Consider the following 420897-nt stretch of genomic DNA (forward strand, 5'->3'; position numbering starts at 1 on the left):
TGGTTGAAGGTTGAGTACTTGGTTCTATCGGAGATTAGCTGGTGAGCTTATATCTCCAACAATTATAATAAGAGTAAATAATAAAATCTATCTATCCTTATATCCTTATTACTTATAGTCTTACTATTAGAATATTAACCTACTATTACTAATAGTAATCTCTACTTCTAATAGCTGCTATTATATATAGGTCCTACTATTACTAATAGCACTATCTTAGCGTAATAGCACATTACGTAACCTAGCCCCGTAATATTTATCCTTTCTATTAGGATTCTAAGTAGTTTCTTAACTAACTATTATTATACCTAGGGAGTAAATCCTTCTACTTATTACTTATAACATCTAGGTCTTAGCAACCTAATACTAATATAACCTCTACTTATTTACTATTATATATAGAGACTATTAAAAACTTATTAGCTTAGAAGATAACTACTATAGCTAACTAAAATACCTTAGGTTTAGTAGAACTATTTAAGTAAGTTACTTACTAAACTTTATACATATAAGAGAAGGTAACTAAAAAGAGGCTAGTTATTAAGAATAATAAAGAAGATTTAGAAGATAACTAAGTAAGAGCTATATAAGCTTAGAATACTAGACTAAATATTAAAGTTTAATAGTTAATATATAAAAATACTCTAGCTAAAGATATCTTTATCTACTTAACTAAAACCTCTCTAATAATAACTAAATAACCTATTCTTAGATTAGAAAGGTTTCTATTAGTTATACTAGACTCTCCTAGCGTTAAACTAAGTAAATGTACCTTACTTATTAAAAACCTTAAGAATAAGATTAATCTAACATTCTACTAATAGTAAGTATTAATTTAGAACTAACTTAATATTAACTTAAACTACTATTAGAGTAAATATATAAGAATAGCTCTAGTATAAGGCTATACTATAGATATAGCTAAAGAATACTTAGAACTATAGTACTTTACTAAACTAGGTAAGAACTAGTTTAAAACTACTAAAAATATAATTTCTCTTCTTAAAATATATTTTATATCTAATAATAAATAAGTAGAGAGTTAAGTAGCTTTCTACTAACTATTAATAAAAAAGAAAGAAACCTTTCTAGAATTTATAGCCTAATTTATTATCGTAGCTATAAAGAAGTTTATATCTAGATTAGAATAGTTCTTCTACTTATAAGAAAAGATTATACTAGTATTAAGAATACTAAATTTAGAATTTAAATATTTATAAGTAATTTTATTTAGAAAGATTACTAAGTACTTAACTACTTTTAATATAGAATAAAGTAATACCTTACTTAAGCTACTCTTAGACTAATAATCTAATTTAAGTTTAACACTCTTAATAAAATAAAATCTATAACTAAATTAAGAATACTATCTATATTATTATAACGCTAAACTTATTATAGTTCTAACTCTTTCTTATACTATTTTTTCTACTCTAAAACTACCTTCTAAGATACTAGACTCTAAAAAAGCTAACTATAATAACTACTATAATTATAGTAAGCTTAGATACTATATAAGTAATTATTTAATTTTTAGAGTAAGAGAGATTAAAGCTTAAAAAGAAGAATTTATAGACGCCTAAGAATACTAGTTAAGCTTAAGCTAAATAATAAATAATAAAGCTTAGAAAAACTCTATAGCTTAAGTATAAATAAGTATAACTTTACTAAGATTAAACTTTTAAACTTATTTAGAGGAAAATATTTTTTTATACTTACTATTCTATACTTAAAGAGCTATAGCGTTAGTTTATAATTATTAATTAATACTAAAGATTAAGAGTTTCTTTTTTTTAATTCTATAATTACTTATTTAATTTCTAAGTTCTTTTAAGATCTTATTATAGTAGTAAATAGGTAGAGATTATATTAGTATTAGGTTACTAAGACCTAGGTAGGTAGTAGTATAGAGTCTTATATAAGTAGTAATCTACTACTAATACTAACCTAGGTCTTAGTAACTTAACCTAATATTAACCTAAGTCTTAGTAACCTAATACTAATACTAACCTAACTTTTTACTAAGACTTAAGTTACTATTAGTAGTAGGTTACTATAATAGCTAATTAAATTCTTTTATTATAGCTTATTAATATAGTTTTATACCCTCTATCTATAAGTTATATAGATTTAAGTTAGATTATATAAGCTATAGGTTAGTATTAATAGTAGGTTACTAGAGCTTAGATTACTATTAGTAGTAGATTACTAAGGCTTAAATTAGTATTAGGTTAGATCTTATATAATTAATAACTTAACCTAATATTAACCTAAGGCCTATATAACCTAACTTAACCTCTATATAATCTATAGGTAGAAAGTACCTATTTACTAGCCTAGTTCTTATTTAAAAGCTATTTTTTAAAATTATAGTAAAAAGATTTTTGAACTACGTTTAAACCTTAGTATATAAGTATATCTAATTATATATTTATATTAATAGCTATAAAGTTCTTAACTATCTCTTTATTATTATAGATTTACGTTTATAAGATTATATTATAATAATATAGTAGTGTAATAAGCTAAGGTAAGCTACTTATAAGTAATTAGTCTAGAGGATCTAAAGAATAAGGCTTCGCTACAATCTTTTAACTATACTATAGTTATATAACTAATTATATACAATTAGATATATCTAGCTAATTAGGGCACGATTATTAATAATTACTTTATTAATTATATATAATTACTTTAATAGCTAATTAGAACTACGCTTTTTACCTAATTATCTATAATTACTATATTAATTATATATAATTACTTTCGCTCTATAGTATATAGTATAAATATTAAGCTCTTATAGCTTAATATATTTAACTTAAGTTTTAAGTATAAGTATAATATAAAAAATTATTCTACTTATACGTTACTATCTAATATTACACCTTACTACTCTATCTATAAAAACTAACTAATAAGAAGCTTAATACTAAAAGTCTTATATTACTTTTACTTAAGCTATACTCTTAATACTTTAAATACTCTTATAATAAGTAATATTATAATAGATACTCTAGCTACTTTTTAAACTAGAGGAACTATAGCTAACGCCTATAAGCCTAACCTTTACTATAGTAACTATAATAAACTTAAAGCTTAGCTTCTTTAGGTTAACTATTACTTCTACTTAGCTAGTAATAAGATTAATAAAAAAGATAAAGTTATCTTAGCTACTAGTTACTACTAAAGTAATATAGAGAAATAGTCTAACTCTATTATTACATAATATATAAATAACTCTATTAATAATAATAATAATACTAATCTAGTTAAAAACTAGGACGCTTTTAAAGCTAAAATATAATAAAACGTTTTATCTTTTAAAGAATCCTTAATTATAAAATAAAAGATTTAGACTCTACGCTAGACTAGGTCTATTATTAATTATATAACCTAATTTTAGTAATATATAACAAATATTAAATAAGATAATAACGCTCTTATATATATATATTAATAGAGCCTTGAGCTAATAGTGCGTAGAGAACTTATAAGAAGTAGAGCTAATATTACTACTCTTAATAAACTTATAGTAAAAGCTATTTAACTTAATAATAAGCTATATAAGCTTATATTAGAAGAATAACTATTTAACTAAAGAATGCGCAACTATAATAATAAGAATAATTAGCCTTAATAATAATATTACTAACGTTTATAGCTTAACTAGAGATAATAGAGAAGCTACTAGCTTAGAATACTTAGTATATATATAATAAATAGATATAAACTTATATACCTTAATAATATTAACTAAGAAAAGAGACTTAGTAAGCCTTACTATAAAAATAATAAGAATAATAAGAAAAAGATTAACTACTATATATATAATAAGAAAGGCTATATAGTATATAACTACTTAAGTAAGAATAAAGTTAAATAATAGCTTAACGTTCTATACTATAAGTTAGAGCTAGATAATAATTAATTATAAAATATTATTACTTAACTAAGAATTAAATATTACTTAGATAATATAGAAGTTATTAGTAAATTAGATAATCTAACCTTAACTACGTCTAAAAATATATTTAAAGCTAAACTAGTTAGTAATAAGAAATATAAAATATTAGATAAGAAAGAACAACTCTTTATATCTAAATATAAGAAGATAGTATAATTCTAAAAAGAGAAAAAACTATTAATACTTTATATAAAGAGGTAAAATTATATAATACTAAACTTACTTAAGACCTATTTAAGAGATAACTTAGTAGAAGTAGATAAATAGATTAATATACTATTTATATTACTTAGATAACTTAATAAGGTCTATAATAATAATAAGATACTACTTAATAAATATAATATATTATAGTACCTTTAATTAGATATTAACTTTTATAAGATTAAAATAACTTAGTAATTACTAATATATATATATATATATTATAGCTAATATTATAAAGTTATAATAGACACTTATACTCTAAGAGGAAATATAAGTATAAAAGATATAAGAATAGAATAACTTCTATAAATTTATATAGTACTAGTATAATATAAAGAATAGAAACTACGTAAGTATATTATAGACTATATATATATATAACTACTACCTAACTTACTACTTAGATAAAAGAGGAGCTAGATAAAGCCTATAGTATACTAAGAGTATACTTAAGTATAAATAGCTATAGTATAAATATAAGAATAATAGCTACTTAAGATACTTATAAGATAAGTAAAAAAGAATATACTTTTTAAGATAAGAAGACTTCTAAAATATTATATAAATATAAATAGTATATAAAGTATAGTACTTAAATAGCCTCTTAATAGAATATAAGGAAGACTAATAGTATATATACCTTAGTAATAAATATAAGAAGTATATAGTACTAAAAGACTACTTTAGATATTAATAAAAAGAGTCTTTTTAAGGCTAATAATAGAGTAAAAAGGCCCCTTTAAAGAAATTAATATACTAGAACCTCTAGAATTAATAAAGCTTAAGATAAAGCTTAATAGAATATAAATATAAGTACTAGTAAATTTAAGATTATAAGTAAACTATATTTTAGTATACGTAGTAGCCTAAGCTAGACTTAAAGTATAATAGAAATAATAGCCTTACTTACTATACGTAGCTAATAGTAAGCTAATACTAAATAAAAATAAGATTATATATAAAGTTAAAAAAGTAATACTTAGTATCTAGAAGTACATAAAGGAGATTAACCTAAATATTATTAGACTAGCTACTTATATTATTATTTTAGAACTCTTATAGCTTAGGAAATATAACTTATAAATTAACTAAAAGTTAAAGGTATTTTAATTCAAGTACTATAGAATAGATATAACTATAAGCTAGCTTACGTATTAGTAAAGTTTAATAGTAGATAAGAGTAATATTACTAAGTAGTATAATAACGCTAAGAGAAGAGTATACTTAAAAAGTAGTTCTTAGAATAGAAAGCTATACTCTATAAATACTAAAACTAGGCTAATAAATTATAAAGTAAGAGGAAAGAAGAATAGTATAACTCTAGAGTTCTCTAAATAGTATAAAGAATATAAATATCTATTTTAAGAAGTAGTAAATAAAATAGTATTACTAAAGTATAAACTTTAGAATTATAAGATAGTCTTATAAGAAGAAAAGATACTAACTTTTAGACCTATATATTAACTATTAAAAAGAGAGCTTAAGGTACTAAGAGAGTATATTAATAAAAGTTTAGCTAAGAGATATATATAACTATTAAAGTTACTAGTAAGATATTTAATTATATTTATACTAAAGAAGAATAGTATAAATTAACTATATATTAATTATTAGCGACTTAATAATATTATAGTAAAAAATTAATACTTACTACTAAATATTATAGAGCTTAGAGATTAATTATGTTATATAAAGATCTTTATAGGACTAGATCTTTAAGATAAATACTACCTTATTAAAATAAAGAAAGGTAAAGAATAGAAAATAGTATTTAGAACTTAATATAAATATTATAAGTATTTAGTTATACTATTTAGGCTTATAAACGCTCTAGTAACGTTCTAAGAACTTATTAATAATATACTTAGGCTATACTTAGATGTATTTATTATTATCTACTTAGATAATATCTTTATTTATTTAAAAAATAAGAAGAATTATATAAGATATATAAAGATAGTACTTAAGGCTTTAAGTAAATATAGCCTTAGACTTAAGCTAAAGAAGTATAAATTCTATAAGACTAAAGTTAACTTCTTAAGCTATATAGTAAAAGTTAATAGAGTATAGATAAGTAAAGAGAAGATTTAAGTTAATAAAAACTAGCTAATACTAACTATAGTTATAGAGATCTAATTATTCTTAAGATTTATAAACTTTAACTAGTAATTTATTTAGGACTTTTTAAAAATTATAATACTAATAATATAACTTATATATAAAGATACACTATTTATATAGAGTAAGAAAGTAGATAAAGCTTTTAATAAGCTTAAGATAGTATATATTATATTACTATACTTTAAGATATTTACTCTAAGTATATTAATAAAGATTAAAATAGATATATTAGATCTAGCTTTAGAAGGCTATACTAGTATACTTACTAATAATAAATAGTACCTAGTAGTATACTACTTAAGAAAGTTCTTAAGACTAGAAGAATAATATAAAATATATAATAAGGAACTACTAGCTATTATATTATATTTATAGTACTAGAGAGTATATATAGAAAGCTACTTAAAACTTATAATCTATATTAATTATAAGAACTTAGTATACTATATAATAATAAAGGTATTTAACTAAATATAGACTAGATAAGCTAAACTACTAAAATAATATAAGTTTAAGATTATTTATATACTAAGAAAAGAAAATAGAAGAGCTAACACTCTTAGCTAATAATATAATATTATAGGAACTAAGATAATAGTTAATAAATCTATACTTAGAACTAATAAAAGTAGGATACTAGAACCTATATATTAAGTTAATATTATTATAAAAATTAGGAATAACGTACTTAAAAAAGTATAATAAACTATTATTAAAGAATATTATAATAATCTTATATATAGAAACTTAGGAATTACTAGAATAATAGAACTTATTTAAAAGAATTACTAATTTAAAGGTATAAAAGATAAAGTTATAGTATATATTACTAAATACGTAGAATACTAGAGGAATAAGTATAGTAAATATATACTATATAGAGAAATAGAAGCTTTAGAACTACTATAAGAACTATAAGTAAATATTTCTATAAACTTTATTATAGGATTACTAGCTTTAAAGGATCTAATAACTAAAGTTACTTATAATATAATACTTATTATAGTATATTACTTTATAAAGTAAGTAGAGTATATACTATTTAGGAATAACTATATAGTAGTAGACTTAGTATATATTATCTATAATTAAATTATTTAATATTATAGAATACTAAAGTTAATTATTAGTAATAGAGATAAACTATTTATATTTAACTTTTAGATAATACTACTTATAGTAATTAGAACTAAGAGAAAGCTATTAATAGCTTACTACTTATAAACTAATAGATAGATATAATAAATAAATTAAATAATAAAGATATATCTTAGGATTTACGCTAATTATTAGTAAGATAATTAAATATAACTACTACCTATATTATAAATAGTATAAAATAATAAAATATTAGAAGTAATAAGTAAAATACTATTTTTCGCTAAATATAGATAATATCTTAATCTCTTTACTAGAATATATCTAAGTTTAAAGATAAAAGTAGCTATTATAATAGCTAAATAACTAAAGAAAATCTATAAAGAACTATAAGAGTTACTTAAAATGGCTTAATATTAAAGTTTTTTCTATTAGAATAAGAAAAGAAAAATAGTACTTTAGCTAAAGAGGGGGGATAGAGTATATCTACTTATAAAGAACTTTTGCACTTAATATCTAAGTAAGGGACTAGACTATATTAAAGTTAGACTATTTTTAATTTTGAAGTAAGATAGACTAGTTACTTATATACTTAACTTACTAGCTAACGTAAAAATATACCTAAGATTCTATATATAACTATTAGAACTAGTAGACTCTAAAATACTACTATAAAAGATGTTCTATTATAAACCTAAAGAAGAAGATAAATTTAAAATTAAAAGAATTATTTTATACTAAATAAAAGGAAATAAAACTAAATACTTAGTTAAATAGTTAGGATACTCTAATAGTAAGAATATATAAGAACTAGAATCTAACTTATCTAACTATAAATAAAAAATCTAAAAATATTAATAGTAATAAGATTAGAAATTTAACTAAGTACTTAGTAAAAAACTAAGAAAAAATATATCTAGTATATTCTCTAAATAGGTTCTATTCTAAAAGGAAAGTAGAATAAAACGCTATATATAACTATAAAAAGAAGGTAGTAACTTATCTAACTACTTACTAAGTAGATAGATAAGTTACTAATAAAATAATAAATAAAATATAATATATCTTAAAGAAAACTATACTACGTATCTTAAATAGAACTTAAGCTTACAACGTCTAAGGTTGTAATAGACTTATCTAATATCTCTAATATTACCTATATTATAGGAAAAAACGTAGTACTAATTAACGCTACTAGATAATTACTATTATCTACTATCTTAGTTTCTTCTAACTCTTCTATTTTAGATATAAGATATAACGCCTTCTTACGCGTATACTCTTTAGTTTACTTTAATATCTTCTTATTTTATAATAGCTATAAAATAACTTTAGCTAATAACTTTTTATTATTATTAACTTTCTTTTAATACTCTTTATAAGTATAGTCTAATAACTCTTAAGATATATTTATATACTTCTACCCTATATAAGTATACTTAGTAGAATAAAGATAAGAATTAAGTATAATATAGTAAATAAGACCTTATAAAAAATAATAATTATAAGAGACTTTAGCTAGATAGTTTATATAGAAAATTTTAGAGCTTAATTATAAGCGACGCTAGTAGAAGAAAGAAGAAGAGAAAAATATAGTTACTACTTACTATATAATATAGGGCAACCTCTTAATTATTAATATACGCTTTAGGTAGAACTACGTAATATAAGAATAAATCTAAGAAGGGAGGAGGTAGTATTATAAGCTAAGGTAAGCTACTTATAAGTAATTAGTTTAGAAAATCTAAAAGATAAGGCTATACTATAATTCTTTAACTATACTATAGTTACGTAACTAATTTTATATAATTAGATGTATCTAGCTAATTAGAGCGTAATTATTAATAATTACTTTATTAATTATATATAATTACTTTAATAGCTAATTAGAACTATATCTTTTACCTAATTATTTATAATTACTATATTAATTATATATAATTACTTTTACTCCCTAGTATATAGTATAGGTATTAAGCCCTTATAGCTTAATATATTTAACTTAAGTTTTAAGTATAAGTATAATATAGAGAGTTATTCTACTTACACGTTACTATCTAATATTACACTCTACTACTCTATCTATATAAACTAACTAATAAGAAGCTTAATACTAGAAGTCTTATATTACTTCTACTTAAGCTATACTCTTAATAAGTAGTTATAGTATTTTTACCTTTAGCTAGATATAGCTTAGAGTAGAATTATATAGCTAGCTAAGTATTCTTCTATATATAATTCTAGCTCTTCTCTCTTAGTATAGTTAAAATAATCTACTTATAATATAGATATAGAATTAAATATCTAGCGCTAAGATACTCTTCAAGAGAAGAATAACTATTAGAGATATACTAGCTCTTATTAAGAGAGAGTTTAATAAATTTATAGTTATCTTAAACTTTCTAAAGTACGCCTACTTCTACTAGTAACTTAACTCTCTCTAGAGTATATTTAAACTTTCTTTATTATAACCCTATCTTCTTATATTATAGTTATTTCTACTAACGCTTTCTACTATACTATAAAATAGAAAGAAAATATATTCTTTACTACTAGTACTTATAAAATTACTTAAATTTTATAAAAATAATTTAATAAAGATTATCTTAAGAATATAAAGCTTATTTAGGACTATCTTCCTCTTAAATATAATTTCTACTATAATATATTTAGTAATTCTACTATAGATTAATTACTAAAATATTATTAATATAATTATAAGATTAGCCTTACTAAACCTCTCTTAAATTAGTTTAGTTCTTAATATAAGTAAAGTACTTAGAAGCTAAAAGCTATAAAAGTCTTAATATTAGAGAACTTATAAAAAGAATATATTAACTTAAGTAGTAGCTTATATACTTTCTCTATTTTTCTATATTTAGAAGCTTAATAAAGATATATATATTTATATAAGTTACTATAAGTTAACTCTATTATATAAAAAGACTCTTACTTAATTTCTTATATTAATAAATTATTAGCCTATACTTATAAAGCTAAAATCTTAATAAAGCTAGATATTTATATAGCTATTAATAAGATTTAAATAAATCTTAACTCTAAAGAGTATACTATATTTTAAACTTACTAGAGAATGATTTAATTTAAGATTTTACTCTTTAGACTATATAATAAACTAACTATATATTAGTACTATATAAAAAATGTAAGTTATAGAATAATTTTTCTATTATTTTATTTATTATAATAGCTATAATAAGTATAGCGTTATATAAATAACTTAGTAATTACTTCTATAACTTATTTATTATTTATTATTTTTAAGCTATTCCTTACTAGCTGTTTTAAGCTTGTTATTAATTACTAATAAGCTACTTAATAACGCACCTTAACTGCCGTTAACTTTGTTTAACGGCAGTTAACTACTGATAACCTTGTTGTTAACGAAAGATAACTACTAAGAAATTAATTGGTAGAAGTTAACTACCGATTTCTTAGTATTAACGCTAGATTACTAATAGTTATCTTATTAGTAGTAGTTAACTACTGATAAACTAAGTTATTAAGAGGGGTTAACAGCTGATTAACTGCTAGATAGTTAATTGGTAGTTAGTAACTACCAACAAATAAGCTAGTAGTAGTAATTGACTACTTAATAGTTGATTGGTAGTAGTTAACTACCGGTAAGTCAGCTGTTAACGGTAGTTAACTACTGGTTATTTCATTGGTAGGAGTAGTTAATAGGAGATAACTGCCAATTATATTAAAGTTTTGTTATATTAGACGAAATTGAAAGTTTTAGTCCGTAAGCTTTCTATAAAAGAAGCTTAAGTTCTATAGTTATATTGTCACCTAGCTACAATTATATCTTCTTATACCTATTATTATCCTTATTAATCAGCGATTATTAGTCTGATTACTAAGCCCTTACTAAGCTTGATTACTAAGCTATTACTAATTGATTTTCCATAATTATTAGTAAGCAATTACGTAATTACTATATTAGTAATATATTACGTAATCTTATTCTTATAAAACTCTTATATAAGCTATTCTTTATTTTTAATAAAGAAAGTATTATATCCTCCCTACGATACTTTCTTTACAAATAATATACTAATTAAATTCTTAGACTTATTTTATATTATCTATTTGAATAATATCTTAATATACTCTAAGTTACTTAAAAATATTATTTAATATATATAGTAAATATTAAAAAGGTTATAAGTAGCTAGACTTTAAGTTAATATTAAGAAAAGTAAATTCTATATTATCTAAACTAAATACCTAAGTTATATATTAATAAACTAAGAATTAAAGTAAATCTTAAAAAGAAAGAAGCTTTAAAAGACTAGAAACTACCTATAACTATTATAGATATAAAGTTATTCTTAAAGTTTACTAAGTTTTAATAGTAATTTATACTTAAATTCTTATAAGTTACTAAGCTACTTCTAGCTCTTTAGAGTCTCTTATATCCTTTTATATAGAATTTAAATTATTAAGCTACTTTTAATAAAGTTAAAATCTACTCTTTTCCTAATACTAACTTTATATAACTACTAACTAGAGTATAATATAAAGGTATAAATAGATAAATCTAATAGTATTATAGCTAGTGTTTTCTCTTAACTTTAGCTTAATAATAAATAGTACCTAGTAGTATTCTTTAGTAATATTCTCTCTAAATTAAAGCTATATTAGGAGATCTATTATAATAAAGTATTTACTATAGTAACTACTTTTAGTAAATAGTAACTTAAACTACTTTCTATTAAATTCTAAGTTAACGTATATTTAAATTACTATTCTTTAAAATACTTTATAAGTACTAAGGTTTTAAATACTAGATAAGTAAAGTAGGCTAAAGAGCTAGCTTCTTTTAATTTTCTTATCTATTATACGCCTAGTAAAAGTAATACTTATACTAATATTCTTTTATAATAAGAATAAGATATAGAAAATCTAAATTTAGCTTAAACTAATATTAATTTATAAGTTCTATTTAGACTATATTAACTAGATAATTAAATTAACTCTAATTTAGTAGTAATCTTTATCGCTTGAATTTTTTTCCCTCTGTTTGCTATATAGCGTATTAGATTAATTATATTAGAAAAGAATAGCAGGCCACACCCTAACCTACTAGAATTAGGTATTAAAAAAATTAGCTTTATAGTTAAAGTACATAATAAAAGGATTTAGGTAGACCTCTACGAGACCCTATTAAACTCTAAAAAATAGGTTAGTATTACTACTAAAATACGCCTCTTAATAGGTATATATTAAATAGACAAATCTCTATTAGGTATAATAACTAAAATGCGGTTACGACGAAGGTAGCAGCTTAGCGAACTATAATTGCGACGAAGGCAGCAGAACAGCGAACTATAGTTATAATAAGATAATAAACTATAGTTGCAATAAGAATATATTACGCAAAGCGCTCCTATACCTATATATTTACTATATTATCTTATCTTATTAAAGGCACAAATCTATTATAACTTAATCTTAACTCCTCTTACTACTATATTAAGCTTCGTTTTATAGCTACTATTACAAGTATTTCCCTACGACGAGCTAAATTTACGATACTAATAACTAATTAAGATTACTACTATAGCTCTAAAGGCTATACTAGCTTTCTTTTACTAGCTATCTCGCAATATTAAACACGAACTTAGCTACTAGATACTAGATAGGCTACACAAGCTGCGTGTTCTTTAGCTAGACTATACTATACCTAAGGATCTAACTAGTATCTATATTATAGATAAGTACGCGTATATAGATAACGTTAACGCTTACGCGATCTACTTAGTAGGCACGCGTATTATACTTAAATGTAGGTTAAGACTATTAGAGGACACTCGCTATTAGCTTAGTAGTAAAATTAATCTTATTAACAAGGCTATCAACGCTATAGAACTAATAATTAAGTAGAGGGAGTTTTTCAACAAGTTGTAGAATAAAGAGAGTAAGGCGTAGATAGGGTTAATCTTATAGTTCTTTAGTTAAGAGCTAGATATTTACGGCTAGGTATAAGTAAGGCGTCGTAGGCTTGTCGTTCATGTGGACGCTACTAGCGTGTGACGATATTAATAGGCGGGCGTGACGGTTTTAATAGGTAGAGCTAAGAATAGACGCGCGTAGTTACTAATTCAAATATCTATATAACTAGTTCTAATAAATCCTAAAATTTTATTTTACAAAAATTGTTCCCGAAAGGCCAGAGCTAAGTAATCTTTATTATTTAAAAGTACTAATAACTAACTACTATTTTAGCTATAAAACTCTTCTTAAAGCTAATAACTTTTAACTCTCTTAAACTTATTAAAGCTATTCTATAACTTTACTATTTCTTCTTTTAAAAATAAAGAATATTACTACTAAAAGAGTATTAAAATTATAGTAACCTCTTATTATATATAAATAGGCTATATATTCTTTTTAAGTTAATTATTTATACTTATCTTATATAAGAAGTATATAATTAGATTTCTTCTATCTACTTAAGTAATAAGAAAACCTACTAGTTACTAATTTAAAAGTACTATTAAAAAGGTATAAAAGCTTCTTATAGAAGATATATATAGACTTATATAGTATACCATAAAGTTTATTTAAAATAGACTTAAGTCTTTAGTATAATTTACCTCCTTTCTATTTCTAATAAGCTTATATAGTACCTATATATAGACTTTAAGAAGTTCTTCTAAAATAAATTTAGTTATAATATAGTTAGAGTTATTATTAACTACTTATCTAAGTAGGCTGTCTCTATCTCTTATTATAAGACTATTATAGTAAAAATTATAGCTAAGCTATTTATTTAATAAGTATACTAATTTAGTTATATACTTAAAATAATTATCTTATATAGAGGCCTATAGTTTATCTCTTTATTCTAGTTTAAGTTCTATTTAATTCTAAGTATTAAGATTAAACTATTTATAGCCTACTATAAAAAGATAAACTATTAAACTCAAATTATTCATAAGTATATTAGCTAGAGACTATACCTATTTTTAACCTACTATTAAGATAAATAAAATAATATATTACCTCTAATTAATAAAGCTTAAATTTTCTAACTTTATTCTTCTATTAAGATATCTCTATACTAAATCCTATATAGAATAGAACTATAATAAAGCTAGAACTAGGACTAAGCTTTAAAACTCTCTTCTACTTTTAATAAGTTAAATTAAGTAGAGGCTCTTATATTAGCTAGCTAAATATATAAAGCTTAGAAGATTAATAAGAAATAACTTAAGAAAACTTAGGAATAGATATAAACTATAGTAAACTATTACTAATATTCTATTACTTAAAAAGTAGAACATTAAGTCTTCTTAAATACTTATAATCTTAATCTAAGCTATTCTAGCTAAAAGCTATCCTTTAAATAAGAAGAACTATTTAAAGTATTAGAATAGGTAAAACACTCTTATTAGCTCTAGCTACTAGAAGAGTTTTAAATCTATAATATCTTTACTTTAGAACTCTTATATAAAGACTCTTAGAATTCTCTCTTAAGATAAAAAAAACTTAAACTCTTAAATATTCTAATCTATAGTTTTAAAGAGTAGAAAGTTAAAGAAATCTTAACTAGTAAGTTATATTACTTAAAGTTAAAGTATTAAGTAAAGTAAGTTAGATATAATCTAGACTCTACTTAGTACCTTACCTTTAACTTTATAAAGGAACTTTATAAACTTAAATTCTTTAATAAATAAAACCTAACTAAACTAAGACTACTTTAAGCTCTATTAAAGTAGATCTAAGCTTAATAATAAAGTAAGAATAAAATAACTTTACTATAAGATAATTAAATTTGAAGAAAAATTAAGATTTATAATAAGTATTAAAAAAATAGCTAAAAAACTTTTATAAAAAGAACCTAAACCTCTACCTATACTATTTACTATTACTTAGACTTCTAACTTAGAAGTAGTAGTAGCACTATTCTTATCTATACTATAGTAGTTAGAAATAAACTATATAACTATATCTAAATCCTCTCCCTCCTTACTACCTCTTCTTCTACCCCTCCTTCTACTCTAACCTAACTAATAATAAGAAATAGAAGCTAGAGTAGCTATAAGGCTAGTGATAGCTTACTTTAAGCCTACTACTTAATTCTTTAAAAAACTAAAGTAGCCTTAAATTTCTACTAGGACTTAGTAGCTAGTAGCTAATAGCTATATAACTAATAACTTCTTCTCTTAACTATAAGTTACTTAGACTTAGTAGGCTAAAACTAAGATTGTCTTCTTTACTACCTTCTTAGTAGAGTAATAGTTAGTATTTAGATTCTTACTCTTATAGGTAGTAGCGTAATAATTTATAGTAGTTATAAAATCTATAAACTTATTAATAATATACTCTAAGATCTAATTAAGTTAGTAAACTATAATTACTAATTAAAGTAGTTAAACTTATAATTAAGTACTTCTTCTTTTACTAAGTATTATATATATACTACTTAGACCTCTTTAAGTTAATATTATAATTTATATTAAAGATACTATATATAAAAGCGTAAAGTAAATAAAGATAAATAAGGTAATACGACTCTAGTAACGCACTAGTAGAGTAGTAAAGTAGTATAATATATATATATATATATATATATAAATATATAGAAAGATATATAGAAAGTTTTATTATTATTATTATAGAGGTTAGGTAGCGTAGTATTAATATATTTTATAAGTAAATAAATAGACTAATATTATATACGTAGAAAAACACTAGCTTTAGTTCTAAATTAGATAAAATAATAAGTAGTAATAATAGAAGTAAAAAGTTTAGATAGTTTTATAGTAAAATTTTTTTATAGCTTAGAATAGGCTATTAAAGAAGAAGGGGAGTAGTATAATAGCTAAGCTATAAATATAACTAATATCTAAATAGAGTCTAAACTAGTTTCTCTTAAAGATTATTAGGAACTATAAAAGTATAAAAGCCTAATATCTATAATAGCTTATTTAGTAGCTATTTAATATTCTTTTATATAAGGCCTATAAGTATTAAATTAAATCTTAGATTACTTATATCTTAGGCACTCTTATATACCTCTAAAGTAACTCTACGTCTAGAATAAATCTAATTTATCTTATCTACACTATTACACTTATAAATAAGCTAAAGTAAAAGATAGTAATAGTAAAGAACTATAAGCTAAGAGTAAATTTTAATAGTCTAATACAAAGGCGCTATTAAGAAAAAAAGTAAGAGCGTTTTATAACTAATATATATAGATAAAAGCTAAGCTCTAGTAAACCTAGAGTTTAATAAATAATTTAATCTTATTTTATAATAAAGTTAGTTTATTAAAGTAAAACTATTTCGTTATAGTTATAAGCCTAGGTTATTAAGATAATAAAAGGTTCATTTTAATTTATCTTATAATGCTAGATTAAGTTACTTAAATACTATACTCTATATCTTTAAAATTTTAAAAATTTATTTTATACATTATTCTTTTTATCTTTTTATAATGTTATTTATAATTATAATAAACTTTATTTTAATAAGAAATTAGAGGCTTTATACTAAGAATAACTAGTACTTATAATTTATCTACCTTAAGATTTAAGATATATACTTTAATAGATATTTTAAGATTAAATTTTAAATAAGGCCTACTACTTTAGAAATTAGAATTCTAAAGATTAAGAAGTTAATTATAATAAAAGTGATAATAAATCTTTTTTAAATCTTTAAAATCAATTATAAAAACTATAATATTTTAATTATTATATAAAGTATAAAGCTTGAAAGGTAGATTTAAAATATAAAATATAAAAAAACTAAGAGGTCTAAAGCCTATATTAAAAGATTTATATTAAATATAATTCTAACTTTAGCTAATAAGTTAGAGAATAATTTTAATATTAATTTATTAATTATTATTACTATAATAGGTGGAGCGTTATATATATAACTTAGTAATTATTTCTCTAACTTAAAGATTGTTTTAGTTCTAAGTTAGTTCTTACTAGCTGTTTTAAGCTTGTTATTAATTATTAATAAGCTGCTAGATACTTGTTCTTAACTACTAATAACCTCGTTGTTAATAGCAAATAACTACTAAGAAATTATTTAGTAGAAGTTAACTACTAATTTGTAAGTATTAACATTAGATTAGTTAGAGTAATCCTATTAGTAGTAGCTAATTACTAACAAACTAAGTTGTTAGAGGTTATTAATAGCTAATTAACTACTAGTTTATTAATTAGTTGTTCGTAATAATAATAAATAAGCTAGTAGTAGTAGTTAACTACTTAATTGTTCATTTTAGTAGTTAACTACTAGAAAGTTAGCTATTAACGGTAGTTAACTAATAGTTATTTAATTAGTAGGAGTAGGTACTTAGAACTTCTTTTAATTTTCTAAGTATAACTTTAGAGTTTTTTAACTCAACTTATACTTTAGTTCTACTAGTATTTTAGTTATCTTTAGCTTTTAAGCTAATTTAAAATATAAATATATCTTTTATAAGTTAGCTTTAGACGCTATTATATATAGAAAACTAGAGGAGTAGTAGATTTATATATTTTTATATATATAGAATAGAAAGAAGCTTTTAGTGATTTATATATTTTAATTACTTAGAAGAAACTAGAGTATTCTAAGTACTAAATAAGTAGTTTAATAGTATTAGCTAAGACGTTTTCTAGTATTAATCCCTACTTACTCTATATATAAGAATATAAGATATTAGAGTTTTATATACGTTATCTCTATTTTGGAAGTAGTAGGACTACCTATATATATTATTTATAAGTAAACTATCTAAGAGCTTTAATAAGCTTTAGTAGATCTATTTTACTAAATTAATATTTATAAAAAGACGCCTTAAAATCGCGTTTAACTTTATAAATACTAGTAATTATAATCTTATAAAGAAAGTATTGTAGGGAGAATATAATACTTTCTTTATTAAAATAAAGAATAGCTTATATAAGAATTTTATAAGAATACGATTATATAATATATTACTAATATAGTAATTACATAATTGCTTACTAACGATTATAGAAAATCGATTAGTAATAGCTTAGTAACTAAGCTTAGTAGGTGCTTAGTAATTAGACTTATAATTACTAATTAATAAAGATAATAATAGGTATAAGAAGATATAATTGTAGCTAGGTAATAATATAACTATAGAACTTAAGCTTCTTTTATAGAAAGCTTACGAACTAAAACTTTTAATTTCGTCTAGTATAACAAAAACTTAATATAATTAGTAGTTATCTACCGTTTACTACTCCTACTAATAAAATAATAAGTAGTTAACTACCGTTAACAGCTAACTTACTAGTAGTTAACTACTACTAATTAACTATTAAGTAGTTAACTACTACTACTAGCTTATTTATTAGTAGTTACTAACTACTAATTAACTATCTAGTAGTTAATTAGCTACTAACCCCTCTTAATAACTTAGTTTATTAGTAGTTAACTACTACTAATAAGATAACTATTAGTAATCCAGCGTTAATACTAAGAAATTAGTAGTTAACTTCTACTAATTAATTTCTTAGTATTTATCTTTCATTAACAACAAGGTTATTAGTAGTTAACTACTATTAAATAAGGTTAACGGTAGTTAAGAAGAGTTATTAAGTAGCTTATTAGTAATTAATAATAAGCTTAAAGCAGCTAGCAAGAAATAGCTTAACAATAATACATAATAAATAAGTTATAGAAGTAATTACTAAGATATTTAGATAACGCTATACCTATTTTAACTATTATAGTAAATAAAATAATATAAAAATTATTCTATTACTTATTCAACTTTACAATTTTTATATTATTTTAAGATTCTTATTTTATTATAATAATAAAGATAAGTAAATAGTTTTACTAGCTTAATATTCTTAAGGAAAACTAAAATATATATATATAATTCTATATAGATGTATATTCATAGATAAGTTTTTTTTTTTATATTTTTATTATTTTCCTTATATTTATATTATATTTTAACGTAATAAATGTAAGCGCTTATTTATTAAATAATTACTAAAACTACTAATATAAGTATAAATTAAAATTTACATCTACTAGGTTTATTTATTTTATTATAGTTTAGCTAATTATAATGCTAATATAATAACTTCCTAAATAGTAGATTAAAACTTATTAGTTGTTAGAACTAATAATTAAAGCTATTAGTAGTTAAATATTTAATAATAAATAAATAAATTAGGTTAAATAACTTATTTATTTTAAATTAACTAAATTAACTCTACTAACAAAGTCTTTAAACTTATTAATGCTAGTAGCTTTTGTTAAATTATCTACTAATATAGTCTTTATAGATTTATATATTAAGTTTATATTACTTTCTATAAAGTTTTCTCTAATAAAGTAACAAGTAATATTATCGTATTTTATTCTAGCGTAATAAATCGAATATTTAGCTAGTTTAATAGCACTTTAGCTATCTATATAAATAGTATTTACAGTATTAAAAATACTAATAAATTCTTTAGTTAAATTAAAGCTAAATAACTCTTTAATAAAGTTATTTAAATAAATTATTTCTTTAGTAGCTTCTTTCAAAGCTATATATTTAGCTTTAGCGCTTAAAATTATAACTACCTTTTATAGTTTAGATAGCTAACTAATAGCTATAGTTTTATTTTGCTAATTATTTAAATTATTTTGCAAAATAAAAATGTTTCTATAAGTAGATTTTCTACTATCTATATTACCCCCCTAATCTAAATTACTAATACTCATTAAATTTATAGTATTTTTTATATAATTCTATAATTAAGATTATAAAAATAGATTAAATCTATAGTTTTTAGTATTTAATAAGTAGCTAAATATATTATTTAAGTACTTATGATACTCGAAGCTAGGATTAGATATATATCTAGCTAAGTAATTTCTACTAAATACTAGATTAGGCCTAGTAAAGATAGTTAAATAGATTAAACTACCTATTCCCTTTTAGAAATCCTTTATTAAGGTAAGATTATAATCTTTTTAGTTTTTTAATAGCTTAGTACCTTATAGTAAGAGTAGAGTTTTCTTATTATTTAAAAGCTTATTATATTTAAATAAGACTTTATTAATAAACCTTCTCTACGTTATTATAATAGATTTTTAAGATTTATCTCTTATAATTTTAACGCCTAGAAATTTTTTTATTTCTTCTAAATTAGTTATTTCTAATTTAGATATTTTAGAAATACTAGAATAAAGATTCTTATTTAAATCTTTATTTTTAGTAAATACTAGTATATTATTAACGTATATAGCTAAAATAATAGGTTTTAATTTCTAAATAAAGATATTATTATCTATCTTTAAGCTTTTAAATTCAAATTCTTCTAATATTATAGTTAGAAATAATTACTATTACCTAGAGGCTTATTTTACCCTATTAAGAGCTTTATTTAACTTATAAACTATATTTTTATAGTCTTTAGTAACTATTATATTTTTAGTATATTTTATTAAAGCTTTATCTTTAATAGTAAATAAAGCTTTATTAAGAATATATTCTTCTAAGCCTATAGGTAGTTAAACAAAAGTATTATTATTATCTAATTCTATATTAGGAAACTCTTATTTAACGTCCTAAGTATAAATTTCCTAATCTAAATAGCAAAAAATAGATAATAATAATCTAATACTACTAAGTATACTAGTAGAAGTAAAGGTTTCTTTATAGTTAATATTATATTATTTTAAAAAACTCTTAGCTACCTATCTAGCTTTATACTTCTTAATAGTATAATCTAGATTAAGTTTCTTATTTAAAACCTATCTACCTTTAATAATTCTATTAATCATAGTAGGTTTAATAATTAAATCCTAAGTATTAGATTTAATCAAATTATCTACCTTCATTTTTATAGCTTTAATATATAAATCTTTATCTTTTCTTTCTAATACTTTTTTAAAGCTTTTAGGTTCTATTAAGCTATTATTAATAGAAGTATTAAGAATAGTTTCTAAGATAGAATTGTAATATAGATTTTCAAAATCTAATTTAGAATTAATAATAGAGTTAATATAGTTATTTGTTTTAATATAACTATTATTATCTTCTATTATTATAGTATTTAAGCCTAGTTTGTCTAAACTATAGTCTTCTTCTATCATTTTATTTTAAAGATTTTAACCTTTTTAATAACTCTACTAGTATTATTAAACAGTTCATTTAACTTATCTTTGGAGTTATTAATATCTTTATTATTATCTAAGTTATTATTAAGCTTAGAATAGATATCTTTAATATTTTAATAATTATTAGGTTTAAAGAAGTAACCTTTAATTATTTTACAATCCCTAGAGTTAATCACTCTATTACTAATAGGATTATATAATTTATATATATTATTACTTTTAAATCTAACTAAATAAAACGTAGAAGCTCTTTTATCTAACTTTTAACTCTAAATTTTAGAGTTTTTATTAAAAGCTAACCTACTGAATATTTTAATATTTTTAATATTAGGCTTAGTTTAGTATTTTAAATAATAAGGAGTTTTAAAATTAATAGAACTATTTAGCGTTCTATTATATAGGTAAGTAGCTATTAAAATAGCTTCTCTCTATAGAGATTTAGGTAAATTAGAATTAATTAATAAAGCTCTTAATTAATTAAAATTCTATTTATAATCTCTACTAATCTATTTTATTTAGGAGTATAAGGACTAGAAAATCTAGTTTTAATACCTTTATCTTCTAAATAATTATGTAACTCTTTAGATTTAAATTCATTATCTAATTATAGAGCTTTTACCTTATTATTATTAATAGAACTTTTATTATCTAAACTATTACTAGTTTCTAGTTCTAGTTCGTTAATATATTTAGATATAATATTTACTTTATTCTTTCTAGATTGTAATAGTTTTACTATTAAATATTTAGTATAACTATCTCTATATGTTCTTAACATAACTATAGTTTAATATCTTATTGTAACTATAGTTTACTATTCTACTACCTTTATCGCAACTATAGTTCGCTAGACTACTACCTTCGTTATAACTGCATTTTAGTTATCGTACCTAATAGAGATTTGTCTATTTAATATATACCTATTAAGAGGCTTTAGTAGTAATACTAACTTATTTTTTAAAGTATAATAGGGTCTTATAGAGGTCTACCTAAATTCTTTTATTACGTACTTTAACTATAAAGTTAATTTTTTAATACCTAATTCTAGTAGGTTAGAGTATAGCCTACTATTCTTTTCTAAGATAATTAATCTAATATACTATATAGTAAATAGAGTAAAAAATATTAAGCAATAACTATCTCTAAAAGTAATATAGTATTTAGATTCTCTAAACGTTTTATATATAATAGGTCTACCTATATTTATATAGATTAAGTCTAAATTACTAAATACTTTAGTAGAAGAGATAGTACTTCTATTTTTAGTTAGCTTAGATTTTATATAAATAGTATAATTATCTAAGCTAGCTTTAGAATTACTAAAGTCTTCTTTATTAATAATAGTACTTATAGTATTATTTTCTAGGTGTTTAATAGCTATAGTGTTAATATACCTAAATCTATAATATAATAGATCTACACTATCACTACTATTAAAGTCTATTAAACTATTATTATTATTAAGACTAGTATTATCTAAATTCTTTTTTAGATTTATATTTAAGGCTATATTTATTCTATCTTTAGAATATTAAGTATAGAAGGTATTAATACTTGTAATATAGCTACTTTTAGCTATTAACTTAGAGTTACTATTATAAATAGAACTATTATCTTAATTAAACGATAAATTGAAGCTTTTACTAGTTATTAAACTTAAACTTAATAAATTAACGCCTAGCTTAGGTACGTATAGTACTTTATCTAGTTTAATAACTTTATTAGAACTAGAAAACTTTATAGTAATAGAGCCTTTACTACTAGCTAATATACTATTACTAGTATTACTTTATTTAATATAAGTAGTAGAGAAATCAATACTATTAAATTATTCTTTAATATAGTAGGTATAGACTATAGCTCTATTATCTAAGATAAATTTAATAGTTAAAAATTTTTATTAACTACTTTTATATTTAAAATAACTTCTTTATTTATATTAGTAGTATTATCTTTATTATTACTAATAATAGTATTATTAACTATTTTATTTATTTTTAAATGCGGGTGTAATAGAAAATAAGTATCTATTAAATAGCTAGATTTATTATAATTAGAATAAATCTTTTTTACTTTATTATTTTTAATATTTTTATTATTATTTTTAGTAGTTAAAGCTATTTAATATTACTATCTTTATCTTTAAAAATATTAGGTTTAGTATCTTTAGTAGAATAACTAAGCCTATTACTACTATTTTAATAAGTATTAAATTAATTATTACTTTAAATAGTAGTAGTTTTATAATATTTATCTAATAAATTAGATATTATATCTTCTAATACTAGATTAGAACTATATAATCTAATACTTTGTATAATTATTATTACTAAATAATTATATTCCTTAGATAAATTATTTAATAGTAGAGCTATTATAAACTTATTAGGAAGAATAATATCTTTTACTTCTAAGTTATTAATTAACTTTTTAAAGTAATTAAGATATTATTCTAAATTTTCTTTCAAAGTATATATAGTAGTATTAATTAGCTCTTTAGATATTAAAAATTTACTACTAAAGCCTTTAGCTTCGTAGAGATTTTTTAAAGTAGACTAAAGTAGAAAGGGATTTTTAATAAATCTAACTTAAAGTAAAGGCCTATCTTTAAGCATTAAAAGAATATATTTAGAAGCTTCTAAAGCTTTTTCTTCTAAGTTATTTCTTTTAAATTTAGTATAGTTATTTAAATCTAAAGTTATAGATTCTAAATAATCTCCTCTAGTAAGTAAGGCTTCTAATCTAACAGCTTAAATATCGTAATTACTAGAGCCTTTAAGCTTAGGTAGTTTAAATAAACTTTTTATTTTATAAAGCTTAAACTATCTTAATTTATAATTCTTAAGATAAAAATAATAAAATATATCTTATATATAGATAGAAAAATATATTTATAATAGCTTAAGAATACTTATATAAAAGTATCTTATATTAATAGTTATCTTATAAAGAATAACTAAATAACCTTTATACTTTTGAAATAAAGTATAAACTAATAAATAAAATAGTATCTAAAGTAAATACTAAAGGCAATAGCCTCTTTATTTTTAGATAATTAATAATAATAGAGATCCTTAGTTTTTCTCTAACTAAGATTATAATTACTAGTATTTATAAAGTTAAACTTATTTTTAAGGCGTCTTTTTATAAATATTAATTTAGTAAAATAGATCTACTAAAGCTTATTAAAGTCCTGAGCTAGTTTACTTTTAAAATAATATACGTAGGTAGTCCTACTACTTCCTAAATAGAAATAACGTATATAAAACTCTAATATCTTATATTCTTATATATAGAGTAAGTAGGGATTAATACTAGAAAACGTCTTAGCTAATACTATTAAACTACTTATTTAGTACTTAGAATACTCTAGTTTCTTCTTAATAATTAAAATATATAAATAACTAAAAGCTTCTTTCTATTCTATATATATAAAAATATATAAATCTACTTCTCCTCTAGTTTTCTATATATAATAGCGTCTAAAGCTAACTTATAAAAGATATATTTATATTTTAAATAAGCTTAAAAGCTAAAGATAACTAAAATACTAGTAGAACTAAAGTATAAGTTAAGTTAAAAAACTCTAAAGTAATACTTAGAAAATTAAAAGAAGTTCTAAGTACTATACCTATTATATAATATATTATTTATAAAGATATAATACAAATATAAAGTTAATAAAATTCTTTTAAGCTATAGCACCTAGCTAGGCTTATAACCTATAAAGAATTTATTATAAAGAGGATATAATACTTTCTTTATTAAAAATAAATAATAGGTTATATTAGAATTTTATAAGGATAAGATTACGTAATATATTACTAATATAGTAATTACATAATTGCTTACTAACGATTATAGAAAATCGATTAGTAAAAGCTTAGTAACTAAGCTTAGTAAATGTTTAGTAATTAGACTTATAATTACTTATTAATATAAATAATAATAGGTATAAGAAGATATAATTGTAGCTAGGTAATAATATAACTATAGAACTTAAGCTTCTTTTATAGAAAGCTTACGAACTAAAACTTTTAATTTCGTCTAGTATAACAAAAACTTAATATAATTAGTAGTTATCTACCGTTTACTACTCCTACTAATAAAATAATAAGTAGTTAACTACCGTTAACAGCTAACTTACTAGTAGTTAACTACTACTAATTAACTATTAAGTAGTTAACTACTACTAATAAGATAACTATTAGTAATCCAGCGTTAATACTAAGAAATTAGTAGTTAACTTCTACTAATTAATTTCTTAGTAGTTATCTTTCATTAATAACAAGGTTATTAGTAGTTAACTACTGTTGAATAAGGTTAACAGCAGTTAAGGAGAGTTATTAAGTAGCTTGTTAGTAATTAATAAGAAGCTTTAAATAGCCAGTAAGAAATAGCTTAAAAATAATAAATAATAAATAACTTATAGAAGTAATTACTAAGTTATTTATATAAAGCTATACCTATTATAGCTATTATAATAGATAAAATAATAGAAAAATTATTCTATAACTTATAGTAATTATAAGTCTAATTACTAAGCACTTACTAAGATTATTTACTAAGCTATTACTAATTGATTTTCTACAACTATTAGTACGTAATTAAGTAATTACTATATTTATAATATACTATTTAATCTTATTCTTATAAAATTCATATATAAGCTATTATTTATTTAAATAAAGAAACTATTATATTTTCTCTATAATATATTCTTTATAAATTTAGAATAGAGTAAGTAAGATAGTATAAAAAGTACTATAATATATTAATTTAGTAATATAGTAGAGTAGGCGTACTTATATAGAAAGTAATAATAAGTTAATAATTTCTCATCTATATTAAATAGACTAATAAGTATTAATCTTATAAAGTTAAGTAACTAGTAATAAAATTTAATTTAAGTTACCTATAATAAGTATAATAATAATGTCTATTTATTCTTATATTCTTATTATATTTAGTCTAATTCTTTTAATTCTCTCTTCTTAGTAAAAGATTTAAGAGAATATTAGCTTCTTTATTCTTAATAGCCTTTTAGAGCCTATATTCTAGAAGAATACTAAGTTATATAATCTTACTCTATAATAATTATTATTCTTATTAGAATTTTAAGTAATTTTCTAACTCTATCTTCTTATATTTAAAAAGAAGATTCTTCTTACTATTTCTTATAATATTACCTCCCTATTTAAAGCTATTATCTTAACATTCTAAGTTATTATTTTTTTATACTACGTATTAAAGTGTTAGCTACGTATAAAGTTAGAGCCTACTTACTAATTATAGCTATTTCTTTCTATAAGCGTTTCTAACTATACTTAAAGTTCTTTCTACTTATTATATTTATTTCTAGAACTTTACTTAATAGTATTAGGTCTATACTAATTATATTTAATAGTAAGAGAATAAATTAACTTTTTATTATAAGTATTATAAAGAGAAGAACTTCTATAAGTTTATAGATATTATAACAAGCTATTACACTAGTTATATCGCTATAAAAATAAAGTATAGTTATTTTAATTCTAAGAAAGAGTAAAAAAAGGTTAAAGTAGATAAGTGCTAAAAGTAGTTAGCTCTTCTATCTACTTTAACTAAGATTATATACTTTTTATAACGGCGTAGGTAAGATAAATTAGATCTATTTTAGACGTAGAGTTACTTTAGAGGTATATAGGAGTGCGTAAGACACTAGTAATCTAAGATTTAATTTAACACCTATAGGCCTAGTACGAAAGGATATTAAAAAACTACTAAATAAGCTATTATAGATAGTAGGCTTTTATATCTTTATAGTTCTTACTAGTTCTTAAGAGAAACTAGTTTGGACCCTGTTTAGATATTAGTTATATTAGTAGCTTAGCTATTACACTACCCCCCCCCTTCTTTAATAGCTTATCTTAAGCTATTAAGAACTTTTACTATAAAACTATCTAGACTTTTTACTTATAATATTACTACTTGCTATTTTACTTAATTTAGAATAGAGGCTAATGTTTTTCTATATATAGAATATTAGTCTGTTTATTTACCTATAGGATATATTAATACTACGCTACCTTACCTCTATAATAATAATAATAATAAAACTTTTTCTATATCTATATATATATATATATATATATTATGCTGCTTTACTACTCTACTAGTGTGTTACTAGAAGCGTATTACCTTATCTATCTTTATTCACTTTATACTTTTATATACGGCGTCTTTAACGTTAATTTTAATTTTAACTTAGAGAGCTCTAAGAAGTGTAATTATTATACTTAGTAAAAAGAGAAGTACTTACCTATAAGTTTAACTACCCCCCTTAGTAATAATAGTTTACTAACTTAGCTAGGTTCTAAAGTACGTTACTAATAAGTTCGCAGATTTTATTACTACTATAGACTATTACGCTACTACCTATAAGGGTAAGAATCTAGATACTAATTATTACCCTACTAAGAAGGTAGTAGAAGAGGCTACTTTAGTTTTAGCCTACTAAGTCTAAGTAACTTATAGTTAGAAGAAGGAGTTATTAGTTATATAGCTATTAGCTGCTAGCTACTAAGTCCTAGTAGAGATTTAGGGCTACCTTAGTTATTTAGAGAATTAAGTAGTAGGCCTAGAGTAGGCTATTACTAGCCTTATAGCCGCTTTAGCTCTTATTCTTTATTATTAGTTAGGTTAGAGTAGGAGAAGAGGTAGTAAGAAGGGGGAGAATTTAGACGTAGTTACGTAGTCTATTTCTAACTACTATAGCCTAGAGGAGAATAGTACTACTACTACTACTTCTAAGTTAGAGGTTTAAGTAATAGTAGGGGGTCTAGAGAGGTTTAGGTTCTTTTTATAGGAGTTTTTAGTCTATTTTAAATACCTATTATAAATCTTAATTTTCTTTTTCTTTCTTTTAAATTTAATTATTTTATAGTAAAGTTATATTATCTTTACTTTGTTCCTAAGCTTAGATTTACCTTAATAGAGCTTAGAGTAGTTCTAGTTTAGTTAGGTTTTATTTATAGAAGAGTTTAAGTTTATAAGGTACTCTTATAAAGTTAAAGGTAAAGTACTAAGTAAGGTCTAGGTTATATCTAACCTACTTTACTTAATACTTTAACTTTAAGTAATATAACTTACTAGCTAAGATTTCTTTAACTTTCTACTCTTCTATACTATAGATTAAAATATCTAAGGGTTTAGGTACTTCTTATTCTAAGAGAGAATCTTAAGAGTCTTTATATAGGAGTTTTAAGGTAAAGACGTTATAGATCTAAGACTCTTTTAGTAGCTAGAGCTAATAAGAGTTTCTTACTTATTTTAATACCTTAAATAGTTCTTTTTATTTATTAGATAGCTTTTAGTTAGGATAGCTTAAGTTAAGATTATAAGTGTCTAAGAAGACTTAATCTCCTACTTTCTAGTTAATAAGACGTTAGTACTAGTTTACTATAGTTTATATCTATTTCTAGGTTTTCTTAAGTTATTCCTTAGTAATCTTCTAAGCTTTATATATTTAGCTAGCTAACGTAAGAGCCTCTACTTAGTTTAACTTATTAGAAGTAGAAGAAGGTTTTAGAGCTTAGTCTTAATCCTAGCTTTATTATAGTTCTATCTTATATAGAATTTAGTATAGGGATATTCTAATAGAGAAATAAGGTAAGGAAATTTAAGCTCTATTAATTAGAGGTAATAACTTACTTTAGTTATTTTAATAATAGATTATAAATAAGCGTAGTCTCTAGTTAATATATCTATTTATAATCTTAGTTTAGCTATCTATCTCTTTATAGTAGGCTATAGATAGTTTAACCTTAATACTTAGAATCTAATAGAATTTAGACTAGAATTAAGAGATAAACTATAGGCCTTTATCTAAGATAATAGTTTTAAGTATATAGCTAAAATAGTACACCTATTAAATAAATAGCTTAGCTATACCTCTTACTATAATAGTCTTATAATAAGGGATAAAGATAGCTTACTTTAATAGGTAGTTAATAATAACTATAATTATATTATAACTAGACTTATCTTAAGGGAACTTCTTAAAGTCTATATATAAGTACTATATAGGCTTATTAGAAATTAAGAGGGGGTAAATTATACTAGGGACTTAAGTTTATCTTAGATATTCCTTTTAGTATACTATATAGTTCTAAACATATCTTTTATAAGAAGCTTCTATACCTTTCTAATAGTACTTTTAAGCTAGTAACTAGTAAGTTTTCTTAGTACTAGAGTATATAGAAGAAATCTAATTATATACTTCTTATATAAGATAAGTATAGAGAATTAACTTAAAGAGAATATATAGTCTATTTATATATAATAGGAGGTTACTATAAAGTTAGTATCTTTTTAGTAGTAATACCCTTTATTCTTAAAAGGAGGAATAGTTAAGTTATAAAATAGCTTTAATAAGTTTAAGAGAGTCTAAGAATATTAGCTCTAATAAGAGTTTAATAGTAGAAATAGTAGTAAGTTACTAGTGCTTTTAGATTATAAAAATCTCTACTAGGTTAGAGTTAATTTAATTATCTAGTTAATATAGTTTTAGTAAGACGTATAATCTATTATTAGTTTAAGTTAACTTAAGATTTTCTATATTCTATTCTTACTATAAGAGGATATTAGTATAAGTATTACTTTTACTAGGCGTGTAATAGATATAAAAATTAAAAAGAGCTAGCTCTTTAGCCTATCTTACTTATCTAGCGTTTAAAACCTTAGTACTTATAAAGTATTTTAGAGAATAGTAATCTAAATATACGTTAACTTAGGATTTAGTAAAAAGTAGTTTAGATTACTATTTACTAAAAGTAGTAACTATAGTAAATAGTTTCTTATTATAGATCTTCTAATTTAGTTCTAATCTAGCTAGAACCTTACTAAAGAACGCTACTAGGCACTATTTATTATTAGACTAAAGTTAAGAGAGAACGCTAGCTATAATACTATTAGAGGTATCTATTTCTACCTTTATATTATACTCTAGTTAGTAGTAATATAAAGTTAGTATTAAGAGAAGAGTAGATTTTAACTTATTAAAAGTAGCTTAATAATCTAAATCTTATATAAAAGGATATAAGAGACTTTAAAGGGCTAGAAGTAGTTTAGTAACTTATAAGTATTTAGGTATAAATTACTAGTAAAACCTAGTAAAGCCTAAGAACGACTTTATACCTATAATAGTTATAAGTAGTTTTTAGTTCTTTAAGGCTTCTACTTTTTTAAGATCTACTTCTAATCCTTAGTTTATTAGTATATAACTTAGGTATTTAGTCTAAGTAATATAGAATTCGCTTTTCTTAATATTAACTTAAAGTCTAGCTACTTATAACCTTTTTAGCACCTACTATACGTATTAGGTATAATCCTTAGGTAATTTAGAGTATATTAAGATATTATCTAAATAAATAATATAGAATAAGTTTAAGAATTTAATTAGCACGTTATTTATATAGTACTAATATATAGCTAGTTTATTATATAGTCTAAAGGGTAAAACCTTAGATTTATAAGTTTTATAACGAGTCTAGAATATAGTATATTTTTTAGAGTTAGGATCTATCTAAATCTTATTAAAGGCTATATAAATATCTAGCTTTATAAAGATTTTAGCTTTATAGGTATAAGCTAATAATTTATTAATATAAAGAATTAGGTAGGAGTTTTTCTATATAATTAAGTTAAGCCTATAGTAGTTAATATAAATATAGAGGTTACTATTAGGCTTCTAAATATATAGGATAAAAGAAGCGAAGGGGCTACTACTAGAGTTAATATATTCTTTTTATAAGTTCTCTAATATAAAGGCTTTTATAGCTTTTAGCTTCTTAGTGCTTTACTTATATAAAGGGCTAAACTAATTTAGAAGGGGTTTAGTAAGTATAATCTTATAGTTATATTAATAATATTCTAGTAGTTAATCTATAGTAGATTTACTAAATATATTATAGTAAGAATTATATTTATAGGGAAGCTAGTCCTAAATAAGCTTTATATTCTTAAGATTATCTTCGTTTAATTATTCTTATAAGATCTAATTAATTTTATAAATACTAGTAGTAAAGAATATATTCTTCTTCTATTTTATAGTGTAGTAAAAAGTATTAGCAAAAATAACTATAATATAGAAAGATAGAGTTATAATAGGGGGAGTCTAGTTAGACTCTAAAGGGGGTTTAGTTACTAGTAGAAGTAGGCGTACCTTAGAGAGTTTAAAGTAACTATAGATCTATTAAACTCTCTCTTAATAAGGGCTAGTATATCTCTAATAGTTATTCTTCTCCTAAAGAGCGTCTTAGCGCTAGATATCTAATTCTATATCTATATTATATATAGGTTATTTTAACTATACTAGGAGAGGAGAGCTAAGATTATATGTAGGAGGGTACTTAGTAAGCTATATAATTCTACTTTAAGCTATATCTAGCTAAAGTTAAAAATATTATAACTACTTTATTTCTATAATATAATCTTATAAACCTAAATCTATAATAATAAAGGGATAGTTAAGAACCTTACAGCCATTAATATAAATATATAGTTAGATATACTTATCTATCTAGGTTTAGATCTAGTCTTAAAATTCTTTTACTATAATCTTAAAGAGTAGCTTTTAGATAGGAACCTAAAGGGATCTAGAAATTAAACGAGTAATTATAGAATTTAAGAAAAGAAAACCTTAAGCTCTAGTATTAATTAATAATTATAAACTAATACTATAGCTCTTTAAGTATAAAATAGTAGAAATATAGAAATACTTTCCTCTAAATAAGTTTAAAAGGTCGATCTTAGTAAAGTTATACTTATTTATACTTAGGCTAGAGAGTTTTTCTAGGCTTTATTATTTTCTATCTAGCTTAAGTCTAAGTAGTATTCTTATATATTTATAAATTCTTCCCTTTTAGCTTTAATCTCTCTTACTTTAGAGATTAGATAATCGCTAGTATAGTATCTAAGCTTACTATAGTTATAGTAGTTATTATAGTTAGCTTTTTTAGGGTTAGAGGTCTTAGAAAGTAGTCTTAGAGTAGAAGAAATAGCGTAAGAAGAAGTTAGAACTAAATTAGGTCTAGTATTATAAGAACGTAGATAATATTCTTAATTTAGTTAAGGATTTTATTTTATTAAGGGTAACCTTAAATTTAGTTAATAGTCTAAGAGTAGCCTAAATAGAGTGTTTCTTTATTCTATATTAAAAGTAGTTAGGTATTATACTATCTTTTTAAATAAACCCGCCTATAAATATTTAAATCCTAAATTTAGTATTCTTAATACTAGCGTAATCTTTTCTTATAAGTAGAAGAACTATATTAACCTAGATATAGACTCTTTTATAGCTACGCTAATAAATTAGGCCTTAAATTCTAGAAAGGTCTCTTTCTTCTTTATTAATAGTTAGTAGAAAGCTGCGTAACTTTTTACCTATTTATTACTAGATATAAAATACGTTTTAAGAAGGGAAATTATATCTTTAGTAGTTTTAAACTAGTCCTTACCTAGTTTAGTAAGGTACTATAGTTCTAGGTATCTTTTAGCTATACCTATAGTATAACTCTATATTAGAGCTATTCTTGCGCGTTTACTCTAATAGTAATCTAAGTTAATATCTAGTTAGTCTTATATAGATGCTTACTATTAGTAAAACGTTAAATTAATCTTATTACTAAGGTTTTTAATAAGTAGAGTGCGTTTACTTAGTTTAACGCTAGGAGGGTCTAGTATAACTAATAGAAACCTTCCTAATCTAAGAATAGGTTATTTAGTTATTATTAAGGGGGTTTTAGTTAAGTAGATAAGGATATCTCTAGCTAGAGTATTTTTACGCATTAACTATTTAACTTATACGTTTAGTCTAGCGATCTTAGCTTATATAGCTCTTATCTAATTATCTTCTAAATTTTTTTTATTAATCTTAATAACTAGCTTCTTTTTAGTTACCTTCTTTTAAGAGTGTAGAGTTTAGTAAGTAACTCGCTTTAAAGGTTTTACTAAACCTAATAGGTTTTAGTTAACTATAGTAGTTATCTTCTAAGCTAATAGGTTCTTAATAGTCTCTATATCTCTATCTTAGCGCACTCTACATAACTTTTCTAAAGGTAATCTATCTTATAAGAAGTATAGAAGTTTTAAACTTAAAGGCTTTAGTTAATAAGAGATCTAGGGGATCCTATCTATATAAATATTTAAAGTTACTATAGAAAGAACTATAGGTTAACTCTAATAGTCCTTAGTCTTAATAAGGTCTAAATAGACTGTTACAATATTATTTAAATACTATTACTAGTAGTAGTAAGTTTTTTAATATAATATAATAGCGTAGGTAAGATAAATTAGATTTATTTTAGACATAGAGTCACTTTAGAGGTATATAGAAGTGCGTAGAACACTAGTAATCTAAGATTTAATTTAATACCTATAGGCCTAGTACGAAAGGATATTAAAAAACTACTAAATAAGCTATTATAGACGGCGGGCTTTTATATCTTTATAGTTCCTACTAGTCCTTAAGAGAAACTAGTTTAGACTCTATTTAGATATCAGTCGTATTAGTAGCTTAGCTATTATACCTTTAGTAAGAAATTACTATAACTAAGGCTCTTAAGTAGTTATATACTAACTATAATTATACTATTCTAAGTCTATAAAATTAGATAAAAAAGTAAACTAAGAGGGGCTCTACTTCTAGTATAGGCCTTCTTTCTATCACTTGAATTTTTTCCCTCTATTTACTATATAGCGTATTAGATTAATTATCTTAGAAAAGAATAGTAGGCTATACCCTAACCTACTAGAATTAGGTATTAAAAAAATTAGCTTTACAGTTAAAGTACGTAATAAAAGAATTTAGGTAGACCTTTACAAGACTCTATTAAACTCTAAAAAATAGGTTAGTATTACTACTAAAATACGCCTCTTAACAGGTATATATTAAATAGATAAATCTCTATTAGGTATAATAACTAAAATACAGTTATAATAAAAGTAGTAGCCTAGTAAACTATAGTTACAACGAAGGTAGTAGAATAGTAAACTATAGTTATAATAAGATAATAAACTATAGTTATAATAAGAACACATTACGTAAAGCGCTCCTATACCTATATATTCGCTATATCGTCTTATTTTATTAAAGGCACAAATCTATTATAACTTAATCTTAACTTCTCTTACTACTATATTAAGCTTCGTTTCGTAGCTACTATTACGAGTATTTCCCTATAACGAGCTAAATTTACAATACTAATAACTAATTAAGATTACTACTATAGCTCTAAAGGCTATACTAGCTTTCTTTTACTAGCTATCTTATAATATTAAACACGAACTTAGCTACTAGATACTAAATAAGCTATATAAGCTATATATTCTTCAGCTAGACTATACTATGCCTAGGGATCTAACTAGTATCTATATCGTAGATAAGTACGCGTATATAGATAACGTTAACGCTTACGTAATCTACTTAGTAGGCACACGTATTATACTTAAACGCAGATTAAGACTATTAGAGGACACTCGCTATTAGCTTAGTAGTAAAATTAACCTTATTAACAAGGCTATTAACGCTATAGAACTAACAATTAAGTAGAGGGAGTTTTTTAACAGGTTATAGAATAAAGAGAGTAAGGTATAGATAGGGTTAATCCTATAGTTCTTTAGTTAAGAGCTAGGTATTTACGGCTAGGTATAAGTAAGACGTTATAGGCTTATTGTTCGTGTGGACGCTGTGTAACGATATCGATGGGCAGGCGTAATAGTTTTAATAGGTGGAGCTGAGAATAGGCGCACGTAGTTACTAATTCGAATATCTATATAACTAGTTCTAATAAATCCTAAAATTTTATTTTACAAAAATTGTTCCTAAAAGGCCGGAGCCAACTTCTTTCTATAAAACTATTACTATTTAAATTATTAATTAATTAAGGCTAGTTATAGGCTAATTCTTCTAGTCTTTTATATTTTAATTACTTTCTTTCTTTAAAGAATTTAGTTCTCTTCTCTCTAGATACTACCTATAATATACCTATATTAATTCTTTATAGTTTGCTAGATTTTCTTTTAGTTTCTAAGTATTTTAGCTATCTAGCTATTTTTACTACTTAACTAAGTATTTCTACTAATAACTAATTTTTTATAAGTTCTTAACTAATTTAACTATATACATATTATTCTTAAGTTTAATATCTTCTACTAGTTTAGCGACTTAGGGGACTAGTTCTAAAAGTTTCTTATAAAATATTAAGCATAGTTTTCTACTTTTAGCTCTAGCCTTTTAGGAACGTTTTTATAAAATAAAATTTTAGGATTTACTAAAACTAGTTATATAAGTTTTTAAATTAGTAACTATATACGCCTATTCTTAGCTCTACTTATTAAAACTATTACGCCTACCTATTAATATTATTACGCGCTAGCAGCGTCTATATAAGTAAATCGTAATATAGTCTATAATACTATAATAGTAAGTCTATCTTTAGCTTATTAAATACTTAGTGCTTTACTATAAAACTAAAGTACTAAATCTATTTATATCTTACTTTTACTTAACTAAAATCTCTCTAAAAACTCCTTCTACTAATTAATTAGACGTTTAGCTTTTAATACTTCTTTAATAAAAATAGCGTCCTTATATAGCTACTTTATAGTATTTATATTTACCTTTTCTAAGTTAATATCTATAATATTTAAACTTACTAAGTAGATTTTATATACGTCTAAGTTACTTATAAGTATATACTTACTAATCTACTAAATCTCTTATAGCTTAATTATATTAGTAGTATCTATATTAGCTTCTAATTTATAAAATCTTTCTTTTATCTACCTATATATCTCTTTATAAATACTATTAGATAGATAGTTATAGAAGGCTATTATAGGTTTAATAGATATAAAAGACTTAATTAGTACTAAATATCTTAAAAATAATAAGAGCTGTAAGAGAAAGTTTAATATAGTAATAATAGAAGTTAAGATTAGGTTTAGATAGGCTTATACTATTAATAAGATATTAAGTTCTAATAGATTTATACCTTTAATAAGATAAAGTAGTATAGTAAATATATAGGTATAGAAGCGCTTTACGTAATATATTCTTATTATAACTATAGTTTAATATCTTATTATAACTATAGTTTAATATCTTATTATAACTATAGTTTAATATCTTATTATAACTATAGTTCGCTATTCTACTACCTTTATAGTAACTATAGTTTACTAGGCTACTACCTTTATTATAACTATATTTTAGTTATTATACTTAATAGAGATTTATCTATTTAATATATACCTATTAAGAGGTATATTTTAGTAGTAATACTAACTGATTTTTTAAAGTTTAATAAGGTCTTATAGAGGTCTACTTAAATTCTTTTATTATATACTTTAACTATAAAGTTAATTTTTTTAATACTTAATTTTAGTAAGTTAGAGTATAGTCTACTATTCTTTTCTAAGATAATTAATTTAATACGCTATATAGTAAATAGAGTGAAAAATATTAAGTAATACCTTTAAAGAAATAAATAAGAAACTACTTAGTAGTTAATTAGAGAGCTATAAGAGTAGTAGACTAGTAGCGTATATTACTTAATAAGTTTTAGATTATTTTATAAACTAGACGATAGAAGAGTAGCTTTTAAAGTAGTAACTTAGTAGACTTCTAGTAGTACTTAATCTCTTATAACGTAATAGCTAATTATTCTTAGTATTATAGCGTAATAAATAACTATAATAACTTATTACTAGGCTTCTATTAACGCTAGTTAGTAAGAGCCCTTAGTATATTTAGAAGAGACTTATAGGCGGCTTTAGTATAATAGTTTTTTTTTAGCCTCTTACTACTATTAAATCTTACCTTAGTGCGCGCGATAATAAGTATTTAAAGTAGTTTTTTTAGCTAGTCTAGTAGTTAGTTAGTTAGTTAGTTAGTTCGTTAGTTAGTTAGTTAGTTAGTTAGTTAGTTAGTTAGTTAGTTAGTTAGTTAGCTAGTTATATAGAATATAAGCTAAAAAACTAAGTATAGTTAAAGCTCTACGCTATAAGTAAGTTAATATTAGAGTCTAGCACTAGAGATAGAAGAAAAATAAATATATAAATATAGTACTATTATAAATTTATATAATAACTTCTATATTAGTACTTTAGAACTTATTAATTCTAATAAGCTAATTTTTAAGTTTATATAACTACTATATAGAGTTATATTTTAATACAGAGGGGTGACATAGAAAAAATATATTACTAAAAGTTGCTATTTTTAAACTAGTATAACTTAGCGAATATAGGGACTATTCCTAATCGGGTTAGTGATTTGAAAAGCCAAGAAGCTCTACTTTTACCTAGATAGGACTAGTGCTTGCTTAGTCAGCATAAGGAAGGAGATAAACTGCCTTAAACTTAGGAGTTTAAAATATACGTATTTAAAGATTAAATATCTTTTTAATAAGAGTATAAAATTGTCTTTAAAAATTATATCTATTATTGCTATATATAAGGAGTAATATATTTTATTTTTAAAAGTTTTTAATGAAAATTTCAAAAGTTAAAAAATAAAATTAAAAAAAAGAGTTTTTTTTTATAACTAAGTTATTATTATATTTAATACTTAGTATACCAGCCCCTAGCTTCTTCTACCTTCCTATAACGGTTAGGTAAAGATAAAATACAGTTATCTATTGCCTGTTGTGGAATAGCTTGCCACTCTTTAAAAATAGCCCTTTTAAACGTTTCAATACTTTCACTATTATTTCCAATACCTAAAGAACTTGTTTTTCTATTATTTAACTGGTCTTTAAGTATACTCTAAACGTTTTCAATTGGATTTAAATCTGGGCTGTAAGGAGGGTGTGGATAAAGCTTAATTTTATTTCTTGAAAACTAGCTTAAAACGTTCGTAGTTTTATGAATTTTCGAGTTATCTTGCTGAAACTGCCAACCTAGATAGCTATTAGTATATTTATTAATATCTATTAATTAGAATATTAATAACTTTAAAAGTTATTTAATAAAAAATTAATAAAGAGTAAAAATATATTAAATAAACTAACCGCGTTTTATATTTAGTTTTACTTAAGGTATTAGAGCTCTACGAATATAACGGCGATTATTCTAATTAATAGATATTTCTGGCGTTTTAATAACTATTAAATTAGATCTACCGCCTACCTAAATAGCTCCCTAAACTTGAATAGTAATATCGCGGCCTATTACTTGATTAGTAAGCGCGCTATTAAAAAGCTAAAATTATAGAAAAAAACTACATGTTCAATAGAATAAAATAGCTTATTAGAATTTTTTTTAAACGTACTTTTATTGCCTTTAGAAACGAATTTCTTTCTAATATTAAAATTTTGCCTTGTTCTTATAAATTTATTTCTAGAACCGTGCCCTCTTTGTATTCCTAACTTATTAGAAAATATAATTTTACTAAAATTAATATTTCCTAGCTCTTTTACTCTTTCTTTAGCAAATTTAAGTCGATTTTTAGCTTTAAATTCGTTTAAAATTTGCTTTTTAGTTGCAACGTTATAACGATAACCTTCTTCTTTTAAAATCCTTTGTAAGCTTCTAGTTGATATATCTAGATTATTTTCTTCTAATAATCTTTTATTTTACTTCTTAGGGCTTCTAGTTAAGTCTCTATTAATAGCTCTTTTAACTCTAGAAGTTACCTTTAAAGCTTTGCTTTTTTTCGTTGTTATAGCTTGATTTTTTTCTTTTTTTTTCTTTCTAATTCGAGATATAGCTAAATAAATAGAAGTAGAAGGCTTATTTAATATATTTATAATATCTTTAGTTGAAATATTAGCGTTTAAAAGTCGTTGGATTTCAGCTTCGAAATTTGATAATTTTAGGTCCATTTTAAGAGATTACAGATTTAAAATTTTTTTTCTAAAAGATAAGAATATATACTAAAGGATTACTAAGCTAGATTAGTAATATAGCTTATATAAGCAATAGCTACTTTTTTCTTTATTTTTTATTTAAATACTTAAGTAAGAAATATTACCTAAATTTTTAGTTACGTGATCTCTATATATAGTACTATAATATATATTTTTTTTAAGAAATTTAATACGTCTACTTAAAAGTTATAATAACTTTAACTTTGTGTTTTTTTAACTCCTAAGTTTAAGGCAGTTTATCTCCTTCCTTATGCTGACTAAGCAAGCACTAGTCCTATCTAGGTAAAAGTAGAGCTTCTTGGCTTTTCAAATCACTAACCCGATTAGGAATAGTCCCTATATTCGCTAAGTTATACTAGTTTAAAAATAGCAACTTTTAGTAACATATTTTTTCTATGTCACCCCTCTGTACTACTTTTTATTTTCTTTATAAATAAGGTACTTATTAACGTTTAGTTTAAGAATTTACTTACTAAATAGGTTTTTAAAGTTAGTTCTAATAAGTAACTAAATAATTAGCTTAGTCTTACTTAGTTAGAGCACTTTAATACCTATATAAAGAGCTCTACTATAAGTAGATATTAACTACTTAGTATTAATAGTTATAAGAGCTACTACTTTATTAAATTTTTAAATCTTTATAAGAAGAAAAATATTATTTTTCGTTATATACTTATATACGTATCTTATTTATTATAGCTTCTTAATATTATCTACTTCTTACTATTAAAGCGTAAGTATAGTAATACTATTTTAGGCTTAGTATATAACTATACCTACTATATTAATAATAAAACCTTTTTACTAGTCTTTAAGGCTACTTTTAAATAGTCTATTATAAAGGAGAATATCTAAGCTAGCTTTAGAGAGGCTAGTCTAGTTCTATATTACTTATAGACTATACTATTTAAGCTTAATATAGTAGTATAAATACTATATTTTTTACTATAATAAGTAGCTACCTAAGAAGCGTAGATACTATATAATATATATAAGGTTATAGCTTAAAGTACTTTTATTTAATAGAGAGTAAGAAACTACCTTAGGTCTTCTATAAATTCTCTTAATAAGAAAGTTATATAGCTTAGTAAAGAAGCTTAGTAAATAGTATATAAGATAGTACTTATAAAGAAGGAAGTAGCTACTCTTTAAAAGGCTCTAAATATAGTAAATAAGTATAAAAGCTATAAGTAGTAATATATATAGATAAAAGAGACTCTTATTATTACTTAATATTTTTTACTCTATTTACTATATAGCGTATTAGATTAATTATCTTAGAAAAGAATATGAGGCTATACTCTAACTTACTAAAATTAAGTATTAAAAAAATTAACTTTATAGTTAAAGTATATAATAAAAGAATTTAAGTAGACCTCTATAAGACTTTATTAAACACTAAAAAATAAGTTAGTATTACTACTAAAGCCTCTTAATAGGTATATATTAAATAGATAAATCTCTATTAAGTATAATAACTAAAATATAGTTATAACGAAGGTAGTAGCCTAGTAAACTATAGTTACTATAAAGGTAGTCGAATAGCGAACTATAGTTATAATAAGATATTAAACTATAGTTATAATAAGAATATATTATATAAAGCACTCTTATACTTATATATTTACTATACTATATCTTATTAAAGGTATAAATTTATTAGAACTTAATATCTTATTAATAGTATAAGTCTATTTAAACCTCCTATTACTACTATATTAAATTTCCTCTTATAGCTCTTATTATTTTTAAGCTATTTAGTACTAATTAAGTTCTCTATATCTATTAAACCTATAATAGTCTTTTATAACTATCTATTTAATAGTATTTATAAAGAGATATATAAGTAAATAAAAAAGAGATTCTATAGATTAGAAGCTAGTATAGACTTTACTAGTATAGTTAAGCTATAAGAGATTTAGTAGATTAGTAAGTACACACTTATAAGTAACTTAGATATATATAAAATCTACTTAGTAAGTTTAAGTATTATAGATATTAACTTAGAAAGAGTAAATATAAATACTATAGAGTAGCTATATAAGAACGCTATCTATATTAAAGAGGTATTAAAAGCTAAACGTTTAACTAATTAGTAGAAGAAGTTTTTAGAGAGATTTTAGTTAAGTAAAAGTAAGGCGTAGATAGGTTTAGTACTTTAGTTTTATAGTAAAGTACTAAGTATTTAATAGGCTAGAGATAGACTTAATAGCGTTATAGACTATATTACGATTTACTTATATAGATACTACTAGCGCGTAATAATATTAATAGGCGAGCGTAATAGTTTTAATAAGTAGAGCTAAGAATAGGCGCGCGTAGTTACTAATTTAAATATTTATATAACTAGTTCTAATAAACCTTAAAATTTTATTTTATAAAAACGTTCCTAAAAGGCCGGAGCTAAGAGACTCTTACTATAGGTAAAGTATAAGAGGTATTAGTAGAATAAGTAAGTAGTAGTTATAGTAATAGTAAGAGTGCGTTAAAGAGAGTATAAGGAGAGAGGTAGTATAGGCATTATAAGTAGACTAGATATAACGCTTATACCTATATAGTTAAAATAGATAGTATAAGTAATAGTAGCGACTCTAATAATTAATTTAGTATATTATAATAGTTTATTAACTATAGTACAAAACTATAGTAATGTCTTAAAGATAACGCTCTAGTGCAAAGTAGCCCACTCGCTTAGGTAGCCCGCTCGCTTATGAACCACGTTAGATAGGTAATTATACGTGAATAGCTTGTAGAATACGTCTTGTCGTTGATCCAAAGTTATATCGATGATTAAGATGTGCAAAGAAAGCGAAGTGCTGAAAGGTTGATGTATTCTTTACCTGTACTAGCACTCAGGAATGGACGTTAGCTCTACGAAATTTGATCTATCTTTTCGTTGATGAGGGTGGCAAGAGAACTGACAGATGTCTGTTTATCTAGAATTTTGGCAACACTGATCTTGACATGGCAGCTCTACTCGATAAGATGCAACAGGCTAATTATCTAAATCGAATCCATACCGACCAGATGCAATGTTGAAATCATGCCCTTCTAGATATGTGTATATTGAATTTTTGCCGCGGTTAGTGAAAGCGGCAATCACGTTACTGATAGCAACCGCAACTTCCTCACTATCTTAGATTTGCGATAAAGATGGCACAATATTGGGCACAGAATCCATGGCCGGCTGGAAGTCAGATGGTACTTTGGCCAGCCAGATATCTACCAACCTCAGATTAATCTTGCTCGAAGGCAAGGTGAGTATCTTCTCGATGACGATCCAGATGGTCGACGCCATATGTACGGGCAATCTTTGCAGCGCATAGCGAGATATTACTGACACATCAAACCCAATGGGTTGTATTCAATCTCACCTAGCTCGACACGTTGTCCATGGAACTTCACTGAGTATCCCTTACGGCCCAGAAGCCACATTGATCCATCCGGCACATATCGCACAAGATCCTTTGTTTTATACAGGCGACCACAGCTGCCCCAGGGTAACCAGGTTGGACGCGGGACGAAAGTTTCTGCTGTCTTCTCCATCTAGTTGAGATAGTGCCGGGCAAGCGTATGGTCTTCGACCAGAAGTTCGCCAACACAGCCCACTGGCGACAACTGGTGATGGTTCTCATAGTCGATGACCCAGCAAGCTGTCCCAATTGCAGTGCCAATGTTTCTTAGATTCGAGCCAATAATCACATCGCGTTTCGAGCTGGCAGCGCAACACTCAGAGGGGCCATAGGCATTTACCAGGTGCGCGCACGGTGCCCATGTCTCGATGAGGGTTGTTGATATTACTTCACCAGTTAAACATAACACTTCAAGTAACGGTGCACTTCCAGGATCTACCGTGCTAGGAGACGGGGGTGTGAGGACGGCCCAGTTGACCTTCATCGAGCAATAAGCCTCAGCAAGGTATCCTCGCCGTTATTCTTCGGACGGCACACACACGCAACCGCCGTGGAGTAATTTGAATGGAATCTCAACGATGCTTGCATCAAACATGTACGAGGTGAATTTTAGCACGCGATTCTTCATTTAACAACCCCTCTTTGTGACATAGGGCGCTTGTGCAAAAGACCTGATGCTCCATGACGATCCCCTTAGGCATTCCTGTACTTCCGGAGATAAAGACCATATACGCGGCCCCCGTAGGAGTCACAGCTGGTAGCAGTAGTACCGGCATTGGCGTGTTTATTACAAGAGCATTAAAGCCAGGCCCAATAGGAACAGTACGGTCGACGAGATCCGGAAAGCGATGGAGCTGCTTCTTGGAACAGACCATGAAATGGGCACCAACTTCCCGCGTGGCCATTACAAGGCGACTGTATGGTGTATCTGGGCCCAAGGGCACAAATGCACCGCCAGCTCTCATAATGCCTAGAATAGCGACAATCACCCACATAGACTTTTCGAAACAGATAGGGACAAAGTCCTTGGCCCCTACACCAATATCCAAAAGATGCACTGCTAGCTTCGACGAGTAGTAATCTAGTTCTGCATACGTTACGTCTCCATCCCACGAGCAGACCGCAGGCGTGTTTGGCTGTCGCATGGTTTGCTTCTTGACGAGGTGGTGTACGCAATCCTGAATGACATCGGGAATAGTCTCGTTCTAGCGGAGCACATCAGACAGCTCTTCGGGGCTGATGAGCTCGATACCAGAAAGGCGACATCGGATCTTGCAGTTGAGCTGCAAGATTACATGCTCGAATTGCTGGACCATACGCTGCACCTGGGCCTGGTTGAGGATTGCATCATCGAAGTGACAGTGGAGGTGGATGCTCTCAGCTGATAAGCTGCACTCTAGAGAGAGAGCAATGGTGGTGAAATTAGCGCGAGGTGCCGAGAATGGCCTAACAAAAATATCCTTGTCTACCTGTGAGTCGGCCGGCTGGATGACGAGCAGTGTCTGAAAGTTACAGGCTGCTGATGCACCGCTACTTAATTGCGCAATATTTTGTAGGCCATAATCTTGAAAGGGAATCATGGCGATGTATTGGGCCTGTATGCCGCACAGGAAGTCTTCCACTAACTGCTGCTGGTCCAACTCTATCTTTACAGGCACCGTGGCAAGGACAGGCCCGACGATGTCTTCTACTCCTGAGACCGCCGAGATGCGCCCACTCACAGCGCATCCGAATACAGCCTGGGGTGAGTCGTTGTATCGTGCTAGCAGCAAGCCCCATGCAGCCTTGATGAGTGTCGCTGTGGTGAAGTCAGATCGGGTTTTACGCTGGAGGCTAATGCGATACTGGAAAGAGGCATTTGCTAATGGCGAGTATGTCTTTGAAGGTAGCACAGGGAAGGTAGCTAGCCCGACGCTAGATAACTCAGATTTCCAAAACTGTTGTGCGTCTTCTCTATTGCTCGCTAGTACATAGCGGATGAAGGAGTTAAACTGGGGGCGGGGTTTGATGCCCGTACCTCGAAGGGCTTCGTTGAGGTCTTGTAAGAGTATCGGCAGCGATAGGCCGTCGTAGATAGCATGGTGGATGGTGAGTACATAATGATACAGTGCTGAGTGGTTATTGCTCTGGATGATGGCATGTCGAGCCAAAGGGTCTCCCATCCACATCGGCCGCTGCTCGTCGAGCGTGAGATAGCTTTCAAGATCTTCTGCCTTCTGCCATTTGATCGGGCCACTGAGGACAGCTTGTATCATGCCAAAGCCCTCAACCTCTGCGATGCGAGTGCGAAGGGCGGCGTGAGAATCTACGACCCTCTGCCAGGCGTCCTGAAATTGCTGGGTGCTAATAGTGGCTGGGAGATTGAGTGTGTGACGAGCAACGTACGAGCCGCTCAATTTTGCGGACAGTGCCATAAGGCCTTCCTGTAGTGGGGTACAAGGATATGCATCGTCGAGTTTCTCTGTGCCCTCCTCGAGGTCGAGAACCACAGCAATGGCTGCTCGCGCCTCTTCTCCCACATTGCATTGAAACAGCTCAAAGGGGCGCGGATCAACAGTCCCAGAGCCAATCGTGGGCGTCATATGTTTGGCCATGTCTGATAGTGTCGGGTTAGCCAAGATGTCCTGGACAGCAAGGACGAAGCCTTGTCGGCGAGCGGCCTGCGAAAGGCGAATCGCCTGGATCGAATCGCCGCCCCAATGAAAGAAATTGTCATCTGCGCCGACAGCACCAGGTCGCAGGACGAGGACCCTGGACCACAAACTCTCCAGCTCCATCTCCATTGCCGTTAATGGCACAATGCGACCCATACCGCGTGCCAGCTCTGCAAGCTGTGTATGCGAGAGGGTGGAACCGAAGGTGGCCAATTTGCGGCGATCCATCTTGCCCGACGCGGTCAGAGGCATATACGCGAGCGGGAGAAAGACAGCGGGAATCATGTACGACGGTAGCATCATTGCCAGCCGCTTGCTCAACTGCATCGCCAGCTCTAAGAGCTCTGCCTTACTAGCGGGTTCGGGTTTGTGAGAGAAGTCGTACGGGAATTCTGGGCCAAAACCGCTCTGTCGTGCGATGAAGGCAGCTAGCATGGGCGTGCCCCTCGGGAAAATTAAGGAGACTGCAAATTTCAGACTTATGCTGGGCGACATCTGGCACAGATGTGACTCGATCTCGGCGAGCTCGACACGCTGCCCGCGGACCTTGACTTGCATATCCGCGCGACCCACAAGATGAACAGTTCCGTCATCATAGTATCGCGCCAGATCTCCCGTCTTGTAGAACCGCCGTCGCTGCAGCGACTTAGGCCCAACCAAGTGTACCCAAGAAGGGTCTTCGATAAATGCAAACTGGGTGCGGTCCGGCTCACCCAGATATCCCTGAGCCAAGCTGGGTCCTTCAATCACAAGCTCGCCGACAGCCCCAATCGGCAGCAGTCGGTTGTGGTCCATAGGATCGACAATCCACGACAACGAGCCCGTTGCGCGACCAATGCAGTTGCGCGGGGTCTGGCCATGAACCATGCGGCCCGTTATACAGACTGAACACTCGCTCGTCCCGTAGATGCTGATGAGGTCGACCTTTGGTGCCCATCGGTCCATTATGTCATCCTGAACTGGTTCCCCTGCGAGAACGAGCGTGTGCAACGGTGTATCTTCAGTGGAGAGAGAGCGAGCAAAGCTCGGCGTGAAGATGGCCCAGTTGACTTTGAATGCCCGCAAGGCTGACTGGATGTCCGTTTGCCGATCCTGCTCAGATGGAATACAGATTGACCCGCCAAAGATGAGCGGCGTGAAGAGCTCAAATGTGCTGACGATAAATGTGTATGACCCAAACTGCAAGGCGCGAGTAGCTTGGCTGATGCTCATGGCTGGGCCATGGCGAAGCGCGCTTGAGCACACAGCTGAATGGACATGCACAACACCTTTCGGTCTGCCCGTACTTCCCGATGTGAATATCACAAATGCCGTGTCTCTAGGTTGCGACCGTGACTCAAATACGACATCGGTAGCAGAGAGAAGAGTCGGGTCAACGGTGATGACACGTCGGACGATATCTTGAACAAGGATTTTGTTGGAGGCAGACACGATAGCTATGTCTGCCTCTACTATCGATATGACCGCTTGGAGACGTTGTAGAGGATGAGCAGGATCCAGAGGTACGTACGCCGCTCCTAACTTCCACAAGGCAACCATGGTAATGACAGCCCCAGGAGATTTTTCAAAGCAAATTGGCACCAATTGTCCTCTCCGAATGCCGGCCTGCTCCAAATACTTGGCAAGACGGCAAGCAGCTTGATCAAACTCAGTGTATGTCATCTCACCGTCCCGTGAGATCAGCGCGGTTGCTTGAGGCATTTTCTGGACCGATAGCTCGATCAAGCGATCCATGCAGGCGGCAGTGCCTGTGGGCACTGCCGCGTTCCAGACTCCTAGTTGGAGCGTGTCAAACGCGCTTAATTGGCATAAGCTTGATACGCTCTGAGAGGTGTCGGCACAGAGAGAAGATAGAAGGTCTGAGAGTGTGTTTGTAACATGTTATGCCTGAGCTCGTGAGACCGTTTTCTCTCGGTACATCAAATGTAAGGGGAGGTCACATGACCCTAGTAGGTCAACTTGTAGAATATAATCGAACTTTCATGAGCAGTTAGCAAATTAATGTCAATACCAATGAGTGGGAATTCATGCCATTGAATTATTGAGTAGCTTAAAGATTTCATCGTCGGAGAGTTCTCCCGTGCGATTGTAGGACGAACGACGCTGCCAGATAGCTGAGTTGAATGGCTTCGGTACCAAAGTGGCAAATGCACTGAAGGCATCTGGGAATGGCGTAGATGATTCTGGTTCGACTATTGCGACTTGCTGCATCTTGTTCATAGCAAGAAGGATAGCATCGTCCAGCCTCAATTTAACTCGACATATGGATGCATTTGCCCATTTCTTCAATTCTTTGTCATAGCTCAGCCCAATACCTGCAAATAAGATGTCTTCAGAACCTGTGTAGCAGCGCAGCAGACCTGCCCACGAAGCCTTGATAAGCTCCAGGGGAGAAGTATTGGACTGCTCGCAGCCGGCTTGAAGAGAAGGGATCTTGACATGTAACTGGTTCACTGACCACCCTTCTGTCTGCTTAGATACAGATGCTATAGGGAGGTGAGATGGAGTGGCTTCTTCAACTATCTGCATCCAGCGTTGATGCGGTCCGTTGACACCATCCAAAGCCGTCGTTGACATCTCACGAAGTAAGTAAAAGAATTTTAAGAGCTCAGGAGGGTGAGTTTCCTTTTCACACAGGGAAAAAGGAGATAAACAAGTAGACTGTGCTGCAGTATGTGAAAAAGATGATATATCCCTACCGGCGTGCCGGCGTGGTATCATGTGAACATTAAAGGCTTCAAAACACTATTCCTAAACAGTTTCGGCAGTTAATTTCCAACGTGTCCCGGAAGAACCGGTAACCTCCATCGCTACGTGACAAAAAACCCTATTTGACGAAAATGACCAATCGGATCGCAAGGGTCATAGCGAAGTACACAGTCCTTGCGATCTGATTGGTCATTCTTGGCACACGGTGTTTTTCGTGGCATAAGAACGGGATTTAATCTAATTATTACATGGGGTTGGGCTATGCTTCCCTAGTCTTCGTCCGGGTTAGGGCGAGATAGTTATAAAGTAAACTGTAACTAGGCTAGCAAATAGGTAGGGGTAGGGTTACTAAAAACTGCCAAGACTAGGGTAGAGATAGGTGTTGGGTTAGGGCCTGTTTAGTTGCGCGGTTGCGTTTTACGGTTGCGGTTTACTATTATAAGTAATAATAGGAAGGATCCTCTCCCTAGGTATAACGATAAGTAGTTAAGAAGCTACTTAAGATTCTAATAAATAGAATAAATATCGTAGGGATTAGAACATGGAACATAACGTCGGTTTTCCTCACTTCAATGAACATGATAGTTAGTTCGGCAGTGCGACCAACTGTTGCTACCACTGTTATTACATTTGGTGCAATGCTCATGCCACCCCTCTACATAACGGCACAGACGAGTGATTGTCCAATCTCATCCAGCCACACAGTCTCGTCTTCCCCATCCCTTAACCTTTTAATGCCTGCATCCCAATTCATTCCGGCAGGGTCACCTACTATGGATCCAAACTTAGGTGGCATTGTTTCAGCAAACTTACCAATGAGTGCGCTGAACATAGGTAGCAGTCTTTCGACAGGGGCAAAAGCAGGGATAGGGATAGGTGTAGCTTCCGCGTTAACTTTGGCGTATGCCAGCGTACTGCTTCTTTGGAGACGGAAGCGGAAGGATAGAGTCGACACTAGAGTTGAAAGTTTGCCTGACATGACGAAGCCCGAGCTAAGTGGAGAGGGAAAGCCTACGAATGAGTTAATGTACCAAATCTTTCTGATGCGTCACTAACTTCCGAGCAAGAAAAACCCTACAAAGATACCTTAGAAAGACCTTGTTACATCAAATTCTTCATCTCTGATCTTTCAAAATCCACCAATCGATGATTTCCTTTATAGTTCTGTCTTTTACAAGTTACGGACTAATAAGAAAGGCATGGATGGTCATATCAACCAGCTACTGACGGTTCTATATTACACGCCTCTCGCACTCGCACTCGTAGCCACATAGATCTATTACCTTGCCCCGTAATACTGAGTGAAGCAGTAGGTCAAGAAGTTCTGCCAGAGCGACAGCAGAACGACATGCCCATTAAATCAGACCGGTGGTCCCGTGTACCAATATGAGGCAGACAGAAATTCTATCTATATAACGTAGCGGATGGCAGTGGAAGATATCCAACGCATCAGACAGTCAGCGACAGACCTGTTATCACTTATGCTTCTCTTTGACCAGTGGCACATACATTGGAGCTTGTGCACAGCTTCAAGGACCATTTATCACTTTCGGCTACTAACTTACTTTATTCCGCTTGACTACTCCTCTACACCAATGTTTCACTATGTCTCTACGAAAACATGTGCATCTTTAATGGGCGCAAGCCACAGTACACATAATATAAGATTTTTTATTAGATATGAATCTTTGTAGCCTGGAAAGCATTTGCTTTCCCAGATACAGGCTTGACTATACGACGAGCAAGGCGACTAAAGTAAAAAAACACATAAACGCTAAGCCGCAGCTTCATAAATATCATGACGCTCATAAAGTCGCTAGAAACAATGTAGGGAGTGAGCATACGGAGCCAAGTGCGCATTCTAGTTCGCTGGGCTGCGACGGAGCAACATACGCTGTTGGCTATTTCAGTCTCATCAGGGTTTTTACCGTGGGCTACATAACTCAATAAGTCGACTCCTGGCATTTTCAATCAAGCTGGTATTGAGTTTATTGTTACGATGGAAACCCATGGCGATGCATGAATATCGGGGATTACTTTGTATTTTGCAAGTTGTTGCTCAATGCATACATGGGTAAAGAAACGGTGTGTCTGATTTTGGTTAGCCTTCTGCCAATTTGGCGTTAGTCCCAGTCCCACTACGTATTAACCTGCAGCTTAGTGAGCTTAATAGGTGTTAAGTGGAGATGACACTTGTAAAATTTATGGTTGAGTTTAGAATATGTAATGCTGCAGTGGCAACAGGCTAACATCATTGGAATTCTCCTGTGCAAACAGGCCTCGTCATCCTATTTCCGGATCGGCTTCCGGAGCCGAATGTTTCCGTGAACACTGACTCGATCATTAAGAGCACAGATCCTCTATCCACCCATCACTAAATATAGTATACTGTTAGGGCAGACTTATTCCTATCGTAGATATGATGTGCACGTCCATACAATTGCGTATATAAGCATCGGTTGTGACCTCCAAGCTCATTACCGCACAACAGCTTATTAACTTTAATCCTAACTCTAATTGAATCTACACTCGCTCAAACTACACCATGAAGTTTCTCGCTGCCGCCACACTCTTCGGCTTTGCTGCCGCCGCCGTTGAGACCGTCACTATCTTCAACTTCGTTTACAGTGGCGTCAATGGCTACCCCGAAATCTCCTTTCAACTTTCTGTTGATGAAGTGATGTGCGCAGCAGACAACTACACCATCGTTTCACTCGGCAACCCATGCGATAAGCCCGAGTGGACTTTCGACATTCTTGAGGAACTGGGCCGCCAGATTCGCTTGCACCATACCGTTGACGGGTACGTGGAAAAACAAATGTTCCAAATCTGATTCGTAGCTACTAACAGGATTTCAGGGTCACTCACACTGGTGATTTTGCTATTCTCCTGAACGGTCCTATCCCTACCTTACTCGGCCAGGTTGGTAATTCCACTGCCGACCTCGACAAGGTTACATCCTAGAAAGTTATCAACCATAGATATCCTAATATAATGAGAATCCATTACCCTTCTTCTACACATCTTCCGCAATGAGTTTTTGGACTGAAGCCTTGCGAAAGGTGGCACGAGAGAGAAGCTATGTACTGTTGTCAAAGTATTCAAGGCCTACAACTGCTTCTCCTTGTCCTTACGCCCCGTTAGCGAACTATTTTGAAGACCTCGATTCTACTGCTTTAATCGCTGCCCAGACCGTGCTGACGCGCATTGAGTCATACCCGCGTTGCGAATCCGCGGACTCTATCTGGACTGGTGCTAATCAGTCGGCAGAGTTTCGTCCGTCACCGTCAAGACAAGTAACAGACGTAAGACAAACAACTCATAATTTTTTTTCCACATTGGCCAGACTATTAACACTGTCCTCTCCGATAGTTAAGGGAACTAGACGCTGATTACTCACTCTGGTGGCTTTCTTGTAATTTCTGTTAGTTGATACAAGTATAATGCCTCCTTCACCGCCACTTCTGTCAGCAGACGAGAGGTATCAGAGCTGACCCACAGCCACGCCTTCAACAGAGCAAAAGGCATCGGCAGCATGTCAGAGTTGCCTTGAATCCAAAACAAAGGTCGACCACCCGTTGCAGATTGCAAGCGATCCGCTTCAGAGCTAACAGTCTTGTTGTGCAATGGCAAGGCGCCTGAATGTAGTGCTTATATACGGCGTTTAACAATCTGCCAGTAAGCTCAGTCAAGGACACATCAGATCAGCAATTGTTGCACCAGTAACTTATCGGAATGAATAAGAGTATGCCAGAGCAGGATGTTGGCGAGATTGTCCGTCACCTAAAAGCGGGTATGGATGCCGCTTCCATAGTGAGCTTCGTAAGGCCTGGAAATCTGCTCACGCAACTCTCATGGACACCAGAAAAATATTCGTCGATATGAGTTCCCCTTGATGACCGAGTTGCCATACACGTCTCCATCAGAGATGAACCGTATCTAGACTCCTTGAACCACAGGTCCTTATTTCCTCGCTCAACTAGTAGTAGCGAGGACTCGAGTCAGAAAACCAAAGTTCAAGATGTTCAGTAGACTCATTTCCTTCTACTCTTGTTATCTTCATCCTTGCAGTCCTTTCGTATACGAGGATCTATGCTTAGAGGGTATGGCTGCCGGCCTGACTGCCTTTAGCTCACCATTGTTTGTCAATGTTATGCTTGCAAATGCTTGTGTATGAACCGCATACCATGCTGAATACAGCACCAAATTGACTTGAGGTGGGAAAGTTGCTCTACTATTCCAAGCCATTTCAAGATATGGCTGCCAAAACCTCTGACATATATGTAAAGTCATGGTCGAAGCAAGAAGATCGTGGAGTTCGGTGTCGATGCTGAGCAGAAGCAAAATCCCGTCCATTACAGGCGGCCCTGATACCCAGCTCCAATGCGACAAACAGCCGCTTAGACAAAATCGAGAAGGTATATGCGAGACGGGCTTGTGAAATGACCCAAGATCGGGGTTTTTTGGACCTAGCGAGTGGGGAACTGGCACAAACATTGAAAAAGCTCGTCTCTTTACAGCCCGAATGCCCTTTTCTTGGTAGGCCACATTCGACTATTACCTCATACATCCATCATATTTCAGCCAAACCCTGCAAAATACCATTGCCGAATCCGAGACTGCACCTTATTATTATGGAGAAGTCTTTTTCCAGTATCCTTGAGATCCACAAACGATACCAGTATCAATGGGATATAAATTTCATTATGAGACAGCTCTACACAAAAACATGTATCATATAGGGCTACTCACGTTTAGAAAGGGCTTTGTGCAGACGCTTACTTTCGATGAACTTGCTGTAATCAAAAGGAAGCTTGATGAATGCACGGATATATTGCCTGAGGCATTCCAGCCAGACAAGAATGTCCTGTCATCTCAGTTGATATTACAGTATGTGGTTTCGTTTTGTTTTCCTTGATCGGCTACTGCCCTAGTGCGACATGGTCATTATCAAGAATCCCACTTACAGCCATGTAATGGCTATAGCGCTAACTCTGTATGCAGTGTCCAGCATTGCCAATTCATGAAGACAATGGCGCAATTGATTGTGAAAACTAAAAGCATAGAAGGATCCAAGCAGCGGCCCTGTGGCCAGAGAGGAGCCCCCCAACCATTCCTCCACGGAGCCCGCATCATGCTTGAGAAAGCCTCTTACATCTACTACGCACGGCACGGGTTTGAGTCCTGCAATCCCTGGGTCGCTTTCATGTTGAAGATGATTAGCAAGACTGTCATTGACGGTCTCAAGGCAAAAACAAACATAGATGCTAGTGCTCTAATAGGTTGGCATTTGCCTCTGGTTCTCTCGGCACAAGCTCTAGCCAACCAAAATCACTACTACCATAAATGTGAGCTATTGGCAGCTCAGCTTCAGAGTGCCATAAGTCCTCAGGAATTGCAGTTGGTTTGCACATATGCCAGAGTAGCGGGCATGAGCAAAACGGATCAGTCGCTGGTGGCAGAGCACTCTTCAAGCCATTGGCCCCTACCAGGCAAGGTGGTGATTGATGAAGATCTGGAAAAGGTGAAACTGGATACGTCGCCGAAGGGTCTGGAAGAAATTCAACTTTGGCTGCGTGATGAGTCAGAAACGTCATCTGCCAACCGGTGAAGGGGTGAAGAGTTTGATCATTGCGCATGGACATTGTAGGTGAGGGTGTTTAGTTCATGTAATTGATGTGATCTTTTAGAAATGGTAGTAGGAAAGCTTTGAGATTTGGAAATGCAAACGCTGTGTACACTGCTAGAAGGGGTTGCATGCAGTTAACGAATACGTGTCTCTGACTCTGTTCGAAAACCAGTCAATCGTTTTTGAACTCGGATCTTACTGTCCTTGTTCGATGTCAAGATAGGGATGGGGGAAATGTCATATGGGCTTAGTCAAATAGTGTCCTTTATACAAGACCTCACACGCCATAAGAAGAATAAACACGTCATCGCTCAAAACATTGAAGACGAAGTCCTGCGGTCCAAGCCACAGCGATGAGAGAATTAGAAGCGTAATACTAAATTAGTATCGTGATTCTTTAATCTATAGGGAATAAACAGGGACATTCCCGATGGGGAAATTTTGCCTTTTCAATAGGTTGAGCTCAGTAGCACCAATTACAAGAGGAATGTCGCCATTGATGTTAAAGGGACGATCATTCACTATTGATCTATAGTAGTTATTACGTTGATAGAAAGAGCGCAGAGTCTAACTCATCTTACTTAGGATGAGACATATGGCATGCATGCTTCCAGTAACAATAAAGTCGGTAAGCTTACAACGCCGAGGTATCACAGTTTCAATTATCCAACAGTCCCATGATGCGTCGAATGGATCCTAGTCACAATAGAGGTTAGTAGACAGAATCAACAGCTTCCTTGTCTTGGCTCTGGAGTATTAGTTTAAAACTCTAGCTACGATTAAAATATTGCCGTTGTGTATCATGAATCTACATCTGGTAATGGTTGCGTCCATTCGACATGTTTCGATATGAATCATCTAATAAGAAACGCCTCCATCTAGCATTGTATTTCAATGCATCACAAGAACTCATGAAGGAGTGATAGGAATTGGTAAAAATAAAGAGACTTGACGTCGTGAAATCTATTAATGCTGTAATCATGTCCAAAGTTCTTCTAGAACCTTTCCATCAAATTCTTCCTCACAGTCCACATTCTCGCTCTCTTGCCGTATATGTACATGGGAATCGAAAAGAGCATACAGCCAAGTTGGATACCTCCAAGGGCTAAAAAGGTGTTTTTGCTCCCGCTGGACTCAAGCCAGTGCGGGAAAAAGAGTGAGAAGATGAAACCGTGCAGAACGTCTGAGCAATGCGTTAGTGTCTGTCAAAGATCATATACTGTGTAGACCAGTGGAGTAGAATGAGCATTACTTACTCTTTGAAAAGTTGAGGGTGACGAGTGCCTCACCGGCATACATGCGATAACTGTCAACAACAAAAGTAATCGCAGTGGTACTAGCCAGCGAGCAGCCGAAGCTGATGACGCCGAAGAATACGGTTGGTACAATCCACTTGTCTCTTTCCTCAGCGCTCCAGCCAAAGCCCATGAGTCCGATGACAGTACTGAGGGCAATGGGAACGGCCATGAGAAGACGGAATTCCGGCTCGTACACACCGTCATTCTTGCGGGCCATGAAACGCACAACCAGATCAGACACTCGGCCCGCTACTGCTGTTCCGAGGACGCCACCAACAAAAGGCGAAATGTAGACAAGGCCAACTTGAAGCGGAGTGAAATGGTACGAAGTATCACGATAAATGTGCGCAACTGATTCGGACAAGACGATCAGCCAGCCGACTGCGAGCGCGTACACGAGCGAGGACCAGAGAACGGCGGGGTAGGCGAAGAGAATGAATGGTCGGATAGCTACACGAAGCCATTTGTCTTTGGCAAGACGGCCGTTCCATGGCTTGAGGGAATCGCGATATGATTTTGGCGGCGCATCACGATAGTAGTCGGTGTAGTGGATAGAGTATTGTTCCGAAATCTGGTCGCTTTCAAGAGCAGAGTCCGAGGTCGCCTGTCCATCCTGAGCCCGAAGGTCCTGTTTCTCTGGATCTGCGTGAACTGCTGGAGGAACGTGGCCAAAATAGTCGTGACCTTGTGTCTCTTTGGGAGTAGAATGGACGCTGATTTGGGAACGGGGCGTTGGCGGAGCGCTAGCTTGGCGCGTGCTTTCGTCGACTACACTCACATTGTGTGTCTTCTCAGTGGGTTCCGGGTCGGCGAATCCGACATGTACGTTTTTGTTTCGCTTGAGCGGATGCTCGGTAGGCGACGCTAGCGGTGATGCCATAGGAGAATGGACGTGCGGTGTCGGCGCCACCGAAGCTGTCTGTTGTCCTTGTGGGGCTTCTGCAGCCTTCTTGTGGTGCAAGTTGGGTAGGTGAAAGTGGCTATGGTGTTTGCCAGGGCTCTGGCTTCGGGTACGAGTGTGCCTTCTTGGTGGTCTTGGTGCTCTGTCCCAGAAAGTCTCGGGCACGAAGAAAAAGATGAGGAAAAAGCAGAAACCGACAATGATTGACGTAATCCAGAAGACCCATCTCCAACCTAGGGATTGTACAATGACGGCGCTGACGAGCGGAATCAAGTTCTTTCCACCGAGCAGCAGCAAAGTGTATATGCCAAGGCGGTAGGCTCGCTCGTGGAGGAAGAAGATTTCGGCGATGGTGGCACTAGGCAGACATTCGACAGGAGAGACAGCAAAGCCCTGGACAATGCGAGCAACGACCAGCGAGGGATAACTGGGCGACAGGGCACACCAGATTGAAGAAAGGGTGAAGAGAATGATGGCGCCTAGATAGACGGGTCTCTTTCCGTACAAGATGGCGGTGGGTGAGGCAACCACGCTGCCCAGGCCGAGGCCCAACATGTAGAGGCCGGTTGTCAGAGCGACCTGTGGTATCGACACGTCGTACGTCTGGGCCACGTCGTTGAAGCCGGCGGCGAGCAAGGGCGTCATGCCTCCTCCGACCATGCAGTAAAAGCCGAGGGAGAGCAAGGCAAGGTCACGTCGTACCTGGTGCCAGTTGAGAGGGTCGTTTGCCGAGTCCTCGGGCTGGGGATCGAGGATAAAGCGGCCATCCTTGGTGCGCTTCTTCTCTGGGCGGCGTGAGCGCGACGAGTGGCGGGAGCCGTGTGAGACTGTGCGGTGGGGCTGTGGTCGTTGCGTGGTAGGCAGTGACGAGGTCGAGGTGCGGGCGTGGGCGTGCTGGAGACCCAGTGGCTCATTGCGGTTGTGGGCGCGTGAAAGGAGGATGACGGAGCCTGCAAATTGAACCGTGTCAGATGGCTTCAGGCGCACCGAGAATTGCATAGCAGAGGCATACCAGGCACTTCGTCAGTCTCGGGGTCGCTCAGTATGCCCAGATTCCATCTACGTCGCGGAGCATCGTTTTCTTGTGTGGCTACGGCTGTGGAAGTGGCGCCGTTTTCCTCGACTGCCTGTGTCTTGCGCCAAGGAGTAAACTTGACCATGGCAGGCCAGGGTGCACAGGAAGGAGCAAAGAAAATCAATCTACAGAGCAAGGAGAAGAAGAAGAAGAAGGAGCAAAAAAAGCGACTGGGCAGGCGGACTATATGCTCCGGCCCACGGTTAGGTTACAGAGCACGCGTCTCACGCGGAACTTTTTCCCCACACACACAAGGATGCAATTGGATATCGAACCACGGACGGGCATTGGGCTCAGGATGGTGGGGAGGCGCGATAAGAACAGGTGACGGGCGTGTGGGGTGTCCATGTCCATGTCAGGGAGGGCAAAGCAGGCATGTGGTCGGATTGCTGAGAGGCAAAGGCGCGTTGGAGAAGGCTAGGAAGGCTAAGAGATGGGGTATCGCGGCTGGCGTTGGTCGGGGCGGCACAATGACGCACCAGCAAACCTCATGTGACGCCAGATCCGCTGGCCTCGCGCCTCCCATTGGCTGCCGCCGCGCTCACCGCCTACGCAGTATTCAGCCTCCTGCCTCGAGGGTCCCTCCTTCCCGACCTGCTTGACACGCCTAACACGAGCGCGCACCGCCACAGCTGGGGAACATGACTGCCACCGCTTCCACCACCACCACCACCACCACCACCACCACTGCTACAGCACATCCATGCCCCGACTTGCCCGCCTCGCCGGACTGCCACCACGTGCTCTCTTCACCCTTCGATGGCCTGCATTGCCATCCACCACACTGCTCGCCTGTTCCATCTTCACCCTACGCGTCGTCGTTTTACGCTCCACCTCCCAAGCACGAGATATCGTCATATCGCATGCCCAAGCATCAGGCCTCATGTCGGTCTGTTGCGGCCGCACTGCACATGCCCTGCTATCGCCGCCAATCTTGGGCTCACCGCGCATCGGTCAATGTAAGCCCATGACTCGCACGTGATCGTCCCTCCCCATATTTCCCGCCGTTTTGGCAGAGTGCGGACCACCCTCTAGTCCTTGCCAACACACTCCACACATACCTACATGTCCATGCATGTATGTACATGTGCATGTTGATGCTACTTACATCCATCCATCCATCCATACATACATACATACATACATGCTCACTCTCTCGCTCAAACCGCGACTCATGCATACGCACTACCAACCAAGAAACAAGGCCTCGGCGCATATCTCAACCGCTTGCAATACGACATCGTTCGACTTCTGTTCTACATGCTGTCTTCCCTCCACCTCGACCTCACCTTCTGCCATCCCTCCATCTCTCCCTTGCCGCCCCTCTTCTCCAGCCCCAGCCCTCTGTCTACCCACTCCTGACTGCCCATCTCGCTTAACCTAGACAGAGCCCGAGCAAATGCAAACTTCTCCTCGTCCCCGCTGAAAATGGACGAGTTCTTGAGCATGTCCATGTTCATGCCCAGGTCGTCCATGAGATTGCGCATTACATCCGAGATGGCTTCTTCGTCCTCCTTATCACCTGCGGATGCCTTTTGCGATGACGGTGAAGACGAAGATCCAGGCAGCTTTCCCGCCTTCTTCGATGCTGCTACCGCATCACTGAGCTCGGCTTCATCCAGGAAAAGGGCTGTCAGAGGCACCGCCGTCGTCATCACCAACTTGGCCTAGCACCTCTTTGTTAGCAACACGTTCTACTCTCCTCCCACATAGCCGCCCTCACTCACCCTCGACTCGTACACTGCATCGATAAATGTGATGAACCTTCTAGCCAAATCTCGACTCCGGTAGTTCATGCCTGGCACCCCCGTAACAATAAACGCTTCATACTGCCGAGTGAGCTCAAGGTAGTCAGCTGCGCCCGTAGCACGCCCAATGATGTCGTCAAAGCTAAACACGGCGCACTTGCCACTGGCTTTGGGCACATGAATCTCCCGGCCCCAAACCTCATGCACAGCAGGATGTGGCGGATCATTTTCAAAATCGCCGAGAAATCGGAACCACCGCTCCACATGGGTTTGCGCAGATGCGTCCAAGGGATGATGATATACTCCGGACGGCGGACGCGGAATCTTGCGGTAATCCGTGGTCGAGTCAAGATTCAGCACGGTAAGCCGGCTTTTGAGGAGATTGATACATGGGATGAATGACTCGCGTTGGATTCCGTTCTTGTACAAGTCGTCCGGGTGTCTGTTAGACGTAGTCACAATCACAGTGCCATGTGCCATTAAGCCTTCCATCAGCCGTCGGAGAATCATGGCATCGGCAACGTCTGTACATTGAAACTCATCAAAGCAAAGCACCGACGACCGCTCGGCTATCCCAGCTGCCACAAACGGTATCCCATCAATGTCATTGCCGTGCGTCATCTTCATCTTGTGCAGGTCGCGGTGCACGCTCTGCATAAAGTCATGAAAATGGATCCTCGTCTTCCTAGTAATGTTGGGCGGCAGTGTGTCGTAGAACAGATCCATCATCATTGTCTTTCCGCTGCCTACATCCCCAAACATGTAAATGCCCTTGGGCAGCGAGTCGGGAATTGGCGGCAGCGACGATCCGGCGGGCTTGGACATGGAGAGGAAAGAAAATAACCCTCCCTTCTTGGGTGGCTGGAGAGAATCAACGGTCGGTTGCTGAACCGGGGGCTGGGTGTAGGTTGTCAACATGTCGTGGAGGTCTTGCAGGTTTCTGATAATGTTTCGCTGGTGTTCATCGTCTCGCAACCGGCCGCACTCGACGCGCGCATCGTACTCTGCCATGGGGCCGTGGTGCCTCTCCACGTCTTCGGGCGAAACTGTCAGGATTAGCCTTTTGCTCCAGAGCTTGGGACGTTTGCTGCCAAAATACACTCTCGTGCCGCTGCCGCTGCCGCCTGCGCATACCATCGCCGGCCCGCCGGTACAAGCAGCGATCCTGCCGTCATGTTCCTCACTCGTGCACCCCTCGAGCACTGTGTACATATCGCCCTACTTGTTCCACCACCACCAACCCTACCACTACCTCCTACAACTTGTCGTCCGACCACAACCCGTCTCGGCATCGGACCAGCGCATCGCGAAAGTGTCTTCAGCCCGCGCAGGGCCTCGCATGATGTCATTTTGCACATTGGGTGCACGCAGAGCCTGATTGCCTGCAGGCAAAGAAAGAAAAGTCAAGAAGAAAAGAGAGCGGCCGGTGCAAGTATGCAGTGTCTAGACCATGGCACGAACAAGAGTATGCGTAGAGTGGCATCGACAAGAGCGCAAAGCTGTGGAGCGTTGCACATGTGCGCGCGACCCACGCCGTTTTGACATGGGCGGGGAGTTTGCTCGCTGCATCCTCGGCTTTTGACATTCCGGTGTGTGGCTGAAATGGTCATGTCGGCAGCACTTTAGTAGCCGAGGCCAAGGAACCGAAGAACAAGCTTGTGTAAGAACTACGAGTAGTAGACATGCGCTAGACGTTGCATCTCACTTTCTCTCTTTCTCTCTCTCTCACGCACTTCTATGTGTAGTCGTTAACATCACAGCTTCGTCAAACATACATATCATGCTTCTTCCTCCTCTGCCACACTCTCGTACCTGCCCGCATCTCCTCCGCCGCTGCGTTGGTACTTCATCTTGGGCACTTCATATAGCCTTGTGTAATCCACCCTCTCGCCACCCAACCTCGCGTACCCGCTCTCTTTGGAACCAAACAGTGGGCTCGCATCGCACCAGAAATCCTTGCAGTTTGTAGCAATGCCCCTTGAAAAAGGATTGCCTTGTCGTCGCCGGCGTACTTGCTCGCCCTGACTCCCGTGCAGCGCAATCGTGACAAAAGTGTCAATGCCAAGGAGACGCTTCCATTGATCCACAATAGACGCTTTAGGCTCGGGACGGCGCGGTACATCGCCAGTGTCTTGGCCAGACCCAAAGCCGTTTGTTGGTGCGTTGCCACCACCGGATACCTCTTGACTAGTATCGCCAGTCGTCACAAACGAGTTGATAGCATCGGCAGTCGTGTGGCTATGCAGGTGTCCACGCATGCTTTCGTACGTGGTAAGATTGCGCGCAATCTGGAGAAGCTGGACACACAGCAGCATGGTGACCCATGTCAACTGGAAAGCCGCCCATATCGAGAGCACAATTGTGAATGGGTCCTTGTTCAAAACCTTGCATAATTCTGGCGAGATGATGGCGCATTCTGCATAGCCTTTGGGTGCCTCGCGAATCTCCAAGTCTGCAAACATTAGCCACGTCCCCAACTGCGCAGATAGGGTCCACCTACAAGCAAGCACTAATCTGATGAAAAGAACAATGCCCGTTTCCAGTGACAGAATATATAGGACAAAGTGCCGATGGTTGTTGTTCGCGACACAATTGTTCACCCATGGACAGTGGCTATGAACCATTAGCTCCATCTTACACATGCACACCACCAGTACTCACTGATCACTCTTTGCAACACAGCGCTCGCATCGCTTGCAATGCTTACTGCGCAAAGGCTTTCGCACCATACAGTTCACGCAGAAATGGCGCTCATCAAATTGTCGAAGCTCCATAAGCTCATCAATAACGGCCTTGGAAGCACTCCTGCTCGCCGACTTGGGCACAAAGCCAGGATCACTAGTCATGGTGAAGATGTAAAAATACGCCGTGAGACTGTAAAAGGTCGCAAACAACAAGTTGAGGAAAAAGTTGGTTCGTATTGTCCCTTTAGCCATTAGCCGGATAGATACTACTTGCGGTGAAGCGGGTAACTTACATGGGAGAACTGTCGTAATCCAACGAAACCCGACCCAGAATAACGTGCCAGCAAAAATACCGGCCAAAAAGGGCTTCCTATCTGTAAGCAACTGATGAGCCATAATTCCAGATATCACTTACAGTATGAGGTATGCTTCTCATATTCGAGGGTGCCCATTTCAATAGCTTCTGCGCGCCCCATTGCATACCGTATGAACCAATCAATGCTAGCGGGATGCCAATAAAGGCAGGGTAGTGGCTGACCAAGAACAATGCCACAAAGAGTATGACAGATGGCCAGAAGAAGATGAAGCGATTTAAAAACCACCTTGAATCTTTTACCCCAGGCACAGGAAATTGCCGAGGATTCCCATTGCGGTCGAAGCCAGCCTCTGAAAGGGCACGGTGCCATTGACGAGTTGTGCTCATTTCCTGTGCCGTCACCGCTGGCGTCTTCCCATCGTTGTTCTTAGCAAACCGGTCTGCTCCGTACTCGAGCAGTTTCTGGATCGATCCTTGGCTGCCCTTTACGAGGGCCCAGTGCAACGCTGTGAAGCCCTGGTCGTCTGTCGCATATACGTTTGCGCCCCATCGGAGAAAGAGATCGACGCAAGACGGATAGCCTTTGTATGCAGCCCACATGAGAGGTGTATGACTCTGTGAGTCCGGTATATCAACGGGTATGTCTTGGTGGAGAAGCAGGACAATCTGATAGACGTTGCCATCGAGGGTCGCGCTGTGCAAGAGGTTGAAGCCTTGGTCATCGGTGAGGAGCGGGTCGGCGCCGTGATCGAGGAGGAGGTTGACGACGTAGTAGTTGCAGCGCTTGGCCGCCCATAGGACAGGCGTTGCGACGGCGTCGCCGCCCTTTGCGTTGATGGGTGCGCCGGCCTGGATGAGGTAGTGGCAGAGGGCGTAGTGGTTGTTAATGGCGGCCCACTATCAAGCTGTCAGTTTCGACTCCTTTACTTTTACCTGCTCGTTGATGTATGATACGCACATGAAGCGGTGTTATGCCCTGCTCGTCCTTGTATGTCGCATCATACTTGCCGCTGTCGAAAAGCTTCTGGATGGCCCCGATTTCGCCCAGGCGCGCCAACTGCATCAGGTCCTCCTCCACCGGCAGCGTCGGCTTCTTGTCCGTCATGTTTTCCAGTTCATGGTCGCCCGTTGCGGTCTGGCCGTTGCCTTCTGATGGCGTTGCCGCAGCCATGGCGGGAATGATAATAGTGGGTTGCGGAGCTCGCGACACCTCCGATGCAACTACAGCGGCGCAAGAGGCGGTGGGTGTTTGATTCAAATGGACAGTAGACGAGAGATGGGTAGGGCACAAGTCATCGCATGCTGGAAACAAACAGTATAGGGGCAGAGTCTGAGTTGTGGCACTTTGTAGACGCGGATTATGCGACACTTTGCGATTCCCGTCTACCGCTTACTACTACCAGGCCATCGCATGGGCCACGGCACTCACTCATCCCTGCGCCTGCCAACGCAATTTGTGGCGGTGCCACGCAAGCCTCACCCCCGGAAGCCGGATACCGGTCTTCTCCAAGCGCTTACTGTGTACGCTACTCACCACACCACACCTCCTTGTCGCAGTTCTACTATGCAAGCATCGCCTGGAACTCACTTCCCTCTCTCAGCATGTCCTCGGCCCTGCCCGCCTTCACCAGTCGCCCATTTCCAAGCACTACACAGTAGTCTGCCGCCTTGACCGCTTCCAGACGATGCGCAATTGTAATCACCGTACTGCTTCTCATCTCCTCTCTCAACACGCTCTGGATGCGCTGTGCAGTCTCAAAGTCGATGCTCGCTGTCGCTTCATCCATGATTAGAACCGGTGATCTCCTGAGCATCGCCCTAGCCAGCCCCACGAGCTGCCGTTGTCCTTGCGATAGTCCTTTGCCCCCTCCCTCTATGCTTGTACTCAGCGTCCATGAGTACTGTTCTCCGCCAATCTTCTCCAGTACTGAGACACATGATGCATCGGAATATTCCGACAAGGGATCCAGGTTCTTGCGCATAGTTCCAGAAAAGAGCACAGGCTCCTGCGCTAGGAATGTGACACGACTGCGAAGTGCCTGCTTTTTTACTGTCGAAATGTCCATGCCATCGATGAGGATCCTGCCACTCTCTGCCGCAATAGTAGCCAATAGACTAAGAGCCAGAGTCGATTTGCCAGAGCCTGTGCGCCCGATGACTGCCGTGTTGGATCCTGCGGGAATCTTGAGTGTGATGTTTTGGAGTGCTGGTTCGAGGTTCTCTGCATAACGAATCGTCACGTCCTCGAACTCAATATCACCGTTATATGTCGGCCAGTGTGCAGGCGGCTCGACAACACCAGGCGCTTCCCTCTCAGTGTCAAGAAGCTCGACCACACGTTCGACACTAGTAAAGTCCATTTCCAGGTTTCCGTAGACTCTGCACATCCATTCGGTATGAAGCACAAACTTGCCCGCCGTGATCAGCACAAAAGCAGTGAGTCCAGGACTGATGCCAGTATACACGGCAATGAGCGTCATAATCAGTGTGGAGCTAGCCGACATGACGCTGAAGCGTAGAGCTAGCCATGCTTGTAGAGACCAGTAGAAATGGTCATTCTTTTGGAAGTTGTCGACGACTTCAATGACACGAGCTTGGAAACGATGTTGTGCCTTGAAAGCCCGCACAGTAGTTAGCCCTTCGACAAGGGCGCCGAAGTTACTCATCAAGGGAGAAAGCGATACCATCTACCTCAGGTTAGCATGCCGAATCAGACTAATGATGCTCTACAACCAAACTTACTTCAAGCCGCCTCAAGCTCTGCGACGTGGGCAAGAAGCGGAAAAAATAATACACAAAACCACAGCAGAGTAGGACCCCAAAAGCTAAGAACGCTGGCGTAGAGGACAAAATGATGACAATGCAGCTTATCCAGCCAATAAATTGCCATGCAAATGATATGAAGGCCCCGCTCAGATCGCCATCAATGGTATTCATATCGCTTGTCAGTCTGTTCATCAATCTTCCTACTGGAGTAACATCATAGAATCGGAAAGTCGCGTGAGCCACACGCTCCAAAGTTTCCATGAAGATGGTTTTTGCAGCCTGGTATCCAACTCCAAACATGATGAGATGTGTCCACCAAAAAAGTATAGCAGTTCCAGACACGAACAAGAAGAACGTCCAGAGCCAAGGGTCGACATTCTCGGTTGCGGGTGGCAGAAAATCAAAGATTCCGTGGTGCTCTATGTCGTCGTAGCTTTCACCCCAGGACTTCATGAACCATGTTTGAGCAACATCGAGAACGCGAAAAGCTGCCATGACAAAAATTGCCACAGACCACCATCGGAGTGTGCCTGCTTTGACGTAGCGCCAGTATACGCTCCACTTGACGCCACCTTTTGCACGATGCTCGTCTTCGATGAACTTGTCTGGAGCGGCTGCCGATTGTTCTTCTTCACGCTTCTTGGCGTCTTCCTCGGATTCCGTTTCGGTGGTCTGCGTCCGCTTCAGGGCGTCGATATCTTCAGCCTGGGTAGGTTCGTGAATTGTTGCGCGGCCGTGTTCCAGTTGAACCCATTGCTTCGCGATACCATGGCAGAGCTCAGTCCGATGCGTAGCCAGAACAGTCGTTCTTCCATTGAGCAATGGCCCTGCTAGCAACTTGGCAACAATGAACTCAGCCGTTTGATGGTCAAGGGCCGACAATGGGTCATCGAGTAACAATACTTTTGCGTTGCTGTATACCGCCCTGGCCAGTGCTACGCGAGCCTTTTGTCCACCAGATAACCCAATACCATTCTCACCAATGTTCGATAGATCACCGTGCTTCAGCTCCGCCATATCAGGTAAGAGGGCACAAGCTTCCAGTGTTTGCTTGTAGCGCCTCTCTTCAAATGGATATGAAAAAAGAATGTTGTCACGTATGCTCATGCTCTGAAGCCACGGGGTTTGAGCACAGTACGCAACCATCTGATCAGGGCGTATGAGCTCCCCGGCCGTAGTGTCCAGCTCACCAAGCAATGCTTGCAGTAGCGCGGTTTTCCCTGAGGCTACTTCTCCATAGATGACAGTCAACCCAGGAGGAAAGGACATGGTGATCTCGGAAAGCACGTTGTGGTCCACGCCTGGCCAAGCAAATGATGCTTGATGCGTACTGAGCTCAGAGGAGCCTTCAGCTGTCACATAGTTCTCTTCCTTGTTGGGTTCTGCCATGAATTCTTCGATGCGGCCCATCGCAACGTACGCATTGAGAAGGGTTGTTATCAACTGGGGCAAGGTTCGGAGATAGCTTTCCAACTGATTGAACAGCTCAATGGCAGGGAAGATGAGGTCGATGCGCAAATCTTGTCCCGCCAACTTGGTGAAGGCGTAAAAGGCCACAGCAGGGAATAGTCCGGAACCAAAGCGCAGGATGAAGGCAAGTGAGGTTACAAAGAAGATGTTGGCGACACGCAAATGCAGCTCCTTTTGGCGTGACTCAAGAACACCCTCGAGCCATGCATCCTGCCATCCGTACCAACGAAGGTGTCGAATCGACTCGATAAACTGACTTGTTCGTTGGATCTTCTCGTCTGTTGCTGATCGACGCTTCTTCTCAAAGTGAACCTGTAGGCGAGCAATGACAATGTTCAATAGTTGCGACACACCCAAGGCAAGTATGCCCAGCAGACATGCCCAGCCCAACATGCGCCATATGAGTATGATTGCAAAAATCGCGCCAGTGGGTTTAGTGATGATGTCTGAGAATTCCCAGAAACGCTGTGCAATCTCGTAAGCATCGCTTCGCATCAAGTTCAGTATCTTTCCCATCGATGCTGGGTCGTTATCTTCCTTTGGGGCTTTTTTGGTGTTTCTCCTGAAAGCCGATCGAAGAGAAGCAAGTACGGTCTCTGTCCAATATCTGAAAGCAGTTTTGGATTGCTCGTGGCTTGTGTGAGTTTCACCGTTGATCTCTTCGTGTACTTCGCCAACGCTGCTGCCATTAATCTGCTCATCTTTCCCGTCTTGTTTAGCACCCAAGATCTTGCGATTCAGGGTCTTCTCATAAAGCATTGTAATGAGTTCGCCTCTACATCTCTCATATGCGCGCCTTTGGTACCACAAGTTGAAGACATTAAGTTGCGCAGAGGTCAAACGTAACGCTAAAATCACGCAAGCATACGTGATTGTCGCGCGATTGTGACGATTCTCCATGGAGGCAAGGAGGCGTTGAAGGAAGACGGGAGTGAGCAGAGCTGCCATTGTTAGATTGAGGGTACAAAACCAAGATGAGGTCCAAGACTTACTTGCACACAAGCACACTACGCTTAAGAACGTGGTGCGCAGCAGGTCCAAGCCGTTTGCAACAAAGACCTTCCTTGTCACTGAACCTTGGAGCGCCCCAAATGCATCATGCAATCGCGCGTGTTTGAATTCCCAGCCGAGATCCCATACATCACCGTCTTCCATTTCTCGAGTTTTACCCTTTTTTATCAACGGCTCCATCCATGACACAGTCATATATTGCCAAGGGGTTAGATTATCTTCCGGAGTGCGAAGCTTGATAGTTGGTGTGTCATAGACGGCACTGATGTCATGTCTGGGCAGCATTGGATCCCGCAGCGGCATGTTAAGGATAATGAGGATTATCAGGAACGCTGCTGCAGAGGGAACGGCCCACGGAAGATCACTTGCCACGAAGGTTTGTTTGTGAGACAACATGATGATTTGCTCCAACATGAGTCCCGTAAAGAGCATTAACAATGATAAAGACGCAGTTCTCGGCTGCTCGACCAGGATAATGGCGATCGCAATGGCCTAGGCAACTTGTTAGCCATGGATGTATCAAGAAAGCTTGGAGTTGTGCGTACCCAAGCGATTGCTGGATACATGGCCATTGCCTGATGCCAAGGAAAAAATATGTGAACAGTTTGAAACGTAAGACCAATTAATGCTATCACGAGAAGCCCGATGGTCGCGCTCAAAGGCCGCCGAGGCGATGCGGCTTCAAACTCGTCTTTTTTCTCCTGGGTCTCCTGTACCAAGGGTTTCGTCCATCTTGGCCAGTACGGGCTTGTCACCCCTAGAGAATATCTCAACAAGACCAAGGCCGCAAGTATGGCTGGTATGGTTGCAACATAAGGTAACGCACATGGTGTAAACCTAGCAGTTTTGGGGTCCTGACCAAGTCAGTAGATGTCGAACAAGATGGTAGTTTCTGGGTACTGACCCAGAGGCGATGGCAATGTGAGATTGGCGGTATGTCTGAAAAGAATGATTGGTGGGATATTGGAGTCTGGAGCGACGCCATGTTGTTTGTTGCCACCTCAAACAAGCATCCAACGGCAACTATTTGGACAAGACTTCCTTCCACCTGAGGCCCAAGTTGCAAACGATGAGTTGGACAATTGCGGGCATGTAGATGAAGATAAAGATTCAGACAGGTTTGCTAGGCATCAGGGAAAAGAACTTGTATGAGTGAGACGGGTGTCGGTGAGGAGGTTGAACAGTGGTCCCGAAAGGTATGCGGGCCAGACTGGGGGGCTGGCTAGCGTACCCCACAAGCCTTGAGTAACGTCGTTGCCTGGCCTCCTACAACTTGCAAGCGGGACCCTTTGCTTTTCTATACGTCGCATACCGTGATACTGCATTGCAACTGCTCCGCCTATTGACCTCGTGGTTTGCTTTTCATGTGCTGCTACGTGCAGCGCAGCCGTGTCTATCTCGGCAGCCCAACCAAGCATACGTACAGCCAGGGCCTTAGTAAGAGGACTAGTATTACTACGTCGTGTATTTCCCCAATTATTCCCGCTCTACCAGCCGGCCACAGGATTATTTCCGCCAGTGGACGGAATTACAGGCAAAGAGACATGCTTAGGGAGACCAACTCTTGTACCTGCTATCTTATTGCGCCGGCTTGTTATCGGCTGATGAGTGTTGTTCATTACTACTGTTTCCCCATTTTCGGCGTTTCTCTAGATAACGAGTGCAGGAGGAATCACACCCATAGCCACCCGCAATCTGAGCCGGCAACAACTTGCCGTTCTCATGGCAGTCTAGCTCGTCATATTGCCAGGCTTGAGTACATGTTTAGCTAAGAAATGAAATCTCGTGGATCTGTCAAACTTCACCGGATACCCAGGCTCATGTCCCCGCCGCCAGCCTTGCATCATTTTCTTCTCAGGCCGACAACCGGTCTTCCATCGTCCGATATTCTTGTTCAACGCATGCAAGTCGAATGCTATGTGATACTTGAACCGTCGCGAAAACAATCTGGCTGCCTATATAGGCAGCAAGTACCACTAGTCCCTCTACAATACCGGGATTCCCAGCCACAGCCACATCATCTTTCATATGGAATCAAACATGTTCATTAGCGCGAGTGCTGCACAACTAAGGGGCAATCTGCAAGCGCGCGAGTGTTCCTTCGCTACCATCCAATCATCTCAGTGCCAGTACTCAAAGCCTTTCCCACCTGGGCCGCAACCCTAATCCTGGGGGCTGAAACCATGAGCCTCGCATCTACTACGGAATCCTTCGGCTGAATCCACCCAGCGGACTCAGCCACTGCATTTTTACTACTTTGACTACCACTATTGGATGCAAAAACATTGTTTGCCCTGGGTATGAGTAATAACCGCAATGAGCATACGTAACGGATGTATCACCATAGCTTTGGCCTGCCTACATATGCTCTGCCGGCAGTACTAACACGTTAGCTTTCTCTCTCGTTTCCAGCTTCATTGATGTCCAATGACATTCGTGAAAATCTGACAAGGGCTTTCTCCGAAGGATGCACAGTCAAGCTTGCGAAACAAGCCCGAGCACTGCCACATGTCTGCCAATGTGTTCCATGTGTCTGGAAGGAAGCACTCCTTCAATCCTTTGTCGTCGCTAAAATTAGGCTGACAGCATTACTTAAACTAGAAATACAAGAGCAGAGAATCTAGCAGAACCATAGAATCCAATTGCTGTTCTTCAATCAATTTTCACACATCCTCTACTACCATGGCCTTCGGCGAACTTTCACCATCCCCTTCATGTGTTGGGCGAAAGTCAGATCAATCATCAGCCGCAAAGACTCGAGGCAGGGTGTCCACGGCCCGTACCTCGAAGCGCCGCCTATCTACAGACCCAGAGAACGACCCACATATAGTGCCGGATCAATCACCCACTCGTCCATCTGCATCTGCCAAATTAAATCAGACCCCATCAACGGCAGCCTTGAAACGACCTCAAGATGCATCACCTGACACCTTTGACGCTGCCATACCACAGAAACGTGTTTGCGCTTCAAACAAAGAGACTGCAGATGCTTCTGGACAGCGAGTCGATAGTGAAGAAATCTATTTCCAACCCGGGACACCAGAGGCGGCAAGAACCACACACGACAACCTATGCAGTCGAATCAGGAAACAGATGAGCGAACATGATCGAAAAAAAGGCTTCATATACGTTTTCCAGGATAAAAACCATCCAGAGTCTGTCTTCAAAATCGGCGTCACCGAGCGCCCGTACAATGAACGATTGGAAGAACACAGCAAATGCTGCAAATTTGAACAAGACATCGCCCACGTGTCGGCCCAAGTGATTCAAAACAGCAAGCTCTTGGAATGGCTCATACATCGCGATTTGTGTTATGAGGTGAGGTATCGCTCCTGTCCCAACAAGACAAAGGGCCATACCGAGTGGTTTGCAGTCTCGAAAGAAATGGCGGTCCAGACTGTAAAGAAGTGGGAGCGTTTTATGCACGAGGAGAGGCCGTATGATTCGCAAGGCAATCTCAATGTCGTGTGGGAGTATGTGTTTGAGCAACGGTCCCCAGCGGCTCTTGGCGTAGACGAGATGTCTCATAAAGCTCGACACGAGCAATGGGTTGCTATCCTTGCGCCCCCAACGTACAGTGACTACTTCCATGCCTACCTAGCATACGCACGTTCTGAACTCAAAACCACCTACGACTGGGTGTACATGTTCTTCTGGCAATTGTCGACAATACTGTATAGCTTGCATACGCTTGCGTTGTGTAGGAATCGCCCGGCGTTTTATGCGCTTGTTTTTGTGCTTGGATGCGCTGTGTTGTCAAACTTTCGGCTTCAGTCCACTGAGAAGCAAAAGGTTGGCTCTCCCAGGAAAAAGGCACAATGAATTTAGGTCGTGGTTTTCTTTTCAAATGTACAGTAGTTATTTGGTTTATCACTTTACTCGGCAATTCAAGCTAGACATTTCATTTCACCATACACACGAGGCTCGTATGAGGATTGAGCAATCATTTTCCTAATCATACATTCTCTTTTCCTTCGTAACCTCTCTAGGCTCACAGAGTAATATTGTAATTGCGAGACAAGCTAACAGCCCGAAAGACGGCACAACAAGTGCTCGATACCTCAAAATGCAGATTTTCAAATGTACAATCAGGTATCAAGTATTGATGCCAGAACAAAAAGCAATAAGATCAAACATGAATTTAGACAAAAATCAGCTCTTAGAGCTTAGGCTTGGAGACAACCAACGAGTTATTGTTCTGGATCGCCTTGACAGCATCAGTGACAAGCTCGTCAACAATTTCCTTGGCGGTCTTCTTCTCGTTGACAACAGCAGCAACCTTGCCCATGAGGAAAGGTCGGGCATTGTCCATGGTCTCATCATCGATGTCGTCGCCCATCTTCTCAAGGTCGTGCTCGACAGGTATTATGCCCTTGCTGGTGAGCTCCTTGATTTCTTGTTGCCTGTTCTCTTCCCAGTTGTTGACGTATGGGTTGTTGCGGATACGGAGGGGTCGTCCGGTGAAGATGATCGTGCGGATGTTGTCGTCCCAACCAGCGGTGCGGACGGCTTCCTGGTGAACCTTTGGCGCACCAGCCTCCTCGCAGAGGATGAAGCGTGTTCCAACCCACACACCGGTTGCGCCAAAGGCGAGCATGGCAGCAAGTGATTGACCGCTGTAGATACCACCAGCAGCTACGACTTGGACCTGCTCGCCGGTCAAAGGCGACTTGTGGCCCTCAACCATCTTGACTGCGGCTGGAATGAAGACGGATGTGGGGACGTCACCAGTGTGACCTCCACCCTCGCCTCCCTGCGCGCAGATGATGTCAACACCGATATCCAGGCACTTTTGAATGTGCTTGGGGTGTCCGATCATGTTCATGTATAGAACGCCCGCCTTGTGCAGCTTGTCGACGACGGCCTTGGGTGGCACGCCAACGGCGGAGACGAAGAGTTTGGCGCCGGACTCGATGATGACATCGATGAGCTCGCCCAACTTGCCCTTTGTGTAGTCGTAGCTATCCCTCATCAGTTTATTGCGTCTCAAAGGTGGGTCTGGTGACTGGGACATACTTGGTCTTGCGGGCGTTGCCTCCCACCTGGGGAAGAAGCAGGTCAATACCGAAGGGTGCGTTTTTATCGTTTAGGTATCCCTTGAGCTCAGCGATCTGCTCACGGAGCATATCTGGTGTGTATCCGAGACCGCCGATGACACCAAGACCTCCGGCATTGGTAACGGCGGCAGCAAGCCTGGGTCCAGCAGCCACGTTCATTCCAGCAAGAATGACGGGATGCTGGATCTTCAGCAGGTCGGTGAGTTTAGTGCGGATTTGCTCTGTCTTGCGTTAGCTATGGGCGCATGTGAAATAGGACTGTGTCACTGGGGGGGGATAGCGACATACGTGGTGCGGCCATGGTTGCGGTGAAGTAAGGAAGTGTCTACAGTTGGAAGGAGGGCGAGACGAAACAAGATATTTTAGCAGAGGGCGACACAGGTGAAAGCGACGAGGAGTTGGTCGGGAACTTATGGGGTGATGAGAAGAGGAGTTGATTCCTTCCCAGCTCGTCTCTCACAAGACCGAGCCGTGAGCCGAGGCACAACGCAAGTGTCACGCGGAGAAGGCTAGCCACATCTGGAGCTAGCGCCGTCTGGGGAAAGGCCGGGACTAGCATCGCCCGCATGGTGTCGTCACGCTGATTTGTGATCGACTCCGTCTTGGTTAACCATGTTGTCTAGCACTCTGCGCATGCCGGCGCCTAAGATCATATCCCAAAGCTTCACTCAACGTATATCAGGGCCATGTCCAGCCTACAGCCGACATGTATCGGGTCGGGTTGTGGAAAATTTTCCACCATGGCAGAGTAAACGCCAGGCCCTCGTATATGCATGCTATGCGTCCAGCCGGGGCCTTTGTCATCAGTTTCGAGAGCCGCAGAAATTTGCTCGACGAAACATATCGAGTCTGCAAAATAACGAACATACTAAGAAGCGGCATGTCTTTATCGCTCTGGGGAGCAACATGGGGGATAGAACAGCCATGATTGAGCAGGCATGCAAAGAGATGGAATCGGGCAAAAAAATACGCATCATACGGACAAGCAGCTTATGGGAAAGCAAAGCCATGTACGTTCTAGATCAGGACAATTTCGTCAACGGTGCCTGCGAGGTATGCCCTCCATGTTTTTGTACTGTAACATTGTATTAAACCAGGTAGATAGAGACTTCACTTTCGCCTATCGAGCTGCTAGATGAACTGCAAGCTGTTGAGAATAGAATGGGCCGTGTCAAGGTCATTGACAAGGGCCCCCGGAACATTGACCTGGACATTTTATTATATGGAGAGACTGAATTCTCCAACGAAAGACTTCAGATTCCTCATGCCCTAATGTTCGAGAGGGAATTTGTCTTGCGGCCGTTGAGCGAGTAAAGCTATCTGTCACTTGTTCGGATGATCTCAGCTGACTGTTGCTAGGCTCATACCTAACCAAGTCAATTTCCCATATCAGGAATCCATTCAGCAGCATTTGGCGAAACTGCCAAAGTCCGAAGTGCCGCTGGTGCCAATGGTACCGCTCGCATCAGATTTCTCTCCAATCTCGTCCGCCGTAACTGAACAAAAAACACGCATAATGTCCATTCTCAACGTCACACCAGACTCTTTCTCGGACGGTGGTTTGAACTACAACAACGACCAAGAAACATTGGCCAAAAAAATCAAACACCAAATTGCAAGCGGAGCAGCCATCATCGACGTAGGCGGCCAATCCACCCGACCAGGCGCAGTCCAAGTCTCCGCAGAAGAAGAACTATCGCGAGTCCTTCCCGCCATAACCCTTATTCGCTCAATCCCAGAGGCAAAGGACATAGCCATCAGTATCGACACATACCGCGCACACGTCGCCGAAGAAGCCATCAAAGCCGGTGCCAACATGATCAACGACGTCAGCGCAGGCACAATGGACGCAGAAATGCTAGCTACAATGAGTAAACTGGGCTGTACCGTGTGTCTAATGCACATGCGCGGAACACCAGAAACCATGAACTCTCGCGAGATGACGAGCTACCCGGACGGCATTGTCGAAACCGTTGGTCGCGAATTGCTGCAACGCGTTCGGGCAGCCGAAGAAGCAGGTGTCAGGCGATGGCGCATGATTCTCGATCCAGGCGTTGGCTTCGCAAAGACGCAAGAACAGAATCTTGAATTGTTGCGCAAGCAGCATCAACTCAGCAAGTATCCTGGTTTGGAGGGCATACCTTGGCTAGTGGGAACAAGCCGAAAGGCTTTTATTGGACGTATCACGGGTGTCGAAAACGCTCGACAACGCGTGTGGGGCACGGCTGTAGCTGTCTCGGCAGCCATACAAGGAGGTGCTGAGATCCTCAGAGTACACGATGTGAAGGAGATGGCGCAAGTTGCTAAGATGGCGGATGCGTTGTGGAGAAGAGGAAATCCTTCTTCAGACTAGTCTGGTTTGTAAGATTGAACATGGACGTGAAATAGATAAAAGTGTAAATTTATTTGCAACACGAGTTACACCACATTGACTTTTCAGCCTCAAAACAAAAGTGAAGTAACAACAAACTGGATTGAAAACGTTCAATGCTATAAAACTACATATTCAAACATGGGCTATTTTGAACAAAATTAGACTATTCGTCAACTTGCCGTTCTTTTTTTTACAGCTTGCTCGCGCCACCCATCAGCTCGGCACCAGCACCGCTAATGGCCAACTTGCCAGTCTCCTTGACCTTGGTCTGGAACAAAACGGTGTTGCCAACCTTCCACATCTCGGTAATGAGGGTCTGGCCAGGCAACACAACACCGGCAAAGCGGACCTTGATGTTCTTGAAAGGTCCGTACGTTTGCAGAATGTGCTTACCAGAGACACCAAAGCTGCACAGGCCGTGCAGAATAGGTGTGGGGAAACCGCCCGCTTTGCTGAACACAGGGTCAATGTGGAGAGGGTTCAAGTCGCCAGAGAGACGGTAGATAGCAGCCTGTTCCTCGGTCGTGCGCTCTTCAACAACGGTATCAGGGGCACGCTTGGGAGGCTGGTGAACCTTGGTTGCGGCGCCACGATCAGTGCCCTTCTTGGGGCCACCGAAGTTACCGGAACCACGGATGAAGACAGTGCTCTCGTTGTAGAAAATCTCCTCTCCAGTCTTTGCGTCCTTGGTCACGCTGCCATATACAACCAGTCCAGCAGCACCCTTATCAACAACCTCAACTAGCTTGGGAATGGCAACGAGGTTGGCTTCTGTGGGAATGGGGAACTTGCGGATCTCGAGGTACTGCTCGCCGTGGAGAAGCATGCGGGGATCGAAGTTGGGAACGATCTCATCGAACGTGAAGGGAGCTTCTGCGTTGAATGGAGGAACGACACCAAATGTGGGGATGACCTGGAAGTTCTCGTCGCCCTCATACACGAATGGAAGATCGGTGCGCTTGGCACCAACGCCAAGGTCTGTCGTCACTGGTTAGATTTTGTAGTTGATAGCATTCAAACGCAAGAAACTTACTGTAAAGAATCACATCACGTTCAGTGTAGTTGAAAGGGGTACCCTGAGACTTGGCGGCCAAAGCCTTCTTCTGAGCCTCAAGGATCTCCTCGTTGCTCTTGGTAGACTTCTTCTCCTTCTTGCCCTTGGAGGTGTTCTCAATGTTTGCCATAATGGACTTGAGTCCACTAGCGTTGTCGAAGGGGTGGTCAGCACGGCCATCGTCAAAGTTGGTGATGCGCGACCATTGAGCGAGGACAGCCTCGGGAGTGAGCTTAACATCGACTGGGAAGCCATGGCCACCGCTGCGTTGCCATCTGGTAGCAGCGAACCAACCAGAGCCCATCTCGTACAAGCCACCGGTTGGCTCAGGAGCCTTGTCAGAGACGAGTAGAACGACCAGAGGAGCGTTGTAATCAGGCTTAAGGGCCTGGACAACTTCCTCTGGCATAATGGTTCGGGTCATCTGGGTTCCCGCGTTGGGGGCAACGGTGTTGACAAAGATGTTGTTCTTCTTGCCCTCTAGAGCGAGAGACTTGGAGAAACCAAGGATACCGCACTTGGCCGAGGCGTAGTTTGCCTGGCCAAAGTTGCCGTAAATACCACTAGTGGAGGTAGTGTTGAGGATGCGGCCGTACTTTTGCTTGAGCATGTAAGGCCAGGCAGCCTTGGTGCATGCATAGGTGCCGAACAGATGCACCTTGTGAATGATGTCCCACTGCTCGTCGGTCATGTTTGCGAAAGCCTTGTCCCGAAGGATACCTGCATTGTTGATGAGAATGTCAATACGACCGTACTTCTCAATAGCAGTCTTGATGACAGCCTCGCCGTCCTGGACATCGGCCTTGTTGCCGACAGCCTCTCCACCAAGCTTCTGGATCTCCTGAACAGTGGTGTCGGGGTTAACAAGATCATTGACCACAACCTTCGCGCCGCGCTTGGCAAGTTGGAGGCAGTAGATGCGGCCGAGACCAGCACCTCCACCAGTGACCAAAGCGACCTTGCCCTTGAAGTCAAGCGGCTCACCCTTGGGGTTGGGAGGAAGTTGATTGGCCTTCTCGAGCAGCTCAAGAGCATCTGCAGGACCTTGAGGGTGCTCAGGCTTGGAAAAATCGACAACGTCCTTCCACTTGGTAGCGAGAGCCTCGGGGGTGAGCGTTTCGTCAGCCTTGAGCAGAGCGCCGGTTGCCCGCTCCCAACGAAGCTTAGCAACGTGTCCAGCTCCAGCCTCAAAGATGGAACCTGTCTCGGTGGACGACTTGTGTGTAAGGACTGCGACAATGGGGACAACCCACTCGGGCTTCATCTTCTCGAGAACATCTGGAGGCATGACAGTCTCGGTCATTCGGCTGGCGGCAATCGGGGCGACGACATTGCAGAGAATGTTGTACTTCAGACCCTCTTTTGCGAGCGTCTCGGTGAAACCAACAAGGGCGAGTTTAGCAGCTGCGCGAGTTAGCACTTGATATTGGTCTTGGCTTGGATTCCAGCTTACCAGAGTAGTTTGTTTGTCCAAAGGATCCGAACAAACCAGCAGCCGATGCAGTGCTGATCAGTCGTCCGTACTTCTGTTTTCTGAAGTAGGGCCATGCGGCACGTGCGCACTTGTATGCTCCATAAACGTGGACTTTGTAGATGAGATCCCAGTCGGCCTGCTTCATGTTCTTGAAGCTGATATCGCGAAGAATGCCGGCATTGTTGATGAGGATGTCGATACGACCAAAGGCATCAATGGCCGTCTTGATAATCGCCTCTCCGTTCTCTACTGAGTCGTAGTTGGCAACAGCTTTGCCGCCTGCGCTACGGATTTGCTCGACGACCTTGTCGGCGGCCTATTGTGTTCGCGTCAGCCACATATACATTACACCTTCATATACTTGGAGCTATTTCTGGTGAAAGAAAAAACATACCGCTGAGCCCTGGCCCTCGCCCTTGAAGCTGCTGCCGAGGTCGTTGACCACGACATTGGCGCCGCGGCTGCCATAGAAGATGGCATACTCGCGACCCAATCCACCGCCAGCACCTGTTACAACGACCGTCTGGCCGTCGTATCGCAGCTCTTGTGCAGTCATGGTTTGTGTGTATATGGGGGTCTTGTGAAAGAGATGGCTTTTTGCTCGCGTCTGAAGCTGTGTCGCGACTGTGCAAAGCTCAGATAGATACAGCAAGCAAGGAAGGAAGGTGGCACAAGTCAAGCGGGAATCAGCAAAGATCCCGGGATATCAAATGGGAAAATGGGAAAGCGGAAGATGAGAGGAAAGGATGTCAGAAGTTATGGTGGCAGTCAATGTGAAGTCGTTCTTACGGCCATGTCTCATGAAAGCAGCCGAGCTGCTTGCGATGACGAGTTACCTCGGTCCCGACGGCAGTTGGTCATGTGTGGAGAATTGCGAACCGTGCGCCCTCGCACTTTCACATGTCCTTGCGCTGCACTGTCTGATGTTGTGCTGCTGCTGATGGACTCCGGGGTATCATATGACAGTCGCCAAAGCCACGTTCCATCTTGTCTGGGGTCTCCATACATGGTTCCTCTCAGCCATGCATAGCCCCGGATCTCGGAGCCCCTGGCCAGAACGGCACGTGACGACGCGTGAGTTGATTACATACTATCTGGTCACGTCAAATGCCGTTGGAAAAGTAGAATAGAAATGTGATATGGCCGATCGCAATACGCAGAAGCTGTATCTGTGTATTTCCAACGTAGCAAGTCCGAACCCTTTATCGTACCCGTGCCCAGATATATCTCCTTCAAAGTCGAACGCAAAAGATTGCCGAAGCCCAATGCCACTGGTACGGTCGGGATGTTGTTGAGAAGTTTCCACGCACAGGAAAAGTCTATCTGTGGGTGTACAGCATCGCAAAGGCTGTAACATATATACTCATGCCTCCCCTGGAATTTGTTGGGCAGGTAGAAAGCGTCGTCTGCTTAGCGCCAATCCCCATTCTGGACGAGAGTCACATTGTACAGCTGCTTTATCCATCCATCAAGACTTGGGGGACACAAACGCTAATCAATTGTGAAGCAGCATCAACTCTGAGCAGCTAAGTGCATGAAGTGATGCTCGAGCAGAAATCCTTTAGTCTGCTTCACATCCAAGTAGTGCCGAACAAGATACCGAGCTGTACATGCTCTTACCGACACCGCCTCTCACTCCTGGACCGCAAATTTTTATTCTATCGCCAATATAGCCCGGCCATCCTGTGGCATCCATCGCCCAACTCGGTGGAACCTGGCCTCCCTTTCAGAAGCCTCCTCTTAAGCATTGAGTGTTTTCAATGTACACACACTCTAGCGAAAACAGGACAAGGTGCCGTGGATGGTATCCATGTACCTGCAACGCCAGTGAAGCTTGTGAGGAGGAGTCGAGAGCGCGCTTATCATCGTCTCGGTCCGAGAATCGCCCATAGAGCACATTCACGATAGGGCTGTGTGCACGGCAGATGCAGGACGCAGAGCGCAAGGACCTGTTCAATGTACATAGGTGGCCTAGGAGGGCTTCCGCGTGGCTGGAGTGGAACCAGAATTGAGCACGGACAACACGGCTGGTTCGCAAGTCCGGTGAGTCGTTGAAAGCCTCTCTTGTTACCGTCTTTTGATCTGTAACCGTATTCGTATCCCTTTCTATTCGTTTGGTGTCTGCTGCACACATATCGTATCCCCAGAAAAATGTCTCGTGCTCTGTACTATAGCGTGCCCCTTTAGCGGGACAGAGGACTTATATGTGAACAATATTTCCCATTGCCCAATGTCATCAGATGCAGTCGGTTCGCTTCATGCGCATAAGGAAAGCTCCGTGACTAGCCAGCCATTTAGAACTGCCAGCTCTGCCTTACAGGGTCCGGAGGGAATGCGCCATAAACTTTCCAGTGGTATGTGCATAAGCCTGTCATCAGGCTAAAAAGGGCTGTCCCTCCAAAGGTCAGCTGAGTGCATGTCCGGAATTGATACAGGAAGGGATTTGCGCAGTATCGTGCGTGCCACCCTGGACAAAACATTCAAATGAGAATTGTGCTGACTGAAAGACTGTTGTAAGTAATTGCCGTTGGATTCTTAGTGGCATGGTAATGTGACGATGTTGGCTTGGGAGGCCTGTCCCGAGGCCATGTCAACGGTGTCATTGTCGACAAGACTGTCAGCGGGCGGGGCTATCCGCCCGCCTGATGCATGCACCACGTGCTAGTCATTGACCAAAGAACATGCGTTAGCGTGGGGGTTCTCTTTGTTTTCATACAAAGAATGGAGAGAAGGAGGTGTGATGGCTACCGGCCTCCAGCCTTGTCATGAGCCGATGCCATGATGATCTGACGTTACAGAGCCTCGCAAGCAGGGTGATCTCTGAAGGCCGTAGCGGCTCTGCCACCTTCCCAGGCCGTTTCTGCACACGAGCGCCAAACACCCGTCTGTCCGGCAATGCAGCTTGCCGAAGACAGGGATGGCTCCCAACGATGGTGTAATGTCATCATGCAACTGTTGATTAGGTCGAACTCAGGTCGATTCCTTGAAAGTGCAGCCTATGCTCTTGCAGGACTCAGCCTCATTTTTCATCATTCCATTGTCGGCATATTGTAGGGAATTACGTGTGGCAGAATAGGGGATGAGCCTGTGGGCCGAGTCCTCGTTCTCATTCCATGCTAGCCGTTAATGCTGCTACTCTGGCGGTCTTTGAGAGGTCTGTACTTCGCCAGAGCTTGGCGATCCTTGTCCTGTACGATGATGAACTAGCTTCTTGGGAGTAGGTACAGCGCCTAGGTCCTCGATGTCGGGGGGTGCTCAGGTTCCCGTGTCCGTAACCTACGGCTTATGGCCACCTGGTCAGCATCCCCCTAGTGACGTTGGCAGTCGCCACGATAGCGGGTAATTTTGCGCCTGTGCCGAGTCTGTTGCCAGCTCACAGCATTGTGCAGATCACAGAGGTGGAGTGTCCATCTGGTCGGTTCATCATCGACACAAGCATTAGGTTCCTTCTGTCGCTTACTTGCATCTTGTTCAGCATTGCCTTGTCACCTCAGTAGAGTGTACTGCAGTCGACTTCGGAGCACGCGAGCTGTTCGAGCCATAAATTTCGTCCAACGATCATACCAATGAGTGACGATACGGAAAGAGTAAGCGTCCACGACCGGATTTTCCAGAAGATATCGCTAGACGAGAAAATCTATTTCGCTCCGGTGGCCATCGATGACCGCGAGGAGAGCAGACTGACTGCTCAACATGACCTCATAACCAGACTCTTGGGGAACAGGTTGTTTTCCGACCGGATACCTGTAACAGAACCTCAGTCGATACTGGAATGCGGTTATGGGGGAGGTGACTGGGCCGTCCAGTTTGCGGATGAATTTGAGGACTGCGAGGTGTGTGCTCCAATATACTGACTGTGTTGGCAAAGATGGGTTGATTCTAGTAATGCCCATTCACCTGGCCGACAGGTATTGACTACCACAGGTTACCGCTATTGATATATTTCCCATGTGAGTGAATCGGACGTAGGGGAGGTTGGCCAGGACGAGTCTAAGCTAATTTTCCTTTCTCCAGGCCGGTTTCAGACCAACCCGAGAATTTAGAATTGATCGGTTACAATCTTAACGATCCACTCCGCGATCCCGACATTTTCAAAGCAAATCAATATGACTTGATCCACTCGCGATTTGTATCTCCTGGAATAAAAACGGGGAGATGGCCTAGGTACATCAGAGACATGAAGCTCCTGCTACGACCAGGAGGATGGGTTCAAGTCATGGAGTACCTCCCCATCATCCAGTCTCATAATGGACGTCTCACAGATGATTCTGCAGTCAGAAGGTGGTGGCAGTCGTACCAGGCTGCGATGACAAGGATGGATAGAGATCCAAGGGTAGGTCGTCGATTATCTCAGCTGCTTGTTGAGAGCAGGTATCGCGATGTAGCAGTCGATATCTTGCAGCTCCACATCGGTGGCTGGCCGGCAGGTAGGATCATCTCTCTTAATCTGCCGCAGTATCGTGGATGCCACCGACATGGGCGAGCCTGTCATGGTGCAAAAGCAGAGTTGTACCAGCATGAGGAGATGTTGACATTTTGAGCAGACCCAGCCAAGGCCAATATGGGAGAAGAGGCAATCGATGTAGGTCATGGCTCTTGATAACAGCAAGGAGGTCCAAGGTATTGACCATGCCCGTCTGGGAGCAGGTAATTGGCGATCTCCTCGAGTCAATTGGGCTCTGGCCGTTCACTGCAGAGCTTGGCTGGACGGCGGCACAGTTTGACCATCTCATGGAAGAGGTTCGCGAAGAGCTCGAAGATGCCGAGTTGAAACTATACATGGAAATGTGCGTCGTGGCGTAAGAGTGAGAGGCACAAAGCAGCTGACTGTATGCTAGATTTGTCGGACGAGGACGGAAGAGTACTGGTTAATGGTATGTAGGATTCTCGAGTAGCGGACTGGTCTGTTGCAAGATGCGTCTCGTGTCAGTAGTGATGTTGGAACCTGAGTCTTGTGTGGAGACGGAATCTTGTGGTCGCGACCGGATGACGTGCAGGGTTGTAGCATTCATTGTAGCTGTCGTCAAACTGGGTTGGGTTGTTTGCTCGTTGTAGTTTGTACGTGACAAGTCATTGTGCCCGTCTACATGTAAGCGTGAAACGAGCCGGCAAGGGTTGGAGCAACGCGTGCTGTTTTATGAAGCATCGATACATGAGAGGCGAGCCTGCTGCTGGCAAGCAACGGGGCCATGATAGCGGCGTTGTGGACAGATGATGGGCTGATGGGTGGTCTCGGGTTGCAGCAAAGACGCACAAGGAAAACGGCGAGGAAAGGCGAAAGACAAAGGGGCGAGAGGAGGAGAGGAGAGGAGAGGAGAGGAGGGATATGGTGAGTTGAGGACGAGGAAGGAAGGGTGAGCAGTAGAGGCAACAGCACTAGTAACTCTCCTCCTCCCACGGCTGCCACGACTAGCCCTACGACCACCACCTACGTCAAGCAAGCAAGCAAGACGCGTCTTCCCCTTGAAAGCATGGGCGCAATCGGCCACGCCTCTGTTCATCTTTGGGGTCCGGGGGCTGATTGGCATTGCTGGCATTTCACAAGCCTCTGGCCCCGACAGCTTGGTAGCGAAAAACCGTCCGATGGGGCCCTCTCCTGGTTGATCCTTCACGCTCTCGCTCTCGCTCTCACCCGCCCGGGTGCCATGGCTGCCGCTGAGTTTTATATACAGATACATTGGTTTCTCACTTGGAGGCGGCGCTGGCCCTGATGGCCTTGTTACACGCGTGGCCCTTTGGTGCCGACGACGTGCTCGCGCCTTGGAAGCAAGCAGTGTGGCGCCTATCGTCCATTACACCCCCATCGCCTATCGACGTTGAACTCTCTCCATGGCCGTGCGCACATGCACTGCATCGGGGAAGCGGGTGCGATAGACGAACCCTCGTCGAACAAAACCAAGACGGTTGCCGTGCCATGGATTCGGCCCGCCATGACCGGCCAGGCGCCATCTATTCTCGGCAGAGATGGTCCATGTATGTACGTATGTATATGTACATTTTGCGCGGGGTTGTCATGTACATACTTACACATACATGTACTCTGTCTGTACACCTGTTGCATACTGCCATGCACAGCCCCGCAGCACTCGACGCCCTCATCCTCGGCTGGCGGTAGCTTGACGACAGGCCTCGCTCCAAGCGTCATCTAGGACTGTTATGGTTATGTCTGTTAGAGCCGTGCTCTATCGTCGCCAATGCCGTTGACGACGTCATGCTAACTACCCACACGACCTGGACACCAAAGACGCACCGCCTCCATCTCACGCCGGCAATACACACTCGCCTTGAATTCTTCCGAGCGCCAGCCTCAATTCCTCGGGCCACCGCCATTGTTTGATCAACAAGCCCACGGAGAGCACACTATTTAGCCGGCTGCCACCTTAACTATCTCTACAAAGCGTATAGCGCCCTCGACCCGCCTTCTTCCTTCTGCCGAATCTGGTATCCACAGATTCAATCCCCCGCACTCCATCTTGCTTCTCCAATGTTGTCGATGAAGCCCGTGTATCGACAGGGAAAATTCCTCAGTGCTCCGCACATGCACATGGACGATGCCGTCTCCGGATGCCTGACGGTATAAGTACCCGTCAACATGCCCGTGGGGCCGTTATCAACTCGACAAATCTTCCGTCATCATGCTAACTGAGTGGCTCGTTCGCGCTCTCTTTGTAAACTTGGCTGTTGCCAGCAAAACTAAACCCGCACCCGCCAATCCAAGGTTCACCACGCTGGTTACCTTTGGCGACAGTTATACAGATGAAAATCGCTTAGGCTACTTCATCAATAACAATGGCTCCGCTCCGCCAGTGGGTTGGCAGCAGCCAGTGGTATGTTGGCCCGCCTACAGACATTGTCTTCCATCCTAAACATACAATGCAGGGCTTGAAGACAGCATCTGGAGGACGGTCCTGGGCTCGATTGGCCAGTGACTACTCTGGCGTGAAGCTCTACAACTATGCTGTCTCGGGGGCTGTATGCTCCAACCAAGTATCTCCAAGGCCCCTCGCCGCCATCAACGCGCCTTTCCCTGATGTTGCTGGCTATGAGGTGCCCGCTTTCATCGCCGACTCCAAATACGTGAATCCCAACGGCACCAAATTCTTCACTGGCAAAGCCTCGGACACTGCCTATGCCATCTGGATTGGGACCAATGACCTCGGTAATGGCGCCTTTTTGACCGATAAACAGCTGCCCGGCAAGACTGTCATTGACTACGTGGACTGCGTTTACGATCAGATTACCCGCCTTTACAATAACGGCGCCCGCTACGTTGTTCTCTTGAACCTGGCGCCTCTTGAATTGCTCCCACAATACCAACTTCCCGAAAAAGGTGGCTTGCAATCGACGCAGTTCTTCAACAATGCACCCGGAAAGAATCTGACTGCGCTCCACGGCCGCATGAAAAACACGGTTGCCGCGTTGAACGGACTGTTCAAGTACCGTACCCCCTACCAGTTCGATTACACGGAGTTGTGGGACGGCGCCACAGTAGTGAATTTTAACGTCAATGCCCTGATGCAGGAAATCTACTATCACCCAAGCAAGTACCTCAACGGCACTGCCCCGCCCAATGTAGAGGGTGTGGCGCATCTGTGCAACGACCAGGGAGGCAACTGCACCACAGCCAGCAGTCTCGACAGCTTCATGTGGTATGACCCGCTGCATCCAAGTGAGCAGACCAGCCGTGTCATAGCCAGAGAATTCGTTAATGTACTCGGCGGCGAGAGCAAGTATGCTACTTACTGGGGAGAATGATGAGTGTTGAGTTGGATAGCTGGTAAGCTGGGATTAATTTATGTAGAAGAATGAATATATGCATATGTCTACAACGCCATCCAACGAAGCGAAGGCTAATGCTAAGGTTATTGCCAAACGATGTATGCTGTACGCCAAAAACGATGCAATCTGCGTAAAAAGAACAGGAAATAGAAACAACCAACCCGCTCAACGGCAGAAGCTGAATCGTCAACCTCATCTATACCAATACAACACCCACGCTCAAATACTGCGACACCACCTCTCCAACCCCTTGTCCCCGCCCCTAATACCCTTGAGCACCTCACCCACCTCCTCAAGCGCAACATCGCACCTCACCATACCAAACGACCCCACCTGGCCCTGAACAACCGGCATGCACAAGCCCAGCTCCACAAGGCCCTCCCATTCGCGCCTTGCTACATCTTTACACCATACCTTGCTTGCACCACTACTGCTACTAAGTCCCCCAGCCGCCGATTGAATACGCGCTCGCGAAGCTAGGCTAACATATTCATCGTACGCCATGTTGAAATTGCACGTGTCCGAGTCGTGAATAATGTCTAGTCGGGCTGCAGCGATAAGCAGAGAGAGTGCGAGCGTTGATAGCGAGGGCACGAGACATAGCTTTGAGTCTGGGGCGCTGAGTAGATAGCCGGGCTGGAAGGGCGTGTCGGGGCTGAGTGTTGCAGTGGGGAGGAGGAAGGAGGTTAGGACTTGGGGTACGGATTTTGTGAGGTAGAAGCTGGGTGCCAGGTGCTGGGTGAGGAAGGAGGGGGTTGCGAAGAGTTTCTGTGAGGTTGGTATCAATCATGTGACATAGAAATGGTTGCAAAAGGAAGGACTTACGGAGATGTTAGCATTCCATTCGCTAACCATGTCTTGCTTTGCATCGCCTTTTTGTCCTTTACTCGGTGTGCTCTTGGCTCCACCTCCCAGAATTCCTCGCTCCTTGACGCTCAATTGTTCGGGCTCCAATGTTAGACAAGCTTTGCACATGGTCTGGAAAGCAGTAAAAGATGTCGCTAGCTTGAGATGCACGTATCGATGGCTGAATCGACTCTTGACGCGCTTCTCCAGTGTATTAGTTACATCGATGCGCGTTGTCAGCCCCAAAACGGCGATGGGAGCTTTTCGCGATTGTGCAATATCAAAGAGATTGTACAGCAATGTCTGACGAGGGTGATGGGCAAAGAGGTCAAACTCGTCCATGATGAAGATGACTGCTTTGGCTACTTGATCTGTATCTTCACCCGTCTGTTCCGACGGATGTGAAAGCAGAGCGAGCAGAGTGGCTAGCGTGTCGGCGTAGTTCTTACCAGGCCCACTGCCATCTTCTTCGATGTCCATCTCTTTGCCCAGCTGGCGCCAGATTTCTCGTAGCGCAATCTTGTCATCAGTGTGCACAAATCCGTTTAGTCGAACAACATGGTAATGTCCACCATTGTCTTTGGAAACTTCGGAGAGAACCTTGTTTACGAGTGCTGTCTTCCCACTACCCCGAGCGCCGATGATAAGCATAGAGTTGCCCTCGCCAGCAGTGATTGTGTGTTCGACAACTTGGTGTACCGATTTGTATTCTTCGTCCAAGCCAACTAGAGACGAGGGGCGCTTTCCTGTGATTCGCTCCATAACAATCGTCTTGATCAAATCCAATTCGTGACCTGGCGCGAGGTTACTGTATATGAGAGGCAGAGCAGAACTTTTCTTTTGCGCCGAAGTTGGCTTATTGAACGGACTGGGTTCGGTAGGGTCCAAAACACTACCCAAAGCACTGTTGCCATCCACGTCCAAATCGTCGTCATCATTGTGTGTATTGGCTTGCCCTTCAACATCTGACCATCGCTCTTCGCCAATGTTTGTGATGTGATCGGTGTGGCTCAGGCGCCGTGTTGTGCTCGCGGGTAGTCGTTTGTTTCTTGTCGGGGAGGCGTCTGCAAGGTCGTCCTCGCTCGCTGCTGTACTGGTCTCCTTGGTTGTAGGTTTGTGCCGCCTAGGGGCTGTTGCTGGAGCAGTGATTCCATCTGCGCCAGACGTTTTTGGTACCACCCTCTTTCGTATACTCGTTGCCGCCTTTCGAGCAGCAGGCGGCTTCGGAGGCGCGGTAGCCTTGCTGAAATCCTGCAGCTCGTCCTCTTCACCCTCTTCTTCTTCTTCTTCAGGAATTGGACTTGGTTCTTTCTTCTTTCTGGGGGCTTTTGCTCGAGGGGCTGCTGGCTTCCGCGCAGTCTTTGCGCTAGGTTTTGCAGCCACTGGGCGTGTTGCCAAAGGAATAACATTGATTGCATCTCCATTCGCAGCTTTCCGGGCTGCCACCTCTGCGTTGGTAGGTCGCCCCCTCCTACGTTTGGGTGCAGCGGCTGGCTGTGGTTCGTCTGCAACATGCGCAGCGCTTGCCACGTCTACCTGTGGCGCTTCCTGTGGTGGTTGACGGTTCGCTTTGGACGGTACTTCTATGTCGAATGCGCCTTCAAAATCGTCGTAAACGTCCACATTTTTCGCTGTCGCCGGCTTCGCAGCTGTGCCATTTGTTGCGCTCTTTAACGCCCTCCCCTTGGCTACCCTGACAGGTTTCTTGACGGGTTTTGGTGTTTTGTTATCTTCTAGATTGCTGATAGATGGCTTGGCCAGCTTGCCAGTGGGTTTCCTTGTCGATGGCTTCCTCAATGCGGCCGACTCGGTGGGCTTGGAGGCATCGAGTTTTCTCCGTTTCGCTGATCGTGGAGAATCGTCCATGGCGGTAAACTGTAGTTCTTGGAATGCGTGAAAGGCGTGTCGATGGGATATTCGTTACAAAGTGTGCGCCATAGCAGTTGCGGTGAATGAAGGGGATCCGCCTAGCAACCAGATGCCATAGTTGTTGCTGGTCCAGGCGCGTCCCTCTCCAAAGGCGCGTCGTCGCGCTGCCACCCCTGCATTGTGCCAAGACCCCACCTCCGCCTGTACAAGTGCATGCAGCACGCCCTACAGTTGACTTCCCCACTACTGCTATCGTAACGATTAGCTTCACCATAGCTTGCGAAAAGTCCCTAGATATTAAATAGCCATGACCCCTATCCCTCTCCTCCCACAATCATATACACAATGGCTTCAACCCAGAGTGCCCAGTCCGACCTAACATTATCCCCACATAATGTCGCTCAACCAACACTGGACGACATTGAACTATTTCAGCAGAATGATAACGACGCTCCCCACAACGAGGCAGCATTTTCTCTGCCACCTACCGATGGAGGCAAGGATGCCTGGCTCTGCCTGTTCGGCTGTTTCATGCTCGAGGCAATGATCTGGGGGTTTCCCTCTTGCTATGGTGTGTTCCAAGAATACTATGCAGCCAGTGATGAGTTTGCTGGGCAAAGAAACATTGCAGTCGTGGGCGCCTGCGCAATGGTATTTCTCACAACCCCCCAGATAGATTCAGGTCTAAATTATATCTCAGGGCATCATGTACATGGACATCACGTTGTGGTTCGCTGTGCTCAAGTACTTCCCCAGATTCCGCCGGTATGCCACCCCGGCCGGTCTAGTGGTCGTCTGTCTTGCACTTGGTCTTGGGTCCCTGTCGACGACTGTCACCCATCTCATTGTCACTCAGGGAATCCTGTACGCACTGGGTGGTGGTTTAGCATGGACTCCCATTCTCTTCAACATTGAAGAGTGGTGGGTTCGTCGTCGAGGGTTCGCCTACGGGGCAACTATGGCTGGTCTCGGATTGAGCGGTGCCATTCTTCCCCTGATCTTGGAATGGCTATTGCAGTCCTATGGCTTCCGAACAACGCTCAGGGTCTGTGCCCTCAGTTTTGTAGCCTTGAATTTCCCAATCATCCTCTTCTTCAAGCCGCGTCTCCCTCTATCCCAGACTTCGCAGTCCAGAAGCTTCGACTTGTCTTTCTGGACTTGCTCAAACTATCTCATCCTACAGTCTGGCAATGTCATCCAAAGCCTTGGTTTCTTCCTTCCTGGAATATACCTCCCCACTTTTGCTCGCTCCATTGGCGCAAGTACTGTCCAAGGCACTGTCACCATCATACTTGTCAACGCAGCAGCATTTGTTGGGTCTCTCTGCATGGGCTTGGCCACTGACAAGTACCACGTGACCAATTGTCTGCTGGTCTCTGCACTCGGCTCAGCTGTCGGCAGTTTCTTAATCTGGGGTTTCTCCACATCATTAGCACCCCTGTACATCTTTTGCGTCATCTATGGGGCGTTTGCTGGATGCCAGTCGAGTGCCTGGAGTGCCATTGTTGCCGACACACAAAAGAAAAGAAGGGGTGCAGACTCGGGCTTCGTATGGGCCTGTCTCTCCGCTGGCAAAGGCGTTGGCAACCTATGCAGTGGTCCGCTATCGGAAGCGTTGATGCATGCTGGCAATTGGAGTGCAGGCTTTGCTTATGGCAGCGGTTATGGCGCATTGATTGCTTTTACCGGCGTGACAGCACTCTTGAGCGGATGGGGGTATGCGGCCAGGCGAATTGGATGGATTTGAAATAATTGTATGTTGTTCAACATTGCGCATTGTGCATTATGGTGCCGAGGCTCGTGTGCGATTGGCAATGTTGTATCACACTCATTAAGAATTGCGCGAGGATGTAGAGTAGAAGACGAGAGAATCGTTCGATGCAGAATCCAAGATGGCGTTTGTCACAGAAGGTACATGGTGGTTAGGTGGTTGCGCCAATGAGCTTCGTTGCAGGTAGGTCTTGGCAAGGAATATACGCGTACGCATGAAACAGGCCCACCGACGTCCTTAATGCGCGATCGGGCTTCCCGCATCTTGTAAACAAGCATGTCACTTTTCTTAGCAACCCTAAGCACCAACCGGCAATCTATCTGTGGCCGGGGAAAGGCCCTACTGCCCTATGCATGCTGCGCAAGGGCCGTTGATGTTCCAAATCCCGCTTCATCTTTCGACTGACAGCCGCGTCTCATTGGCACACGACCTGAAACCCCGGGTGCGATCAGCGGTTGCATCAAACATACATTCTGTCCGAATCAGTTGGCAAGGCTGGGCTCCCAGCGAGTCCGCATGAGATACCCTAGTTGCTGAGCCGCGCCGACGCAGTGTTTAGATTGACCTCGTCAACATCCTACAGATGACAGCGGAGGTTTCATGACAAACGCCATGGGCTAGACGACAGGCATTGAACGGCTCGGTTTGTTTCCAGGACCTTTAGATGAATACAATGTCGATCGTTTCCGTGAGCACGTCATAGCTATCGAATATATATATCTTGGAAGTTGGCCTCATGGTTTGAAGGCCACCAACAAGTCAACAGTTGCCACTCACACACATTCTCTTTGAGAAGGTTCTCTTTACACCTTTCTCTCTTCCTTCTTTGTTATCCATTCTCTCGATATCCTAGCGATATTCGTACATTCACTTCGGCTGTGCCACTTTGTCCCTGTTACCCGTCAATTTCATCACTCAATCACTTTTCAACATTTCTACGCAGCTCGCCTAAACGACTACCGCAATCATGAGGTCTGCTGTCATTCTTGCCCTTTCGGGATCTTCCCTTGCTCGTAAAGTGCCCTTTCAATCAATTTCACCTTAAGCATTGACTAACATTGCTAAGTGCCCTTTGGCGGTGCCATGAACGCTATGTTTGGTGCCAAGGAGACTCGTGAGGCTCCTGCACCAGGGAACATGCCCAGCTTCCCAGGCGCTGGTTTTCCAGCTCCTACTGGAACTGGCGTGCCTGCTTTCCCTATGCCCACTGGAGGTTTCCCTGGTGGTTTCCCAGGAGGCCAGCCTGGAGGTCAACCCGGTGGTCAACCAGGCGGCGGCTTCCCTGGTTTCCCCGGAGGCCACAACGGTGGTCACAACGGTGGTCACAACGGCGGTCACAACGGTGGTCACAGCGGTGGTCACAACGGTGGTCACAACGGCGGAGGTTTCCCTGGCTTCCCTGGAGGTCAGAATGGAGGCCAGAATGGAGGCCAGAATGGAGGCCAGAACGGTGGGGGTTCCCCTGGCTCCCAAGGAGGCAATCCCCCAACCGTAAAGAGGCTCGCAATCAACTATGGCCTTGCTCCAGCCCTACACAAGAGGGGAGAGGCCGCTACTCCTGCTCTGCCAGAATTCCAGCTTCTTTCCAAGGATGGTAGTGCTCCAGCTGCTCCAGCTGCAAGCACACCGGCTACGGGTTCTCCTGCCGAAGGTGGCTCTCCATATGGCGGTGAGCCTGCTGAAGGTGCTCCAACTGAGGGTGCCCCCACTGAGGGCTCTCCTGACGCTGGTGCTCCCGGTGCCGGTACTCCCACTGAGGGCAACCCTGAATCTGGTGCCCCTGACTATGGTACTCCTACCGAAGGTGCTCCTGGAGCCGGTGCCTCAGGCGCCCCAGGTGCAGGCACTCCCCCATTCCCTCTCCCCACTGGCGCTCGTCCTCCCTTTCCCATGCCCACCGGCGGTCTTCCCTCCTTCCCCATGCCCACTGGCGGTTTCCCCAGCGGCCCAGGCGGACCAGGCGGTAACGCTCCCTACCCCGGCGGTCCTGGAGGCGAGGGTGAGGACGGCAAGCCTGGCGCCGGTGGATTTCTCGAGTGGCTCAGCGGTCTCTTCGGTAAGGGCAAGGGCGAGGGTGCTGGCCAAGGCCAGGGTGAGGGAAAAGGCGACGGCGAATCCAAGGGCGACTACTAAATGGCTTGGACTGAATGATTATCCATGGGCCTATCGAATTCATCTGACGGATGAGTGACAGATTGAGTGTCTAGATGACACGGGAACGTTTTGACATATATATTTCTCTTCTTGTATCACACCTTTTTGGCAACTTAAATACACGCTCCTTATTGAGATTGAAAGACGCTACTTGCACTGTGATTGGATTGAAGAAGAGTGATTTTTGATTTGTTATCTTGAATACCTGGTATGAAAATGATCATTGTTCCCTTGGAAAATACTTAGTATAACGTCACCTGATCATTGTACAGCTATCATTGCAGGGAACTACATAGGTTGCATGCTTAGCCTATCACGGCACCGCAAAACTAGTATGCATTGTGATATCTGTACCACCTGCACACCATATATATTTGTATATATCTACTACAAAAAATGGCAGTTAAAAGAGCGAAGTGAAAAAGTTGACCGCCGCCGTTGAGGGGAGCGAAGTCGGGTATCTCAGAAAGCTATTTCTCCGTCTTTTGTATCCTGCGCTATGCTTTTGAACTTTTTTTACAAGGTTCCTGCACCTTGATCTTTCGTGATGGTCGTCGGGTTGAAGAGACGCCTTCCAAATGCTTGTGTGTATATGTATATAGCCAACACGGCATTTATTTTAACAATGAAAAAGAAGAAGAAGAAGAAGAAAGAAAGAAACAGAGGCTAAGATGAGCTAGAAGAAACCTCCAGATTGCGCTTGTTGAAGCGCAAGAGAACTTTGCAAAACAAAAGGCGGCCATGTGTTGTTGAACACAGATATTTTGGCCAGAGAATTTCCCAGGAAACGCCGAGAATGATGATTAGTCTTGCTGGGTTGAGTGCAGTAAGATTATTAGACCTGATTTTTCCGTGTCGTGTTAACTAGACACAGCCAAGCTCTTCATGCCATTGGTAACCTCGATCGCTGCTGCTTTGGCGACATCTATGAGGCTTGGGCTCTCTTCCTTGTGGGTACCATTGGTTCCATTGACGCCGTTGGTCCCATTTGCAGTCTCACTGCCATTTACATTAGGAAGATCGGCAGATGGTGTGTGCAGCGGCTTGTCCATATCCTTAACCTCTAGGTCATTGAAGATTGGGAAGATGCCACGGGTAGCGTGGAAGTCATTGTGCACTAAAATACAAGTCAGTGAGGAGTTCAACCAATTCAAGCGGAGTTAGAACTTACCGATGTTAAGAAGGTACCAAGTGTCAATGACGTCCTGGATGACGTAACGCGATGGGCTAACACCTGCGTGGCAATTTGCCCACTGCTGGCCGAGTCGGTAGAACTCGTCCTTCCAGGCTAGAAAGCTGACTGTTTCGACAATTGTTGGTTGCACAATCTCTTTGCCTGGGAAGACACCCCATGTGACAGCGTTGGGTCCTTCGTTGGGGGCATTCGTCTTCAAGTCGCCATTCTTGTTCACAGCATAGTAGGTGAATTCTGGATCGCGGTCGAGACGGGTAATGATCTCGGCGATGTGCTCGGGTGAGACAAAGACCTCGAGGTAGGACTTTTGGTAGACATAACCATTGCGTGGACCCCAGCCAAAGACAGGATCAGACGATTTGACGCCGTTGACAGCAGGCTGAGAGTTGATGGTGAGGAAACCACGTCTGTTCAGGTCGATGAGATCGTCACGAATAGATGACGCCTCCGCGGTGATGGGTTGTTCACTCCATGGCAACGACTCTAGTTTGCCCTCCATATAGCGTACAAACAGATTGGAAAGATCCCGGATGGTCAATGGCGTGCCCCATAGCTTGATGTTTTGCTCGTTAGTGCCCTTGAGACCGATGCCATATGAATCCAACTCGCCGAAAGCAGGTGATCGCGAATCTCCCCAACGGCCGTTAGGAAACTCGTCCCAGTCTTGAGTGCGTGCAACATAAGACCGTTGTCGGTTGCGCCAGAATATGGGTCGTACATTCTCCTCGCGTCGGTTGAGGGCCAAGGAGGGTCGCCATGGCAGGGGCTTCTCGAGCGGGGATTCTACATCTGGCAAAAGTTCAAGCTCCTCGAGAACCATGCGTGTGGCTTGAGCAAGGTTCATTGTGTAGCTGGGGGTAAGTCAGTACAAGTAGTGTAGATATGGCCATATAGCAATAGTAAGACATACAAGTGCAAATGGGTAATGCCGGCGTCAATCAGCCTCCGGCACATGTCAGCCACTAATGTCTTGCCAACTTCACGGACTTCAACATCGTCGTTCTTGACAGGTTCCAGAGCCTTTGTCCAGTCATCGGGAATGTGGCATTTTGTCCATTGGGCTCTTCGTAGAAAGGCGGCGTGAGTATGGATGGGCATGATGCCGGGAATAATGGGAACGTCGATGCCCTTGGCACGGACTTTTCGTACCCACTCGAGGAAGAGGTCTGTGTCGTAGAACATTTGCGTTACAATAAAGGAGCCTCCAGCATCGACCTTTTCCTTCAAGTGGTCAATGAGCTCATCGACATCGTCGTTGTCATCGCTGCCTTCCGAGTATCCTGCAACGCCGATATCGAAGTGGTTTCCGTACTTTTCCTTGATGTAGACAACCAGGTCCTTTGCGTAACGGAATCCGCCAGCCGTTGCCTCCCACTTTTCTCGTTCACGGGGTGGATCACCTCTCAGGGCCAGAATATTTGTGCAGCCGGCCTGGTATGCTTCCCGAAGGGCCTCGTCGAGCTTGGACTTTTCCATGTCGGTGCAGGTAAGGTGCATGCAGGTCTCGAGACCGTAGACGGACTGTGCGACCTTGACCATTTCGCAGGTCAGTTTGGAGTGACGGCCGCCGGCGCCCCAGGTGAGGTCGATGAACTGTGGGCCGAAGCTGTGCATACGGTCCATGCGGTCATAGAGGTTTTGGACACCCTTGGAGGTCAAGTCAGCGCAGTTGCTTTTTGAGGATCCTGGGGACATGGAGTACCTGTGCGGTCTTTGGCGGAAAGAACTCGAAGGAGAAGGTCGGCTTCCCTTCGCGCTTCGCCTGAGCGAGTTTCTGTGAGATGTGCATGGTGGGCAAGGGTTAGAGGAAAGAAGGAAGGACGGAACGAAGGAAGAAAAAAAGAAGGAGAGAAGAGGAGCAGAGTGCGAGTCTATGTCGAGCAGAGGGACTCGGTGGGTATGCAACAGGAACAGGGTGCACCCCGCGATGGGTTCACTGCGGTGTGTACAAGGATGTATGCGTTCGGTCGGTGTCGAAACTCCGACGGAGCTTATCCAAGGTATCGTTTGCGGGCCCAGCGATCAGCGAGTGTCCGCGACATGTACGACAGCTGGTTGGAAGGGCAGGGTGTCAGGTGGTAGTCTGTGTCAATCCGTCTGTCGGTGGTTCAGGTCAGGACTACAACGTGTCAATGAGGCGGTGATGTGCAGTTTTCTCTAGCTCGCAGGTGATTGGAACAAGGTTAGCGCAAGGGCGTGTAGTGAGTCCGGAGGTGACATCGGAGCGCTGGCAAGCGAGGCCCATCTTCGGCCACATAATACATCGCCGTGTGCCATGCGGTGAAGAGCCCGCCATGGCCGGCGAGACAGCAGCGCCTGGCGGAAACCGAGTGTATGTGTATGCGTACGCGTATAGCAGAGACGACTTATATGTATACGGGCGAGATGTGGCATCCATGTGGTGGTAGTGCTGTCTGGGGGTGTCGGCAGTGCTGTTGCCCCACACTCCAGCTGCAAAACCACCCGCCGTCCCACATCTTCCACCCACGATGCCATGACTGCCCTCCCCCGGGTTTTCCCAATGCGGTAGCTCCGGAGCGCCATCCACTGTTGCGCAATTCAGTCTGCACTACACACTACGGCACATGTAATACTACTGCTACCATGTATACCCTCTGTACATATGTAGCATGCCGTCGCGTCCACCCACAGAACAATGACACACCAGCCTTTTCATCCTTGGCTGCTCATCCACCCCTCCTAATAGCTCCATCCTTCCCTCTCCGTCTCCCTCTCCATCCCCCCAGCCACCCGCATGCCCACCACCGGCATGCCTCCCATTGCTCGACCCCGCCGCATTGTCGGCGTCTCGCTGAAAATGTACTTTGACCTGCCCAGCACCCTCTCCTACATCCGTGGTGTCCTGCAACTCGATGGCGATGCCTGGAATGCCCGCATCGACCTCTTCGTCATCCCCGACTTTGTCTCCTTGACCGAATCAGCCCGCATCCTCGAGTCGTCGTCCATCATCCTCGGCGCTCAAGACACCTTCTGGGAGGACAAGGGCGCCTACACAGGAGAAGTCAGCCCGCTTATCTTGAGACAGGCCGGTGCGAGAATTGTCGAGATTGGCCATGCCGAACGGAGAGCCCTCTTTGGTGAAAACGACGAGACGGTTGCGAAAAAGGCAGGGGCTGCTGCGAGAAACGGCCTCATTCCGCTCGTCTGCATTGGCGAGAAGACGCATCACGGTGTCGCTTCAGCGGCCGTCGGAGCTGCTGTAGACGAATGCACCCCCCAGGTCAAGTCGGTCCTGGCTGCCGTGCCCGACGACACCGAGGTTATTCTGGCTTATGAGCCTGTGTGGGCCATAGGCGCAAAGGAGCCTGCAGATCCTGACCACGTAGTCATGGTGACAAAAGCGCTGAGGTCGCTGGCTGCTGGCCGCAAAGGTCTAACAAGAATCGTCTATGGCGGCAGTGCCGGTCCAGGAACTTTCGCAAAGATTGCCGACGGCGTAGACGGCTTGTTCTTGGGCCGTTTTGCACATGACCTCCACAATCTCAAGAAAGTCATAGAAGAAGTCGGTGGTGCTTGATGTGTGTAAAGAAAGAAAAATGCGTTTCCATATTCCAAGAATACGACATGCTGCAGTTTCAGACTGGGGCAGGACGCCGGTGGAGTGACTGAGAGAGAGAGAGAGAGAGAGAGAGATATTACCTGGCATCCCGTGACTGGCACTCGCGCATCACCTGCTCTTCATTGCAATACATGACGAGATTGCATTGCGCTCTCGTCGCCCTATGCTAGGTTACTTCTTCCAGCCTATGAGGCCGAATGGTATGTGTGACGTCCCTTCTTTACTGCTATCGGTTCGCCATGCCTTGCCCATCTGCTAGAAATGATATCGAATCTATTTGACCTACGCCACAGTGTAACAGCGTGCCTGATATTTCAAGACTTATCTAGCATGCATGCGTACGGCCAGATTTGTATACGTCTTCGAATTCTCGACCTGTGCACAATCACTCCAGCTTTTCCACATGGAGTCCAGTCCGATGGCCTTCTAGTCACAACCATTACGAATTGCGGTCCGTTCACCCGCAATTCGGATATGCGGAACATGCAGTTTCGGTGATAGTTGGCTGTTATGAGGGGTGACGAATAAGCTTTGCCTCTGTCTCGCTCGTCCGATAAGCCGGGTACTCCTGTCAGCCTTGAACGTCTGACCACATCCATCTATACAACATAGCCCCTAGTGCCCTACCCGACGACTCTGCGACATTCTGAAAACAGCATTGTTCGAATGACGAGTCCATTTCGCTCAGTTGCACTCGCTCCCCGGAGGTTGATTTCCAGGTCACCGCTTGTCCTGTCATGGTTTGCCAAATCAAGTTAGACTGCGTTCAATCCGGAAAGTGTCTGTCACTTTCATTGGTCCTTTCTGAGGGCTTTTCGGACGAGCGCAGCCTACTCACCATGTGTTCTAGTCGTGGGCGTACGTCACGCCAGCATGGCTCGATGCTATTCACCCCTCAGTAGTTCAGTGCGGGGGTGAAGCCTTCGATCAATTCGCACCAAACGCCGAGTTTCCCCTACAAGCCTGATCCACCCATCATGGCATTTCGCCGGTCCATGCAGGGATGCTCTGAGCCTTGAGAAGCATCATTCGGTCCGGCGTTCAACGTCGGAGGAAAATGGATTGTCTCGACACAAAATTGATCGTGTGATTGGCTTGCTCTGAGCCAAACCACAACAACACAGGCGACTTATGTTGCGCCCTCAACTACCATTAACCAAAGTCGTATGAGGGATAGTCGGCACACAAACTGATGTATTGCAATGAGGAAATAAGGCTGGCAACCATACGTCCGGATTTAGCTTTTTTAGTACGTTTCCCCGCAAACTCAACCCGCCAGCGCCGGCCCGACGATCATTTGGCTCCCCAGTCGAGCTTTCGCACCCACCCCCCAGCTTTCACCTGCCGTTTCTCCGCTCGACTACTCGAGATCGACCCTATGGACTAGAGCCATTGGTCTTCTAATGGCTATTGTCTGTTGGGCCCATGTACGTGTCATGATTCCTGATGCATGCTATTGTCATTGTCGCTTGTTCGAGCAGTAGGATCGTCGAGCTCTAGACAGTCCAGAGTGAATGGATTCATGTCAGTGTGCAAGGTCTCCCATGAGAAAATATGGGCGAGGTACTGTGTATTTTAATCGTGGTACCAGCGTCGATACCAGGCTGGTATCAGTACATGCAGAAGAGACTTTTGGAAGAGGCCTGGTGTTTACAAAGTGGCTACTCGCTCCACCCCGCTCCCGTTACTAGGGTCATTTTGTCACGGAAGCCACGTTCTCGACTACGAAACGCCTCCTCATGACCTAGACGAATCAAGACCTCGATCCATAGCCGACCCTAACCTGGCCATGTCTGCCTTCCCGCCAATTCGATTCCCTGTGCCATGCCCAGGGCGGAGCCGCAACGGCCGGTCATCGTATCCATCCTGCAATTGGGGCGTCTGTACGCTGCCCTATGCATACTTGGTGTTGATCACTTGCTTTCGTCCGCAGCCACGCTTGTTCACAATTGACATTTGTGCTCCGAGTTTCCCGAACATTTATGCCCCTTGCTTGCTTCATCGATTGTCGTGTCCACCTATATTAGCTCTCTCCTCCCCAGTCTCTCGTCTTCCTGTGTCCAATTACGATATCTCTGCAGATACCACCGCTTACCCTACCTCACCTACCTGCGGCCATTACGACGAGCACTTGATTCTTAATACCGATTCTGCAAGAAACACACCTTTCGATAACCACACAGCCTGTATGGACCCAGATCACCAGCAAAAGTACTCGTCAAATGACGCTCATCTGAGCCCAACTCGAGACGCAGAGACACTGTCGGCTGGATCAACAGCAAGAAACGAGTCAACAGCAAGAACCATGGATGTTCACAATGGTTTGGAAAAGGATTTTTCACATCCCAACGGTGAGATCCCAAAAATAACGCTGGCTACAGCTTGAGATTGACAATACTAGGATATAGCAACGGTTATCCCGGGCACCTCAACCTCGATGCTTCAGTTGATTCCAATACCGCGCTTCATCATATCCGGACAGCAGGCAGTATTTCCATCTCGCCCGAATTGTTCGAGAAGCTCTATCTCTCACCCCCAAATAAAGTAAAAGGCGAATTGAGAAAGACTTTTGGCAATCCTACACCAATGTATGCTCTCTGTGTTGATTTTGTCTTCCGTTGAAAGCTACTAACATTCACAGCGCTATCATTGGGTTCTTGCTGTCTCTATTTCCACTGAGTATGACTCTTATGGGGTGGCGAGGCGCTGGAGGCAGTGGTGCCGCGAACATCGGGTGGTATTACTTTGCCGGAGGTCTCCTAATGGTTCTTGGTGGCATTGGTGAAGTATGCATGGTCTTCTCGCTTCACCAAATATGATGCTGACTGCCGACAGTGGATTCTAGGCAATACCTTTCCATTCGTCGTGTTCTGTTCTTTTGGGGCTTTTTGGCTAGGCTTTGGTGCTACACTCCAACCTTTTTACAACGCATATGGAGCATACGCCAATCCCTCGGTCCAAGGCAGCACGGGTCTGGAGTCTGTCGGCTTCAATGTTGGTATTGGTATGTCATGGGCAACATGAAATGCATATGTTCTTCTGACCTTTATCACAGCATACTTCCAAATCGGCATGGGCATAATGTGCCTCGTCTTCCTCATCTGCTCCATCCGTACGAACCTGATCTTCTTCATGATCTTCTTCTCTTTGGTGCCATCATTCGGTCTTCTAGCAGGTAGTTATTTCCAGGCTGCCAATGGCAGGGCGTCTCTTGCTAAGAAGCTGGCCGAGGCTGGTGGTGCATTCGGCTTTGTTGCCTGTTTATTCGGATGGTACATCTTCTCTGCTATTATGCTGGCCACTGTTGATTTTCCCTTTAATCTTCCCAGTAAGTCGCTGACTGTGTGAATAAGTGCCCTTGTACTTGCTAAATCGATACAGTTGTGGACCTGTCGAGTGTAGTCAAAGGGGCGAGCGAGAAACGCAAAGTCGATCACGTCGAGTGAACACAATGCGGTCAGCAAGCCATCAAAATGGAGTGAAATGTGTTCGGAATGGTTGATGTGCTGGTTGCCAAGGGGTGGGTCGTGGGACGGCAAGTAGATGAAACTCATGCTGTTCGCATCACGCGACCAAAGGTGAGATTGCGAAACGCCGCACATATAGCCAAAAAGCTGTTTGGCGATACTCATAGCTCGTGTAATGTTCATGTAATGACATATGCCGATGAGAGATATAATTCTGATGGATCATAGCCCGACAATCGTCTGTAATGTACCCCAGGGTTCCTTGTCCAGTTGCCGGACGGACACTACCGTGGAAACACATCGGTTGTATGAGCATCGCGTTTTGCTGGCAGCACCAGAAGCACGAACTCCTACAGCTGACAGGCGGTCTGAGACAGATTATTTGAGAGGGCATAATATCTCAGTCTGCTTTCCGAACGGTGCTGTGTCGCGCATTAACATTTTTGTAACAGGAGTGACATGTCAGACACTGGGAAATGATTTGCGGGTCTGCTGGCCCGGACCGTTCAAGCAAACCGGTGGTTCGTGCGTCTATACCAGTACTTATATGTGTACAACACACTAACAGTTGATGATAGTTAGCCAAAAGAAAGAAAAATCCATCCATGTTCACTGATATCTCAACGTCATTGAAAATGATTTACCCGGTGGAAGTAGACAGCATGCAGCAGCACACGCGCCACGACATTGCCCCCACAACGCAGCCGCGGAGACAAACAAGTACTTCATCAAGTAAATCCTCACAATCGCCCAACTTCTCCCGTCCATATCTGCAACAGCCAGTAACAAGGAGGCCGATTCCAAGATCAACTGACGCTCTTCCCCTCGCAAACGCAGCACCAATATCACATCAAACCATCATCGTAACACATAAACCACATATCAGCAAAAGCCACCAACCCGTCCGCACAAAAACACGACGACGACCAAAAATGGGAACCTACTTTTTAACAGGCGCCAACCGCGGCATCGGCCTCGAGTTTGTACGCCAACTCGCCGCCAACCCCTCCAACACCATCATTGCAGGCGTACGTTCCAAATCCATCGACCTATCCGACCTACATTCTTTGAATTCAAACAACAACGTGCACATTGTCGAATGCGACGTCGGCTCCCTCGAATCGCTCTCCGGCATCGAATTCCGCGTCGCCGAGATTCTGAGTAAAAAGAGCTGCAACCTCGACTTCCTCTTCAACATTGCCGGTATAAACGCTACCAGCAGCGACACGAGCCTTACACTCGACCCAAAAAGCATGGCAGAGCACATGCAAACCAACGTCCTTGGTCCCGCAAAAATCGTCCAGTGCCTCCGCAGGTACCTAGCTCGTGGCGCCACTGTGCTGAATATGTCGTCTGGACTCGGTAGTCTGGCTGTTGCTTCGGAGACTACAAAGTGCTGCACCTACAGCATGTCCAAGGCTGCGCTGAATATGTTGACGGTGCATCAGAGTAAAGATCTCAAGGGGAATGGGGTCAAGGTTGTTTGTATGGATCCTGGCTGGGTTAAGACGAGGATGGGGGGTGATGGGGCAGTGCTCGAGGTGCAGGATAGTGTGAGGAATATGTTGGATGTTGTGGCACGGTTGAAGGAGGCAGATAGTGGAAAGTTTTATAGACAGGATGGGGAGATCGTGCCTTGGTGATGGAGGTTTGGGGGGAAATCCATTAATTTTATCATCTTTGAATGAGAGACTGTACATTGCGAGAATGTTCAGACATCAGAATCCTTGTGCACATCTCTGGGGTTTGAAGACATTTTTAGATCCCCTGGTGTTTTTTCTGTTTCTTACGCCCCTTTTTTTTCTCTCTCGTTGAAACGACCACACTCCAGTTTCGTTGTTGACGGCCCGAATACCGTATGATGAAACTGATAATTAATAGATAAAATGACTGTGAATGGCTGAAATTTAGCTTTCGAATGTTTCCCCTATCCTATCAAGCTGCCACATGCATCCAGGTAATGTAGCGAATCCTTCCATTTCATAGCTCCCTGCATCTCAAAATGCTTTCTTTAGGCGAACAATAAAACGTATCCTTCTAAATCAACACCCGAAAGCAAAATTCCTTTAAGAAAGTTCGACTTGAATCACCATCTCGACCGATTTCAATTCGAAAAAAGTAAGGAATTTCACCCCCAAGCCCAATCCATCCACCTGACGAGCCATCGACTGATGAATACAAAGCCTCACTTCCCTCCACCCGATTTCCCATCTCCCAACACTACAATATCCTTCCTCCTCTCCAATCTCCCCACCCTAACCCTAACCTCGCTCTACAGCATATCCCTATCTGTCTGCCTTCCCACACCGCCTAACATATTTGCAATACTTACAAAATATCTTGAGATGAAGATGAAGGGAGAAAAAAAGGCCCACAAGTCTTTGAATCATGAACGCATCAGACGCACCACTTCCACTAAGGCGATTACAATCAAAAACCATGACAGAACAAAACAAAAATGTAGTATATTGCGATACTCATCTATCCCAAGTCAAGTAAAAAAGCCCGTAACTCCAGAAAAATGCAGCGCTAAGACCCTACATAGCCACCAGTAAAACAAAGAACAAGCCTCTTGACAGACAAAATCTATTCCTCTTCGTCATTGGAAAAAAATACTGATGCTACGCAAAACACCCCACTCAATCAAGCTCTCTATAACCACCCGCTTTGGCTCCCCATCCTAAACTCTCTACACAGCCTTTGGCCGCCTAAAAGGATGCGCCTCGGTATTAAACACCCATTCATCAAGATCAATCATATCCGGGGTACTAAACACGAGATAGAAATACTTGAGCGTCTCGGCCGTCCAAAACGATTCCATCTTATTCTCAATGTTCTTTTCACGCGCACTTGACTGCCCCGCTGCACCAGACGCAGTAGTAGTCGTAGGGGTAATAGTAGTAGCATCCTGCGGTGCAGCAAAAGTAACGTCGCGGACCTGACCGTACCCATATGTTGTTTCGGTAGCAGCAACGATGCTGTTGAACATTTCCCATGCGCTGTCGAGGTAGTGCCGGTCACCCGTGATGCGGTACATGATGAAGACGGATTCGATTGCTTCGGGCCGGAGGAGATACCGGCGATCGCGAATATTCGTGAATGCAGTGGGAATACTGTATTTTTCGACGGCGGTATTGATATTGTCAACATACTTGGTGCCGTAGTGGGTGAGGACGCCTTCAGCCCAGGTGGTGTAGTTCCAAGGGCAGGATGTGCGCGATTCGCAAGGGACCATGTCGAAGGTTTCGGGCATGATGCCGGTTTGGGTGGCGGCATAGCTGTAGATGCAGCCTTTTGTGAGTTTTGCGCCGAGGTCGACGTGTTCTTTGATGGAGAAGATGCGGCCTGCTAGACCGAACATGCCGCCAATGAAGCATGTTAGATGCTGCATGGTTGGGTTTAAAATGATTTGGTCGCTATAAGCAGAAACGTCGCCACAGAGTAGCAAGTTCTCGCCATGGTCCTTGTCAGGCACCATTGGCCTGAAAAGCAAGTACTCGTCAATCTTCTTTGCAGAGTCGCGGTACAGCTTCTCGTACACGGGCTCCACACCACCGAGCAGCGCATGCATCTTGGGGAAATACTCGTACGTGCTATCTGCCAGCGCACCAATGGAAAAGGAGCCCGATAAAGTAAAATCCTCACGCGCGACATTGACCATGGTCGGCCAAAGCCCGGGTATCTTTGTAGAATTCTGGACACGGTCCATAAGTAGAGTGACTCTGGCCACAGCGTCATAGTACTTTGGCTCAGACGTGATCTGTGCAAGGCGTGTGAACTCCATAGTTAACGAGCCAAGGCAGGCAAAGCAAATATTAGTCTCGGCATCAAAAGTATCTCGGTCGACCTTCTTGACCTTTTCCACACTCATCCAACCTAGCGGCGTATTGTTTGTAGTGTCAAAGGCCCGGTACAGCATTTCTCCAAGTTGAATTGCTTTCTTAAGCAAGATTGGCTTGCCGCTCATATCGTATGCGCTCAGCAAACCCCCTAAGTATCGAATTGTCGTTTCAAAGACGCTGACACTCGTGAGGTTCGTCCTGCCGAAGTCGATTGCCGCAACTGCCTCTACAGCCTCGTTAAACTCTTCTCGAAAGCCCATGATCCACAGGGTATCGAGTGAATCGACCAAGGTAGCGCCCCAGCCGCCAAACGACTCTTCGCCTTCTGCCGTGACAGGCTTAAGCTCATCCTGCGCCCAAGCATATGCCCTGTAGCTCTCCCATGTACGCTCAAAGACATTGCGCACTGCAATTCTTTGCGACTCCCTCTGAATTCTCTGTGCACGTGTTTCGGGAAAGTATTCAGCCTGGAGGCGCGGGAGTTTGTGGGGTTTGCTGGTCGGCAGCGGGATGTAAGACGAAACGCGGTTTACAAAAGGGGCTTTGCGCCAATCGTACGACTGCTGCGATTCGAGGCTGGCGAGACTGGGTCCTTGGTGCATGTACGCTTCGTGGTCTTTAAAAGGAACGGCCAATGGGTCGATGGGCTCCCCGAAGAACCTGTAACATACGCCGAACAGGACAGCTGCACCGAGCGCGTAGAGCAGAAATCGTTTGTGTTGCCGGGACATGGGCCGTTGGTACGGTGTCCCGCGGGGCACTTTGATCCTACGCATGGTGAGATGGGTGGTGGAAACTATAGTCGCTCATTGAGTGAAGGATTTAAAAGGAGAGTGGAACGACCAAGTAAGCAGCCACCACCGGCCGTGTGCTGCCTACAAGGCTGGACTAGGACAATTGCACCGTGCCAGAGTGTCAAGTAAGTGACAGAGCGACGAGAGGTGCTTAGTGCAAAGGTGCTGACCCGGGGGGGTTGTAATATACGGAATATAGTGGAGATGGACTGGGCGCTTTAGGACACCTCTCAGGTGAGCGACAACGTATTGGATGCGGGCCATATGCCAAGGCAACATAGCTTGCCGATCAAACCGAAGCTACACGATGAGGCCGTTCCGGTAGCCGTGGCGTTAGTAAAATTCACCATGGCGCGTGGCGCTGGAATATACAATGGTGCGTACAGGCGACCGTGTACTTACTTGACTGCAGTGCAAGGGTTTCAGTTGCAGGGGCTTGCGCTAAAGGCGGCCCCTCTCCCCTGCGCATTGGCGCCAACGCGAACCACACCACTCGTGTAGCGAATCGTCAGTATAATGATAGCCGGTAAAGTCTGCCCCTCTTCCCCTCCCGGAACTATCCCATATGCACAATGCAGTCCAATTGATCAAATGTCATTAATTTGCTCCATCATTTCGTCTTACATACAATACACAGCCAGTCGCCCAAAGACCCAGAAGCCCAACACCATGCCTTTTTTCTCTAAACCTCATGCGGTCTCCATCCAGGAACGCCAGCTATTGTACAATGGGCAGCGGGTGCTGCCCGTAGAGTGGTGAGGGATACGTCAAGATTGACGGTATAGATGCAAATAGTGTCGAACGTAGAAAAGATGAGAACATCATTGCGACGAATACTCCGAAAACTCGGAACGCCTACCATAGCGGCAACATTGTGGCTCAAGACACATCCGTTCTTGGTTTACTCAGATTTTGGGTCAGGCTCGAAAAAGACCTTGCGGGTTATCTGAGCCAACATTAGTAAATTTCCTAGCTTCAATGGCCATCCAACTTACCGCCCAAGATCCTGCAACAGTGGCGCAAATACCCGAACTGATGGCCATTTGCCTCGTCCCTCTTGTGCTCTTGAAAATCGCACCGCTCAAGGCACCGGCGACTATGCTGTTGCTCATCTCGTGCTTTCCCCTGTAGTAGCCAATGGTGCTGTTTATTCCATTGTACACCATGGCAATCACACCTGCACTGTTTCCCAAAAATGGCCCTCTCCGCGTTATCGCATTGAGCACACCGTTTAGCCGCAACCGTGGTGGCATGCTGGGCGGGTTCTTCTGGAGTCCTTCAGCAAGTCCCCATGCGCCACCAATCGTCAGTGCCGTCAGGTACGAAACTCCGGTGCCATAACATAAGTCATCTGACCAACCACGCGAGGGCAGGGCCGATTGCGAGCCGGGGAGATCGGATGGGAGTTGGTCTTCGAGTGAGAGGTATTCGAGCGTCTGTTGGTTGAGGCCCGCAAGAGGGTGCAATTGTGTGGGGTCGAGGATGAACTCGGAGGGGTTCTGGATGGCGGTGCTGGGGTCGAATGGTGTGGGCTGGAAAGTATCTTCTTTTACAAAGTCGCTATTTTGTGGCGGTTGTGGTGTGGCCTCCTTGGCCTTGCGACCTGTTAATGTGTCCCAGCTGGCATGGGTGTCAGCGGGTCTGGAATAGAGGGTTCATTGGGAGTTACAAAGAAAGCACATACATAGCCATATTGAAGATGTCGTGCTGTGCCGGCAGAAAGAAAAGATGAGAGGCTGCGCCGGATCGCTACCAAGACCCCCAGACGAAAGAAATATGGAGATATAAGAAATCAGGGCAAGGAAAAACGTGGGATGGCGCAGGGCAGAGGGGCGCAGGGCAATGGGGCGTGTGCTGGGGCGTCGGCGGTGATGTCGCGAAAACTTCTGGCGAGCAACATTGAACAGTGACGAACGACACCGTGCACGGACCTTTCTCGAAGGGTCTTTGCTTCCGAGCTCGGAAAGAAATCATGGAAAACGCCCACCACCCTCGGAACACATACTCACCCATACCCATCCCACGGCTCAGGAGCAACAATTCGCCATGGCGCTTCCAGAATTCAAGCAAAACTTCCTCAAGGACTGTGTGTCGGCGGGTGCGCTAAAGTTTGGCACCTTCACCCTCAAGTCCAAGCGCATATCGCCCTACTTCTTCAATGCGGGGCTATTCCACAGAGCCGACTTGCTGCGCTCAATATCCTCGGCCTATGCCCATACCCTCAAAGCGCACGCCGAGGCTGATGCCTCTTTCCAATGGGACATCCTCTTCGGGCCCGCATACAAGGGAATTCCCCTCGCAGCGGCATCAGTTGATAAACTCGCCGATCTGGATCTCGCCAAATACGGACAGAAGAGCTACAGCTTCAACCGCAAAGAAGCAAAGGACCACGGCGAGGGCGGCAACATTGTTGGTGCCAGCCTCAAGGGAAAGAAGATTGTTATCGTCGACGACGTCATCACCGCTGGCACTGCGATCCGAGAGGCTATCGACATTATCAAGAGAGAGGGCGGAGAATTGGTTGGAATCATTGTCGCTTTTGATAGGCAAGAAAAGACTCCTACAGCCACTGACGATGACGGCAAGCCTGGGCCAAGTGCAATTGGCGAGGTGAGGAAGCAGTACGGCATCCCGGTGCTTGCTATCCTAACACTGGACGATGTGGTGGAGTATTTGAGGAGTCTGGGCGGAGAAGAGGACCTGAAGAGGCTAGATGAATACAGAGCCAAATACAGGGCCAGCGACTAAGATGAGGGGGGAGATTCCTTGGAGATAGATTATGATACCACGACGACTCCGATCATGCAGGCATGGCAGAGTAAGCACGAGGAGACTTGTTGGCTCGAATACTACCTGCTTTGCATACAAGGCCATGTCCGCAAAATTTCTTTTTGAAAGTATTTGACTGCTTATTCTCTCTTTCAGTTTCTACTTTCCTGCTTATTTTGAAAAATATCTCGCTCTTCATCACACAGCCATAGGATTGCACAATACATGACGTGATGCATAAGCCATTCGGCAGTCGATGTTGCAGAGGTATTCGTCATCTCTCCATCCCAGGACTCGAGCTGAAAATCGGTAGCATAATGTAGAGTCGTACAGACTAACGTAAAACGCCCATCGTGTTGATAGGCAGAAGGAGCATCTACCTCACGCAAGCTCATAGAAGATACCCATCACCAACACTAAGGACCTGCCTCTCAGGTCGTAGTCCCAGATCCCGAACGCCAAATTACATAGCATCTGGTAATCATTGCCAATCACTTAAGCCTTCTTAGCAAACTCGACACGAAGGATAAGATGGCCGAAACCGACTGTAGCCTGTTAGTATATTCCCAGCATGCAATGCTATACCAAAACTTACATCCATCCATCTTCTCGCACGCCTTTGCAGCGTCTGATCGGTCTGCATAGCTGACAAAGGCGAAACCCTTGGCACGGCCAGTTTCCCTGTCCTTGGCCAAGAAGACCCTGGTAACATGTCCGTATCTTGAGAACATGTCGCGCAAATCTTGTTCCTCGGCAAACTCGGAAACGTTGGTGACACGGAGGGTGGCGCTGTCGTCACGATCAAACTTGCCGCCCATCTTCTCGCCAGCACCGCCACGTCCACGCAGATGTGGTGGCACATATCCTCCAGATCCAGCACCAAGACCACCTGACGCGCCAACGCCGGGCGCATCGTCGGGCATGTCTGCGGGTGCAACATCGCCCTCGGGAGCCATGGTATCCTTGAACGGACATTTTGTGGTGAAATGGTCGCCCTGGCAAATACGACACTTGATCTTTGCGTTCTTGAGCTCGGCCTTCTTCTTCGCCTCGTCTCCCTTGTCCTCGGTGCTTGCTTTCCAGTTCGATACTGGCCGGAATACAATGTTCTCAGCCACGGAGACGGTATCTGTTTGTGGGCCAGGGGGCTTGCCCTTTTCTTGACCAAACTTGGCCCATTGCTTTCGCTCGGCAACACGTGGGTTTACGACTTGCTTGACGACGGTCTTCTTGATGCGGCGGGTGGTCTTGATCTTCTTGCCATCCTCAATACGGTAGGAGATGACTGTTTCGGTTCCGTCCTTGTTCTTGATGACTTGGTTGGGTGGGAGGGAGGTGAGGGACTCCTCGTCGTCTTCTTCCGCCCAGTCGGTGCGGCTACATGGCAGTCGTCAGCATATATACTTTTTATCCACGGTCGGTTGAGGCGAAATAGACGACGATTGGGCGCGCCAGAGAGTCCAGGACAGCGGGTTGCGCATAAACGCACAGGGCGCAGATAGACTCACCCTGCAGGTCGTGACATGTCAGCGGCTATGTACGTGCTGTTCTGTATAGGCGTCGGTCCTGTGTGAAGTCGGGGCTGTGGTCAGATACAGCACGGTAAGAAGTGGCGGCCAGTGGGGCAATTCAATGTGTGCGCTGCGCCGCCAAGATTTCGCGCTAATAGCACCTGTCACTCACCCTTTCAAGCTTGCCCTCTACGTCTGACTTGGCTCTCATGCTGCAAGCGCTCTGGCTTGGGCTCTAGTAGTATGCATAGGCCAGGACCATTGCCTGACATATACATCCGGTCCGACACATTTATGATTGAGGACACTGCTCGTAGTATGCATCTGTATCCAAGTGCATCCCCGCCATTCTCAAGGCCAACCACTTCACTCTTGTATGCAATTGTGAGATACTGACTCTGCGCCTACCCCCTTGCATGCCTAGTAGTGCGTACGGAAATGTCTGGTAGTATATTATCCTTTTTCCTGCTCTTTACCATACGGCGTGCGAATGGGCTCTGGCGGAACTGAAATAGCCGGACAACACCAAACCACCACCAAAAGTAGCCACTTTGAACGCTAAATATCAGCACAACAACAACGTTTAAAAATACATGTATAATAAACAAAATAAAGCGCTATACGAGCTTAATAGGTGCCTAAGTTTTTAGAGAGTAAGACCTTATGTACAAAGGTACAGCTACGTGTTAAGTTGATTAAGTGGTAAAACGCTAAGAAACTAGCCCTTTCGTTTGCCTGAGATGTCCGGCCATTTCGGTTCCGCGAGAGATGGGGTGTAGATGTCGTTTTCCGTCCGTGCGGCTGTTCTAAGCTACGTTCGGAATATCGATAACGTCACGTGAATTTTCAGGAAAATTGGAAATTCAACCAAGTCTGCAGGCACTTGTAACTCGAACAAAATATTTGATTTTTTCGAGAGTTAGACCTTATATATAAAAGAATAGCTACGTGTTAAGTTGATCAAGTGGTAGAACGCTAAGAAACAAGCCCTTTCGTTTGCCTGAGATGTCCGGCCATTTCGGTTCCGCGAGAGGGTGCAAGTCTGGGGCGGGTGCAAGCCGGGGTGTAAGTCGGGGGTGGATGTAAGTCTGGAGGGTGCAAGAGTGCAAGTCTGGGGCGGGTGTAAATCGGGGTGTAAGTCGGGGGGGTACAACTTTTATTAAGGATAACATGATATTTTTGACTGACTCAACATGGATGTAGACTGTACAGTCTCCTATTGCTTCTAGCCGCGTTGTCGTACCAAATTTGGTATTGGATAGCACCCAAAATCAAACATGATGTTCCACGATATGGTATAAACAGGCCGGCCTGCTACGAAATGCAAGCTAACATTCCAAACACACTGCCCAATCCTTACTATTCCCACCCTCCTTTTTTCGAAAATGTTTATGTGTTAACCGAATAGCACCACTGCTGTTAATGATCTTGCTCCAATTGTAATGCGAGCAACGTAATGTCTTTCCCCGAGGGTCGTATACACGAAGGAAATACAGTGTTATTACATACATTAATAGGAGAATAATATTTAAGCATTATTTCTTTCGTTGAAGGCACTCCAAATAATGGCTGTAAGCCATTTCCCGGTTTGGAAAGATCATAAAACAATTAGGCATTATGCAGAGTGCAACACTCATCGCATCCGTGTTCTGGAAACCGTGAGACCTAAAATGATCAATGCATCTCCTGAAACCATTTGGTGTTGACATCGCCATAGTATTTTCACAATGCATATAGCAACAATTATAATGAATGTGTGGATGCTTCTGGACATGATCGATCCAGTAGAAGAATTTCGCCATCAATTTTTTGAGATCCCACTCGTTGAGTAGAAGCTTAGCTTGTGCAACTGTCACTGTGGGGGATTCTCTATTATGTCAGTATTTACAACTCTGTTAAAGAAGTATGTGTATAAACATACTTGGATGAGTCTTTGAAAAAGTCGCAATCTTGTATGCTTCTTGCTTTCGGTCTATAAGTGCTTCCTCTGAAGGGTCTTTGTGAGCTGGATGTGTAACTAGGAATTCAACGTCTACTTCGTCTTTCTCTGGTCGACATTGTAGAAATCCGCCTAGAATAAACATCTTGAACTTCCCAGTCGTTTGCTTGGCGAATAAACCTAAAAAGTCAAGGGCTGAATATTTCCCCACTGCATGCGGCTGCTGAATGACAGGGATGCTGATGTCTGGTACTTGAGGTCTAGGCTCTGGACCTGAGGGAGTGTGCTCAAGCCTATTGACTTCCTTTGCGATATATGAAGCCTGACATTCGCTGCTCTTTTGCTTCTTATTTGGTTGCACTTCGAGATCATCATTGTTAGGCATAACACTGAAGTTTCGCTTGGTGCCACAACTGTTGGATGAGGCGACTGTTGTGGGGTCTTGATTCTCCTTCTCTCCGCCATCGCACTGCTGCTGGCTTGACATCGACTTTTCCTTAGCTATTGTAGATAGCCTGGTGAAGCTTATGTTCCGCGTACGGTCGACGGTATTGTGTGTGCGTGTGTTAGCGAGAATGTTGCTGTGAGAAGTGGTGCGTACGTCAGACTCGTTCTCGTCGTCAGACTCGTTCTCGTAGTCAGAATCAGAGTCGGATATCTCTATGTAGGAGGGAAGTCTTGACCTAGACATGGATGGCTTCCTCGACTGACTTGGTAGGGCCTGTCGACTCTGCAGAGAGAAGGCTGTAGAGCGAGTTCTTTGTTGCTGAATCCGAACAGGGATATCTGCCTGCTGCACAACTGTAGTGGTATTGGAATCTGTGGTGTTGGAGCTTCCATCCACTGTAGAATCTAATAGGATAGATAGTGGTAGGCGGCGTGCATTGTTGTAGACACTGTATTGTTGGCTGTTGGCTGTCTGATGTTTCTGTGCCTCAAGAGTAGCTCGTGGTTTCGTTGTGTCTTCTCTAGTTGGCGTGGAGTTGGTTGGTTCCTGAAGAAGCGGAGGCGGGGTTGGACGTTTGTATGAAGGCAGAGACGGGATAGAGAGTGGAAAGACGCGACGACGTGATGGAGCTAGCATTGTTGTTAGTAAGATATATATATTACATTTATGTGGGGTGAACATACTATCTGCTTGGTTCTCGTCTCTCTCATTAGGTCTGATGTGTGTGAGAGATGTGGTAGCTTCAGGTAAAGCTGAAGCTGTAGTGGCCGGCGCTGTACGCTGAGGCTCTGACGATGAAGTGAGTGAGGCGGATAGATTTGTATGTAGCGGGGTAGCACTCGTTGGAGATGGTAGTGCTTCTGGGTTGTTGTTGAGAGAAGCATCGCCGTTTACTAGGCCCTGGCGTTGTATGACTGAAGAGAGGCGTGTGGTAGGCTGAATTGGCATGCCATCTTCATCTTTAGGCCAGAGGACCTGTCGCAGGATTTCTTCTATGCCCTCTTTTTGTAGTCGACTTGGCTTGGTTCCTTTCACTTTGCCCCAGTAAAAGTTAAGCTCCGTTAACTGGGATTTTACGTCATCACGCAGCTCCTTCATGCCTGGATATGTTGGAGCAAGCCGTAGTTTGTTGTACGCGATTTTTGCTTGCTCAGATAGGAAACCTCGTATAGTTTAGCTAACATTTTCTTAAAGCCTTTATCTTCAAACTTACTATTCTTTTGATTGGGTTCCATTGTTGCACGATGCGTGTGTCTGTGTGAGAGATGGTCTTGAGTTTGCGGTACGTGGAATATCACGAAAGTGGCGATGCGTGCGGGTAGATGTTGCTTGGATGTCAGTTTGCTGAGAGTGTGGTGTTACTGTTAGTGTTTGTCAAGAGAACGCGTTGACGTCAGCGTCAGGCTTAATAGTTCAGCATCGGCTCTTATCACAACAAAAGGAGGGGCATATCTGCATACAGCTTGACTTAGATTTACTTTAGCCTCCTCTTCTCACCGCTCTTCGACGCATCCTCTCTCTTCTTCTCACCGCTCTTCGACGCATCCTCTCTTTCAACTCACTACCGCACATCCGTCACCATCTTCTTTTGTCAGTAAGCGACATATAATCGACCAGAGCGAGCTCCGAAAAGTTGTCTTGCCTTACTAGGTGCTGCTTAAGCATCGATCTACTGCCCCATTACCAGGTGCTGTTTGAGCGCCTTTCCTGCCTCACTCCCAGGTGCTGCCTGAGTGCCTTTCCCCTGCCCTTGGTGATTGAGCGACATGTACTCGACCAGAGCGAGCTACATAAAGTTGCCTTTCCCAACCTCTAGGTGTTGCATAAGCGCCTTTCCCTTGCCCCATTCCCAGGTGCTGCTTGAGCGCCTTTCTTACCCTAACATTGCACCGCGATACACTAATAAGGGGGCCAGAATTCCTCATCGAAACCAACAACTACCGTTGTCTAACCCTCGAAATGGTCAACTCTACTCCAACATCCGCTCAGCGTCCTCCACCAAGTTCAAGCTCATCATCGTCTCAAGAGCCAGTCTTAGAATCCGCTCAGCGCCCGCCACCAAAGTTCCTATATTCAGCATCTTCAAGGCAAACCACACCAGCACCCTCATCAAACACAGACGACCCATTTGAGCAGCCACCTCCGACATCTGCCCAGCGTCCTCCGCCGAGCGAAACGTGGTCTAGCATACCAGGTCCAACGTCGCATCACACGGCACACCTCCTATTAGCCTTTTCATCTCTCAGTTCTCCTGACTCGTCAGATATAGTACCAGATCCAGTATCATCACAGGTGCTATCTGTAAAGCCAAGTAAGCTCCTCCTACTATATTCAAACTATAGCTAACAAACTAAAAAGACCAAGCTGTTGGTAATAGCGAGTCTTCCCTCCTTCCCTCCGAACAGCATGCGTCATCACCGTCCTCTACTTCTACCCAGTCGAACTATGGATCGAGTTTTTCTATATCTACATCCTTACTTGAAGCAGCCAATAACCACGATGATAGTCGAGACGACCAGGATATAAGCCAACTACAAAGTTACAACTCAAGTGGCCCAAGCGAACACCAGAGTGTACCAGAGGAACAGGAAATTCCAAGTACAGGAGACGTACAAAGTAGGGAGGAATTCAAGGCGCGATGGGAGAGATGCAGCGGTGCTGAGGAAGAAGAAGATTATCGCTGTGTACTATTACCAGCTGAACCTTCGCCATCAGAGTACATACCAACATCTAGCTCAAGCAGGTCTAACTGTTCGGACAATGAGGACGTTGTACCAACAGCGCTTCTTACTGATAGTATTGCAAGTGGGTCGAGTGAGTCGTCATGAACAAGTGCATCGCCAACAAGGTGTACTTAAGGAAACTTGAGTTGTAGGAGCGAGAGTGCCAGGTGCCGCTAGATGACAAGGACCGACTCTTTTAATCTAGACGTGCTTCATTTATTATAACTAACAGAAATGAATCTATGAAAAAAAAAGTACGTTTCTTATATAGTGGCGAGAGATAGGGTATGGAGAAAGTGATTTGCATGATACGCACCACCCAGTCTTGCACCCAGTCTTGCACCCAGGCTTGCACCCAGACTTACACCCGCCGCTCAGACTTACACCCAGACTTGCACCCAGTCTTGCACCCAGACTTTACACCCGCCGACTAGACTTGCACCCAGACTTGCACCCAGACTTACACCCAGACTTGCACCCAGTCTTGCACCCAGACTTTACACCCGCCGCCTAGACTTGCACCCAGACTTGCACCCAGACTTACACCCAGACTTGCACCCAGTCTTGCACCCAGACTTTACACCCGCCGCCCACTTGCACCCGCCGCCCAGGCTTGCACCCATTGCCCACTTACACCCACCGCCCAGACTTGCACCCAGGCTTACACCTAGACTTACACCCAGACTTGCAGCCAGGCTTACACCCGCCACCCAGACTTACACCCAGGCTTGCACCCAGACTTACACCCAGAATTGCACCCAGACTTACACCCGCCACCCACTTACCCGCCGTCCTTTGCCAAGTTCCTCGGCCAGTCTAACAGCGACGCTACTACTGCATCTACCTCTGAAGCCCCAAAGCTTACTACCGCAGCTCCCAAGTCCAGGAAGCGCAAACCCGCAGATGAGGAGGCGTCTAAGGAACCCACAAAGTCCAAGCCCGACACCTCGGAGCCCGCCCAGGCTTGCACTCAGACTTGCACCCGCCGCTCAGACTTGTATGTCCGTGTTACAATACTTCTCTTCCAGTTACGGGTTTCAATTGATGTAAATGAAAAGGCTATGCTAAAGGTAAACATGGCCCTTGGTAGTTGACATCACTTGTTCATTGGAAACCCGATGCCCGGAGACTGACCTCGTTCATTTCCCTCACCTGGGCTTGCAAGATAGCAGTAGCTTACCGCCCTTGACCCACTCACCTTAAAGCTAGCTAGCCTTCATAACTATATGACATTAGCACAGGAAGATTCCAAATCTCTACCTGATAGTCATCTCTTTACTACTCCACTTGCCTGCACCTCGTTGTATGGATACATGGAAAGCACACACGACCCATCCCTTCCAGAGAACGATATCGACATCGACCTGTCCCATGATCTTGACATAGACGGTAGCGTTACTCTAAGAACCTCACTAATGCCATTTGAAGAAGACCTGTTTGACATACCCGATACTCAGGTCAGTGTTTTTCCTCCAGTCATGTCATTCACATGTACTTATTTCACCAGAACGCATACGCCCTACGCAAAAGAACCGAAAAAAGGGGGGCATATACTTTCTTGGACCAGGACACGTCACGAAACTTTGATCCGTCCAACGAAAAGCGTGTCCCTAAGAAAAATAGGACTCACGCTGTGAGATTCCCTAGTAAGGCACCCACCGTCCACTTGCACTCGTCGCCTATATTTACACCCGCCAACTTACACCCACCAACTTGCATCTCAGCTTGCACCCACCGACTTGCACTTCCGGCACTATTCAATAATCTGGCGAACGCCTCTTCACCTACTTACCCTTTTCATTATGCGACTTCTCTGCACAGGGCCTTATGCGGTCAGTAAAAGCCGCACTGCTGTTGCATAACACCAATACAGACTATTTCTGCGCGTGCTATAGCTGCTTGCTGACTCACTTTCTAGTCGTACTCTACGCTGCCAACGCCCTACTATGCGCTTTCTATTCTCGAGCTGCCCACGAACGCGCCTTCCTCGATTCGAGCCCCACCGCCTTATGACGCGCCATAACACTCGCACGACTAGTCATGTCTCTCTTCTCCTACTCTACAGCTATCGTCTGCATCGCCTTCACGCCGCTGCCTTCCTACGTTAACTCGAGTCACCCGTAAGCCCTCCGCTAAGGCCACGACCTATTTCCATCCGGCAAGACTCGACATCAAACTCGGTCATTACTAGTCCACATCTTCTGGTGCTGCTGTTGGTCAGAGAGGTGGTCATACCCTGCCTTGATATGCCTACATTGTGTCTCCGCTGGGCAGCTGCCGGACAGTGTCTAGACTTGTAGCAATCGTCGCGTCATCTCAGCAGCCAGAACGAATATGCTACCGCAGCGGAGCATCACAGGCGACCATGATGCGTACAGCCTGGCACTTAGAGATGCTCAGTACTTCAAGATGGTTGGTTTCTCCCTCGACACTGTCCGGGGGCGTATTCGTAAACAACAACATCCAGCCGCGAAGTTTACCAGCAAGTCACTTAAGAAATTTTGCCACAAGGTTATCGAGGAGTTGAAGGCACAGAATGCTGCACAGGAACAACAGCCAGCAGACGCTATGCCACCTGTTCCTGCATCACAGAATCTTGATTTCCCCACAGCTACAATTCAAGGGCCAAGTCACTCACCAGCTAAGAAAAAATGGTTTTTGAACTCTGATTGGGAGCCTAAATTTTCGTGGGTCAGTTAATGCCTAATTTATGTCTTACTACGTGTTAAATTCTACTTAGGCCCAGATGCATGATATTCGGATAAGTATGCCATTTCTTGGATCCGGCAGTGAAACGCATCAGTCGAGATTGGAGAAGCTTGGGCTCCCACCAGATTGGCGCCATGATGGAATGCCTGTACCAGGCCAGGAGTTTGCACGCCTCTACGAAATCCAATTACAAGAAGCACCGCTGAGATCATTTAAATCATACCAACTAGGAGGGTGCGCAGTCGAAGCGAGGTCTATAGCAGACATGTCTAGGTTACTATACCATACCATGAAAGTTGCACATCCAGAAACGAGGTATCTAAATGTACCTCTTTTCGATTTGTTGGTACGGAGGATTGCTGTACATCAAATTGCTTGCTTTGTTCGAAACAGTTCTGATCATGTAAGATGTTAAAGGCGTTTCTAAAAAAAAACTATGCGCTCTAACAAAAGTAGATTCGAATGGCTATTCCGATACGACTACGTTATGGCGTCCGCAACGATTGCAACTTAACAACACAAGATCACTTTGCGCTATGGATCCAGTTCGATAACGGTAGTCACACCATTCTACCAATTGCATTGTGGGTATCTGGCTCAAGGAACTGTTCATTAACACGCTACGGAGCCGATGCAAAGCAAATCTTCTCTGATGCGCATCGCGAGATACGAGCCTTTTTCCAGGACGCTCACTGGCCAATGATAGCTATATCAGATGTTGTCTTTACGGTAGGCAGTACGAATGTAAAAGATTTTAGTGTCTGGCAACCGAGGGTCTTCGAGGATGTGTGGTATTTCGTCTCTGCATCGAACGGAGTCCACGTACTACCTCAAACTACTTTACATTTTCTTAAGCCTTATTTAGGCTGGCAGAGATACAGGGATGCCCGGAAGCTACTCGCTAACTTTACCTCTGTCGCTCGGTATGCGTACCTCGACAAGTTACCATCGGAGCCGTTTGATATCCTATCGATCTCTAACATTCAGTTAACTAACACTCCCTGCTACCCGCCTTGTCCAACCGTGACTCCAGAAATATGGATTCTGAACGAAGAAACAGACGAGTTTGAGCTCGAGGCAGAGTTTAATGAGTTCTATACGGAGGACACCAGCAAATTGAACGATACTCATCCTGATCTTAGGAGCATCGATGATGAGACCGATATAGCGATAAAGCCTCATCGTGCAGCGTATCCAGTGGACGATGCACCAAGCTGTGCCGCATTTTTTAGGTGTACGTCGCGGCCAATCCCTATTTCGACATTTTGTCAAATCCATTGGGAGAGGTTCATGTCCCTTAAAGAATCCAATCGTATCAGCGCCTCAATCCCAATTCCGTCCTTTCATCTTCCAGTAAACAAAGCAAAGCGAGAAATGCTAAAAGCACTTATCGAATTAGTTGATAAGAAAACATTTCTCTGGCTTACTGATTCTGAGTTTACTATCAACAAAGGAATGGCACCTAGCGTATTCCAAGTGTGTGTGAAGAAGTTTGGGTCGAATCAGGGGATGATCAACACGAACATTCATTATCCTGGTTTTGACCTCGTCGCATGCAATAAAATATTAAACCCTCGGTTTCCTCGCACATTTGAACGGATATACGGATCAGATCGCCAAACAAATGGAATAACACTGCCCCAGCTTGGAGCCAAGCTTCGAGAGAATGGATTTGACTACCACAATCATGCAATACTGTCTTGGTTCTCAATGGCAGACATGACTAGCATCGTCCGGGCATTGTGTGGACACACCTCTCTCCTAGAGGCTCAAGAGAAAGTGAGAATTCCTCGAGCGAGGTCAAAATGGAGGGGTTTCCAGCCAATAAACGTGGGTGATATTATTCGTTCAATGATAACATTACAGGCGTATAACCTCCAGCATGTACACCGTGCATTCTGCCCAGAATCTACATTGTTCCAGTTTCATTACGCAAAGACAGATGTTTTAGCGCTTGAGGAGATCATGTTGGTAGTAGTAAAGAAGGGAAAGGAACTACTTCAATAGTCATATAGGGGAAGAAGGATAAAGGTCTATGGCTGCATTACAATGTAAAAGTCGACATAGTAGCTATTTACAATGCATATTTGAACTTCACAGCCAGAGCAATGAATTACGGTCGCGACATCGCAGCGTTAAGAAAACATCAATCCCGTAGCTTGCGGAGTCTTTTGAAGAACCATTCCCGTTTCTCTGCACACCTTGTCATATCCTCAATCTGAAGTCCCTCCACCATTGGCCTGTACAAGAAGCATCGACGCATTTGTGACGCTGCATGCATCTGCTTCGAAATGCGCACCTCGTCTGATGGAAATAAACCTGGCTCAAGAAAGATCATGTGGTTCGCGCACGTGAGGTCAATTGCTGGTGAGATTGCATCCTGGACGGCGACTAAGATACGAGGGGCTGCGTTATTCGCCGGCATCGCAGGTACTAGGTTATTTGCCATGGTAACATCCTCGTCATCCACAAGCGCATCGTCTTTTGTCGGGGTTTGGAATTCATGAATGATCTTCGCCTGGAGGCTTGCATCCATATTTGATGTGAGTAGCGTAATGCCCTCATGCTCAAAGCGCCCTTTGATAATTGACGCGATGATGCGGCAGACAAAATTCGCCTGCACCAGAACAACAATCTTCTCGAGAGTGTCGTTTACTGATCCAGAATGTGGGTCGGGAATGGATTGAACAATGCTTTCAATGGTTGTGATCAACCAATTGATTTTAGCATCTTGTTTAGTTATCCCTGCAACACGTTTGAATAACCAATCATCTTCTGCGAATTGATTCTTTTCAGTCTCTGCGTTGGAGAGGTTGAAAGATAAACATATGGCTTGTTGGTGATGCAGTTCCTTGGAAATATCGGTAGCTGCGGCCCATGTCTGGAAATAGCCGTCAGGGAAAAGCTCTGCCAAGGATGGCATGGTTGCTATGACCTGGGTTGTCGTAAGCATATCCATTAAACGCTGTCTTGTAATAGATGGTATGCTAGAGGTTTCTCCGCTCTCTGGATTTTCCATCCATTCGAAAGCCTCTCTAGCGGCCGAGAAGTTCTCGTGGCATACTTCCATCTGACGGTCGGCATATGTTAATCTCTTCACTATCGATATCGGAATCTGTAATAGTTGGATGACAGAATTCCTTCCGTTGTCGAAGGGGATGATGGTGTCGTGAAACCTTCTAATAGACAGTTTGGACAGTAGCTGTCTGAGGTTCTTGTTGTATGTTTTGCATCTGTACTTGTCATACAACACATTGTGTGAATTTTTGCTTTGCCTTGTCTTCTGGATTAAAGCCTCAAGTTCATTGATCGTGTTATTGGGCATAGTCGAAAGACCAGATGTCTCTGCGAACTTCGTCTGGTGTGCAAATTGGTCTTTGATCAACTCGAGATAGGGTAACAACTCCTGGGTTTCTTCCCACCATAAACCGTGCAGGATATAAACTTTCAAAGGATGAAAATTAGGTTGGTTCAAAGAGTTCATGCTTCCTCCGGGTCCATGTGTATTGCTGTCATCGATGATGATGAAATCATCTTCTGGAGTGCTGCTTTGGTGTTTAACAGGCACTCGATGGTCTAGGAAGACCGCTTGGAATTGGGTTCCAGGATACGCCGCTTTGACATGTTTTGACAGACCATCGGCCCCGACTCCTCCCCTTCTCATCTCCAGATATACCTTGCGTGTTTGTGGAGTTGAGTACGGTTGTGGTTCATCAATCGGAGTTGGGATTCTCGTTGTGTGAGTTAAAGACGTCTTTGCATCTTTCGGGTTACGGAGCATAACCAATTCAGGCGTTAGCGGGCAAGTCGAGTCAAAAGTTGCATCGAACTTTTCTTTCCACTCATTGAATGAGTGCTGGGTGCTGCATATGATGAGAGATGGATGTGTGCATCCTGGAGCAGCATCTCCGTGGCGATGTATACCGCCATTTCCGCCCGTTGCCATTCCTACTGATGTATCGGCATCTCCATGGCGATGTATACCTCCATTTCCGCCCGTTGCCGTTCCTACTGATGTCTTAGCATCCATGATGCAAGGAGCATTCTGCCCCCATAGTAGCAGCAATGCGCTTTTGACCGGATCAAGACCTGCCCCGTCTGCGAGGAACATCACCGGGATGTCTTGCACCATCTTACGCGCTTGAGTAAGCAACATAAGATGGTGCAAGTGAATAGGCTGCTTGATGCCTTGAACCTGAAACGTGTTGGCATCTGACTCACAGCTCGGTAGTAGCTTAAAGAAGTGCTGTGTCTCTTTCCACGTTGCTTCCGTGGGTGGGTTGCATTCAAAGAGGCCAGACACACACGTCTTGAAAGGCCTGTTGGCAAAAAACATGCTCGTCTTTTCCTCTTTCGCTGCTATGTCTCTGCTGGCTCTGATAGGGTGAAACGTTTGAATGGTGTGATTCGGCATAATCTTCATCTTCAGGTTGACAGCATTGTTAAAGTGCTCTTCCAATAAGGCAGGCCTTATCCAATTGATATTCGTTGTTACCACTTGGCCGTAAAATGCATTAGGGCAGAGTAGGTGAATCTCTTCTTTATTGGGGTTGAACGAAATAGGCCGAGACCTGAGCCACTTGTTGACGGCCTTGGACATGTCTTTGGTTTGCCATCCATCAAAGGATCGAATAGACCGTGAGAACTTATGGATATTCATATTATTGCCATCCCAGTTCGCATCCCGAGACACAATCAATACCATGTCTTCGATTTGGATGTTGTTTTGATTTCCATTTGCAGCTTCTCTTTCCGGCATCATGTTTCGGATGTTTGATTGTAAGTATTCTGATGATATGTGTTCCGTGCTGTTGTTTGGCTTGTTTGAACTGGATTTCGTCACGGGAGGTTTGTGTGTCGTGATTTTGTACTTTACCATCCTCTTGACCGCGTCTTTGTATGTTTCCTGGTGATGAGAGCTCCACCCAGGATTAGCACCCCATAAATCGTATACATTCTGTGCAATGGCTTCAACGAGAGCATTCTGGTCTTGTCGATTCTCTTTGTCGTAGATAGCCTTGAATGCATCCCAACTGCTGCACAAGTATTCGACCAGCGTCGTGATATCCGCAGCAATCTGATCTGATTCTTTATGTCCCCATAGACCAACGTTGGCAAGATAGGATGGGCTGTAATCAACGCCTTCTCTACGCCATTCAGCAGGCGGCGGGGTGGAGTTGTTGAATTGGTGGCCGTCAGTCCACGCGCGTGTTACTCCGTCATTACCAAGGATATTACAAACGTTGAGGTTGCTGATAAGTTCTTGGCCGCTGAAGGTGGGAGTATTGTTCGGGCTTGCGCCTTGTTGACCTAATGATGCAGACATGGTACAGAGTATAAGGCGGGCGGTTAATAGTCGCTATACAGTGTGAGTGATGCAGCAGAGAAGGAATGCATATGAGTGACGAGAACTTACTGGAAGTTACGAGACGCGTGCGAGAATAACGATCGGAGTTGTTGCAGAATGCGCGACAAGCTGTGGTGGTGGTGGTGGTGGTGTTGGAGTGAGCGTGACAGGCAAAGCAAACGACTATTTTTGGAGAACTGAAGTTGAGGTTGGATTTTGTTCTCTAAGTCAATAAATATTGAGGAGAAAAGAAGCGAGAGTGTTTTGGAGGCGGGCTGAATTAGATTTTGCTGCGGGAGCGGTGAAGTGAAGCCCACAAAGGCCGCTTTGATGGCCGCCTTTGTTACAGATGCACTCACCATCACTTCAATTTCACTTTACTTTCACCTTTGCATCGGCTGTATTTGCGCTGTTTACGCCTAAGCAATTTGCACGTGCATCTTTCACCGTAGTTACTCTCTCACTTTACTATCATACCGCCTGTTCGTTTAGTCCCTGCCTCTTTTACATATATACCGACTTTTCTATCACGCTCTTAACTTACCATCGATCCAAAGAACGCCTTTGGATGCTTATATCCTTGTCTTTCTACCCTATCACATCGTATTGTAAGCACCCGTCACGCGCCTGCGACACTGAATGGACAAACACTGACCAAGATAGCAACAGCTTGGAACTACACGCATCATGACATCCCGCAAGGCACGCTCCTCAATTCTCTCCACGCTCAACATCAATATCGCCGAGCTAGTGCACCTGAACCCCGCCCTCAACAGGGATGATGCGAGGGGTGTTCTCCGAGCACACGACGACAACATGGAATGCGCTAGCTTCTACGTTAAGATTGGGCGCATCTGTGGTCGCTTTCCTAGGATCCCATACCCTGTCGCTGAGGCCCTTCTCCTTGCTCATAATGAGGATTGGGAGGAGGTCTGCGAATCTTTCCGTTTGCTATTCAAGACTATGGGAATCCGAGAGCATACTGACCAGGCCACCGAAGTCGCCACCTTCGTGGGCGGTATGCCACACCTTGTCTATCGCCGTGATCTACTGGCCAACCACTTCAGGCAGAAGCGCATGGCTACTTCCCCTAGAATCTCCTCCATCACGACTGACGATGATTTGTTCGCCAATGAGGATGTTAATCTCTCTGATATCCCTACGACGAGCAGATTCCAAGTAGCTAAACTTCAGCATCGCCATGCTCGTGATTGTCCTTTGCGCGAGCATTGCGATCACGACCGCTCTGTGTATTATCGTACCTTCCTCTCTTGCGACGATCAGAACGAAGCCCAGATGCTTCTCCTGTCCATGCATTCCGCATACTGATGGTCATCAATTTCACATACATCTATGGATGCATCGACAAGGCCAGCATTGGTACTTGAAGGAATGACTATTCCATGATAGACGGCAAGGCTCCTGGGAGGTGGATGTATGTAGGGAAGCACATGGATGGCACAGACTGCGGAGGGTCGGGTAATGTTTAAGGATGGAGTCATAGGCATAAGGAAAGCTTTTATGAAGCATGTATCTTGGCATTAAATACGATGCAAGACAAAACTAGGATGATTCTCGACAAATTTCTATAGGAACAATATATAAAGTTTATAATTGATTTAATATGACTATTCACTCTACAGTTCCCTTCCACTATTTCTAGTCGCATTACAGTGCCGTATAATAATATCTCAACACTATCTATATTTTAAAGCTTTGAAGTTAACATCTCTGATGCAATTGATGCCTATTGTACATATCGAATGTGTTGAAGATTATATAGCAATCATAAAATAAAATGTACAAACCCCTACTTAAGACGAGGGAACAGCTGAATATAACACTTTATACAAGGTGAACCATAGCAGCTGCAAGTTTAGTGGGTGCAAGCTAGCAGTGGGTGCAAACTTGGGGGTGCAAGGATGCAAGTCCGGGGCGGGTGTAAAGTTTGGATGCAAGCCTGGGTGTAAGTCTGAGCGGCGGGTGTAAGTCTGGGCGGTGGGTGCAAGTGGGTGGCGGGGTGCAGGCCTGGGTGTAAGCTTGGGTGCAAATCTGGGCGGCGGGTGTAAGTCTGGGTGTAAGTCGGGGGTGGGTGCAAGTCGGGGTGTAAGTCGGCGGGTGTAAGTTGGTGGGTGTAAGTCTGGGGCGGATGCAAATCTGTGGTGTAAGGATGCAAGTCTGGGGTGGGTGCAAGTCTGGGTGTAAGTCGGGGTGTAAGTCGGGGGTGGGTGCAAGTCGGGGTGTAAGTCGGCGGGTGTAAGTTGGTGGGTGTAAGTCTGGGGCGGATGCAAATCTGTGGTGTAAGGATGCAAGTCTGGGGTGGGTGCAAGTCTGGGTGTAAGTCGGGGTGTAAGTCGGGGGTGGGTGCAAGTCGGGGTGTAAGTCGGCGGGTGTAAGTTGGTGGGTGTAAGTCTGGGGCGGATGCAAATCTGTGGTGTAAGGATGCAAGTCTGGGGTGGGTGCAAGTCTGGGTGTAAGTCGGGGTGTAAGTCGGGGGTGGGTGCAAGTCGGGGTGTAAGTCGGCGGGTGTAAGTTGGTGGGTGTAAGTCTGGGGCGGATGCAAATCTGTGGTGTAAGGATGCAAGTCTGGGGTGGGTGCAAGTCTGGGTGTAAGTCGGGGTGTAAGTCTGGGGTGGGTGCAAGTCGGGGTGTAAGTCGGCGGGTGTAAGTTGGTGGGTGTAAGTCTGGGGCGGATGCAAATCTGTGGTGTAAGGATGCAAGTCTGGGGTGGGTGCAAGTCTGGGTGTAAGTCGGGGGTGGGTGCAAACTTGGGGGTGCAAGGATGCAAGTCTGGGGTGGGTGTAAGTCGGGGTGTAAGTCTGGGGCGGGTGCAAGCCTGGGTGCAAGTCTGGGCGGCGGGTGTAAGTCTGGGTGTAAGCCTGGGCGCAAGACTGGGTGCAAGCCGGGGTGTAAGTCGGGGGTGGATGTAAGTCTGGAGGGTGCAAGGGTGCAAGTCTGGGGTGGGTGTAAGTCGGGGTGTAAGTCTGGGGCGGGTGTAAGTCGGGGTGTAAGTCTGGGGCGGGTGTAAGTCGGGTTGTAAGTCGGGGGGGTACAACTTTTATTAAGGATAACATATGATATTTTTGACTGACTCAACATGGATGTAGACTGTACAGTCTCCTATTGCTTCTAGCCGCGTTGTCGTACCAAATTTGGTATTGGATAGCACCTAAAATCAAACATGATGTTCCACGATATGGTATAAACAGGCCGGCCTGCTACGAAATGCAAGCCAACATTCTAAACACACTGCCCAATCCTTACTATTCACACCCTCCTTTTTCCGAAAATGTTCATGTGTCATCCGAATAGCACTACTACTATCAACGATCTTGCTCCAATTGCAATGCGAACAACGTAATGTCTTTCCCCGAGGGTCGTATACACGAAGGAAATGTTGTACTTGACTTAAATTTTCATAAACTCCGCAATGTTTTGCAATTTCAAGAACTCGATCTATTGGAAGGAATAGACCTGGAATCCGTGGTAAGCATTTTCCGTATTCTTTAATCAACCCGAAACACTCCACTTACAGTTTGCTTGGATCCTCTCTTCATCAGTGTTGTACATGTCTGGGAACATTTTAATTGTGATGATGTTCAGCATCCTTGTGTGGGATCCCTCAACAAATTGTGTGACGGCATCAACTCTCATTTCAGTTAATGCCGTATTAAACCAAAATGTATGATCCCCAAGATTAACGGAGATACTTTTAGTATCTGTGAGACCAATAGCACCAGACATTCGAAGCTGAATTGCTCTCGGCGTGGAGGTGAACATCTTTTGTAAGAACTGAATTCTTTTTTTGGTAGAATCGCTGCCATTCAAACCGTTGGTATGGACTTTCAAGCAATCGTGAACCGTGATGTATTGAAGTTTGCAGGAAGGGTTTCCGGGCATGCTTAACATGTCTGTACCATTATGGCGTAGATGGAAGGATGGGTCGAAAACGTCTTGTGCGCACACCCTCGGTGGACTCCAAACGAAACGAACAACACCGTCTTTGAAACTCACATTTGAAACATTGTTGTCTTTGCTTCCAAGATGTAATCCTGTTTCTCTGATGTCGTTATTGATTACGGCGCCATCCTGCCCATCAACTCTATATGTGTTTTCACCCAGGTCTTTCGGTCGGATTGCGGACATGAACGGATTTGCATGATTCTCAGCGCTCTGTATTGAAAGACTTGAATGATGTTTTCGTGACATCGTCTTATCCATGTTCGGTTTGGACATAGTCACATCAAATGGTTGGCTTGAATAAGCTAGGCGACCGCTGGATGAGGCGACTGTTGTGGGGTCTTGATTCTCCTTCTCTCCGCCATCGCACTGCTGCTGGCTTGACATCGACTTTTCCTTAGCTATTGTAGATAGCCTGGTGAAGCTTATGTTCCGCGTACGGTCGACGGTATTGTGTGTGCGTGTGTTAGCGAGAATGTTGCTGTGAGAAGTGGTGCGTACGTCAGACTCGTTCTCGTAGTCAGAATCAGAGTCGGATATCTCTATGTAGGAGGGAAGTCTTGACCTAGACATGGATGGCTTCCTCGACTGACTTGGTAGGGCCTGTCGACTCTGCAGAGAGAAGGCTGTAGAGCGAGTTCTTTGTTGCTGAATCCGAACAGGGATATCTGCCTGCTGCACAACTGTAGTGGTATTGGAATCTGTGGTGTTGGAGCTTCCATCCACTGTAGAATCTAATAGGATAGATAGTGGTAGGCGGCGTGCATTGTTGTAGACACTGTATTGTTGGCTGTTGGCTGTCTGATGTTTCTGTGCCTCAAGAGTAGCTCGTGGTTTCGTTGTGTCTTCTCTAGTTGGCGTGGAGTTGGTTGGTTCCTGAAGAAGCGGAGGCGGGGTTGGACGTTTGTATGAAGGCAGAGACGGGATAGAGAGTGGAAAGACGCGACGACGTGACGGAGCTGGCATTGTTGTTAGTAAGATATATATATTATGTTTGTGTGGGGTGAACATACCATCTGCTTGGTTGTTGTCTCTCTCGCTGGGTCTGATGTGTGTGAGAGACGTAATAGCTTCAGGTAAAGCTGAAGCTGTAGCGGTAGGCGGTGTAGGCTGAGGCTCTGAAGATGAAGTGAGTGAGGCGGATAGATTTGTATGTAGCGGGGTAGCACTCTTTGGAGATGGCAGTGCTTCTGGATTGCTGTTGAGAGAAACATCGCTGTTTACTAGGCCCTGGCGTTGTATGACTGAAGAGAGGCGTGTGGTAGGCTGAATTGGCATGCCACTGTCGTCATTGGAGAGAATGTGCGTCTTGGTTTGCCCAGTTTCAATGAGGATTTGTGCAACCTTCGCAGCAGCTCTTTTTATCACCTCGCTTCGTGGTTTGTCGCGATACATCTCAACCTTTATTCTTTGTGACCATGCCTGATTTTCGATATGGCGACAGATAGCATGTATATCGCGATACGACGATCGCCATTTCACCTCGGCCATCAATCTTGTCGTCACCAGTAACAAAGCTTCTATTAAATGTTAGCCTTTACCTAGATTTAATGTTCTGGTCTTTGTATACCAGGTGTGAAAGACACTTGATCTTGTGGTTCTGAATGTGTTCCTGTCGTTCGTTTTCTCTTTCTAGTCATAGTTATCGAATCGTTTGCCGTATCTGTAGATGTCTTTTGGATGAGCCTTTCTTTTCTTATCGATGATTCTTTCAAATCTCGCTCAGAGTGGGGTGATGCTTGGAAAATTTACGGGGAAGGAAGGAACATCCCTAGTAGCAGCTCTTACCACAACAAAAGGAGGGGCATATCTGCATACAGCTTGACTTAGATTTACTTTAGCCTCCTCTTCTCACCGCTCTTCGACGCATCCTCTCTCTTCTTCTCACCGCTCTTCGACGCATCCTCTCTTTCAACTCACTACCGCACATCCGTCACCATCTTCTTTTGTCAGTAAGCGACATATAATCGACCAGAGCGAGCTCCGAAAAGTTGTCTTGCCTTACTAGGTGCTGCTTAAGCATCGATCTACTGCCCCATTACCAGGTGCTGCTTGAGCGCCTTTCCCTGCCTCACTCCCAGGTGCTGCCTGAGCGCCTTTCCTGCCTCATTCCCAGGTGCTGCCTGAGCGCCTTTCCCCTGCCCCATTCCCAGGTGCTGCTTGAGCGCCTTTCCCTGCCTCACTCCCAGGTGCTGCCTGAGCGCCTTTCCCCTGCCCCATTCCCAGGTGCTGCCTGAGCGCCTTTCCTGCCTCACTCCCAGGTGCTGCCTGAGCGCCTTTCCCCCTGCCCTTGGTGATTGAGCGACATGTACTCGACCAGAGCGAGCTACATAAAGTTGCCTTTCCCAGCCTCCAGGTGCTGCCTGAGCGCCTTTCCCCTGCCCCATTCCCAGGTGCTGCTTGAGCGCCTTTCCCTGCCTCACTCCCAGGTGCTGCCTGAGCGCCTTTCCCCCTGCCCTTGGTGATTGAGCGACATGTACTCGACCAGAGCGAGCTACATAAAGTTGCCTTTCCCAGCCTCCAGGTGCTGCCTGAGCGCCTTTCCCCTGCCCCATTCCTAGGTGCTGCTTGAGCGCCTTTCCCTGCCTCACTCCCAGGTGCTGCCTGAGCGCCTTTCCCCCTGCCCTTGGTGATTGAGCGACATGTACTCGACCAGAGCGAGCTACATAAAGTTGCCTTTCCCAGCCTCCAGGTGCTGCCTGAGCGCCTTTCCCTTGCCTCACTCCCAGGTGCTGCTTGAGCGCCTTTCCCTGCCTCACTCCCAGGTGCTGCTTGAGCGCCTTTCCCTGCCTCACTCCCAGGTGCTGCCTGAGCGCCTTTCCCCCTGCCCTTGGTGATTGAGCGACATGTACTCGACCAGAGCGAGCTACATAAGTTGCCTTTCCCAGCCTCCAGGTGCTGCCTGAGCGCCTTTCCCTTGCCTCACTCCCAGGTGCTGCTTGAGCGCCTTTCCCCCTGCCCCATTCCCAGGTGCTGCTTGAGCGCCTTTCCTACCCTAACATTGTACCGCGATACACTAAGGGGACCAGAATTCCTCATCGAAACCAACAACTACCGTTGTCTAACCCTCGAAATGGTCAACTCTACTCCAACATCCGCTCAGCGTCCTCCACCAATTTCAGGCTCATCATCGTCTTAAGAGCTAGTCTTGGAATCCGCTTACCGCCCACCACTAAAGTTCCTATATTCAGCATCTTCAAGGCAGACCACACCAGTACCCTCATAAAATACGGAAGACCTATTTGGGCAGCCACCTCCGACATCTGCCCAGCCTCCTCCGCCAAGCGAAACATGGTCCAGCATACTAGATCCAACGTCGCATCATACGGCACACCTCCTATTAGCCTTTTCATCTCTTAGTTCTCCTAACTCGTTAGATACAGTACCAGATCCAGTATTATCACAGGTGCTGTCTGTAAAGCCAAGTAAGCTCCTCCTACTATATTCAAACTATAGCTAACAAACTAAAAAGACCAAGCTGTTGGTGATAGCGAGTCTTTACTCTAAACAGCATGCGCCATCACCGTCCTCTACTTCTACCCAGTCGAACTATGGATCGAGTTTTTCTATATCTACATCCTTACTTGAAGCAGCCAATAACCACGATGATAGTCGAGACGACCAGGACATAAGCCGACTACAAAGTTACGACTTAAGTGGCTTAAGCGAATACTAGAGTGTACTAGAGGAACAGGAAATTCCAAGTACAGGAGATGTACAAAGTAGGGAGAAATGCAAGGCGCGACGGGAGAGATGCAGCGGTGCTGAGGAAGAAGAAGATTATCGCTGTGTACTATTACCAGCTGAACCTTCGCCATCAGAGTACATACCAACATCCAGCTAAAGCAGATCTATCTATTTGGATAATAAGGACGTTATACCAACAGTGCTTCTCACTAATAGTATTACAAGTGGGTCGAGTGAGTCGTCATGAACAAGTGCATCGCCAACAAGGTGTACTTAAGGAAACTTGAGTTGTAGGAGCGAGAGTGCTAGGTGCCGCTAGATGACAAGGACCGACTCTTTTAATCTAGACGTGCTTCATTTATTATAACTAACAGAAATGAATCTATGAAAAAAAAAGTACGTTTCTTATATAGTGGCGAGAGATAGGGTATGGAGAAAGTGATTTGCATGACACGCACCACCCAAACTTGCACCCAGACTTACACCCAGACTTGCACCCAGTCTTGCACCCAGACTTACACCCGCTACCCACTTACACCCACCACCCAGAATTACACCCACCACCCAGGCTTGCACCCAGTCTTGCACCCAGTCTTGCACCCAGACCTTACACCCGCCGCCTAGACTTGCACCCGCCACCCACTTACACCCAGACTTGCACCCGCCGCCCAGACTTTACACTCACCACCCAGACTTGCACCCAGACTTGCACCCAGACTTTACACCCGCCACCCACTTACACCCAGACTTGCACCCGCCGCCCAGACTTTACACCCACCACCCAGGCTTGCACCCAGTCTTGCACCCAGTCTTGCACCCAGACTTACACCCGCTACCCACTTACACCCACCACCCAGAATTACACCCACCACCCAGGCTTGCACCCAGTCTTGCACCCAGACTTACACCCGCCACCCACTTACACCCACCACCCAGTCTTGCACCCAGTCTTGCACCCAGTCTTGCACCCAGACCTTACACCCGCCGCCTAGACTTGCACCCGCCACCCACTTACACCCAGACTTGCACCCGCCGCCCAGACTTTACACTCACCACCCAGACTTGCACCCAGACTTGCACCCAGACTTTACACCCGCCACCCACTTACACCCAGACTTGCACCCGCCGCCCAGACTTTACACCCACCACCCAGGCTTGCACCCAGTCTTGCACCCAGTCTTGCACCCAGACTTACACCCGCTACCCACTTACACCCACCACCCAGAATTACACCCACCACCCAGGCTTGCACCCAGTCTTGCACCCAGACTTACACCCGCCACCCACTTACACCCACCACCCAGTCTTGCACCCAGTCTTGCACCCAGTCTTGCACCCAGACCTTACACCCGCCGCCTAGACTTGCACCCGCCACCCACTTACACCCAGACTTGCACCCGCCGCCCAGACTTTACACTCACCACCCAGACTTGCACCCAGACTTGCACCCAGACTTTACACCCGCCACCCACTTACACCCAGACTTGCACCCGCCGCCCAGACTTTACACCCACCACCCAGGCTTGCACCCAGGCTTGCACCCAGACTTTACACCCGCCGCCCACTTGCACCCGCCGCCCAGACTTACACCCATTGCCCAGACCGCTGCACCCGCCAATCTTGCACCGCCCCTGTAGCAACTCTTGATTTGCATCCTCGATACCTACACTTACTCACCCCCGTGAAGCTAGTAAGCCAAGAAAAGCCGCGCTGCTGTTGCATAACACCAATACAGACTATTTCTGCGCATGCTATAGCTGCTTGCTGACTCACTTTCTAGTCGTACTCTACGCTGCTAACGCCCTACTATGCGCTTTCCATTCTCGAGCTGCCCACGAATGCGCCTTCCTCGATTCGAGCCCCGCCGCCTTGTTACGCGCCATGACACTCGCACGACTAGACATGTCTCTCTTCTCCTACTCTACAGCTATCGTCTGCATTGCCTTTACGCCGCTACCTTCCTACGTTGACTCGAGTCACCCGTAAGCCCTCCGCTAAGGCCACGACCTATTTCCATCCGGCAAGACTCGACATCAAACTCGGTCATTACTAGTCCACATCTTCTAGTGCTGCTGTTGGTCAGAGAGGTAGTCACACCCTACCTTAATATATATACATTGTGTCTCCGCTGGGCAGCTGCCGGACAGTGTCTAGACTTGTAGCAATCGTCGCGTTATCTCAGCAGCCAGAACGAATATGCTACCGCAGCGGAGCATCACAGGCGACCATAATGCGTACAGCCTGGCACTTAGAGATGCTCAGTACTTCAAGATGGTTGGCGTCTCCCTCGACACTCTCCGGGGGCGTAAGGTAATGTCAGGGTTAAGAGCACAGAATGCTGCACAGGAACAACAGCTAGCAGGCACTATGCTACCTACTCCTACATCACAGAATCTTAATTTCCCCACAGCTTCAATTCAAGCGCCAAGTCACCTAACAGTTTAGAGAAGATGGTTCCTGAGCTCTAGTTAGAAGCCTAGAATTTCGTGGGTAAGTTAATACCTAATTTATATCTTACTATATGCTTAATTCTACTTAGGCCTAGATGCATGATGTTTAGATAAGTATACCATTTCTTAGATCCAGCATGGAAATGCATCAGTCGAGATTGGAGAAGCTTATGCTCCTACCAGATTGGCGCCACGATAGAATGCCTGCACTATGCCAGGAGTTTGCACACCTCTACGCAATCTAATTACAAGAAGCACCGCTAAGATCATTCAAATCATACTAATTAGGAGGGTGCGCAGTCGAAGCGAGGTCTATAGCAGATATATCTAGGTTACTATATTATACCGTGAAAGTTGCATATCTGGAAACAAGGTATCTAAATGTACATCTTTTCGATTTGTTGGTACGGAGGATCGCTGTGCATCAAATCGCTTATTTTATTCAAAGCAGTTCTAATAAGATGCTAAAGGTGTTTCCAAAAAATCCGCTTAAATAGCTATTCCAATACGACTATGTTGTGGCGTCCGCACTGATCACTCCTTGACAATGCCAGATCACTTTGCGTTATGGATCCAGTTCGATAACGGTAGTCACACCATTCTACCAATTGCATTGTGGGTATCTGGCTCAATGAACTGTTCGTTAGTACGCCACAGAACCGATGTAAAGCAAATCTTCTCTGATGCATATCGCGAGATGCGAGCCTTTTTTTCCAGGACGCTCACTAGCCAGTAATAGCCATATTAGATGTTGTCTTTATAGGACCCACATTTGATCTAAGAAATATCGCTGTCTGGCAACCTTACCTCGCTCGGTATGCGTACCTCAACAAGTTACCATCGGAGCCGTTTGAGATCCTCTCTATCTCTAATATCCAGTTAACCAGCATTCCCTGCTACACGTCTTATCCAACCGTGACTCTAGAAGTATAGATCCTAAATGAAGAAACAGACAAGTTTAAGCTCGAGGCAGAGTTTAATGAGTTCCATACGGAGGACACCAGCAAATTGAACGATACTTATCCTGATGTTAGGAGCATCGATGATGAGACTGATGTAGCGATAAAGCCTCATCGTGCAGCGTATCCAGTAGACGATGCACCAAGCTGTGCCGCATTTTTCAGGTGTACGTCGCGGCCAGTCCCTATGTTAATTAACATTTTACTAAATCTATTAGAAGAGGTTCATGTCCGTCAAACAATCCAATCGTATCAGCGCCTCAATCACAATGCTGTCCTTTCATCTTCTAGCACATAAAGCAAAGCGAGAAATGCTAAAAGCACTTATCGAATTAGTTGATAAGAAAACATTTCTCTGGCTTACTGATTCCGAGTTTACCATTAACAAAGGAATGGCACCTAGCGTATTCCAAGTGTGTGTGAAGAAGTTTGGGTCGAATCAGGGGATGATCAACACGAACATTTATTATCCTGGTTTTGACCTCGCCGTAAGCAGTAAAATATTGAACCCTCGGTTTCCTCGCATATTTGAACGGATATACGGATTAGATCGCCAAACAAATAGAATAACACTGCCCTAGCTTGGGGCCAAGCTTCGAGAGAATGGATTTGACTACCACAATCATGCGATACTATCTTAGTTCTCAATAGCGGATATGACTAGCATCGTCCGGGCATTATGTGAACATACCTCTCTCTTAGAGGCTAAAGAGAAAGTGAGAATTCCCCCAGCGAGGTCAAAATAGAGGGGTTTTTAGCCAATAAACGTGGGTGATATTGTTCGTTCAATATTAACATTATAGGCGTATAACCTCCAGCATATACACCGTGCATTCTATCTAGAATCTATATTGTTCCAGTTTCATTGCGCAAAGACAGATGTTCTAGGTTTTAAGGGTATTTTGTTAACGTTAGTCGTAATGAAGAAAGCGCTACTCGATGTCTATACGTTTAGATAAAGGCCCGCGTTCTTGAATTGCATCTGTATTGAAAGAGGCTACATAGCTACTGGTTATAGAACATCTTGATAGTTCACAGCTAGAGCGCGGAGAGGCTACCATATCAGCGAAACTTTACTCAACCTCAATGCCCACCTGTTCTGCAACAGTTTGTAAGAACACTCTCATCTCTCGCTTATCCCTAATCACTTCCTCAATCCTCACATTCTTGGCGATGAGATCGTAGACGTAACATTTTCGTTGTTGGCCTAGTCTATGACAACGCTTCTCCATCTGCAGGACCTCTGATGGATTATTTGATGGCTCCGCAAGGATAATGTGATTCCCCCTCTGGAGGTTGAGACCCGTTGAGAGAACACGCTGAACCCCAACAAGAATCCGGGGCCGGTTCTTGTGCATGAACATCATGACCTCTTTGCCATCTGCATTTTGAGCTGTCTTCTTATCATCAACAACTGTCGTGTCATTGAACGATGAAATGATGATTTCCTTGTCCTTGTCATTCATGGTCGCGAGGAACAACGTAATTCCAACATCTGGTAGAGCAGATTGAAGAACGTCGTGAATGACCACCGCTGACATAGGTTGCTGGGCTGTCACAACAATCTTCTGCAAATAGTCGTCGGGCGTTCCAATAAAACTTGTAGGATCTTGATCTTTGAGCTTTTGTGCGGCATTCCGATCGCCGTCATCGTGTGCCATTATGTTGCGGATGATTTCGATAATTTTCACCATCTTTGGGTCATCCTTGGTTGTCTTTGTTACTTTTCTTCGCAAAGCCGAATTATCTTTCCTGTAACGCTGGCAATCCATCCTTGCTTGAGTAAGCTTGATAGTTGCATTTGGATTCTTTCCTTTCTCCTTCGGCGAGTTGTATAGCCAGTCGTTGAAATCACCGGCTCGAATAAGAGTGGCCAAGGATGGCGCAGTTGCTACGACTTGGGAAGTGTGATATTCTCTTATAAAAGTGGTCTGAAGATTTTGGAAAGTTGCTGGTCCTTTGCTCTTGCTATTTGCGTGAACTTTAAACGCATCTTTAAGCATCTGAATCTGTGCGTTGGCATGTTCCAATTCTTGGTCGCTGTAGTTAACTTGTACATTTCTTTTCTCGAATTCTGGTAGAGGTACAATCGATGTCTTCCCATTTGAGTCTGGGAGGTGCGTCAACTGCATGCGTCGAAGCATGATAGGCGAGATGGCATGGACTACCGAGGTCGTGGTTTCTTTTGCTTTATCATGACAGTTGTCGTTCCAGAGCTTCGTAGCTTTATTGTGCTCCAGGAGGAAGTCGCATTTACAAAATCGGTTGACTTCGTCTCGAATGCGTTTAAGCACATCCTTGGGACATGCCCTCTTCACGAACTTCAACATTGGTGTCATCTGCGTCTTGGCAAGACTGCACCATACGTTGAGGTCCTTTAGATCTTTCCATGGTGTGCCGCTGGAGAAAACAAATTTTGTAGGAACTCCTTTTGCCTGAGAAAATGGCGGCCGCTCACCCTCAACATAGGAACTCTGGTGTTTGCATGTAAATTTCTCTAGTGTTCGTATGATGGCGGTTGAATCCCCGGTAATCTGATGAAATTCATCCACTGCAATGAGGGAAAAGGCGGCGGAAGTCCTCTTTTCTTTGTCTCCAATAGCATTGACGACCCAGGCTAGGGCGCTGGAGGGAGTTGTGATAACGACATAGTTGACGGGTGGTGGAAGTTCGCAGGACGTTCCATCTTCGTGGAACGACAGAATTCTTGAGTCGAATACCGCATCGTCTTTTGTTGAGTTCTTCGTACGACGAGTTGGCCCGGTCTTACTCTTGATAGTACCATGCCCAATAACAGATTTAAGTTGGAATGGGCAATCCTCGTCACAGAAGTCATTTACTGTGCCTGCCCAGTCAGGAATTGTAGATTTGACCATGCATACCACAAGAGATGGCCGCATGTCAATAACCCAGTTGCGAGCGGGAGAGTCGGGGTTGCAGATGCACTTGAAAGGAAAGTAACCCTGAGACGGACATTCTTGTCCTGTAGAAGCGTCTTCGGGAAGATGCTTCTTAGCATTCTCGTTGTTATTCCTGAACCGGTTTATTGAGCGGGTCATGTGCACCAAGACATTCTTGAGCCACATTAGGGAGATAGTCATAATTGTTTTTCCCAGACCTTGCTCGTCGGCGAGGAACATGGCACCGCGCTCTTCTAAAATCCTGGTCGCTTGATAAATCATCATGTACTGGTGCGGATACAAAGGCTTCTTGATCCATTTGACCTTCTCTTTCTTGTTGATCATCTTGAGTAGGGGTGGCATGCCAAAGAACTTGCGTGCATTGCACCATTCTTCGAAAGTGAACTTGGCCAGGATAGGTGAAGTACGGTTCATCACTTCCTCAAAGTTCATGGTCTGCTCTTCACCGTCATTGATTTCCTCTTCATCCCTTTCCTTCGCTTCCTCCTCCTCCTCCTCTTCTTCTTCGCTCACCCATGGGGGTGTTAGAATTAGATCTGGATCATACTCCATGTCGAAATCATTGCCCTTCTTTGGTACAATCTTCAACCTTAGGGATCTCTCGAGGTTTCTATACGCATGTAAGAAGGCTGCGCTAAATGTATGGAAATCGAATCCAACGGATGTACCGTGGAATGGCCCAGAATTCAAAATGATCACATCTTCTTCGTAGGGGTCCCATTGAACTGCTTCTGACCGCAACCACTTTGGGATACAATCGGTTGCCTTCTCAACATCGTTCGTTTCAATGAATTGAAGTTCCCGGAAATTGTTGATTGGCGGCATACCATCTCCATCCCAGTTCACATCCCGAGACACGAACAACGCCATATCCTTCATTTCGAGTTTGTTTATGACGGGATTGATCTTGACGCGTTTGTAGGGTGACTCGATGATGTCTTTTTTTAAGGCCGGCGATGCTACGGATTCGCATTCTTCTTGTTTAGGCTTTCTCTGAGTTTCTTGTGCTGGTGTCTGGGTAGTCTTGCCTTTGTTCTTTGGAGGCTTTTGTTTAGTAACGTGAGGAGTTGCAGACCTGCTTTTGGGCTTGAATGTTATGGAGTACTTCACCATCCTCTTGACCGCGTCTTTGTATGTTTCCTGGTGATGAGAGCTCCACCCAGGATTAGCACCCCATAAATCGTATACATTCTGTGCAATGGCTTCAACGAGAGCATTCTGGTCTTGTCGATTCTCTTTGTCGTAGATAGCCTTGAATGCATCCCAACTGCTGCACACGCATTCGACCAGTGTCGTGATATCCGCAGCAATCTGATCTGATTCTTTATGTCCCCATAGACCAAGGTTGGCAAGCTTAGCAGGGCTGTAATGAACGCCTCTCTTCTGCAGTTTATCAGGCGGCGCGATGGAGTTGTCGAATTGGTGGCCTTCAGTCCACGCGCGTGTTACTCCGTCATTACGAAGGGCAGGGCATTGAGCGAAGGCTTGAATTAATGCTCCGCCGCTGAGGAGTTGAGTATTGTTCGGGCTTGCGCCTTGTTGACCTAATGATGCAGACATGGTACAGAGTATAAGGCGGGCGTGTGATAATCGCTATACAGCGTGAGTGATGCAGAAGAGAAGGAATACATGTGAGTAACGAGAACTTACTGGAAGTAACGAGACGCGTGCGAGAATAACGATCGGATTTGTTGCAGAGCGCGCGACAAGCTGTTGTGGTGGTAGTAGTGGTAGTGGCGGCGGCGGTGGTGGTGGTGGTGTGGTGGTGGTGGTGGTGGTGGAGTGAGCGTAACAGGCAAAGCAAACGACTATTTTTGCGGCCGCCACATTAGCGTATAGCTTCAGCTCAGCGTCAGAAAAAAATGAGCGGTGAAGGGGTGAGAGTATTTCTCAAGCAGACCTAGTTAGGCATTGTTGCCTGAGCGATGAAGTAAGCCACGCAAACATCGCTTTGATGGCTTTGATAGCTTTGATGGCTTCGATACTATTAGTGTTCTTTGAAATTACATTCTCCTCTTTTGTATCTAATTTGCCTTACCTTTACCGCTCTTTTATCTCTTGTAACTATATGATCTTACTTCACTAACGTGTCAGCCTTAGCATCACATCTATCTCACTTTACTATCATACCGCCTGTTCGTTTAGTCCCTGCCTCTTTTACACACATACCGACTTTTCTATCACGCTCTTAACTTACCATCGATCCAAAGAACGCCTTTGGATGCTTACATCCTTGTCTTTCTACCCTCTCACACTGTATTGTAAGCACCAGTCACGCGCCTGCGACACTGAATGGACAAACACTGACCAAGATAGCAACAGCTCGGAACTACATGCATCATGACATCGCACGAGCACCCCCCCTCTTCCATGCTCCATAACCAGGTACTCAACAAGGATGTCGACGAGCTGATGCATCTGAACCCCGCCCTCAACAAGGATGATGCGAGGGATGTTCTCCGAGCACACAACTACAAGAAATATTGGGCTGCATTCTATGTAGCAATTGGGCGCATCTGTGGTCGCTTTCCTAGGATCCCATATGCTGTCGCTGAGGCCCTTCTCCTTGCTCATAATGAGGATTGGGAGGAGGTCTGCGAAGCTTTCCATTTGCTACTTGAGACCATGGAAATCCGAGAGCATACCGACCAGGCCACCGAAGTCGCCGCCTTCGTGGGCGGTATGCCACACCTTCTTCATCGCTGTGATCTACTGGCCAACCACTTCATGATGAGGCAGAGGATGATTTCTAATGGATATTCCCCCGTTACAGTTGACAGTGATCTACTCGACGATGAGGATGTTAATCTCTGGAGTATCCCTAAGAAGATCAGATTCCAAGTAGCGAAGCTTCAACATCGCCATGCTCGTGCTTGTCGCTTGGGCGGTGATTGCAACCACAGAGCAACTGACTATTATCATGCTATCGACTCCACCGACAGCCTGAGAGAAGCTGAGATCCGTCTTAATAACTTGCACGATGACGACACCAACATGTCTGAAGAGAACTACGATGATGGTTCCATGTGGATACATGGAGAAGGCCAGCATTGATACTTGAAGGAATGACTATTCCATGATGGACGGCAAGGCTCCTGGGAGTTGGATGTATGTAGGGAAGCACATAGATGGCACAGACTGCGGAGGGTCGGGTAATGTTTAAGGATGGAGTCATGGGCACAAGGAAGGCTTTTATGAAGCATGTATCTTGGTATTAAATACGATGCAAGACAAAACTAGGATGATTCTCGACAAATTTCTATAGGAACAATATATAAAGTTTATAATTGATTTGATATGACTATTCACTCTACAGTTCCCTTCCACTATTTCTAGTCGCATTACAGTGCCGTATAATGACATCTCAAGACTATCTGCATTTCGAAGCTTTGAAGTTAACATCTCTAATGCACTTGATGCCTATTATACACATAGAATGTGTTGAAGATTATATAGCAATTATAAAACAAGATACACAAACCCCTACTCAAGACAAGGGAATAGCTGAATATGACACTTTATACATGGTGAACCATAAGAGCTGCAAATTTGAAAGGTGTAAGTCGGGGATGGATGTAAACTTGGGGGTGCAAGGATGCAAGTCTGGGGTGGATGTAAGTCTGGGTGTAAGCCTGGGTGCAAGTCTGGGCGGTGGGTGTAAGGGTGCAAGCCGGGGTGCAAGTCGGGGATGGATGTAAACTTGGGGGTGTAAGAGGGCAAGTCGGGGGCGGGTGTAAGTCTGGGTGTAAGTCGGGGGTGGGTGCAAACTTGGGGGTGCAAGGGTGCAAGTCTGGGTGCAAGTCTGGGTGCAAGTCTGGGCGCAAGTCTGGGCGCAAGTCTGGGCGCAAGTCTGGGCGGTGGGTGTAAGGATGCAAGTCTGGGGCGGGTGCAAGTCTGGGTGTAAGTCGGCGGTAGATGCAAATCTGTGGTGTAAGGGTGCAAATCTGGGCGGCGGGTGTAAGTCGGGGTGTAAGTCGGCAGTGAATGTAAACTTGGGGGTGTAAGGGTGCAAGTCGGGGGTGGGTGCAAACTTGGGGGTGCAAGGATGCAAGTCTGGGGTGGGTGTAAGTCTGGGTGTAAGTCGGGGGTGGGTGCAAACTTGGGGGTGCAAGGGTGCAAGTCTGGGTGCAAGTCTGGGTGCAAGTCTGGGGCGGGTGTAAGTCGGGGTGTAAGTCTGGGGTGGGTGTAAATCTGGGTGTAAGTCGGGGGTGGGTGCAAACTTGGGGGTGTAAGGATGTGTGGGGAGAAATCAAGCTCAGATATAGTTACTTCAGTGGACAAAAGGTTGAATTGTCTATCGATCTCGAGATTCACTCAAGCTCAGCTTTTATCTACTCATATCGGATATACAATACTCCAGCTCCGTTACCTTATCCCAGCTCAGAGTCGGCCCGCCAGGTTGACCCTCGGCTACAGCTCCTTCACCTTCACCATGCTCCATGTCAGCTCAGGCTTCAGCAATGGATACAGGCTCCGTCGCGACACCCCCCTCAAGCTTTCCATCTGATCAGTTGCGGCGTGGTTGATGAGTCACGTGTTGTTGTTGTTTTGATATCCGTTTGCTAGTCACGTGCTAGCGCCTCTCACCAAACTCACATATCACCTTCAGTGCGACGCCCCACCACCACCACAACACCAACCCCTCCACCCACAACTAAGCCCCGTTGACAATCACAAGGGCTCCATTGCAGTTGCAGCTTCGTTTTCTTACTCCCATTGGGTCTGCAGCTCACTCCAGCGTCTGCGGCGCCTTTGCGGGCTCACTGAGTCTCCCAGGTAGTGAGATATTTGTTTTGACTGAGGCAAGCTTTGCTAACAATCAGCTCCCGCAGGTTCATTTCAAGCTTATGGTCGACCAGATCACGATCAACTCGCCAGAGATCTTCACCCCGCTCCATTTTGTCGAGGAAGAGGAGCTCGTTGCTGGGTCAGATACTGAGAATAACAACAACAGCTCAGACGACAAGCTCGCTATTTTTCCAATAGGATGGCAAGCAAAGCCTCATGATTGACCCTGGCTATCCAATCCGAAGTATCGAACACAGTGGCCAGCCCTGGGTCTGGGATTGGAAAAAGAAGATGTGGCTCCCAGATTTGTTCTCAGCCTCTGTTGCTCAGAGTGAGGGTCGCGGCACCAAGTGTCAGTGTACTAATGATGAGCTGGCTAAGGATAAGAACAAGGCAAAGGCGAGCTTGTGAGTGCTCCAAGACACGCCCGCTACTCTCGATGAGTACCGTTCATACGATTTGGTCTGAGCTTTGAGAGGCACAGTTAATCCTTGCCCCGGCATACATCGATGATTGCCTCCTCATCTGCGGGTTTGCGCTTCCTGGACTTGGGAGCTGCTGTAGTAAGCTTTGGGGCTTCAGAGGTAGATGCAGTAGTAGCGTCGCCGTTAGACTGGCCGAGGAACTTGGCAAAGGACGGCGGGTAAGTGGGTGGCGGGTGTAAGTCTGGGTGCAATTCTGGCTGCAAGTCTGGGTGTAAGTCTGAGCGGCGGGTGTAAGTCTGGCTGCAAGGCTGGGCGGCGGGTGCAAGTGGGTGGCGGGTGCAATTTTGGGTGTAAGTCTGGGTGTAAGTCTGGGTGTAAGGCTGGGTGCAAGGCTGGGTGCGAGTCTGGGCGGTGGGTGTAAGTGGGCAATGAGTGTAAGCCTGGGCGGCGGGTGCAAGTGGGCGGCGGGTGTAAAGTCTGGGTGCAAGACTGGGTGTAAGCCTGGGTGGCGGGTGTAAGGATGCAAGTCTGGGTGCAAGTCTGAGGTGGGTGTAAACCTGTGGGTGTAAGGATGCAAGTCTGGGGCGGGTGGAAGCCGGGGTGCAAGTCGGGGGTGGATGCAAATCTGTGGTGTAAGGATGCAAGTCTGGGTATAAATCAGCGATAGTACCACTAGCTGCCAGACGCCATTACCTCGCAATTGCTCCCTAGAGCGCAGGCCCTTAGAGCGGCTAAGTTCTGCGCTGTCCTAAGGACCTATATAAGGGTTAGTTTATTAATACGTATCGTGGCGAGATTATCGCTGAAGCTAAGCGCCGCGAGAATGCAAATTAGTAGTTAGGTGGGTGACCACTAGCGAATCCCCGCTGCCGTATGTTTTTGTTTTGCGATTTTTAATCTTTTGCCTGGGTTGTGAGAGTCACGTGGGCTGGCACTTGGCATGCTAGTTAGTTGTCAGTGTAGGTTGGGTAACTCACCAATCGTGGTTCTCTCATGCAATCGAAACATGTCATTTGAGCGCTGCTAACAAAGGTAGTGATGGTTGAGCTATAGGTAACCCCATTCCATGTCGTGAATTCGTTATTGTTGAAATCCCAAAGCTCAGTCAAACAAGAGATGACTTTGCGTCGCCATCTTTAGCCTTCGGAACCTAGGTTCCACTGCACTCTGCCGCGTCCAGGAACTGCCAACTGGCCGACAGGCACTGGCTTGGGGTGCTGAATGACATCGCTGTTCGTCCTGGCAATCGTCTGTGCCATCGGCTTTGGTGTACTAGTAGGGAATGATGTCTCGCTGCCGCCCCTGGGGAGCCGCGGTTTCTGAATATGGTGAGGCGAGCTAGGTGCATTAAAGTCGTTGACAAAGGGAAGTTGGGAAGGCACTGGGTGTGGATGTTGTATTTGTTGCGGTAGCTGCGGTAGTTGTGTGGATTGCGGCGAGCCGTGACCGTGATCAAGGAACATGCTATGGCTTGTAAGTATCCTGATACCAGGTACAAAATCAGGAAAACGTCAAAACAGATCAGGGACAATCTTACTCTTGTGGTTGAGCACTTCCCCTCCGACTCGTCTGCACACTGCTGGCCATGCTGCCACTCCCCGTTCCACCTACTGTGCTGCCGCACGCACTGCCATACATCGCTGCATGCTGTGACTGTGGGGTAGCGGGAAGCCACCCACTGCTTGTAATTCCCTCGACATCCATAAGGCGTTGAAGCAAGTCTTCGGTGATGACAAGCAAATGTTCCAAAGCAGCAAGACGTGATGTCTCCTTTGCAGAACAGCAATGAATGTATGATTTACTGGATGGATTGTGTTCGACGATGCACGCCCCAACTCTTCTTGAGGAAGTCGGGGCGAAGCTTATCACGTCTAAACATCGATTCGGTCCATAGATCGCGCGTGCGTTCGCTATGACAGGTCAGTTTCTTGTCACCAAGCATGGAACAACATACGTACCGAGTACTCTTGTCCGGATGCTTTCCAGGGCATACTCCGAATCCTTGTCCTCCATGCGATGCAATATTTGGCTCGCTGTCCGCTCCAATGCTAAACTGTCGTAACTGCTGCTTTTTCCGTGCTTCATGTCCTTGAACGCCTCGATCATCGGAGTTAGCCCGTTCCAAAATCAGTACTCGGCGGAGGTTTGACTTTCTGGATCTATTGGACTGTTCAGATCTCGAAGACGCCGCGGATTCGGAAGTATTTGTACGTCCAAGTGGCCCAAACTTTTCAAAGGATGCTAGTTCTTTGGCAAAGCTCTTCCACGAAGAGGTTCTTGAGAGGTCCCTCTCAGAGTTTGTACGACTTATGTTTGGCGAGCTTCCAGCTGACCTCGAACCGTCGAGTTGTCGCGAACTCCTGCGCCGCTGGAGACGGAGTTGGATCAAACGCTCTTCGTAATCTGCAGCTTCCTTTAGGCGTTGCTCCTTTCTGAGAATGTAAATCTCTTGTAAAGAACTGTGTCTAGCGAGACGATGGGGGTGCTGTGGATGCCAGGGATTGAGCTGTGGCCCCAATGCAACTCTTTCAGCAAGTGTTGGCGGTGGTGTGGGCTGAGAATGCCTTCTGATACGGGTGGAGTGCTGCGAAGTTTCCGATCTGCTCGAGCTCAGTGACCTCGGTTTAGGATTGGAGCCCACGGAATTAGCCCTGATTCTGCCAGGCCTCGCGTATGGTGGATCCAGGATGTCCGCTTCCTCAATAGTATCAAGTGTAAAGCTTCGCCTGGATTCTTCTTGCCAGTACTGTGCAGGTAGCCCGTATATAAAACAAGTAAAGGGAAGCGTTGTGACGACTGCGAGATGCACCTGCGACGGTATTAGCAATCTGATCATATACATCCTTGAATTCTGAATCTTTGATCTCGACCAGGAGGGCATACTCAACGCGAAAGTGGCCGCAGAGCCAATAAGGCTCGCATCAAAGTATGACGTCGTGTTTCAGAGAGCCGAAGCAGTCCAGATGGCGGACCCGCAGCTTTGGTAGTTGAAGTATTGAATTGGTGAGAGTTGCCAAGGGATGAATAGATGAGATGAGGAAGAAGTTGTATGAGGAAGTGTAGCAAAACAATGGTAGCGTCGACAGTGCTCAAGTAGGACGTTGTTGAGCAGCCATCTAGTAGTATGGATGAGCAGCGAGCGATGAGGTGAGGGGGAGGTGATAGAAGGTTGAGAATGATGCAGAATGTTTTGTTGTGGCAGCGGCAAGAAGTGGCGTTTGGCAGCTATAGCCCGAAAAGAATGCACCAAGCAGCAGGAGCAGTCGGCGTGAACGGTACTGACGACCATGAATTTCCACAACAACAGGCATATTGTGGTCTGTCCATCACTTACAATTCGTGGTTGCGCTATTGTATGCCTCCCCGTATCATCTTAGCTGCTCATCAGCGAACATCAAGAAGATTGGGTGTCGGCATGTATCTGGTGTTTTGGGAATGGTGCACTATCACCATGCAAAGTACACATCACATGACAAAAGTCCATTCCAACATCACTTCATGTATGCCTCCTGCTATTGCAGTCAAACATGGTCATGAAAACAGGAAATTCAAGGCTATCTTAGCAGTTGTAATAACAAACCCCACTTTATCTCATGAATGGTATCCTTTCCTTCCATATCCCTCTCTTCCATGCAAATGCCAACACACAAACGCTTCAAGTACAATTATGCTCTTTTGATATTTACTCCATCCCACACCAGATATATTGCATCCCTATTGTCTCAATAGTAAGCCTACCTACATAAGCGCTATGGACGCCTTCGACTTGGCTCTGACCTGATGGAGCGTCTCGACGATCACTTTCCTTCGGAGCATGCGCTCAACCGATGCTTTCAAATAGTACAGCAACGGTTCAGTGACCAGCCGCTAACCAGAAAATCTAAACCGCGAAGCCTCCAGCCTGCCGAGGCCCTCTCGGGGGGCCACGTTTCTTCGACGATAGCTAGTTGTAAAGTCCTGTAGAATCGTCCTAATCATCCTAACGTCGCCTGTTTGGATGCGTTGGCGAATGTTGTTGAGGAAGCGCTCGCTCTCTTGGGGTGTGATGCTACCCTGTGGTAACATAGCCACGGTGCTCGCAACCCACTGTGCAACCTGTTCAGGCATGAGCTCGAACAGGTCGAGAAGCACACCAGACGAGTCGGCAAAACAACCCTCGGGGAAGCTGTACATCATGCCCGTCATGATACGCTGGACAAGTTGGACGCCAGCGCCCACAACAAGCTGCTTAACGCGGTCCCGTATCTGTTCTGGAACTTCGTGACGTGTATTGTCAAAAGTAGACGACGGCGATGAGTTGCGACCATAGCCGAGGAAGTCGCGTAGGAAGTGTAGCACTGCGATAATGGGATCCTCTTTGAGCAGTGTGAGAGAGCTGCAGGCTGCAAGAAGTATCGTTTCCATGAGCGGGGACATAATGGACTCGGACGGGAAGTAGAGTGCCATATCGGCCGCGAGACGGAAGTAATCCTCGATGAGATCAGGGAGTTCTTCTGGGGGCAGATCACTGAGTATCCTCAGGAAAGTCTTCGCTTGCTGCTCATAGAACTGGTAGACGTCATTTGCCAAACCTGCATCGACAGTCTCCACACCTTGCGAGAATTCGCGCACAATCGATGCCGTGGCCCAGAGGAAACATCCCTGTCTTGATTTATCGAAGCCTTCAATCAGTTTTGTGGCAAGAGCCGGTAGAAGTGGTCGCATTGCTGTCTGGTAAGAAAGTACCATGTATCGCCAGCACCTGCATACACGCTCGAGGATCGGTATGCTTGTGTGGAAATGGCCAATCATGTTTGCAAGGGTGGGGAAAATCTGTTCGCAGTATTTGACGGCCGGATGCTCTTGACCAGGTGGTATCTCTGGCCTCACCATTTCAAAGAATATTGTGAGGAGGTTAATCTTGTCCGCAATGAGTTTCTGGTCTGGCTCATCCTTTGCTTGTTGTGCAAGCTCGATCAAGTGCGCCATGACAGGGTCGAGATAAAGTTTGAGTGTTGCCAGAAGCTGGTCGTTGGGAACCTTGGCAACAACAGAGGCAACACCTTCCGTAATCTCTTCTTGACTGCTAATGGGTAGCTTGTTCAAGTTCTTTGCGTAAAACTGCTGCAGCGGGCCAACATAGTGAACTAACAAACTCGCGCAATCGTTGCAAAAGAACTTGAATGACAGCGCAGCAGCTCGGATGACATCCTTGGTTGAATGGTCAAAAGCTGCCATGATGTAGTCCAGTTGCATCTGTAGCGTGTCAGGGTGCTGGGCCGTCCACTCTGTGTACCTTCCTAGAGCCATCACAGCTTGGAATCGCAACTTGTTGTGGTCGGGTATGCCCGCGATGAGTGGAATCAGCCGTGGAAGCATGATATTCTCATCTGGAGGCACCATGCGGCCCATGGCTCTGACTGCAAACAAAGGCGCTTCCAGTTTCTGCCACTCTGGCACACTGTTCGGTCCAGCCTGAGCGCCGTATGTTTGGACCCATTGCTGAATGAGATCATAAGGTTTTTGAAGGCATTCAACGACACCCATAACCTCACAGCAATCCTTGAGAACATCGCCCATCTGGTGTCGAAACTCGCGGAACTTTTCCTCTTGTTCGCGATCGCCCTCGAACAAGTCCTTGTCATCACCACTCCCACCTTCCGGCTTCGGGAACTGAAGGTGGTTTATCATAATGTCGACCAGCTTGGAGTAAATGTCTAGGCATTGGTTGCGAGCTTCGGCGTATTTCTCCAGCGTAAGGTATTGCTTAAGGTCGTACCAGAACTTAAAGGTATGGGAGATGGCGTCCCTTTCCTTATCTAGCGCGGCTATGGCAAGTATTGCTTCGACCAATGCACGGAAATCGGTCGGTAGACGCGCAATGAGGATAACCCAAGACTCTCCAGCCTCGGCAAATATCCTTGCAATGCCCTTGAACTTTTCAGCATCCTCCTCTTGTGCCGCTTCGGCGAGCTTCGTTTGGAGGTTGATGACTTGGGGATAGAGGATCATTATGGAACTGAGAGTCTCATCGACATCTCTCGTCTCTGCAAGGAGGGCGCTCAGACATTCTACCGCAGCTTCAAAAGGATCTTCATGCGAGAGGCCCTCAAAAATGATCTTGAGCAAGGGAGAGTTGATGATGGCGTCCAATGGAATTTCGCGTATCCAGGAGGTGATGCAGTGGAGTAATTGGGGGTTTTGTGCGGCCGCAGCTATCAACTGTCAGTGAGAGTGGGCTGGAACCCAGGGAATTTAACGTACGTGAAGAGGTTCCGTATCGTACGAGGAGTTCCAGGGCCTGCTGGGCGTTGTCTTCAATCAACTCGGCCGTCCTCATAGTCAACTCGTGTTCCTGACCACCACACATTAGACTACAACTCTGCTAGCATGTGTCGGCACCGCGGGGAATTGCCGTAGGCTGCAAATGGGGCGCGGCTCGCTCGGACGTACTGTGAGTGCGATCTTACGTCCATGTGTGACTTCTTCGGGGAGAACGCGGAGAAAGTCGAGGACGCAAGGTAAGGTTGCGGGGTCGGAGCCGAGTGAGTTTACGATATCTTTGAGGACATCCTTCCACTCGGTCATCTGTATTGCGAGATTTGCCAGACACACGCATAGCTGTAAGCGTATGGGCTTTGGTCCAGCGTGAAAAATGGCCAAGTTTCGCATGATAGAAGCTCGCAGCTCGGCAAGTTGAGCGCGGGGCACTTGGTGCAAGTCATAGACAATCTGCCGGCTGTTAGGAAAGGCGCTTTGATGAGTAAAACACTAGCTTACCTTGCCCTTGAGCGTTGTGGCAGCGAAAAGCTTGGCTGCTGCATCTGCAGAGTTGGACTCGAGCATAGCTAGTGTGGTTGTCCATGCCTCTTCCTGCGCGCCAGTCAGCCACCTGTGTCCCTACAACGACGCACCCGTACATACCGACTTCTGAAATTGCTCCAGAAACTGATGTGCCTGCTCTTTCTGTGCGCGATCCGCCGACGATGCCATAGTGTTGTGTGCCGCCAACACCGGGTCGAACACCTGCTGTCCGTTGGCAGCCATGGTGAGGGCGATTGAGGGGGGTAGTGATGGTGATGGTGGGGGAACGGATGCGGATACTGCTCTGAAAGAGGCGGCGGGGTCGAGTTATATTGCGCGCATTCACTGGCTTTGTGACAGAGGCCGACTGACAGAAGGTGCAGGCAGCGAGGATGCGGCGAGGGTGGTTGTGGTGGTTGCGAGCGTGGTGGGGTGGTGAGTTTGCTCAGGCATGGGCAGTTGCGTTTGGTCGCGCATAGGCAGTCAAAGATCCCCACGTTACTAGCGCCAAGAGCCGTGACCGCTCGCTCCCTCGCGCCAGAAATGTTGCTTCGACTACACTTCATCTCCACCAGCTACCGCCCACCCTGCAACCAGGCGCCGACTCTAGAAACGCCAAAACCCTGATACCAGCAACTCGAATTACAACATGACTGGACGTGGAGGTCGGTATGTCCCGTCATTGGGCGAAAACCATAGCTAACGTGTATAGGCCGCGGTGGAGGAAAAGGTACGACAGCTACCACATGCTTGCGCAGCAGCACCAACTCACGAACACGCAGTCCTCCTTCCTCCCATCAACTTCATCTTCAAGCTTTTGCAATCACGGGCGACCATATCAGTCTGGCTATACGAGAACCTGGGCATGCGCATCGAGGGAAAACTGAGGGTACCACGGCCGCTTGCTATCTACGCCCCAGCAGCTAACTTCTGAGTAGGGCTTCGACGAGTTCATGAACCTGGTCATTGACGACGCCATTGAAGTCACGCTTGCGAAGAAGGACGCGCCCGAGGAGAGGCGCAAGGTCGGCCAGATTCTGTTGAAAGGAGACAACATTTCCCTGATCCAGCAACTTCAATAAACGCCAGCGATGGACACGTTTCTCCTGCGGCTGTAGGATCGTACACATGAGAGAGCGCATGTATTGCAGGACTGTAGGAGGGAGCGGGCAGGCACGGTTTTGTTTACCAAACTTGAGGGGAGAAGCTCAAGCCCCTGCGCGACGGAGCTCGCCAGCGCCGGTGATCAAGGCGTCGAGGCGGAAATCGGAAGAGTCCATGGGAACCGACTCATTTGGCGGAAGTAGCTGCTCGGTCAAGGCAAAACCAACTTTGACGTGGTCAGTTAGCCCTCCACATACAGAATATCAGTAGTTCTTACCGCGAAAAGGCATGCGCGATACGTGGTGACAACGTGTCAAGAAGAAGTCGTAGAAGCCCTTACCGTGGCCAAGGCGGCCGAACTGTGCGTCAAAGGCCATGCCGGGCATGACGATCAGATCAAGGCCGTCTTTGATGCCGTCCGTCATGCCGTTTGTGACACCAGTACCACCAAAGCAATTGGCACGTGATGAAATGGACTCTGTGCTTGGAGTTGGAATGCCCCATTTGTCGGGTTTGAGCGAGTCAAAGTCAGTCATCGAGTGCAGCTCGAGCATGTCCATGATGGACTTTGGTTGGCCTTGGTCGGGCGTGTCCAGAGTGTACGTGTATGGAATGAAGACCTTCTTGCCGTCTCCCAGGGCATTTCGCACAATATCGGTTGTGGAGATTTCTCCTCCCGGCATGGATAGATAGACACTGATTCTACGGGCCGCCTGGTACTCGGGCATGGCTAGTAGAGTAGCAGTGGCATTGGCCGCTGGATGGCGTCAGAAGAGCGACATGCAACCATCGTATCGTGACGTACTTTGCGAAGCAGCGGCCGCATCAGGCAGCTGGCTGAGAATAGTCCGTATCTTTTTTCGCAACTCCTTCTTGACTGCTGCCAGTGACCCCGCCATGGCGTATGTACCTAGTGCCCGTTTAATAGCAAATGTCACGGCGTTTCAGAATCAGACCCGTTGCGCGACGGCCAAGTCGAGGCTGGAGCGACCGCAACTCCCGAGCAGCAATAGGCGGCTAAAGTAGTGCCGGACTCGGTGAGTAGCAACTGTGCTGTTGGACGAGCGCAGTTTGGTAACAATAATATTGGAGAGAACGGTCCAAATGCGGGTGCGGGCAATGGTGGTCGGCCTTGCCCAGGCACGCCGATGATCTGCAAGTAGCCGCGTTATCCTTGTCCACTCGTCCCAAGCAAAGGAGGCGGCGACACTCTCAACATGCGCAACTCACCACACTCCTCCCTCCCCTCGACACCCACCCACCATCCTCCGTGACCACACACATACATACCCACACCCGCGCGCTCGCTTTCTATCGCCTTCGTCAGGTCGCCCACATTCGTTCAGACACACACACACACACACACACACACACACACACACAACACACTTGCAACCATGGTTTCGAGATTAGCAGCTCTGCTCCTTTCTGGAGTCGCAATGCTGCATGCGCAGGCCCAGACAGCCGTCGGGGCAGCAGATCTCGTAGGCACGTGGACAAGCAAGTCAAACTCAACCATGACTGGCCCTGTATGACTTCCTTATTGCGATATCCACGGGAAGATCGAGGCTAATTGCTGACACAGGGCTTCTACAACCCCGTCGAGGAGAAATTCACCGAGCCGAAGCACACGGGCATCAGCTACTCCTTCACAGCTGATGGATTCTACGAGGAGGCTTACTATCGCGCAATCGCAAATCGTATGTAGCCCCGCAATCGTGCGCGCATCGCGACCAGCGTATTAACAGCGTCGACAGCCCAGGACCCCAGCTGCCCCAAAGGCATAATCCAATGGCAGCACGGCAGCTATGAGAAGCTCAGCAACGGCTCCCTCATCCTCAATCCCATCAAAGTCGACGGCCGGCAACTGCTCTCTGACCCATGCCAATACAAATACGCCATCTACACTCGCTACAACACTACTGAATTGTTTGATGTACGTATTCTCCATGAATGATTTTCACCCCTGTCTTTACGCCTATCGCGCATCGATTGCTGACATGCATATAGCGCTATGAGTACGTTGCGTCAGACGCCTACGCCAAGATCCCGCGCATCACTCTCTACAAAGCCGACGGCTCTCCCATGATGCCCATGTACCTTGCCATGGCCCAGCCCCAAATGCTGCCAACCACCACCCTCAACCCCCTCGTCACCCAGACCGCCGCACCAAAGAACTCGAAGCGAGGCGAGCTCCCCTTGAACCACGAAATCATCTACAAGAGAACACCCGGCGCAGCCAGGTCAGACCAGTGGTGGTGGTTCGGTGTCTTCATGACTGCCAGTGGAGGTCTGCTCTACTACTTCTTTTAAAATGTTTGCGGTCTTGGTCGAGAAAATGTACGATACGAGCGCGTGAAATGGAAAACTGGGCGCACGCTTTTTGGGAGTTGCTAGCATCATGGATGGAGTTTTTGTGTCACTGGCGAGTTGGTTTTTAAAGCACCTACACTGCGCCGGACGGGGTGGTTAATTACGATCGTTGATTTCTGGTTTGATGATTGAAACTGCAAGCATTTGTAGAATGAGGCGTTTTTTCATGGCGGCATCTATTTTCTCAAATACCAAATGTTGTCTTTGCGAAAGAAATCGAGTCCTTGAGGAAGAGTCTGCGTGAGCAAAGTACGTGAACAATACATGGGACAAGTTCTGGGATAATATCGTTTTATCACCTTACGTATGTGAGATGCTTTCATCCTTTTTTTTCAACCTGCCCCTGGCTTTGCTTTCCATATCTTACGGTATAGTTAGACCTAGATCAAGCAAAAAGGTTCATTTCAACCCCACCAATCTACAAAGCAATATGTCACTCTTCTCATCACGTCTACGCCACGCTCACTCCAGCCCAACCACCGCAACAACGAATCCAGAGCACGTGAAACTTAATTTCTCTTCCGATGGGGCCGATACCCACGGACCGCACTGATACACCTACTTCTCTCCTCTCATATCCAGAAAAAAAAAACAAAGCAATCGCAAAGAGGGCTTAAACGCATTGCAAGACTGTAATCGGTTCACTTCTTCAGTATAGAATTAAGCAACCATCATCATCACATTGGACAAATCTCCCCAGATGCAAAAGTCCACACAAGCTCTGTACGTTACGTAGCCAGTACGGATCGAGTCTTGAGACTTCAAGCCTAGATTTCATATTTTGATTTTCTTTTTGCCTTTTGCGACTTTTGCTTATTCGTTCTATTTCCTGGGTCTCGGGTCGGTGCTTCCCTCGCCTCGGCCAAGGTCTTGAGAGGTGAACATGGATGTTGCTGATTTCCATTCTTTTTTTTTGCTTTTGATAATAGTGACTGGCTGGGTGGCTGGGTGGATGGGTCGGGGGTGGGAAACTGATGCCGAGGTGAGAGTGCAATGGAACAGGGGTAGATGAAGCGAATACCGGTTAGGATCCGGTTGGGTGGGTTGGTAGTTTGTTGGGATGATATTTTTTTTATTCAGTTCGGTTGTCGGTGTGATGGGGATAGTTGGAGAAGATAGTATGAAAGAAAGGTTGTGTGTAGCCAGTGTGGAGAGACCGGTCGGTTGTCATGTCGTGGTTGTTGGAAGCATTGAAAGAGACGTCTTGATTGTTCATGCATGGTTTTACAAGATAACAATATAAAAGGGAATATGCAGTGTTGGCTCAACGTGGCGCTGATCCCCATTGCCGTTATTGCTCTTTGGGTCGTGATCGTCATAGAAATTCCAACGCTCGTGCTGCATGCCGTGATCGACTGCATGGCAGACTGCAGTAGTGGCGATGTCGTTATGTGGGTATACGCGCTTCTCTTGCGTTCGCTCCGATCTCTTCTTTCTAGCGCTGGTTGCATCGTGACTTGACAACTCACTACATCTCTTCCTCCTTGGAAAAGGCTTCTCCTTCCCTCCCGTAATCGTCCTGTAGCGTGTTCCAGTTTGCAACTGGTTTATCCATGGCTGATGATTTTTCCAAATTGCAGTATTTCCAATTCCATCCCTTCTCATAATCCAACCCTCTCCAATCCTACTCTCAGATCCTCCTCTGTACTCAACAAATTCATAGCCCAAGGAGGTAGCCTATTCTTGAACACAAACCTTGTCTCTTTTTGCGAATCATCCCTCACCCATTTCCTTCTCTCATCACTGTTAGGACCATCCGGACCACGCGGATTGGTATACTCTGGATCCTCAACGTATCCCTCTTCCTCCTTAAACCTCATGGTTCGCTTTGTCCTCCTCACATAGGGTGGCCCCCTCTTCATCTTGGCCTGTTGCTCCCATACCGACTCGCATCCCTTAGCAATCATGCCCGCACTGGCCCAGCCTATCCTTCGCTCAATCTCCAACAAGCGTGTGATGAGCCACTCCCGTTGATGGGGTTCCTTGTAGGTGACACCGGCGAAGAACATGGACATGGTTGCCTCTGTGAATATGGCACCAAGGAAGGGAGAAAGGTCCTCAGAGATGGGAATTTGGAATCCGGCTGTGATACGGCCGATGAGAGTACAGTATGGCGCAGTAGCAGCTGCGCAAACTCCCGCTGCCATTTGCGCTGCTGGAGGCATGCCAGGGTGGGAACGTAAGAGAATGATCTTAGCAAGGTAGAGGAGTGTCCACAAGATGGATATGTCATAACTTCGATGGGAAATGGCTTTCCCAAAAGGCGTCATGTTACTCTGCGCGTGTTGTCTTTCTCCCGGAGGCGGTGGGTAGATATCCTCCGGCAAAGGAGCAAAACCTTCTGTGTTCTGAAACACTTGCTCAACTGCTGCATGTGCCTCGCAAATACTTTCCCATTCCGCAACTGCATTGACGTAGGCAGCAGACAGATCATCATATTTTGGTTCAGGCACGTCTGGTGTTTGCTTTGGACGTTTGAAGTTTGGATTCTCGTAACCGGAAATTTGTGGTGCTAAGGTTGGTGCTGGGGCCATTCCATAGAAGCTGGGCATGCCTGAAGGAGGCGGACCTGCTTGAGAGGGTGGACCTTGAGAGGGTCCAGACGGGCCAAAACCTGGAGGGGGTGGCCCTTTCCATCCTGGTGGTGGGCCTTGCATAGAATTCGATCGACCGCCTGGAGGACCACCCGGAGGACCACCTGGAGGTCCCATATTACCAAAACCAGGAATGCCAGGTCGAGGTCGCCAGCCACCATCCGCTTCGACTTGTCGAACCTTTCGTGCTCTGTCTTTGACAGTGAAGTCTGCAACGCGGCCTAGAAGGAGTAGAAGATGATCGTGACTGCCGTATAGAGCATCGAGTCGGCCGAGTGGGGATCTTGGGGGGCAATCAGACCATTTACGATAAGGGTGACTGCGACTGATTAGCTGCAACTCTAAAAACCATCAGGACCACTCACATAAGAGGACTTCCGCTTATGATGCTCTGGAAAACATCATGTCTAGCAAACGACCAAAACAGATCTTGAAGAGTTGCATAGGTGTTTAGATCCAGTCCACCGGTAATACTTGGCTTCGTGTCATATCTTGCCCCATCGTCCTCGAAAACCATACCAAAGTCATCGTAGTTGACTCTGCTTCCAACAATAGTGCTCACCAGATTTTGATCTGGCATGAGTGAACTCTCTTTCAATTTCAGGTCGAACTGTCTTTGATCGATAAGCATCGTTGGGTTCTGGTAGGGGAATTGCCGCTCCATTGCAGTTTGTGCAGCCTGCATTCGTCGTGCCTCGCGAGTAAGGGAGCGGAAGTCGAGCTCAGTAATGAGCTGTTGAGCGCCGACAACATGCGTACCCCACTTAACGTGTTCTGCCGTCCATACCTCATACCATGCCAGAAGTAAGGAGTTGGCCAGCGTGAGCATGGATAGACGTTTTGTCGGGTGTGAGAGCGAACGAACAAGGCGTTTGAGCGAGTATGCGTAATGCTTGTAGGATGGCGTGACTGAAGCTCCTTGCAATCGTGCAATGTGCAGACTGGCAAGTGCCAGCATTGCATGTAACAAGCCCTGGTGGTTCAAAGCCTTCAAGGGGAGTTTGTAAGTCCACAGTCCTTGCTGAGATGGTGGCGTTGCGCCTTCGAATATCAAAGTCGGGTCTCTTGGGTTTCGTTCAAAAATCGATAATGTTGGTGCTGTCTATCAACCTGGTCAGCTACTTGCTTGTACCTGTCTCAAAGTGCGCATATATGAAGGAGGGTGTATATTTCTCAGCACAAAGAGTACGTAGCCCAAGAAGTTGCATTTCACTTACCACATGAATGAAATGTGCAAACACTCGAGCTGTCTTTGGGTTGCGCAAGGGACTTGCCGCATATTCAGGCTTGTAGTGTGACAGAAGGCCGTCATATAAAAAGGCATCGTAGCGTCGAATGCCTAGCTCGTTGGAGTTCTCCAAATGTATACGCCGGATAGCGCTGAATTCCTGGCTCGTGAGCAGTGCATTCTCGTCCTCCCCAGTCTCTGCATCAATCATATCTTCATCTGAATGAACATCCCAGTAATCATCGTCCTCATATTCTACTGCCGCTTCGTCGAGCACTTGTGTAGGGCTAGCATGATCTTCGCCACCGAATCCGCTAAGAAGCAGTTGTGGGTGGGATCCTGGGGGTTTTGGTATGTGTGTAACCTCTTCTGCTCATCACAGTCAGCCATCTCGCCCGTTCCCACATCGATGACATCGTTAGTTATTAGGACACGAGATCAATTCCAATTTAGATTGGAAGATTTAGAAAGTATGCACCACATTTATTAAGTGATGCTGCACCGGTACTGAGACACGGAGAAGAAGAAGAAGAAGAAGAAGAGAGAGAAAAAAGATAATAATAATCATTGGGGTATAAGAAGTATATAACTAGACACGAGACATACCGAGAACAGGCTGTGGCATATGCTTTACATCCTGATTCATATCATAAGGCAACGGAACGGAAGAGTAATTTGGATAGCTAAAGTCAGTGTGTGAAATCGCCGGTTGAAAATTATAACCTTCAGATTGTGACGAGTGGAGAGCAACGTGGGGAAGACTGTTAAATCGCTGAAAACCCGGCCTTGCCTCCGCGTTTTGAGCAAACTGATCGCTCTGTGGCGAAACACTAGATTGCTGTTGGTAAGCATTGTCAGGATCTTGCAGGCTATCCGATCGATATGCGTGTGAATACGCCTGTTGGCCAGAAAGAGGCTGAGGGCCCACTGGCTTCAATTCGTGATCACTGCTATATGGAACAGAGACGGGTGGATATGAAGAGCCGGAATTGTATGGTAATGGTTGTTGGGAGCTTGTGCTGGGTCCCTGGCTAAGCTGCTCCGACGGGCTTATGTGCACAGGGGATTGCTGGGGAAAGTATGATACGGTCGATGGGTGGGCGTGTGCTTGGTGGTGAGGAGATATGAGCGGTTGTTGGTGAGGTGGTGAGTGTAGAGGTGGCTGATACGTCTGTTCGTGGGTATAGTTGAGATTACCGCCAACAAACGATTGTGGTGGTGGTGGTGGTGGTGGCCCAGCACCTGGCTGTGGGTCGACATGTTGGAAGTCGAAGTTGCCAATCGGTCGTGGCTGGATCGAGGTGAGGGTTGTTTCTGGTATGGGGGCACTTGGCTCTGGTCCTCGATATGGTTGATTGCGTGTGCCTGGTAGCATCGAAGTGTGATATTGTATGGTACTGACTACCCCAGGGTGATTTGGCCAGTCTCCCATGGGTGGCTTGAAAATGACTCTCTGGTTGTATCCTTCGCACTGGCGTTTGGACTTGATGCAGTTTGCGCAGGTAGGTCTCTCTTCACCACACTTTATACGTCGTTTTCTACAGGTGAGGCAGCCAGTCTTCGTCCTCTTTCTCATCTTAGGGTTTGATGCAGACGCAGAATTCCCAGCTGGTGGAACTTCGTCTGCACCTCCTGAGGATGAAGCTGCAGCCTGAGCACTCGCCATTTCTTCAAGAGATGGGGAGACTGGGCAGGATAGAGTAGATACTGGAGTGGGTTTAGCAGGGTGAAGATGGAGTCAAGACGAGGCGTAGGCCGGGATGGATGGCGTACCTCGAGGTTGCTTGGATCTGGGGGCCAGCAGCAGGAAATGGTAAAATATTGTTGGTTCGTTTGGGAGGCGGGTAGAGCGAAGCCGGAGAAGGTCGACTTGGCAAGAAAGCCAGACTGCTAAGTGGAAGTTTCGAGTGAATTTTCAGCGACCAGACAGCCAAACTTGTCAATTGGCTGATGGGGTAGCAGAAGTAGGGTCTTGTTGTTGGAGGTCAAGGCCTCGTATAAGAAACCGAAGCAGATAAACGGGGTCGGTCTTCGAGGCCGACGGGAACCATGTGGAGTCAGGGCTCTAGAGTTAGTTATAACGATGGCGGGAAGCACGCACCAGGTACCAGAGGCCGCTGGTCAAGCTGGAAAAAAAAGGGAGTCAGCGGCACTTATTGCCGCTGTTCGTAAGGACGGGAGGCTGTAGGTCAATGGTGGCGCGCCCACGATGGCCACATCAGGCGTCAAGAAACCAGACAGAGTATGGATAGTCTAGAACTAGGAATGGGGCTATACTTTTCCTGGGAGGGAGGGTGTGGGAGAGGGCAAGGGACATGGGGGGTGCGTGTTGATTCAGGGTGAGCAATGGGCGTCTGGTGCAGAAAGAACGGGTGTGGACACGGACTTTGGGATGTCTAGAAGGGACGGGCAAAAAGGCATGTTTCGATTCGGCAGCGGTGGTGCGATGTGTCTTCGGAAGAGGTGGAACTAGACCGGGGGTTAAGGGAAGGCTTGCGCTATGACTGTGGAGAGGGCCGCCCGCAGGAATAGAGATGAAGATGGGGGGCGGGCTTGTGGAGGGATCAACGGATCTGAGGCCGGGTAGGCTAGGGAGAGGGGGTACATGCTATACTACCTACAGTACTCTGGAGTAGGAGGGCATCAGCCCAAAGGGGGATTGGCAGACGGTGTGCCTGGGTTTGATTCAAGGGCGATGCATGCACAGCCAAAGGTTGTTTGGCAACGAGCGTTGTGGCCGGCCGACGGGGGCGACGAAGTGCAAAGTGAATTGAAGCTAACCTCGTCCATGCTTTGCCGAGGATGCTCACACTCACATGGCCAGGAGCAACTTTCTGTCCACCCTCGCTGGCTCTCTTGCTTTCCCCACACCCAAGCGACGGCAGTATTATCACCAGCACCACCGCGGCCGATGCCGCCGCCTCCGCCGCCCATCGCTATCATCGTCATTGCTGCTGCTGTTCTGCTTGATGTTGTCACCCTTCTCACCATGGCCATCATGACCACATCCACCACCACCACCATCACCACCACCGTCATCTGTGGCGTCCAAGGTTTTGCTCGTGCGGCAATCCGTGGCGGGCTGCAGGGAAGAGGAGGCATGGTATGCGGAACTTGACCAAAGCCTGCCTTGCTTCTGTCTCGACACGGCCAAGTCTGTTGGTGCTGCGCTGCGCTGTGCTGTGCTGACAAGGCACAAAAGACAATGTGTGCGGCTGTCGGTCACGTACATGGGCTTTGTGGTTAGAGTTTGCGCCTGCGTTTGGGCACTGGACATGTCTGGTCGACGGCGGCAGCTGAAGACGACTTGCCCGTGGAGTACTCGCCCTGTCGGCGTCAAGACAGCGAAGTCAATTGCCACCACTCTCTGCTGCTGCTCGACGCTCGACCGGGCCCTGTTGGCTTTGATACCTGGCTCGGCTGCTAGGGAGGGGGGGGAACTTGGGTGCAGGGGTATGGCGTGGATCGACTGATGGCGTCAACCACCTTACTGGCCTTTTTTGGAACGTGAACTCTCTCCAGTATCCCATGTCCAGACCACGCTATCAGTCTCTAGACATTGCCGTCATGTCTGCTGCAAGTCCTGCCAGGGCCCAAGCCAGCTGAGCTTGCCCGCCCTTATCAGGCTCTGCAATGATACGAACCTGTCTGTACGCTTTCCAACTGCTCATGTGCTTTGTATGTATGGGCTTGGGCTTTGGTCAACTCCCTGTGTGGGTCCGCCACCTGTGTGCCAGCTACGCTCGACACCAGCTCTCCAGCTCTTCTTCACACGCATCCAGCGCACGCTGCAACGACTCAAGCCACGCTCGTAGACAGCGCGCCTGAGCGACTTCGGACTTCCGGCTCTGGTTGGTCCGTCACGGAAAGCAGCCATTGCCAGTGCCCTGGTGGGGCCGTCAACTGGCCTCCTTTTCGTCTTGGCCGCTCAGCTCCGTTCGTACTCGACAGTGCGAATGCGGTCACTAAACAACTGTCAATCCATCACCAGCCTCACCCATGGGCGCTAATGCAAGACGCTGCGTCTTCACACCACTTTTTTCCTAGTGCTGCGTCTGCACCACTAACCCGAGTCAGCCACAAAGACAATTCTGCCTTGATTTCCTTTTCCACAGTCAATGCCAGAAGGGAAAAGGTGCTAGCCGCCGTTGACTGATAGGGCAATATATTGGCCCGCTCGGCGCAACTGTGCATCGTATCAGCTCAATAGTCACTCGAATAGGTGACCGGTTTGACGGCAGCGGGTCGACTTCCCGTCTCCGACGAGCGCTCTCTACTTACAAGAGCTATCCTTGGAACACAATCAGTGCCCTAGAGTGACGTCTTTCAGGCCCTCCACCACCACCACCACCACCACCACCACCACAAACAGGGGTTGGGGCGGCCTTAACTCAGGCAAGCTTCCGAACCCGAGATCCTGCACTTGACAATCTAGCTGCAAAAGCAGTCCAGTTTCCAAGTCGTCGGGAGACTCCTCCGACCCTGAAAAACATTTTTCAGGCGCTACCGAATGGCGAGCCTACGAGAGACCAGCCGAAAAACCCCCCCCCCTCAATCCACAAGCTATACCCAGCGCCGCGAAGTCCATCTCTGACCTACCACCACCCAGCATCCCAAGCAATGATACTGACCCACTCATGTCCCGTGCTAATGCTGCAAGGGTACAAAGTTTGTTCATCCCTTGGCTTCCACGAGGCTTACACTGGGCGCGCGACGAGCAACGGATCCGAGCAGAGAGCCCTGTCCCCCAAGCGGCAAACACTAGCCATTGAACCCTGGATTTTGGAGCCTACCCTACTGCGTGCTTTGGTACCCTATCCGACTTTCGCTTAGTACTCTGAACGGCCGGGTGACAGACAAGACCCGCATTTACTTGAGCCTTTCCGTTAGGTATTGCGAAGGGCATGTGACCTGGATTGGCTCTCCTATCATCACAGAGCAGTGTCACCCGTGGCTTTGGATTGGTGCAATCCCCACCGTTCCTTACAGACCACTATCCCTGTTGGCGTATGTATCTTGGGCACTATGCGATGCCAACGGGAAAGTTGCATGACTTCAAAATTACCATCCTCTTGAACTGCTTTTTTCGACTGGTGCATGTTTCAGACGTCTCCTAGTCTCACTAGTACAAGCGACCAATGTCGTTGGGTTTTCAAGACGCTTGATGTATGTATGCGCCCGGACTTTTTCCAAAAGTCCCTCGAAGAGTTCGCCTCCATGCACATGCACAGGTCTCTCACTGCAGGGACAAGGTAGGTTCACCAAATTCCCTGTGCAGGACTCGTCTGTCACGCTGTCATGTCCTATTTGGAGGTGGTTCAACCCAACGAATCTATTTGGGGCCATACTATCGTCGCAGGCTAGATACTAGAGCAAGTTGCATATCTCTATTGGTCACATCTGGGACCCGAGACGTCACAACAGTATCATGAGTGTTGCAGTTCGATCAAGTGTTCTCTTTGATTTTGTGTGCCTACGACAGGATCCAACCCAGCTTCGAGCAGAGCTAATGCTGCCCCAACAGACGCCGCTACTAGGCGCCACAAGTCTGCGCCATAGTATCACTCATGTCCGTCACAGGCGAGTGGCGTTCCAACTGGCCACTACAGAGCAATTCTGTCCGTTCCAACACCCAGGGAATCCTCATTCCAAGATTCTGGCACTCGGAATCCTGCCGCGGGGACGGGGACGGGGATGGAAACGGGGCGTACCCGCAAGACGCTTCATTTTCTTACTTATCGGCTACCCATGTCGAGTATCCTGGTATATTTCAAGCACGTTATTACAACGACACTTCATCCGCTTGTACCGAAATCAAACTTTTCGACCTCAATTGCGCAGATACACCAGGGCCTTGTATTCTATCCTTGCGAAATATTGAATTCAAATGACTTTCATTTGCTTTTGGACGTTGTTCCATGCTACGTCCACCATGTTTACTGGCTCATCATCATTTCGATGTCACCATTTCCTTCACATCTGACCATGGGAAATTGCACCATGTTTGAGATAGCCCCAATAGTCAGTCCTCCGGTGAATGAGTAACTGGGTAGGTGATCACTGTCGAATCTTCGCTGCCATATGTGTCCTTTTTTGTTGATTTTTGATTTTTTGGGGACACGGTACCAAGACTAAATGTCAAACAAATTCGATGGCTCTCATTTGTTTTCTGTGGTATGTCATCCTTTTTCTTCGGAGACTAGCAAACCGACCCTTTATTATTTGCATTGTTCAGCTGCGCGATTAACATGACCAATCTTTGAAATAATCAAGTAAGACTTCATACCAGTTCAGACAGTGCACCTTGCTGCAATTAGATTTTTGTTTTCAACGCTCTCCATCGCTATGAAGGGCTTGTAAGAGTTCCGACATGGCGTATGAATGTAGCAGGTTCAAGACCACTGTTGCAGTCTGGTTGCTACTGTGAATAAAAAGAAAAAATATAGATGGTTATTTTTTCTGATCCCTCATTTTGCTATGCGCACCCTCCTTTCCCCCCCCCCCCCCCCCCTCTTCCCTTTTTTTCTTTTCAAGTGTGTCTTTGACCTACATCGTCTAATTTCTTTCTAAACTAACATAATCCTCTCCTCAGATGCAGGCAGATTCTTCATCCAACTGATTACCATACCTGCTAACTCGCTGTACCTGCTTCGTTTTAACATTTACTCTTACCCCCAAGACACCGTATCACAAGCGAGCTGAGATCTCAGACATGAATGATGTTCTAAATATACACAAACTTCTTTGCAGATTTTGTCAAGCTAAAGAGTGCTATTTTGGGGGAAATTCAGTACACGCAATGAACCTTGTTTGGCAAACCATAACACAGTAGTAGACAGACATTAGCGTCTCAAAACATTAATTTTAGGATACTTGCATCCGCGAAATGATGTACAGTCGCATCTTTCTTGACACGCGCGAGTATAACAGTCCTGCAGCAGGGTCAATTGCCAGAGTAGTAATCAGATCCATGTGTTGTGCGACGTGTTGAAAAGGCGTCCTATGAACCGGTCCTGTACAGCGCACTCGACCTGTAAGATAAGATGGTCAGAATATAATAACTGGCACGCATACATGTTTGCCTATTGCCTATACCTGTATTTACTGTACGTGTAATTGAGAGAACGTGAATGTTTCTTGTCTCTGTTCTCAAACATTCTCTTTTTATGGTGCTCTAGCGACCTGTACCTGACTAGAGCGGGCTACAGAAAGCCATCTCACTTCTCTGAAGCTTCAGTGCCTCTTAATTCGGTGAGCTGCTCCCATAGCAGATATAGATATCTGCAGGACATGAGAAAAATGTAGACTATATCCTAATTCGGGGGAGAGACAGGTTTGAGATGTTTTCAGACAGGCAGCAGAAAAGATAGGTACTAGTTTAGATCTCTTTTTATTTGCAACAAAGCAGAGTATACCCAGATTACATTGCTTATGCAATTTTCTTGCACAATGAATATGAATTTTGTCTGTTGGTAAAGCATATCATTTCTGTATCATTACGACAATGTCCGGATCCTTACGTCATGCACTCAGGTGCCAGATTTTTTTTTCACTCTTCACAATCGTCTCACCGCTTAAGATACGATGTGATACTTATCTTAAAGTATTTCAGAGTATACTCAGCAGAATTCTTGGACAAGCAGGCAATGAAATCTTGCCTGCAGGTCAGCTGAATACGAATTAGGCATGCAGAGTACAGAATTGACAACGCCCCATTGCAATTATACTAAGCGCAAACAGACAAATTGTGAAAGCATTGAACATTTATCTCGGTAAATAAGTTGACAATCGAACATAGAGGGTGCAAGGACGACAAACTGGTGAAAGCGGAAACCCGAGGCACGTCCCCAATCGGAGAAACCCCGGCTTCGTCCCCAAAAGTCCCCCGTCGCATTGTCGCGAAACAGCTCGAACCAACAGCTACAGCGACTCCCTCTCCCAACGTCCTCGACGACAATTTCCTTTCTCTACGCGCCCGACGCGCCAAAAAACCCAAACATGGCCGCCGCCGAAGCCGAAGTCGCAGACGCGCTCTACAACCTACGACTCAGCATCAAAGCCAACGCAACACCAATCCTCACTACAAGCGCAACGCCCACACCCGCAGATACCGTCACCGATCTCTCACAGGCAACACACATCTCGTTCAATTTCGATTCGAGCCAACACCGTAACTTTGCTCTCAACACATCCACGCGATTCGCGCCCGATGGCAATCCTGTTGACCTGCGCAGCTGCTACTTTGCATGGCTCAACAAGGACGCTTCTGTTACGGATTACTTTGCCGCCGTGCAGACGCTGAACGAGGAGCTGCCAAGTGGCGCGGGAGGCAGCGTGCAAAATCTGACGTTTGCGCAGAAGATTGAACTGATTGCCTGGCTGAGCGGAGAGACGGAGAGCAGTGACAGTATTGCTGCTGTAGATGGGGGTGCCCTGAGTGCCGCGGCGGGTGACGCTGCTGCCATTGCGGGCGGGAAGGGAGTCCCAGTCGATGGTGGCAAAGGCATCAAAGTAGGAAGTGCAGGAGGCATGATGGATGCGCGATTACTACAGATTTACGATGGAGAGAGGAAAATGGGAGATCACAACAGCGTGTTGAGGGGCACCAAGAACGTCGTACGTATACGATTCCTTACACAGAAAGCGCCACAAATACCCTGCTAACCATCGCCGTCAGGACTTCTCCCCCTACCGCAAAATCGCCGCAACCTTCCTTCGCGCCCGCCCCTCGGACCCCAAAGTCCCCGCCCCCCAGCCCGCCCTCGTCGCAAACCTCCAAAAGCGACCTCAGCGCCGCCTCCAACCCATCATCCTTCTCTCACCCTCCGCCTCATCCCTACTCCGCACTTCAAACGTAAAGACCTTCCTCTCCGACGGCGTCTTCGTACCCCCCAACACAACCGACTCGTCCTCGACCTCCGCCAGCGCAAACATGATTCAAATCCAGCGTCTCCTCCCCTCGATATCCTCGCAGCCCCTAACCTTCATCTGCGTCGACAGCACCGCCTCCTTCAAACCCACGTACTGGAGCCGTGTCGTCGGCATCTTTACCACGGGCCAGCTCTGGCAGTTCAAGTCGTACAAGTACACGCAGCCTGCAGAGCTGTTTGCTAACTACCCGGGTATCTATGTTGGGTGGAGTTCAGAGGAGCCGCCGGAGACGGTCAAGCAGCTGGGTCGTGGTGTGCTACCTGTGGCTGTAGATAAGTGGACGGGTAGCGAGAAGGGGAGGTGGAGGGATAGAGAGGTTGTGGAGAGGATTTGGGGCAGGATTGAAGATGGGATGCGTAAGGGTGGGTGGACGAGGGATGGGCCTGGATTGGCTGGGCCGCAGACACGGTAGAGATTGGTTGTTGGAAATTTGTTAGCACATGTATATGAGCATGTGTTTATGGGTGGGCGTGGGATATCCGTCTTCTCTTTCTTCATGTGGGTGTTTTGGGCGTTGTAAAATGATGCACGGAACAGCATAGCGTGACATGCTTTGTAAAAGATATATCAATCAAGAGGTGATTAATCTGAGAAACATGTGTATGTTACCGACATGTATTTGGAAACGATTTGAATATCAGAACTTTGGTACATTTATTTCATTTCACATCATTAATTTGCTTCATAACACGATTATCCGAAGCCCAGAGCAGGAAGCGTCCTCCTCACTTATACATGAGAACAAATGAAACCGACCCTGCCCAAATGAGAAAGAAAAACCAGAACAAGTCCAGAGACGAAACCACTTTTTTGACCTCATATTCCTTTATCACATCTACCACTCAAGCGGCTCCTTGAGCTCCTCGCCCCTGTTGGTCTTGGGCACAGGCTGCGCCTGAATCTTGACTGGTCCCTTACCATGTCTCTTTAGGTAGCCACTGCCGTCCAGCCACGGCCAGACCGCAGTGCGCTTCTGCTCGTGCTTCTCAATCTTGTCAACACTAGCCATGGTAAGGCCAATGTCGTCCAGACCATTGACAAGGCAGTGTTTCCTGAACTCCTCGACGTCGAATTTCGCTAGCTCGGTACCATCGGCAGAACGAATGACTTGGTTGGGGAGATCGACCTCAATCTCCTTACCGGCACTCGCCTCGTCGGCGATACGCTGGATGGTAGCTACGTCTTCAATACGGATGGGAAGCATGCCATTCTTGAATGTGTTGTTGAAGAAGATGTCACCAAACGAAGGGGCGATAACACACTTGATACCAAAGTCAAGCAGAGCCCAAGGGGCATGTTCTCGACTTGATCCGCAGCCAAAGTTGGGTCCAGTGCAGACCAGGATCTTAGCACTGCGGTAGGGCTCCTTGTTCAGGACAAAGTCTGGGTTTTCCTTGTCACCGCCGGCTTCGTAGCGCCAGGCATGGAAGAGTGCGCTGCCAAGGCCGGAGCGCTTGATAGTCTTGAGAAACTGCTTAGGGATAATTGCATCGGTGTCAATGTTTGCAATGTCCATGGGTGCTGCGTATCCGCGGAGCGTTTCAAACTTGGGCATGCCGGCAGGGGCGTTTCCTGTGCTAGGCGTGTTCGAAGCAGTATGCTGAGATCCCGAGCTGGGCTGGTCCATGAGTTTATCAAACTCCTCATCGCTACTTGGGGCCTCTACATGAGCGTCGAGTTCAATCTTCGGTGAGCCCTTGGCCGCTGTTGAGATTTCTGGGGCGAGCTTTCGTACATCGGCTAGGTTTCCTACAATGGCAGTGGCGGCAGCCATGGCGGGTGACATTAGGTGAGTACGGCCACCAGCACCTTGTCGACCCTCGAAGTTACGGTTTGATGTTGACGCACATCGTTCACCGGGAGAAAGGATATCAGGGTTCATGCCGAGACACATTGAGCATCCGGCCTCTCTCCATTCAAATCCAGCATCAGTGAAGATCTTGTCTAGGCCTTCGGCTTCCGCCTGCTTTTTGACAAGACCAGATCCAGGTACGATCATGGCGCGCTTGATGTTTGAGGCGATCTTCTTGCCTTCTACAATCCGTGCAGCAGATCGCAAATCCTCAATACGAGCGTTGGTGCAAGATCCGATGAAGACCTTGTCCACCGAAATCTCTTGCATAGGGGTACCAGCGGTCAAGCCCATGTATTTCAAGGAACGCGCGCATGCCGCCTTCTTAACTTCATCCTGGAAATCGTCGGGACCTGGCACAACGCCAGTAATAGGGACGACATCCTGGGGAGAGGTACCCCAAGAAACTGTTGGGGCAATGTCCTTTGCGTCGATCAAGACCTCGATGTCGTACTTAGCACCTTCATCTGACTTCAGGCCGAGCCAGTAGCTGCATGCCTTTTTCCATTCTGGGCTGTCGACCTTTGGTGCCAATGGCCTTCCCTTAAGGTAATCAATGGTGGTCTGGTCGGGTGCGATCATGCCAGCTCTTGCACCTCCTTCAATGGACATGTTGCACATGGACATGCGCGCCTCCATGCTCAAACCGCGGATAGCCGAACCACAGAATTCGATAACGGCACCAGTTCCTCCAGCTGTGCCAATCTTACCAATGACATGTAGAATGACATCCTTGCTACCAACGCCAGGGCCCAGCTCGCCATCGACTTGGACCTTCATGTTTTTACTCCGCTGGGTAATGATGGTCTGTGTCGCCAGAACGTGCTCGACTTCGCTCGTACCGATACCAAAGGCGAGGGCACCAAAAGCGCCATGTGTAGATGTGTGGCTGTCACCACATACGACTGTTGTTCCGGGTAGCGTGAAGCCTTGTTCCGGTCCGATGATGTGGACAATACCCTGCCTCTTGTCGTCGAGGCCGAAATATGTGAGATCAAACGCCTTGACGTTCTCTTCGAGAGTCATGCATTGTAACCGGGAATCGGCTTCCTCGATGAACTTCTCCGTCGTAGTGAGGTTTTTTCGTGACGCAGTAGGAATGTTCTGCTCATGTTAGCAAGCGGGTGGGTTATGAAGATCCATGACGTACGTGGTCTACTGTTGCAAGAGTGCAGTCCGGTCTTCGTACTTTGCGGCCGGCATTTCGGAGGCCTTCAAAAGCTTGCTGTAGGTGGTTGGTAAGTTTTGGAGGGAGTTGTAAAGATTCCGGGGTTTGCCTACTGGTGATGTCACTTCGTGGACAAGATGTCTGTCTGCAGATTTGTCAGTGGAAATGATTTGAAATGCATGGGACAACGCGTACCAATGTAGAGCAGAACTGTGCCGTCCTCCTTCTCCTCAACGATATGGTCCTCAAAGACCTTGTCGTACAAGGTCTGTGGTTGTTTCACAGCAGACGGCATAGTGGAGATATAAAATGCAAGTCGTACAAGAAGGTAAACTTGGGATTAGAGAACCGTGAACTGAGAGAGTGAAGAGAGTGAGATGTGCGATGACCGACAGATCTTAAAGGGCAGATATCGGCTTAAAAGACGCGTGTGGAACTCGAACCGATGGATGGCGAGCAAAGCACAAAAAGAAGCTGGCCGATGTTCGGAGTTGGGGTGGGAGGGGCACCGCCACCAATCACATGGCGAATGATGACTGCGCACTCTAATGCCCACTGCCGGCCGGGCTGCGGTATTTTGCGGATGGCCAGGGCATTCCGCAGCGGACGATGGCTAATGGCGCGGTACTATGCGATAAGTACAGTACATGTGGAAAGGTAACCTTGCAGCGCATCTCCAATGGTGTGGTAAGAGCCAGTCAAGGTACGGAGCATATCCGAGTCGGTGACGAAGCTCAAGCGCTGCCAGCCGCCGCTGTCACTGCCCCGCATTCTGGCTGCCCCGCCGTGAGGCCTTGGCAGGCGACTTGTACAGTCAGCCTCTTTTTCCATACTCCGATTCGCCACCTCAACATGCAAGAGCCACGGATACTCGACCGCGTACAGCATGGATCATTGTAAGATCGTGCTCCCGCCATGTTCCGGGGCGACATGAAGTAGCCGAGTGCTACGCTCTCGATTGCTGTCACAGCATACGCTGATGCTCGGTATTATACATCAAAGTCTAAATATCAACACCAATGGACGCCGTTATGCCACGCAAGCCAAACTTAACAAAATCCGCCATCCCAAACCGTCTACAAGTTATCAGCGGTGAAGATAAGCAATGCCATCCGATGCCGAACAAACAGGCCCAAGATGCCAATGGCGAACTGGAATACCAGCAGACCCATGGCCAGCCGATCCTCCCGCATCGGCCCAAACCACACCAGCCACAAATTGATTAGCGTCCAGTTACTCGACGAAACCACCTGCCCTTCGGCATTGACTTCAACATCCAACATCCGAAGCCGGTGTAGCACCTTGAGACTCTCCGCTATCGGTTTTCGCAGCGGTTTGGTGAATTCAACGCGCGAGGGCTCTAGCAGTCCAGTCCGTGCATTGAAACGGGGAAGCCGATGTCGGGGGCACGGAATGACATGGAAGATTTGGGGTGCTGAGTAGACAAAGTTGAATGCTTGTGGTACAAGGAGCAATATCAGCGTCTTGCTGAAGTGCCCGAGAATCGCAACAACAGCAAACACCATGCCTGCAAAGTAGCAGTACGTGTCGCCCACAAACACTTTTGCCGGATACCAGTTATGCATCAACAGCGCAACAGAGACTCCAATAAAGGGAAGCAGTAGGTACAGCGAGAAAAGATGAGAGTCTGTCGCCGGGTGAGGGTAGGGCGTAAAGGGCGAAAGATACAGCATGTCGTTGATAACAATCAGAACTGCAATGACCACCGACTGAGCCACTTCAATGCCGTTGATGCCTGCCAAAATGTTGATGCTGTTGGAAGAGAAGATGGACATGAGTGCCATGTAGACATAGTACAACCATCCTGTGCTAAGTCAGTATCCAGACGATACACTCAGTTTCAGATAAAAAGCATACCGAGATCGAACAACTCGCCCAGATAAGGCCTGAGCGGAACAGGGACAACCATTTGCGTGACGCCAAAGTCGACAAAGTATACAACAAGCATGGGGATGACTGCAAAAGCTGGGATGAGCACCTTGTGGCGCCATCTTATGTCGAACAAGTCATCGCCAACACCGAGCAGCACAATAGTCTGAAGTGACAGAATGGCCGATAGATACGATGCAAGCTTGTTGTGAGGAAATCTGTGCAGAAGCCTGCCCGTCTCGATTAATTCCAGTTCTTTGATGATATCTCTGTTGCCGCCCCCTGAGGTTGCGACCACAATGTCCTTGTAGAACGGCCATGGGATGAAAAAAATAATAATGAAGAGATACACCATTGCACACACTGCTCCCATCATCTCCGGTCTGTTAACGTTAGCAAGATGCGGTGGTCAGGGGAAGGCTTGGCACCTACATCTCAGTCTGCTTCAGCTTACAGAGATCCTTTCCTTTGAAGCCACGCTTCATGAAGGCATCTCCGAGCCATCGTATTAATGCATAGCAGGATACGAACGCCAATCCGCTGAATGCTATCGACGCTACAAGCGGCTCACCGTCACCGTGAAGCGTGTTTGCCAGCACACCCGCGCATGCGACTGACAGGGACAACAGTGAAAGTGATTCTGCCCATGACAATACGCTCGTCATCGTGACCGTAATGTGAATCAAAAGTCGAAGTGACGGCGGATCTTGGCACGTGAGTTGCAGTCCGCCGTTTGCTCTCGCGACGATATCAACAGCAGACGTGTGCCCTCAACTCAACACCGTCAAATCGACACCTCTCCGCACCTTCGAACCTCGCGGGTTTAACCTCAATCCGGCCTTGCGTAGAGTGTTGGAAGGGTATTGCGACTGACAAAGAAACACAGAATAGGCCTTCAACCCGCAACGACCGATCCCAGCTTAGCCTGCAGGGTGAGCGAGCAGCAACTAAAGAAGAAAAAAGCAATTTGCGCAGAGTAGCGAACGTGGTGTATTGGTGAGCAGAACTTCTTGCAAGGTGTTGTTTTGCCATGGTCCGGCTTCTTCCTGCTCTACTAACCCGAAACGTTAGACCCACGAACATTGGCACCATCATGACCAGCAACAACCAGACAGGCCGCTCTGCAAGGCCCGACCCGTTCCTGGACGAGCTCAATGCCGTGAGCCAGCATCTTGCAACCCCGGGTTTTCTTCGACGGTTGACTACGTCCCAACTGCCTTCCGCAGCGGTTAGCGAGTCGTCTTCGCTCAGCCCCACCCGAGAAGAAGCACGGTTGCCTCATCCCCCGTCCAATCTCAACCTCGCCGTCTCGTTCGAGGATGAGATTGAGCACGTGGACTTGATCGCTCCGTTGATTCAAGAGCCTTGTGCCGACGGCAGCCCAGGCCACATTGATCAGCAAGTCGCCCATCACCTCGAAACTGCCTTTGTGGCTGCGCGTCGCGCCTATCAGACCATGGCGGCTGAGCGTAGCTTTCAGACCTTCTCGCATGGCCACCAAGACCTCGTGCTTGCCGTCGACTTCAACTACTTTGGTACGCGCATGGTCACGGCGAGTTCTGACCATCGCCTCAAGGTCTGGGACAAGAAAGACGATTCGTGGACCCTGGTTGAGAGCTGGAAGGCTCATGATGCCGAGATAGTTGATGTGAGTGATCTTGTCGTCAGCCGCAAGCCTCGTTTAGCTTGTCTGCATGTAATTTGCCACCTTCATAACTTGTGGCTAATCCAATGCTAGGTCAAGTGGAACGGCCCCTTCATGGGCGAGGTTGTCGGCAGCATCGGAGAGGATGGCCGCTGTAAGCTTTGGCAAGAGGATGTCACTGAGGTTGCCTTGTCTGGCAATCGCTTCAAGTTGCTCTACAATCTGGCTTCGCTGACCAATGCTCCATTTATGTCTTTGGATTTCAAGAACATCATGCAGGAGACATGGCTTGCGCTCATCACCCGTGACGGCTACCTCACCGTGTACGAGCCTCAGGATCAGAGTAATCTCCACGAGTGGACCATCTTGGCAGAGCGCTGGGTTTCTGAGAACAACCCTCCTGAGCGCCAAGAAGAGGTGGGCTTCAAGGTTGTTTTCCACAAGGAGAAGCTCCCATGCTGGACCGCTATCACTGCAGGCCTCGATCGCAAGTCACTGTCCCTCGCCGTTGCTGCTATGAAAGACGTCCTGATCTTCCGTACTGACAAGGCTAAGCGGTTCTTCCAAGTTGCAAAGCTCACTGGCGCGCGTCAAGTCATTCGTGATCTGGCTTGGGCAAACGGTTCCATGCGCGGTTATGACATCTTGGCTACGGCTAGCAAAGATGGTGCTATTCGCATCTACGAGCTCACTACAACTACTGCAGACAAGGCCCACGCGTCTGGAACTTCCTCGTCGGCTGTCGCACCATCTGTATCGTCCCGCGCAGGTCTCAAGCATGGTGCACAGTCTGGCATAGGAGCTGGGCTGGCTGGTGCTTCCAAGGCGCCGGCCATGTCTCTCGAGAACGAACAGAACCCGGGTCGCATCACTCAGGAAGTTGCCTTGAAGGATGAACTCACTGGACACCATGGAGCTGTCTGGCGTATCGCTTTCTCCCAGATGGGTATGTGTTAATCAGATCTATAGCTTGATGACAGCGCTAACAAATATCCTTAGGTGATCTCCTCGTGACTACCGGCGATGATGCCAGCATCCGTACCTGGAAGCAGGCAGCCAACGGTCACTGGATGGAGTACGCTCAGATCGAGACTGCCCAGGACAACTAACTGATCGTGCTAAGCTCAGTCTTCACAAACATTTCACACACCAATTCGATGTTACGAGGCTTGGTTTAGGGCATTTCAACGGCGTTTACGGTATTGACGGGTTAGACACATCGACCGGGTGCAACCCCTACTCCTTATTGCAGGTTGTGACTCCTCAAATCACGACACTTGGTAATGGAGTTTCAGAGAAATTGCTCCTTCGGAGGGATACCTGTATTTTCTTTCTCGAGACTTCAGGGATTGAGCATCGATGGACAGTGCCATGTGCTATGCACCACTGCCTATTTTGCAAGGTTTCCGCTCACAGAGATGGACCTGCTCCTACGACTATTGCTGCTTTTTCTTCTTTTCCGGTTTTCCGAATACCCCACGGCTACGATGCCATTCACGGTGGGACCTGCGACTGCTTACGGGATTTTCTTGTACTTTACATGGGCATGATGAATTTAACGATAACTAGACTTGACGGCATGTTGGGTGATATGTATACTGTGTGAGTTCTCGAAGCTTGACTCGGTGTTCTACTGTTGGTTCATGAGTTGTCAGCGCTGCATTACACAACTCAGGCATCCAGCCGTAGTGTTGATTTGTTCCTGAACAATTTATTGGAGTATAATAACCATACTAAATCGAATTTTCCCATCAAATCACAAGCCCAGTTATCTGGATTCCTCCGCTTGGTGTAGTTGGTTTATCACGTTCGACTGTAATTGCAATTGTAATCGAAAGGTCCCTAGTTCGATTCTGGGAGCGGAGAACAGCTACAGTTTTTTTGTCAATTCCGAGTACTTGTATCGCTTAAGGAATTCTCCTTTTTGCTAGTCTAGAGGGCCCTGCATACATGTCTGCCGGCACGTGGGGACAGGTGGGGCGGAAGGAATGCATGCAGCGAGGATTTGTGCTAGAGACCAAGCCGGTGTAGCGTAAATTAAAACCAAAAAGTTGAGACGTGGCCTTTGGGACGATGAGTTTACGCTGAATTTTTGTTTTTGTTTACTATTCTAGGTTTCTATCCTTTGAAGATGGAATTTGGCAAAGTATATAGATTTTACAATTTGCAACATCTCTCATCCAATCAGGCTTCGTGGCGCAATGGTAGCGCGTCAGATTCCAGTATCTACCACTGGAGCTTCCTGAAGGTTAGGCGTTCAAATCGCCTCGAGGTCACATACCTGATTCAATTCTTTTTGGCTATTGAGCAAACAAGGCGTTTTTTGCACTTCGATGCGGGTCTTGCAGATACGCTATGCGGCTCCGAGGTTTGGTTATTCGGTTGCCGTGAGGGGTGGCTCCACTGTCAGCCGAGAATCTAGACCACTTTTTTGATTGAGTTAATCTCTTTTTCATTCGTTGTGTTTGTTGGTACTATCCAAATGAACCAAAAACAACAGCCTTGCCAGATAAATTGTCCTCCTGCAGCATTGACTTCTCAAGCATTAACAAGAGATGCGACGTGCGAATGAGAAGCTCTGTATGATGTCAGCAGCTAGATCGGTGTTGTAGAAAACCATCATGTTGCTTACCATCAAATTCAATCTCGTAGGTAACAGGCATGTCTTCATCCTCATCTGCGCTGATGAGAATGGGTAAGTTCCGGCGGAGCTTTCTCTCACGCGCATTGAAGCGTATGCCGCTGTCCTTCCTCGGGCTCACCCACAATATGCTTGGATCCTCGAGATTTGCCTTTTGTTCGACGATTTCTCTTACCACTTCCTTGCCCTTACCCACTTCTTTGACTACCTCGTTCGACGCTATTCGGTTGTCTGCTATGCATCTTGCTGAAACTTTTTTCAACCACTCTCTCCATACCCTAAGCACACCATCCTCAACCTCAACAACGTTTGTGAAAAGGTTGTGCGATCCGATCTTAACAAGGTTCGTTTGTGCAATCAATTGCGTGAACAGCTCATGTGCTTCCAGGCTCAACATCTGCTTGACCGATTCTCCGTCAAATGGATCCTGCACTGTCCCCGGAAAAGTGCGACTGCCAGGGACGTCTCCCGGTCGTGGCTTCACCCTTCTGCCACTAGCCTCTAGATCACGTCTGTGTGGTCGGTAACGAGAGTACATTCTATACATCTCACCCAATCTGCCTACATTCTTCTCGATTGGATCAATGTCATGGTATAGTTTCAAGCCATCAGTGCCTCGATATGTGCAAAAGTAAGGCGGCTCGGTAAGTTTCGCAGACGGGTGGAAGCATTCGAGAAGTACGGAGTGTGAGTTCAGTTCTGCAGCTGCGACAAGGCGATTATGCAAAATGCGTAAGATGAGCGAGTATATGCGGCGCGAAATGGTAGTCAAAGGCAGAAGGTCTAGTGTTGGCATCGGTGCGAAAAGGTGAAGGAGTAGCTGTAATGGTTAGTCGAGGTGAGATGAGATGGCCTTCTAAGATGCCATACCTCGTTGGGGAGCCTGTAGAGATAACACTCCTCCATTGATACAAATAAGGCAAAAGAAAGTTTCGTTAGTTCTAGATATATTTACTTGCAGAGGTGTAGATGTCAAGAATCAGCAACGGGAACTTGACAGCTACTGCAGTGCACCGAGTCCGGAGATAAGACATCGTCATTGCTCTAGAAAGTGGGGCTTGACCATAACAGGCTAGACTATGTCTGTGACGCGCTTTCCTGTTCGAAGTCAGACTTTCACCTTTCCATACCCAGTCGAAGACACGGTAATCAAATCACTCTGCACTTTGATACTTCAAGTACAAAGGGCTGATCCTTCATTCATTATGCAAGGCTTTGTCAAAGACCGGCAAAACACCAACAGTCCGCATAATGCTCTAACCAATGCCCAACACGTACCCAAGACTGGCCGGCAAGCTGTTGGTGCTAATGCAAGGGTGCCAATCAAAAATGGACTTCCTTCCCAGCGACGTACACCAGTATCTGGAGCCCTGGGACGTGGGTCTGCCAACGCTCAGAACAGCTCAGCTGTCCTGCAGAACCCTCGACGCGCTCATTCGGCTCAAGGTCACAGTCAAAAACGTGATCCCTACGATACTGATGCAGAAAGCCTAGACACTACTATCGATCAATCTGTTGTTCAAGTAGAGGGCGTTCCACGGAATGAGCAAGTCTTTGACCTTGGTGTGAGTGACGATGTGGGAGAAAGCAATCTAGGCTCCGAAGAGTCAGAGCATCTTTACGAAGAGGAAAACCAAGGCATCACCCAAGATGATGAAGACTTTCTCAAGCAGCAAGGACTTAGTCATATAGAGCAAAGTCAAAAGATTGTATTCCTACAGCAAGCGGGACGAACGGGTCTGCCAAACATCGATGGCGATTCATACCCAACTACCACAAACGGCGAGCCTTCTGAATTGGATGGTATCCAGGAGCCGCCTTCCGATAATCGTTATGAAGGTCGTCAAAGCTCTCCATTCCGTCAGCACCTCAACGTCAAGCATGAGCCTGGACAGCCAAATGTGCTGCAGTCAACACATCGCCAACAGAAACTGTATATGCCAGTCCCGAGGCAGAGCCTCCATAAGCCTTCGCAGCTGTTTGAGCAGTCTGCACAACTCCGCGATCAGACACGCGCCAATGCGCCCACTGTGCAACAACCTAGGCAAAACTTTCAGCAGCATCGTGTCGTAGCTCAGTCCGGCCAGCCACCCGCTTACAGTCAGCCAAATGCAAGGGTTGCTGCTGCTGGTTTTCCCATGATTGCAAATCCCTATCAGAACACCCATATCGAAGCCAATAATCAGCAATATGTCCATCGTCAAGAACCTGGTCCTTCCCATGTGCAGTTCCATTTCGAACCCGTAAAGCCAATGGAGCCACCTGCACCTGTAGAGTACCCTTTTTCAGCGCAAGCGATACCCAAACAAACAAGCTACCAACCCCCAGTCGAACAGGTTGCAATTGAGGAGCCTCAGGCTATCCAAATCGAAGATTATGACCCTGAGACGCTCTTCAACATCAAGTATGAAAGCCTCAAGAATGAAAGCTTCGATACCGATCCACGTGCGAAACCTGCTGTTCTCAATGAGGAAGATGCCCAGAAACCTTTATCCGAACGTCTCGTCCTGGTACAGAAGAATCTCAACCCAGACAAGCAAGCCGATTTCTTTTCCTCCCTCCCTACTAGTGAATGGGAGGATGCTGGGGATTGGTTTCTTGATCAGTTTCAGAGTATCATTCAGCGCATGAAGCAAGCAAGGCAGAAAAAGCGTAAGCTTGCGCAAGAGTTTGAAGAAGAAGTCGAGAAGCGACATAGGCATGTGGCGAAGAAGCAACAGCAGGTCGAGCAGGCTATGGAAAAGATGAAGGCTCAGGGTGAAAGTCTGGTACCTAGGAGTCCGAGACCTTCGAAGAGCCCTAGGCCCAGAAGGAACTAAGAGATGAGGTCCCGTTCATGGACGTTCTCGCGCTACGATTAACGTCACATCATATCATGCTAGGGAGGTTTGCGAGGTGTCGCATCAGAGGTTTTCGATCTTTCCTCTATGTGTTTTGTACCCATATACTTCAACATCGACATTTGTGGTCTATATCAATACCACTAAAATTCACATTAGCTGTTCATCATTTCGGTGCAGCAACCAAGAGACATAGGCGAATGTACTGCATTTGTGACATTGGTCCACATTGCGCTTAGCGCGGATAACTTAGACATACCCTGAGGCTACACGATGTTCGCGACATGCGCCAGCGCATACGTCATCAGCCATCACAGACTTGAACTTCACATGTAAACACGCCTACTCCGTTGTGTGGTCGTAATTGTATTTGTAATCACGTTAGGCCCATGTCAATTATCTTGCTACTAGAAATAATACGAATAAGAAGCAGTACAGCCCAGATGGGTAAATGATGGGATTGAGTGCGACAATGAGATGTGCTTACGGATGCCGGATGTGTGGAAGACGCGGATACTAGGCAGCAAGTCAGGCGCATTATGTGGAGAAAAACACTTCCGGATATTGGATCCACCACCACCCGCAAGAGCACTGCCTCGCCCGGAGCATGACGGAAGCTAGGCATTGTCAGCAGTGATTTCATAGTTGAAATATATGGAAAGTACTTACCTTACAACCAACGCACCAAGTTTGCTTTTATTGAATAGTAGTGACTACTCTCGCGCGAAAATACACCCCTTCTTTTTACTTCTCCATCGGAATATCCTTCGTACCCGCATATTCCCGAACCCGTACATCATTAAAAAGATAGACTATACCACACCCAAGCACGATTTGAACAACATCAATAACAACAACAACAACAACAAAAACCCCCATCTCACTAACCTCTACTATTTCTCCCCCCTAAAAAACCATGCCCTTCAAAGCCGCCCAAAAAGCATCCTTGCACCACCTAATCCCCCAGTCCAGCGATGTATCCCTCAACCCCCCCGAATCCTATTTCTTCATCACCGACTTCCTAATCATATCCTGCGGCATCTTGTACACGCTCTGCTACGCCTTCTACACCATCCGCACGTACAGCGACGGCGTTCTCGCAGGCACCGTGCAGTTCCTCAGCGCGACCATGGCGTACGAAATCTACTACGCGTGGGTATGTACATCGACGACGTTCCAGCGCGCGTGCTTCTTCGTGTGGTTCTTGTTCGACATTACGTTTGTGTCGGTGGCGCTGGCGTATGCGTATCGGCCTGGGGAGCGGGCGAGGACGATTGTAAAGCTGCTGTGGCAGACACCGGCGTGGATGGGGTTTTTGTGGTGGGCGGGGGGGATGTGGCCGGATGAAAGGGAGCAGAAGACTGCGTTTTTTACGGGCTTGTATCTTGAGTTGCCGATTGGGTGGGGGCAGATCTATTATTTGCTGAGGAGGGGGGATACCAAGGGGCAGTCGTTGGAGATTTGGTATGTTTAAAGCGTTTTCCTTTTCTTGATTGTTTTGAGTATAGGAGGGGGGTTTTTTTTTGGCGGCCTATCCCTTCTATTGGAGATGACGAGATGTGGGATGAGGCTAATGAGAACAGGATTACGAGATACCTTGGGTGCATCACGGCGTTTTTGGTTTTCATCTGGCGGTACATTAATGTGCCTGAGAACTGGGCGTATGTAGGGAATTGGTGGAGTGTCGGCGGCATGATTGTCACTTTACTTCCAGAAACCGTATACCCATTCTTTTACGTCTGGGCACATAACAAAGAGAGGGAGAAGAAGGAAAAGACTGCATGAGGCACAAGACAGGGTATGTCGAAGCAAATTCGAAATTTTCTAAGATGTTTGAAGATTGTTGATACCACCAAGTGCCGCTGATAAAATATGCAGGAGTTGCCTTCTCTTCTTTTCTGAGCAACCACGAGAAAATCCCCCAGACACTACATTTTTCACTCGGAAGATTGAGCAATCTAAGCACAGTAGTCGGGCTTGCCGGCTCCGCCATCAACACAGTTGCCACAGGGGGTACGTCCATTAGCCCAAACGAGCGTCTTGCCTTGTCCCGCACACTTGAAGAGGGACTTGTCGATCTGGTCGACAGCAGGGTACTGGCCATTGTTCCATGTGTCTTGCAGGACCTTGCCCTGGATTTCAGAGTTGGTCCAGCCTGTGATTGTGTTAGGAAGTGAACAGCAGGAAAAGTGGTGGATGTGGGGGGAATGGGAGGGAGACGTACCGCGCCACTTAAGAGTCGAGCCGCAGTAGAGCTGGTGGGTTTTGCAGTCACCGGCAGATACGGTGATGGCGAGTTGGGTGAGAGCAAGGGTGATGAGGGTGTTGAAGGCGACCATGGTGATGGTTGAGTTGCGTCTTAGGCGGTGATGTAGGGCTTTGGTGAGTGAGTTATTGAAGAATGTGTTTGAAGACTATGGTGTAGCAGGCTGCTGTGATCAATTCTCCATGGATATTTCTATACTTTCATATTGTTCAAGTCGCCGAATCCCTCATACAATTGTCATTCATCTTTCAATCACCGAATTCCTCGTACAGTTGTCACAGTGTCCAATCCTAGAGAATTCAATCGAGCTACGTTTAACTCAGCTACCAAGACTGTCACTGTGTGTATGTCTACGAGACATAGCTGAGATCAAGCGGTCTGGTACATCTATTCAGCTTGCAGATATCAAAGTAGTGGAGAACTTGAAGCGGTTGTTGTCACAGTAATTTACCCGTCAGCATGCTGCGAATCAAACTGCTGGAATTTTGACACTCAGGCCCATCACACCACCAAAGTATTCCGGCTTGGCATTCATTTTCCACCTGAAGAGAGCCTTGGCATGCTGTTACACCGCTGCTCAGGGAAGCATACGATGTAACCGTTGACTCACAAGCGCTACATATAGCACCAAGATTGGCGACGGGGTTGCTTTGTGGTCAGTGCAAATGTTACGTCCAACAGGGAACAACGGAGATTTTGGTACGTAACGGCTCAGGTGCGGCTGAAGTTCCTTCCTTCTCAGGGACCACCACCGTTGGCAGTGCATACTACCTCGTAACGGCTATTCTGCTTCGCCATGGCACAGAGTTCTCGGCTTGCTTGGTGGAGAGGTGTGGTCCTATTCGGCTGTTTCGCAGATTCTCGAGATATAAAGATCAAGGCAGTTTCGTGATGAAGGGTATCACAACAACTTTCCTCGAGCCACCAACGCGATATCAGGCAATCTCCTACGTTTTCATCTTTTTGAAGCATATTATACCTATTTACGCCAGTCAGCTCCGCAATCTTGACACCATGCGTTCGACTACTCTGATCACCACTGTACTTTCGCTCTTGACGGCGACCAGTGTTGCCTTTCCTGCCGAGCCAGTAGAGGGCTTGACGGCTCGTGCCACATGCAGCACAAAAGCCGATTGCTCTGGTGGAAAAGTGTGCATGGGTAGGTTGGCTTGGTTGAATTAAAATAACATCTGCTAACACTGTCCGCACTAGTGGTTGGTTGTCATGGACAGATTGTAGGGTCTACTTGTGAAACAGCCAGTTACTGCAACAGCTTCAGTGCACCTACATGCGGTGCGACTTGCAAGTAGAGTAAAAAGAAGGGTTCAGGGTTGGGATGGAGGTAGACATGTGTATAGCGGCCGCGTTTCCTTGGACCAATCAAATCTCATTTATCCCATGCCGCTGAAATCCCGAGACGATTTGATAGATCAATGTAAACATGATCTTGAGATTGACAATACGAGTGATCGCGATAGAGTTGTACAAGGAACCAATCCCCTTGAACCGGCATACTCGGCACTTTTCCGTTGTGCCGTAGCTTCACATCACGACATGTCGGGACGCCCATAGTAACGGACGATCGGCACACAAGCTTTTCAGCCACAAGTATAGCCGCAGCGACGAGTCCGTGGCGCCACGACTGCCAACTGGGTCAACGGCGTCATGTTCCCTGTTTTTCTTTCTTTTGGTCGGCGGTATTTGGCAGGTTTGCGTTGTGGTAAGAAAGACTTTAGAGTGCATGCAGCATGCGCGGGCTGGTCGAGGAGACGAACCAAGGGCCAATGCATGGAGATTAGGGTTTGGCAGCAGGGAAACCTGCAAGCGGTTTGCATCTAGGCCGCCGATAGCGTCTTTCACAAGATGGCAGCCACAGCACGACGCGCCTGCGAAGCCGTGCACCCAGTCTACAGCGCCCATGACATGCAGTGCCGATCTTCAGCCACACCAATAGCACCGTCGCACCCAAGATGAATGGTATTTAGCTCCTAATGACGCCGGCGGTACATCATCTCGTCTGGCCAGTCCAGTCTCTTGTTGACTGCTACACCTCTTTTCTAATCGTCCTGCGCCCATCGTCGCGACTTGTTTGCTTCATCAGGGCCGCCATCGCCCGTCGAAATGACTTCCCAGGGGCAAGCTGCCGACTACTATTCAGGCGGCGCACCGCCCCAGCAACCTCAGGGCGCATACTACCAGGGTCAGCCTTACGGACAGCAGCCTCCCCAGTACAACCAGGGCTATGCGCCGCCCCAAGGACCACCACCAATGCAGCAAAACAACGGATATCAGCAGAGTGGCTATGGCAACGAGAAGCAGAGCTTTGAGCAGACATTCAAGCTCGACAAGCCAAAGTACAATGACTGGTGGGCGGGTCTGCTCTTCATCGCCGTGTTTCTGGGTTATGTTGCTGTGAGCGCAATCTCCATTCGAGGATATGGTCAGTATTTCATGTACCAGTTTGCGATTCGACACGTCAAGGGGAATACTGATGGCTTGATGCAGCGCGAACCAACAGTGGAGGCATCTACGGCAACAATACTAACAATTTCGCGCTCAATTCCAACACGATTATCCTTTTCGCATTCGTTCTCGGCATGGCTACTGTCTTCAGCTACGCGTACATCTGGGCGGCGCGCAAGTTCACCAAGCAGTTCATCTGGATCACCGGCATCCTCAACATTGTATTTGGCTTTGTCACGGCCATTTACATGCTTTCCAGACGGTACTGGTCTGGAGGCATTGTCTTTCTGATCTTCAGCATTTTCTACGTCTTCTGCTTCATCAGCTGGATTCCCAGGATCCCGTTCAGTGTACTCATGCTGCAGACTGTGATTGACGTGTCGAAGAGGTACGGACATACCTACCTTGTCTCGTTGGGCGGCGGAATCTTTGCTGCGGCACTGGGTGCATGGTACTCGGTTACACTGGTCTCGATTTATGTCCAGTATACGCCGAACGGAGCAAACTCCAATTGTAGGAACGGCGTTGGCAATTGCGGCAATGGCAAGGTCATTGGTCTGCTTGTCTTTGTCACATTTGCCATGTACTGGATCTCAGAGTAAGTTGCTATGGCCCAGGCCCGGGGGCGGATTTGTTTGCTAACAGCACAATAGGTGGCTCAAGAACACCATCCATGTCACCATTTCTGGCGTGTATGGCTCGTGGTTTTTTGCGCCCAACGCTATGCCTCGAGGCGCAACTCGGGGTGCGTTCAAGCGCGCCATGACATACAGTTTCGGCAGCATCAGTCTTGGAAGCTTGCTCGTGGCCATTATCCAGTTCCTGCGACAGGTTTGCTCCGCTGCTCAACGTAACGCATCTGGCGAGGGAAATCTGGTCGGAACAATCCTGTTCTGTATACTCGGCTGCATCATCTCCCTTCTGGAGTGGGCGGTTGAGTTCTTGAACAGATATGCGTTCAGTTACATTGCACTCTACGGAAAGAGTTACATTGCGGCTGCGAAGAATACGTGGAGGTAAGTGGTGAGAAGACGATAGATTTGGGAGTAGCAAGCTGACTTTGTCAGGATGATCAAGGATCGCGGTATCGATGCGCTCGTCAACGAGTGCTTGATCGGACCGGTGCTCTCCATGGGCGCCACCTTCATCGCATACGCATGCGCACTGCTGGCCTATCTGTACCTCATCTTCACCTCTCCAGCGTACAACGCGGATGGAGGATACACGCCGGTTGTGGTGGCTTTTGCTTTCCTGATTGGGCTGCAAATCTGTAAGTGCGACGGAAGCGTGGTGAGTGGTGGACGCCTACTAACTGTCAGCAGGCAAAATCTTCACGACGCCGTTGAGCAGCGGCATCGACACGATCTTTGTTGCGATGGCGTGGGACCCCGATGTCCTCATGCGCGAGCACCCGGACCTCTACCACCGCATGGTAGCTGTGTACCCACATGTCCAGCAGGCCATTCACGCCTAGGGTCGGGCTTTTGGCCAGCATCGGGAGCCCAACTAGATATAATAATGTTTGACATCACGCGATACCCACAGCCATCGATGACGATCAGTTGTTGCGCAGTTTTTTACGATGGTCGTTGCCCATGGCGGGGCACCGCTGGAGGAAAAGGCGGACCAACTGGGCTTAGCGCAAACCGCCGGCGGGAGAAGGCAGCGATTGCTCCACTCGGGCCTAGTTTGTCGATGACGTATGACGTCTTCGTGCTTGATGCGCCCGCCCACCAGACACTGTCATGGAGCCGGAGCGTATGTGTAGTCTTGTTGAGCATCACACGACGCGGCGCTGCGTCCACGGCCGAGAAGATGTTGCTGGCGCTCGAGGGTTGCATTTGCTCGAGGGAGACTTTTTGTGTAGCATGTACATGATTGAGGTATTAATCTAACGTCGCTTTCGCCCGTCCATGGAGCCCCTCACCCGCGCCCGACGCGTCCATGTGTGTGTGTGTGCGTGTGTGTCCAGGTCTCGCGCGTTTGTGCCTGCCGCCATAAGCCACACTGGCGGCCCAATCGGATACCCACAGCCATCGTCACCGCCTTGCGGGGGTCGCTGGCTGCCCTCCCAACACACAAGTAAACACGCACTCGTTGGCCGGCGACACTCTCGCCCACGCAATACTGCACGCTGAAGCACCTGCAACGCCGCCCAGCCGCCGGCCCGTCTGGCCAGCTAAGTCCTGCTCCCACTGCATCTGCACGACCTGCCTGCCTTCACTGCATTGCTCCAAGCCCCGCCTTGGCCCCTGCTACACATACAAATACCCCACCAAACGCGCTTTCCTGCCCTGCTCGACATCCAAAACAAAACCCCTCTCCCCTCCAGTTCCCTCACCCCACCTCATCCTTCTTCTTCTCCCTCTTCCCCTTCTCTTCACCACACCCTACTCTCAGTCCAAACAGATCAAGTTGACGCTTGCCCCTAGCACCACAATCCACAATCCCACCTGCCCCTCAATCACACACCTCCATCATGTCGTACGAGAAGAAGGCAGTCCACTTTGGCGGTGGCAACATCGGCCGTGGCTTCGTCGCCGAGTTCCTTCACAACTCGGGCTTCGAGGTCGTCTTCGTCGATGTCATGGACTCCATCATCGAATCCCTCCAAAAGACACCCTCATACACTGTCACCGAGATTGGCGACGATGGCGAGCGCAAATTCACCATTGACCACTACCGTGCCATCAACTCCAAGCACGAGATGGACAAGGTCATTGACGAGATTGCCTCTGCTGATGTCGTTACCTGTGCTGTCGGCCCCAACATTCTCAAGTTTGTTGCTGAGCCCGTTGCCAAGGCTATCGAGAAGCGCACCCTCGACTACCCCCTCGCCGTCATTGCCTGCGAGAACGCAATCAACGCTACAACCACATGGAGGGGCTTCATCGAGGGCAAGCTGAGCGATGACACCAAGAAGAACATTGACAGCAAGGCCCGCTTCGCCAACTCGGCTATTGACCGAATTGTCCCACAGCAGCCTGAGAACTCCGGCCTCAACGTTGTCATCGAGAAGTTCCACGAGTGGTGTGTTGAGCAGAAGCCATTCGAGAACGGTGGCAAGAAGCCAGATGTTAAGGGTATCCACTACGTCGACAACCTCGAGCCCTACATTGAGCGCAAGCTCTTCACTGTCAACACTTCACACGCCACTGCCGCCTACTACGGACACCAGAACAAGATCAGCTACATCCACGAGGTTCTCCACGACAAGAAGCTTCACGACATTGTTCGCGACGCTGTTAGGGAGACTGCTCACTTGATCATCAACAAGCACGGCGTCAGTGCCTCAGAGCAAGACGACTATGTCGAGAAGATCATTAAGCGCATCTCCAACCCCGTCCTCAAAGACAATGTAGAGCGTGTCGGCCGTGCTCCTCTTCGCAAACTCTCCCGCAAGGAGCGATTCATCGGTCCCGCTGCCCAGCTGGCCGAGAGGGGCGACAAGGTTGATGCTCTGCTTGGCGCCGTCGAGCAGGCCTACCGCTTCCAGAACGTCGAGGGTGACGAGGAGTCTGTCGAGCTCGCCAAGATTCTCAAGGAGAACTCTGCCGAAGAGGTTGTCACCAAGGTCAACGGTATCGAAAAGGACCACCCCCTATTTGATCGTCTTGTTGCCATCGTCAAGAAGGTGCAGAGTAGCAGCTGAATAACCGCCGGTAAACTCTAGGGAGTTGCCACTGCGGCGGATGAAAAGGAGACTGGAGAGAAGGGACCACTGAGGTTCATGTATGGTGGGGGGGATCAATGATGCCTTGAGCAAAGGCTCCATCTGGCAGAGTTTCGACCAAAAAACATGACATTGACGGGGATCAATGTCTTACTTAATGAGAGTATGATATGAATAATGAAATATACCCACTACCTATATGCACTTATGTCTTGTTATCCGAATTTGTCATGCTCCTGCTGTCACCTACCATTGCTATGAGCACCTACCATCTTGATGCATGTCAGTACAATGCCAACACACGCACTCTGCATTGCCCTCTGAGACATTGGGCTGGCCTTGGCTGTAGCCTGGAGCGATACCTTCTCTTGCAAGTAGGTAGTACGCAGGACTGGTAAACACGACGTCCATGATTGGCAGTTAGTGTCAGCGTAGCCAGGATATACCTGGTTAATTTTTGTAGAAACCTCGTATTCAAAAGCGGAAATTCTGCCACGAGGCTGAGTACTGGTAAAACTGTTATCCTATCCAGGTATACGTACGCCTTGTTACTGTCAAAAGTGCTGCTGCTGCTGCCTAGTAGGCTTGGACTTGGTATAGTGACACGTCACATGTATGTAGCTGGTAACTCAAGTGTGCAGATTGCTAGGAGACACGTTTTCACGATATCGCGATGGCGGATTTATAATTTTTATGCTTTGAACAAGGACAGACAAATTTACAAGTTTTGACAATGACAATAGTTCACATAGCTCGAACTCCTTACTAGTAAGTAGCTTAATAGGCGCGCAAAGCCAATCACAAGCTATGCATCAAATGGGTTTCTTGTTTCTTCCATGGTCATTGGCAAATCTACCAGCTAATTCAATCGAAAACTACCGTACAAAGGATAGTTATCGCGATCGGCATCTCTCAAGGCCAGATGGGGAAGGCTTCCACCCAGTCACAACATGTTGGGAGAGCGCGGAGCTTCGTAGTGCTTATGTCTGTTATGCTTTTAATTGGCTCGTGAATATGCCAAGAAAAAGATAGATGGACATACGTAACCACAAGAGGAGGCTGCGTACGTGCATATGCACCGAGATGCACGGGCCCCGAGTATGCCGATGGAAGGACACCGAGTACGTTGTATGCACAATCCACATCAGACACCCATCGCGATTCGCATGATGGATATGTATGTCGAAACGACCGGAAAGTCTTGATCGCAAGGCTGAAACACACTGGTAGCGGGCTCGGCCGGCGGGAGAATGGCGGGAGAATTGAGTTGGCTCGCTGTGTTGGCGCTAGGCCTGAACTGGTCTGCCAAGCGCCGTATTCTTATTACAGCCCCTCTGGCGGAATCAAGCAATGTCCATTAGCATTTTTAGACGTGCTGCACCAACACACTACCTCAGGGGCACTTTGGTGGCGGTGCGACAGCCACATGCATCCTGGCAATATACCACTCAGCATCTGACCGCAGCAGCAGCTTCAGCCTGATATAATTTGTTATGCAGGATTCCTGGCAGCGCTGCCAAGTACTTGGGCGCTACACCGATATGCACTTTTGAACATGGCTTGTCACAAGACCCGGCGCTAGCCCTCCCGACATGGAGACGTTTTAGACGATCAAATCTTCTCCAATGCAACTCCCTTTCCCCTTTTCGCCCTCGACCCATGGACATCGGCTAGGTTCCAATCGTCCGTTGACGTCAGCTCGCTGCACACCTGGTCTTCCCCAAGCAGTCTTGGCAGTTCTGCAAAGCCAGCGCCAGCAAACCCTTGCGGTTAGTCATATAAACGCCTTCAACATAAGCACGCGACACTGCCAGGCTGAAGATGACAGCAGGATTGTGGCGGCAAATCGGACTAATAAAGGACATCTCTCTGTGTGTGTGTGTGTGTGGCCTGACTGCAGCTGGCAGTCCATCGACTCGTTGTCCGCGACCAAGTCTCCTCCCATGCACGTGTGAAGAAAGGTGGAGCCTCTGATCCGCAATACGTCGCTTGCGTATTCTCAGGCCAGGGAGTCAGGCCTCCTTTGCTCGGCGTCCGGCGGACTCGCACGCGACCCGTTGGCGGCAGCGCCGAGTAAGTAAAGCATCCTGCTTTGCTATTCTTGACATGTCCACTTGATCTGGACTCTATGCTTCTTGTTTTTTTTTCCACTCTACTCCTTTCCCTTTGTTGACTCAACAGACCCTCAACTTGACCGCCATCCGAAACACGACGGTTCCAGGGGGATACTAGAGTGTGGTCTACCCGCCGTTTTCGTGATTGCGTCAGCCTTTCCACCATAGCTTTCATGAGATAGCATTCCGGCCGCATCATATACAGTACCACCGTGCCAAACTCAGGTACAACCAACACAAAATGGCAAACTCTACACTACCAGACAATGGCCAATGGAACAGCAAACCAGCCTGGAAACTGCCAGGATGGTGCGAGCCAGTCGTACGTCCCCAAATCACAAAGCAGACTCTGCATGCGAAGTGCGGTGTACTAACATGGCTATGCATCTAGATGGTCGCCAGCATTCTCTTCTTCGCGATGTTCATTACACGGAAACGAAACTACAAGATATTTGGTGCATCCTCAAGTCGAAATGGCTACCTCGATGACGCGCCAAACGATTCGATGGATCGCCTCCTCCAACAGTCAGACAGCGACAGCGACTTGGACGACGTGTATGCGACCAAGAATCCAAACGCACCCAAGGTCCGGAGTATTGGCTGCTGGAAGGTTACCACACCCAACACTTCGCGCTTTCGCAACAACATACACAGTCGCATACTGCAGCGCTTCCCGTTTTTGATCGAGATGTTTTACTGGGTCATCAACTATGCCTTCTACCGCATGACGGCAATTGCATCTGCTAAGCTTTTTGCTGGACGAGGCATCTGGGACGTTTCGCAAGAACATGGGATTTCGGTTTTGGAGGCAGAGCAGTTTGGCTTTCTGAGTTTCCTGTTCCCGCTCCGGGAGCGCGACGTCCAACAGTGGTTTATGCATGGACACCAAGATGCGCTTACTGTGCTGAACAAGTGCTATGCGCTGATTCACATTCCCGGCACTGTGGGGTAAGGAATATGTGTGGCAAGTTTGACTAGAGTAACACTGACATTTGACAGCTTCATCTGCTGGTATTATTACGTCGCCCCCTCATTCGATACCTTTGCTGTCGCTCGCCGGACACTCACGCTCACGAACTTCTGCGCCTTTATGACCTTTGTTGTATTCCCGTGCATGCCTCCGCGGTTGCTGCCTGCCGAATACGGCTTCCTCGATACCGTCCGCCACGACGACGCACAGAGTGTGTGGATGAGTGGTAAGTTTGTCAACCAGCTTGCTGCGATGCCTTCAATGCATTTTGGATATGCATTCTGCATCGGTATGACGCTCATCTACCATTCCGGCCTGTTTCGTCGCACCTTGGAGCCCGGCGAGGTTCGCAAAAACGCTTTCTGGAAGATCTTTTACCTCATCCTTGGCATTGGATACCCGTCATTCATCCTCACCGTTATTGTCGCTACCGCCAACCACTACTTTATGGATGCGCTCGTAGCCACGTGCTTTGTATTCCTTTCCTTCTTCTGCAACAAGGTCTTTTACGTCTTTATTCCCCTCGAGGATCTTTTGCTGTACGTTATCCGGGCAGACAAGCCAGTACCCACCACTGGTGACCGCTACCGCGAAAACGGCGGTCGTCTATAGGCAGTAGAAATTTGACAGCAGTTTTCGCAAGCCTTCATTTCGCTTCTACATCAGCTATACAGCGCTATTTGTCGGTACATAAGTACGCAATCTTTTTTGCATTTCACGGAGCACGGAATTACGGCTGGAGTTTGAATGACAACCCCAAAATACCTACTTATTTTTCATTATTAGATATACACGAGCCACCTGGGCGGAAATACATTGCTATTTGAGATCATAATAGTATACATACGAATTGAGTTGATTTCGCCAATGTCTTGATCATGTGCTCAAATCGGGCAAGTTTTGTCGGCTTTGTAGTTGTCGATAACGTCCCGCTGAGGGGGTGATGGGTAACGTGAGCTGAGCTTGTTCCTGCGTTAGCGCGTAGTAAGCAACGCGTTCGGAGCTATCCTGGAGCTCTCCCAGCATCACGTCTAACCACTCACTCTTAGCCAGCCACCTTGCAACCGCGCACCCACCCCACACACCGTGAGCTGGATTAGAAACGCGCTTTTGTTTCAATTACTGTACGCAGCGCAATTTCGCTTTCACGGGAAGTAATTTTCTGAAAAGTAAAAGCGCAGCCTTGCAATCCACATCTCACTTGGTTCTGCGCTGACTTACCGGAAGCTCTCTCACAAGTTAGTTTGCATCTGAGCTTTGTCGCGCACCTCCAGTCGCTTTCCTTTCATCTGTATTGCATGACGTATACTCTCGCGCTGTTCGAGCATCACAAGTACAGAGGACATATTTGCCATGGCGGATACTGAGCAAAAGACGCCTGTTGAGGGCACACCGGTCGAGGATGTAGAGATGGAAGGCGCAGCTGATGCTAGCGCTGGCGCAGACGAGGGTGCTGGGGAAGAGACGGCTTTGGCTGATATTGAACCTGAAGCGCCTAAGCTGATGTTATTCTCAGAGTAAGTCATACTGGGGCAAGATGGAGGTGTTGCGAACTGGCACGCTGGACGAGGTGCTGGGCGCGAGAGCGATTAGGACACGATAAGTTGCGTGCCTGCGTTTCTCACGGTTTCCTTGAGGAAACCAAGAAATAGACACACGGGGAAGCAAACGAGAGAAGAAGAAAAGGACATGCATCTAACGCGCTCACCAGCCTGATTAAGAGTCCAATCGTAGAAGTCGTTGCTGGATCAGGAGAGACCCGCGCCACATACTCAGCACACGAAGCTGTTCTTCTCAAATCGGCCGAGTTTGGCAAACAGATTGAAAAGTTTGCGCCAGGAGGGGTAAACAGTGCCATGAAGCTCGTACATTGCTCAGCTAACACGACGTTAGCCGCGCCAAATTGTCTATTCAGACTGCGACATAGACGCCATGGGCTCGGTAATCGAGTACCTGTACACAGGCGAATACTTCCCCAAGAAGACGTCGTCCGCGCGCGACGCACCGCTCGAAAAGGACCCGCGGCAACCAGAAATCGACCACGAGGGCGTCGGCCTCCTCGTGCACGCCCGCATCTACACCCTCGCCGAGCGGCTGCAACTCGCCGAGCTCAAATCGCTCGCACACTCCAAAATCCACCGCACGGCCTCGACGGCCAAAGGCGAACTTGCATACGCGCGCTACGTCTACAAAGAATCGGACCCGGAAGACGTAACCATCCGCAAGCCCGTGGCCGCGTTTTGGGCTACCCGCAGCTACAGCCTGCGCCACGACGCAGAGCCAGAGTTCAAGGCAATGTGTCTCGAGTTCCCCCAGTTCTCGTACGATGTGCTGCAGCTGGTGCTTGATCAGCGGGAGAAGAAGAAGGGCGGGGATGACACGCCTGCGAGGAGTAGTGGGCCGAGCGTTATACCGGGTAGCACGAGGAAGAGGCCGAGGGTTAGTCAGGTGTAAAAAAAAAAAAGTCAAGTAGATGCGAGGAGGAGGGGGACTTGGGGAAATATCATGGATATTCATTTCATTGTTTGGTGAGTATCTTTTTTTTTCTCTTTGCATCTCTCTTCAATCTTTTTGGGGTTTTTTACGATGATTCTATCTTTTTTCGTTTTCTCAAATCCATATTGCATTGTTAAGTTAGAACTATGTATGTATACGTATGTTACGTACGTATGGGGGGTTACTGCAGATAGGCGTATATATGTGCCCATGCCAATACATGCCTTTTTTTCTATCTTACGTCAGCCATATCCATCTTTTTTTTTTCAATTTTCTGGCATCAGTAGGCGGGGCGGGGATGGCCGTGGAGGAAAAAAAAAAGAGTTTATTCGGTAGTTGTTGCGGCACTTTTTTGTCTCTCTCTCTCTCTTTTTCTATCCCTCGGTTTAAGTACCTCTTGCATGTGATCATGTGCTTTTGATGTTTTTTTTTCCATCCTGGAGGGAAAACCTATGTGTACTACGTCTGCAGCAAAACCGCCAAGACGAAATGGGTGGATTTTTTCTTTCTCTTTGGCTCAATCTGTGGGGGAGGGAAGGAAAAGAAGATTGCATGCTGCAGAGAAAGAACCGGTGGGGGGGGGGGGGGCGCGTATCGAAGTCACCTTTTTTTGATTTTTGATCACGTACGTATATGTATGAAGGTGGGTATTATGTATGCAAGTGCAAGTAGGCTTGCTGTAGCGTGTCTACTATTCTGCATTCATCTCATTGCATATCGAGACAAGCACAGAACAAAAAGAAAAAAAAGGGGGAGAGAATAGTGTTTCTTTCTATGAGTCAGGAAGGGGGGGGGGGGGGGGAATTGAACAAGTCAAACAAGGTTTTTGTTCAGTTGCATGACTGGCTTGTGATAATGGGTCGATTGTAGGACATGCAGAGAGGGAGGAAATGTACAGGGAACAGGCATTGAACACCATAGTGTACAGACCAGTCGGAGCCATATTACCATTGTAGGCATGGAATGGGGAGACTACTCGGAGTTATTCCGACATAAATGGGTACGTACTTAGTTCATGTACATATGTATGTAGGTAAGCACGAACAAGAGTGACACATATATTCGCCGTATACGAGCGCCGTCACGCCGTCGGTCGCAAGAGCGGTCAACAAGTTTGTGTTTTTTTGTGCTAGAGGACTCGTGAGACTGTCGTGTATTTTGCAGTGAGGACTTAGGTCAGGACTACTGCATGGAATCTTGCTTTGGAGCCAAGCCAGTCATGTACGGTGACGTCTTCTTGCGGGAAACTGGGAGGATGCAGGGACGGGGGGGGGGGGGGGAGGGGGCGGGTGTTGCAGATGGGACAGATGGCGCAATGTAGGGTGCTGGAGAGTGTTCTTGTTGGGCCGCCAGTGAGTGATTGCGGGTTGGATTGGTTCGTTGGATTTTGCCTGGGTCGTGGCTGGGACTGAGTGCCTGTTGGATGGGAGATGGAGAAAGAGAAGAGGTGGGTGAGCAGTGTGTTGGCTAGTGAGTAGGTGGGTGAGTTTGGTTGGTTGGCTGATAGCGAATGCCGGGCTTTGTGTAGCGGACATGCACGCTCCGCTGTACCGTACGCTGGGTTTGCCGGCAAGATTGCTACTGTGGTGCTACTGGAGCAGAAGGGGCAATCTGACGGGCCCAAGGGCATATCCAACGGTCGAGCGGGACTATAATGGGCATGGGCGCAGAGAGGCATGCAGAAGAAAGCAACGGCTGGGATGGGTTCAATACGACTCCCGTGACCAGTGACCCGTGGCCCGGGACAAAGGCCAGGCGGTCGGGCGTCGATGGACCATGGTGTCAGCGATGGCAGCGGAGAATGGGGGGGCGCTGACATGTGTCAATCACTTCCGCGTCTGGCAGCGTGAGGGCGGACGCGGACCGGCTGTGGGCGAGTGCAAGCCGCCGCCTGGGCCGGGCAGTCTGCGCGAACACGTGGAGGTGCATATGCTCGGCATGGCCATGATTTGCGTGTGCATCGATCCGCTGCAACGTGAGCGATGCGAGCGCTCGTGAAACCGCAGCCCGGGTCCGCGACGCAGCCAGACTGGGAGGTTGATGTGCAGTGCGGGCGTGGAGGAGGGTGTGGAGTGAGTGGCGGGCGTGGATGTGGGCGAGAGAGGGTGTGCTGGCTGCACAGTGGGCGTGGTGCATACTCCTAATCCGACACAGGCTGCATTCGCTAGGGCCATTCCCCGCGCTGGCTGCTTGTGCCGAGCGGGCATGGAAGCGCGTGTGGTATTTTAGTCAGTGAGTAGATGGATGTGTATGTAAGTAGGCAGGATGAGTGCATGTACTCTACTGTGCGGGAGGTGGTCACGATGGCAGATGTCGAGCGGCGCCAGGGGGAGGCGGCGGCGGCGGGGAGGCAAGAGACGGGGCAGACGACTCAATGGGCGAGCCGAGAACACTGCCGCGGTCCAAGTATGTGTGTGTGCGTGCGTGTGTATATATGTGTGTATGTGTATATATGTGTGTATGTGTATATATGTGTGTATGTGTGTATATACATATATGTGTGTGTGCATGTGTGTGTATGTGTATATGCGTGTGTGCATGTACATGGTCGAGTGCGTCGTCCATGTACAGGTGGACACATACATGTGCGGACATTACACAGGAGCAGACATGCCGTGTACACACATGCATCGTACCAGTACATCCATCCATCCTCGACAGACAGCACTCACATGGGCCGCCCGCCCTCTCTTGCTCCGGCTCGTCGTGTGTGTGGTGTGCGTGCAGTATTGCCCCAAGGCTTCTTTGCTTCTTCTACCGCCTTGCTGGACCCTGCAGCTCGTCTGCAACCCCCCGCAGCCCGCCCTGGCCCGCCCTGGCCTGGCCTGCCCAATATCCAGCACCGCTTCCTCGAGGCAAGCCCATGGTCCGGAACGCGCTCCGCAATCCTTTCCCCTCGTCGCCCTCTGCCCCCCAGCTAAAGGCCGCATGCATGTGCTCATCCCGTTGCTTCTTGCTTAACAAGGCCGCCAACCGCCAATCACGCCCTTGCGACCCAGACGCTGCTCCTCTGCTTTTTCCCTCTCTGCCTCGTCCTGTCCCTCTTCTGCCTATACTGTCTGTCCACGGCCCGGTGGGCCAGCGCTTTGGCCCTTTTTGCTCTTCACGAGACCCGCTCCTGGGCCCTGTGGCCCACCTTTGACGCCCACTAGCCCTCGACGTACCTTTGCGCCCCGACCCACCCGCTGCCTGCCTCCCAAGTGCTCTACCCTCCGTGCCTCAAGCCTCCCTAATGGCTTGCGCCCGCGGTACCAGCAGCTAAGCCAGCTAGCACACAGTTGCCCTTCCATGGCCTCCCGGACTGCCATATAGCCCCGGCCCTCGGAAGCACGCGTCGTCTGGCTACAGGTCCGACCATCTTGTTTAAGACAAGTTCACTTCCTCCTAGCGTCACTTGACCTACAAACCACGCTCTGCCCCGAGCTATCGTCTATCGTGTCTTTCAGCATCTTCATATCAGCACGACTCTGCCGCTCCCACATATCCCCTGGCCATCTCTGCTCCTCCTCCTCTCCGTATTGTCCACCCACGTCGACCCTTCCAACTCCATCACCCCTTCTGTCAAATCAATCCTCTTGACCAATCCTCAGTCTCGATTGCAACCTGCATGCCCAGACCAAAAGAGGGCAAGAAAAAAATAAGTGGTAGCCAGAAAATCCCGGTTCATATCATCCTTCACCACGTCCTGCTGTAAGTCCGAGCAACGCCCATGACTCTCCACCCAACGCATCCTGATTCCATGCAGACATTTCACATAATCACTTGGCCCTCTCTCTCGACACACTTTCCGTCTGTGTGGTCAATCGGTAGACTTCGGCGCCACGTCATAAATCCACACGTCCAAATGATCCAAGTCTGCTACCCTACCCCTCCTCTCAAGACCGTGCATCCGAGGCGACTCGTCCTCGCACCGGTCATACAAAATCAAACAACAATGAATCCTCCCACAGCACCAAACCCAGCCGGAGACGCCGGTGTTCTCCCCGAATTCAACAGCCTCAGCCTCCAGGACGCACCATCACCACCAGTAAACGATGACGAGCTCGACGTGCTCAACATGTCACGCGAGACGGCCATGAAGTTGATTGCGCGCTCCATCATCGCCATAGCAAACGCTGCCGGCGACGTGCCAGCCACGCCACCGCTGTCGCGACCGGCGACACCAGGCGGTCGGGAGACCCAAGTCGTTCGACACCACCGAAGAACCTCGTCTAGACCCGCCACGCCTATACCCGCCGAAAAGGAAAGCCACCAGCCTACCGAACTAGCTCCGCCAGAAGCGAGCCACGACGAGCCCGTCACGATCCACGACATCGGAGCCGGAGCGCAGCCCGAGGCGGTGCAACGCGCCAACATGGCCAGGAAATTCTTCTCCAAGACGGTGCCCAAGGTGGGCGTGGAAGAGTACATGAATCGCATCCAGAAATTTTGCCCGTTATCGACTGCAGTCTGGCTAGCGGCTGGATCCTACATGCTGCGCCTGTGCGTTATCGATAGGAGCGTCCCACTGACTTATCGCACCATGCACCGGCTTATCTTGGCCTGTGCACTGGTGGCCATGAAGGCGCTCGAGGATCACCGATGGCCTCAGAAGCGCTTTGCGGCCGTAGGCGGCGTCGACGAGGCAGCCCTCAGCCGCCTGGAGCTGTGTGTCGAGTTCTTGCTGTCGTTTGACGTCCAGATCTTCACTCCAGAGAAACTCCGCGAACTGACACTGCAGCTGCAAAAGGCCGGTCAGGCAGCCACCATGACGTGCCGGCTGCCAACAACTTTTAACCTTCGATTGGCTACCCCCAAGATGCGTAATGCGCAGGTAGCGTGATTGTTGTTTACAAGGAGAGACACACAGAACAGAAATGTCTATGAAGAGACTGAGCGGACGCAGGCTGAAGCGTCATTCTCCTTGTTGTTTCGAGTTTTCAGGATATCCCCCACCTTTGAGCATGAAATCGGCGTTTGGGTAATAGCAAAACAGAGGCATCGAGATCGAGCTTGGGCAAGCGGGTCATTGTGTACTATAGACACCAAAAAGGTGCATAGGAAGAAATGTTGAAATTCGTTGGCGCGCAAACGCACGAGCCCACTTTTTGACGGTTGTTTGTGGAGACCCGAATGATGTACTCTAGATTCAGGTACCGTTCCCAGTTCCAGCGTGACGACTGCCGGTGCCAAGGCCATGCGGGAAGTCTATCAATCGCCGGCTTACGGAAGATTGGAATGCCAATAGTCGTCGATGCTGGCGCCGTTGATCAGCAAGCTCCACCTTGCGGCTTCGACTGGGCACCGCCATCAGACAACCTCACGAGAACATGGCATTTTTTTTGGCGGCGGTGCGTTGTGTCGTGTTGAGGCTACGCAATGACATGCGTGCGCATCCCTGTTACGGGCAGGTTTTAGCTTGCGCGGCAACGACGATCGTGTGCCCCTGGCGCGCCACAGTCTCGTTGAACGAGTCCGGACTTGCTGCACACTTCACGCTCTGGGTACTAACAAATACCCGCCTCGTCCACGCCTCCGCCTCCACCGCTGCCGTATACAGAGTCGCAAATTCGCCTCGGCCACTCGCTCCATTGTCGCTCCCCCGTCGCACACACCACGCCCACCATGACACGAATACTCGTTCCCTTCGCTGCAGTCGTCGCCACCTTGTCTCCCCTCGTACACGCTGGCATCCAGTTCACTGCCCCCGCGGCTGGTTCTACAATGGTTGCTGGCTCTGCCATTACTGTCCAGTGGGCGGAAACCGATGCGGGGCCAAAACTTGCCGACCTGCAAGGTTACCAGTTGCAGCTGGTAGTTGGAGGTAACGAGGGCGACGAACAAGTAAGCTGAGCTTGGGGCAACGAGCATAGAGGCCGTATGCTGACAGCTCTACTAGATGATCGTGACTACCATTACTCCGAGCGGCTTATTCTCGGCGGGCAACGCAGCTTCAGGAAGAGTAGAAGCAGGTTTATCGGAGGATCTCAAGGATGCCAATGCATAGTACGTGCCCTGCCCCAGATTGCTCGACTCTCGCTCTAGCACAAGACTAATGTCGGCATCGCAGCTTCGTCAAGATGATCGCAACTGGCAAGACTGGCGACGGCCAGTACGTCGTCTACTCTGATCGCTTTTCCTTCTCTGGCATGACTGGCAAGAACATCCTCAATCCGACTGTAAAAGAGGCTGCCACCACCGTCACTGGTACAGCTGGACCGGCAAGTGAAGACACTTTGACCAACAATGGCCCGGCGACTAGTGGTGATCTATATGATGTTGAATACACAATGCAGACCGGCATCACTCGTTATGCGCCCATGCAGCCTGTACCTGGCACCAAGGTTACTGCAACCAACACCAAGCCCCTCTACCCTACCAGCAGTGTGAGGATTGCCAAAACCAAGCTGCCGACTCCTAGCCAGGTGATTACACTCACCGCCACGCAGACATTTTCTACCCAGAGTAGGGCAAATACGGTATGTCCAAATGACTGGCAACAAGCATATGCCATCATTTGTGCTCAGACCAATCGGGAATATTTGCTAACCCTTCTATAGGTTGCCCCGGCGTCTCACGCCACCGACGACATGGCCAAGTTCCTCAGGCGTTGGCAAGACTAGATGGCCTGTTGTTTGTTGAAAGATATCAATCCTGCAGCTTGAAGGCTGGCCGCAACCGACCCATTGTTTCCATCATCGACATTTGCACATCGCCATAGAGCAGACTAGTGCTGGGCGTCGTGGTCGTGGAACCTACAACCCATGGATTAACCATATCGTGCCATTGTTCGCTTGGCTCCAACGCCTGCAGAATCGTTTTGTTTCACTGCACCTTTATACCTAAACGATAAAAGGGATACCCCGATTTTGGGCAATGACATGGCATGGCGTAGGTGTTTGGAGCTTGCTTACTTTTTCTTCATGGCTAGGGGTTGTTTGGCACGTTGTAATAAAGTGTAAGAAATTTATAGACATGATTACGTAGTTTTACACACACACACACACACTAGCGGATGCATCAAACGACAATGTTATGCTATTGTTTTTTACCAAAACCAGTTTTCCTACAAGTCCCATCGCTGTCCCAATAACCAGCTGGTAGGTGGAATCACACCTTCCTCATCCATAACAGCTCGTGAATCGCATAACCGCGGTTACCCGTCTCTTGGTCCGACGGAATAATCGGAGTAGAACATCCCTCCTATGAAGCAAGGCTACCATTTGCAATATGCCGCATTCACTGCAGTGTAGCTTAAAAAAAACAGAATTTTATAACTTTGGCCTTTTGGTACATATTTAATGTATAGCGTATTAAACTGATTATCTGAGAAAAGAACACATTATTCCATAAGTCCAGTGGGCAGTTTGATCCCATTACCATTACCCTGTTTTGGTGGGTGTAGTTTTTTATCCGAGTATTTCGTCGGACGAGTAAGAGCTGCGCCTGCCAAACTCGAGTCTTACCACCCCACCACCCCCACCTTTCCAATCCGAGCTATCCTTTCCGTCTAATCAACTGACGAGGCAGCTCCTACAGGTCACGCCCCCTTCTCCTACTTATGTACAACCTCTTGCCCCAAATCAGTCGCTCCCTTCGACACACCCTGCGCACTACCGCTGCACGAACTTCGCAACGACGATTAGCGAGTTCCGCAACTGCAACACCGTGCTTATACAGCCTATCTACAGAGAGTGGCAGTTGGATTAACGTGACCAAAATGGCCATTGCTGAGAACTACGATGAGATCCTCAAGGGCAAATATCCAGCCAAAGAGCATGCGAGAAAGGTCAAGGAATGGTTGGTGAGCAAAGGCGGGGATAAGAATGGCACAATTTATCTGGAGGCTCAGAAGCAAAAGCTGAATGAGGATAACGATGGAGAAGCGCCGTTCCGGTACGAAGAACAAGACGAACGATTTATACGGGGCCTATGCTAATTATTCCGCCTCCAGACAGCGACGCTACTTTTTCTATCTCAGTGGCTGCGAACTCCCAGACGCGTACCTCAAATATGAGATGGCCACTGAGAAGCTGACACTTTACATTCCTCCTGTACACCCGGATGAGGTCATCTGGTCAGGTCTGCCAATGAGCCCAGAGGAAGCAAAGGCGAAATATGATATTGACGAGTGCTTCACCACCGACGAGCTAAACTCGCACCTTGCCAGCACATCCGAGTCATCACAATCGACAATTTATGCCATCCCAGAACAGGTATCCGACCATGTTACCTTCATCGCATTCAAGGAAAAGGAGTTTACCCAACTCAAAACGGCCATTGAGTACTGCCGAGTTATCAAGACGGACTACGAGGTTGCGCTTATCCGCAAGGCAAACGTCATTTCTACTGCAGCTCACGTAGCCGTCATGAAGGCCGCTTCCAAGGCGCAAAACGAATGCGAACTCGAAGCAGTTTTTCTCAAGGCCTGCGTCGAGCGCAATGCAAAGAACCAGGCCTATCACTCGATTGTCGCTGCAGGGGAGCACGCAGCCACACTGCATTATGTCCACAATGCTGCGCCAATTACAAATCAGAACCTTTTGCTGTTGGATGCTGGATGCGAGCTCGACTGCTATGCGTCAGATATCACACGTACATTTCCTATCAAAGGCACATTCACAGCCGAGTCTCTGGCCATCTACAAGATTGTTCTTGACATGCAGCTGCAATGCATCAATGCACTCAAGGCTGGCGTCGTGTGGGACCATGTCCACGAACTTGCTCACAAGATTGCTATCAAGGGGCTTTTGGATCTTGGTATCTTGAAGGGAGATGCAGAGGAGCTATTCAACAAGAGAATCAGTGTAGCATTCTTTCCACACGGCTTGGGCCATTACCTTGGAATGGACACTCATGACACTGGCGGCAACGCAAACTATGCGGACAAGGATGTCATGTTTCGATATCTGCGAACACGAGGGGCGCTACCAGAGCGTAGCGTGATTACTGTTGAGCCCGGAATCTACTTTTGCAAGTTCATCATTGAGCCGTATCTCAAGGATGAAGAGAAGAAGAAGTACATTGACGAAAGTGTGTTGGATAAGTACTGGACAGTGGGAGGAGTCCGAATTGAAGGTACGTTATGGTATTTCTTAACAAAATCCCGCGGAGCTGACATGATTTAGACAATGTTCTCATTACGAAGGACGGGGTGGACAATCTGACGCCGACACCCAAGGATGTTGACGACATCACCCAGCTGGTCAAGTCTGCATAGGTTTGTGAAATACGTTTATGGCGAGGCAAAGCCATGCCCAGCGCATATAGACATGAATTTATTGTTTCCGATGAACGAGTATAAAGACCTTCTACGCATGGTATAGTGTTACTACCCTACAGCAAGGCACGCGCAATATTTCCCAATCATATGGACTAGAGCAAGTACTCTTCATCCGAGATGTTCGTCTGAATTTCCTTTACGGGCCCGGAGTGTGGTGGTCCGTTTCGCATTGATTGGTGGGCATGACATCCCTGCCCTTTTCGCCTAGTTCATTTGGCTATATTGCCATAGTCACGTTAGGTGTGGGAACCCCTCCCGTTTTGGGCCACTGTCTAGCTCTCTTGTGGAGAGGCTCCAAAGGTGGCATCATGTATGCCAACCCTATCAAATTAAACTAGTATCAAGGCACGGAATTGAGAGTGTCCGGGTTAAAGGGCCTGCCTAAGAGGTTGAATGTGTAGCGAGAGTGATGAATGGGATATATAAATGAAGAGCTAGGGTGAGTTTGTGTGTGTGTGTGTGTGTGTATGTGGGTAGGTACGCAGTTGCTCAGGTGCTTTGTTTCTTTTTCTTTTCGAGAGAGAGAGAGAGAAAAAAGATGTTTGGATCAATTCTTGCTGCTGCGGCTCTCTTTGGACTGGCTGTAGGCCAGAAGATTACTCTTCAAGCCGAGGATGCTACGCTCTCTGGTACCACGGTTGGCTCTTCCGTCGCGGGATTTACAGGTAAATTGGTTCTCAGTGTCTACAACTTACATGTGGACTCGCACTAAACTAGTGTTTGTCTCTAGGAACTGGATATGTAGAAGGCTTCTCGGATGCCACGGACAAAGTCACTTTCAACATCACCAGTCAAACCGGGGGTCTGCACGACCTCGAGTTGATCTACAACGGACCCTACGGCGACAAGTTCACCAACATTGTCTTCAACAATGCAGGCGGCAGCCAAGTCAGTCTCCCCGCGACCACGAAATGGACAACGGTACCGGCCGGCCAGGTGCTGCTCAAAGCAGGCATAAACACAGTTGAGATCCAGAGTAACTGGGGTTGGTACCTCATCGACGCCATCACGCTTACGCCCACTGCCCAGCGACCTCCCCACAACATCACCACAACGCCCGTAAACCCCAAAGCAAACGCCGACGCCAAAGCGCTGCTCAAATACCTCGTCAGCATCTACGGCAAGAAAATACTCTCAGGCCAACAAGACCAAGCATCTTTCGACTGGGTAACCACCAACGTCGGCAAGACACCCGCCGTCCTCGGCCTCGACCTAATGGACTACACCGACTCACGCACCTCTCGCGGCGCCTCGTCCAAAGACATTGACCACGCCCTCGCCTTTGCCAAAAAGGGCGGCATCGTAACCTTTGTCTGGCACTGGGGCGCCCCGACCGGCCTCTACGACACAACCGAGCAACCATGGTGGTCGGGCTTCTACACACGCGCGACCGATTTCGACCTATCCAGCGCGCTAGCCGACACCAACAACGCCAACTACACGCTGCTCATGCACGACATCGATACGGTGGCTTTGCAGCTCAAGAAGCTGCAAAGCGCGGGCATCCCCGTGCTCTTCCGCCCGCTGCACGAAGCCGAAGGCGCATGGTTCTGGTGGGGCGCCCGGGGCGCTGCGCCCGCAAAGAAGCTCTACCGCATCCTGTACGAGCGGCTGACCAACGTGCACAACCTGCACAATCTGCTCTGGGTCTGGAATTCCGTCGCTCCAGACTGGTACCCCGGCGACGACGTCGTCGATATCGTGTCGGCGGATACGTATGCCCAGGGCGACCACGGGCCCCAGTCGGCCACGTACAATGCCCTGCTGAAGCTGGGCGAGCGCCAGAAGATTGTCGCCGCGACAGAGGTTGGGAGTGTCATGGAGCCGGCGGATTTGCAGGCGTATCGTGCGGATTGGGCCTGGTTTGTCGTTTGGGGGGGTGAGTATATTAGTGGTGGGGCGTGGAATAGTGTCGAGTTGTTGAAGAGGATTTATAGTGATGCCTATGTTTTGACGTTGGATGAGATTCAGGGGTGGAGGAAACAAGTAAGGTAGATTGGGAGTGTCTGTTCTCTTTTTTTGGGGGTGGGGATTTATATGTTATGTTAGATTGATGGTGGTTGGTGGTGATGGAAGGTTGTGGTTGGAAATGGGAGGAATATGGGCGGAGAGCGCTAGACTAGATGAGGAAGGAAATACCTTTTTACATGTTGTCAGCCCTACTAGGGCTGTGCCCTTTGTTTGTGCTTACTTACCCACTTGTACTAGGCAGCGTAAAGCGGGGCTATATATTTATGTGAATGATTCATACATCAAGTATCTACCTGCACTTATTCTTCTTTCTTTCTTGAAAAGTGATATACCTCTTTTCTCCATTCCACTTCTTTTTTTCTTCTTTTAGGCATATACTTGAGTACCAGGGCACTGCAATGTCGGAAGCTCAACGCCCCAAAGTCGGTGTCGGTGTCATCATCCACGACGAGGCTGGCAACATCATCATGGGCGAGCGCGCAGGCAGCCACGGCGCTGGTACGTTTTTCTTTACCCAACCCCTCTTCTTCCCCCCCTTCTTCCTCCTTCTTCTCCTTTCTCCTATATGCCTCTCTGATTGACAAAAAACTTTTCTCAAAAAGGCACATTCCAATGTCCCGGCGGCCACCTCGAATACTCCGAATCCTTTGCCGAAACCGCAGCTCGCGAAGTCCTTGAAGAAACCGGTCTCGTAGTCGGTAACATCAAGTTTCTAACCGCCACAAACGATGTGTTTGGTGAAGGCAAACATTACGTTACCATATTTGTCACGTGTACGATTACGGGGGAAGATAAGGTGGCAAAGGTTTGCTTCCCCCTCCCCTTCATCTTTCCTAACATTCCCCCATTGTTCCATTTTCCATTCTACATTGATACCACTGTTATCATGACTTTCCAATGCTGTGCTTTTCCAGGATTTTTGGAAAAAAAATTGCTGATATTCGTGACATGATAAGCCGATGGAACCGCACAAATGCGCAGCGTGGGAGTGGGTGCCGTGGAGTCAGATGTGGGCTTGGGCCGGGGAGCAAGCAGCGGCTGAGAAGGAAGGCAGAGAGGTGAAGAGGAAGATGTTTCTGCCGCTTGTGAATCTTTGGAGGGACTATCCGGAGTTGGAGTTTGCGTTGGGTGGGAAGAGGTAAAGGGACGAATGGGGGATGTTGGAGGTTCCTTGCTTTGCTCGATCGCCCATGTAGTACGGTATATGGTTCTCTTGGGGTTGAAAAAAAAAGTCAGATTTGCTAGGGGGTTATCATCTACCGAGCAAGTTGAAACAAACTGGTTTTTGGTGGATTTAGTCTCTACGATCGTAGGAACACGATGAAATAACAAGTCATGTAAACTTGTGTAACGGTCCCTGAAAAGGAAAGAAAAATATCTAGCCTGCACTCAACTAAAGTCCCACTTATGTCCTGACTGATCATCACAAAACAGAAGGTAAGAAGTAAAAGAAATACATCCAATTACGATGCTAACTCCGTCTACAACACTACCTCCTATTCACTAAACTAACATCAGTTCCCCCCTCACCATGCCTTCGTTTCCCTCTCACATCCTTCTACTGCTCCTCACTTCCAACCGCTCAATCCCGCCCAAGGATCATGCGCTCCACCCGCACCTTGATTCTGCCCTCCCTGTCTCTGCGGATGAGCATAACCCCCTGCTCCACTCGGATATCCAGGCTGAGAAAAATGACTGTAGTCTTGCTGATGGCTTGGTGGAGGCCCAGGTGGCGGCGGCGGAGGAACGTAACCTTGCGGCAGGTTAGGTGGCTGTGGCGTACCACTCCATTGTTGCTGCTGCTGTGGAGGCTGACCCCAAGGCTGGTGTTGTTGATGCTGAGCAGGCGGCGGAGAAAAGAATTGCTGATGCGCAGGGGGAGAAACGGGGTTGTATTGGTTGTGCACTGCAGGGTTATAGCCTGAAGACGACTGTGACGACTGTGATTGATGGGCGTATTGTTGCTGGTAGCTCTCTCGTCGTGGGGGAGCTTGGTTGTAGCCGTTTGAAGGCTGGCTGTAGCCTTGCTGTGGCGACATGTACTGCTGGGTTGGGGCTGTGGTAGCGGGGTAACGTGGCGTGACAGGTGGTGAGGCTGCAGGATTATACGCTGGGTGGCTAGCCCCTGAGGTTGATGGGTAACTAGGGGTTGACGACAGCGGTGGCGGTATACTCTTCTTTCGGCCTGAGCCCTGTGATACAGGTGAACCAGAAGGTTCCATCGACATCCTTTCCATAAGTTCCTTCATTCGTTGCTGTTCCTGGTCTGCGCCTTGCGCCTTGTTCCGCTCCTCTATCTTAGAGAGAAGCTGTCCTCCTTCCCCTCTTCGGTTATTAACAAAAGTTTCGACATTCTTCGAGAGACTTGAGACAGTATCCTTCATCTCTGAGTAAAAGTTCTGGGCACGTGACAAGCCAGCAACAAGATCGTTGAAGCTCTGATACACTCTGCGGTACTTGGTCATGACCGTATTCCGTTGTCTCGAAAAGGCCTCGTATTTGCTCTGCTCAGATCGTACACGTTTGTCTTTTAGCAGGTCTGAGTAAGTGCGCGTAAGTTCTTTGAGAAGAGATGCTTGTTTGTGATTCGCCTGTAGAATACGGTTCTGGTGTGGCCGGAACTTTTCAAGCTCGGCTTTGAACAACTGTGCTTCTTGATTTGCAATGGCTTTCTTGTTAAGTATGAGAACGTTGGAGATGTCGTCAGAGTGAACCTATCTGGTCAGTAAAGTGCACCTCAAAACTCGGGTTGGCATGCCTACCTTATCTTTGAGGTCCTTCAGTATCTGCATCCTCTCCTTTTTGACAAGATTCAACTTCCGCAGGATATCCTCGACAGCACCAATCTGGTCTGTCACCGAGGGACCCTCGTCAATGTCCTCATCAATCAGACTACCTTCAGTTGGCCTGGGGCTCTTTCCCTTGGTTGCACCAGCCTTGACCATGGCTCTCGAGTATAGCACATCGGCTTCGTCTGTCTCACCAGCTGATCGCATTTCGTCAAAGTCGGCTTCATATTGACGGAATGTGCTGTAGAGCTGAGCATCACTGCTGCTTGCCTCTTCAACCGCTCCGCGATAATTCCTGATGTCGCTCCGCAATGTCGATGTTAAGCGCGAACTGGGTTGCTGCGTCCATTCTGCCCCGTATTTAGATCTCATTTTCTCGCAAACGCTTTCTTCCATGTCCAACTGCTTCATACTCGACTCCAGTGAACTGATAATCTCAGATTTGTCGCGATCCAGTTGCTCAAAAGCTGCTCCAAACGATTGGTGTCCGGCAAGTTCCTCGCACCACATTCTGAAATCATTGTCGACCATCATATCCTGATCCATACCACCTCTTATGACATTAAGGCTATCGGGCAGCTTCAGGTAATCCAGACCAGCAGCCATCTCGTCGTTGGCTACTTCGACCCGCTCGCTCTCCGCGCGGATAAGCTTGGCTTTTTCTTCGTCGTATAGACTGGCTGACTCAGTCACAGCTAGAGGCACAATCTTCTGGAAGATGTCCGGTCCAATGATTCTCTGGATGTCTTGGCCCTGGTATAGCTCGCTGACAGGTATCGCTTTCGCTGCAGGCATCTTCGACACTGGCGTAAGCGACGCCTCATTTGGAATACCCTGGTGGTAGATGAAGTCGTTGTCTTTTGAAAACTCGGCCAGCTTCTCCTGCACATTCGCTAAATGCTTTTTAGTCATCTCTGATAGTATACTGCCCGTGTCTGAAGCGAGATTCGAATTGGCAGGTGCATTGTTGGGAAAACTGCCTGCGGCTCGAGTCGCGTCTTTGGCACTTGCCTCGGCGACTTGAAGTCTACAGATTGCGATACCGTGTGAGTTTGCGTCATCATCTGCCAGGGCCTGATAGTACTGGGCCAAAGAAGCCATATGGTGTGATTTGATCTGTTGAGCAGTCAGTCTTGACCTTTGAGTATGGCTGTGACGCTCCTACCTGGCAAACCAATAGCCAAACCTTCTCAAACACAGCATTGGTGACATTTTCCTGTGCGCCTTCTGTAGCCTGCGTGTACAAGAATGCAGCCTGGCTCGCCAATTTTGCGAGTAAGCCAACCTTCTTTCCATCTGCAATCTGCTTCTCTAGAAACACCTCTTGCGCCTGCGCTAGCATGATGGCAATGAGCGTCTTGACAGTCTCCCGGCTAAGATCGGTCGAGGGTGCGTGGAGGAAGTTCTCATTGATGTATGTGAACATGCCGGCGGATGCCTGGAAGGAGTGATAGGCAGTCTTGAGCCCCACATCCTCATGTCTGTTCTGGTGGGCGGCGTGACAGGATAGGACGGCTGAGATGTTGAAAATGATGCTAGCCTTTTCGTATGCGAGCGAGTATTGCGAGGTCGGCTTGTGTGTAAAAGCATCGAACCTGTCGTCGGTCAGTGGTGGCTGTCCTACATCTGCCCAACTTGTCTCCGCCTTCCATGTACTGCTCATGTCTCTGCAGCAGGACTTCCACAAACGTACCACGTAAAGCTAATCTTGATGTGGTTCTCATCCACTGGGAATCTCAAATCGAGCAGTTCCAGCTGTCCGTAGTAGCGATAGAGCAGATCCCTCCCCGCAGCACTGTCCTTTCCGGCACCTCTCATGTCCTGGCGCAGGCGGTTCAACGTGGCGCATTCTTCCGAGTAACGTTCTGGGTCGTCGCCGTACGTGGCTCGTATGTACTGTTTCAGTGGAGCTATCCAATCAATCTCGTTGGTCTGCTTAAGCGGGACCGAAATCATAGGTATTTGGGTCGTCATGATGGGCAATGTATGCGCAGTGTCAGCCGCCGCTGGGCGCGTCTTCAGAAGAGGTATTGTCACAGAAGTGGGCTGGTCGTGTCCCTCGGGCAGCGATCAGCGATCAGCGATCAGCGATGACGGTGACGGGCGACAGGCAACGAGCGACAGGCGACAATGCGGGAAGTGGGTTCTGGTAGGCCTGGGACAGGACGCTAGGACAATGGCTCCAGCACCGTATGCGCAATGCTCGTCGGCCAATGTCGCGGGTGTTCTGAGAGTCGTAGCCAGGCAATCACGCAGCAGATGGAGTGGCGGACATGGGGGCATGCAGCACAGCGAACGGTGATGTGTTGTTGGTCGGAGTGGGCTGTTCACCGAGGCACAGCTTGGTCAAGCCGTATAGGGCACGTATGCGAGCGATTGCGTTGCGGCACGGTCAAAGCTTATATGGTAGCGGTGTTGCAGTAGCTAATGCAGTGCCGTTGGTGAGCTCCAGAGGTGTCGACGACACACGGCGAAGCAGGAGCACGAGGACGAGGTAGCCGGTGGTGGGGGCCCTGCCAGGCACATGCATGCATATAAGCAACACCAGACCCGCGCCCTCGCCAGCCCGTATCCGCCTATCACCAAGCACGCACACTACCAAGATCAGACCGCTATCCGTATGTAATGCTCTCCTCTTGTCACACCGTCGTGAGAATCTAGCGAGCCCAAGTGGGTGATCCCATGTCTGCCGCTTGCGCCCGCCCAATGACATTCATAAGAGGCCGCATCGCTACGCGCCCGCGATATTGGCTGTGCAAGACTAGCGAACCTTCACCTCAGGAAACACTTGATGAGGATAAGAAACAGCCAGGGATGAGTCAATCTTTCTTCATGTCAATCATAACGGGCGTTATATTATACAAGCCTTGAGTCGAGAGGCTGGATACAAATACTTCTATACACCAATGTCCAAAGCAGCTTCTCATACGCCGTCCAATGCTACCCAGTATTTTGCTGCGAGTGCGCTTCCCATGGCGCCTAGACTCGCCGTGTGTGCCGGCCCATTCATACAATTCTCTGCGCCATCAACCTATGCTTAGCCCGAACCCTTCTTCTTCTCGTCTTCTTCCGCCTGCCGTCGTTCTTCGGGGCTAAGGTGCTTATGTTGCCCGGTCAGATTGTGCCATGCGCTCTTGAGGAACCCCTCGTTTTCATGTCCGGTTTGAGTCGTGTTGCCTGCCTCATCCTTCATCTTGCCAGGGTTGATGACCCGCTGTGCGTTCTTGTCTCCCATTTCATCCGCAAGCATCTCGAGAATAGTTCGTTGGTTGACACTGAGATACTTGGGCATGTTGACTTTGAATTCCACACGCAGGTCACCCTTGCCACCACGTCGTCCAGATAGCACCTTCATGCCCATGCCAGGAAGAGTAATGCGGTCTCCCGTGCCAGACCCGGTCGGCACCTTGACCTTGACTTCGCCGTCCAGAGTAGGAACCTTGATCTCACCTCCCAACACAGCAGTAGTCAGGGGGATGGTCGCCGTGTGGAGGATGTCGGAGCCGTTCCGCTTGAACTTGGAGTCGGTAGCCACACGAATGAGGACGTAGAGATCTCCTTTTTGACCACGAATCTGGCCAGAAGACATGGCTTGCCCGGTAAGTGGCGCATCTCCCTCTCCATTGACGCGCAGGCGCATGCCATCTTCGACACCACCAGGGATGTCGATGGTGATGGTTTTTCTCTCCTTGACTGCTCCGTCGCCACCGCAAGTGCCGCACGACGAGCCTCGGGGAATTGCGAATCCTGAACCGCCGCATGACGAGCAGGTTGCGCTCATGTGGAAGCCGCCCATGCTGGTTATCCTCTGTCCAGTCCCTCCACAGCTCTTACACTCTGCTCGTTTTGCTCCCTGCTTCAGCCCACTGCCACTACACGTCCCACACTCGACGAGTGGCGTAATGTGAATATCTTTCTTAACGCCCTTGGCTGCATCCAGGAATGAAATGTTTGTTTGCACTTCGATATTGTCGCCCACCAGAATCTCCTCCTCGAAAGGATTCCTCCGTCCGCCCGCTCTTCCTCTTCGACCGCCCGTAAATGCTCCGAACAAGTCCTCAAAATTGATGTCTTGGAACGGACCCTGTGCGCCACCACCAAACCCACCAAACCCACCAAAGCCTCCGCCAAATGGATTGCCACCAGGTCCCCCAGGCCCGGCACCGGCACTGGCGCCAGGATTGAAGCCACCGTTGGCATCGAAAGCGCCTGCACCGTACGTATCAAAAGCCTTCTTCTTCTCGGCGTCAGATAGGACTTCGTATGCGGATTGCGCGGCAGCAAACTTCTCCTTTGCGCCAGCGTCCTTGTTCGTATCAGGGTGGTATTTCTTGGCCAGTCCATAGTATGCTTTCTTGATATCGGCTGCCGATGCATCTCTACTGACTCCAAGCGTCTTGTATGGGTCGGCCATGGCGAATGATGGAGGGGAAGCATGGAAGAACTGCGCAAAGCATTAGCATACACATCCCGCCAGAGGCATGATGGGGAACAATCGTACTCGTATTGACTGTGGGCTATTCTGAGGCTGTCTTTGTGCTATTGAGGGTCTCCGCGATTGTGCTCTTGTTGCTTGCGTCGCTATGCATCGCCGCTGGCACTTGGTAAGAGACCTTGAACCAGCGATGCGTACGGGAGCCACTGCTTTGAGTGGCATTGGGCCTACGAAACTCATCTTGGAAGATGTTGGGAATTGATCAAATGAGGGTGGTGATGCCAATCTGCAATATCCTTTGCGACGCAGGCGGTAATGTCTTACCCGACAGTTGATAACTTTTTGCGGGCACGGGCCGGTGACGCACCGCCATTGGCCGCCCTCGGTAAAGAGCGCGTCGAATCTTCGAGAGTATGCCACGACGCGATGTCAGCCTGAGGATACATTGGACAGCTGGGTAAATAGAGAATGGCTTGAATTGTAATTAGATGGGTCGATGCGCTACTGCAAGTCTGCATCTCTGCGCAAAGAGGCCTTTCCTGCTGCCACTACCACCATGCATGCACTCTGGCTGCACACGGAGAGCACACCACGTCCAGACCTCAACAACCCGCTATATACCGGTACCATCCAGCGCAGAACCGAACCTTGACAATATCCAAATGCTCGTTATCCACAATGCTCGTATCTATACATGTCGGATTGCGCTGCATGCGTGCATGGCTGTACCGTAATCATCCACAGCCCCGGTACAGCCCGCAGTGCGTAGCACTTCCCTAGTCATAAGATGCCCGATATCCCAAACGCCTATTGAATGCTCATGTCCCATAAGATGTGTATAGAGATCGGAGGCGACCGCGCGCCAAAGAGGGGGTATCGTCGAAAGAAAAAAGGCAAAAATGCAGTACTATGTGTGTGCGGAATGGCCCAGTCATTTCCTGTAAGGGGCGAATCGTACTCTAAATTCTTTGTCTAGAGGTTCGATTAGCAAGGCTATGGAGGAGGAGGAGGAGGAGCTGCGCCGGCAGCCATACCTTGGTGTTTTGACTTGTACAGCCAGTCGACAATCACGTCACTCTCGGTGACGGCCTGCGAGTTGAAGCTCTTTTTGACTGCCAGCCCCAACTGGTCCTTGTGTACGCGGCGCTTCGACTTGGGTCGCGCCATAGTCGGGGACATTGTTCCGATCCCTTGGTTCAAAACGACGTGGCTGAGGGGGTTCTTGAAGCTCGACGGGCAGTCGAGGCGATAGGCTCGTCGGTAGCCGTGGAGCACAGACGAATCCTGGGCTGACCATTTGATCTGTCCGCAGCGGGCGCATGTTAGCAAATCCACAGCATGCCGGGTGATAGGACGGCGAGAGAGGCGCGACGAACATTGCCTGAGGAGCTGAGGTCAACCGACGTGTTACCACTGTTGGTAGACGCATTGTCTACTTCCTTGAGACCGCTGCCGTTCATGACGCTGGTCGCGCCGTTGCGACGGCCACCGCGAGGGTTCGAGGCCTGGAGCGTGTGCAGTTTGTCCTTGAGCGACGGGTGGGCGTCGTCGGGGTTGTGGGTGCGTTTTGGCGGCATAGTGCAGGGCCAATGGACGGCTGCGGCGAGATACAGACACGCTGGGGGCTGGTGAGGAGCGTGCGAGGAGTCGTCGAGGAGTCGCGATGTCTGGTCATGCGCTGTCCTAGTACGGGCGGCCAGCGAGAGGAGAACAAAATGACGGCAAAGGGTCCAAGCGTAGTAAATGACGTTGGCGTGTCTCGGTCAGGGTCCGCCCTCGCATTTGCATTTGTCCCCTTGCCCTCGTCCTTCCCCTGCATTAGGCCTCCGTCGTCCAAATTCCATACAAGGAGAGCGAAAATGTGTGTGCGAGCATGTTGGCAGCGGGCGCCCGCTACTCGCCCTCTGCTTTTGCCTCGCCCAGCTTTGGCTCTTATGTAGACGGCGCTGCATGGCCTCGTCGTCGCGTAAGTCGCGCGTCGCTCCTCGGCTTTCCCCTCACCATCCCTCCCGGCCCCTCGCCTGAGGCCAATAGTGCACCCCGAAGTGGAAGCACTGCCGATGTCGCTGACACGGTCTGGATGGCATTGGCCTCCTTCGCCATGCCATTTGGAAAGCAAAAAACGGCCAGTCTGCTCGTACACGGGATGTGCCAGCCATCTCGGCCCTTTGCCGCCCGCATGTCCTTCAAAAGTGGAGACGCGTAAGCTTGTGTGCAAATGTTCCCCTAGCCCTCAGCAGCTGGCCGTGGAGCCTCCTCATACTACACGAACCGCCCGTGTGTCTGTTGTTTGGGTGCGCATATGGGCCCGAGAAAGACGACTGCCATGCGTAGCGCGGGGGCGCAGAGATTGATGAAGAGGCTGATAAGCGAGTGCCACAACGACAAAAAGGAAGAGCAGATGCTAGTTGCAGTCGGAATCCTCTCGGGACCCAAGCAAGTACCCGCAGCTGGGGTTAGCGCAAGTCGGGGTTCAGTAGAGATGGGTGAGTACCGGAACAAGTAATAGTCGAGTGACAACCTGTCCAAGGTGATTGGATGTCAGTCAAACCAGCCGCATCATGGACGAGCTGCTTCAGCCAGCAAAAGACACAGTTCCGGCCACATGTGTGTATCGTAAACACACTTCTGACATCTTTTCTGAATCCGACCACGGAGTGTTATCTTGTCTATGGCGTAGTCCATCTTGCGTAGTCACCTGAACTCACAATTCACATGTATGCCCTCTATCAGACTTACTTCACTTCACTCACTTCAAGCAACATGAACAATCACCGTTTCACCACCGCTTCTCTCACCTTTCGTATGTATAAGCAGCTTCCACACAGCTTTCAGCACGCTCCACCATCTCCTCAACATCACACTTCTCTGCTATCTCATCCAACAGTGTTCAGTCTACTAAGGCCTCTGCCAGCATCATACACGCCAGCTAGCCATTCAAGTTGCAAGCATTAGCCATTGGCTCGCGGTAGTTCTCCAAGGCCTCTCACCTCTCGGTTTGTTTCAAGCTGATATTCGTAGCAGTTTTTGGATAACTTCAAAGCTTCCTAGCTGCAAGAGACCTCATCACTTCCTCGATACGGCATCCAAACACAGCATGTCCCTTCCCTTTCAGTGTTCTTCACGCCCCATCAAAACCATGGGTAAACACCTTGATCCTGCAGCTAGTAAGCTCTCGCCCTTCGCTTCTCGGCAGAACAACGCGGCCTTTCAGGCAAGCAGTCCTTCCTCATATCTTGAGTCCCGTATCTTGATCCTCGAAGAGAGGCACGCAGGCTTACAGGAGGATGTCGTTGGGCTTAAAGGACTCTGTCACGCCCTCTCCTCTACCGTCGACAGGCTGAACAAACATGACTTGCCAGTACACGCCGGTCCGTTGCGAACTGTCAGTGACATTGAAGCATCACTTCAAAGTGCTAAACACTTCGGCATGGAGTTGAAAAGGCTTAAAGAAGAGGCTCATGAGCCAGTTAACGATTCCGACGGTACGGCCAAGAAGTCGACTCCTCCCCATTTGCGTAGAAATAAGGTTGAGTCTAGCATTGGTGATGGGTGAGCCTTGTATGCCCTGATATTCATCGAGCTGTCGAAAGCTGATTATCTCAGTCCAAAACAGAGTCATGCTATTGCACTTGTCGATTCACAAGCTAAGCAGCAGCTGATGCCAGCGCCGACACCTCCTCCTTCCCCCAAGATCACCGTCCGAGGCGAATCAGAGTCTTGGAAGCCTCACCATATCACCACCTTGGCCCCATTTGCAGGCCCCATTCCATGCGCAGATGTCACGTTTCATCCAGACTTCCTTGCAAACCATCTGGGTGGCATTCCTTGGTCACCAGGTGTGCGGTTTGTTAAAGGCAAAGGCCCTTGCATACTCAAGAACCGTACATACTACCAGTTAGACCTGGAAAATGAGCCATATCTCCCACGAGCACCTGGAATGCACGGTGCCAAACTCACAGCATTCTTTAACAAGGCTCCCGAAGAAGAGTTTGGCGACCTTTTCGACACTGACTCCAACTCGTACGAGAATGTACCTATGTTCGTCCTTGTCAACAAACGTTACGTGTACTTTGGCAATTACTCGCAGACCCGCTGGTCCGACAAGTTGGATCATGACACCATGACAACTAAGGTTCCTGAACATGTCAAGAACTTCTGGGCCGAAGAGCTCGCTTCGCCGACAAGAGAAGAATGGGTTACCGAGGAACTTAAGAACCACTTCTTCCGCAGGCCTGAGTATAGCGGCTGTCTTTTTGCTGCCCCAGACAATGAGACTACTGTCAACTCTGCCGAAGAAGCAAAGCTCACTGAGAAAATGGTTAGAGATGTGCGCAAATATGTCGACGAGCTTCGTCAGTGGGATCGTGAAGCCAGTATGAAGACGGCCATGATCAAGAAGCAGTCCATTCTTGATGCATTCAATGCGGTAAGTGATCTGACAGCACAGAAAGAGATATTGCTGACCCCGCGCAGTCGGATATGGATGAGACTCCTGCACTTCGTCTCTGGTGGGAGTACCTCGAGTGCGTCGACTGGAGGAAGGACTTCTATGACCTCTTGGTAACTCTCCAGAAACGTGAGGGGCAGAAGTACGTCTAGGTAGCCGTCACAGTGCGTGCTAAGATTGTTTGAGAGGCGAGCATCTGTCAAAGTGGAATTGGTTTAGTTCTCTAGCCGGAGGAGATTATTGATGAATTGTGGCGTTAAGGTAGGATATCCACTTCTCACATGTGAGCATGAAGCAGCACGGGTGGTACTCAAGTCCAGAACGGAGAAGATGTGAGAATCTTCTCCTTCCTTCTTGAGCAATGTTCTGAGTGTCTTTTATTTGGACGTCCTTGGGCTGTGTGGCATCCTGAGTTCATCAAAATGCAGTAATATCAATTTGGAGTGGCCAATAAATTCTCAACACAACCATCTCCCTTGCTTTCGACATAGCCCTTTTGAGTAGCAATCTCAAGTGCAGAAATTCGACATAGACTCACCCCCGTGCAGCCCCTTATTTGGCTCGGTGTCCTTTCCTCCTGTCCTGAAATTGCAGCGGCGCCGCCCCACTTAATCAACACTACATATACACAATCTGCACTACCAAACAAGCCTAGTCTATTCGACCACAGCTCAATACAGAGCTTGGGAAATCCCGTGTTTGCGTCGGAGTTTTGGTCACTCTGCCCGAAGAAACGCAGCCCACATTTTTTCTACGTCTCAATCTTACCATGGACCTGGTACTCTGTTCAACATCTCATTTGTCGACTATCCATGCGTCGGCCGATTCACACCTCATGCAATCTTCTCCGGCACTACTGCAAAGCGATATAGAACAATATATGTCATTGGGGCAGATGACGTAGCGCATTGCCTAGACTCATGAGTAACTTTGAGAGTGGGTATCGTCGCCATCCTGAGATTGATATGATACGGCGTTAACAAAGACTTTAAGGGTTCATCTGAACTTTCCTTGATCATCCGCAATCGAACCTCCGGCATTGTGCAATAGCTGTTCGGAAGGACGTTTCTCAGCTCCAATCTCTGTCGCCGTTGTCATTAGGCCACTGACAGTACTACTAGCCGTGAAACGCCGAAGCTTTGATCGTAATACTTCAAAGCGGAACAAGCATTCAGAAATCCCAATCAGGAAGATTTTAGCGTAGAATAGCCCACGTGTCAAATCTATTACACACTCAAGTGACAAGCAACATCCTGCCGCTTTCCCCGCAACTTTGGACTTCCGGCTGTTGATACCCCTGCACTATTCATTTATGTCACGACGAAAATTTCGTCTTATTCGCCATACTCGCCAAACCATAGAGTTTGTCTTATATTAGTATCGGATGGGGTTTTAGTTAATGCTCCGACTACAATGGCTCTCTATAGGCCACGATCTCGCCTGGCTCTATATAATCAGAATATGGAACTCGACAACCGGTTTGGGTGTTGTTTCATCGCTGGGATGTTACGATATACATCCGGAGTGCGCGTGACATTGATCGAATACGCGGAGGCTCAGGAAAGATATAAATTGATCGCATTCTTGGCTCTCTTGCTATCCACTAAACTACGACCTTGGGTTACACTAGATATCCACCTTGGCAATCTATATCCAACATGAAGTCTTCTGTATTTCTCATAACAGCCGCGCTTTCCTTGACTGCACTTGCACATGGAGGCATTGACGAGTACATCACTGGTGATGAAGTATACCAAGGGTACGCCTCTTCCTACGTATCGAATACTTCGATGAGGGCTAAGAACATTCAGTTGGCAACCATACAACGACCCAACCGGACAAAAGAGTATACAGAGACAGTACTCATCCTATGATCCCCTGTTGATCAAGGATCTCACGGTAAGACTTCAGTACAACACGAGCCACTGATATTCTAACCCACTCTCCAGACTGTGAACATACGATGCAATAACAAAGGATTATTAGGCACCGGTGTGACAGGCACTGTTGCCGCAGGCGCCAAACTGACAACCCACTGGAAGCAATGGACCCATAGACCAGCCACATTTATGGTCTACATGGCCAAGTGCCCCGGTTCATGCAACAGCTGGGACGGCTCAGGCAAAGTCTGGTGTAAGAATGAACACCCATTCTACCAAACCGCCCACATCACTAACCTCAACCCCAGTCAAGATCTTCGAGCAAGGTCTCATATCCGGGACCGAAAACGCCGGTATCTGGGCCGGCGACGCCATCTTCGAAACCCTCAACGCAACCATCACCGTCCCCAATGGGCTAGCCGGCGAGTACATGTTCAGACACGAACTCATTGCCCTGCACCAGGCAAACAATCCCCAATGTACTTTCCCCCTCACCACTCTTATACTCCAACACTATTCAGCTCAACTAACGCCCCTACCCAGTCTATCCAGAATGCGCCCAATTCACCGTTACGGGCTCCGGCACCGCATCGCCTCCTGCCTCCTACTTAGTGTCATTTCCTGGCGCGTATACGGGGACGGAACCCGGTCTTGCGTTTGACATTGACTCGGAGGAGGCGAAGAAAGCGACCAAGTATCCTTTGCCCGGGCCGCCGTTGTGGGATGGGACTAGTAGTGGTAATGCGACTATGCCTGGGTCGGCGGCACCTTCGACAGCGGCTATGAAGCAGCGTAGTACTGGTACTTCGGGGCGGCTGCGCCGACATAGGAAGTCTTAGGCTATACTAGGTCCAGTAGTTGTGTGAGTGGGTTGATGTGCGTGGATGATGCTGGTTGTTACAATCAGTGTGAGCGAGATGGAGCTTGGGTGAATATTGAACATTCGTAAATGGGAGCCTGTCCAAATTCGAGTTCCAATCTACCCCTCTCTTGTTCTATCTTCTTCTAGTTCAGTCGCTGGATATCCGACAAAGCAGCTATCTTCCACTCAAGCACATACGTAAATATAGTTACATGTTCCCTACCCTCTTGATGCGTACTTCAAAAGTACTTCACCCCACACGTCCAAGTATAGAAATTGAAAAAGGTGAATCGATTCTGAAAATTGTTAGGCTTGGTTTGTCTCGTGCGCATGGATCATGTCAAAAAACCTACTACTTCGCCTATGTGAACGTATGTAAATTTTTCATGTTGCTCAAAATATGCTCAAGGCAATCACGCGCTTCGCTTTTCCACAGCAGATATCTTTGGCAGAGCATCCTTCAATTGCTCCTTGTCTTTTTCAGTAGGGGTATAGCCAAGTTTTTCTTCAGCCACATCGGAAATGTAGAGGCCAACACCCGCATACGCCATGACTCCCACACCGATGATCATGCGTGTCTTTGGTGGTATGCTCTTGAACCACCTGAACACTGGTCAGTAAGTCAAAATACTCTTGTCACCACTCAGATAGGATATTTCGTACTGCCAAACGGCCATTGTGGGTGTTGTGGAGTTGTTATTGTCGTGATGCTCCAGGCTCGGTAGGATGACGACGCACAACGACTCGCAATGCCAAGACCAGGCCAAGTACCAGCAGCACGCGCCATCTCACACCACAACCTCGACAACTTTCATGGTTCAACTGATCTCTCACAGTCCTGTTGTTCCCTCCAGCTTGACGCAATTGGCAGGTCATGGCATGTCTGCGTTGAAACACTAACGTCGACTGTCGCATCTCCGCACCCGTCCCGGAGGACAGATGTGCGCGCTATTACCACCCGCTTCTTGAGGCCCCCGCCAGCACTATAAGGCTTCTAATCTTCTTCAATCATGCCCGGCTTCCGCCGCTGGGGCAAATCCAAGTTTGAACGAAATCCCGAGTCGTCGTTCAAGCTCCTTGCCGCCATCATCGTCATCACCCTCTACCTACTCTTCAAGGAGTTTCAGAATCCAACCTTTCGCGGACAGGGTGCGACGCAGGCTGGCGCACAAATACAATATGCCGACTGGAACGGTACTGGAAAGGTGGACGAGACGCGGGCAAACAGTGTGCGCGATGCCATGAAATATACCTTCTGGAAGTACAAGGAGCGCGCTTGGGGTCATGACGATATCTTGCCTGTGTCAGGGCGCAGTGCTTCGTCCAGAAATGGCTGGGGCGCTTTCATCGTAGACTCGGCAAGCACGCTGGCCCTGATGGGCTTGTGGGATGAGCTAGCACACTCGTTGGAGCACATGGTGGCCATCAACTTTACCCAAACAGAGGACCTTGTCGACCCCTTTGAGACCACGATACGCTACTTGGGCGGGCTCCTATCCATTGTGGATCTGTTTGATGTCGGGCTGATTCCCGAGGATGTACTAACCGGAGAGGCGCGCGATCTCATACTTGATCAGGCAGTTGTTCTAGCAGGCAAGCTAGCACCAGCATACGACACCCCTACAGGCTTGCCGTGGCCCCGTGTAGACTTTAAGACAGAAGAAGGCGAACCACATCCTTCTTTCATCCTACAAGATGATCCCGCACAGCGTGAGTTTGAGCACCCTGCAATTGGACCTGCACGAATCGGCTCTTCAATTCTGGAAAACCGCGTCCTGACAAGGCTGACTGGCGATGATATCTACGTCTTGAATTCTACAAAAGCATGGGCACCTCTAGTATGGTCCAATTGGAGGACACCATGGCCAGGAATGGTAGATGCGCCTGTCGATATCATGACAGGAGAGCCCGTCCGCCGCCAAAGACACTGGGATGGCGGTCACAATTCCTACTACGAGTACCTGGTCAAAATGACAATCTTGGCGCCTCCCTCAGACCCCCATCTCCCGAAGTACAAAGAACGTTTCGTGAGGGCCGCCTACTCTCTCCGTAGACACCTTGCCTCCCGCTCTGCGCCCGCACCCGGACATCTCATGCAGCACCTATACCTCGGCCGCCAAGATGACGAGCAATTTGAGAACCAACAAGGCCACCTTGCCTGCTTCGCCCCCGGAACCATCCTCCTCGCCTCAAAATTCTACACCGAAAAACCTCTCCGCACTTTTGCTCTCGCACTCCTTGAGGGATGTCACCACGCATACACGTCGACCCCCACTAAAATCGCCCCAGAAACATGGTCCTGGACCCCAAAATTCAGCTACGACAAGCCGCTCTTCGCTCCGGAAACCCCGCGCCAAAAGAAAGAAGCGTCTACCACTGGTATCTGGTCTCGCGATCCAGCATACAAGGGTCGTCCCGAGTACGTCGAAAGCATTTTCTACGCCTGGCGTATTACCGGCGAGCAACGCTATCGTGACTGGGCCTGGGATGCGTTTTCCGCACTCGAAAAATATTGCAAGGCGCCATTTGGATATGCACAACTAGCAGACGTTTACGATACCAGTTCAAAGGATGAGACCAGATGGGTTGATGTGCAAGAGAGCTTTTGGGCCGCCAAGACGCTCAAGTATCTCTGGCTTACGTTTTCGGATGTCGAGGTCACGAGTCTGGATAGTTGGGTGTTTAGTACTGAGGGGCATCCTTTTCGGATGATTCGCTGAGCGTGGGGAGTGGGGTACGATGTGAGGTTCGTGACGCGGGGGAGTATTGTGACTAGAAACTCCAAAAAGAAGAATGGAGGAAAGGTCATTTGTATTGTAGGTAAAAGGGGCGCAATGATACCCGGCATTTGTCTAGTTTTAGTTGAAATGAAGGAAAATTAAGATGATTAAGAGTTTTTTCCTTCTTAACAAGTTTTGAGCTTTTTTTGTCTTTCTTTCATTCAACGACCTTTTAATTCAGTAATTTTGTTAGCGCTTATTACAGCGTCTTTTGTCCTTGGTATCTCCCGAGATTCTCCGTACATCAATCGATTATGTATCCCCCTCCTACCCCTCCCCGCTTTCCCACTGTCATCTCATCCGTTCCCACCCGACGCTTTCCGCCCATTAACTCAACAATCATCACATTCACACCAAAACAAAACAAAAGCACTACACTCATCACACCCCACATTGAACGTCTTGCAGAAAAAAAAAGAAGAATTATGATGGACATAACATAGCTTCCGCAGCATACAAAATCAGATGAAAAAAAAACTTTCAAATACGTTGTTTTGGTATTCTCTGCATAAAACAAAAAAGCGGGATCAAATAATCAACTATTGTCGAACCCCTCCACCCCCCAAAAAGATGATGCTGGGTATATATAAATGAGTAAATCATGGAGAGATAGAGAGAGCGCGAGGAAAAGAACTAGGTAGGAGTAGTAGGTATTGTTTGGCAGACAGAATGACAAGAAAAACAGGTGGACATGTCGTTATGGAACCAGAAACACGCTAGGGAAAAGGGAGGGGTTGGAGGGGGGCTAACTTTCTACACGTTTGCCCTCTCATACCGCCACCGCCCCCCTGTTTTTGTCGTGGAAAAGAAATTCAACGCGATTACGGGACCGTTTTATTGGTGAGGAAGAGATTTGACAAGGAAAAGAAAACACATGTAGATGAGGGATTGATGAGGGAGATATAGGAATTGTGTTTGTTTAGGCCGTGGTATAAGTCTTTGCGTTAGCAAAAACCGCGTTTTTTTTTCAAACAGTACCGAGTAAGAATTTCCAGTGAAAATCATTACTCGTCACGTCGAACGAGGGGTTTACGTCCCGGAGACTAGGCAGCTTCTCTGCACCATTTGTGATACCGCCGTTGATCTTAGGGAGGGCGAGGTTATGTAGTAGCGATACTGTGCGGCCTGAGCCTGTCGAGAGCTCAAACGTGGTGCCATTGGGACTCCCTCTACCAGGTGCGTCGTGCAGAGCCAAACGCATAGTCGAGGTGATGCGACGGAACCGCTCGAAGGCGTCTTCTCGATTGTTTGAGGTATCTCGTGGGCGCGGCATCAGCGAGGAGAGTTGGTCGCGGTAGTAATCAAATGTTCGTGCTAACTGCAGCTCGCTGGGGTCCCAGCCGGGGATCGGCGATGCGTAGAGGGCGAGTTTACTCAAGCTGGTAATGGTGTTTACGAGGTTGAGCCAGTCGATTAATGAGACAGATTCGAATTGGTTCGAGGATAGTTTGGTGGTATTGTCAAGAAATTGCTCGAGGGATCGCACGTACGTCACACGTAGCGACAACTGGAACCCTGAGGCCCAAGGCGTACAGTCTCGGTCTACAAGATCGACAGAGGCGGCGATTCGGTAGAGATGTATACGGGCCGCAAGCTGTAGCCATTGCAAGGTTGCTGGTGTGCTGTTAGTGCTGCTTCAATGAGGCTGTTTACATTTAATGCTCACCAAAGTCATTCGCCTGTAGTTTGGAGGAAAGGCGAATGTTCTCCCACTTCTCGTTCAAACGATTGACTTGTGTGCGAACAACTACTGCCTGCTCTGACTGACTGCGAAACGTCTCCTCCACATCTTCCATGTACTGACAGACGTCCATCAATATAGGGAGAACTGTGTCAGTTTTGTTTTCCCATGAAGAAGCAAGTTCAGAAGCGTAATTTCGGACAGTTGTTGTATGAGACATAGATCGCGCCTTCAGAGGCTGCATCAACCCTATATTGGAGGATAGATAGTAACAACCCAGGTAAGCTCGTTTTGCTTCTTTGTCTCTGGGATCATCCTTGTGCAGAGGACTCCTTGCGGCTCTTGATAGGTTGTCCAAACCCAGGTCATGTGCTATGCCCAGGCACAGTTGAAGAAGCAAGGTGATTGAAACGGCCTGAGCGTCCATGTAGTGCTGGTGCCAAGCTATAAAAACCAGCAGTCCCTGGAGTAAATCCAAACTCTTTTCGCCTTTCATGATTTTAACCATGACTACCTTTCGGAATTCTTGGCTAAGTGCATGCCGGAGCGATGGTGAATCGTAGGATGCGGCTGTTAATACAGCAAACAACAACATTGGGCGATTGTGGAACAGATCCTGGCAACGACAGTCCCTTGGTACAATCACAAATGGAAAGTAGTCGACCATGCCACGGTAGGTATCAAGCAGCATTTGCATGTGTACCAAGCTGATAGACCGGATGAGGGGATCTAATCGGCTAAGACATGACAGAGTTTCGTTAAAAGATTCCCAAAATGGCACTGGATTTTCGGGTTGAGATCCAGGGCTGAGGAGAAGTGCAGTGCTAGGCGCAGACGACAGAGGCACTGTTGGAGCAATTGCTTGTTTTGCCGTTGGGGCTTGCTGCGGCGTGTCTAGGACTGCCAGTTGGGAGGGAATAGTGACTACCGAGGGTAAACTGGTTTGAGCCGACGAGGGCGCCATGGTCGCAACAATGGCAGACAGTTTGTCCAGCTTCTTGTCAAAGTCGCGCAGCTTGCTGGGAGTCTGGCCATCACTGCGCGCCTTTGCTGGCCGCCTGCGGGCGACATGCTCTACGCACTCTACTCTAGCCTTCTGGCACCTGGGGCACGTGTCATTGGATGTGGAGTAACAACAGCGACGGGTCAACATACCTTTGGCAAATGCTCGGAGTGTCCGAGGGCACACAGCGAACCTTGTGTTTTCGACATCTTTCGCAGGCAAAGGCATTGCCTATCCTGCCCTCCCGAACGTCCATGATGGGAGCGAGGCTGGCAGACTTGGGAGAGGGAGAGCCATCGGTCTCCGGTTGCGTCCTCGCGGAGGTCGCGCTCGTGTGGGGAAGTCCGATCATATGCCAAGTCCGGGGTCGAGGTTGCTGTGAGGAATAAAGGGCTCCAGGCGCGCGTATTGGATGGTGCCAGAAATCAACACTGCGCTGACAGGCCGGTTGGCGACACGGTAGGCCATTGCATCGAGACGCGAGAGCTTTGAAATGCGTGCAGCCGCGGGCTTGCCCATGTGGCAGTGCGAAATCGTCGAGATACCTCGGGTAGTATGGGCGTCGGCGCATCAATGGCCCGCCCTGCCGGCGGCTACATACTCCCGACTCCAGCAAAGCTGCTCAAACGCCTTCCGACTGGTCCGAACTTCCGTCCAATCCATGCCGGGGGGTGGTGGTCAACATAGCGTCTTTATAACGTGAGCCATGTCTGGCGCAGACAAAGAGGTGACGACGCTGGCCGTCAGTCCCCTGGGTAGAAACAGACGGCTCGCCCCCTAGACGCGACGCTACCACGATAGTTTTTGCCCTCGACAGCCGGCTTTGATCATGACTAACCTACTAACCACACGACAACGACATGGCATTCCAAGCCCCACGCGGCCATGCGAGCGGCTTTGCAGGAACCATCGGATGGGGCAACAGACCGGCCCTTCTGCTGGTCGACGTCTGCAATGCTTACTGGAGTGAAGATAGCCCGCTCGACACCCGGTCAAACCCTGCCTCTGCGGCGGTGCCCGCATCCATCGCAAAACTCGTCAATGCCGCCCGCCAGGGAAAAGTACCATTGATATGGACCCGCGTTGAGTACATGGAGCCTGACATGGCCGACGCGGGGCTGTTCGCCTGCAAGGTCCCGTTGCTGCATGTTTTCCAGCGGGGCAAGGAGACGGGCCTCGAGAGTTGGGTTCCAGGCCTGGAGCCTGCTGCAGGGGAAATCGTCGTGTCCAAACGCTACCCGTCCGCCTTCTTTGGAACCGACCTCTCGACACGACTCCAAGTCTCCCGTGTGGATACTCTGGTCATCTGCGGTGTCAGTACCAGTGGTTGTGTGCGTGCAACTACTCTGGACGCAATGTGTCTGGGATTCCGACCAATGGTGTGCACTTATATGGCAATGACTGGGCCTGTGGAGACGTCGCTAACCATGTAACCAGGTTGTTGGCGAGGCCTGTGGTGATAGATCACCTGCTGTCCACGATGCAAATATCATGGACATGGGCGCCAAGATGGCAGACGTGGTTTCCGAGAAAGAGGCGATTGAGAAGCTCAAAGCTGGATGGTTGTGAATGCATTCCGCTGAGCTCGGCCCGTCCGTCGTCTTGCCGTTTTCCACTCTCTCTCTCGTCTTGGACGTTTATTTTAGGTTGAGAGATTGGGCTTTTGGGCTGGTATTTTGTGTCGCACCATCTTCCACGGCGGGGCCAAGTCAGCATTTAGCATGTTTAGAGAAATAGAGCAAAATCTCAAAGGTACAAGATGAAGCGCAGCCCAACCAGCTCATCAGATGCAGTGACCTGACATGGAACCAGGCATGCCCGATGACCTGCCCTTTCCTGATTCTCGCTGCCTGCTTCACATTGGCAGCTACGTGTACACACTTACTCTACCCGCCAGATTGGATCGTACGTAACTTCAACTGACTCACGCCACCCTATACTGTGCCGACAAACTCCGCTACCAACACTCGCAAATACCTAGCGACGGGTTGTCGTTCACAGTAAATACACCACCACATGTTTGCCTTGGCTTCCTCGGTATGAACAAGCGTGCCCTGCCAGTCCCGGCACTGCGCTACACTCCCTATCCTGGTGCTGAGCCGATACCCGACTGTGTATGGGAGTGTTGCAGATGTCGTAGGAGATGGTACACAAAAGAGATGGGTCATATATGTATTGGATGCAGCCATACATACTCAGTCGACTGTTGTCATCTTGCTCAGTAGTAACGCCAGCCTTGTGGTGGTAGTCAAGGGCCTTAAAGATTATGTAAGACTATCATCTAACTACTACCTATCATCAGCGGTACTTGACCGCGAGAGCTTTTTCCACATGAATTCGGCTGACGACAAGGCAGACCCCAACAGCTTACTCCACTCTCAAACATTGGTCCGAGTTTCCTTTCCTTCTCCTGACAGCCTTCTGACTATGCTCATTTCTAGACTCCTTTGCTATATCCACTCTGTGCGACGTCATCTGCATGCCCTTGCAGGTTTCGGTCATGATCTTCCCATCAGTCATGGACGAATACTCGATTTTTCCTGACATCATTTGTCTACCATTTACTTGGCCTGACCATATCAAGATCGATTAATCATGTGCGGCCCTCAAGCTCGCGTACCTAGCGTCCATGGCATCTGCACCTCACCCCGACTACCCTGCCGAGAAGACTTTGTCGGTCTCCACATGGCGAAAATTGGTGCAGGAGTCAGCTCATGGGCGCTCTTCCTCCATTCGTCGCTTGCATTCGGTTGTTCGGTATCGAAGGCAATTTTCAGCAACGATTGAAAACCAAACTTTTCGTATAGCGGCTTGCCCATGGCCGACGCTTCCATCCAACATTCCACATCGAGCTCGTCGGCACGCACAACTCCCACATCCATAAGCAGGCAACCGATACCCCGAAGTCGATGAGCAGGATCCACTGCCATCCAATTGAGTGCTATTGGCCATTGTTAGCGACTGGAAGAAAGCAACTCCAACTATTTTTCAATACTGTCGATCTGCGGAATAGTAGCGCGTTTGGAAAAAGAAACTTATGCTCCACTCACCACAATGGGGCCGTGCCATCCAGCTTGCGCGGGGCTTGTACACCTGATTCAGTATCGATTCGCAGAAACGCCGCTGTTCACCTTCGGGCCACCACGGTGCCTTCAAATCTGGTGCTCCTGCTGCGTAAGGATTTGTTGTCGAAATCACCCATTGTGCGCAACCCACGGCTTTGTTTGTGACGGTGTCGAATGCGTAGAACCAATGGATTGATCGATCGGCCTGGTGTTGTTCCCAGAAGCGTTGTTTCGATTCGTTGATGGCAGCCTCGCGGTGAGCAGCCGTAAAGCCAAGGACAGGAAACACAAGTTGAATAAAGGGTTCGTAAGGTGTGTAGTTTGCAGCCCAAATAACTTCCAAGATGCTATCCAACTCTTGCTTTGTTTTGGCCTCGCGGACAAAGTATCTTTGGCCCATGGTTGCACTTCAGTGATCAGATGAGGCTGTGGCGATATCGGACAGGTAATGTAGTCGTCGAATACGCTACCTTGCCGCCATGGCGCATGGACAGCGGAACCGGAGATATAGCATATTCCAAGTATTGGACATCGTAGATTGCCGTGTTAGGGTGAAGACGCCCAACAAGGAAGGTACCGTTGACACTATTAGCGCCTTGGCCGGCCGGGCAAGTCACACCCTTTACACTAGCACACTTTTGCCCGATAACCCCTCGTTTGGTATCACTATCATGGCCTTAAGATGCTTGCGACCTTCCTCGATCGTACAGCGCCGGAAGACCGCCTGCTCGGCGATGTAACCGTCCACAGAGACAGATGGCGTTGCAATTCATCCACGACCCGACTGTCGGAGCGCAAAAGCCAAAGAGTTGTTTTCGCCCGACAGTAGTCGTGACGTACGCCTGTGCTACTAGTAACCTGGACACGTACTGCACAGCCAGCAGGATTTCTGTCTTATGAGGCCGCGTATGTTTGGCGCTCCATGTCCATCATATGAACCACCCCAAGATGGAAGTATCTCCAGCATATCAGCCAGTATGTCGCGACGAAGGTGATGGCTTGCCGGAACTAGAGGCAAAAGATAGCATATCATGGGACTCCAACAGCACCGAGATCATTCCGACCAATACGCGCAGCTTTGTTGCATACTTGTCGCTTCTGCTACTCTCACTTTCAGCCAACATCTTGTTGGTTATGGACAACGCCAGACTGCGCATCTTACACTCTCCTGCCAAGAGCGAGTACAGTAGGTAATGGGCATGAAATATTGGATGTGTGCTCACGGTCCTAAAGGCGGACTGACTCTCAATACCAACGTGCCCTATCACGCCATGACCAGGTACTGGCACCCTAATGCAAGCGACAGTGACATGGAGGCAGCGTGGGATGCCATCGATACAAACGCCATGGCAGTGGCACTTGACGACAAATTTGTAGAGCGTCTTGGTCTGCCCCCCTCGACTCCATTTCCATGGGACACCGAACGTAGTGTATACTATGTCAGGGGTATACACGACCTACATTGCCTAGTGAGTTCAGCATCCCTCTGCAAATCCTTAAAAAACCGACTTTACCAGAAACTTGTTCGTAAAGCTATAGTCTCGAAACATAAGGGCAGAGAACAACCCTTCAATCTGCTACACATCTACCACTGCCTAGATATGCTACGCCAAGACATCATGTGTACAGCTGATGATACACCAATGCCAGCACCATTATCCCATCAATCAGGCGATGGTCAGGACCGAAAGTGTCGCGACTGGAACAAACTAATCGCATGGGCAAGGCGTCCTGATCAGCACGCCTGTTACGAGTTCGACGACTATCGCGAGGCTACGAATACGCTTGAGAACTTTGCGTTTTGTCCGCCTTCATCTCCGTATCGAGATGTTCAGCGGGCTTACTTCGAATATCACGGGCACAAGGATCCATACGAACACAGCGAGAATGCAGAAGACGTGATCGTATTCTGAGCTCGCGAGTGACCCGCTCAAGGAGACACGAATCGCTTGTGGCTTTTTTGTCGGTCCTTTAATTCATACTAAAAGTTAGATTTTTCCACGCTACGAGCGAAAACACTCGCCTTTCAGCTCTCTACAAGTTCCGATGAGCATGCGACGCGATATCGATGTAGGCTACACAGCATAGTGGTTATTAACCACTAGCATCTCTGGACCATGGATCGGAAGACGTGTATTTTCAAGCCGCTTGACCACGAAAAGAACGAGGCAGACACCCTTATCAGTATCTTCATTCCCTGTCATCACAATCGACCGAGGTGTGGGCTTATCCTATTGTTGTGATCGATGTTCGGAGGATTTGGGGCGAGCGCAGTGCGACTGTGATTCCGAGGCTTACGATTTTTGAGAGCAGCTGAGGACAATGCACGTCTAATATGTTGGGAAGACCACGATTACATACGAAAAGTGACGGTCCCGACATGCTGAGCTGAGGTACGTAGCAGTCAATACATATATCTTAACACATAAAACATCAATATGTACTCTTTCACCCATTGCAAACTCACTCTACAATCTTTCGTCGTATGAGTAAAGCGATATCCTGTAAGCCTGCGCCATGCTGACATACTGACCTTTGGATAGAACGTAAAAACTCGCAGAAGCACGCATAATTCAAGCTACCCACCATGCACGCCGCCACTGCCCTAATCTCGCTCCTTGTCTTTGCAACGAGTATTTCTGCAGCTCCTGTATCTACACAAGCGGTAGCTCGAGCTGTGCCTGATATAAGTGAAGTGGCCCGAAATCCAGCACCGATCGACAACAGAGTTCATTGGGAAGACGGAAAACCTTCGCTTGGTGACATTGGGAATATCTCATGGGAGGACCTTAGAAAACTGAAAGAGCTTATGCATCATTTATCGGGAGGAAATGAAGCGTCAAATACCGGCACCATTGGGGAAGTCAAGACTTCTGTCAAAGACCATGGCAAATTTCATTCATGATGCTTGGTTCGCATGGGTAACAATGCCGACAGAAGTTTAAAGTATATCATCTCATTTCTTTTAGTATGATGTATTTGCTAATTGAGTACAGTTTTTTTTCACGCGCCGCACATCAAGTAGCTTGCATCCAGTACATAAGCCAAAAGCACAGTGTACAGTACAATCTACTCTTTAATCAACAAGTCAAGAGAAAAGAAACAGTTATATCTGAGAGATACGCCAGTCAATTTATCCCGTTATGCATCCTTCGTTATTTGATGAGCAGAGCGTATCTACCTTGATAGCATTCCATAGCATTCTCCATGTCAGAACTTGTGAGCAGCCATCTAGTATGGAGCGCCACCGCTGCAGCGGTGACCGGATCTCGACCTAGCACATCAATGGATCACTGCATCAGATGTGCACTGGCACATGTGTCACAATATCAGCGACCGGCCGTCTTACTCAACTTCCGGTAACAGCTGCCGTGACACAATGCCGAGAATGGTGTGCTACAGGGTTACATAACGATCGACAAGCTTAAAAGCAGGTCACCAAGCCTGTCAAAGCGGGCAAGATAAGCCTACCCGTTCTAGCGACTGGGGTATTATCTGATCTGCTAACCCAATCTGACCCACCTATTCATATGACCAGGTAACACGAACTCACATACAAGTGGGCATTTCGGTCGGCGATCAATACAGTGCTCCATTCGTGCATATCACTTTGTCGCCTTGTAACGCCTGTGCAATGCGATACAGCTGCATCTCTACATCTAGGATTTGTGCACACTTGCTAATTTTCTGTCAATATTCTGTCTTCCTTGTTTCGCTACTACAGGTGTCTTGTATTGTAGACAGACAGCGGATAACTACTTTGTGCGGTATGCTGGCTGTCAGCTCTCCAATCGCGCGTTGTCGCCCATTTGGCGGCTCGCAACCTTACTTTGTTTGCGCGCCTGTGTCGCTCCAATATGAATGGGTAGACGCATTAAGGCGTTTGATAGCCACATACACTTGTTGTTCGTATGTGTTGGCTGTTACTGGTTGACTGACGTCTCACCTGTCTCAACTGAGACTGCCACAGTGCCAGCCACAGTTGATTGAGTAATCGTTCGTCATCGCTACCACTTATTCCCTGAGATTGCAAGCTTCCGGTATCTCATACTTTTGACGAGGACGGGGAGAGTGCAAGAATGGCAATGCTGCCTTTTATTTCTTCCCGTCGTCCCATCCCGCGGCGGCCGGGAAGCGGTGCGGATGTCGGACCGTTCGTTAATGTCGTTACCTGGACCTTGCTGATTACTTCCGCACTTGCAGTTCTAACTAGACTGATTACGAAACGTACTCTTCGGAGGAGGATCGATGTTGACGATGCTTTTGTCATGCTGGCTCTGGTACGTTGTTATTGATGCATTACCTCGCTTGTTGACCTTGCTCATAGTACTGATGATGTACGTGAACTAGGCCTCAAGCATAGCATCAGGTGGGGCCGTCAGTCTACAGACACATAGTGGTCTTGGGAGGGACATATCGCTACTCACCCAGGGTCAGCTAGCGGCATATCGAAAGGTAAGGCATGTCGTCAGATTAAATGTTGGATCGGTGGTGTGATAACTATGGTTTAGGCCGGATATGCAAACAATCTTCTCTACATCGCGACTTTGGGGTTTGCGAAGTTGTCTATCATCTCGCTACTCATGATTCTCACGGCCTCAAAAACACACCGCAACCTCGGTCTATCGCTGGCTGGCTTCATTGCACTGTGGACGGTATTCTCAATGTGTCTGGCAGCTTTCCAGTGTGGAACCACTGAGCCATGGCGCTTCTTAGGGAACGAAGAAATATGCTTCAATATTGTATTTTCGAGGCTCGCTATTCTGTCATCCTATTGGTTCTGACAAGTCAATAGGTATCTTTTTGGCGTTCCGTGGGTGCAATCAATATCCTTACTGACCTGGCACTCATTGCGTTTCCGGTGCATGTCGTCATGACACTGCAAATGAGCCTGAGTAAGAAGATAACTATCCTCACCTTTTTTGGTGCACGGTCACTGTGTGTTTGATGAGTTTATTTTATAATAAAATTATTAGCTTACACATTCTAGAGACATCGTTGCGACTGCTGTCCAGATGGTCTACCTTGACGGCTTCACCTCGCCCAATCCCACCAAGGCACTATGGAAATGGACTCTCCTCGCTCAGGTTATTGAGTGCATCACTATCATTACATCATGCGTACCCTACATAAAACCCCTCCTTGAGTCGGTCCCATCAGGTTTATATGCGAGTGACGATCTACGCCGTCGAGGTACATCATCTGAGCATGGCGTCTCTCGCAGTAAAAATAGCTCCTATCAGCTATCTAGCATCGCCTCTAGAGTCGGTACCGGGATCACAAGATCAAGTGGAAAGAGCCTCCATACTGAAAACACTGGAATAAAACGCTTCTTGCCGATGCTCTCGCAAGAAAAGACTACGCATACAAACTCTGCTTCAGGGATACCCGGGGGTCCAAGGCGCTTAGACGGCGCGGCCGATGTTGAAATTACAGCCGTAAATCACAAGCATAGAGATGATAGGAGGTGGGAGACTGCAGGTACGGGAAGTCACTCTAAAATCTTGAAAACGACAGTTGTTAGTGCTGAGTGGGAAGAGGCAGAAGTCAAAGCGCACGATGGGTCGAGCGACGAGATTGAAGTTATGCACGGAGGCTAGCTTGAAGCATTAGGCATCATATTTCTTATTTCACCAATCTACAGAAATAACATGAGAAATTTGCAAAAGTCCAATAATTCCAGAACTATATAACGCATTTCCCTAATATCATCTGAAATAAGAAGACTCATAATCTCTATCATCGAAGCCAGACAACACCAACCGCTCAAATCCCAGGCATGTAGGCGTCATGCCCATAATCTCAACTTCCAATCGGTTGAATCGCTTCATCCATTCCACCACATGTTCCCTGTGAACCCATGACCCCTATTCTGATGGCAACGCTCAATCAGATCCCCGGCAGTCCCAGTGCAACACGACCTATCTCTCTTCTCTCCACCACCCTCATCAATCAAGCGTAACACCACCAGCCTACCTTCTCCAACTATCCTTCTCTCCCCCCTCTCCATACTCACCCAATGAAACCCAACACCCGCATCCCCATGCAACTATCCCAAACACCATCTAACCCACCTCCGCACTAACTCCCAGTCAACAAAATCCCTCCCCCGGTACTACAACCCTCACTCCCTTGTACAAAGGCAAAGAAAATCCTGCAAGCCCGAGTCCCACACTCACTGCGCACTCCAATGTAACGGCCGTGGCACACACGGCAGCACGTTGTCTGTTCTACGGCGCGTACACGCGGCACAAACCGGACGACTGCGTTTCACGCAGGTTCCCGTGTGTGAAAAGTAGTGGAACTTGTCGCTGCTAGCATAGGTGGGTTGATGCGGTTGACTCAGATGGGTAGGCGGGTGTGGTGGGTGAGACATTTGGTTTGGAGGAAAGGGAGGGAGTGTAAGACGGGTAGGAGGGCGGCGAATGAGGAGGGTGGATGTGGTGTTTGTGTTTGTGTGGAACTGGTGATGTGAGTTTTGATGGTGGGTTGGGCATGGTTTTTGTGTGCGAGGGGTTGTGTCAGGGAGGCTTTTCCACGTGGGGAATGGGGTGTTTATGGATGGGTGGGGAGTGGCGTTTTGGCAGGATCTGGGTTCCTTAGTGTTGAGCTATTGAGATGCTTGGTTGGAAATCTTGATTTCAGGCTTGTGCTACTGGGAGGCGTGTAGAGGGTTTCTTAGGGCTTGAATGATACTGGTATTACGGTTGAGTTTTTCTTATGCTACTAGTCGCTGTAACTAGTGAATGTATGTCTCTTAGCTTGAACAAACTAAGATGATGTATCATGGGTGAGGTTGCAGTTACATGTTGAGTAAGATATGTTTCTCACCTTGAAAGACATCATGTAGTATAGTAAGTAGTTCAAAAAAAATACACTAAGCGTACTTAGACCACCTCTCCACAGACATACCCCTGCACAGTCCGTAGTAGACCCCAACCTTAAGCCTCCGAAAAAACGACCAAACTACACATCATCCCCTTCCTTCCTCTCGGAGCAAAGAAAAAAACTCCTCGGCTCATTACTCAAATAGGAACTCCACAATGCACACCACCGAGTTCCGCATCCCCCCAGCACCAACCCCACCCACCATTCGTACTCCGCACATTTGTTGCCCCAACCAACCAATCACATCCCCTGCAGCCCCCTAGAAAGCGCCAGCAAGGGGTTGGTTTCCTGCAGTGTAATATGTCGAGTACCCGCCGTCACTGCAACCAGCCTCCGTACGGTACGGTATGGACGGAAGGCCATTACGTTTTTGCGCGGCTTTAACGCAAACACACTCATACGTAACTCCACTTTGCCTCTCTCTCTTCTTTTGCCCACTTTCGCTCGTATTCCCCTTTGCTACTAAAGGTGTTTTTTTTTGTTAAGCAAGTTAAGTAGTTTGCAGAGAGAGAGAGATTATTGGCAAGTACCGGTGATCGCCGGAGACCGACAGAATTGCGTGCGTGCGTGTATGAATGTATGTACATGGAACGTGTTTTTTTTCATTTCACAGGTTTCCGCGCTTTTCTTTTCAGCCGTTTAGCCCATTCCCCCGACACGCCGCTGCAACGAGTACATGGGCGCTGGCTACCGGTCCGGTGGCTGGTTTTGCTAGAAAGCGAGGACGTGGATTGAGATTGGGCTGCATTTGGGGGATATAGTTTGGCTTTGTGTGACGGATCCGTGCTTCCTTTTCTTTTAGGGCTAGTAAGGGCGGGTTCTTAGAGCGTGAGTATTGGCGGTCTTTTTGGGGGGGCAGTCTAGTTTCGGGTTGGGTGAGAGTGGGAGTTGAACTTCTATACTTTTCACTTGGGCTTGGTGTGCAGGTTTTAGTGGGGTTATACGGTACCTACGTACGGACTTTGCTTTGTCAACATCTTTTCTGGTCTATCTTTCGTCTGTCTCTTGTCGGATACTGTGGATCGTTTGACCTCGTCTATCGCGACTTCCTGACATCATGGAGAAGCGGATTCATCTCCAGAATATCGATGATGAAGGTGTGCTGCAGCCGAGAGAGAGACGCTTGGTGTCGGGATCCAAGGTCCAGCAGTTCGATCGCGATCGATATGAGCTGGCGAGAGTGGGAAAAGAGCAGGTGTTGAAGGTAACTGGCCTACCAAGCATTATGTGCAAATTCTGATCTAACTCATGACAGCGTCGATTTGGATTGGTATCAATGACTGGCCTCTCATGCGGCTTGATGTGCACTTGGGAGACGCTGCTAGTGTAAGTTTATGCGAAATTCAATACGAAAAGACATCTTTATGCTGATGTCAGCACTTGTAGTGTTTTCTCAATAGGTTTCAACAAGTAAGTAAGACACCTCGGTTACGCATTGCATGCTTGACGGCGAACTGATTGTTGTGGTTTAGCGGCGGACCTGCCGGTCTTATATACGGCTTCATCCTCATCTGGCTCGGTAACTTCTCCGTTTTTATCTGCATTGGGGAGCTGGCTAGTGCGGTACCGACGGCTGGAGGTCAATACCATTGGGTGTCGCTGCTGGCACCACGGTCGAGCAACAAGTTCTTCAGCTATGTGACAGGTAAGCTCGGTTCTGGGAACATTTCCAGCAAGCCTTTAACTCTTGTAGGCTGGCTCACGGTCATTGGATGGATTGCAGCTCTAACTTCCGTATGCTACTTTGTTGCCGACCTCATCCTACAACTCGTTAGTTTGAACGATGTCAACGGGACTTATGTGCGAGAAGGATGGCACGGCACGCTCCTCCTATGGGCTCTCCTGCTCCTCTGCGTCTTTATCAACGTATTCCTCAGCGGTGCACTACCCACTATCGAAGTTCTTGTGCTGATCGTCCACATTCTTGGTTTCTTTGGCATCCTCATTCCACTGGTTTACCTCACGCCAGCACACAACTCCGCCAAAGACATTTTTTCGAAATTCCACAATGAAGGCGCGTGGAGTACTCACACATTGGCGTTCTTCGTCGGTCTACAAGGTAATGCCTTGGCTTTTGTCGGAACAGACTCTGTCGTCCACGTAAGTAGAGAGAAACCCAACTTTCCAACTCTTTCCATGTTGATAACGACAAAAATAGATGTCAGAAGAAGTCAAAAACGCAAGCACAGAGGTTCCTCGCTCTATGCTCCTTAGTCTCGCCATCAACGGAACCCTAGCCCTAGGCATGCTCTTCGCTGTCCTCTTCAGCGCCGACAACATCCCGCGCCTACTCCAAGACCAAGACGCCCAGACCGCCCCCTTTCTCAGCATATTCCACCATGCTGTAGGCTCAAAAGCCGGCGCTACGGTCATGGTATCCATCATCGTGCTCCTAGAATTCTGCAGTGCAATGGGCTGTCTAGCCGCCGCATCACGCATGACCTGGTCTTTTGCACGCGACCGCGGCCTGCCTTTTTCGCGAGCCTTAAGCATGGTATGTTTCACTTTTCCCGTTATCCCCCTTCCCCCCCCCCCCCCCCAAAAAAAAAGCAGCCTCCGTCCCCACATTAAGATCAGGAAAATGAGAAATTAGTATAAAACGTAAACTCACAAACAACACAGATCGACAAACGCAGCACCATCCCCGTCATCTCCATCCTCATCGTAACCCTCTTCGCCGCCCTCCTCGCCCTCATCAACATCGGCAGCAGCATCGCCTTCAACGGTACAATCTCTCTCGTCCTCGAAGGATTCTACCTCTCCTACCTCCTCGCCATCGCACTACTCCTCTGGCGGCGTCTCCGCGGCGATCTCGACGACGACGGCGGTCCCGATGCAGATACGCAAACACGTACAGAAGTGCACGAAAAGAGGCTATCCTGGGGCCCTTGGCACCTCCGTGGTGCTCTGGGAGTAGCAAATAATGTTGTGGCGATTGTGTATCTTTGCCTTATTATTTTCTTTAGCTTTTGGCCGACGAGGGCGAATCCGGATTTGCAGAGTATGAATTGGGCGGGCGTGGTGACGGGAGGTGTAGCGGCGTTTAGTGTGCTGTATTATGTGCTGCTTGCGAAGAAGTCATATACGGGGCCGGTGGTTGAGGTTGATCCGCGGGCGTTGTGAGGGGTGGGATGGTGGTGGTTGTGGTGGGTGTGGAGAGATTGATGTACTGTAAGGTTGGGTGTGGTTCATCACTATGACTGAGACAAAAAACGTTGGCTGAAAATGGAATAACTCATGCTTTTGGATATTTTCAAAAGGCGTGGTATGCTTTCTTTTATTGCAAAATGGGCAGGATAGATAAAGCGTTGTCTTCACTTGGTACGTTAGCAATGTCCAAAATGGCATGTGCATCTCACAACCTTCATAAGTGCTGCTTGCTTGGCTCTCGTGGGAAAATGCGTCTAGTAGGCCAATCATGTAAAAAAGTCATAATAATTGATCATCGATTTTCGTGATATTCATTAAAAGTACTCTTTACTCGTACACAAATTTCGTCTTTGCTCATCTCTGGATGTATCGGAGACGTTCGTTATGAGCATTACCTTTATCGTGTACGCCGTTCGGATCAACCGAGTAAGAAAAAAAGAAAACGCGTGGTATATACAAAAGAGACAGGAAAAGAATCTCTCAACATCTAGCCGTAGAATTACTCCAGAAAGTTCCAAAAGGGTCGTCCGAGATCGTTGGGGATATCATTAAAAAGGCGTGTCTCCAGCTCCAGGTTGGGAGGGAGAAAGCGAGTGTCAGATTACGCAGCTCAGGAAAGTGCGCCCATAGCAAGAGCCACAATCTTAGGGTTGGGCCGGTCCTTTCTGATGATAACTATAACCGTGGAAAAATACATATCAACGAAGTGGTTCTTTAATGGGCCGAGCGAACAAGGGCTAACCTACCCTTTCGGTCTCTGTCGACACGCATGACTTCCCTCTTGGGAGCGCGTTCAACAAATTCGTACTCGCGGTCGCCTTCGCGCTCATACTTGAGCATACGGCGTTCTTCCTCGAGCGAGCGGATTTCTTCACGAATCTCGCGCTCTGTTCGGCGATCGTCGCGGCGGACGATTTGGCGGCCTTCGGGGAGGAAGGCGGTGGCTGGACCGTGGATAGCAGCTGAGCGGTCGATCTCTACGTAACGCTCGTGCTCATGGATTGATGGAGATGGAGCACGTTCTGATGGTGCGTATACGGTTGGCGCATGGTGAGATGGGGGCGGCTGGGCGTAGATGACTTGTGGAGGAGGTTGGGCATACACAACCTGAGGAGGTGGAGGCGGTGCGTGTACGGATGGTGGTGGAGGAGGCACTTCAACCACAGGTGGTGGTGGTGGTGGCGGCGCAACGGATGCTGGCCGTGCAACTGATGGTGCGACTGATGCTGGTGGCGCAACAGATGCCGGTGGTGGTGGAGGTTCTTCCACGTTCTCCTCGTAGACATAGGTGATTTTTTCTGCGGATTGTTAGACGAGGCCTTAAGATGGGTATGCAATCCGCACCTTCTTTGTAAGATTCACTGGTCTTGATGATTTCGTCAATGTGCTCCTTTTCGAGTGCCCGGGTGACGATAATGAAATCGTCCTATGATAGTCAGCAGCAGTCCACATAGACAAATAAATGACATACCTCTTCTTCGTATGGATACCCGAGATCGATAACGGCTTGCTTCTTCACCAGACGCTTAGGGAGTCTTGTCTTGCCCTTCTTGCCCCAGGTTGCCCGGGAAGGCTGGATTTCTTCAAAGCTGGAAATTGAAGAGCTACGTGTTGATCTTGCGGCAGTGCTCTTGCTTCGTCGTACTCTGCTCTTTTCGCGGTGAACCTCGACTTCGCGATAATCCTCCCGTTCCCGGCCCCTTGAGCTGCGGTCGTCGTATCTGATTTCCTCAAAATCGTCCTCATCATGGAAGCGGTGGGGAGGTGACCTGCGACGCTCCCGGATGGGTAGTGGAATGGGAACGTTGGCTGGTGGGCGGTATTCGTGGGTCTCATATCTCTCGATCCTCTCGACATCGCCGTACCGAGGCATGGGTCGGCGATCGAAAGTGTCCAAGGACGATTGACGACGGATATACTGTGGGCGGGAGGGCTTAGGTGGGCGGGCAACATGGCGCCGTTCGTTGATATCAATATCAATGTCGATATCCCTATCAATGACCGACCTGCGGCGGTAGGGTGCAAGAGCCTGGTTGGCGATTTCGGACGGCGTGGGCTCATGGAACAAGTCGGCCGGGGCACGACGCGGCGGAGGGCGGTCGTAGCGCTCGTCTTCGTGGAAGCGCTCTCTTTCTATGACGGCCGGGCCACGGCGGGCGCGATCTTCGTGGATGTCGACGTCACGATGGCCTCCAGGGTAACGGTCGTGCTCTTGGTAGCGGTAGTGTTCGTAATCATCAGGGCGACCACGAACACTGCCGCCGCCTCGTCGCATACGCTCAAATCTGTCGCGGTCCCATCTCTCACCACCGCGAGGGGGCTCCTCAAAGCGATCCAAGTTGCCGGTCGAGGAGCGATATACAGACATGGTTGAGGGGAATTGCGTGGCTTGTTGGTCTGCGGGCGATGACGTGTGAGAGGGAATGGTGCGGGGCTACCGGCTTTAGATGTATGTGTGTCCCAGGTCAAGGGCTGGCTACACGTAACGAGAGTGTGTACTCGAGAGCCAAGTCAGCGACGCAAAGGATGAGAGGGAGAGAGAGAAGTGGATTAGCAGGATTATAAGGGAGTCAGGCCCCAGGTGGTGTGGAGAGTGAAGGGGAGGGTGTGGATACGGCCGGCTATGGATGCAGGATTCGCGACAGGCTTCGTCATCGGCGCCCGCGCATGGAGGCCTTTCTGCTGCGTTCTGGCCTGGTCGCTGGACCGTGCCATGGGTGGATGCCATGTCCCCTGAGGGCTGTTTAGTCTCTCATTTGTCACTGCGTTACTCGTCGTGCAGTTTCATGGGAGCTGCACAAGACTTGGGCGCTATCGTTGGGCATGTCGGCTGTGCTGCGGGCATGGCTGCATTGGCTGCCGCATCATGAGGTCAAACAGAGACAGGAACCGCGCCCTTTCACTCCAGAGGCATGGGTCGTGCCCAGGCTATCCTGACAGGCAGGCCGTGAATGCGCCCAGCATTGGATGGCAGCCATGTTGGCCGGATGAGCAGCGAGGTTGTGGGCTGCCAGTGACGTCATGCTGACCACCAACCTTGGAAGATTGGCCGGACATGCACGTGGGCCGCGGCGCAGTCATCCGCCTACTCAGTACTAGCCCCCCTCTCAGCCACAACCCCAAGGGAATATCTATCGTCGGCCCACGGCAGCCGCTGGACGGGGAACAACCATCTGTCAGAACCGTCTGTCAGAACTGCCTGTCGCCACTGCCCCGTCCCCACAGCTCACGCGCGGATACTACCGAACCCAACTACCATGGGCATCAACACATGCAGCATCCGGACAAACGTTGCTGTCCAAGACACATGCTCAGCACATGGAAACCCAGCCGAGTCTTGACCTGCCCCGTTTCACCATCAAGAGCCGTGTCTGCAATCTACTATGTCGTTTCATACACATGCAGTACTCGTACAAGTCGTCTGGCCGTTTTGTTCGTAATAGCATTGTCACCTGACTCATTTTGCCCCCACAGCCTCCTGTATCTTCTTCGTCACGTACTCGACATCAAGCGGCCGGCCCTTGACTGCTCCCATGACCTTGCCCATGACACTGCCAAAGTTCCTCTTGCCCTCTTCCAGCCCCTCCACCACGCTCTTCACCAGCGAGTCAACTTCGCTCTCGCCGACAGTGGGAATCTCGTCGGCATACGCCTTGAGAATGTCCAAGTTTTGCTGCTCCTTTTCGACCAGATCCTCCCGTTTGGCATTCCGGAATTCTTCAATGGATGCCGAGCTAGCTTTGATCTGCTTCTGGATCAATGAGTAGAGGGCGCCGTCCGTGGTGATGGGCTTGGCCGTCTTGGAGGCATTGATGATCTCGGCCTGCAGTCCACGGATCGTGTTCAATGCTGGCTTGTTCTTGGACCGCATGGCGATTTTGAGATCCGTCTGTAGGCGAGGGAGCACAATGTTCTCCGGAGTCGAAGTAGACGCATAGCGGATGCATGTAATGCGAGCAGGGGCAAAAAGCTGCCTCTGCAGCAGTGTAGCACGGAAGAGCGACATGGCCGGTGGATATAGTTTTGAGCAAGGCCAGTGACTGTATCAAACAGCGTCGTCGGCTGGACAATGCAATGGGCGACGGGGACCAAAAAAGTTTGGGGGGACAAAAAACGCGCTCAGACGCGAGCGACCCAACTAGTCCGACCACTGATCCTGGTCTTTTGCCAAGCACAACCTTTTGTTGTCGCTCGTCACTTTTGCAGCTTGTACCTGAGACCCAGCGTCGCGAACCGCTCCAATCCTCTTGCTTAATCTTCTTCTTTGCGCGTCTCCTTGCCATTTTATCCCCCCTCAGTAATAGCGCGCAGCTAATGTGCACGTCGTATTCCCGGCGCGTTCCCCCAACCTCCACCTGAAGCTCGCCCTTCCCCGAGCCGCGACCAGCGCAGCGCAGCCTTCTAACACGACACAAACACTGCCCATCATGGCTTTTCAAATGGCGCCCGCGACGCCGCAGCGACCTACTCCCGGCGCTTTTGTCAACACGCCGGCTCCAAACCGACCTGGCTTTGCACGGAGAGGCTCCATGTCGCAACCACAGTCGCAGCAACAGCAGCAACAGCAAGTGCTGCCTGCACCCCCTGCAGAGAGTCCCATCGATCGCGCATCACGGACTATAAACAGCATGCTGGATAGAGACAACAGATTCCCAGCCCTCGAGGCATACATCGGACGTGAGTAGCTGGCAGCAGCAGAATAGGCTAGTCGAAATGCTAATGAAACGGTCCAGAGGGCATCTCTGGTGAATATGAGATACCGAGTGGTCCGGCGTGGGCGCCCTTTCAAAAGCTGCGGTCGTACAAGCTCCCCGAGGCCGTCTTCGAGCAGGTGGACCACACGCAAATGTCGACGAGCATGGGCCTGTTCGCCGAGATTAACCACGCCTGGGTTGTAGTTGACAACCAGGTCTATCTTTGGGACTATACGCACCCGAACCCCGAGCTCGTTGGTTTTGAAGAGCAACCCAGCAACATTACCTGTGTGAAGCTGGTCAAGCCGCGTGCCGGTGTCTTCGTGCCCTCCATCGAATACCTCCTTGTCGTCGCAACCGTGTCGGACATTTTTCTGATTGCTGTAGAGTGTCAACGAGGGTCCGAGGGAGTGCATGGCATCACAATGTACCGGACAGGATTGTCCACGTCAGTCAGGAAGATCAATGTGACTGCAATCGCTGGCTCAGACACGACAGGGCGCATCTTCTTTGGTGATGGACAGACAGAGGACGTATACGAGCTCAACTACCAACAAGAGGACAAGTGGTTCTCCAGCAAATGCAGCAAGACCAACCATGTTACCACTTCTATCGGCCTACCCGCGCTACCATTCTATGGGACCACACGACAAGCTGGTATCCAGCAGATGGCCATTGACGACACACGGAACGTTCTCTACACGCTCTCCACCAATGGAACCATCAAGGTCTACTACATGCGCGCGCCAAATGTTTTGGAGAGCGCATTGACTCGAACACGCACACAGATTGAGACCATGTGTGGGCACATTGTACGACCGACGGGCGTGCTCGACAAGATGCAGATTGTCAGTCTGAGTCCCATTTCTAGCACAGAGGCGGACAATCTCTCTCTAATGGCAATCACATCGTCAGGCTGCAGATTGTATCTGAGCACAACGTCCGGAGGACAATGGAGCGCAAACAACACAAGTGCGCCAAGCAGCATGCAATTACGACACATTCGATTCCCGCCAAACGACGGTCAGCCCTCGCCCCAGAGTAATTCGACCCAAGTACAGCCATACCAAGGAGGCACAACAGTCGGTTTTGAATCAAGGTGGCTGAGAGAAACTAAACTTGGAATTAGATATCCCCCTGGTGCCTTCTTCTCTTTTGTCCTTAGGTCGCCAAACGACCCGAACCATCACATGTTTGTTTCCGCGCCTCACTCCGGACTATTGGGTCAAAGGGAAAGCTCAGAACCTCCGCGATACACCGAAACTGGCCTGTTCACAGAACTCGTAGGAAGAGTACAAGACATCGGCCTTGTTTCTGAACCATTCTCCGCAAGGAATGAACCTCTCGGCTTTGGCAACGAGCTCGCTACCCAGTTTGACAAGCCGCTGTGCGAATACGCCATCATTACATCGAATGGTATCGAGACTGTTCGACGCAGAAGACTGGTGGATATTTTTGCTTCCATTGTAAAGAACGGAGGTCCCGAGGGCGCCGAAGCTGATATTCGTAAGCTCGCAAAGCAATATGGTCTGGCCGAAACTTCAGCTACAGCTTTGGCTGTTGCTTGCGGTCAAGGGTCAGATGTTGGACCAGATTCAAGAATCGCCAAAGTCACAGATCCTGAAGTGCTTGATTTTGCTCGCAGGGTGTTTATTGAGTTTGGCGGCAAGGCGCATCTCACAGAGAGTGCGACTGTAGAAGGTTTGAGCGTAGAGAACGTCCGCGCGTCACCACGACACGATGGTATTGCCATGTACGTTGCGCGCATTGTTCGATCGATCTGGAACACTCCCATTATCACGGAGACCGCCACTCCAACTGGACCGGCTCTTACCTCGACTCACAAGATCACCAAGTTGCAGGAGGTACAGCGTTGTTTGGCCCAACTTCAGGAATTCCTGGAATCGAACAAGTCCTTCATCGAAGGATTGGCTGGCCCAGAGGCTTTGGGACGTGCGACATCGCGACAAGAAGAGGTCGAGCTCCAGGGCGAGAACAGAGCGCTCACTAGCCTGTTACAAATGGTTAACAATATCGTTGAGGGCATTTCTTTTGTTCTCGTGCTCTTTGAGGAGCGTTTGGAGGATATTCTGGCTCTGCTAGCAGACCCCCAGCTCCAGGCAAGAGTTCGTCAACTCACTTTTCAGGGTCTCTTCTCCATCAAAGAGGGCAGGGAAATCGCGAGGGAGTTGGTTAAGGCTATTGTGAACCGCAACATTGCTAAGGGTTCAAATGTTGAGTCGGTTGCTGAGGCTCTTAGGAGGAAGTGTGGCAGCTTCTGTAGTTCGGATGATGTGGTCATCTTCAAGGCTCAGGAAAGCTTGAAGAAGGCGGCTGACATGGGTGCAAATGCCGAGCGTGGACGTATCTTGCTCAATGATAGCTTGAGATTGTTCGAACAAGTGGCGAAGAGCCTGAGTTACGAGAATCTGGCCGCCACTGTTGATCAGTACATCCAACTCGAGTTCTATGCTGGTAAGCTGACTACACTTATATGTTTTTGAATGGTTCTAACATACACGATTTAGGTGCTATCAGACTTGCCCTCAAAGTTGCTCAAGAGTGGGACCGAGGTAACAAAGCCTTATCTTGGGTGCGGGACTCTCGTGATCACGTCGGTGATGCGAGCGACCCACGACGTCACTTTTATGAACAGCGCGCTTCTTGTTACACCCTCGTTTGCAATGTGATCGAGGCTGTCGACCATGCCTTCAACACCCAAGGGCCTGTGCCTGATGGTGTTATTTCCCAGGTCACTCGTCGCAAACATGAAGCGTACGAGCAAATCAACAACTCGGATGATGAAGTCTTCCAAAACTATCTGTACGACTGGTACATGCAAAACGGATGGGCCGAGCGATTGCTGGAGATCAACTCTCCGTTCGTAGTCGACTATCTGCGCCAGAGCTCTGACACGAACCTGGCTCACGCGGATCTGCTGTGGCGCTACTACGCTCATTACAACGACTACCTAAGTGCGGCGGAGACACAGTTCCAGCTTGCGAAGAGCACCCTACCCTTGACGCTAGAAAAGAGGATAGAGTATCTGTCACGGGCCAAGGCAAATGCTTCGACGCGTATGACTGGGTTTTCGGAAACAGGAGTACGCAACCGCCAGACCAGGCAAGAACTGCTGCGAAACATCAGTGATCATCTTGACATTGCCAACATCCAAGACGATGTGCTGCAGCGTATCAAGGGCGACGAGCGACTTGTTGGAAAGCGGAGGGAAGACGTTATTGAGCATCTCAATGGCCAAATCCATCCTCTTGATGAGGTAAGTTTCTTTTGGTATGTGAAAGACGCGTTTGCTGACATTACCTAGCTCTACCATGATTACGCCGACCAAGCAGGTTACTACGATATCTGCCTCCTCATTTACCATGCTGCCGATTACCGTAGCGTACCGGACATTCGCTCAACGTGGACCAACCTGATTGATCAAACCCACCGGAACGCTGTTGCCGACCGCCAGGCCGCGCCTTGGGAGATTGTCTCATTGAAAGTCCAGGATCTTGGCCACCGCACTAACCTCAACGACAACGTGTTCCCTGTGAATATTGTCTTGCAGCTAGTCCTGCAGTATGACTTGGAGTTCTACGTCCATGATGCCAACGCGCCTAACGCTCAGAACTTGGCACTGAATTCTAACCTTACGTGGCCAATTGACGTTTTCCTCAAGCTGAACGCGCCGTTTGAGAGCTTGGTTGCTACTCTTGAGGCACTATGGTATGCGCAGGAACCGCCATTCGCAGGCCGTAACCGCAAGTTGCTCGTCAAGTGGATCATTTACCTTGTCGAACAGTGGGCTACCGTCAGCAGGCGAACAGGCGCGCTATTCGGTGGACCTGAGAACGCAATTGGATTGGCTGATGTTATGCGCATCATCCTGGGAAGCGATGTTCTTGGACGAGATATGGATGATCAGTCATGGATTCAGAGGGCGCGCGATGTCAACGCTATTGTCGAGGAAGCTGCTCGCTAAATGCATATATGGTAGAGGGAATACAGTTGGAAGGTTGCAAAGATATACGGGAACGATGATTGTATATTTGGTTTTTTTTTTGTGCGTTACCATTCTTGCAGCGCCAGGCGTTGAATAGGTGTATCATCAGTATAGGGAGGGGACACTGGCGTCAAAAGCATGAGTGTGGTCACAGCCAGATTTTTCTCAGAGCATAAAGAAGAGACCGGCAGAAGCACAATCCAAGCTAACTCATTTTTGTCTGAATCAAAGATGTCGTAGTTGGAAGGAATCGTGGTTTAAAGTCATGAATGCTAGTTATGAAGAATGTGAGCGCATCGGACATAAGTAGCTTGCTCCACCCTAATCCCCGCCAAAGCCACTTTCCCCAAACATCATCACCGTTCCCCTGCAATCTACAACAACAACAACAACACTCGTTACAAACAGCTCTCCTCGGCTCTAGCCTCACCCACACATACAATGTGAACCCCGCATCCATCCCTCTCGAACACATTACCGCAAACCAAACCCCCACCTTCCCGCAAGTCTCTCCGGAAAAAACAATGCCCATTTGCATATCCTGTCGCACCCCCGTCCGCACGCTCTACACGACCTACTCCAAAGCCGACGACCGGGCCCTCGGAAAGGGCGTCCGCCTAACACAATGCCCGCACTGCAAGAAATTCGCCGACAAATACGTCGAGCACGACTTTGTCGTCTTATTTATCGATCTCGTGCTCATCAAGGCGGAGGTGTACCGGCATTTACTGTTTAATCGGTTGGAGAGGGGGGATGATAGATTTGATGTAATTTCCCCCCCATCCTTATTAGACATATGTTCATGGGCGTATATATATATATACGCATACGATATTGGAGGAAGTAGGACTTGTTGATATGAGAGAGAGGTGTGTGTGTGTATGTGCTAATGTAGAGGGCAAATAGCGTTCCATCCTGCGCCTCGGCATTCTCCTCCTCCTCTTCGACGTATACCTAACATGGGCGCGCATCGAGAAAATCCCGCTTCCATCCCATTCACCCCTCTTCTCCCCTTTTACAGCACCCCCGAATGCGTCGGCGCTGGCGTCTTCGCATGGCGCCGTGACGAATGCAATGGTGCTCCAGGCGTATCCGCTCGGCCTCCAGTATCTGTTTTTCCTCGGCCTGGTCACGCTTTCGACGCTGGCATTTCACTTGCCGATTCGCCTGCTGTGCGCGTATAATCCTGCTGGTTTGCCTGGTGTGCTGAGGAGGCTGTGGCAGAAGTGTATTGCCTACTTTCCGAACCCAACGCCGCTGTCGACAGCGCTGCTGGTGTCGTCTTGTACGAAGCTTTTTCCTATACTGCTTATTGTGTGGGAGTATGATTTGCCTAGTTCGGCGACGGCGGTGAGTTGGGCGGTCATCGTGAATAATATTGCGGCGCTGGAGATCTTGATGGACTGTGGGTATTTTAGAGCAGGGATACTGGTGGGTGTCGGGGCAGGTATGAGGATGCTTGTGGGATGGTCAATACTGCGGGCGGCTGGGTTGGGGACAGGATGGGAAGGATATTTGAGTGAATGGGCAGTAGCCAGCACGCTATGGGCTTGGGCCAGCAATGCGATTAGTTGGTCTTGACAAAAGGACACGAGCTGGAAATGCATTTGTTGGCGGATTTTCAAGCAATGATATGATACCCCATTTGATATTCGTACACGCCTAAAAGCAGAAAGAAGAAGTATTCAGTAATGCGCCAAACCAAATGTGCCAATGCGCGCGAGATTCCCACATGTTCAGCATGAACCGTATATGTCGAGCTCCTTTCGGCACAATTTCTCAGCATAAAGCTCGTTCTTGTACAACACAACCTCTCAGCATACGTTGATACTTCTTGTTGGCCGCTCCAGCTTTATCTTGAGCCAGGGTGCTCCACCATACGTACGAGTGCACACATATTACCCTTTAGCGTCCCCCGTTTAACTCCGGTCGCAGGTCGTTTCGTACGGGCGAAATGAGTGGATGAAGCTGCGCAAGGAAAGTAATAGCCCACATGATGTACATGGCAGCCGCAGAAAGCACAAGAGTAGATCGCCAAACCCTGTTCGCAGCCAAGTTAGCCAAAAGTATCCTTTTCCCCATCTTTGCCTCCGCCCCCGGCCCCGCCACCGGATGCTCCTGTTTGCTGTACTAGCTTTCTCGCTCTCAAGTCGTCTTCTCATCAGCAGTAGCAGCAGTATACGCGGCGCACGTCTCGCCGTCATATGCAAAGTGTACGCGCTTCGTCCCCGGTGTGCTGCCGCGCAGCTTCCTCTCATTTTCGTTTTGGTCGTCGACGGCAGCAGCAGCACCGAGATGCTGCGACGAGACTTTGGTGCGCAGACAGGGCTTGGATGGCGTCGAGGCCGTCTTTGACGAGGGGATGGTGCGGTAAACGTACGTCTGGTTTTCGCCCTTTGGCGCTAGAACCCAGGCTGCGGCGCAGAAGATGACGACAACGATGAGGCCGATAATGGGGGCCCAGCTGCTTGTATTAGTTTTATTTCTCCTGGTCTTGCTTCAATAGGATGGGTCTGGATGGGTGGTATATACCCGTTCGCCATTGTTGGATGTGTTTGGTTGCGGTTTGGTTGGGGATGCGCGTGGGTTGCCTGTTCCTTGTAGGGAGGCGACGCGATGGATTATCGACGCGAAATGGTATGGGTTTAGTTCGTTGGAGGGCTGCGTGCGACGACGAGCTGGCGACGGGGTTGATGGCGTGGAGTTGTACGTGAGCTTGGGAGCTACATAGTACTATGACGAGGCCTACCTTCAAGCATCAGAGTGCTTGGCGCACTAGCCTTATCCGTGCATGTGCATGTAGTTGTGGTGGTGGTTGTATTCTGTCTTGGTCACTTGCTAAACGCACAATTTTAGTTATGTTCACATTCCATTACTCAATATCGGAACCATACGGGCGTTTGTTAGGCATTTTGGTCGTCTAAGAGATAGGCAACGTCCGGTCCTTTTGGCACCATTGGGTGTTCATCGGAAGCACTGTGGTTAGCCAAGAGTCCCATTGCTTCATTCTACGCTTAGAGTAAGGCCCGGGACACCATTATTGCGGAGATATCTTCTGTAGATCATGTAACCGTCTATTGTAGATCAATTTTGGTTCACACCGGAAACTTGCACTTACGACATCCCTCGCAGATCGCCAGAAATTCTTCTCCAATCATGATTGAGCTGCTGAGATTTGCTTCAGTTTGACATGCCCTGGGTGTAGATAAGGCAATCTCATTTCAACATGGCATACGTTCTTTCATCCTGTTTCTTTGGTTGCCCCAGATTCGGTCCTCCGCCCACATAGGGCAGAGATCGAACTGATCTTCCGGTGTCGCCTCATTTCGCTTACGTAGTAGCGCTTCTGTGCCTTGCATGACCATGTGTATTGTACATACACCAATGTATCATCAGCCACGTATGTCAGTGGGTCTCAACTTTTAGTTATTTCTTTGCCTCTCAACTCCATCTGCTCTCTATATTCGTATGTTTTATTATTCCTTAGCCCTCGCTCCGCCGACCAGCTTATCTTCAGAGATGACACAACAAGGCGGTGTAGCAGCTGCAGATGCACGCAACCTGCAGAATTCACACCTAAGACATGTGCTACATACTGCATTATTATCCGACTCCTTCAGATCCTCCAAAGGGCGTAAGTTTCAACTTCTGGACAATGGTACAAGTTATCGGGAATTGCCCAGTAGGTAAGAATGCCGGCCGGACTATTTCGTCTGACACGACATCTCACAGAACTTGTGGAGAAGGTCAACAGCTAATAAACCACCGTGTTGGCAACTGAAGCTCCAGACCTTTTGGCTTGCCTTAGTGGAAACTTAGACTGAGCCACATCGTGCATAACAGCTGGCGATCGTAACCTTTTCCCTTGATCTTAGAGCCATCCAATGAATTCCCCGGGCAAAATTACAGCGCGGTTGGTTGCAGGGATCGAGGATTTCCTGTCTGGCAGAAGGATCAAGCAGCCATATCGTGTTTGAAACTGGATGGTGCTACAACATCGCTTACTAGACATAATTACTACCAACACTCTCACTCGGAGCTTATAAGTGTTAACGTATTCCAACTTGGGCAATTTTCTCACGTATGAGCTTCCTTTACAGCCGGTCAGTCCCCCGAATGTCGGGTATGCTGCATCTAGGAAGTCCGGGATACTTTACACTGCATAAATGCTCTATTCAGTAACCTGTACGTCAACTTGGCAACAGTGCTCACCCTTGGCGGTAACACGTATGCTACCCGAAAATTTCAGCTTCTGCAGAATGAAGCGAATCTGCAGCTTTGTTTTGACGTTCTTAGTTCTTGTGTGACCGGAATAAATCTGTGGTTACCCCAACATGGCGAAGTGATCAGCGAGCGCTCACAATACTGATCTACCTACAGTACGGCCATCTCAACACAGATCTGGAAATTGCTGACAAGGAATTGTCTTGTAAAACGCTTCTGATTATGGCCATAATGCCAAAGGAAGGCTACCATTGTTTCAGAATACGTGGGGCTTACTGACGTGTCCTGATAATTCCTCGGAAGCACATACTGTAGTAGGGTGCAGCCCACTTACCAGCTCACCGGGTTATTTCCCCTCACCGTGTACATGTAATCGTCATAGGACAGTTAGGGCTATCTAGCCCGTTCGGCACTGGGTTATTGTCCTCGTTGAGGCATAGCCTACGTAAGACCAACCATAACGCGAGTTCCCAATATTTAATTGGGAACTGTAGGCCACGTCCTCTGCGGTGTCAAATCTCCACTTCGTGCTTACAAACATTGAAATACCAAGTCGAACAGTCTACGCCTTTCTTCTCGTCACCACTCTCCAAATTAAGGGTTGTCGAATCCATTCTCGATTTCATGGATGAAGACATAGTTCTCATTGAGAGTGGTCCGTCAATGAGTTTAATTTCGTCAATTATCAAGGGCAATCCGACTGATCCGCAGGGTCCCGAAGCAAAGCCTCGCCGAGAGCCTGCGTGGGATCCTCGTTCTCCCGCCGCCAGATCGACCTGCTTCGACAACTGTGGACATGAGAATTGCGAGCCACCTCGCAGAGCTCCGAGTCCAGCATCAACAGACAGTTCCATGAGGGTACACCCTTCAGGCATGAAAGGCGGGTGGCATAGCTCAGAAGTGAAGCGGGATGATCAATTTGTAGACCACTGGGTGAAAAAAGCAAACAAAGAGCTAGCCGGTACCGATCCAAACCCAGAGCCTCCCCTCACAAAAGAACACAATGATACCGAGCAAAACGGTTTGGGGCGTACAGCGAGCCGCAGGATACCAGAACGTGGTGGGAAACGTATAAGCCCAGTTCAATACCAGGCTATACAGCCGCCGCCGCCTCCTCCTCCGCCTGTAAGTTGACCATGTTCTTTGATGAATCACATGAATCTAGCTAAATACATAATAGTCAGCACCGCCTAGTAGCATGCAGCCTATGACCTTTCATACCTCTTTCAATCCATACTCCCAACCACCAGTATGTTCTTGTATTGCTTTTGCCATTTCCATTTTTTAACCACTTGAAGCCTCCCCCTCCGCCTCCACCACCTCCTCCTCCTCCTCCACCGCCGCCACCACCGCCACCACCTCCAGCATCATTCGACCACCTCCCATTCATCCCAGAATGGGAAGTCAACACAGCCCACCAGTTCATCCCCGCACGCTCCCTCGGCGTCCCAACCAATGACATCTCGAGCCACATAGTCCGCATTGTGCCCTTCCGACGCAACGTCTTCCTGATGCGTCACCAAGCCTACGGGGCCGACTACCAAGAATACGAGTGGCTCTTCCGCCACGCCGACACGGGCATCTGGTACGAGAAGGCCAGCAAGTCGTCTTCGGCCAAGCTCGCCAAGTGCGACACGGAGCCCTTTTCGACCGCCCAGGACAAGGTGCTCGCGGTGCCGCACGCAAAGCCCCTCAGTCTTGAACTACCCAAGGTATGGGCCTCTGCTGGTCTTACCACGCTACTCGACGACGTCAGTCGTGGCACCGACGCCGCTAGCTCCAGCGGGTCGCAGTACCAAAGCACCAGTCTCGCGCAGTCCGAAGCCATGCCGCTTGTGTACTGCCTCGTCATCAGCACCTTTGACGCCGACCACACCTTTCCGCAAGAAGCGCATTACAAGGGCCGTCACATCTACAAGCTGATCAAGTGCGGGAGCCGCGAAGCGGCGGTGCTTGAGGCGTTTTATGCCGCCGGCGTGCATGGCTGGAATGTCCTTTTCACGTGCGTGATGCGGCTTGGAGACGAGTTTGAGGAGAAGCCGGGGAAGGCGATGAAGGTGAGGTTGGCGCAGTTGGCGAGGGAGGAGGCGGAGGCGGAGAAGGAGGGGGTTAGGGTGTTCTATTAAGAAGGTAAGGACAAAAAGAAAGAAAGAAAGAATAATTACAAAAATATGGGGTCTTGGGGGGGGGGGCGAGGGCTAGGGTAGTGCCTGATATGGGTGTTTCTCCTTCTTTTACGAATTTCTTTTCTGGGTTCTGGATTACGTCTTACCGTTTTGTATCTTTTGTTGTTGAAACGGCGTTTCGTGTGTCATGGCGTTTTGGGTTTGGGTCATACGTTGCGAGGTTCTCGTATTGGTATTAGTGTTGAAGATGACATTGTGCTCTCTGGAATGCTTGTGTGGAACACGACGTAAAGGCAATGTCAGATTGTAAAATGTACCGAAATGACGTTACTTTCTTGAGCGGTGATTTGTTGTGTTCAATTTTCTTTTCTGTATTAGGTGTTGCCATTTCACCCACGTGCAAGTCACTAGGCTTGACGCATGTAGTGATTTCCTAGCCTCAGTACCGAGTTATTCCAATACCTCTTACAAGACAAGATAAGTAACTCAAAGCTTAAACATACTCGTAAGTACCCCGCCGTATGCTTCGTACTATGCATACGCAGCTTTGACACGATATATGACTGTAAAGCTCACAGTTTCTTCTTAGTCACAGGTTCCAATCCCTTGTGCTGTCTCGCAATCATCTGATCCAACCTCGCATAGCAATCCAGCGTCATAAAGATACCTAAATCTCGTCAGCATCACCATGTTCAATACCCCTATCAGGCGTTTCAGACTTACCAGCAACCAAGTAACCACCATACATACCGCCCAACCCCTGCAGTCCCCTCTGCGCAGGAGTCAACTCGTCCCAAGTCAGCATCTCGGAAACGCACGCCAGCGTCGTTATGCTCGCTTCGAGGCCAAAAACCAGCAGCACCAGAGGTACACGCGGGTCGTTGCGCAGCAAAGCGGGGATAGCCCAGAGGGTGACGGGGACATGGTAGATTAGTTCGAGGAAAGTGAAGGCGGAGAACCAGGCTGGGGTGGCGTAGAAGAAGCGATCACCGTAAGTGGCGACGTACCATTCGCGGACAGTCGTCATCCACGTGGGCTTGATGGAGAGGGGGTAGTAGCCTGTCAGGTCGAATGCTGGGTTAGGGTTAGCGGGGTGACCGCCGAGGGATGATTTGCAAGGAGGTGCATAACGATGATGATTGTGGATGATTTCCTCGGAACAGTGGGGGTGTGGTGGCCTTTGGCTTGGGACTGTTTGCGGTTGTGCAACGTGGGAGGTCTATGCTGGCATGTCTTGATGGCAGGGCTGAACCAACCATGCGGTGTGTAGTCCTCGGATGTTTGATGTTTGAAAATGGTGAGACGACAAAGTGCTTTTTTTCTACTAGCGTCACGGGGTAATGCTGGTAGGAGATGCCATGGGCATCTGAAGAGAGATGAGATGAATCATAACTTACCTAGCATGACGGGCAGATGTATGACGAAAAAGACCAGGTACCCAAGGTCCTTCTTCCTTTGGAATATAGAAACAGCCATGATTGTTCGAGATGCGGGTACTCTGGGTGGATACTCGGTGCTGGTGTGGGTGCTAGTATTGCTTGGTGTAAGGTGTGGAAGGTGTGGAAGGTACGACGTGTCAGGAAGGAGAAACGCGTGGGGCGCGCAAGGGTCCGCCGACATAGTCTTTTCCCCGTGGGCCCCCATTTCTCCATCACCCACCCACGTTGCTGTGCATCAATTATATTAAAATCACTTCTGGCGTAAGCGGAGCATTCCCTGGGGATTTCGGTTTCTTCTGCTGCAATTTCCAACGCCGTATCGCTGACTCGGAAGTGCGCCTGCACAATTTCAAATGGCCTTGCCTTGTTCACGACACTAGGAGACGGATGGGTCGTATTGCTCCACGGAAGTGCAGACGAGCAAAAGGCCAGAAGCACGTTTGCATGTCGCCTCGGAGGCGCGATGGGTGTGTGGCAAGTATTGTTGGGTCTGGCTGTTGCTCACATGAACATGTCCCTTTAGCCACTGCGAGGCGTTGGGCGTCCCGCGTCCACCAACAGGCCAGAGGCCGGCAAGGCCATGATTGGAACGCATGGCGTGCGCCTGCCAGGAAGCGGGCCGTGGATTGGATCTGCCATCAGGACCGTTGCACGCCGCCCTCAAAGCTTATTCTGCTCGGCTCAGGCTGGTCGGACTGGCAGCCATTTAGCCTAATTTGCGCCTGGAAGAGGCACTGGCGCTGATCCGAGCGTACGACTCCGACACAGGCGGACGGGCATTGCGGGGACCGCGGAGGATTACACTGGCGCTAGTGTCCAATTGTCGGCCTTGCTGCCCTCGTCTGACTGCTGGCAAAGCTGCAGCCGAAGAGGCGTTTAGCCTTGGTATGCTTAAAGGGCTAAAGACCATCTACCGGTCATGGCCTCCCGCCGATCTGGGAATAATTGTGGCACCAATATGCTCCATCCTGCAAGCATCCTATCACCGGGATGCTGGATGATATGTGAGGTGGGCAGGCCACCTTCTCCGCATCCTACATAAGATGGCGCCTGCACCGCATGTTGGCAAGATTTCCGATAACCTGGGGTAATCTCAGCCATCCTCTCCTCAGCCCTCTTCCAAACACCACCTGCATTTCCACTACCAACTGTCGCCATGGCTGGTGGAGGTGCTCCTACAGCCGGCTTCGATGTCGCGCTGCAAAGGCGTCAAGCCCTCATGGGCAAGAGTGGCCCGGCCGCCCTTGTGAAGAATGGAAAGGTCTTCCTGATTGCCATGTTTGCCTGTCTTGGTGGTGTGCTTTACGGATACAACCAGGGCATGTTCAGTGGCATCTTGCAAATGCCTTCGTTTGAAAAGCGTATGCAATTACTTGCCACTTGATTCTATCTGCTCTCCCACTGACACACACAACAGAAACCGACGGCTATACCGCCAACGCCACCAAAAAGGGTTGGCTGACTGCCATCTTGGAACTCGGTGCTTGGTTTGGTGCCATCATGTCCGGATTCATCGCCGAGGCTGCCTCGCGAAAGTACGGCATCTTGATCTCCACTGTGGTATTCATTATCGGTGTTATCATTCAGATTACTGCCATCGCTGGCGGACACCAAGAAATCCTCGCTGGTCGCTTCATCACGTCAGTCTGCACAAACCCTACAACTTTGAACATTGGCATTGACAAATCACAGTGGTATGGGTGTCGGTGCTCTTTCTACCATTGTTCCCATGTACAACAGTGAATGCGCGCCTCCGTAAGTACACTTCACCCAAGCCATAAAAACAGCATACTTACTTGGGACAGTGAGGTCCGTGGTGCTCTCGTCGCGCTCCAGCAACTTGCCATCACATTCGGTATCATGGTCAGTTTCTGGATCAACTACGGAACAAACTACATTGGCGGCACGACTCTTCAGACCCAGTCAAACGCAGCATGGCTCGTCCCTATCAGCCTCCAACTCGTCCCAGCCATGGTTCTCCTCGTCGGAATGATCTGGATGCCTTTCTCCCCACGTTGGTTGATGCACCACGACCGCGAAGAAGAGGCCCGCAACAACCTCGCTTCTCTCCGCAACCTGCCTATTGACCACGAACTCATTGAGCTCGAATTCCTCGAAATCAAGGCACAGTCTCTGTTTGAGAAGCGCACGGTTGCCGAGTCTTTCCCTCACCTCCAGGAGCAGACTACCCTGAACATCTTCAAGCTCCAGTTCGTGGCCATTGCCTCGCTGTTCAAGACCAAGGCCATGTTCAAGCGAGTCGTCGTTGCCACTGTCACTATGTTCTTCCAGCAGTGGACTGGTATCAACGCTGTACGTATTGATTCTATGGAATCTATCTGTGCGACTTTGGCTAATTTCGATTCGATAATAGATTCTCTACTATGCTCCCGTCATTTTCCAGCAGATTGGATTGGTAGGCAACACTACATCCCTCCTCGCTACCGGTGTGGTTGGAATTGTCATGTTCATTGCTAGTAAGTTTTCTGTTCAATCACACAGGAAAATCACAACACTAACACAATTAAAGCAATCCCGGCTGTCTTGTACATTGATCAACTTGGTCGCAAGCCCGTTCTCTCTATCGGTGCTCTCGGTATGGCATTTTCCCATTTTGTCATTGCCGTCATTCTCGCCAAGAACATCAACGATTTCGAGAACCACAGGGCTGCCGGATGGGCTGCTGTCGTCATGGTCTGGCTGTTTGTCATTCACTTCGGATACTCCTGGGGTCCCTGTGCATGGATTCTGATTGCCGGTAAGTCATCTTGCCTCTGAAGCTATTTTGCACACCAAAACTAATTTGTATCTCCAGAAATCTGGCCTCTGTCCACTCGTCCATATGGTACCGCTCTCGGTGGCTCCTCCAACTGGATGAACAACTTCATCATTGGTCAAATCACTCCCGATCTCCTCAAGAGCATCACATACGGAACTTATATCCTATTCGGCCTCGTTACCACGCTCGGATCAGCTTTTATCTGGTTCCTCGTCCCCGAGACCAAGCGTCTCACACTCGAGGAGATGGACACCATTTTCGGCAGCGAGGGAACTGCACTCAAGGATCAGGAACGCATGGCCGAAATTAACCGCGAGCTCGGTCTCACTGCTTTGTCTGGAGACGGCTCCTCGGGCGTCGAGCACGAGACAAAGATTGTCAGCACCGAGAAGGAAGCCGTATAAATGCTAGTATGATGGCATCGGACTGGTATCCCACTCGCTGAAATGAAAAATCCTCAACGATAACGAACAAGGTTGTTTCTGGGTTGGGGTGGGCATGAGAAATGGATATATCATCATGTCTTTTTCTATTAGGAAATCTGGGGGGGTTTTTCCCCCAACTATCAATCTTTTTAATCACTATGCCATGAACCACCATCACCACCACCTTCTTCTTCTTCTTCTTGCTCTATATGACTTGGGGAAAAACGGGGACATGGCTAGTATACGTAATCAAATTAAACACATTCATCATCACTTATACATCTCTCCACTCCAAAATAGCCCCCCCACCCAAAACAAAAAAATAACACGGCACAAGAAACAATACAGCCCTACCTATACGAGTCGGAAATGCAAACGTTTATCGCATAATTTTTTTTTCGGGATATCTCTTTTTCAAGCATTTTCCTTGCACCCGTCTCCCCCCTTTTTTTTGGTAATCTTCTTTTTTTTCAAACCAAGACGAAAAGTCGCATATATATTTGTTGGGGGGGCTCTTAGGATTAAAGTTCTTCCTCCAATCAACATGGGAAGTGCGCGGCGGGATGGCGAATCGGGCCGATGTTGAAGGGGGAGGGGGGTTTTCCGTGTATTGTTGTAGTAGCGTAGTCAAGGCACCGCCGCGGATAAGAAAAATGACATGGGTTTTGTGTAGTGGACTCGAAAATGGGATGGGGACTTTGTTATAGTCGGTAGGAGCGCTGTTTGCTGACGCCTTTCTTGGTTTTTTTTTTTGAATTGCTTTGGAGTTGACGTTAATGTATTGTGAAGCCGATGCGTGGAGAAAAAAATGATGGTAGTGATTATGATATTGTGGTGGTGTTGTACAACTCTAAAGCTAATTGATGATTAAGAGCACTGTTTCTTATTTGGTTTCTGCCGGTTGAGCGTTATGTTGAGGTTTTTCCTCGCCTCAATAGTAGTAAGATGGTCATCGCCTAAGACCTGCCTACACTTCTCTTGCACTTTTATCTGCATCTCCACCGCCTTGTCTAGGTATCCTTGATCGCTAAGCGTAGCAGCAAGGTTATGTGCTGCTCTAATTGTGCAAGGGTGGTTTTCACCCCATTTCTGTGTCTGCTTCTCTAGCACTTTCTGCTGCATTTCTGCCGCCGCTTCTAAGTAACCTTGCTGTCTAAGCGTGTTGGCGAGGTTATTCATCGCCCCAATTGTGCAAGGATGGTCTTCACCCAATTTCTGCTTCTGCTTCTCTAGAACCTTCTTCTGCATCTCTGCCGCCTCTTCTAGGTATCTTTGCTGTCTGAGCGTTTTGGCAAGGTTACTCATCGCCCAAATTGTGTGAGAATCGTTCTCGCCTAAGATCCGTGAAAATTTCTCAAGCACCACCTTCTGCATATCTGCTTTTTTATCAATGTTTCCTTGCTCTCTAATCATAATGGTAAGATTGGCAATCACACGCGGCATCAGACGAAACTTGTTGTCTGTCACGCGACCACAGCCCTCTATCGTCTCCATGATAAGTCCAAACGCTGCCTGACTGTACTTGCCCTTCTCCTTTGTCGTGAGCCGTTCGTATCCCCAGGCATGTACTAGCTTGTGCATCACATAGCCCTGCTTCTTGTCGTTCCACTGTATGAGTGAATACCTTTCCAGCTCCTTGAACCAATCTTCGATCTTGTACTTGGTTACTGGCTGCTTCGGCGAGACCAGGCGTTTCCAGCTTACGCCAGTCTCACCTATTTGTTCCAAAACACCATTCTCGGTTTCGGGGCAGAAAAGCTCAACGTATATCTCGTCGGAACTCAGGAATGATAGTATTGTCATCAGAATTGATGCCTCAATACACTGGTTGGAAACGGCAGCGTACGACGTCTCCCACGTCGTCAGCACGCTCTTGTTGTACTGATGCACCAGGCTCTCTGGCTTGTGTTGAAGCAGCTCCTGTCGTCGCTGCTGGTATTCAGGTAGGTACGCCTTGATGTTGCTCCGTAGCCGCGGCGTCAATCCCACATATGTGGCAGCAAGCGTGACAGCCAGTGCCAGACACCCAAGCTTTTTGACAATATGCATCACCTCATCTCTAACAGTCGCATCAAAGTGCGGCAGATGAGCATAGTTCCGAAACAGCTCAACTGCTTGTCCTGCCTCCATCTTGCCCACCTCCACCCCCTCTAGACGCGTCATATCTTTCGCCCTGCTGTTGCGAGTTGTGATGATGACATCGAGAGATGCTGTGCTGGGGATGAAGTGCTTGATGTCGATATAGCCGTCTGCATTTGCGTCCTCAATTGTATCGGCGCCGTCAAACACCATTAGCCGCCGCCCTTGCCGACCCGCGAACCAGCTCTTTACTCCAGTCACGGCATGCTCTACGCTCGTCATCTCCGAATTTGACCCAGCAGGTGTGTGCTCCGGAAACAGTATCTGGTACAGGCGCACAAAGTCGCGCTCCAGCGACTCCTTGCGGTCGGCCTCGATCCAGATCGTCGACTTATAGTACTTCTCTTCGCGACGCTTCTGCGTGTAGTCTAGCACCAGTTGCGTCTTGCCTGACCCACCTAGTCCCCACACTACGAGCGTCTTGGTGCTGTTATCTGTAGCAACGCGGGTGAGCTGCGTGTGTATTTTGTCGTGCAGGCTGCTTCGTGGGACGAACGCTTTGACGGGCTCGGACGCAGCATACGCGAAGTGGCCATCAAAATCAGGCCGAGTAGCCACTGGGGAGCCTTCACGGTGTGAGCTTGGAACTTCTGGGAGGTGCTAATAGCGTTGGAGCGCGACTCACTAGAGGGGGCGGAAATGTGGACTACAGAGTTGCCCTGGAATACATATGCTTTATCCCTGACGTAAGTATCACGAAAACAGGAACCTCCCTGGTGGATTCGCCCCTCGCTAGATCGCCCACTCTCCGGCTGCGCAGGCGGATTTTGTGGCGACATGAAGGAGACTCTAGATCGGGAACTATGGATGAAACCACAGACATTTGATTACTTATGTACCAGAGAGTCATGGAATGACTGTTGCCTGCCCTAAGTTCGCCCAGCCGAAATATAACAGGCGGGAGCGGGCTGCAGGTACTGAGCCATTGGCTCAGATCGGGCTGGAAGGGCTATAATTGGCAGCTGTCGCCCCCGTGACTACGGATAATAATTTGCCTGAAGGCTTTAGAGTCGGCTGCGGAACTCTGCAGACTCGTGTAGTAGCTGCTGGAGCTGTGATCCAGCTCCTATTTTTGATCAAATGTTTTCATATCTGAAATGCTAGGTATTATTTGTGTGCTTGCCTCATCGCTCGACTCCAAAGAGCAATGCTCCTGAGTAATCACATTACAGGGATCAACGCTACCCAAAATAGACTTCAGAAATAAGGTTTCAATTCTATCTGTTCTTGTTTATCCACTCAGCTGTCCATTCATCCGATTCCCTGTGTTAACCTTTGCTTTGTTTTTGGAAACAATATCAGCATAGTCTGATCCCTTCTGACTGACATCCCGTGGGACAACGCCCTCTACGGAATTGCCTGTCGTAATCATAGCATCTTCGCTGGCCGTAATAGTCCCTTTATAATTCGAACCTTCCTGGACGAGTCGATTACAGAGTGGCTGAGTTGGGTCTTGAGTCAACTTGGATTGTGGTGTATTGGCATCGGTAGAGGATGGTGTAACGGTCTCGGTACTGTGTCCGTTGGTGAAATGCGGAGGCGAAGTACTACTACTATAATGCTTACCGACTTCCATCGCTTAGCTTCTGACCAGAACGACCGAAAGGGCTGGACGACATTTTCAGGGACAAATGTGTTGAGTCTTGGTATGATGAAGGATGAATGATAGATAGAAAATCACATTGTGTAACACTCAAACATCTTATATACATACATATCTGCGACAAGATCTTCCAATTCTGCTCAAACAGATGCTGCACAAATGAGCCTTGGGGCTTTGTGCAAAGATGATGAAGTGGACGCCATCAGTCTACATGACCCATCCTTGATGCAGCTTACCACAAGCTAATAGGACAGCCCGAAAAGATTGCAGAAGGAGGGTGTTGAGTAGACAGGCGTGTAAACATACCGCTGGCCACTTCTCTCTTGCTGGAACGCCACAACTTCAGCCTTGCAGCTAAAATCCAGCCTTGCAACTAAATTTCAGCCTTGCAACTAACGTTCAGCCTTGCAGCATAAGTTCTGCCTCCAACAGGTAGTGACGTGGCGGACATAGAATGGCCAAGATCTCATGTGGCATACGCCGTAGAGTCCTTCGAGAGGGGTATGCAAGTCGGGGTTGGATTAGATGTTCCTCCTCTTTGAACTAATACCAAGGAATTCCAATCAATCAAGCGGTTATCGCTAAAGTCATAGAAAGAACGGTCGCCCCAAGTTGTGACAAGCAATATCGTCAGTAAAACTTGTAGTATTACTGCCTTGATATTCATTCGTTATGCCACCGAAGGCTTCGGAGGTGAAAGTTGCACGGCGGATTGATCAACGTAGCACCTGCGCTTGAGTGACGCTGCATTGGCGAACAATTGGGGGCATCTAACGGACCGATGAGCAACAGGCTTATTTTAACAGTACACTACGCAAGCTACCGAAACACAAGCAGTGAGCTTGTGGCCTGATTATTAACATCCTTTGGGCTGGCTAACACTTATCTCATCCCGATATATAAGTATGGTGAGGCTCTGCCAACATTACTGCAGCGGTAGCCTCGGCACAGCCCCGACAACCCCTCTGTTTTCGCAATCCCACGATCTATAAATGTCATTTGCTGCACTCCGATCATGCGTCTACTAGAGTTCGATAGCCAAAAAGAATTTAGCGTAACAAAAGATCTTCTTAACGAAGTACCTCCGTATGCGATCCTGTCGCATACCTGGGAGGCGGATGAGGAAGAAGTCACCTTGCAAGACATAGTGACAGGTAGTGGTAAAGACAAAGCAGGGTATAGAAAGACTCAGTTCTGCGCGCAACAAGCTGCTCGTGATGGTCTGCGCTACTTCTGGGTCGACTCTTGTTGCATCGATAGATCGAACTACACGGAACTCTCAGAGGCGATCAACTCAATGTTCCGCTGGTACAAGCACGCAGCTAAATGCTATGTATACCTCGCCGACGTCTCAGCCAGTACTTGCAGCCAGACTAGTCAGCCGCCTGAGGAAACATGGGTGCCCGAGTTTCGAAACAGCAGATGGTTTACTCGAGGCTGGACGCTTCAGGAGCTTCTTGCGTCCCCGGAGGTTGAGTTCTTCTCTCGCGAAGGCATTAAACTCGGGTCTAAGAAGTCGCTGGAGCAGCAAATCCATGAAATAACGGGCATTCCCATCCAGGCACTAGCAGGATGTCCCTTGTCTGATTTCAGGATTGAAGAAAGACTCTCGTGGGCAGAGAAGCGCCAGACCAAGCGTGAGGAGGACGCGGCGTACAGCCTCCTCGGCCTATTCGACCTGCACATTCCGCTCATCTACGGCGAAGGAAGAAGTAATGCCAGAACCCGGCTGTTGCACGAAATAGAAAGACGTAGCAAGGGAGAACTTTGCGTAGCTCCTTCCTCGGTGACCAGCCAGTGGCAATGGCTTACTGCTGCATCTACGGAGATACGCCGATGGTTTGGAGGTGTGGGCGGTTGGACACGGTCAGCAGCCACCACTACTACTACTAATGCGTCTCGTACCTTCGCTACTACTACTACTACTACTACTACTACTACTACCACTACTACCGAACCAACACACCACATACCTCAGAGCATCACACAGAAGGGCTCCGAGTATCGAGGTGATATCACAGTTTCTGGCGGAACAGTATTTCAAGGGAACTATGTTGGACTTGGTCCCGGTATGCTGGGCAACACAAGGTGACTTGTTAGATTCTATACATCAAAGTATTACAACAATACTTCTGCCTGAACAATAGCAACCCAAACACAAAGAGCTTAGTATAGTTAAGTGCAGATAGGGTAACGCAGCAAAACCGCCAAAGCTTACCACACAGACAATCAGACGTCCTGAGAGCTGAACATTGTGCAACAGTCCAGTTATGCTATAATCAACCGGCCCCGGAAGTTAAATCGCGACTTTTTGTCTTTCGTGGACAAATTGAGGCGTGAAGTTGGAAGTGGCGCTGCATGGCTCTGCACCGTACCAACAACAGCAAAAGGGGGGGCCCCCAACCGTCGCATACATTTATCATAATCGCATCGTGACAACGTGTTACCACTAGGTTTGCCAACATACGATGGAAACATGTCTGAACCACAACTCGATTGTACCACGGCATTTTTTTTTCTGGCAGTTTAATTCGGGAACATAGCTGGTCGTGAACATATTAATCATTTTTCTTTTGGTTCCACTACTTGAAAAGAAGATGAGCGTAGAAGAGACGCATCAGAAAAGTCTTTGGCAGAGAGGGAGGAAAAAAAAACGCAACTAAAACAGTACACGTTTTGTAAGAATACGATGGAAATTTCGTTGACGGTACACTACTAACTTCTTAACCCTAGCATCTACCGGTTTACCTGTAGCCCCTGTATATCCCATCACACACGCCAACACTCCTCCGTACAAGACCAAACTTGCTTATCTACCTCTCAAGCATTTTCCCTTTCCTACTTCCCGCTCCCGTTCCCTTTTGGCATGTAACGCATTAATTATTTCAGTAGAAAGTGGTTTTGTTTGTTGAGTTTTGGGGAATGTTTTTCCTCCAATCACATATTCATAATACTGTCGCGCGGGGACGCGAATCGGGCCGATGAGGGGGGGGGGCTTTGCAGAATAGAGGGTGTTCTGTTTCATTTGGATGGTAATTTTGCGGAAGAGAGGGAGAGAGAGAGGAAGAGTACAAGAGTTTTCTGTTTGGAAGAGGGTGGGATGAGGGCATCGAGTAGTACGCCTTTCTCTCCACAAAGAAACAAGTGAAAGGTGAACATGGAAGACAGACATCAAATGAACTTTTTTCATCTTTCATATCTAGTGTGAACGAGAGAGAGAGAGAGAGAGAGAGAGAGAGAGAAGGGGGGTTTACAATTCCAACACCGCCCTCAAACTCTCCCTAAACCCCTCCTGCTCCACGCCCCTCCCAATAAGCACCAACTTACCCTCTGCACTCCCCTCGGTAGCATCACCATCCAACTCATTGGTATCATAGATACTCCTCACACCCTGCGTCAGGAGGACTTTACCCCCCTCAACAGGCGCTCGTCCCTTCAGCCTGTGAATCTCAAACGGCTTGTGGGGAACATCGTTTGGTAGCGTCTCCTCCCACAGCAGGGTACGCAGAAAAAAGTCGTACTTGTCTACTTGCTCGCGGGACAAAGCGGGGAACGTGATTGTCGAGGTAGCAATGGATGGATCGAGGTGGGAGTGGCCTTTTGATGCAAAAGTTAAATCTGCCTCTGTGACTTGATCGTAAGCGTGGAGGTCGAGGACGAGGCCTTGGAGGTCTGGGATTTGGCTTTTTGTTGTTGTTTTGATGCGGGCGAGGCCGTTTATTGAGCGGACGCGGTCTGTAACGTTGGCGAGTTCGTCGGGGGTGACGAGGTCGGTTTTGTTGATTATGACGACGTCTGCATGGCTGATTTGGAGATGGGCGGTTGTGAGTAAGGGGCCGTGGTGATCGTCATGGGCATTCTTTTGCGACTGGAGTTTTTCTTCATCGTCGCCGAGGCCTTCGTCGAGGCTTTTAAGCACATTTTTGGCGTCGACGAGGGTGACGATACCGTCGAGATAGATGCTGCTGCCGAGGCCGTCGTCGAGCCAGAACATGGGGGCGATGTTACCTGGATCCGCAAGACCGGTGGTTTCGAGCAGGATGTAGTCAAAGAGGCCGGATTGTTCCATTAGGTTTTCGATTGCGGCGACGCCAATGTCTTTGACGGAGCAGCATATGCAGCCGTTTGCTAGTGGAACGAAGGGAGCTGGCTGGGCGGATGTGGAGTTTGCATCAGAGACGGTGAGTTGCTTCTCAATGTCGATTGCTGTTCTCATATTGGTCAAAAGTCCGAGTGGCGAAGAAGTAACACGTACAGTCACCAAACTCATTGAGAATGACAGCAATTCTCTTTCCATGTTCCTCAGTCAGGATGTAGTTAAGTAAAGTCGTTTTGCCAGCGCCGAGATATCCAGTGACTATGGTGATGGGAACTTTTTTCTGCGGCGCATCTTCTGAGCTACCCACGAGGTTTGGAGCTTCATCATCTTGGTCATTCAAGGCTTTTGTGATGTTTTCTGGTTCAATGAGACTTGGCACCTCGTCGTCGGATGCATCGGCACTCATGGTGACTCAGGCAACGGTAGATGGAAAATAGAGATTGAGGGGTTTAAGTAAGTCGTTGCAAGATTATGAGTATATGTACCTGAGACACATTAGAAAAACTTGCACATATTCAGTTACCAGGATTGTACATGTTATAGTGTACGTAAAAAACACCAAAGCATAGGCGCATTGACCCAAGGTGAGAGACAGGTCATGTAAATGGAAGGAATTTGCAATTGCGGGGGGGGGGGGGGGGGGAACAGTACTGTACAGCTATGGTGATACTGACGCAGATGTATCTTGAAAAATAGTTTGCTCCCAAGTGTCTCTGTAAAGACAAAAAGACTCGAAGAATACACCCCAGACTGTGTGCAAGCCAATAGACCGACCGAGCAATGACGTCGTGCGGAGGGGAGCAAAAATGTGACCCGCAAAGACTCTAGCGCAATCGCGTACTGGGGCAGCATCCCTGCACATGTGCCCTGCGTCGGCAGCCAGCTCCAGATAGACCGAAAGTCAACAACACGCTACACCCCACCCCAAGGTCTTGCCTGTGTCGATTGCGAGGCCACTCTACAAGTTCCCGCCCCCTCAATTGCTCTTAACAGTATCGCCATGACGTCGCCCGCTTCGCCCCGTCTTCCCAGCCCGCCACCTATCCCTGAAGACCAGCTGTCGCCAATTGCAGCCTCATCAGACCAGCAGACACCCTTCAGCAACCTCGACCATGTCGCTGAGCGAAGGATACGGCCGGGGACCAAGGCGGCAGACATGGCAGAGGGCCCTCCGCTTGTAGAACTTTCAGAGGTGGGCATGGCCCGCTTGCAAGATGCAAAGGCGCATGGCTAACATTGGGCCAGATTGATTCAGCGTTCCAGCTCACGGAGCACCTCAAGGCGCTGCACAACTTCCTCACGCACCCGATAGGAGCAAATGGCACCGTGCCCGTAGATCGAGAAATGGCCCTCAAAATTGCACATGCGCCCGAGAATGTGGACAGGACGCTGTGGCTCTACGAACTGTGCCGCTTCCTCATACAAAAGGTCAACTCGATCATAACCGCCCTTTTCGCAGATAGCCCGCCATGCTCGTCGTTGACTTGCCCGGAGATGCGTGCGTCGGAGTGGCAGTATCTGTGCGCGGTTCACGACCCACCAAAGTCATGTTGCGCCATTGACTACTGCTGTCACACGCTCGACTGGGCGGCCAATACCCTCACATCGCCAAAGCACTTTCCATCACGCCTCGCGCTGGGGACAGATCAGTCGACGCAGCACTCACAGACACGACAGCTCACCAACATTTTCAGACGTGTGTATAGGATATTCGCACACGCATGGTACTCGCACCGGGATGTTTTCTGGCATGTTGAGGGACGCACGGGGCTATATATTTTTTACAAGACAGTCTGCGACGTGTATGGCTTGGTGCCAGAAGACAACTACACCATACCGCCCGAGGCAGAGGGTATTGACCACAACTCAGAGACCAAACCAGCAGCGCCGCCTCTGATCTTGAAGCGCGAGCCTTCGGACTCGGGATCCCAAATTTCCGACAACACGCTGGCCGGGGCCATGTCTGACCACTCGCTTTCAACTGCTGGCACTACAAAGCGACATAGGCATTCGCCATCGGTAGGTGCGACAATTGTACACACTGTGGTAGAAGAGAATGAAGAGGAAGAGGAGCAAGCAGACCTCAACCTCAACGCCCGGCCTGTGACCCAAATCTTTGAGCCCGCAACACCAGAGGAAGGCGGAGAGGGCGATGACGACGATGAAGATGAAGAAGATGATGAAGATGATGAAGAGGGCGAAGACGGTGACGGAGATATCACGACGATTGAAGACGGTGACGACGAGGGGGACGAATCCGGTGCTAAGAATGCCAAGACGGGAGCATCAGAGAGCAAAAATGATGACAAAGAGGAAACAGTGAGCACTGGGAATGAGAAGGCCGGGGATCCTGCACCTGCGGACGATAATGAGGCTTCGGGCGAGAGCGCCACAGAGGCAGCCAAGAATGACGGGACCGAGGCCTCGAGTGAGGCAGCTGCGGGGAAGGAAGGTCAAGCAGAGTCTTCAGCCACTGGTGATGACAACGACAAGGCGACTGCTGCGAAGGCAGAAGAGAGCGAGGAGACTGGAGATGCTACAAAGGCGAGCGACAAGAAGGACGAGGCCAACTCGCAAGCGGCAGAGTAGGTACTTGTCGAGGGTGAAGTGGAGTGATCAGACGGAAGCGGCTATTACCATACCATGTATTATTTTGTTTTTTCTTTTAGCGAAAAAAATAGTAAGACACGACGACTTGGCGGGGTCGATCAGAGGGGCCTGTCGTGGATCTCGTGTAAATGTATGATGTATAATGTAGTATACACACACAAGTACGTACAAACATTGGTCACGCGTGCCGTGTGTGGTCTTGTGAAGGGGGGCTGACGTCAGACAGTCGTATGCTCGAGTGCAAGCTCACGATGGGAGGAGGGCTGACAGGAGGAGAAGACGACGACGACGAGGAGAAACTGGCGTATGGACTTGCATGCGTACGTAACTGTGGTCTGGCAAGTCGACCCGACGTGCTTGTTAGGTTGGCGACGGCGCAAATAGCGTCCGCGGGGCGAAGAGAGCTTATCGCTAGCGTGTGCCGTGGAGATGGAAAAGACGGCAACTACGACACAACTTGATGAAGTTGTATAGCCAAGCGATCATGAGTAAGAAGAGGAGCCGGTGGGAGGGAGGGACATTGCAGGAGGACGAGAGGGTGCAGCTCTTGAAACGCGGAGGATTGCGAAAAGTAATGCGTGCAAATCTGTCGGGACCTGCAAACGGTGACGCGAACTTTGACTAGCCGTTGGGGGGAAAGGGCTGTTGTTTTCTTCTTTCTTTGCAGAAGCGCTCTTGTGATGTCAGATGCATATATGTATGTATGCAATGTACATGTGCATGCATGCGTGCTCTGTGAGAGCCCGTGGCTGGCGCGACCAAGCCTTTTTTTCTTTCAAGAGAGACAAGTTTGGTCGTCTGGCGGGCGATAGGTTTGGACTGGCAAGGCAGGCAGCATCGAATGCGGCGAGAGGAGCGGAATGGACAGCGGCCGAGATTCCGGGCGGTGCATATGCAGGTGGTGGTGGAGTGACGACCGGGCCGCGCCTTATTGGCAGATGCGCAGGGCCCGGGCGCGGCACTAGCTGGCTGGGTAAACTGCTGGCCAATGGGAGGGTGCGAGGGCGGGCGGCGCTGGATGATGAGGTGTGGAAATTAGTATTGGTCGGGCTTTGTGGAGAGTGTTTGCAAGCCAGCGGGCGAGTGCGAGTGAGCGAGCGAGTGAATTAGCGACAATGTGTGTGTGTGTATGTGCGGGAGTGTGAGTGTGTGGATGTGCTCCTGCCAAGTCAGTACAACAGCCGAGGGATTTAATGTACTTAGACCAACGAGATTTAATCATCTGAAATGCACGCCGCGATTCATGGAATTGGTGGATCAAGGCAAGCAAGTAGCTGTGGATGGACGTTTGCATTTACACGGAATGCTATGCAGTCGTGTAGCATACTTCGCACCAGCACCTCGGAGAAGGCGTTTGGGTCAGTCGCAGTGCAGCCCCCACGCGCGCCGCCGCCGCCGCCAATCCCGCGCAAGAGCGAGGGCCCGTCGCCCTTCTCCACGTCGTCCTACTGCAGGGTGGTTGATGTTAGAGCCTCCTTGTCCCAGCTGTGCCGGCGGCCCTGTCGCGGTGCATGCTAGGTGCAAGTAGTACATAGATGGCATCGAAACTCCCTACACAGACGTCGCGTCGGTTGATTGCGCGAGCAGGTGGTGGTGGCCATGGCCAGGGGCCGGGAGGGGGGGCCCTGCATCTACCCCTCACCTCTTCAGCCAGGCGTGCACCCCAATTCGAGATATTATCCACTGCCACGGCACATGGCCTCTTATCGCGGCTACTGCGCAATCACTTGGTCAAGTCGCCTGAGCCTGAGCGTCCGTCGCTCGGCAGCCTGAGCAGCGCAGCGGCAGCCCAGCCAGCTTACATACTGCTCCCGCCATTCCCCATTCACCTTGCCCATCCCATCCTCTCCTACCCGCGCCCGTCCTGCTGCTCCCACTCGACCTGCGCACTTGCACTTGCTTTTCCCCACGCTCCAGGGTGCACACTTTGTCCAACCCCCCGCACACAACCCACTCGACGCCTCTCGACCGCACCCGTCCCTGCAAGTCATTGCCCAGACCATCGGTGATTTACGAGACGCTCTCGCCCGCCCCTCCAGGCGGCTCCCCGTAGTCCTACACACCCACACATACTACTTACTACCCGCGCACCCACACGCGCCCAACACTTGCCACACCACCACCACCACTACCGCTAATGAGTACCTGAATCTACTCGACACCCCTCTTGTTCATTTCTCCACAACATCTCCCCCAAGAAAAAAAATCCCCCTCGATTTCCCCGTGCCTCTGCCTTCCACGCAGCGTGATTTCCAAAAGCAGCATGCTCGCCCACCACCCAGCGCCTCTTGACTAAACATCAACATCCATTGTTTGCCAACAACCCGACACGCGAGTCGTCTCGCCACCCGCCCGCCCAACCACGCGCACACCCTGCCAAAGCCCGCGACACACGACCTTGGCCTTGGTTCCCTCGACCCCGCTGGCTATGACGGCGCAAATCCTCCACATGCATCCTGCGCACGCGTCGGATTTGAGAAAGATCCAGACGCATTTTGGAGACAAAATGGACAGCGCTGTTGGTGCTGCCAGCGAGCCCCCAACCCCCGCCTCGCCTGACAGCGGCGAAGCCCGCGGCCGTCGACGCGACAGGGACGACGATGGCGACACGGCCGATGGCGACGGCGACGGCCATGGCTCCTCGAGAAAGAGGCGGCGCAGCAGAAAGGGCCTCGACAAGAAGTTTGAGTGCCCCCACGAGGGCTGTGGCAAGAGCTACTCCCGCGCAGAGCATTTGTACCGCCACCAACTGAACCGTGAGTTGCATTATTTACCATCATGTCTAGCAGCACATTGACTATCCTTGGACAAAATAATAATAATAATAATAACAATTGCCTGGGGCAGCCATGGTGCTAATGCTATGCGCAGATAATCCAAAGCAAATATACCACTGTGATTTCCCAGACTGCCATCGCTCCTTTGTCCGACAAGACCTCTGCGCGCGCCACAAGGAAAGACACACGGCCCGCGGCTCGCAATTGCTGCGCAAAGACACTTTCAACATGCACAACCTAAACCCCATCGTGACTGCCGCACTGGGAGGAAAGAGCGCACCACCTCCCAAAACGCTGAGCATGAAGAGCCAAGGACCACATGGCCTGCAATCTCCAGCTTCTGCATCTTCCAACGGAGCACCCAGCGCGCAAATGTCACCGCCAAACTTCCAGTCGCCAACCCCAACCACAGCAACGCATAGCAGGCAAGACTCGCTGCAAAGGGCAGGGAGCGATGATGCCTACCGAGGCAGCTCCGAGGCCAAGCCTTATGATATGCAGGCTCAGAATTCAGGGAACTTTGCACCCCCACCCCGTCCGGCCGCATTGGGCAATTACGGGGGAGGCCGGACGTCTCTCCACAACTCCCCACATGTGGGTAATGGCAGCTTCACACGGCCCGAGCTACGCGCGCAGACGTCAAACGTGAGTTCGTACAGCTCAACATCACCCTACAATTCGACCGTCACCCCGTCGCCATACACCCACTCGGCCTCGTCGACCAGCTATCAAAACAGCGCAAGTGCGTATCAATCAGTGCAAAATTTCCCTGCGTTCTCCTCCTTACCTCCACCAGAATACCCACAATCCACTGGCACCCCTGCGTCTCGAGAACATGAAAACCAATACTACAATGGCTCGTCCGCACAGACTCCTGTCAATGGCGTCGACTCTTCAGCCCACATAGACAACCGCATGCAGGGCGTATCCGACGCCATGATGGACCAGAACCCTGCATACTCCATACCAATGTTTGGCAGTGCTGGATACAGCCGATCACCATTCGCCATGGCCGACGACTTTGCTGCCTGGCTGTTCAACGACAACCAGTTCAACCCTGGAGGTGGATCACCCATGGACTACCCCGGCGGAGTCAGCTCTACAGGAGGCGCGTCAAGTCAGATTGGTCTTCAAGCTCCGTACTTCAACTATGATCCCTCGGTGGCTGGTTACCTGAACAACCCTGTACCGCCTTCCCACCCCATGGCTGTTCACAGCATCTTGGACACCACTCTTCCGGAATCTGCCCTGTCGGAAGAGAAGCGCAAAGATCTCATTGACTTGATTCATCTCCGTTTCAACGAGACTGACCATGCACCAGTCAAGAAGCAAAAGGAAGACATCATGGATGGCGACAAGGACGATAGCCGTCACGTCCTGAGTCTTCATATGATGCAGACGTACATTAGCTCGTACTGGGTTCACTTTCACCCGCAGCTGCCGATACTGCACAAGCCAACCTTCAACGCTAGTACTTGCCCAGACCTCTTGCTGCTCGCCATCATGTGTCTAGGAGCGTCTTGTCTGGAGAAGACGTATGGCCGGGAAACCACACAAGCGTGTGCTGAGCTGGCCAACTTCTTCGCCTGGCACTTGCGCTGGGAGATGTTTATGGATGCCGATTTCCGCCCACCCGCCAAACTTTGGATATTCCAGGGGCTGCTCTTGCTCGAGAGCTTCGAAAAGATGTACTCGACGCGCCCACTACATGAGAGAGCGCATATTCACCATGCAACAACACTGACGCTAATGAGGCGAGGAAGCTCGTTGATTGGTCGTTCGGCCATGGACTCACCTCCCAGCGTCAAGGACGGCAAAAGCAATGGAATTGCAAACACGCCAGACGAGTGGTGGAACCATTGGATCACCAACGAGGCTACTCGGAGAGCTGCTTTTGCCGCATTCGTCATGGACAGCATCCACGCCACCATGTTTGGCCACAGCGCTGTCATGGTCGCCCACGAGATGCGTCTTCCTTTGCCGTGTGACGAAGCCTTGTGGTCTGCGACGAGCAGTTCTGAAGTGGGTCGGGTTGAGCAGACTCTAACATCAAACGGCATCAAGCCCATGTCGTTCCTTGACGGCCTTAAGAAGACACTCAATGGACAGTCGGTCCGTACAAACTCGTTTGGGCGCACCATCCTCATGGCCGGCCTGCTAAGTGTATCATGGCACATGAATCAGCGAGATTTGCAGGTCAGCTCTCTCGGTGTTACTACAGCGTTGGGTGGGCGCGATAAATGGCGAGGTTCTCTCACTCGGGCTTTCGACTTTTGGAAGCAGGACTTTGACAACTCACTCAATCGATCGAACGAGTCGTCTTCCTCAAACTCACACAGCCATTCTCGAGGTATCGACGACGATATTGTCTTCGAGTCCCGCACTGTCCTCCACCACCTGGCGCACATGGCTATGCATGTGGATATTGTTGACTGCCAAATTTATGCCGGAGCACCCAGACTACTCGGCAGGTCAATAACGCCACAAGACTACAATGGCGCTCAACGCCGGATGAAGGATGTATGGGCCCCCACAGCCCGAGCCCGGGACGCCACCTTTTACGCTCTACGCTTCCTGTCTAGCGTCATGGTTGCTGGGGATCATAGTCTGAATCCCAGCACCGCAGCAACTGCTGGCATTTCTTACTCTGCACGCGACGATTACCTCCTCAACCGACCGTGGGTGCTGTATTTTGCCACGTTGATTGTGTGGTCGTATGGATTCGCACTCGACGGACCAGTCAAGGAGCCTTACCAGCTTCCTACTTATGACGACAAGGTCAGAGACATGGTCTTGTATCTCAACCGGGTTGGTGGAGTCAGGTCGCCTGAGGACTTGAGCAAGGTCACAAACCGCAATGCCTGCTTGGGATTGCTCATCATCATGAGGGATATGTTCAAGAAGACAAGATGGGAGTTGCTGCACGAAGCAAGCAACTTGCTGAACAAGTGCATTGAGATGCTCATTCCAGGTGCAACTGTGGTATAAGCACACATATGGACGATGATGTTATTCTTTTTGCTTCTCAATGCCGCAACATCGGATCTGACCAGCAAAATCTACGGGGTCAGGTAATTATGTTTATCACGAGGTTATGGTATGCCATGTATATGCTTTTCAAGGCCTGTCTTTTCTGCTGTATTTGCATTCTAGCGAAGGAGTGTTGTTTTATATGATATTTTTTTTAATCTTCATTTTCAAGGCGGCACATGGCTATTTGGAAAATGGAATGTGGGAGGGATACTGCTGAGCTACTTGCTTTATACCCCGGGGCTGGTGTGTGCTCATGCGGCATGAGAATAAATCTTTGCTTTCCACTGTATATCCAGTATTTGAATTTGGGCTGTTGTTCGAATCAAAGTGACGTGGTGAAAGGAACGCATCTACCAATCCTTGTTATTACTGTGTTTGCCATGTTCTGATGGTATATGGGGGGGTTGGCCGCTTGGAGTCTCTGCACGTGAGAGCGCGGCAACGCGTCGAACAGGGCTTTCGCGTCCTCAAATGCACGTCGCCACGGCCACTGAGACCGCGAGAGTACGATATTTGACACGTCCCATACCACCTACAAGAAAGCAGGCAAATGCTCAAGACGAACATTTCGTGTGTATAGCAAAAGCACTGCCCTTGCGCTATTGCGTCATCGATTCTTGGGCGTGGTTTTGATCAGTGCTGTTGGCTAGCCAGAACACAACAATGCGAAGACTATGCCTCGAATGAAGGCTGCCACTGTTTCGGATCAGAGAGTAAGGAAAGGGAAACGGAAAACCTGCGAGGATGACGAGGTCCAGACGACGACTACGACAAGCGTCCCTACGAAGACACACGACGGAGGGAAGAAGCCGCGGCGAGCCCCAAAGAAAGCTGGCGGTGATAAACCGCCTCTCGTGCGCCATGGATCGTCCACGCTTGTCGAAACCTCGATACCATGGCCAGAGCACTTTACAAAACTTGCTCAAGTGCATCGTGCGGTAAACCTAGTGTATACCTTTCTATGTACGCGCAAACATCTAGCGACGACGTTGGACAATCTCAAGAGCACGGTCGAGGGCAATATACAACGCGAGCTGTTGATTGAGGATGTGGCTCAAATTACGGCATTGATCCCAAAAGCGATCAACTTTTCGTACGTGGACGAGGCAATGCTGCAGATCAATCTGATGGGCTCGGAAGACAACATGCACGGGAGGCGCACAACCGACTTTGCCATACTGGGGCCTGAACCCGAAAAAGGCGAGCACAAAGAAGTGCTGCTTTTCGAGTTTATTGATGGTGATCTGAGGCGCCAGGTCCAGCATAAGAAAACTGGGGAACCGACCAACGCCACAACGAAGCTGCGCAATGAAGAACTCAAGATGCCGGTGTTTAGCCAGAAGCAGATGATGAATCTGATTGAGAAGAGGAACGCCAAGTTTACGTCGGCAATCAATGCCTTCTTGAATCAATGCGCTGAAGGTGGCGTTGATGCTGTGGAAAAGATCAAGGAGGTATCTCAGGCTTTCATTCCAATGCCGTCTGAGAGTAGGGCGTCGACTCCTGGCCCAGAAAGGTCATTGTTACCGTCTTCGATACCTGCCGAACGCAAGTCTATTCCAGATATCCTCAACGAGATTAAGACGCTTGAATGGTACACCGGCCAAATCGTACCAGACGGTCATCGAGTTTTCGATCCCCAGGAACCTGTGTATGGAGATCTTAACTTTGCCATGTCACAAAACCTCGTCAACGCCCTTTACAATACGAAGAATATCACTCAGTTGTATGCACACCAGGCTGAGGCTATCAACAATCTCTACGATGGACACAATGTGATTGTGTCTACCTCGACAAGCTCTGGAAAATCGCTCATCTACCAGATACCTGTTCTACATCAGCTGGAGCAGGAGCCAGACACCAGGGCTATGTACATTTTCCCCACAAAGGCACTGGCTCAGGATCAGAGGAAGAGCATGAAGGAGCTTCTGCGGCTCATGCCTGGGTTCGAAGATGTTTTGGTCGAGACTTTTGATGGCGACACGCCAATGGGCGATCGAAATTACATCCGCGATGAGGCGCGCATCATCTTCACGAACCCTGACATGCTGCACATTACTATTCTACCACAGGAGGACTCCTGGCGCACCTTTTTGCAGAACCTGCGGTTTGTGGTGGTTGACGAATTGCATGTGTACAATGGATTATTCGGCGCACATATGGCTTTCATCATGCGGCGCCTACGTAGGGTATGTGCAGCAGTGGGAAACCGTCATGTCAAGTTCATCTCCTGCTCGGCTACCGTTGCAAATCCCGAAGAACACATGAAGACTATCTTTGGGGTTGAGCAAGTCAGACTGACAGACTTTGATGGATCGCCGTCTGGTCGCAAGGAGTTTCTTTGCTGGAACACGCCATTCAAGGACCCTGGCGATCCTACGTCGGGACGTGGTGACTGCATGGCTGAGACTGCAAAGCTGTTCTGTCAACTTATGCTCAGAGGTGTGCGGACGATTGCGTTTTGTCGCGTGCGGAAACATTGCGAGGCGCTGATGGTGGCTGTGAAGACGGAGTTGACGAACTTGGAACGGCCGGAAGTTATTCCTCGCGTCATGTCGTATCGAGGTGGATACACACCGCAAGACAGGCGGGAGATTGAGCGAGAAATGTTTGATGGCAAACTCTGTGGTGTCGTGGCTACGAGTGCGCTCGAACTCGGTGTGGATATTGGATCTTTGGACGCTGTCATCACAGTCGGCTTTCCCTACACCATTGCCAATCTCCGACAACAGAGTGGACGTGCTGGACGTAGGAACAAGGATTCTTTGTCTGTTCTGATCGGCGATTCCTTCCCTACGGACCAGTACTACATGTCGAACCCAGACGAGATCTTCACAAAGCCAAACTGCGCACTCCAGGTGGACCTGGAGAACATGCTTGTGGTTGAAGGCCATATTCAGTGTGCTGCTTATGAGATGCCGATCAATGTTGAGACTGACGTGGAGTATTTTGGCTCTCTGCTTCCCAAGATTGCTCGTGAGCGTATGCGTCGCGACAAGGAGGGCTTCTACCACGTCAATGAGCGGTTCCTCCCGCAGCCGTCTCGCACGGTGGCTATCCGAGATACAGAAGAAGATCATTTTGCTATCATCGACACTACAAATGGCAAGAACACGGTGCTTGAAGAGTTGGAAGCCAGCCGTGCCTTTTTTACGCTCTATGACGGCGGCATTTTCTTGCACCAAGGCAACACGTATCTGGTCAAGGAATTCTCACAGGAGCGGATGCTGGCAAAGGTCGAGTATGTCAAGGTAGACTGGACAACTCAGCAGCGTGATTACACAGACATTGATCCTGTCGAGACAGAAGCCATCCGCCGCATCCCAGGCTCACGATCAAAAGCCTTTTACGGGCCAATCAAGATCAAGCAGGTTGTGTACGGCTTCTTCAAGATTGACAAGCGCCGTCGGATATTAGACGCGGTGCAAGTCGACAACCCGCCCATTATCCTCTTCAGCAAGGGCATGTGGCTCGACGTGCCGAAGTCCGCCATGGATATTCTAAAGTCCCGGCGGCTCAACATTGCAGCCGGCATCCATGCTGCTGAGCACGCAGTCCTATGTCTGATGCCGAACTTTGTCATTTCAATGCCGGGCGACGTCCGGACGGAATGCAAAGTGCCCGAGAAGGAGTTTCTGCAAAAGGAATCGACGAGGAAGCGCCCGGCTCGACTGACCTTTTACGACGCAAAGGGGGGTGCGAGTGGCTCTGGGATTAGCACAAAAGCTTTTGAGTTTATTGATACGTTGCTGCAGCAGGCATGTCAGAGACTGACGAGTTGTCACTGTATGCAAGGATGCAACGAGTGCTGTAATGACGACGCGTGCAAGCAGGCGAATCAGGTCATGTCAAAGGCTGGGGCTATGGTCATCATCATGTGTCTGCTGGGCAAGGAAAAACAAATTGATGTTGACAGTCTGCCGTGGGGCGAGGAAGATGTTGAACAGGGATTTGATACGGTGGTTGAGGCTGTGGGTGTGAGGATGGCTGAAGGCAAGGTTAGGGATGGCGGGACACTGCCCGGAGAGGGAGACGATGAGAAGATGGTGAGGGCAAAGCTGGTGGATGGAGTGTGGATCAAGGAGGAGGAAGAGGAAGAGGATCATTTTAGTAGGAGTATTCACATGTATCGGGGTGAGAGGACGTTTATTGGGGTGCACAGATAGGTAGAGTGTTTGTGTGGCACTTGGCTGTAGTGTACTATGTACAACCACGGACGCATACTACCGTGTAAACATCAAAAGGCCACGGCGCCTAACATTGCCATGTCGTCAGCGATGCAGCGCTAATACTTGGGTTGGCAGGCAGTGATGTGTAACTGTAGCCGCGGATGGTCGTACACCGCTGGTTGCTGAGACGACGACGCTTCCGCCCTTGGCAGACATTATTTTGCGCTCGTCGCACCATACGGCCCACGCTCAGGCTACATCAACAGGCGCCCCTTCAACACCAACTCGAAAGCCTCACACCGCCCTATCCACTCCAGATTTTGGACTTCGTTTCTGAACACCTGCCGAGCACCTTTGCACCACGCACACTCTCTACAAACAAACCACATCTACACAATGGTATGTAACAGACATTTTGTATCTGGTGTATCCCCGGAAAAGAGACGGTGGCATGTACACAGGGACACAAGGCCTGCCCCGCACCCGCACTGCCGCCCCCGTCTGTACCCCTTTGCACCCCGCAAGGGCGAGCAAACCCGCCGCACAAATGGCGTGTTGGACGCCAAGCAGTGAGTGCCGGACATGGAACGACGCTGCCCGTTCAAACAGACCACACAGCAGGTGCACCAAGGGCAAAACAAGGCGACGAGAAAGGAGCAAACGATTACTTTTTTTGGCCATGACCTGGCTACACTAAAACGCCTGCCTGCGGCTTGAACGCTACAAACACAACAAACTCCGACTCGGACAAACCGAAACTCGTTGCCTTGTTTTCCCTTTGCCACACACACACAGCAAAGCATCCGTCTCTCTCCGTCTCCGGCACTCCAACCACCGTTCTCTTTTTTCCACACGCACCGATAGAAAGAGAGAAAAAAGGACGGACGTTCGACTATAGATCTCGTTTGCGGCACGTTTCTAAAGGAACAATGGATAACAGTAACCAGGCGTCGACCAACTACCGTGAAGCCTTCCAGCTCTTCGACAAGCGCGGCAACGGCCGCGTCGACCGCGGCGCGCTGGGCGACTTGCTTCGTGCCTGCGGCCAGAACCCCACGCTGGCCGAGATTGCCGATTTGGAGCGTGGTCTCGGAGCTGACTGTACGTCTTTTTTTTTGGGGGGTGGTTCCTTTCCAGTTGCTTCACCTTTGACCCCTTTCAAACCCCCCACCTTGTTTTTTTTTCTCCTGTCGTTCGTTGCTAACGCAAAATTTGGCCCAGTCGACTTCGACACGTTCTCCAAGATCCTCAACCGCCCCGGCGGCTTCCGCGAGCCCTTTGATATCGAAGAATACATCCGCGGCTTCCAGGTGTTCGACAAGGATCGCAGCGGGTTCGTGGGCAAGGGCCAGATCAAGTATATCTTGACAAACTTGGGCGAGAAGATGAGTGAGGAAGAGGTGGATGAGTTGTTCAAGAGCACGATTGACGCGAGTAATAATGAGGTGGATTACAGGGGTGAGTGTTTTTTTTATCCTGCTACCTTTTGAAGGATGTGTGTATGTGTGCGGAAAGGCTAACGTGTGATGTGATGTTCAGAATTCGTCAAGACGATTGCGGAGAACTAGAGATTGCTCCCAAAGTTTGGAGAGTCAATGTCGAAGTCTTTTTTGTTTCTCCCGCAGGTAGAGATGGGAGATGGAGACTACTTCTTCTTTTTTTTTGTGTGTGTGAACGCGAGCAAATGTCTGAAACGGGATCATGGTTTTTCTCTTTTCTCTGATTGTGTTTTTTTTTACATGGCTTGATGGGAGGGCGTTGGAAGACAAATGAAGCTTAAACTACTTTACTATTACGACCTATGATGAAGTAGTATCATGTCCTTCTTCTACCTTCTTGTTCTTGTTCTTCTTCTTTGTTTTGATATCAGCAAACTCGATGACAGAAGGGGGGGGGGGGGGGAATGCAATGAAATTTGTCCAAGTTTCCCCCCCTCTCTCTCCTCTCTTCCCTTGTACATGCGTGCAAATACTGTCGTTGTCTCCTTATTCCCCCTTTTCTCCATCTGACACACGTATATCCTATTCCAACCGTAATCCGTAAACATTAACCCCTTTCTCCTTGCATTAACCCCGTTCGTTATACATACTTAGTCGGCCATCTATCCCCCATCCCTTTTTCCTCATCAACTCTCTCGAACAACTTTGGAAGAAAAAAATTAATATCTAGTTGAATATTGCGCCAAGGTATATGAGAGAGAGGAGCGGGGGGGGGTTATGGTATGTAGAATTCTTTTTGTTGTTGTGGGAGTGGGAGTGGATTTAGAGTTTTGTTTGGGACGAATTGGAAGATTGAGGGGATGAGGAGGTTTGGGGTACGCTGGGTTGAAAGAGGGAAGGGAGGGAAGATGGAGATGAATGGGGTTCATGCAGAGTTCCTTGCCCCCCCCCCTCCCCTCTGCATGCACGTAGGTGCGCACGTGTGGGTATCATGTGTGTGTGTGTGGGTGAATAGAGTTTGTGGATGGTGTCATTTGAGGATTTTTAGATTACCAGTGTTTGGTAGCAAGGGGAAAAGGAGGGGGTGCAATCAAGAATAAAAGTTACCGGAGACATTACAGTCATTTTTTGCACAGAAAAATGGGCATGTAAGATCTGGAGCTCCCGCACCGCATGTAGCGGTGGGTGTATATCATGTACCTGAAATTTGCTAGACTACTTGTAATGTCTCTAATCTTGTAGGAGGGGGGTATCTGTCGCAAAGCGGTCTCAACGCTCGCTTGGTACATGTGTGTATATCTCCCGACTTGTCTGTCTGTCTGTAGGAAGAAGAGAGAGAGAGAGGAGAGAAAAAACGCTACCATATCCCATATCGTAACAAGAGAAGAAGAAAAAAGGAAAAGAAAAATGACGAGAGGAAAGAATAATTCTTTCATGGCTATAGAGATAAGAGACAAGTCATGACGAGATGAGAAAAAGAAAAAACCAGGCGAGAAAAAAGGGAACGCCTGTTTGCCCGTGCGCCAGCCTGGATGCGGAGTTGGTTGAGATAGACTTAGGTAGAATGGGGTGTGGGCGGGCGGAAAGCGGGGGAAAGTCCGATTGCGGAATTGCCCCTTACATCCCCTTACCCCATTGCGAACCGTAAGCGTGGGGAGGAGGCGAAGAGGCCGGAGTTTCTCTTTTTTTTGGTTCCTTTTCGTTGCTATACACACCCTTGCCCCATTGCGAACCGTAAGCGTGGGGAGGAGGCGGAGAGGCCGGAGTTTCTATTTTTTTTGGTTCCTTTTCGTTGCTATACACACATGCACATACAGTGTGTGTGGCCGTGTTTTCGCTTCTGCATACACAGCAAGCGAGATAACGCACTATTCCTCGAGGCGGCAAGCTGAGAATAGATTGATGGATTGATCAGGAAAAAAAATAGTCGTCGATGATCCTTGTCAGCCTCAGACCTTTACTTCTGTGACGTTGACGGTGCTGCCCATGGGATTTGACGACGAAGAGGCAGCAGAGGCGGAAGCCATCTTGTTTGCAACCATGTCGCTAGTCTTGACGAAGCCACCCGGGAGCAGGAAGACATAATCTTCTCGCCTTCCGATGCGATCGACGGAGAATTGCTGCCAGTCGAGCTGGTAACCGACGACGAGGTCACAGCGGCCGCAGCGCTGGAGATAGCGCTTTTCGAAGCCTGAGTCGCTGGTGATGATCTCGGCTTGGCGGTCTTGGCGAGTGGACAGCAGGAGGCCGTAGTGGTCGTGCGTAGTGGCGGAGTTATCCGCAGAGTTCTTGCGTACGGCGGCGGGGGCTGGGGGAGGTAGGGGCATGATGTGGGCGGCGTCGTGGCTGTGGCGACGTGTAGGCAGTGAGGGCAGGGGAGTGGTTGTTGCGAGGAGGAGATGACTGCACAGGCAGTGGTAGGTGTAGACAGTGTTTGAGGCCTGGAGGGAGATTTTCTCGTCTGGGCTGGGAGAAGGCATGGCAAAGTATGCGCGGGAGGTGGTGGCGATATCCATTGTGGTGGTTGTGGTTGTGTGTGGTGTGTGATGTGTGGTGAGGGTGTGGTATATAGTAGTAGTCTGCTCGGGTTCCGATCAACGGGATCCGTAGAGGGGATAGCGGGACACCTGTTTGTATGGACGGGTGTTTTGTGTATGCGAGTCAAGTCTAGTCAAACGACCGTGACTTTTATGAGATAACAGTGCAGAGTGAGTGTGTGTGTGTGTGTGTGTGTGCAGTGGTGAGCAGAGTAATCGGAGGCCCGACCACGCTTCTTATACTCTGCGCTTAGTCGTTGTGTGTGTGTGTGTGTGTGAAAGCGGACCCTGATCCTAGTCTTTTCGCTGAGGCTTACGAGACAAGGGCAGGGAGTGGAACTGTGGGGATGCGCTGGGAGCACGGGCGGGCAGGTTGATCGACGGCGGACAGTGTCTGAGGGTGCCAAGTCAATCCAAGGACGGAGTGGGATAGTCCGTGCTGGCGAGGCGGGCGGACGAGGTCGAGTGGGATGGGCAGTGTGGTGTGTGATGATTTGTTTGGGAGGCCGCGTCGAGCGTGAATGGTCGGAGCTCGGTGCTTCAGCCAAGCTCGCTGATGAGACCCTTTTGGGCGCGTCGGCGGGTGGAGCACGACAGATGGCGTCTGGCAACTAGAGGCGGGCGAGGAGTCACAGGCTCCACTTGCGCAACGGGTGGTGATAAGAGCAGAGCAGCAGCAGCACCGTGGCAGAGGCCAAAGAGGGCTTGGTTGGTTGGGGTGGTGCAAAAAACGGGCGGGCACCTGGAGCAGGACATGGATTTATACCATGGCCAGAGGATGCTGTCGTGAGCCAGGCCTGCGTCGCACAGCGCGGCGTGGGCAATAGCGGCGGGCGTCGGCGGCGGCGTCATTACGAGTGCTGGTGTGGTGTGGGCAGAAAAAAAGACCGGATGGACGCCAGAGCAACGATGCCTCCCCACGGGTGGTTGTTGGCGCGGAACTGGCTGTGCGAATGGATTGGCAGCAGACGACCACGCGTTGGCCGTGGCTGGCTCCGGGCAGCGCCGCTCGTGCCCCTGCCAGTGTGGTGGTCGCATGCCATGTGATGGTGAGAAGGCGACTAGGCCATGTCGGCCGGCGGCTGCGCGTGTGGCTATCGCGGTGGGGACCGAGTGGTGTTGCTGCGCGGTCCTTGGTGCAGTGCAGTATGGCCCAGCCAAGGCGTGGGAGGCTTCCGTCCGTTTCACGACGCTGAGGCGGGCCGAGGGTGATACCGTCGCTGTCTTGGGGCTGGCCTGCTTGCGACGCTGCCGTGTCGACACCATCCACGCCGTCCAGCGAGCGCCAGAATGCCGCCGACCAGCCAGCTCATCACCTTTGGCTCCTTTGTCGTCACCACCCAGGTCGGCCTCGTTCTGTTGAGTGCTGCAGCTCGCAGCCAGCCAGCCAGTCAGCCAACTGACCGGAGCCCCTAGGTTTTCCACCTAACCCGTCTGTCCTTTGCCATTGTCAATCTCAAGCCCCTCCTGCCCGGCCATGTCCTCGTCTCGCCCCGTCGCGTCGTGCCCCGCTTCAACGACCTGTCGACTGCAGAGGTCCACGACCTTTTCGTCGCAGTCCAGCGCGTCTCGCGCATGGTCGAGCGTGTCTTCGCCGCTTCGTCGCTTAACATTGCCATCCAAGATGGTGTAGACGCCGGCCAGAGCGTGCCTCATGTCCACGTCCACATCATCCCCCGCACCAAGGCCGACCTCGACCACAAGGGCGGCTCCGATGCCATCTACGCCATGCTCGACAGCGACGACGCCAACCTGAGCAAGCAGCTGGCACACAAGGCCCGCTTCCCCGCCGTCGACAACAGCAGCCGCAAGCCCAGGTCCGACGACGAAATGCAAAAAGAGGCCGAGTGGCTGGCCCAGGAAATGGCCAAGGATGAGCCTCTTGCTGCTGCTGCTGATGATGATGCTGCTGTCTGAACCACCACGTCCCCCACTCACTCACTCACTCACCCACTCACCCACTGCCTCCATCACTGCCGCTTCCATCTTTACCTGCTAGAAAAATCAAATACCATCATGTTTGCTGCAACTCTGTCGCTCCTGTTAAACAGCGGGGTCCACTGCTGCCCCGAGTCACGCCCCATGGTTGGCCCTCTTGCTTCCTAACCCCCACTTCCCCATCCATTTCAAAACCAACAACTGTAAAATCCCCCTTGCTGCATTGTTCCGTACTCGACCTCGCAAACATCTCTGACGTGCAACATGCTGGGCACCAAGCGCTTGGTCAAACACCACAGTCCCCGATAGGCTTCGGTTTGCTCGCTCTGCCAGCACAACTGTGACACCAAGTCTATTCGTCTGTATTGCCAACAAATGCCAACCGCCGAGTTGAAGACTATCTGGCAAGAGGGCAAGCCTCTGTTTGTCGCCTGCCATCTGGGACAGCATGGAGAGGATGCAGTCCCACTTGGTGGAGCAACTGCCTGTTTGGATACACGCATCCGTCTCGCGTACCACCTCGCCGTCGAAACGTAACTATTCCGAGTAAGCAAGTTTGTCTCAAACGAGTCCCGGTGTAAGTAAGCCCCGACAATGCACGTACCCTAGCCAAATAAACAGTTACAGCCGTCCTCTATGGCATGAACACGTACAAATTCACCATCCATACAAGGGCCATATGGCCCAAGTCGCTGAGGAGCCCATACGTTTTTTGCATCTCTTGGCCACCCTCTCCGACTCCCACTGCTACGCAACTTGCGTCGCATCCACATTCGACCTTGTTGCTGACACTGACAGCTACTGGGCAGTCAAGCGCCAACGAGCACGCCTCCAATACCTGGTTCAAATCCTCAAGGAGCATGCTGACGACCAAGGCAAAGGCTCCTTGTTGCAGCATCTCACGCTCGACTTTCGGCTCACCCGGATTCCTGGTCCAAGGCTTCTTCCGCTTCCTTAGTCGACCGGATACTCGTATTTGCAATCGCTTCGGCCTCCGAAGAGCCTAGAAAAATACATGTTCAGCCTAGAGAGTCTGGCATCGCTTTGTGGTATCAAAAATGTCCAAGTCAACGGGCTCCTTGATTGGTACGCAAAGTGCATGCAGCTTTGTATACAAGGCAAAGGCGGCCAAGTGCAAGAGACCGACTGGCCACAGCTTCAAGTGAGGCGCAGCCAGGGTAGGGGTAAGTTCGATAGTCGCAAGACGACGACGTATTGGGCCACATTGCGCAAGTGACATCGGCCTATGCTGAATTAGAAGGAGTTTGTCGAGCGCAACAATATCGCCCTTCCAGACAATATCGCCAAGTTCTGGACTGGATAGTAGGACTGGGCAGATGGTTACAGGCCCCCCCGCATAGCGATCCTGAATGACATGTGACAGAGAGCCAGGATAGGCCCTTGACAGAGCAATAGCATATCCGCCGTGTTTGAGAGAGCCGCATCCTGACTTACAATCACTGCTAAACGTGCAACCGTGACCATGACTCTGACTCTGTCGACATGTCTACCGTCACACTCATGTGGCCGTCGCCGTTGTAGCTTATTGACGCCAGGGCTCCACCCCACGTTCGCTAATTGATTGGCTCCCGAGCATGACGCGAACATCCATGACATGCCTGACCGACCGGACTCCCTATCGCGCCGCCGCACTTATCGCCATCTGTCCCCCAGACACATCCTCCCCACAGCTTGGTGACAGAAGCTTGGTTGCTGTCTCTTTTGTTTCGTCATCTTCTATTCCTAGCTCTCTAGCTATCCGTCTTCTCTAGGCACTGTCTTCACCTCTTGCTCCCTCCCCGCCTTCCCCCCTTTCAATCGCACTGTCAACGCCACCGCAATGGCTATCGGCGATATCCCCTCCAGCCCCCAGCAGGCGACGGCACCGCCTCAACCCATCGACATTGATGCCTGGACTGAGCAAGCAACCGTTGCCCTGGGCTCTGTAACCATTTCCGTCCCTGGAGATGCGCCTCAGACTGCCCCAGTTACGCTTGCCATTCCGCTCGATGAGCACGATGCGCCCACGGCTGCTGCACACCCTGTAGGTGCTTCAGCAGCCGCAAAAGAAGGCGGATACTATCGTCGCAAGGAGCCGCTTCGCCGCGACAGCATGAAGCGGCGCGAGGCCCTGCTAAAGGGAAAGGAGGGTTCCAGGCGCAGGCAGAGATGGGAGAATGGTACGTTTATCCTTTCTCTCACATACCCGCTTTGCGCACAACACCACTTCCTCCCCATAAAACCCTTGAAATAACCACCATGTCCAACAATAAAATTGATGAGTGAACCTTTGTCACCAGATCGTCTCCTAAACAACCCCCACGCCGAACCCCCGCTCCCCAGAGACTGGGAAGTCCACCCTACACACACGCCCAAACACGTGCCTTACTACCTCGCCCCGCTCTGGGACCAAGGCCTGAGTCGCCAATCCATCGACCGCCGCTCCGCCGCCCTCGCCCAAAAAACCGCTCAGAAAACCATCGCTACCAACCCCTCTGCGCCCGGCATCGTCCCCAAGGAACTCCGCGACAAACTCAAGCGCTCGCGCGGCGCAAAGGGCCTCCTCATGGACCTCGAGAGCCAAGTCAGAAGCTTCGTTGCAGAGTGGCACGACAAGGAGCGCCAAGCCGCGCAGCTCGGTGTCCCCACCGACCCGGACAGCGAGGACGACGAGATTGTTTTTGTGGGCAGAAATGGACACATGAATGATGTTGCTTCTTCGCCTTCTTCGTCGGCCCTGCTGCTGCCCCTCAAGAAGGAGTTGATGCTTTTTGATACTCCCGAAGAGGATGTCGGCGGCTGCTTTGGGAGGTGGCTCGTCCATCATATTGCCGTTTATTATGGCTTGAGCACTTGGAGTGTTACTGTCGGCGATCCTGCCAGGAGGGAGGCGTATATTGGCGTCAAGAAGGGGGGAGGCGACGCCTTGCCTAGGCCCTTGTATGGCTTGGTCTAGGTCTTATCATTTTTTTGCATGTGCGACGTGTATATATGGCCAAGTGGTTTAGGCAAATTGTTGTCTACATGGATTAGAGTACGCATAGTTATTCCACTCTTGTGTTCTGTTTCCAAGACTAATATAGTTAAAGTGTTGTAAAAAAAAAGACCTTTGGGAGAAAAAAAAAGAGATCATACACTTTGTTTCATTTCCTTCATATGACAAACCCCCTCCCCAAACACGCTAGTCGTAATAAAAGGGGGGAAGAGGAGGAGGAGGGAGAACCCATATAGTAGTAGGTAGTATCCAAACCTGTGGGCCCCATACATCTTCTTTATCTTACTCAAAACGACGCAAATGCCAACTCATACGCGAGCGCCAGCGTCATCCTGGCATGCTGCAGCATATGATCGAAGCTAAGATACTCAATCTTATCCTCGGTCGTATGAATCTTATTATCGCTATACTTGAAATCCGACTCAATCACAAACGCCGAGGGGTACCCGGCCTTTGAGGCACTGGCGTGATCCGAGCAGGCATAGCCGCACTTTGTCAGCACATAGGGAATACCGCAGTAGGCGGTGATGATTTTCTTGATAAACTCGGTCAGGCCCGGGTCGACAAAGTCGGTGATGACGCCGACAGATTCTGGTTCGCCTGCGTCGAGCGTCTTTTGCACGTAGCCCGTCATGTCTTGCTGCAGCATGGCTTTTACGTTGCGGCCTGCGCGCTCGTACGCCTGGAAGATTGCCTGGGAGCCGAGCAGGCCGCCTTCCTCGGCCGAGTACCAGTGGAATTCTATCGTGTTTTCTGCTTCGCCCGCGACGATTTCGGGCGAGTGCAGCAGCACCCGGAGCGCCTCGAGGATGGTCACGGTGCCGCTGCCGTCGTCGTCGGCGCCCGGCGCGGCGAGGAAGGCGGGGAAGTACAGGTTTATGCTGTCTTGGTGCGCGCCAATGACAATCGTCTTGTCGCTTTTGCCCGGGATTGTGGCGATGATGGAGGATTGGCCCCAGGGGTGGGCGAACGGTTTTACGGTTGCATTGACGGCGCCGGCGTCGACGAGGGTTTTGTTGACTTGGCTTAGGAGCCAGGCTGAGCTTTCGGCCCCGTAGTGCGACTTGTAGTAGCGTGTGTGGAACGAGGTGAAGGTCTCCAGGTGGGCGCGCATGTTTTCCTTCTTGAGCTCCTTGAGGAGTGGGTCGATGGCCTTCTGGTGGATGGGCTTCTCTGGGAACTTGACGCTCTCGACGGAGACCTTGCTGTTCAGCGTGCCGAGTTCCTTGTTGTGCGTAATGTCGAAGAAGTTGATGTTTTGCTGCGGTATAGTTAGTGTCTAGTTTGTCTACAGTGTCATGTGAGATGACATACTTTGCGCAACTCCCACTTTTCGTTCTCAGTCACCCATCGCGTCTCGCCAGGTGAGAGCTCGATGAGATACTCATCTGGCTCCGCGATAGTGACCTGCTGCTGGTCCTGGAGTACAGCTTGGCCTTGAGGCGACGAAACAGCTGCCGCGAGGGCAGCAGTGTACAGCGGTAGCAAAAGAGTTGTAGACTTCATGGTTTTTGGGTATATGGTTTGCAAGGACGGTGAAGGTTGTATGTTGTAATGCGACTGGTTGACGCGGTGATATGGAGATAACGGCCAAGCCGCCCCAATGACGCGCTATCAGCTGTTTGGCGCTAGTGCAACTCTAGCAGGAGGTCGCTGCTGCGTAGATTCTGGGGAAATTCAAGTTGAGAAGATGTTTTGTTGATCAAGTTGGATTTACATCAGGACTCACACGCGTTCTTCTACACCTATTTTTGCATCTCCCCTCTTGTGTCGATGACCATGTTCTGATGGCTGGATGGTTCAACTGGAAAAGGTGGTTCTTGTCAATACACGAGAGTCAGGCGTTGAGCCTGGCTACTACTACTCAGGGCAATAACATGCACGGTCGAATATCATATCAGTGCTACTCTTATCAGATGTGGTCCCATGGTACATGTACATACAAAGTTTCGCTAACCGTCTACAACCCATGTCTAAATGTCGTCATCATACCACTTGTCACAATAGACACCCAGATACCTTCATCCATCCATTACCAAGTACCTATCAACTTGTGCGTGTTGTCTCTTTGATCGATTGAATCCAGATAAAGATAACTTCGATTCTCGCTTTTTAGCCTAAATCCGACACCGAGGTCACGTTCATCTTTGCATGGAAAGGACATTTCCCCACACCACAGGAAAGCATCAGGTTACAAAGATCATCAAACCGCCACATACTGCTACTATTTTGAGATCATCATGACGGAATCTTCTGTTGTTCTTGTTAGTAGCAACATTGACACGCAACAAAGCAACATGGGCTAATCTTCGGCTTCACTTGAAGGTTACTGGCGGAAACACCGGCATTGGTTATGAGACTGTCAAAGCATTGTATGCTTCGCCGAAACCCTACAAAGTCCTAATGGGTAGCCGCTCCCTGGAAAAAGCCACGGATGCAATCTCCAAGCTCAAGACCGAGGTCCCAGAATCAAAATCTGAAGTTGAGGTAATTCAGCTCGATATCGAGGATGACGAGTCCATTGAGAAAGCATTCGAGAAAGTCAAGAGCAAGTATGGCCGTCTTGACACTCTAGTAAATAACGCAGGTATGTCATAACTCGGCTGGATGTGATAGGACCAGACTCGTTTACTCAGACGGACAGGTGCATCCTTTGACAACGATCTGCGCAAAGATTCCAGTCCCAAAAGTATCCGCGCCGTCTGGGACAAAGCCTACTCGCTCAATGTCACCTCGACTCAAGTCGTGACATATACCTTTGCCCCTCTCCTGATTGCTTCTTCTGACCCCAGGTTACTCTTTGTAACCTCCGGTCTGTCCTCCTTGGAAACTTGCTCCAATGGCGTCGACTCCAAGCTTGTCGATACAGGCAAAGCAAAAGGATGGCCCAAGCCTCAAAACCCTACTCCAACAGCCTACAGGTCCAGCAAAACGGCGTTGAACATGCTAATGTTGAGCTGGGCGATAATGCTTCAGGCGGATGGCGTAAAGGTGTTCGGTATTAGCCCAGGGTTCTTGGCTACGGGGCTCGGAGGATTGGGGCCTGACTTCTTGAAGAAATTTGGTGCAGGAGACCCAAGCGTTGGTGGAGAACTCATCAGGGATGTTGTCCAGGGGAAGCGAGACGAGCATGCTGGCAAGGTTATCAACAAGGATGGTGTGCAACCTTGGTAAACGCGTTGTATCGGGTCATGGGTGAGGTTGGGGTGATAATTCTCTCTCGGAGAATAAGACCCAACCCGATTCAATATCACACTGCATACAGTCGCTCAGTCTATACCAACGTGTAAAGTGTGGCACCGCTTGTCTTTGTACCCTCCTTGCATTTCTTTGGCTCATCTTATCTTCTTGGGGTGGGAATTATTTATTATCTAGTAAGCACTTGTACTGCACAATGTGGTCATATCAAACCCCCCTAAGTATAAACCATTTTGTGTTACGTGGGGGCAGCCGCGTTCGCCTCGTCTCGCTTGTTCAGGTAGAAATCGGTAATGTCTAGCTAAGCTCGCTTGATAGTAGAGAGGCGATATCTGCAGGGAAAACGCTCTGGATCATCAAGATATACATGTTATGCAGAATTTATTCTAGCCCTGTCTGTCTCCATCATCACATCCATAGTGACAGTGATAAGCCTTGTAGATGTTCTCACATTCATCGGTACATCAGCTGCAATTAAGATATGTTGCATAAGAAGAGATAAGGGGAGAAACCAGAAAAAAAAAACAGCGGAAAAAGGTTCCCGTCGCCATGACCCACAGCGGACCAGCTCCCTGATTCTAGAAAGTTGAATGGCGCAATGGGCTGGCCGTTAGTAGTGGGGCAAGACTAATGAGCCGTTTAGACAATTCAGCTTGGTATTGATCAACCCTCGAAATCTTGCCAACCTACAAAGTCTCTACCTTCTTATTTCAGTGATTTGTACCCATATGTTCACAATCGTATGAGGTTCGAGAACCCGTACTGCAAAGTACCTTGGGAGATGGACAGGATTTGCTACAATCGACACACCATCGGGGACCGTAAGCTAACGATTCACATACATATAGGAAGAATCAAGATAACAGGTCTTGGTAATATTGATATGATATTTTTTTTTATAAACTGAACTCGCGCCTTTCGCAAATGGACACTTGAGGTTCCAAGTTCCAAGTTTCGCGGCTCATTGAAATTTGGCCCCCACCCGGCCATCTTAACCGGGCAGCTGGCCCCCAAAACACGGCTGGCAGATGGGCAACTTGCAGTAGTACTACACAGCATTGACATTAGTTCCCTGTCGGCCAAGTACCTATCAGGCTTCGCATATAATTGTACAATGTATGATGAGCTCTGCGGACTAGGCTCCGGCCCCTGCCTCAGCTTTGTACAATACCGAGGCGCATGACTTTGCACCAATAAGGGGACTCCCAAGAGATAGAATTGGGAAAGTGCTTATGAGGATTACATCGAGCCGGGGTGTTACGATTTCGTCCTATCTTCCGGCGGTTACAAAGGCGACGGCTGGCAGACTTTATTCTAGTCTAACACAATAAATACAGCAAATCCCAAAGAGTAGGCTCACACAGTGAGACGGGGCCTCCTTTCGCCATGTCATCAGAAGACAAGTCGATCTATCTTGGACTCTGGACCAACTGGTCTCACGGATCGGTCGTAGGTCTAACCTACACAACCACACTAGACAATGGCGGCTTGTTCATCGCTTTTCTCGCCCTTTTCGTCGCGTTTACCGGTACCTGTTTCTGGAGCATCATCTCCTTCACTGTCCATCAAATCCTGAGTCGACCCTCTCCTCAGGATGCCATCTACCACCAACAACAAGCTATTCTTCGCAGCTCCGACACCAGTTCTGCCGCACTATGGAGGTTGATAAGACTGTCATGGGCTTGGCGTAAGATATCGTGCGCCGCCTCCTTGAAAGCAACGGCAATACCGCTAGTTGCGAGTCTGGCTACCTTTACTGCATTTACTGCAGCTGGTATCTTCTCTTCACGCGTTGCCTCATCCAGAGGCAGTGAAGTCCTAGTAATTGGGGACAATTGCGCTACTGTGAACGGTTCTCTCATAACAAATGACAATGTTGCCATGACTCAATACTACTTTGCCAGTCGAATCAGATCGAGCCTCAATTACAAGGCAAACTGCTATTCAGGGTCAGACTCGACAGAACTCTGCCGCACATTCGTTCGAAACAGCCTTCCCGTCACAGTCACACGCAGCGACTCTTGTCCTTTTGCAGGAAAAGATACCATTTGTCGCACAGAGAACGGGGCTATTCGCATCGACTCTGGGCTTTTGAACAGCCACCACGATCTAGGCATCAATGCGCCGCCTTCATCTCGATTTCTTTACCGCACTGTCAACGAGTGTGCCCCTATACGCGGCAAGGGCTACGCACGGTTTAACACTACAAGTGTGCCAAACACCATGCAGCTCTTATATGGAAGCGATCCAAGAGTATGTCCAGAATCAGAGAATTGTACTATGACATTTGGTTATGGAGTGCGGGTGGGCAGTGCCCTATCACGCAACCAATACACAGTCACGTACGTGCTCCTCCCCCATTATATATGTACCAATCACTGACTTCAAATCTTAGGACCACCACTAAATGGCAGGTGACTGAAGAATTCTCGTACCTCAATATATGGGAGCCAATACCTGAGCTGGAGGTGCCCAACGCAGACATCAGTGTCCTATTCTTGGAGATTAACGATGTTGTTTTCTCCAGTCCGGTGGCTGACCCTTGGTACAACGCTCAAGCAGGACCTCGCAGCGGATCCACGGTCTTGGGCAATACAACTTTCTACTACAGCGACCAGCCGGCAAGGACTCTCGCATGCGCTCAGCAATATCAATTTTGCAATCCGTCGCTTCCCAAAAACATCAGCTGTACACCATTGACGGGGATATTTGAAGCTTCTAGACTGGCTGAAACAACCCTTTTCACAGACCCAAAGGCTAGCAACACCTTCCATTGGTCCTCGCTGGCAATCAAGAATATGGCAAACGGTTTTAATGAGCTCATCACCATCTTGCGAGGTGGAGCCCTTCTCGCAAGTGACACCCTATCTGGAGTTGGACAATTTGCTCTGCCTGACAACCAGTGGGAGCTTGAACTAGAGCATTGGTTTAAAACCACCCTTGCCGATCTTCAACGAGCAGTGCTCGACCAGGCCACTGGGCCAGCAGACAAAAGGGCGGCTTCTATTCATTCTGGACCTACAACCGCAGAGGCACGCGTTGTCTGCCAAAACCAGAAGATTTTATCCGACTCCTACACCTCTTTTAACGTACTCGGTATAATACTTATCTTCTCTATTGGCGGTCTTATTGTGCTCATTTCGGTTTTTCTACCATCAGCAACCGCGCACTTGCAGAAAAAGCGGAAACCCTTCGCCAGCCTCGAATGGGTCTCAAACGACACATTGCAGCTTCAGCGACTAGCACATGAGGCTGTCGGTGCAGGAGAGTGGAAGGGCGCATGCGACGATTATCCACGTACGCGAAAGAACGATCTATTGGCTGTCCTCGATGTAGCCGACCGAAAGCACCCTATGCTCAGATTAGCACCGAGGGCAGCCGACACCTTGGAGACAGTAGTCGAAGAACAACACTACGGCGTGCAGAAAGAGGACGATAGCATGAGGACACGAACATACGACTCGACACAGACTTCTCTCCTCAATGTAGAGATTCCGCGCACGTCTTTGCAGCTTTCACGGCGGTTTACAGACGATGTATGTTAGTAGTCGTAGTAGTCCGGCTTGGGTAGACTAGTCTAGACTCTCCCACTAGATGGGGAAATAGAATACGAGCAAAACTCCGAATCGTAACGAAATAATAAAAAATGTATATTAGAGCAATAACAACGCTGTACTAGCCGCAAAGCACGCCAATCGCGCTAGATAATTACGTGACATGTGCCTCGGCTGATGCGATCTACCATTCCGATAAGCCATCCTTACATACATAAACATACTACTACATTTACCCTTTGCTTTCACTCACACATTTCTGACTCTAACACCCCTTACTCACAAAATAAACTTTCCCAAATGCCAACAACAAGAGGCCAGCAGCACGCCGCAGACATGGAAGCAGCGCTAAAACTCTTCTTCTCGTCGCCACGCTTCGCCGTCGCAGGCGCATCATCTGATCCGCACAAATACGGCCATAAAAGTACGCTCCCCGAAATGACAAAACCCTCCAACACTTTTTTTCCTTCACCCTAGTGCATGTGTTAGCGGGATAATCACCTAACACCCCCCACTTCAGTATTCGCATGGTACCTCCGCCACTCCCTCCCCGCCGTCCCCCTCAACCCGCGCTCTCCCACCGTGAACATCCTAAACAAAGACCACACCACCGTCGCCTCTCCAACCGGGCTTACCGACCCCCCTGCATCTGACTACTCGCTCTCCGTCATCACGCCGCCGAGCGTCACCAAGAAGCTGCTCAAGGAAGCGAAAGAGGCGGGGATCCCTGCGGTGTGGTTGCAGCCGGGGAGTTTTGACGACGAGGTTTTGGAGTATGCGAGGAGCAATTTTAAGGCGGCGATTGCGGGGGATGGGGGCTGGGGGAGCGAGGGATGGTGTGTGCTCGTGGATGGGGAGGAGGGGATGAGACTTGCGGGACGGGAGGGGTCGAGGCTTTGAGGGTTGGGGGGGGGGGGGGGGGGGGGGACTGAGATCGGGCCAGGAAGGGACTTTTTATGAGTATTGATAGAGGATTGAATGAATTTTCAAATTATACTGTGAAATTTGATCTGCAGAAGGCGGGGGGGTTTTTTTTTTTGGCTACTTTGAATGTTGTGATTTGCGTGAAAGTGCGGAATGTTTGGTTGAGTTGCAATCTGAGTTGAAGGCCGCTTTGAGCTGGAGAAGAGTAGAAAAAGTGTGAGATACCGTTGTTCAAAGCCAATTTTCAAGATTAAAATCCCCAAGGCAACCTCAGCGTGTCTAATAAACGCTCAACTCTTTTTCTTAAAGTCTACTATCCCTCCGTGACGTATATTAGATGAGTCAGCAATCAACACTATTACGGTAGTATACTTCTTAAGCACACAGACCCTTGAAGTATTAATAGTTTAGTTATCTAGGATTAGGTATCTGGCTATACTGGCAACATAGTAGTATCAGACTTATGAGAAGGTACTCTGTAACCTGTCCCCTGTCGGATGTACTCTCATGTGTTTGTAGCTTCCGCTTTGTGCACATGGTCCACCAAGTTTCGTAAGCGCGACATTAGTGTTGTCTCACATCAAACAAAGCTAATTCTTTCTGACAAAACATGTAACCTTTTGAAAGCTACGGCCTAACACTACAAACTTTGCAAGTGCGTACTTCTAAAGTTCTAGCGAGGGGAAAAGATAGTTATGTACGTAGCAGTGTATGTATTTATACCTGCCTCCCCTCCTGAGCTTGATGTTAGCTTATTTACACAGCATCAGAATCCAAGTTACATATTCAAATTATCTCATCTATTTACCTTCTACCCTAATAACTCTCATTTAAACATGCGTTCTTTTATTGTTACCCTTATCATTACTTTCGCAAGTACAGTAACTTCGGAAATTCCTCCTTTAGGCTGTATTGTTACATTCGACTACTGTAACGGTGAATTGCCTGGTAGTGGTTGTGTGTCCATATGTCCTATTACAGGTGGTAACCAATATGGCTTGCCAATCAAAGGTGTATGCTTGTGATATGTCTTAATAAACTTATAGGAGTTATTTCTTTCTAACTATAAACCTAGAAACTCGACTGCTGAAAGAGCAGCCAGTGGTAAAGCAAATTACTGTAGTTGGCCTTAATAAATTGGTGTATGAAGGGTTCATGCTAGTTATGTTTCACTCCGTCGACATGAATTTTAAGTCGGACCGATATCAAGCCCAGTGAAGCCACAGAAGCAATAACTTTGGCCAAACCAAAGCAGTAAATCATGGTTAGGGTTAGGGTTAAGGGAGACGCAAGTCTCTTACTATAACATCGATTGGATTTTCATCTTTCTATAAAGCGGTTCTCTCATATATAGGAGATGTTAACATTGTGAGACAATACACGCGGTGCAGTAGCACATCAGGATGTGTCCAAATGAAATATACATTCAATCATAACTCATCGCTATCTAGGCCAAAACGATATTCGAACCGGCAAATTTGGTTACAAATCCTTGGCAACAGCCTCCAAAGACTCCTTGAAAATATTACATGCGTCCGTCAATTCCGCCTCGCTGATAGTAAGGGGCGGGATGAACCTCAGCACATCGAATACCGAAGTGCTGAGAAGAAGCATGTTACGCTTCACACACTCCTGAACGATCTTTGGTGCTATTTGTGGCTGACTTTGTGCGTGTGTTGATGCAGTGTTCGAAGACTCGGATTGGAGAGCTGGGTTCGCAAACTGTACACCAACCATGAGACCAGAACCGCGAATATCCTCGATCAAACTTCCCGCCTTGGTTCCAGACGCCTTCAAGTCATGAAGGAAGGAGAAAATTTGTTTCGAGCGTGCGGCAACGTTGTCAAGAATATTCTCCTCATGGAACGCTTTAATGACTGCTGTTGCCGCAGCACATGCGACGGCGTTACCAGCATATGTTCCACCCATTGATCCAGGCTTTTGGAGGTCCATAAGCTTCTTACTGCTTGCAATTCCGGACAATGGGAAACCGTTGGCAATACCCTTGGCGAAGATGAGGATGTCTGGTCGTACTCCAGAATCTTGGACGAACCACATATTTCCTGTGCGGCCCATACCAGACTGAACTTCATCAGCAATGAGGAGTATGCCGTGCTCATCGCAAATCTGCCTTAGACCGTGCATGAATTCTGCGGGTGCAGGAACGTATCCACCCTCTCCCAGTACAGGCTCTAGGATGATAGCAGCAGTGTCCGAGGGCGAAGTTTGCTGCTGTAGGGTGAGCCTCATTTGTAGCAATGCCTGTTTGACGAGTTCTTCCTTTGGTGTATCTGCAGAAACGCCAAACTGGCTGTAGTATGGGAATGCTGAAGCAAATACACCGCCCATCAACGGTCCATGACCCTCGCCATAAATGGTTTTGGAACGTGTCATCGAGGCAGTGGCGTTTGTTCGGCCATGGTACGATCCTTGCATAACGATAATGTTGGGCTTCTTGGTTGCAGCGCGTGCCAGCTTGACGGCTGCTTCAACTGCCTCAGCTCCAGAGTTCCAGAGAAAGACGTTATCGAGAGACTGGTGCGGGAGAATCGGAATGAGCTCTTTGATGAGCGCAATTTGTGCGGCGCTGAACCCAATGTTGACTTGTGCATGGGTGATTTTGTTGCATTGTGCAGCTGCAGCCGCACTGACTTTGGGATGACAGTGACCGAGGTTTACAACGCCAATGCCGGCAGTCATATCGAGGAGCTTGACGCCCTTGTCTGTCGTGATGTATGTGCCTTTTCCATCTTCAAAGACGTGCTTGGTGAGACGGCCAATGCCTCTCGCAATGTGCTGCTCTCCAAAAGCCGCTGTGTCCATATCGGAGGATGCTGGGCGTGTTGTAGAGAATAAGCGGAGAGGCGTTCGAATGGGCTTTGCACCGACTGACAGAAGGTTACGAGGAGCTGACAAGCAAACTCTGGAAACGACGGTGGCCTTCATTATGTAGTCTTGTGGAGAAACACTAATTGAGTTTGCTTGGGATGAATGTTCTTGATAGAGGGGTCGGCTTGACACGGTTTGACGTAAGGTAAGCCAGGATCTTCCTCCGTACGTGTGGCGCTAGACGCCCTACACGCGCTCATGTGATCGCTTGGACTCTCCATATTCGTCAAAGCACTCGCAGAAGCTTCTTCGCTAACTCGTTCAAGAATTTGCAGGAGGCCCTCTTGCCAACAACTCAAATGTGTTCTTCATTCGTTTGATCAAAAGCTGACGCATGGGTCACTATGCACAGCGATAGGTTTCGGTGTTACGTAACATAGAGACGCCGCCGGCGATTAAGGCGCACATGTGTATGCTGCAACACATGGCAACCTGATAGACCATCTTAGTCTTATAATATGCCCACACCTTTGAGTAGATACATGAAATCTCAAAGGGGTATATAACGGGAATTGGTAGCCTTTGCCTTGCCAGAGACTTCTCATAGCCGTGAATCGTCAGCCTCGGGTAACCTGCCATCAAAAATGACTACAGTCATTGCCACTCTGGCTGATGCATGCCACATAGTTGCGGGATAATGCCTCCTGTGTGACTGCCAGCAATACTAGTGCTAGATATACAAGAGTGTCCTGTTGCTCGCTCCCAAGAACCCATGGTCCCTTAATTCTTCTTCTCCACATGCGATCGGCTATACGTAGTTCTAGTGGTTCGTGTTCCACGGCATCACTGGGTTGGATTTAGGTCCAGTGGCAGTTGTTGTGATTGAAAACTTGGTTTCCTTGATAATCTTCTTCTGGCTGTCTCCATCGCTATTGTCGCAATCGTCGTTGTCGCCAAGCGTCTGAAAATTATCCATGGGAATCCCGCGCGAACGTGATGGTGGTTGTAGATGGTGGGACCCTGAATTGTATGCCCTTCCTGTCGAAGCACCGGGAGTGTTCGAAACTACACTTACTCGGATACGAAGGGAGAGGAGAGGGCGAAGCGCAGGGAGAGATCCGGCTATAAGGCCGATGCCTTCTTCTGTAAGGGACCAGAAGCCAATCTTTCCAGTGCTGAACATGAATTCACCGGGATCGCTGTAGAGGGTGAGGTACTTGAGTCTGACGATTGTGGCTGTCGAGGCACTAAGCACAGTTAGATAGGGCCAAGTGGAGACCGTGCAAGGGTCTTACAAAGAAGCAAGTGCGAGCATTACTGCAACCGAAGCCTTCACCCTGGTTTTCATCTGTACATTCCATAGTAGAATGGCTGGCAAGATTGAGAGACTAAAGTCTGCCGTAATCTCGATAGCTGAGTAGAACAAACTGACGTTTGTGTTGAGTTGGAGATTGCATACACCATTGGATTCTCCCCACAAAGTGTTGATAGGATGGCCTGGTTGAATCAGTCAAACTTCCTCGTCGACCCAAATCCTCAATTACTCACAGATGTTTGCAATGCCGATACAAAACACAAGCGCAGCAACGATACAGGCTCCAATGAGAATCCATAGTCCCCACTTCAAGAAGGCTCGGGTAGCAGCAATACGTAGCAGCGCCACCGCAACACTGATCTTGATGAACATGGCACTGACGCAATAGAAATACTCAGCAATATAGAAGAGCTTCATTTTAGTTAGCCACAAGGTTGTCTTGTTGTCATTGGCGGACGCTTCGGATACTCACTTTTATTCCTATTGCCATCGTCGCCGGAGGCAGATCACGAGAAAATTGCCCAGACCCGTAAAAGCAGCATACTATACAAAGGGCGGCAGTGACTGTGAAAAGAAGCTGGAACGTCAGTGAGTAAGAGTTCGTACCAAAGGTTGGTTCTGTAGACTCACAATACCAAGCAACATCAGATAGTCGTCCATACCCCATGCTTTCCTCCATATCCTAACTCCAGCACGCAAGAGGAAAGTAACCCAGGTTAACGCCAACAATACAATAGCGCAATAGAGAAGTGCCACACCATCACCGGCCACCGGAACGGTCGCCATAACTGCAACTTGACGTAAATAAGCGTGAGAGAGACAGAGGACCGACAGAATCAAAGAAAAGGCGGATACAAGGGATTATCGAGCAGCTCCCCAGGAAATGTATCAACAAGGACAAACGGTTTGCCTCCAGTGAAATGGTACGTAAGAGCCGTTTTGATTCCATTCTGCCCCTGTCTCCACACAAGCACATGGTCAGACAAACACGCATTTCAACGTCGCTTCCAGGCCTGAGACGTTACTACGCTAAGCTTTGAAAATCTTTCCTGAAGTGAACTTGACTACTCTCAATGTGACACTCAACTCCGGCAACTACGGCAGGACCCATAGGTGTCTGACCGGCTGGATGGTAACACAACGTTGTGATCTCGACCACTGAGTCGCGCAAATTAGATGCCGTACTATGCAACCACTCCTTCGACACCACTATGATTGGCTCTTTGTATGTATGCAGCTTTTCCCCTGAGGAACCTGACCATGGCTTATCGAGTACTTCTGGAATCTTTCAGCATTTGCAATGCCATTGACAGGGGCGTTAGTATGCAGATCTTAAGTATGCCATTCGGGCCGTGGTCAGTTCCCACTCGGGCTTGGCGGTTCTGGCTCCGAAAATAGTAGTGTTCCGCCCAGGTTGCGTTCACCACCACTCCTGGGTGCACCAAGAGAAGTCCCTCCCAGTAAGCCAATATAACGCTGTAAGATATTAGGATAAAAGTGTACCGTGATTACAAACGGTCCAGGAGCAGACACGCGACACTATGGCGATGTAAAATTGCGAGCCCAATGGGTTGGCCCAGGATTCCCAGCACATGGCAAGCGGGTCGCCTCCTGCTCTGCCGTGTTAAACTGGGTCTCCGGCGGTACCGACATCCCAATTTGGACCTCTTCCTTGAAATTCTCCTACTGGTCTATCGGCTATGTTTGAGAAAACGTTTCTGGCCTCTGGGTGGCAGCAGCTTTCTTTTGCCTGCGCTTGTGCTACCCAAATCAGTCTGCTCGTGCATACACGACACGGCCCGAGTTGGTTGCATATCTTTCCTTTGATCTCCCGTTGTCTACCTTCACATCCGCTCACCTGCATCAAACGCGATTATTATCCACAATGGCTTCCTTTGAAATCAATGACTCCGACCTCACCGGCTTTCAGGGCAAAGTCGCCATCATAACGGGTAACTAGCGCTCCACCCAATCACACAGCTTGAAGCCAGACAACTAACCTCTTTGCCAGGTGGGTCTTCTGGCATTGGTCTGGCAACAGTCGAGCTGCTGGCGTCTCTAGGCGCACTAGTTGTGAGCGGCGACATTCAGCCACCACCGGCGTCAAACGCTAGCTGCCACTTTGTCCAAACCGACGTCAGAAACTGGGCAGACTTGACCAAGCTTTTCAAGGCTGCCAAGGAGAAGCATGGCAAAATCGACTTTGTTTTTGCCAATGCCGGAATTGGCCCGCGCGCAAACTACCTGGCTCTCGAGGTCGACGCAAATGGCGATCCAATTGAGCCCAACCAAGACACAATAGACATCAACTTGGACAGTGTTGTCAAAACTGTCACAATCGCTGCGCACTACCTCAAGACTCAACCAGAGGGTGGATCCATTGTCATCATGGGGTCCAGCACGGGACTGCACCCAGTTCGCGCAGTCGACTATTGTAAGCCACACCCGACTCGCCGATTCTGTCCAGATCAACCTACTGACAGCGTTGCGCAGCTACGGCCAAGGCCGGTGTTCTAGGTTTCGGCAGGAGTTTTGCGCGCCTAGTCGAAGTAGCTGGTCTACCTATTCGCGTTAACACTCTTGCCCCTTCATGGACGGCAACCCAAGTTTTGCCTGATTTGAAAAACCTACTCGCCGCCGTCTCCCATGACTGCCAGACACCTGACGTAGTAGCTCGCGCAGTTGCTTACTTGATGGCCGATAAGTCGAGGCATGGTGAGCTTATTTTCGCTAGCAACGGCAAGTACACTGAGATCCAGAACACTATTCTTGCGCCGGCGTATGAAGCCATCAAGGGCGATGATCTTAGTGATGACGCTGTCTTGGCCAAAGTCATGGCTCTGGCTGGTTAGAGAAAGTGCCAGTTGAACGCATATCATGTTACCCTTTTTTGTCCAATTCGCTTAGTTAACTACTCTTGAAGATACCAAATTTAAAAAAAAAGAAGAAAAAAAAGAACTTCGTCCGCAATCATGATTCAGTGAGACGTCCCGTTGCCGAAACCTAATCTCTTTGTTTGACACCCTAGCTGTTAATGCCTGCATCTCACGTGCGGAGAAAGAAAAAGCAATAGTCATACCCCACACATAAATGAAGATGGAAGAAACTGTACAGATCAATTCACCGCACTAACACGTGCAACACAAAGCGTTTGCTTCGCAGAGTGAAACGCCTTGTATAAACATTGTATTTCATACTACTAATAAGAGGATATATTTAAATACCCTCTTTGCCAGTTACGCTAGATACCGGCATATTCTGCAGATGCCAGCTGTCACCTGTATGTTGCAACTTTATACAAGTTCCACGCGCGTCCGACTCTACTTGGTCTAAACTTTGCATACGATTCGACGAATTCGTAGCCTCTAGTAAGACGAGCGGCGAAGACTTCCAGAGCGGTGTATCAGCTCTGCTCGATGTAACAATGGTGGAAAAGAGGAAAAGAGTTATGATCAGGTATATCGCGAGTGGGAAAGACATCCAGTAGAAGGTGACGTCGAAGAATTGCTCCTTGGTCCACTCGACGCCTTTGAGAGGGACTGCATTTTTCCCGGTACGAAGTCTGGTTCGTCATGTCAGTGCAGAACAGATGGGAAGGACTTGGGTTTGGCTTGCGCGTTGCTCATCGAGATGGCAATATTGTTCATCCTTCGTTTGAAGCCTCCTTCTACAGTTGATCCGTTACAGTACGCTGGACTGTCGCCGAGGACATCTGTAGCGATGTTAGGGGCATATTGACCGGTAAAGCCATAGTCGGTCTCGTTAGGATATATAGCAGCTGCACCAGTAAGTGATTTTGCCATCAGGTATTCCCATTCCGTGATGTCCGTATCGCCAACGCAAAACTCCTCGTTGTTCTGGCCCGTAACGCAGTACCGGTATTGGCTGCCATTTGAAACTCCTGGCTTTATTTGCCAGTCTAAGTCGATTTTCGTGTCAATTATTTCGGTCTGCATCGTCGAGTTATAGGTAGAATTCAGCGTTTGAAGACACATAGTCAAGGTGCCTTGGAAACCTTTCCAGTTAGCGGCATCATTCCTCTGACCTGTCCAATCTGTTCTTGGTTTGCCATCGTTATCGCAAGGAGGATAGTAGGCAACAAAGATGGATGAGACGTTCCGTAGGGGGTCATGATTCGCTGCACGGTAATCCGGGTCCTGCCAATCAACCTGTGTATTCATCCAAAATGTTTCAGGTAGGTTAACGTCCCCTTGAGTCCGGTCCCAGGACCCTGGGCCGATAGAATACACCTCCGAATCACCCGGATCACTGGATACAGCACTCGTCATGGTTCCGTCTGCGGAAAGGTCTTCAACGATAGAGCATACGGCAAGTGTTTGATACGGTGCCCAGGTGCAGGCTTCGGCTTGGCAGGATCCTATGACATCCGAAGGGCTTGAAACGTCATCAAGTATACCTGCAAGTATGCCTTTAGACATGTGTGGATGATCTGACTACCGTGAGCTTAACAAGAGAAGTAAGTTTCGGCACACTGACACATGATAGGAATCGTAGATTGAGAATCCATGTCGTATTCCACAAAACTTGCATTGGTGGCGTCGTTGACGTATTGTACTGAACGACTTATGATGGCACCTGTAGAAGAGAAGGTACCGTTGGTACTCCTTACTTTAATTGTAACCGACTGTTGAGTAAACGGCGAAAAGCCAAGCAGTAAGATAGTCGCGATTGCTCCGACGGATACTAGATGTCTTACGTTATGAGCTTGTTAGAAATTCCGTTGCAGACAGGCGGAGGAAGACTCACGGACGAGTGCTCAAAAGCAATATGAGACTCCCTCGAGGCCCACGAGAAGCCTCTTCGAATCTACTGATATCGAGAGTCGACCGCTCATTACGCAAATATGACCATTTAAGTTGACCGATGCAGGATGATACCGAAACAAGAAGAGCGGACTGTGTGACCTGCGAAAGAGCTGCGATAGTAGTAGCCAAGCTGAAACTAGCGGTCCAATGCCTGAGTGGCTCATCTCTGTAAAGAATGAGCAGCGTGATGATTGCACCGAGTGCAGTCGTCCCTAGCAGCCATGTGGCAAGCTCCCACTTCCAGTGTCGTAATGAAGTCGATAATGGTCTTGATAGGCGAGGCTGGTGCCTAGCATCTTCTATAGGAGTGGAAATTCGTGAGATCGGTTCTTTCTGTACTAACGAATACTCCATTGCTCAGTAGGTCGAAGATAGCTTATCGCGAAGATTGATGACTGGATGTGTAAGAAAGGACGAAGCTGACAGATGGGCGAGACTATTAAAGATGTATTCAATTCGTTCACAGAGCCTGTCAAAACTGTTGAGGCTGTGAAAATCGCCAAGCGTCCTCGGGGGCCTGATAATTTAACCTGGGGAATCGATCGCTTATCAGGATTGCCTCCATCCAGCCTCAACAGCGGTTCCATCTAGCTGACAGCCTATTAAGCGAGACGCTTAGCTTGCTAGGGAATGGCAAGCATGTCGTGCAATGTAGCTGCACTCGTGGGGGCCAGAATCAACCAACTATAGCGCATGGCCAGTAGATATTTTGGTACGATGCTGTGTTTGATCGGTTGATTCTGGCTCACCGCATTTTCTGCCACATAGAAAGGGGCTTCTCGCGGTGTTGTTTGTAGCGTGGACAGGCGCGGGCGGCAGAGGGGGTGCGGGGGGAGGGTGGTTCGATGAGGGAGCAGTAGGTGCGGCTGAGGAGGCGCGAGTGCGTGCAGTGGCGGTGGCGGGAGAAGGTTTCTCTGGTTGGTGTGGGGGGGTATTAGGGGGTGTTAGTTAAAATAGGTGCTTTAGAAATAGTCCACAGGTGCGGCCCTAAAAGCTCCTAGCACGCTGTAATCATGCATCACGGCTATTCCTCGCTTGCAAAGTTAGTTTAGTGTTGAATTTTATTAGTCATAGTCGAGGATATAGATATGCTTACTAGTCCTCCTTCCCTAATCCTATTTCCAAACCCTAAAGTATCCCTAGACCTAAATATTACCTCGTAATCAGCTCTGCCAATCTAGTATTCAAACGTGCTCCGAAATCTATTTCTTAGCCTTCTTCCCAACGCTACCCCCTACATCCCCATCCCCATCTCCATGCCCACCCCCCCTGGCCTCCTCAATTCCCCTCTTCACCCCCCGCGTACTCGGTATATTCTCCATATCAAAAAGCTCGTACCTGTCCTTCATCTTCCACGCAATAATACCCGGTAGCAAATTATCATACCTATCCTTCCTATTAAACACTTCTGGATCGTTTATCCAGATCTTTGTCAACCGCTCATCTGGCTCTTTTCCAAATTCTACGCCTGAAAGCACTTGTAGAATTGCGCGTACGGAGATGCCGTCTTCGGTGGTTTTGCTACCGAGCTGGCAGGCGTCGATGCGTTCAATGTTTGCGAGGCGCCATAGAAGGAGGGTTTTTGAGGGGACTTCGGATGTAGAGGCGAAGTCGAGGGGCGCGGTGGTTATGCCTTCTGGGTACTGCAGTATTGAGATGCGGGTAGGGCGGGCAGGATCAGGGGTCGAGGTGGGTTTGGGGGTGGTTCTGGGAGCAGTCCTGGAAGCGGGTTCAGGGGCGACCCTAGTTGAGTTGTTGAATTCGATTACTTTTGCGGCTTCTTTCTGGATTTCAAAGGCGCGGAGGTAGGCGCCGTCTTTTGTTGGCATGCCAATGTAGTTCTTGAGTTGAGAGCGGATTTCGTCACGAAGATGCTTTTTAGATACTGGGTCTGCGGCGGGGTCTTGGGGGTCAAAGAAATTGTCGTCTAGGTCTTCTTCGTCTGTTTCGATGAGGTTGATGATGCGTGCTTCTTCTTCTGCTTCGTCGTTACCGATGTCTCCTTTATCGCTGTCATTACTGTCATCTCCTCCACTAGAACCTCCACCACCACCTCCTCCTCCATTAGAGCTGCCTCTGCCGCTTCCACTATTACCACTACTGCCACCCCCACTCCTTCGCCCCCGGCCCCTCCTCCTCTTCCCACCCCCAAACTTATAATCATCAAAATCAATCCTATCCCTCATCCCCTCCCACTCCCTCCACCTCGCCGCCACTAGCGTACCCAGAACCTTGGGCCTCAAAATCCCATAAACCTCCTTTGACAGCTTCAACGGCGGCTCCTCCTCCCCCTGCAACTTCTCGCTCTTGTTTTGAATAATCTCCTGCATGTGCACCCTCGTTTTCAGCGAATCAAACGCCATGCCCTCACAGTTTCTCTTCCAATTCCCCACTTTGAAAACATTATCGAAATCCGCAAGGCGTCCCTTAGTACTCAGTACGTACTCTAGAAACGCGATGATATATGGCCCGCAACTCGCGCCTCCGTCCCTCTTGAAGGAATTGTGCTCTGATTGATTAGGAACATATTTGACGGTCTTGGCATGAAAGGAGCCATGCTCGAGTCCTAACACACGTTCGACACCGCGAACCATGGTTGCAGCCACCGCACCCAGTACAAACATATGATTGATTTTCATTCTACCGGGTTTATTCCGGCTAGGTGAAAGAGTGAGCTTTCCATCTATCCAGCGTGCAGTTTTCTTGCGCTTGTCGATGACAAGGAGACCGCAGTGGCCACCACTTGCCATATCCTTGGATGCTGCATCATTGCCTTTACTTCCGTTCCTATCCTGCGCCTGACCCATTGCCCAGGATAGCTCCATGGACTCTTCTTTCTGCAATGTCTGTTCGTTGACAGGTACAATGATCCACCTGTGTTTTCTATCCCGCACGGGTTTCAGTGGGTCGCAGTCTTGGTCCTCGTCAAACACGTACTCAGCGTCGTGACCGCCGATGTCGTATAGCATGCCGCCATGGTACATTGGTAAGATGTAGACATCGCTGCGGTGGTACTTGAGAGTTAGCAAGGCGAGGACGGTGTCGATGCTGCTGGATTCGAGCCAGTGAGCGGGATCGTCGGGATTGGTGGTGGTGATGTTTAGGTACTCGCGGACTTGGATTTGGCGGTCGAAGTCATTGTAGCTGAATTCGAGGAGGGGCTCTTTGAGCCAGGTGCGGATGTGGTCAGTGTCTGTTTGGGTGGTGGGGGTGTCTTGAGCAATTTCGGCCATTGTTGCTGGATGTTAGTGAGGTTACTTCGAGTCAAGTGAGATCTGAGGAATGGCAGAGAATATGGATAATCAGTATGATATAGGACAAAGGTGAGGATCTTTCCGAGAATAATACACGAAAGAGACGGACAAAGGGGCTTTTGTTCCTTTGTTAAAGATCAAGATGCACTTACATGTTGGACTTGTCACGTTGAAATTCTTTGTCAAGGATCTCGACACTGTTACTTGGTTGGAAAAAATTAGAATAACTAAATTTGAGAGTTGAGCGTCTTGTTTAGTCTCGTTGACACCAGACTATGTGATGTGACAAGTGACGCTCTTAACCATGATCCAAAAACCCAATATCAAAATCAAAACCTAACCCCATCTCAACACCTCAATTTATCGTAATCAGCTCGTCTCCTTCAGTCTACGTCCATCGCTCCATCCCTTTGTCCTAAACTACCACATTCTGAGGATCAGTAAAAGGATCTACGTTCTCCTCTTTCCGCTCCGCCGGCTTACGACCCCTTGCATCCGCCGCATTGTGTTGACGAGGAAGCCGGGAGCTGACCGAGAAAGCAGAGGGAGCTGGTACACTAGGGGCATATGACAAGGGATACTGTGGAGCAGCAGTAGCAACAGCAGCAGCATTTCCGCTCACACCAGTACGCCTCGAAGGAGCAAGATTCTGCAGCCCAATCGGTCGCTGTCGATCAAGTTGATTCATGCGCGCAGCGAACAGCGCCATGAAAAAATACCCAATCATCCTATCAAACCGTCAGCCCTTCTTTCTCCCCTTTTCCTACAAAACAAAAAGATTAAAACTTACGTGCAAAACCCCATAACCCCAATCACCGCCCCACTGACCACAATACTCCTCGCCCACCACCCCCAACTCTCCAACGCACGCATCACCCCATCATCCTTCCAGCAAGTCCCATACTCCGTATTCACCTCACCCCCCGGAAACGTATCCAGCAAATACATCCCCACCACATTAACCAGAAAATGCACTCCCAGCAGCCCCGCAAGCACCATGGCGCACCGATTCGTCACATGCGCAACGACAATATGCAACCGAAGATAACAAGCCAGAATAGTAAGCAGGCAAACCGGATTAAGTATAAGTGCCGCAACAATCGCACTATATATCGTCTCAAAGTCAGCCCCCCGTCTTTATTCTCCCTGTAATATGTACGCCCACCCAGAGAAAGAAAAGAAAAAAAAATTCAAAATAGGTAAAAAAAAATATGGAAATGGAAATGGGAGAAAGGGAAAAAAAAACTCACAACTTCCCCCCTGCCCCCCCAGGCTTCCCCAAACTCAACCACATAGCCCCCTCGGACCCTCCCCTCCCCTCCAACCGATCCAAATTCACAAACGTAACGGGTAACTTGCGCGTCTTGGGCACCAGGCTGAGCATATCCAACCCAGCACTGCCACCTTCGCCGGCATGTTCGTCATCCACCTCCCAGCACTCGACTTCCAGCCGCATGGCGAGCAATTTGTGAGCGAGGGCGGCGCAGAGACCGAGTTGGGTGGCGGCGAGTAAGGTGGCGAGGCAGAGCAGTTTGATGGTGGTTGGGCGCGTGGGACCTGGCCAGGAGGGCGAGGTGGCGGAGGTGAAGAAGGAGGTGCAGGTGCGGAGGGCGTGGGTGGGGGATCTGCGGACCATTTTTTTTGGAGGGGGGAGGGATAGGGATTGATGGTGTTTTATTGTTACTGGATGGAAAAAGGATTCAAGTGCGGGAATGGAGAGGTGGAGGAGAGGGATTTTGAAGGGGGGGATATGTGTGTGAGTGAGTGAGTGTGTGTTTGAGTGAGAGAAAGATGGGTTGGGAACGAGTTACGTTTACATTTTCACCATTACCCACCGCCTTTGGGTATGTTGTGGTAGTGGTGGGAATGAGGGTACCATGGTCGTTGTGCATCATCAACATTTGTGGATGTTGGGGTAAAAGGGTCTACATGTTCGAGCATCTGATTCGACTGGCCTCAATGTTGGTCAACGCTACCGGCAGGAAGAGGGCCAACAGAGTTGAATGACAATAACATGACACATGATTGAATTAGCAAAGAGGAACATATAATTAAAGGGGGGGGGGAGGTATCAACTTGAATTTCAACTACATAAAAACATTGGGCTCGGGTGTGTGGGTGTGGGGGTTGCATGTTTAGACACTAAGGGGGGAACAAAGAGGCTCATAACAGTGAAAACGAGATTTGATCGTAACCAAGAAGGCATGCCATTTTCACATGCGGCTGCGATAGGGTCGAGGAACAGGTGGCTGGAACATCCTATCCGGCAAGCGGTTCCCATACTGATCGAAGCGGTAGTCCTCCTTTTGTTCAATCCACATCTGCCGCATGTCAGCCTCGAGCTGACATCTACAGCTTGCTACCGTAGCGGGGAGGGTAGCCAGCCTTGTAACCACTCACCTCGCGTTCGGCGTACTTCCTGTCCAACGGCACTGGTTGCGGATTTAGTATTTCTTCGTCGCCAAAGCCTGGATCTCCTTTGAACCTACGGGCGTAGTGGGCTGCGCCAATAGGCTGAGGGGCACCGTATTCGGCATACTGTGCTCCGTAGGGGCCGTACTGACCTGGGCGTTGGTTGCGGGCGCTGCTTTGGTGCCAAGTTTCGCGCTCGGGAAGACGTTCCTCAAAGGCTTCGGCAGGACGACCTAGGGGCTCCGGGTACAGGCGGTTCTGCTGGTACGTCTCGCGCGTCTCAATGGGATACTGGGAACGGTAGTGGTCCTGCTGCTCGAAGCGCTCGTCGTAGTGGGACTCGTAGCGGGGCTCACGGCCGTGGTGTTCCCAGTGGGCATCGTGGTGGTGGTGGGGAGGAGGGGGAGGACCACGGCCACGGTCATCGTAGTACTGGGGGCCACGCTCGCGTTCATCGACATAGACCTCACGGTGTTCCTGGTAGTGGGCAGGCGGCTGGTGGTCGCGCTCAACCCAGACATCGCGGTGTTCCTCAACGCGCCTGGGAGCACCGGCATCGCGCTCAATGTAGATGTCCCGGTCAATGTGCGTCGTATGGGTAGTGTGGTGGCCAGGAGCAGGAGCAGGAGCATGGGCGGGAGCAGGAGGGGGAGGAGGGGGAGCCTCTTGATGAATCTCAATGTCGATGTGCGTCTCCTCCTTCTTCTCCTTCTTGTCCTTCTTGGGCTTGTGGGGCTCCTCAATGGGCTCCAGAGTGGTCAAGTAGCCGAGGACCTCGCGGAGACTGTTGTGGGCAACTACGAGTTCCTTTTCCCTGTTCTCGAGCTTTTCCTTCTCGCTGATGAGCCAGTAAACACGGTGCCTCATGCCAACACGGCGGCCGTCCTCAATGTCGCCAGCGACGCGCTCGGTGTGAGGGGCAATGTTCTCGAGGGCGCCGCGCACATCGCGCATGCAGCCGTAGACCCATTTGGACTTTTCGTGGTTGGCCTCGAGGATGTCGTGGATTTCGCGGACCGAGAGCAGACGGCGCACCTCTTCGAGATCAGAGCGGACGCGACCGATGATGCGCACGTAGACGGCGTTGGAGGGGCCGACATCACGAACGCGCTTGGCCTTTGTGAGGAACTCGGCGAGCTTGTAGGCGCCTCCGAGAGCGGTGGCAGCCGCGCCGAGGGTGATGAGCTCTCCTTTGGCCATGGCGAACAGCAGGACAGGGCGAGGAAGCTGCCGGGTTGGTGAGGTGGGAGATCAATGGAGTGAAGGAGTGCCTGCGTCTCTGCGGGTACCTAGCGCCAGCATGCCGCGCAGGTTCAACCGGCAGCAAGAAGTGGGGATGGGCGCTTTGGTGCGTGTGTGTGGTTGTGGTGGTGGAGGTTGGGGGAGTGTCAGTTCAGCTCAGCTCAGGGCAGGGCAGGGCAGGCCAGCTCTGACAGGGGCCGCATGCTGGAGCTTGGGGGGGCTGGGGCTCTAGGCTGCTTGTGGCCATGGCCGCCTGCACCTCGTCACCCAGAGCGACCAGCCCGAGGTCCAACCACCAGCCTTGCGCCTGCTGTCCACCCCCACCGAACCCCTCGCCCTCCCTCCTCTGCCCCCGGCGGCGCCACGGCCACTGCCTGCGGCCAGCGCGCGCCCCGGCCTGCCCGGGCTCGTTAATTGACGCGTTCAAGCCGGTGATTTGGTGTGGTGGCCGTTGTTATACGAGCATCGCTTGCTGTTGTTGTTGTTGTTATTGTTGACGCATCCTCCACCTCGTCCTGGCTGGCTGATACACGCGCTTGGATCATCCCCGTTGCACCTGTCCTGTCAGCGCTCCACCCTGACAATGACAACACAACACTACCCAGCGCCAAAACCTTGATTTCTGCTATCTGCCGTACTTTGCAACAAATGCCCGAACCTTGGCGTCGCCCAGGCTTAGCTCGCTGCCCTCTGCCTCGAGCAGCTCCCGGTCCTTGTCCTCGAGCTCCGCCTCCATCTTCTTCACCTGTGCATCCACCTTGCCATTGGTCAGCCTGATCGTCCCGAACGGCGCGTGCTTGTACAGAGCGGCCATGATGACAACCATGTCCCCGTCGGCCTTGCTCGACCGTTCGGCCAGCTTCTCGTGCGTGCCGCTTGCCGACGATTCATAGTGTTCCTGCAGCTTCTTGCCGCGTTCCATCTGAGCCTGCATCAGCGAGTCCTGCAGGCTCTCAATCTTGTCGTGGTTGAACGAGACGCCGGCGTGTCGAAGCGCATCTTGCAGCGCTACCGGCAGATCGAGTGCATTGTTGGGCCTGAGCTTGACCACGGGCGTGAAGGCTGCCACGGACGACTTTGCTCGTTTGTGTGCAGGCGTCGGTGCAGGTGCCACGTCCATGTCGGGCATGCGTTTCGCTGCTGCAGCCTGTACATGTGCCAGTGCCTGCTGGAATTCGTCGTCTTGTTTGGTCTTTGCAGCGAGCGTGTCCAGCCGCCTGCCCATGTATTCAAGCGTGGACAAGACCTGCCACCGTTAGTGATTCCCAGCCACTGCCCACAACGGCACTTACGTAGTTGAGCCATGCAGTTCGCGCCTGCCTCATATCCCTGTCCTTGCCTTCCTTGACATCCGCCATTGGCTTGCGAATCTCGTGCTCAACAACCATTGCAGCAACAGAAGCAATTTCCGAATGCAGTTCCTCCAGTTCTGCTTGCAACGCTGCTTTCCTTTCCTTGAGCTCGGCCTCTGCTTCATCAAAAGTCCCGTTTGGCCCACCTCCAGCGGCGTGCGTCAGGTAGATGGTGTCTACGCGCGCCTTGATTTCGGCAGTGCGAAAGGAAATAATCGCCTTGCACCACTGCTCAATCGACTTTTCGTCTTCGCTGACTTCTGGCTCCGTCATAATCTGGGACACTAATCCCGGCAGCTTGCTCAGAATTTGGTCGTCGGACGCAAAGCGTTCCGAGAGGTAGCTCTTCAGCGCACACTTGTCGGCCTCGCTCTCTCGCTGTGCATCCGCCAACTGCTCAGTAATTGATGTAGCAACATCGTCAACCTGCACTGGTCAGTACTCGGTCGCTTCTCCTCGAGTGCCAGCTTACCGAAACATCCAGCCTTGCCTTCTCTTGACCCTCTTTCCTCTTCCTCTCGTTTCGTGCATGTTCAACATCCAGATTAGGCTTGTCAAGAGCCTTTAGCTTCATCAACGCATCCTTTTGCGCCTCAAGCACCTTGCACTGCGCTTCAATTGCGCTCGTCGAGCTCTGCAGAGATTCGATAGCTGAGGCGATTTCGTGGTCCAGGATGGGTCTCGAGGGTCCACCCTCACCCTCATACTGATGCAATAGTCCCTTTTTCTTCAATGTCTGGTACCTAGATTTCAAATCAGTAAATAATGCTTACATTGATTGTAACACATACAGCTCCAACTCCTCCCTCGTCAGTAAAGTGTCTTGATGTAGGTATTCCTCGATCCATGCTGCAGCTTTGTGATTTGTATCCGCATCTTCGAAGCTCAGCAGGATCTTGTCCAAATCGACATTTAGACCTCTTTCCTCTACTACGTTTAGCAGGTGGTGAGCAGCTTGTTCCTCCATGGCTCTATGTTGTGTAGTGCTGGTCGTTGTGTGACAAGGTGCGAAAGCAGTTAGGCCGGCTACGTTGGATACGGCCGACGGAAGTGACCAGTTGCGCAGTCGCGTTTTCGAGATTTCGACGCGCTGAATGACCGCATTCTAAATGTGCTAAAGAGACATTTCCAAACAACTCATACCAAACCCAACCTACTCGACTTCTAGTCACAATGACTGCCACAACCATTGACCCAGAAACAAGTCCCCAAACCCAAAAAGACACCGAAACTCAAAATCCCCCTCCACCGCCAACCAGCAACCCCGCGCACGAAGAGCACCAATACCTCTCCCTCATCCGCGACATTCTCCAAAATGGCGAGCACCGTCCCGACCGCACCGGCACCGGAACCTATGCCATCCCATTTCCCGCCCAAATGAAATTCGCCCTCTCACGCCCCTCTGCCGACCCCACTCAACCACCCACACTCATCCTGCCCCTCCTCACCACCAAGCGCGTCTTCCTCCGCGCCGTCATCGGCGAGCTCCTGTGGTTCATATCCGGCAGCACACACAGCAAGCCGCTTTCAGACGCCGGCATCAAGATCTGGGACGGCAACGGCAGCCGCGCCTACCTCGACAGCGTCAACCTCTCACACTACGAAGAAGGCGAGCTCGGCCCCGTCTACGGCTTCCAATGGCGCCACTTTGGCGCCGACTACAAAGGCCACGCCCACGACTACACCGGCCAAGGCGTCGATCAGCTGGCCGAAATCATTGACAAACTCAAAAACAAACCCTACGACCGCAGAATCATCCTCAGCGCCTGGAACCCCGCCGATATCAAGAAAATGGCTCTCCCGCCTTGCCACATGTTTGCCCAGTTCTACGTCAGTTTCCCCGGCCACAAGCAAGGCGACGCGCGGCCCAGGGGCGTCCTGCATTCGCTGCTGTACCAGCGCTCGTGCGATATGGGACTCGGTGTCCCGTTCAATATCGCTTCCTATGCCCTGCTGACGCATATGCTCGCCCATGTGTGCGATTTGACACCGGGAACTTTTACCCATACCATGGGCGATGCCCATGTCTATCTCGATCATGTCGACGCGCTCAAGGTGCAGATTGAGCGCGAGCCGCGAGAATTTCCCCAACTGAGCATCAACAGGGACGTCGGCGGCAGTATAGATGGCTGGCTGGAAACCGACTTCGAGGTTGTAGGGTATAAGCCACATGCCAGTCTTGCTATGAAGATGAGTGTTTAGATGAATGCGCCATTTTGGAGAGGCCTTGCGTGAAACTAACTACTTGTTTTGGTTATAGATGGTTATATAGATATGAATTATGCAATTGACGTTAAATCTTCTGTTCTCTTTACTCTTCTTCTTCTTCAAACAAGTTTATCCTCACCTTCACTTCGTACAAAATGCATATATACAAGCGTACATATAAAAAAACATGGCCAAACGCTTCACAAATGCCAGCAACAAAAAAATCATCAAGGTATCGTGTCCCCCCCCCACTTTCTCTCTCTTTCTCCCTTTCCCTCCAATCAAAATAAAATAAAATAATCCCTAGGACTATTACATGAATCATAAAAAAAAAACCCGGTCCCCGAGTCCGACTAGCTAGGCAACTCCTGCGCCTCGCCGGCATTATGCGCATACTTGACACTCCCGGGTAACTCATTCGTCTGACCAGGGGTATAGATCTCGGCCCTGTCACTCTGGACGGGTGCATCATGGCGATAATAACTCGACGACTCGGCATCATGGACAGGTACGGAACCGTAACCCGCCGTCTGTGTGTCTTTCTCGGGCACACCGGCCTTTGTGGCTTTGCGCTTGCGCCACCAGAAGGCGGCGAAGATGAGGGCGGCGAGGACGACGATGCCGCCGACGACGGGGCCGGCGATCCAGGCTTTGCTGGTGCTTCCGCTCGAGGAAGAGGATGACGAGGAGGAGTTGGGAGAAGACGAGTTGGAGGGCGAGGACGAGGTCATGTCGCTGTCGGATAGGACGGCGTAGGTGGAGGTGGAGAGGTCCGAGATTATGCTCGAGGTGTTTTGGAGATAGCAGTTGTTGTATCCGCTGTCGAGCGTGGATGAGAACAGGACGGCTTTACATCCTTTGTCGCTTGCGGCGCAGGCATCCATGCAAGTAGTCATGTTGTGGGCGTGGAGGTTCGTAATGTTACGTCCTGGATTCGTCTTTCCGCAGTGGATGTCGAAGCGCGGTTTGGTACCACCAGCGGCTTGATATGTGTTTTGCTCCGGGCACTTGGTGTCTGGGATGTCGAATTCGACAATTTCAGCCGCGTGGATGACGCCTTGCTCTGCGGTGGGGCTGATGAATTTGGGCGAATTGCCGTATTTGGGCTTGCAGTTTGCGTAGCCAGCTGTGAGATCTGGGTTCCAGGATACGGCGCGGCAGAGGGGGTGCAGGCCGACGCAGATTTCGAGGCATTCTTCGAGGGTTGCGGTGTGGTAGAAGGCGCGGTAGTCCGGGTCGAAACAGTCGAATTCCTCGAAACAACGTGGTGGCTCGTCGATTACTTTGCCGCAGTGTGTCGTGTATGTTATGCCCTCGACGCCCGGGAGAGGATTGTCCGACAAGTCTGCATTCGGGCACTTTGTGTCGAAGCCTTTCATCTGGTTCCTGTCTATGAGAAGGCCAGTTATTGCTTCTGGTGCAGGTGTAAGGGCTTCGGTGGAGACATTGCTCGTTTTCAGCCAGCAGTGACCGCCGGGTACAGTCCAGGTGATACCGTAACACGCATCGCCTGAGAAACGCGAGCAGTGTTCCATACATTCATCCCAAGTACCAGTGTAAAACCAGACACCAGCCCCGGTTGTTTCTCTAACCGCATCTACTGTCTGTCAGCTAAAGGTTCTGTTGAAAGGTATGGTACATTCTGGTGCTCACCGCTAAAAGGAGCATTCTGCTGGCAGTATAGCTTGAACGCGAGTCCATTCTTCGTTGTGTACTCTTCTTCGCAGTTTTGAATGGTGTCTGCGTCTGCGTCTTGCCGTATTGTGAGGTCGCGGGGGAGAAGGGCATCTGCCTGTGTGGAAGCTGGTAGCGCGTCAGTAAGTATGCGAATTGTTTGCCAAAAAATTCTAACATGAATCCCACGTACGTGTAGGAGTCGCAATGACGGCGCTTGCACATGCGAGCGCCAGTAAGCTCTGTCTCGCTAGGAGCAACATGTCGTAAAGATCTGACTTGTTGTAGCGTCCTCGACGACGACGACGACGACGACGACGACGATGGTATCGAGAGGTTGAGACAGCGAAATACCAAACCACGCGCAATCGCGAGCCTGGAGACGGTTCGAAAGATAGTTTTACAGACACTACACCAAGAGGAAGGCAGTGCTGCCTCGTCCAAGCAGCACCATGACAGTCAGGCCCGTTAGGCGTCCATTGGTGGGTACAACGCCCATAATGGCCCCCAAATCAGAGCCGCCATCGTCCCGACACTGCCCCCAAATTTACATTGCAACTGATTAGCCCTTACTCATGCGCAGCAGTCTCAGCCAATACCTTGTGCAGGATGTCGAGTCTTCCGATCTGGCGCTGTTGAGTTCGCAACCTGCATCGCCCTATTGCATCCTCGTCGTCCCTGAGCTTGAACATGTTGGCTACGGCTTGTTCCGAGATGCTGTCATTCGTTTCCCTCCTCTTGTTTTTCCATAGCTCTGTCTGTTTTTCCTCAAGATTTGCACACTCAGACGCGAAAATGACCAGGGTTTTGCCGTGTGCATATCCTGTCCGTTCTAGGGAGATTGGTGTGGTGCTGCCAAGACACGCTGCCAAGACACGCTGGCAGGCGGAGCAGTGCTATCCTTGTCGTCCACCTCAACGAGGACTCGGAATACTAGAGCTGCACGATAGCCGTGGTCCGATCACTCTCCCCGTCGCCTTATTCCCGTGCTAAGCATATTGGAAGGTTGCGCGATGAGGCTTCAACTACAGAAATGATCAAATCACGTGCATGCGGGCAACCACAACACCTTTTAGGTGCTCGCCATGGCTGGTGTACACAAATACTACTCTAAATTGACAACAAAGGGTTGGATTACCACGCTGCTTTTGCAGACAACGACTTGGTATCTAATGCATCCTGAACGCCCGCCATTATTTTTCCCAGCCTGCAAACCAATAATGCAACAACGCTGAACATTGCAAGTCTGCTTATCTGTGGCTGGTCTTTCCAATACCACGCTTGCCGGCAGTCTAAATTGTTGTTAGTGGATGCTTGTGTACTTCTAGATAAATCACAACTTACCAAGTGCTTGATCAGAGAGCCAGTTTGGTGTCTGTCGGCCTCACCCTGTCTGGCCATCCTGTTCATCTTCTTCTGTGACAACTTGGCCAGCTTTTCCGCCTTTGAAGCAGCCTCAGCATCCGTAACACCATCGTTCCTCCTGTTGGTACTCTGACTGCGACCACGGCTCTTCGCACGCTCAAGGGCCGACTTGGGTGTATCGATATCCATGGCATCGCCGGGAGCCTCTGATCGTGAACGAGCCAAGCTGCGTCCTCGTGCTTCTGCTTGAGCCTGTGCACGCTCGACAACCTTTGTAGTATCGTATCCAAGGCTCTCGAGGTGCGATTCCATTTGCGACATTTGCTTCGCCTTCTTTGTTCTGGGAATAACAGCCCTATTCTTCAAACTCTTGCGCATCTTGGCTTCGTTCCTGATAAGTTGCCTCTTCTCGCGGATCAGCTCTGCCTTGTACCGGAAGTCTGCCTCCTCTGCGTCTTCAAGATCGTCATCCGAGTCGTAGAAACCCTCCTCCTCCAACTTTTCTTCTTCAGCCTCAAGTGCAGCAAGCTTAGCCTCAATGTCAGGGTCAATGAAGTCGTAGACGTTCTGGCCCTTGAACACCTCTGGAATACGGTCGTGTTTCCATTCATCATTCTCAAGAAGATAGTTCTTGCGAAGATCAATGTTGTACACACCAGCTCCGCCATTCTCCTCTTCCAGATCACGCTCGAGGATTGGCCTATCAGGATCATCCTTGTCGTACTTCTTCTTGTTCAGTGCTGCTTCTGGGATAAAAGTCTCACGGGTGACACCACCCAGTGGCTGAGCAACGTGGATTCGGCGCAGCAGTTCACCAAGACGGCCAGATGGCTCACCAGCGCTGTTGGTTCCAGCTTTGAGCTTCTCTGCGTTACGAGCAGCAATCAAACGATCGCAGACTGCGTTTCGCACGGCCATGACACCCTCGGTAGTACTGCAAGAAAGCTCCAGCATCTCTACCTCGCCAGACTTGAGCATGCCCTGTAGTTGAGCCTGTGTTTCCGCATCAAGCTGGTCGGGACGCATGAGATCGATCTTGTTGATGACAATGGAGATGAGCTTGTTGGCGAACAGAGGCTTGATGTTGTTAAAAAGGGCGATCTGCGAAGCAACCGAGTAACCACACTGCTCACTGAGATCCATAAAGTAGAGAATATGGGCGCGGAGGTGAGCAATGGCGCAGATGGACTGATGTTCGATAGTGTTCATCTCCTCAAGCGCATGGTCCAGAATACCAGGAGTGTCAACTGCCTGGAAGCGAAGCATCTTGTAATCGAAATGACCGACATACAAGCTCTTGGTAGTGAAAGCATATGGCTGAACCTCGACATCGGCCCTGGAAATGGACTTCAAGAAGGACGACTTGCCGACGTTGGGAAATCCGGAAATGACAAGTGTGCGGGTGTTGGGGTCGATCGAGGGAAGACGACCCAAATGCTGCCTAACTTGCTCGAGGTAGACAAGAGGATCCTTCAATCGCTTGCAGATTGTAGCCATACGACCAAGCGCAGCTCGCTTGAGCTGCTTGCACTGGAAAAGAGACTGGCCATATTTGAGAAGACGCACATAGTCACGCGCAACCGTCTCAATCAGCGACTTTGCAGTCGAGAGCTGACCAAGAGCAATACGGAAGTGGTCTGCATCGTAGAGGGTGTTCAAGAGGTCGCGGTGGAACGGGTGGATGTCCTGCAGGCGCGGGAATGCGTCGATAGTGGTGGTGAGGCGCTCGACGAATGTCTCGGATGTGAATTTAACCTTTCGCGTGTAGAAGGCTCGAATTCTGCTAATCTTGAAACCCGCACGGATCTGGGTAGGCAGCCTGAGGAATTTTTTGTCAGCTGTCTGTTCTCAGGTGTAGTACGTAGCTGGCGCCTTGAAAGCGCAAATCTCGGCGTATGGGCGTGGTTTGCGCAGATGCAGATGAGATGGGTAGCCTACCTCCTCTGGGTCCTGGACAGCACAATGTCCAGGAACTCCTGGCTCGTAGGCACGGCGGGGATATCCTTCCACTGGGTCTTCATTTTGGCGACTGCGGGTTTGTTGGGGTTGTGGACGCGGTCTGCGCTTCGAGAGGGAAGGGCTGGCAAAAAGTTCGAGGCGCTACCTATCGATACCAAAAAATATTCCCCACCGCCAAGCGGCAGTTCGCCTCATGTGCGCTAGTGCCGCATTGAGACGCCCACCAACCATTGCGCCCCTAGAGACCCTGATTGCCATGTTGAATATACAAGGATCTGACACAGTTATACTATATATCACGGTCAAATTTAATCTATATTATCATTATTCAGTCGAAGACCTGGAAGTGGGCATCTACAGGATTCTTCCCGTTGATGGTTAGAACATCTTGAGGACATGCGCTCATCACCACAACGACATCCCGCAGCGCCTCCAGAACTACATAGTCGCCTGGCTTCGTCTTTGGTTCTTCAAAGCTTACACCCCGCTTTGCGCCCTCTCCCTCTTGTGTGATGGGAATATTCATGAACAAGTTGAAAGGATCAGGCACCCTGCTTCCCAACTTCCCCTGTAACAGTTCCAGAGCCTCTTTCTCTTCAGCTGAAAGGGATGAGGAGATAGAAAGAGAGTGCAAGGCATCCCAGAAGTTGTCTGTACAGCTTTCGTGGTATCCATTGACGCCCAGCTCACTGTACCGCCACCTATCGCATGCCGCAATCAGAGTATCATGCACACCAGGGCTTGTGTCTTCGACCAGTTTTACCATTGGCGCCCTTTTCTGACTGACCATCACATCACCTACTTCAGGCGTAATTTTCAGCAACGTTGCGCGGCAGTGGCACATTGACATGTATTCGGGCGCACTAGCAGCGGCATTGGCTGCATGCGAGTATTTGGAGGGAGAGTCGGTGGTTGCATTTGGGTAGAGTGCTGCTTCGACCTTGGAAGATGCGGTTGTGAGGGCTGAAGAGGGGAGTGCGAGTGCCCAGGTGTCGACTACTTGGTTTCCGTAGGTATTTGTTATCTTGATCTTCTTGCCGGCTTTGATTACCGTGGCTGCTCCACGGCGGGCAGGGACGATCTGGAATGGAGGAGACATAACAGATGCTTGACTTGTAGTTTCTGGAATTGTTTGACCTTGGACAAAAAAAAACTTTGGAAAGTTAGATATGAGCAAGGGACTGTAGTATGGAAATGTCTGAGATATATGTTCATGTCTACCCCACTTGTGTTGCCATATCATATGCCGTGGGACGGGAAGATAGGAGGATAGGCTGCGGGGCCGCAATGCTTCACTGAACATATCAGTTCAAGATAAGCCGATTTGTCACAGCCTCAGGCAAGATTGACTATTCTGTGTATTGATACCATTTTGCGGGAAGCGCGTGTATCCAACAGAAGTATACTATGAAGTCACTCTCGGAGATGCGACAAAGCGTTCAATGTATTGGTAAGCGCAGAGATTGATCCAGTATACATATTAGCGGACAAGCAGTCGTCCAAAGGTAGTATTGCTGGGGTTTGCGCTGTGTTGAACAGGGTGTAGTAGGTCGTGGCTTGAAGGTACCCAAACCATCACGTGTCAGGGACGTGGCCTGGGTCATCCTTCGAACGGCCACCCTAGCATTCCCGAGCGCCGCAACCCAAATTATCCCCACCACAGCTCGACTCCTTTACCGCCAACCTAAATCGTTTCTGCCCAGTATTCACCATGGCTGCCCTCGCGACTAAAACCCAGTCGCAAAACATCTTTACCAAATTGAAGTCAAAGCCCGCCAACAAAGTACGTATTCCCACCAGCCAGCGCTTCCAACGACTCCTAATGCATGTCCAGATATGCTTCGACTGCGGCGCAAAGAACCCAACATGGAGCTCTGTGCCCTTTGGCATTTATCTCTGCCTCGACTGCTCGTCCAACCACCGTAACATGGGTGTCCATATCTCATTCGTTCGTTCAACCAACCTCGACAGTACGTCTTCCCCTGGGTCCTGCGGGTGCTTGAAGCAAGGATACATATTGACCAAGGACAGTCTGGCAATGGGACCAACTGCGAATCATGAAGGTCGGTGGCAACGAGAGCGCGACCAAGTATTTCCAATCGCACGGAGGTTCCGCTGCGCTCGCAAGCAAAGACCACAAAGCCAAATACACTAGCAATGCCGCCAACAAGTACAAGGAGGAGCTGGCTCGGCGCTGCGCTGCAGACGCCAAGTTGTAGGTCTATGTCGAATTGTTCAGCGGCTTAAACTAACTATGTTATGCCAGGTATCCTAACGAAGTTGTAATCACTGATGTCGTTGAGCCTGGTAGCGACGGTACTAACACCCCAGCTGGTGAAGACGATGACTTCTTTTCCTCTTGGGATAAGCCGACAATCAAGCGTCCCTCAAACCCACCCTCGCGTACCGGTACACCTAAGGCTGCATCACCTTTCCTCAAGCCTAGCGCCAACGGCACGGATCGCCCGAAATCGCCCCTTGCTGGCAGCTCTGAAACCGCTACGCCTGCAGCAAAGCCTGCAGCAGTACGAAAGACTGCCGGAGGCGCTGCACCGAAGAAGAACATTTTGGGTGCGAAGAAAAAGGGTCTTGGTGCAAAGAAGGTGGTCGCTGCCGATGGCGGACTCGACTTTGAAGAGGCGGAGCGAAAGGCTCGTGAAGAGGCAGAGCGCATCGAGAAGTTGGGCTACGACCCTGACGCTGAGGCCGCAGAGGTCGCTGCAGCCACCAAGTCTAAGGGCTCTGAAGCATCTATCATCGCACCTACTCCCGTATCACCGCCGCGTGGCGGCTTCGGCTCGACCTCCAAGCCTGAGCGCTCAAGTCAGGATATGGAACGGCTAGGTATGGGTGTTCAGCGTCTAGGATTCGGACAAGTAGGCGCTGCAAAGAAGCCTGCTGCTCAGAAGAAGATGGGAGGTTTCGGCAGCGTAGGCAAGCCTGCTCAAGATGATGATGAGAAGTATGCGCGAGAGAAGTTTGGTACACAAAAGGGTATCTCGAGTGATGAATTCTTTGGCCGCAATGCGTACGATCCTTCAGCCACTGCACAAGCCAAGGAGAGGTTACAAGGTAAGTGCAGCTTTGCGAGATTGGATATTGAGAATCTGTTTTCTAACTCATCTTGCAGGCTTTGAAGGCGCAAGCGCGATTTCATCCAACGCATACTTTGGCCGCCCTGAGGACGACGCTGCAGAGGAGGACTATGGTGATCTGGAGACTGCTGCCAAGGACTTTGTCCGCAAGTTTGGCCTGACAGCTGGTGATGACCTCGAAAATCTGACCAACATGCTCGGCGAGGGTGCGACGAGGTTGCAAGGAGCCGTCCGGAACTACCTCAACTCGTAGAATAGGCGTTGAAATGGTTTAATCGGGGCATTCTCAGTGGGTGTTCGAGGAGTCAGGTGGACACATTCGATACCATACAGATCACGCACATTGTATGGCAGCAGAAACATAGTCTCGGCGCATGTTGCAAAAGAAGGTGGGGGGTCTGGGAGAGGCGAAGACCATGAGTTGGCGGGGTTTACTTGGATTCGACTGTGTACGTATTGATCTTTTCCGCGCTGAAGATGGTTGCAAGGGGTTTGCCCAAGCGGTGTTTTGGGAGTACACATAAAGTAACGTTGGAAATCTTGATTGGAAATCTGAATCATCTTGACCATTCCCTGTTCTCATTACTAAGAACTAGATCGTGCAGAAAATAACACACCTGAGCGCCATGTATGTGCGAAAAAAAAACCCCCATTAATAACACCATTCACTTCAGCTAAACACTGCCAAAAGAAATATCAGTCAATCAATCATCCCTGTCCCCCCACACATCCGCCTCCTCCCTAGCCACAGCATCCAAATCAATAAACACTCCCTTCCCACTTTCCTTTCCTACCCTTCCGTCTTCCTCGTCACTACTACTACCCTCGTGTCCCTGCCTCGCCTCCTCTCGACTCATAGAACCCCACCCCGCATCTTCATCTTCGTCATCGTCTTTCGCGAAACCAGGGGATACGGGGATGAAGTCGTCCATGAGATTACTCGGCAGACCGGCTGGCACGGGGCGTTTGGAAGAGGACGTGGGTGGGGATGGAGTTAGGGGCATCATTGCCATTTCTGGGGGTTGGGATAGGTGGGGTTCTGTAGGGCTACTGGGTGGTGGTGTTGAGGCGCGGGGTTGATGGTGTACTGGGGGGTCGGGTTGCGATATGCTGGACATCTCGGGTTGGGAGTCTTTGCCGTGCTTGGATGATGGGCGTTGTTCTTGTCGTGAGCTGGATTGGACAGCGGGCTGGGTGTCGATGCTCTGGGTTGCGGGGAGTTTGGCGTGGTGCTCCTGCTGATGTTGCTGGGAGAAGGGGAAGATAGAGAAAAGGCTGGAGCTGAGGCTGTGGCGGTTTGGTGCGTTTGGTCTTTGTTCCTTTTTGAGTTCTTCTTGTCGTGGGTTTGGTGCAGTTGGAGGAGGTGCGGAGACGGAATGCGAGTGTGAAGGAACTCTTCGGATGGCGGCAGGGCTAGGGGGTTTGGTGATGGTTGTCTCGGGTAAGGATGCCTCGCACATCTCACAAGCGTGGAGACTGGGGTCGTTGAGGAACGTGCAGCGTGGGCATTGCTTCTTGAGCTCTGGTGTTGATGGGCGTGGCGGCTCCGGGTTCTGGCCTGCTCGCTGTGGCCTAGGTGGTTGAGGCGGTGCTGCTGGCTCGGATTCTGTAGGCATCTGGTATCCTGGACTATATCTCTGTCTGGCTCTCGAATTGGATGGCGCTGTATCTCGTCTCTTGTTCCTGGAAGAAGCATCTCCATTTGCTACAGGGCCTGGACTAGGATCAATAGAGACTACGACCTGCACATCTCTCTTTGTCCCACACTTCATGCACTGACACTGCCGCGTCACAGTCTTCGTATATGTATCAGTAACCTCAGAAGGCGCGTTAAATCTGATTTCAAACTTTCCGGGCTCTCCGAAACCCGCAGCACCCTGGTCCTGCCTCTGCCAGTTCTTCGCATTTGAGTAGCCTGCTCCTTTTGCGACAATGGGGATAATTGGGTCCACGTTTCCGAATACCAAATGATCTACAAATGGTAGAAGCATCAGGGTTCCGCTGCTTTTGATGTGGCGATCGATTTCGTCGCGCACTTTGAAATCGTCCAACGAGTGCAGAACTCGGAAATACTTGTTGAACATGTCGCCATACCATTGTCGAACCTGGACGCCCTGCTGCAACAACTCTTTTGCAATGGTTCGCGGTGCAGGGCTGGGCCAAAGTGCATCAATCAGATGTTTCTCCTTCAAGGCCTTGCGGACCATCAAATCTAGCCTGGCACATTCATACAGTTTCTTCTCCAATCTTTCATGCAATTCATACTTGGCGAACCTAATCACCAAACCTCTCACGAATCCAGCATCAAGATTCCATTTTCTTGTGAAGTAATCCAGTGACTCTAGATCTTTCTGCGCCTGTGCGTTGGCAGGCCGGACCATGAGTGGGGCGAGCTCATGGCCCATAGATATCCATCGGTCGGGCTGGTGCGGGAGGGCGGTTGCAGTAGACCAGAAAGATCGGATTGGGTAATATTCAGCCTTGAAATAATTGTAGATAAAGTCCAGAAAATCCGACTCTGTAAGTGGCAATGCTGCGTGGCCGCGGGGAAAGTCCATCGTAGTAGTTGGTAGTCCAGCTGGTGGCGAGAGCCTGAATGGGTGTGACGAGTATCGAGGTCACGAATTTGGAGCTTCAAGCACTGTAGCTTTAGAAGCGCTTCGTAACAGTAATAAATCTAATTCAGAATATTGACATGGGTGTGTACGGGGTTCCGGTTGCAGTGCTGGCGGACCACAATATGTGAGTAATGTTGCTGCCTGGGTAGAATGGAGAAGGAAACACGTACAGTAGCCACACGAGTTAAGCAGAGTGACGGTGCTGATTTACAGCTGCGCCACAGCATGTGACGATGTTATATGCGCTAGACGTGGTGCAGAAAGCTTTGATGCACATTCATGCTCTTGTGACGGGCTTCCTGGGGTGTACGTCATTACTGTGGCGGTGGCGGTGCCCGACCCTTCTTCCGCAGCACGCATGCCTGGTTCTCGAAGCTCGACAACTCTCATAGCCAGTCACGACCTGGAGGTTCAAAATTTCGATAACAACTTTCCTATGTGGTAGCTTTTTTTGAATGAGTTATCTAGTGGCGTGCTGTGTGCTTATCATGTGTACATGGAAATACAGGATAGGCATGGTAGGTAGGGCTCACCATATCTGAACATTCGTTACGAACGGGAGATATCCCTATTTTTAACCTTCATTTCATCAACTAGAGTGCTGAAAATACTTCAGAGTCGTCATTACCTGGGAAGTGTATAGGATTGCGCCATTAGACGTTTTGGCCAAGGAATTAAACGCCTAGGCTGGTAGAGTCAAAGACACGGTTAAAAAAGACAGAGTTTCCAAACTCCATCAAATGGGATAGGATGCCGCTTCCGTTCAATACTAACTCTATTTGAAGGTGGTAGCATGGTGGCTTGACGAAAATATGTGCAAGGGGAACTGGGATTAAGGGGCCAGCAAGGGATTGCTCAATTGGGGCTTATCTCACAGATATGTGTTCGCGATGAACCTATCAAGGTTTCTCCAAGGAGAAAAGGCCTTAAATTTCGGCTATTGATCTCGCCTATTTCTGAGATACAAGCGTTCGCCGGAAATGTCCCGTCTCTCCGCAACGTGGAGAATACAGGAATCAGACCACGAGATCTCGACAACCCCATGCCGCTTTGCTGCAAATAAGTCAGCATCCGCAGATCTCGCACAGACGTACAAATGACAGGTATGGTTCTCAATCGAGCTGGCGGCGGTCAACCATCGTCCTTAAACCTGGCTTGATCCATCAGTTCGGTTACACAATTTTTAAGCAGTCCCCGATACTGATCTCAACCATTGTCTCTGATCCAGTACAGTATGGCGTCTTTGGAGGCGTCATCTAAGGCTTCGTCTAAAGCTTCGTCCAAATGTCATATCAAAAATTCACCTAAAGAGTCGCACAAAAGGTCACCGAGGTCATCAGAAGGTCTACAAATCGCGGAACCTGAGCCATATCCTGAAGCCGTCAATCGATATTCCCCGAATCGCGATACCAAATTACCACAGCTACAAGATCAGCCAGGCCCTGATGAAGCATCAATACGTACCCGGCAATCTCAAGAGCGTCTATCCTTTCGTCCTAGGCCGTATAGTGATCAATCTGGATATGGACCCACAGTCGAAGTTCCACCGGATGTGGTGAAAAAGTTTTTTGCTCACCGACGACGCAAGTTTTTGTTCATTGTTGTCTTCACACTATTTATAGTTGGTACCCTTATTGGCTCCAGTATAGGAGGTGCACTATATGTGCAAGACAAAGCTGAACAGTACGTTTGTTCTACTTCCCGCTTGACTTGGATCTTACCGCCTAACTTCTACTAGATCCGCCCCTGGAAGCGAAAATACCACTGATGTACAAGATGAAGGTCCAACAGCAAACTCCACACTCGCACCAGCGGAGCCTCCTACTCAAACCCAACCCTCGGGTGCGGCATACACAGCGCGACCATTTGGCGCCATCCAATCAATCAACACAATATGTCCATCCACCCTCCTCATATCTAGTCAACTCGAAGGCAGGAATTCAGACACGAGTGGCCGCTACACCTACAACTGCCTCGACAATACCAATATCCTAGACGAACCCAACCTCATGGCTTTTACTGCATACACCCTTGAACAATGTGTTGACGCTTGCAGCCAATACAGCGCCATGGGCAACAAGAACGAAACGTGCAAGGCGGTTGTAATCAACTCACAGTTTCGCGAACGATACGAGACGGGACACGGGGCGAACTGCTGGCTGAAGGGCTCGGCGGATGACGCTAGTACGGGGAAATCGGGATACACGGCGGCTGTCTTACGTGAGGGGTGAGTCAATATCTGCAATCACCATAAGGATGTTGATTTGGTACTTTTGTTATGTGTCTTTGATTGTTGACCGTATGTCACTGGAACAACATTTATCGACCCGGCTAGTTTATTGTCTTGAAGTAGCATTGAGGTTGTTTCAAACCACCATCTCTTCATCGTTGCTGCTTGCTCATTTGAGCATAGCAAAAATGCTCTTGTTACTGTGGAGCAACTGTCTAGCCTTTTGTTGTCTAACGCAAAGCCCACTGTCCCACTGCATTCTATTCTTTTTGTTACACGCGAACAGCAAATAGGATTCAATGAGCACCCTAATCGCCTTGAATGATGCTTGTTCCTTTCAATGTTACTAAAAGGAAGCAAAATGCATGAAAAGTCGCCCAACCACTGTTTGACTATAACTCGCACGGCAATATCGCGAACGCACTCAATGGCAAAATGAATGCACGAGATGCCGATAAGAAGACTTCGAGTGTCTTAGACTCCACTGAGAAACAACACCAGCAGTTACCAAAAGCTGCAAAAAGAGAATTTCCGACACCGGGAATCGAACCTTTTAAGATGTTAGATTGAGTTGTCGGAGTGGGTTACTGTGATTGAACTTACCCGGGCCTTGCCGGCACTGAACAGTGAACTGACTCTGCAATGAGAGCGGCAAATCCTAGCCACTAGACCATATCGGATATTGATGGAAAGTTGAATTTTTACACTCAAAATAAATGTAGCATACTTGAAGTTTCTGCAAAATTAATTTATCACCAATGGAAATGGAAATTTGCTATCAGTAACGCTGATAGCAGAGATTTCGGAGATTTTTGACCGTGGGGTGGGCCGCAATAAGCCAGACGCCCTGCTATGCTAGACTACCCCACTTTTGGAAATTTTTGAATAACCAACGTCTGATACAATACTGCGTGCAGCCGTAGAAAGGTTTGCATCATTATTTGAGGGAATTTTTATGATATCTGAATGCTAATAAATCAATCTACGAGGTTGTTTTATGATGAGGCTCATGTAGTATTCTACCCTGCAAGTCCGACATGTGAATTTAGAGCCCTCAGTAAAGTTTTGGTAATACAAATTTCGTACTAGCATAAGCAACAGGATAGTCCACCAATATCAGAAAACTCGGCATATTTCAAATTTTTTTAAATAATTTACCAGAGGGCATGTTTAGCACATCAATCGTTATATCTTCAAACGGAAATATCACAACAATCACAGCCAAAAAAAAACCCCCAATCAAAAGTCTCATCAAATAATAGAAATTAATAATCTATTCATATACTCATAATCACATCAAACCCATTTTTTCGGGCCAGTTTCTCTACTGTCCAACAACAGTAAAGCTATCGTGAACCTTCAAGTCACGGCTGCTAAGTCCAACCCAGATGTTGAACTCGCCCTCGGGGATAACCCACTGCTGGCTAACAACATCCCAGTAGCTCAGATCCCTGCGCATAAGCTCGAAGCTAACGCTCTGGGTCTCACCCTTCTCAAGGTACACCTTCTCGAAGCCGCGGAGCTGGCGCACAGGAGTGCCAGCAGGGGCGGAAGAAGGCAGACCGACGTACAGCTGGGGCACAGCAGCGCCGGCAACGTCACCGGTGTTGGCAACAGAGACAGTGACGTTGTAGATGGACTCCCAGAGAGCAGGGTTGCCGCCGGGCTGGATGGGAAGGTCCTCGGGCTTGGAGGTGATGGCCTCCTTGAGAGGAGCAGACTTGATGTTGGAGATGGAGAAGGTGGTGTAGGAGAGACCGAAGCCAAATTCGTAGCGGACGGACATGTTGTGCATGTCGAAGTGGCGGTAGTCAATCTCAAGCTTCTCGTTGAACCAGCTCTGCCAGTCGTTGAAGCCGTCGGTTTGGATTTCAGTGGTGGGGGGCGCGTTCCAGTCGTCACCGTTCTTGGCGATGGTGTAGGGGAGGTGGCCAGAGGGGTTGACGTCGCCATAGAGGATGTCGACAAGAGAGTTGCCAGATTCTTCACCGGGGAAGTGAGCGGCTAGGATGGCGGTGACGTTGGGGTGGTCAGACCATGGCAGAGTGTTGATACCGGAGGAGTAGGTAACGACGACGGTGTTGTTGCAGAAAGCTGCAACGGACTCGACAACCTCGTCACCGTTCCAGTCGGATCCAAGGTGATAGCGGTCATCTCCCTCCTCGGCCCAGGTCTTGAGCATGACAATGCAGACATCTGGTACATCGCGTGGAATGACGAGAGTGCTGACATTGTTGTTGATGATGTGGGTGTTGTTAAGGAAGTACTGGACAATGCCACGGTCTTCCCTGACACGCTGCTGGATAGCGCTGAGGGGCGTGATCACGTAGGTGTTCTGGCCGGTACCAGAGCCACCGCCTGCAAAGATGGCTCCGTATTCATAGTTTTGCTGGTTAAGGACAGAACTACGAGCAGGCTCACCAGCTCCGTTACCGAAGACTGCAACGTTGCGGGGTGCCTTGAGAGGCAGAGTACGGTCTACGTTCTTCAACAGGACAGTGCCAGCGGCACCGTGTCGACGGATCAGCTCGGCGTGGTTGCCACGAACATCACGGCTCTTCTCGCCAGTAAGGTTGAACTCGCGGGTCCAGGTGTTTCGTGGAGAGAAAGTGTTGAGATCAGCAGAGGAAGGGTCAACGGACGGGTAGCCGTTGTCCTGGCCCAGCTGGAAGTAGGGAGTCATGATACGGAGGACCATGTCATCGATGCGAGATTCATTGATAGTGCCGTTGTTAACAGCAAGAGTGACATTGCCGCCAAAGTAAGATGGGACACCAAAATTCATTCCGTAAGAACCAAGTCCACCAGGCATGTTCATGTCGAGACCAGCCTCGATGGAGGCAACACCCGAGTGGGTCGCACCCCAGTCGGACATAATGTATCCTTGGAAGCCCAGCTCACCCTTGAGCAAGCCGTTTTGTGAAGCAGAGTTCTGGCATCCGTAAGATCCATTGATTCTCTGGTACGAGCACATGACACTGGCAGCGCGGGCCTTGATAGCGTTGGCGAATGGCCACATGTAAAGCTCGTGCATGGTGCGGTCATCAATGTTGGATGAGATAGCAGCTTGCTTTTGTTCGGTGTTGTCATCCGTGCGGTAGGTAGGATTACGCATGATTTCCTGCTCGTTGCCGATCCAGTGCTTAGGGCAAGCCTGTACACCTGCATCTTGAGATGCCAGGATGGTCTTCTCCATAGCTACACCACTGAGATAAGGGTCTGAGGAAAAGCCTTCCCAGTTGCGGCCGGCATAGGCGGAACGTCCAAGTGGTCCTGCGACAGGACCCAAGAAGACGTGAGCACCCTTTGCCCTGAATTCTTCGCCCATGGCATAACCGCGCTCATACATGAGGTCCTTGTCCCATGTAGCACCAGCGGATACACCGGCGGAGAAGACGCTTGCGTAGTCAGCCACGCGAATGGCAAGAGGTCCATCGTGAAGGCAAAGACCAGGGAAGCCCAGGCGGGGAATGGCAACGATGTTACCAACGCAAGGGCCGGCTTGACCAGTGACCATGTCAGCCTTCTCTTCCAGAGTGAGTTGAGCCACGAAAGCCTTTGCCTTCTCAAGACCCATCTCCCAGCCGCCAGCACCAGAAGTCTTTGCTGCACAAGTTATTAGACATGCCCGACAATCTGACCACCATCTCTAGGAAAACTTACGTGAAGGATATACGGCCGGCGAGGAGCCATACTCGGTCAGGATGGTAGTGTTGAGTGGCTGGACGTAATTGAACGCGCCTTCACCACGACCACTACCTCCGCCAAAGTTCTGAGCACTGACTGCAGCCAAGAGGGCAGAGCCCGAGAGCACCTTGGAGACGACAGAGGGCGCCATGATTCCAGATAGCCGAAGGTGAATCGAAAGCCTGAATACCCATGATTGCAGTTGCACTGAGGCACTTATATACCACTATTGTTCCCTCGCCCCCGGACCAAAGTCGCCTGCCGGTACCACTTTACAACCCGGGACTGACACGTTCAGAGGCCCACGATGCAAGCATACTGGGGACCGAAGTTTACCCGTCCGAGCTGTGGAGTCTCCGCAAACTCGCTCCATACCATGTTCATAATAACACTGCCAATAACGACGTCATGGATTGGCTGCGGAACGACTGCCAAGATGGCGGTTCGACAGTTTTGCGCCTCGGCAGATGCATGTGGAGTCCGTCCGAGCAAGAGTCGGAGTGCAGAGCCGCATGACTCGTGTATGGTGTATTTGCGGGGATCGTGACAATGGGGTGAATGACTCGGTCCGATCAACACAGTCTACAATCGCGTCATAGCCATGTTCTCGGTAGTCCGCTCCGAGCCGCAAGAATTGCTTGCTCATTTGAACCTAATCTTTTACTATGGCGCTGGAAGACGTTTGAAATTTAGTATAGGGTTACATATACCATGGGAAAGCCATGATTCCCATAGTCCGTTGCTAGAGCAAGTCTTGCGCTCGGGATAACTCGTTCCCCACGACAATGCAGCTTCTCTACTCAAGGCCCCAGCTTTTCACCCACCGCCGTGGAGTGGAGCGGGGTGAAGAAAACATTCTCGTAAAGCCGAATAGAAGTCCCGACGGGCACTGCAGGATACGTGCCTTCGTCACGAGGCCTGCAGGGAAGTTGAAGAATCCTGCTAGAATCGATCCAAGCGTCGGGAAGCGTTGTGTGCTTTCGGTCTGCGCTACGCTTCTCTAGGCAATGCGCCCTGCTCAAGTCCCCAGTATCCACCTTTTGTCACATGGGGATCAGCTCCAGAACTCCACATAGACGCACCACCTTTGCTGGCTTCCCCGCAATAAACATGTTTTGGCCCGAAGTTGAGCCTCGGACGCGGTTAGGATTGTCAGGTCGAGCGTTAGTCGCTGGGTGAAAGAAAAGTCTTAGACGTCTTCTAGGCAATGACAGAACGCATAACTGCTGCCGAAATTCCCGCGCTTGGCAATACATTTCAGCATGAGGGGAACCCATTTGTAATGTACTGTTTTGCGGAGATGTGCTTGGAAGACTGTTGTACTGACTCGACCGGTATGCAGATTTGGTGGCCCGTTAAGCAGGGGAATCCCGTTATCTAACGGCCGTGGGCATTACTTGTCGGGTAACGGAAAATCAACACTCGAAGCGCAATAGCCGCGCGCTATGTCATCAATGAGGCTCTTCTTCGGAAGCTCGATCCGAAGACAAAGGTGGGAATAAACATTGGACTTTTGTGAAGCTTTACTCTTGGTCGATGCCAGCCAATGATCTTGTGACAGGCAAGAAACGGTGCCTAGCCTAGTAAATGTTGGGGTTCATACACAAACACCCTAGAACTCCGGCAATCAAACATTCAAGGGTCTAACCTATGCCGTCTCCAAACCGTTGCATCGTGACTGGTACAATTACCTCTTTGGGAATCTATCCTATCCACTTCGACTTCATACTCCGACTCAACAAAGCTAGATTCCTAGCTCCCTTCCGTTCCCTCGGAGCCCTGACTCCCGACACCCTAAGCGCGCTTCAAGACTAGGGTAGAGCATCAGATAGCAAGAAAAGAGTAGTCCGGTTCAGTAGGTCCCGCTGTAGTCCCCACAATGCCGTACATGTACTTACCCTGTTTTTCCCGATTCATCACCGATCAGCCACCAACCACCCGACTTCTACCTGATCCTTCGACCGGCACTTCTCAACCACCACCACCATCAACACTACTTCAATAGTCAGGCGTTCCTACTCATATTATAACCTTGCCTATACCAAATCAAACACAGGCCACACAACCTACCATGCAAATGAACGATGGGAATACGTTGATACCAGGAGGGCTTCACGGACAAGGACATAAGCCGAACATGCATACTAATACGCTGAAATAAGATGATGTATAAGGTTGAAGAACCATGGTTAAAAACGCTTGATGGACTATGTGCTGGCAGCAGGCCGAACCTCTCCTATCATTATGGAAGAAAAATGAGAAGGCGAAGGCGCTGGAATACGGGATAGGAGGTGGAAAGCGGCGCGAAAGTGCACATGCGAGAAGTTGCATAAATATAGCTAGAAAACGGGTAGGTTGGGTGTAGTTAGGAACTGGATTTTGAGAAGCATTTTTTGAAAAGATGGATTATCTGTCTAATTACAAGAAATATTGAACTGAACTATGTACTATGTGATGTTACTCCGATCAACCAACAAACTCGTCTATATCTTCAATGGACCTCATCAAACAGCGCCAACCGTGTGTCCAGTCTGCTCCGCCGCCTTCTCCGCCGTCTTCTCAGCAGACTCCTTCTTCTTCGAGCCCCTCAACTTGCCCATGAGCGAGCTCAAATTCGCAACTCTAAACAGGTAATACAGCAAAACCGCCATAAAAGCATTAAACGCAATAAAAGCAAACACGATTCCAAAGTTCCTCCAGCGCTCCGAGTAAAAAATCTTGGAGCCAGCAAGGAACTGATCGGTAGTCTTGAGCGAGCAGTAGCGGCAATCAGCCGTAGCATCGGGGTTCTGAATGACGCCGCCAGCCCTCGCCGCAAACGCATTGAGATATGCGCCGCACGTCTGGTTCGACGGGGGATCAAACCTGAGTACCTCGGTCGCACTACACACGACCGGGCGCCCCGCCGACATGGTACTGACGAGACCGGCAATCCAATACGTAAACGGACTAACGCGGTACATGAAGATCCAGAACCCAGGGAGTTGGCTGGGCGGCTGCATGACACCGTTGAACAGGATACTCATAAGCGTAAGCAGCGAGACGAGACCAGATGCCGTTTCGGCATTTGGCAGCGCGGCAATGGTCATGGCGGCAAAAGTGGATGTGTAGAGGAGGAGCTGGATGGAAAATAGCAGCGCGAGACCCTGGCGCTCGCTCGACTGGTTCGCGCCGACGACGGGGTAGTAGAAGCACGCAAAGGTGATGAGGCCCGCGATGATGCCGTAGGGAATCTCGACTGTAATGTGCGCAATCATGAACGCCTTCCAGCTGTACGCTTTGGAGGGCCGCTCGCGCACCTCGTACAGCGAGCGTTGGGTCACGAACAAGGGGTGGATTTGCTGGACCAGCGACGTGAAAATCGTAGTGATCATGAAGACGCTGAAGATGATGGTTTGCATGCCGGCCTGCGTCGTGTTTGCCTTGTAGAAGGAGAAGCCGATGAAGAGGCCTGCGATGGCGCAGAGCCCGAATTTCGCCATGACGTAGCTGGGCATGCGCCAGTACTGCTGGAAGTTGCGGTATGTGCACTCGTAGATTTGGAAGGCGAGCGGCATGGCGAACTCGGAGGAGCCGGTTTCGCTGGTGAGGTTGACGGTGTCGTTGCGTTTGGATTCGTGGAGCTGATCGATTTCGTGCTGGACGTTTTGGGCTTGTTGGCTGGCTTTCCAGACGTTGAACCAGTCTTCGCCTTTGTTGTTCTTGCCGGCATTGACGATTTCGAGCATGTATTCGGCTGGATTTTCGTCTTCGCCGCATTTTCGGGCGCCGTTGGACTCGAAGTAGTCGAGGAGGGTGCGCGAGTTTTCGCCAAGTTCGCCAAAGTAGACGGTTTTGCCGCCACGGGCGAGGAAAAGGAGACGGTCGAATTCTTGGAAGAGGATGGCGCTGGGCTGGTGGATGGTGCAGAGGATGGCTTGGCCGGCTGAGGCGAGTTTGCGGAGGAAGGCGATGATGGACCAGGAACTCTGTGGTAAAGTTAGTGGGTACTCGTGGTGCCGAGCAGATTATTTGGGGTTATTGGTACTCACCTGAGAGTCAAGACCAGACGTGGGCTCGTCGAGGAACAGAAGGAGTTTGGGCTTCGCTGCGAGTTCAACACCGATAGTCAGAAGCTTACGCTGTTCAACATTGAGACCCTCGCCTGGAACACCAACAACAGCCTCGGCAAAGTCGGACATGTTGAGCATCTTGATGACTTCCTCGACATAATCGAGTTTCTCCTGCTTGCTAACATTCTTGGGCTGTCGAAGCATAGCGGAAAATTGCAATGCCTCGCGAACGGTAGAGGTTTCGAGATGTAGATCCCTGGTCTTGTTAGTATTCTCGAGAAAACTGCGCTGAGATGGAAGCTTACTGTTGTTGTACATAGCCGGTGGAACGTTGGAATGCAGGATCGAGGGGCTTGCCGTTAACAAACATGTCGCCGGTGATGACACCCATAGTAGTTCGCTGAGCGAGAGCATCAAGAAGTGTCGTCTTTCCAGCTCCAGAAACACCCATGAGTGCAGTCATAGTACCGGGCTTAACATAGCCAGAGACATGGTCGAGTAGACGCCTGGGCTCACCCTTGATTTCAATGTCATAGACAACGTCTCGCCATGTGAAAATACCCTTTGCCTCTTCGATGGCACTGACATCGCCAGCTCCTTCATGGACTTCCTGCTTAGATTGACCAGATTCTTCGTCCGACTTTTGACCTTGAGGTTGCATGTAGGCTGGAACGTGTCCACGCCGGAAGACGAGTTGCTCGGCGGTACTGGTGGTAGAAGAGTTGATCTCGACAGCAATAAAGTACGTGACCATGAAGAAGATCAAGAATGCCCAGAGAATACCAAAGTTGCGCCATGCATGACTCCAGGAATACCTGTAGGAGACTTCAAGAAAGCGATCACCACTGACAGACCTTTGTCCAGCAACCGCACCAGCTGCGTTGCAGATGAAGTTGTTACCCTCGAGCGAGTAGCCAGCTCCTGATGGCGCAAATGATTCGCAGGGAAATTCAACTCCATGGAACTCGTTGGTGAGCAGAATCTCGAAAGCGTAGAAGATGGGGTTAATCCACCTGATCCAGCCAAACCAGTCAGGCATTTGCGGAATGCGAATGACAAAACCAGTATAGATGACCAGGACCAACACCAACATACCAGCTCCTGCCATGGCCTGCGACGCCGTCTTGGTAACCGCAGCAGTCGTCCGGAAGATGGCAGCCATGATGAAGGTCGACATGTACGTGATCATGAAGTAAATGAAGAACTGCCCAGGTGTCTTGCGTAGGCCAGCCAGAAAGTACAGAATGATATTGAAAAAAGTAGACTGTACGAACTTGACCGGTAAATCCGCTACGATTCCAGCAATCGCTTCGGAAGACGGATGGTAGAAGGCGTACGAATTGTGTTTCTCGACTATGGGGCGTTGGGAGTAGAGACCGGCGATTTCACCAATAGATGTCAGGGCGCTGAATAGGATGGCGAGGAAGATGGTAGCACCACGTCCTTGGAACGAGGAGGTACCTGAAGATTGGCCGTGGAACATGGAACCGACGATGAGGGCGATAACAACGTTGAGACCGCCTTGTACTGCAGTCGAAGCGATATCACCACGTATACGCTGGTAAGCTCGTCGCATGTTGAGCTTGATCTGTAGGGGAACACTGATAAGGTAGGGGGACTTGGGGCGAGCATGCTTGGCCTGGACGGTGGTCAATATGAGAGAAACATTGCAGAGTCTTTTTTGGATACGAACCTGGGCGTAGTTCTTTTGTTGGCGAAGCTGCTCTAGAGTAGCGTGCTCATTGATTGGATGCTCCGCCTCGAAATCGGCAATTTCTTCCAATAAGGCTTGGTACTCTGGGGATTCGAGCCAGTACTTCTCAAATTCCTCAGGAGTGCGAGGAACCTTGTTTTCCATACCCTCTCTGGGCTTTCGCTCTTCTGGATTGGTGACGGCTGTAAGGAAGTCTCCCGTAGTCTGTCGAGGCGGGCAGTGCCTAAGACGTGTCAGTACAATGTTCAAACTTTTTGCTAGTAGTTTCTTACCATCCTTGTCGCTCAAAAAAGCCCCTGGCTTCGTCCGCAGGGCCGAAGTAGATCTGACGTCCTTGGTAGAGAACTGTGGCTTTGTCGAAGCAGTCGTATACACTTTGACTAGCCTGGTAGATGGCAACCGCAGCTGCACCTCCAGTCAAATCAGAGCCGATTCTTAGAGAGTTGACAAACTTCAATGCTGTAGCCGAGTCGAGACCACGAGTTGAGTTATCCCATGCAGCCAAAGGAGCTCCAGCCAACATCATCTCAGCAACGGAGACACGCTTGCGCTCGCCACCAGAGACTCCGCGTACAAAATCATCTCCAACTTTGGTGTTGTATGTATGTGAAAGTCCAAGGACAGCCATAACAACCTTGGCCATGAATTGGGAGAATTCGTCACGACTCGCTCCGAGTGGGCGATTCGATGGTGTTCGGACAGCTGCCGCGAATTCCAGAGTCTGACCGACGGTCAAGTGGGGGAAATGCTTATCGACCTCTTGGTTGTATACCATTTCACCCTTGAATTCCTTAACCATGCGGCTCTGGGGGACACCGTTGTAGTGGATTACTGAATCGTCCGTATCGAGACCGTGTAGTTCGCCAGTAAGAGCCTTCAACAGCGTAGAGCAACCCGAGCCGGGTCGACCGAGCACAATGCAGAGCTCGCCAGCCCGGATTAGACCGTTGAATGAGTGCAGAATCTGCTTGCGTTCGGTCTTTCCGAACATTTCCTTGGCCCGAAACGGGGCCATGAACATATCTGCCACAGTCTGCTGAAGCTGAAGAGCATTTCCGGAACCAAAAACGTTTAGGTTCTTGAATGCGACACCGAGCTTCTTCATCTCAATACCTTCTCCCTCAAGCTGGTGACGGAACATGTTCAAAAACTTGGAGAGATCGAAAGCATCGCTGGTGGGGTCTACCCTTGGGTCATTTGGCGCCGGAATGCTCAATTGCCTTGTGACGTTTACAGACGCTGTTGAGAGGATGCGTGCTAGTTCTCGCCTTCCGTCTGCGTCAATTTCTGACCGTGTCACCCGACGTTGCAGACCCACTGAGCCCCTACGGTCGGCTGAAGATGATGTTTCTACTCTCTTGACCCTTTGCGACTCGCCGTCGGATCCATGTCGTGTGTGTGAGGATTCGGATGAAGTAGAGGTGTCAACCTGTTCGAGGGGCACTACCTCCTCCTTGTTTAGCTGTGAGGAACCGTCATGTTGTGATCTGTCTTGTTGTTGTGATGAATGGTCAGAGGAAAACAGACCCTCGCCGAAAGAGTTGGAAGCCATTATGCGTGTCACAATAGCTGTTGTCGGCGTGGGAAATCAAGTGTCGTTCGACTTGAACCCTTTTTTTACACAGGGACGAGAAGGTATATCAGTGTGTTGGCCACTATTCGGACCTATGTGGTCATAACATGCCGGCAAGCGGAATCTCCTCATAGCCGTGTTCCTAAGCTTTGGACCAGTGCGTCGGACGAGTAGCATGAGGAGTATTCGTCTAACATTACTTGCCCAGGCCCATGTACGTGGGTCGAGCGGAGGCATCACCGATCGCATCCTCCATACGCATCACCGAATTGTTGGTCCAGACCTGAGCCAGGTCCGAGATGTCCCTCCGAGACACCCTGGGCGCTAAGGTTAGTCCGGTCGATCTTCTATGTGACGTAGTATGTAATACGCTCCGCCCAGCGTGTAATACGCTCCGCCGGACATATGCGGAACAAGAACATAAGGGTAAACACATGGCTTTGATGGGACGTCACACATACATATTAACTCAAGTCATGCCTTCACAACACATTCCGGTAGAGAAGGGTTAGATTTGCAAAGGCGAGTCTTTGCAAGCCATGAAATTGACAATAACTGCATTGCTTGGTTCCGAATGCGTGTCAGAGACGCTCGGTTGTTGTGGTGTTGAATGGACCAGTTAGCGTACGGCTACCCTTGTCCCGGACGAAATGATCGCTCGGGCCTCTCGGCGCGCGCGCCTTAAGCTTTGCCCAGGTAGCCCCAGAAGCCACTAGAATTCACCAGGATTCCAGACGTCATATAACACATGTGGGTACGTATGCTCACCCCCTATGGGACTATGCTGACCCAACACACCTTCTCATCTTACTTATCTTGTGCAAAGGGGGCGGTGTACCAACGACTGTTGACCATTTCGAGAACCGCTCGGCCGAGCAGCAAGACATTTCGACGGACTGCACGAATGCAGCTGCCAGAAAGCAAATCTTCAAGTGCGGGCATGGCGTTTACTTTTCTGCCATGCAAGCGGACTGCATGTACCGACGCACAGGATCGACGCTGCATGAAGCCGCTGATGCGCTGTACCAAACAGGCTGGCATTCTGGTTCCTTACGAGACAAGAGCCGAAAAAGTCCGTATCTCGCTCTTGCCGTGAAGTAATACCGTATTTTCAGACATGGTAGATTGCGTACAGTCTCACTCGTGCATCTTTAGCTGTACATAACCTCAGCTTAGTGAACTTGGCAGACGTAATGTGTGTAGTTCTATTGTCTGCAGCTGCGGCTCCCGCAGTATACGCAGCGGGCTGGAGTTGGGTCTAGATGCAAGTCTTCTATGCCGAGTTGCACTAGAACGAGCACACAATCAGGCATGTGCTCATGGCTGGCTTTGTAGCACATACATGAACATTTTCTTGTAAGTAGCTATGATAGTGGTCGGCCCTACAAGCAGTAACCCAGCCACGTGTAATAAGCAGACTCGGAAAGTAATTTTAGGTAGACACGGCGTCTTGTCACGGACACATCGGACATGTCCGACATGTCCGCCTTATCAGGCACAGCCACATATCCCGGGTTGCCTACGCGTACAAGAACCGGACCGGCACTTATGTAAGTATCAATGATCAGCTCAAGCACCATGCCGGCCTCCGAAACCCTGCAGAGCCGTCCCCCAAGCATTACCTGGGATCCGCTTTATGTACTACGTGAGTGCGCTTGGGCAAACATGGTAAACTGCCGAGTGTCAACTCTAGGCAGGGTCTGTGTGACTGACGAACCCAGCCCGCCTGTTTAAAAAAATTCAGACTTGGGTTGTGGGCACATCTTCGCCGCTTGCCATCAGACAACACGCTGTGCGTACGCGTGTACTGATGGCGCACACGGCTTCTCACTTTAGTTGCAGTCCCTCTAGCTTGTGCTCGACAATAGGTACATGTTCGGTCAACCGATTCGGATCCCTCATGGCGGCCAGCACATCTTCCTTCCTGCCGGCCAACTTCTTCCGCACCTCTTCGTACTTCTCTTCCCTGGCTGTGTACTCCCTCAAGATGACCTTGTCTGCAAACTCGATGAATATCCTGGTGTCTCGAATTCGGAAAACCACGTCGTCCAGGCGCATGAAGAAGCGAACAAGCAAGAGCAGGCGCTGGGGCATGACGCGCACCTTGCAGGAGAGCATGGCAATGCCGTTGTCAGCCAGTTCGTCCTCGTAAAGCACGAGCTCATCGAAGAAGTGTATCGGGTCGGGACGCTTGAGCAGGGCGAGGGGTATTTGCGTCTCAGTCGGTTCGAATGCGGGTGTCAAGGGGGTGGTGCCCTTGTAGTCGGTGCTGTAGGACCAGTCAAAGGGCTTGACAACTTCTTTGATGTCTTCAAACTGCTTCTGCCTGGCGCGTGTTAGCGGTGCGCACTGCTTTCAAGATATCCATCACTAACCGGTTCTGCTGCCACTCCTTGGAATATGCGACCTTGAACATGTTCTCGCCCGTCTTGTCGACTCGGTCCAGCGCGTCAAAGGCATTGAACTCGATGTACCAGCCGCTCTGTTCATGATCGATTCGAACCATGTTGTCGCCAAAGATCATTTCTGGTGGCGCAATCCCCAGCTTTTTGGTCATTTCTTCAATGGGCCCCGCCTTGAGGATTGGCAGTTTGCGCGTCGTGATCTTGAAGCCCTCCTTGGTAATGGATGTGTCGGCATGGCCGGGCGCGACGGTGTCTGCGGGGGCGCCGTTTGGTGATGCCATGATGGTGCAGGCCACGCGACGATGATGTGTTCACCACGGATGCGACAAAGACAAAACGGCACCCTTTGCAAGAATGACTATACCCATAAGTGCATTGTCGATGGCGGGGACACGGCTGGGGTGGGGCGCGAACCAAAGCCCCGATGCCCCGATCGCCAGGCCCTCGTCCGGCAAGCCCCCGTCACCCATAGCAACGCTCGAAACCCGCTTGTTTGATGACTTGTTGGCCGTGCCATCCTCCACAACCTTGAACCCATCCCCCATCTCCAGGTGACAATCACGCCCTCCTCTCCAAGACACATCTGCGCTCCGAGTGAAGCAGCAGGACTTGGTTGCCCCCTCTGACCTCGACTCGTCTCCTGTCGCTACAGCTTGCATCACACCGCCATGACCGACGTTGCAAACCTCGAGGCCGCTTTTGAGCGCACCACGATCCACGACGAGAATGACGACCAGGCTGCGTCTAATGCAGCCTACCAAAAGGCCAAGAAGGTATGTTTCTGCCTGATGAGCTTTGTGTCAGCGGTTCTGACAAGACCCAGCCTTCAGTAGCTGGCCTTTCAACCTCGCAATCAGCAGCCAACCGCATGAAGCTGCCTCACCAGATCCCTCTCCAGAAGATTGCGACACAAAACGCAAAGACGGCAAACATTGCAAAGGTCAACCTTGCTGCAAACGCCGGTCGGCCCTCGGAGCACAGCTCGTCTCACCGCCGCACCCTCACCGAGTCAGCCGTGTACAGCGTCCCCTCAAATCCTGCAACCCCCAAGCAATGGCATCTCGGCATGTTCGAGATTGGCAAGCCGCTTGGAAAGGGCAAGTTCGGTCGCGTATACCTCGCCAAGGAGCGTGCCTCCGGCTTTGTTTGCGCCCTCAAAGTCTTGCACAAGTCCGAGCTCCAACAGGGCAAGGTCGAGAAGCAGGTTAGGCGAGAGATTGAGATCCAGTCTCACCTCACCCATCCCAATATCCTCAAGCTGTTTGGTCATTTCCACGACGCCAAGCGCATCTTCCTCATCCTCGAGTTTGCAGGAAAGGGAGAGCTGTACAAGCATCTGCGCAAGGAACAGCGCTTCCCGGAATGGAAGGCTGCCCAGTACGTTGCCCAGATGGCCGCCGCCCTCAAGTATCTCCACAAGAAGCATGTCATGCACCGCGACATCAAGCCCGAGAACATTCTCGTTGGCATCCACGGCGAGATCAAGATTTCGGACTTTGGTTGGTCGGTCCACGCCCCCAACAACCGCCGCAACACCATGTGCGGAACGCTTGACTACCTTCCCCCAGAGATGCTTCGCGGCGGCGGCAAGGACAACTACTACACTGAGAAGGTCGACCTTTGGAGCTTGGGTGTCCTGACATACGAATTCTTGGTCGGTGAGGCGCCTTTTGAGGACACACAAGTCATGACACAGCGCAAGATTGCGAGGGGAGAGTACACAGTGCCCAGCTTTGTCAGCTCAGAAGCACGGGATCTAATTAAGCGATTGCTGGTACTGGATCCTGAGAAGCGTATTGCCCTGGAGGATGTTGAGAGACATCCCTGGATTGTCAAGCATTGCAAGGGCAGTCCCAGAGCATATGAGCGTACGTCTGGAGGCAAGTCCCGCAGCAGTTCGGATGACTCTGAGGAGAGCTTCTGAGCCAAGACCCAGTGCCATTTATTTTACGTTTAACTGCTATGACGGCGAACAGGCGCAACCCACGGAAGTCACTGGAACCATATGATCTGATCGCATTGCTTGGAGTTTTTTGCTAGCCTTCCTTTATCTCATCGGCGTTTACCTTGTGCATATCAGCTTCCATTAATCATTGAATGCAAGACCAGAATTTCATGTTCAATTTTATCACATCATCTTGAGCGAAGATTGCCGTGCTTCCCAGACATGTCTGCCAAACGCCATTCGCTATGCATATTTACAACAACGGTTCCCAATACATATTATCGTACATTCGTGCCCACATTCCACCTACCGGTAGATTTCATCAAACGGCCTGGTATCCCGGAAACAGCTTTCCCAGACTTCATTCACCACCTTGCCTGCATGTTCCTGGTCCCTGATGCCTGGTCTGGCCAGCATACTCAGCGTAGCCCTTCTCCTCACACAAGCTTGCAACTGCTCGGTAATCCTCCATTGGTTCCTCGTGAAGAATTCGCGGGCAAACCTGCACTCTCCGGATAGCGTCGAAGCCCTGATTTCCAAGCAAGCCTGATGTCTGAGGTTATCCGGCTCAACCTTGAACTTTAGATGGTCCCACGCATGAACCATCTCATGGGCCATCGTGTCCTCCTGATGTCCACGATTGCGAAACTTGTTGGCGCACAGCAAAATGCCATGTTCAAGCGAGAACCCGCCGCTCTGCTCATTCGTACATATGCGACACAGAATGTTGTCTTTGTTTAGGTCGCCGCCTAGCTTGTACACCTCATCTTGCATGAAGCGGATGACGGGGCTATATTGTAGTAGGTATTCTTTGTTGGACTCGCAGCGTCGGCAGATGGAGTCGGCTTTGATCGTGTCCATTTCGCCAAAGTAGTTTTTTTCGAGGGCAATGTCGCGCTGGCCTGTCATGCGGCCGAGCAGAATGTTGAAGGCGCTCGACCAGGTGTAGTATACAGGGTCGATTTTGGCGGGCGGCGGCTGGGCCATAGCGGAGATGGAGGCGCCATCGGGCGATGTTTCGGGTTTGGACATGTTTGTAGCTGGTGGGATGGGTATGCTCGCTGGTGAATTGACCCGGCCGCGAAAAGTTTAGGTGGAGATGAGGTGGTGGGATGCGCGGGGAGCCAATCGGAGGGCAGATGTCGCCGCGCGCAGGGGCAGCCCGAAGATCGGTAGTGCTGCAAGGCACAGGGAAGTTTGGGCTCGTTCCAGTCATGTGTTGCGCGCGAATATAAAGTATAAAGAGCGTGCTTACTTCTACTCCAGGTGGCTTATTCAAAGAACTGCGCTGTCCCTGTCGACCGTCCTGCTTCCACCGCTGCAATGGCTGTCCACATGCGCAAGCATCCTGGCCAACTCACCGTCGTCATCAAGCTTGGTAAATACATCATTGTACAGATTTCACAACAGAAAGAAGAGGGCACCTAACCAACACACCCAGGCACTTCCTCAATAGTCGACGAGAAGACCCACCAGCCCCTCCTCTCTATCCTCTCTCTCATAGTCGAGACAGCATGCAGTCTGCGTGCTGCCGGCCACCACGTCGTCATTGTCTCGTCGGGCGCCATTGGCGTGGGTCTACGGCGCATGAACCTCGCACGCCGCCCCAAACATCTTCCACAAGTACAGGCACTTGCTGCCATTGGACAGAGTAGACTGATGTCCCTATGGGATCAGCTCTTTGGCAATCTGGAGCAGCCCATTGCGCAGGTGCTATTGACGAGGAACGACATTGCAGATCGCACGCAGTATCAGAATGCCCAAAATACCTTTATTGAGCTGCTCAGCATGGGCGTCATTCCCATTGTCAATGAGAACGATACACTGGCGGTTACGGAAATCAAGTTCGGCGACAATGACACACTGAGTGCCATTACGGCGGGCATGGTGCAGGCGGACTACCTCTTCCTCATGACGGACGTAGATTGCCTGTATGACAAGAACCCGCGTTCGAATCCGGATGCAAAGTCCATCCCCGTGGTCGAGGATATTGCTGAGCTGGCGGCCGATGTCAGTTCTGCAGGAAGTTCGCTCGGCACAGGAGGCATGAGCACCAAGATTGTAGCAGCACGACTGGCGACCAGCGCGGGTGTTACTACGGTTATCACCAAGAGTAGCAAGCCAGGTAACATCTCAAGTATTATTGCCCATGCGGAGAAGCACAGGAAGTCGAGAATGTCAAGTCGGAACTCGGTCACCAATTTCCAAGAAGACGGCACCCACACACCATCTCAAGAATCAAGCCAAGATCTGTCGGCCTCGACAGTATCATTAGGACAGCAACAATTAACGCGAGCGTCATCCCCACAAACCGAAGACCCTTGTCCCTTGCATACCCGCTTCCTCCCCATATCCAACCCCATACGCGACCGCTACTTCTGGATCCTCCACGGCCTAGCCCCTCACGGCACCATCTACATCGACCAAGGCGCCTGGGCCGCTTTGAGCGACAAAGCCGGGCTCCTCCCTGCGGGAATCGTAGACGTAGACGGTCACTTTGCCCAACAAGAAGCCGTCCGCATCGTCGTCGTAAAGCGTCTCTCTTCCTCTTCCTCCAAATCCGCCCAGTCCCAAACTCCCGCTTCACCAAGCCAAATTCCCACTACCCCCGGTGCAGCAGCCCACGCTGTCCACGCTCCCATTCCTATCCGACACCCACTCACCCCTTCTGCATCTTCATCTCATATTCATCAGCTATCGTCTCCACACCAACCCCCTGCTTTTGAGTTGCATAATCCCGCGCCGTTTGAGATCGGGCGGGCCGTTGTAAATTATTCGGCTACAGAGATTCGGAGGATCAAGGGATTGCATTCTACACAGATTAGAGAGGCGTTGGGGTATGCCGATAGCGAGTATATTGCTCTCAGAGAGAATATTGCATTCTTTGGCGGTGAGCGGTCACGGCCTAGTACTCCGGATTTTAGGCATGGGGCGGAGAAGAAGGTTGAGGGTGGGGAGGCGCATTGAAAAAAAAATAGAGAGATTGTGAAGATGGTACTAAAAGCTGAGGGAATCTATAGAGGTGTTGGACTACTGAGTGATTCCATGGGGATAATTTAGATGGGGGGGTTGCTTGGTTCATTCATTAATGTGCAACTTTTGTGATGTCTTATCTAAGTTTGCTGAAAAATGGGAGTTCTTTTTTTTTCGAACTTGAAGTCGCTTCACCGTTCCCAATTAATGCATAGCATTCAAACACATCCATCAACGTAAAGGGAAAAAAAAGATGAGACTGTTGATAATTTTATTTTTTTCCATACTTTTTTTTTTCATTCCTTCATCGACATAAACATTCTATGCATATCCTACACGCAGAACTTAACAACCCTAACCCAACCCTTAAAACTCCCATTCCCAAACTCTAAACAACGGGCGACCCCACCACCACACCATCTCCCTTGCCCTCGACTTCCCACAAAATCCCCAAATCTCTCTTTTTCCTCCCTTTTACTACTACTTTCCCTCCCTCCCCCCATGTTCTGCAAACCAAATGAAAGGGGGGTGGGTAGAGCTTACCCGCATCCCCACATCCCGTCCTGCATCTCCCCCTCTTCGCACTGTTCCTTCTTCTCGTATCGTCATCATCACCACCACTCTCCCTGCCGTGTATACATGGCCCGTGCGTTGATCGCATCCCAAACCAAGACGTTTGCTACTAGTAATGTTGGGGGGGAGGGGGTTTAGTGGCTTAATATAACTAGTATCTACTACTTACATATGTAGTTTCCTCTTGCAACGGCCACTGCACTGCGCCTCTTTACTTTTCTCCGGATATAACAGTATGCTAACCACCCCGGTCCCCTTGCCGTGCGAGGGCAAGCTAAGGAGGGGGGGCGCGCGCGCGTGTGTGTGTGTGTGTGTGGGGGGGGGGGGTGTATGGACGGAAAGGAGATTTTCCGTGAGCAAGCTGTGTGCGTAATTAGTCTAGGTGAAGAGGGGAGATGGAGGAACTTTGGAGTGGAAAGAGAGGGCAAGGAGGAAATTAGTTATGTTTTTTAACCATCGTACTTGCGTTTGTTGTAAGATACTACGTACTGAGATGGCAGCTTCATTCCTATTACTTATGGTATTGTTATTTTTTTTGGGGGGGCGGGGCGGGGGGACGCATCACCAAACCTATCTCTCGAGCCAAAATCTCCGCACGATATTTTGTTGCGCTGAAGGTAAGTAGTATGTGCTTTCTTAGTGCATCGTGCATTTGCATATGTAGGTTTTTGGGTAATTGCAAGCTAGACAGAAATGCAGCAAAGAGAGCGAGATTTGCATGTTGTCGGGGGCTTTGGTTTAAATTACACGGCAGAGGGCACGGGTGCGAGATCTGGGGCGAGTACCGCCGAGGAGACAGAGAGAGAAAGAGAAAGAAAAGAAAGTTTGTACTTGGCTTCATGTCAAGGAGGTTGAGTGAGATGGCGTGATACCCGTCAGTGACATCTACACAGTAGATTTTGAAACATTTTCTGGGTTATTTTTTCACTGGAATACATGTAAGAATGTTGAAACATGCCCGTCAGCGATTCATTTTCTCTAGTACTAGCTTCGCCAACGCGGGCGTGGAAAGTGGGGGCCCCTCCCTCCGCAGCTTGGTTTAAGCTTCGCTTGCGATGCTTGGGCATGCTTGTTGCATGTGCATATACCTGTTGCAGAATTTTGTGGGCCAAACGGGACGAAAAAAAGAGATACACGAGTTGTTCATTTAACAATTGAAGGGCATGAATTTTACTGTAATAAAGGTGGAGCAAAATAGTTATTAACCGCCCCTACAATAAGTAGACGTCACCCCCATAAGCGCTACTCTTTCTATCTTACTAAGTATAGTTATTATTACTACTGGTATACCTTATACTATCTAACGCTGCGATTTACTCTTTTTTCCCCTCCTTTCTCTCTCCTCTCTTACTGCGGTCAAGGACGTAAGTTTTATATAGTAGAGACGCCAGAATGATGATCCGGCTATTCTTCGGATCATTTGATAGATGAAAATACTGCGCTTGTAGTCTAGCTCCTACGCTATACAGTATAGTTCTGTAATTTACCATAGACTGCGTTATCCCCTTGCTAGTGCTTATGCACAAGAGTTCTGCACTTGACCACAGTATCTCCTTCCCTCCTCTTTTACCTTTTTGTTGTTCTTCTTCTTTTCCTTTCTTCTTACAATAAGAGTAACAGGACGATAGTCAGAAGAAGAGAGAGGCATATTTCCCCTCTTGTTTACTTTAAAAGTGTAAGATACGAAGGATTCAGTAAAACTTACGACTAGTCGACGAGCTCTGCTCATGGGGGTGACGTTTACTTATTGCGGGTTGGTCGATAAATATTGACGGAGTAAGGTATGTAAAGATAAATTTGGCAGCACGGAGAATTGTGCATGGCGAGCAAGACCCGCTTTGCGCATTACCGGTACGAGATATTTCGGTGTGGGGGCGCTGGTGGAGGGTATATAGATAGGTTGGGCCAGGTCCCTCATTTTATTTTTTGCTCATCAGCGCCTATTATATTTTCTAATTTTTTTGTTAGGTACTAAAAAGACTAACAGTAGTCATGTTGGGCAATAGTAAGATACTCTTCCTTCGCCATCACGGCCCGCGTTGTATATAGTATAAACTTTCGTATCTAACAACATACCCCTAAAAACAGACCTTTCCACCCTCCTCGCTCTCCTCAGCGCCACTCAAGTCACTGCGGTCGCCCCAAAGTACCCAAGCAACCCGCCACCACCACCACCACCACCATCACCACCACCATCACCACCATCACCACCATCACCACCATCACCACCATCACCACCATCACCACCCGCCAACCCCATATGCAATGTAACCCAATACACGCAAATCCCCGCCGCAGTAGCCGCCTGCACGTCCATCACCCTCAACAACATCCGCGTCCCAGGCAACGGCACCATCAACCTCTCCAAGCTGCAACGCGGCAGCAAAGTCACCTTTGCCGGAACCACGTTCTGGGAGTACGCGGCAGCCAACTACCCTTTCATCATCGTCAGCGGCACCGACATTGAAATCACGGCGGAGCCCTCTGCGGTGCTCGACGGCAACGGCCCCGCCTGGTGGGACGGCATCGGCAGCAACACAGGCGGGCGCATCAAGCCCAACCACTTCATCGAAGTCACAAACGTGACGGGCTGCTCTACCATCCACGACATGTACATCAAGAACTACCCCGTGCACTGCTTTTCCATTACGAATTCAAACGACTTGGATGTGTTCAGGATTCGCCTGGATAATGCAGACGGGTATGCGCCGAATAATATATCAAACGGGTTGCCGGCTGCGCATAATAGCGACGGGTTTGACGTGTCGAGTAGTAAAGGGGTGCGGATTCGGGATAGTGTGGTGGCGAATCAGGATGATTGTGTTGCGGTAACGAGTGGAGATGGGATTATCGTGGATAACATGTGGTGCAATGGGAGTCATGGACTTTCGATTGGGTCGGTAGGCGGCAAGTCGAGTGAGTATTTATTTTTCTTCTTATCTTCTTCTTCATAAGGAGACAAGGCACCAGAGAAATTAATAACACAAGCACGTGACTGACTAAAAAACGCAGACAACATTGTCAACAACGTCTCGTTTACAAACTCGTTTGTTCTCAACGCAGAGAACGGAGCAAGGATCAAGTCAAATGCAAACACGACGGGTTCCATTTCGAATATTCTGTTCCAGAATATCACGCTGGCGAATATCACTATTTATGGCATTGATATCCAGCAGGACTATCTGAACGGTGGCCCAACGGGGAACCCGACGAATGGCGTCAAGATCCAGAATATCGTCATGCAGAATATCTCGGGTACGGCGACGGCCAAGGCACGCAACTACTATATCCTCTGCGGAGAGGGAAGTTGCAGTAACTTTACGTTTAACAATGTGCATATTTCTGGGGGTGGAGTGAACAGTTCATGCAATTTCAGGACAAAGGGGGATTTTGACTGTGATGGCAAGTTTGTTAATTAGTAGTGGGTGTTGGATGATTGGAGAAAAAAATTCTTGTTTGTTGTATACATTCGATTCTTCTTTAAATATATCTGTAAACAGTAGGGTTTTTATTAAATAGAAGAGAAAGTGAACAGGGGACTTTGACATTGTTGCATTCTGCTGAATCTCCGCTGACGAGATGATGAAGGGAAAGTAATCCAGCACGAGAAGATGTTTTCAGTTTGTGGAACTTGCACAGACATTTTGGTAAGCAAGCTTTATCAATATACTACCAACAAGGAAGCTTCTCGAGCCAAGGCGGAGCAATCTAGTTGCAGATGGCCTGTTTAGGTTCTTTAAGATAGAGTCTGTCACTCGTGGCTTACAAGACCCTAGCTATCCTTGTAATCGTGTCAGCAGCAAATATGCCTATAACAACATTTATTGCAGCGTCCGCTCCGGCCATGACATGTACCCCTTTCGAGGTTTGGGTCGGCGTAAAGCAGTCCTAGTGGGAATGGCTCGAGCCGGCTTCGGTACCAGCTCCGTGATAACTCCGTGGGCAGTCGGACAACACCAGCCCGGGCGACACGTGCCTAATGGTTTCACGGGCAGGGCTTCACGGTTAAATAACAGGCACATGTGTACTCTGCCGTGTCCGTCGCAATCGATTGAGTGCGGCGCGGACATAGGCGAGTGTGGATCGCGTCCAAGCTCCAAAGGCTATTCTGTTGATCGAAAAAATGACGTTAGCGTGTTGGAGCGAGTGCGGGTTGGCGAAAAGGGCAAGACCGGTGGGCGGAGAGGCCCCGGCTACCGTTTTTTGGGTTGGTATGGGGCTGTTGCCAGTCGAGGGCGGCTGTTCTTGCTATGCAACTGCCGCTGCGCTTGCGATTGCTGGTTACACAGACATGATTGGATGCTGGAAATAGCAGAAGTGTATTCTGACGGAACCTTGTCTATTGGCCATGGATGCCTTGCGGCATTCGTGACAGCGGTCATGTGCTGCCGGCTACGGCATAGTCGCCGCAAGTTTCTCTGCTGTCGGGTCTGATGCTTACTTGCTTTACGTACATGCTCTACCTGCTGGTTCTGGCGACTGCATGCGTGGGCACTGTAGTGTAGTCAAAGTCGCATGTTTGCTTGACAGGGCCATGTTCAGGGTCTCCCATCTCTCGTGGCAGCCAGTTGTCACTCGAGACGCTGAGTAGGGACGGCCTTGGTATGGTCACTGACTGACCTGCGCCGTTCGCGTACTGGCCAACGACGGCTTGCGGCGCACGGATGGAGAGAGATATTCTCGGGCAGTAGCGCAAAGATCTGTTTTTAGTAGAGAAAAGGGTCTGGATGCAGAACAGACACCAACGGGTACGAGGCTACAAGGGTTGGAGAATTGGAGAGACCGGGAGACCGTGGTGGGGGGGAAGAATGGGGTTTGCACGCCCACAAACGTAGCTGGAAGACGCCGTCAGAGTCGGAGTCATGCTTGGAGAAGGCGCGCCAGATCACGTGACAACGAGCACAAGCCCAGTCCCCTCCCCACGCGCGCTCTGCGCGTCTGCATCTGTCCGCGTCCACTGGCAGTCGCGCATTGTCCACTGCTCACTCCACCCACCCCCAGCGCTGGACATTAGCTCTGCAAATGGCTTCAGGTTCAAAGGTTCCGCCGTGTTGGAGCAGCCATGGACCCCAACCCGCCTTGTGGCGTAGTCCTACAGCATCGCGCTCTCTTCCCTCCGTTGATGCGCCCATATGCGTGGGCGCGATGGGCTGGGACATGCCATGACAGGACCTGCAGCTAGCGACAAAGGACCGCAACCGCGCAACCGAACAGGCCCTAAGCAACTAACCACATCCTCGACGGCAGGCAGGGTAGTACACCATCATGATTCCACTGGCCTGGCTGTCGCTGTCACTGCCACTACACCTACTAGGTCCCATCGCAGGCGCAAGACGTGCACGGAGCAGCGAAGTCGTGCCGTCAGCACCGCCCGATGCCTCCGCCACCGAGGGCTGTCTTGGTTGCTGGTCAGTCAGTCAGTGGTGGGGGGAGTGGGGGAATGCATGGCAGTCGAGCTTTTTTTGCTGTGCTGTGGGCCTGGGTGGGTAAGTAGAGGGCGTTGTGGGCGAGGACACAAAGGACCATCCGGACTTACTTACTCCTGGTACACTTGGGCGAACTCAGCAAGGACACCTCCACCCGTTCGTGCACAACGTGGCAGGACGAGCTCTCACTCGCTCGCGCGCTGGTGAGCCGGCCGGTGTGGGCAGCGGCGGCGGCGTGCCGACCGTGGGCGCGTGCAAGCAAATAGGCATCAGGGCCCTTGTGGGTGCAGTATAGGGCCCCCATGGCAGAATGGCAGCACCACGCCCGTTTGGGCAACCCATTAAGCGGCGCGTCATCCAGGTACCGCACTGCGAGCCCCTTACCATCCCGTTTTGTGACGGTCCACGGGTGCGTGCGGCCCTCAACTGCACAACCTATACGCCCTGCCACACACACCATCGCCCAGCCGTCGACGCCAGCTCTCAAGTCCATGTCCAGATACATATTTGGCCGCACCAGTGCTCTCTGCCACTCTGTCCATCGCGACGCTGCCCTTTTGCCCTCGTCTCGTCCTTGTCCTGGCCCCTTCGACCAGCCGCACCGCGTCGCGCCACATTCAAACACGCTACACTGGTATACCCTGCAGCACCCTCAGCCTTGCCCCAGCTTTGAGGCCAAAACCAGGGTGCGTGGTCTTGTCGGCATTGCGCACGAGCGCCCTAGTGAGCAACCCCCGTTTAGCTGCTTCTACAATCCTTCCATACGTCTTCTAGAAGAGTGCTGTTTCCGCCCTCCCCGCTGCAATCTTGGGCGACGTGATCCCGCCCGTATATCAACTTGTCGCACCAACAGTAGCGGATGCCTGCTCGGATACACGACTCTCCATTCCTTGGCTGCCACTCTCCCCCCAAACGCCTCGACACCTTCCCCACCCCTCATACACCTTCATTGACTGCGCTTCCACAGTCGTCGCCTGGAGTTTCGAGGCTGCGCGGGGTCCACTGGGATGTTGCAATAGCTCGCGAGGCCCATTCTCCCCCACGAGCAAGCGGCTCCACCGCAACCATGGACGACAATGTCGAAATACCAGAAGAATCCATGCGACACATCGAGGCCCTGCTCGCCAGGCATCCTCCGCATTTGATTCAGCGAATGTTTTCACAGGCCCTAGAGTCACGTATGTAATCTTGTTCCTTTGGCTGGCTCCTCCTGTCCATGCGCTCACCGAGTTCAGGCCGCAATTCAACTGCCTCATCCTTCATGTCCACCAGCACCGTCAGTTCATCCGCCACCACTTCATCAGGCTCATCATGGCGCTCCCGCCTATCAATGACGTCGACTTTTTCCTCGTCGAGCAGCAGCAGCAACAGGCGCTCTCCCATGGCCTCGTCATCTTCGTCGCGTTCCCAGCAAAAGCGACCAGAGCCACGCTCGTATCCAGTTGGATTAGACCCCACCCGCCCAGTGCCTGCTGCCCTGTCTTCGGACACGGACAGTCCGCTCGACCTCAAAATCGAGCCAAGCAGCACACCGACAGATACTCTCAGTGTCGCCTCTCCTGTCTTGTTTGCCGACGATGACAAGTCGCAAAGCCAAACGGGCGAATCCTACATGTTCTGCACCTATTGTGCTGAGCAAAAGAACCAAAAGACTTTCAAGGCCAAGTCCGATTGGAAGAAGCACGAAATGAGAATGCATGAAACGGGCGAAGATTGGCCGTGCATTGTCAACGGCTGCAACCGTATTTTCGATCGGCAAAAGGACTTTATCAAGCACCATCAGCGCTATCACACCGGCCGACCCTTGCCGTCGTTGACCGACATTGGCATCACCCTCCTCCCACGACGGGTATTCGGCTGCGGTTTTGACAAGTGCAAAGAGGTTAGCATCGGTTGGGACGAGCGATGCGACCATGTGGCAAAACATATGAAGAACGGCGCGACAATAGACCAGTGGAAGTACTCGAATGTCATTCGGAACTTGATTCGGCAAGAAGCTCTATACGACACATGGAAGGAATTGATCTCCTGTTTGGACGAAAGGCTCCGAGAGAGCCGCTCACAGATCAGCTGGTGTCCTGACAACACGCGGATCCTTCGACAAAAGCTTCAATGCTGTGATCTCCGACCAAGCCGAGAAGAGGTTCTCATCACGGCCTTGAGCCTACGTTCTGATATGCAACTAGATCCCGTCGACCAACAGCTACCCCCAGGTTTTGTCACGCCATCCAGGGACTCTGTACCAAATGTCGAAAAGTTGTCACGCGAACAGCGAATGCATGTTCTCATTGGAAACTCTGATCCGCACGTTGCACGGGCTCGCCTTGCAACTGTAAATGCGGCATTGGTCCGCGCCATCAACTCCTTATCGCACATGCCTAGTTACGATTGCGCATCTTCGCCATTTATGGAGCCACAGTCGCCTGCTCGCGACAACACAAACCACCGTATCAGCTACATGGATGTGGATCCTGGAGATTACCTTGATGTAGCGCAACCGGCTATACCCGATCTCCCACCGGCTATGACTACGGCCGCAATGCACACACCAAATACACACACCCCAATCATGGATCAGACTCAGCAAGCTCAAATGTACCCTAATGAGTACATTGATCAGGCCAAGACTGCCCCTAACCCATTAGAGGCACTGTATCCGAATTATTTCGGCGGTGCACCTCAATTCGAAGAATCACAGTATTACGACCGCCCGTCTTTTGGTCAGCTGATCACGAAACCCCTTCATAAGATTGGTAATCGACTCGGCGCATCTAGGAGTAGTTCCACTCATTCCAGGCCGTCATCGAGTATGAGCCAAACCATGCCGGACTTGAACGCAGATTATCCTGTTGCAGTAATGGGCATGCGGCACACACCCGAGCCGCAGCAACAACAACAACAGCAGCAGCAGCAGCAACCGTCTCTTCACCAAATGCAACATCTCCAACATCAACAGCATCTCATGCATCATCAGCAACAATCATTTCGCCATTTGACACCCCAAATGCATGACCAATTGCACATGTATGCGACGCAGAATTAGAAGAAGAAAAAACAAAAACAGAAAAGGACATGTTACGATATTCCTTATATACGACTCACGCCCCTACGCAATCTTTTCTTGCCTATACGCTTTTTCCCCTTTCCTTTGTGTCCAACAGCGAGCATATAGAAGAGCGAGAGAGTCTTTTTGGCTTTTGATTCTTTTTTTTCTTTTTCTTTGATACCCCCTCCACCTACCCCCACTGGTGTGCTTTTCTTTTCTTGTTTTTCGGAAGGGAAAAGCCACGCTATGAGAACTATTATAGAGACTTTTTTTCGTTTTGTGTTTATTGCATAGTCATATTAGATTGCCACCACTGTCATCGAGCTTGAAGGGCTCACCATCATCACCGTCACCGTCACCGCTGCATGCAGCTATTTTTCCTTTGTTGTCATTGCTTCGATTCCTCTAATGTATTTTAGGATTTTGGGATGAGGAGAAAAGGCTGTCTTCGGACTATGCGAGGCGACGTTGTTTCTCTTTTTTTTTGGGTATGTCTTGCGTTCATCGTGGAAGACATACACACTTGGAATGACTTGAAGAAAGAGAGAGAAAAAGTTGAACGCCTTGTATTTATTTCGGCCTTTTGGCTATCTAAGCAACAAATCGAATAACCATACATCCCACTCTTTTACAACTTTGCGCCTTGTTTGAATTGCTAGTGGAGTTGAAGAAATAGCATGGGGGAATTATGAAGTCAGGCAAATTCGGCCGTCCTACTACTAGCGCTTGTCAAACTTATTACGTCTTCACCTTGCTTAACTATCCTAACAAAGTCTGCTCACTCCAAAAGCCTTTCGCTCACAACAATCGCACAGTTTTCCTCTTTTCCCCCCTCTAAAACCTGCTCACGAGAACTTACTTGCCCTTGGCACCAGAAACCCAAGAGAAAAAAATATATTTAGTTACGTGAAACTTCTTGCTCCTTAAACTTCCAGCACTGAACCTTTTTTTCTTTATCATAACATCCATCCCCATAAACATACACACAGTAAAAAGACCAAAAAAAAACGACTGTAACTACCGCTTCCCTGTTTTGCCTAGTCCCAATGGGGGCGAAAAAGACGGCGTAAAGCACGCATACGATACTCGGTCGACAAGTAAATTTCCTCTTCCCCCGCATACAAACAACAGACTCATTGATAAAAAAAAAACCCCCTTGCGAATCCCCATCCACCACCTCTCCATCCTCCAACCCACCCATGTTTTTTTCCATGTTCCTACAGCCAACAACCGTACGCTTACGGTCTTTCCCTACTCTCGATAACGTCCAAGACCGGTATTTGAAAAGGAGTGCTATCGAAGTTTTGTCTTTTACTGTGTTTTTTAGATTCCTTGTCCCTCCTCATTCTCCTAGCTGCGTGGAGGTTTTAGAGAGCAGAAAATAAAACGTCTCTGTGAATCTGTACATTTGTGAATGAAACCTAGTTTGCGTGTTTAAGGGGGGGGGAGGTTGTCAGTATGAGTAGTAAGAGAGAGTGGAGGGTCCTTCGTGAGGGCTTAGGGAGGAGACGAAGTTGTAAGTAAGATTTTGTATGGATTTTCGCATCCAAGGCTTCTTTGCAATAGAAGACGCTTGGTGTATTGAGATTATAGTCAGAGCTTTCCCGTATCGCTAGGAATCTATTGGGTTGATAGACTTAGCCCTCTTAAATAGTTTCTAGAAAGCGTCCCCTCTGTACTGTATGCTCTTGTGTTGCTTTCCTTGGTGGGGTGTCCACTGCTCAGTGGGAGACTAGGCCATGGGGTCGCCTTCCTACAGGGATTGTTAACTTCTGACGTGTATGTCGGTTGGGATTCATCCTTCTTTCCCTTGTTGGAACGAGAATCGTTTTTGTGACATGTAGTTAAGGTAAGGCAGCATTTCCCATGGGATTCAGGTAGTTGAGATACGGGTGTGTGTGTTGCAGGAGATTAGATGGCTTATACACTTTATCTCAGTATATTTGTATTATATGGTAAAGTTCATATGCCGAGGTGCGTATAATGCTATTGTTTTGAATCCTGAAAAATGGCGGTTTCAAGCTTGATCTTTTGCTTTTGTTATGTGAAAAGGTGCAGGGTGTAGATGCGCGTGTGATGTAAATTAACCAGACGTGTTGATACGAGAGGAAGAGAAGTAGATCGTATGTATGGAGCGTAGGCCGGTCGATGTTGTGCTAAAAAGGCAGTATAAGGCCGGGTGAGGAAAAATGTCGTTGTTCCAGGCAGTGCAATGGTGGACATGTAGTGACTTTACCCTTTTGTTGGTCCTTGCGCAAAACTGTTCTCTGATATGATAGCTTGTAAGTGACTCATCTAGAGAGCGTGGCAAGTCTACAGTTGTAGTAGGTTAGAGGGCACCGTGGCGTCTGGTTTTCGTATCAACCACGCAAGGGAAAACTAAGTCTGATACTACACTAGCATGGCACGGAAGAGCCTTGTTTGAATGCCCAACTCACCAGAGAAGAAAAGGTAGGAATCTACAGTCGCACGTAGACCAAGAGTGGATCATGGATACCAAGAGTGGCGTCATAAGGGCTCGGCAGCCTGGGCAGAAGACGTGCAGCGGAGATCCCGCGAGTCTCGAATTTGTGCATATGCAGCTTCTGTAGGCGAGAACGGGGCAGAAAGAGATATTGTTGGTAGTCAATTGTCATCGTCATCATTAAAAACTAGTATTTTTTTCACCAAGTTCTCGGGATACTAGGGACGAGTTGGCAAGTGGCTCTAGTGGCAAGCTGACCGGGGTGCACGATAGGAACTTGAGAATTCCTAGGTTGACGAGCAGAAAGTCGTAGAAATGCGCACAATTGCACATATTGGTCCAGTAGAGTAAGACTTTAGGGTCGCTTCTCGACATGTAAAGTTTGCCGAGTATTAGAATACCAAGGCTATAGGTATACAGCGGTGCTTGCTGGGGTTGGCACATGGCGGGTTTCAAAGAACTAAGTGACGACAAATAGGCTGCAAGATGCTTCATTCTGGGCTGTCTGATGCAGAGTACTTGGCGTATATTGGACCGAAGCACATGGGCTGATGTCTGTGGTAGGAGACGCGCCTGTCCAGACATGCACTATGATATACATGTGGTGTGGGTGGGTCTGAAAATGGCAACGTCTCCTGTAGATTAGACTGATGTCTAGGGAAGCGACACAGCTTGTTTTAGAGACAAGGCATGTCGTGGTACATAAGGTAAGTTCGCTCAAGACTGCCACGGCGGAGCTGGATTGCTTAACGGATATACGGCAAGGCAGAACAACGAGTTTCTGCTGTGGCGTCGAATGGCAGCATCAAGTACTGTCTTCTTCTCGTGAATTGTAAGCTTGTAGATTGAGCGCATGCTTCAAGGGAGCACTCTGATTGGTGGGCGGACAGGAGTCGAGGAGTCGAGGAGTAGAGGGAGAGACTTGGCGGTAGCAGAAATTTCGAAGGCGGACTGGTAAATTTCCTGGGCAAACTTGGCGGAATCCATGGCAAACTGCCCCGAGCGCAACGTGGAGGACAACGTGCTAATATCCCCAACTCTTGTTCGTTCACACAATTCCTAGCCCCCCACTGCCATGATCTGGCTCCACTATACGCGACCCTGATGCGGAAGTGAGTCGCGTGCTCCCGCCCAGCTTCTTTACATTTGGCTGGTCTACTACTAGTCCACACACGCCAAGGGCATGCCATTTTGCCATCGTTCACAGCCCGCAATCCTGTTAGAGACCCAGAAAAAATGCATCCTGTTGGGCAATAGGCCATGGCCAGGTCTAAACAGCATGATGCCGTGGCTGGAACGATCCACTTTGCCTCGCCGTCTGATACCCACCTACCGCGGCCTTTTCATTCACATCGAGGCATCCTGGCATGGGTTTGATGCAGTTGGGTTCCCACTCACCCCATAGCAAGATTATTTATATAAGATCCGTTGCACACAATATACCCAAAGATTCCTCATTCCGATCAACTCCTCTTGTTCCAGTTCCAAAGGCGCAACAGCTCGCCGTCCTTGCCCAATCATGGCTCCCGCCTTGAAGAAGTACGACTGGATCCTTGCCATCACTACCATTGCCTTTGTCTTCTCGTCAGCCTCCAACGGTGCCAACGATGTCGCCAACTCGTACGCCACCTCGGTCGCTGCCCGCACCCTGAAGATGTGGCAGGCCGGTATTCTCGCCTCCTTCACCGAGTTCTTCGGTGCCGTCGCACTCGGTGCACGTGTCACGGGTACCATCAAGGGAGGTATCTTTGACCTTGAAACCTTCGAGCCTGCGCCCGCCACACTCATGTTGGCCATGGGATGCGCCGAAGTTGGTTCTGCTGCCTTCCTCACCTTCGCCACCGTGATGGGTATGCCTGTCTCCACTACGCAAACCGTCGTCGGTGCCCTTGCTGGTGCTGGTATTGCTGCTCAGTCGCCTCTTAGCTGGGGCTGGAAGAAGGGCTCCATCTCCCAAATCGCTGCCTCGTGGGTCATTGCGCCATTCATCTCCGCCGCCTTCGCTGCCGCCCTGTTCTTGACTGTCAAGTTTGGTGTGCTCCAGAGAAAGGACCCTCTCAAGTGGGGCCTCCGCCTGATCCCATTCTACCTTGCTTTTACTGCTGCTATCCTCGCTCTGTTCATCATTGACGAGATTCCAAACGGCAAGAGCCTCGAGGAAATGGGCCCCGGCATGGCCTGTGGTATCATCCTTGGTGTCTTCGCCGGTGTCCTCGCCATTGGGTACATCTTCTTCGTTCCCTACTTCCATCGCCGTCTTGTCAAGGGCGACGCTAGAATGAGGATCTGGCACATCCCCCTTGGTCCTCTTCTTTACCGCGAGAACCCTCCTATCTACTTCCCCGGCAAGGGAGACCAGGTTGTTACCGACTACTATGCCAAGTCAGCTCCCGCAGACAGCCTGGCTATCCAAGACAAGCTGAAGGGTGAAAAGGAAACTGATCGTCCTGCTTCTACAGATAACCAGACTGCTGCTAATGGTGACAACATTGACGTTGAGCGTGCTGGCCGTGGTCTTTCCAACCCCCTTCCCCCTAGCGAAGGTCCTGTCGTCCACCTTGTCCCCGCCACACCCGAGCCAGAGGAGCGCTGGTTGGAACCTGTCAAACACCTACCTTTCTACTCGCCCAAGAAGATCGTCAACTGGACCAAGTTCATTCTTCTCCAGGGTGTAACTCGCGACGTCGTTTCCCAGAAGGGTAAGCTCCATTGCCTTTCCTTACCACTCGACCATGTCTAACAACTACATTCAGATCTCGGTGCCATCCACGCCCGCGCAATTGTCTACGACAACCGCGTTGAGCATCTCTGGACCTACGCCCAAGTTGCCTCCGCCATGATGATGTCCATTGCCCACGGTTCCAACGATGGTAAGTTAACAACCTATCCCAGTCTCCCACACTCATCAACACCTGCTAACTCACACCCTCACAGTCGCCAACGCAGTCGGTCCTTGGGTAGGCTCCTACAACACCTACACCACCGGCGTTGTCACCAAGGAAGCCGACACCCCCATCTGGATCCTCATCGTCGCCGGTCTGCTCCTCGGCCTCGGCTTCTGGTTCTATGGCTACCACATCGTGCGCGCCCTCGGCAACAAGATCACTCAAGTCTCACCTACCCGTGGTTTCTCCATGGAACTCGGCGCCGCTATTGCCGTCCTCCTGGCTTCTCGTCTCGCTCTTCCTGTGTCTACCACGCAGTGTCTGACCGGTGCTACCATCGGTGTTGCCTTGTGCAACTTTGATCTGAAGGCTGTCAACTGGAAGCAAGTTGGTTTCATCTTCTCCGGATGGATCATCACCTTGCCTTCTGCGGGTCTGATTTCTGGTCTGCTAATGGTTATGGCGTTGAACACGCCGCACTTTTAACCGTGTTTGCATTTCTTTTTCCTTCTTTTTCCATAGACTTTTCATCTTTTTTTGTTCTTCCTTTCCTCTCGTCCCGTATAGAATCAGGATTCTTTAGCGAGGGCGACATGGAACAAACAAATGGTCTGTAAGGTGTCAAGACACGCCGTTATGATTTCAATCGGGTATCAAATACGAATAGACTTGTAATGACCAACATCAAATCTTCAAATTCACTTCAGACCCCCTTTGAGTCAATACTATGACTTGTATTTTCATTTACGAAACGAGATATTTATACATGAGAATGACTCCTGAGCCAGAAAACGAATAGAGAAGCCAGAGCGGTGTAGATCCAACAACGACGCGTAGATACAACAGCCGAAAGTCAAACATATATGTATAGAAAAAGAATAAAGCAAAGAAGAAGATTTACAAAAAAAGATACGAATAGCAAAAGACCACTCCCTCGTCCTCTAAGCAACAACCTCCCCCAAAACACCAACAACATAACAAACAGCCGCAGCCCAAATCGCCGTCTTGACAACACCCGCACCGCGTCCCTTCTTCTTCATATTCTCCGCCGTTGAGCCCTTCGCACTCTCCTCCCCATTAGCACCTGACCCCAGCACCACCCGCTCCGCCGCCCGCCTCCGCTCCTCAAACTCCTTCTCTAGCTGCTCGCGATTCTCCTCAGGTCCTACATATCCCGTTGGGGAAAGACGGGTAGTACCATCAATTGGATTTACAGTTCCCACGCGCTGGACGTCAGCTTCATCTGGGATGGCGTTTTCTGCGGCGTCGCTGTGCTCGGATGTGTGTAGCAGGGGTTTGGGGGCTGGGGCGAGTGTGTTGCGCAAGATGAGCATGTCTGGTTTCGCGGTTACGATTTCCCAGTCTGGGGTTATGTGGGGGATGAATTTCGAAGGAGAGGACAGGGTTGCGAGGGCGGTGTGAAGGGGGATTGTGGGGGAGGGGTCGCGGGGTGGGGGCGAGGTGGAGGTTGTGTGGGTGAGGGTGTTGGTTTCGGCATTGTGAATTAGGATGGTGTAGTGGGTTGGGAGGTCAGCGGGTGGGACAGGAGATGAGGACACTGTTGCAGAGGTCTCAGTGGCGGGTTCTGGGGATGCTTGCGTGAGTTGAGGGGTTGGAGTAGAGGTTTCGGCTGAGGCCTCAACTTGTACGCTGGTAGCCTCGTTCTCTGCAGTTTGTGAAGTGGTGACTTCAGACTCAAGTGCCTGAGCAGCACTAGCCCCTTCAGGAGTCTCCTCACTGGTCGTAGGATCGTCTTTCAACATCTCAAACTTCTCAACAGCATTCTCTTGGTCATGCTTTACTTCATCAGCAGTGTTCAGCTGCTTGTGTTCAGCAGTGATTGGCCCATAAGTATCTTCGTACGCCTTCTGCACTTCAGCAACCAGCTCAACATCGTTGTACTTCTGGTCCACTTCCTCGGGTTTGGATGCTTCGATTCTTGAAGGCAATTCACTGCCCAAACTCTCCAGCACCGATCCGAAGGGCCTGTAGAGGCTGTGATCAAGCGGGCTACGCTCCTCAAATGACTTCTTCTCCATGGCCTTTGGCTCACGCACATACCCATCATCTGACAGCCCGCGCATTGCCGACTTTTGTGCATCAACCTCGTTGGCAAGGTGTTCCTCAGCCGCTATTCTAGCACGAAGTTGGGCTTTGTCGATCTTGTTCATACTGGGAGACAACTCATGAGACACTTGCCCATGCTCACTTGACGTATTCAGGATGGTTTGGCCCATGAATTCGGCCTTCTCCATAGTCTGTGGTACTACCCCGTATACCAACATAGCACGGTCCACCAATCGAGACAGGGCCATTTGGGTATCTCTCAGCGTCAGTAAGCTGTTAGCCACAGCCTTGTAGTTTACTAGCATGCTTCGGTCGATTTCCGGGTCCTCGAGACGAGCTTGCAGACTCCATATCAAATATCGTGTAAGATGAGCGTTTTTCTGGATGATCTTCGCTGACAAGCCGAGCCGTTGCTTGAAAGCCAAGGGGGGATTCTTGGCAGCTTCGGATTTGCTGATCTCTTCCAAAGCCGCGTAAGCTTTATTCAGATCATTATCCGTATCCTGATACTTTAAACGCAGGGACTGTATCGCTCGGACCTTCTTGGGCGTCAACGAGTGCATCTTGCCGCTACCTGAGCGTTGTCGCAAAGCATGAATTGCAGAGTCCAAGACGTCTTCGTCGGCTTTCATGCGCTTTAACAGTGCTTTGGACGCAGGAATATCTGTCTCTAGATCCTCAATGACTTGTCTCATGGTTGAGCGTCCCTTGCGAATACGCTCGAGCACCTTGTCGAAGAACAAGCGAGTCTTTTTTGCATCTGCTTCTTCTGTCGGATCTTGCCAGAAATAGCTGGAGAATATGGCACCGCCCTGCTCGAGCCACGATCTCATGCGCTCAATACTCGACTCCATTTGGGCCTCGTTTGCAAGCGTCGATGTCTGATCAGTTTTTGCAGTCGGCTGAGGTTCATCGATTTCCTTTGGCTCTTCTGGCATCTGCATCTTACGCTCTGTGCGACGGATAAATTGATCATTGAGGATCTTGGACTCAATCATCGGGTCCACTTCGTTTGTCTCGGCGTGTGCTTCAGCAAAAGACTTTTCTAGGTTTTCTCGCTCTGTTTTCCTTTGTTCGTCGCTCGGGATTTTACTCTTTTTCGTACCCATGGACGCGCGGATCTCAGCTGCACTCAAGAAGTCAATATCATCTTCAGGCAGTTGACTGAGTGTCTCTGATGTTGACCTAGTGGGTTTAGCGTGGTCTTTTGTTGAATACGTGTATTCGTTGAGCGAAGGCTCTTGTTCTTGGTGCACATCTGTGACAAGTACAGCTTGCTTCACTTGTGGCGCTGTAGAGTGCTCATCTATCGTTGCAGTCGGCGGCATAGTTTCAGTTTCTTTGACGACTGGCAGGATACTCGAAGGTTCATTGTTTACGTCTTTCTTCATCACATCGTCTCGCAATAGACGTCTCTGTAGCGCGGTTTCCTTCCAAGTAGAAAACTTCGGAGTGTCGACATTTGGATTATCTTGTGAAGGCTTTTCCGTAAGAAACCCATCCATGAAAGCCCCTTGGGGTGTTGTAGGCTTGCTCATTTTCTCAATCTTGCCTATGGCATCCGAATTTGACTTTTCTATGTAATCGCTGAAGGACTGTGTGCTCTTCGGTGGTGTCGGAGGCGATGACTCGAAAGTGTTAGATGCATTTGGTGAGGGAGTGGAAGACTGGGGCTTGGAACTGGATTGGGTTCTTGCTTTTATACTTTCTCCAATGACTGTAACGTGAAGATGCTCATTCGGCCTTCTCAGGTCCGAAGGTGAGACAATAGCACGGGCATCGTCGCCGCCGATTCGTGCGGCCCTGAAGGAAGGCTGCGGGAAATGGGATTCCCTCTCTTTGGAGATACCTGACCCGTCGTGTTCCATGTCTTCTTTTTTCGCACTTCTCTTTGAGGAGTTCATGTCTTTGTCGCTTTTTGGTTGTGGCATGGCATCTCCATAGTCGTTCATCTCCCTCAGCATCCATTTGGGAAACGAGTTGCTAATCCACTCCCAATCTTTTAATCCCTTCCCACTCAGCATACTATTGCTCGCACCAAAGAGAGCCTGATATGGGTCTTCCATCAGCTTCTTTCGCCACCGCTGGTAGTGTTGTAATTGTGCCCACTCGAGATTGGACATGCCCGATGGGCGATTGGTGCCCTTGTCATCTCCATGTTGGGCATTCTGCGATGGTGTACGAGAAAAGCCTCGGGTACGAAGAGCAGTCTCGTGGGAGCGGAGTAGACGTTGCGCGTAGCGCTGAACAGGGGAGATGGTCGAGTCGCGACGCCACCAAGTCATTGTCGAATAAAAGGGTGAATTTGGCGACGACTAAGATGGATAGTATTGTAGGCTGATTACTGTAGTTTTACATGTTAGCTTACATAGCTGCATACTGGAAGTATAGTTACCGTTGTATTAATCCAAGCTTCACTGCAAGGCACCAGCGGCTCCTCGGAGCAGGGCTGATACAGCGGCCAATGGTTACATGGACTGACGAATTAATCGAATGGAGCGAAATGAAGATGGTTATTCTAAACGATGGAGTCTACTTCAGAATCGATAGAGGCACGATATGAGAGAAAAGACTCGAAGAAGAGTAGAGAATCAGGCGACGTGCTTTCAGGGAGCAGCGGCGTCGCCGTATCCCCGCGTAAGCCCCGGGCGGCCGCTTATCATAGTTCGCGGGGTACGTTGGCTTGTGCGTGACCGTGCTTGGTCGCGTCATTATTATTTACCGATATTGCCTATTCTGTTGTTATACATCCACCCAGATATTCCATCTATTGTTGTGCAGATACTCGCAGTCAAGCCGTTGATTGCATTCGTGGACCTTCAGGGGCTGATGATGAGGTTGGACGTGCAGTCGCGTCGCGCCTTCCCCGCAGCTTCGATAAGGCGATAAGGCAACGACGCTAGCGAGGCCCGTTAGTGGCGACTTCTCCAGTTGAGTTATGGAGATTTCCTTTTGAATAAGACAAAATTCCAAGAAAATTTCACCAAGAAGTCTACACGTAAGCGGTGTATTTGTTGGTTCTTAGGGCGAGGCTTAGGTGGTGTCTAATGCATTAGGTACAGGAACTAGTTGCGTAACCCTAACCATCTACAAGTGACATGAACAAGGACGCCTTCCCAATGCCAAATCATTACTTTTCACACATGCACAACCAACTCTAGCAAAAGCTACACGAACCTTACACTCTAGAAATGACTTCACCACCTCAATCCGCCTGGTTCTCCAATAATCTCCTCTCTTCATCCTCAACCTGCTTCCCCTTGACCTCTCCCTTGCTCGCCTGCTTCTGCAAACTAACTGCAACCGCCGCCGCGATGATAAGCGCCGCGCCCACCAGACTCTCCACAGGCGGCGTAGTGCCCCAGATAAGTCTCTCCACAATGAGGGCGAATACTAGTTGCACATATGTCAAATTCGTAGCTCGGCCGCCCTTTTCCCTCTGCAAACCCTCGGTAAGCAAAAACTGTAGCAAAAATCCAAACACGCCGATGATGGCGATGAAGCCCCATTGCAGGATGGTAGTAGGAAAGACGAAATGCAAATCTGGGTGCACCATGATAATGATGAATGAAGCCAGCGTTGCAATGACGGAAAAGTAGTTGACCGACACAAGAGAATGCGCGCGTTTTCCTATGACACGAATCGTAGCATAGGCTGTGCTAGCTCCTAGTGTACCGAATATGGCGATCAGGATGGCAAGAGCGCGCTGTTCGGGACTGACCGAGGGGACTGGGACTTTTGGGTCATCGGAAGAAGGGCGGTGAGTCTGCGGGAATAGCCAGGGCGGACGAGCCACGAAGAGGACTCCAGTGAAGGCGATAAGGCTGCATAGCGCTTCCTTCCATGTAAAGGGCTCGCGGAGCCAGAGGAAACAAACTATAGCTGTCGTGGTAGGAACGATGAAAGTTATTACGGTGGCATCGGCGATTTCCAGCCAGGATAGAGAGTCTGAAGAAGCAGTCAGTTGTTTAATCTTTCTTATTTCTCTTTTTCTTTTTATATTTTCATGTTCGTTCTGCTAAGAATAGCTGGCTGGAGAGGTCTAGTAAGGGTGCGATATCGACTTACAATATAATCCAAACAAGCCGAAGAAACCTGCTGCACCACGTAGCACCAAGAGCCATCGGATGCCTCTCTGTCCAAAAGGAAAGTCAGGTACGCCCTTGTACCAAGAGTATATCGAGCAAATGATACTCGTACACAGCATGCGGATGAAGATGATTTGCAGCGCATGAAACTTTATACTAGGGTCGTTTGCCAGCAGCTTTGCCGCAATATTCATCTGCATTATGGCCGGTTAATCAAGGCATGGTCCAAGACCGAAGATGAGGATATGGAACTTACGACGGATCCGCATGTTTGAGCAAGAAAGACCAGAAAAAGACCAAAGTTTCTGTCGTAGAAGCTTTTGAATCCCGACCCTACTCTTTCTAATAATGGTGCATCTTGCCGTTCGGAGCTCGCGCCTTCATCAGCGTGAGTTGATACAGGCGCTGGTAATGTGTCCGGAGCAAAGCGCACCTGAGCACGTCCGGTCGCTGGAGGCACGTCTTGTATCGTGCCGTACGACATTATTTGTTAGATATCGTCCAAGTACGGCGAGACAATATCACGCGAAGCTGGAGTGCAAAACTGCCTTTGAAGAGAGCTGATGCTTTGAACGGAGCGAAAAGTTACTGGCCGCGTGACCCACAAGTGGGTCGGGCCTCTTACTAGTCCGTCCAACTACTTGGATGAAAACTACACCTGCCAAAACAGCGCGATGCCAAGTAATTATCACTGTATACTAGTATTTTAGAATAATCCAAGCTTTTTTTTCTAGTCTGCCAATCTATACACAAAGCTCTGGTACTTTTTTATTTAAACTATTTTTTTTGGAGTTACAACAAATGTGACTGGTTGCAAACTGTGCGTAGCTTTGTTTTGATGGGAAGCTATTTTTGATCCGGGGCTCTGGCGGAACTGAAATAGCCGGACAACACCAAACCACAACCAAAAGTAGCCACTTTGAACGCTAAATATCAGCACAACAACAACGTTTAAAAATATATGTATCATAAACAAGATAAAGCGCTATACGAGTTTAAGAGATGTCTAAGTTTTTAGAGAGTTAGACTTTATGTACAAAGGTACAGCTGCGTGTTGAGTTGATCAAGTGGTAAAACGCTAAGAAACTAGCCCTTTCGCTTGCCTGAGATGTCCGGCCATTTCGGTTCCGCGAGAGCGGGGTTTCCGTCGAACCAAAGGCGAGCGCATGCATGCTGCAGATTAATCCGAGGCCCTCACCAGACATGCGACTACCTCACATCATAGATGCTCAGATTATGCAGACCCCAAGTATCATTTCATTGTCAATTATGATTTACATTCATTCTTGCCCTTTCTAAATTTATTAGGTAACACCATGACTGTGGAACTGTTGAGGAGGCTAGCGTGCACCGACACGACTGGGTATCATCCAGTTTCAAAATGCCATGATCAATCGAAACAAGCTTACGTACCCGCCCTTGGCCAAGGCACCGTCGACCGAAGCTTTATTCTACCGCACTGACCTATGACAGGTACGACACGTCAACCCAGTCCTTGTAGTTGCTTCCCAATATATCGCTAATGCTGAGAGCAGCTTTGAGAGTTTGCCCAAATGATCTTTTACCCGAGGCCCCAGCACCAGTGTTTTGGTATTCGCCAAAAAGCACATGATCAGTTCTTGGGTCGCCGGTGTTCCAGATGGCCCAGCCCTGGGGATTGACGACGTTGCTGAGGTCGGTGTTCTGGAACACAACACGAGCGTAGTCTCCCCATGGGCGGCCAAGGTAGTAGGTGCCGGCTGAGACGGTAGCCCCGTTAGCAGGAGATACCTTGGACTTGTTGATGACATAGTATGACGGGTTCGAGGCGGCTGCGCGACCGCTGGCAGTGATCCAACCGACTTGAGCGCTGAGAACACCGATATCACAGCCATCAAACCATGCCGTAGCTTGCTGACCAAAGATAAAATCAGTGGAACCCTCAATGTAGGATTTCGCATAAACTTGATTGCCGAGCTGGGCCAACACAGTGTCTTGGTAGCCTTTGAAAGCGCAACCGTAGTAGCCTTGCTTGTCAGCCCATGCGCTCACAGCAAGCGCTTGGGATCCCTGGCCACGAGTGTTGACAAGATTGATATTGTAAACCTTCAGATTGGGGGTGTGCGCACGGAGTGTGGCCGTCTCGTCGTTGGAAGGAGTATCGTCTTGACTTTTGCGCTGGGTGATGGTTACAGTATTTCCACTGTAAGATCTAGTGTCTTTGGTCTCGCCATAGATTGTCAAAGGCGAATTGAGTTGCTGGATGTAGACCTGTTCGGTGTAGGTGCCTTTGGCGATGAATATGCACTGAGCCTTCGAGGTGGACTGGTCGAGGGCGTTGACTGCAGACTGTACAGTTTTGTATTTACCGTTTCCACCTACGGTCAGACAACCGGCAGGGGCTGATGTACGGTCAAAACTTGCCCGGCGGAGCACATCTTCGGCAGGTGCTGCAGCAGTGGCAGAGACAAGTGAAAGGAAGAATGCCAAAGTTGCACGCATTGTGAATTGGAAGAAAGGAGAGGCGAAGGTGCCCAGAAACTAGAGGCATCTGGACGTGCATATGTATGATTTTCCCCCCTGGAGTCTTTCAGAGGCCATTGGTCGATCGGTATAACCTGCTGATTCGTTTCAGTGAGTATGTGGCTTTCGGTGCTCTCGTACAACAGGGGTCCGGCCCGTGTTCCTGGTTGTCACCTGCGTATGTCCAAGGTTGCACGGATCGTGCACCTTGCCACCCTGATATTGTTTTTCCACAATGGAAAATCTTGAACCATCTGGGCTGTTCCCCGGAGATTTTGCGGATCACCCCGCATGTACTTTATTAACGTTAAAACCGGCTCATATTTCGGGTTGCGTGCCAAACAGCGCTTAGCTGCACGTGTGGCTTGATGCATAACCGCAAAGTGACGCGGCGGTGGAAATAGACTTGCTAGACGTTCTCACGTGATTGACTCTTGTACTAAGACAGTGGACGACATCCAGCAAGGTGCCTTGACGAGGACGGTTATGCGACGCTGTGATTAGCCGTCTGCACTTGAGCGCTAAACTCGTACACAAAGCGCTACGTACACATACGTATGTGTTGCTCTGTGAGCCCAAGTTTTGAGTTTGAATCAAACTGGTACACTTTGCAGAGAACTCCTTTTCAATCTAATTATCTGTAGTCATGCACACCCTGATGCAGTAGTCAGTCTACTAAATCTGGTTAGGTTTCTCTTCGTACTTGTTGGTGCTCGAATCTACTTAAAACTTAGTACATTGGTAGTGGATTCATACAGGGAGATGCGCTAAACCCAATCAGGCGACACTAGTCCCCGGCTTTCGGCCATGTCACCGCCGAAACTTCCCATCGAAGCATGCCATGGCAGCCAAACCACCGCATCAACTTTGAACACGTCGTGTTGTAATTGGCCTTTTTCGGTCATCTCTATTCTTACTACTTAGCCATGCCGCAATCACAAAGGAACGGGCCGGACACTGATACAATCGATCTCACGCTTTCCTCACCAGAGCCAGAGCCTTGGCCTCAGTCACCCACAAGAGAACAAATACGCGCGCCTCCACAGCAATCTCATCTATCCTTTAGACCAACCGACAATACATTACGCGTTAAGCAGGAGTCTGATCATGTTCCACGAATTAAATCGGACCCGGGTCAGCCATCACGCATCCAGACCACATCTGCCCAACCATCACGTGCCATAATGGATTTTGGCCAATCAGCCACTTCTAGCCGGAATCTTGTAGCTCCACAGCAAGCCCGGCCGATCAATCCTAGTCACATACAGTCGATAATTTCAACCGTCAGCCCGTATGCATTGCAAACAGTATTGGTGGAGCTTTGTCAAATCTCGCCTGCATTCTCTGGCGCGCTTGTACGGGGCCTAGCACCTTACTCGACCTCCGCACGGAACATGATTAACCAACACCGAATGGAAATCGATCGAAATGCTGCGTATGAAGCTATGAATACCACATCCAGTTTTGGTCGTTACAGCTCTCAAGTGAACCAGAGAAGTTATACCAGGCAACATCCGTACAGCGCCCATTCAATGCCGCGAATAAAACGCGAGCCATACAGGCCTTCAACCCCTAGCTCTGATAGTGAGTTACGTCGTCCAGGTCCTTCTTCTCAAAAAGCAGCGCGTCCAACTGCAACACGGACGCCGTTGCATCACCTGGTTGGAGGCTCACCCTCTCCCAATATCACCTCAAATGTAGCTATTGCAACTCAGCGAGCAGATGAAGTCCAGGGAGTGACTCCAAATGTAACTAAGACTTGCACCAAATGCCATGAGTTGTTCTCAGGCGATGCTGAGCCCTGCATATACCATCCAGGGAGGAAAGTCAAGCAAGACGACGGAACAATAGTTTGGAGTTGTTGTCAGGAGGATATGTTGTCTGTCGGTTGCGACTTTGGAGGAACTCATACTACCCAAAATCACGAGTCTGAAGACACACCCACCGAGCGGGAAGGCTTAAGCGGGCCTTTGGCCTCCAATCAATATCCCGAGAGGCTACGTAAGCTGCTGGGAGAGACTTCTGCTGCAAGCAGACATGATTTTGGCTGAGAGCTTAAACCCACACGACTGACGCCAGGAGAGCAATCTATAGCAGTTTGCGTGGACTAACCAGCTCAGTTCAGCCCAAAGGGAGATAAGCATCAGCATCCTCAACATCTCTTCCCACGAGCTCTGGTGTTGGCTTTGGATAGCATCACTGGATGAATTTGCGGAGTCAGACAGCGGCCTTTATCCACGATAGCTAAAGGTTTTTTTCAACACGCGCATCTAACGCGTCACTTCAACCCTCCAATCACATCACTGCCATTCAGCATGCGGAGAATTCTCAACCTCATGCCTAAAACATGTCACAACCAATTTGTAATTGAAATTGGCGTTGTATCCGATAGGTCCTGGATTGAAGACTACCCAGACGCTTACGTCGAACTCTTGAGTAGTGTTTCTGTTACAACATTACCAGGGTCCTAGATGTTCATTTCGTTGCTCTTTTGCACTGAATAGTACTAATCGAGAGCGAGCAAGTTTTGACACTGTTTCAGTATACTCACTGAGAGGAATGAGGTGTTTTCTGGAAGCGGTCAGTATGAAAGTTACCCCAGGTACGTTTGTGGGCCTGTGGATTTTGTCCATGACCCTGTCGATGCTAATAGGATTATCGGAGATGGTAAATCTGACTCAAACATACATAGTTCGGGAAGGGCCCGGCAGTACAATCAAACTACACCACATTTGTCTCAAAAGCCGAGTTCGCAGATGCAGCTACAAAAATATGTCAGATATTGTGCTTACTATGCTGCATCTCTTGAATGTTTTACCCGTGTTGTTCCTTAGATTGTTTCTGCGACCTGAATCGCCCGTCGAGTTGATTGGCGGAATGCGCAGTCCAATATCCGTGTCGATTAGTAGCGTGAGTGTGGGGTAAATTAAAGGATCAACAGACCACCACGGCTAACTACCGTTAACCGAGCCAGAGAACTGCGCCCCCAGAAACATGGTCATGAAGAGAAACAAGGATTGGCTTTTTCATGCTCCACATCATCCAGCAGTTCATGTCATTCACTCATTGTCAAAATCTCTTTCTTGGCTGATAACCCAAGGCTCTCAGTACCCTTGCATTTACAACCATGCACTTTCTTGCTCTTCTTCCTCTGTTAGCCACTTCGGCTTCAGCTCTTGCTTTTCCCGGTGCTGAAGGATTTGGCCGTAACGCTGTTGGTGGGCGAGGCGGCTCCGTCTATGTCGTCACAAATCTAAACGATTCTGGGCCTGGCTCTCTACGAGACGCCGTGGCGAAATCGGACCGGATAGTTGTATTTTCGGTCGGCGGCCTCATTACCATTACAGACCGCATGGTCGTATCCAAACGCGTGACCATCCTGGGGCAAACCGCCCCCGGTGGCGGAATAACTGTCTATGGAAATGGCTGGAGCTTCAGCAACGCCGACGACGCCATTGTACGCTATATTCGTATCCGCATGGGCAAAAAGGGAAGCAGTGGTAAAGACGCCATCACTATTGCAGAAGGACATAACATGATTTTCGATCATGTGTCTGTCTCGTGGGGTCGCGACGAGACCTTCTCCATCTCAGGCTCTGAAGTTGGAAACATTACCGTACAAAACAGCATCATAGCCGAGGGTCTGGAAACGCATTCGTGCGGCGGCTTGATGCAGACCGCTCTCGGTAATGGCATCAGTCTATTCCGTAACTTGTACATTGACAACAAGACGCGAAACCCTAAAGTCAAGGGCACAAATGATTTCACCAACAATGTCGTGTACAACTGGGGCGGAGGAGGTGGGTATATTGCTGGCGATTCGAGCGAAAGGAGCGAGGCAAACATTGTCGGGAATTACTTCATCAGTGGACCCAGCACAAGCGTCCCGGCTTTCACAAGAGGCAACGATTTATTCGATGGCTTCGTCCAAGGCAACTTTTACGATTCTGGCAAAGATGGCGTGCTGAACGGAAAGGAACTGGATGTGACCAAGGAAAATTATGGCGGCATGAACATCAAAGGAACCAAATTCGCCTACCCGGCTCCGGCAAAGATCTTGTCGGCAAACGAGGCGCTGGCACTTGCAGAGAAGGGAGCGGGTGCAAGTAAAGTCCGCGATTCGGTTGATCAACGGCTCATTGCTGAGTTGAAGAGTTATGGCAAGCTAGGGCAGTTAATTAGCGATGAGAATGCCGCCCCGATGAACGGCCCCGGAACTATCGATGGAGGAATGAAGTGGGTAGATGCGAATGGTAACGGGATACCAGATGATGTTGAGTCGCAGTTCAAGAATGTGGAGGACTGGGCTAACAGTTTGGTGCCGGGTTCGTACTAGGTAGAAAGGTTTCTTTTCTTGTATATATTTCTTAGAAATATGATAATTTGTGCATCGACAACACGGGCTATTTCCAGAGTGATTTCATACAAGAACTTTCTTCAGAACAAGCGAAGTAGTCGATCAGGGAGAAAATCCCAGGAAAGCTTCTTCGGCACTAAAATTTAATAGTTTGTTCCTTTAATGGCACATGAATCGAAATGAAATTGTCTTTGATACCGAAATGTCCTTCAGAGATCATATGATCCGTTTGATTTTGAAGGGAAGATCTTTGTAGCATATGCGCAAGCAGAATTCAATGTGAATGGGGCGGGTGGTCTACGGATTTTTCGTCTCTCACGATCGTACGATATCTAATCGGCTGGAACGATGATCCTGGTATGAGGCGAGACGAGTATATGGATCCGTCGCCTCGTCCAGGACGATCTTGTCGACTCTGTGGGCGAACCTGCTTATGTTCATAACGTTATTAACGATATATCTGGCTAACCTGCCCATGTCCATAACATTATCAACGATATACCTTAAAAAATTTTATATAGAAGAGTAATTGAAAAAAATTAAAAAATATCACTAAAAGCATTAAAACGTTTAAGAGAACCCATTATTATTGACCTATGGAAGAGAATTGACTAAGTCCACGATCGTTATGAACGATCATGAAGGGTATATAACACCACCATGCATATCGTTAGAAACGATCTCATCAGCATATACTGGAGATCGAAAGTCATTTTCTACAAGGTAAGGAAGTCATCTTACACAAACCCAAAGGTTGAAGAAGAATTTATCAGTTGTATTGATATGCCAAGCATCAAACTGTAGTCAGCCTGGGGAGCAGGATGGCGCACGATAACCCATCCAAGGCGCACGACCCAGATGCTCCCGCGTTCTCCCCAAGCTCTACTCCCGCGTTTTCCCCCGCGTTTTATTTCCTCGCAACAGGCCTCTAATCAACATCAATGCGGATTTCAGGTGCTTCAGATCCCGTACATACATAAAGGTACCTCGTACTATACCTACCCGCCGCTGATACCGCTGCCACCACCATCGCAGCCACTGGTATTGCAACCACCACTATCGCAGGTATCCCCATCGTAGCCGTTGGCATCCCAGCCTCTCAGCTTTAAATAACAAGCTTGAATAGTGGCTTCATTAGGAAGGTGAAAATGAGTGGGCGGGGCAATATACATACAACCACAATCCAGACTTCGAACCGCGTAGCACTTTTGCTTTTCCATAAATCTTTTTCGAATGTCATTCCCATAAAGAACTTGAAGAATCGCGAGTATTTGGTGCCAAATACCGATTCTAACAACAACAATGTTGGCATGTATCGAAAAAATGTATAGTCAAGAGATTTTTCATTATTCTTACAAATAGTCTGGGTATGTGGAAATTCACATTTTACGTAGACAAAAATACATTCGTTCGTCAAATAATATTGTTATGTTGGTTGGCGAGAAAGACCTCCCGAACCTATCATCCAAATCTGGATCGTAATGGGGGTGAAGAGGGTATCAGCGGCGGTTCCGACTGACTTGTGTAGACAAAGTCTTCCGAATACGTTGTACGTCTAGGTGTTGTGGATTCTGGTTGCGGCGTAGGAGCTGCCAGCTCATAAGTCCAATAGTTTCTATCAGCATGCATTTCCGGTACTTGTTGATCAAGTTCGACAGGCGAAGTCTTGCGCTCTTCAGAATAAGCGGGTGGACTTATGATCATTGTGTTCTGCCGTGTGCGGCGGCGATGGCGAAGGAAGAGGAGAACTACCCCAGCACCTAGAAAGATAACGGCAACTGCACCCAGACCAATTCCTGCTTTTGCTCCTGTGCTGAGTCCTGCTGTAGGGGGTATTGGATATGGCGTGGTAGATGGAATGGGTGTGGAAGAAATTGGCTTATCTTCCTTCTCTGGCAGTGGCGTCCAATAGCTAGCCCAACTCTCCGTAAAGAGAGTCTCGTTCGTATACACATTCGGCAAGTCTATGTCGGCATCATCGATATTCAACATGACGTTTCCAAGGCCGTTCTTTGAGATACCCGGGCCGGGAGCTTGGCCCAACCAAGACACTTCACGATTCCAGTTCCGACCTATGAAGGCTGCTTGAAGAAAAGCGCGACCAAGGATGTATGGTGTATCTTTGGATGATGGCTCATAGCTCTGGCAGGGGAAATATGCCGCCGGCTTCTCAGCTATAGGAGTGTCGAGCGTTAGATTTAGAAGACTGAACGGTACTTTGATAGTTACGTTGTTTGATGCACCGTAAGCCGGAGGAAAAGTGAAGCCAAGATACGCTGAAGAGGTTACAATTGTTCGATAGGCTGGATCTGCCGTATTCCATAGCCAATATCTCAGTTTCTCGTCAAATTTGATAGGTAAGTGTTTCGCAATCTCTTCACAGGTTTTCCCAGGGAGATGGAGGTATGTCTGTCGTGGATCGGGTAGAGCAAAAAGAGTTGTGCTCTGACTCGTGTTACTCAGTAATAGATTGTGCTTCTCTTTGAAGCTGAAAGGGGAACCACCAGTAGCGACTCCAATGCTGATATCAAGCAAGAGTGGAGCTTTGTTGAACGACGTATAGGATCCTACAAGTCTCCCTTTGTCGTAGCCACCGATGAGCAAAGAGCCTGGGTAATTATGAAACGCTGATCCAATCTGCAAGCCGTATGAGAACGACCTTGTAGCACTACGATTGTATGCGGCGCCTGCATAGCTGAAGCCAACCATCGGTGCATTGGCGAAGGTCGAATCAGTGGCGAACTTCTGCGACTGTTCTGGTCCTCCCAACGCGAATGATCCCAGCTCCGGTCCACGTACGCTCCCGTCAGGATTTGTGATCACAATGTCCTCGATTAAGATCAAACTCGAGTTCCAATACGAGAAACTCTCAACTGTTGAAGCTTGGAGAAGTATTCCTTGTCCACTGGAATTCACTCTAGAGGCTTCATCCATCCAATCTCCAGAAGCACTGACACTTGGAGGAAAGTCAGGGTCCCAAGTTCCTCCTTTACCACACCTTGAGTTCTTGTATGGCCTGCATGCCCTCGAAGTCAGGATTTTGCTGTTCCATTCACCACCAGGTAGAAGGTCTAGCTGCCGGTGATCCTCGTTGATCAGGAGAATTTCGGGACTGGTACCACCCACAGTAACTTTTACTGCCTGCCAGGGACCATCTGGGCCGTAGTATTGTGTGCTCCATGGGACAGAGATGTATTGTGCGGCAAATACGAGTGGCAACGTTGGCAGCAGCGAGCTGGTGATGAGGAGTTGGCGCAAGTGCCGAAACTTCATTGAATAGATCGATAAGAATGTGCTTGAGACAATCAACGAAAGTCGAGCAAACAAAGGCACGAATAAATTTGATGACGGTCAAATAGACAACTCAGACAAATGAGGTTATGACTTGGGCAAATCAGTCCTACAGTAGTCTGGGAATCGACACTGGACAACGCGGTAGAGCACAACCGCCTTGTTGCTGTGCCGCAATAAACGAGGTATGTGCATAAGATTGCACTGAATCCCTCGACGCATTCGGTTACGATGGGTGTGATGGAAGTAATGCCCCTGCATGAAGCCTGCTTCATACCCATTAAATCAAGGCATGGCAACTTGAGCAGCTCCAACCTCTTTTCGATGATTTTACTTAGAGACTGTAGACTTTGTTGATGACATGAGCAGAGTATGCAAATGAATACAGTGTTGAAGTTCGAGGGTGAAAGCGTGTTCGGAATCACAATTAAGCGCCCAGTGGGTACCTAGTAAGCGCTGAATCTTACATCCCAACACCCTCGCACCCTAGCCTTACTGGTATGTGGCGTTCACTCCACATCCTAGTTATGCACGAAAATCTCGCTATTTCCAAACGCATATGCGGACGGGTCTTGACATCGTTAGGATCTCTGAATTCATCTCACTCTCTTCTTCTTGTCACATCTTGACTTATTTTCAACTCTGCGATGGGGTTGAAAGACTTCACAAGTATCGGTTGTTTCACCGCTGCAACAGCGGCTGCAATCCTAACAGCTGCACTCAGCCCTCAGTCGCATGTTGGGTACACTCCAGTGCTTGCCGAATTGATATGCTGGGCACTGGTCATCGCGTTCTTCGGAACTCTTGATCGCCTTGGTGTAGAAATTTGGAAAAGCAACAATGCTGCCTCTACGGCGACACTCATATATCTGTATTGGACCTTTGCGTCTTCTATAGTTATCACGGCAATATCTTCTTCTTTTGTTGATCCCATATGGATTACTGTAAGCGGGTACTCGCTCACATCCTGAAACTTGCTAATGTAGTCTTTGAAGCCTGTAGTCGCCTTTGCAATTCTCGCACGTCGTCCGACTTCATGGTTGACACGCCTCCACGCATCGCTACCTAGGCACATTCAATTTTCGTGGCTTACGCTCGGGATAGGCATGATCCTTTTCGTATCACTTGTCCCCACTCTTGATACAACGAGGCTAGCTTCCGCTATCCCAACTGCTCTTGGCCTCGTAGGAACATATGCATCTTTGATTCACATTTTCGGCCCCGGAAATGACCAGATCGATGAGAATGAACGATTGAAGACCACGCGTGTCATTTTTTCCATCGCATCGCGCACCATCGGATTGCTTATGGCCGTTTCTGTCATTATGATACTTACATGGTCTGGAAGCACACTAGACATAGCTTATGCAATGTTGGCTGGCGGTCTTAAGGCTACTCATTGGACCATCATTTTCTGGCTTGTATGAATTTTTGGAATTCTGAATCACTTTGCACCCATGCTAACATACCCAGACACAAGAGACCCCATGGGAAATCGCGCCTATCATCTGGGCTTATGTTACCGCTTCAGTCAGCTCCTTACACCCAACTTCAGGCGGCACATTAGGCGTGGCTCAAACCTTCACTCGCACAACTATTGCGATTCTTAATCTATACCAAATAATCGACTTTATACCGAAAACGGAAAAAGGCCGCGGGTTACTGGTTGCCTTCGCTCTATGGCCAGTTTCATCATTCATACAGCACACTCCCTTGAGCCAGCATAGAACTTCCTTGCCTGGCGTGAACTGGCCTGGATCATCTGACAACATCCAATATCACCCAGTCGAACTACTCATTCGCAAAGCTCAAGACGATTTCAAGCATCTTGTCGATAAGCAATCAAAGACGCTCGAATCCGCTGAGACTGAGTATCGTCGAAGATACTCACGGTCTCCACCTCCCGGGTTCGCCCAATGGTTTGCATATGCAAAATCTAAAAACTCGATTCTCATCGATGATTTTGACATTATCAACAGGGATCTGAAGCCATTCTGGAAAATTGCCCCGCAACGGCTTCATGAGAGTATTAACCATGTGTCAAGTTTCCAACATCTTGCTTTGCGTAAATGCGGCTTTACTGACGGACGCTTTCATGGACAAGGCGGCGGCTGGATCGTTGAAGATCTTGGAAAACTTCTTCAAGAGGTTTCGCAGGGTATTCCCAACGTTGAATTTGCCTTTGACGTGGTGGACGAACCGAGGGTTGTCATCACACAGCAGATGCTCGATACTGGAGGCATATCAAAGCCTGAGTTCTATGATGCCCATCACCTATCAATTTGGGAGCGCGCTACTAGCGCTTGTGCGCACACCAGCTCTTCTGGGAAGCCTCCTGTCATCCATGACTATGGACTAAATCTAGTCCAAGATTGGTATCAATCAAAGGATGTTTGTTCCCACCCCGAGTTCAGTTTCATGCATGGTTTCTTCTCATCACCAATGACCTGTCTTCTCACAGATGCCCCTATTCCTGTCCTTTCTCAAGCAGCCCCAACATCATTCGGAGACATAATGTACCCTAGTCCCTGGTACACCGCAAAGATGGACCAAGGAGTTTATAAGGACGAAGACGACCCTCTCTGGGAACAGAAAGCCAGGAATCTATATTGGGCGGGCAGTACAACTGGCAGCTACAGCTGGAACGGCACCTGGCGCTATTCTCACCGTCAAAGATTTGTCGAATTGGTTCAGACACTTAATCGAACCAGTCACATGTACCTTGAAGAGTCCAAGTCTGGACATTGGACTGACTACAAAGCAGTCGAGAATCACAACGACTTATTTGATGCCAAACTCACTGCCATCATCCAATGCGATGATAAAGACTGCGAAGAGCAGAAGAAGTTCTTCACCCTTGGTGAGAAAGAGGAACGAAGTCGACAGTTTCACTCCCAATTCGTGTTTGATGTGGACGGTAACTCATTCAGTGGGAGATTTTACACTCTACTTAGATCGAGAAGTGTTGTACTCAAGCAGACAGTTCTACGTGAGTGGCACGATGAACGTCTCGTTCCATGGGTTCATTTTATCCCCATCAGCTTATCCATGGACGAACTGCCAGAAGTCATGCGTTACATGACGACCCATGAAGACGGAAAGAGGAGGGCGAAAGAGATTGCCGATGCAGGCCGTGAATGGCACGGAAAATTTCTGAGAAAGGAAGACTTCACAATATATCTTTACCGTCTCATGTTGGAATTGGCCAGAATTATGGATCCGAACCGACAGGTCGAATATTGAAACAGTTATCGACACTCCTACTTAGCCAATAGGAGAAACACATGAAGATCATATATCTCCACTCTCACTTGCACGGCTGCGATAGCACTAAATGTGCAGCTTTTCATGACGTTGGGAGTCGCCCCTCACTCTCCAACAGCACCACCTTCCTAACGCCGTTTAGCGCCGCGCAAGTAAATGGACCCTGTTATCATTTGCATCCTATCTTTACTGACATCATCCACTCGAACGCATTATCAGTCTTCACTCCAACGGCTTGACCAGTACCCAATCCTCTCTTCGCTCTGCATCTACTGTTCAGCAAGAGGGGTCACACTAAGCTACTTGTGGTGAAGGCGAGAGATCCAGCATACCCAGTGCGATGTCGGAACAGGGCTCACGATAAGAGATGGAACTTAGGAAACACGATGTCTAGCCAATATGCTGGAGGGTATGGAGAAGGATCTACAAAACGTAGACCTGAGTTGGGAATATTGTGCTGGGTTCGGCTTCGACTTCGGCATGTGCATGCGATGCGGCACGTTCTACGCCGACATGTAAGGACGAGACAGACACACATTCACAAACATACTAGAAGAAAGGTATTCTACGAATTTATCTCTTCCCTTCCATCACGGTTCAACCTCCTCCATCTTCCAAACCATCAAATATGGGTGACTTTGAGAAGGACATGTCAAAATCGGGTGATATATCGCCATCGCCACAGTACTCCGACGTTGAAATCGGCACTGTGCATGAGACAAACAAGAACGGCGACTCAGCACTCGAGTTTCTGAGAACAGCACATGATGTCGGTGAACTTACTCCCGAAGATGAACGTAGGTTGCTTCGGAAGATCGACTGGATGATTATGCCGCTTATGTGGTGCTGTTACTGCCTTCAATATCTTGACAAAACACTAGGTATGCAATTGAATAGTATTCTCAGGGGGGCAGAAAAACATGCTGATTAGTCATGACAGTCAACTACGCAGCAGTCATGGGTCTCTACGACGACGCAAACATAACAACAGACCAATTCTCCAACCTCGCCTTGTTCTTCTATGTCTCTTATCTCGTCGTTGAGTTCCCACACGGCTACGCCATGCAGCGTCTACCTACCGCAAAGTACCTTGGCTGCGCAGTCATCTTCTGGGGCCTTGTTACTGCACTGACATGCGTGTGTAAGAACTACGGCGCGCTGGTCGCTACACGCGTGCTGCTTGGTTGCTTCGAGGCTGCAGTTGCGCCCAGTCTGATTCTCATCACTTCCATGTGGTACAAGCGGACAGAACAGCCATTGAGAACTGGTATCTGGTACCTGGGCGTTGGCACCGGAACAATGATCGGAAGCTTGATTAGTTTCGGATTTCAACATTACCACAGCGATACATTTACAAGTTGGCAAATCATGTTTCTCGTCGTCGGTCTCATCACTGTCGTCGTCGGTATAACCGGTAAGTCTCTTTCCCCTTCCCCCTACTCCTCCAGCACCCCATACACCAAGTCTTTCAGCCCCTAACACCATAAAACACCAGTGGTATTCCTCCTCCCAGACAACCCAATGTCCTCACGCCTCACCCCCTCCGAAAAAGTCTGGGCCATAACCCGCCTCCGCTCAAACCAAACTGGAATCGAAAACACGCACTTCAAACCCTACCAAGTCCTCGAATGCTTCAAAGACCCCCAGACCTGGCTCTTATCCCTCATCACAATCTCCTCAAACGTGCCCAACGGCGCCGTCTCTTCCTACCAAGCCACGCTCATAAAATCCTTTGGCTTCAACTCCAAAACAACCGCATTGCTGCAACTACCCTCGGGGGCCGTCAGCATCATTTCGATTCTGATAGCTACGTACCTGGCTGGCCGCTACAACCAGCGCGGGCTGAACATTGTTACGTTGCTGATTCCCGGGATGCTGGGCGGGTGCCTCATGGCATTCTTGCCTAGCTCGGCGAAGACGGGCAAGTTGATAGGAAACTACCTGACCAACTGCATCGGCTCCAGCTTGCCGCTGCTGTACTCGTGGGTCGCAGCCAACTACGCGGGGCACACGAAGAAAGTCACGATGAACGCGGTGCTTCTCATGTCGTTTTGCCTGGGCAATATCATCGGCCCGCTTACGTTTCGCAAGCAAGACAGCCCGGACTTTGTGCCCGCGAAGATTACCATTATCGTCACGTGTGCGGTTGCGGCGGGCTTGGCCGTCGTGCTGCGCGTGTATTATGTGGTGGAGAATGGGAAGAGGGAGAAGAAAAATCACAGTGGGCGGGAACATGTGGAGAACGAGGAGTTTTTGGATTTGACGGATCGCGAGAATCAGAGGTTTAGGTATAGATTGTAAAAATGTTTAACAACAACAACAACCCCTCCCAAGAACTTTAGACATATCATACATGTTACCTATCAATCTTCGAAATTTGAAAAAAAAAATTGGCTCGGTTACGGTGTCCCCGCGGCTCCCTTCAGTTCGCGGATAATAATCTCGGCCGCCTTCTCCCCAATCATCAGTGCGGTATTATTCGTATTCGCACCCACGTTCTTTGGTGGAATACTCAGATCAGCAAGCTTGAGGCCCTTGACGCCGTACACGTTCAAGTCTTTATCCACAACACCATCCTCCTCTCTCGGCGCCATCTTGCACGTGCCCAGTGAATGCCAGGTCGTATTCACATTCTCCCTCAGCCACTGCTCAATTGCTTCGTCATCTTCCTTTGTGTACACGATATCCTTGACATCCTTCAGCGGCTCAGTGATGGATTCCTGGACCGCAGCTGCGGAGTTGGCGGGGAAGCGCGGGTGTCCGGCTGCGAGTTCGCCGCGGTAGAAAGTGGTGCGGCGCATGATTTCGCGCTGTTTCTTGTAGGCCCACATTTGCTTCTTCAGGTCGATGTCGTCTTTGTCGTTGAAGAAGCCGACGTCGAAGTCGAGTGCGTCGTCGTGCTTGGGGCCCGTGATGTGCATGTGGCCGCGAGAGTAGGGGTACGCGGTGTATGTTCCGGTGGTAACGTATTGGCCGGCTGGGATGCTGGTTGGGTCGCCGAGGAACCCGGATACTACACCGCATAGCATGAGAGGTACGTTGGGGTTGTCTTTGAAGTCTCGGTCCCAGGCTTTCCTGAACTCTGGGCCGAGAGCGGTGACTTCGTCTTCGGTTGGCCGTAGCTTGGAGGATATGTCTATGCCGTTCCAGCCCAGTATGGGGTCTTTGTTCTCCATCATTTTGGCCACATCTGCGCGTCCGCTAAGGATGGCATCGATGGTTTGGTGCGGCTCGAGAGAGGTCTTGTAGGGGTAGAGAATGAGGTGGTGGTCTTGGTAGTCTTTTCCTACACCTGGTAGTTCTTCTACAAGTGGCACGCCGGCTCGTTGGAGAATTTCCTTTGAACCAAGGCCAGAGCGTTCGAGTACTGGTGGTGTGCCGCAGGCACCGCATGTGACAACGACGAGCTTACGAGCACGCACCTGCTTGACTGGATGCATACTGAGGCCAATAGTCGACTGGAATTCAGGATTTGGCGTATATTCTACACCCGTTGCGCGCTTGTTGTCGTCGAACAATACACGGACGACTTTCGATTCGACAAGTACGTGAAGATTCGAGTACTGCTCCTGTTCGAGCTTGGGGTGTATGTATCTGTGTGCAGTATCTTGACGTTTGCCGTCCGGTGAAACGTAACGTTGCCATCGCTGAACACCGTTATTTTCTTCCAAATTTTGCAGGTCTTCAATCTCAGGGAAGCCGACTTCCCCAGCAGCACGGATGAAATCGTCTTCCACGTCACGACAACGGTAACCGCCGTCGCTGACATTTATAGGCCCATCGTAGCCATGATGTTCTTTCTTGCCTGGGCCGTGATATGTCTCAAGTCTCTTTAGGTGCGGCCAAACCTCTTGCGCCGACCAACCAGGAGTGTTCCAAGAGTCAAAATCTGAGCGTTGTGCGCGAGTGTACATCATGAAATTGATCGAGCTGCCTCCACCAAGCGTACCACCACACGGTACGATGGGCTCTCGGTCAGCAAGTTGTTTAGCCTTGTTGCCCTTGTAAAAAAGCGCTGTTTTGCTGGTAGGCAGAAGATGCTGCAGATAGAAAACCGGGTTTACAACACTTGCAACATCTTTGTTGTTTGCACCGCCTTCAATCACAAGAATGGAGAGAGAGGGATCGTCTTCTGCGAGGCGGCCGGCTATGATACATCCTGCTGTTCCGCCTATAAACAGCAACCGCATTAGATTTACGACAGTGCTCGAAAAGAAGGGAGTGCAACGGACCTCCAGCGATGATGACGTCCACTTCTTCAATACCATCTGCAAGCTTGGAGTAGATGCCCATGGTGGGAACGATACGGATCGAGTGGTGATTTGGCTTAATTGGAAAAGGGATGGGATAGAGGCAATCCTGAAGGGCAATCACTCCGGCTTACTGCAGCATATATAGCAAGATGTGCATGCTGTCCCGCTTGCCCAGAGAGTCAAGAGTCAGGAGTCAGCCACTAGGACCCTGATACACGGAGGGCAGCATCCGGCATGAGTCTGCCCCGCATTATGAGTACCGAAAGCCGCATCTTTTACTGTTTGTAGCCTGGTTCTGGTGTTCCGAGTGGACCCGCTCCGCATTCGAGAGGCGTCTGGATAGCAAACTAGAGGCACCGCGTGGTGCTAGTGCTAGTGCGAAAACAATTCTCCACTCAGGGCAACCTTTCGTGTCGTACAAATCTCTTGCGCGGGTGGTGAAATGGAAGTAAGCACACGGTCAGGTGTTCCCTCCCCGCACTTCAACCCGGATTCGGCCAATTGCGGCCGTCCGGGCAGACGAAAGATGTGCTTGTACCAACACTTAAAAAGGATTGCATCTCGCCTTCAAGATGGGGGGGGGGGTACCTCGGCATATCGCAAACAAGTTAGTATCCAGGTGGGATTGAATTCAACTCGCAGCCAATGAAACATGCAGCACAAATATGCAGGTGGAGAAATTTTCGGGACTTTGTTTGCATTATGAGGCCTCCCTTTGTGGGTAATAAATGTAACGTGTAACCACCCATCTGCATGTCCTTCGGATATTATCAAATGCCTAACTTGTACTGCGCACCCTTGGTGTAGCTGTGCTCTTAGCCAATTGGACATATCTGGGTTACACAAGAAGAGGCCTGGTCGCCAGGGAAGAAGATTGCCAATCGTACATGAGCTGGGGAGATCAAGAAAGTATCCTTCCAAACTGAGTGGAGAAGGTCTCAAGCGCATGCGTGCATCCAGTGAAAGGGACTGCAAGGGCAAAGGGCGGGCCTAAGAAGGGTGGCCTAGCATCAGATCACTCAAGAAGCTCTCGAACTCAAGGCGACGCTTGCCAGCGATGCTATGCTTTTTGGGTTGAGCATCGGCCGCGAGGTAGTGCTCCTCAACATTGACCGTAGCGGACAGCGTCTCGAAGTTTTTGAGGACTTCCATTTTCAGATTGGCGCTCTCGTTATCTTGGACAGAGTCATACCTGCATAGGGAGTTAATCCAGCTTGTTCCATAGTTCGTATGTATGCGGCTTTTACTTACCACTCAATGTCAACCTTTTGTAAATCAGGGGCTCTCAACAGTATCTTGTAGACGAAGCTAGCTCGCTGTTGGAGAAGAGCAGGGAAGACGGCCTCCGCAAGACCAGTCGTATCGGTACGAATCCAGGCAGAGTCCCAAACAAACTTCACTTCGGCCTTTCGAATGTTCCGCATAGGCGAGAAAGCGGCATTGGCAATCTGCCTCAAAGCTTCCTCGAAGAAGGATGTATGAGCAATGTTGCGGGTTGCATTGATGCGCAAGATGGCGACATTATAGAACCAGTTCTTGGCCTCGAGGTTCAGTTGTCTGGACGTCAAGAGTAGCTCGACAGGTGGCGGAAAATGGGTCAAGGATATGAAGTTTACAACATGACGCCACTTGGCATTGGGATATGTCATAGGCCGATACGGACTGGTGTAAGTACCGTGTCCAACAGTTTCAGTCGCGTTCGGATAGTTGACTTCTTCCTCACGTCCGCCATCTCCGTCGTCTCGGTCGTCTTCATCATCTTCGTCTTCGTCTTCGTCGTCTTCTTCGTCGTCTTCTTCGTCGTCTTCTTCTTCATCTTCTTCGTCTTCTGTGTCCGTCTCGTCTTCCCGAGTGGTGTCGCTATCGCTGCCGCCATCATCCTCGCTTGCACTGATGACGTCGTTCCAGCTGTAATTGATAATCGGCTCAGGTCCGTTTGGGTGATGGCGCATGTACTCAGCAATGACATTGTCGGAATCCTCCTTCTCAAACCAGTGAAGTAGAAGCCGCTTGGGGTTATTCTTGCCGAGTGATGTTGCACGGCTCGATAGATAGTCAAAGATGGAGTGTCTTATCTCGAGTGGGAGGCTCATAAACATGCCTGGAGCGTCGTTGCGAGCCATGGCGGGGAATTAATAGTGACGAACTGATGGAGTAGGGGTTGTTATGAGAGATGAAGCAGTGGATATACTGCGCTCCAAGTGGGCAACAACTCTGGGAAGGGGTAGGAAAAGAAATCAGAGCCTAAGCAAAGCTGGCTCCGTTGGCTGGGGGAGCAGGCTTGGGTGGGTCTAGAGGCGTTTGTTTTGCCAGTGACTGTTGGGCCACAACGCAGGATGGGGTGAATGTGAGTGAAGGGCATGCATATCGATGAGGGTGAAGCCGTTGCCTGTCTTTCCTCACTTCACGGTACTTGTCGAATCGCGGCTGGAACACTCATTAGTAGTGTCATCCCTGCGTTCCCGACGATGTAGGCGCGACGTCAGACCCCGACAAGAGCTAATTAGTGACAAGGCTAAAGCATGCGTTCTATTAACTCGGAGCTGGACTGTGTATCTGTTGGAGCAAACATTTCTGCTGGCTGCCGTGTGCAGCTTTCCCTAATACACTGCGGCCACCGAGTAATTGATGATGCTCCAAGGAAGTCACGGGTGATGCATTGTAGGGCGATCAACTGTAGAATAAATGGACACTGCAGCTACCTGTTTACACCAAGCCATGTTGGCGTGTCTAGCATAGATCATTTGTGCCATATCACCAAGTAAGCACTTACCAAGGCCATGTTGCTCCCATGACTTCGAACATCAATCCGTCGTGGCTACTTCCTTTGCTTCGCACATGTATTGTCTGCTCTTGCCATCTTTAGTAGATGGCGAATGCCACCCGACAGACCCGCTCCTTCTCGCAAGTTCGAGTCAATGGTAAACATCAGGTTCCAACGGCAGCAGCTTCTCGTCACAGATTCCCAACAACTATCAACAGCGCATACTCCTTCCAGTGTATATAAGCCACCATGCCAGTCCCAAAACTCCATTCTTCTTCACATCCACCCCACCCCATCCCATCCACTCTTCTCCATTCATCCAAAATCAGTATCCTTACCCGGGCCCATCTTTCCGCACCCGAAGCTATCGAGTTTCAGCAATAACGTTAGTCATTATGCGCGTCACCGCTGGCGTTCTTGCTGGCTTCGTTGCCGTGGGCATTGCTGCACAGTCCATTTCAACCACAAAGCCAGAATTCAGCAAGGCCTTTGGGGAAGCACATCGTTCCGAATCCGATCGCGTTGACGGTGACTGGCGGTTCGGCTGTGACGGGAACAACCACTGCTCGTACTATCACAATGCCGCCGCCGCTACAAGCGTCACTGCTTCAGATTCTGTTCACCCTGTCGAAGAACCTTATTCTGAGTGGTCTGCGAAGAGCGTCAACGCAACTGCCATAGTCGTACGTGTTGTCGAAATTTCTAAGGCCAACACCACTTCTTCAGCCGTAACGCTTAACATGGTAAGTTTTCTCCGCTCAATTTTGCCAATGTTCAGTCTTCCTCCAGTGAAGTCGATACCGATTTTTGATAGATGGTTCACTAACACACTCCAGAACGATAACCAATTAGCTCGACGCAGCCAGAACGTCTCTCTTCACGCGGATACGCAACCGCTTTTCGGCCGCCACGTTGCCTTTACAGGAGACCAATGTGAAGAATGTGATATAAATGGATGTCCGGTACGTCGCACTTCCCTCACCCCCATTTTTCAATTCATGGCACTAAACCTCCATGTGCTAGGAATGCCACAGTGACTGTGTCCAGTGCCAACACTTCAAGTGTGTCGACCCCAGTTCAGGCGTGTCCATGTGCATGAGCGTACGCCCCAAGTATCTGGTCCCCTGCGATCCTGTCCCTCGACCAGTCGAGACCAAGACGAAGACTATCTACTACCTGCCTGTGCCTACACCGATATCCGCGGAGACAATCATAACCTCACGTCAGGCGAGGTCCGTGGCTACGACCGCACCTCTGCCCACAACCATAGGCGGACCCTCGGTTACTATCACGGTATCTACTGTTGTGACAAAAACAACCACTGTCCTCACTCCCTTCCCGACCCAAACTACCAAGACAGTTTTCAGGGAAGTCAGCATCGTACCCATTGATCCCGACAGCACCATCATTTCCACCCAGACCATTCGATACCTGACACCCGTCACAAAACCCATCATGCTCGACAGCAGGAGGAACTTGATAATCCCAAGAACCCCAAGCGCCAGCTCTCCAACCCCGTCCTTCACAACAGCCCATGGGCCCCGAGTCACTGGTCTACTCTCCCGTCAGCAGTACAACATAAAGGAAGCATCTTGCAACATTTGTGAAGATGCTTCAGCCTGTCAGGTATGTTCAAACACGCTGCCCTTGCATGCCACTATCCGCGATGTCCTTGCTCACACATTCAAATATAGGAGTGCAACTTCGCCTGTCCCAGCTGTGGTGGCAACCTATTCTGCAACAGTCCTTTCAGCAGCCACAATATCTGCATCGATATGCTGGACACCGCAAATGTTTCTACAGCCTCGGACAAGATTCTCGGTCGTGCGGCTACACTTCTCGTTCAACGCGACGCAAACGCTGTTGCTTCCAACAACGGGTCAACAAGTGCCAAGCCGTGGGATATTCAAGACGATGGTTCGGTATTGTCGTTGAAGTTTGGGTACACCGACTGCCGTGCTTGCACTCCTGGAGACAGAGACTGTCGTGTGAGTTTCTTACCTCTTGGATTACATGGCCGAAGTGGTGTGGATGCTAAAGCTGATTGATATACAGGGTTGCAAGCCGAGATTTGACTGTAGCGAGATGAACAAGTGTGTTCGTTTTGATGAGACGGCGATCGTAGAGGTTTGTTACGAGACCGAGACGTTTTGTCCTGCTTGAAGCGTTCTGGCTGGTCCTCTTCTTATGGGATGAATGCGCGTTGAGTGAGTGGCTCACTGGATGAGGGATTGATTTGTCGGCTGTGCTGTTTCGCATGTTCTTGCTTGTTGCTTCCTTGGGCTGGACGTAAGAGCATGCTCGCAACACTACGTAAGCCCCTTTTTGTACCTTTTATTGCACTCCCCGTCTCCTCTACTACCCGACGCTTCTTTATAGTCTACTCACTTAGTTTTGAATCCATTCTTCATTTCTCACACTCGTCTGTTATGCTACAAGATCACACTCGGACCCCCACGCGGACTGTGATTCTTTCATACATCTACGAACCCCTACTACCCCCTTGCCCCGCATCCCCCTTGAGATCCTCCATCAAAACGCTCATAAGCTTAAACATCTCGCCCGCAAGCCTTTTCCCCGTCTCTCTCCACTCCTCCGCACACAGCCTCCCGAAGCGATCCGGATGCCAACGTAATCGCTCTTGACGCAACCACTCGTAACTATACAGCCCACTGGCACGAAGCAACTTCTCTACATCGTGATGGCAGGCGTGTATACTATTCTCTTCCAGCTTGAGCATCTTGCACGCTGGCAGCGCACACGTCGTAAGACTACCAGGCAGATAGGGAAACATTGTGAAAAGCTTGGGCGAAGAAGAAGGTAACCTGTGCAACGGCGGCGGCGTATCCGAGCTAGTCGACTGCGAACGTACCTGAATCTTGCGTGGTGTTTTCTGTTTCGGGCCCGCCGACGCCGCCGCCGCCGCCGCCGCAAACATGCTCGCCGTCTCTGCCGACCACTTCTCATACAGCGCCTTAGTCGCGGCCTCCCTCCTCTTTTCCTCAGACTCGTGCGTCCCATTCTGCGGCTGTCCCGCGCCAGGCTGCGAGGTACTCTGCTTGGCACGGTGCTTGGTCTTCGCCTTAGCAAAGAAGTTCAGGGCAAACCCCTCGAGCGCATCTTCATTGACATCGTCAATCGAGCCCGCCCACGTGCCATCCTTCCTCACGGCGATAAACTGATCCGCGCTCGAGGGGTCGAGCGCAATGTACGCCAGCTGATTCCACTGAAACCCCTTTTCCGCCTTCCACTCGTCAACCGTCTCTTTGTAAATCTCCCACGCGTCGCCCTCGCCCAGCTTAAACACCACATCGCCGTACTCGCTCATGGCGAAGAAGGCGCCCTCAGGACCCCACGTTACCATCCGCGGCGGACCAACCCGCCATCCCGACGGCGTCAGCCACGACTGCAATGCGTCTTCGAGCGCCGTCGGCAGATTGCCCCACCGGATCAGGTCGGGATGCCAGACGAGGAAGCTGTCGTCTGGGCCGAGAAACGCGCGGAGATGCGGCGAGTGCCATGTTTTATTCAGCACCGTCTGCAGTCGAGAAGGCACGGCAGGGCCCCATTTCAGGCTGCTCTTGCCCGCGCTGTCTTTGGAGCTGAGCACCCAGGATTCGGGCGACGGGCCGAGGACCGCCCAGTGGACTTCTGATACCGCCCTGCTGAGGAGCTGGTCTTGGAGACTAGATGGTAGGTTGCGACAGTGGGGTGGGTTAGGGATTTATTTATTGATTTAATTCTTTTTTTTAAAAAAAAAATTTATACGTGCGTGTGTGTGTAGGGAGGGCTGGTGGGGAATGGGGGTGGGGAGAAAGAGTAGTGACGGTGGTGGTGGTGGTTCAACATACTACTGTAGTCCCGCCGCGCTTTTAGATACAAAGCTATCGTTTGGACCAAACGAGAAGAAGGACGTGGTACTCGCTGTATTGCTACTCATTTGCTCGAGCCGTTTGACGTTGCGATTGGATGGGAGAAGATCGGTTATGACGTCATACGTAGTCAGAAGTCACTCCAACAAAGCCGCAGAGAATGTTAGTAATGAGCCACTACTCTTGCATTCTTTTTTGCCTAGTTTGTAAGGGTCACTCACCGATGACATGTACTACAAAGCGGGACGTTCTGCCGGGAGTCCTTTTAACCCCTTCTTTTTTCCCCTTTTTTGTCTTATCCACGATGGCCCTGAAACGCAAAGTAATAGTATGGGCTCTTCGCCGTTAATGCTTTTTGGCTTTGCCAGCTGGGCTTATTCCTGTTTGCACCCTGGAGCCGATCAAGCTTGGCAAAGCAAAGGCGGGGACAAACAAGCTGGTCAGACAATCAACTTTCAATCGAATCCCTCTCTCTCTCTCTTTCGTTAGTTTACCGTTGCTTTTCTTTTGTTAGATGTGTTTTTTTTTCCAACAACAAAGTTGTTGTTTGATAACTTTTGTAGCGTCCCAGCACAAACGGACGATACCCGCTTTTGCACCTGCGGTCTTTTGCACACCGCCTAGAAACAACAACCCCGGATCTAGACCGAATCGCCCGCCAGCGCGCGAGCGGGCTTGAAATCCAAATTAGCGAGTTTCCCGCCGGCGCGCCGCAAAATGTGCGACTCGACATTTACGTTTGGGCAGCGGGGCAGCCACTTTTTCCAGTGTCCGTCGGCGCGAGAATAGTATGGTTCCCCCCTTTCCTATCTTTACCTTAACCTTAGCCTAGTCCTCCCCATTTGAGCTTAGTTACTCGTAGCAGTAGTAGTAGTAATACCATGTAGCAAAGGGTGGTAAAACAATACAGTAAAATACTAATGCGTAACTCTGATTGCAAAACTACAGTACCCGCCTGCCCCCCAAACTCTCCCGGCTCCTCGAATCCCCCAAACTCCAGTCCATCCACCACCTAACCCTCGGCTTCGAAGACAGCTTCATCCTCACCTACCGCTCCACCACGGGAACCTCGCACCTCGAATCCTCGGGCCCTCTACCCCCGGACCTCGTCTCCTTCATCCACGCTCCCAACCGCAACCTAGCGCAGCTCCGCTGCTACCTAGGCCCCTACAACTCCTCCTTCTTCACCCACGACTCGTCCTCGTATCTCTGGCAAAACCTGCCCCCAGCCCTCGTCTCCGCGCTCGAGAAAAACATCAAAAATGGCAAGTGGCTTGACCGCCCCCGCATCCTTGCCCTAGGCGCAGACGCCACCTTCGTCTTCATCACTGAGAAAAACGCCGCCGTGTGCCAACTCCCTTGCTACCCCTCCCTGCGCACCCTTCTCGAAGAGAAAATGGAAGACGATCGTCTAAGAGACGTACAAGCAGTAACGCTACATCCTTACCGCTACGCCTCTTTCCTCCTCCTCCTCAAAGATGGCACCCTGCTCGCAGCAAATATTCCAAAGCACCACCAGCCTGCCCTCGATGCTATGAGAGAGCCCCTGAGAAATGATAGCAAGGAGAGCCAGACGGCCTGGATGCAGAGAAGAGATAGTGCAAAGGTAGAGAGACCCCAGCAGCGGCCCAGTGTGTTGCAGCAGAGGGCCCAGTTGAGAAGGGAGTGGGGGGACAGGACGAGTGAGGTGTCGGTGCAGGGTAAAGGGGTCAAGTTGAGTTTTAGTCTGAGTGTTAGTTTGGGTGGTGGGTTGGGGAGGTTGCTTGGGTGAAATGTGTGTGTGTGTTTTTTTTTTGCTTGCCAAGTTCAAGCAATGCGGATGCTGGGTTTGAGACGGGGTATGTCCTGGGGCGTTTGGAATGGATTACCATCTTTTTTTTTCTCTTGCTGTATATTTCCTGCATTCTAGTTTCAAAGGTTGAGAAACTTTCCATAGTTGTTATATATATATATACCCTTTTATCGTATAAACCTTACTCGTTCTCTAGTCACCTTTTTTTTTCTTACTCAAAGTGAATTTGAAAAAAAAAAGAGATTCTACTTCATTCTAATGGGATTTATTGAAGGAGGAAAAAAAAAAGTGACATGGCACTCACATAAGCCCAGGTCTGACATGTACGTTTTACCTACTAAGGGTGATTTTCTGAATCAAGGGTATAAAGGAACGAAAAAAAAAAAGATCCAGAAGAAAACATTCTGAATTTGCGTCAAGAAGGAAACATGAAAGCAACGCCAAAGAAACACCTTCCCATCAGACGCCTCCCCATGTCGCAGATAAACCAACCAGGAAAATACTCATGAGCAATCTTTCCCTATAAGACACAAATGAACGTTTCTCCATACATGACGCACACACACAGCGAACCCCCAAATCAAACCAACCACACTCTTCACAAATCATTATCATCAAACATCTCCACCTCAAACTTTGCCCCCAACGCCTCATTCGCCTCCTTAAGCATAGCCGACATCTGCAAGCTCATCCTCCGCATGCGCTCATCTTCCTCCATCTCCTCTCTACGCACCTTATCAATCAAGCGCTGGCTCTCCTGCGGCAACGGACTCGCTACACTAGTATTCCTATCGAAAAACGCAGTTGGCGAGCCATAGCTAAGACGGGAGTAGGAGCGCGAAGACGCAGGGGTACCGGGGGAGAATTTGGAAAGCGAAGGAGCGGGACTGTGCAAGGAGCGGCGCGAGACGGGGATGAGAGAGGGGCGCTTCTGAGATGGTGTGGAGAGGGTTGTGCGTGAGACGGGGCGTGGGATTTGGGACGAGGGTGAGCGGCCGTGACCTGGGAGTCGTCGCTCGGAGAGGCGCGGTGTGCCTGGTCGGGATTCCATTTCACAGTCTGCGCCGACCATGACCCAGTTGTCTGTTGTGCGCAGGCGTTTTGCTAATCGCGGACGCTCCGGGGTTATCGAGGGGAATGGTTGGATGCCGTAGTCGTCGCGCGGGAATGTGCCTGGGGTTGGTTGCTGGACGGGTCCTGGGTGATAGGGATCATCCTGAAGACCAAGTTTCTCCGCCACCTCCGCGTTCGAGTCCATGTTGTATTTCTGTCCACTGCCTGCTTGGAAGCCGCGGAAAGGTACCGTGCAAAACTCAAACAGCTTGCCGGCCACTCCGCCTACAAGGCTGATCAATGACCAAGCCTTGCTTCCATTCGGTGTTGTGTGCATCTCTCCGGCCGCCGCCTGCGTAGAAAGGCCAACCTGGGGAGTCGGAGGTACAGACCAGGTGCCGCGTTGGCTTTGGAGGTTGAAGTAGTCGTCGTAGTCGCCGTCTCGCCGTCCGAATGTCTGTGGCCCATCCATCCCCCCGGCTAGTTCGTAGCGGTCGTTTGCGAGCGGAGGCGGACTCTTGTTGTTGACGAAGCGGTTGTTGCTCAAGGGGTAGTCGCTCCAAGAGCCCGGCGCAGCGTTGTCACCATATCGCGATCGCTTCCGGGTCTCGTGCGCATCCGAGTCAATCACCTGGCGACCAGTGGTTTCAGACGCAAGCGAGTACCGCCTCGTCGAGTCGAAGCAGCTATTCCGTGAATCTCCACGTGTATGCGATGGCGAAAACGTATACGGTCCAGGCATGTCGTTGGGATAGTGCAACTGGGCGGCCATGCAGGGAAGGTGGATCGGGGTTGCCTGTGGGACGTAGTTTCAGGGACGGCTAGCGGAGCGGACGAATGAGGTCAGCCTTGGTGCAAGGATGGCGGGTGCTGCTTCTCGAAAGCTTCGGTAGTCGGCAAGTCCCCAGAAATCGGAGAATTAGTTAGAGCTTCATAATGGGCGTGGCGTGTGTGGTGATGGAGATGCGAGTGGGGAACCGTGCAAGGCAATCGTTTGTTTATGATGGTAAGCCGTCGCTGGGGTAGCGAGTAGCGAGGAGCTTGGACAGCCAGCCATCGTCAAGGTGGTCGCGACATTGGCCGCATCGTGAGTCTGTTGAGCGCCTTTTGGAGGGCGCATGAATAATGTGTATTCAACAAATGATGCGCAAGCGATAATGCCATCTACGTACGAAGTTACAACGCCTCCCGTGACCAGGGTATACCCTACCTAGACGCCATCTAATCAGCAGCTGGATCCTCCTCGCCCAATGTCTCATACAGATCATTATTGACCTCTCTCCTCGTACATATCATTTGCATCCTCTTCCTCATCCTCATCCTTCTCCTCCTCTCGCTCAGCAAGCACCTCCCTATGCCCTTGCTATCCACCCGCTATGCACAAAATATTCAAACAATTGCGATGACTTATTGGTATCAATCTTGCAAATCTCCTTGGCTGTCTTCTTCTTGAGCGCACCGCCATTAAGTAGGGCCGCACGAAGGACCATTTCCTTGAGCGCAATGTATGGTTTCGGCATGATGCGCAGGACGCTGCACAGTTCTACTTCCTCGGCGTTAAGCAACTGGAGATCTGCCTTGGACTCTTTGCCAAACTTCAGAGGCACTGTGTTAGGAAGTGGCTTAGGTACAAATTTGGTCTTTGTGAACTGAGGGGTCGTCACTCCATTAGTGCCATTAACACTGTTAGTGTTGTTGGGGGCACGGTCTGGCGGCGGTGTACTCAGTCCGCTGCTCTGCTTGACGTGCAGGGGAAGTTCTTGCGCAAGGAGTGCAGTGGCGGCTGAAGGCTGCTCAAAGGGAGGCTGGGGTTTTGCCATCCTACTGGACGCGAGACGGTCGAACTGGCCAATGGGCGGTGGCCTGGTCTGCCGTTGCTGCTTTTCCTGCTCATACTTTTCGCCAGCCTTGAGACTGGTAATCTGCATGTTCCTCCACTCCTGTAGTTGCGAGATGGCCTGGCGCAGATTGTGCTCGTACTCGAGGTCTTTGCAAAACTGCTCAAAGTCGGCGTGTAGCATCATTCTCGCAAAGGGCTTGGCTTTGTTCATGAGATCCTTCTCTTCCTTTGTGCGCTTCTTATCTGCCAGTTGGTTCTTGCGGTACTCTAGCAGCTGGTGCTCGAATATGATCTTCTTTCTCTCCACACGTGCATCTAGGCGGTGGTTGTAGATTTCCATAATGACCATCTTCAGCTCCATCTCGGGCTCAATCTCGCCGGTGCGAGGATTGATGCCGTCGCCCGGCTCGAACTGCATGTGCTGGACCGCTTCTTCTGCCTCATTGAAATACTCCGTCTCAAACTCCAAACGACCTGGCATGTAGCCTTGGACCTCGTGACAAGCGGGAACACTGGCCGTGGGCTTCTGCTTGGGAGCTTCGGGCTCGCGACTAGCAGCCTCTTCCTTCTTCTTCTCGATTCTCCGCTTCTTCCTCGCCTGGAACTCGTGACGCGGTATGCGGGTGCTGAGCTCGGTGTCATCCTTGCTGCAGTGTTCCGGCAGGGGAAAGCTGGGACTGTTCAAGTACGTGTCGATGTAGTGGTCTCGCACTTCGTCCTTTTCGCGGAAGCCGCCAATGTGGTCGGCAATGTCTGCCCAGGAGCCTAGGCCATACGTCTCTGCTCCCTCTAGGAGAGCTAGCTCCTCGTCGGCGCCCCAGTCTTCGGTGAAAATAGGAATCGAGTGCTGCTCGATGACCTTGAACTTGTGCTTGGCAGGCTGGTGGTCCTTTGTGGCTTTGCCTTCGGCGAAACATGGCACGCAGAGGTCATACTCATGGCATACTTCCTCGGCGCAGCGAATGCGGACCTGCAGGGAGGGTTAGCATGTGTGCAATGGCAACAGAGAGAGCAAGGCATGAACGGACCGTTGAGGTGATGTCGGACGAGCAGACGTCGCAAACATACTTTGTGCCGCCTTCGGTACCGCGCGCACCTGTCTTCTTCTTGATGACGCCCATGGTACCCCGCTCGGCTGGGCGTGGGGAGGCAGGTGAGCGAGTGTCGTCGTCGTCGTCTTCGTCGCCACACAGACTGCACTAGGCGACTACGCTGGACGGGTCAGGTTTGGGGTTGGGGTGGGCGCGCGGAGGTGAGACAGAGCATGTGGCTGTGCGCAGGGCACTGCAGACGCGCGTGTCAGTTCGCAGGCGGCGGACTAGCGGTAAAGCCGCCAGCTGGGCTGCAACACAGCGGGACGACAGGGCCCCAGGGCTGCACGGATGCGCGTCTCCAGGTCTCGGGGCGGCGATGCGATGCGATGCGATGTCGGACGGCGGTGGTGATGCAGAATGACGGCGGGGGTGAGCCGGCATGCGGTGATGTGTGTGTGTGTGTGTGTGTGTGTGTGTGTGTGTATGTGTCTATGTACGCGCAATAGGAGGTTGTCCGCGGCGGAAGCTGCAGCCGAGGCGAGCAGACAGCGCAAGCACGCAGACACACTGCACTGCACTGCACGCTGCCCTGGGCATCTGCTACAACATGTCGCGTCTCCCGGCACCCGTTGTCGCCAGCAGAGAGGAGAGAATGGCGGCCGGCCCGCGTCTTTGCTCGTCGTAGGGGCGGGTCTAAACACTGGGAAATGACAGAGGGCGCGAATGGGCGTGTCAGTGCGGGAAACACGACCTGGTCGCCGCCGGCCGAGATTAAGGCTAGCGACCCAATGACCCCTCAAACGTGAGACCCTATCTCGAGCTCTGGAGAAGCGTACTCAAAGCGCTGGGCGGCTCTCGGACACCAGACACGTTGCCACTGTCGACGCTCCCTGAAGCTTTCTTCTGGCCTTCTCTCTCCTTTCCGCTGCCTCTGCGCCATCAGCAAGCCCACGCCCACCCTGCCCTCATAAGCTGCACCGCCGCTGCTTGGGTGCGCACACCCCCCTCTCTCTCGCCGCCCGCCCCCAAGTCTCCACCCTCTGACCATATTCGTCTGTCTTTCTGCACCTAACCACCGCTGAGCTGCCGCAATCATGTCCTGGAAGCTCACCAAGAGTGCGTGTCCCCTGCCCTCGTCTGCGCTGCCGCTCCAATTCTAACCACCATTGCAGAACTCAAGGAGACGCACCTGGCGCCCTTGGCCAACACATTCAGTCGCTCGTCGTCGACGTCCACAATAGTCAACGACCAGGCCACGCCCAAGGCCTCGAGCCATGCGAGCAGCCTCACAGACGCAAAGGACAATGGCATTGGTACAAACACACGCTCCCGCCCCTGCTTTCGCCTCTGCTGATCACAGACACAGCTGCGTCCGAAGCACAATCGTCCGCGCCTGCTGGGCCCCTGCGCCCAGGTATCCTCATAGTCACCCTGCATGAGGGCCAGAAATTCTCACTGCCTCCCGGCGCTGAGCAGCAATTCAGCGGCCAAGGCCACCACCAGGGCTCCTTGTCCCAGGGTGGCGGCCTCTCTGTCGCTGGCTCAATGCGCCCTGGCTCGTCCTCTCGCAACGCCGCTGGCTCCTACGCCGGCCGCCCACAGTCTGCTGCTGGCAGCATCAACGCAGCGCCCACCATCCACGGTCGTTACTCTTCGAAACACCTTCCCTACGCCCTCGTCGACTTCGACAAGCAACAAGTCTTCATCAACGCCGTTTCAGGTACTCCCGAGAACCCTCTTTGGGCCGGCAGCAACACCCAGTACAAGTTCGATGTGTCCCGCGCTACCGACGTCACCGTCTCGCTCTACATCCGCAACCCTTCCGCCGCACCCACTGCCGGTCGTAGTGAAGACATCTTTATCGGTACTCTCAAAGTCACGCCACGATTCGAGGAGCAGCAGCAGCAAGATGGAAAGCCGGCAAAGGCAGAAGATGGATCTGGCCAGGCCGGCGCTGACTGGATACCCGTGCAATTTGGTAGTGGTCAAATGAAGGTTGGCGTTAACTTCGTCGAGAACCGACAGGACCGTCTTTCAATCGATGACTTTGAGCTCCTCAAGGTTGTAGGCAAAGGCAGTTTTGGAAAGGTCATGCAGGTGCAGTATGTGCTTACTCTTCCACTCCCATCTCTCGTATGCTCACACAAAACAGGAAAAAGGATACGCACCGAATCTACGCCCTCAAGACTATCCGCAAAGCACACATTATTTCGCGCTCTGAAGTCGCACATACCTTGGCCGAACGTTCAGTATTGGCCCAGATCAACAACCCCTTCATTGTGCCACTGAAGTTTTCGTTCCAGTCGCCAGAGAAGCTTTACCTAGTCCTGGCATTTGTCAATGGTGGCGAGCTGTTCCACCACCTGCAGAAGGAGCAGCGTTTCGATATCAACCGAGCCCGATTTTATGCTGCTGAACTACTCTGTGCTCTAGAATGTCTGCACGGTTTTAATGTCATCTACCGTGACTTGAAGCCGGAGAACATTCTGCTTGATTACACTGGACACATTGCTCTCTGCGACTTTGGTCTCTGCAAGCTTGACATGAAGGACGAAGACAGGACAAACAGTAAGTCGCTTAGGACCCTTGCCGCATCCTGACGCTGACCCTGCATAGCGTTCTGCGGAACCCCAGAATACCTTGCTCCTGAGCTTCTGACTGGTGCTGGCTATACCAAGGCCGTGGATTGGTGGACGCTTGGTGTGCTGCTATATGAAATGTTGACTGGTCTGCCACCGTTCTACGATGAAAACACCAACGACATGTACCGCAAGATTCTTACCGAGCCTCTTCATTTCCCAGGCCCCGAAGTTGTACCGCCGGCTGCGCGAGACTTGTTGACTCGCCTGCTAGACCGTAACGCAGAGAAGCGGTTAGGAGCCAAGGGCGCGGCAGAAATCAAGGCACACTACTTCTTCCACAGCATCGACTGGCGAAAGCTGCTTGAGAGGAAGTACGAGCCTAGCTTCAAGCCCAATGTGGTGCGTATACTCACAAGACCCAAATATCGCTGCATGCTAACAGATTGCAGGTTGACGCAAAGGACACTGCAAACTTCGACCGCGAGTTCACTTCCGAGGCGCCGACGGACTCCTATGTCGATGGACCGATGCTCTCCCAGACAATGCAACAGCAGTTTGCAGGTTGGTCATACAACCGCCCCGTTGCTGGTCTCGGGGATGCAGGTGGCTCAGTAAAGGACCCGTCTTTTGAGGGCGTGACTGAAAGATAAAGCACTTTTGGACTCAAAATAACTCGGCTTCGGAGCCGTTGAGTTGGTGCTTGGCTTGTCCCGGCGATGGAGCCGAGCGCAAGGAAAATCATCCACCGGCTTTGGATGGCTCCACAGACAGAATGCATATTGATTGGTGGCTTCTCAGCGCTCTTTGATGCTTTTTTGGGTTCGGGAGCAACGGTATGGCGCTTGAGGCAGCATTTGTATGAGAAATGCCTACATTCAGGCAAAGCAAATCAAGACGATATCCCCATTGAACCACATGCCCCCAATGGTGCATAATAACTCACCCATGTGCATAGCAGTAGCGTCCATGAGACACACCTTACTCATCGGCTTGGTAAGGCTAGAGCCAACGGGAGAGCTGTTGGCCGGCTTCCTAATGCTGGTAAAAGTGGTGCCCCTCTCAACCAAGCTCTGACGCAAGCGGGGGTCTCGGCCGCGCGCGCCTTTGACATTTCTCCTACCCTTCAGTCAAAACACTAACAATCACCTCATCAACTCTACTTGCAAATCTTCACTCGTCTCTCCCTCTTGTAATTGACCCCTCCTGATACCCGACCGTTCACCGTGAAAAACTTTGATAGTTCGTATACACCAGTCCCATGTACGTCATGCATGCTCACCCCACCTTTCCAGCCCTGTAGCTCAACATGCCTGGCTTCGCACAAGCCTCGGACCTCAGCGCCTGGTCTGCGCTCCAGGACCACCACCAGAAGCTTGGAAAGGACATTGTACTCAAGGAGTACTTCAAGAAGGACCCCCAGGTAAGTCACAAACGATCCGATGCATCCATTGTCTAATCCCTTGTAGCGCTTCGAGAAGTTCAGCCGTACCTTTAAGAATGATGCCGAGAACTCTGAGATTCTGTTCGACTTCTCCAAGAATTTCATCACAGAGGAGACTCTGAAGCTGCTCGTCGAGCTTGCAAAGGAGTCTGGCCTCGAGAAGCTCCGTGATGACATGTTCGCCGGTGAGAAGATCAACTTCACTGAGAACCGTGCTGTCTATCATGTTGCGCTCCGCAACGTCTCCAACCAGGAGATGAAGGTCGACGGCCAGAGCGTTGTCGAAGATGTCAACAGCGTTCTCGACCACATGAAGGAGTTCAGCGAGCAAGTCCGCAGCGGCGAGTGGAAGGGATATACTGGCAAGAAGATTGATACCATTATCAACATTGGTATTGGTGGATCTGATCTGTATGTTATGGCGGTGTTATAGAGCTTCGAGCGGCGTCACTAACATGGAACAGTGGCCCCGTCATGGTCTCAGAAGCCCTCAAGGCCTACGCTAAGCGCGACCTCAAGATCCACTTCGTCTCCAACATTGACGGCACACACATTGCAGAGGCTCTCAAGGACTCCAACCCCGAGACTACCCTCTTCCTCATTGCCTCCAAGACTTTCACCACAGCTGAGACTGTCACCAACGCCAATACTGCCAAGAGATGGTTCTTGGACAGCGCAAAGCAGGAGGACATTGCCAAGCACTTTGTCGCTCTCTCTACCAATGAGGCAGAGGTTACCAAGTTTGGTATTGACAAGAAGAACATGTTTGGCTTCTCCGACTGGGTCGGTGGACGTTACAGTGTCTGGAGTGCCATTGGCCTGAGTGTTGCCCTCTACATTGGCTTCGACAACTTCCACCAGCTCCTTGCTGGTGCCCACGCTATGGACAAACATTTCAAGGAGGCACCTCTCGAGCAAAACATTCCCGTCATTGGTGGTCTGCTCAGTGTATGGTACTCTGACTTCTTCGGTGCCCAGACACATCTTGTCTCTCCGTAAGTTTGTGACATTGATCAGGTGATATGTATTCTAACTATTGTCTAGGTTCGACCAGTATATGCACAGGTTCCCTGCCTACCTCCAGCAACTTTCCATGGAGTCAAACGGAAAGGCCATCACTCGCAGCGGTGACTACGTCAAGTACACCACCGGCCCCATTCTGTTTGGTGAGCCCGCCACCAACGCACAGCACTCGTTCTACCAGCTCCTTCACCAGGGCACGAAGCTCATTCCCACCGACTTCATCCTGGCTGCCAAGAGCCACAACCCCGTTGACAACAACAAGCACCAGAAGATGCTTGCATCCAACTTCTTCGCCCAGGCTGAGGCTCTCATGGTCGGCAAGACGCCAGATGAGGTCAAGGCGGAGGGAGCACCAGAGGAGCTTGTTGCCCACAAGACGTTCCTTGGTAACCGTCCGACTACTTCGATTCTGGCAGACAAGATCACACCGGCTACTCTGGGTGCTTTGATTGTCTACTACGAGCACCTTACCTTCACCGAGGGTGCCATCTGGAACATCAACAGCTTCGACCAGTGGGGTGTTGAGCTCGGCAAGTCACTGGCCAAGAAGATCCAGGCTGAGCTTGATGATGACAAGGAGTCGACTGCTCATGATGCCAGCACCAGCGGGCTCATCAATGCGTTCAAGAAGAAGTCTGCCTTGTAAATGACGGAATGCATCTGACGGTGGAGGCACAGCTGTAACGGCTGGAGGATTTCCTGAAAAAAAAGGCCAAATTAGTATGTAGTATGTAAGCGCCTGGAGCATCCCTAAATAGCCACAGCATCATGATATACGAATGAATAAATATGAACATGGATAAATTCTGCCTCCTTGAACTGGTGTATGGATTCTATGTTTTGAATGACTGCTTGGTATGTACATACTTTTTAGTCGGCTCTCTTTCCACCTCTGTAGCCATATCCTCCCAAGCCATATCCACTACCCATACTTGGAGCGCCATCTCTCGCGTTCGCAACAGGTAGTCCATAGCCGCTTCCTCCATTGCCAAACCCTCTTCCACCCCCATTCATCCTATCCGTCGCATACCTCTTCAACCTCCTAGGCAGCTCCACGCCCCTAAAATACACCACACAGACGGCCGCACTCGCCACGGCGCTCAGAAAACAATACACCAGCGTACTCGTATAAATGTGGCCCCCATACCCACTCCAACCCGGCGGCAACGTGGTGCTCGGATACCACCTCACCGCAAACACCAACGGCAAACTATCTCCAATCGTAATCTTTGTATTCCGCGAGTGACTACTCACACTGTACGCTGTCGCCGCATCGATGGTGCCCGGGCTGCTCTGCTTCGGGGCCGCATGGACTAGCAGATTCAGATGATTGCCAACGTGCAAGTGTGAGAGTTGCAGTGTACCCGCTAACGCGACGACGAGCGGGGTGTAAGAAGAAGATTGAGATCCGAGAGCGCCTTCTTGGGTCGAGCTGTCCGAGACGATGTATTGGGTTGCGAGGACCGAGGGGGGCAGGGGTTTCGAGGGGACGCGGCAGGAGAGGGGGGCGTCGTTGTGGATGTAGAATTCGAGGACTGTAACCGGTAGGTTGATGTGTTAGAGAGGGGAGGGTGTAGTTTGAGGAGAGAGGGAAAGGGGGAGGAGGACGTACGGTGGAAGAATTCGTCGGTTACAAAGTCTATGGTGCAGTTTACGTCTTTTTCGACGCCGAAGAAGAGTTCGAGGGGGCGGCCGGTTTCATTGCAGACGGGGAAGGGTATGTATTGTAAGTGGCCGGCTGCGTCTGTGATCTATGTTTTACTTTGTTTAGTTTTTTTTGGTTTTCTTCGAGGTGTGATTGCTGCAGCGTGGGTATGGCTAGAGAACGTACATGTTCACCTGTTTCTCTGGAGGAAAGCATCAGCGCATTGTTCTGTTGTCCTTTGTTTGCGACACAACTCGACTTACATAGTGCGGTTCAGACAGCTGACGGGAATTGGTTCGCCGGGATTGTATCCGCGTTGTTGTTCAAGAGTGCCCAGCGGCTCCTGACCGCTCAATGCCGTCGCGAGCGTGCTGAAGAAGGAGAAGAGGGCGACGGCTGGGAGCCAGGGTCTCTTGGACGATTGGGGTGACATTCTGCCTTTTCTTTTTTTCTGGTTCTTAACGATGCGATTGCGAAGACGTTTCGGTGTTTGGTGACAGGCTGGTTATTGGGAGTACATTGCGCTGCGCACGAGGGCAGCTACGGGGTGTGGTTCAAGATGCGCCGTGTCAACTTGAGGACATGGTTGGGTCCACGGTTGGATGGCCTGTGCGCGGCTGTTTTCCCGCGGCGGCTCAAGACCTCCGGGCCAACTCCGCAGTGGTTAGAGAATCCAATCATCCTACTTGGTCTCCAATGATCGGTTTGGTACAGTTGGAATATTTCCGTTACATGCGTGGTGTAGTGCACCTGATAGAGTGAAGAAATGGCACAAGACAGCGTGTAGAGTGAATCGGTGGTAAAAATAGTGTGCGTGGAATCTGATGTAAGATGATACCCGCACCACATGTCTTTGAGATTTCGATACCCCTATGCAGGCACATGCAAATGCTGTTATAATACAGTCTGTGAACTTCGTACCTAAGTCATACATGGCGCATCTTCTGGCTCCTGCGTCGTATAAGCTCGGACATCTACCATCCCTTCCTCGTCAGCTCAGTGACTCGTCCAGTGACGTCCCTGAAGCCTTGCTTGAACCTTGCCCTCCACCTCTCCGACGCGAGCCTCTTTCGTTTTAGACCCCCTCTTTCGTGGAACCTCTGTCTATTGAAGTCGGCCTTGACTTTGTTGCGCGCCACTAAACTGCCCAACATGCCGATTCCCCGCACAATATCTCGTCCGCGGCTCGCATCCAGCTCCACTGTGCGTCCGTATGTTGGATTAAGACGCGGGTAGGAGGAGAACGTCTCTTCTTGCTGTACGGCTAGGCTGGATGCATCAGAGGGCTTGTTGGACAAGTTAGGGTTCAGCATCGAGTCGGGTAGCGCCATGGAGTCAAATGCTAGGCCCGGTGGGCGAGAAGGCCGGGAGCGGGTTGCGTTTGAGAATTCCGCGCCAAATATACGGTTTCCCTTCGATGCTGGCGCGGCATTTTGTTGCATATATGGTGGTGGAGTCCGGTTGGTGGGCATGCCACTGAAGAGAGAGTCAATTGTTCGTGTGGTTTCGTCTTGGGTGGGCTGTGACTGGGCTTGTGGCTGTGGTTGCGCCTCTGTATCCGCTTGCTTAGAGACGTAGCGGATTATTGGCTTTTTTGATTCTCCCCCGGATGTGTAGCTTTGGTCATTGCCGTCGTTCGTCGTTGATTGTGCCGGTCGAGTTGGGGTGTAGGAGAAGCCGCGGTGCCGTATCCATGGCAATGTCTGCTTGCCCACATGCGCATGTGGCATGCAAGCTATGGAAGACGGACGGAGCATCAGCTCGCCAAGGCATTTTGAAGCCATTGTCGACGTTGTGATGCGCGACAAGATTCAATTGCGGATTCGCGGGGGTCGAGCATGCAGATGATGCATGTCGCAAACGCAAGTCCCAAATTCTTCGGAGGTTCGGTGAGGTCCGAGCGCCTTTGCAGCTCCAAATCTCGTCCGCGACGTGCTCTCTCTCACTCGCCAACCTCTCGCCAAAGTGTCACCTCCACACGATACCCTTTGCGAGCACCTTCTTTCTGACTCTTGCATTCTTTTAGGCTTTGCGACTGCGTATTCATTCGACATGTACGGTTACCCTGGTACGTTCGCACATTCCTGCATCGCGGAAACAACTAACATGCGTAGGTGCTCCGGGCTACAATGGACCTCCAGGCTATGCAGGAGCTCCGCCTGGCATGGCCCCTCCCGGAATGGGTGTGTAAAATCGTCCAATCAATTTAAACCTAAGCTAACAAAGTGTAGGTCCTCCAGGCGCTGCAGCTCCTCCTGGTGTAGCACCTCCGCCAGGTGTCGCAAACGCTCAGATACCCCCAGCAGCAAACGGATCCCGCGCCCTTCCATCCGGCTGGCAGCCACCCGCAAGCATGCCAAACTTCAACTTCAACGCGCCCGTCATCCGCCTGGGAACACAAGGAGGTCGTCCTGGCGCGGCCGACAGCCCAGTAGGAGGCCGCAGAGATAATGCAGCACCACCTGCTCGTCGTGGGCTTGGTATGGACAGAGATGGCGATCGCCGAGATGGACCTCAGCCCGTCAATCCACCCACTCGTGAGGAAATTGCCAGGACCATTTTCGTTGGCAACATCCCGGATGGCGTTGGAGGTGACGAGGGTATGGAGCGCATTCTAGAGACGGCAGGAAAACTGGTCCGGTGGACAAGGGCAACCGACGCCAACAACAAGCCCCAGACATTCGGTTTTGCAGAATTTGCTGACGCGCAAAGCTTGGAAACAGCGGCAGAGATCTTCAAAGATATCCGTGTACCCACAAAGCGCCAAAAGCCTGGAGGCGCGGCAAAGAAAGAGGATGGCGAAGAGGAAGAGGTCGAGACTACCAAGTTGCACATCATGGTTGATGATGCCTCGATCAAATATGCCGAAGAATGGAGCAAGACTCGAAACGAAGATGAGGCTACAGTTCAGTTCCGCCTTGATAGCGCAAAGGAAGCCCTTTCCTCAGTCCTCGCAAGCTTCTTCAACCCCCCCAATGCGCCCAACATGGATTACGCAGGCGATACAGTCATGCAAGACGCGCCGACACAAGATGGCGAGGATGTCGAGGTTGCGTTTGTTAATCTCGCTACTGGAGAGGACGAACTTGCGGACATTCCAGCCGAAATGCGCGAGGTGGTCGCCGCCGAGATAGCCGCCTTCCGCGACCGTTCCAACCAGCGCGACCGCGACCGTCTACGGAGGGAAGAGGAACTCGAGGCTGAAGAACGTCGCCGCAGTGGTCGGCGCGCAACGCCACCATCCTCTGCTCCTAGTGGACCAGGGAATGCTAACGGTGTACCATTGGGTCCACGGGCAGAACGAGGTGTCCAGGGTGCCCCCAGCGGACCCAAGGGATCGCAATTCCCTCGCGATTATCAAGCTGGCGTCAGCTTTGTGAATGGTGGTGCCGTAAACAATGGTGCCTATATTTCCCGGGAAGATGACGATGATTCCGCTAGCGACTCTGAACTTGAGCGCCGCCGTCAAAAGAAGCGTAACGACGAAGCTGAAGAAGCGTACAAGAAGCAGCTTCATCGATGGCTCAACACAGAACGCCGTACTGTGGCCTCGCTTGACCGTACCAATGACTACTTCAAGAATATGGATGCTGAGCGTGAGAAGGCTCGTGTCGCACAGGCTAAGCAACTCCGGGAGTTTGATGACGACCAAGAAGCAGTTTCCAGGCGCGATCTGTACTACCGCGATCACAGCGATTGGATCCGTGAGCGCGAAAAGGTTCGTGGCCTCGAAGCTAAGGAAGACGCCATCGATCGAGAGCAGGAGCGACGCGAAATGGCGGCCCAGAAGCGACAGCAAGACCATGCTCGTGGTCAAGCCGATGCTTTCCTGGAAGAGCAGGGCGAGGAACTGATGCGCAGGGAAGAGCAACGCGAGCCAGCACATTTCAAGATTTCTCTCGGTGCAGCTGCCAAGAAGCTCGAACAGACTGCTGCTCCCCGTCGCACCGCCGCCGACGTCGAAAACCTTCTCGAGGACGAAGATCTCACCGACCAGCCCGGTTCCAAGAAGCGAACACTTATCCCCATCAACTTCGATGCTGCTGTTCGCGCCAATCTTACCCAAGAAGAGATCGAGGAGGCTCAGCGACAGCTTGCGCGTGACATTCCTAACGACAAGGAAGGCCTCTGGAATTGGGCTGTTTCTTGGGAGCACTTGCCCGAGAAGAACATCAACAAGGACATTAAAGAATGGGCCGCCAATAAGGTTCTTGAGATTATGGGAGTTCAAGAAGAGATGCTCGTCGATGCTATTGTCGAACACTTGAAAAGCAGAGGCGCACCACAGCCTTTGGTGGAGAATCTGGAAGTGGTAAGGGTTCTCGCTAACTCAATGTGTGGTATAATGTGTTGCTAACAACCAGTCTAGGCCCTTGATGAAGAAGCAGAGGCTCTGGTCAAGAAGCTTTGGCGTATGGTCATCTATTACAGTGAGACTGAAAAGAGGGGGATCAAGTAGGCTTCTTGCCTATGCATCTAAAGTAGCATTGTCGTTTGAGGTCAGATATTGCTGCATGCTCGATTGAAAGCCCACAGTGGCTTGAGCATTCCCATGATTCGGGCGAGTGAGTATCTGGGCGATCCTGCCTTGGTTAGCTATTGACGCGTTGTAGGGTCCTCGGATCTTGCATCACGATACGAAGTGTAATTAATGGATACATGGTGAGAATGGAGTCTCAAGTCAGGTCTGTCCAGTCATTTTCGGTTGGTGCATTATTAACAAGCAGGTTCATTGCATTCCCTACACCAGTTGTAATTGGAGCCCATATACTGATGACCTCGCTTCCGCTATGCTCAGGGTTAGGACTGGGGTGCCTGGTGAGCCTGGTACTCTCAGGCTGACGGTGATATTCGGGGGCCCCTGTCTCCCCTCATCGCTGTAAATCCAAGGTTCCGTGATGAAAGGTGAGTTGTACGTAAGCTGTGATCCATGCAAGTTCTCTCTCTTGTAGACACGACGCTGTTGTTACAGTATACGACAGCGTCCTTCAAGCCTGGTAATGCGTTGTCAAACTCAAGCTTCTTGCCTAGACGCGAAGCATTTACGAGGCGTCTCTCTGTGCATGTCGACCAGGATGCCATCCACTCGCAAGAGTGCTGGAAATACTTAGATGCGAGGTAAATAAATTATCGGGACCCGTATCGGAGCGGTTGTAAAAGCCCCGTTTTTGCCAGCCCCAAGTAGCGGCGTGGCCTACGTAGTTCTTCCACGAATGACGAGGGGCAAGTGGGGTTGCGCTACGGGATTGTCACGATAGTTGAGGTGGATGGGTAGTCGCGTGGATGACTTGCTAGTCGAATAGAAGTCTAGATCTGTTCTCCTCCAGTATAGAAAGGAACACTTTTCTTCTTCAGTCTCTTCACTTTTCCTCTCTTTTTTTCAAATTTGATCATTTGTTGAAGGCAGTTTAGTTACTAAACAAACTCTGCGGGGTATCACTCTGCGTTCCGAAGACATTCCGAATCAGAATCACAGGACACATCACAGTCATGGTTACGATTACAGGTGTTGAGACGAAGGACGTGCGGTTTCCGGTAAGTCGTATAAACAATCAAGGGCTTATGTTAGAGATTAAGAGGCTCATGAAGATATAGACGTCCCTTGACAAGACTGGCTCCGATGCTATGAATGCCGCTGGAGATTACTCTTCAGCTTACTGCATCTTGCACACCGACTCAGAATTCAAGGGTCATGGCATGGTGAGTCAAATATTTTGCTTTCCAATCAACTGTATAGAAGAGTTGGGTCTGTAGGACTATTGGCTCTGTAGACAAAGTGCTTCAGCACAGTCCCTAAGCGTAAAGGACACTATTTCTCACAACAGAACACCTGAACCATGACATGTTTCTAACTAAATACCAAGACCTTCACAATCGGCCGTGGAAATGAGATTGTATGTACCGCCATCACTCACCTAGCAGACCGCATCAAAGGCCACACACTCGACTCCCTTGTGGCCAACTGGGGCAAGACCTGGCGCCATCTCGTCAACGACTCACAACTCCGCTGGATCGGCCCCGAAAAAGGTGTCATCCACCTTGCCCTCGGCGCCGTCGTAAACGCCATCTGGGATCTCTGGGCCAAATCCCTCGGCAAGCCCGCCTGGCGCATAGTCGCAGACATGACGCCGCAGCAAATCGTCGACCTAATCGACTTCCGCTACATAACCGACGCCCTAACCCCAGCCGAAGCCCTCGAAATCCTCACAAAAGCTGAAGTAGGCAAGAAAGAACGCCTCCAGGAAGCCCTCGACAGCCGCGCTGTACCCGCCTACACCACGTCTGCGGGCTGGCTGGGCTACGGCGAGGACAAGATGCGAAGTCTGCTCCAGGACACGCTGTCGAAGGGGTACAGGCATTTTAAGCTCAAGGTGGGAAGTGATATTGCACAAGATAAGCATCGTCTGAGCATTGCACGCGAGATTATCGGGTTTGACCGTGGAAATGTGCTCATGGTTGATGCGAATCAGGTGTGGAGTGTTCCAGAGGCAATTGAGTATATGAAGGAGTTGAAGGAGTTCAAGCCGTGGTTTATTGAAGAGCCGACGAGTCCTGATGATGGTACGGTCCTTAACCTTGTCCTTTTCCCCTCCTCTTCCATCCACTATCTTTCTCTTTTTCCCCCTTCTCCGTATGTTTGAAGAGAAAAAAGGGAATGATGGACTGACTTGAAAATAGTCCTGGGTCACAAAGCCATCCGCGAAGCCCTCAAGCCCTACAACATCGGCGTCGCCACTGGCGAGATGTGCCAAAATCGCGTCATGTTCAAGCAGTTCCTCGCCTCGGGCGCAATCGACATTTGCCAAATCGACGCCTGCCGTCTCGGTGGTGTCAACGAGGTTATCGCCGTGCTCCTCATGGCTGCCAAGTTCAACATTCCCATTGTACCGCACTCTGGTGGTGTAGGTCTGCCAGAGTACACGCAGCATCTTTCTACGATCGATTATGTGGTGGTGAGCGGTAAGAAGAGTGTGCTTGAGTATGTGGATCATTTGCACGAGCACTTTTTCCACCCGAGTAGGATTGAGAATGGGTACTATGTCACGCCCATGGATCCTGGGTACTCGGTTGAGATGAAGCCTGAGAGTATGGAGAAGTTTAGTTTCCCTGGTGGCAAGGATGGGTGGTGGCAGTCTGAGGAGGCAAGGCCGATTTTGGAGGGTGTGAAGATTTAGAGTTGTCGTACTGTCTTTCCAAAAGTAGAATCATGAACTATGTTTTTTTTTGCACGGCTGGTTTGGAAAGATGTGCAGTATCATGCTGTGTAGATGTGCTTCCAGTAAATTTTATTCTCGAGAAGAATAAAATTAATCTTGTCAGAGATTGGGAAGTCGACATCAATCTGTTGCCTGATTGTCCATTATGTAATGAATTAAGTGACAAAAGGAACGCAAGTAACTGCCTTTGTGTTCAATTACGGACACACGCGTCTCAACTTCTTGCCTGGCCCCCGCAATCTTGCCCTTTGTTCAGATACCTGGGTCCAAGAAAATTAAATCGTATGGGATCTATTTTCATGAATCTACTTATGAACTATGTATCCTTGGTACCATTCCCTGCCCTGACTACCCGTTTCATCGTCCAATTGACCTCCCTTGTCTCCGTTGTTTCAAGAGTTTGAAAGACATGGTAGCCCGTAAGCTTGAGTTGCGCTATGAGCATTTAAGAACTCAATTCCTTATCGATCCCTGCATCGTGAATATAGAGTGCTTAGTGGCGGAATGAACCGAGGCATTCTTGCCTGCATTGCATCAACTTCAAACACGCTTCTTTGATCTTCCTTGCGTTTACCTCGTCCATGCTGCGGGAAGTCTTTGTACGGATGCTTCATTCGCGCTGTATGGCCTGAAGAAGGACAGTAAGTATGCATCATACAAACGCGCCGTTGTTGGGACCGGTCCACCTCTCCTCAAGGATTTGGAAGGATACATGCATGGACAACAAAATACCAGTTCAGAGCCCAACGTCGGTCTCTCTCTTTGCTAGAGCATCCTGTAGGCCGATCACTCCTTATTATCTTATATGTCTCAACATATATGCTCCAACAAAATCCAGCAGATCCCATCGGCCTTGGGCTTCGGATTCTGATACCTCAAAGTATGCCAACGCACCTATCCTCTCTGCCAACTCGTGACCCTGTGCACATGGTAAGTTTTCATCCCATCAATCAGATGCCAAACTTACCCATGAAGCAGCAAAGGGCACTATGGGTTGAGATTTCAAACTTGTGCGCTTTGACATGCTCAGGCGGTCGTTCTTGTATCCGACAAGTACTCTTGGCACACCAGGAAGATGCTTTTCAGCTTTTGCGTTACACTTTGATCGTTAGTTCTGATTCTGTAAGGGTATCAAGTACAGTTAGACATACTTTGCACGCTGTGTCTACGAATTTCTTAGACTTGTTGATGTCGACACAGATCAACAGCACATGGGTGTTCCCATAGAAACCACGACGCAACATTTCTTGCTTTTTCGCCTTACTCAAATCCCCCGCCGTACCGATATCCCACATATCAAGACCAATCTCACGGCCTTTGACATTGACGACTGTATTTCCGAGGTCTAGTATTGCAGGTGTTACTGAGCTTGGGGTTGGGCGTCGGCTTGACGTCCATGGGCTGGCAATGTATGCTTTGGCACACAGCATATCTCCAAGCAATAATACATTTCTCCATATAACACCAGCTGGTGTGGGTTGTGCTGAAGAAATGGGCGGATTTGATATCAAACTTGCTCGGTCCCAATTTTGCTGTTCTTGATTCTCCCGCGGCAAATCGGCAGAACCATAGAACCCTTTTATACAGCTAACTTCATGAAGGCACGCAGCGTCGAGTGTCATGTTTGAGAAAGAAATTTGGCAAATAGGGCAACACGTGAGACCCGGATATCCTGGAGGAATTTTACCACCAGGTGTCGTACTGGCGTGTGGGTACGCGTCCCATCCTTCAAAAAATGTTGATGTAGAATAGATCGATCCATCGGTTGATGCTGCATGTGAGGGGACATTTGAAGCTGAGCTGTGCATATTAGGGCCAATGCAGGGATATGTATCCGGGACAAAGGATGTGGTGTTGATGCTCGGCTTCTGAACGCTCGGAAAGGTCTGGGAAGAACTTGCTGCAGCACGTCGATCCGTTTTTTCGCCTTTAAATGCGGCGTAAGACTTTGCTAGCAGTCTTCCTATGAACCCTTGGCCAGTGTTTTGTTGATCTTCCATGGCTGAATCCGACGCATTATGCCGTATGGGTGAATTTTCACCAGATGTTGACACATCACGCCATTCCCTTTCAATGTAGCCCGGATTATCTGGATCTGAAGGCGAGTGAAGTCTCAGGTCAGTGTTGAATGTACTATCTGAACACCAGAGAGGTGCCGAGGGACCCTCTCATAGTGCAGGCAGTTCCCTTCTTTTGGAATCTTTAGTTGTGTCGAGTGTATGAGGCTGGATCGCTGAGAAACTTGAGCTCTCTTGATCCAGTTTCCTACTTTCATTGTCTTTTGCTTCCACAGGTGTTATTTCTGGGGAATGAGAGCTCGAATATGGGAGGAAGGTTTCGACACGTTTCTTGAGATGAAGTGGTTGGTCGTCCTGATCTCCAAACGCTACAATGTCGGTTTCCGTGTGTGGAGGATCCTCTTCTACAGGCCCATGTGGTTGTAGCATTGCTTTTTCCATCCGTTCCGTCGCGCTGATAGCAATATCTGGCTCAACTTGTAAGTCTAGGGTGGACGGAAGTTGTGGCTGAATGATGTCTGCTGGATCCAATTCGGCGGACTGGAACTTTGAATTCGAACGCTGCACACCCCATGTATGACCGGAAAGTAAAGCTGCATAAGCCTCTTCCTCATCTTCTTTGCCCTCCAGTTGGCATATCTTTATCAAGAATTCTAAACAGCTTTCGTAATCCGTCTGCCCTTATTCACCTAGTTTCTTGAATCCTCGCAGGGAATGACGAGCTTGAAGGTGAGCATCAACATAATCGTGGTTCTTCATCATAATCTCGGCCAGCTTCATAGTATCCTTCAAATAGAGTGCGTCTTTTTTACCCACTTGGTGCTCGGTGATCTGTAATTTCACCCCCATTGTTGCTTTTGCTTCGGCCCATAAGCCCAGTGCGCGATAGCAATCGGTGATGTTCTCCAGTAGTTCGACCTTTGACACGCCGCAAACTGTCAAAATTTGTGCCATTGTGAGTGATGCATAATTCGTGTTTGAAGAAAACCTCGTTAAGCAGTTCTGGAAACGACGAACCGCACCCGTCAAATCACCCTGCCCCTGGCGTTTCTTACCTTCTTTGAACAAAGATCTAATCATATCGTTCTCGATATCTGAGTCAGTATCTGAGTGGTACCCAGTCATTGCATCGCCATTACTAGCGTCAGGAGGGGCGGGTATAGGAGCTTCCACATCCTCGTATTCATATACGGTATTTGAGGCGAACCAGCGCAGCATAGGTTCGTTGACATCTTTGACAAAGACATCGCCAAAATCAGAGCCACATGTGCCAGTTGTCTTGCCGTTTGAATCTACGTTGAGGTTTGTTGATGCAGTTGCCACAACGTCGGCGGCTGATCGAACACATTCCCGTAGATTGGTCATGTATTGGAGTTTATAATTGTCTGGGTCATTCGGATCTACAACTACGAATTGCAATTTGTCGATTTTCGCATTAAGAAGAGCGCCAAATGAGCGGAATTCATCGTAGGGCTTGTCAAGTGTTGGAACAATCTTGTCTGGTATCTTTTCAGTCGATTTCTGAAAGGTTACCTGATTCCAACTAGAGGTTGATTAGTGGGGGGAAAGTACGTGGAAGAGCAGGACCTTGGTGGGCGTTCATGTGGGAAGCCACAATAGTGGTCAGAAAAACGGCAAGAGCTACGCTGACTTACAGAATGATTGTGCTAAGCGAAAGCTGAAGTGCAGCGTGAGAAGATTGGATCTGCTCCCGATATTGCGCAATTTGTCCAGAAGCGCTCTTCAGTCGGATTAGCTTCCGTTGAGCATCAAGCAGTGATGTCTTCTTGTTGACACCGTCCAGGAGGTCGTACAGCTTCTTTAAGGTTTCAGTGCCGTCGTTCAACGAGCGTGCGAGGTTTTTCCAGTGGCTGCCTGTATGTCCGGTCGATTGCAAGTTTGATTTGATGTCGTCCTGGTCAATAGTCTCCTTCATAGACTCGAGTACTCGCTTGAACCCTTCAACATCGCTGAGAAGGCCAGCGAGCGTCGTATCCACGGTGGTCGCCTCATTGCAGAACTGGTTGATCAGCACAGTCACTTGGACGGAGACTTGTATGAGCGTGATTATGCTGGCAGTGATTGATAAAGGATCCGACATTCTCAGTCATTTTCTGTCGCAACTGAAAACGACAATAACGGTGGGAGACAGACTGAGTTTGAACAAAGAAGGCTCCAACGGGGCTGTGTCAGCTGGTGGCGCTTGAACTCAGCCTCGCAACCCGAGGCAGATCTAGCCGCCGATGAGGCTGTAATTGCCGTCATAATTGGTTTCTCATTCGGATCTGGAGTTTACGGGGTTGTTTCAAGGTGAAATCTCGAGCAATTATCGTGAGGGAGCAGTGTCGTGAGGGAGCAGTGTCGTGAGGGAGCAGTGTCGTGAGGGAGCAGTTTCGTGAGGGAGCAGAATACTAGCTACTAGAGCATGAGTGGTGTTGAGGCAGGGCCCGAAATCTGACTATGTACATAAGTTATGATCACGTGATGATGATAGTAGTAGTAGCACCTCACACGATGCATTAGACTACACATTCAAGAACCTTATTTTGTATGCTAAGCTGCTGCTTTTAAACCGAGTAAAAGTTTCTCACGTCAATCAGTAAGTTATGCATGGCAAAGATAAGGATGACGCGCTACAGGTATTGGACGCTCTGAAGCTGCAAAGAAACCATGAAACCAAATATGGACAAGTAACAATTAGCAGGCTAAACAAACAAGTCAGAATCCGATAATTACCATTACTGCCTAGTGCCATTTGAGCACATAAAGAAATTTCGACAGCACACCATGAGCAGGCCTCCTACTCAACTTTCAATCCCATCACCTCGAGTCGCTCCTTGACCACTACTATACTCGACACTCCACATTTCCAAGCAAACCCGCTTGATTCAATCGCCGCCAAACACCCTTACCTCCCATATCCACCTCACACCTACAAACCACCCATCAAGAACAACCCAGTTTCGCGCCTTTCCCTCCTCCTAACCCAGAAACAGCCCTTTTCCATCCGACACCCTCCCCTTCCCGCGTCTACTTACCCTACCCTACCCTACCCTCCCCTGATCCCAGTCCCCGCGTGGCCAAGCCGACCCAGGTCCCGCGTATACATCGCAATGCCGCGCATGTGGGATCAAGGCACGCAACATCCAGTCAGCAAAGTGGGAAATCTCTACACAGCCCGCTCCCGCCCCGTCTGAAACGAACGCCTCAAACACGTTGCGTTCGTTCTGAGGCACAAAACCACCAAGCAACAGCGAAACCTCACTGCCCGCGCCTCGAACTCATCGGCATAAACACCTGGATTAGGAAGCTTGCTCAAGTATGTGTTCAACGACTGTTGCAGGAACCGCTTTTTGGGGTGTTTTGTTCGCTGCAAGAACGGAAGGAGAAGGCGGGGATGGGTGGGCGCACGCTTTATGGTTTTGTCTGACGGGTGTGTGTGTGTGTGTGTGTGGATGTTGGGCAATTTAGTTGAAACCTGGGAGCCTGAGTTCGCCGAGCTGTCAGGCGAGCGTCAGATATGTCTTGGTGGACACTCGGGGGTGTGTCAAACGCGGGTCTTCTTTTAAGCCCTTTTTGTGTGGCTGTGCTGAAAGGGCTTGGGTGAGATGGGGATGGGTGAGGTGGGAGGGGGTGGTTGATGTTGTGTGTAGTGGAAAAGTGGGGAATGGGAATTGTGGGGACGGGGGACGGGAGCGGTTGTGGTGAGGGTTTTTTTGTAATTATGGCGATTTTTCTAGAAGAGTAGTAAGAAGGGTGATATAGTAGGGTTTATTATACATTTGCTTTTTTCGTTTTCTTATAGGAAGATAGATGGTTACGCGTCCATGTCAGCTAGTTTGATTTCCTTTTTGGCTAAAGTGTAATTTCGACCTCGACCGTGCTACGTACGTACTCCAAACCGAGGCAACCAGGCATTTCACGGACTACGCGCGGCTGGAGAGAAGATGCGACATGTCGCGACGAAAAGAGTAGTAGAAGACCGGATAGCACGGGTGAATCGATATAATCTGAATCCTTAGTGTTCAAGTAGCGACTCCTAATTATCTCTTTTCCTTATCGTCGCGCTTAGGAGACGAAAAGGCAAGAGCCAAGAACCTGGATTTTGGATTCAATGCCTTGCACTCTTCGGTATCTTGGATACTTTGATGATAACGTGTATTGTATTGCGCAAAATTGCGGTTCAAGGTACCCACGGCGGAGGGTCTTGTTTCGCCAAGCCGCTGTCTGTAACCCAGGGTGCATCAGAAGATGCTGAAACATGGCAAAGAGGTCTGCGCATGACATGAACCGCCTCTGAACCATCCCCCCTTCAATTAGCAGTACACATGCCAACACTTCTAGTTCTATCTACTATGGGTATGATATAAGGGCGGGGGGCGCGGATCGGTTGATTCTAGGAAAACTACTAATGGTGTGAGCATTACTCGCAAACCTCAAGATCATTCGTTATTTGTACATCTACTCTGAATCTTGTCCCTACAGTCGTTACTGTAAACCAAAGAAAATACACCTTTTTCCAAAGATGCGCATCGAAATCCCAATCGTTTGCTTAGCAGCAACTAGTGTCATCGCTTCACCAATGTCTCCCCCTCTATCACGGAGACAAGATGCTGGAGTTGGTGCGGGTGTTGCAAGTGTAGGAGCATGTCCCGTAAGTCGTCGACTATAATGATACAATTACCTGATGTGTTACTAACAATGATCTGCAGATGAACTGCTGGAACGAGGCAGCAGTAGTAGCGGGCTGCGATCCCAACACAGACGATGACTGCTTATGTGGTCCGTTTTTCAGTGCTGTGACTTCATGCACAGCGGGCGCGTGTAGTATTGGTGAAAACCTAGGTACGTCCAGATCTTTCGTCTCTGCAATGACCACATACTGATACTTCCGGACATAGCTGCACTAGACTTTCTAAACGGGCCATGCGAATAGAAGCGTGACAATGATGACGAAGAAAAATCATGAGACTCGCGCAAAGCGGCATATATGAGGACGTGTACGAATACAAGATGAAGGCAGAGACCCGGGAAACGGATACAAGCAGAGCGTCGGCTGTACAACTATACTTACTGTAGCTGGAAAAAAGTATCGACAGGCTTGGCAGTGGTACCAATAAAACCCATGGTACTAGTTTCCCATCATAATTCCGCTTTTCGTTGCAACCATGAATGAAGCTATTTTCAATGAGATGCAACCCCACATGAATGCAGCGTGTGATGAACAACCGTACGGCAGTGGGCTATGGTTGATATGCGCGTGATATTGTATGCAAGACAAAATTACCCAATATGGTTATCCAACACCCCAAGAAGATATCAATGCTTATCCTGTGGGGTTATGCGTACAGTGTCGGAATTCCAAATTACTGTGCAGTAGCGAGGACAACCTTTGGCTGTACATGTTAGTCTCCGGGGAGCGCCAAACTACCATGGACCAATACGTAGCCGTATGTCCCCACTTAATACTGAGTTTCTCATTTGTTTCTCGCCAGAAGACCAACCGTACCCTGTCGTAAATCTACTTGCTCTTCTCGATCATGTGGCGGTATAATGCAGCATCTAATAGGCATGCCATGTTCCGGAAACTGATATTGCTTCACGCGGCTCAACAACCCTACGTTGATTGGATGGACTGGGCAACAATGAAGCCAGCCGGAGAGCACATGCAAGTTTCTGTTGTGTGCACCTTCCGTTACAGACGCGAGTTACGAAAGCTTGCATTACTCACCTGACAGAGTGACTCAACAAAACGGATTCAACAAACAGATCTGGCCAGTTCCGTCTGGCATCATGCTTCCGTAATTCAAACTTACACCTACACCAACATAGATATGTAGTAGGTGTACATATATGTTTTCCATTCGACTCGATGCGAATCGAGCTTCTCTGGGGTCTAGAGGTGGTGATGATGATCCCGGCGCAAACCTTCCCAGAACTAAATGCAGATCGGCACTAGTTTTTTCCCCGCTGCCTATGCCCAGGCGGCATAGGAAATCTATGCAGATCAATGAGGGGAGAGGACGGTGTGACTTGTGATGATGAACATATTTGTGCAGACAGCAAGGAAGAGCGTGCTGTGGATATCATCAGCTTTTGGAAGGGATGTGTGGGTAATCAGTTGACGTAAGGTTGCGCGTCTCGTGGGTCGATCATTGTGCAAACTGTGAGAAGACTGCCCTGGTTTTCATCTAGGATTGACGTATTGTGCATGGGTGTAAAGTGAGTGTTTTTTTGACGTTCTGAAGGGTCTATGATGTGTGTTTGGCCCAAGGCTGTACGATATTCGTCAGACGCTCCACTCTCGTTGCGGTCGAGTCGCCACTAAACGCTTGGCTTTCCTTTTGAAGTTTTTACTGTCGCGTGTTGGTTGTGCGAGCAGATCTTCATGCCCGGAGGCTAGGGACATGACTCACTAAGGTGAGTCTAGGCGGCGAAAGTCTCTTTGGTTGAATTGGTGGCAATATCTTTGTGCGAGAGCCCCTGAAAGCCACTGCCTTATCTCGATCAATGAGCCACAATCAACGGTGCGGGGCCCCAGAGAGCTTAACCGTGGATCAGCCGGTATCATCGGCCATGTCGGTGTTTGACGCATAACCTACTCTTTTTGACCAGACAGTCCACCATTACATCACCGGGGACTGATCGAGACCCTGAAGGTTCTAGACAAGAGATACACCATGTCCATGTCACGATAGGTGACAATTGCAGACCGGGGCGGGTGAAGAAATGGTGGTAGCACTCTGGTAGAAAGTGGTGGTTCCGCCTGACCGAGCCGATTGTTGTAGGTGCAAGGACCCGACTTTTGGCGGCTACGGTGTTCCGACATTGGGCGGCTGTCGCACATGGATGCGGACTGCCAGAAGCACCCCGCAAACGTACATGCTATGAAACTATATCGCATACTTGGAGGGTAATGCCCATGTTGTCTGAAACAGGACATGGAGAAGGCCGGCATAATCGAAATTTCGGGGCTGGGGATGTGACGTCGGAGGGGGACAGTGCTTCCATGAAAGCTTCGACGAAGGCGTACCTTGCATAGCCCGAAGGAGTTGGGGCTGATAAGACGCCACCAACGCATCATTCAGCGGAGCCCCATTGCCCTCAGCGATGGGGTTTCCGAGATTCTCCGATGCCACGTTCCATGATCAGGAGTTGGTCCCCTACTCCGGTGTTGGCGTGCGAATTTTTCTGTCGGCTCGGCATAGGCGTATGCTCGGAGGAAGTAACCCCAAAGCGGGGCGAGCTATTGAGGGACTAGCTGCACTCAAAAAATTTCTCGAACATCAGATAAGAATAGCGGAGCCAGGGTGACTATGCAGGATTAATGTAGTGTATCAGTGCTCAGGTCGCAGTGGAATAAAGTGCAAACAACGGTGCATATGAAGCAAAGACGCCGCGTGATTGCGATTCTCATAAAGGGCTTTTTGCACCGAGGCCGTGAACGTCATCCAGCTCGGGACAGCCGGTCCGTCGCAGGGCAAAAGTCCCCACGATCTGCTCAGAAGCCAAGGACAGGGGCGGCGCCGACGACTGGGGTGCGCAAGGGCTCGAGCTGAAGATAGCCAGCAGTGGGTTATGCGGAAATGGCTTGCTCGTCCGACGTGGGCCTACACGACAAGGGCAGCCCCCTTTGCGTTTGCACAGGGCGAGCCTCGGACGACGCTGACTGATGAAGAAGAAGAGGCGGCGGCGGCGGCGGCAGCATGTGCATGTGTCTGTGTTGATGGACCCGGGAGTATTATCGGGTGATTTGAGGATACATGGTCGGCAGAGATCGCCCTACGTTGGTCTACCGACTCGACCTTCACCTGAGTGTCCGGGACGATGCACAGAAGGCGGGCCGTAGTGGAGGGTAAAGCAAAGTCGGCTTGGTGGCACGGTGCTCGAGCCCTCGGTGCGTGTGCGTGCAGGCAGCTGCGAGTGATGTCGCGATGCTGCGCGACGTGTAGTGTAGGAACGGACAGGTTGGCAACGACATGGTGGCTCGATAGTACTGTTCGCCCTCGCCGTGACCCCAGGTCTGGATCCCCCACAGTGATGAAATCAAACCGGAGCAGCGCCAGCCCCCGCCGGCTGCGGTGCAACACGACTGACAGCCAGCCAGTGGGTAAATTGTGTGCGTGTTGGGAAGCATTATTGGCCATGTCATGCGGCCAATGAGGGTGGTCATGCGCGAAACCACTCGAGAGTTGCACGCATCCCACGAGTCTGAATAGTGCAACACCCAAGTCTGCCGAGATGACGATGCAATGTCGCTGGCAGTGGGAGCCAGTGACAGCGCCTCGTCGGGCAGTGGGTGGGCGGAGATGCGGGTGCTGGTGTTTCTGGCTGCTTAGACGCTCACTGTGTCGGGGGTGGCTGTGGGCTCTCTCGTCTCACGTCCAGAGGGAGAGGGGCGAGGGCAAGAATAGGGCAGCAGAGAAGGAGGCGCGGGATGGGCGTGTCTGTCTGCACTGTACTGCACGATACGATACGATCTGATGGGGCCATGGAAATGGCATGCGGACACAGCCAAAAAGCCCCCAGGTGATGGTGGTGACGTCTCCAGTCTCCAGAAACCTCCCCATACAAAGGCCGCCCTTATCTCTGCCCCAGCCCGGGAGTGCATAGCCACATCCCCACGACCGCCGCCTGCTACTGTGCGTATGTAGTGCACATACACCACGACAGCCTCTACAAGACTCACAACCACCACGCAACCCCACCAGCAACGTTGCATCATCTGACTTGACGGCCTCACTGTCGACCCGTATACCCGCGCAGCCACTGTACACCTGCTTGGCACCCCGGCCGAAGACTGGTACTCGCTGCACACTCCAACCACAGCCTCACCTTGTAGCGACTGGCGACCGCAGCGCGTTCGCCGACACTCACCGCTGCAAAATTTCGCATGCAGAATTCTCACGACTGCAAATTACGTCGCCGGGCTCAACCAAAAAATCGACGCTCCACATCCACAGCTGCTGAACGACCAGGCCAAGGCAGGTGCCGCTAGCCACGGTGCCATTGCATCGCTCGCAATCTCACCCGTCCTCTCCCACGACCCCCAAGGGATCGCCCAAAGCGACTGCGACACCGAAAAGGCCGCTGCTCCAGCTACACCCTGCACCCGCTGCACGCTGCCCTCCGCAAGTCATCACGCAAGTGTGCGCGAGGACCCGCATTTCCTGATACGTCTCCACGACTCGAGCGCCCCCCTCCCCCCCCCCCCAAAAAATAGCCAAGGCGCACTGGCGCACCGCGTTTCTTTCTGCGCGAGCTCCGGCATATCCTCGCCCGCGTAAGCACAGACAGCCCTGACGGCCATCAGTCGACCCCCACACGCCGCCCGCCTAGTTTGATCCATACATATATCCGAGCCCCCCATCCGTCCCCCTTCCCCCCAAACTTTCCCCTCCGCTCACATGCAATCCAACTCTGCCTCGACAGGTTTCGCCAACCTGCTCAACCCCGAAACAGCTTCTCAGAACCAACAGCAACAGCAACAACCACCCACCTCTACACCAACCGCCTCCATGGCCGCTGCCACCGTCAGCCTCATGGCGCCTCTTCTCCAGAACGCCCCGCAACAGACAGAGGAGCCCCGACAGGATCTTCCCAGGCCTTACAAGTGCCCTCTCTGCGACAAGGCCTTCCACCGTCTGGAACACCAGACTCGCCACATCCGAACCCACACTGGAGAGAAGCCACACGCCTGCACTTTCCCTGGATGCACAAAGAGATTTTCTCGCTCGGATGAACTGACTCGGTATGTCTTCCACCAAGCACCTTGTTTTTTTTGCCTGCACACCAACTGACCCCGCTACACAGACACTCGAGGATACACAACAACCCAAACTCGCGGCGAGGCAAAGGCCAGCAACATGCTGCTGCCCACCAAGCTGCCGTTGCTGCTGTACAGGCAGGCCTTATGGAGCCCGGATCTAGCCTTGCACACATGATGCCTCCTCCATCAAAGCCCATTTCTCGCAGTGCCCCGGGCTCTCAACTAGGCTCACCCAACGTCTCGCCACCCCACTCCTTCTCAAACTACTCTCCTGGTATGAGCAACGACCTGGCCGCATACCACCAGGGCGGCCTGAGCAACAGCAGCAGCCCCAGTGGTCTTGCTCGCCCCATGGATCTCCTTGCCGATGCTGCGTCAAGACTGGAGCAACGTCCTGGACACATGTCTCACTCAAGTAGACATCACCTTACGAGCGGGTACCACCCTTACGCCAACCGACTGCCAGGCCTTTCTCAATACGCCTACTCGTCGCAGCCCATGTCAAGATCGCACTCGCATGAGGACGACGACCCGTACTCGCATAGGATGACAAAGAAGTCGAGGCCAGGCTCACCGTCGTCGACTGCCCCGCCATCGCCAACGTTTTCACACGATTCCTGCAGCCCGACGCCAGACCACACGCCACTCGCAACCCCTGCACACTCGCCAAGATTACGGCCCCACGGCTTCAGTGATCTCCAGCTACCACATCTACGTCATCTTAGCCTCAACCAAAACTTTGTGCCAGCGCTTGCGCCCATGGAGCCGTCGACGGAGCGTGAGCAACCGTACGTGCCGAGCCAGTCGTCGGGACTTCGTATTGGGGACATTATTTCCAAGCCAGAGGGTGCGCAGCGCAAATTGCCGGTTCCGCAAGTACCCAAGGTTGCGGTGCAAGATCTGCTCAATGGCCCGAGCAACAGCGGCTTCTCTTCCGGTAATAACTCCGCAACGGCGTCATTAGCCGGCGAAGACCTCTCGAATCGCAACTAAACCCACTCTCGACTCCAACTAGCATGGCATCGGCGTTTTCGGTCAGCGTTCTCTGCTTTTTTTTAAAAACCCTTTTTTTTTCCTCTCTTGCATTTCGTCATATTTTCACGGTCAGCAAGCGATGAGATTAGACAAGGGCGCACACACACACACACAAGACCTTTTTGTAGGGTGGAGCCTGTGGCATATTACGATTTCCCTAACACCACGGGCAAATAGACGTTTCTTTTGTAGCTATCTACTTGTACTTGTTCTACTTGTTTTCTTCTTCTACTACTACTTCTTCTTCTGCTTCATCTTCTTCACTTATTTCGCAGTTGTTTTTTGCCGGATTCAATACCCCGCGAAACCGCGCCAGGCGGTTCGCAATCTTGTATACGCCCCCGGGTCTGCCTCACTTTGGGTAGCTAGCTCGCGGGCAGGTTTGGAGGGGGTGGGGGGCGAAGGGGTTTGCATGTTGGCAGTGCGGGGAGAGGTCGAGATGAGTAAAGGGTAGTTGGTCAGGTTAGCGCCTAATTGAAACGTGAAAGCAACGTCGAGTGTTAGTGCAGCAGTGAAGAGTCAATTTGCGATTACGAGATATTATGTTATGGGTGAGGAAGGTTTGCATGTGGGTGACGTGATAGAGGAGCCCGGTGATGCAAGCAGGGAGAATCATTCGTGGGGTAGGGGGCCGGGTTTGGGTGTGTATGCGAGAAAGGCCGGGGGTCTGGGGGGCAGTGGTAGGCTATCTGGCAGGTCTCGGCAACGTCAAGTCTCGAAACAAGGAGGGCGGGCAGTCCATGTTCCCCGCAGATAAGTTTTGTTTGATCATTCGGAAGGGCGAGTGATGGCGGAGGGATGGGGGTTGGATGGGAGAGTGCAAGTGGGAGAGTGGGCTGGATGGTGCAAGCGTCACGCCAGCCGGCCGCCATGCTGCAGCCTGGTTGCACCCGCACCGTGTTTTTTTCTGCATCTGCTGTCTCTGTCTTCGCGCCGAACCTGATCTTCCCCTGCGGGGTGGGCGTGAGACACACTGGGCACCCCCAACGAGCAAGATGCGGTGAGAAGGGGGCCAACCAAGGGCGAGACGAGGGCCGTGTTTCAGTCAATGGGATGCTTGTGTGACCACGCCCGTCTCCAGCTAACAACGTCGCTATTCTTGCTCTTGCTTCCCCTTTCACATGCAGCGCGATAAGCCTCGTCCGCGTCTGACGATTCCGGTACAGACTGCGGCACCAGCGCTAGCGGGGCTTATGGCACAAAGGGACCTGGAATTTGCGGAGAGTGAGGAATGTGGAGTACGTGGCACAAGCACACATCGTGGCGCTGCCCATGCGCCCTCGCCTGGGGAGGGGGGCTGCCTGTAAGCATGCCTGTACTTATGCCTGTATGCCTGTATGCCTGTATGCCTGCCTGCCTGTGTGGTGTGCGATGTGGCATGTCTTAGTACTTAGTACGTGGGTGGGCGTGGGTGCGTGGCTGTAGTTGCCCAAAGCGGAACACGCGTCCTCACTGCCTAAACGGGACACCGTGCAGCCAGACTGCCTGCCTGCCTGCCTGCCAACCTGCCCGCCTGCCAGGGTGGGCGGGCAGGTTCGGCGCGCAACACCTCCAGACCCCATACTCACCACATCCATACCTGCTCACTACCAACTCACATGCATGCTTTCGCCTACCTGCTAGGCACACTGGCTGCGTTTCCGGCCCCATCCTTGTGGGGATCTATCGAATCGTCACTGCCCTTATCTCGACCTGTCACCGGCGGCTTCACCCTTGCCAGTCGGGAACCAACGGATGTCTTCGCTCGACGCTGCCATTCGACAATGCTGATATCTGGCCAGTCCCAAGGGCCTGCCCTTCGCCAGAGCGCAGTCTCAGATCCATAGGCGCGAACCCCTCCAGTGGCCTATCTGTGGTCGACCCAAAGAAACTTTCTCCCGCCGGTTGATTGTGAGGATCATCTCTGCAG

At 48.3% G+C, this 420897-nt stretch overlaps 143 protein-coding genes and 3 non-coding genes across 146 annotated transcripts; 80 read left to right on the forward strand and 66 right to left on the reverse strand.

Annotated features, from left to right (window-relative positions):
* Window positions 1-42574: 42574 nt before the first annotated feature.
* On the reverse strand, window positions 42575-47239 carry PSV08DRAFT_372864 (uncharacterized protein; the record flags this gene model as incomplete). The annotated part of the gene is made up of 6 exons (XM_014220557.1): window positions 42575-42749; window positions 42782-42984; window positions 43048-43286; window positions 43468-44029; window positions 44076-44182; window positions 44212-47239. The coding sequence occupies 6 exons, from the start codon at window positions 47237-47239 to the stop codon at window positions 42575-42577; spliced, it is 4314 nt and encodes a 1437-aa protein (XP_014076032.1).
* A 291-nt stretch (window positions 47240-47530) lies between these two features.
* Window positions 47531-48082, reverse strand: PSV08DRAFT_353895 (uncharacterized protein; the record flags this gene model as incomplete). The annotated part of the gene is made up of 1 exon (XM_014220558.2): window positions 47531-48082. One exon carries the CDS (start codon window positions 48080-48082, stop codon window positions 47531-47533), a length of 552 nt encoding a protein of 183 aa, XP_014076033.2.
* Window positions 48083-50693: 2611 nt separating this feature from the next.
* PSV08DRAFT_317212 (uncharacterized protein) lies at window positions 50694-51230 on the forward strand. The gene is made up of 2 exons (XM_014220560.1): window positions 50694-51016; window positions 51073-51230. Exons 1-2 carry the CDS (start codon window positions 50760-50762, stop codon window positions 51176-51178), a joined length of 363 nt encoding a protein of 120 aa, XP_014076035.1. The 5' UTR covers window positions 50694-50759; the 3' UTR covers window positions 51179-51230.
* A 1713-nt stretch (window positions 51231-52943) lies between these two features.
* On the forward strand, window positions 52944-53825 carry PSV08DRAFT_249568 (uncharacterized protein; the record flags this gene model as incomplete). Its single annotated transcript, XM_066092388.1, has 2 exons — window positions 52944-53104; window positions 53219-53825. The coding sequence occupies 2 exons, from the start codon at window positions 52944-52946 to the stop codon at window positions 53823-53825; spliced, it is 768 nt and encodes a 255-aa protein (XP_065948653.1).
* Window positions 53826-54774: 949 nt separating this feature from the next.
* On the reverse strand, window positions 54775-68672 carry PSV08DRAFT_411236 (P-loop containing nucleoside triphosphate hydrolase protein). Its single transcript, XM_066093883.1, has 17 exons — window positions 68344-68672; window positions 68131-68235; window positions 67658-67908; window positions 67123-67604; window positions 64662-66897; window positions 64608-64625; window positions 63429-64552; window positions 62824-63208; window positions 61965-62762; window positions 61839-61933; window positions 61534-61739; window positions 60678-61317; window positions 58845-59925; window positions 58407-58784; window positions 57055-57307; window positions 55100-56992; window positions 54775-55026 (listed from the first exon to the last, which is right to left on the reverse strand). Exons 1-17 carry the CDS (start codon window positions 68528-68530, stop codon window positions 54839-54841), a joined length of 10320 nt encoding a protein of 3439 aa, XP_065948654.1. The 5' UTR covers window positions 68531-68672; the 3' UTR covers window positions 54775-54838.
* A 1077-nt stretch (window positions 68673-69749) lies between these two features.
* On the forward strand, window positions 69750-70934 carry PSV08DRAFT_378323 (uncharacterized protein; the record flags this gene model as incomplete). Its single annotated transcript, XM_014220567.2, has 1 exon — window positions 69750-70934. Exon 1 carries the CDS (start codon window positions 69795-69797, stop codon window positions 70932-70934), a length of 1140 nt encoding a protein of 379 aa, XP_014076042.2. The 5' UTR covers window positions 69750-69794.
* Window positions 70935-71016: 82 nt separating this feature from the next.
* Window positions 71017-72588, reverse strand: PSV08DRAFT_364179 (2-nitropropane dioxygenase). Its single transcript, XM_014220568.2, has 3 exons — window positions 72458-72588; window positions 72129-72390; window positions 71017-72073 (listed from the first exon to the last, which is right to left on the reverse strand). Exons 1-3 carry the CDS (start codon window positions 72468-72470, stop codon window positions 71272-71274), a joined length of 1077 nt encoding a protein of 358 aa, XP_014076043.1. The 5' UTR covers window positions 72471-72588; the 3' UTR covers window positions 71017-71271.
* A 174-nt stretch (window positions 72589-72762) lies between these two features.
* PSV08DRAFT_227510 (Dihydropteroate synthase-like protein) lies at window positions 72763-74599 on the forward strand. The gene is made up of 3 exons (XM_014220569.2): window positions 72763-73222; window positions 73271-73479; window positions 73529-74599. Exons 1-3 carry the CDS (start codon window positions 72782-72784, stop codon window positions 74520-74522), a joined length of 1644 nt encoding a protein of 547 aa, XP_014076044.2. The 5' UTR covers window positions 72763-72781; the 3' UTR covers window positions 74523-74599.
* A 25-nt stretch (window positions 74600-74624) lies between these two features.
* On the reverse strand, window positions 74625-77627 carry PSV08DRAFT_227512 (uncharacterized protein; the record flags this gene model as incomplete). The annotated part of the gene is made up of 4 exons (XM_014220570.2): window positions 74625-75521; window positions 75577-77001; window positions 77051-77387; window positions 77466-77627. 4 exons carry the CDS (start codon window positions 77625-77627, stop codon window positions 74734-74736), a joined length of 2712 nt encoding a protein of 903 aa, XP_014076045.1. The 3' UTR covers window positions 74625-74733.
* Window positions 77628-80637: 3010 nt separating this feature from the next.
* Window positions 80638-82123, forward strand: PSV08DRAFT_364182 (S-adenosyl-L-methionine-dependent methyltransferase; the record flags this gene model as incomplete). The annotated part of the gene is made up of 6 exons (XM_014220572.1): window positions 80638-80904; window positions 80996-81021; window positions 81086-81498; window positions 81616-81653; window positions 81719-81858; window positions 81910-82123. The coding sequence occupies 6 exons, from the start codon at window positions 80638-80640 to the stop codon at window positions 81941-81943; spliced, it is 918 nt and encodes a 305-aa protein (XP_014076047.1). The 3' UTR covers window positions 81944-82123.
* Window positions 82124-83706: 1583 nt separating this feature from the next.
* On the forward strand, window positions 83707-84847 carry PSV08DRAFT_227515 (carbohydrate esterase; the record flags this gene model as incomplete). The annotated part of the gene is made up of 2 exons (XM_014220574.1): window positions 83707-83898; window positions 83951-84847. 2 exons carry the CDS (start codon window positions 83707-83709, stop codon window positions 84824-84826), a joined length of 1068 nt encoding a protein of 355 aa, XP_014076049.1. The 3' UTR covers window positions 84827-84847.
* PSV08DRAFT_227517 (origin recognition complex subunit 4 C-terminus-domain-containing protein) lies at window positions 84835-87562 on the reverse strand (the record flags this gene model as incomplete). The annotated part of the gene is made up of 2 exons (XM_014220575.1): window positions 84835-85618; window positions 85676-87562. The coding sequence occupies 2 exons, from the start codon at window positions 87560-87562 to the stop codon at window positions 85070-85072; spliced, it is 2436 nt and encodes an 811-aa protein (XP_014076050.1). The 3' UTR covers window positions 84835-85069.
* A 248-nt stretch (window positions 87563-87810) lies between these two features.
* On the forward strand, window positions 87811-89330 carry PSV08DRAFT_403675 (major facilitator superfamily domain-containing protein). Its single transcript, XM_014220576.2, has 2 exons — window positions 87811-88216; window positions 88266-89330. The coding sequence occupies exons 1-2, from the start codon at window positions 87911-87913 to the stop codon at window positions 89310-89312; spliced, it is 1353 nt and encodes a 450-aa protein (XP_014076051.1). The 5' UTR covers window positions 87811-87910; the 3' UTR covers window positions 89313-89330.
* Window positions 89331-90086: 756 nt separating this feature from the next.
* PSV08DRAFT_403676 (uncharacterized protein) lies at window positions 90087-91652 on the forward strand. Its single transcript, XM_014220577.2, has 2 exons — window positions 90087-90349; window positions 90403-91652. Exons 1-2 carry the CDS (start codon window positions 90304-90306, stop codon window positions 91467-91469), a joined length of 1113 nt encoding a protein of 370 aa, XP_014076052.2. The 5' UTR covers window positions 90087-90303; the 3' UTR covers window positions 91470-91652.
* Window positions 91653-92141: 489 nt separating this feature from the next.
* Window positions 92142-94828, reverse strand: PSV08DRAFT_8135 (methylenetetrahydrofolate reductase-domain-containing protein). The gene is made up of 4 exons (XM_014220578.2): window positions 94388-94828; window positions 93596-94332; window positions 92662-93536; window positions 92142-92607 (listed from the first exon to the last, which is right to left on the reverse strand). Exons 1-4 carry the CDS (start codon window positions 94472-94474, stop codon window positions 92351-92353), a joined length of 1956 nt encoding a protein of 651 aa, XP_014076053.1. The 5' UTR covers window positions 94475-94828; the 3' UTR covers window positions 92142-92350.
* A 518-nt stretch (window positions 94829-95346) lies between these two features.
* Window positions 95347-96479, forward strand: PSV08DRAFT_317375 (Triosephosphate isomerase). Its single transcript, XM_014220579.1, has one exon. It carries the CDS (start codon window positions 95441-95443, stop codon window positions 96221-96223), a length of 783 nt encoding a protein of 260 aa, XP_014076054.1. The 5' UTR covers window positions 95347-95440; the 3' UTR covers window positions 96224-96479.
* A 1966-nt stretch (window positions 96480-98445) lies between these two features.
* On the forward strand, window positions 98446-99963 carry PSV08DRAFT_364189 (GPR1/FUN34/yaaH family-domain-containing protein). The gene is made up of 6 exons (XM_014220580.2): window positions 98446-98616; window positions 98667-98853; window positions 98907-99051; window positions 99101-99269; window positions 99321-99593; window positions 99647-99963. Exons 1-6 carry the CDS (start codon window positions 98454-98456, stop codon window positions 99709-99711), a joined length of 1002 nt encoding a protein of 333 aa, XP_014076055.1. The 5' UTR covers window positions 98446-98453; the 3' UTR covers window positions 99712-99963.
* A 374-nt stretch (window positions 99964-100337) lies between these two features.
* Window positions 100338-101430, forward strand: PSV08DRAFT_378341 (short chain dehydrogenase reductase sdr; the record flags this gene model as incomplete). Its single annotated transcript, XM_014220581.2, has 1 exon — window positions 100338-101430. One exon carries the CDS (start codon window positions 100338-100340, stop codon window positions 101373-101375), a length of 1038 nt encoding a protein of 345 aa, XP_014076056.2. The 3' UTR covers window positions 101376-101430.
* A 768-nt stretch (window positions 101431-102198) lies between these two features.
* On the reverse strand, window positions 102199-104518 carry PSV08DRAFT_8143 (glycoside hydrolase). The gene has a single exon (XM_014220582.2). The coding sequence runs from the start codon at window positions 104348-104350 to the stop codon at window positions 102422-102424; it is 1929 nt and encodes a 642-aa protein (XP_014076057.1). The 5' UTR covers window positions 104351-104518; the 3' UTR covers window positions 102199-102421.
* A 430-nt stretch (window positions 104519-104948) lies between these two features.
* On the reverse strand, window positions 104949-106246 carry PSV08DRAFT_227533 (Tim17/Tim22/Tim23/Pmp24 family-domain-containing protein). The gene is made up of 3 exons (XM_014220583.2): window positions 106053-106246; window positions 105364-105988; window positions 104949-105314 (listed from the first exon to the last, which is right to left on the reverse strand). The coding sequence occupies exons 1-3, from the start codon at window positions 106058-106060 to the stop codon at window positions 105270-105272; spliced, it is 678 nt and encodes a 225-aa protein (XP_014076058.1). The 5' UTR covers window positions 106061-106246; the 3' UTR covers window positions 104949-105269.
* A 103-nt stretch (window positions 106247-106349) lies between these two features.
* Window positions 106350-107384, forward strand: PSV08DRAFT_227536 (phosphoribosyltransferase-like protein). The gene has a single exon (XM_014220584.2). The coding sequence runs from the start codon at window positions 106415-106417 to the stop codon at window positions 107114-107116; it is 702 nt and encodes a 233-aa protein (XP_014076059.1). The 5' UTR covers window positions 106350-106414; the 3' UTR covers window positions 107117-107384.
* Window positions 107385-107484: 100 nt separating this feature from the next.
* PSV08DRAFT_8147 (eukaryotic translation initiation factor 3 subunit G-domain-containing protein) lies at window positions 107485-108730 on the reverse strand. Its single transcript, XM_014220585.2, has 3 exons — window positions 108646-108730; window positions 107733-108514; window positions 107485-107682 (listed from the first exon to the last, which is right to left on the reverse strand). The coding sequence occupies exons 1-3, from the start codon at window positions 108660-108662 to the stop codon at window positions 107633-107635; spliced, it is 849 nt and encodes a 282-aa protein (XP_014076060.1). The 5' UTR covers window positions 108663-108730; the 3' UTR covers window positions 107485-107632.
* A 1770-nt stretch (window positions 108731-110500) lies between these two features.
* PSV08DRAFT_378344 (uncharacterized protein) lies at window positions 110501-112270 on the reverse strand (the record flags this gene model as incomplete). The annotated part of the gene is made up of 4 exons (XM_066093346.1): window positions 110501-110517; window positions 110570-111664; window positions 111719-112198; window positions 112249-112270. The coding sequence occupies 4 exons, from the start codon at window positions 112268-112270 to the stop codon at window positions 110501-110503; spliced, it is 1614 nt and encodes a 537-aa protein (XP_065948655.1).
* A 724-nt stretch (window positions 112271-112994) lies between these two features.
* PSV08DRAFT_411250 (uncharacterized protein) lies at window positions 112995-113863 on the forward strand (the record flags this gene model as incomplete). The annotated part of the gene is made up of 2 exons (XM_066093884.1): window positions 112995-113346; window positions 113394-113863. The coding sequence occupies 2 exons, from the start codon at window positions 112995-112997 to the stop codon at window positions 113861-113863; spliced, it is 822 nt and encodes a 273-aa protein (XP_065948656.1).
* A 2229-nt stretch (window positions 113864-116092) lies between these two features.
* PSV08DRAFT_378347 (uncharacterized protein) lies at window positions 116093-117824 on the forward strand (the record flags this gene model as incomplete). The annotated part of the gene is made up of 4 exons (XM_066093347.1): window positions 116093-116449; window positions 116499-116870; window positions 116924-117701; window positions 117787-117824. The coding sequence occupies 4 exons, from the start codon at window positions 116093-116095 to the stop codon at window positions 117822-117824; spliced, it is 1545 nt and encodes a 514-aa protein (XP_065948657.1).
* Window positions 117825-118613: 789 nt separating this feature from the next.
* Window positions 118614-121793, reverse strand: PSV08DRAFT_184781 (uncharacterized protein; the record flags this gene model as incomplete). Its single annotated transcript, XM_066091908.1, has 1 exon — window positions 118614-121793. The coding sequence occupies one exon, from the start codon at window positions 121791-121793 to the stop codon at window positions 118614-118616; it is 3180 nt and encodes a 1059-aa protein (XP_065948658.1).
* A 708-nt stretch (window positions 121794-122501) lies between these two features.
* On the forward strand, window positions 122502-123143 carry PSV08DRAFT_372881 (uncharacterized protein; the record flags this gene model as incomplete). The annotated part of the gene is made up of 1 exon (XM_066093225.1): window positions 122502-123143. One exon carries the CDS (start codon window positions 122502-122504, stop codon window positions 123141-123143), a length of 642 nt encoding a protein of 213 aa, XP_065948659.1.
* Window positions 123144-126089: 2946 nt separating this feature from the next.
* Window positions 126090-127064, reverse strand: PSV08DRAFT_378350 (uncharacterized protein; the record flags this gene model as incomplete). The annotated part of the gene is made up of 2 exons (XM_066093348.1): window positions 126090-126733; window positions 126788-127064. Coding segments are annotated over 2 exons (921 nt in total), but the record flags the coding sequence as incomplete, so codon positions are not given.
* Window positions 127065-127880: 816 nt separating this feature from the next.
* On the reverse strand, window positions 127881-129404 carry PSV08DRAFT_378351 (uncharacterized protein; the record flags this gene model as incomplete). Its single annotated transcript, XM_066093349.1, has 5 exons — window positions 127881-128603; window positions 128701-128764; window positions 128938-129078; window positions 129109-129187; window positions 129359-129404. 5 exons carry the CDS (start codon window positions 129402-129404, stop codon window positions 127881-127883), a joined length of 1053 nt encoding a protein of 350 aa, XP_065948661.1.
* A 2285-nt stretch (window positions 129405-131689) lies between these two features.
* On the forward strand, window positions 131690-131929 carry PSV08DRAFT_317455 (uncharacterized protein). Its single transcript, XM_066092668.1, has one exon. The coding sequence runs from the start codon at window positions 131733-131735 to the stop codon at window positions 131904-131906; it is 174 nt and encodes a 57-aa protein (XP_065948662.1). The 5' UTR covers window positions 131690-131732; the 3' UTR covers window positions 131907-131929.
* A 529-nt stretch (window positions 131930-132458) lies between these two features.
* PSV08DRAFT_249595 (uncharacterized protein) lies at window positions 132459-133616 on the forward strand (the record flags this gene model as incomplete). The annotated part of the gene is made up of 4 exons (XM_066092389.1): window positions 132459-132557; window positions 132845-133037; window positions 133162-133358; window positions 133512-133616. The coding sequence occupies 4 exons, from the start codon at window positions 132459-132461 to the stop codon at window positions 133614-133616; spliced, it is 594 nt and encodes a 197-aa protein (XP_065948663.1).
* Window positions 133617-133936: 320 nt separating this feature from the next.
* Window positions 133937-137639, reverse strand: PSV08DRAFT_403685 (uncharacterized protein). Its single transcript, XM_066093660.1, has 2 exons — window positions 137442-137639; window positions 133937-137384 (listed from the first exon to the last, which is right to left on the reverse strand). The coding sequence occupies exon 2, from the start codon at window positions 137349-137351 to the stop codon at window positions 133944-133946; it is 3408 nt and encodes a 1135-aa protein (XP_065948664.1). The 5' UTR covers window positions 137352-137384; window positions 137442-137639; the 3' UTR covers window positions 133937-133943.
* Window positions 137640-138161: 522 nt separating this feature from the next.
* PSV08DRAFT_411251 (uncharacterized protein) lies at window positions 138162-138986 on the forward strand (the record flags this gene model as incomplete). The annotated part of the gene is made up of 1 exon (XM_066093885.1): window positions 138162-138986. One exon carries the CDS (start codon window positions 138162-138164, stop codon window positions 138843-138845), a length of 684 nt encoding a protein of 227 aa, XP_065948665.1. The 3' UTR covers window positions 138846-138986.
* A 400-nt stretch (window positions 138987-139386) lies between these two features.
* PSV08DRAFT_249598 (uncharacterized protein) lies at window positions 139387-140298 on the forward strand (the record flags this gene model as incomplete). Its single annotated transcript, XM_066092390.1, has 4 exons — window positions 139387-139405; window positions 139542-139691; window positions 139797-139855; window positions 140152-140298. 4 exons carry the CDS (start codon window positions 139387-139389, stop codon window positions 140296-140298), a joined length of 375 nt encoding a protein of 124 aa, XP_065948666.1.
* A 340-nt stretch (window positions 140299-140638) lies between these two features.
* Window positions 140639-140990, forward strand: PSV08DRAFT_353927 (uncharacterized protein; the record flags this gene model as incomplete). Its single annotated transcript, XM_066092866.1, has 2 exons — window positions 140639-140781; window positions 140837-140990. 2 exons carry the CDS (start codon window positions 140639-140641, stop codon window positions 140988-140990), a joined length of 297 nt encoding a protein of 98 aa, XP_065948667.1.
* Window positions 140991-142140: 1150 nt separating this feature from the next.
* PSV08DRAFT_185554 (karyopherin) lies at window positions 142141-148030 on the reverse strand (the record flags this gene model as incomplete). Its single annotated transcript, XM_014220591.2, has 7 exons — window positions 142141-142468; window positions 142542-142914; window positions 144877-147198; window positions 147248-147338; window positions 147437-147715; window positions 147764-147856; window positions 147908-148030. The coding sequence occupies 7 exons, from the start codon at window positions 148028-148030 to the stop codon at window positions 142141-142143; spliced, it is 3609 nt and encodes a 1202-aa protein (XP_014076066.2).
* A 337-nt stretch (window positions 148031-148367) lies between these two features.
* On the forward strand, window positions 148368-149170 carry PSV08DRAFT_317481 (uncharacterized protein). The gene is made up of 4 exons (XM_014220592.2): window positions 148368-148452; window positions 148500-148517; window positions 148570-148676; window positions 148726-149170. The coding sequence occupies exons 1-4, from the start codon at window positions 148437-148439 to the stop codon at window positions 148867-148869; spliced, it is 285 nt and encodes a 94-aa protein (XP_014076067.1). The 5' UTR covers window positions 148368-148436; the 3' UTR covers window positions 148870-149170.
* Window positions 148943-149973, reverse strand: PSV08DRAFT_206814 (uncharacterized protein). The gene is made up of 3 exons (XM_014220593.2): window positions 149697-149973; window positions 149169-149648; window positions 148943-149117 (listed from the first exon to the last, which is right to left on the reverse strand). The coding sequence occupies exons 1-3, from the start codon at window positions 149788-149790 to the stop codon at window positions 148996-148998; spliced, it is 696 nt and encodes a 231-aa protein (XP_014076068.1). The 5' UTR covers window positions 149791-149973; the 3' UTR covers window positions 148943-148995.
* Window positions 149974-150241: 268 nt separating this feature from the next.
* PSV08DRAFT_317493 (chaperone for protein-folding within the ER, fungal-domain-containing protein) lies at window positions 150242-151545 on the forward strand. Its single transcript, XM_014220594.1, has 4 exons — window positions 150242-150420; window positions 150477-150591; window positions 150649-150827; window positions 150902-151545. The coding sequence occupies exons 1-4, from the start codon at window positions 150289-150291 to the stop codon at window positions 151202-151204; spliced, it is 729 nt and encodes a 242-aa protein (XP_014076069.1). The 5' UTR covers window positions 150242-150288; the 3' UTR covers window positions 151205-151545.
* Window positions 151546-152686: 1141 nt separating this feature from the next.
* On the reverse strand, window positions 152687-157206 carry PSV08DRAFT_8193 (uncharacterized protein). The gene is made up of 5 exons (XM_066093988.1): window positions 156860-157206; window positions 155693-156793; window positions 155076-155455; window positions 154224-154960; window positions 152687-154177 (listed from the first exon to the last, which is right to left on the reverse strand). Exons 2-5 carry the CDS (start codon window positions 156750-156752, stop codon window positions 152866-152868), a joined length of 3489 nt encoding a protein of 1162 aa, XP_065948668.1. The 5' UTR covers window positions 156753-156793; window positions 156860-157206; the 3' UTR covers window positions 152687-152865.
* A 523-nt stretch (window positions 157207-157729) lies between these two features.
* PSV08DRAFT_403691 (uncharacterized protein) lies at window positions 157730-158363 on the reverse strand (the record flags this gene model as incomplete). Its single annotated transcript, XM_066093661.1, has 2 exons — window positions 157730-158022; window positions 158075-158363. The coding sequence occupies 2 exons, from the start codon at window positions 158361-158363 to the stop codon at window positions 157730-157732; spliced, it is 582 nt and encodes a 193-aa protein (XP_065948669.1).
* A 4721-nt stretch (window positions 158364-163084) lies between these two features.
* PSV08DRAFT_227551 (RNA pol II accessory factor, Cdc73 family-domain-containing protein) lies at window positions 163085-164611 on the forward strand (the record flags this gene model as incomplete). Its single annotated transcript, XM_014220599.2, has 2 exons — window positions 163085-163702; window positions 163764-164611. 2 exons carry the CDS (start codon window positions 163085-163087, stop codon window positions 164427-164429), a joined length of 1284 nt encoding a protein of 427 aa, XP_014076074.1. The 3' UTR covers window positions 164430-164611.
* Window positions 164612-164635: 24 nt separating this feature from the next.
* PSV08DRAFT_411255 (3-isopropylmalate dehydratase) lies at window positions 164636-169712 on the reverse strand. Its single transcript, XM_014220600.2, has 7 exons — window positions 169360-169712; window positions 168916-169310; window positions 168198-168862; window positions 167233-167305; window positions 167151-167182; window positions 167020-167094; window positions 164636-166973 (listed from the first exon to the last, which is right to left on the reverse strand). Exons 1-7 carry the CDS (start codon window positions 169590-169592, stop codon window positions 164853-164855), a joined length of 3594 nt encoding a protein of 1197 aa, XP_014076075.2. The 5' UTR covers window positions 169593-169712; the 3' UTR covers window positions 164636-164852.
* Window positions 169713-170020: 308 nt separating this feature from the next.
* PSV08DRAFT_411256 (WD40-repeat-containing domain protein) lies at window positions 170021-172145 on the forward strand (the record flags this gene model as incomplete). Its single annotated transcript, XM_014220602.1, has 3 exons — window positions 170021-170575; window positions 170666-171518; window positions 171572-172145. 3 exons carry the CDS (start codon window positions 170021-170023, stop codon window positions 171679-171681), a joined length of 1518 nt encoding a protein of 505 aa, XP_014076077.1. The 3' UTR covers window positions 171682-172145.
* Window positions 172146-172352: 207 nt separating this feature from the next.
* On the forward strand, window positions 172353-172438 carry PSV08DRAFT_t46. Its single transcript has one exon. It is a non-coding gene; the product is annotated as a tRNA-Tyr (tRNA).
* A 321-nt stretch (window positions 172439-172759) lies between these two features.
* On the forward strand, window positions 172760-172848 carry PSV08DRAFT_t47. Its single transcript has one exon. It is a non-coding gene; the product is annotated as a tRNA-Trp (tRNA).
* A 158-nt stretch (window positions 172849-173006) lies between these two features.
* PSV08DRAFT_227561 (uncharacterized protein) lies at window positions 173007-174187 on the reverse strand. Its single transcript, XM_014220604.2, has 3 exons — window positions 174084-174187; window positions 173205-174033; window positions 173007-173150 (listed from the first exon to the last, which is right to left on the reverse strand). Exons 1-3 carry the CDS (start codon window positions 174117-174119, stop codon window positions 173047-173049), a joined length of 969 nt encoding a protein of 322 aa, XP_014076079.1. The 5' UTR covers window positions 174120-174187; the 3' UTR covers window positions 173007-173046.
* Window positions 174188-174341: 154 nt separating this feature from the next.
* Window positions 174342-176032, forward strand: PSV08DRAFT_227564 (extracellular mutant protein 11-domain-containing protein; the record flags this gene model as incomplete). The annotated part of the gene is made up of 1 exon (XM_014220605.2): window positions 174342-176032. The coding sequence occupies exon 1, from the start codon at window positions 174419-174421 to the stop codon at window positions 176030-176032; it is 1614 nt and encodes a 537-aa protein (XP_014076080.1). The 5' UTR covers window positions 174342-174418.
* A 702-nt stretch (window positions 176033-176734) lies between these two features.
* Window positions 176735-177854, forward strand: PSV08DRAFT_403697 (uncharacterized protein). The gene is made up of 2 exons (XM_014220606.2): window positions 176735-177517; window positions 177637-177854. The coding sequence occupies exons 1-2, from the start codon at window positions 176970-176972 to the stop codon at window positions 177836-177838; spliced, it is 750 nt and encodes a 249-aa protein (XP_014076081.1). The 5' UTR covers window positions 176735-176969; the 3' UTR covers window positions 177839-177854.
* A 111-nt stretch (window positions 177855-177965) lies between these two features.
* PSV08DRAFT_317581 (uncharacterized protein) lies at window positions 177966-178638 on the reverse strand. Its single transcript, XM_014220607.2, has one exon. It carries the CDS (start codon window positions 178390-178392, stop codon window positions 178012-178014), a length of 381 nt encoding a protein of 126 aa, XP_014076082.1. The 5' UTR covers window positions 178393-178638; the 3' UTR covers window positions 177966-178011.
* A 1710-nt stretch (window positions 178639-180348) lies between these two features.
* Window positions 180349-182308, forward strand: PSV08DRAFT_8253 (plasma-membrane choline transporter-domain-containing protein). The gene is made up of 5 exons (XM_014220609.2): window positions 180349-180759; window positions 180825-181380; window positions 181436-181798; window positions 181850-182052; window positions 182105-182308. Exons 1-5 carry the CDS (start codon window positions 180441-180443, stop codon window positions 182254-182256), a joined length of 1593 nt encoding a protein of 530 aa, XP_014076084.1. The 5' UTR covers window positions 180349-180440; the 3' UTR covers window positions 182257-182308.
* Window positions 182309-183108: 800 nt separating this feature from the next.
* Window positions 183109-184646, forward strand: PSV08DRAFT_317590 (mannitol dehydrogenase C-terminal domain-containing protein). Its single transcript, XM_014220610.1, has one exon. It carries the CDS (start codon window positions 183262-183264, stop codon window positions 184432-184434), a length of 1173 nt encoding a protein of 390 aa, XP_014076085.1. The 5' UTR covers window positions 183109-183261; the 3' UTR covers window positions 184435-184646.
* Window positions 184647-186577: 1931 nt separating this feature from the next.
* Window positions 186578-188463, forward strand: PSV08DRAFT_411261 (PAP2 superfamily-domain-containing protein). The gene is made up of 3 exons (XM_014220611.2): window positions 186578-186891; window positions 186961-187517; window positions 187569-188463. The coding sequence occupies exons 1-3, from the start codon at window positions 186811-186813 to the stop codon at window positions 188149-188151; spliced, it is 1221 nt and encodes a 406-aa protein (XP_014076086.1). The 5' UTR covers window positions 186578-186810; the 3' UTR covers window positions 188152-188463.
* Window positions 188464-188837: 374 nt separating this feature from the next.
* Window positions 188838-189993, forward strand: PSV08DRAFT_403702 (uncharacterized protein; the record flags this gene model as incomplete). Its single annotated transcript, XM_014220612.2, has 3 exons — window positions 188838-189056; window positions 189251-189383; window positions 189433-189993. The coding sequence occupies exons 1-3, from the start codon at window positions 188893-188895 to the stop codon at window positions 189991-189993; spliced, it is 858 nt and encodes a 285-aa protein (XP_014076087.1). The 5' UTR covers window positions 188838-188892.
* A 1213-nt stretch (window positions 189994-191206) lies between these two features.
* Window positions 191207-192242, reverse strand: PSV08DRAFT_249616 (uncharacterized protein; the record flags this gene model as incomplete). The annotated part of the gene is made up of 2 exons (XM_014220613.2): window positions 191207-191847; window positions 191900-192242. 2 exons carry the CDS (start codon window positions 192240-192242, stop codon window positions 191207-191209), a joined length of 984 nt encoding a protein of 327 aa, XP_014076088.2.
* A 1590-nt stretch (window positions 192243-193832) lies between these two features.
* PSV08DRAFT_317634 (cyclin-domain-containing protein) lies at window positions 193833-195104 on the forward strand. Its single transcript, XM_014220615.2, has one exon. It carries the CDS (start codon window positions 193880-193882, stop codon window positions 194855-194857), a length of 978 nt encoding a protein of 325 aa, XP_014076090.1. The 5' UTR covers window positions 193833-193879; the 3' UTR covers window positions 194858-195104.
* A 213-nt stretch (window positions 195105-195317) lies between these two features.
* PSV08DRAFT_317647 (uncharacterized protein) lies at window positions 195318-197067 on the forward strand. Its single transcript, XM_014220616.2, has 4 exons — window positions 195318-195858; window positions 195914-196020; window positions 196085-196493; window positions 196575-197067. Exons 1-4 carry the CDS (start codon window positions 195640-195642, stop codon window positions 196635-196637), a joined length of 798 nt encoding a protein of 265 aa, XP_014076091.1. The 5' UTR covers window positions 195318-195639; the 3' UTR covers window positions 196638-197067.
* A 555-nt stretch (window positions 197068-197622) lies between these two features.
* On the forward strand, window positions 197623-199311 carry PSV08DRAFT_317656 (peptidase M24, structural domain-containing protein). The gene is made up of 3 exons (XM_014220617.2): window positions 197623-197910; window positions 197969-199092; window positions 199143-199311. The coding sequence occupies exons 1-3, from the start codon at window positions 197735-197737 to the stop codon at window positions 199232-199234; spliced, it is 1392 nt and encodes a 463-aa protein (XP_014076092.1). The 5' UTR covers window positions 197623-197734; the 3' UTR covers window positions 199235-199311.
* Window positions 199312-199835: 524 nt separating this feature from the next.
* On the forward strand, window positions 199836-202661 carry PSV08DRAFT_403706 (glycoside hydrolase family 26 protein; the record flags this gene model as incomplete). The annotated part of the gene is made up of 5 exons (XM_014220619.2): window positions 199836-199962; window positions 200028-201288; window positions 201639-201766; window positions 201871-202073; window positions 202225-202661. The coding sequence occupies 5 exons, from the start codon at window positions 199836-199838 to the stop codon at window positions 202408-202410; spliced, it is 1905 nt and encodes a 634-aa protein (XP_014076094.2). The 3' UTR covers window positions 202411-202661.
* Window positions 202662-202836: 175 nt separating this feature from the next.
* PSV08DRAFT_372896 (ATP binding protein) lies at window positions 202837-208732 on the reverse strand (the record flags this gene model as incomplete). Its single annotated transcript, XM_066093226.1, has 6 exons — window positions 202837-203982; window positions 204031-205173; window positions 205223-205652; window positions 205751-206063; window positions 207106-208501; window positions 208559-208732. The coding sequence occupies 6 exons, from the start codon at window positions 208730-208732 to the stop codon at window positions 202837-202839; spliced, it is 4602 nt and encodes a 1533-aa protein (XP_065948670.1).
* A 592-nt stretch (window positions 208733-209324) lies between these two features.
* PSV08DRAFT_8301 (uncharacterized protein) lies at window positions 209325-210185 on the reverse strand. Its single transcript, XM_014220622.2, has 3 exons — window positions 209869-210185; window positions 209527-209794; window positions 209325-209464 (listed from the first exon to the last, which is right to left on the reverse strand). Exons 1-3 carry the CDS (start codon window positions 210067-210069, stop codon window positions 209424-209426), a joined length of 510 nt encoding a protein of 169 aa, XP_014076097.1. The 5' UTR covers window positions 210070-210185; the 3' UTR covers window positions 209325-209423.
* Window positions 210186-211631: 1446 nt separating this feature from the next.
* PSV08DRAFT_184800 (uncharacterized protein) lies at window positions 211632-213094 on the forward strand (the record flags this gene model as incomplete). The annotated part of the gene is made up of 3 exons (XM_014220623.1): window positions 211632-212044; window positions 212099-212921; window positions 212969-213094. The coding sequence occupies 3 exons, from the start codon at window positions 211632-211634 to the stop codon at window positions 213092-213094; spliced, it is 1362 nt and encodes a 453-aa protein (XP_014076098.1).
* Window positions 213095-214600: 1506 nt separating this feature from the next.
* On the forward strand, window positions 214601-215661 carry PSV08DRAFT_353954 (glycoside hydrolase; the record flags this gene model as incomplete). Its single annotated transcript, XM_014220624.1, has 5 exons — window positions 214601-214701; window positions 214754-214841; window positions 214892-215075; window positions 215131-215301; window positions 215366-215661. 5 exons carry the CDS (start codon window positions 214601-214603, stop codon window positions 215659-215661), a joined length of 840 nt encoding a protein of 279 aa, XP_014076099.1.
* A 242-nt stretch (window positions 215662-215903) lies between these two features.
* On the reverse strand, window positions 215904-216393 carry PSV08DRAFT_364222 (uncharacterized protein). The gene is made up of 3 exons (XM_014220625.2): window positions 216348-216393; window positions 216038-216287; window positions 215904-215980 (listed from the first exon to the last, which is right to left on the reverse strand). Exons 1-2 carry the CDS (start codon window positions 216359-216361, stop codon window positions 216098-216100), a joined length of 204 nt encoding a protein of 67 aa, XP_014076100.1. The 5' UTR covers window positions 216362-216393; the 3' UTR covers window positions 215904-215980; window positions 216038-216097.
* A 301-nt stretch (window positions 216394-216694) lies between these two features.
* PSV08DRAFT_206854 (glycoside hydrolase) lies at window positions 216695-218575 on the forward strand (the record flags this gene model as incomplete). The annotated part of the gene is made up of 1 exon (XM_014220626.2): window positions 216695-218575. The coding sequence occupies one exon, from the start codon at window positions 216695-216697 to the stop codon at window positions 218402-218404; it is 1710 nt and encodes a 569-aa protein (XP_014076101.1). The 3' UTR covers window positions 218405-218575.
* Window positions 218576-218932: 357 nt separating this feature from the next.
* PSV08DRAFT_403711 (uncharacterized protein) lies at window positions 218933-221719 on the reverse strand (the record flags this gene model as incomplete). Its single annotated transcript, XM_014220627.2, has 3 exons — window positions 218933-220078; window positions 220131-221248; window positions 221301-221719. 3 exons carry the CDS (start codon window positions 221717-221719, stop codon window positions 219432-219434), a joined length of 2184 nt encoding a protein of 727 aa, XP_014076102.2. The 3' UTR covers window positions 218933-219431.
* A 276-nt stretch (window positions 221720-221995) lies between these two features.
* PSV08DRAFT_317734 (Isochorismatase-like protein) lies at window positions 221996-222827 on the forward strand. The gene is made up of 2 exons (XM_014220628.2): window positions 221996-222527; window positions 222586-222827. The coding sequence occupies exons 1-2, from the start codon at window positions 222009-222011 to the stop codon at window positions 222715-222717; spliced, it is 651 nt and encodes a 216-aa protein (XP_014076103.1). The 5' UTR covers window positions 221996-222008; the 3' UTR covers window positions 222718-222827.
* A 563-nt stretch (window positions 222828-223390) lies between these two features.
* Window positions 223391-224756, reverse strand: PSV08DRAFT_364226 (uncharacterized protein). Its single transcript, XM_066093059.1, has 3 exons — window positions 224199-224756; window positions 223769-224089; window positions 223391-223718 (listed from the first exon to the last, which is right to left on the reverse strand). Exons 1-3 carry the CDS (start codon window positions 224611-224613, stop codon window positions 223516-223518), a joined length of 939 nt encoding a protein of 312 aa, XP_065948671.1. The 5' UTR covers window positions 224614-224756; the 3' UTR covers window positions 223391-223515.
* Window positions 224757-225161: 405 nt separating this feature from the next.
* Window positions 225162-226257, forward strand: PSV08DRAFT_364227 (uncharacterized protein; the record flags this gene model as incomplete). The annotated part of the gene is made up of 3 exons (XM_014220630.1): window positions 225162-225399; window positions 225447-225682; window positions 225731-226257. The coding sequence occupies 3 exons, from the start codon at window positions 225162-225164 to the stop codon at window positions 226124-226126; spliced, it is 870 nt and encodes a 289-aa protein (XP_014076105.1). The 3' UTR covers window positions 226127-226257.
* A 543-nt stretch (window positions 226258-226800) lies between these two features.
* On the forward strand, window positions 226801-227118 carry PSV08DRAFT_378390 (uncharacterized protein; the record flags this gene model as incomplete). The annotated part of the gene is made up of 1 exon (XM_066093350.1): window positions 226801-227118. One exon carries the CDS (start codon window positions 226801-226803, stop codon window positions 227116-227118), a length of 318 nt encoding a protein of 105 aa, XP_065948672.1.
* Window positions 227119-228292: 1174 nt separating this feature from the next.
* PSV08DRAFT_353962 (uncharacterized protein) lies at window positions 228293-229813 on the forward strand (the record flags this gene model as incomplete). Its single annotated transcript, XM_066092867.1, has 5 exons — window positions 228293-228493; window positions 228564-228668; window positions 228725-228955; window positions 229009-229151; window positions 229204-229813. 5 exons carry the CDS (start codon window positions 228293-228295, stop codon window positions 229811-229813), a joined length of 1290 nt encoding a protein of 429 aa, XP_065948673.1.
* Window positions 229814-232158: 2345 nt separating this feature from the next.
* Window positions 232159-234224, forward strand: PSV08DRAFT_249633 (amino acid/polyamine transporter I; the record flags this gene model as incomplete). Its single annotated transcript, XM_014220632.1, has 7 exons — window positions 232159-232305; window positions 232357-232427; window positions 232488-232511; window positions 232574-232746; window positions 232795-233201; window positions 233260-233595; window positions 233724-234224. The coding sequence occupies 7 exons, from the start codon at window positions 232159-232161 to the stop codon at window positions 234222-234224; spliced, it is 1659 nt and encodes a 552-aa protein (XP_014076107.1).
* Window positions 234225-234965: 741 nt separating this feature from the next.
* PSV08DRAFT_353964 (uncharacterized protein) lies at window positions 234966-236619 on the reverse strand (the record flags this gene model as incomplete). The annotated part of the gene is made up of 3 exons (XM_014220633.1): window positions 234966-235549; window positions 235596-235677; window positions 235723-236619. 3 exons carry the CDS (start codon window positions 236617-236619, stop codon window positions 234966-234968), a joined length of 1563 nt encoding a protein of 520 aa, XP_014076108.1.
* Window positions 236620-237346: 727 nt separating this feature from the next.
* On the reverse strand, window positions 237347-238334 carry PSV08DRAFT_317764 (Yqey-like protein-domain-containing protein). Its single transcript, XM_014220634.1, has one exon. The coding sequence runs from the start codon at window positions 238255-238257 to the stop codon at window positions 237709-237711; it is 549 nt and encodes a 182-aa protein (XP_014076109.1). The 5' UTR covers window positions 238258-238334; the 3' UTR covers window positions 237347-237708.
* Window positions 238335-238678: 344 nt separating this feature from the next.
* PSV08DRAFT_227589 (Non-repetitive/WGA-negative nucleoporin C-terminal-domain-containing protein) lies at window positions 238679-243255 on the forward strand (the record flags this gene model as incomplete). The annotated part of the gene is made up of 4 exons (XM_014220635.1): window positions 238679-238928; window positions 238985-241420; window positions 241474-242222; window positions 242271-243255. The coding sequence occupies 4 exons, from the start codon at window positions 238679-238681 to the stop codon at window positions 242928-242930; spliced, it is 4095 nt and encodes a 1364-aa protein (XP_014076110.1). The 3' UTR covers window positions 242931-243255.
* A 75-nt stretch (window positions 243256-243330) lies between these two features.
* On the forward strand, window positions 243331-244477 carry PSV08DRAFT_317786 (Arv1 protein; the record flags this gene model as incomplete). The annotated part of the gene is made up of 2 exons (XM_014220636.2): window positions 243331-243718; window positions 243858-244477. Coding segments are annotated over exons 1-2 (860 nt in total), but the record flags the coding sequence as incomplete, so codon positions are not given.
* Window positions 244478-244591: 114 nt separating this feature from the next.
* Window positions 244592-245230, reverse strand: PSV08DRAFT_317793 (ATP synthase subunit H-domain-containing protein). The gene has a single exon (XM_066092669.1). The coding sequence runs from the start codon at window positions 245031-245033 to the stop codon at window positions 244857-244859; it is 177 nt and encodes a 58-aa protein (XP_065948674.1). The 5' UTR covers window positions 245034-245230; the 3' UTR covers window positions 244592-244856.
* PSV08DRAFT_353968 (uncharacterized protein) lies at window positions 245097-245494 on the reverse strand (the record flags this gene model as incomplete). The annotated part of the gene is made up of 2 exons (XM_066092868.1): window positions 245097-245415; window positions 245484-245494. 2 exons carry the CDS (start codon window positions 245492-245494, stop codon window positions 245097-245099), a joined length of 330 nt encoding a protein of 109 aa, XP_065948675.1.
* A 2305-nt stretch (window positions 245495-247799) lies between these two features.
* PSV08DRAFT_403721 (uncharacterized protein) lies at window positions 247800-249310 on the forward strand (the record flags this gene model as incomplete). The annotated part of the gene is made up of 3 exons (XM_014220638.2): window positions 247800-248300; window positions 248356-248424; window positions 248474-249310. The coding sequence occupies 3 exons, from the start codon at window positions 247800-247802 to the stop codon at window positions 249299-249301; spliced, it is 1398 nt and encodes a 465-aa protein (XP_014076113.2). The 3' UTR covers window positions 249302-249310.
* A 281-nt stretch (window positions 249311-249591) lies between these two features.
* On the reverse strand, window positions 249592-250846 carry PSV08DRAFT_317801 (transmembrane protein 6/97). Its single transcript, XM_014220639.1, has 3 exons — window positions 250699-250846; window positions 250025-250375; window positions 249592-249968 (listed from the first exon to the last, which is right to left on the reverse strand). The coding sequence occupies exons 1-3, from the start codon at window positions 250775-250777 to the stop codon at window positions 249874-249876; spliced, it is 525 nt and encodes a 174-aa protein (XP_014076114.1). The 5' UTR covers window positions 250778-250846; the 3' UTR covers window positions 249592-249873.
* Window positions 250847-251819: 973 nt separating this feature from the next.
* On the forward strand, window positions 251820-254220 carry PSV08DRAFT_206863 (general substrate transporter). Its single transcript, XM_014220640.1, has 7 exons — window positions 251820-252101; window positions 252158-252380; window positions 252433-252495; window positions 252546-253053; window positions 253115-253217; window positions 253271-253498; window positions 253556-254220. Exons 1-7 carry the CDS (start codon window positions 251897-251899, stop codon window positions 253921-253923), a joined length of 1698 nt encoding a protein of 565 aa, XP_014076115.1. The 5' UTR covers window positions 251820-251896; the 3' UTR covers window positions 253924-254220.
* Window positions 254221-254755: 535 nt separating this feature from the next.
* On the reverse strand, window positions 254756-256886 carry PSV08DRAFT_364237 (P-loop containing nucleoside triphosphate hydrolase protein). Its single transcript, XM_014220641.2, has 2 exons — window positions 256709-256886; window positions 254756-256649 (listed from the first exon to the last, which is right to left on the reverse strand). The coding sequence occupies exons 1-2, from the start codon at window positions 256860-256862 to the stop codon at window positions 254812-254814; spliced, it is 1992 nt and encodes a 663-aa protein (XP_014076116.1). The 5' UTR covers window positions 256863-256886; the 3' UTR covers window positions 254756-254811.
* A 1815-nt stretch (window positions 256887-258701) lies between these two features.
* On the forward strand, window positions 258702-259778 carry PSV08DRAFT_378408 (heterokaryon incompatibility protein-domain-containing protein; the record flags this gene model as incomplete). Its single annotated transcript, XM_014220643.2, has 1 exon — window positions 258702-259778. The coding sequence occupies one exon, from the start codon at window positions 258702-258704 to the stop codon at window positions 259776-259778; it is 1077 nt and encodes a 358-aa protein (XP_014076118.2).
* Window positions 259779-260936: 1158 nt separating this feature from the next.
* On the reverse strand, window positions 260937-262191 carry PSV08DRAFT_227597 (CobW/HypB/UreG, nucleotide-binding domain-containing protein; the record flags this gene model as incomplete). The annotated part of the gene is made up of 2 exons (XM_014220644.1): window positions 260937-261892; window positions 261942-262191. The coding sequence occupies 2 exons, from the start codon at window positions 262189-262191 to the stop codon at window positions 260937-260939; spliced, it is 1206 nt and encodes a 401-aa protein (XP_014076119.1).
* Window positions 262192-262785: 594 nt separating this feature from the next.
* PSV08DRAFT_364240 (Mob1/phocein) lies at window positions 262786-264582 on the forward strand (the record flags this gene model as incomplete). The annotated part of the gene is made up of 2 exons (XM_014220645.1): window positions 262786-262977; window positions 263031-264582. The coding sequence occupies 2 exons, from the start codon at window positions 262786-262788 to the stop codon at window positions 264372-264374; spliced, it is 1536 nt and encodes a 511-aa protein (XP_014076120.1). The 3' UTR covers window positions 264375-264582.
* A 2241-nt stretch (window positions 264583-266823) lies between these two features.
* On the forward strand, window positions 266824-270357 carry PSV08DRAFT_227604 (fungal-specific transcription factor domain-containing protein; the record flags this gene model as incomplete). Its single annotated transcript, XM_066092211.1, has 2 exons — window positions 266824-267151; window positions 267267-270357. The coding sequence occupies 2 exons, from the start codon at window positions 266824-266826 to the stop codon at window positions 270158-270160; spliced, it is 3222 nt and encodes a 1073-aa protein (XP_065948676.1). The 3' UTR covers window positions 270161-270357.
* A 522-nt stretch (window positions 270358-270879) lies between these two features.
* Window positions 270880-276203, forward strand: PSV08DRAFT_411273 (uncharacterized protein; the record flags this gene model as incomplete). The annotated part of the gene is made up of 5 exons (XM_014220647.1): window positions 270880-274339; window positions 274562-274773; window positions 275322-275475; window positions 275596-275832; window positions 275914-276203. 5 exons carry the CDS (start codon window positions 270880-270882, stop codon window positions 275940-275942), a joined length of 4092 nt encoding a protein of 1363 aa, XP_014076122.1. The 3' UTR covers window positions 275943-276203.
* Window positions 276204-277505: 1302 nt separating this feature from the next.
* PSV08DRAFT_8394 (uncharacterized protein) lies at window positions 277506-278566 on the reverse strand. Its single transcript, XM_014220648.2, has one exon. The coding sequence runs from the start codon at window positions 278327-278329 to the stop codon at window positions 277763-277765; it is 567 nt and encodes a 188-aa protein (XP_014076123.2). The 5' UTR covers window positions 278330-278566; the 3' UTR covers window positions 277506-277762.
* Window positions 278567-279621: 1055 nt separating this feature from the next.
* On the forward strand, window positions 279622-280375 carry PSV08DRAFT_317862 (HIT-like domain-containing protein). Its single transcript, XM_014220649.2, has 2 exons — window positions 279622-279694; window positions 279767-280375. The coding sequence occupies exons 1-2, from the start codon at window positions 279641-279643 to the stop codon at window positions 280265-280267; spliced, it is 555 nt and encodes a 184-aa protein (XP_014076124.1). The 5' UTR covers window positions 279622-279640; the 3' UTR covers window positions 280268-280375.
* A 592-nt stretch (window positions 280376-280967) lies between these two features.
* Window positions 280968-281246, forward strand: PSV08DRAFT_353982 (uncharacterized protein; the record flags this gene model as incomplete). The annotated part of the gene is made up of 1 exon (XM_066092869.1): window positions 280968-281246. The coding sequence occupies one exon, from the start codon at window positions 280968-280970 to the stop codon at window positions 281244-281246; it is 279 nt and encodes a 92-aa protein (XP_065948677.1).
* Window positions 281247-281943: 697 nt separating this feature from the next.
* PSV08DRAFT_317880 (R3H-associated N-terminal domain-containing protein) lies at window positions 281944-283432 on the forward strand. Its single transcript, XM_014220651.2, has 2 exons — window positions 281944-282468; window positions 282589-283432. Exons 1-2 carry the CDS (start codon window positions 282129-282131, stop codon window positions 283242-283244), a joined length of 996 nt encoding a protein of 331 aa, XP_014076126.1. The 5' UTR covers window positions 281944-282128; the 3' UTR covers window positions 283245-283432.
* Window positions 283343-284858, reverse strand: PSV08DRAFT_8410 (uncharacterized protein). Its single transcript, XM_014220652.2, has 2 exons — window positions 284598-284858; window positions 283343-284544 (listed from the first exon to the last, which is right to left on the reverse strand). Exons 1-2 carry the CDS (start codon window positions 284787-284789, stop codon window positions 283570-283572), a joined length of 1167 nt encoding a protein of 388 aa, XP_014076127.1. The 5' UTR covers window positions 284790-284858; the 3' UTR covers window positions 283343-283569.
* Window positions 284859-285098: 240 nt separating this feature from the next.
* Window positions 285099-286546, forward strand: PSV08DRAFT_227617 (uncharacterized protein). The gene is made up of 3 exons (XM_014220653.2): window positions 285099-285547; window positions 285609-285870; window positions 285928-286546. The coding sequence occupies exons 1-3, from the start codon at window positions 285524-285526 to the stop codon at window positions 286455-286457; spliced, it is 816 nt and encodes a 271-aa protein (XP_014076128.1). The 5' UTR covers window positions 285099-285523; the 3' UTR covers window positions 286458-286546.
* Window positions 286547-287867: 1321 nt separating this feature from the next.
* Window positions 287868-290026, forward strand: PSV08DRAFT_364250 (uncharacterized protein; the record flags this gene model as incomplete). The annotated part of the gene is made up of 2 exons (XM_014220654.1): window positions 287868-288823; window positions 288877-290026. 2 exons carry the CDS (start codon window positions 287868-287870, stop codon window positions 290024-290026), a joined length of 2106 nt encoding a protein of 701 aa, XP_014076129.1.
* Window positions 290027-290254: 228 nt separating this feature from the next.
* Window positions 290255-290935, forward strand: PSV08DRAFT_378422 (CoA binding domain-containing protein; the record flags this gene model as incomplete). The annotated part of the gene is made up of 2 exons (XM_014220655.2): window positions 290255-290459; window positions 290556-290935. Exons 1-2 carry the CDS (start codon window positions 290336-290338, stop codon window positions 290933-290935), a joined length of 504 nt encoding a protein of 167 aa, XP_014076130.1. The 5' UTR covers window positions 290255-290335.
* A 1430-nt stretch (window positions 290936-292365) lies between these two features.
* On the reverse strand, window positions 292366-293977 carry PSV08DRAFT_317898 (pyridoxal phosphate-dependent transferase). The gene has a single exon (XM_014220656.1). The coding sequence runs from the start codon at window positions 293903-293905 to the stop codon at window positions 292442-292444; it is 1464 nt and encodes a 487-aa protein (XP_014076131.1). The 5' UTR covers window positions 293906-293977; the 3' UTR covers window positions 292366-292441.
* A 631-nt stretch (window positions 293978-294608) lies between these two features.
* PSV08DRAFT_353989 (uncharacterized protein) lies at window positions 294609-295889 on the reverse strand (the record flags this gene model as incomplete). The annotated part of the gene is made up of 5 exons (XM_014220657.1): window positions 294609-295035; window positions 295084-295285; window positions 295337-295514; window positions 295576-295680; window positions 295734-295889. 5 exons carry the CDS (start codon window positions 295887-295889, stop codon window positions 294609-294611), a joined length of 1068 nt encoding a protein of 355 aa, XP_014076132.1.
* A 1074-nt stretch (window positions 295890-296963) lies between these two features.
* Window positions 296964-298050, forward strand: PSV08DRAFT_411278 (uncharacterized protein). Its single transcript, XM_014220658.2, has 3 exons — window positions 296964-297055; window positions 297115-297537; window positions 297597-298050. The coding sequence occupies exons 1-3, from the start codon at window positions 296989-296991 to the stop codon at window positions 297953-297955; spliced, it is 849 nt and encodes a 282-aa protein (XP_014076133.1). The 5' UTR covers window positions 296964-296988; the 3' UTR covers window positions 297956-298050.
* Window positions 298051-298274: 224 nt separating this feature from the next.
* On the reverse strand, window positions 298275-299173 carry PSV08DRAFT_317918 (uncharacterized protein). Its single transcript, XM_014220659.2, has 2 exons — window positions 298719-299173; window positions 298275-298665 (listed from the first exon to the last, which is right to left on the reverse strand). Exons 1-2 carry the CDS (start codon window positions 299096-299098, stop codon window positions 298320-298322), a joined length of 726 nt encoding a protein of 241 aa, XP_014076134.1. The 5' UTR covers window positions 299099-299173; the 3' UTR covers window positions 298275-298319.
* Window positions 299174-299255: 82 nt separating this feature from the next.
* Window positions 299256-300049, reverse strand: PSV08DRAFT_317931 (uncharacterized protein; the record flags this gene model as incomplete). The annotated part of the gene is made up of 3 exons (XM_066092670.1): window positions 299871-300049; window positions 299601-299815; window positions 299256-299553 (listed from the first exon to the last, which is right to left on the reverse strand). Coding segments are annotated over exons 2-3 (304 nt in total), but the record flags the coding sequence as incomplete, so codon positions are not given.
* Window positions 299486-300320, reverse strand: PSV08DRAFT_317937 (uncharacterized protein). The gene is made up of 2 exons (XM_014220660.2): window positions 299601-300320; window positions 299486-299553 (listed from the first exon to the last, which is right to left on the reverse strand). Exon 1 carries the CDS (start codon window positions 300281-300283, stop codon window positions 299867-299869), a length of 417 nt encoding a protein of 138 aa, XP_014076135.1. The 5' UTR covers window positions 300284-300320; the 3' UTR covers window positions 299486-299553; window positions 299601-299866.
* Window positions 300321-301131: 811 nt separating this feature from the next.
* PSV08DRAFT_411279 (uncharacterized protein) lies at window positions 301132-304182 on the reverse strand (the record flags this gene model as incomplete). Its single annotated transcript, XM_014220661.1, has 4 exons — window positions 301132-303167; window positions 303336-303360; window positions 303806-303911; window positions 303974-304182. 4 exons carry the CDS (start codon window positions 304180-304182, stop codon window positions 301132-301134), a joined length of 2376 nt encoding a protein of 791 aa, XP_014076136.1.
* A 247-nt stretch (window positions 304183-304429) lies between these two features.
* Window positions 304430-304819, reverse strand: PSV08DRAFT_249663 (uncharacterized protein; the record flags this gene model as incomplete). The annotated part of the gene is made up of 1 exon (XM_014220662.1): window positions 304430-304819. One exon carries the CDS (start codon window positions 304817-304819, stop codon window positions 304430-304432), a length of 390 nt encoding a protein of 129 aa, XP_014076137.1.
* A 365-nt stretch (window positions 304820-305184) lies between these two features.
* On the reverse strand, window positions 305185-306974 carry PSV08DRAFT_317945 (uncharacterized protein). The gene is made up of 2 exons (XM_014220663.1): window positions 305584-306974; window positions 305185-305504 (listed from the first exon to the last, which is right to left on the reverse strand). The coding sequence occupies exons 1-2, from the start codon at window positions 306793-306795 to the stop codon at window positions 305397-305399; spliced, it is 1320 nt and encodes a 439-aa protein (XP_014076138.1). The 5' UTR covers window positions 306796-306974; the 3' UTR covers window positions 305185-305396.
* A 331-nt stretch (window positions 306975-307305) lies between these two features.
* Window positions 307306-309171, reverse strand: PSV08DRAFT_206895 (uncharacterized protein). The gene is made up of 4 exons (XM_014220664.2): window positions 308981-309171; window positions 308662-308932; window positions 308130-308615; window positions 307306-308083 (listed from the first exon to the last, which is right to left on the reverse strand). Exons 1-4 carry the CDS (start codon window positions 309154-309156, stop codon window positions 307463-307465), a joined length of 1554 nt encoding a protein of 517 aa, XP_014076139.1. The 5' UTR covers window positions 309157-309171; the 3' UTR covers window positions 307306-307462.
* Window positions 309172-309306: 135 nt separating this feature from the next.
* On the forward strand, window positions 309307-310455 carry PSV08DRAFT_8454 (thymidylate synthase/dCMP hydroxymethylase domain-containing protein). Its single transcript, XM_014220665.2, has one exon. The coding sequence runs from the start codon at window positions 309363-309365 to the stop codon at window positions 310389-310391; it is 1029 nt and encodes a 342-aa protein (XP_014076140.1). The 5' UTR covers window positions 309307-309362; the 3' UTR covers window positions 310392-310455.
* Window positions 310456-310463: 8 nt separating this feature from the next.
* On the forward strand, window positions 310464-310692 carry PSV08DRAFT_317975 (uncharacterized protein; the record flags this gene model as incomplete). Its single annotated transcript, XM_066092671.1, has 1 exon — window positions 310464-310692. A coding segment is annotated over one exon (229 nt), but the record flags the coding sequence as incomplete, so codon positions are not given.
* A 58-nt stretch (window positions 310693-310750) lies between these two features.
* On the reverse strand, window positions 310751-315457 carry PSV08DRAFT_372918 (nucleolar gtp-binding protein; the record flags this gene model as incomplete). Its single annotated transcript, XM_066093227.1, has 6 exons — window positions 310751-311994; window positions 312051-312189; window positions 312261-312345; window positions 313181-313278; window positions 313416-315255; window positions 315375-315457. 6 exons carry the CDS (start codon window positions 315455-315457, stop codon window positions 310751-310753), a joined length of 3489 nt encoding a protein of 1162 aa, XP_065948680.1.
* A 218-nt stretch (window positions 315458-315675) lies between these two features.
* On the reverse strand, window positions 315676-316494 carry PSV08DRAFT_411282 (uncharacterized protein; the record flags this gene model as incomplete). The annotated part of the gene is made up of 1 exon (XM_014220668.2): window positions 315676-316494. One exon carries the CDS (start codon window positions 316492-316494, stop codon window positions 315724-315726), a length of 771 nt encoding a protein of 256 aa, XP_014076143.1. The 3' UTR covers window positions 315676-315723.
* A 539-nt stretch (window positions 316495-317033) lies between these two features.
* PSV08DRAFT_8462 (uncharacterized protein) lies at window positions 317034-318969 on the forward strand. The gene is made up of 5 exons (XM_014220669.2): window positions 317034-317178; window positions 317230-317365; window positions 317427-317610; window positions 317662-318467; window positions 318526-318969. Exons 1-5 carry the CDS (start codon window positions 317107-317109, stop codon window positions 318741-318743), a joined length of 1416 nt encoding a protein of 471 aa, XP_014076144.1. The 5' UTR covers window positions 317034-317106; the 3' UTR covers window positions 318744-318969.
* Window positions 318970-319029: 60 nt separating this feature from the next.
* Window positions 319030-321048, reverse strand: PSV08DRAFT_227634 (uncharacterized protein; the record flags this gene model as incomplete). Its single annotated transcript, XM_014220670.2, has 1 exon — window positions 319030-321048. One exon carries the CDS (start codon window positions 321046-321048, stop codon window positions 319195-319197), a length of 1854 nt encoding a protein of 617 aa, XP_014076145.1. The 3' UTR covers window positions 319030-319194.
* Window positions 321049-322126: 1078 nt separating this feature from the next.
* On the forward strand, window positions 322127-323481 carry PSV08DRAFT_318021 (uncharacterized protein). The gene is made up of 2 exons (XM_014220671.2): window positions 322127-322791; window positions 322847-323481. Exons 1-2 carry the CDS (start codon window positions 322343-322345, stop codon window positions 323337-323339), a joined length of 942 nt encoding a protein of 313 aa, XP_014076146.1. The 5' UTR covers window positions 322127-322342; the 3' UTR covers window positions 323340-323481.
* Window positions 323482-323867: 386 nt separating this feature from the next.
* Window positions 323868-324018, reverse strand: PSV08DRAFT_t50. The gene is made up of 2 exons: window positions 323982-324018; window positions 323868-323955 (listed from the first exon to the last, which is right to left on the reverse strand). It is a non-coding gene; the product is annotated as a tRNA-Glu (tRNA).
* Window positions 324019-324662: 644 nt separating this feature from the next.
* On the reverse strand, window positions 324663-327398 carry PSV08DRAFT_372922 (glycoside hydrolase superfamily; the record flags this gene model as incomplete). The annotated part of the gene is made up of 3 exons (XM_014220672.2): window positions 324663-326944; window positions 327002-327251; window positions 327294-327398. 3 exons carry the CDS (start codon window positions 327396-327398, stop codon window positions 324663-324665), a joined length of 2637 nt encoding a protein of 878 aa, XP_014076147.2.
* A 2009-nt stretch (window positions 327399-329407) lies between these two features.
* Window positions 329408-337083, reverse strand: PSV08DRAFT_227637 (uncharacterized protein). Its single transcript, XM_014220673.2, has 10 exons — window positions 336740-337083; window positions 336196-336690; window positions 335176-335376; window positions 334993-335021; window positions 334856-334954; window positions 333064-334360; window positions 332771-333014; window positions 331383-332716; window positions 331057-331333; window positions 329408-330993 (listed from the first exon to the last, which is right to left on the reverse strand). The coding sequence occupies exons 1-10, from the start codon at window positions 337048-337050 to the stop codon at window positions 329530-329532; spliced, it is 5751 nt and encodes a 1916-aa protein (XP_014076148.1). The 5' UTR covers window positions 337051-337083; the 3' UTR covers window positions 329408-329529.
* A 216-nt stretch (window positions 337084-337299) lies between these two features.
* Window positions 337300-338898, forward strand: PSV08DRAFT_318066 (kinase-like domain-containing protein). Its single transcript, XM_014220674.2, has 2 exons — window positions 337300-337542; window positions 337593-338898. The coding sequence occupies exons 1-2, from the start codon at window positions 337438-337440 to the stop codon at window positions 338691-338693; spliced, it is 1206 nt and encodes a 401-aa protein (XP_014076149.1). The 5' UTR covers window positions 337300-337437; the 3' UTR covers window positions 338694-338898.
* A 122-nt stretch (window positions 338899-339020) lies between these two features.
* Window positions 339021-339774, reverse strand: PSV08DRAFT_364266 (peptidase M76 family-domain-containing protein; the record flags this gene model as incomplete). Its single annotated transcript, XM_014220675.2, has 1 exon — window positions 339021-339774. Exon 1 carries the CDS (start codon window positions 339744-339746, stop codon window positions 339021-339023), a length of 726 nt encoding a protein of 241 aa, XP_014076150.1. The 5' UTR covers window positions 339747-339774.
* Window positions 339775-340037: 263 nt separating this feature from the next.
* Window positions 340038-341681, forward strand: PSV08DRAFT_411289 (Aspartate/glutamate/uridylate kinase; the record flags this gene model as incomplete). The annotated part of the gene is made up of 2 exons (XM_014220676.1): window positions 340038-340092; window positions 340156-341681. 2 exons carry the CDS (start codon window positions 340038-340040, stop codon window positions 341679-341681), a joined length of 1581 nt encoding a protein of 526 aa, XP_014076151.1.
* Window positions 341682-343818: 2137 nt separating this feature from the next.
* On the forward strand, window positions 343819-345679 carry PSV08DRAFT_403755 (glycoside hydrolase; the record flags this gene model as incomplete). The annotated part of the gene is made up of 4 exons (XM_014220677.2): window positions 343819-344041; window positions 344229-344265; window positions 344349-345176; window positions 345273-345679. Exons 2-4 carry the CDS (start codon window positions 344253-344255, stop codon window positions 345677-345679), a joined length of 1248 nt encoding a protein of 415 aa, XP_014076152.1. The 5' UTR covers window positions 343819-344041; window positions 344229-344252.
* Window positions 345680-348752: 3073 nt separating this feature from the next.
* Window positions 348753-350924, forward strand: PSV08DRAFT_378445 (uncharacterized protein; the record flags this gene model as incomplete). Its single annotated transcript, XM_066093351.1, has 2 exons — window positions 348753-348864; window positions 348922-350924. 2 exons carry the CDS (start codon window positions 348753-348755, stop codon window positions 350727-350729), a joined length of 1920 nt encoding a protein of 639 aa, XP_065948681.1. The 3' UTR covers window positions 350730-350924.
* A 3791-nt stretch (window positions 350925-354715) lies between these two features.
* On the forward strand, window positions 354716-356567 carry PSV08DRAFT_378447 (phosphate transporter; the record flags this gene model as incomplete). Its single annotated transcript, XM_014220680.1, has 3 exons — window positions 354716-355895; window positions 355950-356066; window positions 356131-356567. 3 exons carry the CDS (start codon window positions 354716-354718, stop codon window positions 356565-356567), a joined length of 1734 nt encoding a protein of 577 aa, XP_014076155.1.
* Window positions 356568-356795: 228 nt separating this feature from the next.
* PSV08DRAFT_403757 (uncharacterized protein) lies at window positions 356796-360750 on the reverse strand. Its single transcript, XM_014220681.2, has 2 exons — window positions 360544-360750; window positions 356796-360492 (listed from the first exon to the last, which is right to left on the reverse strand). Exon 2 carries the CDS (start codon window positions 360431-360433, stop codon window positions 357023-357025), a length of 3411 nt encoding a protein of 1136 aa, XP_014076156.1. The 5' UTR covers window positions 360434-360492; window positions 360544-360750; the 3' UTR covers window positions 356796-357022.
* A 535-nt stretch (window positions 360751-361285) lies between these two features.
* PSV08DRAFT_378460 (uncharacterized protein) lies at window positions 361286-362773 on the reverse strand. The gene is made up of 3 exons (XM_014220683.2): window positions 362493-362773; window positions 362217-362430; window positions 361286-362096 (listed from the first exon to the last, which is right to left on the reverse strand). The coding sequence occupies exons 1-3, from the start codon at window positions 362718-362720 to the stop codon at window positions 361354-361356; spliced, it is 1185 nt and encodes a 394-aa protein (XP_014076158.1). The 5' UTR covers window positions 362721-362773; the 3' UTR covers window positions 361286-361353.
* Window positions 362774-363474: 701 nt separating this feature from the next.
* On the reverse strand, window positions 363475-364717 carry PSV08DRAFT_227660 (carbohydrate esterase; the record flags this gene model as incomplete). The annotated part of the gene is made up of 1 exon (XM_014220684.2): window positions 363475-364717. The coding sequence occupies one exon, from the start codon at window positions 364715-364717 to the stop codon at window positions 363701-363703; it is 1017 nt and encodes a 338-aa protein (XP_014076159.1). The 3' UTR covers window positions 363475-363700.
* Window positions 364718-365610: 893 nt separating this feature from the next.
* PSV08DRAFT_378464 (uncharacterized protein) lies at window positions 365611-367234 on the forward strand. The gene has a single exon (XM_014220685.2). It carries the CDS (start codon window positions 365665-365667, stop codon window positions 366787-366789), a length of 1125 nt encoding a protein of 374 aa, XP_014076160.1. The 5' UTR covers window positions 365611-365664; the 3' UTR covers window positions 366790-367234.
* A 631-nt stretch (window positions 367235-367865) lies between these two features.
* On the forward strand, window positions 367866-369074 carry PSV08DRAFT_249686 (polysaccharide lyase; the record flags this gene model as incomplete). The annotated part of the gene is made up of 1 exon (XM_014220686.1): window positions 367866-369074. One exon carries the CDS (start codon window positions 367866-367868, stop codon window positions 369072-369074), a length of 1209 nt encoding a protein of 402 aa, XP_014076161.1.
* A 1019-nt stretch (window positions 369075-370093) lies between these two features.
* On the reverse strand, window positions 370094-372368 carry PSV08DRAFT_403761 (uncharacterized protein; the record flags this gene model as incomplete). Its single annotated transcript, XM_014220687.2, has 3 exons — window positions 370094-370198; window positions 370270-370385; window positions 370616-372368. 3 exons carry the CDS (start codon window positions 372366-372368, stop codon window positions 370094-370096), a joined length of 1974 nt encoding a protein of 657 aa, XP_014076162.2.
* A 665-nt stretch (window positions 372369-373033) lies between these two features.
* Window positions 373034-375629, forward strand: PSV08DRAFT_227664 (uncharacterized protein; the record flags this gene model as incomplete). The annotated part of the gene is made up of 3 exons (XM_066092212.1): window positions 373034-373330; window positions 373373-373769; window positions 373918-375629. The coding sequence occupies 3 exons, from the start codon at window positions 373034-373036 to the stop codon at window positions 375627-375629; spliced, it is 2406 nt and encodes an 801-aa protein (XP_065948682.1).
* Window positions 375630-376278: 649 nt separating this feature from the next.
* On the forward strand, window positions 376279-377951 carry PSV08DRAFT_411300 (major facilitator superfamily domain-containing protein; the record flags this gene model as incomplete). Its single annotated transcript, XM_014220689.1, has 3 exons — window positions 376279-376531; window positions 376591-377064; window positions 377146-377951. The coding sequence occupies 3 exons, from the start codon at window positions 376279-376281 to the stop codon at window positions 377949-377951; spliced, it is 1533 nt and encodes a 510-aa protein (XP_014076164.1).
* PSV08DRAFT_227671 (GMC oxidoreductase-domain-containing protein) lies at window positions 377917-380076 on the reverse strand. The gene is made up of 2 exons (XM_014220690.2): window positions 379883-380076; window positions 377917-379821 (listed from the first exon to the last, which is right to left on the reverse strand). The coding sequence occupies exons 1-2, from the start codon at window positions 379941-379943 to the stop codon at window positions 378050-378052; spliced, it is 1833 nt and encodes a 610-aa protein (XP_014076165.1). The 5' UTR covers window positions 379944-380076; the 3' UTR covers window positions 377917-378049.
* An 817-nt stretch (window positions 380077-380893) lies between these two features.
* PSV08DRAFT_378466 (uncharacterized protein) lies at window positions 380894-382026 on the reverse strand (the record flags this gene model as incomplete). Its single annotated transcript, XM_014220691.1, has 2 exons — window positions 380894-381095; window positions 381155-382026. The coding sequence occupies 2 exons, from the start codon at window positions 382024-382026 to the stop codon at window positions 380894-380896; spliced, it is 1074 nt and encodes a 357-aa protein (XP_014076166.1).
* Window positions 382027-383062: 1036 nt separating this feature from the next.
* Window positions 383063-384830, forward strand: PSV08DRAFT_354021 (uncharacterized protein; the record flags this gene model as incomplete). Its single annotated transcript, XM_014220692.1, has 5 exons — window positions 383063-383410; window positions 383504-383629; window positions 383691-384293; window positions 384362-384655; window positions 384723-384830. 5 exons carry the CDS (start codon window positions 383063-383065, stop codon window positions 384828-384830), a joined length of 1479 nt encoding a protein of 492 aa, XP_014076167.1.
* A 319-nt stretch (window positions 384831-385149) lies between these two features.
* On the reverse strand, window positions 385150-386607 carry PSV08DRAFT_403765 (uncharacterized protein; the record flags this gene model as incomplete). Its single annotated transcript, XM_014220693.1, has 2 exons — window positions 385150-386353; window positions 386519-386607. The coding sequence occupies 2 exons, from the start codon at window positions 386605-386607 to the stop codon at window positions 385150-385152; spliced, it is 1293 nt and encodes a 430-aa protein (XP_014076168.1).
* Window positions 386608-387135: 528 nt separating this feature from the next.
* PSV08DRAFT_364279 (uncharacterized protein) lies at window positions 387136-388310 on the forward strand (the record flags this gene model as incomplete). Its single annotated transcript, XM_014220694.2, has 2 exons — window positions 387136-387327; window positions 387488-388310. The coding sequence occupies exons 1-2, from the start codon at window positions 387257-387259 to the stop codon at window positions 388308-388310; spliced, it is 894 nt and encodes a 297-aa protein (XP_014076169.2). The 5' UTR covers window positions 387136-387256.
* Window positions 388311-388722: 412 nt separating this feature from the next.
* On the reverse strand, window positions 388723-390165 carry PSV08DRAFT_318157 (uncharacterized protein). Its single transcript, XM_014220695.1, has one exon. The coding sequence runs from the start codon at window positions 390154-390156 to the stop codon at window positions 388930-388932; it is 1227 nt and encodes a 408-aa protein (XP_014076170.1). The 5' UTR covers window positions 390157-390165; the 3' UTR covers window positions 388723-388929.
* A 312-nt stretch (window positions 390166-390477) lies between these two features.
* Window positions 390478-392425, reverse strand: PSV08DRAFT_206949 (uncharacterized protein). Its single transcript, XM_014220696.2, has 2 exons — window positions 392253-392425; window positions 390478-392194 (listed from the first exon to the last, which is right to left on the reverse strand). The coding sequence occupies exons 1-2, from the start codon at window positions 392343-392345 to the stop codon at window positions 390737-390739; spliced, it is 1551 nt and encodes a 516-aa protein (XP_014076171.1). The 5' UTR covers window positions 392346-392425; the 3' UTR covers window positions 390478-390736.
* Window positions 392426-393287: 862 nt separating this feature from the next.
* PSV08DRAFT_403769 (kinase-like domain-containing protein) lies at window positions 393288-395749 on the forward strand. Its single transcript, XM_066093662.1, has 6 exons — window positions 393288-393374; window positions 393431-393571; window positions 393625-394360; window positions 394411-394826; window positions 394875-395239; window positions 395290-395749. Exons 1-6 carry the CDS (start codon window positions 393353-393355, stop codon window positions 395488-395490), a joined length of 1881 nt encoding a protein of 626 aa, XP_065948683.1. The 5' UTR covers window positions 393288-393352; the 3' UTR covers window positions 395491-395749.
* Window positions 395750-395965: 216 nt separating this feature from the next.
* PSV08DRAFT_403770 (Phosphoglucose isomerase) lies at window positions 395966-398111 on the forward strand. Its single transcript, XM_014220698.1, has 5 exons — window positions 395966-396079; window positions 396133-396260; window positions 396307-396692; window positions 396746-397276; window positions 397326-398111. Exons 2-5 carry the CDS (start codon window positions 396147-396149, stop codon window positions 397948-397950), a joined length of 1656 nt encoding a protein of 551 aa, XP_014076173.1. The 5' UTR covers window positions 395966-396079; window positions 396133-396146; the 3' UTR covers window positions 397951-398111.
* On the reverse strand, window positions 398110-399502 carry PSV08DRAFT_8550 (uncharacterized protein). The gene is made up of 4 exons (XM_014220699.2): window positions 399213-399502; window positions 399136-399151; window positions 398917-399055; window positions 398110-398839 (listed from the first exon to the last, which is right to left on the reverse strand). The coding sequence occupies exons 1-4, from the start codon at window positions 399380-399382 to the stop codon at window positions 398175-398177; spliced, it is 990 nt and encodes a 329-aa protein (XP_014076174.1). The 5' UTR covers window positions 399383-399502; the 3' UTR covers window positions 398110-398174.
* Window positions 399503-399751: 249 nt separating this feature from the next.
* PSV08DRAFT_318226 (mitochondrial 37S ribosomal protein bS21m) lies at window positions 399752-400770 on the reverse strand. Its single transcript, XM_014220700.2, has one exon. It carries the CDS (start codon window positions 400731-400733, stop codon window positions 399924-399926), a length of 810 nt encoding a protein of 269 aa, XP_014076175.1. The 5' UTR covers window positions 400734-400770; the 3' UTR covers window positions 399752-399923.
* A 231-nt stretch (window positions 400771-401001) lies between these two features.
* PSV08DRAFT_372945 (uncharacterized protein) lies at window positions 401002-403408 on the forward strand (the record flags this gene model as incomplete). The annotated part of the gene is made up of 4 exons (XM_014220701.2): window positions 401002-401017; window positions 401064-401132; window positions 401181-403261; window positions 403319-403408. 4 exons carry the CDS (start codon window positions 401002-401004, stop codon window positions 403406-403408), a joined length of 2256 nt encoding a protein of 751 aa, XP_014076176.1.
* Window positions 403409-404375: 967 nt separating this feature from the next.
* PSV08DRAFT_403774 (enolase C-terminal domain-like protein) lies at window positions 404376-406176 on the forward strand. Its single transcript, XM_014220704.1, has 4 exons — window positions 404376-404484; window positions 404545-404649; window positions 404814-405510; window positions 405628-406176. The coding sequence occupies exons 1-4, from the start codon at window positions 404440-404442 to the stop codon at window positions 406122-406124; spliced, it is 1344 nt and encodes a 447-aa protein (XP_014076179.1). The 5' UTR covers window positions 404376-404439; the 3' UTR covers window positions 406125-406176.
* A 786-nt stretch (window positions 406177-406962) lies between these two features.
* Window positions 406963-408166, reverse strand: PSV08DRAFT_354032 (uncharacterized protein; the record flags this gene model as incomplete). The annotated part of the gene is made up of 3 exons (XM_014220705.2): window positions 406963-407085; window positions 407134-407265; window positions 407318-408166. 3 exons carry the CDS (start codon window positions 408164-408166, stop codon window positions 406963-406965), a joined length of 1104 nt encoding a protein of 367 aa, XP_014076180.2.
* A 168-nt stretch (window positions 408167-408334) lies between these two features.
* On the reverse strand, window positions 408335-410285 carry PSV08DRAFT_354033 (uncharacterized protein; the record flags this gene model as incomplete). Its single annotated transcript, XM_014220706.1, has 3 exons — window positions 408335-408801; window positions 408874-409727; window positions 409840-410285. The coding sequence occupies 3 exons, from the start codon at window positions 410283-410285 to the stop codon at window positions 408335-408337; spliced, it is 1767 nt and encodes a 588-aa protein (XP_014076181.1).
* A 2481-nt stretch (window positions 410286-412766) lies between these two features.
* On the forward strand, window positions 412767-413370 carry PSV08DRAFT_364288 (uncharacterized protein; the record flags this gene model as incomplete). Its single annotated transcript, XM_014220707.2, has 3 exons — window positions 412767-412838; window positions 412897-413029; window positions 413086-413370. The coding sequence occupies 3 exons, from the start codon at window positions 412767-412769 to the stop codon at window positions 413118-413120; spliced, it is 240 nt and encodes a 79-aa protein (XP_014076182.2). The 3' UTR covers window positions 413121-413370.
* Window positions 413371-417578: 4208 nt separating this feature from the next.
* PSV08DRAFT_8569 (uncharacterized protein) lies at window positions 417579-419113 on the forward strand. The gene is made up of 2 exons (XM_014220710.2): window positions 417579-417935; window positions 417998-419113. Exons 1-2 carry the CDS (start codon window positions 417592-417594, stop codon window positions 418944-418946), a joined length of 1293 nt encoding a protein of 430 aa, XP_014076185.1. The 5' UTR covers window positions 417579-417591; the 3' UTR covers window positions 418947-419113.
* The last annotated feature ends 1784 nt before the right edge of the window (window positions 419114-420897 follow it).

This window comes from Bipolaris maydis (assembly GCF_028858645.1).
Source record: "Bipolaris maydis strain C4 unplaced genomic scaffold PSV08scaffold_11, whole genome shotgun sequence".
In the NCBI taxonomy this organism is placed as follows: domain Eukaryota; kingdom Fungi; phylum Ascomycota; class Dothideomycetes; order Pleosporales; family Pleosporaceae; genus Bipolaris; species Bipolaris maydis.

Coding starts and splice junctions, on each gene's coding strand:
- PSV08DRAFT_317212 (XM_014220560.1), top strand. CDS start 50,760: ATGAAGTTTCTCGCTGCCGCCACACTCTTCGGCTTTGCTGCCGCCGCC. Junction 51,017..51,072: donor TTGCACCATACCGTTGACGG/GTACGTGGAAAA, acceptor ACAGGATTTCAG/GGTCACTCACACTGGTGATT.
- PSV08DRAFT_411236 (XM_066093883.1), bottom strand. CDS start 68,530: ATGCTTGGTTGGGCTGCCGAGATAGACACGGCTGCGCTGCACGTAGCA. Junction 62,763..62,823: donor AGGGCATAACACCGCTTCAT/GTGCGTATCATA, acceptor ACAGCTTGATAG/TGGGCCGCCATTAACAACCA. Junction 55,027..55,099: donor CACCCTCAACTTTTCAAAGA/GTAAGTAATGCT, acceptor CGCATTGCTCAG/ACGTTCTGCACGGTTTCATC.
- PSV08DRAFT_364179 (XM_014220568.2), bottom strand. Junction 72,074..72,128: donor GGCAACGCCCGCAAGACCAA/GTATGTCCCAGT, acceptor GATGAGGGATAG/CTACGACTACACAAAGGGCA.
- PSV08DRAFT_227510 (XM_014220569.2), top strand. CDS start 72,782: ATGTTGTCTAGCACTCTGCGCATGCCGGCGCCTAAGATCATATCCCAA. Junction 73,223..73,270: donor TCGTCAACGGTGCCTGCGAG/GTATGCCCTCCA, acceptor TAAACCAGGTAG/ATAGAGACTTCACTTTCGCC. Junction 73,480..73,528: donor GTCTTGCGGCCGTTGAGCGA/GTAAAGCTATCT, acceptor GACTGTTGCTAG/GCTCATACCTAACCAAGTCA.
- PSV08DRAFT_403675 (XM_014220576.2), top strand. CDS start 87,911: ATGGCTTCAACCCAGAGTGCCCAGTCCGACCTAACATTATCCCCACAT. Junction 88,217..88,265: donor TCGTGGGCGCCTGCGCAATG/GTATTTCTCACA, acceptor ATTATATCTCAG/GGCATCATGTACATGGACAT.
- PSV08DRAFT_403676 (XM_014220577.2), top strand. CDS start 90,304: ATGAGGTCTGCTGTCATTCTTGCCCTTTCGGGATCTTCCCTTGCTC. Junction 90,350..90,402: donor TTCGGGATCTTCCCTTGCTC/GTAAAGTGCCCT, acceptor AACATTGCTAAG/TGCCCTTTGGCGGTGCCATG.
- PSV08DRAFT_8135 (XM_014220578.2), bottom strand. CDS start 94,474: ATGCACATCTCACAGAAACTCGCTCAGGCGAAGCGCGAAGGGAAGCCG. Junction 94,333..94,387: donor TTCCGCCAAAGACCGCACAG/GTACTCCATGTC, acceptor TTGACCTCCAAG/GGTGTCCAAAACCTCTATGA. Junction 92,608..92,661: donor TTGGTACCTTCTTAACATCG/GTAAGTTCTAAC, acceptor CTTGTATTTTAG/TGCACAATGACTTCCACGCT.
- PSV08DRAFT_317375 (XM_014220579.1), top strand. CDS start 95,441: ATGCCCACCACCGGCATGCCTCCCATTGCTCGACCCCGCCGCATTGTC.
- PSV08DRAFT_364189 (XM_014220580.2), top strand. CDS start 98,454: ATGGACCCAGATCACCAGCAAAAGTACTCGTCAAATGACGCTCATCTG. Junction 99,270..99,320: donor CGGCTTCAATGTTGGTATTG/GTATGTCATGGG, acceptor CCTTTATCACAG/CATACTTCCAAATCGGCATG. Junction 99,594..99,646: donor TTTTCCCTTTAATCTTCCCA/GTAAGTCGCTGA, acceptor AAATCGATACAG/TTGTGGACCTGTCGAGTGTA.
- PSV08DRAFT_8143 (XM_014220582.2), bottom strand. CDS start 104,350: ATGCGTAGGATCAAAGTGCCCCGCGGGACACCGTACCAACGGCCCATG.
- PSV08DRAFT_227533 (XM_014220583.2), bottom strand. Junction 105,315..105,363: donor CTGTTGCAGGATCTTGGGCG/GTAAGTTGGATG, acceptor ATGTTGGCTCAG/ATAACCCGCAAGGTCTTTTT.
- PSV08DRAFT_227536 (XM_014220584.2), top strand. CDS start 106,415: ATGGCGCTTCCAGAATTCAAGCAAAACTTCCTCAAGGACTGTGTGTCG.
- PSV08DRAFT_8147 (XM_014220585.2), bottom strand. Junction 107,683..107,732: donor GTGCGAGAAGATGGATGGAT/GTAAGTTTTGGT, acceptor AACAGGCTACAG/TCGGTTTCGGCCATCTTATC.
- PSV08DRAFT_317455 (XM_066092668.1), top strand. CDS start 131,733: ATGGTTGGCGTCTCCCTCGACACTCTCCGGGGGCGTAAGGTAATGTCA.
- PSV08DRAFT_403685 (XM_066093660.1), bottom strand. CDS start 137,351: ATGTCTGCATCATTAGGTCAACAAGGCGCAAGCCCGAACAATACTCAA.
- PSV08DRAFT_317481 (XM_014220592.2), top strand. Junction 148,677..148,725: donor GCATCGAGGGAAAACTGAGG/GTACCACGGCCG, acceptor ACTTCTGAGTAG/GGCTTCGACGAGTTCATGAA.
- PSV08DRAFT_206814 (XM_014220593.2), bottom strand. CDS start 149,790: ATGGCGGGGTCACTGGCAGCAGTCAAGAAGGAGTTGCGAAAAAAGATA. Junction 149,649..149,696: donor TGCGGCCGCTGCTTCGCAAA/GTACGTCACGAT, acceptor GACGCCATCCAG/CGGCCAATGCCACTGCTACT. Junction 149,118..149,168: donor ATCGCGCATGCCTTTTCGCG/GTAAGAACTACT, acceptor ACCACGTCAAAG/TTGGTTTTGCCTTGACCGAG.
- PSV08DRAFT_317493 (XM_014220594.1), top strand. CDS start 150,289: ATGGTTTCGAGATTAGCAGCTCTGCTCCTTTCTGGAGTCGCAATGCTG. Junction 150,421..150,476: donor ACTCAACCATGACTGGCCCT/GTATGACTTCCT, acceptor TTGCTGACACAG/GGCTTCTACAACCCCGTCGA. Junction 150,592..150,648: donor CTATCGCGCAATCGCAAATC/GTATGTAGCCCC, acceptor CAGCGTCGACAG/CCCAGGACCCCAGCTGCCCC.
- PSV08DRAFT_8193 (XM_066093988.1), bottom strand. CDS start 156,752: ATGGCGAGTGCTCAGGCTGCAGCTTCATCCTCAGGAGGTGCAGACGAA. Junction 154,961..155,075: donor TTGCACATTTCATTCATGTG/GTAAGTGAAATG, acceptor CCAGGTTGATAG/ACAGCACCAACATTATCGAT. Junction 154,178..154,223: donor ATAAGCGGAAGTCCTCTTAT/GTGAGTGGTCCT, acceptor AATCAGTCGCAG/TCACCCTTATCGTAAATGGT.
- PSV08DRAFT_411255 (XM_014220600.2), bottom strand. CDS start 169,592: ATGACGAGCGTATTGTCATGGGCAGAATCACTTTCACTGTTGTCCCTG. Junction 167,306..168,197: donor GGCTGGCCATGGGTCTGCTG/GTATTCCAGTTC, acceptor AAACAACCACAG/ACCTTGTACGACAAGGTCTT. Junction 167,183..167,232: donor CACAGTTCTGCTCTACATTG/GTACGCGTTGTC, acceptor ACAAATCTGCAG/ACAGACATCTTGTCCACGAA.
- PSV08DRAFT_227561 (XM_014220604.2), bottom strand. CDS start 174,119: ATGGAGGAGTGTTATCTCTACAGGCTCCCCAACGAG. Junction 174,034..174,083: donor TCTACAGGCTCCCCAACGAG/GTATGGCATCTT, acceptor TAACCATTACAG/CTACTCCTTCACCTTTTCGC. Junction 173,151..173,204: donor CTACGAGATTGAATTTGATG/GTAAGCAACATG, acceptor GACATCATACAG/AGCTTCTCATTCGCACGTCG.
- PSV08DRAFT_403697 (XM_014220606.2), top strand. CDS start 176,970: ATGCCCTTCAAAGCCGCCCAAAAAGCATCCTTGCACCACCTAATCCCC. Junction 177,518..177,636: donor GGGCAGTCGTTGGAGATTTG/GTATGTTTAAAG, acceptor TAATGAGAACAG/GATTACGAGATACCTTGGGT.
- PSV08DRAFT_317581 (XM_014220607.2), bottom strand. CDS start 178,392: ATGGTCGCCTTCAACACCCTCATCACCCTTGCTCTCACCCAACTCGCC.
- PSV08DRAFT_8253 (XM_014220609.2), top strand. CDS start 180,441: ATGACTTCCCAGGGGCAAGCTGCCGACTACTATTCAGGCGGCGCACCG. Junction 180,760..180,824: donor AATCTCCATTCGAGGATATG/GTCAGTATTTCA, acceptor GGCTTGATGCAG/CGCGAACCAACAGTGGAGGC. Junction 181,799..181,849: donor GCTGCGAAGAATACGTGGAG/GTAAGTGGTGAG, acceptor TGACTTTGTCAG/GATGATCAAGGATCGCGGTA.
- PSV08DRAFT_317590 (XM_014220610.1), top strand. CDS start 183,262: ATGTCGTACGAGAAGAAGGCAGTCCACTTTGGCGGTGGCAACATCGGC.
- PSV08DRAFT_411261 (XM_014220611.2), top strand. CDS start 186,811: ATGGCAAACTCTACACTACCAGACAATGGCCAATGGAACAGCAAACCA. Junction 186,892..186,960: donor CAGGATGGTGCGAGCCAGTC/GTACGTCCCCAA, acceptor CTATGCATCTAG/ATGGTCGCCAGCATTCTCTT. Junction 187,518..187,568: donor CACATTCCCGGCACTGTGGG/GTAAGGAATATG, acceptor GACATTTGACAG/CTTCATCTGCTGGTATTATT.
- PSV08DRAFT_317634 (XM_014220615.2), top strand. CDS start 193,880: ATGATCCAAGTCTGCTACCCTACCCCTCCTCTCAAGACCGTGCATCCG.
- PSV08DRAFT_317647 (XM_014220616.2), top strand. CDS start 195,640: ATGACACGAATACTCGTTCCCTTCGCTGCAGTCGTCGCCACCTTGTCT. Junction 196,021..196,084: donor CTCAAGGATGCCAATGCATA/GTACGTGCCCTG, acceptor TCGGCATCGCAG/CTTCGTCAAGATGATCGCAA. Junction 196,494..196,574: donor CCCAGAGTAGGGCAAATACG/GTATGTCCAAAT, acceptor ACCCTTCTATAG/GTTGCCCCGGCGTCTCACGC.
- PSV08DRAFT_317656 (XM_014220617.2), top strand. CDS start 197,735: ATGGCCATTGCTGAGAACTACGATGAGATCCTCAAGGGCAAATATCCA. Junction 197,911..197,968: donor GATGGAGAAGCGCCGTTCCG/GTACGAAGAACA, acceptor TTCCGCCTCCAG/ACAGCGACGCTACTTTTTCT. Junction 199,093..199,142: donor GGGAGGAGTCCGAATTGAAG/GTACGTTATGGT, acceptor GACATGATTTAG/ACAATGTTCTCATTACGAAG.
- PSV08DRAFT_8301 (XM_014220622.2), bottom strand. CDS start 210,069: ATGCCGCCAAAACGCACCCACAACCCCGACGACGCCCACCCGTCGCTC. Junction 209,795..209,868: donor ACCTCAGCTCCTCAGGCAAT/GTTCGTCGCGCC, acceptor CGCTGCGGACAG/ATCAAATGGTCAGCCCAGGA. Junction 209,465..209,526: donor GTACAAGTCAAAACACCAAG/GTATGGCTGCCG, acceptor TCGAACCTCTAG/ACAAAGAATTTAGAGTACGA.
- PSV08DRAFT_317734 (XM_014220628.2), top strand. CDS start 222,009: ATGGCATTCCAAGCCCCACGCGGCCATGCGAGCGGCTTTGCAGGAACC. Junction 222,528..222,585: donor GTCTGGGATTCCGACCAATG/GTGTGCACTTAT, acceptor CCATGTAACCAG/GTTGTTGGCGAGGCCTGTGG.
- PSV08DRAFT_364226 (XM_066093059.1), bottom strand. CDS start 224,613: ATGGGCCAAAGATACTTTGTCCGCGAGGCCAAAACAAAGCAAGAGTTG. Junction 224,090..224,198: donor GATGGCACGGCCCCATTGTG/GTGAGTGGAGCA, acceptor AATGGCCAATAG/CACTCAATTGGATGGCAGTG. Junction 223,719..223,768: donor GCAGATGCCATGGACGCTAG/GTACGCGAGCTT, acceptor TGATATGGTCAG/GCCAAGTAAATGGTAGACAA.
- PSV08DRAFT_317764 (XM_014220634.1), bottom strand. CDS start 238,257: ATGTCGCTCTTCCGTGCTACACTGCTGCAGAGGCAGCTTTTTGCCCCT.
- PSV08DRAFT_317793 (XM_066092669.1), bottom strand. CDS start 245,033: ATGGGGAAAAGGATACTTTTGGCTAACTTGGCTGCGAACAGGGTTTGG.
- PSV08DRAFT_317801 (XM_014220639.1), bottom strand. CDS start 250,777: ATGGCTGTTTCTATATTCCAAAGGAAGAAGGACCTTGGGTACCTGGTC. Junction 250,376..250,698: donor ACATCTGCCCGTCATGCTAG/GTAAGTTATGAT, acceptor ACCCTAACCCAG/CATTCGACCTGACAGGCTAC. Junction 249,969..250,024: donor TGGTGGTTACTTGGTTGCTG/GTAAGTCTGAAA, acceptor GACGAGATTTAG/GTATCTTTATGACGCTGGAT.
- PSV08DRAFT_206863 (XM_014220640.1), top strand. CDS start 251,897: ATGGCTGGTGGAGGTGCTCCTACAGCCGGCTTCGATGTCGCGCTGCAA. Junction 252,102..252,157: donor AATGCCTTCGTTTGAAAAGC/GTATGCAATTAC, acceptor CACACACAACAG/AAACCGACGGCTATACCGCC. Junction 253,499..253,555: donor TGCATGGATTCTGATTGCCG/GTAAGTCATCTT, acceptor TTGTATCTCCAG/AAATCTGGCCTCTGTCCACT.
- PSV08DRAFT_364237 (XM_014220641.2), bottom strand. CDS start 256,862: ATGTCGCCACAAAATCCGCCTGCGCAGCCGGAGAGTGGGCGATCTAGC. Junction 256,650..256,708: donor CCACATTTCCGCCCCCTCTA/GTGAGTCGCGCT, acceptor CACACCGTGAAG/GCTCCCCAGTGGCTACTCGG.
- PSV08DRAFT_8394 (XM_014220648.2), bottom strand. CDS start 278,329: ATGGATATCGCCACCACCTCCCGCGCATACTTTGCCATGCCTTCTCCC.
- PSV08DRAFT_317862 (XM_014220649.2), top strand. CDS start 279,641: ATGCCGCCGACCAGCCAGCTCATCACCTTTGGCTCCTTTGTCGTCACC. Junction 279,695..279,766: donor CCTTTGTCGTCACCACCCAG/GTCGGCCTCGTT, acceptor CGGAGCCCCTAG/GTTTTCCACCTAACCCGTCT.
- PSV08DRAFT_317880 (XM_014220651.2), top strand. CDS start 282,129: ATGGCTATCGGCGATATCCCCTCCAGCCCCCAGCAGGCGACGGCACCG. Junction 282,469..282,588: donor CAGGCAGAGATGGGAGAATG/GTACGTTTATCC, acceptor CTTTGTCACCAG/ATCGTCTCCTAAACAACCCC.
- PSV08DRAFT_8410 (XM_014220652.2), bottom strand. CDS start 284,789: ATGAAGTCTACAACTCTTTTGCTACCGCTGTACACTGCTGCCCTCGCG. Junction 284,545..284,597: donor AAAAGTGGGAGTTGCGCAAA/GTATGTCATCTC, acceptor ACTATACCGCAG/CAAAACATCAACTTCTTCGA.
- PSV08DRAFT_227617 (XM_014220653.2), top strand. CDS start 285,524: ATGACGGAATCTTCTGTTGTTCTT. Junction 285,548..285,608: donor CGGAATCTTCTGTTGTTCTT/GTTAGTAGCAAC, acceptor CTTCACTTGAAG/GTTACTGGCGGAAACACCGG. Junction 285,871..285,927: donor CACTCTAGTAAATAACGCAG/GTATGTCATAAC, acceptor TCAGACGGACAG/GTGCATCCTTTGACAACGAT.
- PSV08DRAFT_317898 (XM_014220656.1), bottom strand. CDS start 293,905: ATGAAGGCCACCGTCGTTTCCAGAGTTTGCTTGTCAGCTCCTCGTAAC.
- PSV08DRAFT_411278 (XM_014220658.2), top strand. CDS start 296,989: ATGGCTTCCTTTGAAATCAATGACTCCGACCTCACCGGCTTTCAGGGC. Junction 297,056..297,114: donor CAAAGTCGCCATCATAACGG/GTAACTAGCGCT, acceptor CCTCTTTGCCAG/GTGGGTCTTCTGGCATTGGT. Junction 297,538..297,596: donor AGTTCGCGCAGTCGACTATT/GTAAGCCACACC, acceptor AGCGTTGCGCAG/CTACGGCCAAGGCCGGTGTT.
- PSV08DRAFT_317918 (XM_014220659.2), bottom strand. CDS start 299,098: ATGTGTCTTCAAACGCTGAATTCTACCTATAACTCGACGATGCAGACC. Junction 298,666..298,718: donor GCCATCTCGATGAGCAACGC/GCAAGCCAAACC, acceptor ATGACGAACCAG/ACTTCGTACCGGGAAAAATG.
- PSV08DRAFT_317937 (XM_014220660.2), bottom strand. CDS start 300,283: ATGGAGTATTCGTTAGTACAGAAAGAACCGATCTCACGAATTTCCACT.
- PSV08DRAFT_317945 (XM_014220663.1), bottom strand. CDS start 306,795: ATGGCCAAAGGAGAGCTCATCACCCTCGGCGCGGCTGCCACCGCTCTC. Junction 305,505..305,583: donor GGAAGTACGCCGAACGCGAG/GTGAGTGGTTAC, acceptor GACATGCGGCAG/ATGTGGATTGAACAAAAGGA.
- PSV08DRAFT_206895 (XM_014220664.2), bottom strand. CDS start 309,156: ATGGAGGAACAAGCTGCTCACCACCTGCTAAACGTAGTAGAGGAAAGA. Junction 308,616..308,661: donor AGGCAAGGCTGGATGTTTCG/GTAAGCTGGCAC, acceptor TGACCAGTGCAG/GTTGACGATGTTGCTACATC. Junction 308,084..308,129: donor GAACTGCATGGCTCAACTAC/GTAAGTGCCGTT, acceptor TAACGGTGGCAG/GTCTTGTCCACGCTTGAATA.
- PSV08DRAFT_8454 (XM_014220665.2), top strand. CDS start 309,363: ATGACTGCCACAACCATTGACCCAGAAACAAGTCCCCAAACCCAAAAA.
- PSV08DRAFT_8462 (XM_014220669.2), top strand. CDS start 317,107: ATGGCTGCCCTCGCGACTAAAACCCAGTCGCAAAACATCTTTACCAAA. Junction 317,179..317,229: donor AGTCAAAGCCCGCCAACAAA/GTACGTATTCCC, acceptor ATGCATGTCCAG/ATATGCTTCGACTGCGGCGC. Junction 318,468..318,525: donor AGCCAAGGAGAGGTTACAAG/GTAAGTGCAGCT, acceptor CTCATCTTGCAG/GCTTTGAAGGCGCAAGCGCG.
- PSV08DRAFT_318021 (XM_014220671.2), top strand. CDS start 322,343: ATGGCGTCTTTGGAGGCGTCATCTAAGGCTTCGTCTAAAGCTTCGTCC. Junction 322,792..322,846: donor GTGCAAGACAAAGCTGAACA/GTACGTTTGTTC, acceptor AACTTCTACTAG/ATCCGCCCCTGGAAGCGAAA.
- PSV08DRAFT_227637 (XM_014220673.2), bottom strand. CDS start 337,050: ATGGCATCACCAAACGGCGCCCCCGCAGACACCGTCGCGCCCGGCCAT. Junction 335,377..336,195: donor CTAGAGGGACTGCAACTAAA/GTGAGAAGCCGT, acceptor ACAGCGCATCAG/CGGCTTCATGCAGCGTCGAT. Junction 335,022..335,175: donor GCCCCCTTTGCACAAGATAA/GTAAGATGAGAA, acceptor GAGAGGCCCGAG/CGATCATTTCGTCCGGGACA.
- PSV08DRAFT_318066 (XM_014220674.2), top strand. CDS start 337,438: ATGACCGACGTTGCAAACCTCGAGGCCGCTTTTGAGCGCACCACGATC. Junction 337,543..337,592: donor CCTACCAAAAGGCCAAGAAG/GTATGTTTCTGC, acceptor GACAAGACCCAG/CCTTCAGTAGCTGGCCTTTC.
- PSV08DRAFT_403757 (XM_014220681.2), bottom strand. CDS start 360,433: ATGACTTGGTGGCGTCGCGACTCGACCATCTCCCCTGTTCAGCGCTAC.
- PSV08DRAFT_378460 (XM_014220683.2), bottom strand. CDS start 362,720: ATGTCGTACGGCACGATACAAGACGTGCCTCCAGCGACCGGACGTGCT. Junction 362,431..362,492: donor CTCAAACATGCGGATCCGTC/GTAAGTTCCATA, acceptor GCCATAATGCAG/ATGAATATTGCGGCAAAGCT. Junction 362,097..362,216: donor CGGCTTGTTTGGATTATATT/GTAAGTCGATAT, acceptor CTGCTTCTTCAG/ACTCTCTATCCTGGCTGGAA.
- PSV08DRAFT_378464 (XM_014220685.2), top strand. CDS start 365,665: ATGCCGCAATCACAAAGGAACGGGCCGGACACTGATACAATCGATCTC.
- PSV08DRAFT_227671 (XM_014220690.2), bottom strand. CDS start 379,943: ATGGGCATCTACTCCAAGCTTGCAGATGGTATTGAAGAAGTGGACGTC. Junction 379,822..379,882: donor GGACGTCATCATCGCTGGAG/GTCCGTTGCACT, acceptor TGCTGTTTATAG/GCGGAACAGCAGGATGTATC.
- PSV08DRAFT_318157 (XM_014220695.1), bottom strand. CDS start 390,156: ATGGCCGCCCAGTTGCACTATCCCAACGACATGCCTGGACCGTATACG.
- PSV08DRAFT_206949 (XM_014220696.2), bottom strand. CDS start 392,345: ATGGGCGTCATCAAGAAGAAGACAGGTGCGCGCGGTACCGAAGGCGGC. Junction 392,195..392,252: donor CGTCCGACATCACCTCAACG/GTCCGTTCATGC, acceptor CCCTCCCTGCAG/GTCCGCATTCGCTGCGCCGA.
- PSV08DRAFT_403769 (XM_066093662.1), top strand. CDS start 393,353: ATGTCCTGGAAGCTCACCAAGA. Junction 393,572..393,624: donor CGCAAAGGACAATGGCATTG/GTACAAACACAC, acceptor TCACAGACACAG/CTGCGTCCGAAGCACAATCG. Junction 394,361..394,410: donor GGAAAGGTCATGCAGGTGCA/GTATGTGCTTAC, acceptor CACACAAAACAG/GAAAAAGGATACGCACCGAA.
- PSV08DRAFT_403770 (XM_014220698.1), top strand. CDS start 396,147: ATGCCTGGCTTCGCACAAGCCTCGGACCTCAGCGCCTGGTCTGCGCTC. Junction 396,261..396,306: donor ACTTCAAGAAGGACCCCCAG/GTAAGTCACAAA, acceptor AATCCCTTGTAG/CGCTTCGAGAAGTTCAGCCG. Junction 396,693..396,745: donor GGTATTGGTGGATCTGATCT/GTATGTTATGGC, acceptor AACATGGAACAG/TGGCCCCGTCATGGTCTCAG.
- PSV08DRAFT_8550 (XM_014220699.2), bottom strand. CDS start 399,382: ATGTCACCCCAATCGTCCAAGAGACCCTGGCTCCCAGCCGTCGCCCTC. Junction 398,840..398,916: donor AACCGACGAATTCTTCCACC/GTACGTCCTCCT, acceptor TACCGGTTACAG/TCCTCGAATTCTACATCCAC.
- PSV08DRAFT_318226 (XM_014220700.2), bottom strand. CDS start 400,733: ATGGCTTCAAAATGCCTTGGCGAGCTGATGCTCCGTCCGTCTTCCATA.
- PSV08DRAFT_403774 (XM_014220704.1), top strand. CDS start 404,440: ATGGTTACGATTACAGGTGTTGAGACGAAGGACGTGCGGTTTCCG. Junction 404,650..404,813: donor AATTCAAGGGTCATGGCATG/GTGAGTCAAATA, acceptor CTAAATACCAAG/ACCTTCACAATCGGCCGTGG. Junction 405,511..405,627: donor GCCGACGAGTCCTGATGATG/GTACGGTCCTTA, acceptor ACTTGAAAATAG/TCCTGGGTCACAAAGCCATC.
- PSV08DRAFT_8569 (XM_014220710.2), top strand. CDS start 417,592: ATGCAATCCAACTCTGCCTCGACAGGTTTCGCCAACCTGCTCAACCCC. Junction 417,936..417,997: donor CGCTCGGATGAACTGACTCG/GTATGTCTTCCA, acceptor CCCGCTACACAG/ACACTCGAGGATACACAACA.